Source organism: Chiloscyllium punctatum, chromosome 25 (assembly GCF_047496795.1).
Source record: "Chiloscyllium punctatum isolate Juve2018m chromosome 25, sChiPun1.3, whole genome shotgun sequence".
NCBI lineage: Eukaryota > Metazoa > Chordata > Chondrichthyes > Orectolobiformes > Hemiscylliidae > Chiloscyllium > Chiloscyllium punctatum.
Window position 1 is genome coordinate 61,867,389 of NC_092763.1, and position 483,501 is coordinate 62,350,889.

The following is a 483,501-nucleotide window of genomic DNA, read 5'->3' on the forward strand; positions in this document are numbered from 1 at the left end:
GTCATTGCAGGGATTAGCCTTACAACATTTTTGAAGAAGGTCAAATTCTGGTACGTCCCTGAGTGCAGGAAAGACTGAAATATTATGGCCAGTGCCCCTGCAATTTCTCCCATACTTCCTTTGAAATCCTTGCCTGCATCTCATCTGGCTTTGTGAACTTTAATTGCCTTGTTAACTTAAAGTGAGAATAATCTAACCAAAGTTTCAGTGTTAGTGTCTTGTAGTGACAGAGTTTCTTCCTCTGACACCATGGCCTGGCCAGCAGCCTCTTCCTTTTCAAAGACAGATGCAAAGTATTCATTCATACCCCTGCCTCTGTGTGTAAATCCTCTCTCTGGTCTCTGATTAGCCCTACCCTTCTTTTAGCCATTCTCTCACTGTTTATATACAGATGGCTTTGGGATTTCCATTTATGCCATCTGTTAGTCTCCTTGACGCACTTTAAAAACTCCATCCCATTTGAACCTTTCACACTAAGGCAATCCCTATTAGGAAAGTTGAAGTCCCCTATAACTATAATCTATTTCTCTCTTATCTTTCTGTGATTTGCCTCCATAGCAGCCTCTCTATCTCCCTCTGACTGTTGGGACGCCTATAGTAAATTCGTGCAAGGTAACTGTCCTTTTTATTTCTAAGCTCTATGCAGATAATCGTAATTGAAAACTCTTCTACAAACACCTCCCTTATTACTGCAGTGATGGTTTCCTTTATCCATAATGGAATCCCCCCCAGTCCCTTACTTCACCTCAATTCCTGAAACTTCTATGCCTTGGACTGTTGATCTGACCAATCCTGTGTTTCCTTCAACAATGTATCAGTAATTGCAACAATATCATATTCCCACATGCTGATCAACACTTTACCAGTCAAATTCCTTGCATTAAAATAGTTACAATTTAGCTTTCCAGACCTCCCATGCCCCTTATCCTGTACATATATTCTTTACCCACTGGACTGCCCTAGCATTCCTTCAATAACTGATTGGACCTTGCCTCACCTTTATAACTGCTCTGTACCCATTCCCTTGTCGATTCAGTTTAAAAACTCCCCAACACCATGAGCAAACCTCCCAAAAAGGATAATGGAACCATTCCAGTTCAGGAGCAAATTTTCAAAGGGACATACGAGGATTGCTGTGCAGAATCTTTAATTTCCCAGGAAATTCCCAGATAATCTACTGCATCTGGGATTATGCAGGGTTTGAATATGTGTCATGAGTCTGCATTGTAATTACTACCTTGAGATCTTAATTTCTGGATCAGAGTGTTTCTTGAATCTCCTCAACCTGGATGGAGTTAGCACTGAGTGCGATGAGGCTTAATAAGGAATATAAACTGGCTGTGTTCAACAAAAATATGAAAATACGGGACAACGGTAAGGATAAGTTTACTTTTTTCCTGACAATACTATTTGGCTTTGTACAATGATAAAATTTGAATCTACTAGGCTATCACTGCATCATCTAACGTGCTTTAAGGCTAATTTCTTAACTTATCTTTTGAATGTTCCAAATATTTTTTTCTGACTGTCTCCATTTCCTCCACAGCTCACCCCTCCCCCAACTTTTGCAATACGTCTTACTTTTAAAAATCTAGTATCAGCATTACCTTTATGTACTAATTTTAACCCTATCCACTACGTAGTGAAGAGATTGACATACAGCACCACTTTAAACACAGTCCTTGATTTTGGGATAAAGGTAAAATACTGTGGATGCTGGCAATCTGAAACACAAAGATGCTGGAAAAACTCAGCAAGGCTAGCAGCATCTGTGAAGAGAGAAACACTGTTCATGTTTCAAGTTCCGTGTGACTCTGCTTCAGAATGAAGAAGTTCAGTTCATTTCACTTCAGTTTCCAAACTCTGTAAAAACGTTAGATGGGAAACCTGGAAAGAGATCAATTTGTATTCTCATAATAATACAAAATCAATGAACATACTACACAACCCCACTTCCATCCAGTATTTGCTTGACCTGGATCCAATTTTCAAACTCATGCATATTATCCTTCCTATGGCCTTTTGCTACTTGACTTCCCAGAGTTTCACAGTTCTCTGTACTAAAGAAACACCTTGCTGTCCCTCAACCACAGTTTCTTTCTCTTATCATCATCAAGCTGGGATTAAAAGTATTTGCAGCATAACATGTGGAAGCAGGGTAGCAAACAAATGTGTGTTACTGGACTCAATGTCATGTGCATCCCTCCTGGTGTCTACTCACCCATTCCATCCAGATGCAATTTGACTCAAAATGGAGCAGGCATCTGGAGGCCAAACAAACTAAGTGCCATTTCAGACTCTTAAGTAACCAATTCAAAATCATAGTAACAATTTTCCTCGAGGCACAAAGGTTCTGCACATGCCAATCAATTTGTTGATGGATTGGCTTCTAGTTATGGATGGCACTACTACACATGGGTCTTCGAATTCCGTGCAACAGCAGGAAAATGTAGCAACAATGTAACACTCAAGCGATTTTAACTACTTTGCAACCACTGGGATTTTACATAACGAGAGGTCACAGCTGAAAATGGGGGATAGGCCATTTAGGAAGAAAAATGAGGAGAAATTTCTACATTCAGATAGTGATGAGCCTGTGGAATTCTCTGCCAGAGAAAGCAATTGAGACCAAAATATGAATAGTTTTCAAGAAGCAGTTAAATTTTTTTTAGGGTGAAGGGGATCAAAAGGTATAGGGAGAAAGCAAAAATGGGGTACGGAGTTGGATGATCAGCTATGATCATATTGAATGGAGCAGGTTCAAAGGGCTGAATGGCCGGGTTCTGGTCCTATTTTTCCATTGTTTCAATGTTTCTTTGTTCATCCACGCTGACCAATGCAGCAGCCTTCATTACAGGTCTTCTGCTTTGCAAAATGTAAGATCCTCTCCTTCCAAGTTCTTACCTTTCCTAGGTTTCCCCCATCCCAGCTTGAGCCAGCAAGCCCCATTTACCTTTGCATCTGGCTCCATTGATGAGGAAGGACTGCAGTCCCTGCAATGGTTCCTAATTACAGAACTGGGACTGGAGAACTGACAACTATTTGATTAGTCATCAATCCTTGGAAGTGGATCTTCATCCTCAGCTGAGGGCAAAAGGCCTGAGGTTGAAGCCAGCTCATAGCCCAAAGGCTGTAAACTAGTAGCCAGGTGAACTGGGAAAGGTGGGGGTGAGCTCAACTTTGACATTTACACTTGCACAGGAACCGGATCTCCTGCATGAAATTCAGTTCAATGCATTTGGGTGGTTCGCTATTGAAAATTGTTTATTCTTTAGTAGATAGAATGAAAACCTTGTGCTTCACGTATGTGATGTGGCTTTCATCAAGATATCATTTTTGTGCAAAAAAACCTCAGAGTTCGGTGAAATAAAGTGACATTAAAGTAAGTATCTTATCGACCCTTGGAAATTAAAACTCAAATTCTATCGAAAAATAGCCACAAAATTTTGAAACGTGTCACTGATACAGTCATGACAGTACCAACAATAATAGCATATTGGAAACAAAGTATAAAAAGTGGCATGCATAGTAAAGTAAATTTTTGATTGGGCCAGCAATTTTTGGAGGGAGGCCCCTATCCTCATTTGGACATATGCCCAATAGTAGCCTGTTAATAGATCATGGCCAAATTGGTGGAGTGGGCAGATAGGTGGCAATGCAGAGAACTGCAAGGTGATGCATGGTGGTAGGAAGAGGTTTGAAATATAATATGGAATAGGAATTATGATTCTAAGAGGGATGCAGAAGCAGTGTCTTGGGTATATACGTTAACAGATCATTGAAAGTGGCAGGAAAGGTAGAAAGAACAGTACATAAAACATATGGTATCTTTGGCTTTATAATAGCGGCATAGACGTCAAGAGGAAGGAGATGATGTTGAAACTGGTTAAGGCACTCGTTAACTTTCTGCGGGAGTACTCTGTACAGTTCTGGGTGCCACATTATAGGAAGGATGTGAACACTTTGGAGAGAGTGCAGAAGCAGTTGAGAGAAATGGTTCCATAGATGAGAAACTCCAGTTCTGAGGACAGTTTGAAGAAATTGGGGCAGTTCTTCTTGGAGAAAAGAAAGCTAAGTAGGAGGCTAATAGAGTGTTGCAAAATCAGGAAAGAGCTGGATAGAATAGATAGCAAGAAACTGTTCCCACTCATAAGATGAACAATAATAAGAAGTCATAGAATAAAAATGATCTGCAAAAGAAGTAAGGATGAAGTGAGAAGGCTTTTTCAGTCAGATTAGTTAGGACATGAAATGCATTGCTTGGATGTTGATGAAGACAGGTTTAATTGAAGCATTCAAGAAGCAGGGTGGGAGGAGGTGTAGTCTAGGTAGCTGTGGGAGTCGGTTGGTTTATAGTAAATGTCCGTGTTGATTCAGTCGCCCGAGATAGAAATGGAAAGGTCTAGGAAGGGGAGGGAGGACTCTGAGACAGTCCAGGTGAATTTGAGGTCGGGGTGGAAGGTGTTGGTAAAGTGGATGAACTGTTCAACCTCCTCGTGGGAGTACGAGGCAGCGTCGATACAGTCATCGATGTAGCGGAGGAAAAGGTGGGGGGTGGTGCCAGTGTAGCTGCGGAAGATGGACTGTTCCACATATTCTACGAAGAGGCAGGCATAGCTGGGGCTCATGCGGGTGCCCATGGCTACTCCTTTGGTTTGGAGGAAGTGGGAGGATTGGAAAGAGAAGTTGTTCAGGGTGAGGACCAGTTCAGTCAGTTGAAGGAGGATGTCAGTACTGGTTAGTACGGCGGGAAAGGAAGAAGCGGAGGGCTTTGGAGGGCTTCCCACAGCAACCTAGACTACACCTCCTCCCACCTTGCCCCCTGTAAAAACGCCATCCCAAATTTCCAATTCCTTCGTCTCCGCCGCATCTGCTCCCAGGACGACCAGTTCCAATACGGTACAACCCAGATGGCCTCCTTCTTCAAAGACCGCAATTTCCCCCCAGACGTGATCGACGATGCCCTCCACCGCAACTCCTCCACTTCCCGCTCCTCCGCCCTTGAACCCCGCCCTTCCAATCGCCACCAGGACAGAACCCCACTGGTCCTCACCTACCACCCGACAAACCTCCATATACATCGTATCATCCGCCACTTCCAAACGGATGATACCCCACCACCAGGGATATATTTCCCTCCCCTCCCCTGTCAGCATTCCGAAAAGACCGCTCCCTCCGCGACTCCCTCGTCAGGTCCACACCCCCCACCAACTCAACCTCCACTCCTGGCACCTTCCCCTGCAACTGCAAGAAATGCAAAACTTGCACCCACACCTCCCCCCTTACTTCCCTCCAAGGCCCCAAGGGATCCTTCCATATCCGCCACAAATTCACCTGCACCTCCACACACATCATTTACTGCATCCGCTGCACCCGATGTGGCCTCCTCTTATATTGGGGAGGCAGGCCGCCTACTTGCAGAACGTTTCAGGGAACACCTCTGGGACACCCGGACCAACCAACCCAACCACCCTGTGGCTCAACACTTCAACTCCCCTTCCCACTCCACCAAGGACATGCAGGTCCTTGGACTCCTCCATCGCCAGACCATTGCAACATGACGGTTGGAGGAAGAGCGCCTCACCTTCTGCCTAGGAACCCTCCAACCACAAGGGATGAACTCGGATTTCTCCAGTTTCCTCATTTCCCCTCCCCCCACCTTGTCTCAGTCAAATCCCTCAAACTCAGCACCGCCTTCCTAACCTGCAATCTTCTTCCTGACCTCTCTGACCCCACCCCACTCCGGCCTATCACCTTCACCTTGATCTCCTTCCACCTATCGCATTTCCAACGCCCCTCCCCCAAGTCCCTCCTCCCTATCTTTTATCTTAGCCTGCTGGACACATTTTCCTCATTCCTGAAGAAAGGCTCATGCCCGAAACGTCGATTCTCCTGCTCCTTGGATGCTGCCTGACCTGCTGCGCTTTTCCAGCAACACATTTTCTGCTCTGATCTCCAGCATCTGCAGTCCTCACTTTCCCCCAGTTAATTACTTTGGTCTGGTATTGACAAAGCTAAATATTATAAACAATCGTTCAAAATTTGGTCAATTCCTCCATGAAATTAGACAAATTTGTTGGAATATAAATCTCATTTGGCAGCCAATATTGCTCCCAACTTTAGAACACACAAGTTTTTGTTCGAAGGAGCAGGAATCGTATTAGCACAAGTTAACAAAGTGTACCAAAGTCGACTAATATAAAATATGGAGAAATCGTAACTATTAAAATGATCAAATTTCTTATATTCTGTGGCAACGTCACGTTAAAATATCAATTAATTTCACAAACCCAGAGACTAAGCAGAATCATATTTGCTGCATGTTGTCCCAGTAATGAGCCAAAAATAATTTTTCCATAAATTTGCAAGTGTCCTCTTATAGTGAATCCTTCAATATACCATTACATATCATTGACACAAAAATACCATATTTTCGCCTTGACATCAGCAGAAACTGACTTAAATTATGTTATACATTCTAATAGCATGACAACAAAACAATGATTATGAACAATTTGTTTTTCATTTTGAACATCGGTTGACAATTGACCATTTCACTTCTTGAATGTAAATGGGAAAAGCTATTTTCCATTTTGCTTGATTGACATGATAGTGTAACCCACTAAAGATTCCTCTCCTGCAGCACTCTGCTAAATAGCAGGTCTCACCCATACCACCATGACTTCTTGAAGCAGTCAGGTCCCAAATTCACTCAGGAGAGAATGGGGTTTGAACTCTATACCATTGGCACAAATCTAATCTATTTCAACCAGTCAGCAATTGAGCCAAGCAGTCACCGTTAGAGATAGCTGAGTTGTTTTGGCATGGGGAGGTGGAGGCTATGCATAGTGATGATGGCAGATGATCCACTTTTATTCCATCAGTATGATGACCAGGAATCTATCCTGCTCTTACCGCCGGTCATAGGTGTGTATCGGAAGGATTTACAACTTGTACTTAGTTTTTATTATGAATGCGCCTTCCTTGTCTTGAGGCAATCCAGCCGTGAAAGACAGTACTCCCTCTAATTCTCTGCAGTTCCAAAGAATTGAGTGTTCCCCAGGGTGTGCAATGAGGAAAATTGGTCCTATAAAATTCCGTCAGCACAATGACCAATCGAAATAAAATGCAAAAGTAATGTTTATCAAATTCCAATGAGAACTATTATTTACCTGAAAAATTCTTGATCCACATCTAAATTATTTCATGGTTTACCATTTTTCTTGCTTAAATATTATCATTTTATTGCCAGAGTGCACCAAAAACTAGGAGCATCTTAAAATACAATTGTAACAATTTTGGGGATTTTATAAAATCGAGGGAAAAGGAGCATAGATCTGTTTATAACAGTTCAGTGTCACACCTCTGTACTCAATGAATTTTCTTAGATTTTTAAAATTCACTCATGATTTGTGGGCATCACTAACTGGGCTGGCATTTACTGTCCATTTCTAGTTGTACCTGTAAAGGTTTTGGGGAGCTGCTTTCCAGGACCGCTCCAATATTTACTGGTGATAAACCCACGATGCCATTAAGGAGGCTGTCCCAGGATTTTAACTCAGCAACAGTTTTGGAATGGTGATTAATTTCCAAGTCAGGATGATGTGTAGCTTGGAGGCAATTTTGTATGATGGTATCCCCCTGTATCTGCTGCCCTTGTCCTTCTAGATGGTAGTAGTTATGGGTTCGGAAGGTGTTGTCTGAGGATCATTGGTGAATATCTGTAATGCATTGTGTAGATGGTGCTCACTGCTGCTACTGAGTTTTGATGATGGAGGAAGTGAATGTGGATATGGTCCAATCAAGTGGGCTGCCTTGTCCAGGATGATAACAATCCTCTTGTGTATTGTTGGAGTCGCAATCATCCAGGCAAGTGAGGAGGATTCCATCATGCTGCTGATCTGTGCCTTGTAGATGGTGGATAGGCTTTGGGGAGTGAGGAGTGAGGAATTGAATTGTTCTCTGCAAAATTCCTAGTCTCTGATCTGCTCATACAGCCACAGTATTTGTATGGCTAATCCAATTCAGTTTCTAGTCAATGATAGCCCCCAGGATATTGATAGTGGAAGAATTCAATGATGGTAATGAAAGTCATGGGACAATGTCAATGGTTGGATTTTCTCTTGTTGCAGATGGCTATTGTGTGACACATGTGTGGCATGAATGTTGTGTGCCACCTATCAGCCCAAACCTGGATATTTTCCAGGTTTACCTGCATTTGGACATACGCTGCTTCAGATTCAAAGAAGTTGTGAATCATTCTGAACATCTTGAGTTTGTCAGTGAATACCCTCACTTCTGATCGTATGGTGGAGGGATAGTCATTGATGGAGCATCTGAAGATGATTGGGCCTAAGACATTACCTTGAAGAACCCCTGCAGATATATCCTGGAGCTGAGATGACTGACTTCTAAAAACCTCAACCAGTTTTCTTTGAGCAGGGATGATTCCAACCAAAGGACAGTTTCCCCCCAGTTGCCATTGACTCCAGTTTTGCAAGGGCTCCTGGAATCCACACTCAGTCAAGTTCAGCCTTGATATTAAAGGCTGTCACTCTCACCTCACCTCTGGAATTCAACTTCTCAGTCTGTGTTTAAACCAAACCTGTACTGAGGTCAAGAGCTGAATGATCCTGGTGGAACCTAAACAGGGTGTCACAGATCAGGTATTGCAAAGCATGTGATGCTTGACAGCACTGTTGATGACACCTTCCATCACTTTACTGACAATTGCAAGGAGATGGATGGTCAGTAAGTATCCAGTTTGCTTTTGTCTTGCTTCTTGTGTACAGGATGGATATTTTTCTACACAGTTAGGTAGTTGCCAGTATTGTAGCTGTAGTAGAACTGCATGGCTAGCAGCATGGCAAGTTCTGGAACACAAGTCTTTAATACTAATGCTGAAATGTTTTTAGGGCCTTTAGCCTTGCGGTATCCACTGCCTTCTGCCATTTCTTGATTTCACATTGACTGAACCGAATTGGTTGAAGACCAGCATCTGTGATGCTGAGGACTGCTGGAGGAGACTGAGATTACTCAATCACTCACAGCTTCTGAATGAGGATTGTTAAGAATACTTCGCATTACTCCAGTGATGGAGTAAATAGTAATGGCCTAGGTAGTGCAGTGGATCTACAACCCCCTGGTATTGGGAGCTATAAGAGGAGAGGCAAGGTTGCCTAGCACATTTGGAGACACCCTGAACACAAAGGAGGCAGCTAGTTCTTTGGCATTACAATTTCTACACAATTTAATTTCCTCCAAACGGAAGTTACAGTATTCAGTTGGCAGTCATAGTAACAGTTGCTGTCCTTGACTTTTTTTTAAATTCACTAATGGACTGTGCTAGGCATCATTCGTTGACTAACCCTAGTTGCCATTGAGAAGGTGGTGGTGAGCTTCCTTTCTGAACTGCTGCAGTCTATGTGCTGTAGGTAGACACACAAAGGGAGGGAATTCCAGGATTTTGACCCAGCGACATTGAAGGAATGACAATATATTTCCAAGTCAGGATGGTGAGAGGCTTGGAGAGGAATTTGCAAATAGTAGATTTCCCATGTATCTGTTACATTTGTCCTTTGGCCATGGGTTTGGAAGGTGCTGAGTTGGTGAATTTCTGTGGTGCATCTTATAAATGGTATATATTACTGCTCCTAGGAGTTGATAATGGAGTGAGTGAATGTTTGTGGACATGTTGCCAATCAAATGAGCTGCTTTGTCCTGGATGGTTCAACTTGAATTACTGTACAGCCATAACATGACATCCAAACTCAATGTTCTGACCAATGATGGCAAGCATATCAAATGCCTTCTTCACCATCCTGTCTACCTGCAACTTCACTTTCAAGGAACTATGGACCTGAACCCCAAGTATCTTTGTTTGGCAACACTCCATTAACTGTATAAGTTCTAAGTAAAAACAAGGGCTGCAGATGCTGGAAACCAGATTCTAGATTAGAGTGGTGCTGGAAAAGCACAGCAGTTCAGGCAGCATCCAAGGAGCAGGAAAAATCCTGTATAAGTTCTGCCCGGATTTGCCTTAACAAAATATAACACCTCTAAATTAAACTCCATCTGCCACTCTTGGCCCATTGGCCCAACTGATCAAGATCCACTGTACTCTGAAATAATTTTCTTCACTGTCCACTACACCACCTATTTTGGTGTCACCTGCAAATTTACTAACCATGCCTCCTTTATTCTTATTCAAACCATTTATATAAATGATGAAAAGCAGTAGAACCTGTACTAATCCTTGTGGCACACTGCTGATCACAGGCCTCCTGTGCAAAAAGCAACCCTCTACCATTATCCTGTCTCCTGCCTTCAAGCCAATTTTGTTCTAATTGGCTCGCACTCCTGGATCCCATGTGTTCTAACCTTATTAACCAGTCTACCATGCGGAACCTTGTTGAACATTTTGCTGAAGTCCGAATAAACAATGTCTACCACTCTGCCGTCATCAATCTCCATTTTGACCTCATCAAGAAACTCAACCAGATTAGTGAAACACGATTTCCTATGCACAAAATACTGGCACAAAATATTTGTTTAACATCTCACCCAACTCCTGTGGTTCTACACATAGCAGCCATGTTGATCTTTAAGAGGCACTATCTCTCTCTAGTTACTCTTTTGCCATAATATACTTATAAAAATTTATTTGGATACTCCTTAACACCTAAATGCCAAAGCTACCTCATGTCCCCATTTTTCTCTCCAAATTCCCCTCTTAAGTGTACTCCTACTGCCATTACACGTCTCTTGGGATTCATTCGATCCCAGACATATGTCTCCTTTTATTTGACCAGAGCCTAAATTTCTCTAGTCAAACATAATTCTCTACATCCAACAGCCTTTTCCTTTACATTAACAGGAACATATTGTCCCTGAACTCTCATTATCTCATTTTTAAAAGCCTCCCACTTCCCAACCATCCTTTTATCTGCTTTCAGCCTCACCCCATCAACTTCTAAAAGTTCCTGTTTCATACCGTCAAAATTGGCCTTACTCCAGTTTAGAACTTTAACTTTTCCGTTAGTTCTATCCCTTTCTATAACTATTTTAAAACTAATAGAATTATGATCACTTAGCCCTAAGTGATCACTGACACCTGACACCTCAGTCACTTGCTATTACTTATTTCCGAACAGAAGGTCAAATATTGCTTCTTCTCTAGGAGGTGCATCCACATATTGATTTTGAAATTTACTTTATTATATGTTACTTACGTCAAGCAACTTTTCTTTTACACACTTAACAAATTCCTTCCCATCCAAACCCTTAACACTATGACAGTTCCAGTCTATGCTTGGAAAGTTAAAATACCCTATCTTTACTATTATTCTATTCTATTCTATTATTCTATTCTATTCTATTCTATACCCATTCTATTATTCTTACAGATATCTGAGATCTCTTTACATTTGCTCCTTAATTTGCCACTGACAAGTTGGGGTGGGGGGCATTAATACAATCCCAAAAAGGTGAGTGGAAGACGGGTTGGGGCTGTGTAAGATGATCTTCAGGAGGGTCGATGTGAACTTGATGGGCCAAATGGCCATCTTCCACACTATAGGGATTCTATTATTCTATGATTCTTATTTCTTAGTTCCACCCATATAACATTACTGGACAATATCCCAGGACTATAACACCTAAGCACAGCTGTAATGTTATCCCTAATCAAAAACACTATTCCCCTTCTCCCTTGCCTCCCTTTCTGTCCTTTCTCTAGAATCTACACCCCAGAACATTGAGCTGCCACTCCATTCTATCTGTGACTCATGCTTCTATAATAGCTATTTAAAAGGAATAATGTTGTTTTAAAAGGTCACAAAGCATAGTGTTCAGCAGTTTAGCCTCTGCTTAATTACTCTTCATACTCCAGGCTGAAATGGTCTTCCAAAATTGATTGTCCCATTAATACTTTTACAGATACTTATTAATAAAGGAATATCTCTCAATTACAATACTCAACTGACGTAAATAACATATAATAAAGTAAATTTCAAAATCATTGCAATGCTTGCGGCTCAAATGTCAGAATTGATTAGTTTTATAGAATAACAGCAACAACATTTGGATTAAGATGTGCAATTGTTTCAAATAAAAATCTGTTGAATTCTTGTGTTATATTATTTTTAAATTAATGAAAATTATAAACAAGTTTGAAAAGGCCACCCATTATTCAATAGTAGGATCTAACAATCCATTCTAAACTGAGATGGAGTTAAAATCTGAAAATGTTTAACGCTGTATTGAATGCATTGGGATTTCCATTACTTCTTCTCTAAGCTACATTGAAATTGCCACACCTTTATGGCCAAGCATTTGACCAATTCTGTTGCTATTGGTTCTACAGTTGTGGACTCCTCAGGGATATAGAAGCACAAGCCATCTAATGTATCTGAAAATCTTTGCTATGAATACGTAACTCCCCTTTGTATTCATTTTGTATGCAGGCCAAAGCTCTCTTTCTTGTTTTAAGATGCTCCTTAAAATCAAACTCTCTAACTAAGCTTGATCATCTGCCCTAATATCTTCATATGTGGCTCAGTTTCAAAATTTTGATTTATAACACTCCTGTGAAGCACCTTGGGACATTTTATCATGTTAAAGCCATCAAATAAAGACAAATTGTTGTTTTTAAAGTGAAGAAAGGATCTTTCCAAAATATTTTACAACAGAATCAGAATGATCAAAAGAACCTGGAAAGACTGGGGAAAAGAAATGAACTGGACAATAAATCAAATAACTGCAACATTATAGCATTTTTTGAGATTGGAATGATTTGTAACAGAAATGGTGTGCATGGGACTGCTGTCCACAAAGTCAACTCTAACAGTTTCAATGGTATGATTTCAAGTGTTTATAACTTGAGATATAAATCAGCATAACATTAACTAACCTTATTAATGTATATTTCGCTCAAATGTATAATTATATGAGAATGCACAGAAAAGGAGAAGGTCAGTATACTTCTTACACCAAGTATTTAACATTACTTGTTACTAGCCTTAGTGATAAAGAATGTTCAGAGTTAGTAAACATTTAAATATACAGACAATGGATCTGGAAAATTTTGAAGTAATTGACATCACCACTGAATGGAAAATTTCAGATTACATCTAAAACCATAATGGAAATTGAGTCTGGAGCCCCAAAGTTGAATAAACGCAAGGTGATGGTTCCCTTTATGAAGAGCAACTAACAACACAGCTTGACTGAAAACGTCAGCACCAGGAGGGAAAGAAGAGGGCAGTGATGGAGTGGACTGGGAGGAACATAGAACATAGAACAGTACAGCACAGTACAGGCCCTTCAGTCCTCGATGTCGTGCCGAACTTTTATCCTACTCTAAGATCAAACTAACCTACATACCCTTCATTTTAATATCATCGACGTGCCGATCCAAGAGTCGCTTAAATGTCCCTAATGTATCCGATTCTACTATAACTGCTGGCAGTGCATTCCACACACCTACCACTCTCTATGTAAAGAACCAACCTTTGACATCTCCCCTAAACCTTCCTCCAATCATCTTTTAAAATTATGCCCTCTTGTGAAAGCCATTTCTGCCCTGGGGAAAGGTCTTTGACTATCCACTCTATCTTGTACACCTCTATCAAGTCGCCTTTCACCCTTCTTCGCTCCATTGAGAAAAGCCTTAGCTCCTCAACCTTTCATCATAAGATGTGCCCTCCAGTCCAGGAAGCACCCTGGTAAATATTCTTTGAAACCTCTCTAAAGCTTCCACATCCTTTCTGTAATGAGGTGACCAGAACTAAACACAATATTCCAAGTGTGGTCTGACCAGGGCTCGATAGAGCTGCAGCATAACCTCATGGCTGTTAAATTCAATGCCCCTGCTAATGAAAGCTAACACAACACTAGCATAAAATGTTGATACTTGCCTAACCACATCTGGCCACACTGCACTTGTCCACCTGGTCATACTATTGTGTTTTGTCTGAAGCAAAACAGCTGAAATTTTCCATAAATAATGGGTAGTACAGTCAATGACTTTTCTTGTAAATTAAGCATCCCATTAACAACTGCACCTCACCCCATCATCTTCATCATTTTGAGACCCAAGTACCGGAGATGAAAGAATGACATTGTAATCATTATTACAAGAAGTTAATTTTGATGCAAATATATTTATGAATAAAGATCAGGAGTTTCATTCTTACAGTGATGACTGGTGTTCATTAAAAAATAGGTTTATAAATCTCTTAGTAAACAGAGGAAATCTTCCCCCATGGTTACTAATATTGAAGCAATATCAGAAATGATTTAAACTGATCAGCCATGATCTTACTGTATTGCAGAATGTACTTCTGCTCCTGCATCATATGTTTGTCTGATATTTTTCAGATATCTAACAAAATATTCCTTAACACTTAAACTGTAAATATATTACAACCAGTGTTCATTATTTTGAATCACTGTGTTGCTCATTCTTAAAATATTTCAGATCAATGGCGTTCAGGAGTTGCAGGAACTAGTACAATTAACATAATGTGAGCCTAATTATTCAAAAACAGCAGTTTTACAGGACAGAGCAATCCATTAGGCTCAAACGGTCTCTGCCACAGTTTATGTTTTGTGAGTCCTTCTAACACCCCTCTTTATCTAACACTGTCAACATAACTTTCTATTCCTTTCTCCTTCACAGTTAAATAGTTTTCTTTTAAAGGCATCTATGCTATTCCCTTCAATTTCTATGGTAGTAAGTTTCCCATTATAACTATTCTCTGTGTAAGGGTTGTTTTTGATGGAAAATTGCAGACAATATGACACCAATTTTTTAAGAATGGGAACAAGGGAAAAATGCAAATTGTATATAATTTATACAAAGCAACAGATGGTCAACAGATGAATTAATGACCCATACAGGAGAGGAAATGGTCTCATATTGAAAATGAACTGTATTTTCATTTCACTGAAGTACACATTGGCTTGAGATCAACTGAAACTGCAAGCATATTTGTATTAAGACCCCACAACATCTGTTATACTATATATTTTTGCTTCCATGAGCGATGATATCAAAATTATTTAAATAGAAACCACCAAATACCATATTGTAACTGACCTGAATTCGGCAAATTTGACGAGGAAGACTGAATTTACATATTACAAAATTCCCAGGAATAGCAGTACCCTCAATTAATGTCAGAGTATTGGAATCCTGAGCATTCATAAACATGACTTAATATCAACAGAATTGCATTGGCAGAAGCCAGTGAGAAGGTCACCTACCAGTCTTTCTGTAGAAGCCCTTCCTTAATGCTGTTTCACAATAGAATTCATTCATAAAATTGTAAAAAGAATTCTAACGTGATTACAAAATAATGCATGGGGAGGAATCTAGAATTTGTCCTTATATCTGTAATCTTCTTATTAAAGTATTACATATTTCTAGGATAGAATATCATGATCGCAGTTGGGGTCCAATCCATTGAATGGAAACTCAGAAGTAACCGACCACAGCCATTTTCAGGCAGTCTCTTGGGGTTAGGTCACAATTAAGCACCAGCCTTTCCAATGTTGGGCCTCTCAGTCTCAGTGAGGGGATCATCACGCTCAGAACTGTTAAGTGCTGTGCAGATATCTAATCTTTGGAGGTTAGACAGCATCAGCTGTGCAATGCTGGTAGCACCACCAAGAATGATGGCCACTGTTAATACTGTAGTGCAGCCTGGCCAGACAATTGGCAATACAGCTCACCCCATTCACTTTATTCCTTGGGCTTGCTGGGACCAGACAGAGGGACACTTATAAAAGGCTGGGTATGGTATCAATTTGAAAGGCAGAGAAGGGTGTTACTCAGGTGTCTCTCTCTGTTCCTCCCAGCAGGTGTCAACCCCTACCTACCAGGCTCCAGATTAGAGTGGTGCTGGAAAAGCACAGCATCCGAGGAGCAGGAAAATCAGATGAAGGGCTTTTGCCTGAAATGTCGGTTTTCCTGCTCCGCGAATGCTACCTTACCTGCTGTGCTTTTCCAGAACCACTCTAATCTAGACTCTGGTTTCCAGCATCTGCAGTCCTCACTTTTGCCTACCAGGCTCCAGCCCTACCTGTCAGGATGCTTTCTCCAGCTGCTGTTTACAGGCAGTAGGCAGCAGGGTTAGGCTATTAAGTGACCACTCAGTTGGTTTCAGCACGGAGGCTTTTCGGCCCCTCCTAGACTTAAAGAGAGGACTTGAAGGGAAAGAAAGTTCACTAGTTACTTTATCAGGCTTCACATCTACCTACATCTCATGGCATATTCCATGAGCAGGAATTACCTTGTCGTTTGTCCATGGAAGTTGGCTTCGGCAAATACCTACCTCGGCACATCATTCTCAACCTCTGAGAGAAGAAGTTCCTCCACATTTTAGTCTTAATTTAGTGTCCTTTATTCTGAGGCTATGCTCTTTTGTCCCCAACTATCCCATGAGGGGAAACATCCTCTCAGCATTTGTCTCTTAAGAATTCTATATATTTTAGTGAGATCACTTCTCATTCTTCTAAACTCCAATGAGTAGAAACCCAACTTGTTTAGCCATTGCTCATGAGACAATCTCTCCAGACTGGGAATCATCCTTGTGAACCTTCTCTGAGAAACCTCCAATGAAATGATACGTTTCATCAATAAAGGGGGCCCAAACTGCTCACAGTTCTCCAGATGTGGTCTCACCAGCACCTTGCACACATACAGTAAGACTTCTCTACTCTTATACTCCAACCCCCTTGAAGTAAACACAACATTTCATTAGCCTTTCCTGATTACCTGCTGCATTTGTGTGTTAGCTTTGTGTGTTTTGTGCACAAATCCCCCAAGTCCTCTTGTATTGCAGCTTTCTGCAGTTCTTTTCCATTTTCATAGTATTCTATTCTTTTGTTCTCCCTTCCAAAATGAACAACTTCACATTTTCCCATACAGTCCTCCATTTATCAACTTTTTGCTCATTTACTTAATCTATCAATATCTCTATCTAAACTGTTTGTATCTCTCTCATAACTTGCCTTTCCTCCTATTTTTCTGCCATCTGCAAATTTGGCTACACTTCCTTCCTCCAAGTCATTAATATATCTTGTAAACAGTTGCAGTGCCACCACTGATCCTTGTGGAAACCACAGATCACAGGTTGCTGACTCATTGTTTCCTACCCTTGAGCCAATTCTCCATCAATACCAATATACTACCTCCAACACCATAGGCTTATGACTTAACCTTTTCAGAAGTGCCTTGTAGAATGCCTCCTGGAAGTCCAAATACAACATAACTACTGGTTTCCCTCTATTTGTTCTAGTTGAGACATCCTCAAAAAACTCCAATAATTTAATCAGACAAGAGATGATTCACCTAGGAAGGTGCAACAGGAATTAAGAGTATTGGGCTAATGGCAAGATTCTTGGTAGTGTAGATGAGCAGAGAGATCTTGGTGTCCATGTACATAGATCCCTGAAAGTTGCCACCCAGGTTGATAAGGTTGTTAAGAAAGCATATGGTGTGTTAGCTTTTATTGATAGAGGGATTGAGTTTCGGAGCTATAAGGCCATGTTGCAGCTGTACAAAAGTCTGGTGTGGCCACACTTGGAGTATTACATACAGTTCAGGTCACTGCATAATAGGAAGGATGTGGAAGCTTTGAAAAGGGTTCAGAGATTTACTAGGATGTTGCCTGGTATGGAGGGAAGGTCTTATGAGGAAAAGCTGAGGAAATTGAGGCTGCTTTCATTAGAGAGAAGGTTGAGGGGTGACTTAATTGAGACATACAAGATAATCAATAGGTTAAATAGGGTGGATGGTGAGAGCCTTTTTCCTAGGATGATGATGGCTAGCACGAGAGGGCATAGCTTTAAATTGAGGGGTGATAGATATAGGACAGATGTCAGAGGTAGCTTCTGCACTCAGAGTACAGTAGGGGCATGGAACACTCTGCCTGCAAGAGTAGTAGACTCTTCAACTTTAATGGCATTTACATGGTCATTGGATAAACATATGGATGAAAATGGAATAGTGTAGGTTAGATGGACTTCAGATTGGTTCCACAGGTTGTGCAAAATCGAGGGTCGAAGGGCCTGTACTGAGCTGTAATGTTCTATGTTCTATGATTTCCCTTTCATGAAGCCATGCTGACTCTGCATGATTTGATTATGATTTTCCAACTGTGCTGTTATTACTTTCTTAAGAAATGATTTCAGCACTTTCCTAACAATAGACATTATGCTAATTGACCTATTGTTACACACTCTTGCCTCCATTCCTTTTTGATTAGGGTTGCTATATTAGCAATTTGTTAATCCTGTGAGACTTTTCCAAAATCCAAGGATTTTCATAAAATTACCACCAATTCAACCATTACCTCTGTAGATACTTTATTTCAGGAGAAAGAGCAGGTTGAGAGGGGATTTTGATTGTGTTATTCACAAATTTGACATGGTTGACAAAAAGAGCAATGGATTCATCCTCCACCCCCCTCTGTAACCCTGCACATTCTTTTTTTCATGTAATAATCTAAGTTGCTCATGAATGCCTTGATTGTACTTGCATCCACCCTATCTCAGGCTGTCTACTCAAAACCTTAACAACTTGTTGAGTGAAAAAGCTTCTTTGTTTAAAACAGTTTTTCAAATCTCCATTGTTTCTTTTGCTAAGTTTCGTCAAACTGAACCCTCAATCCTTCCACCAAAAGAAACAGTTTCTCCCTATCTATGTTGTCCATAGTCTTCATGATTTTGAATACCTCTATCAAAACTACTCTCAGCCTTATTGCTTCCGAGGAAAACAATCTCAACTTCTCTATTCTATGTAACTGAAGTTCCTTAAGTCTGGAACCATTCTTGCTAATCTCTTCTAATGCCATCTCATCCTTCCTAAATTGTATCAGCACTGATTTGGACACAATAATCTGGTTGAGACCAAAACAATGTTTTAAGCAATTTTAACAAAACACTCTACTTCATGTACTCCATGTACATATTAATTGTGACAGAATTTTCACCATCTTCTGTTTTGCTGTGCTAGGCTTCAGAATCAAAATACAATAAATTGCATCATTTGTTAAAATCCCAATCTCTAGATTTCATACCGAGCAAGTCAAAATATGCTGTGCTGGGAATGGGACAGAAATTTTTCTCAATAAATAGAAAATTGTCAATCTCTTGCTTGGGGAACAAATAACTTAGTTTGCCTCAGCAAAGAAGAAAGTCTTGATTTTGATACATTTCCAACTTAAATATATATTATCTTTTCTTAAGGCATTAAACTGCTCTAAACTTAAGTCACAAAATGTGTAGTTGCCTAATCAAATTAGAATTGAAATATCATATTTCCAATACAGGAAAGAAATAAGTTTTGTTAATTCAAAAGTATAAGATAGGAAAATTTTTGTCTGACAGTCACTTAAAAGACTTTCTCCCATTACATAACTTGTGTGTTATTATTCAAATAAACACAATTCATTGACTAGTTAATTAAAACTTGGAGCTTTTGAAAAAATCAATAGTTGCACAGAAGCTAAAATTCTATTTCTTTTACTGTTTTGTTTCTTCAAGCCTTTTCTGTTCTGTTGAAGTATTTTCTTCCAGTATTGGAATGGTTTCACATGCATGAATACTTCCTGCTGTTTCTTCGTATGTCAGCCTTAAAAGTAAGTGTTGCCTTTTTAACTCGGGAGACATCCCAGTCAAGCTCAAATTAACCTTAACCCAAATTCCATGCAAAATGGTTTGCTGTAGGTTTCATTCATGACTATGCAAATTCGAGCCAATTTTACATGGACCAAGTCCTTTGACCAACAGTAATGATAATACTGCCACCCTAACTGTCTGGATACAGAATTAGCTGGCCCATAGAAGACAGAGGGTGGTGGTAGATGGAAAATATTCAGCCTGGAGCTTGGTAACCAGTGGCGTTCCACAGGGATTGGTTCTGGGACCTCTGTTCTTCATGATTTTTATTAATGACTTGGATAAGGAAGTGGAAGGGTAGGTTAGTAAGATTGCCGATGACACGAGGGTTGATGAAATTGTGGATCATGTGAAGGTGCGACATTGACAGGATGCAGAATTGGGCTGATGTGGCAGATGGAGTTCAACGTGGAAAAGTGTGATGTCATTCACTTTGGAAGGTCGAATGTAAACGTAGAACATAGGGTTATAGGCAGGATTCTTGGCAGTGTGAAGGAATAGAGGCAGCTAGGGTTTTCCTCATTGGAATGAAGAAGGATGAGAGGTGACTTGATAGAGGTGTACAAGATGATGAGAGACATAGATAGAGTGAATAGCCAGAGACCTTTTCCCATGGCAGAAAGGGGGCATAATTTTAAGGTGATTGGAGGAAGTTTTAAGGGAGATGTCAGAGGTAGGTTCTTTACGCAGAGAGAGTTGGGTGCGTGGAATGCCCTGCCAGCAGTGGTAGTAGAGTCTGATACATTAGGAGCATTTAAGCGACTTTTAGATAGGCACATGGGAACTAGTACAATGGAGGGTATGTAGGTTAGTCTGATCTTAGAGTAGGATTCAAGTTCTGCACATCATCGAGGGGCAAATGGTCTGTACTGTGCCAAACTGTTCTATGTTCTAACTAAGTGTGTGTGTTATTAATTTGTTCATGGAATATGGGCATCAGTAGCAAGGCCAGCACTTATTATCAACCTATACCTTTGAGAAGATGACTCTTTTGACCTTAGTTCTAAATTTCAATTGGCCAGAGTGCAGGAAGTAGAATCTGATGGTGAGTTCTTCATAGGGTACAGCAGAATTTCTTTCCATTAATTTAAATGGATAAAAAGCCGCAGAGCTTCTGTAAAGGATTTGTTTTCCCACTAGATGCTTCATGTTGTGCTCCATATGGACAGTGGCGAGGAACACAAACATTTTAAACAAAGATATTCCTTATTTTAATGAAGCTCATCATAACCTCAAGGAACCAGTACCTTACATTTTAATTAGGAATGTTGCAGTAACATTGAGTTGAATAATTTCAGATTGTAACTGCTCTCTGCATGTATTCAGATGGGAATTGTTGATAATGATTCTACAATGCACATTTACATCTTACTTTTTGTTTTGTCCCTTCACCCTCTGTCAATCTTTCCTGCTTTCCACCCTATCACTGACCTCCCTACATGTTCTAATCTTGCTGCTTTCTCTGTCTCTGTATTTGCATAAATCTGTTACATCTCTAACTAACCTAAGGCTATTTCTTTCTTCACAGATGTTCAGTTTGTCCAACATTTTATGCTTTTATTTCAGATTTCCAACATCCACAATATTTTGTCTTTGTATTATGTCTACAAATTCTTGGCTGCCATTTCCTTTTCCATATTTATCACATGTGATATCTGGCACATCCGCAGTTTCTGACAAATCCTTTCCATGGATTTTTAACTGTTCTCACTGTTGTTGTTACCCCAGATTGCTGTTGGTTCTGATTCCGATTTCATAAACAAAAAAAACGATGTTGCCTGTAACACTTTGTAATCTTTTAAAGATTACAGCAGAGTTGTACTTCCCACCCCTCCAGCAGTGTAGGACCATTGTTATCACTCCACACATATTCTCCACTGTAACTGAAGGATCTGGGCAGAAATTACAGCAGGTTAGTGGGAATTCTGTGAGCTGACAATGTAATTTTTCTGGCTCTAACCACCCAACTAAAGAAAATTCAGGCTAACAGCTCTGGTGGCATTATATCTTACAGCAAGTGTCCTCAGTTAGTGAACTGATTAAATTTTTGACATTATCTTAAATTATATTTTTGCTATTATAGTTAGAACATCTGTTGATATGTATACTTTCCTTTTTTTTTTGCTTTCGTGGGTGTCTGTGATATTGGCAAGGCCAATTTTTGTTGCCCATACCTCCTTGCCTTTAAACATAGTGGCTTGCTGGGCCATCTCAAATGGCCATTAAGAGTCAATCACATTGCTGTGAATTTGAGTTACATGCTGAACTTTTTAACTTATTTCTTTATTTTCTACTTCTGTAACCAAGATTTTATCCCTAGGTACTTTCTACTTTAGACAGTGCCGTGTATAGCAACACTGACTGTACTCTTGTACCACGCTTGTCTGCCAATACTTGAGTACACATGACAATACAATCTAAATCTAAATCTATCCAAAAAAAAGGGGAAAGTTTCCTTCCCAATGATACCACTGAACCAGATGGTTATTTTACAACAATGAATCATAGTTGTCATAGCTATGTTTACTGAAGCCAGCACATTCTATTGAAGTTAAACACCACCAAAGGGATTTGAACCCAACAGTGTTAGCCTAGATCTCTGGAGTACTAGCCCAATGACAATACAATTGGTTGAGTTCTACCTAAAACTAACTTCCCACCTGGTTGGGTGGCATGCTGGCTCAGTGGTTAGCACTACTACCTCACAGTATCAAGGACCTGGGTTTGATTCAAGCCTGGGGCAACTGTCTGCATGGGTTTCCTCCCACACTCCAAAGATGTGCAGGTCAGGTGAATTGGCATGCTAAATTGCCTATAGTGTTAGGTGCATTTGTCAGAGGAAAATGGGTCTGCGTGAATTACTCTTTAGAGAGTTAGTGTGGACTTTTTGGGCCAAAGAACCTGTTTCAATACTTAGGGAATCTAATCATAACAGATCTGTACATTCTTTCTGAATTATCGCAAGGTAAAAATGTAACTTTGTCAATCAGAGTTTTTTACAGATTTCAAGAGAAAACTAGTATCAAGGTTTTAAAAGATCTAGAACAAGTTGTTGAACAATTGTGGTAATGGTAAACATGTCTAATTGATATCAATTTTCACAACCCGATATTGGTTAACTTCTGTATCTTGTGATACTGCCCCCACCAGTCACCTGATGAAGGAGCAGCGCTTTGAAAGCTAGTACTGCCAAATAAACCTGTTGGACTATAACCTGGTGTTATGTGATTTTTAACTTTGTCCACCCCAGTCCAACACTGGCACCTTCACAACCTAACTTTAAACATACCTTACCTCCATGCCCCTCAAATAAAAAACAAATACTCACCTAATTTGATTGCTGTGATTTCCTGACCACAGATTAAGGCAAAACAAGGGAACCAATATGGCATAAACAAAATCTATTTGCACTGAGATTACCATGCTATCTGTAAACTGAAACCTATCAACTGAAATGGTGTTAAGAGAAATTGAATGGCCTGTTTAGTTTAAACATATGTTAAAATACACATAGTGGACATCAAATGGTTGCCTGCAATTGCCAACTTGGAAAGACAAAAGAACAGACACAGGAACACACATATTATCATGGATTAACAGCTGCCTTTAAGTAGCAGAGTCTGAGTGACAAAAGAAGTGTGAACTGTAACAAGAAGAAGTTCTCTTGTCTGTGTTTCTCAACCTCAAAGTCACTGGTGCTGGAAGAGCACAGCAGTTCAAGCAGCATCCAAGGAGCTTCAAAATCGATGTTTAGGGCAAAAGCCCTTCATCAGGAAACTGGCACCTTCACAATTTATTGATGAAGGGCTTTTGCCTGAAACGTCAATTTTGAAGCTCCTTGGCTGCTGCCTGAACTGCTGTGCTCTTCCAGCACCACTAATCCAGAATCTGGTATCCAGCATCTGCAGTCATTGTTTTTACCTCAAAGTCACTGCCTAGTGAGAAAGCAACTTGAAACAAAAGCCATTTACAGAAAACTCAAGAATATTTGCAACAATGCCAGTGCTGAAGAAACGGGACAACAGCTATACAGTCAGGACTCAGGTCATTCTCACAACTCAAGGGCTCTAAGAAATTTGGCATTCATAGCAAAAGGATTTGAGTGCAGGAGCAGGAATGTCTTGTTGCAATCATACAGCACTTTGGTGAGACCACACCTGGAATACTGTGTGCAGTCCTGGTCTTCTTATCTGAAGAAGGATGTTCTTGAGCGAAGGTTAACCAGATTCATTCCTGGAATGGCAAGGCTGACATATGAGAAGAGGATGAAACAGTTACATTCAGATTATATTTATGTGAGTTCAGAAGAATAAGGGGGATCGCATAGAAATCTATAAAATTCCAACAGGACTAGACAGGATGCAGAAAGGGTATCCCAATGACAGAGGAGCCCAGAACTATTGATTTGATTTATTGATTTATCGTTGTCACATGTATTGTGATACAGTGAAAAATGTTGTTTTGCATGCTACACACGCAGAATGTACCATACAAAGTGCATCAGGGTAACAAAACAAAGTACAGAATTCAGTGTTACAACCACAGAGAAGTTGCAGAGAGAGAGAGAGATCAGAATCAGAACTAGGTATCACAGTTTAAGCATATGGGGTAAACCATTTAGGACTGAGATGAGGAAAAATGTCTTTACCCAGAGAATGGTGAACCTGTAAAAGTGGCTACCACAGAAAATAATCAAGGCCAAAACATTGCATGATTTCAAGAAGGGATTGGATATAACATTTGGGGCTATGTGTATGAAAGTATATAGGGGAAAAGCAAAGACAGGTTATTGAATTGGATGACTAGGCAAAAGTGAGGATTGCAGATGCTGGAGATCAGAGTCAAGAAATAGGGTGGTGCTGGAAAAGCGCAGCAAGTCAGGTAGCTTCCAAGGAGCAGGAGAGTCGACATTTCAGGCAGGAGCGGCTCCTGCCCGAAACGTCGATTTTCTTGCTCCTCAGATGCTGCCTGGCCTGCTGTGTTTTACCAGCACCACTCTAATCTTGACTATGAATTGGATGATCAGCTGCAATCATAATGAATGGCGAAGCAGTCTCGAGGGGCTGAATGGCCTACTCCTTCTCCTACTTTCTATGGTTCTATGTTTCAACTGCAATTGCCTTTTCATCCCTATCTGTTCTAGACACTCCTCCCTCTCCCCACTTCTTTTTAAGCTTATATCCTGTGTTTATGTCTGTGGTTGATGTTGCAGTTTTATTAATTTTGGAGGTAGTCGGTATTAAAGTTTCACTTTCTTTCACTCAAGAAAATACTGTAATTTGGCTCCTTTATTCTGATCCAGTTGTGTTTAATTGAATTGTGATAGGTGTTTGGTTAAACAAAAAGTAAATTAAAAAATAATTGTTATGACCAAAACAGGGGTTTAAAAAGGGAGCCCCTTCTCTCCTGGCTGTAGCCATGAGAAAATAAATGATTTGACAAGAATGATCAGAATTCTTGGTTCCTAAGTCACCAGAACCTGCTCAAAATAAATCAATGAGAAGATTGAAAAAGGACAAATATATTTTTCAATTATTTTTAACTATGCAAATTTAGCCAAGGAGAAAGTGAGAACTGCAGATGCTGGAGAGCCAGCGTCGAAAAGTGTGGCACTGGAAAAACACAGCAGGTCAGGCAGCATCTGAGGACACTCTTCGGATGCTGCCTGACCTGCTGTGCTTTTCCAGCACCACCCTAATCTAGACTCTGGTTTCTCGCATCTGCAGTCCTTGTTTTTACCGCATCTGAGGACAATCAACGTTTCAGGCATAAACCCTTCATCAGGAAATTTAGCCAAGGGTCTAGAGATAGTCAATGGACTGACCTGCTTAAGAGAGAATGAGGAATTACCAATTGTAATTATCACTATAACCATTTTAGTCTCAGATCAGTATGTAAAATCTTTTAAATTCTTATATATGCAACCAAATTACTGAGTATTTAGAAATGCATAGTAAGTAAGTTGGCACAAAAGTTTCATACCATCAGTTGTAAATGTGTTGTGTGTGCCAATGGCCCAAAAAGCTGTTTGTGCCAATATATTGTGGGTCAACTCACTTACATATGTATTGGAGAATTTCTGAACATAAATCCCAAAGAAAGTGGGAGTGATAAGTTGACATACTTGGATATTAGAGTACAACCTGTAGGAATTTCATTCTGGCTTGGAATTGCAGAAGCAGATTACTACAGCAGCACACAAGGAGCAAAGTATTTGGAAGAGTGACTGTCAGCTAGCTTGATTGGATATATCATATCTGTATCATTTTACAAGAATGTCTACCACTGGAGTGGAAACAGCCAAAAAAAGGAAAAGCACAAAAACATAAATAATGAATCTACAATTTCAAAGAGTCAGACTTGTAATCCTCCTCATTGAAATAGTTCAGAGCAGAGGCATTTTGCTTGGTTTCCATGGGAAGGCATCTTAAAAATTATTTCCTGGGCCATTTGAAAGGAGGTTACACTGGAATTATTAGAATATATGCCTGGAATAAATTGACAAGTCCAAAAAAGTACTAAATATACCAATGCGCTTCACAAGGTCAAAGGGCCATTTACAAAATAAACTGCACTGCTGAATGCTTTAAGTTGGTTTGCACAGATAAAGACAATGGCACAAAAACAGAAGTTGCTGGAAAAGCTCAGCAGGTCTGGCAGCATCTGTGAAGAGAAATCAAAGTTAACGTTTTGAGTCCAGCGATCCTTTCAGTTCTGACCTAGGGCCACCTGACCCAAAATGTTAACTTTGATTTCTCTTCACAGATGCTGCCAGACCTGCTGAGCTTTTCCAGCAACTTCTGTTTTTGTTTCTAATTTACAGTATCTGCAGTCTTTTTGGCTTTTATTTAATATTTAACTCATTGCCACATCTCTTCTAGGCATGTCCACTTGAAGAATTTCTGCTTCTCTCTTTAGCGAGACTTCTGTTCCAATCTTTTTTCTTGTCCACCATCATCAATTTCACTGTCACTCCTGGTGTTTGACCAGATACTTGCTAAACCTCATTCCACAGCCACATAACATTTCTCAGTGACTGCCTCCCCAGTTCTGAGGAAGAGTCTCCAGATCTGAAACGTTAACTTTGATTTCTCTTCACAGATGCTGCCAGATTTGCTGAGCTTTTCGAACAACTTCTGTTTCTGTTTCTGATTTACAGCAGCCGCAATTCTTTCGATTTTCGAAGAAAATGGTAGGCAGCAATGTGCTACTGATATTGTAAGTGCTACAAGACAATCCTCAGCCTGGTAAATTTGGTGAGAGGATGGGTGGCATGGTGGCTCAGTGGTTAACACTGCTACCTCAAGCACCAGGGCCCCAGGTTCGATTCCAGCCTCGGGTGTGGAGTTTGCGTGTCCCTGTGTCTGCGTGGGTTTCCTCCGGGTGCTCCAGTTTCCTCCCACAGTCCACCAAAGATGCACTGGTCAGATGAATTGGCCATGCTAAATTGCTCATAATGTTAGGTGCAATAGTCAGAGGGAAATGGATCTGGGTGGGTTACTCTTTGAAGGGTCGGTGTGGACTGGTTGGGCCAAAGGGCTTGTTTGCACACTGTAGGGAATCTAATCTAATCTGGGAAACAAATCTCAACACTTACTTATTTTGATCCAGAAATAAACTTGAGCACTGGATTTTACTGCATTGCTTTAGACAAAGAACTCGACATACTATTGCAAATGTTGTGTTGAGAAGAATTCTTATAGCACAAAGAGGTCCACTCCTGGGAAAAAAAGATAAGGTAAAAGAATTGTTGCAAAAAGCATTTACAGCTGCAGTCAGGAAAGGATCTCATTAAGTTGCCACAAAGAGCCAAATTTATCACTCTGCTGTTTATATGTATGAGGTTTTATCTTATATTAACTTGACTTTGAAGTAGAGAGGCCCATCTATGCATGCTATGAATAATTTTGGATTACAGTGTGCCTGTACTATCATATGCTTTATTGAAATCTCGTTGATTTTGAAGTTAAAGGAACTTATTCCATAAATCTTTGATTTGCCACTCTTGAATGTCATCTCTCTTTCAGAGGTCTGCAAACTACTGCAGAAATTCAGTTTGTCTCAACAAGACAAACAATGTAACACATTGGCCACTCTCTATTTCCACACTTGGAAACCCAAGGATGATAAACTGCTCTTCAACCTCTAACATTAAGACCTGTACAAAAATCTTTTCACACCCCATTCTGGGTAAGGGGAAACATTAATTCAGGGTCTCATAATATGTGTTACCATCTCCCCTAACAGAAATCAATCATATGCACAGCATTAAAATCCTTTGCTTCACTTTATAGAGTGATACCAACACATCATTATTTCAATAATAGTGAAACTGGCCTTACATTTAGATAGAAAGAAAGTGCCAAAAGTAAATTGTCTGCCAACAAACCATGGATGTGAAATTGGTCTTGGGAAACAGTGCAACCCGGGTGTGGGCCAATGGAAAACAAAATTGGGCAGGGTGTAAAACGTGCCGCCAATTTGCTGTCATCTGTTATGCTCTTATGCTGAAGACCAATTTAATGTCCCAGGCAGCAGAAACCCAAGCTGACCAGCATTGACATGGTTGGTGATTATGTGAAAATATCCTAAGGATAACAACCAATGTTTAGCATTCAGACGCATTACAAATGTAAGTTAGTTAGTGACATAAAATACATAACATTCTATGAGATGCGGTCAGCAATGGAAAGATTCCCACCACCATTTAAATAACATAATCCTTACCCAATGTCTGTCATGCCGCATTCGCCACATATGAATTTCTTTGTTTAGTGGAACAATTCGTTCTGCCCTAACAGAACAAATAACAATGTGATGATGGACAACATTAAACAGTGGCACGTTAAACAGAACCAATCATGAAATGTGCAAAGGCTTTCACACTGCTAATGAGATATAAACTATCAACTATCACTTAATTAATCAGAGTGTCTACTTACTTTGTCTTTTCTGGAAACAAAGTATCAATTGTTAAGAAGCTGTGGGTCTTGATGGGGTACATCTGTCAGATTGTCAATATTTAAATAAGAGATTGGTGTGTCTTGACAAAGCAACAATGATGAGCCAAGTGGTATTGTTTTGGAGAGAACATGTGCAACATTTATTCACAATTGTCTATCTTCATTTTAAAACTACAAAAATCCGCTATCAAGCTTTTATCAGTGTTGTAAGAAACAAGTTTTGGAGATTCTAATTTACAGTATAAATTCTATTTTGCACCTGGTACTGGTATTAAAACCTTAACTGTGTCCACATTGGAATTTCTTTCTACCCTTGCAGCACTGGCAGGAAGAAGCTACTGCCAAGTCTCAAGACAGAGAGCATACCAGTTACAAATTGCTGCCAGTCCAAAACACAGGCATCTGAAAAATCATGTTCTCAACTCAGTTCCCAAGCAAAGGTTTTTGTTTAAATTACCATTTTAAAAAAATTCAAGGCAAATGTTCTTCAAACTTTGATTACTTCTTGAGGAATCTGTGGAACTTCTGAAAAGAATTAGTGTGAAACCCAAGAAAACTATTTTGTTTTCTTTCTAACTAACTCTCTGCCCACCAGGATAGGGAATGTTGTTGTTTGAACTTTTCTCTTTAAAACGTTTCAAATGTCAGCATTAAGCATTTCTTGGTCAAATAGTCCACAGGCCATAGCTCCCAACAATGGAACAATACTTTATTTTGATGTTTTGTATTGTGTATGTAATGAAAAGACTTTCTCAATTCCCCATGTCTAATAAAATTTTAAACATGTTTTTCTTTTAATGGTTTCCCCACTGCAAGGCGACATTTCTGCACACAAATGTGGCTAGAGGGATTTATAAACAAAGGTATATGTCCCTTTAGATTTTCTTTTTTCAAACTGGAAACTTATTGAATTTTACCTGTCCCCAATCATCTCCAGAACACATTACACTGCATTTGCAGTACAGATGCACAGCAGAAAGACTGCAGAAATAATAAACAAAATAAAATTATGAAATTAATTAACAAGGGTGATTATAATGCAGTGCAGTGGACGGGGTAAGCACAAAGTGTATGCTCTATCCTAAATTTCAGACTTGGTCCTCATTAACATTTTACATTTTTTGTTCATGAGAGGCTTTGAGCAGTAAAGAAGTGAATCAATTTTTCGAGTACCCTTAATCTGTTGTGGTTTTGTAGCTGTGAAATTGGTGATCAGTTGGTTCCTTGTTATCAGTGACTCACAAGATGTTAATCGTGTGGGAGTTGGTGGTAGTGGGAGTGTTGAAGGTCAGGCAGAAAAGGCTATATTTTCTCTTGTTCAAAACTTTTGCTCACTAGTCCTTATTGTTGGGAAGTTTTTTGCTTTATAAGAACATAGAATAGTACAGTACAGCACAGGCCCTTCGGCCCTCGATGCTGTGCTGACCTTTTATCCTACTCAAAGATCAAACTAACCTACATACCTTTCGTTTTACTTGTGCCGATCCAAGAGTCGCTTAAATGTCCCTATGTATCTGACTCTACCACCACTCTCAATGTAAAGAACCTACCTTTGACATCTCCCCTAAACCTTCCTCCAACCACCTTAAAATTATGCCCCATTGTGACAGCCATTTCCACCCTGGGGAAAAGTCTCTGGCTATCCACTCTCTCTCTCTCTGCCTCTCATCATCTTGTACACCTCTGTGAAGTCACCTCTCATCCTTCTTCTCTCCAGTGAGAACACCCTTAGTTTGCTCAACCTTTCTTCATAAGACATGCCCACCCGTCCAAGCAACATCCTGGTCAATCTCCTGCGCACCCGCTCTAAAACTTCCATATTCTTCCTATAATGAGGCAACCAGAACTGAACACAATATTTCAAGTGTGGTCTAACCAGGACTTTACAGAGCTGCAGCATAACCTCGCAGCTCTTAAACTCAACCCCCCTGCTAATAAAAGCCAACACACCATGCGCCTTCTGAACAACCCTATCAACATGTGTGGCAACTTTGAGAAATCTATGCATGTCAACCCCTAGACCCCTCTGTTCCTCCACACTGCCAAGTATCCTGTACTTAACTCTGTAATTCAAATTCAACCATCCAAATGAATCACTTCACACTTTTCCAGGTTGAACTCCATCTGCCATTTCTCAGCCCAGTTCTGCATCCTGTCAATGTCCCGTTGTAATCTACAGCAGCTCTCCACACTATCCGCAAATTCACTAGCCATCGTGTCATTGGCAAACTTACTTACTCCTAGGGTTGTCCCTATTTCTTTTCTTGAACAAGGGAATACCATTTGCCACCCTCCAATCATCTGGTTCAATTCCAGTGGATAGTGAGGAGGAAAAAATCATTGCCAAAAGTGCAGCAATCTCTTCTCTCACTTCCTGTAGTAACCTTGGGTATATCCCATCTGGCCGAGGGGATTTATCTATCCTCATGTTTTTCAAAGGTTCCAGCACACCCTCCTTCTTAACATCAACCTGTCAGCCTGTTTCACACTATTCTCACAAATAACAAAGTCCCTCTCACTACTGCATACTGAAGCAAAGTATTCAATAAGGACCTTCCCTACCCTGTCACAAGTTCCCTACACTATCCCTGATCAGCCCAACCTTTACTCTGTCCATCCTATTGTTCCTCACACAAGTGTAGAATGCCTTGGGATTTTCCTTAATCCTACCCACCAAGGCTTTCTCATGCCCTCTTCTAGCTCTCCTAAGTCTATTCTTCAGTTCTTTTCTGGCTACATTGTAATCCATTCCTGATGAAGGGCTTTTGCCCGAAACGTTGATTTTCCTGCTCCTCGGATGCTGCCTGACTTGTTGTGCTTTTCCAGCACCACTCTAATCTAGACTCTGGTTTCCAACATCTGCAGTCCTCACTTTTGCCCACATTGTAACCCTCTAGAGCCTTGTCCGATCCTTCCTCCCTCAACCTTAAGTAAGCTTTCTTCTTCCTCCTGACTATATGTTCTTCAACTCTTGTCATCCAAGGTTTCTTCACCCTACCATCTCTTCCTTGCTTCAGTGGGACAAACCTGCCCAGCACTCATTGCAAGTGCTCCCTAAACAACCTCCATGTTTCTGTTATGCATTTCCCTAAGAATATCTGTTCCCAATTTATGCTCCACAGATCCTGCCTAATTGCATTGTAATTTCCCCCTCCCCCAATTAAATACTTTCCTATACCTCTCACTGACTATAGTAAAGGTCAGGGAGTTGTGATCACTATCACCAAAATGGTCACCCACCGAGAGATCTGACAGCTAATCTGGTTCATTGCTAAACACCAAATCCAGTATGGCCTCCCCTCTAGTCGGCCTATCTACATATTTAGCCAGGTACCTTTCCTGGACCCACCTGACAAAATCTGCTCCATCTGCTTCATTTTTGCATGAAGGAGATTCTAATCAATATTAGGGAAGTCACCCATGACAAAAACCCTGTTACTTCTGCACCTTTCCAAACTCTGTCTCCCAATCTTCTCCTCCATGTCTCTGTTGCTATTAGGGACTCTATAGAAAACTCCCAGTGACTGCTCCTTTTCTGTTTCTGACTTCCACCCATACTGACTCAGGAGACAAACGCTCCTCGGCAACCTCCCTTTCTGAAGCTGAGATACTATCCCTAATTAGCAATGTCACTCTCCCAATTCTTTTACCTCCCTCCCTCGTCCTTTTGACACATCTAAACCCTAGAACATCCAATAACCATTCTTGCCCCTGAACTATCCAAGTCTCCATAATTGTCACAACATCGCAGCTCGAAGTACTGATCCATGCTCTAAGTTCTGATATTTCTCTGGCATTTCTCAGTGAACCTAATCATTTTGTATCTCTATTTTTTGTGATTCATTAGATTGTCCTGATTCAAAGTGACTAATCACTGTAAAGGTATATTTCATCTTGTGAGTAATTTGGCAATCGCATATACACAAAAAAATTGACTTCACCACAATTCAAAGGACACTTGAACCCAGCGTTTAAAAGTTCCATTTTTTTGCAGGTAGTTTACAATATTAAATTTTAAATTAAAGTTGAAATATTTCAAAAGTCTTAAAATGCACAATGTATTATTAGGATTTTTGATAGTCTGTTTTCTTTAGAAATATATTTTTATTCGATTTATACTGTTCAAATGCTTTGCAAATAGAATCAATTACTTCAACCTAAACTGGAAAATTTATTTTTCAATCCTTGCATATGATCCGTTTTCAAACTTCAGATTTAATGTCTCACACCATTATTAAAACTGTTTCTGCTGAGAAGTATATGATGCTGTTAGATGGTACAATGTTGCCCCCTAGTGAAGGGAGGCACAATGCAATACAATACAAAAAGTACAATGGAATTTATTGAGCTTTTAAAATCATAATTATGAGCATTAGTGGTATATTTTATTCAGCTCTGATCTATTAAAGGTATACCATAATTTTCATAGAATCCCTACAGTGTGGAAACAGGTCATTTGGCTCAAGAAGTCCACACCAACCCTCTGAACAGTATCCCACCCAGACCTATTCCCCTACCCTGTTACTTTAAGTTTCCCCAGACTAATGCACCTAACCTACACATCTCTGAATGCTATGATGCAATTTAGCATGGTCAATTCAACTGAGCTGCACATCTTTGGACTGTGGGAGGAAACCAGAGCAAACCCACACAGAAAACATGCAAACTCCACTCAGTCATACAAGGCTGGAATCAAACCGTGGTCCTTGGTCCTGTGAGGCAGCAGTGCTAACCATTGAGCTATTGTGCCTCCCTGTATATGTTAATATTAGATTTCATTTTTCTAATGTTCTAGCCTATTTAAAGGAAGAGAAATCTGCTTGCTAATAATGATCCCAGGTACGAGTGTTTATTGTGAGGTAGCCAATCATAGTGACATAGTGGTAATGTTACTGGATTAGCAATCTAAAGGCTGGGACTAATATTGAAGAAACAAACATGAGTTCAAGTTCCATCATGACAGATGCAAGTAGTGATTAATAAAGTTGGAGTTAAAAGCTAGACTCATTACTAACCATCATGAAACTACCATTCTGATTCACTCTGATAAGCAAAGTAAACTGCAATCCTTACTCTCTCTGCCCTATCCTCCAGATTCACACCAGGTTGACTGATTCTTCATTATTCTCTGAAATGGTGCTGCAGTTGAAACCACTGCTGGTGTACCTATGAAAAAACAGTCAAAAATGGGAGCTTTGGACATCAGATGAGAGGTTAAATTTTTAATCAATCCACTCCTAGATTTAAAGGAGGTGAAACAAGGGATGGGTAATAACCTGCACTCCGCAGTTAAATGAGCAATTTAAATATTTCAGTGACTCTGGCAGCCTCTGATTTACATATCTCACCAGTTAAATTGTGACCTGACCATTTTCTCAGCAACAGAATGATGGAGAGGATGGCTTCTGGGAGAATGTAATTACCTTTACAACACTTAATTAACTTATTTTTAATGAGATGCAGGCATTGTTGCTGAAAAGATTATATAGTTTTGTTAGAAGTGTTTTTGTAGTTAAAGGAGACGGGAAAACGAATAGTCTACAGCAAAGAATAGGGTTACGAGTGGGTCATAAGAATGCAGCCTAGGTTGCATCATCAGCATGATAAAAGAGGCCTTGGATAGATAAAGAATAATACCTGCTGTATATATCAAAGAAATAAGTAAACTGGCACTTGGATATCTAGTTAACATGCAATTGTAAATTGACAAGATTATATTTAGCTAATGGCAAAATTGTATGATTTGGGTGACATGGCAGCTCAGTGGTTAGGAATGCTGCCTCACAGCATCAGGGAGTCGGATTCAATCCGTGTGTGAAGTTTGCATTTTCTACCCATGTTGGTTTTCTCCAAGTACTCTGGTTTCCTCCCACGGTCCAAGGATGTGCAGATTAGGTGGATTGGCCATGCTAAATTGCCCATAGTATCCAGGTATGTGCAGGCTAGGTGGATTAGCCATGGGAAATGCAGGGTTACAGGAATAGTGTAGAGAGGTGAGTCTGGGTGAGATGCTGTTTGGAGAGACAGTGCAGACTCAATGGGCTGAATAGTCTGCTTCCACACTCTGATGATTCTTAAGGTGTACATAAGAAATGAGCACTTATTGCTTTTCAAAGTGCTACCTACATACACTTGAACAAATGATTATAACCCATATCTGAGTCTGCAAGTGGCTTGTCAGTTACGCCACAACAATGTTGACACAGTCAGTAGCACTTCATCTCGTATTGTCAGGACCGGTATTACAAACAAGTGAGTATAGAATTATATGGAAGAGGCCCTTCAGACCATTTAATCTGCACTAACATATGAGTAACACCTGACCTTCAACCTAATCCCATTCACAAGCACTTGGCCCAGAGCCTCAAATGTTATGACGTGCCAAGGGCTTAGCCAAGTATTTTCTAAGACAACTTATCTCTACCACACTTCAAGGCAGTGCATTACCACCCTCTGGGTAAAAAGATTTTCCCCACATGGCCCCATACCTCCTGCCCCTCAGCATGAACTTGCATCCCCTCTTGACTGACCCTTCAACTAAGGGGAACAGGTGCTTCTTATCACTCATAATCTTATATACCTCAATCAGATTGCCCCTCAATCTTCTCTACTCCAACAAAAAACAATCCAAGCCTATCCGATGTTTTCTCATAACTTAAAATTTACATCCAGGCAACATCCTGGTGAGTTTCTTATGCACTCCCTCCAGTACAATAACATCCTTCCTGTAATATGGTGACCAAAACTGCACACACTATGGTCTCACTAAAGATCTATCCATCTAACATGGCTTTCCTGCTTTTGCAATCTATGTTTTAATTGACATAGGCAAGTGTCCCATATGCTTTTTCACTACCCTACTAACATGCCTTTCCACCTTCACAGATCTATGGGCAAACACTCCAAAGGCTCTTTGTTCCACAGATATTCCTAGTGTCATGCCTTTCATTGAGTTGATCCTTGTCAAATTACTCCATCTAAAATGTAACACCTCACACTTTTCAGGGTTAAATTCCATCTGTCACTTATCTGACCATTTGATCATGGTGCTTATGTCTTCTTGTAGTCCAAACACTCAACAACACTGTTAACCACTGGACCAATCTTTGTGTCATCACACATTTACTCATCCAATATCCCCCACGATTACTCATGTCATTTATATAAATAAAGAATCATAGGGACCCAGCACAGAAACCTTTGGATGTTAGTGTTTGAAATCAAACAGAAGTGTTTGGTTTCTGTTTTGAGTATTGTAAGAATATTTTGTTGGACAGTTAAGGTTCTTCAGGTCTTGTGAAGGAGATAGATTGGTAATATTGGGAAGCCTCGGTTAGGAGATAAGATAGAATAGCTGTTTTGTTTTAAGAACTTGGAATAATTATCTGTCTTCAATTATCAATTGCTCTATAGTCAGAAATTGTCAAAGAATACAGTTAACAAGTTATTGTTTCAAGCAATCATGAATGTTATATTGTGCTCATTGATCACCAACCTGTCTTACTGTAGTTAAAAACTTAAAAAATAAAACCAGATGCACTAATTGGCCACATCAATCTATAGCAAGTACACAAAGACAACATGTAGCATCAGCCATAACCTCACATGGATGAGTAAGTCTGTGAGGACATGTGTTGTAATATGGAAGAGAAATTGGGATTTGAGAAAGGAATATATTTCATCTGAGACTTCTGGTAAAATACTTACTTCCAATGAAACATAGACAATTTGGTTGTTCATCATCCATTTGATGAACATACCTCAGAGCTCCTGATCAAAGCATAACCTCCTTGAGAAACTTCCATGCCACCTTATGTGAAGGTATAACAAGCAGTTTGTTTGTCAAAGATGACAGGGCTCATGCCTCCCTTCAATAACATTGTGTGATCTTGCTGACATTCCCAACAGATACATTTATAATAGAAATGAAGTGGCATATGTGAGTCAATGGAGCCACATATCCAAACAACTACTAGGACTCGTATGAATTATAGCACAAAGAGGTCCCTGCTTCTTTTCAAGGCCTTCCACCTACACAGGGATGGTTATTAGGAGATACAGGATACCCCCTGTATTCTATTTGAAACAATTAGAAATTCACAGACGGACACAGAGCTAAGGTACAACACTGTTCATATTGCAGCAGGGCCATAGTGGATCGGACTTGAGGCCTTCTCAAGTTGAGGTTTCAATGGCTCGACTACTCCAGCAGTCATTTGCAGATGAGGTAACCCAAGTTACTGTGGTCAGCTGTGTCCTTCACAATTTGACCCAAAAAAGTGGAACAGTGAACAAATTGGAAAGCAAAAGAAATCCTCAGAGGATTTCTTTTTATCTATCCTCCTCATGATTTTATAAACCACTATAAAGTCACTCCTCAACCTCCTTAGCTCCAGTGAAAAAAATCCCATCCTCTCCTTATAACTTAAACCCTCCAATCCTAGTAACATCCTTGTAAATCTTTTATACAGCCTCTCCAATTTAATAATATCCTTCCTGTAGCAGGGTGACAAACATTGTATACAGTATCCAGAAAAGTGTTCTCATCAACATCTTGTAAAACCACAACATGACCTTCCAACATCTACACTGAATGATTTGAGGAATAAAGGTGATGTTTCTGAGCCCTCAGTATCTATCATAAGTTTCCCTTTTCTTCCTTATCCAACCTCGTATATTTTTCGATATCCAGGGTTCTCTGAAATGTTTGGTCCCACTCTTAACCTTTACAGTCACATGTTGGCCCAGAACTTTTACTATTTCCTTTTCAAAATACTCCTCTACTCCAATGTAGGTTTTCTTACAAATGACTGCTTCCAGTTTATTTGGCCAGATCGTGTCATATCATATTAAAATTGGCCTTCTCCCAATTCAAAAGCTTTATTTCTGATCCATCTTTGGCCTTTCTTAAATCACTACCTTAAATCACACTGAGTTATAGTCACTATCAACAAAATTCTCTCCCACTGACACTTCTAATACTTGTCCAGCATCATTCCCTAAAATTAGATCCAGCTCTACCCTGTCTGCAACAAGGCTTTCTACATGCTGACTTAGAAAATGTTTCTAGATTTTGTTTTAAGAATTCCACACCTTCTAAGGTTTTCATATTTTGTCTACTTCAGTTGATATTAGGTAATTAACACTCCTACTTATTATTACATGATCATTTTTGAACTTCTTTAAAAGTTACCTTTGTATCTGTCTTTCTGTCTCTGACTTGTGGGTCTCTAGTACACTCCCAACAATGTGATTGCCACCTTTTTGTTATTAACATCTATCCATTGGCCTTTCAGTCAAGGAGCACTTTTTTTAAGAAATCATCTGCCCCTTAATGCAGTAATTGACTTCTTGATCATTACTGCAACTCGACCTCTTTAACATCGCATCACGTCTCACTTGCTTCAATAGCTCAGAATATTGGCCTGCCAATCTTATTCCTTCCTCAAACATGCTTCTGTGATAGTAATGATGTTATATCCCCATTTGTTGTTAATCAGCATCCTCAATTCATCTGACTTATTCACAAATCTCCTTAAAATAATTATCATTTAACCTTGCCAAGCTTCCTTGTGTCTTATCTTGACTATATACACTCTGCCTGCCAAATTGACTTAGCTTTTCCTCTATACACTTGTCTATGCATCACCCACTATTGTATTTCCAGTCAATATCCCATTCGCCACCAGCTTACTTGAAACACTTACCAACAGCACTAGAAAAAGAGTCATAGAGATGTACAGCACAGAAAGAGACCCTTCGGTCCAACTCGTCCACGCTGACCAGATATCCTAAATTAATCCAGTTCCATTTGCCAGCACTTGGCCCATATCCCTTTAAACACCGCCTTTTCATATACATAAGCAGATGCATTTTAAGTGATGTAATTGTACCAGCCTCCACCACTTCCTTTGGCAGCTCATTCCATTCACGCACCACCCTCTGCGTGAAAAAGTTGCTCCTTACGTCCCTTTTACATTTTTCCTCTCTCACCCTAGACCTATGCCCTCTAGCCCTGGACTCCCCTGCCCCAGGGAAAAGACTTCTCTATTTACCCTGTCCACGCTGCTTATTATTTTATAAATCTCTGTAAGATCACCCCTCAGCCTCCGATACTCCAGGGAAAACAGTCCTAGCCTATTCAGTCTTTCTCTCTGTAGTTCAAATCCTCCAACCCTGGCAACATCCTTGTAAATCTTTCCTTTCAAGTTTAACAACATCCATCCGATAAGAGGGAGACCAGAATTGCACATAATATTCCAAAAGTAGCCTAACCAATGTCCTCTACAGCCGCAACATGACCTTTCAACTCCTATACTAAATGCTCTGACCGACAAAGGAAAGCATACCAAATGCCTTCTGCACTATCCTATCTCCCTGCGCTTTCACTTTCAAATGTTCAGTGACATCCTTGATCCATGCCCAAGAAGGCAAATGCCACTCTGGAGTTACATTTGTGACTGCAGAAATGGCTATCTGTACCACTCCCTATTGAGTCTCCTTCCACTATAGTTCTCCCTTTGTACAGCTGGTTTCTAGAGCTGATCAACTCCAGGTTACTGGCACTCGGAGGGCAGTCAGAGATCAAATACCTGCTCAGCCCACGCAGGAGCGGACCCAATGGTGCTGGCCATTAAGAACTTTAATTCAAATGCACAAATTGACACAGGAGCAGCAGGCAGGTTTATTGCAAGCCATCCAGAAACTAGCTCAAAGATTGGAGGAGTCCATCAATACTAGCTATACCATGTTGCTCTCTGACATGTGAGTGTTCAGCTACCTCAGTGGATAAGTTGGTGGCTGCCATGAAGACCCAAGTCCACCACACATTGTGCACCAAATATGCACAGACCTGTACTACGTCGCTCCAGCACCAACAGCAAGGTGACAGGGGGACAAGGATCCTTGACCTCACTCCAGTTACTGCTTCCTATCAAGGAGAAAGGAGGGAGCCAGATGCACTAAGCTGAAGGAGGAACCACATACAATACCCTCAGAATTTTCCTCTCAGGACACTCTAGAGGTCCCCAGCTGCTCAACCTATATCCTGTTTGCAATCGTGAATCTTATGGGACTTCAAGACAAGGAGGGTGAATTTGTCTCTGGGAAAAACACATTCACTGTGCCTAGGGTATATTCTTTCTACATGCTGACTAATAAAACGCTTCTAGATTTTTTTTAAAATTCCACACCTTCTAAGGTTTTCACATTTTGTCTACCTCAGTTGATATTAGGTTATTAAAACTCCTACTTTATTACACAATTATTTTTGCACTTCTTTAAAAGTTGCCTTTGTATCTGTCTTTCTATCTCTGACCGTTGTGGGTCTCTAGTACACTCCCAACAATATGATTGCCACCTTTTTGTTATTAACGTCTATCCATTGGCCCTCAGTCAGGAACATTTTTGTAAAGATATTATCCGCCCCATAATGCAGGAATTGACTTCTTGATCATTATTGCAACTCAACCTCCTCTTTAACACCGCATCACGTCTCACTTGATTCAATAGCTCAGAATTTTTGCCTGCAGAGCTATTCCTTCCTCAAACATATTTCTGTGATAGTAATGCTGTTATATCCCCATAACCGTGATGTCCCCTGACTGAGTTCTGAGCAGCTCCCTAATAGATGTACCATAATCCCCAGACTTGTTGCAATTGACCTGCAGAACTGACCATGACCCACTTCCCAGACTGTAGTGAAGCAAATCCCCAGACCTTGGATAGCCTATGCAGATGACTGACCATGTTCAAATCATTAGACTGACAACAGACACTGCCCTTTACAGACTGCATCTGTACCCCTGAATGACAGCATGTCTGAGGACTCTGCCCTTCGACCTGGAGGCATGGCCACTTGGTTGAAGCACATGCAGTGTTTTTGCTGCTTAAGCTGTAAGGGTGACATTGACATGGCACAATGTCATACAGCCACATTTCCATCTGTTTGGCCAATTGCTGCTGACAGCCATGACAAGCTGCCATGATTGTGTCTGTTTTAAAAGGTAAGGTAAAACAGAAAGATGTTGGGGCCAAGATAGATGCCTGGAGGAGCAAGCTGCAAACTGGTGCCACCTGCACTGACTTTCATGTCAGGAATGGATACCATCTTGTTTCTCTCTGCCATGTGGGAGAATAGGAAATTACATATTAATGAGGAAGGGTTAGGTTCTAATGAGATGTTAATTCATTCAAATAACTCTCTCACCACTCACCAATGAGATTCTCATCTTGAGGTGAAATCTTGGGTAAAATGCAAACTTTTTTTTCTCAACATCAAGAGGCTAATTTTTACAATCTTACCACATTTTCACAACTGACTTGCCAATGCCCACATTTTTCTGGGTCTGGAAAAATTCTGCATACTATTCTAGAATTTTTCCTTAATCATAACTTCCCTCAAGTTCTCAAATCATTTCTCTCTTGCTCTATCTTCAGTGATTGAAACTACAGATACCACAACATTTCTTTTGCTCTTATAAATTCCACAAAGGAATCATTAGGCCCTAAATGGCCTTAAATTGTAATTTATAAGCTTCAGAGACAAACAAGTATGCATTGACTATTTGACTTTTAACATTTTCATAATCTACAGATGGTTCTCCGACAGACTGGTGTAAATATTCATAGCTGTACCTAACTGGATATCTGCAACATTAAGATCCAAACATTCTTTAGCCACTTCAACCTCACAGCTATCTTTTCAAATTAGATTAAATATTTTGAACTTCAATCCTCAGTAAATTTAGGCACTAAGTACAGATTTTGCATAAAAGCAAATTCATCACTGGAATCAGAATCATCCCCTAATCTCTTAGCTAAGTCATGATGTCTGACTTCCCACTCTCTTTGGAGTTCAAGCCTTTGTGAAGTGCAAGTGATCATTGACCTTCTTGTGACATTGCTAGGCAAACCTTTTGACAGTCAACACAGCACTGACCTGTATTACTACCTTCACCAGGCTAGCTGGGACTGGTAGAATGACCACCTGTTGCAGGGAAAACAACTGATCATCTGTCTATCACCTTGTCCACCAACTATTCCATATCTTTATCTCTGAAACAGGGAACTAGCTAATTATCCCCTTTGTGCCATCTCTTGATATTTGAGGATGGCTATCATAGTGTAAGGAGACATTCCTGGCTTGTGTTATCTGTATTGGTATCCAGCTGAGCTTTAAATATACTCTGGAGAGCTGAAAGCCAGAAGATACAGCCATTAATGAGAATGTCTGTTTCACTCAGCTTATAATTCAGCAAGTGATGCATTCAACATCCTATATGCATAATTAATGAGATCAAAATGATCTCACCCTGGACTGCGATGAAAATAATTCCATGCAATTTGCTTGCTGCCAGTCTTTAAATTCTCATGTGAAATATCCCCTCCATACAGGGTCTATACATGGTAAGTCATTGGGCATGAGTGGTCTGATGCAAGGCCAGGGGAATGGAAAGTTCAGGCTCCAATGTCTGATAGGTTCTAATGCAGAAGACCTATTTAAGGACTTTGTTACATGCTCAGACAACTGTTATCAAGGCTGCAGATACCAGTGTTCAAGAGACTTGCAGCATTTCACAGCAATCTACTATTATTTCAACTGGTATAAGTTTAAAGAGAGAACTGAATCTTGACCCCTGTCCATTTCCTGTTTTCTTAGTCACTCAGAAGATTGTTTCTTAAGTGACCAACAGATTTAGGATAAAAACTTCATACATTGCTTTCACTGAAACCTTATCCAGCGCCAACATCCCAGATGATTTTGATAGCAGGTCAGAGAGGACTACATTGAAAGATTTACTCAGAACAAGTGAACAAGATTAAACAGCAATGACAGGAAAATCAAGGCAAGAACTAAATGGAAAGTGATCTCATATCCTCTAAACAACAATGATTCAGACAAAATGGGCCCAGCCTTTAAAACAAGAATGATCTCTGTGATCAGCAATGTGTTAAAGTATCATCCAGAAAGCTTCCAAAATATGTCAGAGAGTACTTTGGAATTTTCGCACGTGGCATGGTCAGTCTGCAATTGTACGTAGGATCATGTCAACCGACATTGTATTTGAATACACCACTGCCGATTCATCACAGGAGTTTGTAAGACCAGTAAAAACATTTCTCAGGAGTGGTCTATGATTTAATCTCTGTGCTCCAGTTTGTACTGACAGGGAGAGCAAACAGGTAGGGCGTTCACTTTGTTTACACATCTTCTTGAGTCGACTATCCTGCAGAACATTAATGTGTTAAATTGAGCTGCAGCTCAATAGCTGAGGACATGGAATCACATTTATGAGGCTCGTGGTCAGGGACAGATGTGAACAGGGTCCAAGAATGCTGGTGCTGGCCAGCATGCGGGCCTTTTGACTCTAGGTTGGCCCTTTGGCTTGGAATGGGATTGCAAGACCAGCAGGTCTATCTGTCTGCAAGATGCAAGCAGGAAGGAGGTTTATAATGAGCCTTTTCAAGAACATCAAATCTAACTTTCCAATTGGCCTCAAGCTCCCATTGCTTCAGGTTCCCTGTGCTCCAGGAATGACGAATGTAGGCAAGGTCTCCATATTTTTATGGTGAGAAGAGAGACATGAGGGGCATATTTTTACACAGAGGGTGGTTCACGTGTGGAATGAACTTCCTGAGGAAGTGGTGGATCTGGGCACAGTTACAACTTTTAAAAAACACTTAAATAAGTACACAAATAGAAAAGGTTTGGAGAGATACGGGCCAGCAGGAGGCAAGTGGGACTAGTTCAGTTTGAGATTATGTTCTGCATGGACTGGTTAGACAGAAGGGTCTGTTTCCATACTCTATGACTCCAAAACTAGAATTGGAGAATTCTAATAGAATTTTAGAATTACCACATCATCCTCTGAAAGGGCTATGTTGTAGAAGTAGTTGAGATGAGTTACATTATCTTGGTAAGCGACTATTTCACATCTTGACAAACCTCACCTAAGCGCATGATGGAAATGTTCTCCTGATGCTTAGAGGTGTGGGAAATTGGCAAAACTGATCCAGTCAAATTTTTCATTTTCTGGACGGATTCAAACATATGGTACACTAGATTAAAAATTGGAACTTAGCCAGAAGAAAGCAACTGAAGTAATTTAGCAGGAAGCCTGCTTAATAGTACAAATGGGTTCCAGGCAAGTACAGTCATTTCTGGAGAAAGGATTAAGGATAGAGTGAGAAATATAAAGTGGAGTTGATCTGTTAAACTGGACCAAGTTCTTTGAGACTAATGTCTTTTTGCATTCCTAAAAATTCTTATCTTCACTGCTGCAGCCATAGATCCACCATAGCCTGTCAGTACTGTTCTTTTGAATAATTTCAGCAGCAACTCAGCTGGCAATTGCAATGAGATTTATTGGACTACACCACTGTGCAGCGTGACATTTTTACATTTTAATAATTAACTTTCTCGCTTCTGTGTTTTCTAAATCATGGTCTATTGGTACAGTTCAAAAGAATTCAACAGGTTGAGTAAGAAGATCTAATGCCATTTGTCTTTTGTCTTTGTATTACCAACATTGCAATAATCTGACCATCCATCAATTTCAAAACCAGTTTTCTGGTTTCAGTCACACTGAAGTTATTAAAATGTCATCAGTGGAATGTAATCATTTGTGGTTGCATATAATAAATTTCAATGCAATACACTGCTATCTCACATGCACTCTAACTCTGCCAGTGTACAGCAAGATTACTAAGGCAAATGGTCTACAACTTGTACTATTTTCAAGCAGTCTCACCACTCAATGGTTTTCACCCACCTCATCTTCCGAAACGACTAACCCTTTCTGTCTTCTGTGCTTCCTATTCATTTACTGAGGACACTAACTCTCCTGCTCTTGCACCAGCATGAACAATTTTCCAGCTACTTCCAATCTACTTCAATCCCACCTTTTATCTCATTGCTGGATAAAGTGTCATACAACAGGACAAAAACAGAAGCAGGACGTATGATGGTCAAAATCCAACCCCTCATCTGCCTGAGGAGAAGATGCTAAGATGGTCAGAGAGGATTGAGATTTCAGAAATGGAGGTGCTGAAAGCTCTATGCTCAGGCAACTAGCAAGTTTTCTGGTGCTGCATTGCTCTTCCATTACCATCCAGAGTTACCTCATTCTTAAGATGCTCTAGCTTCTATCCCCTATTGCACATCTAATGGCCTCTCTTTTCTAATGCAGGTGCTAGCAGCATCCACACATACACTGGCAAGGTTTTCACTTGAACCTTTCAGCAGCTCAGAGACTTTCACTGCAATAGGTTCTCTATTTAGATTGGACTCAAGAACACAAACTGGTGACCACATCACTGACATGTCTCTGCAGCTGGTTGAGGGAGAAATGCCACAGGTCACTGACATTGAGAGGACTGTGGAAAACTGCTGAGATCCAAGCAGAAGTTGATCTCATGGTGTTAACCAGTAATAATGTAATGCAAATGCACAGACAGTCAAAGGAGCAACAGGCAGGTTTGTCAGAGACACTTGGTAAACTGGGTTGAAAATTAGAGGAGTCCATAAGTGTTATCAGTATCTGCATGTGTGCATCTTGCTGTCTCCATGGACTGGTCAGCATCCATCATGGACAGCAGCCTAAGCAGAACACTAGTGGTTGCAGGAAACTCATGCAGACCTGTACTCAATTGGTGCTCAGCATCAACAGCCAGGTGACAATGGGAATTCGAACTTCGACCTCACTCCAGGTGTCCTTTCCTCCTGTGGAGACAAGGTGGTGTCAGCAGGCAGAGCAGAAAACACACACACACACCTCCCCCAGACATTCCCTCTTAGAACACTGAGCAGTTTCACCTCCAATCTGGCAATGACCCTCAATTCTGTGGACAAGACTGGGTCTCCTAGCGACATATGCGTTCCGAGGTGTCTGCTCAAACCTGCCAGGTCAACAGGGTCAACAACAGAGCAGAATCTTCCCACCACAGCTACAGACCTCAAGACTTCACATTGACGTAGTGGGAGAGAAAGAAAGAAAAGAACTCACTGAGAACACAGAGGTAGCACAGAAACCTCCTAGTTGTAAAGAGCTGTTGATATTCTTTCAATATATATGCATTTTCAATCATCACATGTATGATTAATTGACATTTTAACTGTTGATGTGGTTAAGTGGCTATCATGTGAGATTTAAGCAACATCTTCATATATCCCAATAATGGTAGAATTTGTATTAGCGAACCATGGCTCATCTCTGACAAACATTGCAGATAGTAGCAGATGTTCAACCCTAATGTTCATGAGTGCAGCAAAGATGCAGCACTTTAATGAGCAGGACACTGAGGCCAAAAGGTAATGTGAATGCATTATGATAGGGCCCAGCATCCACTTATCTTCCACATTGACTGCCACCATGTATGTGTCAAGAAAATACACAATTCCAGAGGGAAAGGTTCATTCTATCTGTTTCACAAAGGAGCATACACTAGTTTATGATGGGATTGACGTTCAATATTCTATTAACATCCAAACCTGGCCTCATAGCACATTGTTCCAGTCAGGAAATACACTGAAAGTGTTGCCTGTGTCATTATAAATATTGACATGAAATATGCTGAAGCATTGGCCTTCACATATCTGGAGGAAATTACTGTGAGGGTGGTAGATTCTGCTGCTTTACATCCTGAGGAGAACCTCTGCTGCTGCTTGTTGTTGTTGTTCCTGGACATCTTTGTAATTGCTGTGTCCTTTTGTATTGCCAATACATAGGGCTGTGACAGCGATGGTAGCATTAGTCATTGCTGGATCCATTCAAGGTGAGTGTGTTTATACTGAATGTGAATATCAGAACCAGAACAACTTCTCAGTAATGTGACTCCTGAACAGTCATGCCAAACATGAATTAGGCTTAATCTTACACTGTGATACACTATGGCAAGAGGCTTCCCAGAAGAAGGGTAATATCATGCTCCTCATGACTGTCTGAGTTATTCCACCTCATTTAGATGTATGCAGTATTAGTCATACTGCAGAAACAATATTTTGCCTTGCAGTTACACCATTGACTATAACATACCATGTTCTTATATACTTACAGTTCAGAGTGTGAGCTTTGACTCATTGTACAACAATGAGATTTGTGGAAATTATTCATGAATTGGTGAATGTAGGTAACAATTTTAACTTCACCTGTCATTACAATAGCTTTGCAAAGGATTCAATTATTATAAGCAATGGAATAGTCAAGATTATTTGAGGTCAAGATTTGTCATGTGCATTGTTAGTCAATTGATGGTCAATGTGTGGCACCAATGAATGTCTCTGATAAATGAAATTCCCCGAGTCGAGCTCACATCACAAATATGGCTATCCCACCACACAGGCCAAAATATTCTCCTTCCATTATTAATGTGTTGGCAGTCATTTTGTTTCCTTACTGTGAAGTTGACATTTGGTCAAAACATTTTTGATTTTGCACTTTTGTGAATGAATTACAAGTTCCCTTATTATTTGGAGTTGTCACTGCTTATCCCCACACTGCGCCTCCACCCCCTCCCAATTTCTGTGTCATTATCTTCTCAGTGTTACAACACAGTGCAGTCCATCCCCAGGCTAGAGTTTCTAATTTTACTCAAAACCCATGGACTGTCCCCAATAAGACCCGACTATTATTGCCTAACCCCTGGACAGACCTGTGAGGATAGCACCGACCAAACACAACCTATCTCCCTGTCCGATGCCTCTACAACTCCTCAACTGATTGCATTACACCAAAATTGGAGGTGTAGTGGGCAGCAAAGATTACAACGGGATCTTGATCAGATGGGCCAATGGGTTGAGGAGTGGCATTTGGATTTTAATTTAGATAAATGTGGGGTCCTGCATTTTGGGAAAGCAAATCTTAGCAGTATTTATCCACTTAATGGTATAATCCTAGGGAGTATTGCTGAATAAAGAGACCTTGGAGTGCATGTTCATAGATCCTTGAAAGTAGAGTCACAGGTATATAGGATAGTGAAGAAGGCATTTGGTATGCTTTCCTTTATTGGTCAGAGTATTGAGTACAGGAGTTAGGAGGTCATGTTGCAGGTTATAGGACATTAGTTAGGCCACTTTTAGAAAATTGCATGCAATTCTGTTCTCTTTCCCATCGGAAGGATGTTGGGAAACTTGAAAGGGTTCAGAAAAGATTTACAAGGATGTTGCCAGGGTTGGAGGGTTTGAGCTATAGGGACAGGTTGAATAGGCTGGGGCTGTTTTCCCTGGACCATTGGAGGCTGCGGGGTAACCTTGTAGAGGTTTGTAAAATCATGAGGGGTATGAATAGGATAAATAGACAAAGTATTTTCCTGGGGGTGGGGGAGCCCAGAAGTAGAGACCATAGGTTTAGGGTGAGAAGGGAAAAATACAAAAGAGAACTAAGGGGCAACTTTTTCACCCAGAGTGTGGTGTGTGCATGTGGAATGGGCTGCCAGAGGAAGTGGTGGAGGCTGGTACAATTGCAACATTTAAAAGTCATCTGGTTGGATATATGAATGAGAAGGGTTTGGAGGGATATGGAGCAGGTGCTAGCAGGTGGGCCTAGATTGAGTTAGGATATCTGGTCGGCATGGATGAGTTAGACAGAAGGGTCTGGATGTACGTTTGCTTGCTGAGCTGGAAGGCTCTTGTTCAGACGTTTCATCACCATACTAGGTACGGTCTTCAGTGAGCCACCGGACGAAGCATCGCTGAAGACTCCTGCTTTCTATTTATATGTTTGGGTTTCTTTGGGTTGGTGATGTCATATCCTGTGGTAATGTCATTTCCTGTATTTTTTTCTCAGGGGGTGCTAAATTGCGTCCAAGTCATTGTGTTTGTTGATAGAGTTCCAGTAGGAATGCCATGCTTCTAGGAATTCTCATGTGTGTCTCTGTTTGACTTGTCCGAGGAAAGATGTGTTGTCCCAGTCAAAGTGGTGTCCTTCCTCATCTGAATGTAAGAATATTAACGGGAGAGGGTATGTAATTTTGTGGCTAGTTTTCTGCTTGTTTGTCCAATTTGGGGTTTGTTACAGCCCTTGCACAGTATTTTGTAAATGACATTAATTTTGCTTGTTGTCTGTATAGAGTCTTGCAAGTTCATTCTCGGCAGTCACTTCTAAGATGTCTTTGATGTAGCGGAGAGTGGACTGTGTTCTTTAGATACCCATTCTTTTTGAATACTGAACTGCAAAAGCAATCATCCCAATACCCACAAAAGAAGCTGCACTAGAACATTATTTCAACAAACCACTATACACTGCAGCACAGAAGAACTATGCAAAGCAGGGGAAAATCACCTTTACAGTGTATTCAAAAAGAATGGGTACCCAATGAACACAGTCCACAGATTAGACAATAGACAACAGGTGCAGGAGTAGGCCATTCTACCCTTCGAGCCTGCACCACCATTCAATATGATCATGGCTGATCATCCTCAATCAGTATCCTGTTCCTGCCTTATCTCCATAACCCTTGATTCCACTATCTTTGAGAGCTCTATCCAACTCTTTCTTAAATGAATCCAGAGACTGGGCCTCCACTGCCCTCTGGGGCAGAGCATTCCACACAGCCACCACTCTCTGGGTGAAGAAGTTTCTCCTCATCTCTGTCCTAAATGGTCTACTCCATATTTTTAAGCTGTGTCCTCTGGTTCGGCACTCACCCAACAGCGGAAACATGTTTCCTGCTGCCAGAGTGTCCAATCCTTTAATAATCTTATATGTCTCAATCATATCCCCTCTCAGTCTTCTAAACTCAAGGGTATACAAGCCTAGTCGCTCCAGTCTTTCAGTGTAAGGTAATCCCGCCATTCCAAGAATTGACCTCGTGAATCTACGCTGCACTCCCTCAATAGCCAGAATGTCTTTCCTCAAATTTGGAGACCAGAGCTGCACATAGTACTCCAGGTGTGGTCTCACCAGGGTCCTGTACAGCTGCAGAAGAAACTCTTTGCTTCTATACTCAATCCCTCTTGTTATGAAGGCCAGCATACTATTAGCCTTCTTCACTACCTGCTGTACCTGCATGCTTACCTTCATTGACTGGTGTACAAGAACACCCAGATCTCTTTGTACTGCCCCTTTACCTAAATTGATTCCATTTAGGTAGTAATCTGCCTTCCTGTTCTTGCCACCAACGTGGATAACCATACATTTATCCACATTAAACTGCATCTGCCATGCATCTGACCACTCACCTAACTTGTCCAGGTCACCCTGTAATCTCCTAACATCCTCCTCACATTTCACCCTGCCACCCAGTTTAGTATCATCAGCAAATTTGCTAATGTTATTACTAATACCATCTTCTATATCATTAACATATATTGTAAAAAGCTGCGGTCCCAGTACTGATCCCTGCGGTACCCCACTGGTCACTGCCTGCTATTCTGCAATGGAGCCGTTTATCACTACTCTTTGTTTCCTATTAGCCAACCAACTTTCAATCCAAGTTAGTACTTTGCCCCAAATACCATGCGCCCTAACTTTGCTCACTAACCTCCTATGTGGGACTTTATCAAAAGCTTTCTGAAAGTCCAGGTACACTACATCTACTGGATCTCCCTCGTCCATCTTCAGAGTTACATCCTCAAGAAATTCCAGAAGATTAGTCAAGCATGATTTCCTCTTCATAAATACATGCTGACTCTGACCTATCCTGTTACTACTATCCAGATGTGTCGTAATTTCATCCTTTATAATAAACTCCAGCATCTTTCCCACCACTGAGGTCAGACTAACTGGTCTATAATTTCCTGCTTTCTCTCTCCCACCTTTCTTAAAAAGTGGTACAACATTAGCCACCCTCCAATCCGCAGGAACTGATCCCGAATCTATCGAACTCTGGAAAATAATCACCAACGCATCCACGATTTCTCGAGCCACCTCCTTCAGTACCCTGGGATGTAGACCATCAGGCCCCAGGGACTTGTCAACCTTCAGACCTAACAGTCTCTCCAACGCCAATTTCTGGCAAATATAAATTCCCTTAAGTTCAGGTCCTTCAGCCACTGTTACCTCAGGGAGATTGCTTGTGTCTTCCCCAGTGAACACAGTTCTGAAGTACCAATTCAATTCTTCTGCCTTTTCTTTGTTCTCCGTAATATATTCCACTCTTTCTGTCCAATTTTAGTCTTAACCATTTTTTTGCCTTTCACATACCTAAAAAAGCTTTTACTATCCTCTTTTATATTTTTGGCCAGTTTACCTTTGTACCTCATTTTTTCTCTGCGTATTTCCTTCTTCATAATCCTCTGTTGTTCTTTAAAAGCTTCCCAGTCCTCCGTTTTCCCACTTACCTTTGCTATGTTGTACTATTTTTCTTTTAACTTTATATGTTTCTTAACTTTCCTCTTCAGCCACCCCCACCCATGCCTCCTCCTAGGATCTTTCTTCCTTTTTGGAATGAACTGATCCTGCATCTTCTGCATTAGACACAGAAATATCCGCTATTGTTCCTCCAGTGTCATCCCTGCTAAGGTATTGCACCATTGAACTTTGGCCAGCTCCTCCCTCATAGCTCCATAGTTCCCTTTATTCAACAGAAATATTGTCACTTCCGATTGTACCCCCTCTCCCTCTCAAATTGCAGATTGAAGCTTATTGTATTATGGTCACTACTTCCCAATGGCTCCTTCACTTCGAGGTCCCTGATCAATTCTGGTTCGTTACACAATACCAGATCCAGAATTGCCTTCTCCCTGGTAGGCTCCAGCACCAGCTGTTCTAAGAATCCATCTCGGAGGCACTCCACAAAGTCTCTTTCTTGAGGTCCAATACCATCCTGATTCTCCCAGTCTACCTGCATATTGAAATCCCCCGTAACAACTGTAGTAACATCTTTGCAACAGGCAATTTCAGCTCCTGATTCAACTTACATCCAACATTCAGACTACTGTTTGGGGGCCTGTAGATAACTCCCAAGAGGGTCTTTTTACCCTTAGAATTTCACAGCTCTATCCACACTGACTCTACATCCCCTGATTCTAGGTTCTCCCGCGCAAGGGACTGAATAGCATCCCTGACCAACAAGGCCACCCCAACCCCTCTGCCCGTCAGTCTGTCCTTACGATAGCACGTGTAGCCTACGAAAGCTACGAAAACTACAAAAGCCACCACCCCAACACACACAAAAGAAGTTGCATCAAGACACTGTTCAAAAGGGCCACAACATACTGCAGTACACCAGAACTGCAAAAAGAGGAAGAAGAACACCTATCAATGATTCGCCAAAAACGGATACCTCCACAATTTCATCAACAGATGCCTAAGGGAAAGACAACAGAATGAGGACTTGCCACAACCCAAAGGACTAGCCACACTACCATACATCAAAAACATTTCTGAACTGACAGCCAGACTACTGCGACCACTAGGACTCATAACAGCACACAAACCAACAGCTACTCTCAGACAACTCACCAGGACGAAGGTCCCAATACCCAGCATGAGCAAAACCAATGTAGTGTACAAAATCCCATGCAAGGACTGCACAAAACACTACATAGGACAAACAGGAAGACAGCTAACGATCCGCATCCATGAACACCAACTAGCCACGAAACGACATGACCGGCTATCCTTAGTAGCCACACACGCAGATGACAAGCAACATGAGTTCGACTGGGACAACACTACTATTATAGGACAAGCCAAACAGAGAACAGCCAGGGAATTCCTAGAGGCATGGCACTCATCCACTGATGCAATCAACAAGCACATCGACCTGGACCCAATATACTGGCCACTGCAGCGAACAGCTGGAACTGACAATCGGAAGGGGCAGATACAAATCACTATAAATGCCGGAGGAAACATCACAGAAGCGCTTCACAGGAGGCTCCCAAGCACTGAGGATGTCACCTAGACAGGGGACAAAACGTCTGCAACACAAATTCCCAGCTCGGCAAACAGAACCACAACAACGTGTAGCCTTGAATATTCATTTCCCAGGCCCTGTCCACTTGAAGCCACATCTCAGTTATCCCCACAATATCATATCTGCCAATTTCCAAAAGAGCCTCATGCTCATCCATCTTATTTCTAATGCTTCGTGCATTCATGTATAGTATTTTTAATTTTTTACTGCCCTCATCCTTCTCATCAACTCCTATTTCACTCAACCTTACAGCATGATCCCTTTTTGAGTTTTCTGCCTCATTGACACAGTTGTCTTTCTTGACTTCCCTTGTTCTAACTTTCCCTTCAATTTCCTTCTTAAACATCCAGATTGTCCCCTCCCTCCTCTACTTAGTTTAAACTTTGCTGTGTTGCAGTAGCAAACCTGCCTGCCAGAATGCTGTTCCCTAACCTATTAAGATGCAAACCGTCTCTCTTGTATAATTTATGCTTACCACAAAACATACCCCAGTGATTCAAGAATTTAAATCCTTGCTTCCTGCACCAGTTCCCCAGCCACACGTTCAAGTCCATTATCTCCCTGTGTCTGGCCTCACCAGCCCGAGGAACTGGAAGCAAACCGGAGATAACCACCCTGGACATCCTGCTTTTCAGCCTTCTTCCTAGTTCTCCAAAGTCCCGCTGTAGTATGTTCCTCCTCTTCTCCCCGACGTCATTTGTGCCGACATGTACCACCACCTCTGCCTCTTCACCTTCGTCCTTGATTCACGAGGTTCACGAGGTCAATTCTTGGAATGGCGGGATTACGTTACACTGAAAGACTGGAACGACTGGGTTTGTATACCCTTGAGTTTAGAAGACTGAGAGGGGATATGATTGAGACATATAAGATTATTAAAGGATTGGACACTCTGGAGGCAGGAAACATGTTTCTGCTGATGGGTGAGTGCCGAACCAGAGGACACAGCTTAAAAATATGGAGTAGACCATTTAGGACAGAGATGAGGAGAAACTTCTTCACCCAGAGAGTGGTGGCTATGTGGAGTGCTCAGTCTCTGGATTTATTTAAGAAAGAGTTGGATAGAGCTCTCAAAGATAGTGGAATCAAGGGTTATGGAGATAAGGCAGGAACAGGATACTGATTAAGGATTATCAGCCATTATCATATTGAGCAGTGGTGCAGGCTCGAAGGGCAGAATGGCCTACTCCTGCACCTATTGTCTATTGTCTATTGGTATGGTCGGTGTAATAACCTTGCTGAAGGTCTTGTCCAGAAAGATCTCATTCTCTCGGATGAGCCTAAGGTCCTCGAGCTCTTTCATCAGTGCTGCAATATGCTCTCAGCAACAAACCCAAACAAGCAGACAAAACACGTCCAGAAACCCTAGCCACTCTCCCCTACATCAAAGACATCTCAGAAATGACTGCCAGACTACTCAGACCCCTTGGCATCATGGTAGCCCACAAATCCACCAACACACTAAAACAGCAGCTAATGACCTTGAAAGACCCTATACAGACAACAAGCAAAATGTCATTTACAAAATACCGTGCAAGGACTGTAACAAGCCTCAAATTGGACAAACAGGCAGAAAACTAGCCACCAGGATTCATGAACATCAACTAGCCATAAAATGACATGATCCTCTCTCACTAATATCCTTAAATACAGATGAGGAAGGATACCACATCAACTTGGACAACACATCCATCCTCAGACAAGCCAAACAGAGATATGCATGAGAATTCCTAGAAGCATGGCATTCCAACTGGAACTCTATCAACAAACACATTGAATTAGACCCGATCTACCACCCCCTGAGAAAAATAACAGGAAATGACATCACCATAGGAAATGATATCACCAACCCAAAGAAACCCAAACATATAAATAGAAAGCAGGAATCATCAGCAATGTTTTGTCTGGAGGCTCACTGAAGATCTCACCTAGTATGGTGACGAAATGGCTGAACATGTACCTTCCAGCTCAGCGAGCAAACCTACATCCAGAGCCACAAATCTTCTCAAAACTCACTAACCGAAGGGTCTGTTTCCATGCTGTACATCTCTATGACTTTATGACTCTATGATGTATCTGTAGTCCCCAAACTAATTGGACTTGACTTGCCAGACTGATTGTAGCCCAATCCATGTACAGTGTGGGACCAAATAACTTAACAATCATGAGCTGAATTGAAACCAACCAGCCCCTTGACTGACTGTGGTGACATCTCTTGACTGACTATAGTTTCCATTTGATCCCACAAAGAATTAGTCCTCCTTGACATTGTCATTGAGTTAAAGCTTTTGCAGTCTGTTTGCCATGTAAGTTGCTGGTATATACTATAGCTGTAATATTAACATAGCACAGTGCCAAACAGTGAAATGTGCACTCCCTTGACTACTTATTTCTGTCAACCACACAAGCTGCCTTTCTTGCTGTCTGCACTAAAAGGCAATGCAAATAAGAGATAGCAGCCTCTAATTAGGTTCTAAGTGAATGATAGCTAAGAAAGCAAGCTAGGTGCCATAAAATTCATCTTATGAGATGGGTATGTATACCTACATGCAGCGTATGCAAGAGCACTGAAGTGTAAAGTGTCCATGAGCTCCAAACTGCAGAGGTGAAGTTCTGAAGAACATGATCCATATCTGATTCCAAGATCAGCCATGGTGATGTGGTGAGGCAGAGTATTTAGTCAATGCTGACATTTGTGGACAAAGATGGGTGGCAACCACTGTCCATGGAGCAAGAAATGATATGCTGATGAATGGACCTTCAAATGGAGACCTGGAGAATCAAGCAATGAACTGTATCTTCCAAATAACGTCTCTGACTTTCAAATTAGCAATCACTGCTGTCTACTTTCTCTGGAGAGGATGAGAGAATTGCAAGCTGCATAGAACGCAATATTAGCTAACAGTCAAATCAAAAGCATGGAAATGCTTATTTACAAGATTCAAAACTCATCATTGGCTTGTCTTCCATTGCCACATTATTCCTACGTGCAACTGAATCATTACTTACTGCATCCCCAGATGATTAGGATTATTACCTTGTGGTTTGGTTTTGCCATCTGGCTTTGTCATGCGATTTTTTTTGTTACATTATTTTATGTTAATCCTAATTACATTCCAGTCTGTATGTTGTTTAAGTTCCAATTCAACATATTGGAACAAGTATGCCTGTATCACAGGATAACAAACACAAATGATTTGTAATGGGAAAGCTGCCCAAAAAAACCTAGATTAACCACACGTGTATTTCAGAAATCTGTGCTGAATGTAATGCACGTGCTTAATTGGATCATTGCAATGTCATTAAGATAGCCGAATAATTCTTAACATAAGAATTGTTACATAAAAATCTGTTGTTATTTGCAATTTTGGTTGTCATGACAAAAAAGTTTCAAACTTGTACATTTTGATCAATAAGTAGTACTGTCTGCATCGGCTGTCATTGGACACTGCATTCAAGCTACATCCAATGCAGTATAGTGATAAACTTCGGCTAGTCCTGGCTATCAAATTTAAATTGTATAAGTTTGCATGAATAGATGTTGTTTAAAGTTACATTATTTGATTCAAAATAATCAACCACAAAGAACACAAGATTTGAAATGACAAGTCTCTAGACTTAGTATAAAACCACATAGCTCTCAACTGAACTTTTCATTAATTCTGGGACCAAATTACACTCTGTTCTGCACATTATTTGGTCTACTCCCTACTTCAGGAATTGATTGCATTAAAGTATTAAAGCTGACTTGTTCTTTCCTGTCAAATGAAACCAAATGGTCTTGATATTGATTGGAAAGCCAGTTTTAGAGCAAAAAGATTGAAGTGATCTGATATTGTTGATCATACTTCAACGTGCATTGCTCATGGGAACAATCTTATTGCCAAAATCAAGGGTAGTAACTTTGACTTTTCAATTCCAATAATTTTAACTAACAAACAAGCATGTTGGATTGGAGGCAAGGTCCTCAAGAGCAATTTGATAACATTGTACATTGACATGTAAGAGATGATTCCTGCTTCACGTTGTTCTTAATTTTGGTTTGATTAGTTTTGAGCATTATGACCCTATTTTTATTGTGGGAGATATATAATTAGAAACCATTCACAATTCACATTTTTTTCTAAACATTTAAAAATTATTTCACTAACTCAAACATTTTCATCATAGACTCATAGAGTCATAAAGATGTATAGCATGGAAACAGACCCTTCGGTCCAACCCGTCCATGTGCTGACCAGATATCCCAACCCAATCTAGTCCCACCTGCCAGCACCCAGCCATATCCCTCCAAAGCCTTCCAATTCATATACCCATCCAAATGCCTCTTTAATGTTGGAATTGTACCAGCCTCCACCACTTCCTCTAGCAGCTCATTGCATACACGTACCACACTCTGTGTGAAAAATTGCCCTGTAGCTCTCTTTTATATCTTTCCCCCTCACCGTAAACCTATGCCCTCTAGTTCTGGATTCCCCGACCCCAGGGAAAAGACTTTGCCTTTTTACCCTATCCATGCCCCTCATAATTTTGTAAACCTCTATAACATCACCGCTCAGCCTCCAACGTTCCAGGGTAAACAGCCCCAGCCTGTTCAGTCTCTCCCTATAGCTCAAATCCTCCAACCCTGGCAACATCTTTGTAAATCTTCTCTGAACCCTTTCAAGTTTCATAACATCTTTTCAATAGGAAGGAGACCAGAATTGCATGCAACATTCCAACAGTGGCCTAACCAATATCCTGTACAGCCACAACATGATCTCCCAACTCCTGTACTCAAAACTCTGACCAATAAAGGAAAGCATACCAAACGCCTTCTTTATTATCCTATCTACCTGCGACTCCACTTTCAAGGAGCTATGAACCTGCACTCCAAGGTTTCTTTGTTCAGCAACACTCCCTAGGACCTTACCATTAAGAGTATAAGTCCTGCTAAGATATGCTTTCCCAAAATGCAGCACCTCGTATGTATTTGAATTAAACTCCACCTGCCACTTCTCAGCCCATTGGCCCATTTGGTCAAGATCCAGTTGTAATCTGAGGTAACCATCTTTGCTGTCCACTACACCTCTAATTTTGGTGTCATCTGCAACTTACAAACTATACCTCTTATGCTCGCATCCAAATCAGTTATGTAAATGACAAAAAGTAGTGTACCCAGCACCGATCCTTGTGGCACTCCACTGTTCACAGGCCTCCAGTCTGAAAAACAACCCTCCACGACCACCCCTCTGTCTTCTACCTTTCAGTCAGTTCTGTATCCAAATGGCTAGTTCTCCCAATATTCTGTGAGATCTAACCTTGCTAATCAGTCTCCTATGGGGAACCTTGTCAAATGCCTTACCGAAGTCCATATAGATCACATCTACCACTCTGCCCTCATCAATTCTCTTTGTTACTTACTCAAAAAAATTCAATCAAGTTTGTGAGACATGATTTTGAACACACAAAGCCATGTTGACTATCCCTATTCAGTCCTTGCCTTTCCAAATACATGTACATCCTGTCCCTCAGGATTCCCTCCAACAATTTGCCCACCACCGACGTCAGGCTCACTGGTCTATGGTTTCCTGGCTTGTCTTTACCACCCTTCTTAAACAGTGGCTACCAATGATACAAATATCTCAGCAAGAGGCTCAGCAATCACTTCTCTAGCTTCCCACAGAGTCCTAGGGTACACCTGATCAGTCCTGGGGATTTATCCACTTTTATGCGTTTCAAGACATCCAGCATTTCCTCCTCTGTAATATGGACATTTTGCAAGATATCATCACCTATTTCCCTACAGTCTACAAATCTATAAGAAGTATTATGAATCAACTGGATTTCTTTCTGCATCTTTGATAATGGTTGTATTTTTATGCATCTTTTACTGACATCCTAATTTAATTTTCTAGGGGTGGGATGAAGTGTTCGGCATATTTATTTATGAGTTAGTCTCCTGATCTTTGCCCCTATGTCTCGGAAGGTGCTTCATTTACCTGGATATCTATGTATCTTGATAGAAATCTGAAATTGAGTAGAGAATTTCTCTATTTTATTTAGTTTACTGGTTTTATCACAGCATCTTACCCAATCTTGTTTGAATTCAAGTGGTGATATCCTCAGGGTTTAATCTTCTTGAAACCTTTTCAAAGTTGCATTGTGATCCCCACAAGATCAACTCCAAATGCCTTCCTCGTTCTTCCCAGTTTAAAATGTCTGCGCCATTAAAACAATAAGCAACCATTAAACCTAATTATACATTTCACATGTCTTCATAGTCACCTGATACAAACACACTATTGTGCTTTTCAGAGCCTGTATTAAAGCATCTTCACATTTTGGGTCTCTTTCTTCATTCTTAAATGTGGTGCCAATAATAAATGTCAATGTTTTCTATTTATTTGTCAGTTGCCTTTTTGTCATCATTGTGGGTCTATATACATCTTAACATCTTTTTTTTAGTTTGGATGTTTGAATTTTAAACATTGTGTCTGAAGTTAATGATTAACTTCTAAAATTTTTCTATAGCCGTGGTGAATTCTTTTAAAACACTTAATTTGGTATTTATTGAATTTGTAAGAGTAAAAGAAATGCTGCAGGATTTATTGTTTAGATTACTGGTTTGGCTTAATGGAATTATATTTTTACCATGTGTTTCAAAATGTTTTAGTGTATTTGTGTATAATTAGTAATTATATGTAATTAGTTTTGTTTGTACAATTCTAGCTTCATTTCCTTTGAGTAATAAGCTAATGTTTTATTGTTTAAACCAAATCAACAACATCACATGCTTATATTTCCGTGAGAGACCACCTCATTAAATCCAAAATAAATAAAATGCGATCTATTAAGCAATATTTCAGCAAAATGGGATGTTCCCATTCTGGTATTAAGCTGAGGAAATCACTGCAATTATAGGAAGTCAACTCACTCCACAACTGCTGTGGGATCAGCTGACATGGTATTATGTATACAGAAATTGAATTCCTTCATATTCTACTCATATTCATGTACAAGCGAAAGATCAAGGCTTTACCATCTATTTGTGATAAAATGAGGATTATACCATTACTTATTAATGAAGTACAATTTTCCGAATTAAGTTCACGGGGAAGGGGCACAAAAATTGGACTATGCTGGAACTATTTTCTAGGCAGAAAATGATTGCAAAATAGAAATTAAGAGGGTCAAACAGCATTGAAAATACAATTATCACTATATTGTATCAGGTTTACAGGTATCTATGGCCTATCTCCACTTTTTAAAATCTAAATCAGAAATTGTTTTGCATTGAACGGAGAGGATTATCAGGCTTACAGGCAGCGCAACAAGCAGTCCTCATCTGATTGTGGAGCTGGAAGGAGCAGATTACACGTAAAAATGCCTGTCTGTCCAAGGCCAAGTTTGAACTCTCCCAGTACTACGTTATGGCCCCAGGATCACCTTAGTTTCTTGCTGCCACCACCACCACTGCCCCACATCCCACCCCCCAGGGATTGCTTTGCTGAGATGTCTCTGACAGGTGCCTGAAGAAGCTGATAGGTCACAAACAAATGAGTCTGATGAACTAAGTTACTCTGGTGTTTCCACCCACCTCTTTAGAAGTATACAACATGTGCTGCTCCAGATTGTTCTCCAGCAATAATACAACTTATTCATCAAAGAGCTAAATGGACATGTAACAAATATTTACCCAGAATTTAAAATATAAAGAAAATACTGTATATACTTGTGTAAGAGTTGATCTCATGTAAAAGTCAACCCTTTAGTTTTGGTCAAAAAATCTTATATTTTCTATACATCGCATGTAAAAGTCAACCCCACTATATCACATTATAAAACTCTTACAAAGAAAACTGCATTTTCCCATTAACCCACCTAAATGAAATGGCATTCATTCACTCATACTAGTAACTCTACTCATCGCTCTTTGTTTACTATATTGCGGTCTGTATTCATTCATTCATAACTCTACTTAGTCCACTTGGTTTACTGCAGCACGGTTTGATTCATTCATTCATTCAGACCAGTACTAACTCTATTGGTACTTATTGCACTCTGTTCACTATATATTCAAAAGTTAAAATTGTTAAAAAGCTAATCATTTTAATTGTGCCATTATATCTGAATAAAAGTGAGATATATTAGCTACATATATCTTTAATTCTTTGACAAATTTGTCAATATTGCTGAGGTTCATTACATATGAGAGTAAATGGGAGGGAAACAGAAGAAATTGGTGGGAAAGTTCAAGATGCTTACACATTCAGAATTTATTAAATGTTTCATTTTAAATGTGCCATTATACCAGGCCATGAGATGTTGAACAGTGTGATTTTGGAGGATTTCAATGAATCTTTGACATGTTAAATTTTCATACCTGCATGTATAAATAAAATTTACGATCAGTAATTCTCTTATTTCTTCTTATTTCTCTTGCTATCTTATTTCTCTTGCTTTTATCCAGTAATTACCTTTACCATAATTCATTATGTTTTTCTTCTTTACCAAGGATTAGTTGAGTGATCAACTTCTACTAATAATATGGTATTTCAAACTGCTGCATGAATTTCAGCCCCTCAAACCCAGTGCCTGTGTAATAGTCAACCCTATAAATTGAACCTTTAAAAATAGTCTAAAAAATTCAACTTTTACACAGGTATATATGATATACAATAAGCAAGCTAGCCAATAGAAACCAAAATAGCACATAAAGATGCCCTTTAACAGATATCAGGAAGCTATGAGAACTTATTTGTTGAGCAGAATCTTACTTCGATTTAATTTGTATTTTCATCGCTGGATGAATAAATCAAAAAATTGATAAAAAGTAATGAGCTAAATACAAAAGAATAATAGGTTTATTTAAAATGGTCCATGTGTTTAAATTTTCTTGGACTTATATAAAACATCATGCTTCAGTCCTCTACTTCTAATGAACAATACAGAAATTTATTTTAAAAATGTTCATAAACATCAGATGGTTGGCAGTAAAAACCCTAAAAAGACAAGTGCAGAATCTGAGCTGCTGACAGTCAAACAATGGAAACCAAATGATGTGACACTTATTATCGATCAAAAATCTGATTGCTCAATGAATAATGGATCCATGAGCAATGATTAAAGAGCAAAGTTGTCCTGATTTGTTTCCCTGCATTGAGCCACAATACAGTAACTTGGCATTGTTACGGTTAAACTATGCACTGAAACCACTATGGGAACATAAACAAATGTTGCTAGAGCAACAGATTCTATGATTCACATCATTTCCACCTCCATGTACCAAAATATCAAAAGTGAAGCTATCAGCAATTCAACTACAGAACAAAGGTAAGAGTATGCATTTTGTTGATGATTGTCTTGCAGAAGCCGTTATAAAAGATTGTTAAATTATCAAGTTTTTGAAAGTAACAACACATAGAAAAAGCTTATTCTTTAATTACGTTCCAATCTTTGTTTGTATGTTTGACAGAAGGGAGAAACAAAACATTTATAACAAAGATTTAGTACACAAATATTAATGGAATGGGAATTGGGTTATCTGGTTCATTGCAAAAAGAAAGATTAAATTATGATGGCACTAACCAGTACTTGATAGGTCATTAAGGTGTGCATGGAAAACAAGTCAATTAGTAAGGAAATTGAGATCAATGTTGGACATGGCCTTTAAATTAAAGGAACATGTGGCTAAGACTCAACAGTCAATTAGAGACTGAATGGATAGTGGTTGAATTGAGAAAGTTGTTTCTTAATTGGATAAATTGCTCACTAGGGCTGTTGTGCTGTGAGGTCGTGTCTCTACGTTTGGGTTGGAGCATCTGGGTCCAAGTCCAACCTGATTCAGAGGTGGGTCATAAAATGTCTGAACAGGGTGATTTAAAAAATTATAACCCTCTCTATATGGAACCTTGCAGTGTGGTGGCACTGTCCCTACTTCTGGGTTAGAAGGTCTTGATTCAATTCCCACCTGCCCTGGAGGCATGTTATAACATGTCTAGACAGGTTGATTAAAAATAGCTAAAGCCTTTCCTTACCAGCTATCTGACAGTATATACAAATTGTAACAGAATGTTTACATTTTCACTAATTAATGTGAAAACCCTGTCTCTGGAGCATTGTGTACTAAATCTGGAATGTTGTCATGCAGGGTAGTATATTGCAAGACTGTGTCACTGGTTAATGCTTGCTGCCTACAGGGAAATGAGAGTGCTGAGGATAGATCAGCTGGCTTCTCAAAAGTAATTATATGAAGCTGATGTTATGTATTTTCTAGCAGCCAGTTAAACAATGACATTATGAGAGTCTTGAAGCAGTTCGCATGACTGGCTTTTCAGCCAATGATTGTATCTGGTTTGAAAAACAGAGAAGTAAAAGTAAAGCAATTTATGAAGAAACAAACTCAAATTAATATTGTGAAAAAGAACTGCTTTTTTGATACAAAAGGTAATATTAGTTTAATTGGTCAAACATAAATGTGAAAGAACATTTTAAAAGTAAAAAGGTCTAAGGAATGAATGTGGAGTTTAAAGCCTCAGCATCTGAAGGTATGACCACTAATAGTGAAGCAATTAAAGTCAGGGATGCTCAAGAGACTGGAACTGGAGGACTTACAGGGCTGCCTGGCTAGAGGTGATGACACAAATAGGGAGAGGCTTGCATTTGTCTTGTCAAAGTTGTAAGACTTTTCCATGTTTTAATTAGATCAACTCTCAATCTTATAAACACCAGAGACTATGGACCTAATCTCCTCAGTCTCTCCATACAGGACCATTCCTCTAAAGCAGGATTCAGTTTGATATATCTTCATTGTAATTCCTCTAGAGAAGGTAAATGGTTCCTTAGATAAGGAAACCAAACCATATACAATATTCCAGATAGAGTTCTAGAGTCATAGAGATGTACAGCACGGAAGAATACCCTTCGATCCAAGCAGTCCATGCCAACCAGATATCCCAACCCAATCTAGTCCCACCTGCCAGCACCCAGCCCATATCCCTCCAAACCCTTCCTGTTCATATACCCATCCAAATGCCTCTTAAATGTTGTAATTGTACCAGCCTCCACCACTTCTGCTGGCAGCTCATTCCATACACGTACCACACTTTGTGTAAAAAAAGTTGTCCCTTAGGACCCTTTTATATCTTTCCCCTCTCACCCTAAACCTATGCCCTCTAGTTCTGGATTCCCTGACCCCAGGGAAAAGACTTTGCCTATTTACCCTATCCATGCCCCTCATAATTTTGTAAACCTCTATAACATCACCCCTCAACCACCGATGCTCCAGGGAAAACAGACACAGCCTGTTCAGCCTCTCCCTGTAGCTCAAGTCCTCTAACCCTGGCAACAACCTTGTAAATCTTCTCTGAGCCCTTTCAAGTTTCACAACATCTTTCCGATAGGAAGGAGACTAGAATTGCATGCAATATTCCAACAGTGGCCTAATCAATGTCCTGTACAGCCACAACATGATCTCCCAACTCCTGTACTTAATACTCTGACCAATAAAGGAAAGCATACTAAATGCCTATCTACCTGTGACTCCACTTTCAAGGAGCTATGAACCTGCACTCCACAGTCTCTTTGTTCAGCAACACTCCCTAAGACCTTACCATTAAGTGTATAAATCCTGCTAAGATTTGCTTTCCCAAAATGCAGCACCTCGCATTTATCTGAATTAAACTCCATCTGCCACTTCTCAGCCCATTGGCCTATCTGGTCAAGATCCAGTTGCAATCTGAGGGTAACCTTCTTCCCTGTCCACTACACCTCCAATTTTGGTTTCATCTGCAAACTTACTAAGTGTACCTCTTATGCTCGCATCCAAGTCATTTATGTAAATGACAAAAAGTAGAGGACCCAGCACTGATCCTTGTGGCACTCCACTAGTCACAGGCCTCCAGTCTGAAAAACAACCCTCCACCACCACCATCTGTCTTCTACCTTGCAGCCAGTCCTGTATCCAATGGCTAGTTCTCCCTGTATTCCGTGAGATCTAACCTTGCTAATCAGTCTCCCATGGGGAACCTTGTTGAACGCCTTATTGAAGTCCATATAGATCACATCTACCACTCTATCCTCATCAATCCTCTTTGTTACTTCCTCAAAAAACTCAATCAAGTTTGTGAGACATGATTTTGCATGTTGACTATCCATAATCAGTCCTTACATGTACATCATGTCCCTCAGGATTCCCTCCAACAACTTGCCCACCACTGACATCAGGCTCACCGGTCTAAATTTCCCTGGCTTCTTAAACAGTAGCACCACATTAGCAAAGCTCCAGTCTTCCGGCACCTCACCTGTGATTATCAATGATACAAATATCTCAGCAAGAGGCCCAACAATCACTTGTCTAGCTTCCCACAGAGTTCTAGGGTACACCTGATCAGGTCCTGGGGATTTATCCACCTTTACCCGTTTCAAGACATCCAGCATTTCCTCCTCTGTAATATTGACATTTTTCAAGATGTCACCATCTATTTCCCTACAGATTATATCTTCCATATCCTTTTCCACAGTAAATACTGATGCAAAATACTCATTTAGTATCTCCCCCATTTTCTGTGGCTCCACACAAAGGCCGCCTTGCTGATCTTTGAGGGGCCCTATTCTCTCCCTGGTTACCCTTTTGTCCTTAGTGTATTTGTAAAAACTCTTTGAATTCTCCTCAATTCTATTTGCCAAAGCTATCTCATGTCCCCTTTTTTCCCTCCTGATTTCCCCCTTAAGTATACTCCTACTTCCTTTTTACTCTTCTAAGGATTCACTCGATCTATCCTGTCTCTACCTTACATATGCTTTCTTCTTGTTCTTAACCAAACCCTCAATTTCTTTAGTCATCCGGCATTTCCTATACTTACCAGCCTTTCCTTTCACCCTATACACACTTAACAAATTCCTCTCCATCTAAACCCTTAAAACTATGGCAGTCCCAGTCTATGTTTGGAAAGTTAAAATCCCCTACCATAACCATCCTGTTATTCTTATAGATAGCTGAGATCTCCTTACAAGTTTGTTTCTCAATTTCCCTCTGATATTAGGGGGTCTGTAATAAAGGTGATCATCCCTTTCTTATTTCTCAGTTCCACCCAAATAACTTCCTTGGATGTATTTCCGGGAATATCCTCCCTCAGCTATCCCTTATCAAAAATGCCACTCCCCTCCCCCCCTTCCCCTCCCCCCCCTTCACTCTTGCCTCCCTTTCTATCCTTCCTTTAGCATTTGTATCCTGGAACATTAAGCTGTCAGCCTTGCCCATCCCTGAGCCATGTTTCTGTAATTGCTATGATATCCCAGTCCCATGTTCCTAACCATGCCCTGAGTTCATCTGCCTTCCCTCTTAGGCCCCTTGCATTGAAATAAATGTAGTTTAATTTATTAGTCCTACTTTTCCCTGCCTGCCCTGACTATTTGACTTGCTTCTGTTCTCAACTGTACCAGTCTCAGATTGATCTCTTTCCTCACTATCTCCATGGTTCCCCCCCAACTTACTGGTTTAAATCCTCCCAAACAGCTCTAGCAATGTGCTCTCCCCAATTCCCCCAGACAGTTGCAGAAAAACATTGTTACTCCTGAACTCAAATCTTCTTGCAACAAAGACTAACGTACTGTTTGCCTTCCTATCTTTTCTAAACACCTGAATGTTAACTATCAATGAATCTTGACAAGGATACTAGATCTCTTTGTACATCAATACTTCCTGATCTCTGTCCACTTAAGCAACACTGCACTTTTACATTTCCTTCCAAAATGGATAGGTTTACATTTTTATCTCATTATATCCACTCGAAGCTATAATTATTAAAATTAATTTATGAATTTATTGGATGGTAATTACTCATTGAACTTTAGAAATTTTTGCATTACTGTGTCAACATTCTGAGGCCAGTTAGTTGAACCTACATGTCTGTAAAGCCTCACCAAAAGTAATTGCTTTAAAGGACAAAGATTGGGGGCCATCTCCTACCCATTAGCAAAACACTCAGACAGTCACCCAGCTACTCAACTGAATGGAGACAAACCATTAGATGTAATTATGAAGAGTCATCTATACTCAAAACATTAGCTTGCTCTCTCTCCATGGATGCTGCCTGATGCACTGTGATTTCCAGCATCTGTTGTTTACATCAGATGTAATTGCTTGGACAGTGGAGCTCTTGCTATAAAAGTAATTTGTCCATACCCCATCACAGAATCACAGAACTTTTACAATGCAAAAGAAGGTCATTCATCCTATTGAGTCTGCACTGCCTCTCCAAATGAACAATTCACTTTATTATTTTTCATTACATATGGCTCCAGATGGTATGAAACCATCCAATCATGCATGACATGCATCTTAAATCCACTATGCCATTGCTATATTTATGGGTCATTGGAGATGGAAAGTCATGTGACAAGCCAGCTAACCATTTGTATGTTTAAGTAATTGTTTTCTCTGTCGACAAGCCATAAGCACATAAATCAATGAAGAAGCATGATCTCTGTGCAGCTTTCTTTAACTCTCTCCAAAAGAAATTACAGGATTTGAACCCTGTCTGAAGGTGCTATTGACTTTCTCGGTGTCACAGGTAAGGATTTCACAAAGATCTCACATTTACAGCTGCTCTCTTCAAGAAAATATAAATCATTAGTCTATATCATGAAACAGTCTCAATACTGGCTCAGAGGTAACAGTGAATTCAGTGTAATGCCAGCCAGGTTACCAACATTCAACAGCCTGTTTCATTTAACTGGACTTCAATTGCTTAGTCTGTCCTCCTACTTGATAATTTACTTGTGTGTGTCTAAACATTGACAGTGTGTGTACATACAAGTAGGTTGAAGTGTTTTTCTTATTTTTTCTTAAACTGGGGTACAAATAATAAACACTATTTTCTTATCTATTTTAAAACTCAAGAAAGCCTGACTACTTGTTCAAATACAGCCACAGTATATCAATAGTTAAATATTCACTGAATTAGCAAGCATATCTTTAAAAAAAAAATAATGTGGGAAAATAAGAGGACATTCAGCCACTGTTAACCTGATTATAACAGTAACCTCACATCCAATCAACCTTCCATTTCTCAATCATCCTATACTCTGTTTTGATTTACAAGCTGAAAGTGGTGTAAGCATGTACCTCATATTATCTAAACCCTCCCAGCATGACCAGCTTACCATGGTGATATTTTCCTTTCACATAGTGAAGAGATACAATCTGGTGAGGCTTAGGCAGCAGCACCAAGAATAGAGTAACGATGAAGACATTACAATGCCACTCAACTACACACTCACAGCCGCAATCTCAGATCAACCAGTGCACATGATCTCTCAATAAGCACAAGAAAGCTGAATCCATGGCAGGGGCAAGAGCACTGCAGATGGCAACTTAGTGGAGACTGAGGTTACAATGCAAGTTCTTCTGGAGAAGACTCCAATGAAAAATCAATAGGGCAGCACACAGAAAAGACAGTTAAGTATGCAAAACAACATGCTCGTTGCATTGGAAAACCTACAAGGAAGCTTATAGGTCAATATCAAGGAACATGTAGGGGCCCAGCACCAACTTGGCTAAAGAGTTTTCAAAATCTTTGGAGTCTATTCTTTCAAGCATAATAAAGAAAGTCAACTCAATTCATAAATATGAAGACGCAACAGTAATTCAGCTAACGTTGCAGATGTCACTACAGCACAAGCAGCAACTACTAAATATCTGAATGTGACACTGGAATGGAGACTGCTGCCATCATAGCTATGGATTACATTGTGCAAAGGGACTTGCACATTATCACAATAATCCAGCAAGATGCCTCAAAGAGGTTGCCAGGAGTGTTTATGTGCTGCACAAGGTAGTGACTGTGGCTCAGTGAAGTACAAAACTACTGTCCAGAAGATAGTTTGCATCCTCCTACCAGCTGTGCCATTGTTCTTGCCTATCCACAAAGACTGCCATCAACCATGCTGACCTGTTGAAATTCCTTTTCTTCCTCTACCTCTTCCTCCTCCTCCTCTTCCTCCTCTTGTCATTATCCTACACTTAGTTACTCACCCTGTAAATGGTAGCAATGGTTCTACACTCATGTTGGCAAATGGGTAAAATCTGCAGCAGACCATTGTGTAGCTTGACAGTTGGTCTGTCAAATACTGCATGTTTCACCAAAGGAGCCCAGGCAGTAAAATGTGTGGTTCCATGTACCAATTATCTGCTTTAGCGTATTATATGTGCTAGGTTGGCTTTCATTGCACATTTACATAGTCATTATTAATAACGCTTGGTCCCCAATGATAGAGTCATAGAGTCATACAGCATGGAAACAGACCCTTCAGCCCAACTCATCCACACTGATCAAGTCTCCCAAATTAAAACTAATCCCACTTGTCTGCATTTGGCCCATATCCCTCTAAACCTTTCCTAATTATGTACCTATCCAAATGTCTTTTAACTGTTGTAAGTATACTTGCATCCACCACTTCTTCTGGCAGTTCATTTCACATACAAACCACCCTCTAGGTGAAAATATTGCCCCTCAAATCCCTTTTAAGTCTTTCTCCTCTCACCTTAAAAGTTGTCCCTTAGTTTTGAACACATCCACCCTAGAGAAAAGATCTTTGCTATTCACCTTATCTATGTTCCCCCATGATTTCATAAATCTGTATAAGGTCAAACCTCAACTTCCTACACTCCAGTTAAAAAAAAGTACCAGCCTATACAATATATCCTTATAACCTAAACCATTCAGTCTCAGTAACATCCTGGTTAATCTGTTCTCAACCCTCTCCAATTTAATAATATCCTTCCCATAGCAGGGTAACCAGACCTGTACATAGTACCCCAGAAGTGGCATCACCAAAATCCTGTGCAAGCTCAACATGATGTCCCAACTCCTATACTCAATGTCTGAGCAATGAAGGCAGCATGGTGAATGCCTTTCTAACCACCCTGCCTACCTGTGAAATACCTTTCAAAGAACAATGAACCTGAGCCCCTAGATCTATCTGTTCAACAGCACTACCCAGGGCCATACCGTTAACATATAAGATCTGCCCTTGTTTGTTGTACTGACATTGAATACTTCATAATTATCCAAACTAAACTCCAACTGCCCATTGGCCTAATTTGTACATGGGATGTGGGTTCTACTGGCTGGGCCAGCATTTGTTACCCACTTCTAGGTACCCTTGAGAATGTGGTGAGCTGCTTTCTTGAACTGCTATAGTCCATTTGCTGTAGGCGCAAGCACAATGCTATTGAGGGAGGTTGTTCCATGATGGTGATCCAATGATATTGAAGGCACAGAGATATATAGCCAGGTGTAAATAGTCAGTGCTTAATTTCTTTGTCTTTCTGGATGATAGTGTTTGCAAGTTTGGAAGGAGCTGTCTAAGGAGCCATGGAGAATTTCTGCTCTGCATCTTGTGAACAGTACACACTGCTGCAGCTGTGCATTAGCAGTGGAGGGAGTGACTATGGATGTGATCCCAATCAAGCAGATTGCTTGTCCTGGATGGTGTCCAGCTTCTTGAATATTGTTGGAGCTGCACTTATCCAGGTAAGCATCTGCAATGCTGGGATTCAACCCAGGTTCCCTGAAGGTTGCTTGAGTGTCTGGATTATTATTCCAGCAACAACAACACTAGCTTATTACCTCCCAGTATCATGGTGATACAAATGCAGATGGCACAGTAAACTGCCAGAATGGATGTATTATAACTGCTCTGACTTTAGAGGTGTAGTTGCAGCAAGTGACAGATTTCACAGATGATTTTCTTTAGTGAAATACTGGTGTCACATGCGTTGCTCCTCGCTGAGCTTCAGGTGGAAGATTTGGTCCTTGAACTCATTCCAAATTAGGCCCTCTGCTTAGAGCCCTTCTCACTCTTTTCCTTTGTCTCCCATTAGTTTGTGCTGACCTCATAGACTCTACTCATCACCAAGTCATATAAGATTCCAAGGTAAATGCCTACTCACACACCCATTTCTGGAAGAAACCAGTTTGTGCAGAAATTTTGAAGTTAGATTTTAAAATAACCTTGAGCACCTATCACACTGCTCCCTATAATCTTTTGAATTTTGATCAACTAAAGAAAGCACCAAAAAAGTTGTGGAATTGTAACAAACCCCCACCAGAAGAAATTAAGCAGCACTTGCTATAATTGGTGTGTAAATTGCCAAACAATTTGTGACAAGGAAGAGATGCGACAACATAATGGTAATGTTACTGTACTAGTGATTGAGAGCACAGGCAAATGATGTTGGAACATAGGTTCAAATCTGATCACAGCAGATGTTGGAACTTAAATTCAGTTAATAAATCTGGAACAGAAAGCAAATGCTACTATTGTTTGTTGTTAAAATCCAACTGGTTCACTAATATCCTTAAGGAAAAAAGATCTGTCATCCTTATCTAATCTGGCCTACATGTTACTCCAGAATCACAGCAATGAAGTTGACTCTTAACTACTCTCTGAGTGGCCTTTAGCTAGGCACTGAGGACAATTAATAATGGACAATTACAAAGTGTATCCAAGTGTTTCTTCGGATTTGGTTAAATGTAGTTAAGAGAAGACTCAACAACATAAATTTACTTAAATATGAATATTTATTAAGTAAATAAAAAGAATGAAAAAAAGTTTAAGAAAAACAATAAGCCTCACCCATTGGGGTCTCCTCAATCAATGACTGGTCTGGAGGCTTAGGATCGTTCCTGGCTCCATTCATGATCCTGGTCGAAGGGGCAGTCCAGTGGCTCGAAACAAAACTCTCTCTTTTATGCAGTGTAACAAACAGCAAGTATAGAAAAACAAGTACAGAAAACCAAATCGATTATGCTGTCTTTGGCATGTACAGCAATGTGGATTGCCCATCACAGGACTTATTCAAGACATGTAACAGTAACAAAAATATAACAGCAACAAAAACTCAGCAATGCCCATGTCCCATGAGTTCAAGCCGCTGTATGATTTGCATTGTTTCATCATTAGCCTTGCAAACATGACAATGAGCTATCAACTTTGCAAGAGCTGCATGAAGTTGCTGCATTTTTGCATTAATCTTGAATGAACCTTGTCATGGAAAGTTTGGTTAGGTAACTAACAGTGTAGATACCTTTTCATCAGAATATCATCAAAATAGTAGGCTACGGGCTAAGTGCAGGTAAATGGGATTAGTGTAGTTTGGTGTTTGTTGATTGGCATAGACATGGTGGGCCGAAAGGCCTCTGCTATATGACTCTATGACTCTAACTGTTTATATATTGACTGGAACGTTAAACTCAAAAGTGGCACCATTGGTGTAAGCTGTCACAATCAGCTGTTCTGTATTCCTGGCAATGTGCACTAATATCTGCATTAATATGGCATCCAGTGTGATCTACCCCAAAAATATTGTAGAGACTATTTTGGAGCTCTAAGGGCATGTATATTACCCAACAAAAGGAGCAGTGATGTGCTCAGTATCTTAGCCACCAGTATTTACAGAATTATTTGGTCATTTTTCAACATATGAAATTATATTTTCAAGGTAGGTATTTTATATATTGCAGGAATAGCACAGAGTTGCAGGAAGATTTGTTAAGTGTTGCTCTATTCATGGAGATTTACATAATTGATATAAGTTACTCATGACTCAACTTATTTTCCTTGCTGTAAAGACTGATTGGAGACACTTTTCCTGGCCCTTACGATGTGAAAAAGCATTTAAAGATATAGATATCAATACAGAACATAAGGACACCTCAACAAAATTCTCAAAACTCAAGCAAAAGTTAATACAGTATTAGAATTTTTCTCTGTAGTAGATTACATATAGTGTCATACAACATGGAAAAAGACCCTTTGGTCCAACTACTCCATGCTGAACATAATCCCAAACTAAACTAGTCCCACCTGCCTGCTTCTAGTCCATATCTCTCCAATTCTTCCCTATTCATGGATTGATTCAAATGTCTTCTAAATGTTGTGATTGTACCCATATCCACCACTTCCTCAGGAAGTTCATTCCACATGCGAGCCACCCTTTGTGTAAAGAATTTGCCTCTCATGTCTTTTTTAAATCTCTCTCCTCTCATCTTACAAATGTGCCCCCAGTCTTGAAATTTCCCATCCGAGGGAAAAGACAACTACCATTAAGTCTGTCGATACCTCTCATTATTTCATAAACTTCTATCAGGTCACATCTCAACCTTCTATGCTCCAGTGGAAAAAGGTCCCAGTCTATCCAGTCTTTCTTTATAACTCAAACCTTCCATACCCAGCAACATCCTGGTAAATCTCTTCTGAACCCTCTCCTTCCTACAATTGTATATATGTAGAATAAATTGCCAGAAATATTCTAGGTCATTTTAAAGGGTAATGAATTTAAACTCATTTGAAAATTATTGAAGGCTACAGAGTTGCTAATGAATTTGATGCATTTTAATGGAAGTTAAAATGACAGTACAGGGTGTTCTCCTGTAACGTGCATTTCATCAATGCGATTTGAATGTAACACGATTGGTGAATTGGGGAATGATTTTTTTTAAAAAACACAAACTCCTGTTGGTTATTATGCGATTCCATCCCTGGACATCTTATGTCCATTCTAGGTGTTTACTTCTGGTCAAGCAAATGAGGTTGGATGACAGGGCAAATTTTTTTCTCACCTTATTGTTGATGTTTTCGAGGGTATTTTCAGAAATATTAAGAATGCTATTGACAGTATTGTGGAGGCCTGGGGTGACGTCAGTAAGGACTGCTTGTATGCAGTTTGGCAGAAGCTTCTCCCAGATTTTCTTCATGATTTTAAAGGTGTTAAACTATGAGAGCAGCTTCCAGCAATTAAGGAACATTGTGTCATTCTTGCAAAGCAAGTTGGATTTGAAGAAGTGGAGACTGATCTACAACAACTTGTTGCTATGAGGGAAATTGAAGCTCAAGATGAATACGACTAATTGCAGGATGCAGCACTATTTCTCTTTTGTCATCCATCTTGTGGGAAGTTGAAAAGCAGTTGTAGCTTTTAGAAAACAATGACTACAATGCAGAAGATAGCAATTCATGGCATAAAGTCTTATCTGGCACCCTGTGAACAGTTTCTTCATGAAAGAATGGCAAAGCAGCAAAAGTTGCCTTTTCTAAGCCAACTCCCAAGAAACAGAATTAGAACAACAAACCACAGCCATACACTCCTGACCTAAATATGTTCTTTCATCTTAACCCTGCACCCAGAACTGCATCTAAAAGTAATGATGATGCTGATTATGACTCTCAGCCCCACCTTAATACTGTACTGCAACTCAATAAATTCAGAAACCCCTTAAAGTGTTAAATTTATTGTATTATTTTATTAAAATATACGATTTTAACACTTACGTAGACTGTACTATCATTTATGATAGGGTAACTACTATTTTTGTCTCAATATTTGCTGATATTTTTGATGGTTTTCCCCACCCCTGTTTTTACCATAGTCCCCCGTTATTTATCTTGTGCAATTTTCTAAAACAGAAGGTTACACAAGAATACAACTACCACATTATAGCAGAACAGACTGTATAGGTATCTTGGCTAGGTCAAAGTTAATGTTTGTGATTGCCTTATGCTTATTGTAAATTGGAAGGGCTCATTGATCCAATTGGCTTTCCTCATTCCAAAATTCACAGTCTTCTTATGTCAGACTTCAGGCCTGTCCTACACTCACTATTTTGAATTACTACTAGTTTTTGTTTGGTGCAGGTGGGCACATAAATGTTGATTGTTTATATCTGACTTCTTGCTTTGGCGTTGTGTAGAATTAGGCCAAGGCAGGAGAAAGGGATTAATAGTGAAACTGAAATTTGCTCAGAAATATCTTAGCATCCTTCCCGTTAGAGTTTGCTTCTGATTAGACACAACCCTAAATCTAAACAGCAAATGTCATTGTAATATATAGATGAATCCATGTCTTGAGTCAGACCCTTGTCTGGTATTAAACAAAGTAGAGTAAGTAATAAGGCCAATTCAGAGACTGCACAATGAGAATAGCAAGTAAAATTATTTTGCTAACACTACTCTAGCTATAAATACAGATAATGAACTGGAGCAAGCAATGTTCAATACCTGTCGAATTTTATTCACCTTTACCCAATATTATTTTTAAGACTTAAGTTGACTTAGTTTGAAAATCCTATGTGAAGTCAGTCGAGGTCTTTAAAAGAGGAATGGCTCCAAATATCAACTGTTAGTAAAATATTAGCTAATCCTAAATGCATAATACAATCTATCTATGCCCCATGCTGAAAAATGACAATTTCCTCGAAAGTATGATTAAAATCCATTTTGTCTGTCCAAGCGATTAAACTTAAGGCTCAAAGCTTTAGCACTGTGAGAAATGAAGAAATCTTCTCTGTTTGTGTTACAACCACGTCGATTCTTAAAGACATCGAATCGCGCGATTTTTTGTTTAGAGTCCAGTAACCACATCAAAGGATCCTCATGTTTGTTGATGTGCAGTTGATTACTGCAATCTCAGTCGGGATTTGGCTTTGTGTTAAGCACCATGGTCAGCGCTAGTTTCTGAATTCGTGTAAACGAGAGCGAGATGCTTCGCTAATGAACTCATTGCAATCCTGCAATCTCATCAGCTATCATAGTGAAAAACGGTTCATTGTATCTCCACCGGATCTTTCCGGAGCGATCTAAAACTAGTTCCTGTTTAAGTCAAATCAAAATACTGCGGATGCTGGAATTCTGAAATACAACCACAAAATGCTGGAGAAACTCAGCAGTCTAGTCTCAATTTCCTCCATTTCTCACCATGGTCCCCTGCATTTTCGGCTGTTTCAGACCTTTATCCCTCAAAAGACGCAACGGTCACTACTTCAAAGCAATTCCATATTTCATCAATTTTTTTTCGCTTAACCGTAGTCTCGGTGCCAATTTTAAATTAGCAACATTCCACCGCTAACTCTTCAAAGGAAAAGTATTTCCCCCAGCAGCTTCATCAAATTATTTCGTAATTTAAAAATATATAGTTTTTTTTAAAACTTCCTCTTGACTGCTCTGGTGAAGACAGACGCAGCACTTTAACTTTCGCTTCATGAAGGTTTTCTGTTCCTGATATTTGTGTGCATTCACAATCTTTAATGTCCTTGTTTTAAAGGCACACCCAAAAACGTTAATGAGGGGAAAATCCTAATGAATTCACAAATCATTCGCCCTTCCCAAACCTGGTGGATTCAAATTGGAGTTAAATGATAATATTGTTTACTTGTTATCATTAAAGCTTCAAAGAGATTAGCCCTCTTGATGTATTCGTCAATCTTCGTCAGCTTTTTCTTTAAATTTTCCTGTGAGGATTCAGCTAATAACCTGCAACTTTTCTCAGTATAAGATGCAAAATTGACATGATGAAATGTTTGAAGCCTTATGCTGTTAGCGTAGCTCAGGTAGAGGCACTGGATGTAGCTGAGTTGAAAGGTTCAGTTCCGGACGTTTCGTCACCATACTAGATAACATCTTCAGTGGGCCTCCAGGTGAAATGAACCTTCCAGCTCAGTGAGCAAACCTACACCGAGAGCCTTATGTTGTCCTAACAATTTATATATAATATATAGTGGGACATAGGCATAACTGGCTTGATCAGAATGTATTATTATATTGCACATAAAGTTAAATAACCTGCTAGACTACTTTAGAGGGCAGTTAAGAATCACTCAAGTTTGTTTGGGGCTGGAGTTGTAGATAAGCCAGACTGGATAAGGAAAAATCACTTTCTGTCCCTAAAGGACATTAATGGACCATTTCAGGTTTTATGATAATCCAACAGTTTCATAATCATGGGCTGTGGTGGTTATTAGCAGGGAAGGCATCCAGCAGATTCATACACAGGATGTCAGCAAAGCAAAAGGGCAATGGATCAAAATCATTCTCTGCTACCAAGCCCTTAAATTACATTACATCACATTGACTGCTTCCAATAAAAAGATGTTAAAAATATTTAATAAATTATTCTTTGTAAGTAGGTTACTCAAGTACAGACAAGTGTTGAATATCATGGCAAGTAGATAGGATACAATAATAGCAATAGGAAGAAATGTGAAGCATTTAACACTGCTGCCTCACAGCGCCAGGGACCCAGGTTCAATTCCCGCCTTGGGCAACTCTCTGTGTGGAGTTTGCACATTCTCCCTGCGTCCGTGTGGGTTTCCTCCGGGTGCTCTGGTTTCCTCCCACAATCCAAAGATGTGCAGGTCAAGTAAATTGGCCATGCTAAATTGCCCATAATGTTAGGGGTAAATATAGTTTAGGGGACTGGGTCTAGGTGGGTTACTCTTCAGAGGGTCGATGTGGCCTTGTTGGGCCAAAGAGCTTTTTTCCATACTGTAGGGAATCTAATCTAATCTAAATAGCTCAGATTAATCACAAGAAACAGTGAAAATATAATACAGTTTATTACAGATAAATGTGTTTCATCCACAATGTATTGTCAGTTCAAGATAAAGGGATGTTGGACAGTACAGTTAAAATTGTTATTATATGGGGAGTTTTGAGGAAGTAAATGACAGGAAGGGCCATCTTTATAAGGCAAGAGTCTCAAGCTCCCTTTACAAATACTGTCTTTGATGACATTACATAAAGATAAACTGCTTACTTTGAATCAGGAACACTTCTGCATAAATTAAATATAGTATTGAAGTAGTCCTACTATAAAGAGGCATGCCTGCTTTGATTTGGAACTCTACAATAAAGGTGCATGGACGACTTACTAGGAGTCATGCTAATGAAGATAAAGCAATTGAGCCTGGCTGTTTTGGAATCCAATGGAAACCTGTCAAATTTAGCTTTAAGCTAAATGGATAGAGATAACACAGTCAAATGAATTAAGACTCTTAGGTTGGTTAAAGCAGATCTAATACAGAAGAAAAGCAGTGTCACGACATTTATAACATTGTTTATATACAGATTTACTGTTTTGCAAAGAATGTATGGAGACATCAAAATATTTGATAACTGCATCCACTGCAAACTAGAATATAAAGCATTGAGGTTATCTTTGCACCATTTTCAATAGTCTGATTTGCTGAAAAGTTCTGGGGTCATCACATCAGACATATAAAAACTGCCCTAAAATAGTTCATTGTTCAGCTGAAAATGATTCCTGCCAACTCAAACAACTTGCAAGTCCTTCACAATTCAATTACAATGGAATGGGGATGGATTAGGAATGGTCAAGTTGTTGATGTCTGTTTGATTATGTGTGCTCTATGCCAAATCATCATGTAAGTAGCCATAAAGAAAAGATTGTGGCAGACTGAGCGCAGCTACATTGAAGTAACTAGTGCAATGTCAATAATTAACTCTGTCCCTTTCTGGATCAGCATTTTTATGGAGAATTAGTATGTGCAACTACTGAAAAAGTATTTCTAATTATTAATATCTTTCCAACACTGATTCGATTTATAAATTATTACAGTAGGATCTATGTAACCACTCTCATCAGGTGCAGAATGCCTTCTGATGTTAGTTGTATTTGATCTATAAGTGTGACCACAGTAATGAGCTTGCTTTGATTCATTACCTGAAATAGTGTAGCATCTTCCACTCAGGAAGATGGAGTCAGGATTATTCCCCTGAAATGTGGTGGATCACATCAATCAACATACATTCACAATTGGTGTCATGATGTGCTATTTATAACAATTTAATCAATCAATATTGATTATCAGTCCGCAACTACAACTTAACAAATGTACAAAAAGTTTTCAATGGGCCTTGAGTGAAGCTAATTTGACTTTGTTTACAGAAACTGACAAATTAAACATCATTGTTATCCCACAGCATAAAAGTCCAATGGAAAAAGAATCAAATGTTTTGGAGCACACTCTAAAAGATGCATAATCCATAATCCCACAAGACATTTACAAGTTGTCCAGACAAAAACTGTGTTATTGAAACTACAAAGAATCGGACCATCCAGATATTGCATACTTGATGCTACTCATCAAGCTTTTTGGGACATGTTAATCTCACGGATAGGTTTCAACTGCTTGGAACAAAAAAAAGGATCTGTTTGCATTGCCTGGATGCTCATGAATATTCACCAAGATAGGTTCAGTGTGCATCAGTCAAAGCTGTTGCCAGTTGCCTACAACGATTAGCAAGATTGGTCTGCAATAAAGTCTTCAAATAGAAAGTACATGAAGAATTCCGCATCAGAGTTTACCACCCTGCCCCTAAATCAGTTTACATCACATTGAAATTTGACCATATCCTATATAACATGAAATCTGGTACTGCAACTGGCTATGGAAACATTTTTTTAAAGAATAACGTGATCCACAAGCTTGTAATATGCTATCATTTTTCTTCATTTGTATCATTCCTCAAGGCCAAGTGCCGTCAGGAAGGCATATTAAACAAATACCATTGGCCTACTTAACACAGCCTGACAAGAATGTACAATTACTAACAAATTTCTTCTATTGAACGTTAGGTATTAAATTCTGGGCAGCGGTTCCTTCAATGTGTATTTCCTGTTACTGATACTATGTTGAATCCAGACATAAGCGAATCCAGATACAATATTCGTGGCTAAGTACTCATCCCAAAATGTCTAAATGAAACTGACGTTCAGACCAACATTATGACTCTTGTTGTCTCCCTTTGTTTAGTAACAACCTAAAATAATGTCTGGTATGTTGCTGGCATATCAAAAATATGAATAGCCCTGACATTTGGGTTTCTATTATTATTGGAAATGCTACCAACGCATGAAGTGTGGTCCCTTTAATGGCTGCCTGTCCCCTGCTATTGAGTTCAAACTTGTCCAGCAAGAAAGTGCTCTGGGAAACTGCTGAATAAAAATTGTTTTGCCTGTGCATTTAAGAATTTAAATTGTTGTGGCAATTTTTACTAGTTATATTCACTGGCAAACTTTTCAAGCCTAAGCAATTCTTGGTCACTGTAGAAATTCATTTCCATTAGACATTCTGTTTGTATAAGAGAAAAAAAAACCTGAAATTATGAAATGAAAACAGAAAATGCTGGAAATTGTAGAATCCCAAGAGTGTGGAAACAGACCATTCGACCCATCCAGTCCACATCAATCCTCCCACCCAGGTCCACTCCCCTACCCTTAAAACCTGCATTTCCCATGGCCAATCCACCCAACCTGCACATCCCTGGACACAATAGGCGATTTAATATGGCCAATCCACATAACCTGCACGTCCTTGGACTATGGTAAGAAACTGGAGCGTCCAGAAGAAACCCACACAGACGCTGGGAGAAGGTGCAAACTCCACACAGTTGCGCCGTTGGGTCAGCATAAACTGGAGAAAGTCTAATGGCTTTCTTGGATGTAATTTTTCAATTGTGATAATGGGCCTCACCTAAAATACCAACTTTTCCTACTCTTTCAGAAATTGGTTAGCTTGATTTTTTTAAAATGTGCTTATAAATTTATAGTCTGGAGTTTGCCAGGTCACCTCGTTATCTAGTCCTGAAAGGGCAACAGAATTAAATATGTCCAATGATTGGACAGCATCCTTTCAACAAACTTCACGTATTTTAGGATTACCAAAATTAATATTGTTTAACATTTATTACAGATTTGCTTTGAAACTAATTTTGAATATGCCTTAATTATTACAAAATGTTGTTCACTTTTAGATTGGGAATGGTCGGCTCTCACTGCTTTTGGTTCCAGGCAATTGATGAAAAGCGCCGATAATGGTGTGTAAAATGGTAAATACTCATCGATCTGATAGTTATCCCTAATGTTACTGCACGGATCGATTTCCGGCTCTGATTGATCAGCGCTGAGGAAAATCATTCGCCCGAGCCAACCCAGTTTGAGAAGAGGAGGAACTTCTACCGTATGGATCAAAAATAAACGCACTTTAATTTTTCCATTGTTATTTTTATTTGAACTTTAATAAAATATTTCAGATTTTAAAAAATCATACTATCTGTGAAATTGTGAATCATTGAAAAAAATCAGGAGTTAGTTAGGTGAACTGGTCATGGTAAATCCATGAGTGTTAATGTATTTCTGAGTTATATACACAGTACCAATCCCCATTACCTTTCAATACAAAGTTGTGATTTCCAATCCCCATTACATACCAATACAAAGTAATATATTCCGATAGGTGTACACTACTAGATTGAAATGTGTACTCATTTGTCTCATTTAATGAGCTCTTATTCTGTTTGATTGATTGGGAAATAAATATTACAATATCTAAGTGCTTGAGATATGGGATAATGCCGATGTCTCCAGGTAGGTGGAATTGTGTAATGTCAATCTCCCATGACCACCTCTCTACATGTCTTCAAGGGATTGGTATTTACAATAACTGATTAACATAGAAACCTTGCATATTGCAGATGGAGCGAATTGGCCGAAGGATGTGAGGTTTTTCATCACTCTAAAAGGGTCCTGTACTTGCAAAAATAGGCGATACCTTTGGGTCAACCTTTTGTCAGTCGGAAAGCAATACTGTCATACGCGTGGCTTCTCGCTCGCTTTTTCCCATTCTCTGAAAACCTCTTACCTCCCAGTCTTTCTTTCATTTTGATCCCTGAGCAATATCACTGAGTGGAATGTCGTTTTGTGATGTAACGCAAGGCTGTTTGGCTACTCCCATTGTCGGTGCATTTGTAAGATTATGACAGTCTTCTATACAAAACGTCGCAAAGATCCTATAAAGCAATGGCATAGTTCTGCCTCATGATGCAATGAGAAGCCACCCCTTGAGAAACCTCACCGAACATGATGGAGCAAGATGTTCAGTTGATACTGAAACAGATCGATCTCGAGAGGAGTTGTAAAGGATTATGATGAAACAACGTGGCGACACCGTACATCATTGCAATGGTCATGGGAAATACTTCCGGACACACTGAGTTGCGCGTTCCTTTATAGTTTATTCGATGCACTAACAATATTTAGGAACAGTAAGTGCTGCAACATTCAATACTTCTGGGCGGCGTTGGTTGAACAAGAGGCAGAATGTGCAATAAAACAACATTTTAGGAAAAAAAAACTTTTGTGACATAACGCCAAACTCAAAAGTAATGACGTTGTGTCACTGATCGTGCAAACGACAATAATGCTATGTGTGCGATAACTTGAAAGTATTATGTTATGATTCCTGAACAAGGGCTTATGCTCGAAACGTCGATTCTCCTGCTCCTCGGATGCTGCCTGGCCTGCTGTGTTTTTCCAGCATCACATTTTTCAACTCTGGTCTCCAGCATCTGCAGTCCTCACTTTCTCCTAGTATTATATTGGTAGTCATGTGTAACTCTTTTGACTAAGTTCACAACTTTGTCCAAAAGCCATTAGATTTTTTTTCAAGTCCAAAAATGGAAGTTAACCATTTTGTTAGGGACGTGTAGGGAAACTATAATCTTTAATATTCTCGTTCTTTTGGACATTGAAAACCTCTCAGCATTTTCATCATCTTTTTTCCTTCAAATCTCTAACATTCACTATTTTGTTTTCAGGTTAATAAACATTTAAAGAAGCCAGTGTATGTTTATCTCAAGTGAGAGTGTGTCTTTAACACTAGCCTTTTTTTTGTAAAATAAAGAGAATTCCATAGTTATGCCCATTATAAAAGCGGTTCTGACATAATCAAAGTGTGAAATGTTTGATTTCCTTGAAGTGGTCTTACTACAGACCAAATGGATAGATGTTCGTTTTAAAAGTAATGGGAAATCTTTGTTTTTATTACAGATTGCTGTTAAACTCACACAAAGTATGAAACACCACAACATCCCATTGGATCCATTCTGTAAATTCTTCCAAAATGTCGGTTTGCATTGTTGTGGACTTCTGTAAGAATATAAATAACCACAGGTTAAGGACATAGAATTGACCTTCCTCCGGGGGCATTAGCATCTCCTCATTATTGCGGTATCTACAGAAGACACTACCTGCCATCTTTTTTTCTCTGCAGGCTGTGTGTCATCTCAGACACAGAGACAAGCATCTGGGTTATTGAGCGAGCAGTGTATCAACAGATAATTGTTCTGATCTTGACAGTGTTTTGATTGGCTTACTATTACATCATAGCTACAATCACTGATGTCTGGAACATATTAGAATTTGGCCAGAATATATCTGTATGAGCCCATCGCCTATATACTGGAGATGTGGCCGTGTGTTTTAGCTAATTAAAGGGACAATGATGGTGAAGGAATTTACTGTACTAGTTTGAAAAAGGAAAAGGATCGTTTGCAGTTATAGGTTGATAGGATGCAGACATTTCAGGCAGCACAATTGTGGAAATAAACAATGTCTATAGCCTTGTCCAGAATACTTTGCTGGGATCTTTTAAAATGCATCCTACATTAATAGATTAAAATGACAAATATGTATCCTCAAAGCTCCCATTAGGTACATTGAATTTATGGTATAGTTGGTCCATTTGAAAAGACACTTTCAAAGATGCTGGCATATACAATGTATTCAGCGAATCTGCATATTTTGACACTAACACGTATTTTCCTCTGTTTGTTTAATGGTAGGTATCGCCTCTTCGTAAATCCGAACGACCCTATCGCTTCATGACATGATGTATATTAAAGACCTTCTCAGATTTCTCTAGTCGTCACCAGCAAGTAATTTGGAGGGTGCGCTATTTTGGGAGCATTTTGGTGCTGCAGATGCAGACGCTAACGCAGCGAGAATGTTAAAAGATTTGAGCTGCTGGTGACTCAGCTATCTCTCCTTGGTCGTTGTGTTTTAATCACGCCGGATTACTTTCCTCTTTGGAACCGATTTCACGTAGTTTCAGCAGCTGGATCTAACGGCGTTCGATTGCCGGTGTGACTGTCAGTCTAGCACGGTAAGTCATGGTCCATTCATCACCCGAGCATTTGTTTAAAATGAAAAACCAGAAATGTGTCTAGATATGTCTGTGTATGCAGCTCGGTCGCCGTGGTTTAGTTAGGATTTACATTTTTATTTTTTTAAATCAAACCTGGATTTGGATAATGATACTGGCAGAGTGTATTTGTCGCGATCTCAGTATCTCCAAATAATACATGTGCTGTGGGGTCTAAGGCGACCCGGTATCCATTAACTTCCAGTCCCTGTATCTGGCGGTCTCGTTGTCACTATCTACGGCGCTTTCTACCTTCGTTTGGGATAATGGCTGAAAGTAGAAGCCGCTTCATGCCTTCCTAATGTTCTGCCTCTTGCTGAAAATCGGGGCAGGCCTTTAATCATCATGCTTCTGAGGCTGAAGCAGAGCTTCCCATTGCGATGTTCACGGTCTTTAGTTCCAATTCAGCAAGCGGCGAGACTTCTTTTGACTTTTAAAGGGGCATTGACAACAGTAAGGTCTGGCCAGTTAAAAGAAATTCCTGTTGTGATGAGACGTACTGGGGATGTGATATCTCGTGCTTTTCACTTTACAATGTTCTCTGCGTCTGTATACTGAACTTCCAGTGGAGTCACTGTACAGAAACCAAGTGGGGGGAAATTCTAAGCATTCTTTTACTTCACCTCGCCCAGCTATAAAACTCTGACCAATGTTCTGGCATTGGTTTGTTAACGAGAGGGTTAAAGCAATGGCTATTACCTCGCAGGCACAAAAAAAGCCAACAGCTGTCTTTTTAATGCTGTGTCAAAAGATAATCAAATTGAAGTAACAAAACCTTGATATGCTGATTGGTGGAATTGTTTTTTCAAAGCAAATTATTGCAATTACATTGTATATGTTAACCCATTGTTTTCAATCACAGGCCTCACTGAAATTCTCTTACATATACAGTAATTAAGTCAGGTTTGATCCATTACCAGTAATTCCCCCAAATCATAAGGGATCAATTCCACTTCTGCATAATACTTTTAGTGGGTTTCTCAACTGTAGAAGACCTCATCACTAAGTTTTATATTGTATTCACCAAAATCTGCCTACATGCACTTTCCAGCAGGGGTTGGTGATGAGGAAACACAAATAAGAATTGTAACTATTTCCCCTGTGCCACCACCCTTCCCACCAAAAACAGAAGTGTTGGTAATAGCTCTTACACTGTCTACCCCAGTTAAGATCAGCTAATTCCACATGGAGCAGACAGCATACCATCCTTATGTATATCTCACCTTTGAATGGAGCAGTTCCATTTGTTATTTCAGATTCAATCTTTATTTTTGAAAAGTATTCTTATTTTATGAAAATAGCTATAAATGTGCACTTGACTCTGACATGAGCTTCTGAACACATAGTCATATTACCACCCAGACTGCCCACATCAACCAGCATAACATCATTTGTCTGCTCCTTCCTTAATTCATTTGTGGTTGAATTGCTTCATCTATGCTTTTGACATCCTTCACTTCAACTGTTTCAGTCCTGCCCTGGAGAGCCTTCCATTCTCCATAAACTGGTTCTCTGCCAAAATTCTAATTATCTGCAATATCCTAATTCACACTTAGTCCTGTTCACCCATCTCACTGATGACATTTGCCCCCAGTCTGACAATGTCTCAGATTTTAATCTTTAATCTATTGTTTTCAAATTCCATTTATGTCTTCAACCCTTCCTGTCTTTGGAACCTTTTCCAATCGTACAACCAACTAACATCTCTATGTTTCTCTAATTCTGGCTTATTAAGTATCTCTAATTTAATTTGTTCATCTTCAACTTGTGCCTTCAATTGCCTAAGCCCTAAGTTTTGGAATTGAATCCTTGAACCTCTCCACCTCATGACCTTTCTCTCTTCCTTTAAGATGTTTAAATGTAACAGTTCCATCATTTTTTTTATCATTTAATATCCTTATTTGGATCAAATATTGTTTGAAAACACTCCAGTGAAGCACCTTGTAATATTCTGTTAGCTTGAAGGTACCACATAAACACAAATTGTAGATGTTATCTTAAAATGCAAACCTCACTTTTCCCTTGCTTCTTCAATGCATTTTACTTTACAAAATCAATGATCAGAGATGGAAAGGTTTAATTTTCTTTTCCTACTACTAGGCTTTATTGATATGAAAATAGCTGCATTCTGAAACTGTTAAAATCAATAATGTGAAGAGTTATTGTGAATTATAATGTGAATTATGACTATGACGATATGGATTTAAAAAGTGTGGCTTTTGCTGGAACTAATAAAAATCTGATTATATAGTAAATAAAGTTTCATGCAACAACCTTTACATTGAAATCTTAATGCTTATTCTAAATTTAATGTGTTTAGCCCTTCTTTCATTCAGTAATACCAATTAGTGACATATTGACTCAGTTGATAGGCTCCACAAGACTTAGGAGCAAAAATTAGGTCCTTCAGCCTGTTGAGTTTGCCCTGCCAATCACGGCTGATAATTTTCTCAACCCCATTCTCCTGCATTCTCCCCATAACCTTTGATGCCCTTAACAATCAAGAATCTATCTATTGCTGTCTTAATTGTACTCAATAACCTGGCCTCCACAGCCTTCTGTGGAAATGAGTTCCACAGATTCACCACTCTCTGGCTATCTCATCTCCATTCTAAAGGTTCTTCCCTTTTACTCTAAGGCTGTACCCTCAAGTCCTATTCTTTCCTGCTAACGGAAACATCTTCCCAATATCCACACTATCCAGGCTTTTCAGTATCCTGTATGTTTCAATCAGATCCCGCCCCCCCCCCCATCCTTCAAAACTCCATCGAATATCGTCCCAGAGTCCTCAAACATTCCTCATATGTTAAGCCTTTTATTCCCAGAATCATTCTTGTGAACCTCTTCTGGACCCGCCCCAGGCCAATGCATATTTCCTGAGATATGGGACCCAAAATTACTCACAATATTCTAAATGTGGTCTGACCAGAATCTTATAAAGCCTTAGAAGTACATCCCTGCTTTTATATTCTAGTCCTCTTGAAATAAATGCCAACATTGTATTTGCCTTCCTAACTACCAACTCAACCTGCAAGTTAGCCTTAAGAGAATCCTGGACTAGGACTCTTCAGTCCCTTTGTATTTAAGATTTCAGAACTTTCTTCCCATTTAAAAAAACAGTCTATGCCTCTATTCTTCCCCCAAAGTGCATGACCTCACACTTTCCCGCACTGTTTTCCATCTGCCATTTCTTTATCCACTCTCCTAACCAGTCTAAATCCTTCTGTAGCCTCTTCAAGTCCTCAATACTACCTGTCCCTCCACCTATCTTTGTATCATCTGCAAACATAGCCAGAAAGCCCTCAGTTCCTTCATCTAGATCCTTAATGTATAAAGTGAAAAGTTGTGGTCCCCCATCAACCCTTGCAGATCTCCGCTGGCCATTGGCTGCCATTATGAGAAGGACCCTTTTATCCCCAAACTCTGCCTTCTGCCAGACAGCCAATATTCTATCCATGCTAGTATCTTGCCTTGGACACCATGGGCTCTTATCTTACTCAGCAGCCTCCTGTGCGGCACCTTGTCAAAGGCCTTCCTGAAGTCCAAGTAGATAACATTCATTGGCTCTTCTCTGATTAACCCAGAGGTGGGGAACCTTTTCATGTTGGAAGGCCGCATTATGTTAATTGTAATCTAATAAGACTGCATCCAAGAAACTTCAATTATATATTCTTCAAAATTCACATTTTTAAAATTGCGGCGGTCAGTCTGTGAGAATTATTCAGTTGAATTTTCTTTTACTCTCTGGTATTTTAAATACATTCATTTTAAGATTAAAATAAAAATAATAAAGGACAATAAAAAACATATTAAAAAAATAAAAGATTTGTTCTGCAAATTTTGGATTCATTCAAATGGCCACACACAATGGCCTAGAAGGCCACAGGTTTCCCACCCCTGGTCTAACCTCATGTTACCTTCTCAAAGAATTCTAACAGATTTGTCAGGCATGATCTCTCCTTAATGAAATCATGCTGACTTTGCCCTATTTTACCATGCACTTCCAAGTATTCAGAAATCTCACCCAACACTTTGGGCTCCAAAATCTTATCAACAATTGGCTAATTGGCCAGTAATTTGGCCAGTCTTTTACCCCACTCCCTTCTTAATTAGCTATTTTCCAGTGCTCTGGGACCTTCCCTGACTCCAGTGATTCCTGAAAGATCACCACTAATGTCTTCACTATCTCTTCAGCTATCTCATTCAGAACTCTGGGGTGTAGTCCATCTGGTCCAGATGATTTATCTACCATCAGGCCATTTTCTAGCACCTTCTGCTGGGGAATGACCACCATACTCACCTCTGCTTCTCGCCTCTCTTGAATGTTTGGGATGTTACTCATGTCTTTCACTGTGAATACTGACACAAAAGTACTTGTTCATTTCCTCTGCCATTTTTTTGCTTCCCATTCCTACTTGTCCAGCAGTTCAATATCCATTTTCACCTCTGTTTTACTCTTAGTATATCTAAAGAAACTCTTGCAATCTTCTTTTATGTTACTGGCTAGCTTAATCTCATATTTAATCTTCTCCCTCCTTTTTATTTTAGTTTCCCTCTGTTGGTCTTTGACACAACTTACAATGTAGGTTCAAACCCCATTCTTCAACTTTAGCACATAATCTAGGCTGACATTCTACTGCCACCAAAAACTGCTGAATTGTTGGAGTCATTATAATTTGAACAAGGAAGCTAAGCCCCAACCCAGTCTGCTGCATCTAGAATTTCCACTGGGTCTATTTGAAGACAAAGGATATATCGTGACCAACATTATTTTTCCCAACACAACCAAAAAACAATTGATGTTTATGGGACTCTGCTAACAACATCAACAACTTGTGTCCATATAATGCCCTGAATGTCATTGAGTCTCAAATAACTTCACAGGAACTTCATAAAACAACATTTGACATTAAACCATGCAACACTAGGTGACCAAAGTTTTGATCTGAGGTAGATTATAGGAGCATCTTAAAGGAAGAATGAGAAGGAAAGGAGTGCAGAAGTTTAGAGAGGAAATTCCAGTGGTGAAGGCTTCAGCAGCTAAAATCAATAACAACAGTAGTTGGTAGCAAGTTTTGAGAAGATTTGTAGCTCAGGTTGAGATTTTGGATGCAGGTTTGCTCACTGAGCTGGAAGGTTCATTTCCAGACGTTTCGTTACCCTACTAGGTAACATTTTCAGTGGGCCTTAGGCGAAGCAAGACTGAAAATTCCTGCTTTCTATTTATATGTTTGGGTTTCTTTAGGTTGGTGATGCCATTTCCTGTGGTGCTGTTATTTCCTGCGGTGTAGTCACTTCCTGTTCCTTTTCTCAGGAGGTGGTAGATGGGGTCTAACTCGATGTTCATGTTTGTCTACTACATTGGACAAACAGGCAGAAAACTAGCCACCAGGATACATGAACACCAACTAGCCACAAAAAGACATGATTCTGGATTAGTGGTGCTGGAAGAGCACAGCAGTTCAGGCAGCATCCAAGGAGCAGCGAAATCGATGTTTCGGGCAAAAGCCTTTCATCAGATTCCTGAATTGCTGTGCTCTTCCAGCACCACTAATCCAGAATCTGGTTTCCAGCATTGTTTTTACCTACAAAAAGACATGACCCTGTCTCACTAGTATCCTCACATACGGATGAGGAAGGACACCACTTCGACTGGGACGACACATCCATCCTAGGACAAGCCAAACAAAGACAGACACAAGAATTTCTAGAAGCATGGCATTCCAACCGGAACTCTATCAACAAACATATCGAGTTAAACCCCAACTACCATCCCCTGAGAAAAGGAACAGTAAGTGACTACACCACAGGTAATAACATCACCACAGGAAATGATATCACCAACCCAAAGAAACCCAAACATATAAATAGAAAGCAGGATTTTTTTAGCATTGCTTCGCCTGAGGCCCACTGAAGATGTTCCCTAGAACAGTAACAAAACGTCTGGAAATGAACCATCCAGCTCAGCGAGCAAACCTGCATCCAAAACAGTAGTTGGTCTTAGTAAAGGAATCTATTAATTGTAATGCACTTTAGGATATGCCAAGATAAATGTCAACACAGTATTTCCTTCATTTTTAAAAATATATTTAAAGCTAATCTGGATACTGACACCATTCTAATGTAAAGTAAGAGTACACCAATATATTTTTCACAGAAATAATTTCTTGGTGCAAGACAGGAAAGATCTGACCCTCCATCACTTCCTGTGGCATAGAAAGCTGTCAATGTTTAGTTTGCAGAACAAAACTAAAATGTGAACATGATGATTTAAAGAAGTCCACAAGACTTAACTGTAAGGATGTTTTATTTTTTCTTGCATAGTTTGCATTTATTTGTATTTTTTTTAATATGGTGACAATACCCTGTCATGATTTTCAAAAGAAAGAGAAGTAGGGAGTAACAAAACATAGATAAATACACATTCACCATGTGAAAAAGAACAGTTGCTCTCTTAAACCCAGTTCTTCATGACATGAATCAGCCACTTAAATTTTATTTCACCATACATGAGATGGCAGCTGTGGCTCAAAGCTATTATTCCACACAACTGGAAATGGCATCCATGCTTCTAAACCTTTTTCATATGACTGGAAGTCTTATTAATGACATAACAATACAGACAATAGCCTTTATTATGCTCTCAGACATTTAATTTAAAAATATCCACAATCCCACAAATTTAAAATCATTATACAGATAAAAACACAGTATGTATTTGTTGATAGGAACTGTTCTTGTAATTAGGTTGAATCTCATTACATCTCTGAAAAACATTTGAAAACAGCTGAATGCTCTGCACATGAAATGTATTATTTTGAAATATAGTGATGTTTGTTGTATAAATAAATGTGAGTAAAAGAAAGAAATGACTAATTAAGCAACATGTCATCCTTACACAGTAGTTTTGTGAATAGTGATCACAATGGAAAATGTAGAGGGCATAATTCTGAAATTGTTAGATCAACAACGTTATAATTTAGTGCTCTAGACTTACGCCCGTTTCAATCATTATTATTTTAAATTAGATTTTTCGCATGAGTGAATTAGTCAATGATGTCCAAATATGCTGATTTTATTAAAGTATATTCTATTAACGTATTACTAAAGTATTAAGTAGATTGCCAATGGAATTGAATTGATGTACTTTAGTGAAATCATAATATGTATTTCTAAAATGAAAGTCTTAATTTTGCTTTTAGCGTGTTATTGTCTGTATAGGGAATAGCATAAAAGAGACATCTGAATCAACTTGAAAGGCCAGTCACAATTTATAATGGACTATGCTGCTTCGACCTAAGTGAACCATAGTGTAATTTGAAGAGACAAAATATTCATTTTCATACTGTGAAGGTGTACTCTACTTTCTGTTGCTTTCTTTTTCTCATTTTCAAAAAAAAATCAGTACACAATATCTTTGCAACTTTGCCAAAATTGACAGAACCTTTTGAAAACTGTCACTTACTTGCCCTGTGATTCGCTCCCTGATCTCTTCCAATTGGCTTATAGCTTTATGGGTGCCAGCAGCACTCTGATAGCTCTCCAAAGTGGCTGTTTTGCATCCAGATGGTGATCTCTGAAGATATTTTAACTTTGAAGAGCATACCTGCCCAGCCCATTCATGTTCTTGTCCATATTTTCGGTAAGGATGATTGGATAGCATTCATAAGAGGAACACAGGCAAATATTTTTTTTGGTTAACCCCATTCTTGGCCCTCAGTTACCCAAGCCAATTGTTACATTTGAATCGCTAGCCTATTGTAAATTCTCTTAGTCAGCACAGAACAGGAATCATGTCTTTACCTCCATTTCTCTCCCTCAGCTCCTCCCAAATACCAACTCACAACCTAATCTATTAGCTGTTAGAATAACCCAAAAGTTGTTTCCACTAACAATGTGTTCTGATATATTTTCTGGTATATCTGCTCCCAAGAGGACATATATTTTGCTAAAACATATTCATATATAATATATAACTTTTTTAAGTTACTCACATTTAAAATCTTCTCCATTGATTATGTATATCAAATTTATGCAAACACAGAAACATAGAAAATAGGTGCTGGAGTAAGCCATTCAACCCTTAAAACCTGCTCCACCATTCAATATAATCATGGCTAATCATCAGCCTAACAGGGGTTCCTGTTTTCTCCCCATACCCTCTGATCCCTTTAGTCCTACAAAAAATGCCTAACTTCTTCTTGAAAGTAATCAATGTTTGGCGTCAATTGTTTTCTGTGGAAGAGAATTCCACAGGCTTACCACTCTCTGGATGAAGAAATTTCTCCTCATTTCATTACTAAATGGCCCACTCCTTATTCATAGATTGTGACCCCTGGTTCTGGGCTCGCTGGTCATCAAGAACATCTTTCTTGCATTTACCCTAAGTAGCCCTGTTAGAATTTTATAGGTTTCTATGAGATCTCCCTAATTCTTCGAAACTCCAGTGACTCTAGTCCTGAACAATCCAGTCTGTCTTCATACATCAGTCCTGCCATCCAGGAATCATTCTAGCAAATCTTTCTCGCACACCATCCATAGCCACAACATCCTTTTTCATTTGTAAATCTTTCCTCATAAATATGCATTTATTTGTAGTAGCAGCAAGCTTTTAGGAAGGCTAATGGAAAGTCAGCCTTCATCACAACAGGATCTAATTTCAGGAGCAGTGCAATCTTGCTTCATTTGCATAAAAGCTTGGTTAGATTGCACCAGAAGTGATGTGTGCAGTTTTGGTATCCTTACCTGAGAAAGGATATTATTTCTACAGGGAGAGTTAACCAAGGGTTCACCAGACTTGTTTCCATGATGGCAGGATTATCTAATGAAGACAGATTGAGCAAACTGGGCCTGTATTCTCCAGCATGTTGAAGAATGAGAGATGATCTAATTGAAATCTGCAGAATACTTAATGAGATAGACAGAGTAGATGCAGGTAAGATGGTTCTCCTAGCTGGAGAATCTAGAACTAAGGGGTATAATTTAAAAACAAGGAAAATGCCATTTAGGATTGTTAAATTTGTCCTGGGTGTTAACTGTCAGTAAGTGGAGAGAGAGTAATCTATCATGGGGAGGCGAAAGCCTTGTGGCATTTTTGCGGGAATGTTAATCTGGAGACCCAAGTTATGTTCTGGGTACCTGCGTTCAAATCCTGCCACAGTAGAAGGTAGAATTTGAATTCAATTTTAAAAAATCTGAAATCAAGATCAGATGATGATGATGATGATGATGACCATGAAACCATTATCAATTGTTGGTTTGCTAATGTCCTTTAGGGAAGGACACTGCCAGCCTTTTCTGGTCTGGTCTACATGTAACTCCAGACCCACAGGAATGTGGTTGACTCTTAACCTCTGGGCAATTAAGGATTAGCAGTAAATGCTGGTCCAGCTAGTGATGCCCTCATCAAATGAATTTAAGAAAAGCAATTCATCCTTGTTTCCTTTCATAAGATTAATGTTATAACTTAAGTTGTTGTGCAAAAAAGATGGTCCAACAACAGCTTCCTCTCCCAAATGAATTGTCCATCACTAAGATACTAATCACTCAAACAGCTCTGCTGGGCAGAATGCGCCATTCATGTGCTCGACACCACAGTCTCAAAGCAATTGTTCTGCTCGGAATGCAGTTCTGGCAGGAGACTCTCAGGAGAACAATGAAAATTCTTTTGGGATGTAGCTGAGCAGCCCTGAAGAGTTTGAATATCCTCACTAAGTCATGAGAGTTCTTAACTTGTAGAGAAAATCCATTCAGAAAGGCACTGAAAACATTCAGACACTTTATTGGGGAACGTACAAATGAGGAAGTCAAGGAGTCAGTGAGAACACATAAAGCTTCAAACAGGCCATTCACCCCACTGTCCCAGCACCACCTGTCCTCTATTCAACATAGTCTTGCACATTGGATTTATCAGTCATCTCAGAACCAGACTGGAAGTAAATCATACTAAATCCCAAAGGACTGCCTGAGAAGAAGAAGTTATCAGCACAAGTTATATTCTTTATGTTTAAATATTATATATCACATCCTATTTTAAACATTTAAATGCATGTGATACACATTTTAGTCTGCATAATGTAGATATTAGTTGGTTATTTAACTTGGAATTGTGAAAACAGAATGAGAGAAAAGGAGCATCAATTGTGTTAGTTTCAAGAAAAACTAGAGGTTGATATATTTTTTCCTACGACTTATGTGTGTGGAATAGGCTCTCAAATAAAGTAATTCATTTTATAAAGACTGTACATCTTTAATAAAGAACTAAAGGAATGATTAATTGAATTAGACAGTAAGCACAGATAGGGATCTATGAATGTTCAACAGAATGCCATGATTTCAGTGTTTCTGGAACAATGAAAGATAAACAGCTAATAATGAAAAATGAAGCCAGTAAGATTAGATATGCTGAAGTTCTATTGGACTCATTGTTGAATGACAATGGGGTGAAGGTTTGCAGAAATATTTATCAGAAAATTGGATATCTTGATAGTTCACTTTTATTTTATACAGAAATGAAATTTTCTATAAAATATAGAAGGCACCAGCATCATGAAGTGCCCACCCAATGTTTCTCTGACAGTTGACCATTTTTCAGAAATGGTTAAGTGTCAGTTGAAAATCAGCCCGTCTGGCTGGTTTAAACATATAAACATCTTTGATGGCAAACCAAAAAGTGATAAAATTTAGATCAAATAAGTTCCTACCAATATGGAATTTAATTCACTCCTTGAGAGTGGGTAACGACCATAGAACTGTGAGGGAATGCAGAGGTGGAATGCACATTGCCTTTCTGACACCACCAATTAAATTAGGGGTGGGGAAGATCAAGGCTGGCCAATATGAAGCCCATAAATGTTCAATTAAGGGCATCATCCTGCTCACTGCTATTTTTGTACCTGTTATAGGAAGTCCACATTGCCACATGGGAGATCACGCAGTAAGAGCTTTCAAGTAATGTCATGGGATCTTTTATATTGGAAAGGGCAGATGTGCCCTCGGTTTAATATGTCATCATAAAGGTGGTACCTCTAACAGTCCAGCACTCTGTCATCATGGCACTGGAACATCACCTTGAAATTTATGTTCAAGTCCTGGAATAAACCTCACTCCACAACCTTCTAATTCAGGTGCAAGAGTGTGATTAAGTGAACCTTGGCTAATGTTATGGGAGATGGGAGAGGAAAAAGTGCAACCTCAGACCATCTGCATTTTGAAAGTGAGAAATGATTGTGACATGATGGGGAAGTGCAATGTGAGATAGAGAACTAGGTCTAGGGGGTGACATCATCTTTGATGGTTCCAGGCCAACCCTTCTGCTGGCCATGGCCTCAGTCATGATGTCGAATACTATTTCCTCCATTGTGGTGAGGAAATGCAGCAGTGACTGTCCCCTCCTTTGGTATTGCTGCTTGTATGTATGACCTTATTCTGCAGGAGAGGATTTGGTGCATCATTGAGTCAGATGCAATGCTTTTGGGTGATGTGCTTGTCATGGTGGAATAAATAGTAATGTGTGTTACGAATAAGTTTAAAAGCAAAATAATTGGAGCTGAAGTAAACCATTTGGCCCCTCTATCCTGCTCCGCTATTCATTAAGACCATGGCTGATCAGTGTGTCAGGGTGGGATAAAGCTATAAATAAAGACTTGTCATAGTTGACAGAGATTATTCCTTGAAAAGTCAAGGAAAGTGATGAATTAATCAGTATGTGAAGCTAGTGGTTGAGTTGATATGGCATTTAAAGATGCATTCACTAACGTTAAGCACTCATGTCATCACTAAACTTAGGCACTGCATCTAGGTCCTTGGTGCTACATTGATGCCATTGACCATGAGAGATATCTGCTCCTACTGCAGTGTCTAATCAAAGACCTTCCTGTGTATAAGGGTTCTCTCTACTCTTGGGTACCTCCTGCAACAAGGCCTCCAGTACTGCACAGATAATCTTGGGACATGCTCACTGTTAAAATGTGTCAATCTCATAGCTTTCTCTGAATCAGGCTGTCAAACTAACTAAGAAAAGCTTCCAGTAGCAGATCCAATCAAACTACCTCTTTAAGGTTGGTTTTCTAAGATTTATGCAGTTATAGATTACCCAGACAAAAAAGGGAGAAGTTGATAAGCCATTTTAAAGTACAGGGTGACCCCCGTATCTGCGGGTCCTGTTACCGTGATTTCAGTTGCCCGTAGTTTACCACAGCCTGAACATATTACAGGGAACATTGCAGAACCAGTGACCAGGAGGCTGCTGGGAAGGCAAATTTCCCATTTAAATGAATGAGTTAGCTACAATGTGTGGTTTCGGGCTTCTGCACTAAGTCTTGGAGCATATCACCCACGGGTATGCGGGGACTACTGTAGTTTATAAAGAAACAACAGTTTAGATATGATACATATGCTAAAGACAGAAAAGACCTATGACCACAAAAAGGAGAATAGTTTGCTGGCAAACAGATATAATAAGTACAGTGATATTGAACTAAAAAGGATGTTAACAAGAGTCTCATGCCCTATTTATACCCCATCTTGCTTCTCACTTTGAATTTCAGAATTGAATTATATTTCTGACACTGGCATATTTAAACCTCTGTTGTGCACTTGGATAAGTATTGTCAGTCTGGACCTGTCCTGCATGCCTGTGCATGTTGAAAGGGGAAATCCTTCCCCTGCTTTGTGGGCATGGTCTTGACAGCCTAATCTGCAGGTAGGATTTTTTCTTCCCACAGGACCAGCAGTGGAAATGACAGCAGACTGCACCAGCCTGTTCCAAGGTTGACACCCATGTTGAAGCAGTCTCAGCCATCTGGTGTAATGCCCAGCATTGAAGGAAGAAAGTCAATATTCTATGCCACTCCAGCATAAGTGCCAATATAATCACATGAGAGAGGACGCACATGAGGTTTACCAGGATTCTACCTGGGCTGGAGCATTTGAGAAATAATGAAAGAGTGGATGAGCTTTGGTTGCTTTCCTTGGACCAGCGAAAGTTAAGAGAGGAACTAATAGAGATGTGTACGATTATGAGGGGCTTAAACAGGGTGAATAGAAAGGCATTCTTTCCATTTGCAGATGGATCAATAGCCCAGGGACATTGATTTAAGGTTCTAAGTAGGATGCTAAGAATTTTTTTTTAAGTCAAGAGAGGGGTGTGAGTTGAACTTCATTGCTTGAAAGGGTGATTGAGACAGAAACCCTTAGAACATTTAAGCAATAGCTAGTTATTCACTTCCACAGACTCCAGGGCCAGAGGCCAAAAGCTGGAAAATGGGGTGAGGGCTGTCAGATCTTTATTGACCTGGCATAGACGATGAACTGAATGGCCTCCTTCTGTGCTGTAAATATCTGTGAGCCTTTTCAAGTTTAGAAATGTTGTGTTTCAAACTCTGTGTAAGAGCTATGTTCTTGGCATAAATAACAGACCTATACAGTCCTGTTTGTCAAGCTAGAGACCTTTCTTCATAAGAGTGAAGGAGCTGTTCTTATCAGAAGCAATAATTGCCTTAAGACTTAATATGGTTACCGTACAGAATTCTTTTGTTGTTATAAGTACTACACTAGCTTGAACTTGTGCTAGCCACTGACAATTTTCCATCTTTGCTGAGGACTAAAACTGCTCAACAGTGCACTTAATGCTAGCTGGAAACTGCAATAATGTAAATGAGAAGGCAGTACAGTTTTCAAGCTGCCTGCATCAAAATAAATAGCCACAAATTAATGGCACATCATAATTCTTGTCCTCGTTTTTGAGATTACCCAATTTTATTCTCATCTTCTCTATGTCTACTACATCATAGCATTAAAGATTGCTGTCAGAATACCAATCACTTGTTTCGAGAGAGAGCTTTCTAGTGTGTTCAATCTTTTCTGATCAGTATAATCTCATAGTTCTAGTGTCATTCTGGTCAATCCTTATTGCAAGTTGTCCAGTCGCTTTTATAATCTGGAGAATAGAACTGCCCACAGTTCTTCAAATACTATCTAAGGTTCAGAAATAATTTTGTTCCTGTTCATTACAACACAATGTATTACATTCTGTATGGGTGCACAGTGCTATCAAAAGATCATAAATGATACTGTATTTGATAGGGTGTTCCAACCTGACAGCCCATAATGCATTTGATTAGTGTACTAGCCCTGCTAACAAAGGCATGTTTTCTCTTTAAAATCTGCTCACATATTCTATTATGACTCTAGTGTATTTTTAATCTTGTACTCATCTACAAAGGACTAACTTCATTATTTATGTTGTGCTGTGAAATAAATCTTTCCTGGAGTGCTGTTGAAATTCTGGCATTTGAAGTTGAAATGATATAGCCAATGCATAAACGGGATTCATTTTATGTTTTTATTTTATTAAGTGCCTGTGTGCAAATCACAGTCTTGTAATTTGTCTACTAGCTTCAGGCGAGAAGATTGGTTATCATAGAAGATTGATTTGCTGGTTTAGCAAATGGTGGAACATCTGATTGTATGAGTGACACCTATGACAATGCCAGCTTATTGAAAAAAGGAATGTTCAAAATAAAAATCTATGATTCTTTTTTAGAAATGACCCTTGAAAATCAAATCCGTTTGGAAGGCAATTTTAGATGACAAGTCAAATGTTCAGTGGCAAACAATGCAAAAGAAAAGTCTTACCATCAACATTTTTTAAAAAATTAGTTCATTCTAAGTTATATCACAGAAGTGAGTGGACCAATAGTACTTTCAAAAACTGTCCCTCCAGTACCCTTAACAGGAATTAAAGGAGATGGAATTATTTTCTCAAAGAGGTTTGGTTTGAGTGACTTTGGAACTCTCTGCCTCAAAATTTGATAAAAGTGCAGATATTGAATATTTTTAAAGTGCATGTTAGACTTCGTTAGTTTAACAGGGCAGATGGGAATGTGGAATTCAAACAGATTAGACATGATCTTATTGAATGGTGGAGCAAGTTTGGATGATCTATTTCTGTTCCTAATTTTTATGTTCATAAATTATAAAATTTGTTCTTTAATAATGAAAATCTTATTGTTTAATATCAGGGCAAGTAACATAATTCTCATGCAATGCTACCAGAAATGCAATTTGTAAGACGCTGATCATACTCATGCCCAAAATACCAGTTGGTCTAACATAATTTTAGGATTTCTCAGTGACAGCCTCCAGCTCAGATTCACTCTGTATGGATTCCAACTGAAGTTTTAACATTAGTTCATTTAAACTATTTTGGACATTTACAGCATGTAATTTGTGATGGACCCAGTAAATGTTCCCAGTAATTAGAACATTTGAACAGAGATAAGCTTTTTAACCTTCTGAGCAAATTCCAGTGAGATCATGGCTGATCAGGAACTTGGTTTCATATTGTCACATATATTTCATATCCTGCATTACCTTTAGCTAATTCCAATCTACCAACCAGTTTCAAGCTGATCATCTAGCATCAATTGCTACATGTAAACAAGACCTCTCAAATGTCTCTGCCCTTTGTGTGAAGGGATGATTCCTAATTTTACTCCCAAAACGTCTGACTCTAGTTATTAGACTATGCCCACAAGACCATTACTTCCAGGCCAACAGAAATTGTTTCTCTCTATCCACGTACCTAGTCTATTTAATATCTTGAAAGTCTTCTAAATTCTAGTGAATCTGGATTGTGTAAAGAGTGGTGCCCAGAACTACTAATACTACTTAAGGAACTTGAGCAGAACTCTGTATAAATGAAGCATAGCTTCCAACCTTGCATTATGTTCCTCTAGATGTAAAGGCCAGCATTCTGTTAACTTTTAAAAATTATGCTTTGCATCTGTTCATGACATGTTAAAGATCTATCTATCTAAACTTCAAGCTTTTTTTTAGCCATCACTTTTTCTAGGTTTTCATATTGTAGAAAGTACCATTTTATCCTTTTTTAAATCCAATATAGGTTACCTCATATATACACTTTAAAATCTATTTGCCACAGTTTTCCCATTCAATTAATCTAACAATACTTTTTTTAATTTTTAACTTAAGCTGCTTAAATACTGGCTAACTTTACAATAGGCAAATTTGAATATGTGCCTTTCTATCCTGTCATCTAAGTAAATGTTAAGTGTAGTGATTAGTTAAGACATAAGACCATAAGAAATGGAAACAGGATTAGCCATTGACCCCTCAAGCCTGCTCCGCAGTTCAATAGGATCATGACTATTAGATCGAAACTCCTCATGTTCACTTTCCTGCCCTTTCCCTGAAACTCTTAACTCCCCTACTGATCAGGAATCTATCTATCTCAGTCTTAAATATACATTTGCCCCCCACAGCCCTCTATGGCAAGAAGTTCCAAAGACTCATAAACCCTCTGAGAGAATAAATTCTTCCACATCTCAGTCTTAAATTTGCACTCTTTAATTCTGAGACTATGCCCTCTAGTCCTAGACTCTCCTATGAGGGGTAACACCCTCTCAGTATTTACTCTGTCAAGCCCCTTAGGAATCCTATATCTTTCAATTGTATCTTTCAATGGAATCACCTCTCCTTCTTCTAAATTCCAATGAGTAAAGTCCCAACATGTTTACCTTTGCTTATAAGACAATCCCTCATACCAAGGGATATCTTAGTGAACCTTTTCTGAACTGCCTCCATTTTCCTACATTATACTCTATTTGCTAACTTTTTACCCACTTACTTAATCTATCTGTAAACTGTTTCTTTCCTCCTCACAACCTGACATTCCACCTATTTTTATGTTGCCTCTGAATTTGGTACAGTACATTCATCTCCTTCCTTCAGGTCCCAGCACCATAAAGTACAAAGGTCCCAGATAAGAACCCCTTTACCCCATTCACTGGTTATTGCCCATTAGTCAGTTTTCTATCTAGGTCAATATATTACCTCTAACACCATGGGCTGTTACCTTACGACTTAAACTCATGTGAGGTATCTTGTTGAATGTTTTCTAGAAGTCTAAATACAACACATCTACTGGTTCCCCTCCATCTATGCTGGTTGAGACTTCTTTAAAATACTCGAATAAATTAATCAGAAATGATGATGCCTCTATACATCCTTGCAGGACACCTCTGAAACCATCACTCCAATTATAGAACCTGCTCATTATTCCTACAGTCTTTCTTTTCTGCTTAGTTAATTTCTTAACTAGTTCAATGATTTGCCTTCAATTTCATGTGCTTCAGCTTTATCTAACAGTCTCTTCTATGGAGCTTTATTAAATGTCTTCTGGATGTCCAGAATGTTTATATATAATTCATTTATGGAATTGCAGAATGTTAGCAAGATTAACACTTATTTTCCACCCCTGATTGTCATTGAGAGGTAATGTTCAGCTGCCTTCTTGAACTACTGCAGTCCACATCCACAGTGCTGTTAGAGAATGAGTGCCATAGTTTGACAGAGCAGTTGTCAAATACTGGATGATGTGTGAGGGGAAGAGAACTTCCAGGTGGTATTGTTCCTCTGCACCTGCTGCTCTTGGCCTGCTAAATATTAAAAAGAAAGGGTGCATTTGGTGAGTGGCAGCAGTGCTTCCTGAAGAAGGGCTCATGCCCGAAACGTCAATTCTCCTGCTCCTTGGATGCTGCCTGACCTGCTGCGCTTTTCCAGCAACACATTTTCAGCAGTGCTTCTTGTAGATGGTACAGGTAATGCGTTGTGCAAGGACTGAATATTAAAAGAAATGGATGTGATGCTGAGCTGCTTTCTTGTGGGAAAATATTAATGTCTTGAATATTGTTGGAATTACACTCATCCAGGTAGGTGGAGAGCATTCTATCACACTCCTGATTTGTGCCTTGTCGGTGGTAGAAGAATCAAGAGATGAAAATATAATTTGAAAAGGTTAACAGAATGCTGACCTTTGTATCTAGAGGACCATAATACATGGATTAGAAGCTATTTCAGAATCTGAGGCATTGTGAATAATATTGAATATTATGGAAACATTAGGAGATATCTCTACTTTTAATCTTCTTTTGAAAGGGAGACCATTGATGAAGTAGCTGAAGATGGTGTAACATGTGCTGTAAAGTACTACATGAGGAATAGCTGCAGAGATTTTCTGGGAGTAAGATAGTTGGCCTTCAACATCGCAACCATCTTTCGTAATGTTAGATATGCTCCAGGCAGTGGAAAGCTTTCCTACTGATTCCTATTGGCTCTAGCTTAGCTTTGGTCTTAAATACTACACAGGAATATCAAGATTATCATCACACCTCTGGAAATCAGATCTTTTGCTTATGCCTGAAACAAGGTAATAATGAGCTTAATATCCCTAGTGGAACCCAAGTTGAGCATCAATCAGCAGATTATTGATGAGCAAGGACATTTTGATAACATTGTTGCTGACACTTTTGTTTAATTGGGAGAGGGGAAATTACAATGGTATTAGGCAGGAACTGGGGTACCTAAGTTGGGAACAGATGTTCTCAGGACAAAGCACGATGGAAATGTAGAGATTATTTAGAAAGCGCTCGCTGATAGCGCTGAACAGGTTTGTCCCACTGAGTCAATGAAAGGATGGTACGTTGAAAGAACTATGGGTGATGAGGGATGTGGAACATCTAATCAAGAAGAGGAAGGAAGCTTACTTAAGGTTGAGGGGGCAAGGATTAGACAGGATTCTAGAGGGTTACAAGGTAGCCAGGAAGGAACTGAAGAATGGACTTAGGAAAGTGAGAAAGGGGCATGAAAAAACTTTAGCAGGTAGGATTAAGGAAAATGTTAAGCCATTCTGCATTTCTTTGAGGAACAAGAGCATGGTCAGAGTGAGGATTGGACCAGTCAGGAATAAAGGAGGGAACTTGTGCTTGGAGTTGGAGGAGGTCGGAGAGGTCCTTAATGAATACTTTGCTTCAATTTTAACTACTAAGAGGGAGCGTGATGTTTGTGAGGACAGCGTGAAACAGGTTGATATGCTCGAACAGGTTAATGTTAAGAAGGAGTATGTGCTGAAAATCTTTAAAAGCATAAGGATAGATAAGATCCCTGGTCCAGATGGGATATACCCAAGTCACTATGGAAGTGAGGGAAAAGATTGTTGTGCCTTTGCCAATGATATTTGCATCCTCACTGCCTACTGGAGCAGTGCCAGATGATTGGAGGGTGGCAAATGGTGTTCCCTTGTTCAAAAAAAGGAATAGGGATAATCCTGGGAACCACAAGCCAATCAAGTTTACGTCTGTGGTGAGGAAATTGTTGGAGAGGATTTTGAGAGACAGGGTTTATGATTACTTGGAAGGCCATAGCTTGATTTGACACAGTCAGCATGACTTTGTGAGGGGCAGGTCATGTCTCACAAACCTTACTGAATTCTTTAAGGATGTGACAAAACACATTGATGAAGGTAGAGCATTGGATGTGGTATATATGGATTTTAGCAAGGTGTTTGATAAGATTCCTCACAGTAGATTCATTCAGAAAGTAAGAAGGCATGGATACAGAGGAAATCTAGCTGCCTGGACACAGAACTGGCTGGCCCATTGAAGACAGAGGGTGGTAGTAGATGGAAAGTATTCAGCCTGGAGTTTGGTAACCAGTAGTGTTCCACAGGGATCAGTTCTGGGGTCTCTGCTCTTTGTGACTTTTATAAATGACTTAGATGAGGAAGTGGAAGTGTGGGTTAGTAAGTCTGCCGATGACACGAAGGTTAGTGGAGTGATGGATAGTGTGGAGGGCTGTTGTAGGTTGCAGTAGGACATTGACAGGATGCAGAGTTGGGCTGATAAGTGGCAGATGGAATTCAACCTGGAAAGTGTGAAGTGATTCATTTTGGAAGGTTGAATTTGTATACAGGATACAGGGTTAAAGGCAGAATTCTTGGCAATTTGGAGGAACAGAGGGATCCAGGGGTCCATGTCCAAGATCCCTCAAAAGTTTCCACCCAAGTTGATAGAGTTATTAAGAAGGTGTATGGTGTATTGTCTTTCATTAGCAGGGGTATTGAGTTTAAGAGCCATGAGGTTATGCTGCTAGTCTATAGAGCTCTGGTTAGACCACACTTGGAATATTGTGTTCAGTTCTGGTAGCCTCATTATAGGAAAGATGTGGAAGTTTTAGAGAGTGGAGTGGAGATTTACCAGGATGCTGCCTGGACTGGAGGGCATGTCTTATGAAGAAAGGTTGAGGGAGCTAGGGTTTTTCTCATTGAAACAAAGAAGGTTGAGAGGTGACTTGATAGAGGTGTTCAAGATGATGAGAGGCATAGATAGAGTGGATATCTAGAGATGTTTCCCAGGGCGGAAATGGCTATCACGAGGGTGCATAATGTTCAGATGATTGGAGGAAGGTTTAGGGGAGAAGTCAGAGGTAGGTTCTTTGCACAGAGAGTAGTGGGTGTGTGGAATGCACTGCCAGAGGTAGTAGTAGGGTCAGATATTTTCGGGACATTTAAGCGACTCTTGGATAGGCACATGGAAGATAATACAACGAAGGGTATGTAGGTTAGTTTGATCTTGCAGTATGGTAAAAGGTCGGCACAACATCGAGGGCCGAAGGGCCTGTACTGTGCTGTACTGTTCTATGATCTATGTTCATTTTCCTAATTATTAAGAGTAATTTGATAAACCAGTCATTTGGCCAGACCAGACTTGCACTGCTTTTTATGGAGAGGCTATAACTGGACAATTTTACACATTGTCAGGTAGATACCAGTATTGTAACTCTATTGAAATAACTTGGCTAATTGAACAGATAGCTTTGGCGCACAAGTATTCAGTATTTCCACTGGAATATTGGCTATGGGATCATCTAGTTTTGCCTTTACCATGTTGCATCCACCATCCATGCTGCATGTGGACCTTGAAGATGTTTGAGCTTAACTAAGTTGGCACCTCATTTTAGGTTTCTTTGGTGCTGCTCCTGGCTTCATGATAATGTTAAATGAAGGATATGCAGGGTGTGAGTTACAGATTGTGACTAAATGAAACTCTCTTGCTATTGCTGAGTCACAGTGTTGCATGGATACAAAGTCTTGAAGTACCGGATCTGGTCAGTCTCATTTAAAATGATCGAAGAGCTGCACAACATCACAGTCTGAATACCATAAGGACTATGTGGTAGTCACACCAGCAAATATTTCATGCCCATTTGCACATGTGACAGGTAGATTGGTGAGGTTAAGGTTAATCAGATTTTTTTCCTCTTGTTGGTTCTCTCAGCAGCTTCAGGACTGAGCCAGATTGGTCAGAAGTCGTGCTTATTATGATCCCAACAGGGAGTTGTAAACGAAAATAACCAATTTTAAAAAAAATAAATAATGTATAAAATTCTAAGATTTTTAATTACTTTAAAATAAATCAAAAGTAACACAAATTACTATGAATTATCAAGGAAATGACACTTCAAATAACAAATTGGATTTTATGTTAACTAGTTGATATAACAAAGATATGTCATGCCTAACTGTTAGCAGTCACATCACTCCTCACATGGATGTTATAGTACATAGCCACACAGTTCCAAAGCATACTGCCTTTTGTATACCTAAGACAGGTCAGGAGTCCTATCTGACAACAGCTTTCACCTTTGAGTTTAATAGGTACGGTGGTATGACCAGCATCTTTAGCAATAGCAAGCATGGGTGTGAAACAGCCTGTCATAAGAGGAACAGCTCCTCACTAATTCTGTTAGTTCTGTCAAATTCTATTTGCAAGACTGAGTATTTTCTGCTTGGTCACCCTGTGATGGAATTTTCCTAGGTGGTCTGGGCATTTCTGTGGGCACATGTACCCACTGCCCATGTGTACTTGGAGCATTGTTTGCAGCTGTGTAGAATTTCTGAGTTGAGTGCACAACCTTCCTGCTACTGGGCCTTTAATCTCTAAAAGCTTCTGACTCCTTTACTGCAAAACATAAAACACAATCTCTTCCTGAGAGCTACTTTCTTCCACCCCTCACAAGAATTCTGAGTTTTTCTTTCTTTTTCTGTCTTCATTTTCTTTGTGTCTGTATCTGTGCATTGATCATCTTCACCTTTCAACACCTCTGTTTGTAGCTTTTCTTCTTTGTGTTTGCCAACCACACAGATTTTCTTTTAACTTCTTTCCTGTTACCACGTCAAGATGCACCTGGTTATGTGGACCAGTATTTGTTATTATCAAAGAAAATTGTAATTGATTACTTCACAATTGATGCAAAGTAATTCAACTTAAAAGTAATTTTCAAACATTCTTAAATCCAATTACAGCTTCCATTGACATTTTAAATAAATTATGAACTTTCTTTACAGTATTGCTTCCTGGTCAAAGATTATAAAACAAGAAGAAGGTATTATGGAAGATTACAATTAGGGTATACACTGTGTTCTCTTTTGCTTTTTTTGTACTCCTGGGCATTATCACTTTTTAGTATTTGTTACTACTTAAATTAGTTTTCTTAAGTTCCTGGCCCTGATTCTATAATAATTTCCTTGGGATGTCCAACATGTTAACCCCTTCCTTAACAGTAGATGATAATGCAAAACTTTTTCAGTATGTCTTCCATTTCCTTACATTGACAGCATTACCATTACCAGTTTACATAGGGTCCATATTGCTTCTGAGTTCATTTTTCCTAATGTAATTGTAATTGTTTCTGTATTGATTTATATTTATATATTTCATTTCACTCATCCTTTCTGCAGCTTTGATTATCTGGTTTTGCTACTTTCCCATTCAACATGATCTGCACAGTCTTTAGTATGTTTGAAGAATTTAATTTTATATTGTCTTTTATCTCTTTAGTTGACTATCAGTTTTAACAAGTAGGTCATTTTCTCTTTAAGGGGTGTAAAATTGTTCTTTGTCACATTGGGTTATTTTTGAATAATTGCCATCAATCTTCAGTTCTAACCCACTAACAATATTCATAATTATTACATTATTAACTTCATAAAGCATCCAACTTTAAAACATTTTAAAAATGACACTAAATAAAATTTTAAGCAATGGATCTTGGCTTATGTAGTATTGCCCAACATTTTAAAATTGACTATTTCTAACTCATCTGGTTTGATTTACAAGCTTCTGTAATCATGTCTGTCACTGCTTCTTTTGTTGATACTGGAAATCTTACAATGTACTCTAATTTCTGCAGAGCGCAGAGGTCAGAATACTGAACCAGAACAAATACAGCTGTAAAACAGTTTTTGAGCTGGAATTTAGAGAGGGGGAAGTGGAGAAACATATACAGGAAACATATACAGGAGGTCTAATGACCTCCAGAGGCCCAGTGTTGACACAGGAAATTAATTTGGGGGCCTGTGTGTGTGCGTATATCCAAGAAACCCAAGCTTTTCTTAATGCTGATCAATCACAGTTGAATACTTGGGAGGTGCCAGAAATGTAATTCTAGTATCAATTTTGATGATACTTGGCTAGATTGTGTACTAGCGCCTAGATGGTGCTGGTCAGCTTCCTTGGAGCATTGAGTGGGACAATGTATTGCGGATATCAGGTTTCTGCAATCACAGTGCATCAGTGTTGCATTATTAATTGCATAGACTATCACAAACTTAAGGTATTGTCATCTGACAGTAAGCAACCGACACTGGTATATTTGGAGTTGCCTAATTTTTCCAGGTCTGATCCATGTGAGTCACAAGTTTCTGTATAAGGTCAGAAGTCAGACAATACCAGATCATAGTCTAACAGGTTTATTTGAAATCATAAGCTTTTTGAGCATTGCCCCTTAATCAAGTGAAGGGGCAACACTCAGAAAGCTTGTGATTTTAAATAAATTAGTTGGACTATAATGTGGTGTCATCTGACTTCTAACCTTGTCCACTCCACACCAACACTGGCACCTTCGCATGGAAGTTTCTGTATAGCAACCTTTTTTCACTTACTACTGCATTTGTTTTCCTTGAAACTTGAACAATGCAGTTTAATTTCCACATGGAAACTGAGGGTGAACACAAAAAGAAATATGAAATGCAGTTCTTCTTGTAATTTAAAAAATTAGTTTCTTTTTAAGGTGACTATTCTGAGTATAAACCTATCTTTTATTGTAAAAGCATGGTTTTTCTTTATTAAAATAAAGAACTACATTTACAAGGTAACAATAATAATGACCTTTATGACTAAGTTATTTTATGGACTTCTTAAAAGTCTCTGATATTGCACCAGATTTCTGCATTGATCAATTTTGCCAGAATGTCTGAAAAAAAGATATTTTTCAACATATGCAACTCCTAAGAAAAAATAGAATAAAAGCATACAAAGTAACACAAAGGTCACCAGAAATAGTTTACTTGATTCTTAGAAAATGTTACATTAAAAGTTTGCATGCAAGGCTTTTTCAAGATGTGCTTGAAATGGAAAGGAATTCTGGACACTGACAGTGGAGTAACTGATTGAGGCATGAGGGTTTGTAACTTTAAATTGCTGGCAGAAAATGGTGGACAACAAACTAAGAGGACAACTAAGCCTAACAGTTAGAGGCAGACTGGAATTCTGACATATCCCACAGCGTCTGGCATAGAGAAAATGCGTGTGGTTGGCTCCTCACAGCAGACCAATGGCTCAGTGCTCTAGGAGTACTTTGAGACTGTCCCAGCCTAACTGACCAAAGCTGTAGTTGAAGGTCACTCCATAGAGGCTCTTCCATGCCACAATGGTAGTCCAACAGTTTTAATCTCAAATATTTAAAAAATGTTAAGAGAATGTGGGTTTGGAATCCAGCTTTAAACCTGACATTAGGATCACAACGTCCTGACTATGTTTGGGGATTCATATTTATATTCATGCAAAAAACTGGAAGATATGGAACCGTTTGGATACTTTCTGGATTGAAAGTCGTTTTTTAACCATGTACTGACGGTAGTTGAGCAAGTCATTTCTGGACTTGACTTCACAAACCTAGGTGAGCATAGAACATAGAACAGTGCAGCACAGGAACAGGCCCTTTGGCCCACAACGTTGTGCTGAACATGATACTAAATTAAACTAATTCTTTTCATCTGCCCTTTGTCCATATCCCTTCATTCTCTGCATATTTATTTGCGTATCTACAAGTCCCTAAAATGCCTCTATCGTATCTGTCTCCTCCACCACCCCTGGCAGCGCTTTCCAGATTTCTACCTGTCTGTGTAAAGAGCTTGCCCCTCACATCTCCTTTGAAATCGTCTACCTCTCCCCCCTCAACTCTGAGAAAAAGATTCTGATCATCAATGATGTAATGATTTTACAGGTTTTTATCAAATCTCCCCTCAGCCTCCACTGCTCCAAAGAAAACAACCTTAGTTTTTCTAGCTCATACCCTCTAATCCAGGCAGCACCTTGGTAAATCTCTTTTGCACCCACTCCAAAGCCTCCACATTCTTCCTGGAATGTGGTAACCGGAATTGAATGCAATACTCTAAGTTTGGCCTAACCAAAATGTTCTAAGGTTGCAACATGCAACCTTGACTCTTGTACTCAATTCCCCGACCAATAAAGGCAAGCATACCATACACTTTCTTTACCATCCTACCTACATGTGTGGCCATTTTCAGAGAGCTATAGACTTGAATTCCAAGATCCCTCTGTACATCAATGTTGTTCAAGGTCCTGCCATTAACTGTATACTTTTCCTTAACATTTGATCTCCCACAGGACAGCACCTCACACTTACCCGAATTAAACTCCGGGTAACTCGGCAAACTCAGCAAAAATAAATGCCCCTAAAACTGAAACTATCTTCCTCTCCCTCCCTCCATCACAGTAAATTCCTGGGAATCTGATAAAATTTACAAATATCAGCATTTCTGAATGCCTTATAAATCCTGAAAAGCTAACTGTCATCATTTTCCAAAGACTTCGATCCAGTTTAATTACTATCATAACTTAATATATTCCACCAGTCTATACCTTGCGCCAATTCAATTTTGTTGATAAGAAACCTGATGGACATTCAGGATTCATCAGATTCTATTCCTTGTTTACAGATCCTTGGCCAATGAGGTATTTTTGTGCCTTTTAAAACAGCAAATAATCTCTGTAGAATCATTATTTTTTGTGTTGTGTGAGTGTGTCTGTGTGGGATTAAGGGGATTTTATTCTAATTCCATATTTTAGTTGAGATTTTAACCAGTGATTAATAATTGTTTTAAAAACAAGCTTTATGTTACAAAAAACAGATCATTTTGAGCTCATTAAAGAGATATTGGGCCCAAACGGTGACTCTACTTTCTCTCCAAATGCTGCCACATCTGCTGAGTTTCTGTAGCAATTTCGATTTCTGTATCTATTTTCCTTATTTGTTTGTGTGTGTGTGCGTGTTTGCATGCATGCGTGCATGACTTTTAGAATTTTAGTTAGTAGCAATATATGCTAATGGTTTACATCTGTTTACTTGTAGCTATAGTTTAATTACTTTAATAAATAATTCTTACTAGTTAGTGCAGAAACCTAATCTGTACGGTTTATCAACCTTGGTGTGAAAGTCAGGTAAATTGGGATACTGTGTATATTTTTTAAAAATCTTGAACATTTGGTGCAATTCTGGAATGGTAGAACATAATTTATGGTGTAATATTCCAGTAGATCATAACAAAGCAGACACAGACAAACAAAACAAAATTGGTGTAATTGGTAAAAGGAAGTTCCTGGGTGAACAACCTTCAATATTCCACAGCATTTCACAGTATTTGATGAGATGCTACTTTTGCTTCTTTGTTCTTTGTATCTTTTGTCCTTTGATCTCCGCCAGATTGTTACTTCTTTGTAGGTGATTGGTACACTATTACCATTTCTGGATGTAAGTTTGCTCACTAAGCTGGAAGGTTCATTTTCAAATGTTTCATCACCATACTAGGTAATATCATCAGTGAGCCTCCGGTGAAGTGCTGGTGTTATGTCCCACTTACTATTTATGTGTCTAGGTTTTCTTAATTTAATTAACGTAATTTTCTGTGTTGATGTCATTTTCAGTGTTTGTGATATCATTTCATGTTCTTTTTCTCAGAGGGTGGTAGATAGTGTCCAAGGTTCGTTTCCAGACGTTTCGTTACCTTACTAGTTAACATCTTCATGCGAAGCAATGCTGAAAATTCCTGCTTTCTATTTATATGTTTGGGTTTCTTTGGGTTGGTGATGTCATTTCCTGTGGTAAAGTCACTTCCTGTTCCTTTTCTCAGGGGGTAGTAGATGAGATCTAACTTGATGTGTTTGTTGATAGAGTTCCAGTTGGAATGCCACGCTTCTAAGAATTCTCATGCGTGTCTTTGTTTGGCTTGTCCTAGGATGGATGTATTGTCCCAGTTGAAGTGGTGTCCTTCCTCATCCGTATGCAAGGATACTAGTGAGAGAAGGTTATGTCTTTTTGTGGCTAGTTGGCGTTCATGTATCCTAGTGGCTAGTTTTCTGCCTGTTAGAGTTTGAGTTAGACCCCCATCTACCACCCCTGAGAAAAGGAACAGGAAGTGACTTCACCACAGGAAATAACATCACCACAGGAAATGACATCACCAACCCAAAGAAATCCAAACATATAAATAGAAAGCAGGAATTTTCAACATTGCTTCACCTGAGGTCCACTGAAGATGTTACCTAGTAAGGTAACAAAACGCTTGGAAATGAACCTTTCAGCTCAGCGAACAAACCTACATCCAAAACTTCAATCTGAGCTACAAATCTTCTCAAAAGTCGCTAAGATAGTGTCCAAGTCGATGTGTTTGTTGATAGAGATCCGATGGAATGCCATGCTTCGAGGAATTCTCGTGCTTGTCTTTGTTTGGCTAGTCCTAGGATGGATGTTTTGTTCCAGTCAAAGTGGTGTCCTTTCTCATGTGTATGTAAGGATACTAGTGATAATGGGTCATGTCTTTTTGTAGCTAGTTGATGTTCATGTAACCTGGTGGCTAGTTTTCTTCCGTTTGTCCAATGTAGTGTTTGTTACTGTTCTTGCAAGGTATTTTGTAAATGATGTTCATTTTGCTTGTTGTCTGTAGAGAGTCTTTTAAGTTCATTAGCTGCTGTTTTAGTATGTTGGTGGGTTTGTGGGCTACCATGATGCCAGAGGTCTGAGTAATCTGGCAATCATTTCCAAGATGTCTTTGATGTAGGGGAGAGAGGCTAGAGTTTCTGGGCATGTTTTGTCTGCTTGTTTGGGTTTGTTGCTGAGAAATTGGCGAACTGTGTTCATTGGGTACCCGTTCATTTTGAATACATTGTAGAGGTAATTTCCTCTGTGTTCGTAGTTCCTCTGTCCTGCAGTGTGTGATGGCTAGTTGTAATAATGTTCTAATGCAGCTTCATTTGTGGATACTGGAATGATTACTTCTGTAGTTCAGTATTTGGTCCGTATATATTGTTATAGCCACAAAAAGACATGACCCACTATCACTAGTATCCTTATCCTTACATACAGATGAGGAAGGACACCACTTTGCTGGGACAAGACACCCATCCTAGGACTAGCCAAACAGAGACACGCACAAGAATTCCTAAAAGCATAGCATTCCAACCGGATCTCTATTAGCAAACACATCGACTTGGACCCTGCCACCCTCTCAGACAAAGAAAAGGAAATGACATCACCAACACAGGAAATGATGTCAATACAAGAAATGACATCACCAATCCAAGGGAACTGAAACACACAAATAGAAAGTGGGACATGACACTAGTGCTTCACCAAAGGCTCACTGATGATGTTACCTATAATGGTGACAAAGCATCTGAAAACAAACCTTTCAGCTCAATGAGCAAACTTACATCCAGCACCTCAACCTGAGCTCCAACTCTTCTCACAACTCGCTAACTATTACAAATTCTTTTGGTTACTGGTTAAAAGCATTAGTTTACAGTAACTGGGGGGGAGGGGGGGGAGGGGGAAAGTGGCTGGCTTCTACTGCAGAGAGGTAGAGAGACAGAACCTGGTCTTCCAATAGTCTGTGGGTGCTCACCCTCTATCACGAACATCCGAGCTGTTTAACTGCCCAGGAAACAATCAGGGAGCTGTTATCAGGCTGATGACCTTTGGCATTCAAAACTGTTCACATTTGGACAAATCAAATCAATCAGAAGGGGGCCAAATCTCACTCTGCACATACCCCCTGGTACTGTGCTGTCTTGTCTCTCCTCCCCTCCTGTTTGCAAAGCAACAGTGTAAACACAAATCACAATGAGTTTCAGTAATTTGTTGTTAAGCATTCAGAAATTTCTTACTCAGCCCTTAGTTTTAAAAGTCTTTTTACAACTTTATTCTACAAACAAGAGTTTAAAAAAGTAAAAAAAACACTTTACACCTTTCATTACATATGTACTTATATGTTCTGTCAAATATGACTGAAAGATTAAAAATTGTACCCTCTTCACATTGTGAAAATAAAATACCTGTAAAGTTGTAAATTATATATTTAATTCAGAATATGGATGGCATTTAATTGAAAACTTGTTATAAGTATCTGTTGTCCCTTTGTGTTGTGAGTGCTGTAACATGCACTTACAATGTTAAACATGCCACTGTGTGGCAGACAATGGCCTAGAAATACAGGCATTTCATGTTTAGTTTTCTGAGCCCTTATTTCAAGTACTAAATAACCTCCAATATGGCTGGCAAAAACATGTACATATATTTTGGTTTATTTGTCTTAGAAATGTCAACATTATGGCTAGGCGAGCATTTATTTCCCCTCTCTAATTGCCCTAGAGATGGTAGAAATGAGCTCCTTTCCAGAATCAGTAAAGTCCTTGGTATTGCATCTACCATACTGTTAAAGAGCGTAACCAATAACCCACCAGTCACCATTTCCCACCCCAATCGATACTGCCCTTTTTTTAGGTGAGGAATACCATGGACCAAGTTTCGATCACATCTCATAAGCAAGGTGTGTACTGTAATGTTCATGATAAATAGGTAACTAGTATACATCTGTAATAAAAGAGATCATTTGACAAGACCCAACAGAGAAAATGTCTGTTTTAAGTATTGTGCTAAGCCGTATCCTATAAAGACTTATAAGAATGTTTAATATGGCGTAAAGTTATCAACAGATAGTTTCCAGCAGTCTGTATTCATCCTGACAAAAGACATAACCTCCCCTAATCCTTTCCATGACAATAACTGGTCGAGTAAAGTCACAACTTTAATGGAAATAATCCTGAAGCCTAATATTGGGATCATCTCAGGTCTCAAAGTCTAGCATAAGGATTGTACCCTGTGCTTTCCATAGAAGTGGGCATCCCTAGATTTTCATGCCAACACTTCTACTTTGTGTTAATTAGCATACAAACCTGAGAGTGCACAATTACACCAAGGTTCCCATATGCTTTGCATTCTGTATTATAAAGTTGGGAATAATAAACAATTACACAGGAACATAGGATGTAGGAGTAGAGCTTTCAGCCCTTCGAGTCTACTCCACATTCAATATGATCTTGACTGATCTGATTTGGTCTTGACTCCACTTTTCTGTCATAAATCTATCTACCTCAGCCTTGAGTAAATTCAATGATGCAGCCTCTGTTAATTTTTGGGGAAAAGAATTCCACAGATTAATGACTCTCTAAGAGGAAATATTTCTTCTCAGCTATGTCCTAAAAGTGTGACGTCTTATCCTTAAATTGTGTCCCATAGATATATGTATCCTACAAAAGGAAATATCCTTCAGAATTCACCCTGTCAAGTGTTCCCAAGATTTTAAATGCTTCAAAAAGAGCACTTAGAGTTTGAATCATACAGCGCGGAAACAGACCCTTGGTTCCAATACGTCCATGCCGACCAGATATCCTAAACTGAACTAATCCCATCTGCCTATGTTTGGCCCATATCCCTCTAACCCTTTCCTATTCACGTATCTGTCCATTCTTTTAAATGTTATAATTGTACCAGCCTCTATCACTTCCTCTGGCAGCTCATTCCATATACACACCACCTTCTGTGTGAAAAAGTTGTCCCTTTGTCCCTTTTAAATCTTTCCCTTGTCACCTTAAACATAATTTTGGACTACCTTACGCTTGGAAAAAGACCTTTGCTGTTGACTTTACCTGTGCCACTCATGATTTTATAAACCTCTATAGGGTCACTCTTCAGCCTCTTTTCATTCTTCTAAACTCTAACAAATAAAGGTTATGTTCAACCTTTCTTCATAAGCCCTCAGCCCAGAAATGAGTCAAGTGAACCTTCTACGAACTTCTTCTACTGAAAGTACATCACTTTTCAAATAAAGAGACCAAAATTGTACACAGTATTCTACTTGTAGTCTGAGGAAGCTGCAGCAAGATTTTCCTATTCATATATTCCATTCTCCTTGCAATAAATGCTGGCATTCCATTTGCCTCCCTGTTAGTCTCTGTACCTGGAATTAACTTTCTGTGATTCATGTACCAGGATTCCCCAATCCGATGTGCCTCCCAGTTCTGCAATCTCTCTTCATTTAAATGGTGTACATTTTTTATTGTTCCTGGTCATTTATCCCAAACATTTGCTTCCTGTTAGTTAACTAATCCTTTAAACATTGCTAATCTGTTACTCCTTACATTATGAGCTCTTACTTAAATGCTATTTGGAAATTGAAATTATATCACCGTCACAGATTCTCTTTATCCATCTTGCTTGTTTCTTCTTCAATAATAACTACCAAACTTATTAGATATGATTTCTCTATCACAGAATTATGTTGACTCTGTTTGATCACTGTGATTTTCTAAGTATGTTATTGCAATCTCCCTAATATAGGACTCTCGCAACTTTTCTATGATAGATATCAGGCTAACTGACCTATAGTTTCCATGTTCTGTATCCTTCTTTTCTTGAACAACCATGTTAGTTATTTTGCAATCTGCTGAATCTAGGGAATTTTGGAAGATAATAACCAATGCTTCCAGCTCTGCAGCCACTTCACTTCTTTTACAAGTGTAGGCTGTAGGCCAGTTGGTCCCGGAGAATTGAAAGTCTTGAGGTCTAATACTTTTCTCAGTACCTTTCCATGGTGATGGCAATTGTTTTAAGTTCCTCTATCCTGTTCACCTCTTGAATCTCAAGTATTTTTGGCAAAATTTCAAAGTCTTCTGCAGTTAATTAAATACACGTTCAAACCAATCTGCCTAATTTTCTATTATCAATTCCCCATTCCGTAGGACTAACATTAACTTTATTTACTCTTTCTGATTTAAGTACTTGAACATAACTCTTACCATCTGTTAATATTACTAGTTAGTTTTATCTCATGCTTTATTTTCTCCATTTCTTTCATAATTCTTTGCTAGTTTATAAAATTTGCTCAATCTTTTCATAACACTAACTTTCATGTAGTGTTTTCCTTTCAATTTGATACTATCCTTGCCTCCCAGGTGGCTGGATCATTGATTTGCAGAGCAGTGTGATGCCAACAGCATGGGTTCAATTCTCATCACCATTTTGAGGTTACCATGAATGACTTTCCTTCTTGACCTCCTCCCTCACCTGAAATCTGGTGACCCTCAGGTTAAATCATCACCAGTTGTTTCTCTCTAATAAGAGAGCAGCCCTTATGGTCTGGTCAGATTACAGTGACACAATATCCTTTCCTCCCTTATTTAGACATGGATGATGTATACTTCTCATAGTGTTTTTCCCGTTGGAATATATTTTTACTAAGAGTTATTTAATATTCTATTAAAATTCTGCCACTACTTCTCTGCTGTCCAACCTTTGTAACTAGTTTCTCAGTTCATCTTAGCCAGTTCTGTCCTTATGTTGTTGCAGGTATATTGATTTAGGTTGCAAACACTAGTCATTATACCAAATTTATTCCTTTAAACTAAATGTGAAGATCTATGTTATGATTGTTGTCATCTAGAGGTTCCTTTACCATGAGGTTATTGACTAATCCTATTTTGTTGCTCATTGTCTAGAATAGCTTGCTGTTTGATGGGTTCTAGAATGTACTACTTTAAGTCCTGGATGAACTCTGTGGACTAATTTTAACCCTTGTCAATCTTATATTCTACTTATTATATAACAACATTAAATTTGATAAATGAATCATATTTTAAAGTGTAATCGTGCTTTCACTCAAGTTTTTTTCTGAAAGCTTTAGCCTACTTTCAAAGCCATGAGTGACCACTTCTACTCATTCTGCAAATGTGCATCCTGGATAATAAATCCATTTAAGTGCATCAGTCAGAATATAGGCTAGAAAATTTCCATGTGTGAGTTTCTTTGTTTTTATTCATATAAGCAACAGGTTAATAATAACAAGTTTTTATTTCAGGCAAACAATTAACTCTATAGAGTTTTTGAAATAACTCTATAGAGACCAATATCCTATTACCAAGTAATCCTTTATTTACACGTGTATAGCACTTGATACTGATCCAGCTTCCTCAGAGCCAGCTCTTAGAGTGATCTGAACCTCTGACACTCTTGTTTATATCTGTCAGCCAGGGCTCCCTGATTGGACGAGTTTAACAGCACCCATTAGGGAACTCACATTCTATGAGGTCGACTAGGCTGACCTTGTTACAATCACTACAGTTTTCATTTTGGATTATCAATCAAGTGACTAAAACAGCATATAGAAAGACAAATTGCAATTAACATTTGAACAAGAACAGCTGTTCATTTTTTTTAAAAACACAGGGTCAGTTTTAAGTCTCAGACATAAATGTGGTCAGCTGGTCAGGGGTATCTCTATTTCTCCTGCCCCACAAAGAAACCTAAAAAGTTTTCAAAAAATTCCCCTTGATTTTCTGGAATCCTATCAGCTTTAATTTCTTGCTTAACCATCATTACTCCTATATACAGCCTCAGCCTTGATCAAGCCCCAGTGACATTATTAAAGCTGTTTATAGAATTAAACACAAACCTTGTTTGCTTTGGGCAGGAGTCTTTGGCACATGGAATTTAATATTAAAATCAAACAGAACTAGATTAAGATTGTCCCCAGTTTATTTATAAGCAGTGGATTGTATTAGCCAATAATTGCTTACATATGGCTATGTATTAATGTACAGAACCCCTACTGAACAGATTATGCTTTTATGCTTTTATATAAAATAAAAACTGAGAAATTGGAAAAGTTATGACTTTTTAGTACTTAATGTTATAATGTTTGTCTTGCTATTGGAACTATATGTTTCAGAATGTAAGTTAGCAAAAAAACTAAAAGTTGTCACTTGCCAAAAATGAAGAGTGTATATCAGGGAATTCTGCACTCCAGCCACAAACTACTATCAAAAGTTCAAAAAAGGAAATTCAAATGTATTTGCTTGAAGATATATTGATAGGAATTGGCAGTCAATAGGGTGAGTAGTGATGGTAGTAACTAGCATTCAGGTGACATGTAAGGTGAGAACCTGTTCTTTCAAAAAGCAGATGTTCTCTTTGACATGAGTCTCCCACAGAGGTTTTAAACCCTGCACCAGCTGATAGTTCCAGAAACATCCAGAATTCCAAAACCACTTATGAATTCTTCTCATCCTTCATGTCATTACTTCCTGTTCTCTACTCCTAATTCCTTCAAAACCCTTCTCAACAATCACAAACCTTTTCCCTTTATTTTATATTCACTTTGAACTCCCAGACTTGAGCACTTTCTTCTAAATCCGCCAAGGCTTAAGATTCTCTCTTGAACAAAATTCTATCCTGATGAGTGATCTTGGAACCTCCATTTTAAATACAAATTGAACTCCAGTATCCCTTTCCTACTCCTCTCGGATTCTGCTGCTGATCTTATAATTCTATTCCAATACTGCTTTAATAAATAGAATTGTGTAAAGTATAGAGTATAGAAAGATGCCTCTTAGCCCAACTGGGCTGCTAGCATTTATGGTCCACAGTAGTGTCCTCTCATCCCTCTTCACCTAACACTATTAGTATACAGTTTTCTATTCCTTTCTCCCTTATTTGCGTATCTAACTTCCCCTTTATGCATCTATGCTCAAGCCTAATAACAAAATCTACATGCTATCCACTCTGTAGTTATGACATTTTTCCTGAACTTATGATCAGTGACTTTCTTATATTTATGCTTACTAATTCTGATCTCTCCCACAAGTAGATACATCTTCTTTACACTTGCCTTATTTATTCATTTAGCAAATGCAAATGCCCAAAGCCAAGCAATTGCCACCTCATTTGCTAAATTAGTCTTTGCCCAGGAGTGTCTTCTCTGCAGTCTATATGCAGCATCGTTTGTGTCTCTCTCCAAGTGCATAACGGATGTGTACTGAGGCTGCAATAGCTGAGAGAGGCAATGCAGCATCCCTGACAAGGATCACTCTCACCATGGTAGTTTAAAGTCTGCCATTCAACACACGGCGTTTATTACAAGGAACTTATTAGTGATTTCTGTGTTTCTCATTGCCTGATCAAAAGGATTTCTGTTGGTGGAGCATTTACCTTATCAAGCCGTTTTATAATTTTAAATTTCTCTATTAAATCATCATTCAGCCTTCTCTTTTCTAATGAAAACAAGCCTAAGCTTGATTAGATTTTCCTGATAAGTTTTCTCAACTCTTTTATTATCCTAGTGAATCATTTCTATCTCCCATTTATGATATGGAGACCAGAACTGCGTACAGCATTCCATGTGTGGTTGAAATAAGGCCACATGCAAGCTAGACAATGTTCCTTTTCAGTTCTCACCCTCTAAAAATGAAGCCCAGCACTTGATTTTTTCATGTAATTGTGAAAACACAGAAGGAAGCCACTCTGGTTCAATGAATTGGCAACAAAGAGCCTCAATCTGCCTCCACTGGTACTACATCCATTCTGTTTACCACATTGCCCAGTAGCAGCACCGTGTATCATCCCAAAATGTATTGAACAAAACATACCAAGGCTCATTAGAATGGTCCTTCCAAATCCCTGACCACTACCATCTAGAAGTTTAGGGCAGCAAATACATGAGAACACCGCCATGGTATGATATTATTTTCTGGCATGATATTATTTTATATTAAATGCTTCCAAATAGCACCAGATGAAGAGCTAATGCTCAAAACATCGACTGTCCTGCTCTTTGGATGCTTTTCCAGCACCATACTTTTCAACACTGCCAATTGTCAGTTTCACTCCAAGCCAACTACCATCCTAACTTGGAAATATATTGCTGTCCCTTCTATGTCACAAGGTCAAAATCCGCAACTACCTCTAAACAGCACTGACGAGTACCTACACAAAATAAACTGCAGCAATTCAATTAAGCAGCGCACCACTAGCTTCTCAAGAGCTACTAGGGATGACAATAAATGATGGTCCAGCCAGTGATGCCCAGATCCTACAAATGATTAAAACATCTCTAATGTTATCTGTCTCTCCCAGTATTCTGTGCACCTTGGCATGATATTATCTTCTGGTACCCATACTCCTGCCCAGTTAACTTAAATGCTTCCCAACAGCACCAGCAAAGTGCATCGTAAGGAAATTGGTCCTTTCTCTGTTTAGTTGCAACCAATAAGGTCAGGTTCTCTCTCTTCCCAATCTGGTCCCAATATTCCAGGAATTTAAAGCCTACCTCCTCCACCATCTTTCCAACCATGCATTTATCTGCGTTAATCTCCTATTTCCAAACACACTTATGTATATCCCTGGGTGTTTTTTTTCATTCATTCGTGGAACATGAGTCATACTGGCCCAGCCAACTTTGCCCTAGTTACCATTCAGGAGGTTGTGATGAGCTGTCTTCTTGAACCGCTGCAATCCATGTGCTGCAGGTAGATCCACAGTGCTGTTAGGGAGGAAATTCCAGGATCTTAACCCAATGATAGTGCATCTTGTAGAAAGTACACACTGCTGCTATTGAGTGTTGGTGGTGGAGGGACTGGATTAGACAATAAGAAAGAAGTAAGAAAACATAAATTGCTGGAAAAACTCAACGAATGTGGCAGAGAAAGTAAAGTTAATGTTTTGGGTGCAGTGATCCTTCTTCAGAACTGAAATAGTAATCAGGAAGGTGAATGTAATGTTGGCCTTTGTTTTAAGGGTTTGGAATATAAAAGTAGCCTTACTGCAAATGTGCAAGATGCTGGTGAGACTATACTTGGAGTACTGTGAGCAATTTTGGTCCTCTTATTTAAGGAAAGATACTATTACATTGGAGGCAATTCAGAGAAGGTTCATGAGGAAGATCCCCAGTAATGAGCAAAGGTCAGACAGTTTGGGTCTCTACTTTTTGGAATTTAGAGGAATGATTAGATTCCCTACAGTGTGGAAACAGGCCCTTCGACTCAACCAGTCCACACCAACCCTCCGAAGAGTAACCCACCCAGACCCATTTCCCTGACTTACTCACCTAACACTATGGGCAATTTAGCATGGCCAATTCACCTGACCTGCACATCTTTGGACTGTGGGAGGCAACCGGAGCACCAGGAGGAAACCCACACAAACACAGGGAGAATGTGCAAACTCCACACAGTCACCCGAGGCTGGAATCAAACCTGGGACCCTGGTGTTGTGAGGCAGCAGTGCTAACCACTGAACCACTGTGCTGCCCTCAATGACAGGTAATATCATTGAAATATCTAGAGTTCCTAAGAGGCTTGACAGGGTAAATGCTAGATGATATTTCACCTCATAAGAGAGTTAAGGACAGAGGGCATAGTCTCAGAATGAAGGGTGCCAATCTAAGACTGTGGTGCCAATCAAGTGGGCTGCTTTTTCCTGGTAAAAATAAGGACTGCAGATGCTGGAAACCAGACTCTAGATTAGAGTGGTGCTGGAAAAGCACAGCAGGTCAAGCAGCATCCGAGGAGCAGGGAGATCAATGTTTCGGGCAAAAGCCCTTCATCAGTAATACAGCTTTTTCCTGGATTGACTCAAGCCTCTTGAATATTGTTGGAGTTGCATTCATCCAGATATGTAAGAGTAATTATTACACTTCTGACCTTGTTGGTAGTGCACAGGTTTTGGGGAGTCAGGAGGTGAGTTACTCACTGCAGAATTCCTAGTCTTTGATTTGCTCTTGTAGCCACTGCATTTATATGGCTAGTTCAGTTCAATTTCTGGTCAGTGTTACTGCCATGATGTTGATAGTTGGGACTTAGTGATGGTAATGCTACTAAATTTCAAGGGACAGTGGTTAGATTGTCTCTTATTGGAGATGGTCATTGCCTGTTTTATTATGCAAAGTGAATGTTACTTGCCACGTTTTAGCCCAAGCTTGGCCATTATCCAGATGTTGATGCATTTGGACATGGACTGCTTCAGTATCTGAGGAGTGTTGAATGCTGCTGAACATCTTGCAGTCATCAGTGAATATCCCCACTCCTCTCCTTAGGATGAAGCAGCTGAAAATGGTTGGACCTAGGACACTAAACTGACAGAATCCTGCAGAGATGTTCAGAGATTAGCACTTTTGAGGACTTGCTTTCTAATTTCCTACTTTGTTTCTTATATTCTGATTGAAGGTCCACATCCCTCTTCCTTGGAACTAGTATCTATATTAATGGCTTGGATGTTCAGATTAGCTGGTGGAATAGTTAAAAGCAATGTGATTTAACACTGGACCAAGTCCTTTTTTTTCACTTCATTCATGGGACATGAATGAAAATCCCGAGGTGCCTTTGAGCAAGAGCTGGCGACTGCCTTCTTGAACTGTTGCAGTGCATGTGTTATAGGTGGATTTCCAGAATTTTGACCTGGTGACACTGGAGGGAAGATAATATATTTCCAAGTCAGAATGGTAAGTGGCTTTGAGGGGAACTTGCCAGTGATGCTGTTCCTATGTATTTGCTGCTCTTGTCCTTCTAGATGAAAGTGGCTGAAGGTTTTGTAGAGACTGTTTGAGGAACCCCAATGTTTAAGTTCAGATGGCAAAGAATATATTTTACAATTTGAACAATTATTCAAATCATAACAATATAAAAACTAAGAAAGGACAGTGACAAAACAAATGAGGTTAGACTGTGGGGAAGTTCTCAGAAAGATAAGAAGTAAGCTGGTTACTATTCTAATAAGCACAGGAAAAACATTTTAGCTAAACATTTAATTGCAGTTAAAAAAAAACTCTTCTATCGTAGTAAAATTTAAAGCAAAATGATTATAACGATGCAACTGAATTTATTTAAGTTCAATTGATAAGAAAGTCTCTGTCTGATTTCCACCTAAACTATCCTTCAGCTGATATATCAGTACTCCTCTATGTTATGCATTGTTTGGAAGAAGTACTGAGGATTGAACAGGCACAGAATTTACTCTGGATGGCAAATCTCAATATTGATTATTTCAAGATGTTGTGAAACTTGAAAGGGTTCACAAAAGATTTACAAGGATATTGCCAAGGTTGGAGGATTTAAGCTATAGGGAGAGGCTGAACAGGCTGGGGCTGTTTTCCCTGGAGTGTCAGAGGCTGAGGGGTGACCTGAAAGAGGTTTACAAAATTATGAGGGGCATGGATAGGGTAAATAGACAAAGTCTTTTACCTGGGGTCAGGGAGTCCAGAACTAGAGGGCATAGGTTTAGGGTGAAAGAGAAAGATATAAAAGAGCAATTTTTTCACGCAGAGGGTGGTAGGTGTATGGAATGAGCTGCCAGAGGAAGTGGTGGAGGTTGGTACAATTGCAACGTTTAAGAGGCATTTGGACAGGTATATGAATAGAAGGGGTTTGGAGGGATATGGGCCGGGTGCTGGCAGGTGGGACTAGATTGGGTTGGGATATCTGGTCAGCATGGACGGGTTGGACCAAAGGGTCTATTTCCATGCTGTACATCTCTATGACTCTAAGTAGTTTAGAAGCACCATCACTGAGATGCATCAAGGAGTGAAAGAACTAATACAAAGAAATAAGCTATTTGAAGATGTCCATGTTAGTATTCGATATGCAGATACCTAAGAGGGTCAACCAGAACAGCTCCAGAGTTGAATGAGAGCAGATGATTTGCATTGGAATTAGTGTCCCTGCCTCTGAGCTCGGAGATCTAGGTTCAAGTCCCAGCTGTTCTAGAAATGTATTATAACACATTTGAATGGGTTGATTAAAAAGTAACATCTCTGAACAGATCGGTTATCTAGTGCTGGGTTCTTTCCTCTCTCTCTCTCTTCCTTTATTTTCTCAATTTTGTTTTTATTGCACTGCCCCTCATTTTTCACTTTGATTAGAAGCATAGATGATTTGTTGGTGTGAAAGTAGGAAAATAAGTAACACGAGTGATTTGGAAAACAACTAGAGCTGGACTCTTCTGCCTCGAGCATAATTTTAATTTAGTTCCCTCGTCTTTCCCTAACCAATCCCCCAACACAAACACGCGCATGTGCATTTGTTATTGTTACACTAGACCTGCTGGGTAATGGTTAATAATTGTTTTTTTGATTAGAAACAGAGGTGATTTTGATGGTGGAAGAAAAAAAATCCAGAGGTGTGAAATCGGTTCTCTGACCAGAAAAAGTGAATTAGAGCTGTGTCCTGTAATCTGGTAATGTTCCAAACTCTGAGCCAGAAGATGTTGGTTCAAGTCCCACCTGCAGGATGTGTAATAACTTCTGAAAATAAGCCAGCTGATGAAAATATCTAGAGTTGAGATATTCGGCAGGAGGAGTTGACTTTTAGACAGGGTAAGGGTGTCACAAAGGAAAACTGGAAACCAGTGCTTGTGCTAAACAATAGTTCTTGTAAATATCTAAAAAATTTTTAGTTGCCTCATTCAACATATGGATATCGGTCTGTTGAACAGTCCTCATCAGCCTGTCTGTTACAGATGCATGACAGTACTGGTAGAAGTTAGCATTTAATCCTTGTGGAGACAATATCTGTCATTCAAACAGACACCCTCCATGGTATTAACACTACCAACATGCCAAATGATAAATAGATTCAGATTAGGTTTAAGTGTCATGCTCACCAGACACTGTTTAAAACTGATAAAAACATTCTGAAGAAGAGTCATATTGGTCTCAAAACATTACCAATGTTTCTTTCACAACAGATGCTGCCAGACCTGCTGAGTTTCTCCACCACTTTGTTTCTATTTCAGATACTGAAAACAACCGTGATCACCACGGTGCACACCATCGGCTTATGAGATCAAAGTTTGTCACTAGTTGTACAAAACTGGACATCCTTGAGATGATCAGGGCCAACAGCAGCAACAGACTCGTACTCCACCATAATTTGTAAACTCTCAGCCCGGCATATCCTTCACTCTACTAAACCAATAAGCAGGGCACTTGCCTTTCTTCAAAAAGGAATGTACAAATGCCTGTCAGGATTAGCTCTGGGTATACTTGAAAATGAGGTATCAAAATCAGGTGAAGTTACAAGCAGGATTATATACATGTTAAAAAGCATCTCAATGACATCTAATTATAGATCAAATATGTCAGATCAAAGTTCATTGGCCCTGCACATCCAGACTTGAATGGAAGACGAAGGCTTCATGAGTATATAATCCAATATTTAAACATGGTGGAGACTAGTACATTAGTGCAAGAGACAAGCTTGAAGTTTTTGCAATCATCTTCAGCCAGAAGGTCCATCTCAGTTTCCACCATCAATGAAGAAAGCCTTCAACCAATTCTTCTGTCTGGGGAGGAGTTCTGCTTCTGAGCACTGCCAACAAATCAAATGGCTGGCAGCTGTCTGGTGCCAGCTGTGACACCGAAGGAGTCAGCTCTTTCGCAGTGCCACAGTTCCTTCAGGAAATTTGCTGCGATGGAGACCCCGCCCCATGTTGCCCTCCAAGATGCAGCACCATCTTGACTTCCTTCATTACTTCAAGGTCAATATTGACTTGGAAATAGATTGCTATTCTTTCATTGTGTCTGGATCAATATCCCAGAATTCTGTAGCTAACATCACTGTAGGACTACCTCTAATTAGAGGCGCAGCTGTTTAAATGTTTGGATGATACTGCATGTGTCAAAATTAATGCATTAGTTTCAGATTTTTTTTTCAGAAACGAAAGTCTAGTAGTTTGAGTAGAAAGCTCAAGATTTCCGCGCTTTAAGCAATCATTTCCAATTGTGAAACCGGCTCTAATCTAAAGTTCATTGCTTCTGAAATGACCGGAGTATTTTTGCTTTCCGTTTCTTGCTATGGCCTTTGTCCGTTGAGTTAGAATTCTCTGGCATGTTATGTCACAGCAGGTGCCAACATATATGACGAAGATCATGTCAGAACAGTTAGCCTGTTCAAAAAGCTGCAGATTCTCAACAGTCAAATAGCAAGCGGCTCAGAAGCAGACCGGGTGAGGAAGGAAGCATTGCCTCCGTTACAAAAAATAATCAAGACGCCAGATTTGGGTGATAATCAAAACTGAGCAGATTCATTGGATCGGCAGTATACAACTTCAACTTGCTACCTCTCTTCTCCGGCCATAAAAAGGCTTCTTCGAACCTGCCTCGACAGCTAAAATTCTGTCGGCCCGCTCCTCAATTCATTCTGACTTTCGACACACAAGTTTGTCTCACCCTATCCACATGCCGAGCGCCTGGGCTATTGTCCACCCCCGAGCGTTCCTTCTAAAGTCTTCATGTTCCATGAAAAATGCCATAGAAGTGGAAGTCGCTGCTGAAGTAGGAAGATAAATCTTTTGGAGTCCGTGTGGGACAACTCAAGATGATGAATTGAAATCATCGAGTGATTTGACAGTTTTGATTTTCCGGCTATTGTGGCGAAGAATAGGTAATGATTTTTCCGGATGATTTATTAGCTGTACCCGAGCTTCAAATCTACAGTCTGCTTACACCACAGCTGGTGTGTACACTGGATTCTACCTGACACTTCTTTTCCGACTTGTGATTCACGTCGTTTCTCTCTGCTGTTACCTTGTTTTTTTCACTTCTGATAGTTTTTTTTAATCCTCCTTGCTATTTTACTACCTTTTTATTTTCTTACTCCTACCAAGTCCCACAAAAAGCATCATGAGTGCAAACTATATACACAAAGTAACTGCTTAATTTTCCTATAGATATCCTTGCCTGTTTTCTTTAGAATTGAATAGCCTTTATTGTCGTGTGTATTCAATATAAAATATAGTGAAAAGTGTGTACCATCGCCCGTACGTAGACGCCATTCACATTAACTTAAGAGTTAAAATTTAAAAATCTTCTAACATTATTGAAAAATGTACTAGTCAACAGACATCCTACACTGTATGAGTTTGGCAATTCCTTCTCCATATCCTATTCTTACCTGTGTCTTCATTAAAAAAAATGGGAAGAATTCCTATTTTGACACCCAGTTTATAAATTTTATCAAGTAAGTATTTCAATAGTCATAGAGATGTACAGCACAGAAACAGACCCTTCGGTCCAACTTGGCCATGCCGACCAGATATCCCAATTTGTCATAAATAAGTGATTGTGCAATAAATTCTCCTCCACTACCCTATTTTTATTTATTTTGCTAGTGGCTATTTCTAAACTTATTGCAACTGATCAAGAGCTTTTGGTATGCTCAGCGTTTGGACAATTTTGTCCAGCTACAGTTGGTGATAGTTCTTGTCATTGCACTATGGAAAATATAGTTGAAGAGGCCCATAGCTAAAAGAGATAGATTTAGCGTAAGTGGTAGGGGATCCAGAGCAAGTCAAGGGGAAAAGATTTCAGACAGAAGGTGGTGCAATCTGGATCTCATGACCTGAAAGAATGGGAGAGGCAGAAACCCACACAACAATTAAAAAGTACTTGCATGGGCACTTGAACTGCCATAACCTTCTAGGAGCTGGGAAGTGGGATTAGGCTGGATGGCTACTTGTTGGTTCACAGGGATATACTAAACCAAATGACTTCTCTCCAAACTGTAAATTTCTATAATTTATTTTATTGTGCTACCAACTAATAACAGACAACTATTTACAGGCAGTTTATATACTAAATATTTAAACTTTTAAAACAGGTTACTTAAATTGTTTTTTTCTGTACATTTGCAGACAATAATGTAATTATGGAATTGTGCTCTCTATTTTTGTATCTAGTAAAATTGTGCTAGTTATGTTACCAAAATGATGTTGTCTACATAGAAAATTGTTAAAAAGCAATAATAGCAATTTTCATGATATTGCTAAAGGGAACAGGTACCTCTGATATGCGTTGGTGTAAAATACAAGGTGACCTGCTGAATAATTTTATTCTTTCAAAATGGTAGAGTTTATTTTTACCAAACAGATGATGCCCAGATGATTCATTTGTAGATTTGTAAGCACATGCTACACAATTTTGTATTGTTATCACCTCCAACAACAAGTGCAAGAAGTTCATAACCTTCTTTGTCCTTAAGAATGAAATAACCTACTCAGCACCTAGGTGCCGCAGTATCCTTTTCTTCTTCCAGCACAGCAAATTAAGTCTTTCCCTCCAACCTAATCTTGAAGCCATGTCTTTCTCTAGTCCAAATCCATTTTTTTTCTCATGGTTGCACCAAGCTCAGGTACTCACTAAGACAAATTCCTGTCTCTATAATTCCAATCCCAGTGAACTGCTGACCACCCAATTTAAACTTTGCATTCCCATGCTAGTTATAGTTAAATAATTCATTCTCCTTAAGTAATATTCTCTTGCTTTTCATGATCATTATCAATCAACCTCAAAAACCCATGCTTGATCCTTCAATGATGTAAACTTAAGCCACATCTCCAGCCTCTCTCATTTTTAAGATCTGTAAATGCTTTCACCTGTCAAGTTTATGCCCTTCTTTCTAATAAGTCAATGTTTGAATCTTTCTAATTAGGTTTCCAGTTCTAAGACAATGTTGATACATCATTAATCAAAGTCACAAATGATTTCCTTAATGATTAGAATGTTTTGTATGTCCTGTTTTTACTTACGCTCTACTTTTGACAGCCGACACAATGTCTTCCTCTGCCATTCCTTGAGTGTTGCTGGGTCACAAACATAGAACTCCCTCTGTTATGGCATTGCAGGTTACCTACATCAAATGGATTGTAGTTGTTCATGAAGGCAACTCACCCCTACTTTCTTAAGGATATCTAGGGATGGGCAATAAATCGACATTTCAGGCAAAAGCCCTTCATCAGGAATGATGAAGGGTTTTTGCCCGAAACGTCGATTTTTCTGCTCCTCGGATGCTGCCTGACCTGCTGTACATTTCCAGCAACACTCTAACCTAGACTTTGATCTCAGCATCTGCAGTCCTCACTTTTGCCATGGGCAATAAATGTTGACCAAGCCAGCATCGCCCACATCCCTTGAATGAATTGAAAAAAAAGCCTCTCCATTGCTCAGCTGAGTGGTACTGCTCTTAGTTGATCCACTCTCATCTGTCCAATCTTAGACAGACCATCCCAGCAATAATTCTGTTCCTGAACCAGCATCATTACCACCAAAGCATAAAACTTTGCCCAATTACAGTCCTTCTTAATTTTGTGTTCTGATCCTAATGACATCCAAAGCTTGGGATCAGATTTCATTTGTATGATGATGTCACAAAATTCTACCCTCCCCAAACTCTCTCTTGCCTGTACATGTGTCTAAAGTGAGTCTTGGATCAAAGATAATGCCATTCAGTTAAATACTGGGAAGACTGACATCAATATTTTTAACCTTTCACCACAAATTTTGTACAGTCACCACTGGTTACATTCTACTCCCAGTCACTAATATTAACTGAATCTGACTGTTCCCAACTTCATCATCCAATCTGATCCAGAACTTAACTTCCATTCCCAAATCTTTAACATCATGTAGACTCTTAATTTCCATCTCTGTAACATTATTTATCACTTCAGCCTTTATCTCAGCCCATGTCTTTGTTAGTTTCAGACTTGGCATTCTTCCTATGGTCCCTGTTCAAAACACTGCACCCCATAACCTCTTCTACAGCATTCTACCCATTCTTCATTCCTGACCTTGCTCACTTATATTGACTTCTAGTCCTTTACTCCAATTTAAAATGCTCATCTTAGTTAGACTTTGTCTATCCTATTTACTCTGATCTCTTCTACATCACTAGCTCTTTTGTTACAATTAGTAGCCAAATTTCAGCAATCTGGGTTCAAACTTTCTAATTCTGTCTGAATCCCTCCATGTCACTTTGGTATTATATGGTCTTTTTTTGAAACTTACTGTTTTGCCTAAAATTTTGTCGCATCTCATATTTGGCTCTAGATCACTTTTTATTCTTCTCTGATTTTGTCCCTGTGCAGACTATTTTTTATGTTAAAGGAATTTTATGTTAAATATACAAATGCTTGCTGTTGCTCCATATCTTTAAGAGAAGACCAGTTTGTACAGGTTGGTTAAAGACTGAGGAATGAACAACAGATTATAAGTGACATATGACAAAATAAATGAAGATGAGTAAGATCTCAAGAGGTGGAGGGAAAACAGGAAATTTTAAACTAGTTAGCCTGACATCAGTAGTGGAGGAAATGTTAGAGTCCATTATAAAAGATTTAATAGCACAGCACTTGGAGAATAGTGACGTGACCTGACAGAGTCAACATGGATTACGATAAGGAAATCATGTAGGATAAATCTACTGGAATCTTTTGAAGATGTAACTGCTGGAATTTATAAGTTGGAGCCAGTGGATATGGTTTACTTGGACTTTCAGAAGACAAAGTTCCACGGAAGAGTTTGGGGTAGTGTACTGACAGCAATAGAAAACTTTCTAGCAGACAGGGAACAAAGAGTATGAATAAACTTTTTTTTAAAGTGGTAGGTACCAGAGGGATCAGTGATGGAACCCCAGGTAAACATAACATATTTTAATGATTTACATCAGGGAACTAAATGTAATATCTCCAAGTCTATAGACATCACTAAATTAAATGGGATGGTGAGCTGTGAGGAGGATTCAGAGGTCCTTCACTATGATTTGTACAAGATGATTGAGAAGGTAAATGCATGACAAGTGAAGTATAATGTGGATAAATGTAAAATTATCCAGTTTGGGAGCAAAAACAGGAAGGCAGATTATTTTTTGAATGACAATAGCTGGGAAAGAGGAAGGTGCAATGTGTCCTGAGTTCCTTTGTACACTAGTTGCTGAAATTAATCATGTAGGTGCTGCAGGTTGTGAAAAAGGCAAATGTATGTTGGTTTTCAAAGCAATAGGATTTGAGTACAGGTGCAGCAATGTCTTGCTGCAATTGTCCAGAGCCTTGTGAGATTATACTTGGAGTACTGTGTGCAGTTTGGTCTCCTTATCAGACGAAGGATAGTCCGGCTATGAAGAGAGTACAACAAACTGATTCCTGGGATGGCAGAACTCACATGTGAGGAGACTGAAGCGGCTAGGACTACATTAACTGAAGTTTAGAAGAATTAGGATAGATCTCAATGAAACCTCTAAAAATCCAACAAGCCCAGACAAGGTAAGTGCAGAAAAGATGTTCCCGATGACTGTGAAGTCCAGAACCAGACATCACAGTTTAACAATACGGGATAGGCCATTTAGGACTGAGTGGAGGGTAACATTCTTCACCCAGAAGGTGGTGAGCCTGAGGAATTCTCTGTTAGAGAAAGCATTTTTTGCCAAAATATTGAATATTTTCAAGAAGGAGTCAAATACAGTTTTTTTATTTACTGCTAAAGACATCAAAAGGTAGTGGGAACAGGGTACTGAGGAGCATGATTAGCCACCATGACTGAATGGTACAGCAGACTCAAAGATGCACTGGTAGCAATTTTCCAGGAATCCTTAGATTCTAGAACAGGTTGAAAAGATTGAAAACTACCAATGTAATTCATTTATTTAAAATCGGAAGGAGAGAAAAGAAAGGCAACTACAGGCCAGTTACCTTACTGTCTGTTATTGAGATAACATCAGAATCTGTTATAAAGAATAGCTTCATGAACGGAAAATTTATGTCTGTCAAATTTACTAGAATTCTTTGAGGAGGTAACAAGCAGGATAGATAAAGAGGAAGTAGTGCATGTAATATATTTGGAGTTTCAGAAAGCATTTGATAAGGTGCCACACATTAGGCTACTTAATAAGAGCCGTGGTATTGGAAGTATTATATTAGGATGGATAGAGGACTGGCTAATTAATAGAAGTCAGTGAGTTGAGCTAAGGGGGACATTTTCAGGGTTGCAATCTTTAATTAGTGGTGTGGCACAGAGATCAGTGCTGGGGCCAAAATCATTTAAAATGCATATTAATAACATGGATAAAGGAAATGAAAGTACTAAAGCCAAGTTTGGAAATGACACAAAATTGGTGGAAAGGTCTTTACTGAGAATAATAAAGAATTTTCGGTAGAATATAGACAGGTTAAGTGAACCTTGACAGATGCACTATAATGGGGGAAAATGTGAGGTTTTGCACTTTGGTGGGAAGAATATAGGAGCTGAATATACTTAAATGCAGAAGGAATGCAGAAAAATCCAGAACAAAGGGATTTTTGTGTTCATGCCCTTGTCCATGAATCAAAAAAAGCTAAGATCAGGCAAATGCATTGTTTTGGCCTTTATTTCAATGGAATGAAGTATAGCAGGGAGGTTTTCCTAAACTGTACAAGGCACTAGTCAGACCACAGTTGGGCTCCTTTATCTAAGGAAAGATAAACTGGCGTTGGAGGCAGTCCAGAGAAGGTTTGATAGGCTAATACCAAGTAGATTAGATTAGATTAGATTACTTACAGTGTGGAAACAAGTCCACACCGCCCCGCCGAAGAGTAACCCACCCATACCCCTACATCTACATTTACCCCTTACCGAACACTATGGGCAATTTAGCATGGCCAATTCACCTGGCCTGCACATCTTTGGACTGTGGGAGGAAACCGGAGCACCCGGAGGAAACCCCATGCAGACACGGGGAGAACGTGCAAACTCCACACAGTCAGTCGCCTGAGGAGGGAATTGAACCCGGGTCTCAGGCGCTGTGAGGCAGCAGTGCTAACCACTGTGCCACCGTGCCGCCCACGAGTATGGAGGCACTATTTTATTGGGAGAGGTTGAGTAGATTTGGCCTGTACTTGTTAGAATATAGAAGAATGAGAGGTGACCTTACATGGTTCTGAAGGGGACTTGACAGGGTAGATGTAGAAACATTTCCCCTTAGAGGGCATAATCTCAGAATAAGGAGTTGTACATTTGAAGCAAAGATGAGGTGGAATTTCTTCTGAGGGTTGTGAATCTGTAAATTCTTTTTCACAGAAGACTATTGAGGCTGGGTCATTCAATAAATTAAAGGCTGAGATAGATGTATTTTTAAGCAATGCGGGAAATCAAGGGTGTTGGGAAAAGGCAAGAGTTAGTGGAGGATCAGCCATCATCTTAATGAATGGTAGGTCAGACTCAATGGCCCGAATGGCTACTTCTGCTCCTATGTCTTCTGGTATTAGTACTTAATAACTGAACCTAGCTTTTGATCAACCCACCCTTCAATCATGGATGATTGATTGGCTGAGGTTAGCAAAGATCAAATATTGTTATATAGAAGTAGGGAAACCTGTGCTGCATTGGCTGTGTCCCGACCTCTGATCTAGGTTCATGTCTCAGGCGTATTGCAGCATGTCCAAACAAGTTGATTTAAATTAACAATAAGAAGTAGGGCTGGTAGCTGTGAGGCTTTTGTGGCCATACTTTCATCTATGATTTTTGTTAAAGTTCTCTGTGTCAGGTGTGATATGACACATTTATCACATAAACAGATATGACACGAATGCTTGTCTTCAGAATGATGGAAAGGCCAATATTTGAAAAAGTTGCCTTGTTGCTTTACACTCTATCCCTGATATCAGATATGTTTTCTCATACTCTTCTTATTTGTATGTTCTATATGGTATTTATAGGCAAATCTCTTTAAAAAGTCATCTCATATAAAGTTTTTAAAACTGCATGTTATATTAACAGATATTCTTGAAGACAAATGTGGGAGTGAAAAGCAGAGCATAGTTAATGCCAGTAGTGCAGCATGTCTGGTTGATGGTTTACTTGTAAATAGATTCCTAATAGAGAAGAATGGTGCATGAATAGCAAATCTTTTAAATTATTCCAACTGACAGCCAAGAGAAGCTTTGCTTTTTCTATGATAAAGACTCGTGAAGTGGGTAGGTGTTACACGCATTATTGCAAATTAACTTAGAATAATTTTACAAGCAGAAAAATATAGTTGGGTACTTGCTATATGTTTTGGAATACGTATTATGTGCTTTATTGACTTTGGGTTTCACGTGGAAACATATTTTCCCCAATTCCAAAAATGCAAGTATGCAATGTCCACGTGTTTACAATCTGTCTTTCTGAATCTGTCATTCAACTAATGAGATTACATCTTCATGTATCATGCATACAGTAAACGAATGAACCTGATAACACAAATTCCAGAAATAAATACGGACAATAAGATAAATAGTAATTCAAGAGACACGACTGTAGGATGACAAAGATAGGGACCTGAATATTGAAATGCACAGGGGCTAAGGAGTGACCATATAGAGGTTTACAAAATCATGAGGGCAGATCTTTTCCCTGGGGTGGGAACTAGAGGGCATAGATTTAGGGTGAGAGGGGAAAGATATAAAAAGGGCCCTAAAGGACAACTTTTTCATGCAGAGGGTGGAGCATGTATGGAATGAGCTGCCAGAGTAAGTGGTGGAGGCTGGTACAATTGCAGCATTTAAAAGGCATCTGGATGGGTATATGAATAGAAAGGGTTTAGAGGGATATAGCCCAAGTGCTGGCAAATGGGACTAGATTAGTTTAGGATATCTGGTCAGCATGGACGAGTTGGACCGAAGGGACTGTTTCCACGCTGTACATTTCTATTACTCTATGGCATTTTGGAAGGATTGGAGCTAAGAAAAGGTAGAGAGGTAGCGCTATTAATAAAAGATGGTGCTTGCCCAATATAGCGGGATAACCTAAGTTCAGGAATTAGGAAATAAAAGCAGTTTGGTAGAAATGATAACTGAAAAATGATAAAAAGGCGAGAGGCCACTTAGGAATTGGGAGTGAAGTACGGGGCCTCGAACACAAAAAAAACAACATAGCCAAGAATGAATGAATGGGATTCACCAAAAGGAAATGGTGATAATAATGGATGATTTTAATGTAGATAGTCTAGAAAAAATAGATGAAGAAAAGTAGTCTAGATGAGAAGTTCATAGAATATTTTTCCAATAAATTCTCAGAAAAGAACAACAAACAGTACGGCACAGGAATAGGCCCTTCAGCTCTCCATGCCTGCGCTGACACATTTTGCCCTTCCATACTCAAACTGTCTTCACTTACAGGATCTGTATCCCTCTACTCTGTTCTTATTCATGTATTCATCCAGTCGCTTCTTGAATGCTGCTATTGTATCTGTTTCTACCACCTCCTCTGGCAGCACATTCCAAGCACTCATCACCCTTTGTGTGAAAAACCTGTCCCACACATCTCTTTTAAACTTCCTCCCTCCGCACCTTGACCCTGTGTCTCCTAGTAATTGAGCCCTCCACCTTATGTTTTCCACTCTATCCATGCCATTCACAATCTTATAAACCTATCAGGTCACCCCTCAACCTCCTGTGTTCCAGTGAAAATAACTCAGTCTATCTAACGTTTCTTCATAGTTAAGATCCCCCCTACCAGGCAACATCCTGGTAAATCTTTTCTGTACCCTCTCCAAAGCATCCACATCCTTCTGATAGTGTGGTGACCAGAACTGTATGCAATATTCCAAGTGTGGCTGAACTAAAGTTCTTTCAAGCTGAAGCATAACTTTTCTATCCTCATACTCAATGTCCCTACTAATGAAGGCAAGCATGCCACAGACCTTTTTTACTACCTTATCTACCTGCATTGCTACCTTCAGTGATCCATGGAGCTACACACCCAGGTTCCTCTGCATACCAATACTCCTTGATCTTCAAAAGTGTGTCACTTCACATTTGTCTGGATTGAACTCCATCTGCCATTTTCCTGTCCATGCCTCCAATTGATCTATATCCTGCTGTATCTTCTGACAATCCTCCTCACTATCTGCAACTCCATCGATCTTTGTATCATCTGCAAACTTACGAAATAGACTAGCCAGGTTTTCCTCCAAATCATTTATGTAGACCACAAACAGCAGATGTCACAGCACTGATCCCTGTGGAACACCACTAGTCACAACCCAGCCTTCCACCACTAACCTCTGTCGCCTATAACTAAACCAGTTTTGTATCCATTCTGCCAGCTTACACGATACCACGTGACTTCACCCTTTGTACAAGTCTGCAAAAGCTTTACTGAAGTCCATGTAGACAACATCAACTGCTTTTACCTCATCAATCATTTTTGTCACCTCAAAAAAACTTGATCAAGTTAATGAGGCACAATCTCCCCGCCCCCACCAACAAAACCATACTGTCGCTAAAAGGTCCATTTGCTTCTAAATGCGTATAGATTTTAGCCCTGAGAATCTTTTCACTGGCCTATAATTTCCTGGATTATCCCCGCTACCATTCTGGAACAATGAGACTACATTGGCTATTCTCCAGTCCTCTGGGACCTTATCTGTGGCCAAAGAGGATACAAAGGTGTCTGTCAATGCTCCAGCAATTTGTTCTCTTGCCTCCCAAAACATTCTGGGATAGATCCCATCAGGACGTATCTACCTTAATACTTTTTAAGATGCTCAACACCTCTTCCTTTTTAATAGCAACTTGGCTTAGAAATTCACCATTCCCTTCTCAGAGATTACTCCCACCAATTCCTTCTCTTTGTTGAATACCGACACAAAGTATTCATTTAGGACACTGGGGGCTACCAGGGAACAGACTATACTAGACCTGATATTAATCAATGAGATAGGATTAGTTAATAATCTCATAGTGAAAGTGTCCCTGGGTAGCAGAAATCATAACATGACTGAATTTTGCATCCAGTTTGAGAATCAGTTTAAGTAACAGAAAAGTGATTCGAACATGAGTATTTAAAACTTTAATAAATGCAATTATGAGCACATGAAAACAATGTTAGCTGAAGCAAACAATGGTAGTGAATAGATCTGTAGAGATGCAATAACAGATATTTAAAAGAGATATTTCAGAATAGACATAACATAACAGAATACATACATTTCAAAGAGAAAAAAAACTGTAAGGGGAGGATTCACTGATTGTGGTTAACTGAGAAAAGTAAATATAGTATCAAACTTAAGGGGAATCCACATAATTGTGCAAATATTGATGACAGATCAGAAGATTAGGCAGAACATAAGAAGTGGTATGGACAATAAATGCTGACCCAGCCAGTGACACCCACAATCCATGAATGAATTTTAAAAAAATTAAAAGATTACTAAAGAGAGTACACAAGAAAGCTCTTCCAAATCCAAAAATAAAGAAACCAAGAATATGAGTTCCTACAGATATTTGAAAAAAGAGTTAACAAAGTAAGCAATGGTCCTTCAGAAAGTGAGTCTGGGGAATTAATGATTAAATATAAGAACATGCCATATAAATTTAATGGGTATTTTGTATCAGTCTTTGCTATACAGAATACAAGTCCCAGAAATAGCTGTGAACTATAAAATAGAGGCGAAGGAGGAACTCAAGAAAACCACAATCACTAGTGAAGTGATACCAAGCAAACTGTTAGGGTTCGTGGGCTTTCAATCAATGTTCCCTCTAATATGCATGCTTTGAGGGTCCACACATGGCAATCTGCTGTGCATGGATCTCAGAGGTCTGTATGAAAGAAACAAAAATTAGTGGGAATGTGCTGACAAGCCCCAAGTCCTGATGTCCTCTGGTCTTAAAAGAAGTGGCAAAAGAAATAGTTGATGAATTGGTTTTAATTGCCCAAAATTCCCTAAGTTTCAGAAAGGTTCAATTAGATTGGAAATGGGCAAATGTGACAGATACACAACTGATGGAATTTATCAGAGTACATTTTATAACTCCTCGCTTGCTCCCTTCGCACTTGCTCATTTGAACCTACTTGGAAGCTCCCTGCATCTTTGCCTTGTCTTCTCTTGCTTTATCTTTTTGTGCTTTGTTGCCATAGTCAGAGCTCAAAGGCTCACAGTACTTCTGTTTTGCCTTCCAGCACAGGCATAAAGCCAAGCAACACATATTGTTGTCAGCAGTCGTCAGTCAAGGGGGTGGACATGTTGTTGTATGGCATAATGCTATACCAATCCCATACCTGTACCATATGACAATAGCCTATGTGGCTTCAACCAAATAGCTATGTCTCAAAATCTAAGGGAAGTAGTCCTCAAAAAAGTCAGTGAGGACAGCCTTAATTGAGAGGTTTCCAGCACAATTAAGGGCAGTGTCTGCTTGCAATCCAGGGACTTTGTGGCAGTCAGTTGGGTTTGGCATAACCATATGAATGGTTGTCGTCCTTTCCAGCTAGCATAAGGATTTCTCGTCGTAGAGGGTGAGGAGATGAATGTCGGGCATTCCCAAAATCTGTCTTGGCTTGCTCTGCCCTATGATGCGCTGTTTTCTCCTGGAATGAGACAAAGGGAGGAATTGAGTGAGAGGAAAGTGGCTGACACAACTGTTAGTTCTGATGCAGATGGGAGAAAGGTAGTGAAGTGTCCCAAGTGAGTGAGTAGGCAGCACAGAGGTGTGTTAGTAGTGTGGGAGATTTGGTGCATGATTCTGAGTGATAGAAAATGTTGCATGTCGTACTCAATGAGCCTTGGTGAAAGTTGGGTGCAGTAGCAGATTTACAGAGAGTGTGAGGTGACAGAGAGAAGATGGAGGTACTTACTCAGAGAGCTGCGAGGTGTTTAACAACGTTGTGGCTTTACTGGGTGATCCTCCAGATTGTGGACAATACACTGACCATATAAAAACAAGGATCCTTTGGCACGGGCTCCATTGGTGATCTGGAGGAAAAGGGACGACCCACCTCTGCATGACCCCAGTCACCAAGAGTCCTGTCAGTGTCCCTGTCAGTGAAGCACGCAGTTGCATTACCTTTATCTATCTTCTCCAGGGCAATTCACAGCATTGTGCAGTGCAGCTCCAGAGTGACAATGCTTGACCAGCTGCAAAACTTCATTTTAAATATGATGCTAGGAATTCCAGAAAGTTGTGGCAGTGGTAAGAATTTCCACCTCTGATGATACAATGAGCAGAATGCCTTAGAGGCAATGTGGATATGGAATGAAGTGAGTTTTGGAGAACAGCATCAGACAATCTGTTAGCACTCAAGAAATCCTCTATGAAATTTCCCAAATTTTTACGCTTAGGCTGGGTTCTAGTAAAATTCAGCCCCATGTTCTAGTAACTGTAGCCTTGACTTTATCTCAGGGTGGCATTGGTACAGAGGAGAAGCCAAAACCAATGACAAACTCAAATGCTCAATCTTAGTGCTTCCAAAATTTATTCCCATGTTCAAGATCATACTCTGGACTGAATTTGTAGAAGACATTGTTTGGTTGTCTAGTAGCAGCAAGATATTTGTGATCAGGTATAATGAAGTGGTCCATGTTTCCTCACAGGGTGCAGAAGAATATTCCTGCTTCTCCTGAACCACAAAAAGTATAAATATATCTATTTAGATCTCTTCTGACCTTGACCTTTCTTTGCAGTTATCGTCCTGACGATAAATTTCTCAGGTTGAAATTCCAGATGATGTCTTACTATGTCTTTACTTAGATAGGAGACTGCCAACTTGTGGTTGGTTTTAAATGCTGAAATGTATGATAATAGTTGGTCAGGTCAAAGCAAAAAATGAGTTGGTAAGAATTACACTTTGTTTTAATTGCCCAATCCTCAGTAATTGCCAGGTTTCTAGAAGGTTAGGATGATGGGTGGATGGGATGATGGAATGGGATCTGTGGGAGCAGAGTTAAAATCAAGGCTCATTATATAAAGAAAATTCTATCTTCATTCTCCATTCTTCCACAATTAATTTTGAACCTAAGTCACTTTGTCAATGATTCACCAAGCAGAGAGAGAAGATAACCTTTCACTAATAACCTTCCAAAATACTTCCAGATTTTAAAAAACTTCATTAAACTCCACAATTTTTCCTGTTCAATAAAAGGCATGACTTTTAAAACACTGAACAATTTGTTAATCTTTTATTGAACATGTTGTCATGTGTGCATTTAAAACGTAAAATCTTGACACTATTAAATGAAGAAAAGGTTTCATAAATTAAGCTTCAGGACATTTCTGCAGAACTTCCTCAGGGTAGTGTCCTAGGCCCAACCATCTTCAGCTGCTTCAATGACCTTCCTTCCATCATAACATCAGAAGTGAGGATGTTTGCTGATGATTGCACAATGTTCAGCTCCATTGCAACTCTTCAGACACTGAAGCAGTCCATGTCCAAATGCAACAAGACCTGCATAATATCCAGGCTTGGGCTGACAAGTGGCAAGTAGTATTCATGCCACACAAATGTCAGGCAATGACCAATTGCCAACTAGAGACAATCTAACCACCACCCCTTGACATTCAAAGGTGTTACCATCACAATCCCCCACTATCAATATCCTCAGCGTTATCATTGATCAGAACCTCAAATGAAATAGACAATAAATGCTGTCTAGCCAGTGACACCCACATTCCATTAAAATGAACAAATAAAAAAATTAAACAAATAACCTCAGACCATTCATGACTGAATTACAAAGACTAAGATTGATTTAAAAGGTCACAAATAAAGTACTTTGGTTTATAATGGTTCATGGCACATGAAAATTGCCACTATAACCATACTGAAAGTGATGCCCTTTTGCTTTGTTAGAATGCACGTGTGAGTTGTAAAGAATCCAGTATAACTGAAACATTTACTGTTTAGTGACTAAAAAGTTTATTCATTTGTTCTTTTTGAAAAGTATGTACAAAATTTTTTTCCATGACCTAAACAGATAATAGAGAAGCTACATTATTTTCAATTCCCAAGAAAATTTAATATTGTTTCAATTCACTTACAAAGACACTATCTCTGACCTCGAAGTATGTTGTAAAATAACCATTGCACATTTTCGATATTAACTTTTAATTTCTTTGGGGTTAGACTGAAACTGCCTCAGATATGTATGTAAAACTGACCCTTTGTTCATTTTACAATTGGGAAAGCTTGGACTTGACACAAAGATATTAAAATTCTAAAGAACGTTTAATGGATAACATGCTGAACATGGATATTTAGGTCTGACATTTTGTAACTTGGGGATAATGTAAGCCAATATTAAGTGTACAGGAACTTGGTGCAGGCTTAAGATCACGTAGGTTCCCATCCCTAATGTGCCTGTGTTGCAAATCCTTGGGTGCTGCAGTGTTCTATTGGTGGCAGCCATTCTTTTTCCAAATGTAGACTGTCCACCCTATACAGATCACATCCTCCCCAGACATGGTCCCAATGTTCCAGAAATCTGATACTGACCCTTTACACCAGCTTTCTACCTTCATGTTTAATTGCTCGAGTCTCCTATTTCTATGCTCATTAACATTCGGGTTGGGAGAAAAGGTGAGACTAATGCTTCAGAGGACATGCCTTTCAATCTTCTACCCAGCTGTCTGAAACCTGCTTTCAGGACCTCATCCTTATTCTTAACCAAATCATTGGTACAAATGTGAATCATGACCACTGGCTGATCACCTCTCCCAGAAGAAAGTCTTGTAGCCATTCTGTAACATCCTTTACTGGATTAGTGGTGCTGGAAGAGCACAGCAGTTCAGGCAGCATCCAAGTAGCTTCGAAATCGACGTTTCGGGCAAAAGCCCTTCATCAGGAATAAAGGCAGTGAGCCTTTATTCCTGATGAAGGGCTTTTGCCCGAAACGTCGATTTCGAAGCTACTTGGATGCTGCCTGAACTGCTGTGCTCTTCCAGCACCACTAATCCAGAATCTGATTTCCAGCATCTGCAGTCATTGTTTTTACCTCTGTAACATCCTTTAGCCTGGGCAGCAGAAAGGTGACATCTTGTCTTGGAGTACTTTGACTGTCATAAAAATGCTCATCAGATCCCCTGACTCTGGAATCCCATATCACTATCGCTCTTCTAGTCTTCTTCCTCCCCACTGTAAAGCTAAACTGCCCATGTGCCATCAACTTGTACTTTCAGCTCTCTCCTGAAGAACTATTTCTCCTACCAGTATCCATAAAAGAATCAAGATGACTTTGGTCTTGCCTGCTTGGTTTACTTAAACAGCTGGTGGTTACCCATTTCCTTGCTGCCTATATACTTAAAACTTCTGTGTGATCACTTCTCTAAATATGTAATCCATCTAGTACTGTGGCTTGTGTGTGCACAGCAATGCCTCAAGCTACTGTTTAAGTTTCAAATCCCAGATCTCAAGATTTTGCAGCCCATGACACTTCCTGTTCATTTGGGACACAATGATGCATCCATGACATCATACATACAGTAAGATGTATGCTCCACTTGGCCGAGCTGATTTGGATATCTTCCATCTCACACTGTTTTCAAGCTTTTGTACTTCTTTCCTAGCTGTTGGTTGCAGTCTTGGGATTCTCAATTTGCCTTGTCCTCTAAGTCACAGAGGTCTTAGGATGTAGGCACACCCATAGTGCTGTTATTAAAGAAATTCTAGGATCTTGATGCAGTGACAATGAAGGTATGATCATATAGTTCCAAGTCAGGTTGTTGCACAGTCTGAAAAGGAACTTGCAAGTTGTGGTATTTCCATGGCTCTGCACCCTTGTCCTTCTAGGTGGTGGAGGTTATGGGTGTGGAAGGTGCTGTCAGAGGAATCTTGGTGAGCTACTACAGTGCATCATAAAGATGGGACACACGGCTACCACTGTACATCAATAATAAAGAAAGCAAATGTTGAAGGTGATGGACAGCATTCCAGTCAAGTGGGCTGTTTTGTCCTGGATAATCAACTAGGAGAAAGTGAGGACTGCAGATGCTGGAGATCAGAGTTAAGAGTGTGGTGTTGGGTTGGTGGGGGGTGTAGACCTGACAAGAAGGTCGTGGAGGGAATGGTCTTTACGGAATGCAGATAGAGGTGGAGAGGGAAATACATCTCTGGTGATGGGGTCCGTTTGTATGTGGCGGAAACGGCGGAGGATAATGTGATGCATCCGGAGGTTGGTGGGGTGGAAGGTAAGGACTGGGGTGGGGGGAGGAGGAGGAGTTCTGTTCTTGTTGCAGTTGGAGGGGTGGGAGCTGCATGCATCTAGGCATCATTATGCATACATGCTAACCACTGTGCCACCGTGCCACCCACTATTCTCCCAATTCACCTTCTCCTTGATCACTTACAGTTAGATACTGTCTAGGTGTTAAGGACAGTTAGGCTCACCTCAGCTCTTAATTTCATGTATTTTGTCAACATTTGGACCAAAGCTGGAATGAGGCCTGGAGCTGAGTGGTTCTGGCACAACCCAAATACACATCAAGTTATTGCTGAGTGAGTGCCATTTGATAGAATTATCAATAACATTCTCAATTGCTTTCCTATGTTACTGCAGTGATTACACATCAAAAGCACACAATTCACTGTAAAATGCTTTGGGATGTCCTGCAGTTGTGAAAAGCACAAAAGAAAAAAAAACTTTTTTTTTCTCTCTGGCTGTATCTTCCTTTTTTATTATCTCCCCTATATTATGTGGTTATTCATCATGTTTATAGGTATCCTAGCTAATGTTATTGAAACATGTATTTCACTATTTTTTAAAATCTTAATCATCAAAAAATGTATTGTTGGGAAGGTATACGTCATAAGGGCATAGATTCATAACTTTTTTGCATTTATTGGAAACTACTGGAAACAATCTTGCATAAGCAGATAGTTAAAGAGAGAATTGTTTCTGATAATTCAAGTAAATAAGCCTCATTTATTTCAGTAAGGACACTGTCATGTTCAGTTTTAAAGCTTAAAGTTTTCCTATCCAAGCACTTGATAGGTAGTTTGTAAAAATGAATCAAGCATGGTATATCTGGTTCATACAGATATTTGCAAAGACAGCGCATTCATTTTCTGCACACTACACAATTCTAGAAGGCACTTCCAGACCTTTTGAAAAGAATGAATTTCTGAAGTCACAAAATTTGCAGATCAAATTAATTCTTATTCAAGTGTCTTAACTTACTGCATTTAAAAAAAGGAACAATTTCAAACTTGAGGATCTTTCTATTGATACAGCAGTTAAAGATAAAGGAACTTATATGTTCATTATTAAACAACAAGAATCTATGGATGCTGAGCATATTCAAGCATTCTGCAAGTGAAGGAGGCAGTTTATGGATATTTGATAATTGGATTAAAATTTCACTGAACATAGTGAAAATCTAGCTTAAGGTTTTAAATCAAGTTAATAATTCATATATTTTCTTTATGAAATGCATAAAATCTTCTTGCTTTAAAAACTCTTGGTAGAAATATAAGGATCAATTTGAGATTTCATTTTTAAATTTTCAGATGCAGCATTCTTCCCTCAAGGACTTTAACTTAGTGTCTAAAATCTAAACCAAATCTCTAAATTGGTATTAGAATTACATGGCAAATTTTCTTACAATACAGATTCTTCATCATTTCCTTTACTGACAATGAATAATGACAAAGTATTACACAAACTTCTGAAATTACAAGGCACTGTTTACATAGTTGCAGCCTGAAAGAAATATAACTAATTAGTGTATTGAGATAAAATTAGACACAATGTGGTAGAATTTTATTACTTTTTTTATCATTTATTACTGCTAACATTTTACAGGGAGTGGTTATTCCTAAATTCTGAGAATTTATGTGATGGTAGGACACTGTGCTACAATGATTACACACTGTTCCACAAAATGGAACAGAACAGTTCCTGTAAAACTGCATATTGCACTTAAATAATTCAGAGCTGATTAAAAATCCTTTTAGGATACATAGAGTTTTCTGCTCTTTGGTTATCAGAATTCACAAGTTTAGTGTACAATATGAGTAATGGTTTTGAATACCTGGGATATTTTCGACAATTCTGTATTCATCTGCTGATAACATTTTGTTCCACATTGAGAATCTATTGATCTCTCATTATGTTATCAGTTGTCTTTTTTAACAAGCTATCTTAGTTTCCAAAGTGGCCACTACATACTGCTTGTGTTGCATTATTTTCAATATTAACTCTATCCCAGTCACTGCTTGAGAATACATTTCTTGTCTTTTTTATTCTCTCTTTTCAAAGTTCTAACTTTCCAGTTTCCTTCTCCTATGTATTGCACCTAATCAATCTAAATGCCATTCCTCTGATTCTTTTTATCACTGGTGTCAGCTTTCAGTAACTGAACCCTTTCCCTCTGTTAAGTCAAATGGAATCTAGTTACTCCAAACTTCTATCCTCTAGATGCCAATAACAAAATAATATGTCATATGGAAAATGTTACCCATGGAACCTTGATGGCTAACAGCTGTTATGAAGATTTTGGTGTACTGTACCTTTTAAGAGAGTTTAAAAGCTCCTGATAGCACCAAGTGTTCTCAATAAAGTAACAATGTAATACTTCGTCAAAAGCTAGTGTAACTGGTTGCCTGGAGACAGAAACAGATTCGAATTATGCTAATCACTTTAAATTATACACTGAAATATATTAAATTCCAATCAAGTTTGAATTTAGTCTATTGACAATCTTAAAAGCCAATGACACAATCTGATGCTTTGTGGGTATAAGACCAGGGAAAACTGAACAGTTAGGAGGAGAACTGCCATATCACCAGCATGTAGAGACCACCTGAAAAGTAGCTGTCTTAAAGGTACCTTTATTGATCAATAACCTGTGAAGCAGAATCCTCATGAAGAAGAAAAGAATATAGGAATACAGAGAATAATCAAAAGCTGCCTGGTTTTGTGATAATAAGGTTTGTTTTGTGAATCTTAATCAGGATTTTTATCGTACCAGTATTGCAGAGGGGAAAGTAAAAGATAGGCTAGAGGAAAGAGTTGTAAATAGTTGTTAGTTAATTATTCTCTGTTATACTTTAAGAAATAAAGTCATTAATTTTTACTTTAAATAGTTCTTGGCTTCTCGAATTTTCACAGATTACTGCAAGGGATAAACCTTTTCTGTGTTGATGGTTTAAGTTAAGCAGGAGGATTTACTTTGTGATGTAACAGTTTGGGGACTTATGCAGGATGCTTGTGGTATGGCAGTTCTCCTTCTAACTGTTCAATTTTCCCTGATCTTATACCCCCAAAGCATCGGATTGTGTCATTGGCTTTTAAAGTTAAAAATGATACAATACCAGGTTGTAGTCCAACAGGTTTATTTGGAAGCACTAGCTTTCGGAGCGCTGCTCCTTCAACAGGTGGTTGTGGAAAATAAGATTAGGAGAAAATGAGGACTGCAGATGCTGGAGATCAGAGCTGAAAAATGTGTTGCTGGAAAAGCGCGGCAGGTCAGGCAGCATCCAAGGAGCAGGAGTATCGACATTTTGGGTATAAGCCCTTCTTCAGGAATGGGAGAAAGTGAGGACTGCAGATGCTGGAGATCAGAGCTGAAAAATATGTTGCTGGAAAAGCGCAGCAGGTCAGGCAGCATCCAAGGAGCAGGAAAATCGAAGTTTCGGGCATAAGCCCTTGTTCAGGAATCAGGAGAATCAGGAAAATAAGATTGTAAGACACAGAATTTATAGCAATTTAATTTGTAGTGCTCCGAAAGCTAGTGCTTCCAAATAAACCTGTTGGACTATAAGCTGGTATTGTGTGATTTTTAACTTTGTACACCCCAAAATCAAACTTGATTGGAATTTGGTATATTTCGGGGTATAATCTAAAATGATTGGCCTAATTCGAATCTGTTTTTGTCTCCAGGCAACCAGCTACCCTAGCTTTCGACCAAGTATTACATTGTTACCTTATTGAGAACACTTGGTACTGTCAGGTAGCTCTGTTAGCTTTCAACTCTCTTAAAAGGTACAGTACACCCACATCTTCATAACACAGTTCATCAGCATCTCAGACCCCACTGTGCTTAATTCTTTCTCCTCCTCAGCCCAGAAGATTATTTTGTTGATGGGAATGTAATTTAAAATGTTATATTGAATAGATGCTTGAGTTAAGCTTGTTGTGATTTCCTATGTCAGACTTCAATTTCTCTTTTCTCAAATAAACTCAATTTTCTTAGTAACAAAAGCAAAAATTGCTGGAAAAGATCAGCAGGTCTGGCAGCATCTGTGGACAGAAATCAGTGTTAGCCTTTTGGATCGAATTACCCTTCCTCAAAACTACCAGACCTGTTAGCTTTTCCAGCAATTTCTGTTTTAGTTTTTGATTTACAGCATCCACAGTTCTTTTGGTTTAAATGTTTTGAGACTTGCGTTTTAAATATGCTTCTTAAATTATCAGTTTGCTTTCCAAAGGTTTAACACTGATAAGGTAACAGTTTCTACAGTATTCTGGATTGTATCTGCCAATGTCTTATATAGCAGTAACACAACCTTTCCAAAATTTATAATGTTTTTGCACATGTGACATGTTTACTCACCTAAAAATGTGTTGAAGCCACTGAGTTGCTTTGTGATATGTTCTGTTTTGTACAGTTTATAGCTGTCATGAACATCTCTTCCATTCATCATGCCCAATGTCATCAGCTAAATAGTGTGAAATTCAGTTTTAATTTAGAAATGTAGGCACTGTGTGAATTGTAATGGAACCCAAGATTCTTCTGATTCTGGATGTAGGTTTGCTCGCTGAGCTGGAAGGTTAGTTTTCAGACATTTCATCACCATACTAGGTAACATCTTCACTGAGCATCTAAATGAAGCACTATTGGTTTAGCACGCGTTCCATTTATATGTTTGAGTTTCCTTGGGTTAATGGTTTCATTTCCTGCGGTGACATCATTTCCTATGGTGATGTCATTTCCTGTTATTTTTCTCAGGAGGTGGTAAATGGGATCCAAGTCAATGTGTTTGTTGATAGAAGCATGGCATTCCAACCGGAACTCTATCAACAAACATATTGACTTGGATCCCATTTACCACCTCCTGAGAAAAAGAATGGGACATGATGTCACCACAGGAAATGACACCACCAACCCAAGGAAACTCAAACATATAAATAGAAAGCGGGCTTCACCACCAGTGCTTCATTTGGAGGCTCACTGAAAATGTTACCTGGTATGGTGACCAAACATCTGAAAATGAACCTTGCAGCTCAGCGAGCAAACCTACATCCAGAATCTCAAATCTTCTCAAAACTCGCCAATACTTCTGATTATGAATCAGTCGGGTGAGATAAGTCTTGTAATTCATGGCACAGTATTCTACTATGAAATTTACAGTACTCCGGGTGTTAAAACCCTGACTAAATTCTAATTCATGGATTACAACATTACATAATATTTCACTAGAATCTTATTTTTTGCAAATGTGACTTTTTTCCATGCGTGAGAAGCGTTGAATGCTGAAACGAGTTACTTCTCTGTGCTTCCACTACTAACTGGTCGTGTTTTTTTTGTAGTCATTTACAAAGATTATGAGTGTACGAATTAAATCTGCTGTCAGTCACACAGAGAGGGTTACCTACTTTGGCGGGGGGGGGGGGGAGAGGCGAGATCATTCATCCCATCGATCCACCCACACTCAGTATCCTAAAACTGCAGCATTGGGTTATTTTCGTGTTTTTGTAGGAAATTCCAGGATTACATGCTGATGTTGTTTGTTCGGTTCTATCAGGAAGTTTACTGAGGTGCACAGAATAGTAACATTAAGAATAATTCGGGTGTCGTTGCTGATGTACGGCGACCGGCTCCCTCGCAAAGAATTCCCGATGGTACGGGGCCGGGCTTGTGACACTTTAAAAATCCAGATTGTATGGGTTCAAAGTAATTGTAAATCAGATCACTCACGGAAAGCGGCAAATTGACGGTGGCGAACTCCTAGGTGTTTGGCTTGTGAGTACGCGAGTTGACAGCGGGCGTTGAGTAGGCCGCGTTACCATGGCAATGGCAGCGGGGATAGAATCCATTTAATTTGCTGTTACTGACAGGACCTCGGGGGCCGCAGCACGTGCGATATGATCACGTTTTTTTTCCCCCTCTCTGTTTTTATTCCCCTTCCCCTTGCAGGACCGCCCGGCGCAAGCGCTCTCCGGCTCCGCCCCGGCCTCGCTCCGCCCCCACCTCACCCCGCCCCCTCGACACCGCGGAGGAGTATGGGTAGAAAGCGGGGCTTCGCGGAAGCGCCGGTGGATTCCAAGATGGCGGCGGGGTGCTGTGGAGTGAAGAAGCAGAAGCTATCGAGCTGTTCGTCTTCTTCCACCTCGTCTAACAACTCTAACGAGAACCACTGCAAGGACGTGACCCGCGCCAACGGTTTCAGTGGCTGCCCTGGCGGCAGGAACATGGTGGTCAACTCGGAGATGTGCTGCTTCTGCTTCGACGTCCTGTACTGCCATCTGTACGGATATCAGCCGCCCCGGAGCCCACGATTCACCAACGACCCGTAGTAAGTACCCAAACTCCTTGGCATGGCACCGCCGGCCGGTCTCGGGTTTTCTTTCGATTTAAGCATGTGTTTTCGGTTTCCAGCATATCCAAAGGTTGCCTGTTTTATTTCTCTGATTTATTTTCCCCGCTGGGAAATCTCGTAACAAGTAGAAAGAAATGCAATTCTCTGCCCGTTTTCGGGAGGTTTTGTGTGCGAACTTCATAAACAAAGGAACTAACTCTTTGCCTCCTTCTCCAAGTTTGTCAGAACAAACTCCACAGCTTGTTTTGGATCGTCCCTGTAACTTTTATTTTTCTGTCCCGGGATGCGTTTGCTTGGACTCTACGTTCAGACTGATTTTTTTTTAGCGCTTTTTAAATAATGTTTTACCGAGTGACTTTGGCCAGGATGTGCGAGAAACGTATCGTTTCTTCCACTCGGTCTTTCGAGTACGAAGTGAGTGCTGTATTCGTCCGTTCAGTAATTGCTTTTTTAAGGAAACTTCGGAACGATCCTGCTGTGATTGTGTTCATTGCCAGAGGGAAGTGTTGTGTAACAACTAGTTGTTTTTAACCTTTGTCAATATTACAAATCCAGCTTTAAACAATTAAACTAGAATATTATGGTTATGGTTGATTACTGACGGACCGGCGTTATTGAGATACAAACCGTATTCTTAGACGATCTGCGGACTGACGAGGCCAGGTTATGTTCCATGAACTTTTAAACATCAAAGCAAGCGATACTATTTGGTTCAGGGAAAAAAAAACTTCGATCATTTCAATTGTTTTTAGTTTGAATTATTTGATTTACGACTTCTAAAAGATCAAAGAAACACGTTTCGTTAAGTCCGATTCAGCAAATCATCTGTTTGTATTTCTACATGGCATTTTCAGCTATTTAATGGTATTTTAACAGGCATGAAACCTTTCCATGTTTCTCATTAAATTACTGTGCTTTAAAACTAAAGTTTGCACAGTTTTAACTTTGTATGATTTGTGTGCTGTGCTGAAATGATTGTTTATTTTGCACTTTTTGCAATGTCACGCAATTGTAATTTAGTGACATTTTGCATTTCAGTGTCATGAAACTAATATGAGAATGAATGGGAAAAAGTTTATCATCAGGTACATGGTGTAAAGAAACAAAATTTCCAACTAGTTCCGAAGTGCACAAGTTGACAAGGTTATTGATTAGACTTGTATAATGAATGAGCATTTGCTACTTGTTGTTTGCAAGTTTTTTTTATGCTCCATGCAGTTTGTTGGAGTTGGCATGCCTTCGTTGTTCAATACTGTTTTTAGGAGGTCTTAATGAATATGGTGTAAGGTCCCTAATACTTGGGATAGTTTAAAAAGTGTTCACAGAATCATAGAATCCATACAATGTGGAAGCAGGCCATTTGGCCCATCGTGTATGCACTGATCCTCAAAGCATCCCACGCAGACTCACCCCCAGCCTATCTCTGTTACCCTGCATTTCTCATGGCTAATATAACTTTGGAAAAAGGAGCAGTTCAGGGTAATAACTCTAGAGCAAATCAACCATTGGGATTAAAATGAGAACAATTTGGGAAATTGTACATCTCTCAAGATGGAGCATTCTGGGGTTTTACTGAATCATAATTCTGAAATTTTAATTTTACTGTAGTGTAAAAGTACATATCTTTGGACTCTGAGAATAAACGAGACCACCCAGAGGAAACCCACACAGACGTGGGCAGAATGTGCAAACTCCACATAGTTGCCTGAGGGTGAAATTGAACCTGGGTGCTTGAGGCTGGGGGGCAGCAGTGATACTAGTAAGTCACTCTGCCACCCTGTAGTGTTGTCATTTGTTAGTTTTACGCTATAGTAAAAGTAAACTTCAGAATTATGATTCCATCTTGTGTGATGTACAGTTTTCCTCATTTTAATCCCAATGTTTGATTTGTTCTGCAGTTATTATCCAGAACTGCACCATTTTCACAAGCTGCATTCGATACCAACTATAAGTTGAGTTGTCATGTATCCTCAGTCCTGGATCACTCTGGTTTCACTAGCAGGGGAAATTGCTCATTCGAATAATGAGAATAGGGCTCGTTTAATAAAACGTTTGCAGGGGAGTCAGAAGAATAACTAACCATGCAAATGTTATAATGTGAAGTTTACAATTGCATGGAGTAAGTTTGAGCCGAGATACGTTTTAAGCAGTTACTATGTTGTGAATTGTTAATATAAAATGTGAAGTTTACTTTTTGGGGTTACTTGCCCAGAACTGACACTGACTAAGTATTTGTAATGCTCAATATTTATCATAATATATGCAAAAAAAATTTGGGAAGTAAGTTTACTTGGCCTTTTGTTGGAACTGAGTACCTTGAGGAGCTTAGAAGTGAAGAAATGTCCTTTTGTGGAGGAAATTATCAGAATCTGATAGGGGGGGCGGGGGAAAGAGGAATGGTGTAACAGGTCAATGGGTAAAGTCCTTTTAGGGTACAGGCTGAAAGGTAATTGAGCCAAAACACAGCCCCTTGGATGATGAGGGAGATGGAAATTATGATGGGACTAGAAAGTGTAATGTTGCATGTTAGATGAGTTTTTTTCAACGAAAATCAGATCAGGTACAAAAGATTGAGAAAGGTGAAGACTGAAATAAGATGGGCAGATAGAAAACAAGAATAGAATGGCAGTCAGCATAAAAGGGCATTCAAGTATCCTACTAGCATTTGAATAAATGAGTAGTGAGAGGTGGAGTGTAAAGGCAATGGTAGTGCAGTGATGGTTTGGAAAGGCTAGAGGAAAAAAAATTGCAAGGTGTACAAAATGTTGACAAGCTCAGGTATATTAGATAAGGAAATTCTTTTGGCATAAACTGATTGTAACAGTACAGGTACTAGAAGGCACAGCGTTAAGATTTTGCGTAAGGGATATAGAGGAACTGTTGGGAAGAACTCTTGCACAATAAATGGTAATAGCCTAGAACACGGTGTAGTACAAACACATCCTGATTTCTATGAAGGAATTGGTTGGAGTCTTTGAAGAAATTATATTGTTGGGATTTGGGATTTAATGGGGCTGTGATACTGATTGAGTTCATGCCAGCTCCCCAAAAAGGAATTCAATGGGTTGAACGGTTTCCTGTGCCATAGAGTATCCTTGGATTCTGTTGTAGAATTGTTGCGACTAGAGGTGTATGAAGATTTATGTAAAATATTGAAGAAAAAATGTGCTGATGTTCATCAGCTTTGATCAAGCTAAGTTTCTCTTTATAAATATGATATTTTTAAAAACAATCCAGAAGGTTCAAAAATTAACGAGATAAGACATATCCACTCTTCCACTGATCAAATGTTAATTTGTTCCTAGATTTTGATTGGGCTGCTGGTGGAACAAACTTTCAAAATTTGGCTTCTGTTGAATAGCTGATACTGGGCAGAAACTGTTAAAGGAATATATTTGGAAAGTAGATGAAGTGCTAAGGGAGGAATTTGGGGCAGCAAAGAAAATTTTTGTATTTGACTACAACATGAGCATAGAAACATTTAAGATTTTAGTGCTGAGCACATGAAATGTTATTTCTGGCCTTATACGATTGTAATTCATTAACTGTCCTCCTTTAAACTTTTTGACGACCAGAAGTTATGTGAAGCTGGTAGCCTTTGTATACAATTTGGCATATGTCCTTGCACTTATTTTGGGGTGGAGGCAGGAGTGAAACAGGACATGTATTGATTACCTGTTACAAAAGAAATTATGGATTTGTTTGTAGTAGGTAGTTTTTACAACTTTTCTAACCCTTAATTCTTGTGATCTTACAAGTCTCCTTGTTAGATTTTCTACTTGTTGGTGAAACAGTATCATGATTTACTTTTAGTTTACCTTTCCATTAACTCTATCTCCATTAGGTCCCTCATCAACCTTCTGTGCTCTAATATGTCTAAGTTTGCAATGTTCCATCATGCTTTGTAATATCTTATGAACATTGACAGAAGTAACTTGACTGTGGCTTTGTAAAATGTCTACATCAATTTTTATATTTCTATAAGAGTGCCTAACATTTCTGAGCAATATACCCAAGTGCAATTATGTTTGTTTTTTTTTAAACAGATTTGATGTTATGCTTAGTTAATCAAGATATGAAACTAAGCATTTGGTAAGCCTTTTATAGTGCTCTTACTGACACTCATCTTTTACCAAACTGTGAACTGAGTTTATGTCCTCTGGAAAATTTACTGTTTGCTGTGTATTTCCTTTCCATGTTCTTTTTACAGAGTATTTCAATATTTCATATTGAACTGCATTTGCCCATCCTGCTATTCTTTGTCTTGTTGTGTTCTTTCACAATCAGCCATTTGATTTAATCAGAAATCTTATTTATCAATTATTAAATTTAATGTTTTGTGAATATAGTAAAGTTGAAGTCAGCAGGTGCAGTCCAATCTAATACCAGGCTGATGGTAATTGTTGGAAGCTAGTCATCTCCACCTCAGGGCACACTTGCTGGAAAACATCCAGGTACTAATTTAGATCCATCAGCTTCATCAATACTTTCCCTCCACCATAGCCTCACCATGGTCTGCTGATGATTGGATAGTGTTCTCTTCCACTAGAACTCTTCAGATTATTAAGTGCTGGATGTCTTGAAATGCATAAGTGGATAAATCCCCAGGACCTGATCAGGTGTACCCTAGAACTCTGTGGGAAGCTATGGAAGTGATTGCTGGGCCCCTTGCTGAGATATTTGTATCATCGATAGTCCCAGGTGATGGTTTTGGAAGACTGGAGGTTGGCTAACGTGGTGCTATTATTTAAGAAAGGTGGTAAGGACAAGCCAGGGAACTATTGACCAATGAGCCTGATGTCCGTAGGGGGCAAGTTGCTGGAGGGAATCCTGAGGGACAGGATTTGTGTGTATTTGGAAAGGCAAGGACTAATTAGGGATAGTCAACATGGCTTTGTGCGTGGGAAATCACATCTCTCAAACTTGATTTGAGTTTTTGGAAGAAGTAACAAAGAGGATTGAGGGCAGAGCAGTGATTTTATGTGAACTTCAGTAAGGCGTTCAATAAGGATCCCCATGGGAGACTACTTAGCAAGGTTAAATCTCATGAAATACAGGGAGAACTAGCCATTTGGATACAGAACTGGCTCAAAGGTAGAAGACAGGATGGTGGTGGAGGGTTGTTTTTCACACTGGAGGCCTGTGACTAGTTGAGTGCCACAAGGATCAGTGCTGGGTCCACTACTTTTCATCATTTATATAAAATGATTTGAATATGAACAGAGGAAGTATAGTTAGTAAGCTTGCAGATAACACCAAAATTGGTAGTGTAGTAAACAGTGAAGAGGGTTACCTCCGATTACAACAGGATCTTGACCAGATAGGCCGAAGGGGTTTAAAAAGTGGCAGATGGAGTTTAATTCGGATAGACGCGAGGTGCTGCATTTTGGGAAAGCAAATCTTAACGGGACTTATACACTTGAGGTTCTAGCTGAACAAAGTGTTGCTGAACAAAGATACCTTGTAGTGCAGGTTCATAGTTCATTGAAAGTGGCGTTGCAGGTAGATGGGATAGTGAAGAAGGCGTTTGGAATGCTTTCTTTTATTGGTCAGAGTATTGAGTACAGGAGTTGGGAGGTCATGTTGCGGTTGTACAGGACATTGGTTAGGCCACCATTGGAATATTGCGTGCAATTCTTTCTATCTGCAGGATATTGTGAAACTTGAAAGGGTTCAGAAAAGATTTACAAGGATGTTGCTGGAGCTGGAGGATTTGAGCCATAGGGAGAGGCTGAATAGGTTGGGGCTGTTTTTTTTTTCCTGGAGCGACGAAGGTTGAAGATGACCTCCATAGAAGCTTATAAAATGAGGGGTGTGGATAGGATTAATAGTCTTTTTTTTTCCCCTGGGGTGGGGGAGTCTGGCACTACAGGACATAGGTTTAGGGTGAGAGGGGAACAATATAAAAGAGACCTAAGGGGCAACTTTTTCACACAGAGGGTGGTACGTGTATGGAATGAGCTGCCAGTGGAAGTTGTGAAAGCTGGTACAATTACAGCATTTAAAAGGCATCTGGATGGATATATGAATCGGAAAGGTTTAGAGAAATGGGCCAAGTGCTGGCAAATAGGACTAGATTTGGTTGGGATATCTGGTTGGTATGGACAAGTTGGACCAAAGGGTCTGTTTCTATGCTGTACATCTAACTCTGTGACTCTAAGTATGCGTGCATATACGAGGTCTTTGGGTCTTCCACCTTCTCCAGAGGGGGTATCGCAACTTATTTGAAAGGGTTCATTTTTAAAATAACTTTTTACAGCATGTTCAGGGTAGACCAGTAAGTGACATGTAACATTACTGAACAGCAGTATTTACCTCCAACGAGAGGAAATTTTAGCCATCTTACCATAACATTCAATAACTTTAATGTCATTAAATACCCCATCTTCAACATCCAAGGATGGTGTGGTGCCCCAATTCACTAGAAGCTTGATTTGACCAATAGTCGTAATACTAAATAAGCAGCTAGAATTGGGCACTCTTCCATGAATGACTCACTTCCTACCCTCCCAAAACTTCTAACTCAGTGTGATGGAAAGCAAAGTATCATCCCCTGGTTTACACCTTAAACATTCACTCAGTTAACTGCTAGCACAATGTGGCTCTATTACATATCATATTCAAGACACAATGTAGACTTGCAAAGGCTTCTCCCCAACTCTTAAAAAGAGCTGTGACTTGCATCATCTCCAAGTGCATCATCACCTGTGCCTACAGGGTGCACATTGTCCTGAATTGGAAACATGTAACTGCCAATATATTGCACGTTCCTCCCTGATACTTTTATAATGCTATCTTCATAGTCTGTAGCAGTTCAAATAGATAACTTGGTCTACCAGTGATAACCACATACTGTGAATTAGTTTAAAAACAAAATTAAACCCAGCACAGCACTCTTGTACGCAATCTGCAGGTTTTAAAGTCTAAGAAACGTACTTATAAAGATTGGAATTAAAAGAATCATTTGAGTATTGCAGTGGACAAGTGGTAAAATCACGATAAACCTAGATGATAGGGCAGCTTTGTCATTGATAGGCAACTGGTGGTGGCTCAACACGAGGATCACAATGCCTCTGGTGAGGCGAGAAGTTGATGACTACAGTCGTTCATAGTAACCTCAGCCAATACTGGAATTAAACGCACACTGTCTACATCATACTGCATTGTAAATGAGTTGTACAGCCAACTGAGTTAATAGAAGATGTTGACGATAGTTAGCTACAAAAAGTTTTCTTCGTCTGATTATTTGGTTTACACTCCTCCTGCTGACTGTTTCCATCTGTTTTGAAGCAACCAGTTATTTGACTTTTAAAAGTACCTCTAGATTTTGAGTCTGATCATCTCTTTCCCATACATTCATATTTCCCTGAATTCCAGTACCAATGCATTTTGAGACTCCTGCAGTACCTAATCCAATAATGTTAATTAATTTCTGACTTTTATAATGCCAACCAACAGCATTTGGAACATAACTAGTAATCTTAATATATTGGCTGTGACATGTTCACCATAATATTTTCAAGCTATATTTTTTAATATGTTGATATAACAGCTTCAATTCTATTGAGAAATGGCAGTTTACTAATTTTAAGACATTTGGTACAGAACTGAGTTTTGCTGAGAAAGGTCACTTATCACAACTTTTGTCTTGCATTTTTCAGGACACTTCACAAGAAGTAACAATGTAAAAGGAAAATGTTTGTTGTAAGTGGGGGGAGTGCTGATTGCCCAGTTAAGTTTGTGAATTGTCCTGAAGATTGCAAGGTAAACAGCTTTGACCAAATGACTCATTTCAGTATTGCTGGAATTTGAAAATTCTACAAGGTGACCTAGATCACAGGTTTTGAAATGTAATTAGTAAATTGAATCTGCAAATGCCGATAGTATTATAACTATTGAAAGTGTTTTTTCTCCCTCATTCGAAGTGGTAGTAATCAGGATTTTCACTGATTTCATAATATACTGAGGATATTAATTCTTTGAATATCTTAGGAGCATTGAATGTTGGTGCATCAAGTGGTTGGGGGGAAAAAAACTTACAGCTTATTCCTTTAACTTGTAAATAATGGTATTGGAACTTATTCAGCAATCAAGCAGATATTGCATAGTAATTTGCAGTATTTATTCCTAGATTCTGTGTAAAGGTGTATATAAAAGCCTGAGTGTGAAACTTCCTGACCTGGAGTTCCCACAAAGTTTGTACTGATATTTATAGTACTGTTTATCAGAAAATGGCCAAACCAGAGCAAAGATCAAAGGTTTTCAACCATAAATTATATCTAACAAAAATTGAGTTTCTATTGGTTTTAAAAAAAACATGCTGGAGACTGGCCATGTCACCAGATCAAATTAATCACCATGGTGAGTTTCCAATAATTGCATGTTTACAAGTCATAGCTTAATTTTAAAAGATCTCTATCTTTAATGTGCATGAACACTACTGTGCATCTTTACAAATGTTTCCATATTTAAAATTAAGTGAGAAATTGAACCTTATCCATCAATAGATTAGTAAAATGTGTAATTTTTTTGTTATTTTCGATGTTTCTTATGAGTGGTGGAGGAGATACATACTTATATTCAAAAGTTCTAATAGTTGTTTCTGCAGAGTTGCTTTTGCATGTCTGGACCAGACGCCTGACTTTGAGAATTGCCCGGGAAATTGAAAATTCCTTGGGGAAATTTCCCGACCTCTAGAACTCCCTGGGAAAAAATAGATCCTGCATTTGAGTTTTCCTTTGGTTTGATCATTGCCCGGGAAATGTTAGAGGATTTTAAAAACCTGCTGTAACTCCTGGGTAGCTATTATACTGAACCCTCTTCAATTCATAATTGAACCACCAACAGCACCTCCTTGACACCCGCAGTCCTCCAACTTCACGATTGCCAGTTAAGTACTTATCTGGCATCCTAACTTAGAGTTACCTTACATAATTTTGCTTAGCTGTCAAAGTGGCTCTAGGACCTTTAAGTGATTTAATACAGCCATTTACTGCAAATTTCCATGCTGCTGAACGCTGCTGCTAGTTGCAAGCATTCCTGGATTGGTCTCTGGGGTTTCTAATCCTGATTGGAAGATCTAGGCCATGGTTCAGAAAGTTTTTTTTGACATGTGTTTTTCAGTGGTAATTACTTAAAGTTTTTAATCTCTATATCAGGAAATAACCTTTTTTAATAAAAGTTCTGAAGCACTACCTAGTTATATTGGTTTGTGGCACAGTATATACCAGTGAGTATGAGCAGAGATTTGAGCAAAACATCCACTGTCCAAAATCAGTGCACTTTGTTCCTGGAGCATCGACTATTTCCAAGTGGAAACTACAAGCCTATATGTTTAACTGTTTCCAAAATATGGTATTTTAACTGATCAGAAAATGTGTTCTGGAAAAAGTATTTTCACAAAGTATTTGGCTTTTCAAAACTTGCATTGCATATGGTGAAATAACATGCCGGAATGTTTCCCAAAACTTTAACATGACTTGGGGGTAGTCAGTAGCTCTTTGGGTTTGCAGTTTGCCTTTATGTGGCCCAGTGAAATCAATGTGCTAATGCATTTTATGTTTACACTTTTAACACTATTGAAACCTCTTCAGAAAAGGCAAGAGATGACCCTGGAATGCACTGCCCTGCATTGACCTAGGCAGTGGGAAAGCGGTGGCACATCCAGCACTACCCATCCCGCAAAGTTGTCAGTACTAGCATAGGTCTGTGCCATAGACTAATCAAGCAACATTCTGACACGGTCATAGACAATGAATTGAGCCTTACAGACAGTGTCAAGTGCTATCATCCCCGGATGTGTGGCAACATGGTGGTTACAGTCAGTGTTGTTGAGGGACATTGCATTTTGGCACTGTGAAAACTCTCTGCATCAGCTCAAACATGAGGCAAGAAATCTCTTTGCGTACCATCCCCTGGATAATGAACCATTCTTCTCCATGTTGAACAGCACTTTGAAGAAGCATTGAGGGTACCTTGGAACAAAATGTACTTTGGTTGGGGAACTTCAATATCTATACTGACTGAGCTGTCCAAACCTTTAAGAGAACAGCTGTTAGATTGGGTTTGCAACAGAAGATAATCGAAGCAACCAATGGAAAAAGTTTATTAACTTTGTCCTCATTAATCTACTTATTGACAATACATTAATCCATGCAGGATTGGTAGTAGGCATAGTGATAAGTCATTGTGCAGGAGAAGTACCATGTTCATTTTGAGGATATCCTCTATCCTATTATTTGGCACTATCACAGTTTTAAATGGGGATTTCTAAGAAATCCAGCAACTCAACTACACTTCTGTGAGGTAATGTGGATAATCAGAATTGTATTCCATCATAAATTTCTAACCTCTTTATTCTCTACTCAAACATTGCTACCAAGCTCTGGATTCAACCATAGCTCAGCAATAGGTTTTTTAGATTAGATTACTTTGTGTGGTAACAGGCCTTTCAGCCCAACAAGCCCACACCGACCCTCCGAAGAGGAACCCACCCAGACTCATTCCCCTACATCTACACTACGGGTAATTTAGCATAGCCAGTTCACCTAACCTGCACAACTTTGGACTGTGGGACGAAAACGGAGCACCTGGAGGAAACCCTCGCAGACACTGGGAGAATGTGTAAACTCCACACAGACAGTTGCCTGAGGTGGGAATTGAACCTGGGTCTCTGGCGCTGTGAGGCAGCAGTGCTAACCACTGTGCCACCGTACTGCCCAGGTTTCATCAAGGCCAGCACCAGGCATACTGAAACAAGATTATCCTCTTGCATGCAAACCAATGGAAGCACCATGGTATAGATGCAGCTCTACAATTTCATGAGTAATAGTGCCAGTCTAAGCTCTGTAGTGTTGCTGCTACTAACCATGTATGGTGGTGGAGAAGTAAAACAGGAGGAAGAAGATCCCAATCCTCAACAATAAAGCATGTGTAAAAGACTAGCTTGAAGCACTTGCAGCCAGCTCCAAGCAGAAATGCTAACTGAATAATTTAATCTCTTTCTTCCTGAGGTTGCCACCATCACAGATGCATATCAATTCTAAGCATATTAAGTATTGCCAAAAGGCACACGGGATTATAAAGGCTATAGACATTGACAACATTCCAGAATAGTTCTGAAGCCTTGTGCTCCTAGCCAAGCTGTTCCACTGCACTTGCCTTTCAGTATGGAAAAATTCCCTAGGTATGCCCTTTCCAAATTTGCTGGTTCACTCACCACCTGTCCAGATGTCATAAATAATGGCATGAAGAGTGGATGGAATGATTTTGAAATTGGATGATGACCAGTGAACAGGTAAGGAAGTAAACTGAAGAGATGGTCCAGAGGATAAGTGGGAAAATGTGAAACTGTCCGTTTTGGCAGCCAGAATGCAGAAGCATATTTTCTAAATGGTAAGAGATTACAGAACACTCGGTGGCTTAATATCGTTTCCTCCATTTTGAAATGTTGGCATTTCTAGCTTTGCCAGAATTTGCCTATGGCTTTTTGCAATTGAGAAGGTGGTGGTGAGCTGCCACCTTGAATCACCTTGAAGTCTATTTGGTAGAGATGAACCCACAACACCTGTTGGGGAGGAAATTCTAAACTTTTGTCACTGGTTCAAAGAAAAGTGGTGAATGGTGTTGAGGGGAAATTGAAGGGATGGTATTCCCATCTATTTGCTGTGCTTGTTGACTGCAGTTGTCATGGGCTTGGAAGATGTGAAGTAGTCTTGGCACATTTCTGCAATACATCTTCTGTCGCACAGTGCTACTGCTGAGCATTGGTGGTGATGCGAGTGAATATTTGCAGATTGCTGCTAGTGAAGGAGGCTTTGTCCTGTTTGGTATCAAGTTCTTTGAGTGTTGTTGGACCTCTGGAAAGTGGGGAGTATTCTATCACATTCTTGATTTGTACTTGCTAGATTGTGAGCATGCTTTGGGGACTCTGAGTTACATGCCTCCAAACTTGTGTAGCTCATCCAATTCTATTTCGGGTCAAGAGTAACACAGGAAATTCATAGTGGTTGATTCAGTGAAGATAGTACCACTGAATAGAAAGGGGTGATAATCTCCAACAAGAAACTATCATTCCCTGGCACTTAAGTGGCATGAAGATTAATTGCCACTTGTGAATTCAAGCCTAGATATCATCTAGGTCTTGCTGCGTTTGGATCTGGACTGCTTCAGTACAGGTTGTCCCGCTATAACATGTGTTTCATCAATGCGAATCGGCTATGAGATTGAGGAATGGAACGCTGCTTCTAAAGTGCAAAATTTTAAAATGTGTTGGCTATAATATGATTACATTGCCAACATTTTATTTTTATTGCACAATATTTATATCGTGCAGGATTGCACAAGAACACAATCATCGTGTTACAGGAGAACTGCCTGTATCTGAGGAGTTGCACATTGTGATGAACATAACTACAATCAATAGCAAACATCCCTATTTCCGACCATATGGTGGTCTTGAAGCAAGTAAAGAAGGTTGGTTCCAGCACACTACCCTGAGGAACTCCTGCAGGCATGTCCTGGAATTGTGACAAAGGACCTCCAGCAACAGCAGCTTATTTTCCTTTTGGCAAGTTTGACACCAGTCTAAGGACCATTCTTTCTTTTTCCCAGGATTTTCACAGACCTTGTAGTTTTGCTAGGGCTCCTTGATATCCTACTTGGTCAACGACAGTAATTTACATCTTGCTAGTTACTAGATCTATTTAAAGTTATCCCATTGAACAATGTTAGTGCCAACACATGAGAATATCCTCTATTGCATTGTGACGAAGACACTTTGTCTCCACAAAAACTATACAACGATCACTATTACTGATGTTGTGATGAGCAGATGCACCTTTTTATTCATTTGTGAGACTTGGGCATTGCTGCCTGGCTAACATAGCCCATCCTTATTTGCCCTTGAGAAGGTGCTGGTGAGCTGCCACCTTGAATCACTGCAGTGCACTTGCTGTAGGTTGACCCACAATCCCAGTAGGGAGGAAATTCCAGGATATTGACCCAACAACTGTGAAGCAACAACAGTGTATTTCCTAGTCAGGGTGGTGTGTGGCTTGGTCAATTTGCATGTGGTGGTGTTCCCAAGTACTGCTGCCCTTGCCTTTCTAGATGGAAGTGGTCATGGATTTGGAAGTTGGTATGTAAGGATCTTTGGTAAATTTCTGCAGTGCACCTTGTAGATAGTACACACTGCTGCTACTGTGCACTGGTGGTGGAGGGATTGAATGTTTATACATGTGCCAATCAAATGGGTTGCTTTGTCCTAGATGGCATCAAACTTATTGAGTGTTGTTGGAGCTGCACCCATCCAGGCAAGTGGGGAGTATTCCATCACGCTGCTGACTTGTGCCTTTGTAGATGGTGGATAGACATTGGGATGTCAGGAGGTGAGTTACTCGCTGCAGTTTTCCTAGACTCTGACTCTGACACATACCACTCTGTGTAGAAAAGTTGCCCCTTCAGTCTCTTTCATATCTTTCCCCCCTCACCCTAAACCTCTAGTTCTGGACTCCCTGACCCCAGGGAAAAGACTGTTAATCCTATCCATGCCCCTCATGATGTTATAAACCTCTATAATGTCACCCCTCTGCCTCCGACGCTCCAGGGAAAACAGCTCCAGCATGTTCAGTCTCTCCCTCGAGTTCTCATGGCCACTGTGTATGTGGTCAGTCCAGTTGAGTTTCTGGTCGATGGTTACCCCTAGATGTTGACTGGGGGATTCCGTGATGGTAATACTGTTGAACGTCAAAGAGCAGTGGTTAGAGTGTCTCTGGTTTTGGTCGTTATCTGTGTGTCGTGAATGTTACTTGCCACTTGTCGGTCCAAGCCTGGACATTGTCCCAGGTCTTGTTGCATTTGAGAATGATCTGCTTCAGTATCTGAGGAATCGCGATGGGTGCTGAATATCACAATCCTCAGCGCACATCCCTATTTAGAGTCATAGAGATGTACAGCACGGAAACAGACCAGATATCCTAACCCAATCTAGTCCCACCTGTCAGCACCCTGCCCATACCCCTCCAAACCCTTCCTATTCATGTAGATGCCTTTTAAATGTTGTAATTGTACGAGTCTCCACCACTTCCTCTGGCAGCCCATTCCATACACATACCACTCTGTGTGTAGAAAAGTTGCCCCTTTGGTCTTTCATATCTTTCCCCTCTCACCCTAAACCTCTAGTTCTGGACTCCCTGACCCCAGGGAAAAGACCTTCTGTTTATCCTATCCATGCACCTCACAATGTTATAAACCTCTATAAGGTCACCCCTCGGCCTCTACTCCAGGGAAAACAGCTCCAGCATGTTCAGTCTCTCCCTAGAGTTCAAATCCTCCAACCCTGACGACATCCTCAAATTTTTTCTGAACCCTTTTCAAGTTTCACAACATCTTTCTGATGGGAATGAGGCAGAGAATATGACCGAGGTAAGGTCATTTGAAGCAGCTGAAGATTGTTGGACTGAAGACACTCTGATAGGCAGATTGGTGTGAATGAGGTCAAGCATGTTTTTCCCTCCTGGATCACTCAGCACTTGCCACTGTCTAACAGCTATGTCATTTGGGAGTCAACCAGCTCAGTCAGTCAGTGCTACTGCCCAGCTACTATTAATGCTCGACCTTTGTCCTCCACCCAGAGGAAATTCTGCACCCTTGATGTCCTCCATGCTTCTTCCAGTACTATTCAACATGAAGCGGCCCTGACTCATCTTATTTCAGGGAAGGAGGCAAGCACAGCATGTCGTAATTGGGAGATTTCCTTGTTTGTCCTGATTCCAGAGGTCCAGAATCAATGTTGAGGACCTACAAAGGGCACCCTTCCAACTGCTTACTGGTTAGTGCTTGTTATAATTGAAAGATTTTAACTACTATCCACAAAGTCAAAGGTCAACTACATTGCTGTGGGTCTGGAGTCAGGTGCTCCAGAGCAGACATGGATGCAGTTTTCTTTCTCTAAAGACATTTTAATGTTGACTATCACAAAAAGAAATTTCGTACAATGGTTTCACTGTCATCATAGAATTTAAATTGCCGAATTTGTAATTTAGCCACTTCCTATGATGGGATTTGCACCTAGGTCTCTGGATTGCTGGATCAGCTATAATATCACTGTTTCCCCATGATCACAAAGTTAGCATGTAATGAGGCAAGCTAATAGAATATTATTCTTTATTGCCAATAGAATTTAATACAACAGGGGGGAGGTTATGCTTCAGATATACAGGGCACTGGTGAGATCACATTTGTGTGCATGTTACTGCTCATGTTATTTAATGAGCGGTGTAAACATATTGGAAATAGTTCATAGAAGGTTTACCAGATTGATACCCAGAATGAGTGGGTTGTTCTGAGGAAAAAAGGTTTGATAAAGTAGACTTGTATGCTGTAGAGTTTTGAAGAGTAAAAGGTAACTTGTGTTTCAATTAAGATCTTGGCAGGTGAATGTGGATAGCATGTTTTCTCTCATGAATCTAAAACTAGAGGTCATTACTTTGGGAATTTGTTTCAACCAGGACAGATCCAACCTGGCCGATTTAGCACTCCATTGATCATTGAAGTGACCGAATATAACCGGTAGTGTTATGCAGTGGCACTTGCTCAGCAATAACCTGTGTATTGACAGTCCATTAGGGTTCTGTCAAGGCTAATCCACTTCTTCCCTTATAACTGTGGTCTAAACATGGACAAAAGAACTGAATACTCTGAGGTCAGGGTGTGTGCCTTAGTCAATTTCTACCTTTTTTAATGTCAGTGTGACATTAAAGCAAAAGTGGAGTTAGTGTGGAATCGCAGGTAAACCTTTCATAGGAGCAGGACTAGGCTATGTTTCTATTTTCTGTTACCCTCTTTGAGCCTGTTCCAGTAGTCAATATGATCACAGCTGGTCATCCAACTCCGTACCCTGTTCCTGCTTTCTCCATACATTGGATCCTTTTAGTCCTAAGAATTTATTAATAATTATATAATTAATATTATAAGCATTCTTTGTTTGTTTGTTTGTCCACTGCCTTCCATAGCAGAGACTGCTACAAGCTTACCACTCTCTGGGTGAATGATTTTCTCTGATTTCTGTCCCAGATGGCCTATCACGCATCCTTAGATTGTGGCCCCTGGTTCTGGACTCCGCAGTAATTGGGGACATTCTTGGTTAGAATTTTATAGATTTCTGAGATCCTGCGCTCATTCTTGTAAACCCCAGTGATCTAGTCCTAACCAATCCAGACACTCTTTAAACATCATTCCTTTCATCGCAGGAATCAGTCTGGCAAAGCTTGTTGCATTTCCTGGTTGGGCCACCATTTATTTCCATTCCTGGTAGTTCGTGAGAAGGTAGTGGTGATGTACTACCTTTATTGAATAACGGTAGTCCATATCATATAGGTACTCCTGCAATGCTGTTCAGGTGGGGATTTCCAGGATTTTGACACACTGACACTGAAAGGAGGGAAATATATTTCAGTCAGGATGGTAAGTGGCTTGGAGTGAAACTGGAAGTTGATGGTATTCCCAAATGTCTGCTGCTTCGTTTTTCTAGATGGAAGCATTTGAGTTTGGCAAGTATTTTTCAAGGGTCTTTGGCAGACTTTTGCAGTGCATTTTGCATTAGACACTACTACTGCATATCTGTGCAGGAGGGAGTTGTTACTTGTGGATATGGCAGTAATCAAGTGGGTTACTTTGTCCTGGATCACGTTAAACTGTTTGATTACAGCTCAAACAGCATTCATCCAGACGAGTGGGATGTATTCAATGACACCCCTGACTTGTGCCTTTGTAACTGGTGTACAGGCTTTGGGGAGACAGGTGAGTTACTCACTGAAGTATTCTGAGCCTCTGACCTGCAATTGTAATTATATGTGGGTCCAGTTGCGTTTCTAATTAATGGTAACCCTCAAAACATTGACATAGACTTTGTCAGTGATGGTGACAGTCAAGGTATACTGGTTTGACTGTCTCTTATTGGTCATGATACCCTACATTTGTGAGGTGCAATATTGCTTGTCACTCTTTAGCCCAACTTCCCATGCCTCTGGCTGTAAGGGATCTACATTTGTCTTCACTAATCCTTGTACTCTTCAGATTCCTAGAAGGAGCCTTTACAATCTGTGTTTTTTTTTCCCCCTGGCTTGCTCTCATACCCTCACTTCCCCTTAATCAATACCTTTTGCTCTCCTCTGCTGAAATTTATAATTCCAATCCATAGGTCTGCTTTTATATTTTGGCCAATTTGTATGTTTATTGCTTGGATCCAATAATTTCCCTAATTTTGATGTTTCATTTTTGGGACAGAAAAAAAATGTGTACTGTACCTCTTTTTGAGAGAGTGAATGCTGTTTTGCACTGAGAGCTTGCAGACTCCTGTCATGTGACTGACTAGCAGTCTGAGTCTACTGGAAAATTTTAAAATATGTAACACCTGGCTGTGAATCAAAGACCTGAGTTTTGGTTGCTGTTTTCACAACATTCGAATTTAACCAATCACTTTTTAAATTATGCCCCAGGATACGAAAACCAAATCAAATTTGAATTTATTGTTTTTTGCCAACCTCTAATTAATGAGATGATCCAATGTTGGGTATAAAGAAGTAGATATTTTGATAGTCAGCCAGTGAGAGTGACTGCCATTCAAAACAGTCTATCAAAGGTATCTTTTTCACATGAAACATCTTTGCAACAAAGGACTGAAAATGCCTCGGGAGACCTGTGGCCAGAGGAAGACACGCTGGCGATGACTGACTGCCACTGTCTGGTTTTGAAAATTAAGTTGATGTAATTTTTAATACAAGCTTTTATTGGAACAGTATATTATAGAGTTGGAGGTGGATAATAAACCTTTAGGAGAAAGGAGGCTTAGAGTTGTAAATATGTAACACCTGGCTGTGAATCACCTGGCTGTTAATGTTCTGATATTTTTTTTCTTTAAACGTGTAATTTGGGAATTCTGTCACTCATACTTTAACAGATTACAAGGCAAGGTGAGCTTTTCTGGGTGTTTGGCTTAATTTTAAAAGGGCTCGCTGCAGAGTTGTAACAACAAATGAACAGTTATTGTAGTTCCTGCATGCACTCTCTTTAATGGTTGCTCTTAACTATCCACTGTCGCCCCTTTAACATACTCCAATTTATCGTAGTGAACTAATGCCTCAGACCATTGTAGTTTAGAGTCATGGAGATGTACAGCATGGAAACAGACCCTTCTGTCTAACCCGTCCATGCCGATCAGATCTCCCAATCTAACCTAGTCCCACCTGCCAGCACCCGGCCCATAACTCTCCAAACCCTTCCTATTATATACCCATCCAAATGCCTTTTAAATGTTACAATTGTACAAATTTCCACCACTGTGTACTATCTATTTCACTCTTATGCTGTCCCTGACTTCCCTTGTCAGGCATGGTTGCCTTGTCCTCTCCTTAGGATGCTACTTCCTTGGGATGAAGTTCTGCTATGCCTCACGAATACCCCCGTAAACCCCTGCCATTGCTGCTCCACCATCTTCCCTGCTAAGCTCTCCTTCCAATCAACTCTGGCCAGTTCCTCCCTCATGTCTTTGTAGTTACCTTCACTCAACTGTAATACTGTTGGATCTGATTTCCCCCCTCAAACTGCAGAGTGGGTTCTGTCATAGTATGATTGCACTCCCCTAGGAGTTCCTTCATCTAAGTTCCCTAATTAAGTCTTTCTCATTACAAATCATCAAGTCCAGAATTGTCTACTCCCGAATGGGCTGTACCACAAGCTGCTCAAATAAATCATCTTGTAGACATTTCAAAAATTCCTTTCCTTGATCTGCTACAAACCTGGTTTTCCCAGGGCACTTAATATATTGAAGACCTCATGATTTCAGGAAAAAGAAATGGCATGTATTAGTTTCTTCCCCACAGCCTGCTTTGAGACCAGTACATAACTCCCAGTAGGTATTTGTTTCCTTTGCAGCAACTCGACTCTACCCACACTGATTCTATGCCTTCTGAGTCTATTTCACTTCTTGCTATCCATTCAATTTCACTTCCTTTCAGGGCCTTAGAATCCAACAGTCAGTCTCCACCTTAATGAAAATATCTATCGTTTTCCTCATCCTAATCCAATTTCCCCCAAGACAAAGCAGCCAACGTGATCGTTTAAGCCGGTGAATGAAGTACATCGTGACAGTAGGTGTACCATCTATAAGTCGTGCTACAAAAACTCACCAGCATTCCTTCAACATCAGCTTCTATATCCATAGTCTGTTTCATCTTGATAGGCAAGGGTAGCAGATGATGGGAACTCCACTACTTGTGGTTTAGAGCAAATGTACACCATTTGGAAATCATGAACCTCCCTTCTTAGGACTTTAGTTGTGTTTGCACAATGTAGATTGCAATCGTTTTTTTTAAAACCTGTTTTAAACTGTCTTGCCAAGTTCAGGGTGAGTACTAAACAGAACATAGAACAATATAGCGCAGAACAGGCCCTTTGGCCCTCTGTTACGCTGAGCTGTGAACTAATCTAAACCCATCCTCCTACATTATCCCATCATCATCCATGTTCTTATCCAATAATTGGTTAAATCTCCATAATGTGGCTGAGTTAACTACATTGGCAGGCAGGGCATTCCATGCTCTTACCTTATAAAGAACTTGCCACTGACGTCTGTCACCCCTCGTTTTATAGTTATGCCATCTTGTACAAGCTTATGTCATCATCCTAGGAAAAATGACTTTCACTGTCTACCCTATCTAATCCTCTGATTATCTTGTATGTCTCTATCACAGCCCCTCTTAGCCGCCGCCTTTTCAATGAGAACAGACCCAAGTCTCTCAGCCTTTTGTCATAAGACCTTCCCTTCAGGCCAGGCAACATCCTGGTAAATCTCCACTACACCTTTTCCATTGCTTCCACATCCTTCCTATAATGGGGCGACCAGAACTGTACACAATATGCTAAGTGCACTAGCGTGTTTTGTATAGTTGCAGCATGATGTTACGGCTCCTGAACCTGATCCCTCTACCAAAAAAACCTGACACACTGTATACTGCCTTAACAGCACTATCAACCTGGATGACAAATGCCAATGACACCCATATCTCTGAAAGAATAAAGACTTCAGCAAGGTACTTAATTGGGTCCTGCGCCTGCATGGTTTAATTAAGACCGATGTGTGATGCCATTTGGCATATTGTGGCAATTAGAATACCTGCTCAATAGTCCCATTCTGCCATCCTCCACTCAAGTTTAGAGCATGTTCAAAATTTGCCTCTAATTCTGAGCTTAAAAGTTAACCAACGATCTAGGTTAATTTAGGATATTTGATCGGCATTGATGCGTTAGAGCAAAGAGTCTGTTTCCACACTGTACAATTCTGACTATGCTAGCAATCACAAATAAAAACAACCTGCTGGGAAACTTCAACAGATCTGTCAGCATCTGTGGGGAGAAAGCAAAGTTAACATTGAGTCCAGTGACCCTTATTTTGTTCTGAAGTATATGCAATGAGTTTGTACTCAATAATTAATTTTACACTTGATAATCCAGCATGAATTTTTTTTTTGTTGTTGGTTCCTTAATTCCATTTACTTGGTCAAACCCAATCAGTGGTGCCAGGCTCAACAGGCTAAATGGTCTATTCATATTCCTGTGTTGAGTCCCTGCATGGCAGTGTATTATTTGAAACATGCGAAAACCTATAGGAAAAACAATGAGAGATAGGCAGCCAATATATCAGCATCTGTAGGGTCCGACCACATAGTAACACCTCAAATATAAATCCCTTTCGAGAACACATTGCTGTCTTGTAATGTTTTTGGTTTCTTGCAGCAAGTAATATTTTAAGAAATGTATCAACATTTTTGCCAACAATATACTGCACAGAGGAAACTCAATTATCTGAACGAGATAGGCGGGTACCTTTGTTCTGTTAATTGATTCAATGCCTCTCCTCTGGGTCTTGGAGTTTTCTGAAGTTTGCTCTTTCCTCTGCCTGCCTTGCTCCCCCTCTCTGTCTCTGGGTTTGTTTCTGAGCAGAGACACACTTGTGCGTAAGGGACCTGCCCCATCCCCCAGTAGTTCAATGGGATTGACAGAGAATGTGCTAAGTCCACTCTCCATTCAGGAGACTATGCAGCAGCACACTGCCCCATCTGAGTGGGAGTTGGGACATAAAAGAATCCAATTCTTTTTAGCCTGTACTTAAGTAAAGGTAAACTAAAAAGCAAAGGATTCAGATTAAATTCATTTCCACTATGTCTGGGGAGCTTGAAGTGTGGTTTAAACATCATTAACTAGGTGGGGAATTCTAGCTGCTCATGACAGTCCATGTATATGGGGAAGTATATCTGGCAGGAGCAATTCACCCTCTGGGTTTTGGAGCTTGATTTATGACTGGGGGTACTATACTCTGTGTAAACAAGGCTGAAATATTTCTGTCTAGCACATTTCAGGACATGGTCATCCCACTGTTTTTAAGGGAGTGTTCAGGCAGAGGAGGAATGGATGACTGCCAGACAAATGAGATCAATGAAGTTGTGAGTGAATCCTCTGCATCTTGTTGGCAAATCACTTTTTTCAGTCTTCAAAAACAGTGAAACTGATTTATTTGCAGAGGCCAACCAGAGCCAAGGCAGAGGCACAGTGGGAGGGATCAAAATAGCTAAATTATGCACAGGGGAACATTTTACAGCCTGAACGTAGAAAACCCAGAATGGAAGGGATCGTTTTGGGCTAACATTGGAAAATGAGCATTGGCAGCTAGAAGGCTTATCAATAGCTGAGCACTTTGGAGATGGCCAACATTTGAATCTGTTCTATCTCAGATAGTTATGGAAAAAATACGGATGGACTAGGGATAAATGTTCTAATTTTGGGAAAAGCTAATTTTACTGAGATGATTTGTCCCAAATAGATTGAGAGTCGCTGTTTGCAGATAACACTATCTGAGCAGTGGGAGGCATTTATGGAAGAAATAATAAGAATACAGGGCAAAGAGTTGGATTAAGACTGGAAAACCCTGACTGTCAAATGACAGTAGGATTAAGAAAAAAGTGAAATATATAGCAGACCCTGAGGGCCCAATACAGCAGAGTCCTTAGTGTACAAGTTGTGGGGATAATTTCAAAAGGAAATTAGGAAAACAGAGTCCACGAGAAAGTATTTGTTAGTAGAATAAAGGCAAAATAGAAAGGGTTTTTAAAAGTATAACAAGAGCAAGAAAATTCGGGAAAGAGTAGGTCCTACTTGGAACAATAGAGATAATCAGTATGGACCTGGAAGAGGTGGACATTTCCTCAATGAAAACTTTGCATTAATCTTCACAATGGAAAAGGACAGGTATAGATATCAGAGTGGAGGACTGGGACATAGTAAAAGAAATTTACAGGAGATCTTCTTGGAATTAGCAGCCATGTGTATCAGTCCACAAGCTACGCTATTGAAGGAGGAAAACAAGAGGATATCAGGGGCCCTGGCAGTAATTTTCAGATCCTCTTTGGTCATGGGTGAGGTGTCAGAGGTTGCTAATGTTGTTGCTTTTTTAGAAAAGGGAGGACCTGGAAATAGGAAGTTATTAGAATTAACCGGATGGAATGTATCTGTACTGGGAGAGACATGGTTTACTTCATGGAAAGTCAACATGGATTTGTGAAAGAAGTTTAACTGTTCTTTTGAGGTAACCAAGATTCTTGATGGTGATGCTTTTGATATGGTCTACGTAGACTTTTAATAAGGCTTTAGGTAAGGTCCCTCATGGCAGCCTGCTCAAGAAAATAAGAAACCACGGTATCCAAGGCAAAGTGGAACATTACCCCTCAGCCAAATCTGGATCTAGAAAGTAGGGGTGGATGGTAGCGGGATGTTTGTCGCTGGAAGTCTGTTTACAATGGGGTTCAGCAGGGCTTGACACTTGTCTATGGTGTATGTTAACAATTTAGACTTAAATGCAGTGGGTCTGATGAAAATTAGTAAGGTGGTAAATAGTGAGCTTCGTAAACTCCACAAGGATGTCAGCAGACTGTGTGTTCAGTGGGCAGAGCAGAGGTAAATGAAATTCAACCTCCGTGTTGGGTAATGCAGTTGGGAAAGTCTAGTGAGTCATGGGATGACATAAACAATAGGATCCTAGAAAGTGCTGAAGGTCAGAGTGCCTTCAAGAGAATACTCTAGTAACTTCAGGGGTGTATGGTTAAGTAGGTAATGTTTCTGAAGTCATATGGTGTTATAGTATATGGCCTTCATTAGTGGATTTTGAGAATAAAAGATCAAAAATGTTTCTAGCATCGCCTGTAAAACTAGTTTAGGCACAACTGGAGTGTTGCATGCAGTTCTGCTTACAGTATTACAAGGAGACAGTTTCACTTGAGTGTGAACAGGGGATAAGCATGATGCTGCATGAGCTGGAGGAAAGATTTTAACAGGCTGAGGTGGTTTTCCTTGGACCAGTGAAGACTAAAAGGCATCTGATTGAAGTGTATAAGAATTTGAGGGGCATAAGATGAAAAGGAAGGCACTATTTTTCCCATTTGATCAGGGATCACTAACCAGGGACAAAGGTTTAAGGTAAGAGGTAGTATCTTTAAGATGAAAGATGAGCAATTGTTTCACTCTAAGGATGGTGGCAGTCTGGAACAGACTGCCTGAAAAGGTTTATGAATCCAAAACACTCAATACATTTAAAAAATATTTTGATTATGCACTTGCGATGACCCAGCCTCTGGAGCCTGTGGGCCAGAAGCTGGAAAATGAAAGTGTTCAGATTTCAGTTAACTAATGGAAGCGTGATGAGCTGGATATCATCCTGCCGTAGACATCTGAGTCAATGCATTACATCCATTGGGATACTTTCAATTAGTACTGTCAAACAGCAATATTGTAATAAATAAACCTGTCTTCAGGATGCTGATTTTAGGATTATTTCTCCTCTTCAAAATAGTCATAGAATAATAGTGTGGAAATGGGCTCTGTCCAATTCATCTATGCCAACCAGACACCTCAATGTGACCTCATCTCGTTTGCTACCATTTGGCCCATATCCTTCTAAAGCCTTCCTTTTTCATCCATCCAGGTGCCTTTCAAATGTTGTAATTGTATCTGTCTCCATCAGTTCCTCTGGCAGCTCGTTCCATACACACACTACCCTCTGTGTGGAAAATGTTAAGTATCACATATATACCCACCCGAGAGGCCAAATGGGCAATGGTTTAATGTCTCATCCGATAGATGGCACACCTCCTGAAAGTGGAGTGCGAGACTTTGTCTATGTTCAAACTTTGGAGAAGAGAAATTGAACTCATGAACTCTTGTTTACATGCAGTTAAATGCAAGCATGCACACACTTTCAAACACCTTGAAGTATCTCAAAGATCTAAAATTTCAGCTTAAGAGCAAAGAGACACACATTTCATTGTCAAATTAGTATACCTTACCAATTTCATCATCTGCTCTTGCTTCCGAATCCCTGCATGCTGTCTTAATCGCCTGTGTTCTTCAGTCCCTTACTGAAGAAAAATGTAATTTCCACCCCCCCCAAAAAAAGACTGGGATTGAAATGAGTTGACTGTTTTTTAATAAAAAAGTTGGACTGCCTGCATCCATGATAGGCTTTGTAAACGACCGAACAAGTAGTAGAATGCAGAGGGTATGTATTGATGGGACTTTTGTTGTTTGGACAGTGAACTGGTGATAGTTGTCAATGATAGACCATTGCTTGTCAACAATTCTGGTTTTCTTAAAATATCTATTCAAGATGGCTCAGGGAATCCCTAAGACTCGACCTGTAAGCTTGTTTTGGTAAGTCCTGGAGATCTCACCCTGTAATAGTAAATACATCAGTGTTATACTATAACATAGGTCAAGCTTGGCTTATAGGTATCTAAGATTCTAAAACCATTAGCAGTGTAGCAGCGCCGGCTCTTACCCCTAAGAGCTCTCTCAGGCTACTCAATTTATTGCTGCAAACAAGCTGTCTTTATACAGAATTTGGTATTAAAAGTACAAAAATGTCACGTGTCCTTAATCAGATAAGCAGCAATGAAATGGCAAAAGTTTGCAGAGGAACAGAAAGTCACTGACAGGTTTGAGTACGCTTGACTAATTAAGCTATATGCACATCAAAGTGGGAGACCTTGATCAAGCCAGGCCAAATTTCCAATTGCTTAGCTAGTATATCATAACGAGAGACTAGTCTAAACTATGTGGAAAAGGTCATGAGGTAACCTTGCTCGCTAATATGCACAGTATCATTGTCCTACAAAATGTCTTTTTCTTTTAAAATTATCTTAGATTCCCAGAATGTAAATTAAATTCATAACATTCCTAGATCTCAAGCTCCAGGGAACAACACACACTTTCAATTCATAGCAAGTTAGTGTTCAGTCAAATCAAATCAGTTAATCTTTCCACCAGCTTCCATCCTCTCGCTTATGCTCTCTCCGCAACCCATCGGTCAGTGAATGTAAAGTACAGACGAATGTTTTGCCTCTCTGCCTCTCATGAACATCTTCCAACTTTCTTACTAGCCAGTTTTAGCCTTCCATTGACACTAAGAACAGATGCCCCAATTCTCAACAAATGCCCCCTCCATGGTCAAGTGCTTTCCCACATATCCTGTAGCAAATGTCACGTGTAAGGCTGCAAGCTTTCTCAGTGTTAAAGGGCTGGACAGATTAGATGCAGGGAGAGTGCTTTCTCTGGTTGGAGAGTCTAGAACAGGATATGGGGTAATCCATTTTACAACTGAGGAGGAAAAAATAATTCTTCTGTGTTCATCTTGTGGAATTCGCTGCACAGAAGGCTGAGAAGCCCAAGTTGCTGAACTCCTTCAGGAAAGAGAATGCTTTAGATTTAAAAGGGTGCAATTGGGGGCGGGGAATGGAAATAGTGTTGAGATAAAGGATCGTCCCTCATCATATTGAGTGTCCTATCAGGTTCAAAAGGCCTGTTCTGAATTATTCCAATTTTTTAAAAACCTTTTGGACTATGGAATGTTAGCTTATCACATTTGGTATAATTGAGCTACATGTGCATTGTGAGGGCCACTATTGTCTTCTGTGACTCTTCATTAGTTCAATACCTTTTTTTCTTCTTTTACTAAAAATTTTGAATTAGTTCTGTAGGAAATTTTAAAAATTCTTCTAAATCTACAAATGCATATTTGCATGTCAAAAATCCAGTTCAAAATCTGGAGACCCATTATAGAATGGAATAGTTAGTGCGTAAGGAGACCATTCAACCTGATAAGTCTGGCTTTTTGTAAGAGCAGTGTGCCTAGTGCCACCACCCTGCTTTTTCACTTTTTTTTTCTCTAGCAACCAGTAAAGGTTTCATGATCATTGGTAATTTCTTAATTCCAATTTATTTTTCATTGATCCTGTAGATTTTTACTGCTTTTTAAAAAAAATACTGCATCACAATTGTTTTTACCAATTACCTTTAAATCTCTGGCCTCTGGCTTTCTATCCTTGTTCAGGTCATAGAGATATACAGTATGGAAACAGACTCTTCAGTCCAACCCGTCCATGCAAACCAGATATCCCAATCCAGTCCCACCTGCCAGCACCTGGCCCATACCCCTCCAAAACCTTCCTATTCATATACCCATCCAGATGCCTTTTAAATGTTGTATTTGTACTAGCCTCCACCACTTTCTCTGGCAGCTCATTCCATACATGTACCACCCTTTGCTTGAAAACATTGTCCCTTGGGTCTCTTTTATATCTTTCACCTCTCACCCTGAACCTATGCCCTCTAGTTCTGGACTCCCCCATCCCAGGGAAAAGACTTTTTGTCTATTTATCCTATCCATGCCCCTCATGATTTTATCAACCACCTAAGGTCACCCCTCAGCGTCTGCTCTATGGAAAACAGCCCTAGCCTATTCAATCTCTCTCTGTAGATCAAATCCTCCAACCCTGGCAATATCCTTGCAAATTTTTTCTGAACCCTTTCAAGTTTCACAACATCTTTCCAATAGGACGGAGACCAGAATTGCATACAATATTCCAACAGTAGCCTAACCAATGTCCTGTACAGCTGCAACATGACCTCCCAACCCCTGTACTCAATACTCTGACCAATAAAGGAAAGCATACCAAACGCCTACATCACTATCCTATCTACCTGCGACTCCTCCACTTTCAAGGCGCTATGAACCTGCACTCCAAGGTGTCTTGTTCAGCAACATTCCTGAGGACCTTACCATTAAGTGTGTAACTCCTGCTAAGAGTTGCTTTCGCAAAATGCAGCACCTCACATTTATCTAAATTAAACTCCATCTGCCACTTCTCAGCCCATCTGATCAAAATCCTATTGTAATCTGAGGTAACCTTCTTCACAGTCCACTATACCTGTCAGCAGCAAATTTACTAACTGCACCTCTTATGCTCATGTCCAAGTCATTTAAATAAAATGAAAAGTCATGTGGACAATTTCTCCCTATCAGCTCTGTCTCCGTCCTGATTGAGTATGTCAAATCTCATCAACCTTCTCCAACATTCCCAGTTTGTCCAATCTTTCTATGGGCGTTCTTTATCCGTTGACATATTCTTGTGAATCCTTCATTAGGTCATTGATTGAAAGTGACCATTTTATGTTAACGTACATTTGGCTCAAAAGCCCAACCGCCTTTAGAACTGGCAAAAGAAAATCCTCAGACTGTCAAGTGCTATATGTTTAGGCCAGCTGCACGAATATATTCATAAAACTAATTCTTCAAAACTTTTGAACCTGAGCAATTTGACACACTGCCTCTTCATAGAACACAGAAACAGAACAGCACATGAACAAGCCCTGTGGCCCACCATGCTGTTGTGCTGAACATAACAGCAAATGAAACTAATCCCTTCTGCCTGCTCTTAGTCCATATCCCTCCATTCCTTGCATATTTATGTGCATATCTGAAAGTCCCATAAATGCCTTTATCATATCTGCCTTAACCACCATCCCTGGCAGCGTGTTCCAGGCTCCTACCACTTGCCCTTCACATCTCCTGTGAACATTTTCCACTCTCACCTTATATGCAGGCCCCCCAGTATTAGACATTTCAACTCTGGGTGGTTGCGGGGGAGAGAGATTCTGCCTGTCAACCCTATCTATGCATGTCATAACTTTATAGACTTCTATCTAGTCTTCCCTCTGCTTCTGCCGCTCTGGAGGAAAACACCTGGGTTTTTCTAGCCTCTCCCTTTATAGCTCATACACTCTCAGTCGGGTAGAATCCTGGATAAAACCTCTTCTGCATCTTTTCCAAAGCTGCCTTATCCTTTCTGTAACGTGGTACCCAGAATTGAAAGCAAAACTAAAGTCTTATAATGCTACAACATGACATTCTGACTCTTGTACTCAGTTCTCTGAGCAATGGAGGCACACATACCATGTGGCTTCTTTACCAGCTTATCTACCTGTGAGGCCACTTTGAGGGAGCTACGGACTTGAAATCAAAGATCCTTCTGTACATCAGTGCTGTTCAGAGTCCTGCCACTAACTGTATATTTTTCCTTTAACATTTGGTCTCCCAAAGGGCAGCACCTCATACTTGTATATCTTGTATTTGTAAAGAATAGTGTGGGCAAATAATGAAAGTGTGTGAACTTATTACTGTGTAATGGTGAATGCACTGCAATAAAAAGGGCCACAAATAAAGCTCTTTGAGCTGCAAGCTCAATGTCTCCTGTTCAATCATTAGCATTGATTTTCCACATGGGTTTTTTTTCCCCAATCAATTACCTATTTTGTATTAACATACAGGTCTGATACAACGCAATATTTCTGTTTTTGTGCGATCTTGTGTTGTAAGGAAATCGCGAAATAGCTTTGCCATCTAAACTAATGGGGCTCGAATTACGTTATAGTTGTTACAGGTAAAGTTTGCATTCTACAAATAAGTCTAAATTCTTCAATCTCATTAAAGCCAATTCGCTTGATCAAGCTTTTAGCCTAATATCTCCGCTTTGAAGTCATCATCTTTTGAAACACCTTAAAACATTTCGTTATTTTAAAATCACTTCGTAAATTGTCAGATATATCACAATAGGTTTTCATTTGAATACTCACGTGCTGCTTTGTTTCTACCTGTTGAATCGTCAAGTGAGTATTGGTTCCATGGCATTAAGATGATCAGCTGTTAATCAAGAACTGTACTAGATACATCTGGCATTGAATAAACAATACTTGTTGACTTATTTATAGGAACATTTTTTGTCGTCATCTTCCAGTGTTTTTGGGAAAAGCTGTTTTTCTTCACTGAAAAAATCCCACGCATGCTTTTTGTACTGGGCATTACTGTGTACAGTACTAAGTATGCATAAGTTGATGTGTCCCCACATTTACTTTCCTTAAAGCTATCCATATTCTTTGTTACAGTTTTTTGAATACTTTTTTCTTTTACTGTTGACATTTAGTAAACTGTGCTCTTGTGACATATAATTGCAGTGCTTTTTGCAATATTGGATAAAATTGGCAAAATATCTACCCCCTTTTTAACAGCTTGTAGATTTGAGATGTAGAAAATGCAAATAAAGGATTTTTTTTCTGTTTCTTAGAAAAACAGCTTAAATATTGGCAATCCCAGAATGTATTGATACATTGTTGGTCTGAATGCCAAAACGGAGACTATTACAATTTTTTTTGCTTTCTTTTGCAATGGCAATATGAAAAGAAGAGAGTCATAGTTTTTGGAGCGACTGGTGAAGACAGATGGTTGAATGAAATTGATCGTTGTGATCCTAAGGACAAAGATTTTCTATTGTGTGCAATTTTTGAAAAAAAAATGAAAGCCCAGGGCTGGGAGAAACAGACCAGAACTGGGTGCTATTTGGTCCATTGTCTCTTCAAATGAGCAACTCACTTAGCTGTATTCCTGCCATCTCCTTTATAACTGTTGACTTTTATTTTTCAGAATTCCTTTTTTGACAGTCTCAATTGAACCTGCCTCACCATCACTATCAGGCAGTGTATTACAGATTCTAACAATTTTTTTTTAAAAAAGCCCCATCACTACTTTGATTTGTTTAGTAATTACTTTAAATCTGTGTATTCTTATTCTTGCTACTTTCACAAGTGAGAACAGTTTCTCCTGCTCGACTCTGTCCAACTTTCTCATAATTTGAGAAAAAACTCCCTATATTGCTTCTGTAATGGAAACCGGGTCTGAACTTCCCCAGTCAATCTTCATACCTAACATTCTTTATCCCTGAAATAATTTTTTGCACCTCTCAATATTTTGGGCAATGAACTAGAGTCCCAATCTCCAAGAAATCATGTGACTTCAGTTAGTGCTTTGCAGGATCTGTACAATATTCATTGACCGTGTTTAGAAAGTTCAACGTTTATGGCATGGCAAAGGCATGCCAGAGGGCACTATTTTATTTAGTTCCATTCAGCAGAACAATTTTGACAAGATGATGAAGGATATTCTATTTCTGCTTGTTGGTATGTCAGTAACTAGATGTCACAATTTTGGTCAGAATATGGATTGAAATTTTTAGATTTTTGTATGCAGGTGTGTGAGAGAAAGCTGGTTATTTTGATCTTGTTAATAAATTTGTTTCTATTGCTAAAGATTATTTGCAGCATTGTAAATATGTTAATGACTAGCCACCATAGTAAACAACTGCAAAAGCTAAATATATGATCTGACAAGCCAGTTTTCATTCTAGGGTCTGATGTGTCCATATTGCTATCAGCTTGGACCATATGCACACCCATACACACGTGCACACTTTCCAGTTAACAAATGTGTTGGACTGGAATAGATTTACAGTGAGATATATACAAAAAAGGCATTATGATTTTCCTACATGTGATATCCTTTACATTTTTTAATGTATCATATGTTTCTGACAGTGATATTGACCTATATCCAGAAGTTGTTGTTGAACCCAATACTTTGTAAATACAGTAGTTTCCTTTACATGTAATAAGATCTGTATGTTAATCAACCTGTTTTGAAAAGAGAAAATTGATATCTCAGCTTCATCTCAAGCCTCATCATGCATTACTTCTGCTTTTGGTAGAACGATGCTGAAACAGCATCATGTTAAATTAAGCTAGTTTCTTGTGAATGGTATTAATATTTCATAATCTTACTGTGGGTGATGCCCTACAGATTTTTTTGAACGGTCTATTTTCCTGAAAATGATCATATTTTGACATCTTTGTAAAATGAAGTAATGTGATAGGATGTAATCACTGGGATTAGAATATCAGTCAAAACTGACATCTTTCCTCCAAACCCATATTACACTGCAGAGACTTGTTTATAGTAAGAAATTGAGTAAAGGAAAAAGTTACTTGTTTTTAAAAAAAAGTGTACATTTTGAATCTGCTTTAAATTTTCTCAATTTTTGGTATTTTATTGCTTGGTCTAAACTACTTCACTTCATTGAGAAGAACTCTTATTTAAAAATTCTACTGGATAAGTTGTCAAATGTAAAGTTTCTATGGTCAACATTGGCAGCCTCTTTCTCATGACATGTCCCTTTGTCAGCATTTATCACAAGTTATCCTAATTCTGCTTCTACCATTAGTGAGGTTTGTAGCATTGAATTTGCATGTACCTGCTCATTCTTTTATGGTTGCAAATGTTGAAAATAATGGTGTTATGATTTTTTTTAAAAAGCAAAAGGATCCCATTCTAACTTTAGAAAAAACACTGCAAGTCACTATTCTACACAGTTGTAAGTTCCTGTGCTCTTGAAGTACTAGAGTTTGCAAACCAACAACTGGATTTGAGAATTCAAGCTTCATATAGAAACAGTAGATGGAAGGCAGACTTTAAATAGGACTTGAGGCTTTGTTTGGTGAAACCCTTGATTCATCAAAATTAACATTTTACTATCATTGTTGAGCTATGAATTATTTAATAAACCTAGCTAAGGATAGCCAGTATGCAGACTCCAAGAAGAAGGCTTTATGAACTATATTCAGAGAGAGGAATTTTAACTAAGGGAGGACAGAGAAACCAGATACTATGGAAGTGCCGTCGCCACAGAAATAAAGAAAAATTATCCTAATAGTCCAACTGTACAAGGGACACCTTGTACCTTCCTATAGAAGCCATCACATTTGTTGCACTTGACTTTAACTTTTGACTTGTTTCAACGTGAACATGGATTTTATGAGCATAGAGTCATAGATGTACAGTGTGGAAACAGATCCTTTGATCCAACTCCTCCATGCTGACCAGAAATTAATTTGGTCCTATTGCCAGCATTTGGCCCATATCCCTCTACACCCTTCCTATTCATATGCTCATCCAGATGCCTTTTAAATGTTGTAATTGTGCCAGCCTCCAACATCTCTGGCAGCTTATTCCATACACCCACCACCCTCTGCGTGAACACGTTGCCCCTTAGGTCCCTTTTAAATCTCTTCCCCTCGCCAGAAACCTATGTCTTCTAATTTAGGACGCCCCTACCCTGGGGAAAAGGCCTTGTCTATTTACCCTATCCGTGCCTTCATACTTCTATACAGTCACCCAGGCCTCCACTCCAGGGAAAATAGCCTCAATATGTTCAGCCTCTCCCTATGGCTCCAACTCTAATTATATCAAAATCTTTCAAGTTTCACAGCATCTTTCACATAGCAGGGAAACCAGAATTGAACGCAGTATTCCAAGAATGTGGGACCCAAAAGTATACCATGCAGATTTTTTGCTAATTCCTTCTTGCATTTTTTTGTTTTAACTGCTCTTGTTTTGCTTTTGAAATCTGTAATTTCGCTTAATACATAAGGAACGTTTAGTAACAGCTTGGACAGACCTAGCTTTTAAACTGTTCAAACAAAAGCTTCACTGCTGGTTTGCTTTAACTTGAATCATTACAAATTAAAATGGGAATAAACAAGCTATATTAATTCAGTTCTCTGACTATGTAGTAGATGTACTTGGTGATTGTGACTCTAGATCTCTCAGTATACTATTCCTCTCCATATATAGGATATGTTAGTATTTAACAAAATAAAGTCAAAGTATTATACAATAGTAGCAAAGAATGACCTCAAAATAGGGACTGATGGCTTTTATATATCTTCTGTCCTTTAACCTCTTTGTCTAGACCGTGCCTGTGCTTTATTTCTCATGCTGTCATGTGTCTTTGACATTGCATTTCAGCACTTTGAATTGCATGTACCTCCTGAACACATTCGAAGTGACAAATGAAGCCTACTCTTTAAGAGTTATTATGTTTTTGATCAATGCGTACAATTATACTTCCAGTACTGCAACTTTGGTCCTGTTTTCCTTCAAGTCCTCTCCAAGCCATTTACACAATTGACATTCTGTCATTTGACTGCAAGATGTTCTATGGACATTTAAAGGATTTAAGTTGTGTGAAGTTTGAAGAATCTTTATGGCCAGCTGTTAATTTATTATGTTGAAGCCACATGATTCATTATGCTTTGGTGAAGCTAGGCAGCCATGAATTAAACTATTACAGCTTCAGTATCAAAATTTGGCATCAGGACAGCTAGAATTAATTCAATATCTAATCACAGTCTCAATTCATGGAATCTAAGTTATGAGTCATTAGATCACATGGGAATTAATTGAATAAAGTCACGCTGACTTCAGGGGGAAGAGTGGAGCTGGCTAGAAATTAGTTGGTAAAGGAAATATGAAACCAGGCTTTCTGGGAAGCAGGACAACAAAAAAAATCCTTCCTGGAGCCTGGATGAGACATGCACCTAGAAATGTATTAACATCTGTTTCAATTAATTAGGGGGTGAAGCTTCCTTTGGCTTCCTTCCATAACTAGTGGTAAGTGAGGTAGATGTGCTTATGTCTGTTTCTGTGGTTAGATTTCCTGGAGCAGATTGCCAAGCTGTTACCCAAAGGCTGTGGTTGAAGGGCACAGCTCCACATCAAGCATGGCTGACTTGGAAGCTCTCCAGATCTTACTGTCTGTCATAGTGTTAGAAGAATTATGATATGTTCCATGGCCATCACATCTGGATGAGATCTACATTGGACAATGTTGATTTTCTCAAATGATAGCTTTCTGTTCAGTTTAAGTTCAACTTATGTTATTTTATTGATAAAGATTTGATATAGTTGCGAGAGAGAAACTATTACTTCTGTAGGTGATTACTTCTGGTGGAGAAATCCGGAACATAATGCTAGATAAGATTTAGAACTATTTCATTTCTGATTGAAATCAAAGAACTGTGCCATATGAGGAACAATGGAAATCTGAAGTGACCATCCCAAAAGTCTGCAGTTTTAAGTTTTTTTTAAGACTGAGATTAATTAATGTTTGTTTAGAGTTACAATATGGAGCAAGTTTGGTTAAAGAGACCCTGCTACTGAGTGGTGATGGAGAATAGTGAATGTTTTGTGGATGTGGTGCCACTCAAGCAGGCTGCGTTGTTCTGGATGGTGTCCAGCTTGACACTTAGTTACCCTCACTTATCCAGGTAAGTGAGGAGTATTTCATCCTGACTTGTACCTTGCGGACAGAGCTTTGGGGATTTGAGTTGAATTGAGTTACTTGTTGCAGGACTTTTGACCTCTGACCTGCCCTTGTAGCTACACTACTTATATGGCTAGTCCAATTCAGTTTCTGATTAAAATCTGTGGGTCCTCACTAATAGTGAGGGTTTTGGCGATAGTGGTAACATTGAATGTCAATGGGTGATGGTTAGATTCCCTTGTTGTTCTTTCATTGTTGACGCCACATAAGTGCTAAATGTTACTTGTCAGTCCAGACCCAGATATTGCCTGTATTTATGGACTGCTTCAGTATCTGAGGAGTTGTGAACAGTGAACATTGCACAGTCATCAAATATTCCTGTTTCTGACCTTATGGTGGGAAAGATATTCATAGATTCATACAATGCAGAAAAGGCCCATCAAGTGTGCAGTGACAAAACTACCACTAAAAGTGCACTATTCCCAATTTCGTGCACTTGTCCCATATCCTTAAATGTTATAGTCCAACATGTTTATTCGGAAGCATGAGCTTTCAAAGTGCTGTTTCATCAGGTGGTTGCGGAGGCTTCAAAAACTAGTGCTTCCAAATAAACCTATAAGCTGGTATTGTGATTTTTAACTTGTCCACCTCAGTCAAATATAAGCTCCTCCAAATCATCATGATAGTTGAAGCACTCATCCAAATGTTTTTTAGAAGTTCAAGGTTTCCAGCCTCTACTATTTTCCCAGACAGTGCATACTAGATTCCTATCACATACTGAATGAAAAGGTTTTTTCAAATCTCCTGTGATTCTCCTACCCCTGTCCCTAAAACTATGGCCTCTCATGATTGACCCCTCAACCAAGAGGAACAGCTGCTCTTTATTTACACTACCCTGCTCTTTATTTACCCTTCCTGTAGTGAGGCTACCAGAACTGCATGCACACAGTACTCCAATTGAGGCCTAACCCTGTGCAACTCCATCATTGCCTCCTTGCTCTTATACTATACCATGAATTATGAAACCAAGTGTCTCATACACTGCCTTAGCCATCCTATTTGCAGGATCTGTGAATAATTACTCCAAGATCTGTCTGTTCCTCTAAGCTACCCAGTGTCATGCCATTCATTTTAAATACTCCCTCCTCTTGTTTCTTTCAAAGTGCATCATCTCGCACTTATCAGAGTTAAATATCATCTGCTGGTATTCCCACCTGACCAACCCATCTATATCTTCCTGTAACCTAAAACATCTCCTTCACTATTAACCACTCTACAAATCTTGGGGTCAACGACAAATTTGCGCAACGCACCCCTATTTTTGTCTAATAATTTTATGTAGCAAATGGTAAGGGTTCAGTACTGATCCTTATGCTACGCTGCTGGATTCCAGCCTCCAGTACTCAAATGGCCTTCTACAACTACCCTTTGTGTCCTGTTAATAAGCCAGTTTCTGATCCACTTCGCCAAGTTTCCTTCAATTCCATGTGCTTTAACCTTCTCAGTTAGTTCTGGATGTAAGTTTGCGGGCTAAGCTGGAAAGTGTGTTTTCAGACATTTCATCACCATACTAGGTAACATAATCGGTGAGCCTCCAGTGAAGCGCTGGTGTTATGTTCTGCTTTCTATTTGTGTTTCAGTTTCCTTGGGTTAGTGATGTCATATTCTGAGGTGATGTCTGAAAATAAACCGGAAATGACGGTGGTAAATGGGATCCAAAATGATGTGTTTGTTGATAGAGTTCTGGTTGGAATGCCATGCTTCTAGGAATCCTTGTGCATGTCTGTTTGGCTTGTCCTAGGATGGATGTGTTATCCCAAAGTGTTGGATTAGTTATTCCTAATCTGTATGTGAGGATACTAGTGATAGTGGGTCATGCCTTTTTTCGTGGCTAGTTGACATTAATGTATCCTGGTGGCTAGTTTTCTGCCTTGTCAAAACTCGCTTCTCAATCTGTTTCCCACGTGGGACCTTGTTAAATGCTTTGCTAAAATTCATTTAAACTACGTCAACTGAACTTCCTTCAGCCATACACTTGATCACATTTTCAAAAAATTCTAACAAATCTGTTAGGCATGACCTCCTCTGACGTGCTGAATGTCCCTAATTAACCCGTGCCTTTCCAAGTGGATATTAATTTGCTCCTTCAGAAATTTCTCCAATAGTTTTCATACTGCTGAAATGAGACTTAACAGTCTATAACTTCCTGGTTCATCTCTGCCACCCCTCTTAAAAAGTGGAACTATTAGCCACCCTTAAGTCCTCTGGAACTTGCCCTATGGCCAGAGAGGAATCAAACATTTGACAGAGCCCCTGCAATTTCATGCCTCATCTGCCACAGCAGTCTGGGATGCAGTTCATCCAGGCCAGTTTTGAAGTCTGATGAGTCTACATTACCTCCTTACCTATGTCAAAGTGTGCAAGTTCCTCATGTTCCTTTTTCCTGAATTCTGTACACATGTTCTCCTGTTCCAGAGTAATGACCGAAGAAAAGTATTCATTCAACACCCTTCAATATCTTGTGGCTTCACACACAGGTTTACCCCATTGGTCTCTAATGGGTCCTATTCTTTCTCAGGTTATGGTCTTCCCTTTATCTTGGGATTGTCCCTTAATCCTGTTCACAAGTCCTGCATGCTATCTTTTTGCTCCTCCCAATTGCCTTCTGAAGTTCATACCTATATTCCTCTAAGGCTGTAGGTGAATTACTCCCTGTGGACTAAAAGCCCTCCTCTTTTATCCAGTCCTGAATTATCCTAGACATCCAGGGTGCTCTGAATTTATTGCTTCTAATTTCCTTCTCGAGGATATATGTTGGATCTGTACTTTCCACAGTTCCTTTTTGAATGCCTTGTATTTCTCTGCTGTAGATTTACCCACCAAGCACTGTTCCCAGCTGCCCTCTTAACATTCCTGAACTCTACCCACAAAGCCTTGTTTGAGGACACTTCTCAAGGTGTCATCTCTTACTCACTGCAATAATTGACTCCTTGATTAACCATGCTATACTGCCACCCTTTTTGCACCCTCCTCTGTCTCCCCTAAAGATTATATATCCTAGAATGTTGAGTTGGCAGTCTCGCCCTTCCCTCAACCACGTTTCTGTGATAGCAACAACATTATACTTCTATGTGTCAATCCGCACTATTAACTCATCGATCTTGCCGATGACACTCCTAGCATGAAAGTAATTGAAGTTAATGAAGCAGCCAAATATGGTTGAGCCTAGCACACTATCTTAAGGAACTCCTGAGCAGCGATTGTGGAGTTAAGATGGTTGAACTGCAATCATAGCTATCATCTCTTTTCTGCTAGTTGTGTCTGAACCAATGGAGAGTTTTCACCTGATTCCCATTGACTGTAATCTTACTAGGGCTCCTTGATACCACAGTGTTAAATATGGCTTTGATATCCAGAGCAGTCAGTCTCGCTGCCTCTAGAATTCAATATTCGCGTCCATGTTTGAGACCTAAGGCTGTAATGAGAGCAGGAGCGGAGTGGTCCTGGTCAAGAAAAATATAACAGTAAGCAGGCTATTGATAAGCAAGCCGTGCTTGAATAGCCCTGTTAACAATTCCCTTCCACGTTACTGATTTAGACTGGGGCAGTAATCAGCTAAGTTCAATTTATCCTGCTTTGTGTCCAGAGCATACCTGGACAATTTTTCAACATTTTCAAGTAGATGTCAGTGTTATAACTGTACTTGTACAACTAGGCTAGGCAAGTTACAAATCTTTAGTATTATTGTCTGGAATGTTGTCAGGGTCCAAACCCATGTCAGTATCCAGTACTTTTAAAAAAAAACGAAAGAACTACGGATGTTGGAAATCAGAAGCAAAACAGAAATTACTGGGAAAACTCTGGATATGGCAGCACCTGTGGACAGAAATGAGTTAAGCTTTCTGGTCCAGTGACTCCTCTTCAGAACCCATCATTCTTTGACTTTGCTGAGAATTTTACCCTGAACCAAGTAGACAGTACAATAAAAACACCAAGAACTGTGGATACTGGAAGGACATTCCTGACGAAGGGCTTGTGCCCAAAACTTTGATTCTCCTGTTTCTTGGAGGCTGCCTGACTGGCTGTTCTTTTCCAGCACTACATTCTCAACTGTGGATACTGGAAATGAAACAAAAACATAAATTGCTGGTAAAGCTCAGCAGGTTTGGCAGCATCTGTGTAGAGAAATCAAAATTTAACGTTTCAGGTCCAGTGACCTTTCGTCAAACTTAGATAATTTGCCAAGTAGATTAATGACCACTTCAAATGCAGGAAAATAGAAAGCTTTGTAGTTTCTGGTTCAAGGTATTTGGCACAGTGATACAAATTCTTCTGCAGTTATATCCCACCATACACCTGGTAAGATTGTTTTAATGTTTAAAAAGGTTTGTGCTTGGAGAAATCTATCTTCTGCAATTTGAAGTCTATGATGCCAATGAAGTTACTGTTTTCAAAATATCAATGATAACATTTATTTGACCATTCCAAACAAAGGTCAGCAATCCAAAGTTCAGTTGAAGTTTCTGAACTTCAGTAGTTAAGATATCTTCCTCCACAGGACTCTTGTGCAATGGTTGACTACTTCTGACCCAAGACTTCTAATATCTAGTCGGAGCCCAGTTTGCTATCTAGACTCGAAACTAAGTGGAAATTGTTAGCGCTCCAATCTTTCATTCTATCTGGTTTTGTTCAAGTTGGATTACTTGTCAGAAAATATGTTGAGCGGAGTCTAAGTTAAGGTGTGTGTTCTTATTTATTGCCTTCTATTTTAAAAACCCATTACTAAAACCGAGGCAAATTTATAATAGCCATTATATAAAACGGATTATGCAATTATCCTCTCCTGCAGATCTTCAACTTCAATTAGACCATAACACAAACAAGAACAGAAGTACATTGTTTCCTGAAACCCGTTCCACCATTCAGCAGAATCGAGGCTGATCGTCAACCTCCAGTCCACTTTCCCACTATGCACTGTGATTCTTGTAAAAATCTGTTTATCTCCATCTTGCATATATTCTATGCTTAAGCATCTATAGTCCTTTAGGATATGAATTCTAAAACTTCACAATGCTCCTTAGTAAGCTTATAATGTTTCTAAATGGCTGACACTCTTATCCTGATAGATACCACGAGTCTTAGATCCTGAAAGAGCTGAAATGTCATCTCAGCATTAACTTGACATGCTCAGAATCTTGTGTTTCAATGAGATCATCGTCCATTTCTTATCGTCCATTTCTTATCATCCTCTAGAATTTTAAAACCACACAACCCTAGTTCTCATTAGACAACCCTCTTATTTGAGGAGTTATTCCAGTGAATTTTCATTGCACCTCCTCCTAGAATAGACATATCCTTAATTATGTACAGAGCCCAAAACTGCATGTGGTATTTTAGGTAGCATCCAACCAAACCTTTCAGAGTATTGTGAAGTTTTGGTCTCCATGTCAGAGTAAAGATTTTATGGCTTTTGAGGGAGGCTAAGAAGGTTTACCAAACTAATTTCTGGGATAGCAGGCCTGGGATATGAAGAGTGGATTGGTTTGGGTGATATTCACTGGTGTTTAGAACAATGAGGTATCTGAAAGAAACCCATAAAATTTTAATAGGACTAGATATGGTAAAGGCAGGAAAGATGTTCCAGATGACTGGAATCCAGAAGCAGGGATCGCAGCCTAAGAATAGGCCATTTATGCGAAGAAACTTCACTCAGCAAGTAGTAACCCTGCAGAATTCTCTGCATATTGTTTTGAGACCAACAAAGTGAACGTTTCCAAGAAGTTAGATATAGGTCCTAGGACTAAAGGGATCATGAAAGCCGGAACAGGGGATTGCGTTGGAAGGTCAGCCACAGAACAGAATCAGAGAATCTCTACAGTGTGGAAACAGCCCATTTGGCCCATCAAGTCCACAACAACTCTCCTGAGAGCGTCTCACCCAGATCACTATCCTATCCTACATCTGTAACCTTAATCCAGCAAAGCCTGCACATGCTTGGATCCGATGGGCACCAGACCTACACATTTTTGGACTGAGAGGAAGCCAGAGTAGCCAGAGGAAATCTACACTGACACTGAGTGACTGCAAACTCCACACAGTCGTCTGACGCTGGAATTGTCCCTGGTGTTGTGAGATAGCAGTGCTAACCACTGAGTAATCATGCCATCATGCTGCATGGTTGAGCAAGCTCAAAGGACTGAATGGCCTACCATTTATTTCTATTTCTTATGTTTTTAAGGATACTAGTATTCCTCTGAACACCTAGACCTCACAGTTTCTCTTTAGTCTAGATAATCTGTTATTCTGTTCTTTTGACTAAACTGGATTGAAAGAAACCCATGCAGCAGATAACAACTTGCTAAATGTCATTGTTTTTCAAAAGTGTTGCATAAAAATAACAATCAGCTCGAAAATGGGGTCTGAATTGTGATTTTTGTCTTAGTCAATTTATAGTTATTTAAAAAATCTGTTATGACACACCTCCTGGAGCAGGTGGAATTTGAACTCTGGGTTTCCTAGCCCAGAGGTAGGGACCTGAAAGGAGCTCTCCCGATCTGGTTGTACTCTACCCTCAGACCTTTTGCTTGATGACTACCATAACTCAACATTCCATGTGTCATACTATAGTCCCATTTGCCCCTGTCAGTCGAAGCAAAATGCTCAGAGACACAATATAGTTTTATCTCCTTCATCTGTACTTCGGGCCCTGGAGGGACAGAGAACAATCGCCCATGTGCACAGGGACATGAGTTCACAGACTTCTCTGGGATGACCGTTTCTTAATGAACTATATAGTCATTTTACAGGGAGGAGCTTCCAGATAAGGCAACATACATATAAGTTGTGAGACCGTTACAATCAGCCAGTGTCAGTAGTAAAGATTAAGCCATCTGATGTTGCACAATGAATAACTGACTTCACATAATGAATATTTTTCACGTTGTTCAACTGACCTCCCATGCTGAATTTGTCCAATATTGTTAAATGGCTCTACATAATGAATGCTTTTCCACCTTGTTAACCTATTACCCTTGCCTGCAGCACCCCATTGTGACCTGTAAGTTCTTATCTGATCTGAGTCATGTTCAGCTGAACCTCTTGTTTCGCAAAACTCGAACTTAACTCTTTCCCTGTCTGCTTATACCCTATACACATTTTCAATACCGATTGAAATGACTAAAATAATATTTTTGAATATTTTAGGAAAATTCACATTGTTTGGTGTGAATAAAGTGTGTCTTTTGTAAGCCTGGCTATTTGCATAAGGGCAACAAAAAGTGATCACAGTTGTAATATTTTAACTAAACATCTTGATGGCTAAAACAGATCACTGTGAAAATTGGCTTCTCCATTTCCCTTCACTAATTCCTGATCTAGTTATCTGTATAGTGCTTTGGGATGTTTTGACAGCATGAAAGATGCAATATTGCTGCAAATTATTTATTTCCTACATGTTCCCTGTTTCAATGAATGTATTATTTGCGCACGCACAGACATAATAGACCATTTAACCCCTCAAGCTACCTCTGTCATTAAATAATTCTATGTACCTGGCACAGCTCCATATCCCTTAGAATTAAATTTTATAGGTTTGTTAAAATTAGCAGTTGATCCATATTAATTGCTTTTGGGAGAAAAAAGCCAAAAATCTAGCATCTGTTTTATGTACACATCTCTCCTAATGTCACTGCTGACCCAAGTGCTAGGTCAGTTTTTAATTTCAATACGTCTAACAATCAAACAATTTAACTCTACCTAACATAGTAACTCCCTTTTAATACCTTGAAGGCTTCCATCAAAGCCTTTTAACTATCTAAATTCAAGAAAGAAAATTTTTAGTTTATACAATGTTCCCTAATATAACACTTGGAGTTGAAGTATTGTTCTGTTAAGCCTGTGCTGCTCTTCCTCTGTCTGACACTGTTCCTCTGAGAGCACCACTTTTTCATTGTCAATAAACGTATCAATCAGTGATCCTTACCCACTACTCACATTCAGCCAATTTTCCAACCATGTTAGTAATTTGATTCAATTCTATAGATTCCAACTTTAGCTTGTGTATTATTTTGGAGCTTGATAGCTTTCACATTTTTTTAAGGTATTTGAGCTCAAAAAGCACCTCATTTAAAACTTATGCATGTCTGCAATTGTCATTTAACAGCTTTAAGTGTCTTACTTGCTGTAAGAATTCTTGCTCGGCTTGACTTATCTGCTTCTGTTATGCCAGAGTAGATGAGCAACAATAACATGGATTCTAAAGTCTAAGGTGCTTCACGTCAATGCAATCAGAAAACTGAACCAAAAGAAGAGTTATTTTAGCATTGACCAAGTTTAATCAGAGGTTAATTTTTAAGAGCCTTCAAGGGAGACTAGGGAAATGAAGTGTGTAAGGAGGGATTTCCAAAGTTTGATTTTCAGATGGCTCATCCTGATACCAGGGTGTTGTGAAGGGAATTTAGGAACACAGTTGGTCAGTTAGGGAGGAATGCCACGGACTGGCAAAGGTGGGGAAAGGGGGAGGTGCAAGTCCATGAAAGAAATTGAATGCTAGTTTAAATTGTTAATTTGAGATGTCTGTCAATCGCATATCAGTGTAACTTAATTGATGGATGACTGTCCCTCATATACAATTTTGAATGAATTGAATTTTTGTAGGTTTTGAAATTGGTCAGCGTGGCATTGGAATTCTTATTGAAAGATGTAAAGGTATAGATGGTTTAGTAGTAGATAATGTGATTGTTGGAACTGGCTGATGGTTTAAGATGCCAGTTATGAAGAAGGGGGATGTGGTTTGGGTGCTCAGTTCTGGTTCAGCTAAGTGTTCACATTTTTGTTTAACTGTAGATATTGCCTGTGGAGAACAATTGATGGAATTGGCTAAGTATAGGTTATGCAAGAGCCAAAGACTATGGGTTTTGCTCCTCCAAGTCTTGGAGGAAATGACAACTTAATATGGACTGAATGTTAGGCAATTTGATGCAATGGAGGGATCAGGAAATTATGGATAGGTGCAGATTGATGTCATTTAACTCTGTGGAACCTCTTTTAGATTGTCGTCAAATGTCACAATATCAATAATGTACAGGAATAGTCAAGAATAGATCCTTGGGAGATGAAAGATGTGACTTTTTGCATTGGGCAAAGAAGCTAATTCTAGAAACACACTGTTCACAGTTAAGTAGGGAAGGGTGAAACCAAACGATAACTGTCAAAGATTTATCATAGCATAACTCCTCAACATCTTTCCTCTAAGAGCATGAAGGGCAGTGTGTAATAGTTATCGTGTGAATTTTCTGACTTCCGTTTGGATGATTGCAGTATTGTGATGAGTAGAAATGTTATTGCAGAGGTTCAGTCAAGGATAAATGGTTTTGGATTTGGAAGCTAATGACAAGTTCAAGACCAGAAAGATTTTCAAGGGTAAAGGTGTCAAGATCAAATTTTGAGGCTGGTCATGGCTGTTTTGAAAAAAGCGGGTAAAGTAATTGAATGTAAGCTATGGAACCAGGAGGGAAAAATGGATTGTTTCATTTAAAGTGAGTGTTGACAGTAGTGACTGGACCTAGTTGGGAAGTAGAATACAAAGGAGCCTCAAATTTTCTCTGAAATGATTGAGGAATGCCAAGGTTAGTGTAGCATTGGAGCAATCAAGATAACTTTTACCAATTGGCCATTGAAAATTAGAAGTGACAGCACATCTTAGGCTGAAAAGGAGATGCAATGTCACTGAAATGATATATTTTCAAAGGGCTTGCCAGAGAGTGGTAGCTGTATACACAAGTCTTTATAAATGGCATCACCTGTTGACAAAGCTGTTACTTAAAACCAGGATTTGAAATCCATTTTTAAGAACGAAAACATAGAAGTTATGCTAAACCTTTCTAAATCCCTCGTTAGGCCTAGCTAGGTGGAGTAGTGTGTTCAGTTTTGAGCACTACACTTGAAAGAAGTCAAGACCTTGGAGAAGGATGAATTGGAAGAGTACAAGAAAAGAGTGATATCAACTTGGTAGAGAGGTAGGAAAAACTAGAACAAGACTGTTAAAGTAGAGATTTGAGTTGTTTAATCTATGTGAAACATTTAATAAGGGCAAACTGATTCCAGTGATAGATGAGTTGGTCACTAGATTTATTATGTGATTGGGGGAGAAAAGTGCCTTTTTTGAAAACATGGCAATTTGTAATAGTCCTGAATATACTGCTTAAATCTATGGTGGAGACTTTAGTTGTAAATTTGGAGGAAAATTGGATAAGTTTGCAAAAGTAGGGGACAAAAGTGTTTGGGAAGCGTGTAGGAGTGAGTCTAAATATGTAGTTCTACTGAAGAGCCAGCACAAGTATACTGGGATGAATGGTCTCCTGTGCTTGTCATTCTGTGATTCTATTGTAAATGCATTTTGTGCTTTTCCAAGCAGTAGAATTGGTGCTTATACAATTTTAAATACGCAAATGCACTTGAAGTTGAAAACATTGATTTTTGTGTTAAATAATACTGGTAGTAATTTATGATACTTGTCTCGTTCCTGTGGTAATCTTAAACCTAAGGGCTGATTATATTAAAACAGATTTACTGAAAAATGTATTTAGATGGCTGCAAGTTTTAAAAATGAGCTTGTTTACAAATACTGAAAGGTGCTTGCAGTGAATAAGGTGTTAAGATACAAATTTTGTTTTAATTCCCTCACTCAAATCTTGTTCAGTTCTTTGCTCTATTATAAGAACTGGAGTAGCCCATTCAGCCTGTTGAACCTGCCTAACGTTCGGTAAAATGGCCGCTCGGATATTTCAATGAGCTTTGTCAATCCAATCCCATAACTTTATGACACTAGTAATCAGAAATCAATCAATCGGTGCCTAAAACATACTCAAAACTGCACTTCTTCTGCAGCCTTCCGTGGTAGAGAATTCTATAGGTTCACAACCCTCCTGAGTGAACAAGTTTCCTGCTCATCTAGGACCCAAGTGGCATTCCCCTTTATTTTTTAAAGTGTGCATCCTGGTTCTCGACTTCTCAAGAGGCAGTCTTACCTATCTCTCCCTTTTTAAGTATTTAGTATGTTTCAATGAAATCACCTCCCATTCTTATTCTGGAGACCAAGATTGCCCAGTCTGTCTCCACAGAACATTCCAGCCATCGCATGGAGCAAGTATGGTTAACCTTTGTACTCCCTATGTAGCAGAAATATCTTTCCAGATACGAGACCAAAATTGCGCACAGTACTCCTGATGTAGTATAACCAAATTTTTATAATTTGGAGCAAGATTTTAACTTAATGCAAAATAATGCAGACATTGGAAATCAATCAAACTGAGAATGCTGGAGAAACTCATCAGGTCTGGCAACATCTATGATGAGAGGAACAGAATTATGATTTTTGAGTCTGGTATGACTTTGAAGAGAGAACATTTAATTAGCCATTCTTGTAACTTGCTGCACCTGTAGTCTAGCCTTCAGTGAATTGTTTGACAAGGACAGAGGGTCCCTTTTGTACACCAACCTTTTCCAACCTCTTCACATTTTAGAAATACTTTGCACATCTGCTATTCCTACCAAGGTGGATAATTTCATATCTTTCCACACTATATTCTATATTGCCCACTTACTAAGCCTTCGCAAGTTCTCTTAAAGCTACTTTACATCTTCCTCAGTGCACATATTCCCACTTGGCTTTGTATCATCCACAAATTTGAAAATATTACAGTCCCTAACTCCAAACAATATATATTGTGAACAACCGGGTTCTGAACCTTGTGGACTCCTACTAGCCTCAGTCTTAATGAGAGAATGACACATTTATTCCTATCCTGCCACAAGTAGGCCAGACCAGATGTGGATATTCAGGACATTAGTAAACCAGATAGGCTTTTTACAGTTGATTATAGTTTCATGGTCACCATTTAGCTTATTATTTCAAATTATCATAGGTTCAAATCCCATAGTCACTATGGTGAAACTTGACTCATTGTTCCCAGAGTATAAGTCTGGGTCTCTGGACAACTAGTTCAGAAACAATACCATTATGACACTGCCTCCCAGTTAAAAGAGCTTTGGTGAATTTCTGCAGTGTGTCTTGCAGTTGGTACATACTGCTGCGACTGAAAAGAATTTTGCTTCTTGAGTCTGTTAACTTTGACTACAAGGCAATCTTGACACCCCTTTTATCTCTTTTGGCTCTCATTGATTGGCATTTATCTTTGAGTAACCAATTTCAGTAGTTTGGTGAAATTGCATTTCATTCCAGCAAAATTGATAAAACTGCTGCTTTGCACATCAGGAATTCTGGCCTTGGGTGACCGTATGGAGTTTGAACGTTTTCCCAGTGTTTGTGTGGATTTTTGCTGGGTGCTCTGGTTTCCACCCACCATTCTAAGAACATTAGAAATAGAAGTAGGCCATCTAGCCCTTCAAGCCTGCTCTGCCATTCAATAAGATCATGGCTGATCTTTTTGTGGCCTCAGCTACGCTTATCCGTCCTCTCACCGTGATCCTTAATTCCTTTGCTATTCTAAAAATTATCTTTCTTAGTTTTAAAAAGATTCAATGAAGCCTCAACTATTTCACTGAGCATGGAATTAGAGAGATTCACAGCCCTCTGGATGAGGAAGTTCCTTCTCAATTTGGTCCTAAATCTGCTGCTCCTAATTTTGAGGCTATGTCCTCTTGTCCTAGTTTCACCTGCCAGTGGAAACATCCTCTCTACTTTAAACAAAACAATACAGCGCAGTACAGGCCCTTCAGCCCTCTATGGTTTCACAGGTCAGCGCAACAATCTGAAACCCATCTAACCTACACTATTCAATTTTCATTCAGATGTCTATCCAATGGCCATTTAAATACCTTTTAAAGTTTGGGGGTCTACTACTGTTGCAGACAGTGTGTTCCATGCCCCTTCTACTGAGTAAAGAAACGATCACTGACACCTGTCCTATATATCTATCATCCCTCAATTTAAAGCTATGCCACCTCATACTAGACATCACCATCCGAGGAAAAAGGCTCTCACTGTTCACTCTATCTAACCTTCTGATTCTTATGTCTCAGTTAAGTCCTCTCTCAACCTCTTGTCAACTTCTGTCTTATCTATTCCCTTGATAATTTTATGTTCTATAATATCTCCCCACCCCCTGCCGTTCTTCTAAATTACAATGCATATAATTCCAGTGTACTCCATCTCTCCTCATAAGCTAACCCCCTCAAGTCTGGAAGCAACCTAGTGAGCCTCTTCTGCACCCACTCTAGTACCAGTATATCCTTTCTCAAGTAAGTGACCAAAACTGCATGCAATGTTCCAGCTGTGGCCTCACCAGTACCCTTTTTACAGCTGCAATATAGCCTCCTTGCTTTTAAACTCAATCTCTTTAATATTGAAGGACAAAATTCAATTTGCCGCCTTAATTACCTGTTGCACGTGCAGCCCAACCTCCTTTGACTTGTGCACAAGGATGCCCAGATTCCTGTGCACAACAGCATGCTACAGTTTTTTTTAACCATTCAAATAATAGTCTTTTTTTAAACTGTTATTCCTCCAAAAATAGATGACTTCACATTTATTAACATTGTATTCCATCTGCCAGACCTTTGCCCACTCACTTAAACTATGTCCCTTTGCAAAGTTTCACAGTCCTCTGCGCACTTTGCTCTACCAATCAATGTAGTGTCATCCACAAACTTTGACACCTGGTCCCCATCTCCAAATGATCTATGTAGGTTGTGAATAATTGCAGTTGCAACACTGATCCCTGAGTCACTGACCACCAACCAGGACAGCACTCCTTTATCCCCACTTTGTTTCCTGTTAGTTAACCAATTCTGTATGTATGCTAATACATTACCTGTAACACCATGCATCCTTATCTTATGCAGGCTGGGTGGATTGGCTGTGCTAAATTGTGCTGTAATGTGCAAGGTAGGTTGATTAATACTGCGTTATGGGGATAGAGTGAGGCTGTGGTGGGTCTGGGTGTGATGGTCTTTGGAGAGTCATTGCAGGCTTGATGGGCCAAATAGCCTCTATCTGTGCTGTATTTTTATTTAGTGTTTTTTTTTTCCATTCATTCTTGGGATGTGGATGCTGCTGGCTGGGCCAACATTTAATGCTGATCCATTGTTGCTCTTCAGAAGGTGAATTACTACAGTCTGTTTGAGATAGATACGTCCACAATGCTATTGGGAGTGTGTTGGTGTTTTGACCCAGCAACAGTGAAGGACTAATATATTTCCAAGTCTGGATGGTGAGTAGCTTAGAGTGGAGCTTGTAGTGTTATCTGCTGTCCTTCTCCCCAATAGCAGTGGTAGTGTGGTTGGAATGTGTTGTCTAAGCAGACTTAGTGAACTTTGGCAGTGCACCTTTATTGATGGTTCGCACAGATGCTGCCAGACCTGCTGAGATTGTCCAGCACTCTGTTTTTATATCTGTCTTCACTGCTTTGATTTTCTTTTTCATTGTTTCATTCTTTTGTTCTTTCACAAATGTGGTGACACTCCCCTTTTTATTCCTCCTTCTATTGATCTGAAAATCCTGATAAGTTATCGTTTGTTTTATTTTAATGTTTCAGTACTAGCAATGATATTGCACTTTTATATGTTCAACTATGCCCTCAGTTCATCTGATTTACTAGACTACTTGCATTCAGATATGAAATTAATCTCTGAATAGATCATTTTATCTATTTTCTAGACATTTTTCTTTCTGCTTTATATCTTTGCTTACTGATTTACTGTTTGTCCAGTGTAATGTCCAACAACCAGCAAAATGGAAATTATATATAAGGACTGCAACAAACATTACATTAGACAAACGGGCAGGATGCATGAGCACCAACTAGCCACCAAAAGACATGACCAACTATCACTAGTATCCATACACACAGGCAAAGAGGGACACCAGTTCGACTGGGACAATACATCCATTCTGGGACAGGCTAAACAAAAACACACACGGAAATTCCTAGAAGTCTGGCATTCAAATCGGAACTCCATGAACAAACATATTGATATGGGCCCTATTTACCAACCTCTCAAACAGAACTGGAAGTGATATGACCCACCATAACAGACCAAGACCCACCAATAACAAGCGGACAGAACACCAATGATTCATCAGAAGCTTACTGATGTTACCTAGTGAGACGTCAGTGAACAAATTACCAGATCAGTGGGCAATCTTACAACCTGATCCATGATTTGGATCTCAAATCCTTGAACCCTTTTGCAGGAAGGGCTGTGCCCAGCTCCCTCGTGAGTATATCTAATGAACTGGCTCCAGCAGCTTCCTATGAGAGAGAATTCCACAGGTTCACAACTCTTGAGTGAAGAGGTGCTTTCTCATCTCAGTCCTGAATGGTTTACCCGTTATTCAACTTTGGAAACATTCTTCAAGCATCTAGCCTGTCCAGTCCCATCAGGATTTTATTTGTAAGATGCCCCCACTCCCTTTTTTTTTATATTTCAGCAAATACAAACTTAGTCGATCTAGTCTTTCCTCGTGTCAGTCCTGCCATTCCAAGAATCTGTCTGGTCAACTAATTGTTGGACTCCCTCAATAGCAAAAATGTCCTTCCTCTGCCTAGGAGACCATAACTGCACACTATACTCAAGGTGTGGCCTCACCATGGTCCTCTATAACTGTAGCAAAATATCCTTACTCCAATAGCTTTCCTGACTGTGCTGAATGTCTTGAAACGGTTAAAGGTACCAGAGAACTTTGTGGGAAGCTAGAGAAGTGATTCCTGGGCCTCTTGCTGAGATATTTGTATCATCGATAGTCACAGGTAAGATGCTGGAAGACTGGAGGTTGGCAAATGTGGTGCCACTGTTTAAGAAGGGCAGTAAAAACAAGCCTCCACCACATCCTCTGGCAGCGAATAGTGAATAGGTAGTATCATTTCTTCAGATCTTATGTTAAAATTACTGTTAGAATTCATGGTTTCATGTTTGGGGAGCTCTTAACGGTAAAATTGTTAATGTTACTGGGACATAGTTCTGCATCTATCTTATGGGTAATGTTTGATAGTCTTGTTCTCAAGTATTTTACAGTTAAGTAGATAGTTTGACAATACAGAATGACTGACCTGCAACAGCACGCGTTCAGTTTGCCAACTGAGGTCACCATAATGATAACATATATTACCTCAACCTTGCCCATTGCCTGAAGTGTGGTGACCCTCTGGTTAATCATGCCACCAGATATCTCAGAGATCAACCTGTGGGATGAAGGTAACTTTCACTTTCACTTCACTTCACTTCACTTCACTTCAGAGGAACCAGCCACTGTAGAGAATTTGAGAAATGTATTTAGCAATCGAGTTAATTTCATATTCCTTCTCTTTTAAGAGCTGGGATTTTCATCAAACATAACACACACAATATTTGCTACACGATTTGCCAATGTGTTAAAGTCAATTATTTGTATTGACAACTATTTTGTTTTTGTTCGGCCAGTAGATGTTTAAGACTACACATACCATCCTGAGTTTTACATGGAGCTACGTCATTGTTCCTTTTGCTGTGTCAAAATCCTGTAACTGCCTCCCTAACAGTACTGCAGGTATACAGGTACCTTCATGGATTGCAATGATTTAAGGAAGTGACCCACCAATGCCTCGTCAAAGGCATTTCGGATTGGGGCAACAAATGCTGACCTTTTCAATAGCATACCAAACCCATGATTGAGTAGTCAATAAGGTTTTGCATATTTTATCCATGATTGTTTGATGAAAAATATGAACCATGAGTTTCCAGTAAGCTTTAGTTTTGAATTGCTATTTGCCAATTATCCTCCCTTAGTAGATTGCACTTAGTAATTTTTCACATTTTAATGTCATGCCAGCAATTGCCTCCTTCAGAAATTTGATAAAAATAATTATTATTGTGTACTGATTAATCTGCATTTACTTAATCTGATCAGTCAGTGTTGTGGAACCTTAATATAAACATTATTTTACTTGAGATTCATTACTTTGATACAGAATTGTACCAAAAAGATCCTCATGCCTTCACCTAACTGCATGCCTCACTATGAATGACACTTTGTATAAAATTAATATTTACCAAAATTAAGAAATATATTTTGCGGATTTTTAGATTTTGACCTGTCAAAAACAATCTAGTCTGAGCCATTCAGCCCACATGTCAGTTGCAGAAAATAGTTAAAGATTTATTTGTTATTGTTATGATCTTATTAACTCTTAAGTCTGGATAGCACAAGTTTCAGGTCAAAGGTAGACACTTTGTTTCTGAACAGCCGACGTGAGATCCTGGCTGACACAAAAGGAGTCCCGGGGCAGCCTTATGGTGATGCTCCCTGACCGACCTCTGAACATTACATACAGGCAGTATATTTTATCTAGTTCGGGTCTGACTAATACAAAGTTCTTAAATCCCATGGCTGATCGATTTGCGATTATATTGTTTAAAGAGGTATTTATTAATCTTACAATGACTAGTGATTGCTGTCGTCCTGTGACACGTACTGAAATGTTCACATGAGCCTGTTACTGTATTATTCGCAATCTTCTGTTCAAAGGTAAGGAGGTAGTTAATAGGATCTGGTATTGGTCTTATTGTTGGTCTTCACATACCCTTGTTAATAGGTAAGGAAGTATGTTAATAAGAACAAGAGGCAGTTAATAAGATCTGTAACCAGGTCTTATTCAGGGAAACAAATATCTTTGCCCAGGGCTGGGAGCAAAATACACACTTGTGGTTCCAGGCAATTTTGGCAGTTCGGAAGTAGCCAGATGCCTGCTGTGATTTCCGGTCTCAGTCTGTCAAAGGACAGGTACACAATCAAACATGTAGTGAATCACTCTAATAAGGGATCTTTTAAACATTACATTCCCAGTACTTCAAAATGATACGATAAGCTAGTATAGTAGATTTTTTTAAACTTTTTTTTTAGGTTTCCAAACTTTGTTGATGTCAGCTGATGTTATTATGGTCAAAACTAGAGTGGTACTGGAAAAGTGCAGCAAGTCAGGCAGCATCCGAAGAGCAGGAAAATCAATGTTTCGGGCAGGAGCCCTTCGTCAGGATGTTATTATAGAACAAGTCAGATCCTGGACTGAAACCTAGCTTGATAAATCTTATTTTGTGTTTCTTTTTGGTTTTAACACATTGGTCTTTCATTGACTTTCATTCAATAAAAGTTTATTATTCAAAAGAAATGAAAATGAAATAGAATGAACAAAACTATTTTCAAATATACAAGTTTTCCAAAAAAAAAAGTACAACTGGGGATGCTGGAAATCTGAAACAAAAAACAAAATTATTGGAGAGACTCTGATCCAGCAGCATCTGTGGACAGAAAGTAGGGTGAACATTTCTGGACCAGTGACCCTTCAGAGCTAATTGTGACAATGACTATGTTGACTTTTGTGCTGATATTGGGTACCGATGACGATTAAACAATAGGTAGAAATGATGCCCAAAGTAAAAGAACAGTTGAGCAGAAGACTGGATACTGGTCAACTTGGGCGCATCAATAGGTGCTAATGGGGACTTTTAGTAGCTGGCGATGGGAGGTTGTGTTAGCAGCCCATGTGATGACAAGGCCTGGTGTGTGGGAGTTTGGAGAAGGACATGGAAGAAGGTGCTCAGGCCCTAAAAGTATTGAACTGGATATTGAGTCTTGAAGCTGCAGGGTCCCTAAAAGAAAATTAGATACTATGTTCTGGCTTGCACTGAGCTTTGCTGGAACACTGCAGCATGCCTGTGACAGATGTTGGCCAGGGAGCAAGGTGATGTTGAAGTGGCAAGCAAATGATTTTGAAATGCATGGGAAAGTACAAGCCCATTAATGGCAGTCATTGTCCTTTTACAAGACTCTCTCTGAAATAAAATTCCATTCCATTTCACATATATAAGGCTTAATTTAACTGTTGCTTTAAGGCCTCACCACAAAGAGTCTAACCTCTCCAAAAGCTTTCGAATACAAGCCCAAAAGATCAATTCCAGAATCTCCTACTTGAAAGCTTAATGTACTACACTATTTACTTTGTTAGCTTGTAAACTCTCTTAATGTGAACAAATTCCCACTGGCCTCCCAAATGCTCTCACTTTCAGACTGTTACTTTAAAAAAGCATGCCATGGCTCCAGAAACGATTTCATCCCTTAGACCTAAAGAAGACCCGTATGTCACTAGTTCAAAATCCAAATATTTAAAATCCAAATAAATGATATGAAGAGATATATGTAAATCTACACCCTGCATCACAAATTGCTTAAATAACATTGGTTCCACTTTGGGGTGTGACTACATTCATGAATTCTTTGAATGTGATCAAACCAATTATTATTATGGCCTGATTTAATGGTTAGGCACAACAGCTTTTTGGTATCTGCAGTTAAATTTCTGCATTAAGATTGACTATATTTGTTCATGACTTGCATATTGCCCAGCATAAACTGGTATGGCTTAAGTGCTTTATGGAAGGTAGCTTGTTAATATCCTTAGTTCCTGATTTGAATGGAAGTGTAAAACTTTTAAGGTCATTAATTTAAACCACTAACTTTAAATTATGGCTGATGCTGCCACTTTCTCCATTCTTGGAACATAGTGGCAGAAGTATAAATATTGGCTCAATAATACATGTGGTACAGTTTTGAATGGTAAAAATGAACTGTAAAAGTTCAATTAACAATTTATCAAAAGGAGGAAAGTTAGATTTAAAAACTTGAAGCATGGCAGGTAACATGCATTTTAGTTTGATTTGAAACTTGTAAAAATAACATTTTATTACCATTGATGTTTAATGCTGTATTTATTTATTTTCCAGCCCATTATTTGTGACGTGGAAGATTGGCCGCGATAAACGGTTGCGAGGGTGCATAGGTACATTTTCTGCCATGAACCTACATTCAGGACTCAGGGAGTACACTCTTACCAGGTGAGTTGTGTTAAGGCTTTATTTTCTTATATTTCTGCACGTGTATAATGTGACTTGTTTGCCAATAATTCTTAAGTTCACACATTGGTATGTTTGTTTAAAATATGATCATTAAATGGATAACTAGTTCAATAGCTGAAAATGTGTTGCTGGAAAAGCGCAGCAGGTCAGGCAGCATCCAAGGAGCAGGAGAATCGACGTTTCGGGCATGAGCCCTTCTTCAGGAATGATTTTCAGCTCTGATCTCCAGCATCTGCAGTCCTCACTTTCTCCTAACTAGTTCAATAGCTCATCTAGATAATGCATAAGATGGGTGTGTATACAAATTTTATGAAATTATCCTAGCTTATATCAAGCAACATCTTCACTGCTGCATTTCGATTGAACAAACAAACTACTTGGTAAGCATGAAGAAACTTGAGTTTTGATAGAGGTTTCTTGCACGTCTTCAGTACGTGAGTTGCTGACTTGTTGGCCCACACACAGTTCTCTTGTAGCCCAAGTAAAGTAAGGTATGGCATAGAGTTGCTAGTTGTTTCTGTGATTCAAAGATCACACTTAGTCTACTTTTGAGCAGTTTCTTTTTAAAAATTTGTTTGACACTAAATTTATTTAGAAGAGATCTCCATCCATATAGATTTACTAAACTTTTCTGCTTGGAAAAGGAAAATAATTTTGTTTTTTTTTTCTCCAATTGCTAGAAGCTGAGCCAGTTTATTCCATTCTATTATACTTAGCAAAGTGCAAACAAAGATCATCTTAAGATCTTGAGTCCGGAACCCGAAGGAGCCTAAATGGCTCACTAACTGTTGAGTTCATGCACTCTTCAATAATCTCTGCTTGATCAATTACTTGATGAGCATTCTGTTATTCCCTCAAATACAGGAAATCAGTAGCATTAAATCTCTAACACAAGACATTCTTCACAACAACTGGTGATGTAACTCACTCTTAAAATGTGTTAATTGACCATAAATCAACACCAGGAGTCTGTTCCTTTTTACACATGTGGTTAAGTGTTGCTGCCTAGGAATGTAAAGAAAGGAAAATCGTGGAATTGATATTTTTACTATATTAAATGCTATAATAGGATTTTGTTTTTGGTCAATTCCCAGAACAGAATTTATATTGATTGATAAAATGCCCTGACTATCCAATTAACAAATGTAAATGATTACTCTAAATATTCATCAAATCCTTAGTAATTATTTTCATTCTGAAGATCCATGTAAGCACTGAATTCTTTTAAATTTATTTTGTGGGATGTGGGTGTTGCTGGCTGACCAGCATTTATTGCTTGTCCCTAGTTTCTCTTAAGGTACTGGTGAGCTGTCTCCTTGAACTGCTGCAATCCACCTGCTGTGGGTTGACGCACACTGCCATTAGGGAGGGAAATCCATGATTCTCAGTCAGCGACAGTGAGGAACAACTATTATATTTCCAAGTCAGGATGGTGAGTGGCTTGGAGGGGGACTTCAATGTGGTGGTGTTCCTATGAATCTGCTGTCATCCTTCAAAACATCGTGGGTTTGGAAGGTGCTGTCTGAGGATTTTTCAATTTCTGTTGATCGTAGCAGCAGTATGTACTGAACATTAGTAGTGGAGGGAGTGGATGTTGTGACAATCAGGCGGGCTGCTTTGTCCTGGATGGTGTCAAGCTTGAGTGTTGGAGCTGTACCCATCCAGGGAAGTGGGGAATATTCCATCACAGTCCTGACTTGTGCCTTTGTAGGTGGTGGACAGGCTTTGGGGAGTCAGGTGTGTCACCTAATGGCAGTACTCCTAGCCTCTGACCCGCTCTTGTAGCCACTGTTTGTGGTGAGTCCAGTTCAGTTTCTGATTAATTCAGGATGTTGATAATGGAGGATTCAGTGATGGTAGATTGTTTTGTTTGTGATGGTCATAGCTGGCATTTGTATGGCATGAATGTTACTTGCGACTTGTTAGTCCAAGCTTGGATATTGTCCACATCTTGTTGTATTTGAATGTGGTCTGCTTGTCTGAAGTCACAAATGGTGCTGAACATTGTGCAGTCATTGGCAAGCATCCCCACTTTTGACATTGATGGAGGGAATGTCATTTGATGAAGCACCTGAAAATTGCCCTGTGACACTACCCTGAGGAATGCCTGCAGATGTCCTGGAGCTGAGATAACTGACTCCCATCTTCCTCGGTGTCCTGTATGACTCCAACCGTCAAAGAATTGTACCCTGATACTCATTGATCCAGTTTTGCTAGGGCTCCTTGATGCCACAATTGGTCAAATGCCGCCTTGATGTCAGGGGTTGTCACACTCGCCTCACCTCTGGAATTTAGCTCTTCTGCCAATACTTGAACTAAGGCTTTAATGAGGTCAGGAGCTGTATGGCCCTGGCTGAACCCAAACTGGGCATCACTGAGCAGGATATTGCTGAATAGATGCTGCTTGACAGCACTGTTGATGACACTTTCCATCACTTTACTGATTGACAGTAGACTGGGATGGTTGGTATGCAAGCATACCTATTTGGTAGCTTCACCAGGTTGATACCTCATTTTCACGTATGCCTGGTGCATCTCCTGGCATGCCTTTCTGCACACTCCATTGAGCCAAAGTTATCCCCGGCTTAGTGGTAATGCTTGAGTTGGCGATATGCTGAGTCATGTGATTACAGATTGCGTTGAGTACAATTCTACTGTCGGCCCACGTCACCTCATGGATGCCCTGTTTTGAGATGCTAGAGTTGTTTGACGCCTGCCCCATTTGGCACAGTGATAGTGCACTGAAACACAATAAAGGTTATTCTCAAAGTCAATGTGCAGGAGTCACTTGTACCAAAACCATCAGGTATAGATCCATCTGCAGCCGGCAGATAAACCCTTCCTATTCATGTCCCCATCCAGATGCCTTTTGAAATAGTGTAATTGTACCTGCCTCCACTACTTCCTCTGGTAGCTCATTCCACATGCACACCACTCTCTGTGAAAAAAGCTACCCCTCGGGTACTTTTGAAATCCTTTCCTTTCCTCTCTCAACTTGAGCCTGTGCCCTCTAGTTTTGGACTCCCCATCCCTAGGACAAAGATCTTGGCTATTCACGTTCCTCAAAATTTTATAAATCTCTAAGGTCACCCCTCAACCTCCAATGCTCCAGGGCGAGAAAAGCTCCAGCCTATTCGGCCTTTCCCCTAAAACTCAAACCCTAAAGTCTTGGCAACATCCTTGTAAATCTTTTCTGAATCCTTTCAAGTTTAACAAAATCCTCCCTATAGAAGGACGCCAAAATTGTATGCATCATTCTAAAAGTGGCCTCACCAATGTCCTGTCCAACCATAACATGACGTCCCAACTCCTATATTCAAATGTTCTGACCAATGAAGGCAGATTGGTAAGGATGTGACAGGTTGTTTTTCCCTCTTGTTGGTTCCCCTCCCCACCTGCTGCAGACCCAGTCAAATAGCTGTGTCATTTAGAACCCACCAGTTTGCTCAATACTACTGCTGAGCCATCCTAATTGGGGGTCGTTGCAATCGTCCACCGAGTACATTTTGTACATTGCTGAAAATGTGTTGCTGGAAAAGCGCAGCAGGTCAGGCAGCACCCAAGGAGCAGGAGAATCGACGTTTCGGGCATGAGCCCTTCTTCAGGAAAGTCTCCTGCTCCTTGGATGCTGCCTGACCTGTGCTTTTCCAGTAACACATTTTCAGCTCTGATCTCCAGCATCTGCAGTCCTCATTTTCTCCTAGAACATTTTATACATTGCCATCCTCAGTGCTTCCTCCGAGTGTTGGTCAACATATAGTACTGATTCACCAACTGAGGGAGGACAGTAAGTGATAATCGGGAGGATGTTTCTTTGCCTATGTTTAACCTGAAAGCAAGAGACATCATGAGTCAATGTTGAGGATTCATAGGGCGACTCCCTAATGACTGTACTGTGCCACAACCTGGGTCTGCCCTGCTGGTGGAACATGACCTATCGTGGCATGGTGATGGAATCTATGACCTTGTCTGTAAGGTATGATTCTGTGAATCTGACTGCCTGGCTGTTGTTTGACTAGTTTGTGAGATAGCTCTCCCAGTTTTGGCACTAGCCCCCAGATGTTAGTAAGGAGGACTTTGCAGGGTTGACTGGGCTATTTCTGTCATTGTCCTTTTGGTGCTTTGTTCGATGTTTGGTGATCTGTCTGATTTCATTTTTTTTGAGATTTTGTAGGGATTGATACAACTGAATAGTTGGCTACGCCACTTCAAAGGGCAATTGAAAGTCAACCACATTATTGTCGCTCTGGAGTCACATAGGCCAGACCAGTTGAGGATGGCAGATGTTCTTGCCTGAAGGGCATTAGTGAACCAGTTGGGTTTTGGGTTGTAAGTTTGCCTGCTGAGTTGGAAGGTTTGTTTTCAGATGTTTTGTCACCATACTTGATAATGCCAGTGCTTCACCAGAGGCTCACTGATGTTGTCCCAGGTGGGTGATATCACTCGCCTTAAGAAACCGAGAGACACAAATAGAAAGCAGGACATAACACCAGTGCTGTGCTGGAGGCTCATTGATAATGTTACCTAGTATGGTGATGAAACGTCTGAAAACAAATCTTCCAGCTCAGTGAGCAAACTTACAACCTGAACCTCAACCTGAGCTATAAATCTCTAAGATGGGCTTTTTCGACAATAGGTAGTGGTTTCAGGGTCCTCAATTGATTCTTAATTCCAGATTTATTTCAATGGAATTCAAATTCCACCATCTGCTGTAGCAAGGTTTGAACCCAGGCCTCCAGCGCATAACTGAGGTTTTGACTCCGTGTTACCACTAGACTAACGCCTGCCCACTTTGGATGGGGCTAGTGGAGAGAGAACTTCAACCTTCTCACTACCACTTTTCTGAATCCTTTTTTCGCACATAAAGATATTCAACAAAACTAACCATACTATTTTTGAGGGTAACTTGGCATGGGTCTGCTAGCAAAGCCTACAACAGTGGCTGAATTTTTAAAAATTGAAGACCAGGCTTTGCAAAACAATACCTAGAATTACACGATTTCTTTAAAGCCATCTTAGATTGTAACTTTTGTTAAAACAATGTTTGGTTTGTATTTCCACCAAAGCCTACAGGTGTTCTGTCTATTCTTGCATTGGAAATAATTAGGTAGCTTCTGATTGGGTCACAACTGAATGCCCAAGTGTAAATGTGGCTATGTTTCCTGTTTTCCCACTCTCTTTGGTCATTTACAAATATACCAATGGCGCATATTAACTTGAAAGACCTTGAGCTATCAGAAAAATGCATGGTGGACTATGTGCAGAAATAGACTGTGTATTTGAGATTGCAAATAATATTTGTCAAAGGATACTGATCGTCTTCAATAATGCACATCTGTTGTAAATCCCCTCACTTTTCTTGCAGTGACAGTTTATTGCTCATTTCTCCATTACAACTAATTTTCTCCATGTTTCTAATTATACCAATAGACCATGAGATGTAGGAGCAGAAGTAGGCATTTTGGTCCATCAGCTGCCTCCTAACATTCAATGGCATGACTGATATGATAACTCTGTATACCACTTTTCCATCTTATCCCATAACCCTAGATTCTCTCACTGATTTAAAATTTGCCTATCTTAACCTTGAATATACATCATAAACCAGCCTCAACAGTCCTTTGCAATAAAACATCCCACACATTCAATGTCCTCAGAAGAAATTCCTTCTTTATCTCTGTGTTGAGTGGGAAACCATTTTAGTCTTAAGATTATGCCTTCTGGTCCTAGACTGTCCCACAATGTGGAAACAACCTGTCTGCCTCTACATTATTGAGGCACTTAATCTTAACGAATTATACAAGATTTCTTCTTCTTCTGATTGTTATTAAAAGGGAGACAATAGAAGTAAATGCAATTCACACATTTGTAGCAATCACTGAAAGATGAATAATAATTTTATAAGAAAGCATTTATTTTAAAAATGCCTCTGATATTCTCGTCCACTAGGTATATTTCCATTTTCGTTCAGTTTGCAGAGACCAAACTGAATGTTGTTTCCATTTGAACCTTCTGCATTATGGAGACTGCATAGTTGGTGGTCTTAGTAATATCTGGAAGCTTTTTATTGTCCAAACTGCCATATTTAGAATATAACAAAGTATTGTAGGTGCTGGAAATCTGAAGCAAAAAGGTACTGCTGGAGAAACTCAGCAGGTCTGACAGTATTTGAGGAGGAAAAGCAGAATTAAAAGTTGATGTCCATTGATCTTCCTCCAGACCATATTTAGAATGCTAGCCAAATGGCATTCGAACCAATATTAGACCAGGATGTTATTATTATGGCACCTTAATCTCTGTCTGCTCACTATTTTGAAGCACATTTTAAAATTTTTTTATAAGTAGAAGAAAACTTGCTTTAATAGTCAAGTTTTTAATGTTTATTTCCTTTTGCTTTAGTAGAGCAGGATTACATGAACTGGCTACTGGGATATATCTTGCATTGTTACCATCTCAGCAGATAAAAGACCTTGTACACGTCAAGTTTAGATCATTCTGCTACACAAGTATTAATAAGTAACTTTGGAGGCTCCTGATATCTGGACAACATTACTTGGCGTAAATACTAGACATCCTGAGAATCTGCTGGCCAAGAGATACTTGAAGCATAGTGTAGAAAGAGGGATTGAGATTTTTTACAGACTTAAACGTGCCAACACTTTATGTTGTCAGAGTTTGAGTCCTATGGCTACACTTGAACATGCTCTGTGCTGACTCTCATGGATGGACATGTGCATTGTCAGAGGGATTTGAAGCTTATGTCATTGAACTAATATGACCTGTAGCTTGTGCTTTCTTGTAGATGTAAGTTGAATATTGTAGGAGCTATAGCAAAAAAGTCGTCATAAATTCTCCTGCATTTTATGAAGTAGCCTGGATCTAATGAATCTTTGATCTTGGATTTCTGACAGAACTATAGGTTGATAGAATTCTAAATCTTGTATGTACTTTTTTCTTTCACTTTTTAGTTCTGGCAAAATATCCAAACTCCGGGGTAAACCTGGAAATTTGCATCATCTACATGTGGTGCTTCATGTGAAAGACTGTTTCACCTAATTGTACTGTTGCTTTATGGAGCCATGTTCTTAAAGAGAAGGTATGTTAACCTTCTTGAATTAATCCAATATTTTAAGTTATAAAGTTTCAGTAACTTTATCGTGTGGCTCCTGTTTAATTTGTAGGTATGTTCAAGGTGTTACAGCATTAAGTGTAGAAAAAGAAAAATGCAACAAAATTAAATTTGCATTGTTCTAATAGGCAGCTAGCACAAAAGCTGATCATTGTCGTCCTGGTTATAAAATTCTCTGCTCTGCTGCAATTGTATCCTGTAGAAGAGAGGGGTAATAGTGGTCCTCTTTTGCTATTTTAACTAAGAATGAATAATATGCTCCAATTATGTATGTGCTCTTGTAATAAATACTGCTTGTAAGGTCTGTGTCAACGTGGAATTCCTCATGGTGTTGGGACCACTACCATTCCTAAATTTTGTAAATAGCTTTGATTCAAGAACTTAGTGCAATTTGGTTAATGTCACTCTTGCTTTCAAATCAGCAAAATAGGTGAAACCAGAGGAGATGGTTGAGAAGTTGCAAATAAGTTGGCAGAAGGAAGAAGGCAGATAAATGTAAAGTACTTACGGAAAAAGTTGGCGGTATATGTGCTATAGCCAAGGATAAAGTTGTAAGAGAATATGGTAGAATATGTCAGAGGATGTAGTAATAATCAAGCTTTTTTAGGCACATTTTTCATATTTCACCTTGAATACGGTATCCAGTGATGATAGTCAGGGAACTAGGGACATTAAATGCTTGTCAGTACAGGGAAGTCTTATGAGGCTGATATGTTGTCAGGGATCAGAGTAGCAAAGAAAGTAGAGAAACGTAATTATTTCAGCCTGTAAAGCAGGATTTTGAGAAATGATCTTTGTATAGGTTATATTCAATTGTAATGACATCTTTTTAATCAACCCAAAACATTACATTAAATTAAAATCTGGAGTAGAATTAGAAATGTGGAATTAAATTGAGAAAAGTTTAGGGCTGATGTTGGGAAATAATGTTCCACATAATTTTAACATTAAAAGATTCCCCCTACCACTTACTTTATATTTAAGTATCGCAAATTATATCCAGTCTAGTCATACTGTCCTTTGCATTGTACAGTAGACCCCCTCAAATCTCTGCATAACTTCCACTATCCTTTTTAGGCTCTTGCAATGCTCAAGAACTCTGTTCTTCCAACTGTGGCTGCTTGTTCACCTGACATTTATCTTACCTCACCGTTGGTTGGCGCTTTCAGCTGCTTAGGCTCTTAAACACTGGAACTTCATAACTAATCTCTCTGACACTTCATCCTTCACTCCTTTTTAAGATCTCTCTCCAAGCCTATGTCTTATGTTATTTATCATTCCACCTAATATCATCTTATAACTCCCAATTTTGTTTGATAACACCTCTGTACAATACTTTGGCTGTTTTCCCACTTTAATGATGGTGGTATTGATTGAGTTTTTATTGAACTTATGAAAATGACTCCAAATAGGAGCCTGGAGATTGAAAAGTCATATTTGTAGATATCAGTATTAAAGATGTATTGTGTTTAGTCATTGAGAGCCAAAATGTGATAAACTCCAGTCAACGTTCAAGTGTTCAACATTCATGTAATTGTTTTTAAAGACTCTGAAAATTTGTTTCTGTACTATTGCCAAATGTAAGGAAAAGTAATACTGCTAACTAGTAACTGCAATTCAAAGAATTGATCATTGCCTGTGAAGCATTGAGCTCATGTATCTGAATTCATTAAAGGTGCTATAAAAATGCAACTTTTAAGTATATCTGTTTTTCTTTTGATTTCATCCAAAATTTGACTATATACTAAGTGTGTCTGTTAAGATTCTAGGATTGAATTACTGACCTCTTGGGACAAGACTACACTATTGCAGTTATAAATCTGCCGCCTTTTTTGAAGAGGAAAGAAGTGACTAGATTAAATGAAGACCAAGGGAATGCACGATTTAATTTACATCTTAGTTTTTTTTTGAGCTAGTTAAAATATTCAGCTTTGATTTTAATGAGGAAATGCTGGAAGTAGAATGACCTGAATGGTTTATTGCTGCTTTTAAAATCTCAATTCTGTAGTGCTTTACTTAATAGTCTTTGAAACTTACTTTCTTCTATTCAAGCCTCCTTTCCTTCTCCCTGTTTCTACAATGTGAAATTTAAATTTTCAATTTTTTTTCATTCTTAATGGGAGCAAAGGCATCAAAATATCTTTAATTGCCTGGAGAAGGTGTAATGAATGCCATTTTAATCACTGTAGACTGTGTGATGAATGTACTCTTACAATTACATTTTTGTTAGGGAGTTCAGGATTTTAACACTGTGGAATGATGTGTATCCTCATTGGGATGTTATGAGAATTATAGTGAGCCTTAGAGGAAATTGCATTTGCTGCTCTTGTCCTTAAGAAGGTGGAAGTTCTACCCAACTCAACGAGTTATTGTTTTATATTTGTGGACAGTGTACACTTCAGCCACTGTATACTGGTGCTGGGAGGGGCTGGTGAGTGGATATTTAGGATACAAAATAAGGTGTGCATACACATGGTTTTTTATTTCCATTAAAGTAATACCTAAACATCAGTAGTTTAATCAGCTGTGTTTCAAACTTTAACTATAATATTTAATTGGTGGACTGATGTTTGACTATATTGCGTGTTTTTTTTTATTAAACTGCTCAAGCTTACAGTGCAGAAAAATGTCATTCTGGTTTGTTTTGTGCCTTTTTCCTTCTTTGTGCTCTTCCTATACTCTTGTTCCTTTTTACTATTTCAAAAATGCATCTGTTTCATTAAAAATGCAATAGTCTTATGAAAAGACATTGCAGTGTACAGCATGCATCACTGTCTTTGTGACTATTTCACATTAGCTCCTTGTCACTGACTCTCCTACTGAACTAACGCTAACAAAATCTTTCATAGTTATCAAAATGTAATGAAATCTCTTTGGGGAAGTTTAGTTGTCCAGACAATTGATGTGGAACTCCGGCTAGTACCAAGATCACAATTTACATTCACATTGTGGCTGGAGTAATCTTGGGGCTGCATCTTTGTCATTACCTTTATAGAAAATCACAGTATCTAGCTGGGGGAAGAAAATTCCCCCCCCCCCCACCCCACCCCAGCCTTAATTGTTCCCGTATAAGTAGCTTACATTACAATTCCCCAGTGGCATCGTGCTGTAGAGAATAAGGACTAATACAATGTGAGGGCATAGCAGTGGGGACTTCTATTATTGGAAAGGTGTACTTTTGACATTCTACATTGTATATTTTAGTTTGTGAAAAAAATTGTATGTCTTGCATTTGTAATTATTTGTATTATTAAAGTAACCGATTAATTTAAACTCATTTCGCTAACTAGAATATTTCAAATGCCCAGGAACTTTTTAGGGAAGTTTTTTTTTAATTTAAACTGGAGCATGCTCTAGGCTTGCTGTGTCAAATAGCATTACACTCATAACCTATATTGTGGCTGATACGGTTATTTGCTAATTATATGTAGAAAGAGCAAACATAGTTTGATTAAAGGTAGTCCGCATGGCTTTGAAAGGGGCAGGTCATGCCTCACAAGCCTTAGTCATTTGAGGATGTGTCAAGACAAGTTGATGAAGGTCGAGCAGTGAATGTGGTGTAAATAGGTTTCAGTAAGGCATTTGATAAGATTCTCCATGGTAGGCTCTTTCAGAAAGTTAGGAGGCATGGGATACAGGGAAATTTGGCTGCCTGGATGCAGAATTGGCTGGCCAAAAGATGACAGCAAGTAGTAGTGGATGGATAATATTCTGCCTGGAGGGCAATGACTAGTGGTGTTCCGCAGGGATCTGTACTTGGGCCTCTGCTCTTCATAATTTTTACAAATGAGTTGAATGAAGAAGTGGAAGGGTAGGTTAGTAAGTTTGCTGATGACACAAAGTTCGGTGGTGTTGTAGATAGTGCTGAGGGTTGTTGCAGGCTACAAGATGTAGAGCTGGGCTGAGAAGTGGCAGATGGAATTCAACCTGGATAAACGAGAATTGATTCATTTTTGGAAGGTTGAATTTGAATGCTGAATACAGGGTTAAAGGCAGGACTCTTGGCAGATTCTCAAAGTTGCCACCCAAGTTTGATAGGGTTGTTAAGAAGGCGTATGGTGTTTTGGCTTTTGTTAACAGGGGAATTGAGTTTGAGCCAAGAGGTTTCGTTGCAGCTCTAAAACCTTGGTTAGACCACACTTGGAATATTGTGTCCTGTTCTGGTCGCCTCTTTATAGGAAGAATGAAGGTGCTTTAGATAGGGTGCAGAGTAGATTTACCAGGAAGCTGCCTGGATTGGAGGGCTTATCTTGTGAAGAGAGGTGGAGGGAGCTAGGTTTTTCACGCTAGAGAGAAGGAAGAGAGATGTACAAGATAATGAGGCATAGAGATAGAGTAAATATCTAGAGATTTTTCCCCATAGCAGAAATGACTGTCACAAGGGGTCAATAATTTTAAGGTGATTGGAAGTTATAAGGGAGGTGTCAGAGGTAGGTTCTTTACGCAGAAAGTGGAGGGTGCGTGGAATGCACTAACAGCAGTTGTAGTAGAGTCAGAGACATTAGGGACATTTTAAACAACTGCTGGCCAAACACATGGACAGTAGTAAATTGAAAGGTGTGTAGGTTAGGTTGATCTTGAGATAAATGCTCAGCACAACCGAGGACAAAGGACCTGTACTATTCTATGTTCTATCACAAACCCCACCTCTAAACACCTGAAGCATTTTATGAATATATTGCCTGTAATACCTGTATTACAAAGTGATGTGATTTTAGGATGTATTCACATGTAGTCAGCACTGCAACATAACTGCTTCCACTTTTTTAGATGTGTTGCTAAAGATGATTTTGTGTTTGCAAGGTTGTGCTGACTTCATTTGCTGACTTGGAAGTAAAATCAGCAGCAATATAAACGTGAACATCTGCAGCCAGGCTCAAAACGATTTGAGTGAGTAATGCAAGGGTGTGGTCATGAAGGGAAGGGATAATAGAATAGTTTTTAAATTGCCTCTAAGTAAAATCAATTTGTATGTGTATGTTGTGACAATATTAACACAATTCCTAACCAATACAGAGCACTTTCCAAATCTGATGCAATTTAGGTACTCTTAACTCTGTTTAATTCCTACAGTATAAATGAACTGTAGATTTGTTTTCAACTCTACAATGAGTATCTGGTTTCCTTGAGTCAAATGAGTCAAAATCAAATCTCGGTGAAGCCCAGCATGGCCTGGAGCACTCTAGAGGCTAGGTGCAGGCATGGACTAGGTTGAAAGGACTGTTATTCTGAACTAATTCTACATTTTTCTAATTTATTCCTAGCATCTGTAATGCTGCACTTGTTATTTGTTTCCTATTTTTCCCCAAAGAATTAATACTTAAGAATCTGTTCTTAAGATGGCACCTTAAGGGGATACTTGTAAAGTTTTCACTGTACTCATTTGAGTGTGTGTGACAATAAAGCTTATTCTAAATATTAACTGCAGCTCCATCTGTTCTTTTGTCATTCCTGTAGTGTTTGATAGCAAAGCTACGATCCCCTAACCGGGAAATCAGAAGCTTTTGGAGCACTGCCCCTTCGTCAGGTGACTTCACCTGACAATGGGGCCACAGTCTGAAAGCTTGTGATTCAGATAAATCTGTTGGACTATAACCTGGTATTGTAACTTTTAACCTTCTCCACCTGAGTTTGACACCTCCACCTTAAAGAAAATTGATGCACTGCTATATTACTTCATTTGAGACAAGGTTTCAGAATAGGGCATGTCCCATTGAAGACAATTGGAAGTATTTCTTCTGAAAATTGTTTAATATTTTGAATTCTGTACCCCAGAGAGCACTGGAGGCTTAGCCCTTGAAAATGTTCAAAGTTCTAATGCAGACTTAGGAACTCTAATGAACCTGCGAAATCAATGGAACAGGTAAGAGAATGCAGATGGGTCCAAATCAGATTAGCAATTAGAAGGTGGAGGGACAGTCTAGACTACTACTATTTTATATTATTAATTTGCTAATACAAATACAAAGGAATGTCAAAAATCCGAATTTCGGAATATCCGAACAAGATCGCAAGGTCCGATGCTTGGCTAAACTTAGTCTGGCATTCGATTACCTGACATTTGATTATCCGAACGACACTGGGGAGTATTTTGCTCAGATAATTGAGATGTCTCTGTATTTATTAATTAATTTAATCCTCAGAACTGTCCATTTGTTGAGGATTCGTGTTACCTGATCTTTTAAAATTCTTCTTACAATAATGGAAACATACTACTAAAGCTTTACACGTTAAAGCAGTAGTGTATCCATTCTTTTATCTCCAGAGGATATGCTAAGGCAACTATTGGTCAAACCATACCTACTTTTGTTAAGACTTTGTTAAACGTAATGCTGACCAAGAAGAACAATATACATTTGGTTCACTGGAACTAGAGGTTGAGAGCAAACTAATTCTTACATTGAACTGTGACATTCTTAATTCATTGACAGAATAAGCGAACCTTTGACCGATATCGTATTCCTTTGTGATTATTACAAATGTGATGAGCTGTTTATGAAAATAATTTAATTTTTATTACCTGGTTGGTTTAAGAGATATCTAAATGCAACCTATTTGTTCTGGTTACTTCCTTGTTTGAGGGTGTGAACTTAGTGAATCAGAGTACTGAATATTATATATAAAGTTGCTTAACTTCATTAATGCGTGCATCTCTGCCTCAAACCTAAGCTAGCATTATTGCCCATTGCTAATTCCACTGGAGAAGGCAGTGGTGAGCTGTTGTCTTGACCTGTGGCAGTTTTGGGTATAGGGAAACTCTCAATGTTGTGGGAAGGGAAGATCCAGGATTTTTGACACCCAGTGACAGTGAAGGAATGACTTATCTATTTCCAAGTCAGGATGGTGCATCTGGGAGACTGATTTATAGTTGGTGGTACCTCCATGCATCTGCCTTTAATCTTCTCAGTAGTAGAGGATGCGGCTCGGCATGTGATGGTGACAGATTCAGTTGGCACATTCAAGAGGGCATTGGCCGATTAGGTGAATAGAAATAATGTTCAAAGACTTAGTGAAAAAGTAGGTGATTGTCACTAGGTAATGCTCATTTGAAGACCTGGTGTAGCTAGCTTGCATGGCTGCCTTCTGTGCTATTACACTTCTGTAGTTCTGTAGATCTGGAAGGTGCTATTGCAGAAGTTTTGGTGAATTTACTGCAGTGCATCTTGCAGGTACTACACACTGCTGCAACTGTCAATGATAGATTGTGTTCCAATTGAGTGGGTTGCGTTGTCCACGATTGTCAGGCTTCTTGAGTGTTCTTGATCTGCACAACTCCAGGTAAGTGAAATGTATGCCATTGTACTCCTGGCATGTCATCTAGATGGTCAACAGGCTTTAAGGTATCTAACAGAGTTGGATGGCTAGTAGATTTAGAGGTGTGATTATACATCAAGATCAGTCACCCAACTATCAGGAAAGTTAACAGAAGGCTTTTGTGGCTATTCATCGGTCAGACAGATACTCAGTTTTTGGTATTGTTGAAATGGATAGCCTCTCAGGAAAATAGAGGCAGTCAAGAGCACAGACCGATTTGTACAGCAGTGAGCATGAATCTAGGATTTCCTGGTGCCAGGATTCAGGATGTATCAAAATGTTTGAAGCATGTTGTTAAAAGGGGAAGAGTGAAAAACTGGAAGTTTTCCTACATGTTGGTAGGGATTACATCGTAAAGCCTTGAGCTTTTCCTTAACTAAGAGAATATGAGGTTGGGTAGAAGCTTCAAAAAGCAGCCACAAAAGTAGTAATCTCTGGTTTACTCACGGTGCTAAGCTCAAATGAGGGAAAGAATAAATCAGTGGCTGAAGATGTGTAATGTTCAGAGATTCAGGTTCTTGGATGATTGGGATCTCTTCTGGGACAGAAAAGACCTTTTTGAAAAAGAATGGATTTAATCTGTACTGGAAAGGCACCACTTTCCTAAAGGGAAGGTAATTCTATTTAGGGAGCTTGTAGACTGAAGGGGTGGACATGGAGGGAATCATAAGTAATGGAGGAAATAGAAAGTTGGTGAGGATGATTTTGAATTTGAAAAGAACAAGTTAATTTTAAAAAAAGACAGACCAGAGCAAATCAGAAAACCAAGTACCTCTGAAGGATTAAATTGCATTCCTTTCAATGCAAGGAGCCTTACAGGGAAGGTTAATGAACTCTGGGCATGTTTGGGAACATGGGATTGGGATGTCATGGCCATTGCAGAAAGTGAGCTAGTTGATGGACAAGACTGGCAGTTCAGTGTTCCAGGTGCTATAGGAAGGATAGAAAGAGAGGCAAAAGAGAAAGTGGCTTTTTTTTTTGGTTAAGAAAAGCATTACTGTTGTAACTAGAGGATATTTCTGAAGTCATCCAATGAAAATACATGGGTGGAAATTAGAAAAAACAAAGGAATGATCACATTTGATGGGATTATACTACAGTAATTTAGCACTACCTCTTCTACCCACCCCCCGATCAAAAAAATGTCAGAGGGAAATTGAGCGAATGTGCAGAGAGATCTCTCACATACGGAAGATTGTAATAGGAGGTGGATTTTAATCTTCCAGACACTGACTGGAACTACCATAGTGTTAAAGGTTTAGATGGTGAAGATATTTGCTAAAAATGTTCAAAAATTTTTTTTTCTTTATCAATATAGAACATTAGAACAATACAGCACAGTACAGGCCCTTTTGGCCCTCCGATGTTGCGCCGATCCAAGCCCACCCAACCTTCACTAGTCCACTATCCTCCATATGCCTATCCAATGCCTGCTTAAATGCCCATAAAGAGGGGCAGGTCCACCACTGCTACTGGCAGGGCATTCCATGAACTCACGACTCGCTGAGTAAAGAATCTACCCCTAACATCTGTCCTATACCTACCACCCCTAATTTAAAGCTATGCCCCCTCGTAATAGCTGAATCCATATGTGGAAAAAGGTTCTCGTGGTCAACCCTATCTAAACCCCTAATCATCTTGTACACCTCTATCAAGTCACCCCTAAACCTTCTTTTCTCCAATGAAAACAGCCCCAAGTGCCTCAGCCTTTCCTTTATACGATCTTCCTACCATACCAGGCAACATCCTGGTAAACCTCTTCTGGACCCGTTCCAGTACCTCCACATCCTTCCTATAGTATGGCGACCAAAACTGCACACAATACTCCAGATGCGGCCGCACCAGAGTCTTGTACAACCGCAACATGACCTCAGGACTCCGGAACTCAATTCCTCTACCAATAAAAGCCAGTACGCCATATGCCACCTTCACTGCACTATTTACCTGGGTGGCAACTTTCAGAGATCTGTGTACATGGACACCAAGATCCCTCTGCTCATCCACACTACCAAGTATCCGACCATTAGCCCGGTACCCCATCTTTTTGTTACTCATACCAAAGTGAATCACCTCACACTTACCCACATTGAACTCCATTTGCCACCTTACTGCCCAGCTCTGCAACTTATCTATATCCCACTGTAACCTGCCACATCCTTCCTCACTGTCTACAACTCCACCGACTTTCGTATCATCTGCAAACTTGCTCACCCAACCTTCTAACCCTTCCTCCAGGTCATTCATAAAAATGACAAACAGCAATGGTCCCAAAACAGATCCTTGTGGAACACCACTAGTAACTGCATTCCAAGATGAACCTTTACCATCAACTACTACCCTCTGTCGTCTTCCAGCCAGCCAATTCCTAATCCTAACCTCCGACTCACCCTCAATGCCATACCTCCATATTTTTTGCAGTAGCCTACCACAGGGAACCTTATCAAATGCCTTACTAAAATCCATATACACCACATCTACCGCTTTACCCTTGTCCACCTCCTTAGTCACCTTCTCAAAGAATTCAATCAGGTTTGTGAGGCATGATCTGCCCTTCATGAAACCATGTTGACTATCCTTGATCACATTATTCCTATCCAGATGTTCATAAATCCTATCCCTTACAATTCTCTCTAAGACTTTGCCCACAACAGCAGTGAGGCTCACCGGCCTATAGTTACTAGGATTATCCCTACTGCCCTTCTTGAACAGGGGAGCCACATTTGCTATCCTCCAGTCTTCTGGCACTATTCCTGTAGACAACGAGGACATAAAAATCAAGGCCAATGGCTCTGCAATCTCCTCCCTTGCTTCCCAGAGAATCCTAGGATAAATGCCATCAGGCCCAGGGGGCTTGTCTATTTTCACCCTTTCCAGAATTTCCAACACCTCTTCCCTACATACCTCAAAGCCGTCCATTCTAATTAATTGTGACTCCGTATTCACATCGGCAACAATGTCCTGTTCCTGAGTGAATACTGACAAAAAGTATTCATTCAGTGTCTCCCCAATCTCTTCAACCTCCACACGCAACTTCCCACTACTATCCGTGACTGGACCTATTCCTACCCTAGTCATTCTTTTATTCCTGACATACCTATAGAAAGCCTTTGGGTTTTCCCTAATCCTACCAACTAAGGACTTTTCATGTCCCCTCCTTGCTGCTCATAGCTCTCTCTTCAGATCCTTCCTGGCTACCTTATAACTCTCAATCGCCCCAATTGAACCTTCATGCCTCATCTTTACATAGGCCACCCTCTTCCCTTTAACAAGGGATTCCAATTCCTTATTAAACCACAGCTCCCTCACACAACCCTTTCCTCCCTGCCTGATAGGTACATACTTATCAAGGACACTCAATAGTTACTCCTGACCCTACTAAAACACTTAAACCCTGGAACCTGCAACAGCCAATCCTGTCCCTGTTCTACCCATGTCTCCGTAATAGCCACACTGCAAGTTCACCTACCTTTATTTCGTATACTTCTTGCCTTGAAGTATACACACTTCAAGTCACTTTCCTGTTTACAGGCACCCTCCTTTTGAGATTGATGCCATGTTCCTAACCTCCCTACACTCCAAGTCCTGCATCCTAAAGCTACAAATGTAAATTTTCTTACTATAGAGAGAGCAAAACTTGACCTTCTGGTTGCATGTTTGCTCACTAAGCTGGCAGATTTGTTCTCTGACATTTCATTACCATGCTGGGTAACATCAGTGAGCCTCTGCTGAAGCCGTGGTGTTCTGTCCCACTTGCTATTTGTGCCTTGGTCTGTTGTGGGTGATATTACTTGTTCTTTTTCTGAGAGCTTGGTAAATGGGGTCCAAATCAAGATGTTAATGGTGTTCTGGTTTGAATGCCAGGCTTCTAGGAATTCCCATAATAATACATTGGACAGATGGGCAGGAAACTAGCCACCAGGATACATGAGGACTAACTATCCCTAGTATCCATACACACAGACGAAGGGGGACACCAGTTCGACTGGGACAATACATCCATCCTGGGACAGGCTAAACAAAGACACGCATAGGAATTCCTAGAGGTCTGTCATTCAAACCGGGAACCTGTTTACAAACCTATGAATTTACTTTACCCTATTTACCAACATCTTAAAAACAGAACTGGAAGTGATATTACCCACTACAACAGACCAAGACAAACAAATAGCAAGTGGGACAGAACACCAGTGCTTCATTTGAAGACTCACTAATGATGTTAGTATAGCCTGGTGACGAAAACATCCAAGAACAAATCTACCAGCTCAGTGAGCAAACTTACAACCTGAGCTGCATATCTTCTGTAAAATCGCAAGCACTTGACTTTATCTTGGGTAATAAGACAGGACAAGTGTTAATGGGGGAACACTTCGGGTTGAATGATCATAATTCTGTTAGTTTTAAAATAGTTATGGAAAAGTTAAAGTTCTTAATTGGAGTAAGTTTTGAGTCAAGAACTTTCAAAAATTGATTTGGGAGTAGACTGCAGGTAGAGTCATAGAGATGTACAGCATGGAAACAGTACCTTCAGACCAATTCGTCCATGCTGACCTGATATCCCAAGCCAGTCTAGTCCCAAATGCCAGCATCTGTCCCATATCCCTCTATACCCATCCAGATGCCTTTTTGAATGTTACAATTTGTACTAGCCTCCACCACTTCCTCTGGCAGCTCATTCCATACATGTGCCACCCTGTGTGAAACAGTTGCCCCTTGGGTCCCTTTATCTTTCCCCTCTTCCCCCTAAACCTATGCCCTCTAGTTCTGGACTCCTCTGCTCCAGGCTGTTTATCCTATCCATGCCCTCATGATTTTATAAACCTCTATAAAGTCACCCCTCAGCTTCCGACGCTCCAGGAAAACAGCCCCAGCCTATTCAGCCTCTCCCTATAGCTCAAATCCTCCAACCCTGGCAACATCCTTGTAAACCTTTTCTGAACCGTTTCAAGTTTCACAACATCCTTCCAATAGGAAGGAGACCAGAATTGCACGCAATATTCCAATAGTGGCCTAACCAATGTTCTGTACGGCCGCAACATGACCTCCCAACTCCTGTACTCAATACTCTGACCAATAAAGGAAAGCATATCAAACACCACCTTCACTATTCTATCTACCTGTGACTCCACATTCAAGGAGCTATGAACCTGCACTCCACGGTCTCTTTGTTCAGCAACACTCCTGAGGACCTTACCATTAAGTGTATAATTCTGGATTACTGATGCTGGAAGAGCACAGCAGTTCAGGCAGCATCCAAGTAGCTTCGAAATCGACGTTTCAGGCAAAAGCCCTTCACCAAGAATAAAGGTAGTGAGCCTGAAGCATGGAGAGATAAGCTAGAGGAGGGTGGGGGTGGGGAGAAAGTAGCATAGAGTACAATGGGTGAGTGGGGGAGGGGATGAAGGTGATAGGTCAGGGAGGAGAGGGTGGAGTGGATAGGTGGAAAAGGAGATAGGCAGATAGGACAAGTCTTGGGGACAGTGCTGAGCTGGAAGTTTAGAACTAGGGTGAGGTGGGGGAAGGGGAAATGAGGAAACTATTGAAGTCCACATTGATGCCCTGGGGTTGAAGTGTACCGAGGCAGAAGATGAGGCGTTCTTCCTCCAGGCGTCTGGTGGTGAGGGAACGGCGGTGAAGGAGGCCCAGGACCTCCATGTCCTCGGCAGAGTGGGAGGGGGGAGTTGAAATGTTGGGCCCCGGGGCGGTGTGGTTGATTGGTGCGGGTGTCCCGGAGATGTTCCCTAAAGCGTTCTGCTAGGAGCCGCCCAGTCTCCCCAATGTCATGGGCGAAGGTTTTTTCCTCTCCAGACGTCCCCAACAGTACCCTTCCACTGACACTCTCATTCGGTTGGCCGAACTGGTCCTCACCCTTAACAATTTCTCCTTTTGAATCCTCCCACTTCCTCCAGACCAAAGGAGTAGCCATGGGCACACGTATGGGCCCCAGCTATGCCTGTCTCTTTGTTGGCTACGTAGAGCCGTTGATCTTCCGTAATTACACCGGCACCACTCCCCACCTCTTCCTCCGCTACATTGATGACTGCATTGGCGCCACCTCGTGCTCCCGCGAGGAGGTTGAGCAATTCATCAACTTCACCAACACATTTGTGGGCGGCACGGTGGCACAGTGGTTAGCACTGCTGCCTCGCAGCGCCGGAGACCCGGGTTCAATTCCAGCCTCAGGCGACTGACTGTGTGGAGTTTGCACGTTCTCCCCGTGTCTGCGTGGGTTTCCTCCGGGTGCTCCGGTTTCCTCCCACAGTCCAAAGATGTGCAGGTCAGGTGAATTGGCCATGCTAAATTGCCCGTGGTGTTAGGTAAGGGGTAGATGTAGATGTAGGGGTATGGGTGGGTTACGCTTCGGCGGGGCGGTGTGGACTTGTTGGGCCGAAGGGCCTGTTTCCACACTGTAAGTAATCTAATCTAATCTAATCTAATCATTCCACCCTGACCTTAAATTTACCTGGACCATCTCTGACACCTCCCCTCCCCTTCCTGAACCCCTCCATCTCCATTAATGACGACCGATTTGGCACTGACTTTTTTTCCCAAACCCACCGACTCCCACAGCTACCTGGATTACACCTCTTCCCACCCAACTCTTGCAAAAATGCTATCCCGTATTCCCAATTCCTCTGCCGGATCTGCTCCCAGGCGGACCAGTTCCACCACAGAACACACCAGATGGCCTCCTTTGGAGACCGCAATTTCCCTTCCCACATGGTTAAAGATGCCCTCCAACGCATCTCGTCCACATCCCGCACCTCCGCCCTCAGACCTCATCCCTCCAACCGTAACAAGGACAGAACGCCCCTGGTACTCACCTTCCACCCTACCCACCTTCGCATAAACCAAATCATCCGCTGACATTTCCGCCACCTCCAAACAGACCCCACCACCAGGGATATATTTCCCTCCCCACCCCTTTCCGCCTTCCGCAAAGACCGTTCCCTCTGTGACTAACTGGTCAGGTCCACGCCCCCCTACAACCCACCTTCCAATCCTGGCACTTTCCCCTGCCACTGCAGGAACTGTAAAACCTGCGCCCACACCTCCTCCCTCACCTCCATCCAAGGCCCTAAAGGAGCCTTCCACATCCATCAAAGTTTTACTTGCACATCTACTAATCACTTATTGTATCTGTTGCTCCCGATGTGGTCTCCTCTACATTGGGGAGACTGGGCGCCTCCTAGCAGAGCGCTTTAGGGAACATCTCCGGGACACCTGCACCAATCAACCACACCGCCCCGTGGCCCAACATTTCAACTCCCCCCTCCCACTCTGCCGAGGACATGGAGGTCCTGGGCCTCCTTCACCGCTGCTCCCTCACCACCAGACGCCTGGAGGAAGAACGCCTCATCTTCCGCCTCGGAACACTTCAACCCCAGGGCATCAATGTGGACTTCAACAGTTTCCTCATTTCCCCTTCCCCCACCTCACCCTAGTTCTAAACTTCCAGCTCAGCACTGTTCCCAAGACTTGTCCGGACTTGTCCTACCTGCCTATCTTCTTTTCCACCTATCCACTCCACCCTCTCCTCCTTGACCTATCACCTTCATCCCTTCCCCCACTCACCCGTTGTACTCTATGCTACTTTCTCCCCACCCCCACCCTCCTCTAGCGTATCTCTCCACGCTTCAGGCTCACTGCCTTTTATTCCTGATGAAGGACTTTTGCCTGAAACGTCGATTTCGAAGCTACTTGGATGCTGCCTGAACTGCTATGCTCTTCCAGCACCACTAATCCAGAATCTGGTTTCCAGCATCTGCAGTCATTGTTTTTACCTCATTAAGTGTATAAGTCTTGCTAAGATTTGCTCTCCCAAAATGCAGCACTTTGCATCTATCTGAATTAAACTCCATCTGCTGCTACTCAGCCCACTGGCCCATCTGATCAAGAGCCCATTGTAATCTGAGGTAACCTTCTTTGCTGTCCACTTCACCTCCAATTTTGGTGTCATCTGCAATCTTACTAACTATATACCTCTTATGCTCACATCCAAATTATTTAGTACAAAAGGTAGTGGACCCAGTACTGATCCTTGCGGCACTCCACTGGTCACAGACCTCCAGTCTGAAAAACAACCCTTCACCGCCACCACCACCACCCTGTGTCTTCTACCTTTTGAGCCTGTTCTGTATCCAAATGGCTAATTCTCCCTGTATTCCATGAGATCTAACCTTGCTCACCAGTCTCTCATGGTGACCATTGTCGAACGCCTTTCTGAAGTCCATAAAGATCGCATCTACCACTCTGCCCTCATCAATCTGCTTTGTTACTTCCTAAAAAAATTCCAAGTTCAAGACCTGATTTCCCACACATAAAACCAAGTTGACGATCCCGAATTAGTCCTTACCTTTCCAAATACATGTACATCCTGTCCATCAAGATTCCCTCCAACAACTTGCCCACCACCGACGCCTGGCTCACTGGTCTACAGTTCCCTGGCTTGTCCTTACCACCCTTCTTAAACTATTGTTGGCCACCCTCCAGTCTTCCGGCTCCTCACCTGTGACTATCGATGATACAAATATCTCAGCAAGAGGCCCAGCAATCGCTTCCCTCAAAGTTCTGGGGTACACCTAATCAGGTCCTGTGGATTTATCCACTTTTATGCATTTCAAGACATCCAGCACTTCCTCCTCTGTAATATGTCACCATCTATTTCCCCACAATCTATATCTCCCATATCCTTTTCCACAGTAAATATCGATTCAAAATACTCGTTCAGTATCTGCCCAATCTCCTGTGGCTCCACACAAACACCACCTGGCTGATCTTTGAGGGGCCCTATTCTCTCCCTAGTTACCCTTTTGTCCTTAATATATTTGTAATAATGCTTTGGATTCTCCTTAATTATTTGCCAAAGCTATCCCCTGTCCCTTTTTTTTTGCCCTCCTGATTTCCCTCAAGTATACTCCTCCTTCCTTTATACTCTTCTAAGGATTTACTCGATCTGACATGTGCTTTCTTCTTTTTCTTAATCAAAAACCTCATTTCTTTAGCCATCCAGCATTCCCTGTACCTACCAGCTTTTCCTTTCACCCTAATACTTTCTCTGGACACTCGTTATCTCCTTTTCTGAAGGCTTTCCATTTCCAATCGTCCCCTTACCTGCAAACATCTGCGCCCAATCAGCTTTTGAAAGTTCTTGCCTAATACTGTCAAAACTGGCCTTCCTCCAGTTTAGACCTTCAACTTTTAGATCTGGTCTAGATTTTTCCATCACTATTTTAAATCTTAATAGAATTATGGTCGCTGGTCCCAAAGTGCCCCCTCACTGACACCTCAGTTTCCTGCCCTGCCTTATTTCCCAAGAGTAGGTCAAGCTTTGCACCTTCTCTAGTAGGTACATCCACATACTGAATCAGAAAAATTTCTTGTACACACTTAACAAATCCCTCTCCATCTAAACCCTTTGTTTGGAAAGTTAAAATCCCCACCATAACCACCTTATTACTCTTACAGATACCTGATATCGCCTTACAAATTTGTCTCCTTACAAAGTATCTGATAACTGGAACGCTTTCAAAGGTGTGAGAATGAGAGTTCAGAGTTATGTTCTTGTTAGAGTGAAAGGTAAGCTGTTAGGATTAGAGCACAATAGATGAATAAAGATATTGAGGTTCTAGTCAAGAATTAAAAAAATCTTATTTTGAATATAGGTAACTAGGTTTAAATGAGTCTCGTGAATAGTTTAAAAAGTGTAGGGACATTCTTAAGAGGGAGATCACAAAGGCCAAGAGAGGATGTGAGAGTCTTGTCAAATAGGGTTAAGGATAATCCAAAGAGATTCTACAAGTACGTTGAGCAACCGGAGAAATACTAGGGAGCCCTTAAAGGTCAAAGAGATTGCTGTTGTATTGAACCTCAGGAGAGGTATTAAATGAATGTTTTACCTGGGGTTTTAGTGTGGAGAAAGAAATGGAGGCTAGAGACCTTGGGGAAATAAATAGTTGCTTTGAAAACAGTTCACATTACAGGAGAGGACATGCTGGAGTCTAAGAAAACAAAGATGGCTAAATCTTTGATCTAGTGTATTCCAGGGCTTTGCCTCCTTCACTTCCCACAATTGTGGGGTCTGTTTCAGAAATATTTGTATCATCTATAGCTACGAGTGAGGTGCAAGATGGCAGGAGACTGGACAATGTGTCTTTGCTTAATAAGGAATGTAAGGAGAAGCCTGGAACTATTGACCTGAGATTCTCACTTCGGTGGTAGGTGGATTGTTGGAGGTGATTCTGATAGGATTTACAGTGGTGCCTCAGAATCCGACTTTAATTCATTCCAGGAGGCTGTTCCAATTGCGAAAAGTTCAGATTCCGAAACACACTTCCCCATAAGAAATAATGGAAGTTGAATTAATCCATTTCTGGACCCAAAAAAAAACACTTTCAAGACACTTACCTTAACCATGTATATTTGCAGTTAAAATAAGATGAGTAAATGACCTAAGTATCAAGTAATTACAACGAAAACAAGAAATAAATGTACTAACATGAAAATAACTTCATTTACCTTAGTGAGGAGTGCTAATGGTGCATGTGGAAGCTGGAGAGGAGGAAGGAGAGCGAGGGCTTACTGCTTGGAAGATGATTTTTTTTTTAAAAAGCACAAATCAAGGTGGAAACACGAGGTAAACTGGTGATGGACACACGAGAGATGCTTTCACAACTACTTTATGGGCGGCATGGTGACACAGTGGTTAGCACTACTGCCTCACAGCGCCAGAGAACCGGGTTCAATTCCTGCCTCAGGCGACTGACTGACTGGAGTTTGCACATTCTCCCCGTGTCTGCGTGGGTTTCCTCCGGGTGCTCCGGTTTCCTCCCACAATCCAAAAATGTGCAGTTTAGGTGAATTGGCCATGCTAAATTGCCCCTAGTGTTAGGTGAAGGGGTAAATGTAGGGGAGTGGGTCTGGGTGGGTTGCTCTTTGGAGGGTCGGTGTGGACTTGTTGGGCCGAAGGGCCTGTTTTCCACACTGTAAGTAATCTACATCTAAATCTACATCTAAATCTACATCTAAATCTACATCTAAATCTACATCTAAATCTACATCTAAATCTACATCTAAATCTACTTCCCGGGGCAAACTGAACAAACAATGTGCAACCTGAATGGTACGTGGCGTTCGGATTCTGAAAATGTGTTCGGATTTTAGGGCAACATTTTCCTGAAATAATTGTTTGGATTCCAATTTGTTCGAACAATAGGGCGTTTGGATTCTGGGGTCAGCACTGTATATGCATTTGGCGAGCCAAGAAATGACTAAGGATAGTCAGCATGGTTTTGTACAAGGAAAATAGTGTGTCACAAACTTGATTGATTATTTTTTTGTTTGTTTGAGGAAATAACCAAGATTGAGGACAGCGGTAGACATTGTTTACTTTGGACTTCAGTAAAACCTTTTTGATAAGATTTTTGCATGGTTGACTAGACTAATTATAAAGGTGGATCACATGGGGGTTCAGGGAGAGCTTGCCAATGGATACAAAATTAGCTTAATGGCAGGAGACAGTGGTGGCGAGTTGTTTTTTGGACCAGAGGCCCGTGACCAGTGATGTTCCACAGGGATCAGTGCTTAAATTAGATTACTCACTTACTTCCTTACAGTGTGGAAACAGGCCCTTCGGCCCAACAAGTCCACACAGACCCTCCAAAGAGCAACCCACCCAGACCCATTCCCCTTACATTTATCCCTTCACCTAACACTACGGGCAATTTAGCATGGCCAATTCACCTAACCTGCACATTTTTGGACTGTGGGAGGAAACCGGAGCACCCAGCGGAAACCCACACAGAGTTGCCTGCTGGGTCCACTTCTGTCATTTATATAAATGGTTTAGATGACAATATAGAAGGCATGGTTAGTAAGTTTTTAAATTACACCAAAATTGTTGGTTAGATGGACGGTGAAGGTGGTCATTTAAGATTACAAAAAGACCTAGAAGACCTGAAGAGGTGACAAATGAAGTTTAATTTGGATAAATACAAGGTATTGCGTTTTTGTATAAAACAAACAACAGCAGGACTTGTTCAATTAAAAATATGGCCTTAGGGTATGTTGTAGAACAGACATACCTCTGGGTTCATGGTACTTTAATTCTTTAAAGTTTGCATCATAGGGTGGTTAAGAAGGCATTTAGCTTGCCTTCATTGCTCAGACCTTTTGAAGTATAGGAGCTGGGACATGATATTGAGGTCGTACATGATATTGGTCAGGTCTCTTCTGGAGGAGTGTGTTCAGTTCTGGTTGCCTTGTTATAGGAAGGATATTATTAAGCTGTAGAGGGTTCAGAAGAGACCTACCAGGATGTTGCTGGGAATGAAGGGTTTGAGTTCTGAGAAGAGGCTGGATATGTTGGAACTTTTTTCATTGGAGCAGAGGAGGTTGAGCGATTACCTTTTTTATACAGATACATAAAATGATGGGTATAAATAAGGTAAATGGCAGGTGTCTTTTCCCTAAGGTGGGGGATTTCAAGACACTGTGGGGCATACTTTTAAGATGAAGGAGAAAGATTTTTTTTAAAAATCAGTAGGGGTAATTTTTTTTCTGCAACAGTTTGTGTGAAATGAACTTCCAGGGAAGTGGTGAATGCAGGTACAGTTACAATATTTAAAAGAGGTTTAAGTATGTGAATAAGGTAATGGGCCAAATGCAGGCAGGTGGAACTAGTTTACTTTGGGATTATGATTGGCATTTTAATAGTTGGACCAAAGGGTCTGTTTGCATGTTGCATGACTCTGACATCTGGAAGTGAGTTACTCACCACTGAATTCCTGTGACCTGCCTTTGTAAATGTTGAATTGAGCTAGCAATCTCGATATAGATTCTGGTCAGTGATGATCCTCAAGATGGTGGGTACTTGGAATTTGGAAGTGATAATGCCCTCAATGTCAAGGTGTGATTTATGTTTAGCTTGAACCCAACTGTTATACTACTCAACTTGTAGATATCTTTGTGACCTTTTCAAAACCGTTTTATTGGAGTTGTTGACTCATCCTTTGGAATGAAATCATAATTTTTCTTTGCTATAGTTTTAGGTCTATTATGATATAGCAAGTCTGAAGCAGTGTTTGGTCCATGACCAGTAACTACTAGAATTCAGAGTAAATTGCGCCATGTTGGAACATACTTATGCTTTTTTGCCTGTCATTATTTTTCTTTGACAATACAAGCATCTTACTCGCCCGTGCTCTTTCCCACAGTGTTCTAGTACTGTTCCCTCCCTCTCTGGTTTGAGGCATGGTCCTGCCAGAATGAAAGATGTGGTTGGATGCTGCAGACCATAGTGTCTGCCCTGAGTGAGTTGAAGCTCATTTGAAAATTGCACATCACCCTAATAACCAGAGAACATGAGGACACTGTCAGAAGTTTCTCATGGTACCAATGGAATGAAACTGCCTTTTACCCTCCTTAAAATGGTTATCTCTAACCATTGGTGGGTGGCACGATGGCACAGTGGTTAGCACTGCTGCCTCACAGTGCCGGAGACCTGGGTTCAATTCCCGCCTCAGACGACTGACTGTGTGGAGTTTGCACGTTCTCCCCGTGTCTGCATGGGTTTCCTCCGGGTGCTCCGGTTTCCTCCCACAGTCACAAAGATGTGCAGGTTAGGTGAATTGTCCATGCTAAATTGCCAGTAGTGTTAGGTAAGGGGTAAATGTAGGGGTATGGGTGGGTTGCGCTTCGGCGGGTCGGTGTGGACTTGTTGGGCCGAAGGGCCTGTTTCCACACTGTAATGTAATCTAATCAACTAAATGCAATTTTTTAAATGCTAAACCTTGCAATAAGCAACAACAAAAGTTGTAAAGTTTGTAACTTATAATTGCAATTAAAGGAGGAACTGAAGGAAACAGAGGAAAGGCAGAATAAGCTGAATATGAGATCAGCCAGTGGTATAAACATTTCTTTCACTATTTTGCAGAAAGCCTGTTTTATTTTAAATGGTTTTGTCTGATATTTGAAACTGTTATTAGCACACTTGACTTGAATTTGGAAAATATCTGTACCATGAAAACTAGTCAGTTTCAAATTCTGAAGAACTGGTAATGCTTTGCCAAATAAACTGCCTCAAATCTTTGCTCGTAAGAAGCATAACGCTGAGAGTCATAGTCATAGAGATGTACAGCACGGAAACAGACCCTTTGGTCCAACTTGTTCACGCCTACCAGATAGTCCCACCCGCAAGCACCCAGCCTATACCCCTCCAAACCTTTCCTATTCATATACCCATCCAGATGCCTTTTTAAATGCTGCAATTGTACTGGCCTCCATAACTTGCTCTGGTAGCTCATTCCATATATGTACCATCCTCTGCGTGAAAAAGTTGCCTCTTAGATCTCTCTTATATCTTTCCCCTCTCACCCTAAACCTATGCCCTCCAGTTCTAGACTCCCCTGCTCCAGCAAAAAGGCTGTTTATCTTATCCATGCCCTCATGATTTTATAAACCTCTAAGGTTACCCCTCAGCCTCCGATGCTCCAGGGAAAACAGCCCTAGCCTACTCAAACTGTCCCTGATCCTCCAACCCTGGCAACATCCTTGTAAATCTATTCCCAACCCTTTCAATTTTCACCATCTTTCCGAGAGGAAGGAGACCAGAATTGCACGCAGTATTCCAACAGTGGCCTAACCAATGTCCTGTACAGCTGCAACATGACTTCCCAACTCTTGTACTCAATACTCTGACCAATAAAGGAAAGCATACCAAAAGCTGCCTTCACTATCGTATCTACCTGCTTTCAAGGAGCTATGAACCTGCACTCCAAGGTCTCTTTAGTCAGCAATACTCCCCAGTACCTTACCATTAATATCTATAAGTCCTGCTAAGATTTGCTTTCCCAAAATGCAGCACGTCACATTTAAATTAAACTCCATCTGCTATTCCTCAGCCTATTGGCCCATCTGATCAAGATCCCATTTGTAATCAGAGGTAACCTTTGCTGTCCACTACACCTCCAATTTTGGTGTCATCTGCAAAATTACTAACTATACCTCTTATGCTCACATCCAAATCATTTATGTAAATGATGAAAAATAGTGAACCCAGCTCCGATCCTTATGGCACTCCACGTGTCACTGCCCTCCATTCTGAAAAGCTATCCTGCACCACCACCCTCTGTCTTCAACCTTTTGAGCCAGTTCTATATCCAAATGGCTAGTTCTCCCTGTATTCCATGAGACCTAACCTTGCTAACTAATCTTCCATGGTGACCCTTGTCGAATGCCTTGCTGAAGTCCATATAGATCACATCTGCTCTGCCCTCATCAATCCTTTTTGTCACTTTTTCCAAAAACTCAATCAAGTTTGTCAGATCTGATTTTTCATGCACAAAGCTATGTTGGCTATTCCTGATCAGTCCTTGCCTATCCAAATAAATGTACATCCTATCCCTCAGGATTCTATCCAACAACTTGCCCACCATTGATGTCAGGCTCACTGGTCTGTAGTCCCCTGTCCTTACCACCTTTCTTAAACCACGTTAGCCAACCTCCAGTTTTCTGGCACCTCACCTGTGACTGTCGATGATATAAATATCTCAGCAAGAGGCTTCCCGCAGAGTTCTCAGGCTTGTTTAATTTAAAACTTTTTCACAAATCTGGAGTGAATTATTATATCTGGATATCTCTCATTTTGAAGTTTGCCAAATAACTGCAGTATTTTTTCTTTTCAACTCTCTAACTAGAGCATTATTGCTTAAACTACAATGAAAACATTGAACAATAACTTTTTTTAGTTTTTTTGTATGAAACAAATGATAACATAAGAACTCTTGATGTTTATGAGCTGTGCAGAAATTGTTTCAGATGTTATGAACAAAAGCAGTTCATTTTTGAGTACAACTTTTCACTTTCATTTTGGGCTTTGGTTTAGACATTTTTAAATTTCTAATTTTGTGATAGTCTTATAAACACACAGATGTGAATTTTATGCAATTATTGCCAAAAAAGGGGTATTCTATTGATTCTCTGCATCAACTAAATTCTTGTGGGCACCTGAATAGCTTTCATTTATTCCTTTAATTTCACCCCATCACATGTTAACACTTGTGTAACTGGGAGTTCTGAAAAATAACAGCTGAGTTCAAGGCTGCTTAATATGCTTATTCCATTTGTGATCAATGAAGTAGTTATTGGGGAAACAGAATAATCGAGAGAACAAAAGAAAAGTACAGCACAGAAAGTCCCTTCAGCCTTCCCGGTCTGCGCCGATCATCATACTGTAATTAAACTTTTTTTTAAAAAAACTTCCACCCTTATTTGGTCTGTATCCCTCGATTCCCTCCCTATTCATAAACCGTCCAGATACTCTTAAATATCATCAATGTGCCTGCTTCCACCACTACTTCTGGCAGTAAGTTCAACCAGACTCCTACCATTCTATTTTTTTTTAAATATCCCCTCTGACATCTCCCTTAAACATTTCCCCTCTCTCCTTGTAATTGAAACTTCAACCCTGCGATAAAGCCTTTGACTCTTCACCCTATCTGCACCTCAGAATCTTGCAGACTTCTATCAGGTCTCCCCTCTCCCACCGTCTTTCCAGCGAAAACTATCCTAGTCTCTTTAACCTTTCCTCACAGCCAATGCCCTCGAGACCAGACAATGTCCTGCTGAGCCTTCTCTGCACACTCTGCAAAGCTTCCAAATCCTTCTGGTTGTGTGGTACCCAAAATCTGCACAATCTGCTCTGATGAGGAGACATTCCACTCCCAAGCATTCCAGATTTCCACCTATTTCGAACACCGTGCTTTTCCTCCCTCTGTCATCCAGACAGCCCTCCACCTCACCACCCCATTCCATTGCTGTAAACCATCTCTTCCAAATGCAATAAAGACAGCGTGCCCTTTGTCCTCACCTACCACCCCACCAGTCTCTGCATCCAATGCATCATGCTTAAAACACTTCCACCAACTAGACCCCACCACAAAGAACATCTTCCCCTCCCCAACCCCCCTCTGCCTTCCGCAAGGACCGTTCCCTTCAACAGTCCTTGGTTTGTGCCATTCTCACCACCCTTGAACCCCCAGATACCTTCCCTGAAACCGGAAAAGATGCAAAACTAGCTGGTATACCACCCCCCTCACCTCCATCCAGGGCCCTTTAATTGTCCTTCCAGGTGAGACATAGGTTTTGCTTCTCTTCCAATCTAGTTTATTGCATCAGGTGCTCCTGATGTCTTCTCTACATCGGGGAGACCAAACGTCAACTTGGGGAACAGTTCGCCGAGCATCTCAGCCGGGCCCACATGGCTGACCAGACCTCCAAGCCATTGCCCATTTTAATTCCCCTTCCCACTTTATTTCCGACCTGATCATCCTTGGCTTCCTTCATTGCCACAATGAGCCAAACTGCCAGTTGGAGGAACAACATCTCGTCTTCTGCCTGGGCTGTCTACACACTGGAGGAGTTCTCCAATTTCGAATGAGTTCTCCCTTCCCAGCCCCTTCCACCCCTCCCATCAACCAACCAGATTCATTCGCCCCATTGACCATTCAGGTCATACTTTCTGCCTGTCTTCACCTATCCCCACTTCACCACCCTGCCCTGTCACCCCCTTTTATCTGCAGCTCCCCCTACATTCACACCCAGTCCTGAAGAAGGGTTACACCCAAAACATTGACTTCTCCACCTGATGCTGCTTGGCTTACTGTGTTCTTCCAACCTCCTGCCTGTCTACTTTGGATTCCAGCATCTGCAATTTTTTTTTTGTTTCTAACTGTACTCCAAATGCAGCCTAGCAAAGGTTTTATATAGCTGCAACATAGTTTGCCAACTCGTGTACTCCATGCTCTGGCAGATGAAGGCAAGCATTGTCATATGCCTTAATCACCTCGGCCATCTGTGTTGCCCATTTTAGGGAACTGTGGACCTGCATGCCCAGATCTGTCTATGTTGATGTTTCTAAGGGTTCTGCCATTTTTAGTATAATTCATACCTAAATTTGATCCTCAAATGCATCACCTCACATTTAACTCCATCTGCCATTTCTGTGCCCAAGTTGCCAATCTATCTATATCCTATTGTATCCTTTCGCAATAGTCAGCACTATCAGCTGCTCCACAAACCCTCATGTCATCTGCAAATTTACTAATCCGACCACCCACATTTTCCTCCAGATTATCTATATACAATATAAACAACAGAGGACCTAAGAATGTAACCTGTGGTACACCACTGGTTGCAGTCTCCATTCTGAAAAATACCCTTCCGCCACTACCCTCTGTCTTCTATGATCAAGCCAGTTTTGTATCCATCTAGCCAGCCCACCCTGAATCCTGTGGGACTTTTTAGTTTTTGTACCAATCTGCCATGCTTTCCTAAAGTCCATATAAACTACATATATGGCCCTTCTCTCATCAATTGTCTTTGTCACCTATGACACTTTTAGATATTTCTTTGGATAAGCACATTTGTCCCGAATATCCAAGCCAAATTGCCTCATCTCGAGGAATTAAATCCTGTCTGTGGTAGTATGTTTGATTAGTGCTGTCTAATACTTTTTTGAGAAGGGGACAAAGTTGTAGTTCTCTTTGACAGACAACTTATTTACCGGGACTATGGACTTTGTGCAGACAAACATGTAGCACACAGAGGTGTTTTTGATAACATTTTGTGCTGGCCAGTTGATTTCAAATGGTAACCAGTTTCATACTTCAAAATGTAACTGTTCTTTTCAAAACAATTTTCAGAGCAAGTCTGTGATTTCTTCACTTCTAAGTATTGAGAACTATAAAATATATGTAGATATACAGGATTTACTATTTGCTGTTCTTTCATTTGTGATGTAGCAAGAGGTCAGAATTAGAGTGCAGGTAGCTTGGTGGTGTGTGGGAGCTGGAGGAAATTAGAGGTATGACTGGGCAAAGACGTAAAAGAATTCTTAAACAATGCAGCAATGTAAGACAGCAAGCTCAGTGGTTCGGAATTGAATTTATTGTAAGTTCAGATGCCACAAATGCAGTTGTGAATTACCTCCAGTTTATAAAGGCACAAATATGAGAATTTACCCAAGAGGGTATTGGAATAGTTGAGTCAGGAGGTAATAAAGGAATAAATGAGGGCTTAGCAGCTGATGAATTGAGATTGTCTGTCTGACTTTAGCTATGTTTTAATAGTGGAAATTTTGCAGTCTTAGTGATGGCATGAACATAAGGTCAGAAGATCGTCTTGGTCAGATGTGACACCAAGGTATTAAGCAGAGTAGGTTAACCTCAGACTTCTATCATGAAAGAAAGTCAGTTACAAACTTTCAAGTTACAATTGTAAATAATGACTTCAGCCTTTTACAGTATTGAATTGGAGGAAATTTCTGCACGTCTCATTGAATGTTGGATTTACCATATACATTCTAGTAAAAGTCAATCTCGTGTAAAAGTTAATCCCTTATTTTAGGCCAAAAATCTGGAATTTCCCATATATCTAGTTTAAAAGTCACCCCTAGTTATTCACAGATAACAGGTCAACATTTAAGAGTCAAGGTATTAACCTGTACATAAACATTATGATGAGGAAATTAAGTTTTTATGATTTGATGTACAATTCACACCAGTTTGGTGCGAAAAGTCAGGACAGCCAGCCCTGTAGAATGCAGTCATATACTTAGTTGAGCTTTTGAAATTTCTTCATTTTTGTGTACAAAAAAAAACTCCAGAAAAAAAAATACACAGCAGTGTTTAAATTGAAAGTTATTGAAGTTGCAGAGGAAGGCAAATAACTGTAGCAGCAAGAGAATTTTGTGTTTCGGATAAACTTGAGACTGGAGAAAGATATCAAACCAACTTCAGACAGTGCTAAAACAAGTGTGCCAACAGGGGTAAACTTAGCAAGTGGCTGCAATTGGAGAAAAGATGTTGCTGAATGAGTACTTGAAAATTGTCAAAATGGAAAATGTGTTAGTTGTGAAGCCATCTGAATCCATGCACTAAGTGGATCAAAAAAGGATGGAATTTTAGACTTTAAGGCATATTTTGGATAGTGCACAAGGTTCATGAGAAGGCACGACTTAGTACTTCGGCTGAGAACCAAGGTTGCAGAAAAGCTGCCTGCTGAACTAGAAGATATAGAGGAAGTGCTGTATCCGCAGAATCGTTTTCCATTGTTTCAGTTACCCATGGTTTCCTGTGGCCTGAACATATAAAGAATGTTCCAGAACCAGGGACCAGGAGGCTGCTGGGGGAGGTAAATTTCCCATTTAAATAAATGGGTTCACTCCTATCTGCGGTTTTGGCCTACCGCGGTAGGTCTGGGACATGTCCCCCACGAGAATGGAGTAGGGGGGTGGGGAGGTTACTACTGTGTTACAATTTCACCAGTTTGTAATCAGAAATCAGCAGAAGGAAGGCTACAAGTTATCCTTGCTTTGGAAACATGGACAAAACACCTGTTATTCTTGGAGTTACATGCTGGAGAATCGAACTGTGAAAGAAAAAGGACAAAAAGCAGTACTGTTGAGAATCACTGGGATAAGTAGGTTTATTTTAGTTCGTTCTTGTATGGCTGATGGTGCTAGGTTAAAACAGATGGCTGTTTTTAAAGAGAAATTTCCAAAAGGAATTGTGGGTGCATATGGACAACAAGGCTGGCTGGATGCATGAAGGTAGGTGTAGAAAATGGATAAAGGAAGTTGGGAATTTACTACCTGGTGGACCACGCAAGGAAGAGTGGATGATGTGCAGCAGAGATGGAGAGGATCCATACGATATCATTCATGCTGATATGAAGCTTTATTGGGGGCAGGAGATGTTGAACAATATGATTTTGCAGGATTTTAGTGAACTTTTTATTTAACATGTTTAATTAAAGTTGTGACATGTACTTATTTAAAGCCACATTATATTTCCACTTCTCTTTGTATATAAAAACTTACTAATTCATTTTTGTTTCTGTTGTCTTAATCCAATAATTACTATAATTTGTTTTCTTTATTCATTTTAGAGATCAGTTGGGCCTCTGCTAATGATGTGGGATTTTAGACGGTAGCATTAATTTCAGCCCCTCAAAACTATTATCCATGTAATAGTTGACCCCATAAATTTGAACTTTAGGGTTAAAAAGTTTGACTTTTACACGAGCATATTTGATATGTTAATTTGGCAACAGCGGAGGTTTCAAGAGATTTGCTGGTGAAGTAGATTAGATTAGATTACTTAGGATGGAAATGGGCCCTTTGGCCCAACAAGCCCATGCAACCCACCCAGACCCATTCCCCTACACTTACCCCTTCACCTAACACTACGGGCAATTTAGCATGGCCAATTCACCTGACCTACACATTTTTGGACTGTGGGAGGAAACCGGAGCACCCTGAGGAAACCCACGCAGACACGGGGAGAATGTACAAACTCCACACAGTCAGTTGCCTGAGGTGGGAATTGAACCCGGGTCTCTGGCGCTGTGATGCAGCAGTGCTAACCACTGTGCCACTGTGCTGCCCAAGTAAAGCTGACTTTTGCCAGAGTACTTGCGAAAACTATTGCTATCCTTTCAAATGCTTTCTCCAAGCAGTGAAAATGAGAGCATTTAAAAAACAAATTCATTCAAAGGACGTGGTATGGACATAGAATGCTATACCAGCATTTATTGCCCATCCCCAATTTCCCTGAAGAAGATAATGATGAGCAGTCTTGAACTTCTAAGGTCCTTGCAATGCTGGCACACCCATAATGCTATTAGGAATTCAAGAATCTTGACCAAGTGACAGTGAAGGAATGGCAGTATGGTTCCAGATCATGAATTGGAGGGAGCTTGCAGGTGATGTTCCCATGCGTTTGTAGCCCTTCTACTTTTTGGGTTGTAGAAGTCACAAGTTTGGGAATGTCCCATTGATGGATGCTTGGTGAATTACTGCAGTGCATTCTTATAGGTTGTACACAGTTCTGTTACTAGCTGGTGCTTACTAAGGGAGTGAATGAAGAGCAGATGATGAATGGGAGTTGAAGTGCACCTTTCAGCTTTGCAAGCCCACAATGCCATCCATTGAGATCAAAGCTCAACTATTTGTGTTTTGAAGGAGGTGATGGATGAGATGCCAGTCAACTTGGATACTGTCTTGAATAGTGTTGTGCCTTTTGAGGTTGCACCCTTTCAGACAGTTGGAGAGTTTAGAGTCCCATTTCTCAATTGTTCTGTGTAGATGGTGACAGTCTTTGGGGAAGCCAGAGATGCGTTACTCCCATCCTCTGACTTTTTTTTTTGTAGACCATGTTTATATAGCTGATACAGGTCAATGGTAAACACCAGCATGTTAATAATGAGGACTTCTAAAGTCTGTGCCTTTTGAACATCGAGGCATAAATAGTATTTATTTTGTTGTTGTTGATGTTGATCATGTTGTTCATCATATATGTTACTTTCACTTGTCAGCCCAGGTCTTGCTGCAAATGGGTGTGGTCTGCTTCAGTATCTGAGGAGTCAAATTGAATATTGTGCAATTACCATCATGCATACCCTGTTTTGACGACCTGATGGAGAGACGGTCATTGATGAAGCTGCTGAAGATGGTGGGTCTAGTGCACCACACGGAGAAATTCTGGGGAGTTCTTGTGACATGGTAGTAATGTCCCTATCTCAGGGTCAGAATTAAAGTCCCACCTACGCCAGAGATGTTTCATAACTTGTTTGAACAGGTTGATTTAAAACAAATCTACACTGAGGAACTCCAGAGAGTAAGGTCAAGGAAATGATCCTTGAGGAAAACTCGAGATAATGGTATAGGAGCAAGAAGTGAAACTTCTAGGGAAAAATCTCTAGCTGTGATTACACAGATAAGAATGGAACTGAGAGAAGGGATTCCTATCATCATCGTATTTAAGAGTGGAGCAAGGTTCAAAGGACCAAATGATCTCCTCCTAGTTACAAATTCTGTATTCTTATGACTAGGTTTTCAAAGGGGTGGTGAGACGAGTTTTAGTAATGATATGCTGCAGAAATGTTGTGGACAATAGAAGACCAATAGTAATATAGTTGAAACTTTGAAGATGTTGGAAGTAAAAAGGAGGGAGGGAATAGTTGCTTTTCCAAGTGCATGTACATGAGGAGTATGGTTATAAGGTAAGAGAAGGGCATGTGTGTGGTGATTGATTTAAAGATTAGAGTCCATGTAGTTTTCTTCAAACCCCTCTACTCCTTCATCAAAAAGGTGAATCAAGTTAACTAAACTTTATTTGTCCAAATAATTTGCATTGATCCAGGTGATGGTTTATTTTTTTCCAGGTGATGTTTTTGAAAGCTATTCAGTACCCATTTGGTTGATGCAATGATAGTATCCCTACCTCTGAGCCGGAGGCTCGGTTTCAAGTCCGTCCCCCTGAAGATGTATATAATATCATCTCAACATGTTCGTTAGAAAATGTCACCGATAAACCCATTTAACTGAGGGTCTTGGTGCGCGGTTCTTGTGTCCTAAACTCTGGCTGGAAGTCTTGGTTCATATTCTACCTGCTCCAAAAGTCTCATTCTTATGTTGAATAAGAGGACTGAAGTAACTACCCATTTAACTACAGCTTTTTAGGTGGATCCCATGTTAAAGATCTGTACCATTTTGGAGTTATATATTCTTTATCTCGGTAATATTAGAATATTGCCAGTGCTTCTGCAATTTCTCCTTTTGCTTGCCTCCATATCCTTTGGGTCTGATAAGTCAACAGGGTTAATCAACTTTGGTTACAGACGGCTTTTCCATAGTGACCTCTCATCAATTTTTAACCAATCCACTGTCTCAATTACCTTCCTTGACTTCTGACAATATCTTTGTACTTGGTAAAGAATACTGCAAAATCTTCACTAAGTCCACAATGACCCTTGCCTCAAGTTTAAATTTGATTTTGATTTGCAATTGACGCCACCATTTATTTTACTCCTTTTTTTTGCTATTTGTATACCTAAAGAAGATTTTTTTTGGAATTCCTCTTAACTGTCTGTCTATTCTCTCACCTTTTTAACTACTCATTACTTTTCTCATTTCCCTCTGAGCTTCCTGTGTTCATCCTTGATCTGGTTTGTATTATCAACCTGACATCTGTCATGGCTTCCTTTTCTCATTTCAGTCTATTGTCTGAGTTTTGCCATTAGGAAGGTCTGGGTTTGCTTATTTTGCTTTTTTCTCCTTGAGTGACTGTACCTAAACACATCCTTAATGACCATCATTGTTCAATTACAACTTTGCCTAGCAAACTTGAATTCTAATTTACCAGAACCAGGTCTTAGAACATAGAACATAGAACAATACAGCACAGAACAGGCCCTTCGGCCCACGATGTTGTGCCGAACTTCTATCCTAGATTAAGCACCCATCCATGTACCTATCCAAATGCCGCTTAAAGGTCGCCAATGAATCTGACTCTACCACTCCCACGGGCAGCGCATTCCATGCCCCCACCACTCTCTGGGTAAAGAACCCACCCCTGACATCTCCCCTATACCTTCCACCCTTCACCTTAAATTTATGTCCCCTTGTAACACTCTGTTGTACCCGGGGAAAAAGTTTCTGACTGTCTACTCGATCTATTCCTCTGATCATCTTATAAACCTCTATCAAGTCACCCCTCATCCTTCGCCGTTCCAACGAGAAAAGGCCGAGAACTCTCAACCTATCCTCGTACGACCTACTCTCCATTCCAGGCAGCATCCTGGTAAATCTTCTCTGCACCCTCTCCAAAGCTTCCACATCTTTCCTAAAGTGAGGCGACCAGAACTGCACACAGTACTCCAAATGTGGCCTAACCAAAGTCCTGTACAGCTGCAACATCACTTCACGACTCTTGAATTCAATCCCTCTGCTAATGAACGATAATACTCCATAGGCCTTCTTACAAACTCTATCCACCTGAGTGGCAACCTTCAAAGATCTATGTACATAGACCCCAAGATCCCTCTGTTCCTCCACCTGACCAAGAACCCTACCATTAACTCTGTATTCCGCATTCTTATTTGTTCTTCCAAAATGGACAACCTCACACTTGGCAGGGTTGAACTCCATCTGCCACTCCTCAGCCCAGCTCTGCATCATATCTAAGTCCCTCTGCAGCCGACAACAGCCCTCCTCACTGTCCACAACTCCACCTATCTTTTGTATCATCTGCAAATTTACTGACCCACCCTTCGACTCCCTCATCTAAGTCATTAATAAAAATTACAAACAGCAGAGGACCCAGAACTGATCCCTGCAGAACTCCACTTGTAACTGGACTCCATGCTGAATATTTACCATCTACCACCACTCTCTGACTTCGATCGGTTAGCCAGTTTTCTATCCAATTGGCCAAATTTCCCTCTATCCCATGCCTCCTGACTTTCCGCATAAGCCTACCATGGGGACCTTATCAAATGCCTTGCACCATCCCCCTTTGTTCTATGTTTCAAAATATTGATATCCCTTCTCCTTTATTTCTGTATATTTCCTAAGCATCATCTATTCAAAATTATTTAGAATGTAGTTCTACCAGCATTTTGATCCACATCTCTGGTATTGCAGTAATGCCCTATTCCCACTTGTCTATCCAGACCAGCAGCTCACCAATCATACTTATCACTTTCCCTATGTTCACATTCTTGCACTTTAATCTTAATTTAGAACTTTTTATTTCCCCTACCTTTTGACTATTACCTAATGCCTGTACTGTTCCTTGTTCGAGTGTTATCTAGTGCCCCTTGTGACATTCCCAATCCTTTGTGCACTCTGTTTTTCCCATCTAATGTTGCATTTGATTCCCATTTCCTACATTAGTTCAAACCCTCCTCAATTGCACAAGCCATTTGTCCTACAAGGGCATTGACCTGGCAAGTATGGGCACTATGGTATTGCATCTGTCCTTCTGTATCATCTAGCCACACACACCTGTTTAACTGCCTTCTATTTCTGGACCCTCCAGTGTGTGACACATAATCTGGTCTTTAGCAAGTACAGCCGCTGTTTTTTTTCCCTCTTGGTCCTAAAATGTGTCTACGTGTTGCAAAAATAATTTTTCTAAGAAACCGATTACAGTTTATCAACTTATCCTCCAAGTTGCTTTTGCCAATTTGATTCATTGATCCTATGTGAAGTGTAAAATCTCATGAATATTGCAGTATCTTTCTTACAAGTCTTCATTATGACTTAATTTATGTTCTGTCCTACCGTATAGCTACCGTCAGTGACTTTCATTGCTTTCTCTTATCTCTAACCAAACTGCTGCTGCTTGTTAACCCTCTGAACCAAGGTCCGATCTCATTGTCATCTCAACCTTTATCAACAGCCAAAATTCAAACAGCTGTATTAATTGAAATAAGAGACCATTTTGTAAATTGTATCCCAGATGTGACTGTTCCAGAAACCGTGAGAAGTCAGCAATCCATTCTAACGATCTGTCCATTTAAAATAGAAAGATCTTTTCTGATATGCCTGTTTTAGTTGATGAAATCCCACACCTGACATCACAAGATGTCCATTTAATTCTTTATGTATTTATATACTGCATATTAGCGTGTAAGAAATTATTGAAACTCGTGATCTATATTTTTAATTCATGACAGTGCAATATAACATTGAATTACCTGGAATAGCAGTGCTTTAATTTATCAATGAAGTGCAATGTACTATGCAATAAATTATGAAAGTAAATAACCTGTATGTCCTGTTCAGGCTGCTTGGTGCAAGTCCTCTAACCTTCCCATGCACGTTTTAACTCTGTTTTTAAAATTACGTTCTAATTCATGAAAGTAACGGGAGAAATATACTCAAATTTTTTTAATATAAAATTTATGAACATAAAATGGTGTACATATTATTACTTGTGGCCAAATGTAGAATTTTGCAAACGCTGTGCTATTGGATCTCTTGGAAACTGTAGAACACGTGAAAGTTGTGAGCAACATGTTATCTTGATATTGTAACCCAGTCACTTACTCTGAAGGCTGAGTTTAATGCCTGTGCCTGATGGTTCTGGTATGCATTGTTTCTCAAAATTCCACATACACAATAAATTACAGATTCATGGATCAGATTTGGAGTAGCCATGCATTGGTTCCCTCATTGCTTCTGAGACTGATTGCAGCGTCTCCAGATGCACATGCAGTTAAACTAAATCCAGAAGTCTGAGATTCTGTCATCATCTATAGGGTGTACAAGGGAAATCTTTGCAGACTGAAATCAAATAGAGTTCACTGAACTTCTGAAAGAAAGTGTTCTTTTATAGTGTTAGCCTTACAATCACGAAATGCTATTTTGAAGAAAGAGGCCATTCAGTTGTCCAAAGAGCCAGACCCCCACCTTATTCCCATGACCTTGCATTTGCCATGGCTAATCCATGTAATCTGCACATCACTGAATGCCTTGTGGCAATTTAGTATAGCCAATCCACCTAACCTGCATATCTTTGGATTGCGGGAGGAAACCAGAACACCCAGAAGAAACTCGATCAGACACTGGGAGAACGTGCAAACTCCATAGACAGCCTTGTTGTAAGAACCATTGAAAAAGTTACATCTTGTTGGCTGAAATGCAACTGGATTCTTGATGGCATTCCAAGCATCATCATTATTGCTGAAAAACCTCTCTGGCCATGAAAAACCATTTCATTTTAATAGAATGTCAAATACCTACATCATGATAAATGCTGCTTCATTTTGAGTTTGCTTGATATTTCGGCTTCTACCCTACAGATATCCCAATCATTTATTTCCATTAAAACAGATGATAGTTGATGCATTTTACTTTGTCTGCTATCTGTGATTTACTTGAATGTGGTTAATGATATCCAGTAAGTAGGCAGCTAATGTTGCTTACCGCTGGAGATCCCTTGAGTTTATCTTATGATATATTGAAACTAATATCAGAAAAGGAACAGGTCAAGCAACACTCTTCTTGTCGTTTGGCAGCCAAATGTGAAATCCAGGTCAATGAATTCATGATTTTATAATGGTCTGGATTTCAGTTTCAACAAGGGCTTTTTCTATCTCCTGTAGTGCCCTTAAAGACAGCCGCTTTCCTCCAATGACGAGGGAAGAACTACCACGGCTTTTTTGCTCGGTGTCTCTTCTTACCAACTTCGAAGATGTTGGGGACTACCTAGATTGGGAGGTAAGTAATTTTTACTGTATCTAAATCCTAGAAACCCCTAATGCTTTAAATTTATACTAATGTACTTCAAAATAACTGAATTGCATTCTCCTGAGGTTGTGGCAGCAATTTTCAAACAGTAATTTGTTTTTCTTTTAAGTAGTTTAATGGAAATCTTGGAGATTTTTTCAATAATTTCAAGCCATTGTATCCCACCTAGGCAGGAGGATGGACTTTTACTTACTGGCATACCTGACTCCCCCCATAACCATACATGTAAATTATGCATTTACTCCTTCTTTGTTTTTGGCAAGTCCAGCTTTGCTGTGTATTCCAGAGTGCAGACGAGTTTGAACATCACTGCATCATTCTCAAACAGCCTCAGTGCTGTTGACACTTTGCATCATAGAACTTTTGAAAAATAAATTACACTACAGGTGGAAAATAGAAACAAGTAGGATCAGATAGCCTGTTGGATCATAACTGGACTAATTCTCGATAGCATTAATCTGACTTCCACCATATCTCATGACACCCTTAATTAAAAATCTGTTGTACTTGATCAATTGATCCAGCTTTCATGGCTGTTTATATGAATGTTCCAGATTTGCCACATATTTTTGAATGGAGAATATGCTACTTGATTTCGCTCTCAATTGACTTTGTTCTAATCTTGAAATTTTCAAATTCCGAGGTTATTGAAGGCATAATACAATAGCCAAATGTGCAATTGAAGCTTGCATTTCTAATGTGAATTCAACATTGTACAGTGTTTCAAAGGTGCATAAATACATTTAGAAAAATGGCAATGAAGAAATTATTAGGTGATTCGAACCAAAGAATCTGGAATGGAATGTTTACAAGAAAAATAAAGCTGGATGAACCTGCAGAGATGTGGATGAATTGTGATTAGAGCTTGTTCTAAAGTATTGCACAAGGCATATTTAGGGCAGGATGGAATCCAGTACATGAAAATTTGGGCACATTGCTTTTATAGGGAGTAGGCAGGGTGGAAGGTTAGGATCACAGAATTTTGAGTTGAAAAGTGAACTTGAAAAGGGTTTTAGTTGTGGAGTAATCGATGTAAATACCGAGCAGATAGTGGTGTGCGAGTGGGTCTGAGTGACATTTGATCGGTTCAAATCTCATCAGACTCATGTAGCATCAAGATTGCACACAGGGTGGGTCAGTGAAAATAAGCAGTATGAATAACAAAGGGAAAAACCAATTGCTTCAACCTTCCCATTTGTTAATTGTGTGAATTTGTTTTGTCCAATATTAATTTCACAACCTGTCAAGTGCAGAGGCTGTCAGAATATAGAATTGGAAGTAATGTGCAAAGAAGGGCCCAGGAGTAGGTCAACTGGCCCCTCAGCAAGATATTTGCTTATCTGACTGTGGCCTTTACTGTACATCTATGCCTATATCTGATAACCTTAATCCTTGTCTATGAGGCAGGAGTTAATCTAATTCTGCCTCTCAAAATATCCAAAATGCTGCCTGTACTGCTTTTGTGGGGTAAAGAGTTCTGGAGTCTTGCAACCCTCTGACTACATAACCATGTTTTTTTGGGAAAACCTATCTGGTTCAGGAATGTCCTTTTCAGGGATGTAAATCTGCCATCCTTGCTGGTCTGGTCTGAATATGACTCCAGAGCTCCAGCAATGTGCTTTATTGCTAACTGCCCTCTGGCCAATTGGGGATGGGCCATAAGTACTAGGCCAGCCAGTGACTCTCCGATCCCATGAATGATTTTTCTTCAGAGATCACTTAAAATGAGTAAATGGTTATCATACTTTTGGGGTTCAAATTAATTAAAACAATGAAAGAAATGTAGTTTACTGTCTAAACCCTATGTGGTTGAATTGCCTTTAATCCATTCTGGCATCAATGTTGTAACCCTTCTGATTCCCTATTATCATAAATGCTAGTTAAGTTATTCTGCATGTTTAGAAATGTATATACCAATGCCTGTTGTTTTGGCATTTGTCCAAGCAAACCCTGAAATTGCATTGATCCTTGCATTATCTTTTGATCATTTTACTGCTATACCCAGCAAATTCGTTTAGCATTAAATCTCCATCTATTTCGTTCAAACATCAGAAGCTAGTATTATTTTCCAGTTCAGTGAAGATTGTGGCTCTTTTTTGTAACTTCTTTTCAATTTAATATAGCAACAATGCTTTTTATTTCAATTTTACCAATGGCATTCTACTACACAATAGTGTCAACATTCACAAGGGGTATGGGGTTTTTTGGACAGGAATGGTGTGTTGGGATATGGGGAAAAAGCAAGAAATTGGCACTAGATAATGAAGTTCTATTAGATAATAGAGCTGGTCTATTCTGTGATTCGGTCTTCAAGATAGACACCAGTCGTTTATCTCCATGGCTATGCTTTAAACTCCAATTCAATTCCTCTGTTCTTTTTGTCACACCGTTTTGGTTACTTTTGTTCTCTAAATCTTTATTTAATTTCCTCCATTAGGATTTAACCTGACTTCATTTTTGAATTGCCTTTCGTTGAGTAGTATTGTATTGCTGATTGGTCCTGCATTGGAGATTTAATTTGTATTGAGAAAAATCATCTCTCAAAAAAATGGTTATCCTAGGGAAGGTCAAGTCTAAACAAAATATCGAAGCCTTGTAGCTTAATTTTTGCATATTTCATTCTAATGAAGCTGCCAATTTCTTCCAGGTGGGTGTACATGGCATTAGAATAGAATTCATCAATGAAAAAGGATCAAAACGAACCGCCACATACCTGCCGGAGGTTGCGAAGGAGCAAGGTCAATGTTGTGCTTTATGTACAGTATAACACGGACTTCCCTCTTGTCCAATTAAAGTAACTTTGTAGTGTCTGTTCTTCTGCATTTAACATTTACCGCATGACTCCAAATGTTTATTTGAAAAATAGTGACTGGCTTGCAACCTGTATCCTGTGCTTGAGTAATGAAGGTAAATTTTCTTCCATGGCTTAAGATCTCACTTTGTAATTTTCTACAGGTTGGGACCACATTCAAACCATAGATTCCTTGCTACGAAAGGGAGGTTACAAGCCTCCCATCACGAATGACTTCAGGAAGACAATTAAACTGACTAGGTAAATATACTGTCTCAAATTCATCAGCCCTTAAATTGAGAAAATTCAATCAAATTTAGTTTACTTAAAGCAGAACAATTTTAATGTGCTTTTAACCATATTTTCAAAAAGCTATTGAATTGTTTCACTCCTTTTACATTAGGCTTGCCTACTTGGAGCCCCATTTAAACAATTCCAATACTGGTAACATTTGAGGACCATTGCAGTGATTGTTGAACAGCAAGGACTCCTAGAAAATAAATAGTTTAAGATCTGCGTGAATCTACTTTTACAAATCTCTTACTCTAGAAGATTGCAAGAGTAAATATACTTTTGGTACTTGGTTAGTGATATTTATTCAAATATTCATGTCATGATGTACTAGAGTGAACTATCTAAAATTCTGTGTAGTTGAACTTTTAATGCTAATTAAAATGTGACCACCCCAAATATCTAAGCTTAAAAGTACAAAAATGTTTCTGAACAACATTATTTCTCTGACCTACATACTTTGACTCACTTAAAAAACATAAATTGTTGCTTCTGCTCCCATGAAATTGTCAGTAAGTTAGGTTGCTTATTTTTTGGCTTTTTTCTAATGCCTCCCCACAATAATTAATGGAGTTGTCATTAGATTAGATTAGATTACTTATTGTGGAAACTTTCTCATATTTTCGCAAATCCAAAACACTGTGGAGAAAGAATTCAAGAAAAGAAACTGATGGCTTTAAATTATTTTTAAAGCAATGCCTGCATTAAAATAATACGTTTTTGAGCTTTTGCAGTTAGGAAAAAAAACACTCTGTTCATGCTATACCTTTTGAAGCAAAACCTGAGTATTTAAATATAAACACATTAGGATTGCTTTAGTTCCTGAGAGAATATCTGATAAAGAAATAGTCTCATCGGTCAAAATAATATAGAAGCTCATTGTCACAGCAAAGCAGGCATGCTTTGTTTTCATTTTAAAGAAGTAACTTGCCTGAGCAGTTTCAGCAGGACCTTTTTAACCAGCAGAAGATGAGGGCTCTCAAGATGTATGCTGGGAAACTGCATCATTGGTGTTGACTTCCCTACTGGATGTCTGCAGAAGTGATTTTTGCTACATGGCATGAGTTCTGCCAGTATATTTTGGTGTGTGTGTGTGTGTGTGTGTGTGTGTGTGTGTGTGTGTGTGTGTGTGTGTGAGACGATAAGTTGTTTATGTCAAGTTCCTTTTGGTAGAAGAGAAAAATATCTCTAAACTCTCACTACAAAAAATTAACTAATGAAAAATTAATTTTTAACAATATCAATTTCTGATAAGTAGACTTTTGCTGATATTCAAAAGAAAGTAAGCTATCTTCCTGCAATTAGAAACATTAATGTCCTTTCTTTCTGACACTTGACATGAGTTGGACCTTGATTCCATACTGGCCCATCCTTGTCTGCATTTTCAACAGGAAAGTGTAATGACCAGAGGTAACACTCATGAAATGCAAGAACAAAAATATTGTAAAATGTCCAGATAAAGCCTGATGGTTAATAATTAGCAGGCTCCATTGAAGCAGAAATCAAGACTTCTTGTAGGTCAAATCAAATTGGACAGTTTGACTGGATTGATACCCAACATCTGTACACAACTTCAACCAGTTAAAGGTTGTTCATTTGAGATCTCTAGGGAAATTTAAAAAAAACCCTCAGACAAACTCAGTTGCTGTTTCAGGTCAGTTTTCAGAACTCGTTTATAAAAACAAAAACCCACATGATCTAGAAACAGTCTGACCAAACATACTGCTGCCTCACAGTGCCAGGGACCCAGGTTCAATTCCACCCTCTAACAACTGTGTGGAGTTTGTACACCTGCATGGGTTGCCTTTGGGTGTTCTAGTTTCCTCCCACAGTCCAAAAGTGAGCAGGCTTGGTGGATTGGCCATGCTAAATTACCCATAGTGTCCTGGAATGCCTAGGTTTGGTGGATTAGTCTTAGAGGATTGGTCTGGGTGGGATGCTTTTCAGTGGACTTGATGGGCCAACTGGTCTGCTTCCACACTGTAGGGATTCTATGATTCCAATAAGTAGTGTATAATTGAGTAAAAGAGAAGATTGAAGCAATATTCTTACTCGAGCTTTACAAGTGTTCTCATCTGCCATTCTTCTTTATATATGGCGTTTGGTGCAACTGATCAACTATACACAAGATTTTGCTTGAAATCCTTCTGTAGAATCTAGCAGTTCCTCTGTAAATCCTGAAAACTGCATTTCAGGGCATCCATCTAATATGTTGGATAAAATGCGGAAACATTTAAAGTGTTTGACTTATAGTCTGGGTTTTTTTTGGACATGTACATTTGTGAATACTTTTGTCACAATTGCCAAGACTTTAGTACAGCAGTTCTGGTTTGTTAGTTTGAGAAGTTGTCGTTGAAGATCCTGATTTAATATACTGTATCCATAACAAAATTACTGCACACCTCCTCATATAAGTTCTTGGCTCTTGTTAGAGTTCCCTTCACTTCATCTCGTAAAGCAATTTATGGGTGTTGGATATCAGCCTCCAAAACACCACCTTGTCATGAATCATTTCATATATAGCAATAAATATGCCGCCTCAATGCTTTTATTTTAGCTGCACAAGTTGCATCCAATTTCTGAAATCCCGTCTTTTGCTAACTGTTGTGATGAATGTTTTACAATTTCTCATCCAGTTTTACAATTCTCTGCTCAATTCAAAATGTGAATTTATCTTACCAAATGCTTATCTACATCTAATATAGATTTCACAATTTACTCCTTTTAAATTTGGAATTCCTATCCATTTTTATTTTAAAACTTTGGAAGCAGGAGAAAAGTAGAACCAATCTATATCATAGACTAACTGGAGCAAAACGTCTCAACCACTATCAAACAATGTGCCTCTCTTGCTATTGCAAAATGTATTGCTTGTGTAAAAGTCCATACTTGGTCATCTTGCATGGAGCTTACAAGATGGTGTTTTTTTTTCCTGACTGCAATCTTCCATTACAATCATTGCTATCCTTTAGTAAGTATGAACGTCTACCCACTGATGTTTCTGAACAACCATTCCTCACCTACAAATTCACCCAAGATCCTCAGACAGCACCTTTCAAACCCGTGACCACTTCCATCAAGAAGGCCAAGGCCAGCAAATACATGAGAAGACAGCCACCTTCAAGTTCTCCCCCAAGCCACTCACCACCCCAACTTGGAAATATCTTGCCATTCCTTCACTATCACTGGGTCTCAATCCTGAATTCCCTTCCTAATGGCATTATGGGAAAACCTAGAGTACAGGGACTGCAGTGATTCAAGAAGGCAGCTCACCACCACCACCACCTCAAGGGCAACTAGGGACAGGCAATAAACACTGGCCAGCCAGCAATGCCCATATTCTGCAAACGAATTTAAAAACCCACACTCCTTATGTTCCTACGTAGTGATCTACATAAGTTTGAACATCGCTTGCTGCTAAAACCATCATCCTGCCTTTTGTCACCTTCACCCTCAACCATTGCAATATTCTATTCATAAACTTGAACTGACCAAAATTGTTACATATAATCCTACTCTGTGCCTGGTTTCAACTTGCAATAAATCCTGTTATTGCTGTGAACGTTGCTTAGTTCTGTGCCTCACCGATGCAATCACTTTTAAATTCTCCTATTTAAATGCCTTCATTGCCCTAGCCCTGCCTATTTTTATTTAATCTCCTGCATTTTGCCCATCAACTACCTTCCAGTCAATGAACCCAGTGAAATAACTTAGTCTAAAAGCAAATGTTAGTATCAAAACTAGGGTTTGGGACTTGAAACTGTTCTAATTTTCTTTCAGTATATTTATTCAACTTGCTATGGCTTTTTTTTGGTCATTTGTGTTTGATGTTTCTGCCCTTGCCTATAAGTAATTTTTCAGGTAATTGCCATTAGTGCCGGGGTAATTGTTATCTACCTTGTATAAAGATAACATTGAGACTACAGACGTGTACTTGCAACTCCAGTACGGTCGCCTTCAAAATGCAAAATTAAAGTATATGTATTCTGAAACTTTTAATTGAGTTGAGGGTGTATAGTAACACTAGACTTTTTGATTGCTAAGATTAACCATTTGGAAAGCACATTGGAGTTTGATGTCTGCACCCTGCTCACATATCAAAGGGGCTTTGGCACCTTGTTGTTTTCCCTTTCTGATCAGTGTGCTGTGTTTCTACTTGACTGCCTGCCCATCGAACCTCATAGAAGATCTGTTGGTGTGTTTTAAACATTTTCAAGCATGTCAGCAAGCTTCACAGGGCATTCAATTGCATAGCTTGTCAAGAGGTATCATAGCAGCTTGGCTTGCCTCAATGAGGTTCAGGGCCACTGATCAGAGGAATATGAAATTGATTACATTTTTGCACCAGTTACACCTGAATAAGCCATGGAATAAAAGGGTACGTGGAAAAGTTGACAATCATGGAGGCTATCTGGCCAGTCCATACAACTCAGCACAACTATTAACTGACACCCCACGTGCCTTCAAAAACCCTGAAGCTAATATCAGTATCACTAATGCTGTATTCATCAGTGTTTTAGTTTTGATACTTTATCAAAGGGAATCAGTTTTGCTAACAAATTTGTGTTTATTACATGTACCTGGCTAATGAAAAAGTAGTTTTCATTTTAAATTCTTGTTGTTTCAACTAATAGAAAAGCAAAGACAACATTTATTACTTTTGTACTGTGTGTACAACTTTTGAGGTTGAAGAAAGAACAACTGGCATTTATCTAGTGTCTTTCAATAACTCAGAATTTCCAAAAGCGCTTTCGTCATTTAAATATTTTTGGAATGTAGTCACTGTTACAATGTCAATGTGATGGCTAAAGCATTGGAATCTTTATTTTTCTAACAGTAATTAAAACATAAATCTGTCTTTAAAGGACTAATTTTAATAAATGTTGTTTTATAGCAATACTGCATTTACTGTTGGAAGATGGATGGGTATACGAATAGGAAGGGTTTAGAGGGATATGGGCCATGTGCTGGCAAATGGGACTAGATTAGGTTAGGATATCCAGGCGGCATGGACAAGTTGGACCGAAGGGTCTGTCTTTGTGCTGTATATCTCTGACTCTGAGTTGCCAAATTTGATGTCAGCAAGTTTTTTTTTAAAAACTGTTTTTCTCCAATTATACTTGTACACTCTAAGCAGCTTTGACCCTAGCACTGATGAAATTGGGAACTTATTGGTGATTCATTGGAATAGATATCCATTTAGATCCCTGCTGGGCTCCACATGAAACAGTGTCCAGTCCACCAACTTCCCACCCACCCTGGACATAGCCCTGCAACAAGACTTCCCTCTTGAAAATCCATTCTTGACTTTCATATTTTAATCACATTGTTAATGACGTTTTGATTAATCTTCAGGATGTCACTTAATACTTTCAACTTCCTGCCCTATGCATTTTTCAGTTGCCTCTATTGCAGATTGCATTATATTAATTATTTTCCGATCTTTGGGTAAGGTGTTATTTTTGATTCACTAAAGATACTATATAATTTGATTTTTGGCAACTGCCACTTTATCCGTAATGTTTTCCTTTTAACTTCAGTCCAGTTCTGATTGCTTTGTCTGAGGTTTTCAGTACTTTTTACTAACTCCAGTCTCTTTCCATCAACCTTATAAATTTTAAGATCTGTACGAAAATAACTAAATATATTTTCCAGTGATAGAGCTCGCTTGATACCAAGTTTGGCCACACAGTTTTCTTATTGCAAATATATATTTTTAGAAATTTTAGTCTCTTATTCCCTTACTGAGTTGGTTTCCTATTTTATCTGACCTGAATAATCTCCTGTCTTACTTTGTATTGCACCAACATGCTATTTGTAGATTTAATTGTTAGTAATTTATTTTTCCTCACCAGTCATATATTGATTCTTTGTTCACATTGCCCTTTGTTCTTTGCTAATGATATGTTGGTTTTATACTGTAGTATAAAGGTAAAGTTGTCACCAGTACTACTGGACCATAGGGTGGTTCACTTATTGCAGAGAGATAATTGGTGGAGAATTACTAATACCTCAGGCAAGGGGAGTGGTTGAGAAGGTAACCCTAACTGGTGTGGGGAAATTGAATCCATGCTGTTGGCATCATTCTATCACAAGCCAGTTGAGCTTTCTGACCCTGCTACTCTTGGATATATCATTGCTTTTAAAAAAAGGTCACCTACACCTAGTCAATTTAACAGTCCAGTCTGGTTTTCTAAAGCTTATTAACTTCCCCTTCCTTAATTTCTACCTTTTTGTAATTGCTTCCAGTATACCTTTTCTTGATGTGGAGGAGCTGGTGTTGGTCTGGGGTAGACTAAGTTAAACATCTCACAACACCAGGTTGTAGTCCAACGGGTTATTTTGGAAGCACGAGCTTTCCGAGGGCTGCTCCTTCATCAGGTAGCTGTGGAGCAGGACCATAGGACTCAGAATTTATCGTGAAAGATTAGTGTCAGGCAACTGAAATGATACTTGAACAAACTTAGATTGTTGTTAAGTCTTTCATCTTTTAGAATGGGTTGCCAATTTTGATTCATTAACATGTAAATCCTAGAACAACTATTAAGTCACATTCTTGAGGTAGTTTAAGGTTTTATAATAAAAAGTGACATCTCAGCTCAGACAGTGCATTAAAGGTGCAAAGTTAGAGTATGTCTGTATCCCAATCTTGAGTCTGGTTCTATTTCCAAAGTAGAATTTGCAAAATATTACATGTGTTGACTGTCTGCAAATTGTGCATTTTTGAGCAAAATAGAATGTATCTGCAAATACAAATTCACCATGCATGAGGAAGTGTCCATGAGGGTGCACATGAGTGCATTTGTGTGCGCAAGCTTGGTAAAATGTGTGTGTGTGATGGAGTATCAGCTGGAGTGAGAGTGTGGGGTGGTGTGTATGTGTATGAGAAGAGGGTCTGCGTGCATGTGAGTGTGCATATTGGGGTTGCCTGTAGTGTGCCATGGACCTAAGATCCCAGTTGAGGCCATCCTCATGGACACCGAGCTTGGATATCAGCTTCTGCTTGGTCACTTTGCATTGCTGCCTCTCCTGAAGTCTGCCTTGGAGGACGGTCACTTGAACATCCAAGGTTGATTGTCCCTGACCACTGAATGTTCCCAACTGGGAGGATTGTCTGGTGACTGTTGCACGGTGTCCATTCTTCCATTGTCGTAGTGTCTGCACCATCTCACCAATGCACCATGCCTTGGGGCATCCTTGCCTGCTGATATGAGTCAGACATTAGCTGAATCACATGAGTACTTGCCATGTACATTGTGGGTGGTGTCCCTGTTGATATTCTGACATGTTTCACAGTGGTTGCCATGATAGGGTTGTACGGTGTTGTGGTCGATGTTACTCTGAAGGCTCCTCCTTTATCTGCTGGGTTCATGGCAATATTGTGATTGATTTTTGCGAGCATGGATGGCGTTGTGTTGGTTGATGTTTTCCTCTACTTTGTAGGTATGGCTGAAGAATCTGGCATTTACAATTTACTGACTGTTTGTTTGAGCATACATGTCAAGCCCATCACTCTCACACTTTACCAAGCTTGCACATGTACAAACACACACTCATGCACTTAGATGCGCATGCACTCACGCATAAACTCTCTATCTGTCTGCCCCCACCCCCGTTGTCTCATCACCCATCTCTGTTATGCATGTGTGCGCACACATAATTCTATGGGGTGAACTTGTATTTGCAGATACATTCTATTTTGCTCAAAAAATGCACAAATATCACCCAATCACAATGCAATGCTAGCCATGCGCTCAAAACCAATCGCAACATTGTCATCAAACCAGCAAATAAAGGAGTAGCCTTCAAGCCAACATCAACCACAACACCATACAATCCTGTCACGGCAACCACTGCAAGACGTGTCTGTCGATATGTATATCACCTTTATGTTGGGGCACCACCCACCATGTATGCAGCAGGTATCTGTGTGACTCGGCTAACATTGCCTATCTCCTACGTTGCAGGCAAGGATGTCACGTGGCATGGTACATTGGTGAGACCATAAGACATCAGAGTGGAAGCAAGACCGTTTGCTCATTGAGTCCACTCCGCCATTTAATAATGGCTAATGGGTATTTCCATTCCACTTACCTGCACTCTCCCCGTATCCCTTAATTTCTTGCGAGATCAAGAATTTATCAATCTTTGCCTTGAAGACTACTTTTGTCCCAGCCTCCACTGCGCTTCATAGCAATGAATTCCACAGGCCCACCACTCTCTGACTAAAGAAGTGTCTCCTTATTTCCATTCTAAATTGACCCCCTCTAATTTTAAGGCTGTGCCCACAGGTCCTAGTCTCCCCACCTAATGGAAACAACCTCCCAGCATTCACCCTTTCTAAGCCATACATTATCTTGTAAGTTCCTATTTGATCTCCTCTCAACCTTTTAAACTCTAATGAATACAATCCCAGGATCCTCAGCTGATCATCATATGTTAGGCCTACCATTCCAGGGATCATCAGTGTGCATCTTAACTGGACACACTCCAGTGCCAATATGTCCTTCCTGAAGTGTGGAGCCCAAAATTGGACACCATATTCTAAATGAGGCATAACTAAAGCTTTATAAAGTCTCAGAAGCATGTCGCTGCTTTTATATTCCAACCCTCTTGAGATAAATTACAACATTAAATTTTGCTTTCTTAACCACTGACTCAACCTACAACTCAACCTTTAGAGAATCCTGGACTAGTACTCCCGGATCCCTTTCTACTTTGGCTTTATGAATTTTCTCACCATTTTAAAAAATAGTCCATGCCTGTGTTTCTTTTTCCAAAGTGCGAGACCTCACACTTGCTCACATTGAAATTCATCAGCCATTTCCTGGACCACTCTCCTCAACTGTCTAAATCTTCCTGCAGCCTCCCCACCACCTCAGTACTACCTGTCTGTCCGCCTAACTTTGTATCATTGGCAAACTTCGCATAATGCCCCCAGTCCCTTCATCCAAATCATTAATATGTAAAGTGAACAACTGCAACCTCAACACTGAACCCTGCGGGACCCCACTTGTCACCAGCTGCCATTCTGAAAAAGAACCTTTTATCCCAACTCTGCCTTCTGTCAAACAGCCAATCCTTAATGAAGAGAACATTCCTGGTCTGGATCTGCTTTACCATTGTGTAGTTTTTACTTAATAACTCTACCTGCATGAATTTGTTACATTGAGACTCAATTCTTTTGTGTTCCAATGTTCATGAAATATCAGCAGCTTTACCAGAGCGGCCCATTTCTACTCCAATAATAAAAAAAGAACTGCAGAAATCAAACAAAATCAGAAATTGCTGGGGAAACTCAGGTCCGGGAGCATCTATGGAGAAAAAGCAGTGTTAGTATTTTGGGTCCAATGACCCCACCCCACTCCATTGTAATCATTTGTTTAACAAAGAATATAGAGTTCCACAAAACAATCTGAGAATTTTATTAGACTTTTATTATTACTTATCAAGTTTCTGATTTCTGATTATTGTCGCTTTTCAATGAATCAGAGTACTGGTATAGCACTGCATTACCTGTTACTTAACTGGGCAACATCTTGTGGTTGTTGCTCACTAAGATCCTTTACATTGTGAAATAGTTTCTATGTTCTTTGCATACCCAGAGACCATAGTACAGATGATAAACTGTGTGTTGACCTTTTCTAATAAGAACCTTCATGCCTCACTATATTGAGGCCTTTTCCAATGGTTTATGGAACATCTGAGATATTAATTTCTTCAACACTTTGTTTGTATTGTGTATTTGCCTGCAGTTATCAAATCTTTCTTTGTACCATAATAATATCTGGCTGATAAACATTTTCAGCCAACATGATGTTTTCCTCATTTTGTTGGTCATTCCTCCTATCAAAGCTTACCTGCCCTGAAAGGGTACTAACACTAGTCCATATGGTCTAAATTGTCTCCGCCAGTTTTATTCAGCGTCCTTTTTTTAAAAAAAAATGCTCTGCTACCCCATCTTTGCTATCCACTCATTGACCTGACTAATCTGCCACTCACAATGGTAGCACTGAGAATAATCCTTTAAATTGCAAGGCCCCAATTATGATGCTGTTGATTTCTATATGATGCATAAATTTTGGCTGTTTTCTCCTTGTAATTCCAGGAAGTAATGCACCATTTGAGATTCTCCAGCAGCTGGCTGTCAAGCCCCCAATTTATAAAATTCCCTCTTAGCTAGCACTAACTTATTCTGACAGTGAGTGTCTCTTTCTTTCCCTGGTAATCCCTCCAATTCTGGTTCGAGAGTTGCTTTATATTTGCTGCATTATAAGTGAATTCATTTTGGAGACTAGGTTTTTTATGGTGTTACAACAAAGTTTAGAGATTGAGCTGGGTTAGGTCCATACCCCCCACCAACCCACCCTCCCCTGCCAGCACCTTTTCCGAACACTGCAAGAATCGCAAAACCTATGCCCACACCTCCCCCCTTCCCTCTGTCCAAGGCCCCACATGAGCCTTCCACATGCGCCAGAGATTTACTTGTACTGCCACACGCGTGATCTACTGTATCTGTTGCTCCCAATGTGGTCTCCTCTACATTGGGGAGACAGGATGGCTACTTGCAGAACGCTTCAGGGAACGTCTCCAGGACGCACGCACAAAACAACCCCACTGCCCCGTGTCCGAACATTTTAACTACCCTTCCCACTCTGCCAAGGACATGAGTCCTGGGTCTCCTCCATCATCAAACCCTTACCATCCGATGCCTAAAGGAAGAACGCTTCATCTTCCACCTTTGATCCCATTTTGGAGGGTTCCATGTGAATTTCACCTGTTTCCTCGTTTTCCCTTCCCCTCAACTTATCCCAGATCCTACCGTCCAACTCTGCACTGCCCTCTTGACCTGTCCTACCTGTTCATCTTCCTTCCCACCTATCCATTCCATCCTCCTCTCTGACGTAACACCTTCACCCCCACTTCGTCTACTGATCGCATTCCCAGCTACCTTCCCCCTCTACCTCTCTTCCCCCCCCAATTTAACACTCAACCCACACGCACACACCCCCACCCCACCTCCTGATTTGGAGGGCTTGTGGTTGAAACATCAATTCTCCTGTTCCTCGGGCGTTGCCTGACCAGTTGTGCTTTTCCAGCACTGCGCTCTTCGATTCTGTAGTCCCATCATTCCATAGGTCACTAATATATTTAAACACTTTTTTTCGAGTTATCAACAGGACCAGTTATATTACTTTTATATTGGGCTTAAAATAAAAAGATCCATCAATAGATTTCTTTTACAAACCAAAATGATTAATTTAATTTAAGGCAACACTTCATCAACATACCTTTTTTTGATTAACACTGAAACTGAAAATGTCCGTATTTGTCTGTCTAAATAACCCTACACTTAATTTGTTATGCCCAAGATGGGAAGAGTACACTGCTTCTTCTAGTCCCACTACTCCACTTGTCACAACACAAATTTAATTACATAACCCAGTTCCCAATGCAACCAGTTGTATAACCTTTTTTTTTAGAAAGACCCATTAATGGGAATCTTTAATAAATGCAATATTGATTTATTGAATATTCAATATTGAAAAGCAATTTCATCCATGAAGATGTAGAATTGTTTAGCGTAATTAGTTACTAATGTGAAAATCAAAATGTTTACTCATCTAAGGTGATTCTCTCTCTTCCTTTCTCTTCCTCCCTTACCCCCCCAACAAGCTGTTGAGTGACAAAGTAAGGAAATTTGCATGTGGTCCTGTTTTTTATTGTGCCAGCTGCCCCTGCCTTTCTAAATGATAGGGGCCACAGATTTTGAAGGTGCTCTCAACAAAAAAAATCGTATAGATGCATACTTTACAGCCACTGAGTACGGTGGACAGAATGAAATTGTGATCAGTGGCGAATTGTGTGTTACTTAGCCCTGAATGATGTCAAGCTTCATACCTGTTAGAACTGAATTCATCTTTGTAAATGAAGAGTATTCCATCAGAATCCTAACTTGTGCCATTTTAGATGTTGAATGGGCTTTCAACCATAGTATGTAGCTGATCCAGTTACATTTCAAGTCAGTGAGTTCTTCAAATGTTAGTAGTTCATTAAATGTTAAGGTAATGTTATTCTCTCAAGATGGTCACTTCATGTCAGTTGTGATATAAATGTTACTTGTCGCTTAGTTTAGGTCTGGCTGTGAGCTAGTATGGATTGCCAGCCCATTCTCTTTTATTTCAAGCTGACTGTTCCACTTTTCTGATAGCAAAACAATCTTTTGATCATAGTATAGCAATTTATTTAACCAGCATTATATCATGTGACAATATATTTGTTGCAATCATTTTCTCTATCTTTGCCCACAAAATCCTATCCCTTCAATAAAATTAATTGCCTTGTTAATTAATGATGTAGTATTAACTTTTTTTTTCTAATCACTATGTTCAGAAATATTATTACATACCTCTGGAGCAGGTGGGACATGAACCAAGATCTCTTTGATCTAGGGCAGGGACGCTGCAACTCTGCCTATTAACATATTAGTGTCTTGTATCTTTTGAAAATTGTATGTCCCTAAACTTTCTGATACTTGCAGTGCTGATTTTGCTATGTTGTTGTTTCTGTTTTCTGTTTCCTCCCACCATTCTGTTCAATCCACTGTGAACTAGTAACTGATGAACATGTTCAGCTTATGCCTGAAATGTCAACTCTTCTGCTCCTTTGGATGCTGCCTGACCGGCTGTTCTTTTCCAGCACCGCACTCTTCAAACCCAAATACAAGTCCAGTTTAAAGTTTCATCCACTGCCTTGGCCCAAGCATATTAAGCATGGTGGAAAATAAATGACTTATGAACCATCTGTGGTTTTGAGAGAAATTTGGGAGAAATTTGATGAGAATTTCACCATCTTTCATTTCAAAATCTCTCCCTAATTCTGCTATCATGGGACACAGAATGGACAAAATTAAATGCTTATTACTGAGCAACCATCTTCAACATTGTGTTATAAATGTTAGCCATGTGAAAATCTTAAATTATGAAAGAATGAAATTATACTGTTTAGCTGGCTTTTTGTAATACTTTTGTGTTAAGATTAGATTACCTAGAGTGTGGAAACAGGCCCTTCAGCCCGACCGGTCCACACCGACCCTCCGAAGAGTAACTCACCCAGACCCACTTCCCTCTGACTAATGCACCTAACACTATGGGCAATTTAACATGACCAATTCACCTGATCTGCACATCTTTGGACTTTGGGAGGAAACCGACGCAGACACTGGGAGAATGTGCGTGTGAAGTTTGGACATTGCCCGAGGCTGGAATCGAACCTGCTACCCTGGCGCTGTGAGGAAGCAGTGCTAACCACTGTGCCACAGTGCCGTCATCTTTGACATGTCAATTTTAATCTGTTAGTATACCTAGTTGACCCGTTACTACACTGGTAACTGATTTTAATTCTCCCATCGACTGACTAATTAGAATACTACTTTTTTAAAGTCATTTCATAAATGTGGGCATCACTGAGCCAGCATTTATTGCTCATCCCACATTACCCTTGGAAAAGTACTGGTGAGCTGCCGCCTCGAATCTCTTCAGTCTGTTTGCAGTGATACATCCAACATGCTGTCAGGAAGAGAGTTGCAGCATGTTGATTTAATGATGCTGCAGGAACAGCAATACATGCCTAAGTTAGGATAGTGTGTGGCTTGACCGAGAACTTGCAGGTGGTGGTGTTGCCATGTGTCTAAAGGCCTTATTCTTCTAGATGGTTGTGGGTTTAGCAGATCTAAGGACCTTTGGTGAATTTCTGTAGTGTATATGTAAATGTTACACACTGCTGCTACTGAATGTTGGTGGAGGGGGAGTGGATGCTTATGAACGTGGTGTCAATCAAGTGCAATGCTTTGTCATCAGTTGCATTAGGCTTCTTGAGTGTTATTGGAGCTGTGCCCATCCAGGCAAGTGGAGAGTCAGGAGGTGAGTTAGCCACCACTGTATTCCTAGGCTCTGACCTGTTCTTGTAGACACTGTGGGTCCAGTGAGCTTCTGGTTAATGGTAACTCCAGGATATTGATAGTGGGAGTTTATGATAGTAACACCATCATGTCAAGGGGCAATGGTTAGATTCTTCTTCGTTGGAGACTATCTTTGCCTGGCCTTTTGGTGGTGTGAATATTATTTGCCACTTGCCAGTCAAGCCTAAATATTGTCCAGGTCTTGCTGCATTTGGATATGAGCTACTTGAGTTGTGAATGCTATTGAACATGGCACAAACATCCCCCACTTCTCACATTGTGATGGAGGGAAGGTGATTGAAGCTGCTGAAGATAGTTTGGCCTAGAACACTACCCTGAGGAACTTGTGCAGAGGACTCCTGGAGCTCAAAAAACTGATTTCCAACCACCACAATCATCTTTCTAACTGCCAGTTTTAATGCCAACTAGTGGCGAGTTTGCTGCTGACTTCCGGTTTTGTTAGGACTCCATGTTACCACACTCAGTCAAATGTGGCCATAATATCAAGACTGTCATTCCCACCTCCTCTCTGGAATTCAGCTCTTGACCTGGTTCAGACAAAGGCTGGAACAAGGTTAGAAGTTGAATGGCACTGGCGGAACCCAAATTCTGCATCAGTGAGTAGATTATTGCTGAGCAGGTGCTGCTTGATAGAACTGTCAATGGCACCTTCCATAATTTTACTGATGATTGAGTGTAGACTGGGGCACAAATTTGCTGAGTCCATTTTGTCCTTTTTGCATACAGGAGATAACCTAGGCAATTTTCCACACTTATTGTGTAGAAACCAGTGTTGTATCTGTACTGGAAGAGCTTAGTTAAGAGAGCAGCAAGTTCTGGAGCACAGTACTATTGCTGGAATGTTGTCAGGATCCATATCTTTTGCAGTATCCAATACCTCCAACCATTTCTTGATATTGCATGAAGTGAATTGAACTGGCTAAATACTGGTATCTTTAATACTAGGGACCACTGGCAGATGACGTTTGATTTGGATAAATGTGAAGTCCTGCATTTCGGAAGGACAAATCTGGGAAGGACTAATGCACTTATTGGTAAGGTGCTGGGGAGTGTAGCTAACAAAGAGAACCTTGGAATGCAGATTCATAGTTCATTGAAAGTAGACTTGCAGGTAGATAGGATGGTGAAGGTGGTGTTTGGTATGCTTGCCGGTATTGGTCAGTGCGTTGAGTGTAGGAGTTGGGAGGTCATGCTGTGGCTGGACATTGGTTAGGCTATTTTTGGAATACTGTGTGCAATTCTGGTCTCCCTACTATAGGAAGGATGTTGTGAAAGGGTTGTGAAACCTGAAAGGGTTCAGAAAAGACTTACAAGAAAGTTGCCACAGTTAGGAGGTTTGAGCTATTGGGAGTGGCTGAATAGGCTGGAGCCGTTTTCCCTGGAGAGTCTGAGGCTGAGGGGTGACCTTTATAGAGATTTATAAAATCAGGAGGGGCATTAATAGGGTAAATAGACAAGGTCTTTTCCCTAGGATGAGGGAGTCTAAAACTAGAGAGCATAGGTTTAAGGTGAGAGGAGAAAGATTTAAAAGGGACCTAAGGGGCAACATTTTCACTCAAGGGTAGTGCGTGTATGGAATGCAGTACCAGAGGAGGTGGTGATTGCAACATTTAAAAGGCATCTGGATGGGTATATGAATAGGAACAGTTTAGAGGGGAATGGGCCAAGTGCTGGCAAATGGGATTAGATTTATTAAGGATATCTGGTCAGCATGGACAAGTTGGACCAATGGGTCTGTTTGTGCTGCACATCTGATTTTATGAATCCATTTGCCTTTATATTGCCTTTCTGCAATCCATGCACAAAGGTGTCCACATCCCTCTGCACTGACTCACATTGAATCTGCTTCCAATTTAAACAATTTGCTATTTTGTTTATTCATCCAAGATGGCCAACCTCACACTTACCCACATTAAACTCCATCTGCCGGATTCTGGCCCATTCTCCAAGCTTATCAATAGCCATCTGTAAACTCTTTATTTCTTCATCACCGCCTGCTTATCAATCTATTTTAGTTTTATCTATCACCTATAAAAAGGTGGTTGTGAGCCATGGAAAGAAAAAAACAGTTGTGTGCATTCCACTCCAAATCACTGACCAATCTGAGTATTTGTGTCCCAAATTTGAGGATTCCAGAACTTGAGGCATATCCAACACCAGTTAAAGCTGCCAAGAATAAAGCAATTATTTAGTGTTGAGATCAGAATTGGATGAGCAGGGATATCTGGGGAGTGGCTCTAGTTGGTTAGTCGTGTGACAGGAGGAGATTAGGGAAATGGGATCAGGCAAAGATATTTGAAAACAATGGAAATTTTGATCTCTGTTGGAACAAGTTCCACACACAGCAATCTTCTATAACTCATGTGCCAGTGGTGTTTCTGAGCAGGAGTCTAGTTTGGCTTGTACCCAATCTGTTGGAGCAACGTTGCAGACCAATGAACTCATCTTCATTTTAACAACACTTGTTGCCATATTTTGAGTTAAAGATCAAAAGGCAACTTTGAAAGTGACAGTAATGTGCCAGGTAAGTGCTGAGTGTTTAGTATAGGTCAGGTGGTTGAGTTAATTTCAACAGGGCCAAGTTAATTTATTAAGGGCTGGAACATATGCTATGCATAGGGAAGATGGGGGCTATTCAGCAGGGTAGGGTTGGAGTGCCTCTGATTAGAGGAAACATGTCTGGTATGATCAGGTCAGGGGAAGGGCGGCCAGTTCAGTGGAATTTAGTGTTTGGCGCAGGTCGGGTTGGTGGAGGGGTTTGTTTGTCTTGGGAGTGGTAAGTAATTTGGGATCAGAAGGGTTCTGGCTTCCTGTATAGGAGGTGATTTGGGGATTGGGTTGGAAAACTCTTATGGGGGAGGGGGTTTGTGTGAATTGGAGGTTCAGTTTAATAGTGATTGGTTACAGGGTTTTTTTTAATGTTTCCTGGATGACTAAGTGAGCCACAGTGTTCAGTTCTCTGATGAGGATTTTTCCAGAGGGCCACCAACTTAGCAGAGATATCGTCTAAAGTTTTTAATTTCCTAGGTAATTCCTATGGAGTCAGCTGCATCCTAGTGCTACTTCACAACTCCAGTCTGTGCTCCTCCATTGACTAGTCAACAGAATATCTGGGCCAATTTGGAATTCTCATTTTCTAACTATTGTGTACATTTATTTGTTTTTGAGAGTTTTCTAAATGTTGGCATAAATACCAAATGGTTATAGTCATACCTATACTATAATAATTCTTTCCAACAGCAGAGAAACAGCAGCTGTACAGATAACATGTCAATTTCACAGCAGTTCTTGGTCCTCAATAAACTTTTGGTGTTAGAAGAAAGTATGGTGACATACAGGATGATTACATGCATTGTTGAGGGTTCATAATGTGCCATTTTAAATATCATCCTAACTTTAAGTGAACTTGTATTTGTGTTTCACTATTCATTTCCAAACCTAGAATATACAATTCTAATTCAACTACAGAACCTGTATTTGTATAACTCATTCCATGCCTGCAAAATTCCTCCAAAGATTTCACAACTAATGATTAACTCTGTAGTCTAATCTTTGGTAGCACAGATATAAACAGTGAGTCCTACAGCTAAGTGTAGTAAGCGATTAATTAATGTTGTTCATGTTGGCTGGGGAGTAAATCTTGGGACAGCCAGAAAATGTCCCTCGAGTAAAAGCAAAATATTGTGGATACTGGAAATCTGAAACAAAAAAAAGGGAGAAACCTGATGTTTCAAATCTGATTTGACTTGTTAGACTTTCCTTGCCCCTACTGTTTGGGCCCAGTTTAACATGTCATCCAACAATGGCAGCTGTGCCAAAGTAGCACTCATTCAGTACTAGACTAAAGAGACGGATTAGATTATGTTAAGGCCCTGGAATAGATTTATGATTGACCTTCAGTGAGGTACTGAGGAGAGAAAAAATATTAAATTGCCTTCATGTGGCTGAGTGCAACACCAGGGATAAAAGATAGTTTGAAAGCTATCAATTGCTATCTTGTTATAAAACAATTGAGGTAAGTGCCTAAACTACTAATCTTTTTTTATCAAAACCAAATTTTGTTTACTTTAAATTATTTAACTTTGTCTGGCTGTCTATGCTAGATTGTCGTCTCATTTGGGAAAGAATTCATGTCACCAGCATAATCTTGCAGCACCAAGGCATCTAGTGGGGATGCTCAGCATATTGACTGAGCAGTTTGAGTTTTTCGTAAATAAAACAACTAATGCGTTTTTTTATCTGTTCTCTGCAGGTACCATAGCGAAAAGATGACACTGAGTTACTCAGAGTATCTAGCTCACCGCCAGCATCACCACTACCAGAATGGCATTGCACACCCTCTACCACCGTACAACCATTATTCCTGACAATGACTTGCATGACCAGTCACTTGATCTTTCAGCGGACCTCTTCCCAGGGGACCCTTCCCCTTCTTGGTCTAGCTATCTCTATTACTGTACCATTTTATGATGTTAGTTTCCGTTGCCATAATGGCATGCAGCTATTTGGCTGATGTCAATTTGGCAACGGGTGGTAACAACTCATAATTATGTATCAACGTATTTTCTTTGAGCGTGCCCTTTCATAAAATAAGTTCCGATGAAATTATAACTTTTTTTGCATTCCCAGAATTTCCTAAGCCTGTGGATGAATGGAAGGAGATATGAGAGAGAGAGATTGGTCCAGCTTGGATTCTAAATTTGCAAGAGCAGGGTTAATCAAATAGTGTCTTTGTTCTTAGGCAAATATTGGACCTACATTTCTTTAATGATTGGATAAACCTTCTTTAACAGTCAGAACCCTTTAGTTTCGACTGCTGTAAAAGAAGTTACAAATCGTTTCAGCATTGCATTTGATTTGTATAAAATCCCTTTGTCATACTGACCATTTTAGTATGAATAGCTTTTTAAGCTTAGCTACATTTTTGCTTTAAAATGCAGCTGTCGAAGGACAACAAAAGTTGGTAAAAAGAACTACACTGAGTTCTCAAGTACTGTATCAAAATGTTAGGCATACTACTTGACCTCCCATGACACAAATTTCTAAACACTTTCCACAATAGAATTGTTATTGGGTATACTTGTCAAATGGAAAGTAATTAAGATAATATCTTGTATCCTATGATGTATATAATTTGTGTGTATGTATACACAGCTTTTTTTTTCCCTTGTGGGGAAAGATTTTTCTTAATACATTTGTTATAATAATTACCTATGAAGTTTTTTTGCAAATACTTGCATGGAGTAAAAATAGGTTCAACAGTTTGATTTATGGGTTAAAAGTACATGAATATAATAATGCAGATCAAGATTGCACATTATGATGGTATTTGTGTGCTGTTGGTCTTTACCTACTTGCTGTTACCTCCAGGAGGAAGGGCAATCCTTGTTGGTATATTACCTTTTTTCTGAATTTTAAACACTGGCTTGTAGGTCATACTATTCTGTGCTTGTAACTGCCTCTGTGATAGGGCACTAATTTTGAATTGGTAAAGATAATTTTAGTTTTGAATTTCTTTCCACATAGATCAGTATACCCAAAACATCACATCTTTGAGTCATCTGGAAACACCTATGAAATGTTATTTAATCAGCCATTTGTTGAATTTGGTTTGGCTTTGCAGTGCAACAGAATAATTAACACTATATACAGTATATAAAAATAATTAAATACTCCCACCTCAGTTTCTCACTGAATATAGAAAACAGTGTAAATTTGGTTCTAGGAAATTTTCAACATGGATTTCCAGTTATTAACTGGATTTTGATTCTTTAAGTTCTAGCACTTGTTTTTGTACCTGTAACATTTTAATTATAAACATATAGTTTAAGCCAAGCTGCTTAGTTTATAAGATTAACGATAACAAATCAGTTCTGATTCAGATTTAAATATTTTATAATTCAATAAGGAATTTTTAGTTATACTAGAAAAGAGAAAGTTGAGACTCTAGGGAGCTGGGCAATCGTGGTGCTAGAACTCAGGAAATATTAATGCGCAGTATTTTGTGCAGCCTGAGGCTCCCAATACATCTGTATAAAATTTATTTTGCTCAGCTTCTTATTGTCAGGATTGGAAATTTAAATTAGCCAAGTTTATTATGACCGTGCAAATTTTCCAGTGAACAGGAACTGTTTGGGAAAACGAGATGATCAGATGTTGGTCATTTTAGATTTCTGCTTTTGGTTGTCACAAATCTAACCTGGAATATCCACAGACTTCAGATCAGTAAGTTCTGGTTTAGTATGGTAAAATAGGTTAGAAATAGAAACAACCTGGTGTTATTTGTTCAGCTGACTTTTTTTTTAAAGAATCAAACCGAAGACTGCAGGTGGCTGTCTAAATTTGAGAGTTTAGATTAAGTGTACGTGGTAGTATTGTACATTTTTTCTAGTAGCTTTAAAGATCAGATTAAGATGTGTTAGATTGTCATTAAGACATAGTTGAAACAAACGTAAATCTGAGACAATACATCATTAGCATTTCTTCCTACATTTATTACTACTTTAACCTTTTGAATCGTTTTTTAATTTAACCAAGGATAGGTCTCCTGAATAAGATATTTGTAATTTCTGATCCAACCTTAAGACATTTGAAACTTAAAATCAGTTGTCTCCTAAATTTTGTCTTGAAGGTACTTCATTAAATATCAACAGCTAATTATTAACAATCAGCAAAGTTTGCAATCCTATAGTAAAAAATCTCTCCTTTTTGTAAAGGATTCTGGCGCAATTTCAAGTGTCCATTAATGTTTGTTTTTATTGGATATGTTCAAACAGGCTGTGTTTTTCACTAAATATCAACGTTGAGGAAAACCATTAATTGCTCATTTGAATATCCTCCGCTATATAAATGAAATGTAAGGTACGGTCTTTAGATTTGATTAGCTTCTCAGTGAAAGATTTGCCTGCATCCTATGAAAATAATCCATTGTGTGATGCTGAAGATAACTCCTTCCATTATTCACATTGATAGAACTTAAGAGCTGTGCATCCACAGTAATTCCAAAAGAAATGGTTTATATTTCACTTGTGTTGCCTTAATTTTGACACAAATAGCACAAACTGAACAATCCTGGCTGCCAAGTGGAACTTAGTTTACTGAATTTCTCTGAACATCGTGTCCTTCATCTCGGCATGCTCATCTTTTCTTTGAGCTCACCACTAGTGGGGAAAAAAAATGGTGCTATACGACTCTGAATGGGTCACGTGACTGGTCATGCTGACTCCGAGATCATATCGGAATAATCTTGATATATGCAGATATTATACAAAACTTTACTACCAGTGTAATAATGATGAAAACAAATAAATAAAATCCTGCAGCCTTGCAAGGACGAGGTCAGCAATACTTCCCTGCATGGCATGGTGGAATGGGACATATCTCGTCGTGTGTAGCTATAGGAGCATGACAGTGTGTCCATGCTGGTCACTTTCTTTCCTTTGAAAAAAAATAGTTAAACTGAAGCATTAGGTATTTAATATTTTTATGGGGCTGTTACATTACCTGCCACCTCTTGAACATGTTCAATTTTTATATACTGTTGTGCAGTCGAGGTTACATCACGTTGTCGTTCAGACTGAACCAAAGATGCCTCCAGCCATGATCTAATGCTGCTGTGAATTAAGCCTGCTTTCCCGTCCTTCAAGGCTACTGCAGGAGGTTTTAAACAATTTGTTTTTTATTTTTGTACAATTTCTAACTGGTTTTGCTAGTAGCATTGATTCAATTAAGTTTAATTTGAAGATTCTCAATGAGCACTGTTGAACATTGATGTCTGGTAACTTTGCCCATGCTGTGGCTGTATCGAAGAAGCCCCATAGTGTGCCTCAGACCTAAGGGTTTCTTTAATCTGTATCCTAGAGACCAGCAGAAAATCTTTATACTAAAGATGTTTAATTATTTTTACCATTGTTGTTTGAACACTTGTTTCTTAATTTTACTCTGGACCTAGTAACTGCACTGGTTGTCAATCGCACTGAGAGAGCGAGAGAGTTGTGTTTCAGACTTTTGTAACAACACATGTATGACGGTTTTTGTACATTGAAATCAATTCTTTTCAGAATTTTTTGGATCTAGTTTCTAAGTTATTTTAGTGTTTTTTTTTATATGTTAAAGATGAGATGAGTTAACACTGTCACCAGCAGACTGATTTACCTACTGATGCTACAGTGATGCTGGGTTGATAGCTACCTGGTGTAGCTTGTGCCCAAAAAGTTTTTTTTTCCTTTTTATTAGTAACTGTTGAATAATGGCACCACAGTATATGTGAAGAACCCCCTTTCATTATGACTAGATCCTCCTTCCACATTTAAAATTTTACAATTACTATTAGTGTGATAATGTTGAAATGGGCATTTATACTATGGTCGTAAGTCAAAAAGTGGGGGGAGGGACTTTATAATAAAAATGATCAGTGGGTCTGTGAGACATGGATTGTGGAACAATGTAGTAGTTTTAACACTATTGTTACATTTTAAAGCATTTACCCAATAAAATATTAAGATTAATACATAATTGGTCTCTATGTTGGTACACTGAATAAAATGAGTGTTTCACGTGCCTAAGTATATTATACTAGTTACAAGCAGATTCAAGAAGGATCTCATGATTGCAAAATATTGTGGGTTTTAGTGGATTAGAAATGCTTTTTATTTGATGGAATGGACTTTATTTTTAAACCATGTTCAACAGTGGAGGTAGCAGGCACTGAAAGTATTTCCACTCATGTTGGGAGCGATACCACTTCATACGACCAGTACCAGTGGATGCAAATGGGCTTGCAGCAAAGGGAGTCCACCCAGCAACGTTCTGTGAAGGGCATCCACCTACAAGCAGAACAACGTGAATTCCAGACCTGCAGAAACCTACACTGACTTTTTCTAAACTTGATCATTTGATGGGGAGGGGGGAGGAAATCTATATGAATATTCAGTGAAATATGTGGGACGTTTTCTCCACAATGTTTTTTATCAATAAAAGCACATGTAAGTGTTGAAACAAATGACTTGTAGTGATTGGTTTCAAAAGCTACATTTTACATGTATTCTTTCAAAACCTTTGCTGTTATAAAATGATATATTGCACAGTCTAGCTCAATTGATCAGTTTGGCATGTTTTGTGCAAGTAGAGTTTGTAGGCTTCTGCTTAGGAAATGCATTACAACTAATATCTGATGTGCTCTCCATTTGTTTTTAACATTTTTAATTATGTATCATTGGATGTCAGTTGAGAAATCTTATTTTCTCCCTACCTTGACTTGGAATCTCAGAATCACTGCTAACCAGACTAAGAGCAGATCTATCTTAAAGTTGATATTTAACCAAAGTCAAGTGTATTTTTCCATAAATGGAAAAGGAGAGATGTCAAATGTTTAAAGCAAAAGTAAGTTTTCTTTAATTTCTCATCTGCACTACAGCCTTTAGGTTACAGCGTCTTTGTCATTGTTGGCATCCAGCCTTCTATGAAAAATGATGGGCGTGTAACAGTTAATTTGTTTCAGATGGAGAATCTTCCAGTGGTGCACTTTTTGCCAGTGTCCAAAGAGGCCATTCCTTGTTGGGCCAGTTCTACATGTGATTGTGGATTGTTTGTTTTGGCATTGGTGTCTCTGCCAAGCGACTTGAGGCATTGGTTAGTGCAATGGTGTATATCTCAGATGTTGCCTTTTTCCTCTGTCATCAGCTAGTGACTCCCAGGTGGTGATTGACAGAACATTTGAAACATAAACAGAGTGGGAAGTAGGCCTTTTGACCCTTCAAGCCTGCTACACCATTCAATGCAATCATGGCTTACCCCTAGCTAAATGCCATTTTCCCACTTTTTCTGCATCTCTTGATGCCTTTAAAAATCTTCACACTTGTAGATCTCTCTTGAATGTTTTCAGTCACCTGACTACCTCTGCTTCCTATTGTAGAGAATTTTATCAGTTCATTGCTGAGTGAAGAAATGTTTCTTCATCTAAGTCTTAAATGTGTCCCCTGAAATTTATGGACTTTCATGTCACACATCTAGGCATCCTTTTTAAGCAGAACTTTGGATTGTTCTTCCTCACTACAGAAGTCGTCCTTGGGCATTTAACTGGCTTTCATATACCTGTACAAACATAGCAACCTCATGAGTATTAAGTTGGTGAGGCCTCTTCTGGAGTACTACATACAGTTCTGGTTGCCCTGCTATTGGATGGCTTTATTAAACTGGAGAGGGTTCAGAAAAGATTCCCCAGGATATTGCTGGGGATGGAGGGTTTTAATTAGGCTGAGACTTTTTTTCGCTGGAGCCTGGGCAGTTGAGGAGAGACCTTCAAACTGGTTAAAATCTTGGAGAGAGTGAGGACTGCAGATGCTGGTGATCAGTCAAAAAGTGTGGCACTGGAAAAGCACAGCCAGTCAGGCAGCATCCAAGAAGCAGGAAAGTTGACTTTTGGAGCATAAGCTCTTCATCAGGAATCAAACATCAACTTTCCTCCTTCTTGGATGCTGCCTGACTGGCTGTGCTTTTCCAGTGCCATATTTTTTGACTGTAGAATCATGAGGGGCAGAGATAAAGTGAATAGCAAGGGTTTTTATTCCCTTTGCTGGGGGAGTTCAAAATTTGACAGCATATTTTTAAGGGAAGAACATTTTAAAAAGGACATGAGGCATCTTTTTAAAATTAGTTTATCAAAGGGATATATTATCTAGTGATTGAAAACAAATAAGACATCTGTATCTTGTTTCTTTGGAGGCAGTGATGTTGAATATATTCAGGTTGATGGAGTGCAGATTTATTAGTATCATTGTCCTGAACAAAGAGTTAGTGTTTTCCTGCAATTAAGTTGACTGCCATGTTTGGGGGGCAAAAAAATCAATGGGTTTCTCTGAAATAATGCTTTTTATCACATGTATTTGACATCTTGGAGATATTTTAAGACAGTCATACTAACTATCTATCATATGTAAAATCTGTTGTCAGATTTGAGGGGTATGGAGTATAATCCTTTGTGGATCTTGATGGATCATGCTGTAGTCCAAGGCTCTGAACTCTATTCCTGCACTTAACAGCCTACATTCAGCACTGAAATCATCAGACATGCAATCCCAAGATTTTTAATAGCGATATATAGCAATATGCAACTACTAAGAAATTTTTTTGTCACTCTTATGCTCATGTTAGTAGTGCTAGTACTTTAACTCCTACTGTCTCTCCTGTCCACAATAAGTTACTGATTTTAAAAATTCTTGTCTTGGTTTCCAAATTACTCTTTAGCCTTGACCATTCCCATTTCTCTAATCTCACTCAAACCAAAATCTGAGTTACCTGCTCTCATTCTGGCCTCTAGTGCGTCCCCAAATTTTCAGTCCACAGTGCATTCAGCTCAATTCACTATGTTACTGGTGTCCATGACTGATAGTTTAATGTAGATTACAGGAGCAACAAGAGCCAGGCCTATATTTGTGAATTGTCAGTGTAAAAGGTGGATTAGAAAGGCCAAGGTCATGTTTTAAGAGGTTCAGAAAGGAAATGGAGACAATCTGAAATGAGCTGTGTAGTCCACAACTGTATGCTTTACAGCTGGATAAAAAGTATGAGGAGTGATAGGAATTTGTACATGAGTTGACAAAGTGGTGGAAGATAGAGTATAGCAATATGGAAATCTCATTAATTTTGGTCTGACAAATATTTTGTTGTAGTGATGTATTTGGCCTCCCTGTTTTGAGGCAGCTTAGCGACAACCTATTGACAGCAATCAGTAAAGGTTGAGCAAAGAACCTCTTTATTCATTCTCAAATGCTTAAGAGGTGATATTAAGGAAACATTAGACTATTTTGGGGGGCGGGGGGGGGTGGAAAGAGACTATGGAGAGACTGGTTTCTTCTAGCAGGGTTTGTTTGCCCCCTGTACTACCCAAGTCTTCAGTTCAGATAGAGAAATTTCTTCTGTCACTTGAACAATTAGGATAAGTAGAAACTCTGCCTCTATATACTTCCCCATCAAAGCTTTGGGAAGTGCATCATTCCTGAAAATATTAAACTGTAATCATGGCTAAATATTGGCTGAAAATTGATGACAGCAACAAACAAAACACCACTTCAACATTTTATTAAACAATTTATAAACAAATGATAAATAAGCCAGAAATTTGCGATGTTAGACAAAATGTTTCAGTTGGTAACTTCAATTTTATTATACAAGCACAACTGTTTGTAACTTTAGAAAAGCAGCTTGAAAGAAATTTAGAAAACCTACACGTGGCACACTTCAATAGATAGTGTTGCCAAAATTGCAAAGAATTTGGTTGTTTTGCTCTTGTCAAAACTTAACTTGGATATCATTTTTCCCATTTTTTTTTTGAGGTATATCTGGAGTATACAAAACACAGCTGAGACATCCAAACATTTGAGAAAAGTTACAAAAGTTAGCCATGAATGAAAGATCAGCAGTCTCTCTCAAGAACTGACCATATTTACATTTGGAAATACTGAAATGTTAAAATGTATAACAATACAAGTACATTCTTTTCTGGCACCTTGGAATCATACAGCTAGAAGCAGCAAAATGAAGTGATGAGAGAATAAATGTCAATAGAGTAAAAGCAGCATTGCACTTAGCTTACTTTCAATGTGGTCAGGTGACTTCAGGCAATTATTCAGCTCCCTGAGTTGAACTATCAAATACTGCAGAATGGTTTGCAGATGTATTTTCAGGCAGCCAGAGGATTGTGAAAGATTTAACGAATTCTACAAAAACTCGCAAAAGCTTTGGAAAATTTGGTGTCAAAGCTAGTTTGTACAGCTTCCCTACACTGGTTCCCTGTTTCCTCTCTGCTGTTCATTACATTTTTGCTACCAGTAATAAGGCCTGTTTATCAATAGTCTCTGGAATGTCTTCAGATGCTAAATTTAAATGCAATGTAAAATAAGCCATTTTACAATACATTTTAAAAGCCTATTCATAAATAACATACTTGTTTTACTTGCTACTAAACTATGTCCTCACCCCACAACCCCAGGAGAAGTGTTGACTTTTCAATCAACCTATTTAATAACCCTTCCTTTTATGGTGTTATATATGGTTGGTCAAGTTCTAATTGAATCTTATTGTGCAACTAGTAGCTTTAAGTATTATCAATGCTCAACTAAAACTAGGTTTGTAATGGTAAACTGAATAACATCAAGGAGTTGGGTCTGGAGTGTTATTTTTTTGTGCCTACATCCCACAATTTATTGATATTACAATATCAAATTTACAGTAATCCCAGGGTTTAAAATACTTTCATGCCCTTAAATTTGACTCCTGCAAGCACCATTCTCTAGCCAATAGACTGGGTGGTCTCCTTACTTTCACCTTTGCTTTTAGGAAACGTCAGTCCAGTGAGAAACAGCAAGTGACTTAGAGGATATCACTTAGTCCAATCTTCTTATTTGACATGCATGTACACTCCTGTGAGATCAATGAATAGTGATGGATGACAAATGGTTTTTTTTTCCTCCTGTTTCCTAGATCAGGGTTGGGATTTAATGATATCTGGTTGAATCAGCTAACAGCACAGATCAGGTATCAGACTTGGGATCGTTAGGTTTGTAGAACTCCAGTAGAAAGCACAATACAATCATCCACTAAGCCATTAGGAGAAAGTGTAATTATTTCATGAAACATATTGATAGCTACCAATATTGCAGTATTAAACTTTCTCACTACAGTACTAGAATATGGTAGGTTTCAGGTGAATTGCTTTAGCAGTAGTCTGACTGTGCTTGGTTCTCCCATTTTGGATTGAAGAGGAAATACATGACTCCACATTCCAATCTGCTTTACCTGAGAAATGACAATAACTAAAGTGTTGATAAATTGGAATGTCCAGGTTCAAATAGATGGAAGAGAAGAAAATGAAACAAACTATTGGAAACTTTGCTTCACATTTAAATCCAATTTCTACTTGTAAAAGATAAGCTTACAAATGAATAATTACACTAATAAATATCAATTTGTACACTTCCAAATGCATTCATTCTTTGAATATTGACAAATGTCCATATTTACTTTTACCTCAATGACAATTCTAAATTGCACTCGTGAAGAATCATGACATGGGGATTTGGAAAGGAAGGGAGCTTAACTTATCTTCAAACAATTTCCAATGGTGAACGTGAATGCAGGAATTTTACAAGGATAAAACTACAGATTTTTAAAACCACTCAAAAGCTTTGAAATGGAAAATTACAAATAATAAGCAACCGGTTAGATGATTGTAAGATATGGGACAAGGTACAGGGTTGACACAAGAGCCAACCAAATACTGTTTCACAGTGTTCTGCTTGTATGTATTAAAAGAAATACAAAATACCAAAACTGGGGAAAAAGACAAACCTCCCCACAGTCGAGCTGAATATTTCTCTGTACATTATAACAGTAAAGTATATTCTGGTTTTGTATAAGAATTTTTTTGACTTGCTAATAGGGAAAACATTTTTGGAATGTTTAATATGGTAGGAAATAGCTTTAGATTTTTTAACCTCATGTTATTAATGATTTTTTAATAGGATTGCCTTATACCACACAGCCAATCTTTACTTCTATAACAAGGATAGTGCTTTTGGTCAACGAGTTACATGCCACATAAACACTTTCTTTTTATCACAAACACAAAGTACAAGTTACCATTAGAATTATTTCTTTAAGGCTAGATCTTAATACTAGACTCACGTTGCACAATAGGGAACATAATTACAAAGTTTTTATCTCTGACAAAGTCCACAACACAGATACATATGTACAAGTATCATTGCAACACCTACAGGCGTACATCAGCTGGAGCTATATCTAAACCCAGCATACACCTAAAATTAACATAGTCTGGGAAAGAGAATTAATTGGGCAATAGGAAAAATATCTTTAGAATTGTACAGATGTAACTTATGGGATTTAAGAATGGAGCAAAAATAAACAGTAAATAGTTGCTTTACATGGGCAGTATATCATTATAATGCAAGTTCATGAGAGTACATTTTTGGTTAAAGCTCTGTCACCTATATAAAATACCAAGTGGAAACAGACTGTGAACCACAGAGTAACAGCCATTACCAAGCAGTAGTAAAGCACTGTCGGTTGAAGCCTGGGATCAATTTACTGGCCTAGCTTCCTATCTACCATATGGTCAACACATCCATTCCTTTAAAAACAATGAAAACCTCAAAAAGATGAGATAGGAGTTAATACAGGTTGATTCAACATAACACTCTTGCAGAATTGTTCTAAGTAATGTTGTAACATTGTTGTGACATTTTCATCTAATGCAATCAATAAACTAGCTTCCTCATGTTGAGAGAAAAAAACATAATAATTTCCATTAGTTTCCTTGAACTTCATAACTTAATATTTCCAATTATTTGGATGGATTGCTCAATTATAGTTACTCAAAAGCTACTTCAGTGGAAACATATTAGATAACAGCACTTTTGTCAGAGACAATACCTGGGAAGGCAAAACAGAGCAAATAATCTGTCCAAACCTTTTCCTGTACCTTTCACGACTGTTCACTTTCTATCGTGATAATTATCTTTTTTACAACTTCAGATTTAAATGAGCAAGTTCAAAGACCATTCAGTTTCATTGTATTTCAAAAAAGTACAAAATCATTTCAGATAAAGATCCCTTAAGGCCACTATTTTGCCACTGTTTGCAGCCTTTGTTTTAAATCTACCTTTCTAAATCTGCCACCAGTTGAAAAAAAAATAATCTAAATATTATACTTTGCCATGTAAGATCTGCTGCAACATTTCAAATTATTTTCTTCATTGGCAACTTGACCATATCTACCAAGTACTTGCAAGCAGGAGCAGCAGCATAGAAGAGAAGAGTAACCAACTTCCCATGCGTCACCGTCATCAACGTTTGATGTCCCGATGCCCAGACCCGATACCAGGAGCTATAAAACGGGTCCGATATTGCTGGACAAAGCATGTTGTTCAAATTAACTTCTGTGACCTTAAAAATAAGATAAACACTCAATGTTATGTTTGCAAAGAAAAGCGCCATAGTTTTATTTTGTTGTAGGCTATAAGCAAGAGACAGAGAAAAAGCAATTTAATAAAACAATATGTTTGTCAGAGGAAGATTTTAGTTTATATCCCCAAGCAGGAGTTACTTTAAAAGTACAAATTTGCAGAGTAGCAGAACCCTGCTTGAAGGATTTTATTTTTGATGATCAATTTTGACTGGGAATTTAGAGGAGTAGCAAATCTAGAGAGTGCAGCTTTTCTTTAAAGAATTTTTTCTCTGTAATACATTGTTAGTATATAGGCAATTTGGTTTTAGGTTTTATAACATTGAACTTTATTCCCATCAGATTGGGAGATTTTATATTGTGGCTGGAACACTGTACTTGTTTTGATATCGTGTGGTGTATGGACTAGTGCTAAATTTGGAATAAATTATTCTGGGAGACAGGAAGAAAGATCCTATTGGAAAGGGAAGGAGGTGACTTTCCACGCCCTACTCAACAGATTGTGAGTTAGGCATCATTAACCAAGTCATCAGGAGATGATGAAGGATCATTCGACCTGAAAGATTAATTCTGTTCTCTCTTCAGAGATGTTACCAGACACGCTGAGCTTTTTCAACAACTGCTATTTTTGTTTCGTCTGGAGGTGAGCCCACCTTGGCAAGTGTCCCATATGCTTTTTTCACTATCCTACTAACATGCCCTTCCACTTTCAGATATCTATGGACAAACACTCCCGTCTCTTTGTTCCACAGAACTTCCTGGTGTCATGCCTTTCATTTAGAAATCTCTGTTGGGTATTTGATGTTACATTTTTGGTTTCTAGATTTTCTTCTTTACTTTTAAGATATTCTGCTGAGTGGTCCACAGATCCTAGATTTATTCCATTCTTCTTTCAAATATTTCTTGTTCCTACTGTCATTGACAGGCCCCTTCATATCCTAATTGACCATGAGACATTAACTAAGACAAAATTCATTGTTCTTCTCTTCTAGTTTGCATTCTTTAGCAAAGGGCAACTGTTGAATTTTATGGGAACATTTTTTTTCTATTTTTGTCCCATATATTAAATTGGAATAGAACTTAACCTTACAAGGCTTTTGCCCGCAGCCTCTGTGAAAATTTCTCACTTCCACATAAGACCAAGGGTTCTCATTAGGGAGTAGCCAACCCAAACTTACAACTTACCAAGCTAGAATGCAATTGGCTACAACATCAAGTGGCCTTCACAGAAGCACGATTCAGGATTATGGCGCTTAACATGAAGCTAGTATCATCACTAAGCAGTATTGCATTTATGCAGCTAAATATAATTCCCTGGTCTTTCAAATGTTTGCAATGCCAATATGTCATTTCTGCTGCTATTTTTCCAGCTGCCATTTAGAGACTTTAAAAAATGATACTCATTTAAAATGAATCATAGCTAAAGACTGATGCATTAATGAGTTATGTTGAACACGCAGAGATTCAAATGTATCGAGATGCTCTAGAATGAAACCACTGATTAGAGTTTTCAGAGATGCACCAATATATTTCTTTATAGTTACTACATATACACACTATAATTAATTTGCTGTTTATAGCAACAGGTCAGTGCATGCTTTCCACATAAATATGGATGCAATCCTAACTTTGTGACAGAATATTTACATTAAGCACCACAAAGGTAGATAGAAATGCTCAGAGACAAAAAGAAACTGTACACTCCGCAGCAATGAATTCCACAGGCCCACCACTCTCTGGCTGAAGAAGTGTCTCCGCATTTCTGTTCTGAATTTACCCCCTCTAATTCTAAGGCTGTGTCCACGGGTCCTAATCTCCTCACCGAATGGAAACAATTTCCTAGCATCATGGGGATTTCATGAACATAGATAAGGTGAATAACAACAGTCTTTTCCCTGGGGTGGGGTAAGTTCAAAACTAGAGGGCATAGGTTGAAGGTGAGGGGGAAAGACTAAAAAAGGCACCTGAGGAGCAACATTTTCACACACAGTGGTGCTTATATGGTAGAAGGCCTAGACGCAGGTACAGTTACAAAATTTAAAAGAAAGTTTGACAGGTATATGATAGGAAAGGTTTAAAGAGATATGAGCCAAACACAGGCAAATGGGACTAGTTCAGTTTAGGAATCCAGGTCAGCATGGACAAGTTGGACTGAAGGATCTGTTTCCATGCCATATGTCTATGAGATGCTGAAAATCAAACAAAAACAGAAATTGCTGAAGAAACTAAGCAGGTCTGGCAGGATCTGTGAACAGAAAGCAGAGTTAATGCTTCAGGTCCAGTTACCCTTCTTCATGAAGAAAGGGTCTTCAAGAAGGGTAACTGGACCTGAAATGTTAATCTGCTTTTCTCCACAGTTGCTGCCAGATCTGCTAAGTTTCTCCAAAGATTCAGTCATCAGTGACCTGGGTGGCTTTTTACAATCAGCAAAGGTTTCTACGATCAGATTCCAGATTTTATCCAATTCAAATTTCACGACCTGCCATGGTGGGATGCAAGCTTCAGAACATAACTTGTATTCCTGGATTACTGGATGGCCCAAAACTGGCAAAAAGAGTCCAAATATTTCATTACGGTTTAGTGCAACACCTGCTCTCAATATAAGATTCAATTCTCAGGAGTGGTCAGAAAATATTAGCAAGGATTTTCTGTTGGCTAAATTCTCATTTGCTTTTAACTGTAATAGTGAAAGCTTGGGCCATTTGCCAACATTCTTTTTTTCCACAGTTGGTCAGTTTTGGTTCATTTTGGGACTTTAGACAAATAAAGGCCAATGCAATGCAAACAAAGAACTGCTTTGGATGAAATGTTAAACAAAACTCTATTCTGCTGGGTTTTAAAGGCTCCATGTCATTATCAGTTGCAGTCTGACTATCATTCCACCCTCAGACTACAGCACCATTAACTGGATATTGGTATTCCTGTTGTTTTCAAGAGACCTTGCTGTGTGAAAAATAGCTGCAACTATTTATCTACATGACACAAACTTTGAAGTAATTCATTCCGCGAGAGTCTGGGAGACATGTTCAGGGGCTATATAAATGCAAATTTGTTCTTACTGCAAGACTAGCTTAATATTTCAGGCATTTATTATTTGCAACTTGCCATGATTTTATAGTTTAGTGAACTAATGGTTATAATGCTACAATTATCCTCATTCAGTTTACTTCATAAATATAGTAGGTCGGGAAATCTGCACAAAATGAAGTTTTAAAAATATAACAATTGCATCTGAAAATAATTCCAACATTTCGCTTTTCGTTCAATCAACTTTTTCAACTTATTATTTGGAGTGATATCTAGAATCAAGTTTACATGTAGCAGATGCATGACTGAAGAACTCTACACAGTCATCACAATATCAAACTGATGCAGCTCATTATGGTCTGAATAATACGATAATTAAATATTTAAGGAAAATATAATTAAACATGGCAGGGGGACAAACAACATTGAAACAAAATGATCATCTCAAAACTCAAGGCACGGGACAGAGGATGCTGGTTTACCTCTAGTGTGTGGCAAAGGAGACAGAACTGCCACGAAAACTGAGAATTTAAATTAGTGGCTGATCTGGATGTAGGTTTGCTCACTGACCTAGTGAGAGGGTTATGTCGTTTTGTGGCTAGTTGATGTTCATGTATCCTAGTGGCTAGTTTTTTGCCTGTTTGTCACAGTTCTTGCACGGTATTTTGTAAATGACATTAGTTTTGCTTGTTGTCTGTATAGGGACTTTCAAGTTCACTAGCTGCTGTTTTAGTGTGTTGGTGGGTTTGTGGGCTACCATGATGCCAAGGGGTCTGAGTAGTCTGGCAGTCATTTCCGAGATGTCTTTGATGTAGAAGAAAATGGCTAGGGTTTCTGGACATGTTTTGTCGGCTTGTTTAGGTTTGTTGCTGAGAAATCGGTGGACAGTGTTCATTAGGTACCCATTCTATTTGAATACTCAGTATAGGTGATTCTCCTCTGCTCTGCGTAGTTCCTCTGTGCTGCAGTGTGTGTTGGCTCACTGAAATAATGTTCTGATGTAGCTTTGTTTGTGAATGTTGGGATGATTGTAATTCAATATTTGGTTGGAGGCCCACTAAAGATGTTACCTAGTAGGTTGACGAAACATCTGGAAATGAACCTTCCAGCTCAGCGAGCAAACCTATATCCAGAACCTCAACCTGAGCTACAAATCTTCTCAAAACCTGATTAGTGGCTGATATTTAAAAAAAGGCTGCAACTTACACAAGTAATGAAATGCTGAGGGCAGATGCACAAAAAGGAACGTTCCAAAATAAATCAGGTACAATAAACTTTCCATGGAACATTCAGGTAGACAGAATGTCATTACATTAGCAAAATACGGAGGAAATTATTACCAGGGTAGAAGCGTCAGGGGGAGAAGCACAGGGACAAGAATGGACCACTTAGCCAGTTTCACAATTTCATTAGATCACGGCAAGTCTAACTCCACATACTCCATATTCCTGTTCCACATCTCTTAACCAGAATCTAGCTCAGATTTGAAATTAACAATTGATCTAGCATTTGTTGTTAATCAAAACTTCAATCGTGCTAGGTGTCGAGAAGCATTTCCTGTTGTATAAGGCAACTAGTATCAGAAAGAATTAACAGATAATTTGCAATAAACTCAGCCATAAAGGAAATGAAAGGACTGTATGTGTGGGGAGCTAACCAGTACTAACTTACATGTAGCCAAAGGGTAATATTTACCTACTCAAGTCTAATTGGGGATCTCACAAGAGACCAGTGTCACTCAGCTATAATGCAACTAGCTATTAAGCATTACCTAATAAATCTAACCTACTTATTAAGACAAAGCCTCTCTTCTGCTGAAGGCTTCACATGGTGTCCTTTCCCAATGGGTATCAGTAACTTCGACAAATTCCTGTAAGAAGGATTGATGGCACTGAATCTACCCAAAGTATCTCAAATGGTTCCCATGGACACAAGCACAACATTTACTATTTTCTAACTTCATTTCTGGAAGGTTTGGCACTAATATTCTGGCTATTGCACTCATCCTAGACTCCCCAATTTGGATACTATCAATCTAACTTATCGCCTCTTCTTAATACCTTGAAACCTTCAATCAAATCTCTTCTTAGTCTTCTAAACTCCATGAACTACAACCCCAATTATGTAATGTCACCTTGTAATTTCCTTTTGGAGCCCAGCTATCATTCTAGTAAACAACACTCCCTTTGACAGTAGTGTGCTGTGGCAGAGTGGTAATGTCCCTCCCTCTGGGTCAGTGGGTCAAGTTCCACCTGCTCCAAAGGTTATCATAACATATCTCAATAGGTTGATTTAAAAGAACTACACTGTATGCCATCTAATATCTGATGCCAGAATTAAAGACAGGACTTGTGGAGTGTAACTTCTACAATTTTGTATTCTGTTCCTGTGGACATAATAACCAACATGCCAATGTCCTTTTGGTCCTATTTTGGCCCTATCCATGGCATTTTGATGTAAATATAACTGGATCTTCAAGTCTCTTTGGACTTTCAATGTTTCTAGCTTTTCACAATTGACAAAGTACTTAGTTTTATCATTTTAAGGCTGCAGTGAAATCCAATTGCCACAGTTTTTTGGCAATTCACATTTACACTGCTCATGATACTGCTTAACATTGGCACGATAGGCTGTGTAACTTTCTTTCTCATTATCCAAGCTGTTAACAAAGGAGGTGAATCATTGTGGATTAACAGAAATTCCACTGGGATACACATTGTACAGTTGTGACAATTAAAGCACCTGCCCAATAACCCTTCATTGATTCAGCAAATTTCTTTACCAGGTTAATAGTTTGTTTTTGATGTCATGTACAAACTCCTGCTGTGCTTTTCCGCACCACACTCTTGACTCTGATCTCCAGCATCTGCAGTCCTCACTTTCTCCTAGTTGACTTCATCAATTACCTTCTGGAAGTCCATATAAATATCACTCACATCCCAAGCATTACATTATTCACCTCTTCCAAAAATTCATTTTCTTCATATGATTCACCATTTACCAGTTCCATGTAACCAGCTGAAAACCTTCAAGTCATGAACAAGAAATTTGGTACTAAAACTTTAGGCTAACGACTGTATTTTATTGTCTTCACTCATCTCACTTGTGTGCAATGTAAGGTAACTTTGGAGAGAACTTTGGAAAATTATGCTAAACTTGCACTATTCTCGTATAACAACATGAATAGAAGGTGGGTGTTGCAAACAGCCATAGGTTGTATCTTGCGTTTAATGGCATTGTTCATACCTAAAACGGACTCTATAACTGTAGTATTTCAGAGCTAACAGAGCACATTGAAACTACATTACAACATTATATCCAAATGTCATTAAAAAACTGATACTGCAGTTTTCACATATGGCCTTGTGCATTTTCAAATTTCTCAGAAGGCAAAACTTACAATTCTTTAGCAAGATGAGGTCAGTGTAAAATTAAGAAATATACTTTGCCTATTTTATAACTATGCAAGATCGATTTCCAGTCAGTTTCTATTTTTATTCTATTCATGTCATTATAAGAGAATAGTGCAAGTTTAGTATAATGTTCAATGTTCTCCAAAGTTACTTGAGATTGCATACAAGTGAGATGAGTGAAGACAATAAAATACAGTCATTACCTTAAAGTTTTGTATTCTTAACTTTAAGGTTTTCGGCTGGTTAAACAGAACTGGTAAATGGTGAATCCTATGAAGAAAGTGAGTTTTTGAAAGAGGCGAATAATGTGATGCATGGGGTTTGTGAATGTTATTTATATGGACATACAGAAGGCATTTGATGAAGTCTGCCATGTAGGAGTCTGTAGATGACATCAAAAGCAAAGTATTGACCTGGTAAGGAAATTTGCTGAATCAATGAAGGGGTATTGTGCTGGTACTTTAATTGCCTCAGACGTATGACTTATATTCCAGTGGAATCTCCATTGATCCACAAATGTTCACCTCCTTTATTAACAGCTTGTAAGATAAGAAAGTTGCAGGAAGCATTTATAAAGCAATAAAAGAATGTTGCTTTCACCTGTATCACAGGCAGGAAGACCAACCATTTCTCATATCCTAACCCATTCCAAGGCCTGCTTTTGAGCTTCATGTTTTGCAGAGGAAAGACATACAGCAATTTTCTCAATTAAAATTGATGGAATAAAAATAAGTGCAAGATACTAAATAAAATTTGGACGTTACATAATCTTTTGAATTGAAAAATTTGCCTGTGTTTTGTCATTTTGTACCACTATACCAAATTCTAGAAAATCTACGGGACATTTTAAGTTATACAGTCTTTGACAACAATGGCATCTGAAAATTATTGTGTAGTTCTCGTATGCACAGTATTTGGACAGCAAATCTCAAAGAGCTATTGCTCCATAGAATTTAACATTTAATAAACACTAACAATGAAGTAACATTTAATATTAAACAAATAAAATGTGTTTGTCAGCAAGCAAATTTAAAACAGCAGCATGGAAATATTTACCCAGACCTGTTCACCAGCTAAGGGTTGAAGAACACATTTTATGTAATATTTATGCATAGATGTATACACATTAATTATGCATATTATCTCCTATTACATTGTTCCCAGGTATTGAAGGGTTCTGGAGCATGTTATAGTTTAATTCTGCTGACAAGTCTGTGTATTTAAGGAAGATGCTCAAATATTGCTCATGAGTTTGGTCTAAACAGGTTCCAAGGTCAATTAGATTGTACGGGTGGCAAGTTTGAGGGAGGCTCCTCTCTGTTGCCTCAACAATCTTTCCAGTTTACACATGGATATTGATACAGCAGGCATCCTTCCTCCTTTTTGTCCATTTGGATTGTATCAAACAGCATTGAATCAGAAACAAAGTATAACTTCTGGTACAAAACCTTCACATACAGCATCTAATCCCATCCTTTTAAAGTGTACTGTAAGTTTTTAATTTTATTATTAGAAGATTGATGATAGTATTACCCATGACAGGTATATAGTTTGCAGCATGTTGCAACACATGATTCAATGGGCTACGGATTATTTTTCAGTCAGTCTTTAATGTCATCGCTCAGGAAAATCTGGAAAAAAAAAATTCTCCCTGCATTGAGTCACACTCAGATTCCCCCAAAATCTTTTCACATCATCACACTCTTGTCCCTGTCAAATAGTACTGTACAAGGTTTGGGTTTGACAGTTCCCAATTCTCCCTGTTTCCTCAACTCTCCTAATGCTCTTTTCCCTTCCATCGGTAACATCATTAGAAAGAAATAGGCCATGCCTCCCTTCAGACATGCTTCACCAGTCAATAAGATCATGGATGAACTTCAACCTTCGATTTAAAAAGAGCAGATGTCTCCATGTCCTTCAATAACCATAAAGTCTAAACACCAAAAACCAGTGTCGTATTAAATTTGCTCAATAGTGGTGCACTCACAGCACGTAGGGGCAGAAGAATCCATAAGATTCAAAATTCTCCAACTAAAAATTTTTTTCTTCAAAGTCCCAACTGACATCTTTTCCTGAGATTGTGACCAGCAATTCTTCACCCCTCAGCCAGGGAAAGCATCCTCCAGCATGTCCTTAAAGAATTTTATATCACTGAGTACACCTTCATTCTTTTAAACTCAAGGGAATACAGGGCACATTTACTCAATCACTTTGTTTACCTTGTCCCATACAATCAATCTTTGCACTCCCCACACACAAGTTTATCCTTTCTTACTTAAGGAGCCAAAACTACACCCAGCACTCCAGGTCTGATCTCACAAGACCGTTATTCATTACAGCAAGACTTCTTATATTCCAATTTCTTTGTAGCAAAAGACTAATGTACCCTTTGCTTGCTAACATGCATGTACAAATTTGTGATTTGTGTACAAAGACACCCAGGCCCTCTGAATACCAACACTTCCCAATCTCTTGCTCCTTAATAAACATTTTGTTTTTCTACTACCTGTCAAAGTGGACAACTTCACATTTCTCCAAACTGCATTCCAACTGACAAGTCCATGCCCACTCATTTAAACCATCAATATATCTTTACAGACTTTGTACCCTTTTCAGAGCTTATTTTCCCAACTACCTTTTATAATCATCAGCACATTTAGAGGAATTACTTTTGATCCCCTCACCCAAGTCATCAAAACAGATTGTAAATAGATGAGACTCAGATACAATGCCTGCATTATCTCATGAGTTAATCAAACTGAAAATGACCTCTCCCTGTTTAAAATACCTGTAGAGACCAATCACACGTATAAAAAAGTGAATTACCCAGTGACCTAGGCAAAGAATCACATGACAAAATTCACATTTTAGGACTTTTACTGTAACAAACAAACTAAAATCAACACTAACAAAAGTTTACTGAATCCACTAACCTACAGAAAAAAAATCCTTATCAACTTGCTTAAACAATTGAATACCCCATCATATGTTCCTAATTGTTCCCCACCACACTCTGCAGAAATCTAATCTCTTGTTTACAAATTGCAATCTCCTGCCAGGTTTTTTGCAGGATCTCTTCTCCCTGCCAATCAGCAATCATTACAGGTGTGTACACCTGTAGACTGTCAGCATCTCTTTCTTGTGTTCATGGACTTGACTGGTTATATTGCCCAGTAGATAAGCTGCATTTGTCACCATTTCAACAAGCAGTCAGTCAACGATATAATCTGTTCAGCCAGTTGTCTTTGTAAATGTCAGCCCTTGAGGAATACCAGTTGTGCTGCTTGTCAGGAAATCAATTCTTTTTAATTATAAATGTTTAATTAGATCTTTTCAGGTGGCAGAGCAACTATATAGCAATATCATAAATATTAACTAAATAATGCATTACTCATATCAACTGTATTAGTAACAGCTGTATGCATTCAGCAAACATTTTCCAAGGACATTTAAAATGCTAACAAAGAATAAAAATTTTGTCAAAAATTATTTTAAAACTTGTAATTTTTTTTTCCGACCAGGATAAAGATGAAATTCCGATATTAAAACATCTTGGAGTACAGAAAGGAGGAAACAACATTGGTTGCATTCTGCTCTTAATTAATTAGTCAAAAATCATATGAGGAGAGGACTAGACCTGATTTTGATGTTCTGACAAGCCTCCCACCACTCAGTCCACACACTCTCTACAACAGTGGCGATGTCGATAGATTATCAGGCTTCTATGTAATGCAGCTGCACTCCAGCACCTGTCTGCACCTCTCTCTTTTCCTTTGCTCTTGAGAGAGGGAAAACAAAACTATTCATCACATTTGGTTTGTTTTATAACAAAAACAGGAGTATAGGGAATGTCTTTAAGTGTAAGGCAAAGATGATGCTTGTGCTGAAAGTAAAAGGGTTCATCAGACACCAAAATGTTGAATAGTGAATAAAAAATGACCCAAGTCTTCAAGTATAGGGGAGACCAGTGTCTCACCTTGCATTACCGATGTGCAACAGAAATTCCCAACTTGTATACATCTATAGCACCTAGGCAGAAAGTTCATGTTTCCAATTGCCTTTTACCATGTTCTAACTGTTCAGTGATTCCACTGACAGTGGTATCAGATGGTCAGAACTACACAAACTTGGAAAATTGACAGCTGCATTTTAAAAAGGTCAATAAACTGAAGACAGATCTTAAGCAATGTGTCATCAGTTCATGACAAGAAAAAGGATATAGCTGTACTAAACGCATCCTGGACAACTGACCTCCTTCTGCATTTATTATGACTGCATTACTCAAAAGCATTTTAAGAAAGATCAAAATCTCATGCAATATCTTGTGTGATGATATTATGGCTTTAAGAGGTGTACTGTCTTTTAGTTAAAAAGGGACAATTGAGAAAGAGTTGCCGCATGGTCTGCGCCAAGCTAGTAAAAGTAAACAGCTTGTGAGCCTTGGCGATTTTCTTTAAAAACAGATTGGAACAATAGAAGCAGCCTGAATGGGTGGAGTCAGGCTCCCACAGAACTAGGGTTTTATTTAGCTTCCAACAGTTGTTGGGCTTTTGAAGTTGTCATGCATCTCTCTTGGCTACAGCTAAAAGCTTGAGTTCTGTCTCTTTATCAGAATATCCTCCATGTTGTTTTCTCCTGGACTGAGGAAGCATTGTACATGCGATAATATATTTTACTGAATTTGCCTTTGCCAAAGGTGTGTTTATGAGATGATACTGATTTGGAATAGGTGGTGTTTAGTAGTTAAATAATCTATTATTCTATTAACTATTCCAACAGGCTATTCCAATTTTTCTTTCTTTTGTTTGTATTTTAACTCGAAGAAAGAACAAAAAGTGTGCTTTGCTTAAAGTTAAGGAGTTTGACCAACTGAATTACATCGGGAACAAAAGGACCTCACACTTGTCTTTACATATGAAAAAGTTAAGGTCTAGGCTAACTCCTTGATATCTTTGAAGGGGGTTGGTCTGGCCCATTTTACTTGCTGGAAAGTAACCCATGGATATGCTGTAACAAAGTACTGAATGAAGAAGATAGTTGCAACTTCATTTTCCTGTATTATACGCTTTGGTTTTCAAATTTCAGCTGCGCAGGCTCAATAATTCAGAATCACAGAAGTGTAATGACACAGGGGAGGCCATTTGGCCCATCACATCTGTACCTTTTATATTATCAAGTGCCAATCTCCTGCCTTTTCTCAATATCTCTGCACACTATTTCTATCTAAATAATTATCTAATTCTCTCTCAAAAGCCTTAAATCAACATTTCCAGGTGATGCATTTCAGATCCTAACTACTTAGTGTGGCCTCCCCTGTGTCATTACACTTCTGTGATTCTGAATTATTGAGCCTGCGCAGCTAAAATTTGAAAACCAAAACGTATAATACAGGAAAATGCAGTTGCAGCCATCTCCTTCATTCAGTATTTTACTTTGTTACAGCATATCCATGGGTTACTATCCACCTGATGAAGGAGCGTCACTCCGAAAGCTAGTGTGCTTCCAATTAAACCTGTTGGACAATAACCTGGTTGTTGTGTGATTTTTAACCAGTGTGGAAAAGTTTTTCCTTACATCATTCTTGCTTCTTTTGCACTTCACTTTAAATCCATCATCCCTTGTTCTTTTTTTTCTTTTCAAGTGGGAACAGCTACTCCCTATCTTATCTCCCTCATGATTTTGAAAACCTTAAAATCTCCTGTCAGCCTTCTCTCCAAGGAGAACAGTCCCAACTTATTGAATCTATCCTTTAATTTACTGTGACAACAGGTAAAGTTATAAGACAAACAGTTGTACTGTTAAAAATTAACTCCTTTCATCTTCTATGAAGAAGCTAAGATAATACTGCTTCCTAACAGCATTCATCGTTGCTGGCTTGAATGCAACAAAAGAAGAAGAGTATAAATAGACAATGTGCATATTCTCTCAGATTTTTGTATTCCACTTCCCTCAGTGACCACTTCCATGAGGATACAATCCTCAATCATGTCTCAATCAATGAAATATCGTTGATATATAGTTAGCGCAGGAGCCAATTTTCTGGCAGCACAGTGCTACGAACAGTAATGTCAAAATGAATTGGTAATCTGTTTGAGATGACGACTGAAAGGTGATTATTGGTCAGGACAGTAGGTATAACTCCCAACTCTTTTGAAGCAGGTCATAGGATTTTTTGAATAATCCACCTGAAAAGGTCTTTACTTCATTAGCTCATTGGATAGCTAGTGCCTCTGCCAGCACAGCTCTCCCTCAAGAACTAGAGGAGTGTCAGCCTGGACTATGTGTTGTGTGGTGTAGTCTCACATGTGCCTTGCAGCCTTGACTCTGAGACATGAGTACATTCTCATTTGATCAGGACAATAACGTGTTTATTTAGATAATGGAAAGCAACGTGGACAATGAATAATTACAGTTAGAGACTGAGCAAAATACCATCTATTTCTTTGGTTTTCCCCCCTTGCACACTGGAGGAAAATTACGTTATGATACAAGATCATGTTACAAAATCCTTGAAAAACTAAGTTAATTTAATACAGATGTATACATATGCTAACTGTTTTCCATTTGTGTTGGGGAATTCTTTTTGAAAAATATACTCACCAAGCCAAGGATCTGAAGAAAGGTAAAATGATAGAAGAAAAGAAGTCCTGTAGCAAGGAGGGCCCACCAAAAATCACCAAGTGGTTCGGGTTTGTACACACCTTTTAAAGCAAAAGAGAAGAAAAGTAAAATCAATCATTTCCTCAAAATGTTTCATCAGACTGTTATGTATGGTTTCTCATTGTAACAGATTTCAACCATTAGGTTGGCAATTAAAAGGGGCTCCCAGGGTTGCCATTAGGCTTATTTAGCAGTTTCCCTTCCTAACAAACATTAGTGAACCAGATGGGTTTTTTCCAACAATCAGCAATGGTTACATTGAATTCAAATTCCCCCATCTGTCATGGCAGGCTTCAAACTCAGGTCCCCAGAACTTTTTCTGGGTCTCTGGATGAACAATCCAGCGATAATACTACTAGGCCATCACCTCCCCTAATTCAATTACCTACTGTGACACTTAAAACTCCCTTCATTCAGACACAGCAGCAAATGGGCTCCAGAGCACAGAGGTTCTGGTGAAAGTGAAGGCAGACCTAGATCGAATTCAAAGCGAAGGAATTACAGCTGTTATTTGGACTTGAGACACAAGAACAAATTGTACCTTTGAAGATTTAAAAGAAACAAAATCTTTATTGCTCCAAATGATTGTCAAGGAGGGGGGTCAGAGGTTTCTTTAAAAGGACTGGAGAATTTGAATGAGTACATGAGGTCTGCAAGAAATTAAACAGACTAATCAGAAAGGAGAGAGTGGAGTTGAAATAAGAGTGGACAAAGTAACTGATATGAAGGACAGAACGGCACAAAGAGCCAGATGTCTTGGCCTTGGGAACTAATGACTTAACAGAAAGAATCAAAAGGAGGAGCTATCACCTACTACAGACAGAGCTTCTCCAGAGGGAAACAGTTATTACTGTAGCTTTGGGAAGCAACACAATGCCAAATTGTGGTCTGCATTTTGCCAGACAGTGACAAAAACATGAGAGTTGCCCAAAGCACAGTAGATAATTCACCAAAGTTTTCAAGAGCAGTAATAGTTTCAAAGATATGCATCATGCTATGGGACTGGTCACTTCTTTTTCAAATACAACATTTGTGGTTTTTCTATTCCTGTCATAGAATTTATAGCAGGGACAGATTTTCTGATACTTTCAGATCCTTCAATTTTAAGCCAGTCTTAGAATCCATTTGCTCTGCTTTAATTGAAAAGGAGTTTCATGACTTTGTTATTCTGTTAATAGCAATGTAAAGTAGTGATGGGATTTTTATGAGAATGATACTGGCTTGTAGAAGTCATGCCTGATGCTTATTTTAAGATGTAAGCTGATGGCCATCTGCTTCAGGCATTAGTATCATCAGATTATCAGACACATTCAAATGTAGGCATATTCAGGCACACGAGCTATAGCAGTGCACAGATCAAGGCTGTGAAAAGTACACTTCAGAGGGCTTGGACAATGGACATTCTTCACCACCACCATTTGGGCTGACTTCTCGTCTTATTTCAAATTAAATTTAAAAGATCGCTTTAGCAGTCATCCCTCTTTTTTCCACAGGAAGAGCAGCTGAAAGGACAGAATTTGCTATCATGCTACATTGTGGTGTTGTGTTATCCCAGTTTACATCAACTTGCATCTGGGCTTCTTTAGAAATGGAGGCAATGCCTAGGTGGAATGAATCATTGCATTCTGACCACATGAATTTAACAGCTGTAATGCCACCCTGTTCAAATATAAAACAGAAGATACTTTAAACAGAGGTACATCAGTTAAATATTCTGAATCTAATGCAGCACTTTGCTAGGGTTCCACCTGATTCCCTTTTCACCCTACCACAGAGACAACAACTTACTTCTCTCTCTCTCTCTTTAGGGAGAATTCCAGGGAAAGTGGCACTAGGGAGAATCATGACCTTTTTAATTAGAGGGAGAAAAGCGAGAATGCTAGCATTTGGAGCCTTGTTATCAAGTTAGAATCAAAACTCAGTGCCTCAATCCAAAGTCCTACTTCTCCCAGAGTCTGACTGCTAGCTCACCCCATCTCAGTGCCCCTCTGACTTGTCGCACTAATAGCTAGGGTCACTGAGTATTTCGAACAGGAAATAGAATTCAGAGAGCCACAATTCCTAATAGTAACACTGGAACTGTTCTTAAGAAAAAGATATTCACGATCAGGATATGGGCATTATTAACTAAGTTGACATTGTTTCCGACAGATGGTGGTGAACATCACTGAAAAGAAATGATTAAGACATAATTATTTACCAGGGCATTAAAGATAAAGAAGAGTAGCCTATTTGGTAATGGATGCTAGTAAGAGGAGACAGGAAAGAAGAAAATGAAGAGAAGGTGAAACAAGAGGTGAAAGGGAACTAGGTCACCATGGAAAAAGGGAGCAATGAATGATAGTGAAAGCAAACAGGTAGCTGGCCATAATTTGAGAGAGGTATGTCAGAGCAGAGGAAGAGGGTGGATTGATAGAGAGGAAGAAGAATCTCAGCTTAACTCTCAAAGGAGACAAGTGGCATGTTGGATTGGAGAGGCGTGGGGCAGGGATGGGAAGTCTATCTGGAAGCGAACTAACTGGAAAAGAAAACCACTATGTTAAAGGTGGATTAATTGGAAAAGGTCATACATGTTCCTGTGAACTGGATAAAGAGGGATGCAGTACCTTGTAAATGGATAGGTGCATTATCAAATTCAGGACAGTGATGAGAGGTACCTTTTGGTGAAACAATCATCTGGTAGTTCTGTTGAAAATTCAATTATCATCTCTCTTTATTCTCCACTAACATTGACATACTGTTTATGATCAAAGTATGTAAAAACTAGAAATTATCATAGTGCAAGAAGAAGTTTCATACAATTTCGTCTCCTGAGATATTATTAGTTTGACATCTTTAACATTGAATATTTTGTACTTGCCTTACTTCAAGTGAACAATGTTATGTATACCTGCTGAATAAGTTCCAAAGTCTATTAACTACACATTTTCATATTCAGGGGTATGGGTATTTTGCCAGCTCTTCTGGAGCTGTGCCAGTGATTTTAAACATATTGATCAGACTTGCTACTTTTCAAGGGCAAAACATAACATCAACAATGCACTTCAATACAACACAAGTAAAAACCCTACTGTACCATCTTTCATCTCAGTAAGGTTGTGTGCTGTATTTGCAAACAATTCTTTTTGAGGTATCTTTATTTAATTTATTTAGATTACACTTCCAGCCCATCTCTAGATTTATTTGGTCAAGGTGAGTTGGAGCTTATGACTTTTCATAAACCCAGCAGTGATGTGTCACGCAATGGAGAGGATATTATGAAGGCCAGGGCAATTTACAGGGACCAGATAACTCAAGTGTTGTTCTTTCCAAAAAGAAAGATATGGAAAATCTTGCCGGAGGATTTATGATATCGGGTGGCTTGCTGTATGTGATGCTTGATATGTTATTGGCAAATCTGCAATGATTTTGAAAGTCAAGACCAAGTGTGGTCTAACGATGAGATGAGGTTGAAGAAATAATTGGATAAGCTACACAAATTTTAATTCAATATCTATTTTGAAACCATGATTCTATTTTAATATATAGTATTTATTAAATCTATTGATTTTACATTATTTCTACTGAAATAGCAAAAGCATTTGAGTACTGGAGAAGTATATTTGGTGAGGTCATCAGAGCTGTTCTGCAGTATAACCGAAGAAGGGGGATGCAAAAATGAGGTACTACTGTATCACCTCTGGTGAGGTGGTGTAGTTACAAGATGACAAGTTTTCAAAGGCCATTTGCAATGCAAATGGGGACATATGGATTAGAGTGGTGCTGGAAAAGCACAGCAGTTCACGTAGCATCCGAGGAGCAAGAAAATCGACATTTCGGGCAAAAGCCCTTCATCAGGAATGGGGACATAGCAATTTATAATGGAAATAAAGCTTACCACAAAAAACAGAAAGAGGAAGAAAGATTTCATTGAAAATGAATGTTATCTTAAGATTGTAAAAACTGTTTATATTGAATAGGCTGGTGTTCTTCACATTAAAAAGGAAAGTGCCTCATGGAAGTCTTTACGTTGCTATACTGGTTCGATATGGTACATATATAGGACATAAATGTGAAGACAATCAATAATAGGGGATGCAAAAGAAACCTCTTTATCCAGAAAATGATTAGAATGTAAAAATCAGTATTAGGATTGTGGTTATATTTTTTCATGTCTTTGTAGAGCCGCAGACCTCTGTTGGATTGCTCCAAGCTTATGGGTAAATACTGCTGTGATTTACCACTGCCTGCTGAAGAATGGCTGACCATCAAACTGCCACACTCTTACTGCCTGCCATCAGGAACATTGGGAGGATTTGTAGGCTGATAATCAACCAGTTGGCCATGTTACTAAGTGTACTTTCAGTGGCCAACAAGTCCAGGCATGCGACTTAATCCCACAGCTGGCCCAAAGATAGAGCTAATGTCACAGCACTGTAACATAAGATCTCCTTCTGAAGAAGTAACTGAGGCAAACTGCATATATACACTTAAGGACAAAGCAAGAGGAGAGTTACATTTATGGATTTAGTTTTAAAAAAAGAGATGCTGGGTGGTCCATGTGCAGCATAAACACAAGGTGACCAACTGAAATAACTTTCTATATTGTACAATATATGAGAAAACATTTCTCACATTTATACTTACAATGATGAATACAACAATTATTGCTCATCATTAAAAAGTTGGAGGTGAATCTTACAAGGAACTAAAAGTCCTTGTAAAGGACCTAAAAGGAATTAAAGCATTAAAAAGGCATGCATTACATGTGTTTTGCAAACAAATTAAGTTAAAAGAAGAATGTAAAAGGTTTCTAATGTGTGGAAATGTGAGCTACAATATAAACAAACAGCTTGTACCTTATGGCGCACTAACAATAGAAAACCTTCAAGAGCAAGTTTAAAATAGGATTCTCCCAACCCAACATCCGAGTGAAGAATTCTGACAAGTACCTACTCATTCTGTATTCAGCATGGCACTTTATACAGACAAATTAATCATGGGATAGAGGCAGTGAGCATTTATTGCCCACTGTAATTGCTCTCAAAAAAAAAGGTGATGGTGAACCCTTTCTTAAGCCCATTACATTAACTGGGTGCAGAGTACAATTGGGGAGTAATTTTCAGGATTTTGACTGAACATCTATGAAAAAAGACAGCGTGAACTCAAATCATGAAACTCCGAAGAAAGTACGAACTTCAACTTGTGCGTAAAGTTGTCTATTTTTATGTTTTAAACAGAGAAGATAGGTTTGAATTCATAATGTAGTAAACTTTAATGGCAACACAATCTCACAGACATCAAATAGCATAAGCAGCAAGTGATACACAGCGATAAGTAATTCCACAACAAAATAAAAACAGGTTTAGGTTCCGCAGTCCTATGGCATCATGTCATGAATGCTGGTGGATAATTAGACAATGGAAGAAAAGACTCCACAAATATCCCCAGCCTCAATCCCTGGGAAGTCCATCATGTCCAAGACATTTCCAACAATCTTCAGCCACAGGTGCCAAGATCTCTCTAGAGTTTAAAAGTTCACAGGACAATGTGATCGAAGTCTTCAAGATATTAACAGGAAAATGCAGGGCAGATAAACTATTCTTGCTGGTTGGAGATTCTAGAACAAGAGGAAATAGCCTGGAATTAAGGCCAGACCATTCAGGAGAGATATTACAAAGCAGTTCTTAGCATAAAAGGTGGTAGATATTTGGAACTCACTTCCACAAATGACAGTGGATGCTGTATTATTTTTTATATCAAGAGATTTTATTTTGTGTTAATCAAAGGGATCAAGGGATATGGGCCAAAGACAGGTAAATAGAGTTAGGCCACAGATCAGCCATAATTTCACTGAAAGGTGGGATGGGCTTGAAGGCTGTATGCTCTAGAACCTGCCATGCTTCTAGCTACTTAAGGGTTTACAAAGAAATTCAAGTTGGATCGTTGGCTTTCCACGTGGATAAATTATGAATCGCAAATGCAACATTAACATTGTTTAACTGCTGATAGGAAATAATGCCCAATCACAATCAACAACCTCTTCTTATCAACCAAAAACAGTCCAGTCTGCCTAATGTGCACATACAAGAAAATATGTAGAAAACACTGTAGGCAATCTTACTAGATATGCAAGGTAGCTTACAAAGAAAGTGAAATGGCTGCCTGTGAGCGAGCCAGCATTTGTACAAATTAGGCTAATCAATTGTTAGATGATAGAGTTTATTACTTGCCTGCCATTGGTCCTGCACAAGTTTGTTATGAAAGAGAATAATTGTGTTCTTTTTAATCTGAAGAACTAAGACTAAAAGTCCATGCCAGGATATGTTATTCAAAAAAACAGAAACCCGGAACAACTGTTCAGAGAAAAGCCTCCTCTGCTGCCTACTTTACAGACACTGTTTGATATTCTGCTGCTTTCACATAACGGGTCATGGTCTGATTACATGATCCATCAACAATAAGTTATTGTCGTCCTGAATTAATCCATTTACAATTGTTGGAAGTACTTACAGCTCTAGTGCTCTTCAAACTACTGCACATCACAAACACGTTACACAGAAAAGTTACAATTGTGATTTTAGACTTTGGAAATAAGACCAGAAGAAATAGGAATGGAAGTAAGGCCATTTGGCCAATCAAGTCCACTCCACCATTCAATCATGGCTGATGGGCACTTCAACGCCACTTACCTGCACTCTCTCCATATCCCTTATTTCCTTGAGAGATTAAGAATTTATCAATCTTTGCCTTGAAGACATTTAATGTCCCAGCCTCCACTGCAGTGAATTCCACAGGCCCACCACTCACTGCTGAAGAAATGTCCCTTCATTTCCATTCTAAATTTACCCCCTCTAATTCTAAAGCTGCACCCATGAGGCCTAGTATCCCACCCTGACAGAAACAATTTCCCAGCATCCACCCTTTCTAAGCCATGCATTATCTTGTAAGTTTCTATTAGATCTCCCCTCAACCTTCTGAACTCTAACTAATACAATCCCAGGATCCTCAGCCATTCATCATATGTTAGGCCTAAATGAGTACAGCCTGATTGTTTACACATATGTATACACAGGTTAATTTTGTCAGACCTTGAAATGCTTTAGTAGAATCATCAACCCACATATTTCACATCATGTACAGAAAAAAGTTTTTCCCACCAGTTTTGTGATGAACACAACTGCCCATGTCCTAACCTGCAATCAAAACTATACATCCAGGATCCAATACTTGCTGACCAAGACCAGTTTTCAGTTAAGAAACACAATTTTAAAATTCTCATCCGGGTTTTAAAATTTCCAACCCTCAAATCGTCAAACACCCATTCATTCATTTGGCTCTCCTTATTTCTGTAACCTTTTCCACCGTGCAACGGTGAGATCTCAGAGCTGTGCCAATTCTGGCCTATTTAGCAGGTCTTATTTTAGGCCCTTCATCATTGGCGGTCATGTCTTCAGTTGTTTAGGCCACAAACTCTGGAATTCCTTTGAACTCTCCACCACTTGTCCTTTCTTAAACATGCTCCCTAAAACCTATGTTTTCGACCAACGTTTTGGTCACTTGGCTTCATATATGTTCTTATGTTATTTGGTGATAAACTTTGGTCGATATCACAGGCACAGCATCTTGGGATATCTTACAATGTTAAAGCTACTGTGTAAATACACATTGCCCTTGTCATTAATATAAAATGGAGAAAAGTAAACATTACTATACTGCAGAGAATCTCTTTTGTTCATTTTACTTTTATCAACTTTTTTATTGATGCAAACAGAGTTGAGGTTAGTGTTACATGAACTTTGTACAGTTGTGTATTTCAAAAGAAAAGACCCATAGTGCTAGGTGCATTAGTCAGAGGGAAATGGGTCTGGGTGGGTTACTCTTCAGAGGGTCGATGTGGACTGGTTGGGCCAAAGGGCCTGTTTCCACACTGTAGGGAATCTAATCTAATCTAAATGTAGATGTTTGCTGTTGCGGACTGGCCTGGAGTACCATGCAACTTAATTACTAACCTAAGAAACACCGCACAATTCAACACAATGTTTTGCCATGCACGGGCTGGCAGCTTTTTGGATTATGAGTCGTCAACTGGGGAGGACCAGTGCTATCCGACCAACAGAAAATGTTAACAAGAAAATAAAAAAACGAAAGGAGGGAGAAAAGAGGGTTGACCGAGTTTGGCAGATGCAGAATGATTTTGGGAGCTTCAGCACTAGCTGCTGTGTTTTTCTCTCTCTACTTTTACAACCAGATAAAGAATTGTTGAATGTTCTGAGAAAAGAATCCCAGTGTATAAGAAATAAGTAAATAATTCTGGAAGTCAACTGAAACAGTTTGCATTCATTGGTGACTTCAGAATTAAATATGCAATCATGCCTGTCCACCATTTGAAACTGTTTAGCTGAACTGGTATGGAAGTTATTATGACAGAGTAATGCAGTTACCTTAGTGTTGCAATGTATGCCTGGGATCATGTTACAGGGGTCCAGTAACAGATAATGGTAGTGCATTGTGATAGGTTAGTTAAATCACTGGGAGATGAGCTAATGATGAAGATGATGGTGTTGTAATGTGATAGGTTAAGTGTGATGTAGGGAACCAGTGTGGCAGATGATGATTAGTTGAGAAAGACAAAGCAAGCCAGCATGATTGGTTATGCTAATATTATCTGATTAGCACGGGACCAAATTGTATAAAATGGAGGAGAACAAAGAAATTGTGGGGAGTCAGGGAAGACGGTTGCTGGCTCCCACAGCTTTGATTTTGCAAGGTTAAAGTTTAATTTTGTGAAGGACATTCTGCGTCTCCTGGTAATATTTTTATAGAACATGGAGTGATTCTTCCACAACACTGGCAACATTTTTCTTTTTCATTTATTCCTTAAGGTGTCGGTTAGCCTCACATTCTCTCAGATAGGCTATGATCAATGAAGATTGGAATATAATAAATCAGAGTCATAATTACACTACCTCGGCATTTGGTTTTGTCATCCAGACATCCCTCCACTGCACCGCCTCCATTCCCCTCCAAACATAATAAAGACAGAGTCCCTCTTGTCCTCATCTACCACCTCATCAGTCTTCACATCCAACGCATCATCCTTAAACACTTCCGACAACTCTAACTAGAACCCACCATCAAAAACATCTTCCCCTCCACCCCCTCCCTGCCTTCCACAAGGACCGGTCCCTTTGACAGTCCTTGGTTCATGCCACTCTCCCCACCAACGCCCCAGCCCCTTGGTACCTTCCCCTGCAACCGGAAAAGATGCAAAACCTGTTAGCACATCATCTCGCTCACTTCCATGCATAGCCCCAAACAGTCCTTCCAGGTGAGACAGAGGTTCACCTGTCTCTCCTCCAACCTAGTTTACTGTATCCAGTGCTCCCATTGTGTCTTCTCTACATTAGGGAGACCAAACTTAAATCAATGGACCGTTTCGCCAAGCATCTCAGTTGGACACGCAAGGGCCAACCTGACCTCCCAGTCACCGCCCATTTTGATTCACTTTCCCACACTCTTTCTGACATGACTATCCTTGGCCTCCTCCATTGCCACAGCAAGTCAGACCCCAATTTGGAGGAACAACACCTCATCTTCCATCTGGGCAACCTACAGCCCAGTGGACTCAATTTAGAGTTCTCGAATTTCAAATAACCTCAGCCCCACCCCCTCCCTTCCATTCCTCTCATTGACCCTTCCTTCGAGCCATCAAGCGGATTCATTCCTCCTACCGACCAACCAGGTCATACTCTCTAGCTGTCTGTCTCCACCTATGTAAAAACAATGACTGCAGATGCTGGAAACCAGATTTTGGATTAGTGGTGCAGGAAGAGCACAGCAGTTCAGGCAGCATCTGAGGAGCAGCAAAATCGACGTTTCGGGCAAAAGCCCTTCATCAGGAATAAAACACCTATGCCTACCTCACCACCCTGCACTGCCAACCCCCCACCCCACTCCCTTTATCTACACCCACCCTCAGCCCTGAAGAAGACTTACATCCAAAATGTTGACTTCCCCATCTCTTGAATGCTGCCTGACTTGCTGTGTTCTTCCAGTCTCCTGCCGGTCTACCTTGGATTCCAGAATCTGCAGGTTTTTTTGTCTCAAACCAAGTTTAGTTTTGTCCAGCTAAAGTTACAGCATTAATAAGAAATTGTTAACATTTGTTGAGTTATAAACTTGGGGCCCAAGATCTATTATATGTAGAGTCTGGTTAGGAACAATAAGGCAAATTTTGCATGTTAGTGAATATTTTAATTTACAAATCTAGTGATATTAAAGATGATTTGGTTTGGCTTGCTTTTTGCTGGTCATAACATTACAATAGTGTAAAGTTAATGGAAAGTTTAACATTAACCATTTGAAGTCCATCTCTAAAGCAACCAAAACTATACTGAAAGGGTACAGCATAAGATACAAAGGATGGCTTTTATATAATGTTAGGCTCAACATGAAAAGATCTTAAATTCCTTTGGCCAGTCATCTTACATATTGATGCTTTAACTTCTGGGAACTTCCCTGGCTGATCCCAATTAACTTGTCAGGTTCAGGAGGAGTTTGTGGCTAGTGGTAACAATCACAGTTTTCGTAATCCAGAACCCAGTTCTGGGAACATGGGTTTGAATCTCCCCTTGGCAGTTGGCAAAATTTGAATTAAATTTTAAAACAATTTGGAATAAAAAGCTAGACTAATGGCACTCATAATTACAGTGAATCATAGAATCTCTACAGTGCAGAAAGACATCATTTGGCCCATCGCGACTGTACCAATCCTCTGAACGGCATCCCACCCAGATCAAGACCCCATCTTATCCCTGTAGCCCTGCATTTGCCATAGCACCCAGAGGAAACCTACACAGACATGGTGAGAATGTGCAGAATTGCCCAAAGCTGGAACCGAACCCAGGTCCCTAATGCTGAGAAGCAGCAGTGCTAACCACCAAGCCTACTTGGTGTCGATTGCTGTTTAAAAAACAAAATTGTTTCACTAAGATCTTTTGGGGAAAAAAAAAAGGTCATCCTTCCCTAGTCTGGTGAAAATTTGCCTCCAGAGCAGTGGTAATGCGGTTTACTATTACCTGTCCTCCAACCAATTTGCAATGGGCCCAGTACAGTAGTACCTAAGGAAAAGAAAGCTGTGCTGGAGCCAATGTGCCCTCCAAGCAATGCGGCTGCTCCAATCATTCATGCACAATTATCAGTGGTGGCACAGTAAGCACAGCATTCACTTCCAGTTCTGGACATCACTGCCATACTCTGGCCTCTGAGGCCTGAGCAGCCAGTAAGAATATTACAGGAGCACTGGCTGGAGCTTAGCAACAAGGGTCAAGAGCTATAAAGAAACAGAACAATCCAAAAGTGTAGCAGATGGCAGAGAGTGTACAACTGTCCAACATGGAGTCGAAGAAACCAAAGTAACTGTTCTGAAGTTAAAGCCTTTGTTTTGCTGGCGGTTTGTTTCAGGTGTCTCTGGGAGTGGCACCAGATGAAGGGAAAGTGCATTTAGTGACTGCATAGAAATTAGCCAAAAAGGAAACCAGTTGCAGCTGTAACAGCCTAAATATAAATGGGGTGCCTTGGCATGGAGTTGGTAACACTTCACTGTAATTTGAATACTTATGTCATTGTAAGGATGAAAGTGGTTGCCTGTGCTTGAGGATATTTCTGATTCCTGTAATGAAATCTTTCCAATGTTTCATTTAGTGTTCATGATGTTTGGTTCCTTGATTCACTGTGTTAAAAATTAACTGGCAGTTTCTTGTAAGTGTGTTCAGTAACTTATGTGCATGTATTAAACAACCGAAGTAAAGTTAGGGTGTATTTGTTCAGGTTTCAGTCTGGGATCTAGTGTTAGTTTCAGCCTAATTAGAGGCAGGCAATAATGACTATCACATCACAAGCAGCACCGTCCATCAGGATGTTTATATATACACCTATATATACACATACACACACACACACACACACACACACACACACACAAAACGTCTCTGTGTACCTGTCTGAAGAGTTGATAGCAACCCCAAACAACACAAAGGTTGCCCCATTTTTATTTTAAAAGTCCACTCTTCACTAATCCAAGCCATCATCATTGCCTGTTCATTCACATGAACCTCACATCGCCCCTTCAGCATGGTCAGCCTGTCCTAAGCTGGCCCTATCTATGCCCATTACACAGAAAGTCTGACTTTCAGACAGCAATCCCCAGTCCAGTACCATCCCCCCTGGGGCAGTACTGATGTTCAGGATGTGAGAGAAATCCATCTCCCCACCGGTCATTCAGCAAATGGCACAGGACAACAACCCAGGTTGTGTTACACCCACTGAGTTACTGACTGGTTTAACATCGCCCAATAAGATTAGTTGGAAAGTCATCATAAAAGCTATACATTCCCGGGTGTCCTTGGAGAAGGAGCACGCGGTGTCCACCAACACCCTGGAGTCGTTCAGGGAGAGGTGGGCGCCGCAGGGAGTGGAGTGCATCATTTCTCCCTCCAACTCTATTTTGATTTAGTCCCTACCCTCCCCTTCACTGTTTTGCTCACACACCATTGCCCTTTGGTTTGAAGGGCAGTGTTTGTCACTGGCCACTCAGGTATTTTTCATATCTTCCTGGTGGTGGAAATTGAATAAAGATTAGTGCACTTTGTGTCTCTCACTGTGTCTCACACCTGCACACACACACCATGGGTGCTGGGGAAAAAAATAAGCACTACCGCGATTAGGCGGTAGTGTGGGGGTTAATTTAAAAAAAAAGATTAAAAAAAATAAAAGCTATACATTTTCATCATCAAGATTCAGCAGAGGATTTTTATTTTGGGGGGCAAAAGTAACAAGAAAACATCAAAGGGGTGACAAAATCCGCACTGGATTGTGCTAGAAATGTGGCATTTTAAAAGTCACTCCAGATGTTAATGAATTCCAAACCAGGTTCAGTATGAGAAATTGTTAGAAAGGGCCCTGAAATGAAACTAGAAGACTTTACTTCCTAAATTTATGTTACTCAATAATTGGTCACATTGAAAAAATAGATGCAGCTTCTATAATATTTAAGAAAACAAACAGAATTCACATTCTGTACTAGCCTCTGCACTCAACCCTGGTTAATAAATCTTAAAATGACCTGCATACTTCTCTCAATAAGGTCACTTTGGTAATTAGTGTTAGTTGGTGTGTAACTCAGGTGCAAGAACTAGAGAAAGGAATAGATGTTAGGCTGAAGTTCATCAGATTTCTTTGCTACAAACTTGCAACCCCAATTGGAAAATTGCTGTCACTTTCCACTTTGCCAAAAAGAGAAATGCTCAGAAAAGAAGGAATGTTGGCACAAGTGCCACCTTAAACAGGGCCAATGGAGAGATGGCAGCTAGATCAGGTTAGATATCAGAGGTACTGTGTGTGCCCAGTACAATGCTTACACCCACGGACTGTAACACAAGTCTGGCTCTATGCAGAAGTACAACAAGTGGAAACTCTCAGTCCTGAAAGACGTTGTGAGATAAATCAGAACCAAATGTTGTGGGGCTATGCAAACAACCATGGCAGCTTGTGGTTTAGGGAAAGTGCTGACACCAATCCTCCTTTCTAAGTATGTTGAACCAACTTGTTCCAATGTGTCATGATACATTTCTGGCACGGACGGGACTTGAACCTGGACCTTCTGGCCCAGAGGAACAGACCATACCACTGTGCCACCAGAGCCAATATCAGGTTACAGAGCCCCTTGGTGGAACACTGTAGTAAAAAGAAACAAACTAAGACAGTCAATGGAAGCATATAGAACTGGAATGGAAATTCATCAAATCAAATCAAGATAACAATATCTAGGGTGATGATGCACTCCAGTCCCTGTGGTGCCCACTGGTCTCTAAAAGCTGAGATAACTCCAGAGACAGGTATCTGGTCACTAAGTCATCCTTTATTTACAAGTGGAGGGTCCTTGACACTGATCCAGCTCTCTCTAAGCCAGCTCTGCCTGAACAGAACTCTCAAATTCTGTTCTTATCTGTCAGCCAAGGCTCCTTGTTTGGACCAGATTAATAGCCCCAATCAGGGAACTCATATTGTATGAGGTCCACCAGGCTGACCTCAGTACAAACACTACAAAAACCTCTATTGGGTCATATGCCCTCTCGTTGGACACCCCAGTACAGACCTAACTGTGAAGGAGGGGCAGAGAGTCGGGTACTGTTACCCCCTCCATGGCTTCCTGTCTGGACTTGTTGATGGCCAAGCCTCGGTGCAAGCCCATTAGGAAGCCCTTTGTTCTGCCTCCACCCCCACACCCTGCAGAACACATGCCTGTAAATTAGGAGTGTGAGCTTGAAGCACAACCAGAAATTTTAAAAAGAAACCCTAAAATGTGGCTGCAAACAAAAACATCTGACGTAAATATGCAATAACATTTCCACCAGGCCACAAAAATCAGCATCTGACCTTCAGTAGATCACACCCAGTGATCTACTAAACCTTATCTTGGATGGAGCAGCACACTCCACCCAGAATCCCTAATGGAAAGATGAAGAACCTTCTTATAGAGTGCCCTCTACTGATTGCTACCAACCAGTACCTTATACAACACCAACAGCAATCATAAAATACACATAAAGATTCATTAACTGCAGCACCAGATACATCACAATCATACTGACTGGCCACACACACACAAAAATGCCTCTAAGCCCATACCTGTCAGTGCTGAGGCAGCTACCAGGAGACAGCCATAGAGACTGTCTCTAGAAACAATAGAGCTTGACACAGAACTGTGTCATTAGATACTGGAATAGCAATGATTAACACACAAGCAGAGGTTTATCACAGTCAGTGGCAGGGGTGGCCTTAGAGTCTGTTTTTCAGGCATATTGCAAAACTGACCCATGGTAAAATGGGGAATTTGAGACACTTGAGGGACTTGATATGATAGATGCTGAGAGGATGTCTTCTTGGTTGGTAAGACTAGAACTGACAGTCGCATAATAAAGGGGCTGAGCACTTTAGAGTGAGATAAAGAAGAATGCAGGGTTGAGTGTCGATTTTTTTTCAAATATCTTTACAGCTTTTCCGAGGCCTTCATGAATTTTAGCTTCCTCATTCCAACACTTCGATTTAATCCAACCTGTTAAAATTCACCCACACTGTTATTAATGCTCAAACTTGCATGCATAACAAAACAGGAATACTAAACTGGTCACAGGAAGTAAACACATGAAAGCATAAAAAACAAGAACTACAGAAAGTCATTTGGCCCTTCAAGTCTACTGTTTCATTCAATAAGATCATGGTTGATCTGCCAGTTTAGTTGCACCTACCCATACCATCGCATATTCTACAATTTGCTTAGTATTCAAAAAGTTTATCAAATATCTCATTTTATGTTAAGGAATGTTGTGCTCTGCAATAGCCAATGCCAAATTTTCATTGTCTTCTAGTGAAGACACTCTATCTCACTCTAAAGTGCTCAGCCCCTTTCTTTTGCGACTGTCAGTTCTAGTCTTACCAACCAAGGAGACACCCTCTCAGCATCTATCATATCAAGTCCCTCAAGAAATCTACATCTTTCAATTAGATTACCTCTTATTTTATTCAATCTCCCTTTCCAGGAAATTCATCTTAGGAATCAGAGCAATGAATCTTTCTTGCACATTTTCCAGGGTATATATTAGAATCCCTGCTGTGTGGAAACAGGCCCTTCGGCCCAACAAACCCACACTGTAACCCCAAAATGTACATTCCCCTACATTTACCTCTGACTAATGCACCTAACCTACATATCCCTGAATACTATGGGCAATTTAGCATGGCCAATTCACCTAACCTGCACATCTTTGGACTATGGGAGGAAACCAGAGCACCTGGAGGAAACCCATACAGACACTGGGAGAATGTGCAAACTCCACACAGACACTCGCCTGAGCATGGAATCAAACCCGGTTCCCTGGTGCTATGAGGCAGCAGTGCTAACCACTGAACCACCATGTCGCCCCTTCCATGGGTAAGGTGGCCAAAACTATACCCAGTATTCCAGATGTGCCCTTGCCAAGGCCATAAACAACTGTACTAAGATCACTTAACTGGGATACTCCAATCCTTTTGGAAGAAACTTTGTTTTCCTAATTCCCGGCTATATCCAAATGTTAACTTTCATGATGAAGGGCACCCAGATCATTCGGAATGCCAACACTTTCCAGACTCTTGCCATTTAAAAAAATACTCTGCTGTCATACTTTACAACCTAAAGGGATAATTTCATTTTTCTCCTCATTATATAAAAGAAAGTAGGCAGCAGTGTATATTCACCGAACCCATCTAAGTGATCTTGCACTCTTTGTATCCTATTTACATTGACTTGCTGATTTAACTTAAAATTTTCAGCAATTTTGGGGACACATTAGTTTCCTCCTCTTAGTTAAAACCTAAAGAACTGCGGATGCTGGAAATCATAAGCAAAAACAGAAATTGATGGAAGAGTTCAGCAGATCCTGCAGCATCTGGACAGGGAAATTAGAGTTAATATTTCAGGTCCCATTCTAAGGAAGGGTCACTGAACCCAAAACTTTAACTCTGATTTCTCTCCACAGATGCTGCCAGACCTGCTGAGCTTTTCCAGCAATTTCTGTTTTGATTCCTCCTTTAGTCATTAACACTGATTCTGAAAAACAGGCTCATGCATTGTACCTTGCTGCATTTCATTAGTTATAGTCTGACAACCCAAAAATGAGCTCCTAGAGCTCATCGTTTAACACTGTTGCATGTCAAGCAGTGATAGAGGGGAGAGAAGACGGCAGTGGAGTATGCGTATTTAGTGAGATTCAGCCAGGAATAGACTGGTGATTGGTTTGTGTAAAATTGTGTCCAGTTGTCTACACCAAAGGCAATCAGCCTGACAGCACCAGTCTGACTGGTTTCTGGACAGCTGAACAGCTAGTGTGCATAAACGATACAAAGGCAGAAGGTGTTTAAACTGGATAGAGTAGTCAGTCTCTGACTCTATGCAGCCAAGTGGAGAAGAGTTATTTTCCCTCAGCAATGACTGTAAGCTGTTGTGTTTAACCATGAAGAAACGTTATGACTTGCATTCCAATCCCCCTGTGCAACCTGTGAAATAGTAAAAGAATCCTGAGAGGAGAGAAGATCAGAGAACAGAATGCCTTGGGAAGCAAAAGCCAAAAAGGGGGAAATCTCAGAAATATAAAATCCTGATGGGACTGGACAGGCTAGATGCAGAAAGAATGTTCTTGATGTTGGCTAAGTCAAGACGTGGGTTCGCAGTCTAAGAATAAAGGGGTAAGCCATTCAGGATTGAGAGGAGGAAGAAATTCTTCACTCAGAGTTGTGAATCTGTGGAATTCTCTCCCACAGAAAGCTGTTGGGGCCAGTTCAAGAGGGAGGTGGACATGGGCCTTGCTGTTAAAGGGATCAAGGGTATGGAGAGAAAGTGGGAGTACTGAAATTGAATGATCAGCCATGATCATATTGAATGATGGTGCAGGCTTGAAGGGCTAAATGGCCTACTCCTGCATCTATTTTCTAACTATTTGCTATGGAAGAACTCAACAAATACTGTTGACTGGTGCTATTGAACTGTGCTTCCACTGTATTTTGTCTTTCACCCTATAACATCAGTGTTGTGTTTATCTGTCTGTCTGTTTGCATGAACAAAGATTTTAAAAGGGAATTAGAGTTACAAGGTGATAGTTTATAGATTATAGTTTTGCTTGCCTGTGACTGGAATCTACTTATTTGCAGTAAACAGTAGTCCCTGTTAAATACAGGAAGCTGGTTAGCTGTTTTTATTAACACAGGTCCATCAGAAAATAAAACAAAAGGACTTTGAGTACTTTGATTGAATTCATTAACTTTTGTGGTGACCCCAAGCGTAGTTGCATTTGAGAATCCAAGCCTTTTCCCAAGTGGGTTTGTAGCAAATGATCATTTTATCAAGGTATAGCAGCTATCCACCATCATTAATATAACAGATTGAATCTAGATTTTCCCTAAATATGACAAGACAAAAAAAAAACAAAGTATGTCCTGACCTTTCAGCACACTCAACCTGTACCTCCCACAAACCCAATGATCCACAATGTGGTTGACTGTGCACCAACCATTTAAAATTTCCTGTGACCACATTCTACATTAAATTCAATTAACTCGCAGAAGAAATCAAGCAAAACTCCAAAAATATTCTTACACCCTCACATCTTGGACAGTTCAACCCTGGTTTACTGCCTCTCTCTGACAACTGTTCCCCACACACTCCATAATAATGATTATATATCAACATACAACAAACATGATTCCCCACCTCTCTAACTTGCACTTCTGATTGCAAAGTGAAATCAGTTGCTGGTGTTCAATGTTCTACAAAACAGAACGAGAGGGGATGAAAAGGAAAACTGCATCAGCCTGTTCTATTAATAACTTGGTTTAAATTAGACACCGCATACAATTAATGGATAAAGGAAATCCCTGAAGCTATAAAAAAAGTGGGATATATTTAAAGTTTGAACATAATAATTCTCACTGTAACTACTCCCATGAGTAATGCAAATCCTTTTCAGAAGATCGTATATCAGTGCAGCTTTGCAAATACCCAAGTCATGTTTATGTTAAAAGAAATAAAAGTCAAATAAATAAACATCAACCTGGAATGTGTGGGAGACATTTTAAAATTAAAGTGAATCTTGCTATCTGGAGCTTCTTCTGAAGCTTATAGATGCAGTACCCTGAACCCCACACATCAGGAAGATAGTGCAAAATATACCCAGCATTGCTGGAGTAATACTTGAAGCGTGAACCATGCCTCTCATGGGCATAAGAGAGGAACAAGAAAAAGATGTAAGGGCAGAAGTAGGCCATTCTGTCCATTGAGTCTATTGCACCATTCAATGAGTTAATATTCAACCTGCTCTGTTTTTTTTTTAAAATGCAGTAGCCCCAGCAGGGGTTCGCCTGACCCATACAGTCAAACCTGATTGTGTCATAGAGTCATAGTCATAGAGATGTACAGCACGGAACAGACCCTTCACACATGCCAACACAAGGTTGGCAGTGATACCCTTGTTGCCACCAGCCTGCCAACTCAGAGATGAAGATTGTCTACTTGGCCGACAGCCTCTGACACTCATGAAACCATATCGCAGCATGAATCACTGCCTCTAGGAAATGAAAGGGGGATAGCTTGGGCAGAGAACGGAATCTAATCAGAAATAATGACAAACGATGGCCAGTGACATTTTAGCAGGAGGTTGCAAAACAAATTATTAAACGTAACTTCATTTCTATCATAATATGCAGCCAGTTACAAACTACAAATTGCTGCTTCTTCCAAAATGTATGATATTCAGGTGGTAAACCATGATGTTAATATTTTTAAGTTGATTTTCTAGCCAGAGTGCAGAGTAATGCCTTTGCCATCCAGTCTTACACACGTTGAATATACAGTAACAGAGAATTTTCACACAAGATCATAGAATTCCTACAGTATGGAAACAGGTCCTTCAACACAACAAGTCCACACTGACCCTCCAAAGGGTAACCCACCCAGACACATGCCCCCTACCCAATATTTATTCCTGAATAATGCATTTAACCTACACATCCCTGTCCACTATGGGCAATTTAGCATGGCTAATTTACCTAACCTACACATCTTTGGACTGTGGGAGGAAACCAGAGTACCTGGAGGAAGCCCACACAGATATAGGGAGAATGTGGAAACACCATACAAATAGTCACCAAGGCTGACATCGAACCCAGGTCCCTGGTGCTGTGAGGCAGCAGTGCTAACCACTGAGCCACTGTGCCACGCTTAGTGACAGCGCAATTGAACATCTCTACATAACTGTCAAACATTACATAAATAAATTATATACATAGGTAATATGTAGATGATAACATGTTCACACAAACATAAAAACTGGGAAGTAACAAGACAACAGGGTTTCAAAATCTCATTCCAACTGCCCCATAAACAGAACAAAAACAAGCTTGCAATATGAAAGCAAGCATCTCAGAAAGCAGGTTACCAAAGTTTAAAGAGAATTCACCTCAACAATGACTCTTTAAAATGTTAAAGGATTATGACTGGCTTTAAGCTTTTTACATTTCTTGGTATTCCCAATAAACTCAATGCTTTCACTTGGCAAGGGAAAGATTTACTGAACACAACAGCACAAGGGAAGGTGCATTAATAAACTGCTAGAATAATGATCACCATGATATCCAACTTTAATTAATTGCTGTCAAATCCATTTTCTCACACTATTAGTCTCAGTACTTCCTGATTAGGTCATCAACATTTCCAAAAAAATACTCCTTCACCCACCCAAAAAAAAAAGCATGCTGCATTGAGAAAAACAAGTTGATGTTAAAATGAACTGCAATTAAATTTAATTTGAAACTGGTTTAAAAAGAAACAGCAAAAAAAAGGTGTTGATTACAATTCTGTCTTGAAATTACCCTTGCAACGATCAGTGCAGGGTTTGGTAATCTGTACAAACATCAAGCATTGCCTCCCACACAAATGTTCTTTTGAGTTTAATCACAAAGATGATTAAACATAATGCAATCTTTTAATATCCACTATTCAACTGCTCATAATCCATCGTTATATGAAGACTTTTTCTTTAGACTGCACCACCAAGTTGGGATAGATCACTGAGTGGGACTAATTTGCAAGTACTTTCGAAGAGTTAGTACAGGTTCATTGAGCTGAATGGCCTCTTTCTTTATGCATTTTCCATGAGGGAGCCTTGGCTTAGTATTAGTGCATTCACTTCAGAGCTCAAAAACATATGATGCAAGTTTAGTTCAGTCAATCAGACGTTTGGAGACTCTGAATTCTTGGTGACATCCTGCAGGGTGCTCATGACTGGTGGGTGTTGAGCGCTTACACATTCCATTGTATGTGTTACATACTAAAACACAAAAATGGGAGCAGGAGTAGGCCACTCAGCCCTTCAAAACTGCTCCATCATTCCACATGTCTATACCGATTATCCAAGTCAATACGCTGTTCTCACTTTCTCTCACTACACTTTTACCCCTTTAGCACCAAGAAATATATCTAACTCCTGAAACAAAAACAGAAACTGCTGAAGAAACTCAGCAGGTCTGGCAGTATCTATGGAGAGGAAGCAAAGTTAATGTTTCAAGTGCAGTGACCTTACTAAAATGTTAATTCTTACATTGCACAAAAGCTGCCAGACCTGCTGAGTTTCTCCAGCAATTTCTGCTTTTGTTTCAGATCTACAGCATTCGCAGTTCTTTGAATTTTTTTTCAAGGAGTTAGATAAAAACCAATGTTTTGACCTCAACTACTTTCTGTGGCAGAGTATTCCACAGGGCACAGGAGTTGACAATCAAGAAAATTGTTCCTCTCTAATGGCCAGCACAAAAATGAATACAAGCACATTGCAGCCTGTCAGATTGTTAGTTGTACATAGAAATCTTCTTTGATTCCCTGCTAATGAAAAGGATGAAGATAGGAAAAAACACATAGCTTTAAGATGCTGGCCCATTTCCTGGCACCACACAAACGGAACTCATGAGAAATCCCATAAGTCATCTCCAGCACCACCCAAAATACTTTGGTTCCATAATATCATTTTTAAAAATATATAGAACTGAAGGTTGGGAACAAAATCATCACCAAAACTAGCAGTTTTGCCAGGTTCAATTCAACATGAGAAAAATATTCCTTTAGTCAAAGTGAAACCTAGAGAAAGCATTAAAAAAATGTAGTAGGAAGGATTCTTCCTGTTGCTACGCCAATTCCTTAGTCACGCATAATTCCTGAAACAAATGTGTAGTAGGCAGCTGACTGTGATGCAACATTTCATTTTTAAAAAGGGCATTTATGAGTTTCAAGTGTGCTTATGTCAGCAAGTACTTCGCTGTTAAGGGAAAATACATGCTGAGGTCTTCTGCATATTGTCTTCTTTCATAACAACACAAGTGCTAACTACAAGATTAATTTCTTCTTACTTCTATTCCCGCATGGGATGCCGGCTTTGCTGATTAGAGATAGGCAATGAATGCTGGTCAATCATCACTTGAACTAACTGGCTTGCCAAGGCCACATGCTGTAAAATAATTGCAGGCTGAGGGGTGACCTAATAGAAGTTTATAAAATCATGAAGGGCATGGGTAAGATAAATTGACAAAGTCTCTTCCCTGGGGTGGGGAAATCCAGAACTAGAGGGCATAGGTTTAGGGAGAGAGGGAAAAGATATAAAAGGGACTTAAGGGGCAATGTTTTCATGCAGAGGGTGGTGTGTGTATGGCATGAGCTGCCAGAGGAAGTGGTAGATGCTGGTATAATTACCACATTTAAAAGGCATCTGGATGGGTATATGAATAGGAAGGGTTTAAAGGGATATGGGCCCAAGTGCTGGCAAATGGGACTAGATTAGGTAAAATATCTGGTCAACATGGACAAGCTGGACCGAAGGGTCTGTTTCCGTGCTGACCCTATTTGGGAATACAGAGGAACCTCGATTATCCGAATACCAATTATCCGAAAATTGGATTATCTGAAGGAGATCTTGAGGTCCCGACAGAAACATTACATCAAAGATGTGTTTCCAACAGTGATCGCGTCTTTTGTTTACAGTGATTAAAAGTGCTGCCGAGAACAGTCCTGGATTGATGGAAGGACAGGCACCATCTCTAAATGACTGAGACCTCCCATCCTCTCTCTCCTCACACTTTCCCTGGAGTTCTACACAGGTGTGTACCCTAAACCCCCCCCTTCCTCAGATAATCTCTCCAACATTGTCCTGTACAGGGCAAAGGTGGAACATGTGGACAGGATTGGGGGCCGGGGATGGGGGGGCGGGGGGGGAAGGCGGTGGGGAGGGGGAAGGTGGGGGGGCAGTGTGGGCGGGGTGGTGTTGGACAGGATTGGGGACAGGCGGGGGGCAATGTTGGACAGGACTGGGGGGCGGGGGGTGGTGTCGGACTGGATTGGGGGGCAGACAGGGGGTGGCGCTGGACAGGATTGGGGGGTTAGACGGGGTGGGAGTGATGTTGGATGGGATTGGAGAATGGGCGGCAATGTTGGACAGGATTGGGAGGTGGTGTTGGACAGGATTGGGGGGCGGGGGCACAATGTTGGACAGGATTGGAGGTGGGGGGTGATGTTGGACAGGATTGGGGGCGGGCAGAGGGCGGAGTTGGAGGGTTTGGGGGTGGGTGGGGGGGGCGATGTTGGACAGGATTGAGGGGGCGGGGGCACGATGTTGGACAGGATTGAGGGGCGGGGATGGTGTTGGACAGGATTGGGGCAGGGGGGCGCGACGTTGGACAGGATTAGGGGGCGGGGGGTGGTGTTGGACAGGATTGGGGGCGGTGGGGCGCGATGTTGGACAGGATTGGGGGGTGGGCGGGGGGGTGGTGTTGGACAGGATTGGGGACAGGCGGGGGGCGATGTTGGACAGGATTGGGGGGCGGGAGGTGGTGTCGGACTGGATTGGGGGGCAGACAGGGGGCGGCGTTGGACAGGATTGGGGGGGTAGACGGGGTGGGAGTGATGTTGGATGGGATTGGAGAATGGGGGGCAATGTTGGACAGGATTGGGGAGCGGGGGCACAATGTTGGACAGGATTAGGGGGCGGGCAGAGGGTGGTGTTGGAGGGTTTGGGGGCGGGTGGGGGGGCGATGTTGGACAGGATTGAGGGGGCGGGGGCACGATGTTGGACAGGATTGAGGGGCGGGGATGGTATTGGACAGGATTGGGGCAGGGGGGCGCGACGTTGGACAGGATTAGGGGGCGGGGGGGTGCGATGTTGGACAGGATTGGGGGGGTGGGCAGCGGGGTGATGTTGGACAGGATTGGGGAGCGGGGGGGTGGTGTTGGACAGGATTGGGGAGCAGGGGGGTGATATTGGACAGTATTGGGGGCGAGGGGGAATTTTGGATAGGATTGGGGGGGTGGGGGGTGATGTTGGACAGGATTGGGGAGCAGGGGGCGATGTTGGACAGGATTGGGGGCAGGGGGGTGATGTTGGACAGGATTGGGGAGCAGGGGGGTGGTGTTGGACAGGATTGGGGGGCGGGGGCGGTGTTGGTGTTGGACAGGATTGGGGATGGGGAGTGGTGTTGGACAGGATTGGGGGGGTGGGCGGGGAAGGCAACGTTGGACAGGATTGGGGGTGCGGGCGGGGGGGCAGTGTTGGAGATTTGGGGAGTGGGGGGGGCGCGATGTTGGACAGGATTGGGGATGGGCGGGGGGATGGCATTGGACAGGATTGGGTGACGGGGAGGGCGATGCTGGCCAGGATTGGGGGGGAGGGGGAATTTTGGATAGGATTAGGGGTGGGGGCGGGGGGGAGGAGTTTTGGATAGGATTGGGGGTGGGGGGGAATTTTGGATAGGATTAGGGGGGTGGGGGGGCGATGTTGGACAGGATTGGGGGCGTGGGCAGGGGGGCAGTATTGGAGGTTTGGGGGGGGTGGCATTGGACAGGATTGGGGGGTAGGGAGGGCGATGTTGGACAGGATCGGGGGGCGGGTGGGTGGGGCGATGTTGGACAGGATCGGGGGGGCGGATGGGTGGGGCGATGTTGGACAGGATCGGAGGGCAGGGTGATGTTGGACAGGATTAGGGAGGTAGGTGGGCGGGGCAGTGTTGGACAGGATTGGGGGTGGGTGGGTGGGGTGGGGTGGTGTTGGACAGGATTGGGGAGGTGGGTGGGTGGGGTGGTGTTGGACAGGATTGGGGAGGTGGGTGGGCGGGGCGGTGTTGGACAGGATTGGGGGTGGGTGGGGCGGTGTTGGACAGGATTGGGGAGGTGGGTGGGCGGGGCGGTGTTGGACAGGATTGGGGAGGTGGGTGGGCGGGGCGGTGTTGGACAGGATTGGGGAGGTGGGTGGGCGGGGCGGTGTTGGACAGGATTGGGAGTGGGTGGGGCGGTGTTGGACAGGATTGGGGAGGTGGGTGGTTGGGGCGGTGTTGGACAGGATTGGGGGTGAGTGGGTGGGGTGGTGTTGGACAGGATTGGGGGGTAGGTGGGGCGGTGTTGAACAGGATTGGGGGTTGGGTGGGCAGGGTGGTGTTGGAGGGCTTGGGGGCGGGGCAGCTATGTTAGACAGTGTCGGGGGGGTGGTGTTGGACAGCGTTGGGGGGGCAGGGGGAGGTGGACAGGATTGGGGGTGGACGGGGCATGTTAGATGGGGTTGAAGGGCACGGGACGGGCGGTGTTGGAGGGTTTGGGGGGTGGGCGGGGGCTCACATGTGCTGTGATGCTGCCTGATCTCCTGAACAGGGAGCAGACTTTACAGAAAACTTCGATCCCCAGAGGAAAAGCATTGAATCGATTTAGCAAATAATCAATTATCCAAACAAAATAATGCCCACTCATCTCGTTCGAATAATCGAGGCTCCTCTGTATAGATTCTAAAGTTACAGTGAAATTTTTCTTGATTTTAATTCTGCAAACAGGTCTACAAAGGGTCAGAAAGTCATTTTTCCAACAGGAACCTCAAAATGGTCTTTACAGGAAAGAAAGCTTGCAACATAAGCTAAACTATCGTGGGTGTTTATGACACACTGAGAAACAAATGGCTAGGGCCAACAATGAGGTTTCAGTTAAGAAGTTAAAGATTCATATCAGCAAAACAGTAGTTAAGTCTGTAGCAGTCACTAACCTAACAGAGCTAGCAAAACAAAAAGTTGAATTGTTTTAGAAGTTTAAGTATATGGGGTTTTGTTCTAAGTTCAGTTAAGAAAAGTCAATGAATTAGCTGATGAATATTGCATGCAATTCTGGTCTCCTTCCTAGCAGAAAGATGTTGTGAAACTTGAAAGGGTTCAGAAAAGATTACAAGGATGTTGCCAGGGTTGGAGGATTTGAGCTACAGGGAGAGGCTGAACAGGCTGGGGCTGTTTTCCCTGGAGCGTCGGAGGCTGAGGGGTGACCTCATAGAGGTTTACAAAATTATGAGGGGTATGGATAGGATAAATAGACAAAGTCTTTTCCCTGAGGTCGGGGAGTCTAGAATTAGAGGGCATAGGTTTAGGGTAAGTGGGGAAAGATATAAAAGAGACCTAAGGGGCAACATTTTCACGCAGAGGGTGGTACGGGTATGGAATGAGCTGCCAGAGGAAGTGGTGGAGGCTGGTACAATTACAATATTTAAGAGGCATTTGGATGGGTATATGAATAAGAAGGGTTTGGAGGGATATGGGCCGGGTATTAGCAGGTGGGACTAGATTGGGTTGGGATATCTGATCGGCATGGATGGGTTGGACCGAAGGGGCTGTTTCCATGCTGTACATCTCTATGACTCTATTGGAAATACTTGCAACCTTGTCAGTTAAGTACAAAATTAACAAGTTAAGATAGAACTGATACTTCTTTAGGAATGAGTGACTGTAAAGGATATTGCTAGGAAAAAGGGTTGAACCACACTTTTCAAGAACAGCTTCTTCCCTGTTGTAATTAGACATCTGAATGACCTCTCAAATTTCAAATTTAATGGGTTTTTTTTGGATTAGATTACTTATAGTGTAGAAACAGGCCCTTCGGCCCAACAAGTCCACACCATCCCTCCGAAGAGCTACCCACCCAGATCCATTCCTCTACATTTACCCCTTCACCTAACACTATGGGCAATTTAACATGGCCAATTCACCTAACCTGTACATCTTTGGACTGTGGGAAAAACTAGAGCACCTGGAGGAAACCCACACAGATAGTGGGAGAATGTGCAAACTCCACACAGACCAAGGCGGGAATTGAACCCAGGTCTCTAGTGCTGTGAGGCAGCAGTGCTAACCACTTTTTGTGCACCTTCTCTGCTGCTGTAACATTGTATTTCTCGCTGTGTTCTATTATCCGTATGCACATTGTATGGTATAATCTGCTGTACTGCACACAGAGCAAAACTTTTCAATGTACCTTGGTAATAAATCAAAATATTTGTGCTTAAGAGCTAAAATTGTCAAATTTGTACATTTTCACCCCTTTTGGAGTAATAAACTTTTATGTTCTTTTGTTAGAAGAACATTGGCAGCCTCATATGAATATGTCCAGTAACTGACCAATAACAATTAAATAGCAAGAATAAAAAAAACTTATGGTCTATCAAGCCAGGTTTCACTTTTCATCAACTGTGATCTTAACACTGAAAAGTCAAAATTGGAACACGACGAATAAAACATTATGAAGTGCTTTTTGAAAATAACAGATCAAAATTAGAAATACCTGGTCAATGAGTCCTCTCAAACTGGACAACAATTGGAGACTTCCAGTTCACTTGTTTCAGATGTGAGGATGGGGGAACGAGCAATGATTATTGATCATGATTCAGGGACTGCTACCATGAAAGACATGGAAATCAAATCTAGCCACAGACATGGCCTCACCACAGTGGCCATTAACAACATGCCAACATTTTAATGTCTGGGCTCACATGTGAAAAATCACCTTTTAAATGAGGCACATTGACTTGTCGTTCAGTAACACTAAACCCAGAGGACAGCTGCCCCAACATTTGAAACTGATGTCATGCTGTGATTTGCAGAGCTAGGCCTAAGGGTTGGCCCACAGTCAGACATAGACAGCTCTTGCCAAATGTTGCATCACCAGAGTACAGTTTGACACCATTTATTTTCTTGCATATTCCTCGATAGCTGGAACTTTATTCACAAACCAACTGGCCTGATGTGAAATGTGCCCTGCTTAGTGTTTCCACCATTTACTTTTTATTGCAGATTCCCAACAACTGCAGGATTTTGTTATTGCTTCTACAGTGCCATTATTTAGTGAGAATTTACTGCGCACCATCAAGATCACCTTGTAATCTGTTCTTTTTTTCAAAGTAACAAGGCGCATGACCCTTAATGTTGCTCTCTTTAAAGCAGCAAACTTCGCAGCAAACTTCACTGCCAGACCGGAGTACTTCCGGCTTTTTCCATTTTTATCTCTGATATCCAGCAGCTGCAACATTTTAGTTTCTGTGAACATCAATCCCCTCCTGTGACAGTGTGCACATTTTTAAGAATGGTTTCCATGGAAAGTTATCAAATAATTTGATTTTCACATTACCGGCATTTTTTCAACTTTCACCACAATGTCTTTTGGCAAACAAACTGCAAAGTGCAAATGATATAAACTGCCAACCTGGTTTGGGGTTTCAGTTATTCAAATTTATGTTTTAGAGCTTATTTCCTACTAGCTTTGGCAGGTCTAGATTAGATGATTAGATTAGATTACTTACAGTGTGGAAACAGGCCCTTCGGCCCAACAAGTCCACACCGCCCCGCCGAAGCGCAACCCACCCATACTCCTACATCTACCCCTTACCTAACACTACGGGCAATTTAGCATGGCCAATTCACCTTACCTACACATCTTTGGACTGTGGGAGGAAACCGGAGCACCCGGAGGAAACCCACGCAGACACGGGGAGAACGTGCAAACTCCACACAGTCAGTCGCCTGAGGCGGGAATTGAACCCGGGTCTCTGGCGCTGTGAGGCATCAGTGCTAACAACTGTGCCACCGTGCCGCCCACAGAGTTAAAGATAACTTTACAAAGGGGCCACTTAGCAATGAGGTAAACGTTTTAACAAAAACATTCAAATGTAAAATCGCCTGACATTTGCAGGAATACAACTTTGATAGCTTCAGTCGAAACAAAATCCAGCCTGTTAATGTTAATTTCTGCAAGTCACCAGCAGATGGCCCCAGCTGACCATTAGTCAGTCAGATTTATAAATGGGTTAGTGCAGGGTTGTCGCCTACCCAATGGAGATTAAATAGTGATATGGACATTAGAGTGTCAATCAGCATGGAAAGAGACCCTTCAGCCCAACTCATCCACATCAACCAGACATCCCAATCTGATCTAGTCCCATTTTCCAGCATTTGGCCAATATCCCTCTCAAGCCTTTCTATTCACATACCCATCCAAATGCCTTTTAAATATTGTAATTGTACCAGCCTCCATCACTTCCTTCCATACATGCACCACTCTCAGCATGAAAATGTTGCCCCTCAGGTCCTTTTCAAATCTTTCCCCCTCATCTTAGCCATGCCCTCTGGTTTTGGACTCCTACACCCTAGGTTAAAGACCTTGGCTATTCACCCTATCCATGCCCCACATGATTTTATAAACCTCTATAACTTCACCCCTCAGCCTCCAATTAGAAACATGATCAGATGTGTTCTTCCATCAAATTCTCCTACCATCCCCCACTTGAATCACTCTACAATCCCTTAAGATGCTAACTCACATTGGGATAGGAATGCCTCAACTGTTTTTTTAGCATGAGTTATAGATATTGAATATTTAAACATTAATTATATAAGTACAATCCTTATGCAGTGCTCAAAGTGAAGTGGCTAAGTGTTCACTAGCTCCAAATGAAATACTAACAGTAGTACAACTACAATGAGCCAAATGATATCCTTTGTATCCAGCAAAGGGAGTAATTTTTATTTCTTCTCCAGACAAGACAGTGAAGCCAACATTAACAGATGTGGACTCCAGCCAAATACAAGTTGTCAATTTTTATGGTTATGAATTGTTCAAACTGTTCAACACACAATTACTCATTATTGTCTTAAAATCTCAATACAGACAAAAAAAAGGGTGAAAAGCCTTTCCAAGGATGACACATGAATAAGGTGGTGTTAATCATAAAATTTCTACTCAATAAAACTGTTTTACTACATGTGAAGTCACAGAAAAGGTATGATGGTTACTAAATACTGTAAACAATAACTGGTTTACTTTCCATTCAAAATCTCTGAAAATGGATCTTTACTGCATTGTACAAGGTGCCCTAGTGAGTCATCAGGAGTCCCCAGGGAAAGCTACGGCTTCATACAGATTCAGTGATCCATGTGCTCTCACTAGGGCGATAGCGAAGAAGAATGGAAGAGACACAAGCAGAAGTTTAGGATTGCAGGCATTTGATTGGAGACTCAAAGCAAGAGAGAGAGAGAGGAGAGGAGCATTGATAACCTCAAGACTGCCTCTAACAGCACAGGACAAGAAATGGACTGGCCCCACATCCCTTCCACCACTGTCTCCTCTCCTGCCAGACTTGGATATTTTCAGCTTTTTATAGTTTCACCCATTGAATAGAGTTAATATTAATGTTTGAAATAGCTAAATTTCCAGTCTCTTACTTGGTTGCATCCAGTGAGTGCTCCCTGACCACACCACCAGCCTCCTCATCAACTCCCCATTCTGTTCCAACATTGCACCTCAGCTGTACTCTCACAGAACCACCCACTAACCCACCATATTCCTATTCCTCATAAGCTTCTGTATCATCCGTGGAGGTAATTGAGAAATTTGATGCTGTGACCACTGTAGCTTTAAGAGGTGTGTTTTGTCCTGGTTTCTTTTATAGAGACTGAAGTGTTGAGCAGACTACGAGAAGATAACTGACTTGTGAGGCCTTGGGTGTTGTTTTTATAAAGTTGGAACAATAGAAGCAGCCTGAATGGGTGTGGTCAAGCAGGAGATTTTAAGGTTTAGCTTTCAGCTGTTAGTTGGGGTCTTAATCTCCCAAGGTGGAAAACTAGGCTTTAATACAATGTACTGACTAATTCCATTCAAATGGTTTCTAAATAACGTCAATTGAGCAACCCAATATTCCTCCTCTCCTGAAGGTACCAACTTGTGCTTGGTCTACCAACATTTCCCAGTATCTTGTCCAAGTTTCATTCTTTACAACTAAGTCTAGACTATCAACCACTTTGTTAGCTGAAAGAAACATTATAGAGGGACCCAATTCTGTTCTCATCTGACACCTCGATATATTGTGTCAGATTGAGTTACTGGCTAGAGATCAGAATCAGAATTCCTTATTGGTTCTCCCTCCCTTGTATAGGATCAGTAAAACCAAGTTTATTATTATTTCTTGAGGTCATTGAATTCACCATAAGCCAGTGATCAATCCTGTTACGTTTTTGGATTTAGTGTTTGCTTTTCCACACTAGGCCAAGCATTTACGCGGCCAACAGCTACTGGTTGAGGCAATGTAGTAAAATGTGCAATAAATCAAATATTTAAACTGGCACAAGAGTTTGTCATTTGAAACATTTAAAAATCCAAAAGGCTTACCCCCTTTCTGCAACAGATAGATTGGAACAATGTATAGTGTGATGTGTTGAATGTAGTAGACCTCCATCTCGAAGGGGAGCTGGGAAGATAACATACAAAATACTTGTGAAATAAACATGTATTCTTTATCTCCCCCATTCACTTATACCCTTTATCAGTTGTTTTCAATGGATCAGATTACTAAGAGCTTCACAAACAATTTGCTTTTGCCATGTCACATATCTGATGGAAGTGGTTCTGGTTTAAAAAAAAAGGTGTTTAGTAAGTCTGGCTATTTTCAAACATCTAACAGAGACAAGTCTTCAAGTTTTGATAATTACAGTGTTAACCCGATGGTAGATCAGATACATTAGTCTTATAAAGGGAATCATTCCGTACATGGTGAGCTTTGTGTCCTCATGGGCATTGAGGGGAAATGTTTAAGGGAATGCTCATCATTAATGAACCCACAGCACTAGCACAACGAATGTATGAAAAATTCTAGGGGTTAAGCACCTTAATTTTATTCTGTGATGTTACGTGGTAGAAAATGTAAAATGACAGACAGAATTCAACTTGAACTATGATAAGAAAAGAGCTCCAATGTACATCAACATTACAGATTCTTCTAAAGCTTGAAATGAACCATTGTTACAGAGAGGAATCGGTGTCATACAGTTCCAAGGTAAAACAACGACAGCTTAAAATCCAAATCCTTATACTAAAATTCAACAGGGTTACTGCAGGAATCTAGGTGTGTAACAGAACTACATTGAGATATCAGTCTCTCCTTTAATTCACCTTCCTTTCCAGGTCTATTGTCATCTTTCTTTCTGAAGTCCAACTAGCATTGAAATTTCCCTCCTGTTGCAGTAATGGAAGCAGGATTACTTTAGAATCCATTTTAACTGACAATTATCTTTATTACATGGAATTGGTGATGGTGCAGGTGGTGGGCATCATGACACGGCTCTCATGGTTTAGGCAGTTCTGTTATTCAGGGACTTATCACGAAGCTCCTCTGCTCTGCCAGTTCCTTCTCCTTTTCCTGCAGTGTTTGTTTTAAAACCCAGAGGGAATGGAGGAGGTGAGTCCCGGACCAGAAGCTGGCGCAGGGAGGCGAGTCCCAGACCAGAGGCTAGCGAGGGGAGGATTGGGTTGACCGGACTGGAGGCTGGCACAGGGGAGGAGAGGCCCACATGGACTGGAAGTGAGGCCTCAGGTCTTGGAAGGCCGACGTGGTCTGGAGACTTGGCCTGGTGTGGTCCGGAGGCACAGTGCTGGCACGGACTTGGTGAAATGGAGTGTAATTTGAGTAATCTCTAAAAACATTGAATTCTTATGCTGGACTTTATTTATTATTCTTCCATTTCTGTACCTAGGTGTTCTGTACCCAAAACGGCACCATTAGTAGCAACATTGCAAAATTTTCACTGCACTCATTCGAGTGCACATGACAATAAATAGAGACTTCCTATTACAGCTGCAAATATTGGGATAGTTCTGTTTCCGAAACAGACATGCATTAAAAAAGGAAGAGAAGCATCAAGAATTTCCTATCCAGGCAACAAGAGAAGTCTATCTAATGCTCAGGATCATGCACTGACAGGAGAGTTAGTAAATTGCACGCCACAGCAGTCATTCTGGAGTCTGATTTAAACAGCATCTACCCCCAAAATATGGGCTTCACCTTTCAAAATCAGTCATTGTCTCATTGAGGGGCTGAATGGCTACTCCTGCTCCTATGTTCCTCAGATTGAAGGTAATGAAAATCAAATTACATCACCTTATTCGACCTGCAACCGCTCTGCAGCTCTCTCTACACTCATAATTACACAGAAAACAAGAAATATACATACCACCAACTCTGTTATCATTCTAAATTTTATGACAGCATACTTGTGGGGTTGTAGCTTGTGTAAATGTCCATAAAATTGTCCAGAAAAACACATAGCGGTTCAGTGGCATCTGCAGACATTATCTGAAGCAAGAGCTGAGCAAGTAGCTAGAATTGTGATAAATTAAGATCATCACACAGGAAGTATATTGACAGTGTTAACATGTAATGTCCTCTGAACTAAAGCACTATAGATCAAATCCTGCAGAGTTCCAATTTATTCAAATAGATGCACTCCACATGTTCAGTGAGTGAAATTTACATTTGATACTTCAAAATTTACATGTCAGGCTAAAAAACTCATGCAGACACAGAAATAAGCAAAGTAGTTAAAATAATAATCTTTAAAAAGTTTGATAGTTTGTGTGTTTTTGAGAGGGAACCTGATGTTTTTACACAGGGGTGATGGTTCATCTACAAATATCATAAAAGTTTAAAAATAGTAAAGGTATTTCCAGAGTTTACAGCCTTCACTGTGGTTTCTATCGCAGTTGCTGTATGCTCTTTCACAGCTCACCACCACACTCTCAAGGGCAATCAGGGACGGGTAATAAATGTTGACCTGCCAGAGATGCCAACATCCCACCAAAGAATTTTAAAACCACTGCTCCTCTGAACTGTATCCATTAACTATGGCACAGAAATAGCAGTCTCTCTTTAGTCAGAAGGTCAGGAGATGAAAGTTCCGCTCCAGAGACTGGAGCGAATAACCTGGGACAACATTTTAATACCGTGCCTGGAAAAAGCCATACTGTCTGAGGTGCTACCTAATCTGGGTATCAAGAAAATCACACCCATGCCAATTGCACTGCCTTTCATGGAGAAGAACTCTACCAGCTCAATACACAGTGCATGGCCAAAGGAAGCCATTGACATGGACAATTCACGTTGTTGCTGCAGTGCTCATGCCCTAACCCTCTCAACTGAGGTCAGGGGTAGCCCATCCAACAGCAATCTAATATGTTCAGGGTGTTAAACACTTTTAGGCGAGACTCTACCAGCTCCCTCCAAATCCGGCAGAAAGTCCCACCTTAAAAGAGCTGTTTGCCAAACAAATAGCCAGCAACACCACTGCCCTCCACAACCCCAACCTCCCACCCTGTTCCCAGGCCATTCCCAGCAGCACCAACCAGGAACAATGGCCACTGCTGAGACTGGAGTCTGTCTAATCATGGCCAGGAACCCAGTTAAGTCCTGGGTCAGGAGTCTCAGTGAGGACAGTGGAAGGCAGGGGTCAAGAGATCGGGAGAGAGCTGAAATTGTTCTCGGACAGGGCTGCTGGGGACCTGACCCCACCACAAACATCCCTGGGGTACAGACATCTCTGCAGCTAATAGTGCCAGACCTCCAGTTTAATGAGTGCCTCCCCCAACCACTCGGACCAGTTAAAGGCCCTCAGTATGTCCATAGGCGTATGGGCTGTCTGGCACGTCTTTGGTACCTCATGGGATTTACAAAAAAAGGTGGGGATGCAGCAGGAAGGTTAACCACTGGTCCTTTTGTTAGAAGAAACAATGTGCTCCCAAAGCTAAAAGTTCAGCCCAGTGACACACCAGGTTAGCAAATGGCCAAAAACCAGCACAATGGCTCAGTGGTTTGCACAGCTGCCTCACAGCTCCAGGGATATATAGATATAGAGATATATATATATATGTGGCCATCACGGAAACATGGATAGATGAGGGACAGGAATGGCTGTTGGAGGTACCTGGTTACAGATGTTTCAGTAAGATTAGGGAGGGTGGCATTGCTAATTAGAAATGGTATAACGGCTGCAGAAAGGAAGTTTGAGGGGGATCTGCCTCTGGAGGTAGTATGGGCTGAAGTCAGAAATAGGAAAGGTGCAGTCACCTTGTTGGGTGTTTATTATAGGCCCCCCAATAGCAGCAGAGATGTGGAGAAACAGATTGGGAAACAGATTTTGGAAAGGTGCAGAAGCCACAGGGTCGTAGTCATGGGCGACTTCAACTTCCCAAATATTGATTGGAAGCTCTTTAGATCAAGTAGATTGGATGGGGCGGTGTTTGTGCAGTGTGTCCAGGAAGCTTTTCTAACGCAGTATGTAGATTGTCCAACCAGAGGGGAGGCCATATTGGATTTGGTACTCGGTAATGAACCGGGACAAGTGGTGGGCTTATTAGTGGGTGAACATTTTGGTGATGGTGACCACAATTCTGTGACTTTCACCTTGGTTATGGAGAGAGATAGGTGCGCACAACAAGGAAGTTTTTACAATTGGGGGAAGGGAAATTACGATGCTGTAAGACAGGATTTGAGGAGCATACGTTGGGAGCATAGGCTGTCAGGGAAGGATGTGGTGGAAATGTGGAACTTTTTCAAGGAGCAGATACGACGTGTCCTTGATATGTATGTACCGATCAGGCAGGAAAGAAATGGTCGTGTGAGGGAGCCTTGGTTGACGAGGGAGGTTGAATGTCTAGTAAAGAGGAAGAAGGAGGCTTACATAAGGTTGAGGAAACAAGGTTCAGACAGAGCAGTGGAGGGATACAGGATAGCCAGAAGGGACCTGAAGAAAGGGATTAGGAGAGCTAAGAGAGGGCATGAAAAATCCCTGGCGGATAGGATCAAGGATAACCCCAAGGCATTCTATGCGTATGTGAGAAACCTGAGAATGACGAGAACGAGGGTAGGTCCGATCAAGGACAGTGGTGGGAGACTGTGTATTGAGTCGGAAGAGATAGGAGAGGTCTTGAACAAGTACTTCTCTTCAGTATTTACGAACGAGAGGGACCGTATTGTTGAAGAGGAGAGTGTGAAACGGACTGATAAGCTAGAAGAGATACCTGTTAGGAAGGAAGATGTGTTGGACATTTTGAACAACTTGAGGATAGACAACTCCCCCGAGCCTGACGGGATATATCCTAGGATTATGTGGGAAGCAAGAGAGGAAATTGCAGAACCGTTGGCAATGATCTTCTCGTCTTCACTGGCAACTGGGGTGGTACCAGGGGACTGGAGAGTAGCGAATGTTGTGCCCCTGTTCAAAAAAGGGAATAGGGATAACCCCGGGAATTACAGGCCAGTTAGTCTTACTTCTGTGGTAGGCAAAGTAATGGAAAGGGTACTGAGGGATAGGATTTACGAGTATCTGGAAAGACACTGCTTGATTAGGGACAGCCAGCACGGATTTGTGAAGGGTAGGTCTTGCCTTACAAGTCTTATTGAATTCTTCGAGGAGGTGACCAAGCATATGGATGAGGGTAGAGCAGTGGATGTAGTGTACATGGATTTTAGTAAGGCATTTGATAAGGTTCCCCATGGTAGGCTTATGCGGAAAGTCAGGAGGCATGGGATAGAGGGAAATTTGGCCAATTGGATAGAAAACTGGCTAACCGATCGAAGTCAGAGAGTGGTGGTAGATGGTAAATATTCAGCATGGAGTCCAATTACAAGTGGAGTTCCGCAGGGATCAGTTCTGGGTCCTCTGCTGTTTGTAATTTTTATTAATGACTTAGATGAGGGAGTCGAAGGGTGGGTCAGTAAATTTGCAGATGATACAAAGATAGGTGGAGTCGTGGACAGTGAGGAGGGCTGTTGTCGGCTGCAGAGGGACTTAGATATGATGCAGTGCTGGGCTGAGGAGTGGCAGATGGAGTTCAACCCTGCCAAGTGTGAGGTTGTCCATTTTGGAAGAACAAATAAGAATGCGGAATACAGGGTTAATGGTAGGGTTCTTGGTCAGGTGGAGGAACAGAGGGATCTTGGGGTCTATGTACATAGATCTTTGAAGGTTGCCACTCAGGTGGATAGAGTTTGTAAGAAGGCCTATGGAGTATTATCGTTCATTAGCAGAGGGATTGAATTCAAGAGTCGTGAAGTGATGTTGCAGCTGTACAGGACTTTGGTTAGGCCACATTTGGAGTACTGTGTGCAGTTCTGGTCGCCTCACTTTAGGAAAGATGTGGAAGCTTTGGAGAGGGTGCAGAGAAGATTTACCAGGATGTTGCCTGGAATGGAGAGAAGGTCGTACGAGGATAGGTTGAGAGTTCTCGGCCTTTTCTCATTGGAACGGCGAAGCATATGGGGTGACTTGATAGAGGTTTATAAGATGATCAGAGGAATAGATAGAGTAGACAGTCAGAAACTTTTTCCCCGGGTACAACAGAGTGTTACAAGGGGACATAAATTTAAGGTGAAGGGTGGAAGGTATAGGGGAGATGTCAGGGGTGGGTTCTTTACCCAGAGAGTGGTGGGGGCATGGAATGCGCTGCCTGTGGGAGTGGTAGAGTCAGATTCATTGGCGACCTTTAAGCGGCATTTGGATAGGTACATGGATGGGTGCTTAATCTAGGATAGAAGTTCGGCACAACATCGTGGGCCGAAGGGCCTGTTCTGTGCTGTATTGTTCTATGTTTTATGTGTGGGGGGGGGTGGGGGGGAAAGAGTGTGTGTGTGTGTGTGTGGGAGGTATGTGTGTGGGGTGAGGGCATAGTTTATTCTTGGTGCTCTGGTTTCCTCCCACACTCCAACGATGTACAGGTTAAGTGTATTGGTCATACTAAATTTCCCATAATTGTCCAGGGATGTTCAGGCTTGGTGGATTAGCCATGGGAAATGCAAGGCTACAGAGATAGAGTAGCAGGGTGGGTCTGGGTTGAGAAGGCTCAATGGCCTGCTTCCACACTGTTTAGGTTCTATGATTCTAACTCTTATCCAAAGCTAATGTTATCAATTTCCAGTCGAAAACAACTGTAGTATTTTACTGCAAATTAAATTTGCTTGAAAAATTACGTGGTCATACTTAGAATATCAAAACAATTATTTCACTTGGCAGCACAGGGAGCATTACAAACAAGAACTGCAATACAGTGGATTCTCTCCACTCATGTTCCTGGTTATGGTTTCAGTTAGTATTGAACACTAATCATCTTTAATTTACATGAACATCAAAAGATGATGAGCAATAGAGAGAGACAAAACAAGGACACCAATGTTGAACACAAACTGGAGGTGGGGGGGGGGGTGGGGAGGGGTATAATAAGAATTAAAGGAGTGATTAGAAATGTGAACTTTAACCTGTTAAACAATAGCATTAGTTATTTTAATTAGTTATTAGCACTACAAATGTAATATTCAAATTAACACAAGTCCAGCATTGTTCAGAGGAATCCTGATTGTATTTTCTATTATATGACTTAAACCAAAATCTGTGGTTATATGTTACTACAGTGACAATACTTCAAAAAGTATTTCATTGGCCAATAAAAAGGTTTTGAATGTCAAGGATGTGAAGGGTGCTACAGCAATGCAGGTTTATCCATCTTTTCTTTCACCTAGTTTAGGTAGTTGAGGCCTCAATTTATCCAAAAGACAGCACCACTGACAGTGTAGTACTCCCTCAATACCGACTTGACATGTCTGTCAAGATTATATGATCAAGTACTGGTGTCAGAATACTTCATTATTACTAACATAGTAATAAAAACTCCTGTTGTATGAAGAATTTCTATCGTATATCACCTATTGTAAGTGGTCGAGGTCAGGTTTCCAACCTAGAGTGTTCAGGCACATTCTCAATGATAAAAACCCCCCCATTTGGTCCCTCGGTTCGATACCAGCACTCATTCAACAACAGACCAACACAGACCAACAACAACAACACCAACATGATTTTCTGAAAATTAGGAGATTGCAAATAGAAAGGAGAAAACAAGGAAATGCACGTCTCATTCTTGTGGAAAAATCTTTTCTTGTTAAAATGAAGAAAGCATTAGTTATAAAATAATGTTTAGAATTCCTACAATAGTTCAACCTCATAAAAAGAAAACAAAAAGGAAAGAGAGACCTGGCATTCAATCGCAGTTTGTACTAGTGTGTTTGCTCAACTTAACAATGAATCTATAACTGGGCACAGCAATCCAGAGGTAGGGATTGCAATATTGGCTACAGTCCTCAACGCTCAATGCTGCCAACTGCAATGCAGACATCAGGCAAGCAAAGGATAAGGTTCAACTGTAATAGCTGAACAGCTTGTCCACACAAATGGTCCAGACTTAACATTAAGAGCTGCCTCTTGGACTAAGGTACTAGGTGAGTGCCTGGTGCCAGTTAAGCACATGCACACAAAAAGGGAGACAGGAGAAAAGTGATACAAATAGAGGAGAAGGGGAAAAACAAGCCTGTAGCAATCCTATGACTGGTAATTCAGACTGTAAACCCTGGCTCTCGTCCACCTTCCGACATTTTAAATACTTTGTGAACTAACACTCTGGTTTTCAAGTACCAGAGAAACAAGCCCCCTGACTGTAGACACACAGCCAAAAACTCCATGCCGAAATAAAACTATATAGTTAAACTATTTCTTCACAGGAAATATTGAGTTTTTTTGTGACGTTTTATTTGCAGCTATTTCCTTCCTTTTCATGGAACATAGTTTTGCGCAAACACGAACAACTGACCTCAAGTTTGAGTGTCATTTTCACCTACTACAAAACAGGACAGTAATCATTAGGTAGTCCATGTGTGAGCCATAAGAGACATACTGTCAGATCTTTTTTTCTTGCACTCATCAAGACAAGAAATACCAATGTAAATTTAATCAACAGGGAAGCGAACCATGCTGTACTATGCAGTCGCAATACCAGTGCTGTTCACCATCAACAGGATGTTGACTTCAAGCTGAAAAGATGTCTATCATGCAAATGAATGATAGGTCTCAATGAATGCAGTTCACCATAGCACGGATTTTACTTTACTACTCTGCTCAGCAGTTACGCACATCTAATTTAAGATAATACCATTCCCCTCTTGACTCAGAGCAGTGCAGAAGAATACCTGCACTTCATAACTCAGTATTCCTGCACACATTCCTGTTCATTGTGCTTGTTTCTGCTGGATAAGTTTTTAAAATCTGTTCCCAAGGACACTCAAGAGTCATCGAGTTGTACAACATGGAAACAGACCCTTCGATCCAACTTGTCCATGCCAACCAGATATCCTAAATAAATTTAGTCCAATTTGCCATATCCCTCTAAATCCTTCCTCTTCATATACACATCCAGATGCCTTTTAATAGAAGTAATTGTCCCAACTTCCACCACTCCCTCTGGCAGATCATTCCATACACGCACCACCCTCTGCATGGAAAAGTCCCCATTAGGTCCCCTTTGAATCTTTCCCCTCTCACTTTAACCCTAAAAAAAGTTTTTTTGGACTCCCCCACCCCTATCCATCCTTCCATTCCCCCCCCCCCACCCCATCCATTTCTGCCCTCCCACCCACCCTGAGGATTTTATAAATCTCTAAGGTCACCTTCAGCCTCTGACACTCCAGGAAAAACAGCCCCCGCCTATTCAACCTCTCCCTATAGCTCAAATCCTCCAACACTGGCAACATCCCTAGAAATCTTTTCTGAACGCTTTCAAGTTTAACAACATCCTTCCTATAGGAGGGAGACCAGAATTGCATGCAATACTCCAAAAGTGGCCTAAAAGGGGCCGGAACATGACCTCCCAGCTCCTATACTCAATACACTGACCAACAGACAAGTATACCAAATGCCTTCTTCATCATCCTATCTACCTGCGACATCATTGCAAGGAACTATGAACCTGCACTCCAATGTCTCATTGTTCAGCAACACTCCCCAGGGCTTTACCATTAAGTGTATAAGTCCTGCCCTGATTTGACTTTCCAAAATGCAGCACCTCTCAAACCTCCATCTCCAAGGCAGCAGAAGAGCTGTCAGAATATCCTCAACTTTTAATTTCCAGCACTACAGATGGGTTGGATGAAAATCCACATCCTTCAGCCTCCAGATAAGCAATCTTGTATATCAGGCAAGAAATATTAAAAGATAGTCTTCTTGCATATTTTCATGTCTTGGTTTGGAGCTTATATTAACTTGACACTCATAATCTGTACTTGTTTGACCTTCTGTGAACATGAGTTTCCAATAGTGAAGCTTTACTTAACATGGTGATTTTCCAGAATATACACCCATGTTAATCAAGGACCACCTTTGTATGAATTTCAGCACCAGCCTGTGCAATACCATGTATGCAGACTGTACATCCTATGGCTGATGGATCATATCCAACATATTTCTTTGACTGCTTACAAAGGACTGGTACTAGACATGTACAACTAACCAGTCAATGCTTGCACAACTTAACAGTGTAGATGCAACTCTGAGATTGGATAGTATTTGCTAAATAATTCTGAGTGTGCTAAGAACTATAATTATAACTAATGTAAAGTCATTAGTGTGACACTTGCAGCTTTATCAATCTAGGCCGTGCTTTTTGCAGATAAAATGAACATGCACATACACAGCAACCATTCCAGCTTAACAAGGTTGCAAGCTGTTCTCTGGCTCATTCCTCAGGGCAAGGCCTTGACCAGTCAGAATCAACCTGTCATCTGGACAAAGCATAGCAGTTAACTGTCAGTCATCATCTAATTGGCACATGCTCCACAATGATGCCTCTACCAGTCAGGATCCATTTGCTAACCAACCAATCAGCACACTCCTCGTGCAGTACAAGATGTTTTCCTTTAAGTTGGTATTCTTGTGAATGTTCTGATGGAAGATGGAATGCCTTAACAAAATGTATGTTTTCCCCCCTGAGTAATACATATGAATATTGGATCAAAAGGGGATAATGCTTTACACAAAATTATATTAAATATTATACTTGTGAGAGGAGGATAGTTATTAAATAGAAATTTTGTATTCACTTTCTGATCACGCTTGTTATAGGAGTAATAGAGCTGCCAAAATTTTAGAAAATTGGGTTGAAATTCAATACATCTGATCAATGTTAATGTTGTTCCAATTCTCCACCAACCGTATTTTAAAACATGCAGGAGGCACTCACCCTGGGAAACTGCAAACAACTGATAGATGTATTGGATTTTTCAACACACATTTTAATTGTAAACATGGTTTTATTGACGAAGTTGTATATATTGGACTTCCTGGGTACTTGTGCACCAGCCTGCAAGTGAAAATGAGCTTTGAAGGACAGATAGAGAGAATCAATTTTAGTCAGCCATTCAAGGGACCTTATTCTTGACCCGAGTCCGATTTCCAGAAACTTTTGACAATTGTCACAGTGCCACTAGCTTCAATCCCAAGGCATCCCATAGAACAGTAGCCTGAGAGATTCCAGCATGGCTGACATGTGCTCTGAAAATAAGCATCATCATGGAGAAAGGGAGAAGCTCACTATTGTCAGGGAATCAGGAAGAGCAGTTCAGGCAAGAAGGGACAGACCGGAAGTTAAATTTATTCCGTATTTCCACCATTATAATTCACTAGTATGCCTCTTGTGTGAATTATGCCGAGACTTTTCCATTCCCACTGCTTGTAAACTTCTCGTGTTGTATGCCACTTTCAATACAATCAATTCAGATATTAAAGTCTTCTCAGAAACATTGCCGAGGACAGCCTCTGAACAAGGTCATTCCTCTAAATTTCCAAACATTGTTTGGAGTGCCTGTTTCTGGAAGATGAAAAGCCACAATAGATTGTGCACCATGTGACCTCTTCGCCCTATTTCGAGGCCACCTCCAGGCACCAACTCAACTGTACAAAGTTCACTGCTGCACGTCAGTAAGATCTCTATGAAACCAAAATAGAACACAAGAGAGGACTGGAGAGTTCAAGCTACTTTGTGGATAACATATTCTTGCACGTTAGCTGGAAGGTGAATAAATGAGAGGTAATTGTCCAGGATCATTAGAATAAACCTTTAGCATGCCCACTCCAACCATATTCCTACCAAGAGGAACTCCCTCCATATATTTAATATGGCAATGGTGTCCCAAAAGATACTGCACATGCAAGAAATGGCTGCTTCCATGTAAGCCACATTTTTTCTTGAAACAGTCCAGAAATCCTGCTCAGGACTGATGCCAAGAAAGCATGCATTTGGAAAATCAAAGGAAACCCAGGAATGTAATAATCAAGTTTGAACATCCTCTCATTTATTCCCAAATCAAGGCTTAAACGTAAAGAAAAATCTGCCTAGAGCCTAGTTTTCAGAGATAAAGCAATCTTGTGGGGGCTTCTTTGAGGTGTGCAATGTTGGCAGTAGATTTGAAGAGGAGAGAATAGTAACAAGTAAACAATATCAGCTAAGAGTGTCTCCTCCTCCTGCTCTAGCATTAATACCTGTGGCATTCCCAACAATTTATGTTTTGCCCCTCAATCATTCTCAATTCCTCAAAATCTTTGCCACTTCCTCAAAAAACTCAGTTAAATTTGTGAGACAAGATCTCCCCTACACAAAACCATGCTGACTATCCCAAATTAATCACTTCTTTTCCAAATGCAAGTACATCCTAATCCTCAGAATCTTCTCCAGTAATTTCCCTGCCATTGATGAAAGGATCCCTGGCTTAAAATTTCCTGGATTATCCCCGCTGTCCTTCTTATACAAAGGAACGTTGGCTACTCTCCAGTTTTCTGGGATCTTGCCTGTGGCTAAAGAGGAATCAAAGATCCCTGTCATAGCTCCTCCCTTGCCTCCTTCAAATTTCTGCAATAGATCCCATCAAGCCCTCAGGACTTAATTACTTTAATGTTTTCAAGATACCCAAAGACTACAGTCATTTAAATACTGTGAACATTCTACTATCTCATTCAGTGGCAATCATTCAGTTATTTCCCTCAAAGTAACAGTCAAGCCAGCAGTCTAACTAAAGGAGGGGATGAATGACATCAAATTAGACAATAGACAATAGGTGCAGGAATAGGCCATTCTGCCCTTCAAGCTTGCACCACCATTCAGATTCTGTTCTGATGCAGAATCAAAATGCATCCACTTAGAGATGTACAGCATGGAAACAGACCCTTCAGTCCGACTCGTCCATGCCAACCAAATATCCCAAACCAATCTAGTCCCACCTGCCAGCACCTGGCCCATATCCCTCCAAACCCTTCCTAGTCATATGCCCATCCAGATGCCTTTTAAATGTTGCAATTGTACTAGCTTCCACCACTTCCTCTGGCAGCTCATTCCATACACGTACCACCCTCTGTGTGAAAAAGTTGCCCTTTAGGTGTCTTTAATATCTTTCCCCTCTCACCCTAAACCTATGCCCTCTAGTTCTGGACTCCCCCACCCTAGAGAAAAGACTTTGTCTTTTTATCCTATCCATGCCCCTCATGATTTTTTAAACCTCTATAAGGTCACCCCTCAGCCTCCAATGCTCCAGGGAAAACAGCCCTAGCCTATTCAACCTCTCCTTTTATAGCTCAAATCCTCCAACCCTGGCAACATCCACATTTTCAACAGGGATATAATCTACAGCCAATCAGAAATTGCTGGGGAACCTCAGCGGGTCTGGCAGCATCTGTGGAGAGAAAGTAGAGTTGCCATTGATTCCAGGGACCCTTCGCTGGAATTATTCAGAACTTTGTTTCAGAATTCCAGCATCTACAGTTTTTAAGTCTTTTCTGCTCTTTCAGCTTGTTTGCCAAACAGTGGTTATGAGCAAAAAACTAATATGATATATCTCATATTATCCCACCACAGAGACTAAACTTAGCATAATCGACTAACTGCTCCTGAAGATGTTCTCTCCACACAAACCAATATTAGGCAACAGTGAGAAAATAATTTATACAGCAACACACAGGTCACAATGACCTAAACATGGATACCAGCGTCAAGTGGCTAACTCCAATAAATTGAGAACTGAACAAAGTCACATTTAGATTAGATTACTTACACTGTGGAAACAGGCCCTTCGGCCCAACAAGTTCACACTTACCCTCCGAAGAGCAACCCACCCAGACCCATTACCCTCCATTTTCCCCTTCACCTAACACTACGGGCAATTTAGCATGGCCAATTCACCTAACCTGCACATTTTTGGATTGTGGGAGGAAACCGGAGCACCCGGAGAAAATCCATGCAAGCACAGGGAGAATGTGCAAACTCCACACAGACAGTTGCCCAAGGCAGGAATTGAACCCGGGTCTCTGGCGCTGTGAGGCAGTAGTGCTAACCACTGTGCCACCTTGCTTTATAAATATTATCCAACAAACATTAAAGATTAAATTACTGACTGCAAATAAGCAGTCTCATTAACATGTAAAGGGTTTTCCTTGTTCAAAATATGAACTGTTTGAAGAAACATTACAACATGACTGATTACCCAATTTAAATTCAAGGTTATGTAGATGAATAGAGAAACAGGTCAATTATAAATGACCAGAGGGATTCAAATATGACCCATGAAAATGTTAGTAAGTTAGTTGGAACAATGTGAAATCAGACGGAATTTTACAGAAGGTAAGAGAAAGAATAAGTTACCAGGTCATTCTGTTGAAGTGGACAGGGTACACACTTCCAAACAGAAGCTGTTAGAACAAATCAATATGAAAAATGACTATTCAGGCCTGTGCCAATTGGCTCAGTGTAGAGTCAAGAGACACAGGAATCACATGACTTGAGCCATCCATCCTCATTCTTTTACTTATAAATACACAAGTATTTAAATGTGTCTCATCACCTCATCTGCTTATCATGGAGTGGGAGATATTCTTCCCCAGTAAAGCCATCACAGTAATACTGATGATGATCAGAATGTTGCATAACCGATCCTGCACATCTTCTAAAGTTATTGAGGGAGATTATTAAAATGGCTGCAAGCTCTGTCAGAATCAAACAATGTAGAAAGAAGCCATTCAGTTCATCAGGTCTGCATTGGCCCTCTAAGCATTTTGACTTGGTGTCAAACTCCTGCCATTACCCTGTAGCTCTCACATCATTTCTATTAAAAGAATCATCTAATCCTCTCTTGAACGCCTCACTTAAAAGCTTTGTCCACCACAATTTTAGGCATAGTGTTCCAAATTCTGACCACTTGATGTCTGAAACAGTCTTTTGTAAAGCTTTGTTGATGATCCTTTTATGAGCGGAAACAGTTTCCCCCTATCTACTCTGTCCAGACCCCTCTTGATTTTGAGAACTTCTGTTAGGTCTCCCCTTAGCCTTCTCCTCACCTAAGAAACAAGTTTAAACTTGTCCAATTCAGTCTCATAACTGAAATGCCTCATCTCCGGAACCATCCACATAAACTTCCTCAGCACGCTGTCCAATGTGTTGGCATCCTTCCTGAAGTGTAATGCCTAGAACTACACAATACACTAGCTGAGGTCTAACTAACATTCTACATAGTTTCAGAACAATCTCCCTGCTCTTGTCTCTCTCTCTCTCTCTCTCTCTCTCTCTCTCTCTCTGTGCATTCAAATACACAGTCATGATCTATTCCCATGTTATACATGAACCATACTTTAAAGCCCCCAATATGAATGCTCTGACTGATGAAAGCAAATGCCTTCTTCACCATTCTGTCTATCTCTGACACTACTATGTACCTGCGCTTCCTCAACACTCCCCAGAGACCTACCATTAACTATGTAAGTCCTGCCCTGGTTTGTCTTACCAAAATACCACACCTCACATTTATCCAAATTAAATGCCATCTGCCATTCCTCAGCCCACTGGCCCAGTTGATCAACAGACTATTGTATTCTTAGATTCAGTTCTTCACTGTCGATGATATACCAATTTTGGTGCCATCTACAAACTCATTTTGTGCTGTATGAATCTATATGATAGACATGAAGCTTTGAAAATTCTTGAGTTTTTAGATCCTGAGGGTATCATTTTTGTGTGTATTCAAGAACGAGACCTATGCTGCCAGATTTCTGCATTGTGATGAATGACTGACAGAACCACTAAGCAAGCATTTCCTGTCATATCTATCTAATTTGGTCTTCAACTGTCTCCAGCCAATCTCCACATAATATGGGGTAGTTAGAACAATCACATTATCATCCTCAGCTTCATCTTTCTTTTAACATTGTATGGCATTTTGAAAATGCTTAAAAGGCTTGACAACAATTCAAAAAGGACACAAAGGCCACCTCCCATTCTTCTAAACCCAAATGAGTACAAGCCCATCTACTCAACATCTCCTCATAGGACATTCCCTCCATACCCTGGATCAACCTTTCTTCATTTCTGCTTCATCCTCCCAATGAATGACATTCTGCAGTTCCCTCAAGCCCACCAGTGTCACACAATCTTTTCCTTTAGTTCCCAAAGCTGTGAATCTGAACTAACTAACTAACAGGAGTTGCAGTTTTGAAGCACTGGGGTGAGGTAACCTCCAATTTTCCCACTTGCTAACAAAGGGCATACGCCTCACTTTCCCACGCACACTGCCCCAAACAGAGTGACTGACAAACGCAGCCCAGCACAATAACCCCAACCAGCAGAGAAATTGAGGATGTAGGCAATCAAGAAATGATTCCTCTATGGATTTTAATGTGTTGTCTTTGTAAATTATTAATTTAAATTTAACTTTTAAGAAAGTATTTGCTACTACCTTACTTGAAGCAGCCAATACACGCTCCCCATTGGCCATGCTGAAATAGTCACTTGCTACATGGACGGTGTTGCCAACAGGAAATAAAATGTCATTGTGTTCTGTAATGATGCCAGAGGGGACACACAGAAACATGGGGAAAAAAACATCCCAAATTTCTCTTTTGCCACTTTTTAAAAAAATATTTTTAGAAAGGTCAGATAATCCAAGGTGTAATGAAAGAAAACCACACAGAGCTTTATACCATTCTTGGCAAGACAATTTCAGTTCTTGATTCTCAAACAGCATGTGAACTGCAGCATTTCAACAGAAGAATCCTTTCAACGGACAATCAAAAGCCACCATAATGAGTTTTCTAATTCTATTATTTGCCAAGTGCCACAAGCTTTCATTGTGAACATGATGAAATCATTGCCACTGAACAAAGAAACAGATACAACCAGGGACTTCAATTAGCAAATCACTGCTTTCGACTCCATTCAGTTGCAAATGGCCAATCTTGAAAACACTTGTAATTCAAAGAGACTGTTTTTGGTGTTGGTTGCAACTTGGTGGGCGGCATGGTGGCACAGTGGTTAGCACTGCTGCCTCACAGCGCCTGAGACCCGGGTTCAATTCCCGCCTCAGGCGACTGACTGTGTGGAGTTTGCACATTCTCCCAGTGTCTGTGTGGGTTTCCTCCGGGTACTCCGGTTTCCTCCCACAGTCCAAAGATGTGCAGGTCAGGTGAATTGGCCATGCTAAATTGCCCGTAGGTGTTAGGCAAAGGGTAAATGTAGGGGCATGGGTGGGTTGCGCTTCGGCGGGTCAGTGTGGACTTGTTGGGCCGAAGGGCCTGTTTCCACGCTGTAATGTAATCTAATCTAATGTAATCTAATCTTGTTGAGCTTAATGTTAGAATGGTAACAATATCCAAACAACCAGTTAAATTATTTATCAAGCATAAACATAACTAAAGCACATTCTTACTGCAACATTCCCATTTAAACAAGACTTATCAAACCAATACACACTTAATAGAGAGATTTGGTATTTATATAGATTTTGTAAGCTTTGTTCATTGGATCACAGTTGCATCCCTGAATTTAGAAGTAAACTCATGCCCCATCCCCAAGCCATAATAACTTTCAGCCCGTTACTGGTTTGAATTGTTTAAATGAACACTAAATTATGGCATATATGGAAGAAGAGCAGGGAATTCCTGAAGTCATATCAAAAATTCCCATTTCAATCAAGATTCATGATAAAACATGAATTAGACATGCAATTCATCAAATAGCTTTAACTGGACACTGCTACTGAAGAATAATTCAGTGAGTCAACAGCCTATCACTACCATTACAAGAGTTATCACTATTTAAAGTGATTGGGACACTTCATGATGAATTGCCATATTGAATATAAGCATCACTGCTTAAGCATAAATCTCAATTATATAGGACTTAGCTTCAACAGGAGTGATAGTGTGATTATCAATGCACTTTCAAGGACTAGGTACTTGATAAACACCACTAGCAAGTAAGAGTTTCATTATAGGCTTAAAAAAAATAGGTATGCCAAGGTTCAAGTATACTGGCAGCTTTCACAAAGAATGAATGTCAAGTTTAGTTTGGAAGAAAAATAAACACTACACTGGTGTGAATTCATAGTTCAAGTAAGGTAAGTTCCTAACAAAACAAAAAACAAAAAAAAACACAAAATTGTAAATTTTAACAAAGGAGGGGGATCAGGATCAAAAGATTAAGCACATTGTGAAGACAACAGATATAAAATGGAATACTCACCAGCCTGGTATTAACTACAGGAAATAGCAATGCCAATAACGCTCCATTCAACATGTGCATCTGCAGCCTGCCAAGACAGTTCAACAGAATAGTTATTTTCTTTTATCAAATAACAAAACCTGGTTACAGTAATTATTCAAATAAATCAGAACAGTGTGAATAGGTTTGATACTACTACATTCTGAATTTGTGAAGAACAAAGTTTACTACAGTGATATTTAATCGCCTTCAGTACTGAAGTTGCTGTCCATGCACCATTAGTCTTGGCTTGATGCCTGCAACCCACCTCTTTCATGTAAGAATTCTTTTGCTTCTAAAAAGGGTTTGAATTCATGATCAAAAAGAACATTGTGAGTTCAGTAGTTACTCAGATTTGCACAAAACCTCACCAAAATCAAAGGAGTTTAAAAAGGTCTTGCCATCATCAAGACCTTCTCAGTAATCTTTCTTTATTTTGCAAAGGGGTTGGCTGCTGTTTTAAAAAAATTCTGCTATTTATTCCTGCCAACGTACAGAAGGGGAGAAAAGAATTAGACCAGATTGTGCCTGTCTTTGGGTGAAAACATGACTTCTCAAGAGCAACCAGGGATGGGCAATAACAAGTGCTGATCAGCCACTGATGCCAACATCCCACAAGTGAATAAAATGACAAGCATGAGGGATTGTGACCCAATATATCCTGAGAGTTGCAATGAAACTTACTTGCTACCATTCAAGTAAGTCTGTTTAAAGGGCATTTTGGTGCCTCAAATATGGAAATTAGGGTCAAATGCCTTATAAAAACTCAGATTGAAATTCGGCAATTGGTTGGGGATTGGCCCCAGCCTTTATTAGGTTCCTCCTAAAAATCTACACATTTGACCAGATTCTTTTGACAACAGGTAAGTGGAGAGCTAGAGCTGCCAATCAAAGAACATTTTCACTGGGGATCAACTGTTTCAACAGATGTCTGGACTCTCCATCAAGAATGCAAAAGCAGTCTTTATAGAAAGCCCATGAATCCAGGAGACTAACGAAACACCCAAGCTCCGAAGAAAACATTACTTATTGACATACCTGGTTCTCTTATTTCTGTTGTGAACTACACAATGTGTGTTTATACACTCGAGGTTAGGAGGTTTCAAGAGTTTGCAGTTTTTTTCTATTGATATTTTAAAAAGGGACCCAGATGATTAACTACTTTCAATAAAATTGTTGAAGGTCACTTCTAAATAGTGGAGATGGATGGATGTATGGATGATTATTTTTAAAGCTTTTTTTTTAATTCCACATCCTGTCACTCAGGTTAATTTGTTTTATGCAGGGTGAGAGTTAAGGAGCATTACAACATAAGGAGTATGAGGGTCTCAAGGGGACAGAAGGACGGGTCTAGCTTAGTAACAGAGGGCATAAAAGGGTCATGGGTGTAGATAGATATCCATAGTCTGATATAGAGGGCATGGCTAGGCAATGGGCATGAGGTGATTTTCATAAATCATGGCAAATTTGTGGTGTTAAAGGCTAGAATACTTTGGATTATTCACTATAATGATGAGGTCCCACAGCACTAAGGTGGACATTTTAAGAAGGCCCCCTCTGTATCCATCAGCTGCTGGGGCTGCCTTAAACTTCCTACCCAAACTGATGCCCTGACTGCAGCATGGAGTCACACTTCCCAGTGGGTTAAAAGAAACTTGTCTTTGTGGGCACTTTCTCCTGAGGCAGATGGGATTTCCCAATCTCTGATACCAACCTCTGGAAATTCAGGCCCTCATCCTGCTGTTATTGAAAAGACATGAAATTGTTGCACGAGTATAGTAGGTGCAAACTGTACTCATTGTTGAAAAATAGAGCAATGCAGAGTGACACAATGAACTTGTTCCAGGGCCACGTTTACTAATTTTAACCAGGCTGGATCCTTCCAAAAATGTGCACGTTAATTATAAATCCTTAACTTCAAAATACTAAAAATTAATTATTACAGGAGTTGAATGTTTTTTAATTTATTCATTTATGGGTGTTGCTGGCTGGCCAGCCTTTATTACCCATCCCTAGTTGCCATTGAGTGGGAGATAAAAGCTGCATTATATATTGTAATAATTTAGGATTTGTAATTTAAAATAGTCAGGTAGATTTCAGTTGGTTGCGAGAGGGTAATTTCGTTTCGAAAATAAAGGTCAGAAAATCGTTTAGATTAGTGACCTAAATACAAAATTTCCAAGAAAGGCATGTGACCCCACTGCTTGGCTGGATACCAGTGGCATGAGTGGATGGAATGTTTACAGTGTCAAATTTGCAACAGGCCAGAGGACATGAGTCTAGCTTTTGACTTCTATTCTAAAGAATCAGGTGGTTAGTTCAGAAAGGAGAACAATCTTCTCTGAGCAGGTGAAAGAATATTTTCAGTTCAGCTTAGAGAAACCAATCACCCTGGCTGAGGTCATTTTAAGTTGTGGAGAGATCAGAGATAGGTCTTCAAGTTGTAAGAACCAGATAATTCAGGTTATCCAAGTTGTGAAAAAGAAATCATGCCAGCAATCTTAGAAAGGAAAAAACACAACCTCTACAGTCTAAAGGAAAGGAACTCGGAGTCGTCAATTAATTTTTAAAAATTAAAAGGGTGGAGTTAGGAGTGATATCTCTCTGGAACACAGTATCTGTAATAGGATTATGTTGAATACAAGTTGAAACTGTGTTTTTCAGTTTGCGTTAAGCTCAGTCTTATAGAAAAGGTAAAGTTGCCATAGCCCCAAAGGATCATAGGTCTGCTCTGTCATGGATAAAATTTATTTCATAATAATTTTCTATCGCTGAAGAACATTTGCAGCTGCTTGTGTATACTTCAGCAATGATCAAAAATCAAAACATCAAATCAGGTTTAATGTGTCCAGTATCACCATCAACTGGGATCGTAACAAGATCATTGCTTCAAGCTATAATTGCTGGACATAAAAGTAAAAAACTTTTCTTGAGAAATATTTTCCTCCCTTATTTTTGCCTCTCAATCTTAACTTTCTACTTCTGTACTTGACTTAGCATTAAATACACTCATCCTAATTTACATTTCCTTCTCATTTCTAGAGTTCAGAGTTTCAAAATCCCTCAATTTGATTAAGGAAACATATAGATGCTTGCCCTGTCCACTCAGGTCCCACTTGCCTGGTTTCATTCACAGACAAGCTTGCACTTTCGACAACTTTCTATCATTGAAAGTAAACATGCAACAGTAAGATCAAGATGAGATGGTTACATCGCCTGCAGCTGTAAATTACAGCCCAATAGGCCTTTGCACCAACTTCCATGTGCTCTTTGTTTGCTTTCCTTAAGAAATTACTGCAGCCCATATATGTCAGTATTTCACATCGGCTTGAGTCTTGGATCTGCTCAGCAGCACCAGAGCAGTCGCTGCAAAATTATTGTAAAACACTTTAAATAACCAGCATTAAAAGTGAAACGCCAAGTCAAACACTGTAGGGACACTTAAACTTCATAAGAGTGCATACTCACTGATCCATAGCAATAATCATAATTTTTATGCGTTTGCTAAAAGAGTATGAAAATACTCCTAGGCATAATAAGACTGGCTGTGGGAATTGCTTTTTTTTGTTCCACACTGGTTTACTATTTAGAGTCACTTTGTTGTCAATACATGAGCAAAGTGTTGCTCATTGAAGGTCACATTTGACTTAATGAGAGTCGACATTAAAATTAATCTTGTTTTCACACAAATCTGATCCATATAACCATTCCACATAACTTCACATAGCTCAGCTAATAATAGTCCATGAAAGTCTGCGATCTGATCATGGATTTTTTTTTAAAAGGCAATGGTAACATAAGTCTTATTAGGCAACAGTGGTCAATTATCCAGGTCATCTATGGTTTTTACTGTTCATCAGAGTCAGTGAGAGGGAAGACAGAAGGATGCTTCTGATAAGCAGTTGACACCAAAATTGGAGGTGTAGTGGACAGAGAAGGTTACCTCAGAATACAACAGGATCTTGATCAGATGGGCCAATATGCCAAAGAGTGACAGATGGAGGTCTAATTTAGATAAATGTGCAATGCTGCATTTTGAAAAAGCAAATCAGGACAGGACTTATACACTTAATGGTAAGGTCCTGGGGAGTGTTGCTGAACAAAGAGACCTTGGGGTGTAGATTCATAGTTCCTTGAAAGTAGAGTTTCATGTAGACAGGATAGTAAAGGCTGCAGTTGGTAGGCTTGTCTTTATTGGTCAGTGCATTGAGTACAGGAGTTAGGAGGTCATGTTGCAATTCAACAGGACATTGGTTAGGCCACTTTTCGAATATGCATGCAGTTCTGGTCTCTCTCCTCTAGGAAGGATGTTGTAAAGCCTGAAATGGTTCAGAAAAAAATCTATTAGGATGTTACTAGGGTTGGAGGGTTTGAGCTATCAGGAAAGGCTGAATAGGCTGATGTTGTTTTCCCTGGAGTGTCTGAAGCTGAGGGGTGATCATGAGGGGCATGGATAGGGTAAATAGGCAATGTATTTTCTCTATGATAGGGGAGTCCAAAACTAGAGCGTGTAGGTTTAAGGTGAGGGGAAAGGTTTACAAGGAACCTAAGGGGCAATCTTTTCATGAAGAAGGTAATGCGTGTATGAAATGAGCTGCCAGAGTAGTGTTGGAGGCTGTAAAATTACAACATTTAAAAAGGCATCTGGATGGGGATATGAAAAGGAAGGTTTTAGAGGGATAGGAGTCAAATGCTGGCAAATGAGACTAGATCTATTTAGGATATCTGGTCAGCATAATGAGTTGGGCCAAAGCGACTGCTTCTGAGCTGTATATCTCCATGACTCAGTGGCCCTTCCTAACCTTAAGATTCATTTGGGCATGCTGAACACAAATAAGACACAAACACGCAGCCAAACACAGAGCAGGCAGGTACCAGTACAGCCCAGAATCAACAATGCAAATTGACAGTACATCATGCAGCATATCAAGCACAAGTCAAGGACTTCATGGTACAAATAAAGCGTGACTTGGTGATGGGATACCAGCCTCTCTGGAGTTATTTCAATAGCAACTTCCATTTTCCACCAACAGCCATGATGAACACAGAAATTGCTGGAAAAACTCAGCAGGCCAGGCAGCTTCTGTGAAAAGAAATCAGAGTTATCATTTTGGGTCCAGTGACCCTAAGAACTGAGTTTCTGATATGCAGCATCTGCAGTTCTTTTGGTTTTTATTTAGCCACAATAAAACATGGTCTAAATAAGTGTGCAAATTTATTAACAATTTTGTCAGTTATAGTTTTCAAGAAGATGTAGAAGTATACCCTATTCAATTTTTTCAAAAATTGATTCCTGGGATGTAGGTATTGCTTGCTACGCCAGCATTTTTCACCCCTAATTATCATTGAAGTTGATGGTGATGAGTTTTCTTGAACTGTGCTAGTCAATAGGATGTGGGGGACTGCTGTTATGAAAGGACTTTGACCCACAACAAGGAAATATCAAGGTGGTAGTTCCAAGCCAGGAAGGTCCTGATGACTTGATGGGGATCACGCAGGTGGTGGTGTTTATTGCATTTCTGAACTTGTAGAAGTCACAGGTTTGGACATTCTGTGAGATGAGGTTTGCTGCGTTACTGCAATTTATCGTGTAGTCTGCCACTGTGCTTTGATGATGAAGGGAGTGAATACTGAGAGTGGTGGATGGAATGCAAAATGAAGCAGGATGCTTTGTCCTGGATGGTGTCAAGTTTCTTCAGTGTTACTGAAGCTGCACCCATCTAGGCAAAGGAAAGTATTGCAATACACTCCTAACTTGTGCCTTATAGATGGTGTTTTGGGAAGTTGGGAGGAGAGTATTCACCATAGAATTCCAAACCTCAGACTTACTTTTGTAACCAATGTATGTGGCTGGTCCAGTTCATTCTGGTCACTAGTAACCTCCAGGATATTTATAGTGTTGGGGAACTGAGGGATAATAAAGCTATTGAACATTAAGGAGAGATCATTAGCTGTTAGGGATTAGATTGGATTAGATTAGATTCCCTACAGTGTGGAAACAGGTCCTTTGGCCCAACAGGTCCACACCGACCCGCCAAAGAGTAACCCACCCAAACCCATTTCCCTCTGACTAATGTACCTAACACGATGGACAATTTAGCATGGCCAATTCACCTGACCTGCACATCTTTGGATTGTGGGAGGAAACCACAGCACCCAGAGGAAACCCACACAGACATGGGGAGAACGTGCAAACTCCACACAGACAGTCACCCGAGGCTGGAATCGAACCTAGGTCCCTGGTGTTGAGGGGCAGCAGTGCTAACCACTGAGCCACCATGCCGGGGATCATAGACTGGTCATGTGTGTGTGAGATAAGTTAGTTGTTACTTATCAGCCTAGCTTTGCATGTTGTCCAGGTCCAACAACGTATGAACATCGATCTCTCCAATATCTGAGCATTTGCAAATAATGCTGAACATCAGTGAATATCTTCACCTCGAATCTTAGCAGCTCAGTCAGTAGTGCTGCTATAAGAGTCCTAAAGAACATAGCTGCTGGAATGATCTGCTACAAGCAGGCAGGAAATCTTGCAACATCCATAGCCTTTGTAGTATCTGCCGACATCAACTGCTTCTTGATAACACACAGAGCAAATCAAATTGGCTGAACACTGGCATCTCTAATGCTGGGGACCTCAGGACGATACCAAGATGGATCATCCACTTAATATTAGCTGAAGTTGGATGCAAAGACTTTAGCCTTTTGCAGCCATGAAATGGAACTGCCATCATTCAGCATTTGCGGAACCTCCGCCTCCAATGAGTTCTTTAAATTATCCAGTTGTGAATCGTGGTGGACATGGCTAGCCTGCCTGGCTAAGATCTGATCCATTGGCTGTTGGACCACTTAGCCATACTATTACATGCAGCTTCCACTGTTTGCAATGCAAGCTGACTAGCTTTGCAGGATTGACGCTTCCCAGCATGGCATCCCCTCCTACACTCTTCATTGAGCCAGGACTGATCTCCTAGATTAATGGTTTACCAGGTCATAAGGTTTGCAGGTTGTGGCAGAATACAATTCTGCTGCTGCTAATGGTCCAGTGTCTCATGGATGCCCAGTTGGAGTTGCTAGATCTGTTCCAACTAACTCAGTGAGTATGCCACACAGTAATGAAGGATAACCTCAATTTAAAGCTGAGACTTTTGTTTCACAAGTACTGGATAGTATCTACTTCTACTGATATCGTTATGACAGATACATCCGTGACAGGTAGACTGGCTAGAACATGATCAAACGTTTCTTTCTTATTCGTTCCCTCACTGCTTGTAATAGACCATTCCAGCAGCTATGTTCTTGAGGACTCAGCAGCTCAGTCAGTAGTGCTGCTACCAAGCAACTAGTGGAGTGGACAGCAATTCCACCCCACCAACCCCCTTCCACAGTTCATTTTGAGCCCTCACCACCCTCAGTGCTTCCTCCAAGAGGCAGTTAACATGAAACAGCATAGAGTTGTCAATCAAGTGTGGGTAGGTTGGAGTTGGAAGGGAGTTGGTGGCATCCTGACGCCAGGAGACATCATGAATTTAGAGTTAATGTTAAGGATTCCCAGGGCATCTCCCTATTGACTGTATACCACTCTGTCACCAATTCTGGTGAGTCTCTCCTGCAAGTGGAATAGTGATGGTGATGCTGGTGTATATGACACAGTTATACATCTACCTTGTAGACAATATCAGGCTGTTGGACAGCAATTCAAGCTTTGGTACAATGCTTCTTGTTAGCAAAGAGAACTTTAGAGAGTGGGCAAGGGTGGGTTTGCTGTTTTAGTCTCCATTGTCTGTGTTGATGCCAGCTAGCCTATCTAGTTTCATTTCTTTTGACTTTGTAGTGATTTGATGTAACAGAGTATAATTTGCTGTGCCATCTCAGAAAGCAGTTAAAAGTCAATCTTATTGTTGTGGGTCTGGAGTCAGACCAGGTGAGGATGGCAGAACTCTTCCCCTGAAGGACATCAGTAAACCAGATGGCTCTTTCCTGCCAAAATCGACATGGTAAATCACTGGATGAACTTTTAACTCCAGATTTTACCCAAATCAAATATCAACAATCTGCTGTGGTTGGATTCAAACTCATGACTCCAAGAACTTTCTCTCCGCAAATCAGAGAAGGACTAATACACTTAATGGTACAGTCCTGGGGAGTGTTCCAGAATAGAGACTTTGGAGTGTAGGTTCATAGTTCCCTGAAAGTGGAGTTATGGTAGACAGGATAGGGAAAGAAGCGGTCAGAATGCTTGCCTTTGTTGGTCAGTGCATTGAGTACAGGAGTTGGGAGGTCATGTTGCAATTCAATAGGACATTGGTTAGGCCACTTTTCCAATACTGCATGCAGTTCTGGTCTCCCTCCTATAGGAATGATGTTGTGAAACCTTAAAAAGGTTCAGAAAAGATTTACAAGGATGTTACCAGGGTTGGAGGGTTTGAGCTATAGGAAGAGACTGAATAGGCTGGGGCTGTTTTTCCTGGAGTGTCTGAGGCTGAGGGGTGAGCTTTTCCAGCACTTTGTTTTTAGGCAATTATGAAATAGATTGAAATCATGAAATGATACAGAAGGTGGCCATCGAGTTCATCATGCTTTTGCCAGATCTTTGACAGAGCGATCCAATTAGACTCCTTTTTCCATGACTCCTCAAATTCAATTATTTATCTGTTACTGAATCTGCTTCTACTACCTTTTCAGGGCATACACTTCAGAATTAGGATTAGGATTAGCTGGAAATTGGGTTCTCACTCCTTCAAATCCATCTTTCATGGAAATTTTTCAAGCAAAGGTCAAATGCTTATCCAGTCTGAGTTTGAGGTAGACTCAAACTGCATTGGGCAAGTTTAATGAGAAACCACACAGCTGGGAGATCCTTGCATACAGTCCCTCAATTCAAATGAATGGTTTCATCCCAAAACACAATGCTCCTTCTTCCCAGTCATTTTTCTTATTTGTCATAAGTGAACATCATTTCTGCATAGAAACAGTGAATGTGAGCTAAGAAAATGAAACTGTTCACCCTGCAGGAGCAGAAGCTACAAGAACTGGCTTGGAAAACTGCCTCTTTTATAGTTTTGCAACATAAAGGCTTAGGGTCCATTTCGTTCAATAAATATTTATAGCTAGTAACTAAAGTCATTTTCAATCAGCTTAAAAACCACTTCCGTCGTTAGGGCCGACTGCCTGCCCCTCTTCCGCGGTTACGTTAGAGCCCGGGTGTCTCTGGAGAAGGAGCACGCGGTCTCCACCGACACCCTGGAGTTGTTCAGGGAGACGTGGGCGCCGCAGGGAGTGGGATGTATTATTTCCCTCTCCAACTCTATTTTGTTTTAACCCCTGCCCTCCCCTTCACTGTTTGATCACACAGCATTACCCTTTGATGTGAAGGGCACTGCTTGTCACTGGCCACTCGGGTGTTTCCTTTCTTCCTGGTGGTGGAAATTGAATAAAGATTCGTACACCTTGTGTCTCTCACTGTGTCTCACACCTGCACACACACACCATGGGTGCTGCGAAAAAAAATAAGCACTACTGCAGTTAGGCAGTATTGTGGGGGTTAAAAAAAAAAATTAAAATTAAAAAAAATACAAACCAGTTCCACAAATGGTCTGGTAGAAGTCCAGCAATTTAGGAAGGCACGTAATTCCAAGCCAGTTACGCTCGTAAATCACCTTTTACGGTAGCAGAGAGCAGACAGTACAATAAAGAAAAAAAAAGAACTGGCGACACAGAAGCGTTATGGGCATGAAATTGATCTTGGAAATTAGCGCTGACCAGACAAGAGACATTTAGCAGCCTAATTTATGTTCTCCCTGACAAATATCCATTCTCTCAAACTCAATCAATTGAAGCAAAGTATGAATTTGTCTATCATCTGTTATACGTTATTGTCCAGGATAAATTTCACTCTTTCATAGAACCATACAATGCTGAAGGTTCAGGGCTCTTGTAGTACAGTGGGTAGTGTCCCTACCTCTAGGTAGGAAGGTCCACATTTAAATCCTACCTCCCACAGACATGGGTCATATCTGACTATGTTAATTAAAAATATTTACATGGGAGATCACTTAGCTTTTCAAAAGATAAGATGGGCTACTTTCCACTCTCCTGTTCTTTCCCCACAATTTTCTTTCAGTCACACTAATTTTCAGAGAAGTTTCAGACTCTTGAGCATTGACGTAACAGTCTAGACTCAGAATATTTAAATACAAAACATCTGTACTTCTGATAAGCACAGGATAACTCAAGGCTAGTACCAAATGGGGTTTTACTTTTTTTTAAAAACTGGACTTTAAAACAGAAAAAAACAAACACGTTCCCTCAAATGTTTTTTTTAACAGAAAGTTAGGTTCAAGAATTCAAGCGAGTAGCTTCAGGGAGAGTTATCACAGCCTTTTTACAAAGTTATTACCTCTCTGAGAAGGCAGGTAATCCAAAGCATTGAACTGATTGTAAAGTCTCTCTCTGTAGCTCTCTGGAGCTTCATAGACCTGGTTAAAAACAAATGAAAATTGCACAGCCCTGAAGGACAGTAACAAAAGGCGACTGGAGCTAGAACAAACCATCTGTTTAAGAAATGGTATTCCCAAACCTGAATTTAAAAGTTGAAATAACAACCAAAACGTTGTGTTGTGCAAGTGCTGCAGAGACTCAGTGGGCACATTAACTTGCTGTGTTTTCCTACAATACAGCAATGACTACATTTCAAAGAGCACTTAAATAGTCAGAAAGCATTTCAGACCTCCTGAAGTTGTGAAAGGTGATATTTAAACATCAGCCATTCTTCCTATTGCTATTTTTCTCTTCTGCTTCTTGATCTTATGTTTCTGCATTGGTGTTAGGAAGACAATTCAAGATTCCTATCAAGAACAATAAAAGATAGCGCAGTATCTGAAGGTTATGCTTTTTCTGTGATATTGCCACTGTTGTTCAATGGGAGGCAGTGGTATTGTCACAGGACTAGTAACCCACAGGCAGAGTCTAATGCATTGGTGACATGAGTTCAAATTCCTCTATGGCAGGCTGAGTAGTGTGAATTCACAAAAAAAAAAGCCTTATGGTGACCATGCCGACTGTCATAAAAAAATTCCATCTGGTTCTCTATTGTCCTTATTCAATCTGACCTCCTTGTGACTCCTGAGCAGCGTGTTAGATTCTTAACTGCTCTCTGGACAATAAGTAATGATCAATTAGGTCCGGTCAAAAACATCAGCATCCCATGAACGGATAAAACAAAAGTACTTAGCATTTTCTATCCTTACTGAAATAGCAACTACAATCCCAGTTCAAACTGGAAGTGCAGCTCCCACTGTGGGATAGTAGAAAACAGCAAGAACCTGGGGCAGAACTTTGGAAGTCTGCCAGAGATAGGGATTAAGGCAGACATGACCAGAAGTTCTCACTGTCAGCCAGGCATCCTAGTCTGCTGGGATAGTTCCCATTCTGGGATGAGGTGAGGAAAAAAAAAAGAAGAGAGAAAAAAAAGACAGAAAAGAAAATGAAAAAAAAGAAAAAAACTACAAAGGAAAGAAAATGAAAATAAAGAGCAAGAGTGAGATGTGGTCACCCTCACAGCACATATTCACCCACTAGCACACAGAACAGAGTTGACACTGACATATTAACCCCTGTTCTTGTGCATTCTTGATCAATTAAACCATGCCTCTTACACAGAGAGTTATCTTTCCTCCCATCATGTTTGCAGTCTGAGATAACTTGCTCAGAATTTACACCTTTCATCATTTTTTTGGCTGTAGTTCCTTTTTTTAAAAATATTATAATTGAAAGCTCAACATGTCTGCAGGTGATCCACAGTTACAATTGATTATATGACAGGAAAAAAAAGGGAGAACAACACATCCTCTGATTGCTATATACTACTAAAACAGATTTTTTAAAATGTTTGCAACCCTTTTTTTTTAAAATGCAGGACTGTGAATGCTCAGTCCCTTCAAAGTGAAACAACATCGGCACAGCCCACACAGAAACTTTGAGGTTGTGACATGACTATGCAGTTTGGAGGCCATGCTGGTGCAGAGAACTCCCAGCAGCCAAAGTTCCTCAACTGACATCATCAAAAATTGACTCAAGAGAGCTAGTTGCTTGTGATTCACTTGCCTGAGCCCTTTGCAGCATTAAAAATAATTTGCTGTACATTATGAGCCTTGAGACTTATTGAGCATCAGGATTATCTAAGTGCCTATGAAAGCTTCTATTTCTTCATGTTCAATGCAATGAATGAGTGAATATGTTGGGCAACATACTGTCACTGGGACATCTTGAAGCAAGTGAGGAGGGAGAAATTGAGACTTGCCTGTTGTTGGTTAGACAGTCGATCATTCTCCCTCTAATCTAAGGCTCACTAATTGAGCAATAATAGGCGCCAATGCCTCTCATATCAAATTAGGAAGGGAACAAATCCAATGTTACTTACAGTGCAAGATGGATAACACACGTAGATTCTGCTCTTAATGAATACACATGCAGGAAGTTAAAGGTCTATACAGGACAAAGCTTTCATCTCCTGCAGAAATCCCAAAGTCAATCATACATTGCTCCCCTGGGATTTTTTCCTATTTATTCAGCATTTTGTACAGTCCTAGTCATGCAAGAAATTCAATTGATTGGTCCTCACATACATTATAAAAATGGAACCAGTTGTCTGATTTATACAAGTATTCAGGTCATTAATGGTTGTTGTTGTGTTGATCAGACGTTATTGTCAGCAATGACGAGTTGATTTTATTTCATTTAAGTAGTGTTTCAGCTTCAAGCGCCAACTCTGTGCTCATAAAACAAAGTATGCAACAGTATAGTTTCAAAATTTGACACTCTAATCTTTGGCAAGTGAGTAGCTGTAACTACCCAATTCATATCAGCACACAAGACTATGTTTCAATGTTATAGATTTTGCTCCCCATCCAGAGCACGCACACACACAAGAATAGTCCACTCAGCACCTCAGCCTGTATGGCTAATTGGAATCACAAATACAATTAAGCCCTCCACATTCTCCATATTAAAGAACACACAAAGAAGTGCAGATGTAAACCATAATTGCCCATCAGGCCTGCTTCCACCATTTAAACCTATCACAGCTGATCGAAGGCTTCAATTCTACCTTCCAGGGAAGTTTCAATTTAAGGGAGGTTTAAAATAAAAACAAAAAACATATGAGAGAACAGAGGTTTAAGCTAATGAAGACATGAACAATAATAAAAACATGAGCTAAGGGACTGGAAATATCAGCAAGAAGATGCAGCAGAAATTAAATCCAGAATAAGTAACTGTGATTAATAGTCAAAGCTTAAGACTTTTTTTTTCAAATGCATGCAGCATTTGTGACAAGATACAGGAGTTGAAGGTACAAATAGAAATAAATGAATGATACTTGACAGCTATTAGAGAGATACAGCTGAAAGATGACCAGGATTGGGCACTCAATATTGAAAGGGTATTTGACATTCTGGGTAGCATTGTTAATAAAGGTTTCAAATCAGTGCAGTGGTGAGTAATAACATAGGTGCAATAGATTTCAATTTAACAATCAGTTTGGTGGAAAGAGGGGAGCAAGCCATGTAATGGCAATATCATTCAGGGAAGGAAATCTGCCATCCTTACCTGGTCTGGCCTACATGTGATTTCAGACCCAAAGCAAGGTGGTTGACTCTTAACTGCCCACTGGGCAATTAGGAATGGGTACTAAATGCTGGTATAGTTAGTGACATCCAAATCCTATGAATAAATTAAGACAAAGAGTGGTAAGGGAAAGGGAGTCACATGTAGGCCCCCAAACAGTTTCCTCACCGTAAGACAAATCTGAATGGGGTCATGATGGAAGCATGTAGAAAGGGCACTACAATTGTCCTGGGGGAATTAAATCTGTCTGTTGACCAAACAAATCAGATCAGCAAGAGCAATGTGGAATCTGGAAGAACACAGCAAGCCAGACAGCACCAGGAGTTGGAGAAGTCAACCTTTATTCTAAATACCTGAAACATTGACTTGTCCACACTGCCATATGTAGAGAGCATCCAGAATTGTTTATTAGAGCAACACATTACGAGCTACTTGGGAACAGGCTACATCTGGGAATGTGTAATAGGATAGGATTAATAAGAAATATTGTTGTTAAGGATCGTCTAAGGTGGTAATGATAGAGTTTTAAATTCACTTTGAGGAAGAGCAACTTTCAAACCAACGTCCTCAACTTAAAGAAAGGCAATTACAGAAATATGAGAGGATAGAGGAAAAACTTTCAAAAGCAGGAAGGGAAAACAGACTAAGAGGAAGGTCAGTAGATGAGCAGAGGCAGACATTTAAGCAGCTATTTTGTAACATCCAGTAAACATTTATTCTTGTCTAAAAGAAGGACTCAATAAGACAGATAAACCACCCATGGTGAACAACAATGGTCAAGGAGAGTTTCCCTTTCAAGTCTTTCCCCTTCTCTTTTAATGGCCCTTTCAAGTTGCTATCAAAGGCTAGGTATATAAGGCAAATCTGATGTTAGGGTGCTAGAAGGGCACGGTGCCAGCTAGTTAGGGTGTAGGATGTCAAGTAAGTAGGGTACCAGCTGGGGAGAGAAGGTCTACAATACCAGTGGGTAAGATACTTGATGGGCACAGGCTGGGTTCCAGGTAAATAAGGCAGTAGCTTAGGGGAGAGCAGAAGAGTAACAGCTGGATTACGTACCAGCTGTGTATGGTGCCAGCAGGTTGGATATTAGATGGATAAATGTAGAGTGCCAGCTGGGTAGGATGCCAAGTGAGTAGAGGTGGCAGGTGAATGATGCAGTGGATCATTTAAGATAGTTCAGGGTGGGTGGGAGAAGTCATGTCTAGCAGGTGGCAGGGAGGGTGGATCTGGTCCAGCCATGTTGGGGTCATGTTAGGTCTGGGGATATGCAGTTGGGGGTACAAAAGGCAAGTATGAAGTCAGTTAAATAGTGGGAGATGATGTAGTTAATAGTCTAAGTTTTCCTTACACCATCTGTAACTATTTAACTAAATTTCATTGGAACCCTCCAAACTCTCCAATTTAAATAGGGACACAGATCAATTGCCAGGGAATCTTCAATTTCCTGGGCAATTCCTTTCAAGTCTGCTGTGATGGGGATTGTAAAGGTTCCTCATACAAAACTGTTATCTATACTGGGATAATGACTGTCTGGCCATTAGAAAATCCAGGCCAAGATACATTAGTTAGAACATAGAATGGAGAATCTTGCTGAGAGATTTACATAACTCACAGGAACTTTGGGAGGGCAGCTGCCTAAAGCTTCAGCCCTCAATTCCTCAGTGAGTGTTCAAAATGGACCCATACAGAAGCTGACATGGACACCTTGGTTAGATCCCATGGAATACAGGGAGAACTAGCCAGTTGAATACAGAACAGCCTCAAAAGGTAAAAGGTGATGGTGGAGGGTTGCTTTTCAGTCTGGAGGCCTGTGTCCAAAGGAGTACCACAAGGATCGGTGCTGGGTCCAATACTCTTCGTCATTTATATAAATGATTTGGATGCGTGCATAAGAGGTACAGTTAGTAAGTTTGCAGATGACACCAAAATTGGAGGTGTAGCGGACAGCGAAGAAGGCTACCTCAGATTACAACAGGATCTTGATCAGATGGGCCAATGGGCTGAGAAATGGCAGATGGAATTTAATTTAGATAAATGCGAGATGTTACATTTTGAGAAAGCAAGTCTTAGCAGGACTTATACACTTAATGGTAAGATCCTAGGGAGTGTTGCTGAACAAAGATCTTGGAGTGCAGGTTCATAGTTCCTTGGAAGTGGAATCGCAGGTAGATAGGATAGTGAAGAAGGCGTCTAGTATGCAATCCTTTATTGGTCAGAGTACTGAGTACAGGAGTTGGGACGTCATGTTGTGGCTGTACAGCACATTAGTTAGGCCACTGTTGGAATATTGCGTACAATCCTGGTCTCCTTCCTATTAAAAGGATGTTGTGAAACTTGAAAGGGTTCAGAAAAGATTTACAAGGATGTTGCCAGGATTTGAAGATTTGAGCTACTGGGAGAGGCTAAGGGGTGATCCTATAGAGGATTATAAAATCATGAGGGGCATGGATATGATAAATGGACAAAGTCTTTTCCCTGAAGTGGGGGAGCCCAGAACTAGAGGGCATAGGTTTAGGGTGAGAGGGGAAAGATATAAAAGAGACCGAAGGGGCAACGTTTTCACGCAGAGGGTGGTACATGTATGGAATGAGCTGCCAGAGGAAGTGGAGGAGGCTGGTACAACTGCAACATTTAAAAGGCACCTGGGTGGGTACATGAATAGGAAGGGCTTGGAGGGATATGGACTGGGTGCTGTCAGGTGGGACTACATTGGAGTTGGGATATATGGTTGGCACGGACAAGTTGGACTGAAGGGTCTGTTTCTGTGCTGTATATCTCTATGACTCTCTGACCTAGCAGAAACAATTGCACAAGGGGCAATCCTACTCACTTTACTAACTTATCACTGTCAAACGTCAGTGGGATCAGAGACAAACAGTGCAGTAGGCCCAAGAGTTTTCAGGCCCATAACGTAATTAATCTTTTCCAATAGAGGGAGCATTTCTTTTTTGGGGAAAAAATACACATTGTAACTTCAAAAGCAGAGCTCCGGGCTGTCTTTTCAGGCAAATACAAACAAACAAACAGACCTGTACAGTTTTATAGTAGCCTAGCCAAACCCATCAGTCTATTAAAAATCAAAACCAACTTAAACGGGTCAATTTTCTCATTTGCTGTCTGGTTTCTTTTGGAGTTAAGTGTTGTTAGAGTTCTTCTACAAAAGAGAAAATAGCCTGGTAAGGGAAATTATTCTCAAATACAAAATAAGCTTACAAAATTTTAAGTGTATCTTTAATGGCATAACGGCTTCATAAAATATAAGGCACATCTTCAGGAGCTCAGTAAAGAAAATGTAAGTTTTTTTTAAAAACGGCCACATCTCTCCAGTATTCACAGTCATTCTGGTGGCTTTCTTATTATTATACCATTATATCTAAAACAGTACAGGAGCTTTTGAATCAATACTTAAATGACTAGCTGTCCCCACAAATCAGTGAATAATTACACCTCCCATGAGCCACATAGACAAAGTAGCTACTGGGTTGAGTAGGGGCAGCATGGTGGCTCAGTGGTGAGCACTGCTGCCTCACAGCACCAGTGTCCCAGGTTCGATTCCAGCCTTGGGTGACTGTGGAGTTTGCACATTCTCCCAGCGTCTGCGTGAGTTTCCTCTGGGTACTCAGGTTTCCTCCCACAGTCCAAAAGATGTGCAGATGCATTAGTCAGAGGGAAATGGGTCTGGGCAGGTTACTCTTCAGAGGGTCGATGTGGATTTGTTGGGCTGAAGGGCCTGTTTCCACACTGTAGGTAATCTAATCTAATTAGGTGGTTAAGTGTGCAGGTATGGTGCTACAGCTACAGCTCAGTAAAATTGGGCTAAATGAGAAGTGACAAAATCAAACCTGGAATAATTTGAATGCAGAATGCTTATTCGATAAAGAGCAAACTCAATCTAAAGGAAAATGACATATGGAAGAGAGAGTAGCAGCATGATGAGCAAAAATACAGACTGAAGGGTTTACTTTGTATATAAGTTTTTGTGTTAGGATTTTATTGTAATAAAACAAATGAAAAGCTGTTTTGAAAAGGTTTGAATATTAAAACATATTATTGGTGCTGCAGTGCACAAGCTAATATCAAACAAGCAATGTTAAGGGAGTTCAGGCACATACAAACCTCTGAATCTGGCAGCAGATTAAGAAGAAAACAAACTAAAGGCCTTTTAAACAGTGAAATTAAATCCACCCAGCTACGCAAGGTGCAAAGGAAGGATGTGGTTTGGTCAAGCGTCTTGACATAAAAAAAGATTGGAAACAAATTGTAATCAAAATAAATGTTTTGTAGATTTCTGGGAAGTAACAGGCAGGAAAGGCTGCACCCAAAGCTCAAACAATTAGTCATTTCCCCATTTCATCCAGAGGATCTGAAATACTTCACTCAATTTTTATCTTAAATCTACTCTGGAAGGGGATCACCGGTTTGAAATATGCTCATGATCTCTGACCTGGTTTAGCAGTGAGCAGTCTGACTGGGAGATATGGGGAGGGTCTAGAGCTGGCAGGCCTCCTGTTCCTAACAGGACAACGTGAAAGTAGACATGACTATTTTTAACAAGTTTATGTCGATAGTCTCACTGTCGGCATGTTCAAGTTCAAAAAGCCCCCAGAGCCCACCTCTATTGGGGTCCTCAAACCCAAGGTAAAATCTAATCCCTATCACAGAACAGGAATGTAAGTTCCAAAAGTCAATTTTCTTTGATTAGTAGACAAAATTTGAAGGATTACCCAATTATGGTACAGGTCAGATTGTTGCAACTATTAAAGCAACCTAGTGAGCAACAATATACATTGGCTTGTTGTCAAGATTTTCTCTTATCAAGCAGATTAATTGTGGAATTAGGGAGGTAGGGGCATGTGGGATGGATTGCCAATGATCTACTGCTGTAGAATTTATTTTGAAGGTAGTTTAGAACAACAGTATTAAAAATACTTACTTGGTCACAGGCTATTAAAAGCACAATGTGATATTTTGTCTTAAAGCAACGCAACTAGCTATCTTCTGGGACAGAGACACATTGACTTGAAAGTAATTAGAACGTTTGTCTCTATTTAATTACGGTGTCAAATCATGTTCATTCATACAGTGCCTAATCCAATTAATCATGGTGTTTGTGCCAGTGGCAGAGACGAAGATGCTCTGGGCTGTGCAAGAAATTACATTAGTCCATTTTAAGCATTCCATTTTTGATTTCTCAGCCAGCAACTGAAATTAAATACCACTCCCTTGGCTTGAACAAGTTGCTTCTGTCTTGTTCAGGTAATAAGCAAAGAAATTTATTTTCTACATTCACTTCAGAGAGATCAGAAAAGCCTTGTTTTCAAGCAATATCATACTTGGATGTTGCAGGAAGTGGAAAATTTCAAACAGAAACAAATAATTTTACCTGAGATTTTAAGCAAACGGATACCTGGATTGAATGTGTTCATTGCTAATACTGATGGGAAAATCAATATTAGCAATCCAGAATAAAAAGAGTGTGGTGCTGGAAAAGCACAGCAGGTCAGGCAGCATCCGAAAAACAGGAAAATCGACATTTTGGGCATAAGCCCTTCATCAGTAAGGAGGCTTGTGGACCAGGGGGCTGAGAGATAAATGGGAGGGGGGTTGGGGCTGGAGGGAAGGTAGCTGAGAATGCAATAGATAGGTGAAGGTGGGGGAAGAAGGTCATAGGCCGGAGAGAAGGGTGGAGCGGATAGGTGGGAAAGGCAATGGACAGGTTAAGAGGACACTGCCGAGTTGGGACTGGGATAAGGAGGGGGAGGGGAAATGGGGAAATTGGTAAAATCCACATTGATCCCATGTGGTTGCAGGGTCCCAAGGTGGAAGAGGAGGTGTTATTCTCCAGACATCAGGTGGTTAGGGTTTGGCAAAGGAGGAGGCTCAGGACCTGCATGTCCTTGGGGGAGGGGGAGGGGGAGGGGGAATTGAAGTGCTCAGCAATGGGGTTGTTTGGTGCAGGTATCCCAGAGATGTTCTTCGAAGCGATTCGCAAGGAGGCGTCCTGTCTCCCCAGTGTAGAGGAGACCACATTATGTGCAATGGATACAGTAGATGACATTAGTGGAGGTACAGGTAAGTTTCTGTTGGATGTGGCAGGATCTTTTAGGGCCTTGTACAGAGGTGAGGGGGGAGGGGAGGGCACAGGTTTTGCACTTCCCGCTCCGGCAGGGGAAGGGGCCGGGAGAGAGGTAAGGGCTGGTGGGGAGGGGGGGGCAGCTTGGATCTGACAAAAGAGTCACGGAGGGAATGGTCTCTCCGAAACGCTGATGGGATGGAGAGGGAAATATATCCCTAGTGAAGGAGTCTGCTTGTAGGTGGCGGAAGTGGTGGAGGATGATGCGTTGTACCCAGAGGGGTGGAAGGTGAGGACTGCGGGGTTCTGTCCTTGTTGTGACTGGAGTGGTGGGATTCAAGGCGGAGGTGCAGGATGTGGAGGAAATGCGCTGGAGGGCATCGCCAACCACATGGGAGGAGAAATTACAGTCTCTGGAGGAGGAGGCCATCTGAGATGTTCTATGGTAGAATTGGTCATCCTGGGAGCAGATGCGGCGGAGGCTGAGGAATTGAGAGCAAGGGATGGCATTTTTACAGGAGGCAGGGCAGGAGGAGTAGTAGTCCCGGTAGCTGGGGAGTCCATGAGTTTGTAGATGTTCACCTGGACCATCTCAGATACCTCCCTCCCCTTCCTGGACCTCTCCAGCGACCAACTAACCACAGATACCTACTAAAAACCCACATACTCCCACACCTTCTCCTTCACCTCTGTCCAAGGGCCCAAAACGATCCTTCCGCACCTGAGAGATTTACATGTATCTCCACCAATGTCATCAGTTGTATCTGTTGCACTCAATATGCTCTCCTCTACAATCATGGATGAGCTGAAAATGTGTTGTTGGAAAAGCGCAGCAGGTCAGGCAGCATCCAAGGAACAGGAGAATCGACGTTTCAGGCATAAGCCCTTCTTCAGGAATGAGGAAAGTGTGTCCAGCAGGCTAAGATAAAAGGTAGGGAGGAGGGACTTGGGGGAGGGGCGTTGGAAATGCGATAGGTGGAAGGAGGTCAAGGTGAGGGTGATAGGCCGGAGTGGGGTGGGGGCGGAGAGGTCAGGAAGAAGATTGCAGGTTAGGAAGGCGGTGCTGAGTTCGAGGGATTTGACTGAGACAAGGTGGGGGGAGGGGAAATTAGGAAATTGGAGAAATTTGAGTTCATCCCTTGTGGTTGGACAGTTCCTAGGCGGAAGATGAGGCGCTCTTCCTCCAACCGTCGTGTTGCTATGGTCTGGCGATGGAGGAGTCCAAGGACCTGCATGTCCTTGGTGGAGTGGGAGGGGGAGTTGAAGTGTTGAGCTACGGGGTGGTTGGGTTAGTTGGTCCAGGTATCCCAGAGGTGTTCTCTGAAACATTCCGCAAGTAGGCGGCCTGTCTCCCCAAAATCGAGGAGGCCACATCGGGTGCAGCGGATGCAATAGATGATGTGTGTGGAGGTGCAGATGAATTTGTGGCGGATATGGAAGTATCCCTTGGGGCCTTGGAGGGAACTAAGTGGGGAGGTGTGGGCGCAAGTTTTGCATTTCTTGCGGTTGCAGGGGAAGGTGCCGGGAGTGGAGGTTGGGTCGGTGGGGGGTGTGGACCTGACGAGGGAGTCACGGAGGGAGTGGTCTTTTTGGAACACTGATAGGGGAGGGAAGGGAAATATATCCCTGGTGGTGGGGTCCGTTTGGAGGTGGCGGAAATGACGGCGGATGATATGCTGTTCATGGAGGTTGGTGGGGTGGTAGGTGAGGACCAGTGGAGTTCTATCCTGGTGGCGGTTGGAGGGGCGGGACTCAAGGGCAGAGGAGCGGGAAGTGGAAGAGATGCAGTGGAGGGCATCGTCGACCACGTCTTGGGGGAAATTGCAGTCCTTGAAGAAGGAGGCCATCTGGGTTGTACAGTTTTGGAACTGGTCCTCCTGGGAGCAGATGCGGCGGAGACGAATGAATTGGGAATATGGGATGGCGTTTTTACACACATCATCTATTGCATCCGCTGCACCCGATGTGGCCTCCTCGATTTTGGGGAGACAGGCCGCCTACTTGCGGAACGTTTCAGAGAACACCTCTGGGACACCCGAACCAACCAACCCAACACCCCGTAGCTCAACACTTCAACTCCCCCTCCCACTCCACCAAGGACATGCAGGTCCTTGGACTCCTCCATCACCAGACCATAGCAACACGACGGTTGGAGGAAGAGCGCCTCATCTTCCGCCTAGGAACCGTCCAACCACAAGGGATGAACTCAGATTTCTCCAATTTCCTCATTTCCCCTCCCCCCACCTTGTCTCAGTCAAATCCCTCAAACTCAGCACCTCCTTCCTAACCTGCAATCTTCTTCCTGACCTCTCCGCCCCCACCTCACTCCGGCCTATCACCCTCACCTTGACCTCCTTCCACCTATCGCATTTCCAACGCCCCTCCCCCAAGACAGCCTTTGCAAACTCAGCGGGCTGTATGGCCTCATTCCGTGCTGTCCCTACCTTTTATCTTAGCCTGCTGGACACACTTTCCTCATTCCTGAAGAAGGGCTTATGCCTGAAACGTCGATTCTCCTGTTCCTTGGATGCTGCCTGACCTGCTGCACTTTTCCAGCAACACATTTCAAGCTCTGATCTCCAGCATCTGCAGTCCTCACTTTCTCCTCTATAACCATGGAGACAGGATGCCAACTTGCAGATTGTTTCAGAGAACAGCTCTGGGTCACCCATACCAACCACCCCCATCGCCCCACGGCTGAACATTTCAACTCCCCCACTTCCTCCCACTCCACCAAGGACATGCAAGTTCTGGGCCTCCTTTATCACCAAACCCTAACCACCCGACGCCTGGAGGAAGAACGCCTCATCTTCCGCCTTGGGACATTACAATGACATGGGATTAAATGTGGATTTCAACAGTTTCCTCATTTCCCCTCCTCACACATTATCCCAGTCCCAAGCCTCCAACTTGGCACCACTCTCTTGACCTGTCCATCGTCATTCCCACCTATCCGCTCCACCCTCCTCTCTGACCCATCACGTTCTCCCCCACCTTCATCTACCTATTGCATTTTCAGCTACGTTCCCCACAGCCCACCCCTCTCCCATTTATCTCTCAGCCCCCCTGCCCGCAGACCTCATTCATGATGAAGGAACTTATGCCCAAAGTGCCGATTCTCCTGTTGCTCGGATGCTGCCTATCCTGACTTAAATGAACCCTCAAGTCATTCAGACAGCCTTTGCAAACTCAGCGGGCTGTATGGCCTCATTCCGTGCTGTCACACTTGTGATTCCTTGAAGTATGATTGTAAAAGTTGGATTCTATTTAAGAGTCCATAAATAATTATTCTGGAGAATAAGCCCACCATCATGTAAAATGAAACTGCTAAAGGAAAGAGAACTATTTATCTTGACAGATGGACTACATGCTTAGCTACTTGAATGAGGTAAAATAGGACCTATCTAGTTATAATTCTTGGTTCCAAATGTTCAAAATTGTTGGTTCTTCTAAAGCACATTTCTGTGATTTTATATGCGAGACGAGACAAGAGAACGAGTACAGGCATGACAGGCCAAATGGCCACCTCTTACAATGTGCCCATTCTCTCATAGGTTCTTCAATATTGATCAGCAAAGAGACTGTACTTTTGTTTGAAATTTCAGAAACTATTCTTCTCTAAGGGATAAGTTTTTAAAAAACATGTCAGCCACAGATTGAGATATTATTAATCCAAACAGTCAGGATTCCCAGCAGCTTAACTACAGAAGAATTAATAGTGAGGAAAAACAACTGTATTAATAACCCCAAATGAGCAAATGATGATGTAAACCAGCAAACAACTGAAAATGTGATTTTGTTTAGTTGAGGTGTCGTCATAGAGAATGCACCATGGGATTATTGCCACCATGCAACTGGACAAAACTTAAAGAACATCTTGAGTGTGTGAATGTTTATGCTAAAAAAAATTAGATATCTAACTCACTTGTGCTTGCTAGAAACTACTTCTAGTCATATACAGGGACCGAAGTTCTGCAAAAGGAATATGTCTAGGTGTTGCACCTATTTTTGAATTAATCAAAAGCATGAGGAACAATTGCTCCCTGATAATGCCTCGACCAATTATGTTAAGCAATCAGCTTTTTCTTCATGCAGTATACATTCTTGCTTCCTTTACATTTTCTTGCCTCTGAGGAGTGCAAGATGAAATCTCTTGCAGCATCTTTTGTGGTCATTTCTCTGAAATAACAATTATTTTGAGAAAATAAATTAACTGTATTAATTATTGGTCCCAAATGTGCATAGTTGATGCTGTTGGTTATGTATCTTTGAATAAATGCAGGGAAGTTTCAGTGTAAATTCTACACTGTCTAAGAGCGAAACTCATTCCAACACAGAGGTAGCATGAACAATAGGGACTCGAGACCAATTAATATAAACTACAGCCAGCAATTGTACAATAACGTTTCTAAAGTTATCTTTTCCTTTGTAATGCCTTCTGAAATCGGATCTAATGATTTTGTTGACTGCAGGCAATCGTGTCATGTTTCACATCTACAATTTTATTTATGGAAACAAAAGAAAGGGATATTTAAATGGAGCAATTCTTACCTGAAAACGATCAAGGCAATTCTACAGGGAGGACACGCAAGGAGAAAGATCTGTAATTAAAAGCAAGAAAAAAAATTAAAGCTCTTCTTTAACTAAAAACTCACAGAACATTTTTATAAACCAAAGCTGTGAATGCAGAAACCTGATTGAAATAAGATAGTAGTTGAGAGCGTGGTGCTGGAAAAGCACAGCAGGTCAGGCAGCATCTGAGCAGCAGGAGAATCGACATTTCGGGCAAAAGCCTTTCATCAGGAATGAGGCTATTAGCCGAGGGGGTTGTGAGATAAACAAGAGGGGTTGGGACTGGAGGGAAGGTAGCTGAGAGTGCTAAAGGTACTTCCCTCAACACCCCACCTTCCCCCCCGCTCCCCCCCCCCCCCAATTACCTCTCAACCCCCTTGGCTCACAACCCTCATTCCTGATGAAGGGCTTTTGCCCGAAATGCCGATTCTCCTGCTCCTCAGATGTTGCCTGTCGTGCTGTGCTTTTCCAGCACCACACTCTCGACTCTGATCTCCAGCAACTGCAGTCCTCACTTTTGCCTGAAATAGGATGGTACACCTGCAAGAAGGTGGGGCCTGAGTATGTTTAACTGATTTCAAAGAAATTAGCATCCAACTCCTGTCTGAAAATACCTGGATTATGTTAAGAATAGCAGGAGGTCTGCAAACTGGGGCAGGATCCATTTCAATTGTTACAAAATGAACAAACTACCTCACCATCTTCTGGCCATTTTGCTGCCCCCCACTCTCCCCCACTCTCCCCCACTCTCCCCCACTCTCCCCCACTCTCCCCATTCTGGAAGACCTGCATTCTCTGCTGCATTTACACCTCAGGCTTTCCTGGATATTGGAGGTTAACTAGCAATATGGCCTAATTAAGGTCTGGCATTTTGAACACAATTAGACACCCGCCTAGTGGTTTAACTGTCTGCTAGAACGCTGCATTCAGCAAGCCAACACAGGGAATTAAGTATTAAAGGAAAGTTGGAAACTCTTGGAAATATCACTTTTAAAAAGTCCTAAATGACATTCAGGCGACTCTCTGTGTGGAGTTTGCACGTTCTCCCCGTGTCTGCGTGGGTTTCCTCCGGGTGCTCCGGTTTCCTCCCACACTCCAAAGATGTGCAGGTCAGGTGAATTGGCCATACTAAATTGCCCGTAGTGTTAGGTAAGGGGTAGATGTAGGGGTATGGGTGGGTTGCGCTTCGGCGGGGCGGTGTGGACTTGTTGGGCCGAAGGGCCTGTTTCCACACTGTAAGTAATCTAATCTAATCTAATCTAAATGACATTCACTTTAGTGCAATCCTGACTGAAACATTCATCTATTAAAAATGTAGGCAGTTGAAGAACTGTTAAGTGATCAGTGAGTAAACTGCTCACCATCAACTGAGTACCAGCACAAACAAGACTGAAACACAAGAGAGTTCAGGCTACTGCAGATGACTTACTTTCAAACTAAACCAATCTTGTCCATTTACTGCTACTGATTCTATGTAGGGATTCCCAAGCAGAGAGACAATAGACATATAAGGAATGAAATTTGACATAAAATAGCATTACGAAGTAACAAAACATACATACTTTTTCACATATCACAAGGACATTTTAGAACAGGAGCAAGATCCTTTCTATTTTTTGAGATTTTGTGATGTAAATTTGTTGAAATGTCAGAAAAATCCCTAAATGAAATATAACTCTCCTCACAAATGTTAACACCAAAGTAAAATAATCAATGACAGGCTTATACACAAAGCACTATTGGTATAAAGTTCCATTCTAACCTGCGCTCAAATGGCAAGCTTCTGAAGCCTGGGAAAGCGGTCAATGATGGGGGGTCAATGATTTGGGTGGCACGGTGGCTCAGTGGTTAGCACTGTTGCCTCACAGCACCAGGGTCCTAGGTTAGATTCCAGCCTTGGACAACTGTCTGAGTGAAGTTTGCACATTCTCCCAGTGTCTGCAAGAGATCTCCTCCGGGTGCTCTGGTTTCCTTCCACAATCCAAAGATGTGCAGGTCAGGTGAATTGGCCATGCTAAATTGCCTATATAGTGTTAGGTGCATTAGTCAAAAGGAGATGGTCTGGGTGGGTTACTCTTTGGAGGGTCAGTGTGGACTGGTTGGGCCAAAGGGCCTGTTTCCACACTGTAGGGAATCTAATCTAATCTAACCAAGTTCACATCATCTGGGAAAGACCTGTATCGAGTCCAATGGAAAGAAGCAACAACCACTCACTTCAAATCCTGATGTCACAATCTATCACGATTGGAGTACTTGCAAATCACTTGAAGGCAAACTAATTGACGCACCAATTTGTTCACAGATCGGCATTATTACATTTAATTCATGGGTTTTTCCATGTCATTAGAATTAATTAGACAAAAGAGATGTCACTGGATATACCAAATATGAAGTTTCTATTGTGGTCAATCACTGGCCTCTGTTTTAATCCCCTTCTACCACTCCACAATAGGTGGTGGTGTGGTTAAAGAGTTGAATATAAGGAACACAGCCAACTCTCGCCATGCACACTTGCTGCCCTTCTCACACGGACATATCAGAATCTCGGAGCACAGACAGGACACAATTAACATACTTAACCCACAATGCATCTGGGAGCCCAATTTAAAGTTGACCGCTTCTGTATATGTTTCTCAGGGTTAGCAATAAAAAAGTAAATTGGAGCTCTGACTCCTTAAACAGTAAAAGATATCTTTCCCAGCATTTTGTTAGACACTGAACAACAAGTGTTCTTCCCAGGACCCAAACGAATGCTTTGGCCTCCCTTGATTTGCGAGTACTCTGATCGTGCAAGGTTGTGATATTGGGGTTTGAGGGAGTGGTTATTGCCTCTTTCCATTGGACTCAATACATGTCTGTCCCAGATGATGTGAACTTGAGCCCCATCATTTCCCGTCTCCTCGCATTACCACTCATCAAATTTATGCCACCTTGTTCCCTTCCTGAACATGTCCTCTCCTGAGCACAGGCTCCTTGTAAACATGTATACAATATGGCGCTCCTCTTCCCCTCCCCAAATGCAGACTTTCCTTCAATTGACAGATCCAGCCAGCTTCTTCATAGGTCATTCACAATTCTCTACACCCTTTCCCCACTCCAAGCATCATTTTTCTCAAATACAGATTTTGTATTACTGCTGTTAAATTAAATATCAGTTTTGTTGCACGTATCTATTAAAAGGCTACATTGGATTCAATCTTTCCAAGGCATTCTCATTGAAGTTGACAAATAAATTTTTTTAGTATATTCAAGGCTTCTATCATCCACATTCAGAAAGAATTTCCCTAGGGCAACGTTTCCCCTACCAACAGCACGACAGCACACAAGCAAACTACTCACGTTCCGGCCAGGTACCACAAGACAGTCATTCTCAATTACTCAATCATTCCAGCAACCTCAACGAAGAAATGAAGGGTGAATTCAGAAAGTCTATACTACTGTCTACAACACGGCCAAAGACACCCATGAACCTTTCTGGATACCAGCTGAGTGCCACTACAATAACACCCATTTTATGTTTGCTTATTCAGGCCAATTACATTTTTATTGGCCTTGCAAATATTTGGCAAAAAACATGCAATCCTTCTTTCCAAAAATAATAATCTGATGATATGGCCCTATTCCCTTTGGCTGCTTTGGCCAGTTCTTAATTATTTTTCTTCCACTGCTGATCATATTGTACCATTGGCTTCACATATTTAAAATTCAAATTGTTTTATCAATTTACCAGTCACCTACAGGTGTTAATCAAATGTAACGCTGGAGTTAAGGACAAGATATAAATGCAATAATTTGTTGGATTTTAAATCAAATTCAAAGGCCAGGTGAGTTATCTCTAAGACAGCACTCATTAAATTACAGAGCCAGACACAAATATAATTGCTGTCACGCATTTACTGTAGCATAGCTAAACGAGAACAGCAATCACATTACCCTGATGTTGTAATGTAGACTAATCAGAACAAAACCATTTATTGCCCCTGACAAAATAGTGGATTATCAAACAGGCACCTAACATGCCATTAGGGAACTCCAGTCTCACCTAATTTCCCAGAAACTGATCTTTTACAGTAATAAGTAGTTGGAAACATAACGTAACGTAACATAAGGACAGGAACAGGAGTAGGCCATCTGGCCCTTTGAGCCTGCTGACATTCAATAAGGTTATGGCTGATCTTGTTGTGGACTCAGATTCACTTACCCAAGCTCTCACTGTATCCCTTAATTCCTTTTGTTCAAAAACAAAATCGATCTTAGCTTTAAAAACATTTACTGAAGTAGCATCAACTACTTCATTGGGCAAGGAATCCCAGAGATATACAACCCTCTGGGTGAAGACGTTCCTTCTCAATTCAGTCCTAAATCAGCTCCATCTAATCTTGAGGCTATGCCCTCTTGTCCTTGTTTCACATAACGGTGGAAACATCCTCTCTACGTCTCTTTTATCGATTCCCTTCATAATTTCATGTATTTCTAGAAGATTCCCCCCCTCATTCTTCTGAATTCCAATTAATATAATCCCTGTCTCCTCATAAACCAACCCCCTCAAATTCAGAATCAACCTACTGAACCTCCTCTGCACTCCCTTCAGAGCCAGTACATCTTCTCTCAAGTAAAGAGACCAAAATTGCATGCAGTACTCTAGGTGTGGACTCACCTGCACCTTAACAGCTGCAATATTACCTCCCTGCTTTTAAACTCAATCCCTTTAGCAATGAAGGACTAAATTCCATTTGCTTTACTAATTACTCATTGTACCTGCAGATCAATCTTCTGTGATTCATGCACAAGGACACCCAGGTCACTCTGCATTGCAGTATGCTGCAACTTTTTACCATTCAAGTAATAATCTATTTTGCTGTTACTCCTATCAAAATGGATGACTTCACATTTATTAACACTGTATTCCATCTGACAGACCTTTGTCTACTCAGTCAAAATATCTATGTTCCTCTGCAAAGTTTCACAGTCCTCACGACCATTGACTCCAGCTACCTGCTGCTTGTCTATTGTAAATATGCCTGCCGTATATCATTGGGATGTGATGGTCTGGTAGTATTATTGCTGGACTGTTAATCCAGAGACCCAGGTAAAATTCTGGGGACCTGAGTTCAAATCCTGCCATGGCAGATGATGGAATTTTAATTCAATTTTTAAAAAATCGGGAAGTAAGGGCCTAATGATGACCAGGAATCCATTGCCAATTGTCAGGAAAAACTCATCTGGCTCACTACTGTCTTTTAGGAAAAAGATTGTGATCTTAACTTATTCTGGCTTGCACATCACTCCAGACCCACAGCAATGTGGTTGACTCCTTACTGCTCTCTGGGCAATAAATGCTGATCCAACCAGTCATGCTCTAGTCCCATGAATAAATGAAAATAAATAACTGGAGGTCAATAATATTGACACTAGTGACAGATTATTTGGCATTCCTGATGTGATATAACTCCAAAGTCAGTGAGAGAGAATTATCATAGAACCAGGAGCAACCTGGAGTACTCTATGTTCTATGTACTGCATGAAGTTTTGATCTTGTTACTTGAGAAAGGATGTACTGGCGCTGGAAGGGGTGCAGAGGAGGCTCAGTAGATTGATTCCAGAGTTATGGTGTTGGCTTATGAGGAGAGATTCAGTAGACTGGGACTATATTCATTGGAATTTAGAAGAATGACGGTGGACCTTATAGAAACAGAGAAAATTATGAAGGGAATAGATAAGACAGAAGTAGAGAGAATGTTTCCACTGGCAGGTGAAGCTAGGACAAGAGGGCATAGTCTCAAAATTAGGGGGAGCTGATTCAGGACTGAATTGAGAAGGAACTTCTTCACCCAGAGGGTTGTGAATCTATGGAATTCCTTGCCCAGTGAAGTAGTTCAGGCTTCCTCAGTAAATGTTTTTAAAGCTAAGGTAGATAATTTTTTTTGAACAGTAAAGGAATTAAGTGTTATAGTGAGAAGGCGGCTAAGTAGACCTGAGGCCATGAAAAGATCAGCCATGATCTTCCTGAATAGAGGAGCAGGCTTGAGGGGCCAGGTGGCCTACTCCTGCTCCTAGTTCTTAGGTTCTAAACTATTCATCAACATAAGTCAGTTTCATCACTGAATTAGATTATGGCTGATTGGCATCTGAACTCCACATCCCTTTTCCCTCTCATAAAAATCGACTTAAGCAATGTGAATAAGTTCCAACTGACCCACAATCCAAGCCATTTTTTATGGGGGTGAAAGAATGGGGGACGGATATCGGAATTCCATTTTTCTATACTGCTTTGTTTTAATCACACTGGGTCACAGGGATGAATACATGTTGATGTGAGACTGTTTAAAAGGCCCTCCTCAGATTTGAGACTTTAGCTCAATTGTAAAGCTGTTCGTGCCACTAAACCTCACCCTCCAATTAGACGTCCCTCTGATGTCATTTGCCTTCTTCCCCATAGCTTCCATACTCCCTTTATCCATTCACCCAGTATTTACAATGGGCAGACCCCAGGAGCCATATGGAAATAAAATATCAACGATTTAAGAGAACTTTTCTTTGCACACTTTATACTGAAAAGCTTTCATTAAAAACCCAGATTTTAAATTCCAAGTGATCAATTTGTCATAAGAGTTGAAAAATGTCATGCTGGAAAAACACAGCAGGCCAGGCAGAATCCGAGGAGCAGGAGAATCGACGTTTCGGGCATAAGCCCTTCTTCTCCTGGTCCTCGGATGCTGCCTGGCCTGCTGTGTTTTTCCAGCACGACATTTTACAACTCTGGTACTCCAGCATCTGCAGTCCTCACTTTCTCCTAATTTGCAATAAGAACAAAGAAACATCCATTCAGTAACCATAAAGGCAACTAATCCTTTAACAACCTCTTAAAATGATCAAATTGTGAATTAACTCACTGCAGAGATAAATTTTTGAAGCTTTTGAAGACAGTCAGGAATTCATAATAAGCTCGAGTAAATAACATCCCTTCGAAAATGTCAATAATAAAATCTGTTGAAACTGTAGGAACAGATTTTTTTTTCCTCTAAGATACATCAAATGGTCAGCCAATGTAATACTGTAGTAGATTTCCACATTGATTACAGTTCAAAACAGCAACCTGATAATTTATTTAGTTTTTTTAGGGTGCCAGGGATTCAACTATTTCAGCTTAAGACAGTTACTGAAATCTTGTCCGCCATTGAGAAGCATTTATGCCTCAACAAATTTCAGACTCCCAGATTGAATTAATGGCCCTTGACACAGCAATAATTGGGTCTGTTTAAAATCATCATTAACTTCAAATGGTCAGGCAGAGATCAGGTTTGCTGCCCATGAGATACATTTGCTTTCTTCTGTTGGGGAAACATGACACAAGTTTTGGCAGAATTTAGTCACTGGGGTCTTTCCTCTCACTTAAAAGGCCTCTGGCCATGTGCCTCATTGTTCTGACTTCTTCCCGAGAGAAACCAGTTACTTTGCATCTCATGGATTAAATCATTGCAAATGTTTGCATTTGATTATTCCTGCATTTACTGTGGAAGAGAATGCTAAAACTTAGCTTGTAATCTGTACTGCATTCATAATTGAACCTTTGAGCTCCAGAAACTTCACAGTGCTAGCACACTTTTGATAAAACCCAAATTTCCACAAGTGTGAAAAGTAATTCAATAGAGAAATCAACCAGCCCCGTAACAGTTCCCAGACTCTCACTATTTAAACAAAAACTATGCCTTTTTGATCAGGGCCTTCCTTATGGCCACAATGAATTCCTTTTGACAGTTTCCTTTCCCATTCATCCACTTTCCTTTCCACGTTCCTTTATAGCTTCATGCTATCATCTGCACAATTTACTCTGCCCCTTCATTTAAGACATATAGAATTTTCATTCCTTCATCTAAGCCATTGATGCAAATAGTAAAATGGTGAGGCTCTAATACAATCTGTGCAGCACCTCTGTTGCAACCCACAAAATATTTTCTCATGTCCCCACTATTTCCTGACTTCTAAATCATTTCCAACCTAGCATGCAAACTTGCCTTGTGAATTCCATGTGCTTTCATTTTGGTGAATAAACATTTTGTGAAAGGTGATCAAATGCTTTCTGCAGGGTCTAGATTGCTAGCAAAATTAAAACCCATGGGACAACATGGATATAAAATTAGCTCAGGGATAAAAATGAGAGATATAGTGAATGGCTTTTTATAAGTCTGGAGGGAGGTAAATTGTGTGGTTGCTCAGCTATTTGAACTACTGCACGTTTGATATATATTAATTCACCAGACTTGATCACACAAAGCTTAATTTCAAAGTTTGCAAATAATCTGAAACTAGAAAGTGCAGTAAATATTAAGAGGAGGCTAGGAATAAACTTCAGGAGAACATTGAAATCAATGAATAGGACAGGCATACTGGAGATGTAAGTTAAAACAGAGATGTGCAAAGTGATAGTGTTTGATAGGAAGAATGAGGAGAGACAACACGAACAAATGGTACAATTTAAAAATGAATCAGAGAGCTGGAGATGACCTGCAACTTCCACCATCTACAAGGGCAGAGCAGCAGGAATATGGGAACACCATCTTCTCCTTGTCCCCCTCAAAATCGCATCATCCCACCTTGAAATTTTATTGTCATTCCTTCATCCTCCATGGGTCTAACTCCAAAGTTTCTCCCCATTAGCCCCCCAAATGGCACAAGATTACCAGACCAGACAAACTGCATAGTGGTTCACAGCAGCCACTTCCTCTAGAACAATGAATAGACTTTCCTCAAAGTCCTATAAAGGATTTTCAAAGAAAACAAAATCTTTTTAGAAAGACACACTGGATCCTTGGTTTTATTAATAAAAGAGATGAATTGTAAAAGGAATAAAAGGTTTACAATAAAGAACAAATGATCACAATTAGCTAAACAGAGTTAGTGTCAATTCAAATGTAGCATTATTTGAAAAGCTGACAACAACCTTCCAGCAGCTAGAGAATGAACACACACACACGCACGCGCGCACACACACACACACACACACACACACACACACAAAGTTATGCAAGTCATTTGGATATGTTAGTTTCAACAATTTGATAATTACCCTGCTCATTCGCCACTTCCCCAGTATTCCCAATGGGAAAATGTCTGTGTGAACATCGGAAATAAAACAAATTCTCAGAATTTGCTTCAATAGTTCCTCTCTTCCACTCAAGTAGCTTTCACCCACCCAATTGCCCATTTCCTGCTGTTCAAAAATACAAGCCCCTCTAAACTCCCCACAATCCAATGGAACTAACCTCCAAGTTCAAAGAGGCATCTCACTTTAAATCATCATGAACAACAAAGGCACCACCCCTTCCAAACTCAGCAACATTTCAGAAATATTTGTTCCTTCCAAACATCTTTCATCAAGTTAATAAAAAGCACTCACCCTTCAAGCATTTTTAAATTTCTCCCCATTCAGTTTTATTCAATCTACTAGAACACTCCTACTCCTCAAAATTTCCACCCTAACCTCACCCTTCAACTCTTACCACAGTCAGAGATAATCGTCCTTAAATTCTCTCTCCTGATTCAAAGGGGCATTTTAAGTGTTCAACTGCCCAACCAGCTCAGAGGCAATTTTCCTCTTTTCCCAAACCCAGTACAAGGCAATCTCTCCTTTAAATTTATATTCAGCTGAGGTATTTGCCCTGTCCAGAAAACCCTGCAATATTGCCTGACACATTTCTCCACACACCCTCTCCCCCCCAGAAATTCACAAAACCATTTTACTTCCTTTACTGAAGATATTGGTAGCTGTGTTTGTGTAGTGTTCATGGTTAATTTTTCAGATCAATTTATAATAAGTCAGGAATACCGTCCTGCAGCATAAGGCCAGCAAGTCACAATTTTAGTGCAAAAGTGAGAGAATAAAGCAACAGTGTCAGGCACAAGCTGTACCAGGAAATAAAAAGTCAGTAAATGGAACTGTTTAGCCTCATTCCTTAAGGAATATAAACCTAACTGCTGTAGCTCAAATTTGTGTTCAGACTTACCTCAATATTTAACTGAGCATGCTTTCAGAAGTCTCTTACAGTTGATTACTGTTAAGGAATGGTAGGGGGATGGGAGGCGAATTTCATCACTTCCAATTGCAATTAATACGGTCAGACACCACAAAAGCTCATGCTGCACTGAAGTAGCTTGAAATTCAACCTGAAGATTGACCCTGTGACAGACTGTAGTACATCAAATTTCACTCTTAAAGAAGGTGGCATATTCCAACTGTTACCTGTCTTACCAGCAGCCTCCTAGCCCATGAAAACCTCTCTAGGAACTGGCCCGCATAACTGCTAAATGGATATTAATTGGGTATCAGGTTGTTGAAAGATCAGAACACAATAGCTCTGGACACAGATCACCTCTGAGAATCCTCTACCAATTGATCTTTGGATTATTCAATCAAGAGGTCACTCAAGTCAAGTTTTAACTTTTTAAAAAATGAAATTGCGCCACCCCCCCCACCCCCCCACCACTGACAGTGTACTCCAATGACTTGATCCTTGGGCTGACTGTCATCAAAACAGATATCCACGAAGCATTTTATTAACTGCAACTGGAGATGATTAACATTTTTTTTTAATTCAGACTCCATTCTTTTGGTACACTTTGATTCTTTCATAGAAACATGCAACTGGAAAACAGACTAAATCACAGACCTTACATATGGCGTGAGAGTCCAGAAATGCACAGTAATTCCACAAAATCACAAAAAACAAAAGCTAACATTTAAGTAGAAACCCTCAACTTAGGCAAAATAGGTTGACATTTTGAGCAGAAGCCCTATCAGTTTTACCACTTAGTTCTGAAATTCAGCACCTGTAGATTTTATTTTTAAATTCATTATCATTAAGCGGATGATTCAGAGCTCGACTCAGCACACACTCCTGCCAAATTCCTGAATTCCTTTACAATTCCTTCACAAATCTAATCTGTCAAACTCCCCCCCCCCCTCCCCCCTCCATCATAAGCCTAGTCCTCACAGTTATACATATCTGCTAAAATTCTGGGGAAGTCAGTACATTGGGGTTGGAATCTCAGTGTTAGCCACTCATCCTTTCTGCTCTTACTTGCCCACTACACAATCCTCAGAGTAGTTCAGCTTCCTGTCCCAGGAGTGAAATGATGCTCTACAGCCATGCTTCCCCATGCTCTGGGGCCACATATGAAAATCATGCTGCGTGAAACTGAAATTCACATTTGATTAATAAAACTAGCCAAGACTAACGGTGACCATATCAACATGGTAACTACCAATGATCATTGTAAAATCTCTTCTGGGTCACAAATGCCCTTCAGAGAAGGAGCGTGTGCCATCACTACCAGGTCTACCTTACATATGATGCCAGGTGAACTGCAATATGGATGATTCCTAACTGCCTTGTAAAATGGCCAAGCAGCACACTTAAGTTCAAGAGCTTTTGGGGTGGGCATTGATTGTTGCTGGCAAGATGAAGAATCACATCCCATTAAAGGCCAAAGAAATCTGGTTGCAAGGGATCAAACATCTGCTGCTCACTACTTGCAGCACCACCAACAAGCTCCCTTAATTTGATAGGAGGAAGAGACTAGCGAATCTGCACAGGCTCTTCTCTTCTGTTCGTTACCGCCTCCACCATCACCTAAATGAATTAATCAGTCGATAATCAGATGGGGGCAGCCATCCCACATCTTCCTGCCATTATGCTTCATCAATATTTGGTGCAGCTGTTCTGACCCTTGCTGACGTGCCTTTAGATGGACAGATGAGAGATCTTTTCATTCCTTTATGTATCCCATTAACAGGATGTTAATGTCATGACCAAAGCCACTGCTCATGGACGCCACGCCCCCATGTCAAAACTCAGAATCACCACCCACTATTCATCCAATTATAGCAGTATTACTACAGAATTTACTTCCACCTAATCTCATTTTACAATATTATACAAGTAACCAAACTGCCAAACCCTCTGCGTGCAAAAGGGGCGGCACGGTGGCACAGTGGTTAGCACTGCTGCCTCACAGCGCCAGAGTCTTGGGTTCAATTCCCGACTCAGGCGACTGACTGTGTGGAGTTTGCACATTCTCCCGGTGTCTGCGTGGGTTTCCTCCGGGTGCTCCGGTTTCCTCCCACAATCCAAAAATGTGCAGGTCAGGTGAATTGGCAATGCTAAATTGCCCATAGTGTTAGGTAAAAAGGGGTACATGTAGGGGTATGGGTGGGTTGCGCTTCAACGGGTCGGTGTGGACTTGTTGGGCCAAAGGGCCTGTTTCCACACTGTAAGTAATCTAATCTAAAATGCCAAATATTACAGGCTCAGTTTTTTAAAAATTAGTAATAATTTGCATTGAGTTTTTTGGATGGATTTCACCAGAAGGCTCAATGGGATTTCTCAAGTAACTCAGAAAACATGCTTCATTTACTACCTTCTATATCCCTAATCTATCTTAATAACCTGCCACTCACCAGATATCCACCAGAAGACCTGCATCCCCTCCACATACACCATCTTTAAAAGGCTACTGTGTACCCAGACAAATGTTGCCAGTTTGGCATTGATCCTCACTGGCAAGGTAATGACACAGAGTTGTGCTGCTCATCACTAACATGGCTAACATTCGCTCACATATGCATACAGTCTCGTTTTCTCCCACAGTCACTGCCCAACATTCAGGCCACATTGCTAACCTGCCCTCAACTACATCCCATCAAAACACCCTCACTGGTACTCTGTCCCCAGTGACCACTGGAGACCCACAGTCTGTCAATGTCCAGTGAGAGAATAACACGTATCGACAAGCAATCGGACACGTATAAACAAGAGCTTTTATTTATAGTCACCAAAAAATGAACACAAACCAAAGAGGAGCTGCTGTTTATCCCACACCATCCAGAAAGGATGGACACCCACAGACTGGTCCAAGCAGCAGAGCCACACCTTCAGCAGCCCCATCATCACAGCCCTGGTCAAAGCATGGACAATGCTGTATCTACACTCCACATCAGTTCAGTATTTGGGAAATGTTGTCATGAGTTAGTTATAGTCGGCATCCCTTGTATCCTAATAACCAGCTGTGTGGACCCTCAAACCTATCAGGTATGAGTGCTCTAGATTGTAGGAGTCATGGTAGCTGCCAGGTTAGTGGGGAAATCTTCAGGGTGGGGTACAGTGATCACAGATCACCTGTGCATTAATTGAATGGAATTTCTTCCGGTCATTGTATGCAGTGTTGTGATACAGCCCTCTCAGTGCCACATGTGAGCAGTTAATGGCACACTGCACCTTGGGGAAGTCGGCTAAGTTGGCAAAACCTGCTGGCCGAACTGCAGTATTGACTAAGTATTGGGTAACAAAATGAATCAGTGAGATCTTGCACAGATGGCATCAGTCACTGTTCTGATGTATTTGTGGATGCACAACTGAGAGATCCCAGATAGATCACCCTTCACTCCCTGGAAGCCAGGTGCAGATCAGTTCAATATGATGGTCACCTTCACAGCTACAAATGAGAGGATGGCTCCCACTCCTACATCCCTCAGGACCCACTGTAGCAGCTGAAATGGTTGCATATGTCTTGGAACACTCTAATGGAACTAGTGCTGAAACCAACCTTCACTCATCCCCAAGAAATGGGGGGCAAATCTCTCTGGTCCTCCTGAGAATGTGTATTGGGTATAAGTAGGCAGGGAAAAAGTTAGGTTCTGAATTTTGTGAAACAAGAGGTTCAGCTAAGCACGACTCCGATCAGGTAAGAACTTACAGTTAACAATGGGGTGCTGGAGGCAAGGGTAATGGGTTAACAAGGTGGAAAAGCAATCATTGTGTAGAGCCATTTAACAATATTGAAAGCATTCAGTATGCAAGGTCAGCTAACAAGCAGAAAAGTATCTATTGAATGAATCCAGCTAACAAGGTTAAGAACATTCATTGTATAACAGTAAAAAGGCTTGGTCTCTGCTATTAATACTCATTGATTGCAACAGTCACCTAATTAATATGTATGTTGCCTTATTTGAATGTTCCTCCCTGTAAAATGACTATGTAGTTCATTGAGAAACTGCTGTCCCAGAGAAGACTATGAACTCATGTCTCTGTGCACCGTTCTCTCTCCCTCCAGGGCCCAGAGTAAAAATGGAGGTAAAATTACACTATGTCTCTGAGCATTTTGCTTTGACTGGGGCGGGGGGGGGGAATGGGGGAAAAACAGGACAAACCTCCTGCAGACCCCATGTGGATGAAGGTGCCTGACGCTGTGACCTCTCTCTAAGTTAGGTGCTTCCTGTCCTCCTATAGCTCTTGGACTTACTATCAGCCCTAGCTCTCCTCATAAGAAGGCAGCCTCAGCAACTGGGTGCAGGACTGTAGGAAGAAATTACCTATATTCTGAGCACAAGGAAAGTAAGACATTCTTAGGTCTTAGTCGGGTCAGTGGCGGTATGCATTGCATGAGGAGCAGCACACTTGTCCCATTCTGTGAGACATGTTGCACCCTATGAACAAGGAACATTTCTCCATCATTCAGTCAGCTTCAGCACATGCACCACACTCACTGAGGGTCCAGTACATTAAATCAAAAGGGAGTGCTCCAGGCTCTTCCCCATCATAGATCCTCAATCATTCAGCTTTTTATTGCAGTCAGTTAACTTTCCTGACTGATGATGGAGCGCTGGTCCATTCCTTGGACAGTATCCTTGAAGGTTGCACAATAATAATTTGCCTTCCTTCAGAATTAGCCTCTTTTTGAAGTCACTGTTGCTAACTACTACATTATTGAGGCACCAATGTTTAATTTGCAAGGACCAATGGCAAGGTGCAAATCATTTGAAACCCTCAGGAGGTTCACTCTGCATGCATTGCAAATGAACAAGAAAATTATGGCAATGAAATATTGCTGGAGTTTACCAAAGGCTGTGTCATGTATTTGCCCCTTCAATGCCCTAGTGCCCGGCAGTTTCACCACCAGTTGTCTTCACTTCAACATATGCTTTAACATCTCTCCTCTAGCTTCAAGTCCCCCACCCTGTTTGGCAACGATCACTCTATTGCTTATACAGGCCACTTTCCACCCTCTTGAATCATTAACGCAGAGACCACCAGGACAGTCATCACTTCATAACTCTAATTAACTGAGATGGGCAGAACCGCCCAGACCTATGGCCATTGCGTTTGCAATTCCTGACTGACCATACCAACTCGTCTGACCATTTATGCTGGCTTTCAGGACTGACTATTGTCCATTCCCCAGGCCATACTCTGACATATACTTGACTGCACCCTGGCCTCATAAGAGATGTGCCTCACCACCCAACAAACGGATAGAAGATGCATTGGGATGTTTCCAATATCAGGATAGGCCTCACTGAACTTGCTGTCCAATTCTGCCACAATTCCTGCTGTAGCCCACATCACTCAAACTCCAAGATTCCGTCATAGCATACAAAGGAAGGGAAGGGAAAGTTTTATAATTTAATGACTGACTAACCTCATTAGGTGGAAGAGAGTGGAATGGCCAATGACAAAGTTTGTAACAGTGATACAGGAAGAGTACAGCATGCTCATAGTCACATAAAATGTGATTAATAGATTTCACCAGAATGCCTTCAGTATTACAGCTGGGTTGGAAACCACACTGCAGGCATTCAACACAGAGGTAGGCCAGAGAATTAGCTCACAATGACATATCTGATAAAAGAAAGGGAAAACATTTCCAGGAGTAGATAGTTTGAGGACAGCACTGTTCTGCTGACACTTGCAGATAGATGGTCTTATTTTCCTTGCACAAAAACAACTGAACATAGGAGAAGAAAATCATTACCTTTGACAGTATAATTGACCTAGAAAATACGGTGCTTGCAAAAGATTACCAAAATAGATCTGGCTATGCAAAATCAAGAAGAGTTCTAGTTTTATGATTACAACATGTAACTAACGAAAAATTACAAGACATATTAAATTTTTGCAAATCATTAACAATGTAATGTAGTTCCTGGCACACTCTTATAAGTTACTTATTTCAATTATCTTATCCTTTGAAAATTGCAAATCCCATTTTACTCAAATTATCACTTGTTCTTTTTGGTGCAAAAGTGTCTTCATATATTCAGTGCATAATAAGAATTTAAGAGGGACAACAATATTTTTATTTTGACTACTGTTTGATCCTGTTCAAGAGCCCAATCACCAGGTATTGACATGTGCAGCTCCTAACTTGATCCCACAGATGCATAGTTAAGTCTCAGTTCAGATTATAATTCCAGAATAATTAATAAACTAAGCCACTGAAGTGGTTATTAAGAAGATTGCAGGATCACCAACCTGTATAAGGCATGGTAACACTAACACCCAAACTCCTGATTATTTTTGCAATCATATTAATAAACAGGATTTAAACAAAAAGTAAAAGCATGGAAAGTTTATGCAGTGACCCTGGCTTAAATTCCTTTCATATCAATTTACATAGGACTGCAGCAAGAATGATGGAAAATAAAGTGTCAAAGACTGTCCCCAGCACCTTTAAAGACACCTACTGGCCACTAATTAAGCTGGTATCAATAATAATCAACGATGCTGTGAAAACCCAGTGGTGCACCGATACTCTCATGGCGTCTGAAACCTGATATTGTTAACCTCTCTCATCTTTACTTCAGATTCACAAAGTAATTGACATTTAACTGGTCTGAAGTGACCCAGCAAATCAGCAAGTTGTATCAAATTGCTATGACAACCATAGTTGGAGAAGATGCCCCACCTCCTTTATCTCAAGGATAATTTGTATTCAGCAGGGAGTGCTGTCCTTATCAGGGGTGCCCAAGTGGAGCACACAAATTAAAAATATACTCGCACATCAGTGCGTGCAAGGTGTAATAGAAGGGATTTTCACCCTTGGTTGTGGGGAAATTTCCCTCCTACTTGCCCATTAATTTCTTGAACTCCTATGTTAAAGATAACAACAAGCTCTTATAAAGACACCTGAAGTTCTCCTGGAGATAAAAGGGGGCTTTATAGTCATCATAGTTTTTCTAGCCTGCAAAGATCAATGTGTGTGGGCCTCAATCTTTGGCAAGGTCTACTAGCCTCAGTATTCATGGTCTTTGGGGAGCTTCCCTTTTAATTCTATTGCCCACTTTAGTACTACCAGTATTTGTCAGAGATCTTCTAGGAGGATCAGCTTTGGTGACAGATATCTTACTGGCAACCAACCAAGTTACCAAAAAATGAGCGTGGTGCTAGAAAAACACAGCAGGTCAGGCAGCATCTGAAGAGCAAGAGAATCGACGTTTTCGGCATAAGTCCTTCATCATGAATGGGGCTTGTGGGTCAGGGCTGAGACATAAATGGGAGGGGGTGGGGTTTTGTGGAATATAGCTCAGAAAGTGATAGGTGGATAAAGGTGAGGGAGAAGGTGATAGGTCTCAGGGGGAGAGTGATGGACAGGTCCAGAGGGTGGTGCCTAGTTGGAGGCTTGGGACTGGGATAATGTGGACAGAGGGGAAATGAGGGAGCTGTTGAAATCCACATTTATCCAGTGTGGTTGCAGGGTCCCAAGGCAGAATATGAGGTGTTCCCCTTCCAGGCATTGGGTGGTAACAGTTTGGCAGTGGAGGAGGCCCAGGACCTGCATGTTCTTGATGGAGTGAGAGGGGGAGTTGAAGTGTTCAGCCATGGGGTGGTGGGGTTGGTGGGTACGGGTGTCCCAGAGATGTTCTCTGAAATAATCAGCATGAAGGCATCCTGTCTCCCCGATGTAGAGTAGACAACACCAGATGCAACGCATGCAGTGGATGACATTGGTAGATATACAGGTAAATTTCTGACGAATGTGCAAAGATCTATTGGGGCCTTGAACGGAGGTGAGAGGCGTAGTGTGGACGCAGGTTTTACACTTCCTATGGTGGCAATAAAAGGTGCCAGTAATGGAGAGTGGGCTGATGGGGGGGATGTGGATCAGACGAGGGAATCACGGAGGGAATGGCCTTTTCGGAATGCTGATAGTGGTGGGGAGGGAAATAGGTCTCTGGTGGTGGGGTCCATTTGGAGGTGGCAGAGGATGATGCGTTGTGTGCAGAGGTTTGTGGTGGAAGGTAAGGACTAGAGGAGTTCTGTCCTTGTTGCGTTGGGAGGAATGCGGTTCAAGTGCAGTGGTGCGTGAAGTGGAGGAGATGCGCTGGAGGGCATCAGCCATGTGGGAAGAGAAGTTGCGATCATGGGAGGAGGCCATCTGGGACTTTGAGGTGGAATAGGTCATCCTGGGAACAGATGCGGCAGAGATGGAGGAATTGCAAATAAGGGATAGCGTTTTTACAGGAGGTAGGCTGGGTGAAGGTGTACTCTAGGTAGCTGTGGGAGTCGGTGGGCTTGTAGTATATGTCTGTGGTTTGTCGGTCAGCCGAGATGGTGACGGAGAGGTCCAGGAATGGGAGGGAGATTTCTGAGATGGTCCAGGTGAATTTGAGGTTGGGGTGGAAGGTGTGGTAAAGTGGGAGCATGAGGCGACGCTGATACAGTCGCCAATGTAGCAGAGCAACAGATGGGGGGGGGGTGCCAGTGTAACTGCAGAAGATGGACTATTCCACATAGCCAACAAACAGGCAGGCAGGCTACCCGTTTGGTTTGGAGGAAGTGGGAGGATTGGAAGGAGAAGTTGTTACGGGTGAGGACCAGTTCAGCTAGACGGATGAGGGTGTTGGTGGAAGGGTACTGGTTGGGATGGTGTGAGAGGAAGAAATGGAGGGCTCGGAGACCTTCATTGTGGCGGATCAATCTGTACAGAGACTGGATGTCCATGCTGAAGATTAAACCTTGGGGGCCGGGGAAACAAAAATCTTGGAGGAGGTGAAGGGCATGGGTGGTGTCATGAACGTAGGTGGGGAGTTCCTAGACTAAGGGGTACAGGACGGTGTCGAGGTAGGCAGAGATGAGTTCAGTGGGACAGGCACAGACTGAGTCAATTGATTGACTGGGGCAGTCAGGTTTGAGAATCTTGGGAGGAGGTAGAATCCGGTGGTGCGAGGTTCACAGAGAATGGGGTTGGAGGCCTCATCAGGTTCACATCTCCCACTGCTGGCACCTTTCCCTGCCACCGCAGGAAGTATAAAACCTGTGCCCACACCACTCCCCTCATCTCTATCCAAGGCCCCAAGGGATCCTTCCACATCTGTCAGACATTTACCTGTACCTCTACCAATGTCATCTATTTCATCCGTTGCACCCGGTGTGGTTTGCCCCACATCAGGGAGACAGGACATCTTCTTGTGGATCATTTCAGAGAACATCTCTGGGACACCCGCACCCACCAACCCAACCATCCCGTGGGTGGACACTTCAACTCCCCTCCCAGTCCGTCAAGGACATGCAGGTCCTGGGCCTCCTCCACTGCCAAACCGTTATCAAGCGATGCCTGGAGGAAGAATGCATCATATTCCGCCTTGGGACCCTGCAACCACATGGGATAAATGTGGACTTCAACAGCTTCCTCACTTCCCCTCTCCCCACATTATCCCAGTCCCAAACCTCCAACTCAGCACCACCCTCTTGACCAGTGCATCACTCCCCCCTGTGACCAATCACCTTCTCCCTCACTTTTATCCACCTATCACTTTCTGAGCTACCTTCCCCAAAACCCCACCCCACCCATTTATCTCTCAGTCCTGACCTACAACCCTCATTCCTGATGAAGGACTTATGCCCGAAACGTTGATTCTCCTGCTCCTTGGATGCTGCCTGATCTGCTGTGCTTTTCCAGCATCACACTCTTGACTCTGATCTCCAGCATCTGCAGTCCTCACCTTCTCCTACCAAAAAATGAGTCAGTTTTGATGGATAAACACACAGGTAGGAACTCTATCACTTACTCATTATGCTGCTGCTTAAAACACATTCCCCAAGTAGGTCTGGGTAATTAGTCATCCTTTCATACACAATGTCATATTATAAACATAGAATTCATTCTCATTCACTGACAACAGAATAAATCGGACCATGGTTAGGTCTAGCTAAATTTGGCTTTTGCTGAAAATTTTTCCACAGAAATTAATTTAAAAGGGACTTACATTAAACCTTGTATCTTACACCATTGTGTATTCAGGCCCATTAAAAGGGAAAAAAAAAAGGGAATCTGAAGCAGTGAATAATTAACAAGCTAATGAGCTCAATTTTACAGGTAACCTTCTCAACTGAAAATAAAAAGCAGTTTGCTCAGTTCTTTCAATACCTGACGAACATCTCCCTCCCACTTCGCTGAGCAATCCTTGGCACACTGTCTGATTGTATGCAGCAAAGAGGAAAAAGACAGAGCTATGTGGGGCAGGGAGGTTTTGAGAATAGAAATTTGAGAACCAGTAAGGCCTAGTGAACGGTACTGATAGTGATAAAATGTAAGGGCAGTTACAAATTGTTTTTGAAAATGCTAGACTTTCCCATCTTATTATCTATTACATTAAGACTATAAAGGTCAATTAAGTGAATCTGACCGCAATTGCTTATCTTTACATCCCATCAAATCTCACAATGTTGGTGTTGCATTTGTCTCAAAGTGGCACTTCCCTACACGTACCCACACTGTTACTCCCATCTCAGTAACATTGTCTGATTCTCTCCCCAACTTAGCTCATCTGCTGCTGAAATCTTCATCCATGCTTTTGTTACCTCAAGAATTGACTATTACAACACAAACCTAGTCTGCCTCCCATCTCTCTCATTGTATAAAAACTCAAGGTCATTCCAAATCCTTAAGTCCCATTCAATGTGGTAGCTGGCCTACAGACAGAGAAGCTTACATTTAAACACATATCCAAGCATAACAAAACACACTTCGCAGGAATATTATTAAACAAAATATAACACTACGAGATACCAAACAGATAGGTTTTAAGAAATGTCTTAAAAAGGAGGAAACCAGGGTAGAAAAGAAACATCTAGAGCCTGGGGGTCTAGGTAGAATAGTCAGCTGTTTGGCTGCACATGTACAAGAAACCAGAATGAATCAAGCACAAATATCTGTTGGTAAGGAGCTTGGAGGAGGCTAAAGAGATAGGGTGAGGCAAGACCATAAGAGATTTAAAAAGAAAAATGAGAATTTTAAAAATCAAAACATTGCTTGACCAAAACCAATGTTGTTTAGTATGTTGAGGGTGCAGGGAAATGCGATTTTCTCAGAATCAAGACATGGGCAGATCTCAAGCTTAGGAGGATCGAATATGGGAGATCAGCTACCTATTGGAATAGTCAAGGTAATGAAGACATGAAAGAAAGCTTCACAAGCAGACGAGTCAAGATGGCCACAAAGTCAAGTTCTGTTACAAGGTATTAAAGTAAAAAGGTCAACTCGAAATCAGATATAGACACAGATGACATGCAGACTGCCTTAATTTCAGAATGTTGCTATATTGGTGATGACTCATTTATGAAAATTCTCATTCTTCAATCCTACTATGGTCTTGTTCCTTCCTCGAACCTCATCCAGTCCAGCAATCAACCTTGCCTCTGATCGCATCCATTTACAATTCTTCCCTCTTTTACACTTTCTTAACACTCATTTATACAAATATCTTGTGTGGCTCAGAGTGAAATTTTCTGGCAATGCTCCCAAGAGGCATATCAAAACATTTTATTATCTTATAAGTTGCTATATGAATGTAAATTATGGAAGGCTTGCCTTCAATATGATTGAAGCAATCATCCTGCAAAAGACACAAATATCTCATTTAGGGCACATACAAGGACTAGAGTTGCAGCCCCATATTATACCATCATTCAAGTAAATATAGGACACAGTAGGCCTACCTTTTGCAAATGCTCAGACTATTAACTAAAATATTGAACAAAGAATAAACACAGCATGGATGAACACCTCAATACATTAGTTCAGGTGTTAGCTGATTGACAAAGCAATTGTACTTTCAGATATTTTTATGGTACGAGGCAGGGATATGACAGTTTCACTTTGTAAATTGTGACATGATATAATCTCGTAAAGTACTCATGGTTTGTCATTGTTAGCCAGCATAAAGAGAACTGTTATTTAAAGTCCATCCATAAAGCTGTTCCAAATTGATGTGCTTTAATCAACTGCCAAGTCCCATTTATTTGAAAGCAACAGAGATTAGTGCATCAATAATACATGGATCTGGTTTCATTTCCAGATTATGTAGAATACCTCTGTGGTACTCTTGTTAAATCGAATATTGAGTGCAACTCAACTCCCCATGCCTAGCGTTTTCAGATGCCATTAAATTTGTTTCCTTGCTGTTCATGCTTAACAGAGAACATTGGCTGGAGGAAAAATGGAAAGTTTTTCAATGTGCTGCAATACAGAGGGACAAAACTTGCTGCATTTTTAAAAATACTACCCCATTTTCCATAGCTCTGCCTATCTAATACTGGAGCCAACAGAATGAACTGTTTGGCTGCTAATTTTGCCTATACATTAAAAGTTACTGTAAATAAATACAAAGGAATTGTAAATGTTTGCCAGAAAAAGATAAGTGCTGAAGGCAGTTGTATACATCAAGTTACAGGTCAATGACAGACATTTTCTTGCATGAAAGAAAACATATTACAGCCTTGCATCACAAACAATGTATGACAACATGAAGTGTAACAGAAATATGTTGGATGCAAGACTATATAATGGACTATATTAAAGTCACTTGCCCCAAGGCTGCATTCCAACAGCAAGGAAAAGGTACCAAACACTAAATACTGTGCAGGGCACATTCAGAACAGAAATTGAGCAGATGAACTGGAAATTACTCCTCCAACTTTAATTGATATTCCAAACTGGTATCTATAGAAATCTCAATAAATGCAAATATTTGCTTTCTTGGATGTAGACTTTCCCACAAGAACAGTTTGAAAGTTCATGTTCCAACTTGCAGTATGTTTCTCCAAAAGAAAAATTCACTCATAAATAACCTTGCAAACTGACTCACTTCTGGATTTTGCATCAAGTTAGTCAATGCTAAAAGATTAGAGGGCTACTTTAAAGATTAGTTCAATCACTTTGTGAAGTGTAATTTATTGTGCTGTTGTGATTTGCTTGAAAATGACAAAAGGTCACTTTCATTAAAACAAAAACTTGGTTTTTGGTGAGAAGTGGCAGAACAGGCAACTTGTTTCACGGTCCAAAAGATACAATGGAATATTTTGAACTAATTTGTATTACCACATCAAATGCTCACAACTAGTTTGTAACAGATGTGACAAACACATTGGTTATGAAGAGTGCCCATGAAGAATTTGTAAACCATGCTTCATTTGTGCTCACATTTCATCTATTTTCGGAGACAAAACACAGCTTCAACAGTCAGTCAGTCATTTCAACCACACCTCCTTAAAGGCAGATTGCTGCTGATAGTTCTGACAGATCCTCATCTCTGAACTAGACCTGACATCACAGAACAAACTTGTATATCCACTAAGTAGAATAAAGGCATATATCTACAAAACATGTCACTGAAGATAATCTCACTGCTGTATTTTGCATTTTTGTAACTTGTGAAATTATGTTATTGGAATACAGCTGTAATTTCATATTCCTGCTCCTTCGTGAGATTAATTAGAAACAGAAGCTAGGTTGCTGGGGTTTTTAAATGGGCTGTTCATGAATCCAGAGCAACTACCATTCCAGGTCATATCTCCCAGGCAGGCAAAAAAAATGGTTTTAAATCCTTTTACAGCTTCACGCCTGCCTTTCGCTATAATCTCCACCAGATCCCACACCTTCAAGATATCCAACAGATAAATGAATTCAGGTTTGCAATGATTCTTAAGTCATGCCATCCTCAAAACATTAGCTCTGTTTCTCTGTCCACAGATGTTGCCTAACTTGTTGCGTTTCTCTAGCGTTGCACGCGTTGGTTTCAGATTTCCAGTATCTGCAGTATTTTGATTTATAACAATCACTCCACCATTTCTCACTATACTTTCAAGTACTCAGGCCTTAAGCTTCGGAAATTCCTCTCCCAAGTTGTTTTATCTCCCAATATTGTTTTCCTCCTTTAAATATTCTCCATTAAAGCAGTCTCTCTGGTCAAGCTTTTGACTATCTGACCCTCAGTGAGGGATTTTGATTTATTAAACCTTCCCCGTGCATCACTTTGGGAGACTTTTAGAATGTTATCAACTCAATACAAATAGAAGTTATTCTTTCTTTAGCTGCAGCTAAACAACTACCAATAGCACTCCCATCTGCATTTTAAGTAATTTTCCTGAACCCTCTTTGTTAGGTAGCCTTAATTGTTCATGCTACACAATGTCTCCATGGATCTCTCACTCACTATTTGCTGTCTTCAAAAGTTATTCCAAAAAAAAAGAGGAAAAATACTTGGGGTGGTGAGGCGGTGGGAGGGGTGGGGGAATAGGAGGTATTAGTCTTGGGGACAACTTTCCCACTCTCCAAATTGTGGTGATATAAAACAAAGAACTGCAGATGCTGGGGACTGGAAACAAAAGCAGAAATTGCTGACAAAACTCCAAAGTCTGGCAACATCTGTCGGCAGAGAGCAGAGTTAAGGTTTTGTGTCCAATTGACACTTCATCAGAACTGATAGCAGCTGGAAAACAAAAGTGGTATTTACGCTGAAGGTGAAGTTTGGGTGGCTGGGGGGTGGGGAGGTTGTAGCATGGGGAGGTGTGATGAGAGAATAGATGAAGATGGAACCCCAGAGAGCGAGTCCCAGATACAAAAGGGGTAGGCAGACAAGACAATTAGTGACATTACATCATGACAGGAGGCAAGCTGAAAAAGTCAGAGAGCTAAGAATAGGAGAGAATGAGTAGACCACACTGATAGCAACCCATGTCATGCGGTAATAGGACCAAGAATGGGTTAGAACAGGTTAGTGAGTGGAATATTATACATGCCACCTTCATCCCAAACAAAAGCACGGCCAATAGGAAGCTGTAAAATCTAGTATCTGGGTTGACTCATGAACTACTATTTCCAGAACCTTCTGCATCAGGCACAAAAGCTCCCTCTCTCCTCTTCCAAGGGAACGCTGCTTCTCTGATCAATAAAAAGCAAATTCAGGAAGAAGGATCAAGATTTCTTAGTTGTTGCAGACACAGGAATAAAATATAATGTAACAGAACGCATTAAACGAGTGGATAAATTACATGAACCGAAATTATTCTGCAGAATCATCTCTCTCTGAAAAAAATGAATGCTTACGTCTGACTTCCATATGTCATGTAAACATCCAGAACACCAGAATTAATTTCAAGCTCTCTTGTGTTTTCACAGAGACTGGTTCTAAGCATAAATAAGCAGTCATGTGGGATGGGGGCTAGAAATATTGGATGAGCTTTGAGATGCTGGAGTCCTAAGAACACAGAACAGCTTCCGATATAAAGATTAGGAAGGCCAGATCTCTACTCTGTAATAAATTAGCGAATCTCAACCAATGTCACTGTGGCAGGGCCAAAAGCAGCTTCAGTATTATCTAAGTAAGAAAAAGAAATCCCAGACCAGTCTCCCTCTTTTGTTCAAATACTCCCTCTGGGCCCATCTAGAGACATGCATGCTGGACTTGTGCCAACCAATAAGCAAAAATGATCACTCATTGTTAATGATGGAATTATATTCACTCTTCAGAGCAACATTGGAGATGGGGATAAGAACAGTTGCTTGTTAACACATTACTCAGCCTTGAGATGTGGGTATTGCTCCAAGGCCAACTTTCCAAATCTATTCCAGAATGCAACACTGTGATACATAGATTTTTAATCAATGAGGGAATCAAGGGTTATTAGGAAAAGGTAGGAAAATGGAGTTGAGGATTATCAAATAACCATGATCTCATTGAATGGTAGAGCAGATTCCATGAGCTTGAATGGTCTACTTCTACTCCCTTGTCTTATTTTATCTTAATTCTCTCCAATTGGATTCCCACCAGATCAGAGTACTGACACAGCTCTTACCAAAGCCGCAAGTCATATCCTAAGCGATAGGAAGGTAAACTTTCCCTTTATGATCCATCTCTAGTCTTTGGCACAGTTGACCACAGCATGCTCCAACATCTCCTTCCAGTCCCTTGCAATAACTTATCGCTTCCTGCTCCTCACCATTACCTGTGTTGTTCCCCAAGAATCTTTCTGCTTTCCTATTTCTCACCTATACACTGGCCTCAGTGTTCTCATCTGAAAAATACAGAAAGTTAGTTTCACATTTAAATTAATGACACACCACAATCTCTCTCACCTCCCCCACTGTTTCTAGATCATATCAAACTCTGACATCTAAATGTTGGACACACATATCCCCCCACCATTAGTTTACAGAAAAGCTGAAGCTACTGTTTTCAGTTCCCACTCCAAACTTCCTTGCTACTATCCCCATATCTATCCCTTGCAACAGCCCAAGATTAAAATCAGTCTGCTTGCAACTTTGGTGACACATTTAATGGTGAATTAAGCCTCAGGCCTAATTATTATATCACCATTTTACCTCCATAATTTGACCCAATTCTGCCCCTGATTTCATCAGGTGAGTGGAGACACTCATTCATGTCTTTGGTATCCCTAGTCTCAACCATTCCAGTGCAGTCCTGGCAAGCCTTCTACAAACTGGAGAAGTAATCTGAAACAGCATTAACTGTGTCTTAACCCAGGCTAACTCCTATTCAGCAAACACTTGATCAAGCGACATTATGACATAAAAATTCTCATTCTTGTTCTCAAAACTGTTGACAGCTGGAGCCCTTCTCTGCCAGCCTCATAAACCCTCAGAGATGGAGACACTAATTGAGTCTCGTCTCTTGAGATTCCAGAGTTTAGAAATCACTCCACCACTGGTGATCACACTTGCAGTTGCCTGCATGAAGCTCAAGAATACCTTACCTATACTTTCTACCCCACTTTCTGAAGTCCTTAAAATTTCTTCTTTGACTAAGCTTTTTATCTCCCACACCCCCCAAATTTTGAGGTGACTGACTATTTTTGTTTATTTTCCAATGCTTCTGTGAATCACCTTGGGTTAGAGAAGCCCAACATTAATTATAAATTGTTTTGGACCTTCATCTGAAGCACCAGTCTGTATTTTTAGCTATTTTGCAGGTATTGTCATTTATGACTCAAACACATGGATGTGTCCACAGCCCGAACAGATAAGGGTGACAGATTTCTCGTCCCATTAGTGAACCAGTTGGGTTTTGATGACAATTTAAGCTTCATAAGCACCTTAACTGGTAAATTTCATTGAACTGAATCCTAAGACTTAAACTGCCAAGATAGAACTTGAATACATACTCTGGAGATTCGGTGCAGACCTCTAGATTACTTACTTTCTAGAAAAGGAAAAAAAACAAAATCATAAAGAACTGAAACTTTGACAAAGACATCATAACCATCTCAGTTCATAAAACCTGTCAAACATCTTCTTGACGACTGGGAAATTTGCTCAGGTATGTTCTGTTTGCACAAAGCAAGACACAAACCTGGCAAGAATGCCCTCCATCAGCAAAATGGTGGAAGAGGTCATCAGCATTGCTACTAAATAGCACTGCCAAAGGAATAACTTGCTCAGTGACAGAGTTTAGGTTCCGTCAAAATACTCAACTCCTGACCTCATTACAGAATTTGTTCAAATAAGGACAAAAGAGCTGAATTCCAGAGAGAAGATGAGAGTGACAGTGCTTGATATCAAGGCCACATTTGACAGAGTATGGCATCAAGCAGCTCTAGAACAGTAAGAGTGGGTCAGAGGTGAGGAATTCTGTAGCAGGTAGTTTGCTTCCTGCCTCAGCACTGCATGTCCACATTTTTTAAGTCAGGAGTGTGATGGAATGCTCATCATGTGGCTGGACAGTGCGGCTCCAACAACACACAAAGCTTGACACCATCCAGAACAAAGAAATTCACTTGACAGGCACCTCATCTGCGACATGTACTCCCTACGAGACTGTCACACAATAATAACAATGTTTATCACCAATAAGGTGCACTGAAATAACTCACTAAACTACCTATGACAGCACCTTCAAAATCTGCAACCTCAGCCATCTTGGGAAACAAGGGCATCAGATACGTGGGAAAACCACCACTTGCAAGCTCCACTCCAAATCATACACGATCCTGACTTGGAAACATCACAATTTCTTCACTTTGGCTGGGTCTAAATCCTGGAACTCCCTTCCTAACAGCGACATAGGTGCTCCTACATCCCCAAGGACTGCAATGGTTCAAGGCTGTAGCTTACCACAACCTTTTCCAGAGCAAATAAGGATGTGTAATAAAAGCTGGCCTGGCCCATGATACCCACTTCCTATGAACAAATACTTATATTTAAATTAATATGCTGTGTTATATTATTCAAACACTAAGAGCTAAATCTTTTATTGGTTATGTGATAGATTGCTCATAACTCCATGAGGGAGAAATCACAATATTCAGTAATAGAAGGTGTGTGATAGTAAAAAAAAATTATTTTAGAAGTGATTTTGAACTAGTGATATGTTGGTCTTGGTAAGAGCGTATGAGGGGATTTAAATTAACAATTGATTTCGTTAAAACTTGTATGAGAGACAATCTTCCTGAAATCATAAATGTAAATTTGCTTGTATGGTCAGAGTTTTACATTTGGACAAAAAAAAGTAATCATTGAGGAGATTTCAATAGGTGGAAAAAAATAGTTTGGATTTTGTTTCTGTTCATGGAATTTTCACTGGACGTAAGAAACAGTTTCACCTACAGAAAAGAATTAGTTTAGAGCAGTAAGGAGAAAGGTTACATCAGGGTAAGTTTGAAAGTTCCAGACCATAACTGTTTGGTTAGAACTCTCAAATCATTATTTGAAGTTGAGAACATCTTGGCTTTAATTATTCACATAACTGAGCAGCAGTAATCAAACTCTCAAAGCTGGAAATTGAAAGCAACTGTTAAGTCAAACCTATAGCCGTGATAGAGAAATATATCTCTGGTGTATTCAAGTACTCTGAAATGGTGATGTTGGGACATATGGAATTGTATTTTTGCTGCAGTTCAAATTCTTTCAAATTCTGTTATATGTTAATAGCCTAGTCTGTTATACTTTACTTTCATTTCTTTTGCAAAATAAATCATTATTGTTAAAACCAAACCAACAACTGCGAGCTTGTGTTTCAATGAAGGACCGTCTCAGTAAATTTTTTAAAAGTACAATCCATCGAGACAGATCTCAGCCTAGAATTTGACTTGTCCGGTCGTAACATCAGCAGGGATCATAACATAACATTCATGTTTCTTTCATATCAAAAGATAGATGCAAGTCTGTTGTACACGTATGTTGTGACTCACAGTAGAAGTTTCTCCTTCATTCTGTGCATTGCAAAAAAATCTCAATTCTCAGTGCTTTCAAAACTTGGTGTTCCAACATTTGATATGATTTACGATTGGATGATATTTGCTGAATGGTCCCAAGTGTGCAAAGAATAACACTGATAACTAATTTAGAATGTGATAACGACAATTTTAGCAGTGTGTTTGAAAGAGGTGAGGGAGAAAAGTCTCAAGTCAATATCCCTGTGTAGACCCTAATGATCACAAGTGCACACAATAAACCTATTCCTATTTGGAGAGGTAGAGTTTGAACAAGTTGGTGAGATAAGTCTTCAGTTGATGCATGTTACATCTTTCTCTAACTGCACCAAGATATATATGGATGTTGAAGCAGACAGGTCAGGGAAAACACAATATTCAAAGAAACTGAAAAAGTGTAAGATGTGAAACCTCTGAGCCTCCTCCACTATTCAATAAAATCATGAACTTCTATATCAATTCCATTTTCCCAAAAATCTATGAGGCACAATCTTAAATATACTCAGTGAATGAATAGCCACAACCTTCAAATTCATAATCCCCGAGTGAAGGATTCCTCCTTATCTCAGAGCTGAGTGACTAATTGCTTACCTGGAAACTATGACCCCCAAGTTTACAATCTCTAGTCAAGGAAATAGCTTCTGAACCTCTACCCATCCGTCCCTCAGAACTGTTTATGAAATTACCCTTTATTGTTCTAAACTCCTGAAAATATGGGCCCATTCTATTCAATCTCACAGCACAGCTCTCTCATCCTAGAAAACAAATCTAATGATCTAGCATCACTGTGAATCAATATTCATTGAACTTATGAACTCAGCAACTCATATCAGTTTTAGTGGTCCCATGTATTCTCAAATAGTGTTGCCTTGGGATCGCTGCTCTCTCAAAGGTCTTTCTTGCGCTCCATGAGAAACTTGGCTTCAAGAATGACATCCATTCTCCTATTTATGCACATTTTTAATATGTAGAGGATATGTTTCCTATATTTTAATCTGCAATAATCTGTAAAGGATTTCCTTACATGACTTAATGAGCTCCTGAAGAGTGCCCAATCTATCTCCAAATATCTTGGAAGGGTAAGGTACATCAAAAATTTAAGTAACAGATGAGTCTAACTGTCTCACATGCAAGTATACAGAAGCAACACAAGTGATGTTTACCACTAACCGGCTATGAGATTTACCATCTGTCTATTATACAAATGAGAAATGTGGCTATCCTATCAGAGCAATGCTGGACTGTACAGCCAAAAGGATGGCAGATTGTATTGAGGATTCTCAGATCAGCCACGACGTCACTGAATAGCACTGCAGATACAATGGGCTGAATGACCTACTTCTGTTCCTATATCTTATGGTCTATCAGCAAATCATTTTGGCTGCTGTGCAGCAAGCAAGGTTCTGATAGTATCCGACCAGCCCAAGGGTGCAAACTCGAGTGTTCCAATATTAGACGTTATTGCACAATGGAATAATATTTACTAAATAATCCTGAATGTCCAAATACTTGCAGTGACAACCAATTTAGAAATAGACGAAAGTGAGGACTGCAGATGCTGGAGATCAGAGTCTAGATTAGAGTGATGTTGGAAAAGCACAGCAGGTCAGGCAGCATCCGAGGAGCAGGAAAATCGACGTTTTGGGCAAAAGCCATTTGGAAGTGTCAGTCATGCTGACCCAGAGAGAGTGGTGAGCCTGTGGAATTCGCTGCCACAGAATGTAGTCGAGGTCAATACATTGAATGTTTTCAAGAAGGAGTTAGCTGTAGTTTTTAAGGTGAAAGAATTCAAAGGGTACGGGAAGAAAGCAGCAACAGAGTTTGACGCAAGAAAGATCTTTGCGAGAGCATCAAACAGAGTTTGATGATCAGCCGTAATCAAACTGAATGACAGAACAGGTTTGAACAGCAAAATGGCCTATTCTGCTCCTATATACTTACAGATACCATTTGTAATACACTGGTGAGTCAGCCTTTTTTTTCCTTCTTCCACTGATATGATCAGTGTGAGTTACATTATCTTATCTGGCAGACCAACCTAAGCTTGACTGTGTGAAGAATTAGGAGGGGGATGCAGATTAATGATAAAATTAAAGATTTGTGCTCCTGATAGGAAAACATAGAGATGCTGGCTTTAACATCGCAGTATTATCATGTTGCTTTAAAGTCTACACAGAGTTCACAATATACATGCCCAAGCAACATACTGAAATGAGACAGTGCAATAATAAACAAAACATCAATCTCTCTTGCATCTGGCTGATTATCCGAGCAGATGTCAACCTGACATATTCTCACTCTCTTTCCACAAACACCACCCTATTCTGCTCTGGACTTCAAGCATTTTTTATTTCAATTATTCCAATACTCTCCTCATCAATCTCTGAATGCCACAAGAAAAACAAAAAACTGCTGTTTGCATTTGACTCCATCATAGTCTCATCACCCTGTCACATATATCACAGAATCAAAGAATCCCTACAGTGCAATGGCAGGCCATTTGGCCCATCAAGTCTGCACCAATCCTCCGAACAGCATCCCACCCAGACCTAGTCCCCTACCCTATCCCCATAGCCCTGCATTTCTCATGGCTAACTCACCTAGCCTGCACATCCATAAAACCATAAGACAAAGGAGCAGAAATTAGGCCATTCAGCTAATTGAGTCTGTTCTGCTATTCAATCACAATTGGTTAGTTTCTCAACCCCATTCTCCCAGTAACCCTTGATACTCAAGAACCCATGCTAAACCATAGTGTTAGGTGCATTAGTCAGGGGTAAATGTAGGGTATGAGTCTGGGTGGGTTACTGTTCAGAGGGTCAGTGTGGACTTGTTTCCATACAGTAGGGAATCTAATCTACTCCATCTATCTCAGTCTTAAATATACTCAATGACTTGGCCTCCACAGCTTTCTGTGGCAGTGAATTCCATAAGTTCACCACTCTCTGGCTGAAGAAGTTTCTCCTTACCTCCGTTCTAAAAGGTCTTCCCTTTACTCTAAGGTTATGCCCTCGGGTCCTAGTCTCTCCTACCAATGGAAGAACCTTCCCAACATCTACCGTCATTCAGTATCCAGTATGTTTCAATTAGATCCCCTTTCATCCTTCTAAACAACATAGAGTATAAACCCAAAGTCCTCAAACATTCCTCATACATTAAGCTTTTCAATCCTGAGACCATTTTCCTGAACACGTTCAAGGGCTAGTACATCTTTCGTGAGATACAGGGCCCAAAACTACACACACAACTCCAAATGTGCTCTGACCAAAACCTTTTAGAGCGTCAGAAGTACATCCCTGCTTTTGTATTTAAGTCTTCTCAAAATAAATGCCATCATTGTATTTGCCTTCCTAACTACTGACTCAACCTGCAAGTTTACTTGAGAGAATTCCGAACTAGAACTCCCAAGTCTCTTTGCACTTCAGACTTCTGAATTTTCTTCCCATTTCGAAAATTGTCCACGCCTCTATTCTTCCTACCAAAGTGCATGACCTCACACTTTTCCAAGTTGTACTCCATCTGCCACTTCTTTGCCCTTCTCCTAACCTGTCCAAATCCTTCTGCACGCTCCCTACCTCAATGCTACCTGTCCCCTTAACTATCTTTGCATCATCTGAAAACTTAGTCAGAATGCTCTCAGTTCATTCATCTAGATTGTTAATGTATAAAGTGAAAAGTTGTGGTCCCAACACAGCCTTGCGGAACACCAGCTGCATCCTGAGAAAGATCCTTTCATCCCCACTCTCTGCTTTCTGCCAGACAAAAAAAGCTTCCATCTATGCTAGCACCCTGACTCTGACACCATAGGCCTTTATCTTACTCAGTAGCCTCCTCTGCAGAACCTTGTCAAAGGCCTTCTTGAATTCCAGAGCGATAACAACCATCGGCTCTTCTTGGTCTAACCTGCTCATTACTTCCTCAAAGAAGTCTGGCAGATTTGTCAAGCATGACCTCCCCTTGATGGAACCATGCTGACTTTGCCCCATTTTACTAGGGCAAATACTTCCAAGTATTCGGAAATCTCATACTTCACAATGGATTCCAGGATCTTAACCACGACCAAGGTTAGGCTAATCAATCTGTAATTTTTCATCTTTTGCCTTAAGCCCTTTTTAAACAGGGATGTTATGTTAGCGATTTTCCAGTCCTCTGAACACTCCCTGATCCTAGTGATTCCTTAAAGATCACCACTAATGCCTCCACTATCTCTTTATATATCTCCCTTAGAGTTCTGGGGCCCAGGTTATTTATCCACTTCAGGCCATTTAGTTTTTCTAGTACCTTCTCCTTGTAATGACCACCAAACTCAGCTCTGCCCCTCACTCTCTTGAATTTTTGGGATATTACTCTGATCTTCCACCGTGAAGTCTGACACGAAATAATTTTTAAGTTCCTTAACCATTTCCTTGTTCCCCACTACTCTCTCTCCAGTGTCAGTTTCCAGTGGCCCAATGCTCACTTTTGCCTCTCTTCTGCCCTTTATATATCTAAAAGATACTGTCAGTCTTCCTTTATATTATTGGCTAGTTCACCCTCCTATTTAATCTTCTCCGTCATTTTTTTTTGTTGCCTTCTGTTGGTCTTTGTAAGCTTCCCAATCGTCTACTTTCCCACTGCCACATTACATGCACTCTTTTGTTTTTATGCTATCCCTGGTTTCCCTAGTCAGCCGTGGTTGCCTCATCCTCCCTGTAACATGCTTCATTTTCCTCGGGATGAATCTCTGTTCTGTCTCCAGAATTACTTCCAGAAACTCCTGCCATTGCTGTTCCACTGTATTTTCTACTGGGCTCCTCTCCCAGTCAATTCTACACAACTCCTCACTCATGCCTCTATAGTTGCCTTTTTTTCAGCTGTAATACCATTACCTCTAATGCTATCTTCTCCCTCTAAAATTGCACCGTAAATTCAATTATAAAGGTTCTAAAGGTTCATTCACCTTAAGTTCCCTTATCAAGTTGCCTTATTGCACAGCACTAAATCCAGTATTGCCTGTTCTCTAGTCAGCTCCACCACAAGTTGCTCCAAAAAGGCCAATCCACCTAACCTGCACATTTTTGGACTGTGGGAGGAAACCCACAGAGACACAGGAAGACCGTGCAAATTCCAACTGAGGTTGGAATTGAGTGTTCTTAGTGCTGTGAGGCAGCAGTGCTAACCACTGGGCCATTGTGCTGACTGGAATTTCTCCAGCTTCTTCTATGATGATCTTCCACTGTCTCATTCCAAAACCTAATAAGAACTTTATTCAAACTCTAATCACTTCAGCATTCTTCTCTTGTTTCTTTGCAGCTAGTGTTGCCTTAGCCCTGTACTCAGAATCCCTAGTGTCCAGAGGCCATTTGGAACATCAAGTTAACACCAACCCTTTGATCTGTAGGAGGAAACCAGAGCAACTTGCAGAAACCCACACAGACATAGGGAGAACGTACAAACTCCAGACAATCAGACACAGTCACCCAAGGCTGAAATCAAACCCAGGTCTCTGCTTATCCAACTCAATTCCAACCTCAGGTGATTGTGTGAAGTTTACATGGTCTTCCTGTCTCTCTGTGGGTTTCTTCCCTGCTACGAGGCAGCAGTGCTACCCACTGTATTTCTCTCAAACCTTTTACCTTACCCACGCACTCTCTCTTCAGAGAATTTCAAATCCACAATTGGTTGCCTATCACATTAGTTTTTTTCCACCCGTCACTGCTTCATATGGGTTTCTTTTTCATCTCTATGTAATACATAGGCAAAGACATTGTCAATGTGCAAATACTTATTGCTGGGTCAGTTCTCGTTCCTTCATTAAAAGTGACAAATATGTAGCACTTAACAAATCGTACAAGTAGGGCATTTCTGCAGTAATTCATATATTATTCTAAAAGCGGGAGAGCAAGGAACCATGTTTTAAGAATTTAGCAGATCTCAAAATGGTATCAGATCTAGCATATCAATCTGTTCTGGCAAAAATGATATCCCAGATTAGGTCAACACTAATTTCTATATTCAGACATTGAAGGTGTGCTTTGCTGTAAGGAGGTGCAGTGCTTGAGGAAATCAAGGCCCCACCTGTTACCTCAGGTGATGCAAAAACCTCATGTCACGCAAAAACCTCATGTCACTATTTCAACCAGAGGAATTACCAAAATCTATCCACCAAACATCTATCATGTTTTTGGAGTCCTGGTGGGGCCAAATAGGCCCTCTCAACTTTTACTTTAAAACAATAGTGGGAAGCTATTAAGTGTGGATAAACATAGAATTAGGGATCCAAACATAGAAATCACTAAAAGCTGACAAGTTTAAAAATAAAGGATGATGAAATGTTAGCCTTCCTTTCCTGAACAAAGAACAGTGCAGCATAAGAACAGCCATTTTAACCCACCATGCCATTGCCAACACCTGATGCATTTCTAAACCGTGCAGTCCATATTCCTCTACAGCCTGCCTATTTATGTGTCTGTCAAGTTGCTGCTTAAATTCTATTCATTCACGGGACGAGGGCAGCACTGGCTAGGCAGCATTTATTGCCCATCCCTACGGCAATTAAGAGTCAACCACATTGCTGTGGGTCTGGAGTTACATATAGGCCAGATCAGGCAAGAATAGCAGTTTCCGTCCCTAAAGGACATTAGTGAACCATATGGGTTTTTCCAACAATGGATTCATGGTCATCAGTAGATTCTTACTTCCAGATGTTTATTGAATTCAAATTCCACCATCTGCCGTGTCAGGATTCGAACCCAAGTCCCCAGACCATTTCCTGGGTCTCTGGAATAACAGTCCAGCGATAATATCACTAGGCCACCGCCTTCTGCCTTAAATGTTACTATTGTATCCACCTCCTCTGGCAGTGCATTCCAGGCACTTACTATCTTCTTACACCAAAACTGTACACAATATTCCAAATGTGGCCTAAAGTCCATACAGCTGCAACATCACTGACAATTTTTTACCTGACCAAAAAACGCAAACATGCCATACACCTTCTTGACCACCTTATCCACTTGTATTGCCACTTTTGGGAAATTATGGATATATATCCCTACATACCTCCAAGCGTTCAGCCATTTAGTGTACTCCATTCCCAAATTAGACCTTCCAAAAGAGTCAATAGTATCTGCATTAATAACTACATTCTAATAGCCAGACTTATGTTAGATGATATGAAACTGGGACATGATGGAAGAACGTTCCATTGAAACCCTGCTATACCTTACTCCTGTATTTAGTTTAATGGTTCACAAATAACAACTAGTATACAGTAATGTGTGTCAATCCCTGGTTGGTCCCAAGCTCCGAGAAGCTGTTGCACAGAATGGAACTTATGAAACGGGTTTACTGGGCTCATCACACTTACAGGAAGCCTGATATCGGCATTCGAATGGACACAGCACAGCTTTGCAAGGATGCTAGAGGCTAAAAAAAGGGTTAATGTGCCCAGACTGTATTGATTAAGATCATTGTAAATGATTCCTTTGACAATTTTTTTCTCCCTAATGTTGCTTCCCATTCTCAGGGGCCCAGTGAGGAGGCAGGATCCAAATCTACCTCCGAGAACAGGAAACAAACCCACACTGCGGTGTTATTCCGAATCACATACTGGCTACCTGGCCAGATTAAATTGGTACTCCCTTGGAGAACAGAAGCTTGTGTACAGATCTACTTGAAAGTCCTTTAAGATAATTAAATTTTGATGGAGGAATAACTGCATCTTATGGGAGAACCCAGAACAAGAGGGAATAACCTGAAAACCAGAGACGGCCATTATTAAACTAAGGTGATGTCAAGAAGCATTCCCTCACATAAAGGGTAGGCCCCAACCTCCCTCCCCCCATTAAAAAGCAATTGATGAGTTCCAGTTTAATTTAAAAAATGTCAACACTAAGATGGATAGATTCTGGAAGGATAATGAAGGGGAGTCAGGTACAGCTCAATCCTGACTGATGTGAATGACAGAACCAACCTCAGGAGTTGAATGGCCCCTTCCTTTTTATGTTGCCTGCGAAATGTTTCAGGAAATCTTGGGGCTGTAATAGGTGCTACATAAATGAAATATAGTCATCCTGTGCCCATGGAACTCAGTCACCACTGGCCATACTGATTGGATGTCTGTATTTGACCAAAACTCCATTCAAGAGGAGCTCGAACATGACTTAATCATGGCACTAATTTCCTTTAAAAGTCTAATTAAGACTCAGCTCATCTTATTTCGATTTTACTTTGGCAATCGAGTTGATGGGGTAACTTTCATTTCATCCACACATAAGCTACAAACAAATCAGGTTGCCTCTCCCTCCATTTACCTGCAGCATGGTGACAACGTGACAGGGGTTCAACAAGTAAATTAAAGTCTTGGTGGCAAATTTGAAGCCAACTTCAATGCCAAAGGTGAGGCACAGGGCGACCAAGAGCAGGTTTTTGCCCAGACTGTCCTGCTTCTCCTGGCACACTCTGCCCAGCTCCTGCTGCCTGATCTTGCGGTAGGACACGGCCATCTCCAGCAAGGAAATCGCCACAAAGATGACAGTCTCCACCCATCGCTGACGGACTGGCAGAAACGCCGCGCATTCGGGTCCCCCGTTACCAGCGAATTTGGGATCCACCCCTCCGTACGCCCAGTCCAGCAACATGCACACGTTGTAACGATACATGCTCCTCTTCACGTCTCGGTCGGAGCAAACAGAAGACGGCGCAAAGACTACAACATTGGTTTCTTGTCGGAACATGAACTTTGCAGGAGGCCTTTCTGTCTGAAGATTCAGGGAACGGAACAACCGGTGGTTCTCAGGTCCCAGATGGAGCTGAATTTCCAACGCCTCTTCACCCCAATTGAGCTTGCTTCCTCCCCTCTTTACTGTGCAATAAGCAGCATCCCTACCAATTTCTCGCTCACTGGGTGCTTTGTGACAAAGTTGCCGAAGCAATTTCCCCTACACAGGAACGATAGCGGCTGAAATGGGAGTAAAATGCGATTGGTTGCAACCCAGTGAGATCCCACCCATTTGGGACATTGACAGGTCACCCTGAGCCAGTCACATTTGAAGAGGTAATGCGTTTTAGTCTTCCTTCCCCCCCTCTCCCCTTCGAAGAAGGAATTTATTAGCTCCCGCCACTGGGCGTCAGAACAACAAAAGGGAGGAGGGATACTGTTGTTTGTTTGATGGGGGGTGTTCCCAGTGTAAAGTAACGTGTTTTGTTTTGAGGGTTTTTGTTTGGTTTAACGCGGAGTAAAGACGAGGAGAGCAAGGCATGAAGCAGCGAGATCAGTCCTGTTTTTGCCAAATGTGCTCATTTCCTTTCAGGCCAAATATAACTGAACGGGTCACTTTACCAGACCCTGGATGTGTTTCTATTCGCTGAACTGTCAGCGCATTCCTCCGCCCCCCCCCCCCCCCCCCAAAAGAAATTTTATTTTATTTCAGATAGTTTCCGTGCAAAATAACGTTACAGTAGAAAAACATTGATTGAGGTGCAATCATTAGATTTGAACTAGTTTAGTTAATTTAACCCCATTTTAAAAAATGAGTCCTTATTATGGAGTATCATTAATCACCTTAGTCATTTGAGAGTCAGGGGGTGGGTTCGGCAGCTTAATAAACTGCAGAAATAAATGGATTGTTCAATGCTGTAATTTTGTATCAATACGTACACGAGGCTCGTGGTTAACATTTGAAGCATTTTAACTGACGTTTTGCTCCCAAATACCTTTTCTAATTTATGATATGTGTGGGTTTTTTTCCCATACGCCACACGCCATAACGAGACCACTCAGTTTGGAATAGGCGACCATTCTAACAAAAAAATCGTGGAAGTGCACATATCAAACTGTTCTCCCCCCAACGCGCTGGAAACATTCAACAGGTCAGTCAGCATCTATGGAATTAACAGGCAAGTGTAGCAGTGGTGGTTTCGGACTCATCCCCTTGGTCAGAATTCAGAAGGGGATAGGATGTAGATCCAACCGGGAAAGGGACAAAGGACAAAAGCAAATTCCTTGCAAAATACTCACAGGGAAGACATGAATAAAATGGAATGAGTTAAATGAATGAAGGTTTTGTAGTGCAAGAATCGATGGGTTCAAGTTCCACGTGCGGACTTCATGGGTCAGTGAGGGTGCGATCGTCTTACGGCAAGTCAATTTGAGAGTCGACGTTTCAGGCATAAGCCCTTCAGGCTTTTGCTCCTCGGATGCTGCCTGACTGGCTGTGCTTATCCAGCACCACACTTTCCGACTCTGTGAAACTCCAGCATCTGCAATCCTCACTTTCTCCCAAATTATTTTGAGTACTAATTTGTTACTCCTTCCAAAGTATCAAGAGCTAATAAGAGTAAGAGTACTCCCTGGAACAGATTTGACGACACGACTGCTGATTCAGAAACCCACCCAGTCTATTTTGGATGGAGTGGGCCATCAACATACAATGGGAGTTGACATTATCCTTACCATTTTCTGGCTCACTGGAAACTTTGTAACAAAATTGCCAAAGCAATTTTTTGCATTGAAGTAATTTCTTTTGCCTGGTATGAAAGATGGCAACAGGCAATTTGTTTAAAAATGGGACAATACTGAAAGGCAGTGAGATGTGTCAATTTCACACATTTGGCTGGGAGGTACCCTCAGCTATGTCCATCTTTATTATGTACTTGCCAAAGACTTAGTACTGTCTGTAATCCACATTTCAAAAACATCTTAGCATATTGCTTTTGTCCAATTTTTGAAAGGATTAAGATGCATATTGTGGTCATGACATTAGCAAAGCATCTTGGCTCAATCTGTTGGTTTATTCAACCACTGCACTATCTGAAAGACTTTATGTACTGGTGAGTCTAGATTTAGCTACTATTTTGATTGGTTCCTCAGCTTTGACCTGTGCCTCGCAGCATGTCATAGTCACATCTACATGTAAACATGCACTGACCCTGCTATGCACAAGGATCTGGTCTCTAATTGTCTCAGAACCTCATTGCATTGCCAAGACTATGTTATGGTTGGTGTGCTCCAACCACCTCATACTTTTAAAAAATGAAGGTATTTTTCACTCAACAAAATAAATTCTGGGAATTTGAAAATCAGGACCCCCTTGAATAACCCAAACAGTTACAGACCTGAGCCCCTCGTTGTCATGATAATTAAGGAATTCCAACATTTCTCTATGTTTTACATGATGGGTAGAAGAAGGGAAACAAAGGAAACAAGGAACAACATCTCCACAAAGTGCACCTCTCCAGAAATGAGCTTGTCTAATGCCTGAGTGATTTTCCACTGTGGGATAAGGGAGTTCTTCAAATGTCCAGCTCACCAGACTGATGAATTAACATGCCACTGTCAGCAGAGCACAAATTCTTACACTTGTGCCAATAGATGACACCAAGAATGAATTCTAAATAGAACTGGAGCAATTCATAACCGAAATTCGAACAGGTGAGAAACTGATCAGAGATTTCAATGTCAAAGTCAGAAATGTCACACATCTCTGAAAAGGTGTGATAGGCAAGGAAGGAATCATATAGAGTCAGAGATGGGAGGCAGGAAAGCAAGCTTCTTTTCCTGGCAGTCATGGACATGAGGAAGGGATGACGTTATGAGGATCAGCAAATCCTTCTACGCCAGCCTGTATGACTCGAATACTGGATTAGTGGTGCTGGAAGAACACAGCAGTTCAGGCAGCATCCAACGAGCAGCGAAATCAATTATTCCTGATGAAGGGCTTTTGCCTGAAACGTTGATTTCGCTGCTCGTTGGATGCTGCCTGAACTGCTGTGTTCTTCCAGCACCACTAATCCAGTATTTGATTTTCAGCATCTGCAGTCATTGTTTTTACCTTGTATGACTCGAAGCCAACTGACAGCGCGGCCTCCCAGTCATTCCTGTCCTCTATCACGGAGGTCCTAGATGACGGAACACGAGAGAGGCTGGACCAGCCGCTATCTCTGGATGAGCTGACCAAGGCCCTCGAGTCCTTCGAAAAGAATAAAACTCCCGGAAGCGACGGCTTACCGGTCGAGATTTATTCCGCTCTTTGGGACTTGATCGGCCAGGACCTGCTGGAGGTGTATGTCAGTATGCTTCGGGCAGGTACCATGAGTGAATCCATGAGGAAAGGCATCATCACCCTCATCTACAAGCGGAAGGGGGAGAGGGAGGAAATTAGAAATTGGAGACCGATCTCACTGTTAAATGCAGACTACAAAATCTTGTCAAAGGTCATCGCCAACCGGGTCAGGTCTGCTCTGAAGTCGGTGATCCACCCTGACCAAACCTGTGCTGTACCGGGCAGGAAGATCTCTGAGAGTCTTGCACTCCTCAGGGACACAATCGCCTACGTGCAGGACAGGGGCGTGGACACCTGCCTCATCAGCCTGGACCAGGAGAAAGCCTTTGACAGGATATCGCATACATATATGAGGGATGTCCTCTCCAAAATGGGCTTTGGGGAGGGAATCGGAAATTGGATCAGACTGCTTTACACCAACATTGTCAGTGCAGTCTCAATCAATGGGTGGGAATCAGATAGCTTCCCTGTAATATCTGGAGTCAGGCAGGGATGCCCCCTCTCACCCGCCTTGTTTGTGTGTTGCATAGAGCCATTTGCCGAATCCATCAGGAAGGATGCGAGCCTGAGAGGGGTGACTATTCCTGGCAGCGGGGGCCTACAGGTTAAGGCCTCCCTGTACATGGATGACGTCGCTGTTTTCTGCTCGGATCCGCTGTCCGTGCACAGACTCGTGTGCATCTGTGACCAGTTCGAACGGGCCTCGGGGGCCAAGGTAAACCGAGGCAAGAGCGAGGCCATGCTCTTCGGGAACTGGGCCGACCAATCCTCTATCCCCTTTACCGTCAGGACTGACCACCTGAAGGTGCTGGGTATTTGGTTCGGGGGGGCTGGGGCGTGCGCCAAGACCTGGGCAGAGCGGATCAGAAAGATGAGACAGAAACTAGGCAGATGGGGGCAACGGTCGCTCTCCATCGCAGGAAAAAACCTGGTCATCAGGTGTGAAGTACTCTCAGTATTGCTATATGTGGCACAGGTCTGGCCTATCCCCAGGACCTGTGCCGCCGCAGTCACCCGGGCCATCTTCCAATTCATTTGGAGATCAAAGATGGACCGGGTCCGAAGAGACACAATGTACAAAGACCAGTGCAATGGGGGAAAAAACACGCCCAACGCCACCCTCACCCTGATGGCCACCTTTGTGTGTGGCTGCATCAAGCTGTGTGTGGATCCCCGGTACGCAAACACCAAGTGTCACTACGTACTGAGGTTCTACCTGTCCCCGGTGTTGCGAATGATGGGCCTGGCCTCGCTGCCGCAGAACGCTCCGAGTAGTTGGACCGTTCCGTATCACCTGTCCTTCGTGGAGAAATTTATGAGGAAAAACACCTTTGACCACAAGTCCATCAGGAAGTGGTCAGCACGTAGTGTCCTTGAGACCCTTCGGGAAAAGGAGAGGGTGGATCCTGTCGAGCGGTTCCCTGAGCAGACTGTCAAAGCCATTTGGCAGAATGCCTCATCGCCAGAACTTTCCAACAAGCACCAAGACGTGGCTTGGCTGGTGGTGAGAAGGGCTCTGCCTGTGAGATCCTTCATGCACGCCCGGACTCTCTGCCGCACCGCACGCTACCCTCGAAGTGGCTGCAGTGGGGACGAGACTGTCACACACCTCCATCTGGAATGTGCCTATGCAGAGGAAGTCTGGAGAGCAATGCAGTGGTGCTTGTCGAGGTTCGTCCCGAGCCGCGCCGTGACGCGGGACTCCGTGCTCTACGGCCTGTTCCCCGGGACTCACACTGAGACGAACATTAACTGCGCCTGGAGGATCATCAACTCGGTGAAGGACGCTCTCTGGGCTGTCCGAAACCTGTTGATCTTCCAGCTGAAGGAGTTGACCCCGACTGAGTGTTGCAGACTGGCACATTCCAAGGTCCAAGACTACGTGTTGAGGGACGCGCTGAAGCTTGGGGCAGCTGCCACCAAGGCGCGGTGGGGAAAGACCACCGTGTAAGATCGGCCTGCCTAAAGAAGAACAGGGGGCCCATGCGGACATTTTTTGGGCTCTGCTGATGCCTCAGCCAAATACATGTATAAGATTGAAAAATGCACAGACTTGTATGTGACATTGATAAATTCGAATCTGTGTTTGTAAATGTGGACATATGTATGGCATGACCAAATGTACAGACCATCAAATCATTTTATGAATAAAGTATATTTTTGAAATAAAAAAAAAATGAGGAAGGGGCATAGTGAATAATTTGAACTGTCTTCTTTTGTCCATAGTAGGGATTTCTTTAAAATGTCTTGTTTTCTCTTAAAAATAAGCAGTGGTGTGTTTCTTCAAATCTTGTCTGTGAAATTCAATTTAAAATGACCCACGATAAATTCTATCAGATGAAACCAAAGTAGGGTTTATTTATACATTCAAAATTTGGAGGAATGCTTCATAACACAATTCACTCAAATATATATCCAAGAAAGCAAAGAGAAAGGAAAGGAGAATAGTTACGAATTACAAATTACTTAGAATCCTATATTGAGATAGAAAAATTGGTTCACATTAATTAGCAACTTTAATAAATCAATATCCAGTTATGATTCTTTTAGTTGGCTGTGCACAGATCTCTTTTGTTCAAGTTCAGATACAATGAAATTGATGTAGGTGTAAGCTGGAGATTGGTTCATTTCATAGGTGAAAAACACAACTTCCATTCTATAAATAAGACTTCTGTGATAAATTAAGATACCTGAAACTTCCGACTGTGATGTGTACTGTTCTGTTGTGACAAGCAGACTGAAAAACAAAAGCTAGAACTGTGTCATTAAAAGTGATTCAAATAAACCAGGGGTTTCAATCATGTGACTGGAACTTTGAATGAAGATACTCAGTTAATATTGTTTTATGTTCCCTCATCAGAAACCCTTGCATTAAGGGTAGGTAACTGTGGAGACATTTGCACCGACTCAACTAATGATGCTTCTTGATTGTTTCCTTTGTTCAGAACTAGCCGAAGCAGAGATTTTTTTTCTAGTGGTCCTTTGTGTTGGCTTGGCTGAAATGTTTATACAATGCAAGAAGTGTCATGTCCTTGGAAAATGATGTGAGCTTTTGTCCTTTGGTTGCTTCTGGTCAGAACTTCCTAGAAACTGTAACCAATTGCCATCACGTCATCAGTGCATTCATGTTGTCAGTCAACAAAAAGTCAATATTTAAGAAAGTTGAACTAAGAGGATGTAGCTTAAACAAAATATGTTATGCTGTCTTTGTTCCTGCTGTCTGGATAGCAAACTGACAAACTGACAAAATATCTGGAACATAATCCTGTCATAACCAACAACCTGTTCCTCATAAAAACACTGCCACTTGAGTATGTTATCATTTGAGCAAGGGATTGCACACTTGTCCAATACCTGCAAATGGCAGCTACTGATGACTGCTGGACTGATCACCACTGTATCTAATCACCAGTTTATTCAATCTACCACTTTCATCATGCTGGCCCACTAACAGCAGAGATAACTGAAATGCTACAACAAGAAAAATAAAATTGAAGTTGGCACCTTAACTGTTAACCTTCAGTTACACATAGTGTTTGCTTAACCACCAAGTCCATTAGAGCAGGCACATGTGAAGATGTCCTTGTTCATTCCAGTAAGAAACTTATGACTGGGGTGGACAAAATTATCAAGAGATGCAAGTACCAAACAAGCATAAATATAAAACTTATTGAAGTGGAAACTTCACCATGACTCAAGATTTAAGCAGGTCATATAGGCAGCTGAAGGCTGTACATAATGAAACTCATTAGAAAGACCTCAGGAGATCCCAAAATCTTGTGGACACCACCTACATACAAAATCTCTTTACAGTATCAGACCGTCTTTGACCAGCCATCCGGAGCAGACCCTGTTTACAGCCAAACATGGATGGTATCTCAAGGGATAGGTGCTGCCTGAAAGAACATGTTCAATAATTCAACTGAAACTCTGACTTAGACCTGAATGTCCTCAATTCCTATCATCAATACCACATCTGACTTGGTCTCCGTGTTATCCCAATCCAGAGCAAAGTCTAAAAAGTAACCTGACATCCAAAACTAACAACTCCCCTGGAGCAGATGCAATCTCTACTGAAATTCTGAAACATAATGGTGATATAGTTTTGGTCTGTCTAAACAAGCTCATATCCCTCATTTGGGACATAAAGCACATGTCAGAACATCTCAGGGACACTGTGATCAAGTCTTTAATTCAAGATGGGAGACATTTCATATTGTAGTAACTACAGAGGACTGTAACCTGCCACATGGGAGGTCACTACAGAGACCAGAGGCTCTTTCCAGAGTCACACTGCAGACTTTGTCCATCGAGAGGCATCACAGATTATCATTGCTGGGCAAAATCAAAAAAAGGTGCAAGGGACACCAACTGCTGTATGTGACCTTTTTCAAGGTCAGAAGAACCACTGACTCTGTAAGATGTGAAGGCTCTGGAATATTCTGCTCAAATTTAGCTGCCCTCAGAAATTTATCACCAACCTTTGCCTGCCCCACAATGACACAGAAACTATAATGTTCACAAATGAAACCACCACAGACCCTGTTGTTGTGAAAGGGGATTAGGACCTTGTAATGATGTCACAGTTTTGCATATCATTGAGTATACATACAACAGTATGGTGGATTTTGAACATTCTTGACCAGTAGCATCATTCTGAAAAACACACTTAAGTGAGACTCTCTGGAAGAAACACAGCAAGCACCTGGAATTGGATACATGATGAAGTTAAATCATTACTGTTACTAAAATTACTATAAATCAGTGCCTAGTATATATATGATTACCATGAATAGTCTTGAAGCTGAAGCCTGAAGATGGTCTTGACTTTACCTCCTCCTTGACCAGTCTGTAAAGAACCCAAACACATGGTGTGCTAACCACATGGATAAAATAACTGAAAACCAGGGTCAACAAGATTGTATCATTGCACCATTTCATGTCTCATTTTTCTCATGATAATATTGTACCTCACTTCCAGTAAATTACCCACAGGTGTAAGGATAATCTATAAAGCATTGGGGAACTGTTCAATCTGCACCACATTCATTACAAAAGCAACCTCAGTAACTGAACTTCAGGTGATGCTGGTCTGTGTATAAACTCTGAAACTGACTTCTTCACTTTGACTTCTTCACGGAAGCATACAAAAAACATAGAACTTTCCATAAACACTGGGAATACTAAGATCCCCTTGCACATAGCCTTCACAGTAAAACATCTCCCCCTGTCAGTTAAGGTCAATCGTGAGACTGTGGGAAATGCAGACCATTGTCCTTATCTTGACAGCCTCCTACTGAATGATGAAATCCATGATTGTCTCCAATGTGCCAATTAAATGTTACCTTTGAAAGAATATTTTAGAACCAGGCTTGCAAACCTAAGATTAAAATTGTGTTTTTCTGAGCAATAGCAATTCCTGCTCTCCTAAACTTAGACTTCTACAGAAGGACCCTCACAGAACTAGAGTATTACCATTTATGATGCCTTTGCAATATCCTCCAAATCCAGTGGCTGGAAAGGTGATCCAGCATTAGTTTCCCCTCCTCAGCCAACTTCATTGGTGTCAAGATGTTAATCACACAAATACTTGGTGGGACAGTGAGCTGTGAGGAAGACACAGAGATGCTTCAGCGTTGGCAGATGAAGGATAATGTGGATAAATGTGAGGCTATCCACTTTAGTAACAGAAAGAGAAAATAATGATTGACTAGGAAAGGGGAAGGTGCAATAAGATCTGGGTGTCCGTTATACCAGTTACTGAAACCACGCAGGCGAAAGTGAGTACTACAGATGCTGGAGATTAGAATCAAGTGTGAGTTCCTGATGAAAGGCTTTTGCCTGAAACGTCAATTTTCCTGCTTCTTGGATGCTGCCTGACCTGCTGTGCTTTTCCAGCACTACACTGTTGACTGAAACTATGCAGGCAGGTGCAGCAGGTAGTGAAGAAAGCAAATAATATATTGGCTTTCATAGTGAGAACTTTGAGTACAGAAGCAGGAATGTCTTGCTGCAATTGTACAGGGCCTTGGTGAGACTATACCTAGAGTATTGTATGCAGTTTTGGTCTTCTTATCTGAGGAATGGTAGCTGGCTATTGGAGAGATTGCAAAGTAGGTTTGCCAGAATGGTTCCTGGGATGTTATTATTAACATATGAAAAGAGATTCGATCAGTTAGAACTATGTTCACTGGAATTTAGAAGAATGAAGGGACATGTTATAGAAACGTATAAAAGTCTAACAGAACAACACAAAGTAAATGCAGGCAGGGGGTCGCCAGAACCAGGGGTCATAGTTGAAGGATACAGAGTAGGTCATTTATGATTGAGATGAGGAGGAATTGCATCATTCAGAAAGTGATAAACCTGTAGAATTATCTGCTGCAGAATGTGATTGAGGTCAAAACATTGAATATTTTCAAGAGGGAGTTAGATTTAGAGTGGCACAATGGCTCAGTGGTTAGCACTGCTGCCTCACAGCACCAGGGACCTGGGTTCAATTCCAGCCTTGGGCAGCTGTCTGCATGGAGTTTGCACATTCTCCCCAAGTCTACATGGGTTTCCTCCGGGTGCTCCAGTTTCATCCCACAGTCCAAAAGATGTGCAGGTCAGGTGAATTGGCCATGCTAAATTGTGTAGGTTATGGGCATTAGTCGGGGGAAATAGGGGAGGAGAATGGGTCTGGGTGGGTTACTCTTTGGAGGGTTGCTGTGGACTTGTTGGGCTAAATGGCCTGTTTTCACACTGCAAGGCTTCCATGATTGTATGTAGGTCTTAGAACTAAAGGGATCAAAGGGTACAGGGAGAAAGCAGGAACATGGTACTAAGTTGGATAATCATTTTGAATGGTGGAGTAGGCTTGAAGGGCTGAATGGCCTAACCCTGCTCCAACCTTTTATGTTTCTAAAGAAACAGCTCTCCTGTATGGGATATGTCTTTCGTTAACCTGACAGCAAATTCTCAAAGCAGTTGTACTACATAGAATTTAGTTGTGGCAGGAGACTCCCAGGAATAACAGAGGAACCATTGTAGGGATGTGCTGAAAGCATCCAATCTTTTAGATTCCCTACAGTGTGGAAGCAGGCTCTTTGGCCCAACCAATCCACACTGACCCTCCAAAGAGTAACCCACCCAGATCCATTTCCCTCTGACTAATGCACCTAGCATTATGAGCAATTTAGCATGGCCAATTCACATGACCTGCACATCTTTGGATGTGGGAGGAAACTGGAGCACCTGGAGGAAACCCACACAGACATGGGGAGAATGTTCAAACTCCACAGTTGCCCAAGGCTGGAATTGAACCTGGGATCCTGGTGCTGTGAGGCAGCAGTGCTAACCACTGAGCCACCGTGCTGTCCTACGGGCTTATGGGCAACCTGGACTGTGATCAACCAAACTGGAGAAACTTTGTCAAGAAAGACACCAAACACCCCAAATAACTTGGTAATAAATGTGAGGCATTGGAGGGAGCTCACAAACCTATAATTGACCCATCTACCCAACCCCTCAAATCTACCTGCCATGCATGTGACAGATACTGGATTAGTGGTGCTGGAAGAGCACAGCAGTTCAGGCAGCATCCAACGAGCAGCGAAATCGACGGCTTTTGCCCGAAACGTCGATTTCGCTGCTCGTTGGATGCTGCCTGAACTGCTGTGCTCTTCCAGCACCACTAATCCAGTATTTGGTTTTCAGCATCTGCAGTCATTGTTTTTACCATGCGTGTGACAGAGTCTGCAATCATGCAATAGATTTATCAGCCATCTCAGAAACCATTGAAGCAATGGAAACAATGAAGTGGAAGAAATTCTTGATCCTGAGGGACTACCAAAGGATTCCTTCAGTATTGTACTGAGGTGTCAGCCTAGAATGCAAGGTCAAATATCTGGAGTGGGGTTGAGTTCACTTCATGTCCCAGGGATGCCATTGTTACCAACTGAGTCATTACTGCCACTGTGAACGTGGCAGCACTGAGTGGCAGAGACTGTCAGGAATAATGTAGATCTGAAATGCATACAGTGAAATTGGTCAAGTGGAACCCAATTCTGTAAGCACAAAAAGAAAATCTCTGGACGGTTTGATATCATTTTAAGCAGGAACATGCTAATCATCTATTAACCAAGATGCAGAAATATGATTAGTATCCATTGTCAGTCATGTTGCAATATGTAGTGCAATGGATTATATCTGTGCTTTTCTGTAACATGAGTCTCTGTAACAAATTTGCAAATATACAGAACCTGTGTCGATTTACCAATCCTTATGTGAGCTTGGTAGGTTTGTATAAATATACAGAAAACCACAACATGGTAATCAGCTATGGTTTCACTTAGAAAATGTGAATGAAGCAATGCAAATGTAAATTATAGGACAAGCCAGTAGCAAAATTTGAAATTATACAGCTGTTGTAAGTGCACTAAAACCCATGGAAGCAGACTCATAAGACAAGCAACACTGGCTGAATAGTAAGCACAAGATTTGTGGATTGGCTGAATTGATATTTCCTGGGAGCAAAGAGTCAATTTTGCATTGGACTGTAAAAGTTACAGGGCATCAAAACATCCCCATGTGCCATTTATGGCACGAAAGAAAAAAAACGTGCAAATAAGGAATATCCTGTGTCACTGCAAAGAGCAGGTCAGGGAAGAAATAAAAAGCAATATCTAAACAGTTAGATCTCCCTACAGAGTAGCAAGGCTAAAAATCCACTACACATGAGCAAGCTTCATAAAAGACAGAGATTATCAGAAAGGTGATTATCAACTTGAATTGGAAAGCTACAGATATCCTACCTAAATTTCGCCATTTTAAAATTATCGGCCATTTCAGAAACCATTGAAGCAATCAGAGCAATGAAGTGTTAGAAATTCTTTATCCTGTGGGATAAGATGTTGGAGCAATGCTTTTTAGATTTAACTCTTGCATAACTGTATGAATAAGCAGTGAGAATAAGCAGTTCCAACTATATCTGTGTGTTCTGCCAATTGTAAGAATTTGAGTACATGGACTTCATGCCCCTCTGTTCCGACATCCTCATTAGAAACATTCTATAAAACTGTGATGCCTTTTCCTATCACTTCTGTCAGAACAATTCCCATTCCTTTGCACTAAATTCTATTTGCCACTTACCTGCCCATTTTGCATTGTCCTGCTGTAGTCATTTGGTGTCATTTTCATGAATTGTGACAGTTTGATATCATAAGCAAATTTTGAAATATTACTCTGTATTCCAATCATTTTTAGATTTCAGGAAAGCAGTGCCCTAGCATTGATTCTTGAATAACATTACTGTCTATCATTGTCCATGCTGGAAAAATGTATTTATCTCAACTCTTTTATTTCTCCTTAATCCAATTTTGTTGTTAAATCAAAGTTGACTTTGACACTGTTTTTCTATAGTCCCCAATCTTTGCTAATCAGCCATTGCTTTGGTACAGTGTCAATTTTTTTTAAAATCCATGGGCAACATCTGTAGGCTCCCCTTTATCAAACTTCCCTGTGACTTAACCAAAGCATTCAATTACATTAGTCAAGCATGATCTGCAGTGTTTGATAACCTATACAATTACAGCAAATAGAAGGGGAGAGGGAATTAACAAGGGGGAAATTTCAATGGGTTCAATCTTAGCAGCTAAAAGCAATGCCACCAACTGCAAGAGAAGGAAGTGACAAATGCACATGATGACAGTCAAAGGACCAACAACCTTGAAGGGTGAGGGACTTTTGGACTGTAGGAGTGCAGGAAGATTGAGAGCCATAAGGGATTTAAATATCAGGCCAGAAATGATCTTTTAGGATGTTAAGGGCAAGGTGATGTGCAAGCAAGATGACTCAGCAAAGAATAAAGCTGTAGCGTTTGATTAAGTTTATGGTGTGTGACAAAAGTGAGATTGATTAAGATAATATTGGACAAGTCTTGAGAGAGGAAGATATTGAAGGGGGTTACAATGTATGGACTTAGGGAGGGGTAGAGTGTTAATGTTACACAGGTAAAAATTGATCAAATGAGGGGAAGTACCTTCCAGGCCATTTAATAATTAGCAGAATTGTAATATGTGACTTTCAAATACCAGTCCGTGGAAACGGAAATGACCATTAAAAGGAGAGACAAAAAAAAATCAAAGATGGACTATGAAAAGCCGAAGCATAGGTAGAAACTTCAAACATTAATTAAATTCTCCATACAGTTATGATGGCTGTAAATAGCTCTGATACAGTGATCAATCTAATGGTAAAAGTGTTTGGGATGGGCTTAAGTAGGCCCTGAGCATTCAATGTATCCTACAAAGTCAGACAGCTAGGGCACAAGTGAATCTTAAACAACAGTTTTTATCTGGACACCATAAGTAGGCCCCTTCTGCAGAACAGAAAGCACAAAAATCAATCATGATCTTACTGAATGACCATGGAGGCTCGACAAGGTCTACTTTTGCTTCAGATTTGTACATTTGTAATTCAATAAATCTGAACGCAAACTTTGACCCTTATCTGTAATAGTGTTCAATTATACAAATGGTGAACACACAGCATTTTATCATTTTCATTTTTTAAAAGAAAAGCATATTATAGAATCCCTACAGTGTGGAAGAAGGCCATTCAGCCCATTGAGTCCACACTGACCCTCTGAAGAGCATCCCACCCAACCCTACCTTTCCCGAAGCTAAGTCACCTAACCTGCACATCCTGGAAACTATGGCAATTTAACCTGGCCAATCCACCTAACCTGCACAGCTTTGGAGTGTGGGAGGAAACCGGAGCACCCTGACACAGACACAGGGAGAATATGCAAACTCCACACAGACAGTCACCCAAGCGTGGAATTGAACCCAGATCCCAGGCTCTGTGAGGCTGCTGTGCTAACACTGAGCCACCATGTCATGTATTTCATACTTCCACCCCAGTTTTTCATTGGTACACACAGCATACACTAATAGAAAGGTATATTTTACATAACTTGGGATTTGGGAACAGAACAGTGTTTGGAGTTCGGGATTACTTGAAATGCTAAATAGGATTTAGGTGAGTTAATGGGAGATACAACCTAACAAATATGTTAATACACCCTTTAAGGTTAAACCATTGTTCTTTGTAATGCTATGGAGAAGTGGTTTATCATTTGCATTATTTCTCTGAGCATTTGGGTGTATGTGAGATATTTGATTTACATGGCTTTCCATGAACAAATTCCATCCTGTAAGGTATTTTCACTTATTCCCAGATGAAGTGCGTTCTTTTTTTAGTTAACTGTTTGTCCCATAGGTTTTACCTCCACATTTGCTTTGGGGAGGCATGTGTCCCATTGGTGGAAGCTAAATACACCACCTTACAGTGAGCAGCACATCTTACATTATTACAATAAGGATTCACTTCTGGTCTACAACATAGACAGTAATATTTACATCTGCCTAAACCCTGTCTAAGACTCATCTCTCAAGGAAAGATACTATTTGTGGGCACATATGAAATAGGATACGCAAGTGTATATATTTGAGCTGATCCTGAGACATTTTAGTGCAAATAGTAAGTGCCTAGTTCCATGTCTTTGCAGGGATTTGCTGGGGAATAGAGAAGTAGTTCTGTGACATTAGTTCACAGGTAGGTTGGTGCTCAGCTTGCACTGGGAGAAAATGGTTAATTTAAAGGAAGCAAAAAGGTCAAGCTGTGTGAGATGAAATTTCATCTGTTGTTTCATTGTGATGGTGTCTTGGGTAAGCAGATTATTGATTGAGTGCTCAAGACTATGATAATTAGTAACCTGATTTGTGTCATTATGTAAAGGGCTGGAAGAAATTGCTGGATAATATTTCATAAATTTAGGGTAAGCTGTATTTGCTGTGTTACCTGGCCAATACTGAAACTGCCTCTAATACTCTTTTGGGCATTGCATTAAATGTCATAATAATTGCTAAAATAAAGAATTTCTCATAATCTTACCTCTTACACTTTTGAAATTATCCTCAGTTTGTACTTTTCTATTTCCTAACCATTGCATTGCGCGTTCTTAGTTATTCCATCAAAGCAAGGGAGCTGAGATCCAGTTTAGTTCTTCTATGGTTCTAAGGTCCTAATAAACATCTTTGCTCAGGAAAGCTAGTCTGTGAGACCAACTTACCTGCTGTAAAAGAACCCACTTTAATTTGATACCATGTAAAATACATATTCTAAACACTAGGTCATTTTTGGGAAGGCAATACACATTATATTTGAAAATTATGGGATGGTATAGCTGAAAGATCTTCAGAAATTAATGTTTAATTTGCAACTTCAGGAAATGCATATTTGTGCAAATGATCTTCCAAATAATTGCTAAGCTGTCATAGTGATATTATTCAAAGTGTCCACTGTAACGCTGTGTTTTCTTTTCTGGCTCAACTGTAATGTTTGCCTACCTAGTCCCAGAGAAAATAATTACAGAGCTGAAAAATGTGTTGCGGGAAAAGCGCAGCAGGTCAGGCAGCATCCAAGGAGCAGGAGAATCGACGTTTCGGGCATAAGCTCTTCTTCCTGAAGAAGGGCTTACGCCCAAAACGTCGATTCTCCTGCTCCTTGGATGCTGCCTGACCTGCTGCGCTTTTCCAGCAACACATTTTTCAGCTCTGATCTCCAGCATCTGCAGTCCTCACTTTCTCCAAAATAATTACAGATATAAAGATAGTATTCAGAAGAATTTCATAGCTGCATGGTATCAACAGAATTATGTGGAGGACTAAAATGACAACAGCAATTAGCTGGATTGTGTTAACTGTGTGGCAAATTTGGGCAATGTGAGCAGTTGTTTAATTTCCAGGTGGTCATTTCACAGCATTAATGAGTTCCTGATAGCAACATTCACTGGCCTTTGCCAGCCTTGAATCTGAGAGTATTATTCTCTAGTAGATGCAATGGCACAATTTGGAATATATAAATCTGGAATAATTACTTGTCCCCATCTGTCCCCTCTGGGTTGTCTTTTATCCTCTGTCCATATTGTACCTTCCTGTGGTACACTGTATTCCCTCACAAAAAAAGTCAACAAAAAAAAATCACTTATTAATATTGGGTATCGGCACTCTCCAGGTAGAGGGTGGGGCAAAATTGTGCAGAGATCCCGCGTTACCCACATTGCACCAATCTGGTATCTCCTGAACTTCCTTTTGCACACATAATATGGCCTATGCCAAAAGTAGGCTCACAATTAAAATGATTCCATCAGTGATGTAAGAAAGGAGCATGCTTAGTTGGCTATTTCTGTATCTTTAAACTTGGACCAAAGATGCCTCTCAAAACCTGGTACTGAAACCTGCTCCTGGACCCTTATGAATCAGGTGCCATTAAACATTATAGAGAGAGGCTGCAGAAATCACATTTAAGTTCAGATTGCTACCTTTTGCCATTAACCGCCCTACCCCCACACCCGCCCCCACTCCCACCCCTACACCCATCCCCACCCCTACCCCCATCCCCACCCCTACCGCCACCCCCACCCCCACCCAAGTGGCCTTTAGGAAGACCTCGGCCATGAGTAACTGAATAGTCAGACTCTCAGAAACCCAACATGCTGATATACAATTGCACTTTTCGCCTGCGGTTTAGACCCAGTGCACAGCAAGACAGCATGTTTGCTCTGTCAGATTTACAAGGCCATTGGAATAGCTCAAAGTGTGGCTGAGGTGGGGTGAATGCTAGCAAAGATGTATTTATGTAGTGTTTTCTTGATCGGCACAGATGCATTTCAATGTCATGAATGCAGTTGCATGGTGACTGGCACCCAGAGAGAAAATCCTCACAAGATTCTACATGAAGCCCATGGAGAGAGACCGGAATAATGCTGCACAGGTCAAAATTAAAACACTCGACTGCACAGAATTAGGATACTCCAACTAGTCATTGTTAGTATTTGTACTCTACACAGATCTCTACTTGTAAGATTTACATTAATGTATACTCAGTGTATCTTTTTATATCCTTTCATACCCATTTCTCTCATGCACTCAACCAGTTTACTTTTGAAAGCATCTGAGACATTAGTCTCAACAACTTTTTGTGGTAATAGTTCCACATTCTAAGCACTCACCGAATAACAATGTTTCTCCTTATTTCTCTTCTGGATATATTAGTAATGACCTGATAATAATTGCTTTTGGTTCTGGACTCTCACACAAATGGAAACATTCTTTCCATATCATGGACCTAAAACCCACACTGAATTGGCAACATATCAACTTGTGTTTTTTTTAGCATCCTGAATGATATCAAATGTCTATCTAAGTGCCAGGAAAGAATTAATGTCAAATGTCATTTGGATTCACGAACATTCTAACATATTGATGGCAGCCATTTGAAGCCAGATGGAAGATCATCAACATTAAGTGAAGCCAATAATTGCAAAATTAAAGGAACCAGGTCACATTGAGCCATTTCATAGGCAGTGTCATTGGGCAGAATCTTATAGAGGCCTGAACGATGTGGACTGTGGAAACATTTGAGGTACAATCACATAAGGAGTTTGGTCAGGCCTATCTCAGTGTCAGGAACAATGCAGCTCTGATAATGAGTGGAATAGATAGAGTCAATAGCCAGAGACTTTTCCCCAGGGCAGGATTGATTGGAATGAGGAGTCATAGTTTGAAGATATTAGGTGGAAGGTATAAAGGAGACATCAGAGGTAGATTCTTTACACAGAGAGTTGTGAATTCTCTGGCAGCATTGCCAGCTGTGGTGGTGGAAGCAAAGTCATTAGGGACATTTAAGCAACTGCTGGACATGCACATGGATAGCAGTGAGTTTGGGGGTGTATAGGTTAATTTGTTATATTTTACATTAGGATTAAACCTCGGCACAACATCATGGGCCAAAGGGCCTGTTCTGTGCTGTACCTTTCTATGTTCTATGTTCTATCTTTTATGCAACTGTCAGGCATTAAGGTGAGATTCTCACCAGGCAACAAGTTGGCAAAAAATAAAGAGGATAATTGCTTGTTAAATGACTAACTAATGGCTACATTAATATTTGACTTCCCATCTTACCAAACACCTCAAAAATAAATCTAGAATTATCAACATGGAAGTCAGAGCAGGGTATCTGGTGACTTCAGTTCATTGCTGGCTGTGAAGATCATCCATGTTGCTTAGCACAAAGCAGTATCTCAGGGCACAATCCATGGGCACTAGTCACATGCACCCCATGGGCACTAGTCACATGCACCCCTCATTCAGTGAAATTGGCACCTAACATTTGCCAACTCCTTACAATCTTCACAGTGCCTCTTTGATCCTTTTGCAGGATGCTTATGAACCATAGACTTACATGGCAGAGTGCACTGGCAGCTTGCATTAAAAATTGTAGTGGGGGCAGTTTGGATTAGGTTGGCAACTCAAAGCTGCTGGTTTACTCTCTTAACACTTGATCACTTCACATCTATCTGCCTACTCGCACTTTCCATGCTTTGTCTTGAATTGCCATTGAAATTAATGTGGTCATATAACCAGGCAGCTTTTCTAGCTGGTCAGCAGGTCTCAGACAAAGGGGTATATATCATGCTATACTATGGTGTACTCTGTCACACCTGCACCATATGCCACAGTACACACATACTGTATGGGCAGCAAACAGGCAGCCAACTCTCAGAGTCCTCACTGAAATCCATGGTGGTTCCTGTCAGTCAGGGTGTTATGGGACAGTCAGTACTCAAGAATATCCTGTAGTACCAGTCTAGGGTATTGGACATGGCCAGGTGACCTATCAGGGTGTTTTCTTTTAGGGGTCTGTGCCTCTTCAGTCCTGAGACTGAGTCACAATCGCTCATGTGGCTCCATAGCAGCCAGTCTGGGGATTGGGCTATCAAATTCAATGAGATGTACACTGGATGGTCAGGTATCTGAGCATTCCCAACCTGGGGCTGTTAGTTAGGTTTGGCTCAAGGGTTGTCCATCATGTCTGTTCACAGAAATTCAGGAAAAGGCGAGTGGATGTTTAGGATGTGTGGGTGACGGGGGCGGGGGGAACCTACTCATTGCAATTAGGGGTTGTAGGCTTGGAGACTTGTTGGTAGGGGTGGTGGGAATACTGGCATGATGAGGTAAGCGTCTTGACCTGTGAGGGATGGGAATTCCAGGTCCACTAATTGTGAGGCCCTTTGGATGGCAACAAAACTACACAGAGATCCAAGCACTGAATAGGCCTCAGACCTATGGAATTCCTAATCTGTGCCAATCCTAGAATAGGGTTCCTGCATACCACACAGCTCCCTACCTCCAACATTACTGACCCCTTCATTCACACCAAGACCTATAGACACAGAGGCCAGGGGAAGAATTGGGATGTTTTAGCCTGAGGGGCAACAGTGTCAGCACAACGCACAACCCTATATACACCTTGTTCATTTTGCATCCACACATTGCAGCAGATTCTCAACACAGACACCAATCCACTGTACACCCTGCATAGTCTTTAGGTTGGGCATCATGTTGGCATATTCGGAGGTAAATGGAGAATTAAACAAACAGGTATAGTACAAGACCAATCAAATTTGTACTAACGTAAGATTTTATATACTCTGAGCTTTCACCTGTGCCACAAAGGTGCATTGAAAAGGTATTGTTTTCTTTTCTTCTCACTCACTATGCCTCAGTGTTGTCCCAGGCTGTAAAGCTGGGGAGGAGGAAGCTTGTTTTGCTGGAGAGCCCATTGGCTGGAGAAGGTGATTGACCTTCTAGAGGCATTGCTGGCTGTTTCTCAGCACCAGGGAGACTTGACTGAACTGGGTGGCCACCTCCGACCAGACTGCCAGTTTCTGGTGTTGCAGACCCTTCTGCTGGTCTTCTGGGTAGTAAGCCACCCCTCTCCTCTGCTTCATCCAGTCCACTAGGACCTCCAAATTCTTATCAGCAAAATATGGTACCACCTTCCCTTTCTGTCCATTGTCACACCATCTGTTCGCCAACAAACAGGGCAGCTTCAGAAACACCAGTGGTCTCCCAGTTACACAGCAGCATTTTGAAGAATGCATGGGTAACAGGGATGCTGGTCTTTCGGTAGATATCCACTAAATGGTGAGTTGTTTCAAGAAAAACATGATGGGGATAAAATCAGACAAGAGGAACGCCAAGGGGTAGGGCATATTTGGTTAGATACAGTAAGAAATCTCATTTGGTCTAACCACAAAATCCCACAATGCAACTGGCACCTTGCCAAAAAATCATAAGGTTCAGCCTTTTGTTCCTGGATAAGGTATGATAAGCCAGGTATCTGGTATGCTGGTTAAGTGTACACATTAAAATTAGTTACATTTCCACTGTCCTCACCGCTCCATGAGGCGTTCCTCATACTTTAACGGTCATCACCTGTTATTCATTAATTAAATTGTCTTGTATCAACTGGACAGTTGCCACTTTTATGCACTTTACAGTGGATGGAAACAATTTCTTTCTCTTTTTTTTCCAAGTTGACTGCCTATTGGAGTGCTCCCTTTGAGATAAATCATTCTCCAAAAGCTCGCACAAGTTGCTGTGACTCGTGTCAGTCTCTACATGTCAGCAGACTGTCTCATCCTTGTTTTTCAGCAAGGACTGCTGGACAGGAATTGGGGGCAGTATTTGTAATATTTAATTCTGACAGAGCAATATCAATTGGAACATCCATCCTGTCCCATGACAACTGACAAGGACAAACTCACTTTGGCCAGAAAGGAAATTGCTGGTCTTCCTGTTCTGTTTGATTAAAATTTGGCAGGGATTTCAAATGGGAACAGGGATTGTGATGCAGTGTTTTGCTTCTAATGCAGGCCACGTGCAAACTACTTGTTCATTCAGTTGAACGGTTTATGCATTGTACGCCAGCACTACTACACATCATAGGATCCCCTCTATTACAGTGTTGAAATTATTGGATGCTGTTGATCTCCATGCACACATGTTGCCATTACACGAAAGAATCGTCCTTTATTTTTACAAAACTGACTTTGTCCTGTCTGTGGGCCTCAAATCAAGTGCAGGGTTAAAAGGCAGCTTAAATGCATTGTACACTTCCTCCTGCTTTGGTCACCAATTCATCAATTCCAGTGGACCCTTCCCCCATCACCAAGTTTTGAATTGAAGCAGAGGGAGCAGTGACGCCCAACATAAAATTGAACAACATCATCACTCTCCGGGCACAACATTTCACTGACCACTAGCTATCGGCCATCTGACATTGACCTTCTTCCATGGCTGTTTGTATGATCTAGGTAGTTCATGGTTCCTTGTTTAATCTGCACTATCCCCTGCTTCTGGCGGGATTATAAAATATACTCCAATGCTTCACAATGTCTCCCTTTGAAGCAATTAGTAAGCTTTCTCCAGACTATAAAATTGTACACCCACAGCGGGTTAAATCTCAAATAAGATCAAGAATTGCAGATATTGAAGATCTGAAGCAAACAAAAACATAAATTGCTGGAGAAACTCAACAGGGCTGGCAGCATTTATAGAGTGAAAACACAGTTATTGTTTTGAGTCCAGTTACTCTTCTTCAAAATTAGAGGCAGCTAAGAAAAGTGACATTTATACTGATGACGGGGCTGGGGAATAGAGGGGGGAGGAGTGAGCAGATAGGTGGAAATGGAGGTCAGAGAGAGAGAAAGATAGATAGACAGACAAAGAGATTGTTGATAGAAATCTAGGCAAGAAGAGAAGCTAGCTGGGTGATAATGGGGATTGTGAATGGCTGTGTTGAAAGCTTGAAGTGGTGGTGATGGTTAAATTGCTATTGCCTTTGTCCTGAGCCACAGCCTGATGAAACAAAGCTGGGGTGTTGTGGGACCCTTGTACAAACAAGACCATGCATGCTGTTTATCTCCTGAAGTGAATGCAGGACCAGAGCTAGATGCAAATTCCAGAAACTGTTTGCAATATCCAGAACTGTAAATACCTGCATTCTGGGCTCAGTCCATTCAAAATTGTAACGGTGTTGGCCACAATAGGGAATAGCCTGGATTTGAAGAGGGTGTCTATTCAATTGTGAGTTGCCAGATGTAATCTAGCTTCCTAACCAGCCGTACTGGGTGAATTAGTAGTGTAGGTGGTTCCCTTACCAAGTCCTCAATTAATAAGTCCATTATTTAGTCTGAATGCTATTCAACTTTCGCTTTGATAGGATAATGTTTGTAGGGGCAATGGACCAAACCTTTGATGGCTATGCCTGTGACTGTACACTGGTTAGCACAGTTCTGACAATTGCATGCATTGTTGGAAGTGCGATCTTCCAGAAGAAAGGCTAAATTGAGTTCTAGCAATTCAAGTATATGCTAATGATCCTTTTGTAAAAAGAATGATTTGCTGTCCAAAATACGTCACACAGCAAGACTGCCAAAAACGAAATGATTATCTAACTATTTACCTAAATTTTGGGTGATTACACAATTTGGCTGCAATGTTTATCTAAAATATTTTAATTATATAAGTCACTGATTCTGTGTGACCCCTGGCAAATTTATGAAAGTTATAATAAGGTACGACATAACCTCCTTCTTAAGTTGTAAGATAGTAGACCTGGGATTTAAAATTAGAAGGATATTGGAAGACCAGATAGATTTAACTACTTTTAGACAAGGTGGTGAGCAGGTTTTCCAGGGAGTTGATTGGATGCAGACAGAGTTATGATGCTAGCTGATGGTACTATTAGACAAGTCAAAATCCCAGAGTAAAACATAGCTTGATAGATCATAAAAGTTATTTTTGCAGTTAATTACTGTGATGTTCAGTTACTGAAACATATTCATGAGGCTTCCAATGTTCTCTTAACAGAAAAACACATATTTATCATGAAAAAAGAAATGATACAAACAACACCATGTATATCCATGCTAGCCAATTTGAAAAGAACTGAAAATAAAAGCAAAGAGTATGGATTCAACCTTTGTTCCAGCAAAGTCCCTTTTGGATACTCAACCCAGAGAAATATCATTCCTATATCAACCCTTTAAGTTATTCTTTAACAAAGTCTTTCTAGTTTGCATTTTTGAACTGTTGAAACAATTTTCAGACCTCTTTCTAATAAAATGTCCCCTTTCAGTTCTGACAGCCAAAAGACTTTTGTGAAATTCCACAGCTTGGAGATTCTACAAACTTAACCTGCCCTGCTACTCGAATGAAAACTCCTCTTTATAACTGATTCTTCTGCCAGGATGAAATTATTCTTCTCTAACATGAAACTGAAACCCAATTCTTCTGTACTGAATCTAAACAACCAATGTTCCCTCGTCTCTTGAATAAAGGCAAATTACTGCAGATACTGGAAATCTGAAAACATCACAGAGAAAACTGAAAAATTGTAGCATCAGAGTTTGAGAGAAGTTTATTACAATTTATGCCATGCTAAGTACAAATATAGAATATTTTGAACTTTCAGGCAGTTGTTTTAAAAACTGGATACAGATAAGCTATTACAAACAAGCCAAGTGAGCTTTGATAATAGAATTATAGACAGATCAAAACCTGAAGGGAATACCTCATTAAATATAATGGTTCTCTTTAATGCATGGATTTCACACATCCTTTTGTTTCAAAATGGATCAAGAGAAAAGGACTGTGGGATTCCAGATGACCTGTCTGCAAGAGTCATTCTGGACCAAGGAGGAAATTGAAACACAATTGGTTGTAAACAGAAGTGAATGACCCTATCGCCATCCAATTGTAACAATACTCAAGGTGTAAATCACAACACAACATGGGAATAAATATGAATATTATCCCTTATTTGGGAGGGCTTGAACTTGTAAAAAATCACATATTTAGGAAGCCACGTAATTGACAGATTTTAAAATCAGCTAAAAGTTGGATCAGCAGGACGATGATCAGCAACACAGATCGTTATAGACTAGGCCAGACCACTCAAAACATTCTTAAGCAGACAGCTCAGGCCATAACTTTGCAATTTGTTTCAGTAAGTGTACAGTAAAAATTACCTAGAGTGAGATAGCTAGGTTGACTACTAGATTTTAAAACAGACAAAGATGTATTCACAAAATTACACAATTAAACACAAAGAACAGAATAAAGAGACCCCTTACAGAACTCAGCCTATTCAACTAGACTTAATTATGCTGTTCCAAATATAAACAACAGTCAAAATAAGCAAACTCCCTTTAAAAACCAGTATAAATGGAACACAGACTTACAGGTTGAAGTTGAAGGGCAGAAAAAGAGAGAAAGAGAGAGAGTTTCCACACAGCTCCCTGTTGAACTCCTCACCAGTTCAGACTGAACTAAAAACTGCTCAGATCAGCTAGAGAGCTGACCACTCCCCTTTCTTTATACAGGTCACTTCTAAAACCTGACCACTTTGGCCTGAAGGCTCATCTGTTTACATATAGACAAAAGGTCTCTCAAAATCCTTCTCATCTCTTACCAAACCAGACTGATTGGAGCCCAGCCTGGTTTATTGTCCCTTTGAAACAAATCAAGGACGGAGTCTTCTTGAGCCAAGGAACAGCTTTTAGTAAAAAAAGGGACTAACTTTGTGACACCTCCCCCCTTTAAAAAAAAAAGAACCATCAATACGAAAAGATGGCTTCATTTGTAACCCTTCAAAAACCTGGCTAGTAATCTAAATACACATATATACTATACTAACTGTAAACATGCACAACCCCATGCAAATTCAGGCCACGGTACACCCACCACCAAACGCCTCCGTGTCTCATTCAAGTCTCAATAACACATCGACAATCACATTTTCATAACCTGCCACATGCACAATTGTCAAAATGAATGGCTGCAACAATAAGCTCCATCTAAACATCTGACATTTTTTGTCCTTAAATTTTTCCACAAATGTCAGTGGGTTATGATCAGTGTATACGATTGTCTCAGATGCATTGCTGGTAATATAAACACTGAAATGTTTTAATGCCAAAACCAAGCTTAAAGTCTCTTTCTCCACCATTGAATATTTCTGTTGATAAATGCTCAACTTCCTGGAAAAATACCCGATGGGTCTTTCTATTCCCTCGTCATCCTCCTGCAGGAGCACTGCACCGAGACCCACATCACTGGCATCGATAGCCACCTTGAAAGGCTTTGTGCAATCTGATGTGGCTAACAATGGGACAGTGGTTAACACAGTTTTTAGGCTGTCAAATGCCTTTTGATAGTCCACTGTCCACCGAAACCTCTTGCCCTTTTTTAACAATTTGGTGACTGGAGCAGCTGCACTGCTAAAGTTTGACACAAACTTATGGTAAAATCCACTCAACCCCAGGAACTGTAGAACTGCTTTTTAAGTCGACGGTGTGGGAAATTCCCCAATTACTTTCATTTTTGCATCCTGTGGGGCCATTGGTCCATGTCCAATAACATGGCCCAGGAAGGTGACTTGGGCTTTGGCAAATTCACTTATAGCTAGGTTTAACACCAAGCCTGCCTTCTGAAGTCGATAAAACAAGTCTGATAAATGCTGTAAATGTTCCTTCCATAAGTGACTAAAAATCTCCAGGTCATCAATATACACCACACAGTTGGGCAATCCAGCAATAAGTCAGTCTCTGAAATGTGGCTGGAGCGTTCTTCATACGAAATGGCATGACTATGAACTGATATACTCCATTTGGCATCACAAAAGTTGAAATTGCCTGTGCTCTCTCTGACAGAGGTACGTGCCAGTAGCGTCTGAGCAAGTCCAACTTAGAAATGTAAGTTGCTTGTCCCACTTTCTCAACATAGTCCTCCAACAGTGGAATTGGATATGCATGAGTCTTTGCAATGGCGTTGACTTTGCGATAGTCCACACATAACCGTTGGGTACCATCTGCTTTTGGCACCATGACTATAGGTGAGCTTCAGTCACTGTAACTCACTTCGATTATGACCTGTGCCAATTTCAGAGGGTTATGCCTATAAGGATGTTGCTTAATCGGAACAGCATCTCCTATATCTACATCATGCATATTTAGGTTAGTACTTCCCAGTTTATTTCTGCATATCTCCCCATGAGATAGTAATAATTCTTTCAGGTCATTTCAATTTTATTGTGGAAGGTAACTCAATCATTTATCTCAATTTTTGACAAATTCCTCATTGTCCAATTTGATGTGAGGAATGTCCAATTCAGAATCCTCTGAACTTGGCTCTTCCTTCAGTGCTGTAATCATTAACACCTTCTCCTCTTGCTTTCCTTCTCTATCAAAATACTTTTTGAGCATATTCAAATGATTCACTCTGAGAGATTTCTTCCTGTCTGGAGTCCTTATCAAGTGGTTCACCTCACTCAATTTCCTCTCGATTTGATATGGTCCACTAAACCTTGCTTTTAAAGGTTCACCTGTTACTGTTAACACCAATACCTTATCCCCAGTTACAAAATTGTGCATTTGTGATTTCTTTCTGTTTCACTGTGTTGTGATACTTTTAAATGCTGTCTAGCCAACTCTCCAGCTCTATTTAATCGTTCTCTAAAATTTGACACATAATCCAAGTGGGTGGTCTCTGAATTCTGACTTATTAATTTCTCCTTAATCAACCTCTGATCATCTTGTACACTCTGAGGCAGTTGTCTAACTTCCCTTGTGCTTTTTGTTTGTAGTCCAACAACATATCCAGGCTTGTCTGGTTTTCCTATATCTGGTTTTCTTCTCACCCACCAACACTGTGATTCTGTGTGGCACACTTTATTACAATGAAAACTTTTAACTTCTTTGTCCTCCTCAAGGGTTTCTTTTTTACCCAATGGTAGGTTCTCCTTATGATCTTCACTGAGATCTACCTTTCCCTTTCCATGTGAGGATTTCTCTTTGCCCCAATTTCTGTCCCTCATGGACTGAAATTGATTCTGGAAGCCAAACTGTGTTTTATGGACCAGCGCATAACATCAGCCCCTTCAGCTGCTAACTTTGCTGTTTTAACTCTCTTCTCTTCCACATGAGTTCACACTACTTCCTCACTGAGACTACCCTCAGCCTTTATCTCCAGCCTTTTAAGCTGACTTTTATTTTTTGTGTCAGTTTTTGAAGTTCAAAAGCTCTTGCTTTTTCTTTCTCGTCTCTTTCTTTTTCCTTCTCTTCTGCTTCTAATCATAACTCAAACTGTTTCAACTCTGCTGCCCTTTCCTTATCTCTTGTCTCTAACCCAAGCTGCTTCATTTGCAAGTGAATTCTTGCCATCTCGAAAGATTCTGATGGTTTCTCCAGCAAGTTTAAATGCTGAGCTACTGCTGTAATTATCTCTCCTTTCCTCACAGAAGCAGACAGTTCCAATTCCAGCTTTTCTGCTAATTCCTGCAGCTTGGTCTTATTCACTTTTTACAAACCTTCCAAAGTCACCACATCCACTTCCAGAAAACTTTTGGCAACTGAAAGAGCCATTCCTATCTCAAGCTTTGTCTACCCAACCAAACCAACACCCAAAATAAAGACACTAACACCTCTCACTCGCTGTTTAAAATCCTGCAAAGAGCCCCCAATCTGTTATGGACTAGGCCAGACCACGCAAAACATTCTTAAGCAGGCAGCCCCAGACCATAACTTTGCAATTTGTTTCAGTAAATGTACAGTGAAAATCACCCTGATTAAGTTAGCTAGGTTGACTAATAGATTTTAAAATAGACAAAAATGTTTTCACAAAGTTACACAATGAAACAATGCATTAGAAATATCCAAGAAACTATCGGCCTGCCTGTTAAAAGACTGTTCTGGATTAGTGGTGCTGGAAGAGCACAGCAGTTCAGGCAGCATCCAACGAGCAGCGAAATCGACATTTCGGGCAAAAGCCCTTCATCAGGAATAAAGGCAGTGAGCCTGAAGCGTGGAGAGATAAGCTAGAGGAGGGTAGGGGTGGGGAGAGAGTAGCATAGAGTACAATGGGTGAGTGGGGGAGGAGATGAAGGTGATAGGTCAAGGAGGAGAGGGTGGAGTGGATAGGTGGAAAAGGAAATAGGCAGGTCGGACAAGTCCGGACAAGTCAAGGAGACAGTGCTGAACTGGAAGTTTGAAACTAGGATGAGGTGGGGGAAGGGGAAATGAGGAAGCTGTTGAAGTCCACATTGATGCCCTGGGGTTGAAGTGTTCCGAGGCAGAAGATGAGGCGTTCTTCCTCCAGGCTCTGGTGGTGAGGGAGCGGCGGTGAAGGAGGCCCAGGACCTCCATGTCCTTGGCAGAGTGGGAGGGGGAGTTGAAATCTTGGGCCACGGGGCGGTTTGGTTGATTGGTGCAGGTGTCTCGGAGATGTTCCCTAAAGTGCTCTGCTAGGAGGAGCCCAGTGTCCCCAATGTAGAGGAGACCACATTGGGAGCAACGGATACAATAAATGATATTAGTGGATGTGCAGGTAAAACTTTGATGGATGTGGAAGGCTCCTTTAGGGCCTTGGATAGAAGTAAGGGAGGAGGTGTGGGCACAGGTTTTACAGTTCCTGTGGTGGCAGGGGAAAGTGCCAGAATGGGAGGGTGGGTCGTAGGGGGATGTGGACCTGACCAGGTAGTCACGGAGGGAATGGTCTTTGCGGAAGGCGGAAAGGGGTGGGGAGGGAAATATATCCCTGGTGGTGGGGTCTTTTTGGAGGTGGCAGAAATGTCGGCGGATGATTTGGTTTATGCGAAGGTTTGTAGGGTGGAAGGTGAGCACCAGGGGCGTTCTGTCCTTGTTATGGTTGGAGGGGTGGGGTCTGAGGGCAGAGGTGCAGGATGTGGACAAAATGCATTGGAGGGCATCTTTAACCAAGTGGGAAGGGAAATTGCGGTCTCTAAAGAAGGAGGCCATCTGGTGTGTTCTGTGGTGGAATTGGTCCTCCTGGGAGCAGATCCGGCGGAGGCGGAGAAATTGGGAATACCGGATGGCCATTTTGCAAGAGATAGGGTGGGAAGAGGTGTAATCCAGGTAGCTATGGGAGTCAGTGGGTTTGTAAAAAATGTCAGTGTAAAGTCGGTCGTCACTAATGGAGATGGAGAGGTACAGGAAGGGGAGCGAGGTGTCAGAGATGGTCCAGGTAAATTTAAGGTCAAGGTGGAATGTGTTGGTGAAGTTGATGAATTGCTCAACCTCCTCGCGGGAGCACGAGGTGGCGCCAATGCAGTCATCAATGTAGCGGAGGAAGAGGTGAGGAGTGGTGCCGGTGTAATTACGGAAGATCAACTGTTCTACATAGCCAACAAAGAGACAGGCATAGCTGGGGCCCATATGTGTGCCCATGGCTATGCCTTTGGTCTGGAGGAAGTGGGAGGATTCAAAGGAGAAATTGTTACGGGTGAGGACCAGTTCAGCCAAACGAATGAGAGTGTCAGTGGAAGGGTACTGTTGGGGACGTCTGGAGAGGAAAAAACGGAGGGCTTGAAGGCCCTGGTCATGGCGGATGGAGGTGTAGAGGGATTGGATACCCAGTGATCATCAAAATTGTATAAGCAAAAGATCTTCTAATCTTTTTATGTGCACATGTGAAACTGTGTGTGTATGAGTGAGTGAGTGTGTGTGTGTGTGTGTGTGTGTGAAATGCTACATTTAATTTGGCACACCTATGTGAAAATCACTTCTTCATTTTCAACTCACAAAATGTTGCTGCTTAACTGATTTAATTGGAAAACACACTCAAAGGGTAATAAGTATTGTACATCTTCCACCTAAATATACTGATAATGGGCAGTAAGGGAGCCCACATTCTGTCTTTGGTTCTTCCTTGTTTTTGTACACTGTGCCTCTAGTTATGAATCTCGCAATTCAGAATGCATTTTTACCCACATCTCAGCCTGGTCTGCCACACTGAGTGATTTGTATGATTGTATACCCAGGTCTCTTGCTCCTGTATCCTTTTAGAATTAACCCTTTTATTTTATACTGTATCTCCATGCTCTTCCTGTCAAAATGAATCCCTTCACAATTCTTTGTACAAAATGGACCTCAAGGCAAAAATTCCTCTATCTCTGGAATCATTCTGCACATCCTGTCAAGAACCCTCAGACCTTTCTTAAAGTGTTTTTGACCAGAGCTGAATGCAGTACTCCAGTTGTAACTGCACCAGTTCTTTTTAAGTATTTTCTACAAGTTACCAAAGCAAAATGTTGCAAATGCTGAAAATCAGAAATTAAAAAAGATAATTTTGGAAATAAGGAACAGATCAAGCAGTGCTTTCTTTTCTCTCAACAGCTGCTGACTGACCTTGAGTATTTTCAGTATTTTCTACTTTTTATTTCAGCATACCTTCCTTGCTTTAATTTTCAATATTTCTATTTTGAACACCAAAATCCTATATTCCTGGTTCGCTGTGCTCTCGATATGTCCTTACCCCCTGTCCCTCCACACTCTTTGCAGCTGGCCATTAAGTCAATGTTGTCTCTTCCTATTGCTGCTACTAAAATGCACTATGTCACACCTCTTTGTATTGTTTCATTTGTTACTCGTTCTTCCATTGCACGAACCTGTAGCATTGTCACTGTTTGGCACTCTCCAAGTCTGGTATCATGAGCAAATTTTAAAATTTCAAAATTCATAAAATAATATTTCAATGTATATAAGGACACCTTGTAGGCAAAAGTGGGCACTGCAGATTCTGGAGATTAGAGTCAAGAGTGTGGTGCTGGAAGAGCAAGAAAATCGATGTTTCGGGCAAAAGCCCTTCATCGGGAATGAGGGCTTCTTGATAAAGGGCCTTTGCCTGAAACATCGATTTTCCTGCTCCTTAGATGCTGCCTAACCTGATGTGCTCTTCCAGCACTACACTCTTGACCATAATGGCACATGTATCGATGGCCCTGGCACTTTAGGAATGGTCTGAGGGTTCTTGACAGGATGTGCAGAATGATTCTAGAGAGAGAGGAATTTTTGCTTTGAGGTCCATTTTGTACAAAGAATTGTGAAGGGATCCATTTTGACAAGAAGAACATAGAGATACAGTATAACATAAAAAATGTAATTCTGAAAGGATGCAAGAGCAAGGGACCTGGGTGTAGTTGGGGAGCCACAGTATCAACCATCCTCTAGTCTCTGAAGCAATATTGACTTATTGTTGTCAGTCCTTCAGCCAATCTTTCCACTGGTCCTCCTATTCCTGAGCTTCAACTTTGTTAATCAGCTTTTGATGTGATACATTGTCAAATGCTTACTTCAAATGCATGTGTGTAGGATCCATTGCTTTGCATTCCTCAACCTTCTCTGTTTGAAGTGGATGTTGATTTGGCTACATAGATTTTAAAATACGCATCAACCAAGATATTTTACAGAGTGCCTTGCTCAGCTGCTTTCAAGCTAGGCATGTTGTTGTGCAACTGGAGTCACTTATAGGTCAGATTGGGTAAGGATGGCATATTTCCATCCCGAAAGAGTAATAGCAATGCACACTTCTTAAAAATTAGTTCAGAATTTTTGTGGTCTTTATTAATGGCAATAGTATTCCATTCCAGATTGATTAATTAATTTAAATTTCCCCAGCCACCGTACTGGGATTTAAATTCACCTCTCTGGAGGCTTCATCCTGGTCTCAGACATTACTGCTGTATGACTGCATCCGTAATCCATTTATCACATTAAAAGTGAGATTACATTAAGAGCAGTAAGGCTGTCATAACAGTTGCAAACCAGGGTAAGGAATGATAATCAGAACACAAATGATTTATGCAGTGGGATAACTAAAAGTAGGGGGATAGAGTTGGTGAGAGACTTCAGAGAATGACCTGACAAACCTTACTGGTGATTGAAGTCTCAGATGCAGAGAGAACATGAATGATTGCATGGCTCAAAGGATAACCATGGGTATCAGTAGTAAAATTTATGTTGAGAATGAGACCAAGTTAATGGAGGGCCAGCTGGTCACTGAAATCTAAAAGAGTTAAGGATAATAAACTGTTAATTATAAAGTTCCACTCCTCAAATTTATTTTCAATACTATTCTCATTTATTACCACCAAACATCAACAATCTACATGCTGAAAGGATATAAGTATAGGAGCTTGGGAAGTGCCAGCTACCTTAATTTCCCAATCTGATGCAAATATTGGTAATACTTCTCACCAGTCTCTCCATTCCGTCCCTTATATAAGATATCTCAATAAATAAATGTAGCAAAGATGGTATCACAGAGGTTAACATGGAGTCCACAACTGTGCCTCCTCCAGCTTTCTTGGAAAGATGTGCCACCCAGTGGCCAAGACAAGAACTAATAAAACTAATCCCAAATTATTTCTAACTGCAACAATTGCAATTTTGCATTTGTATAGCATGTTTTCAGTGCTTCAGAGTGCATAATCAAAAAGTTGTACATTAAGCTAAACGTTGACAAGAAGAAAAAAACATGCCTGGTTAATGTTATACATACCACTTGTAGAATTTGGATTTTTAAATAATGCTATATCAAGTGAGTTGCTTTTCTATAGGGTTAAAAGCAAGTAGGTGAAACAGTGTTTCTGGAGCTGTGACTCTTCCAGTATGTGTCAGAGAGCAAGGAGTATGGAATGTTAATGGACGATTGTTTTTACTATGGCAGCTTACGACAGATGAGGTAAACATTGAGGGTCATTAACCTGTTTTTGGTTCAGGATAAACAAGGATTGATTTTAGATTAGAAAACCCAGCAAGTAAAAGTTCTGGGGCATTTCTGGGATCAGAAATAATTGTAGTTTCTTTCTTTAAAAGGACTATAGAACATTTCAGGAAAGCACAATTATCTCGATAGAAGTGTTTAGTTTTGTAACTTCCAAAACAGGAGTGTCACGATAGAAATCTGCATAGGGTCATCGAGATGTACGGCATGGAAACAGACCCTTCAGTCCAACTTGGCCATGCTGACCAGATATCCAGCATGTGCAGTTTCTTTTGTCTCTGGCCAGATACTCTAACCTAATCTAGTCCCATTTTACAGCACTTGGCCCATATCCCTCCAAACCCTTCCTATTTATTTACCCATCCAGATTCCTTTTAAACATAGTTATGAAAAGCTAAGAATGTCTAAGCTCTCCATTTTGTTATTGTAATAAGATGCCATTGCGCTCACTAAAGGGCAAGAAGAATTCATTATGTTGAACGTAAAGATTTGGCATAGGGAGGCAATTTCACTGGATTTGAATTGTTGAAAATGATGGCGTCGGTGAATATACCGGAACTTGGTTTTGTTGTGTGTTTTAAGATTATTTTCTTACTGCATTGTATGTCTACATATCTCTCGTTTTTATTTTGTTTTCATTTTTGAATAAGAAGGTGAAGTTGCCATATTCTTACCAGATGACAGGACTGCTCTCTAATTAGAAAGAGACAACTGATGGTGGTTTAACCTGAGGACCATCATGCCTCAGGTGAGAGGAGAGATTAAGAAGAAGAATGCTTCATGGTAACCTCAGTCAATGCAGAAATTGAACTCATGCTGTTAGCATCACTCTGCATTGCACTCAGTTAGCTGCATGGCAGTTTTTGTCCAGTAACCTTCTGTTGGTTAAAGAAGCTCTGCAGCCTCATGTGTGTATGTTTCAATGGCTGACCGCCACATTACCTAAAACTTTAAAGAAGATCTATCAGGCCAGATTTGTGCTAGGATCTACCTTGTCTAGTAGTACCACCAGCTGGGATCATAACAATATTAAAAGCATGACAAAATAAAAACTAAAAGAACTGGAAATCAGTAACAAAAACAGAAATTGCTGGAAAAACTCAGCAGGTCTGGCAGCATCTGTGAAGAGAAATCAGAGTTAACGATTGATGGTCACCTTCCTAAATCCACCCTGACTTTTTCCCAAGATAACATTCCCTCTTTCACAACGGGTACAATAAGCTACTTTCTAACCTTGTAATTTACCTCAGGCTGTCTGCTACGGAAATACCTACCCATTGCCTATGTTCTGAATGATTGCAGTCTGTGCCTTATTGCTCAAACCTTAAAATCCCAGCTCACTCATAATTTTGACTGGCTATATGGGTGGCACAATGGCTCAGTAGGTGGCACGGTGGCTCAATAGTTAGCACTGCTGCCTCACAGCACCAGGGTCCCAGGTTCAATCCCAGCCTCAGGTGACTGTCTGTGTGGAGTTTGCACATTCTCCCTGTGTCTGTGTGGGTTTCCTCCGGGTGCTCTGGTTTCCTCCCACAGTCCAAAGGCCTGAATCTACTAATCTAATCTACACCTGGTTCCATTTACCCATTCTCACTGACCCTTCCTCAGAATTTTTTCTGTGGAATGTTGAATATCACAGAGATAACTGTGATCCTGGGTGAATTCAAAACATGATGAATGAAACTTGAGTTGGAATCCACCTGGCGAGTCTGAGTTGGAGGCATCACTGAGGAATGTGACATAGTTGTGGAAACATGTTTTAGCAAATACCTGGTTAAACACCAGGCGTGACAGTGAAATTAGTGTCGGTGGACAAGAGAAAAGATTGGAACGGAAATCCTGTTGGAGAGAGGAGCAGAACTCTTCAAGTTAGGCATGCTGAGGAGAGATGTGGCAGTAAGTTAAATACTAAATAAAAACCGAAAGAACTGTGGATGCTGTAAATCAGAAACAAAAAACAAATTGCTGGAAAAGTTCAGCAGGTCTGGCAGCATCTGTGAAGGGAAATGAGAGTTCGAGGTTCTGAGGAAGGGTTACCAGAACCGAAATGTTAACTCTTCACAGATGCTGCTAGACTGACTGCTTTTCCACCAATTTCTGTCTTTGTTTAAAAGCATGACAAATAGTTTGATCAAACAAATGAATTTTCAGGAAGGCATAAATGTCAAAGAGACTTTGGAAAGGGAATTTGAGAGTAAGTAATCTAGATAGTTGAACTACAAACCAATAATGGGAGTGTGAAGGGGCATAGATAAGATGTTGGAGTCTGTGAAACAGAAAGTTCAGCATGGCTTGTACATCTGAAGAAGGTTATAAGTTATTAAGGGGCAAGGCCATAAATTGATTTAAAGATAAGTGCGAATTTAAGGGTTGGGGAATAGGAGCCAATGTAGGTCAATGAGGACAGGAAGAAAGGGTGAATGGAACCAGGTATAGCCAGTCAAAATTTGCGTGAGCTGGGATTTTAAGGTTTGAGCAATAAGGCACAGACTGCAATCATTCAGAACATAGGCAGTGGGTAGGTATTTCCGTAACAGACAGCCTGAGGTAAATTACGAGGTTAGAAAGTAGCTCACTGCACCCATTGTGAAAGGGGGAATGTTATCTTGGGAAAAAGTCAGGGTGGATTTAGGGAGGTGACCATCAAACGTTTTCCAGAGAGAACAGACAGAAAAGAGAAGCTTTGGTTAGAGATCCCCCACCCTGCCTCCTCCAAAAACGGCATAGGAGCAGAAGCTCAAGCCACTGAATAGAATTGAGTGGCAGTATGCAGCCTTGAAAATTATCCCTTTGCATTGGTACAATGTGCAGGCAATTGGCCTACATGCAACAATGATTTTATGGTCTCTTTGACCCTCTCTGCAAGGAAGCCTTCAAAAAATGAAACTTTTTTTTTAACCTGGCAAAGCCTAAGATGAGCCTCATCATTTTATCATTTTCACTGAAGAGAATTGAACATCACTTTTTATTCCTCAGTGTGCCAGTATCCAAAAATCGATCAGATCCGAGAGAGGGCCAGAATCAGGAACTCATTGTGCAGGAATTTCCACTTGCTCGCCACATCAATGACTTTGCTTTGGGTGGTAGAAGGATTTGACCACAAATGTCACTGAAAACTCTTCTATTTAATTCTTCTAAGCCCTTTGTGTATCTGTGACCTGATGTTGTTTGCAGTCCTCATTCTGAATGCTCCCTGAACTAATGGAAGGATATACGAGTAGACTGACGATTTTTAAACTCTATTTAAAAGCAAAGAAAATTAATTCTATCTTCATTATTCATTCCAGCATGTGAGAAAATGCATCAAACAAAGCATTAAAATCCACATTGACCTCATCCAGAAAATAAATCCTGTGATTTCAACATTGCTCATGAATTTGCATACCTATTTTCCCACTGTTTTATGGGTGAAAGAACGTTGGAGATATCTACAGCTTAAACCACAAGTTTTCAATGTATGAGGACATCAGGTGAGTCGAAACAATAACATACTTTAGTTTATGTGGAACTATAACAAATGAATCCAAGTGAAAATGTCAATATTTTGCATAGTGATATTCAAAACATTATTTGTTAGTAAAACTAGCAGCATTCACAAAAGGGATAGGACATACACTGGCTGAGATAGAGTAGTTAGTGTTTCATTCTCAATATCCAAGTACATGACACTCCAAACTTACTTCTTTTAATTTAACTCACCTTTCTCTTTTCCTGGTGGCACTAAGGCACACTGTGCAAAATGTTGCTCAGGGACAGTTTCTCCCAACCTCCATTAAAAGTGTTATTAGCTACTTTTTGTTTTCAGCAAGCCCTCCTTCTGGTTCAACAATCTGAATTATATTTTGAAAAAAAGAGACCCACATGTCTTACAATGTGTATTCTATGAGTTTATTTTCTTTGTAAGTAAGAACTAAGTTAATTGCTTGACATATGGGGAACAAGAATTATCCTACTTCCAGACAGTAATTTCTTACATTAACTATGGCAAGGAAACAGCACTGAATGCCAACTGAGTCACCATCCCACAGCTGGGCACACTGTGCACATGCTTCTTTAGTTCTGCTGAGGGCTTCATATAAAGCAAAAGCATATTGTGTGAGAACTATATTAGAAGCAATCACTTTTTCATGAATATTACAGCTAAAACTGTTAAGAATTCAGCGTGTAAATGTTATGATTTAGAAATCCTCTTTAACTCACTTTTTAAAAATGGAATTCACCCAATGTATTTATAATGGATGTATCCTAATGCAACTTGTGTAAAAGTACCATATCTTGGTAAATCATCCATTATTATTTTAAATCACAACTGTATCAACTAGCTGTTAATGCACATCATGAGTAATCCTTACCAATCTATTCTTTTTACAAGCATAATGAACCTCTGACCGACAAACCACCAAACTCAGACCCACTGTGTCAATCAAAAATTAAGTAGCAACTTAATGCAGGCGATTAGAACTAATAGAATTTTCACCACAGAAGAATGCTATTAAGTTGATTGTAGCTGAGCTGAGTGCTAATTTGATGATAATATCTCCCTGTGCTTCAAACAGAACTGCACCATACTTCAAACCATTACAGTTAACCTTTGCAAAGTTTGTTTTTTGCATGAAACCTTAGACATGTCAAAACATTCTGAATTCAAATTAAAACTGTTAAACTGTTAACTTAAAAAGGAGAAGAAGGGAGATAATGATGCAAATTGAACTAATTTTGGGGGAATTCAGCTAGATTGTTTCTCATACGCCTTTGGACTTTCTGTACTTACTAAAGAATTACCTCATGGTTTGGGGATGCAATGCAAGTTCATAATTGCAGTTTTGGTAAAAAGCTACAGGTTCAAGACAAGCCAATGTATTAAGAACATAAATCATGTCAGACGATATGAAGTCAATCTGAATCTCAAAACTCACAAATATAATTGTGAAAATACTCAGCTGGTGGAGGACTAATTTTAGTGAAATTGGTAAAACGTAGACGGGCTGGAATCAAAATTTGGTATGTGAAGCAGCAAAGGAGATAACATGGATGTAGATGAAGCACCTTACCAGAAGTTAAAAGTAAAAGGCATGCGGAGCTGACACCTCCCAGTTAACGAAAGACATAGGATTTAAAACGAAGCAGAACAAGAGGCTTCTGATCAAGGTCAGATTCAATTCATTACAAGCTGAACACAAAGTGTGAAAGGAAGAACTGAGAAAGAGGAGAAATAGGAACAAAGAGCATATGTAAGGATTGATTAGCTGATGAACATAAAATGAAAACTCAAATATCTATAAAAGTATAAATAGCAAAGAGTAAAACCATGCAAAAGATTTTTTGGAGGCAGAGGCCATAACTGAAATGAATACTTTATAATTGTCTTCATGAAAGAAGACAGCATTGCCAATGTCACAGTAAGGCAAGGGGTAACAGAGAAATTAGATATGTTAATAAAAAATACTGAAACAAGATGGAAAAGTCAATTGGTCTGAATGGGATACATCCTAAGTTGTTCAGAAAAATAAAACTGGAAAGAGTTTACAGGCTCTGGACATAAATTTCCATTCCTCCCTGGATATGGGAAAGGTGCAAGAGCATGAGGGAAATTTCAAACATTGCATCCATTCTCAAAAAATGGGAATGGGATAAACCTGACAATCAATGCCAGTCAGACTAATGTTGCTGTTGCAGGAAATTTTAGAGAAAATAAACCATGGCAAAATTAATTTTCATTGGGGAAAAATGCTTTAAAAAATGAAAGCTAACACAAATTTCTTAAAGGCAAATTGTATTTGACTAAGTTGATTGCATTCTTTTATAAAATAATGGAGAGGGCTGATGATAGAAATGCTGTTGATATTATGTATAGGCACTTGAAGGAGGCACCTGATAAAAGTGAAGTCTGTGAGATTGATTGGATGGTGGAGAGATGGATAGAAAATTAACAAAGGGAAAGAACTCGACTGAAGTGGTGAATAGCTATTTTTTTCAAATTGAAGAGGAGTATGCACTATTGATCCTCAGGTATTGGGACAGCTCCTCTTTTGGATCTATACCAAATACTTGAAATTTGGCTTTGCAGAGCGTGATTTCAATGTTTGATGATGATATGAAACTTGGAAATGCAGCAAAATAGCGAGGAGAATAGTAAGGAACTTCAGAAGGACATTGACTGGTAAACTTGGTAAAGACATGACAGGTGGTATTCAACGCAGAGAAACGTAAAGAGATTCAGTTTGATTGGAAAAATTAGAAGAACAATACAAATTACATGCTACAATTGTAAATGAGATGCAGGAACAATTGTGTGTATAACAGATAAAGAGTAGGTTTTATAAACAGAGGCATAGGGGCTTAATACTGGGCCTCTGTAACAGACTGGTTGGTTTCCAGCTGCAGTGTTACATTCAATCCTGGGCATCACATCTCAAAATGCATGCCATGGCCTTAGAGAGGAGCCTGAGGAGATTTACAAGAATTGTTCCAGGAATTAAAGACTTCAACTATACGGAAAGATTAGGGACACTAGAGTTCTTATTCTTACAATGTAGAAAGTTGAGGGGAAATACGATAAATGTGTTGAAACTCATACACAGTTTAATAAATAAATAAGGAGAATCTGTTTACAGAGGCAGAGAGATTGGTAACCAGGAACAGAGATTATAGACAATTGGGAAAATTGAAATCAGGTAATAAAGTGTTGCATGGAATGCGCAACCTGAAAGGACTGTGGAAGTGTATTCAATAATATCTTTCCAAATGGAATCGGAGAAATACCTGAAATGGAAACATTAACAGGATCTTGGGAAAAGAGCTCTGTCAAATAGCTAGCACAAGCACTTGGTCAAATGATCTCCTTCAGCACTGTATCAATCTCTGATTCCATCTACCTGATTTGTAAAACTGATTAAAATCTTAGTTCTGTGTGCCTAAATATGGCTGAGTGTTGTAACAGTTATGATGCTTTGCTTTCATGTCATTATGATGTAACAGGACTACAGAGAAAGGTCAAATATTATTCACATTAATGTGTTCTGATATCATAAGGTGACAGGCAGGTGAGGTGGGTCAAGAGTAATCAGGCCAATGACCAGTCAGGTCTGGTCAGGCGTTGTTGAGAAGTGGTCAGAAGGGATAGTTGAGTCAGGTTGGAGGATAGTCTGATTGTTGGGTGACAGTCGTGCCTGGTCAGGGCTGTAAATTTAGTTTCGGAAGGATGTTGTGAAACTTGAAAGGGTTCAGAAAAGATTTACAAGGATGTTGCCAGCTTGGAGGATTTAAGCTGTAGGGAGAGGTTGAATAGGCTGGTGCTATTTTCCCTGGAACATTGGAGGCTGAGGGGTGACCTTATAGAGGTTTTTAAAATCATGAGAGGCATGGATAGGTAAATAGGCAAGGTCTTTTCCTCAGGGTGGGAGAGTCCAGAACTAGAGGGCATAGATTTAAGGTGAGAGGGGAAAGATTTAAAATGACCTAAGGGGAAACTTTCTCATGCAGAGGGTGATGCATGAAGGGAATGTACTGTCAGGGGAAGTGTTGGAAGCTGGTAGAAGTACAACATTTAAAAGGCATTTGGATGGGTATATGAATAGGAAAGGTTTAGAGGGATATGGGCCAAATGCTGGCAAATGGGACTAGATTTATCTAGGATGTCTGGTCGGCATGGACGAGTTGGACCGAAGGGTCTGTTTCTGTGCTGGACATTTCTATGACTGAATGACTCTAAGTGGTTATGTGTTAAGGTAGTCTGTAGTTGGAGAGGAAGGTCCTGTTGTGTCTGAGGGGCAGATGTGGTGTGTATTGGTAGGGAGGAGTTAGAAGTTTGTGGGAGAAGTTGAGGGTAGGTGTGAGTGCTTGTGGGGGTGGGGGAGGGGGGTGCACTTGTGTGGTCCCCAGGAGTTAGACTAAAATTAATAGGTGATTATTCATTTTAAGTACATCAGAACTGTCTGAAGTCTCCAACGCTAACCTAGAGTTGGAGACTTTGCCAGAGTGTCCTTGGAAGTAGGGCAGTCAATTCCCAAGGTAGGCACATTGGGACTTCTTTGGAACTTGATACCCATCTTGGGTTGTATGTACATCATCTGACATGGAGACCAAAAAATCCAGAATGTTGGACAATTTTGTTTAACTGTAGTAATACAAGGCATAATTAACACAATGCTGTTCCAAATGTTACCTCCAGTCTACGCTGTAGCATAAAGTGTATCTGAATGTTGCAGAAGTACAGACTACAGTACGTATCCAGACAATAATGTCAGCTCTAATATCTCAAATATTATGGGCTAGAGCCATAAAAATCAAGACATTTGGAACAAAAATCATGTGTTTCTTCATATTTGTGCAAGTAGTGTGTGTGTGCCATTTCATGTTACCTTATTAATAAGCACTGTCTTTGCTAAAACACAAACTAATTCAAATTGACAGTTGATTTATAAATCACTTAAACCACCAGTCAACTCTCTTTAGTAAAAGAGCTGTCCTGTGGTTCTCTGGAACTATATTGACTTTACCTTTTATCTCAAGCCTCATTAGTGATTTATTTAATCTCTTACGTTTTACACAAACTGATTCCATGCATCTGAAATTACTGTACAAGATTTTTTGTAGAAATCCTACCTCTTGACTGGGTATTATCATAGTGCTGCGAGAGTGGAGGTGACAATTATCACATTCATAGGAACATAAGAACAGGCATAGGCCATTCAGTCCATCAAGCTTGCTCCACCATTTAATATTTTCATGGCTGATTGAATATGTAAATTCCCTTTCTGCACATTTTCCCCATAATCCTTTATGCCATTGGTAATCAGAAATCTAACAATCTCTGCTTCAACATACTCACAGACTGAGTTTGCACAGCCCTTTGTGGTAGAGAATTCCAAGATTGTCTGTAAATGAATTTATCCTCATCGTGGTCCTAAATGGCATAGCCCTGCTTTGATATTGTGCCCCCTGGTTTTTGACTTCCCTACCTGGGAAATCATCTTGCCCACATTTACCTCGTCGTAAGTATTTTGTAGGTTTCAATGAAATCACCTCACAGTCTTTGAAAGTCCGGTGAGTACCAGCCCAGTTTGCCCAATCTCTCTTCATAGCAACAAGTCTGGTGAACCCTTGTTGCATTCTCTTTATGGCAATACCTGACCTGAGGTAAGGAGAACAAAACTGCACATAATATTCCAGGTGAAGTCTAACCAAACTTCTTTACAACTGATGCAAAACTTCTCAATACAAACCCTCACAGTCATAGTCATAAGTCATGCAGGTCGACAGCACAAAAGTAGGCCCTTCGGCCTATCAAGTCTGTGCCAGTCAAAAACAACTGCCTAACTATTCTAAGCCCATTTTCCTGCGTATGGCCCATAGATTTGTATGCTTTGGCATTGCAAATGTATATCTAAACACTTCATACTTGTTACAACGTTTTCTGCCTCTACTACCCTCACAGGCAGTGAGTTCACGATTCATAGAATCCCCCACAGTGTGGAAGCAGGCCATTCAGCCCATCAAGTCCTCATTGACCCTCTGAAGACTATTCCACCCAAACCCACCCCATCCCTGTAATCCTGCATTTCCCAACGCTAATTCACCTAGCCTACACATCCCTGGACACTATCCACAATTTAGCATGGCCAATCCAACTAGCCTGCATATCTTAGGACTGTGGGATAAAACCAGAGCACCTGGAGGAAATGCACGCAGATATAGGGAGAATGTGCAAACTCCACATAGACAGTCGCCTGAGACTGGAATCGAACCCAGGTCCCTGGCACTGTAAGGCTTCAAAGCTAACCACTGAGCTCCCATGCCACCCCTCTGTGGCATCCACCTGCCTCGGTATAAAAACAATTTTTCACCTCTAAATCTCCTGCCCCTTATCTTAAATCTAAGCCCTGATCATTGATCCTTCCAAGGGGAGAAATTCCTTACTGTTTACCCTATGTATGCTCCTCCTAATTGTAACCATCTTCACCACATTTCCCCTCGGTACTCTCTGCTCCAAGGAAAACAACCTCAGTTTATCCAATTTCTCCTCAGGTTTAAACCCTCCAGTCCAGATAATACCATGGTGAATCTCCTCTGTGCCCTCTCCAGTATTATCACATCACTCCTCTAATGTGAATTACATTACTGCTCACAATCCTCTAGCTGTGGTCTATGTCGTTCCAGCATAACTTCCCTGCTATTCTATATACATTCCTAACCATTTTATCGAGCTGTCCCACAACCTGAGGGACTGGTGGACATGCACACCAAGGTCATTCTGATCCTTGGTGCTTCCTCAGAATCTAACCATTCATCGTTGACTCTCTTGCCCAAGTACATCGCCTCACACTTAGGTGATAAAATTCTATTTGCCACTGATCAGCCCATGTGAGCAGCCAATCTATATCCTCCTGTATTCTAAGGCATTCAATATTTTTTGTAATCCATGTGACATTTTATAAATTCTGTTTTGGAAATAGAACCAGTCTGACTCAAGATTGGAATACATACAGACTCTAAGCTCACACCTTTAATGCATTGTCTGAGCTGAGATATTACCTTTTTTTTAATAAAACCTTGAGTTATTTTGGGAATGTGACTTGAAAGAAGTTCTGGGATTTACATATTAATGAACTGAAACCTGCAACCAATTCTAAAAGATGAAAGATTTAACAGTAATCTAGATTTGTTCAGTATATCACTGAATGGGTTGCCAAGTGTGCCAGGTATTATGATGTCAGATGGGCAGATGTAAAGTACCAAGCCAATCGAGTGACAATTGTTAATGTACAGTTAGGTAGGGAGTAGGGCACACAGTGAGTAGGCTGCCAGTTGGGAAGAGTACAAGATGGCAAGGGGTCTGTGTAATGGTGCAGTGTTCTGGGTGGGTCAGGATGAGCGAGAGAAAGTGAAGGAGAGTGTGTGTGTTGGGTACACTGTGCACGACACTGATCTTTTCCTATAAATTCTGTGTCCTATGACTCTGCCCCACTAGCTACCTGACAAAGGAGCAGAGCTCCAAAAGCTTGTACTTCCAAATAAGCCTGTTAGACTATAACCTGATGTTGTGTGATTTTTAATTTTGTCCACCCCAGTCCAACACTGGCACCTCCATATCATCTCTACTCTGAAGACTGCTGCAAGCTATTTATTCAAGTCCTCTGCTGTATCCTGGTTGTCCATTATAATTTGAAGAACATGCTAAAACATCTTGGATATGCTTTGATTTAATTCTTTCTGATTTGTATTGTTTCAGTTAGTCCAAATACATCCATAAACTGTTAATACCTTTTGAGGTGACAGCACAGGACTGTGTGCATGTTACATGGAGACAATGTAACACGATAGACCAGAGCTAAGTGACCCTGTAACTGACAAGGTAGCTCCACATTCTGTAGCTATGGGCTTTGTGAATGATGACAGACAACTAAGTAGCTAACAAGTGGACATTGTTACTCAAACATCATCATTCTCAGTGCTGGTGGAGTACAGTAGCAGAGTTCAAACAATACAGCTGGAACATTCTTCAGTGAGAAATGCCAAGTGGATAATCTCATTCAGCCGTCTCCTGCAAACCCAGTATCACAGCTGTCGGTTTTCCATGTAAAATATCCTTAGCATCAGCAAAGGATTGCCTAATGCTTGTTTGGTGAGTGTGCTCTTGATGTACACCACGTAAGGAGACACTGTCACTTATTTGCTCGCATCTATTCTCTAGGGAATTTCTACAGTGACAGCAGATACTCTCTGTTTCTGCCTTGCTGTGGAATGTGCAGAAGGCAGCAGGTGGCCACTTAGTTCAGGAGACAGTGAAATTGATGGATATGGATTCAATGTAAGCAATGAGTTTGTTCCTTAATCTGTCATTAAGTAAACTAAAACATAAAATCTATGTTTGCAAACATTCTCAGTGTAAGACTGCACTGCTCCAGTAATATCAAAGGACTCTTTAAGATTGATCACTTCGGAACCCAGTCATTGTTAAGCCTCGTGGGTAATATGTCAATACCTGATCTGGTATGCTGTAATTGCTCCATTATATTAGGATATCTTTATAGCTTATAGAGTTAAACTCTTTATACATCACACAAGATTTTCTCTGTCTCCTTGCACAAGACACCAAATCTCAGACTGATTACTCATGCCCTACAAATTTACTTCACTTGATATCATATCAAGTTTGGTTTTGCAGTCAGGAGAGCCACAAATGTCCCCAAGATGGCCTTGTCACCACTCTCCTGCCTTTTACATGGGGCATCTGAGGTCTCTTCAGGGATATTTCCAGACCAGCCTCAATTTTGAGGTGGGAAGGAGAAATATAGAAACAGAAAGAAGTCTGGCCATCTTGCTTAGGCCTCAGGCAGGACATGGGACGAAGGGTTATGTCCCCTCAGGGATCCCTTTTTACATTTGGTGATTTCCCCTCTTCTGGTCCCAATGGTGCTCCCTCCCTACTGGCCTGTCAATCAAGACCTCCATAGCCTTCTCCTCATGAAGCCCCTGCTGCTTAATCCTGGGCCTCTCATCCCCTTTCTCATCACCATGAGATCCCATCATAATTACTTAGTCCTGAACTCCAGGACCCAGAATCTGAGAGCAGCTCATGTTTGTTGCAAAAGGATTTTGATGGAATAATCCAGTTTCAGTTAGCATATCTGTTTAACAAGATCACTTATTATTGCAGAAACCAAGTGGTATTTTGAGTGTTGGTTTTCACTTACTTTACTGTACAGTTTATTTAAGTGCTATGATGGAGGAAAACACAAGACATGCTATGCTTCAACTGGAAAGAAAGTGAAAGCAGAAAACAGTCCATGGCTTTATGCAAAGGTACAGTAGCTGAGGATGTGGTTTAATCTGAAGAAACACTCAAATAGCTCATAAAAGTTGCACATAATATTAACTTCTCAAACAGAATTGATGCTGTTTTGCAATCAGCATGGTTTTGACTGAGAGAGAAAGCATGGGAATTGCTGTCATCCAGGCAGAAGCAGCTGCAGATGAATACCATGAATTCTACAGTCTGCTGTAATGATAAGAATCCATGCCACAATTCTCAATGCCCATACTTTTTTTTGCAAATCATTGTTGCCAGTAGAGTGCTTTGTAGAATCAGTTGAGGTTGAAAATTATTTGTGGTCATGCAACAATTAACATAAGTTGCATGGGGACCCTGCGGAATCCACATTGTAGCATATTCTGAAGATATTGCCAGGGAAATTAAAATTTCTCTTTATACCTGGAACTGTCCAGTTGTTTCCTTTTCAATCAGAGAATTTTGGTGAAATTAAGAAAAATAGTTACTCAGGACAAGACTATTAAATAGATTGCAAAAATCCAAGAGTAATTACTAAACTGACCTCATGTTTGCCTTACACAGCCCCAGCTGCACGTCCTCAGATCCCCAACATCCCCCAGATCCTGAGAGGACACTATCCCCTGCCTCCTCTCTGCCCTGGATCTGACACCCCTGAAGAACAAACACACCAGCCTGCTCCATAGCCGAGCCCCAGCTGTTGTCACTGGACCCAACCACTGAACTCTCTTGCCACCAGTGCGAGACGTGAGCCCAGATAGTCATCCCCTGCTGCCAGAACCAACCCCTGACCTTTGCCTGCCACCTATGTCTTTGCCAGATTCAAACTCCAAAACCAAACCCCTGTCATTGCCACCAGACAAGGAGGCAATGCCCTAGTGGTATTATTGCTGGTAAATCAGAGACCAGGGTAATGTGTTGGGGACTGAATTACGCCATGGTAATGGTGGAATTTGAATTCAGTAAGTATCTGAATTAAAGAGTCTAATGACAATCATGAATCCATTGTTGGTTGTTAGAAAAAAACATCTGGTTCACTAATGTCCTTTAGGGAAGGAAATTGTCATCCTCACCTGGTCTGGCCTACATGTGACTCCAGAGCACAGCAATGTGGTTGACTTTTAACTGCCCTCTGGGCAATTAGGGACGGGCGATCAATTGTACCCAACACACACACTTTCTTTCACTTTCTCTCGCTCATCCTGACCCACCCAGAACACTGCACCATTACACAGACCCCTTGCCATCTTGTACCCTTCCTAACTGGCAGCCTACTCACTGTGTGCCCTACTCCCTACCTAACTGTACATTAACACTTGTCACTCGATTGGGTTGGTACCTTACATCTGTCCATCTGACACATAATACCTGGCACACTTGGCAACCCATCCCCTACCAATTTGGCATCGTCTTGACACCCTAACATCATACTAATGTAACTAGCTTTGAACAGCAGCTGGCAAAGTGGCTGTCGGGGCCTTTACATTTCAGAATACACATGCTGACTGTTGGGTGAAAAAGGGCATGGTTTGTCTTCCTCTGGCAGTACTAGTCTACAAAGAGACTGGCAGAATGGAAGTATGGCTCCTCGTTTCTGAAAGGGCACTGAGTGGGATTCCACCTCATAAATGTGAAACTTTCTTCTTTCAAGAAGGAAAAGTAGCAATCTTCCAAACTCTGGCCAAACTTTTCTTATCTTTTTCTCATCAGGTCAAGGCTGCACAGGTATGGAACACAAAAATGATGGAACACCAAGTATGGCAACGCCAATCAGAGAATCACAGTCCGGTTTTCGTTGGTACAAAATTATTTCCTGGAATAGAAGCCAATAAACACACAGAGATGTGCTCCTGCTTGTCAAAGGTACAATAGCTAGTACCTACATTGCAGGGTGTGCTGCATGCAACAAAGGCCATGCAATGCCTTCATGAAATGGCATTTGTTGTTTAGAAATCCCTTATCCTGTGCTCCACAGCTGATGGGACACACATCCCTGAAGAAGCAAATAAGATGAATTGAGTGTACAATTACCACATAGTTCCAGCCCCTAGAGGCAGCCTGGACACATCACGAGAATAGACCTCAGGAACGCGCTGAATTTTCCATGGGCTTCAGAATCCCGAGAACAGGATATAATGGAGTGTTTGAAAGGGTGGGGATCCCAAGCCAATCCTTATCAGCAACAAGTCCAATGTCACAATCTTCCTATGAGCTACCAAGACTCCTGATTCTGCAATGCATGTACTGGGCTCTCCCACTCAGAGGTATGTATTTCGATATAGGAATTTCAAGGGGCAGTTGGCTCAGGGTGGAGGGGAAACCAGTCCGGTGGAATCATTTAGCTCACTTCTGCCTCAATTTTGAAAAAGGAGCAGTAATGGAGCCTGAAGCACGATAACCCACCTGGGATTCCCTGTTCTCTCCTGCCAGCCTCAAAACAGTGGCTGGGGCAGGCCAGGAAGCAGCCATTAAATCATCTCAATCAGAGTGAGAGCAGACAGGCAGCCTTATGCTTTGCCTGCCATATGTAAAATTGCAGACGAAACAGGGATAAGATAAAGCCATATGTGAACTTTTACTTCCTTGGTGTTGGTTAATTTCTGCTCCAAGTGGTGATTGAGGGAGAAATCCTCACCTCAAGCACTACAACCTGCAAGGCTCAGGACCATGTGCATCAAGGGGATTAAGATGGGTGGCTATTTATTCAGCTGGCACTGAAACAATGGACTGGACAGTCTCTTTCTGTACTGTAACATTTCTATATCTGCTATCATGGTCACTCTTTCATCTTGTGATCCACGCTAGTTTTATTCTCTACAGTCACAAAGACAGAATTCAGGTGCATCCGGAAACCTGATGCCTTCTTCAATCACCCGCAGGAATTGATGTTTTGTGTTTACACAACCTGGTGAAACCACGTTTAATTAACGATGCTTAATTGTTTACATTGCATGTGGAAATTTCCCTTCAACTTTCCAGTGCTAATTTCCCAAATGCCCTCTGCATTCTGAATTTTATTAAAGCAAAGTTTACTAATTATAGCTTAATGCTGAGACATGATTTTAATGGGAAAATCCAAATATAAATGTAATATACATCAAAGACTTAAATATCAAATAGTTTGTCTTTCTTTTTTTTCACTGTATTGTACTATTGTGGAAGGACTGTTATTCTGACATTTAATCTGCTTATTTTTCTGATTTATTACAATGATTTTGCATTTTTGAAGGTCTGTAATGCTGGACATTTTACTTCTTTATTTTTCTTATACTTTCCCTAAGAATTGTACTTCAGAATCTGTACCTAGATACCTTTGTACCTAAGATGGCACCATAAGTGGTGACTTGCAAACTTTTCACTGTATTCATGTGAGTACACGTGACAATAAAGCAAATTCTAATTCTAAAGCTAATTCTAATTCTTTAGAGATGTCAAGACAGAGAATGCAGGAAATACATAACTAGTTAGTTTGTTAAGGAGCAAAGAGAAAACCGAGTTATAGTTGAATGTCAACCTGTCTTCATTTGAAATCTATTTCGAGAAATTGTTTTTTTTAAATTTTTGTGTCACTTCTCTTCAGCAGGACAATGTGGAAGGGAAAGTGACCACTGAAACTTGATTTCATGCTCATATTTGCAGAAGTTGAGTCACAATCATTTAACAGTTCTGCATTCCATTTCCATTGCCTTGTAAGTAGCCTACATTCTACAATTGATTGGATACTGTGCTGTACCATAACATTCAATTCTTGCCATGACTCATAAATATATTTGAAGAACAGCACATAGAATTCAAACTAAATCTAACGCATTACAGTCAGTAATGTGTGAACATGTGATGGAATAAAGTCGCTGGTGTTTCATAAGTTGTTTTGTTTAACATGAATACTATGAATTCTTTTTAACATTGCATCAAAGGCGTAGCTGTCTTCCAAGAAATGAATTGCCCTTTCACTTCACTAAGCGTGATTCTGTCATAATCGTCCACATATCATTTACTACCCAAAGCTGAAACATTTATCCATTATACACTGCTGATATTTCCCCAGCAACTTTGAAGTCACATTTGATCTCAAGGTGAACCTTCAATTACATAACCAATTTATTACTTAAGAGTGAGACAAAAAAAATTGCAGATACTGGAATCCAAAGTGGACAAACAGGAGGCTGAACAAATACAGCAAGCCAGGCAGGAGGTGGAGAAGTCAACACTTAGGGTATTAACCCTTCTTTTTGTGTACTTATCACTTAAAGTGTCAAATTTCACCTCTGAGGTATTGCCAACCCTATCCCCACTTAAATTCATCTGTAACTGAAATCCTAATCCACACGCTTGATATCTTTAAATCTGATTATTGTGTCACATGTGTGAGTCATCTCCCACACTGAAACCTTTAAAAATTTCATGTCACCCACTTCCTAACTCCACACCAAATCTCATTCCTCAATCACCCTGATACTTGCTGATGAACACCAGCTCCTAGTTAAGTAACCACAGAGTTTTAAGATTCTAGTCTTAATTTTCAAAACCCGCTTTATGGCATAGCCCTCATTTAAGCTCTGTAATCTCCACCAGCCACACAACCCTCTACCATCCTCAATTTTAAAGTCTCCATCATTGGTAGCCGTCCCTTCAGCTACCAAAGATTGTTGTAATTCCATCCCCAGGACACAATACCTCTTGACGTCTCTTTCCTTCTTTACATGACTCCTTGAAACCCATCTCCTGTTGTAATATTTCATTATGTGGCTTGGTGTCAATTTTGTTTGATAACATCTCTCTGAAATAGTTCTTACTTTAAAGGTGCTATATACCTCAACAAGCTTCAGGTGATCATTAGCCAGAAACGTAGCTGGACCAGCCAGATAAATACTGCAGCTGCAAGAGTAGTCACAGGAACATAGGACTTTAGAACAGGAGTAAGCTATTCATTCCTTTGGACCCACCGTTCAATAAGACCATAGTTAATTTAGTTCCGGTCTCTAATCCACTTTCCTGTCTGACCACAAAACCCCTGATTCCCTGGTTGATCAAAAATCCATCTTACTCTGCCTTGAATAAATTTGAAGACTCAACCTCCTCTGTCTTCCGGGTTAGAAAATTCCAGTGACTAATGACACAGAGAAAACAACTCTCCTCATCTCCACATTAAAAATAAAACCTCTTATTCTTAAACAGAATCACAGGACTATTACAGCCCAGAAGGAGCCATTCAGCTTTTCATCCCTGTGCCCATTCTATGACCTTCCTGCCTTTCCTTGAAGGAATCTGAGGCTGTGGTCTATGGTCAAAATCTTAAATTCTGAGGTAACTCACTTCCTGTCTCCCCAAAGCCTGTCCAAAGTTTGTAAGGCACAAGTCAGACATGTGATGGAATATTCTCCACTTGCCTGAATGAGTGCAGCTCTAACATCATTTAAAAAGCTTAATGCTATCCAGGATTTAACTCTGATCAGCATTGATCCTAAGCAGCCCACTTGATCAACATTGTATTGACCTCTTAAGACATTCACACCCTCTACCATTGCTGCACAATGGCAGCAGTGTGTACCATCTACAGGATGAACTGAAACAACTTGCCAAGTCAACTTGAACAGCACCTTCCGAACCTGTGAACCTGTCCGTTGAGAAGAACATGGGCACCAGAAATGTAGGAAGACCATCACATGCAAGTTCTGCCCCAAGCTACGCATTATTCTCAAATTGCACTGTACCAGTGCACTTTCACTATCCCTGGACTATCACTATCCAGACCCATAGGGAGGGCCCCAACCGGGACCTTGGGTTCATGTCACACTACAGGTGATCACCATTGCACTATACACACACACAGACACTCCTACACAAACACGCACACTCCTATTACTGATACGCACGCAGACACACTCACACGTGCATCCTCTCACAGACTTAGACCACTCTACACTCACGCACACACGTATACACTCTGTCTCATAGACACTCACAACTCTCCACCCCAGACATACACACACACATACTCCCACGCAAACTTAGACACTCTACACTCACATACACACATATATACAGTCTCTCTCACACTCACATTCCCCCCACCCCAGACAGACAGATACACACATGCACACATATACATATATGTTTGTGGTGAATTTGTACTTGCAGAGCTGCATTGTACTTTGCTTAAAAACTGCATGAATTCATGTAAGATTAGAATTTAGATTTTTAGATTAGAATCAATCTAAACATTATGGCACAGACAGGGAACACAAGATGCTAACACCTTCAACATATTGTCTAGCTCACACCAATTGTTACAGTTAACCTGAGAATGTAACTTTTAAAAAAAAGTTTTGTGATTTACACATGAAAGAGGTGAAACTATCATGGTATTCAAACAGATGAAAGACTCAACACACAATCAAGGTATTTTTCAATGTATAATTTCAGTTACATCAGACTGTAAACTTTTGCTACAAATTCTGTGTCTTCCACAACCACCTGATGAAGAAGCGGTGCTCCAAAAGCTAGTGCTTCCAACTAAACATGTTAGACTATAACCTGGTGTTGTGTGATTTTTAACTTTGGACTAAACCCTGAAATACTTTTCCTAACAGCTCTGTGAGTATGCCTACACCACATGGTTATGTGGTTCAGGAAGGTGACTCACCATGTTCTCAAAAGGCAACTAAGAAAGGACAATAAATGTGAGAGACATGTACATCTCAAGAATAAATTTAAAAATATATCTTTCTCCATTTTAAAGATTTACCAAGCCAAGTGTGAATTTCTAGTTATGAGAGAAAGCAAACATTTAATTGCAGATCTCTGGTTTAAGAGACTTCTGGGAATTCTAAGAAGAAATTTTGTGAAGACTTCCCCGTGGATTTTCCCTTTGTTTCAGATGAATTTTGGCATTTCTAGCTAAGAAATCCAGGGGTTTTATGTTACTTTCCTCTCAACTAACTGCTGAACTGAGGTTCATATATATTCAATGATTCTGGATTCAGGTTTAAACCAACGACATTAAGTAATCTGATCAGATTTGTGCCAAGATGCTGCATTCAATGCTTTGGACACAGAAGCATATTTCTAAGAATATAAGTCACATAATTCAAATTAAATGGAACATATTGAGGCAATGCATGAACATGCTGTTTAATAATGTCATTAGTGTTTGATGAAGGACTTTGTGTTCTGTTCATAAGGCATCAAAGGATTAGCTATACTCATGACAGGATTTAAATTTCTAATGCTTCAAAATAAACATGATTCCTTCATGATCATTCATATGGCTACCTTACTACACTTCAGTAATATTTGTTTAAACATAGTAGTATACATCATTGTAGATATCTTATTGTTCGTTGAAGTGAAGGACTCTTTCCAAAATATGGAAATCAACAAATATTTAAGAATTAGGACTCTACTTCTAGCCAGCTTCAAGCAAGTATATAAAAGTAGCATAGAAATAACCACCAAAAAGACATAGAGGTTATCAAAATGACCTTCAAAATGTTCTCCACTAGAAGGAACCTTTACTTTTCCACCTGAAGAGCTGGCAGGATCAGTATACCATTCACTGACACAATATATGTTAGAGTCAGCCTCCCGATACATATATTTGACTTAACCAAGATGAAGGAAATAAGCCTAAAAACATAACAGGGATTACCTTGGAGCAGTGGTCTTATAAAAGGTAAGTCTGAAGAATTAATTATGGAAAATAAAGAGATGGCAAATGATTTGTACAGGTATTTTGCATTGGCTTTCCCAATAATGGATACAGGAAACCAGAGCAGAGAAAAAATCAAGAAATGGAAGACAGAGAGGCGATCAGGGAAATCACAATCACCAAGGAAGTGGTGCTGAGTAATTTATGGTGAAGACATTTGAAAAAGTATCACATCAAAGGTATTAGGTATGTTAAATGAGTGGGCAAAGATGTGTCAACTGGAGTATACTATAGAAAATGTGAAATTGTCCATATTGACAAGAGGAACAAAAAAAGAAGCATAGTATCTAAAGGTTGAGAGATTGCAGTGCTCTGAGATGTAGAATGATGTGTATGAATCACAAAAGCATAGTATACAGATACAGGAACTAATTAGGACAGCTAATAGGGAAATTGAATATGAGAAGAGACAGATTATGTTTCAGTTATACAGAACACAATGAGATCTGAAGTACTGAGCACAGATTTATTCCCCTTATTTTAGGAAGAATTATGTGTGTTGGAAGTAGCTGGAATAAGTGGGTTGTGTTATGTGGAAAAGGCTAAGCTTATATCCAATGGAGTTTAGAAGGGTACGATTTGACTTGATTGAAATATACAAGATCATGAGGGTTCTTGACAGGGTGCATGCAGAGAGGATGCTTCCTCTTTTGGGAGAATCAAGAATTAGGGGTCACTATTTTACTTAAAACAGAGATTAGGCAACAAAATTTCAAATAAAAGATAATTGAGTTTCTGGAATCTTACTGCTGGTGGCAAAAACGGAGCCTTTGAATATTTTTTAGGCAGAAGTAGGAAGTTTCTTATAAGCAAGGGGTTAAAACATGACCATGTGTATGTGGGAATGCAAACTTGGGGTTACACTCAAATCAGCCATGATCTTGTTGAATGGTGAAACAGGCTCAAGAAGCTGAATGGCCTACTTCCCCTCCTTGTTCATAGGAAAGACAAAAAGTGAGAAATTGGTCTCATTAGCACTCATTTTATGGGCACTTTAGGGGTTGAAATGCTGCTAACTTGGGTCCACAAGACACATATAATTTTGGAGTGAATCACCAGATGCCAGAAGTGGGTTCATTAGTGTGTATTATCATAAAATTGTAATATATTGACTATTGGTCTTTAATTCTGTTGACTAATTTAATACATGGGACTTTGGTTTGAATGGAAAGAAACAGCTTTAAAAGAGTCAGGATGCTATATTTTAAAATGGCTGCAGAAGGCTCCTTATCCTGCAAGCTGGCCAAACCCCACACAGAATTATAAAATGGATGCCTAAACAACATTGCTGAGGAACTGATTGATTTTCAGATCATTGAGGCTCAGATTCAACCACCACCAATCATCTCTCTCCGGTGAGAACAACCCTATCGTCCATTAGGACTATGGTAACTTTACTTTTTAATTGAAACTGATGATGGTACAAATACTTTGTCTACGTAGCCCTGTGTATGCATGACTACCTTTGAAAAACTTATATCTTCACGGAGGGTGATGGGAAATTATAGCTGAGACATTAATATTCAATTAACTTTGGCAATCACATTGGCTTACTGAATATTAATGTATTAATGGACTGCCTGTGTTGAAGACAAACTATCTATGGATCTACCTACAACAGTTGAAAGTGAACCCCACTGGGTTATGGGACCAGGACTGTGCAGTTTGAAAGCCAGTCATGACAGCAACATCTTTTTGGCAAATACAGAAAAAATTGAAGGGAAGTGAATTTTAAACAAAACATCAAGTCTGCCACAATAACAGATGAGGAGCACCCAAATATAGTCATTCCAAAAGTTAAAGGTTTAAAATAATACACAAAATTCTTCAATTTACTTGATTTTCAGATTTAGGTTGATATGGCCCAGGTTTTTAAACTTAACAAAATTACTATCTATTACAAGTATTTAGACACTAGCGACAAGTAAACAGTTATAAACTGTCACTCTGCTTACATGCGCACACATAACCACACTACAAATGTAGACAATGAAAAATAAGTAATGAACAGAGGAAAATGGGAGGCAAATCAGTGGCTTCTATTCATGAGTTGCTAAGATGATCTTTATGATTTTCATGCTAGTCAGATGCTTTGCAGTTATTTTTCTTCAGATGCTTATACTGGTTTGCAAGAGACACAGGCAGCTGTTTCACTTATTAAAAAAAAAGAGGAAGAAGAAAAAATTTCTTCAGGGTGGGTTTTGACTGCAGAGAAAGAGAGACTTCCAATCCTCTTCACTTGTGTTTTTCACGTCATATATTCTCATCTTTCTTTCTCTCACTCTTGTTTGCTTTCTCATATATTTCCCCTCTCATTTTCCTGTACAATTCTTCCAATTGAAAAAGTTGGGAAAGCTTCATCCTGTCTAAAGGTGAGATGAATGATGTTGACAGACAAAAAGTCCTCTGCCATTGAAACTGGTCACTAGTCCATGGACCAATAAAGTTCCTGTTGCCACCCAGTTGCATTTGTATCACAGGACCCCTCAGCCCCAATTCATCTGAAACTTCAATTACTATTTGTTCAAACAGCTGTTTATACAATGATTGCCTTTTCAAAATGTGCACCAAACCTTAAAACACTGGTCTTGAAACTGTTCTTCTCTATTTCAGTCCACAATTTTATAAAGTACAGAAATAAAAAGACATACTCTTTACAAAAGAACTAGTCAAGAGATACTTTCCTCATTCATAATCATTCATTCTCACCTTCAGACAGGATGAAGCTTTCCCATCTTTTTCAGTTGGAAGAATTGTACAGGAAAATGAGAGAGGGAATATCTGAGAAAGAAAACAAGAGAGGAAGAAAGAAATATGGAAATATATGCAGTAGAAAAATGATGTGAAAAACACAGTGAAGAGGATTGGAAGAAGTGGGGATCATGGGAATATCTATGAGAAAATCCAATGATCGAAAAACAGAAGAAAAGGAATATATGTGCACACGTTCACACAAGGGTCTGCACGGATGAGAGACAATACAAGTTAACATTCTAAGAGTAAAAGATAATGAATATATGAAGGGAAGACAGATAGCAAGAAGTCAAGAGCATAAAAGAAGAGCGAGTGAAAAATATGAGGTTGAGAGGGTGAAAAGTAAGGAGCAAGTGTATGTGCAAGGGGAGGCAGGAATTAAGAAGCAAACATCATATTTCCCATCATGAAGTAACTGACTAAGAAAGGGATCATGAATAGAAATAACTTCAATACAGAAGAAGGTCCTTTAGAGGTGAAAGAATCTGATGCAGAAAGAGGGGAGTTCTGAAAAAAAATCGCATTCTGCTCAGATCCAGAATACTGTCAGATCCACCAATTAACTTTCCCATTCACACTGACAATTTAATAAGTGCACCAACTATAATTCATTCTTCAAGTACTAGATACCTGGATGCATAAAATAAGTTTTTTCTTATTCAAATGTAAAAAGCACATTTAAGCCATACTGTCACCTAATCAATCCAGATCATAATTACAGGTAAAATTTGCAACCCTTTAGAAAAGTTATATGCTCTTTTAGAATTTTAGTCTTTCAAAAATCTAATCATTACATCCTTATTTTTTCATGATCTTTAACTGTATGTTAGATTTTCCTTCCTTAAAAAAGACTGTGGATTGAACCTGGTGGCTTTTTGGATTAGTTCAAGTTCCATCAGGAAGTGATTTTCACCGCAGGCAGTAAGAATTTTCTGCCTGAATATTATCAACCTGCCAAACTAGTTGTTTTAGAGGAAAGGTCAAGAAAATATTATTCGCCCAGATGCTGGTGGGAATCTAGAACTCACAACCTGTAAGGGTCTTACAGGCTGAAACTCACATAATGTTTAAGAAGTATTTAAGGGGACACTTGCAATGCCAGAATATACAACCGCTAGAAAATTGAATTAGATTAGTTAGGTTTTCTTTTTGACTGGCACAGATTTGATGGGTCAAGGGGCCTTTTGTTTCTGTGCTGCTGTTCCCTATAACTCTATTACAACACAATAGAGAGTGTGCAAGTCTAAAAGGGTGCTGGAGTTGAGCGTCCTGGGTGCATAGGTGCACAGATCACTGAAGGTGGCAAGACAGTGCACAGTATCCTCAACTTTATTCATAACAGCATAGAGTAAAAGAGCAAGGGCCTAATGTTGTATATGTTTAAGACACATGTTAGCCTTCAGCTGGAGAATAGTGTACAGTTCTGCATGTCACATTATAGGAGAGTTATGAATGCATTTGTGACAGTGCAATTTACATGAGGGGTTTCAGGAATGAGGAAATTCCATTAAGAGGATAGATTTAAAAAGGTGGAATTGTTCTGTTTGGAGCGAAGGCTATGAGGAGATCTGATTGAGGTTTTCAAAATCATGAGTGAATGGGGTGGGGTGGCAGTGGGACACTGTTCCTGCTATTAAAAAGATTCAGAAGAAAAGGGTATAGATTTAAAGTGATTTTAAAAGAAGCAAATGTGATGTAAGAAAAACATTTTTGTGTTACAATTAGTTACAGTTTGGAATGCACTGGAAATATGATCAAGGCAGGTTCAATTGACGCTTCCAAGAGAGCATTGGACCGTTACTTGTGAAGATATGGGAGAAAATCTGATTAGCATTAGATAATGATGTGTATTGAAGAGCCGGTGCAGATACAATGGGCTGAATGGCCTCCTACTGCTCTGTGACATTGCTCTGATTCTGCGCTTAGACTTTCTCTCATTCTCTAAATCTCCAGTTTGGATCCTATCTCTAACATGGTATAATACATCGCAAAGATAATTAATTTAAAAATGAAAGTAACTTCTAGTGCCAAAGAACCTACTCTGGAAAAGAATAAAATTAAATTCGAGACTATTAACTGGGGAAGAACAAATTCAAAGCTTACTCGTGGCACAAACTTCCAGTTTCCTGCTTCCTTTACCATTTGAGCATGTTTCAGGATGACCTAACTCTCTGCAAATACAGGACATCTCTCACATTTGCCATCTCCACCATCCAAGCCTTCAGTGCACAGCTCACAAATCTTGGCCATTAAATCTATCCCGTGTTCTGTTATTAAAATCATTTTCTAGCAGCTCTTGCTGCAGCCACACCACACTTTCCCTTTAAGAGGGGCAGGCTAGGATTAATGACTGTAGACAACTTTGACTAGTTTGAACAAGTTGTAATTTTGAGCCTTGTGTTTGTTTCTACAACCTCAGGAGCAATGTGGTTAGTGCTGGTTGAATGCACAAATAATTTAAATGTATGGGCTTGATGATACTGGTTTGCTGTTTTCATTATATTAAATGGCCACAGGTTAACGCACAACTAGGTCCCTGTGCTAGTTTTTGTACAGTTCCAATTCACTTCCCAATTTGAAGTTTACAAAATAAACGGAGTTTGACAATATCTTGTTCACCATCTAAAGACATTCTATGGTATTTTGAACTCATTATCTTTAAATACAGTCACATATTTTTCTTTTCTGCCAAATTGCATTAAATGTTTGCTACAAGCCAGATGTGTGTTTACATAGTTGTACTTCATACAGAGTATTTAAAATTTTCAGACATACTCAAGATGATAACTCTCATTAATACATATAAACCACTTACATGGTGGCATTTGTGATTAATGTTTCTCTCCTGTTGACCTTCCACTTAAATAAATACATTGTAGATAATGGTGACAGTCTTGCACCATAGCAGTCAACTCTCTGTTAACTGTCACCTGTTGCAGTTCAGGACCCCCATTTGAGGATGGCACTTCCTGTTGTTGAGGATGAGAATGGTCTCAGAAAGTACATCATTTCTCTGGGTCCTTTTTGTTGACCAGCTGAGCTTCTCACTTTCGCTTGCCTCTTCCAATCTGACTGAGAAGATAAATATGCAAAGCTATCAACAATCTCAAGTGTCATGTTTTCAATGTGGAAAGATGGTGGTATGGCAACATCCTGAAAGTGAATATCATTAGAAAGAGCATCTGCAATTGTATTTTACTGGACTCTGAATGTCCGTCCTCTTATCTCTGGAATTATAATAGAGTTAGTGGTTTGACAGGGTGTGACAACCTGCAACAAATCCCACAAGTTTGCACATTTATTTCATGTAACACAACTTGTTCTTGGGAGTATTATTCCCTTTAAAATGTAGTTGCTGTATGTGATCAGTTTTCTCAGTTGTATGGTCCCTTATTTTTCACAGTTGCGCACACATTCCAAATTGATCAAGGAACAAGGCATGCTGTATATTTTCCATGCTGCTTTTGGCCACATATATGCCATTATTGGGAGCACTGTTCAATTGCATATAGGCTGCTAAATTAGTAAAAATGTCTGTCTCTGAATGAAGTAAAGTAATTTGCTGCAATGAAGCTATTGTCTTCATTATAAAAGCTACGGCACTTTTATGTGAAGCTTCCCCATTTCCCTCTAGCACACTCAGAGCTGTGTTGTTAAAACACTTCCAAATCCAAATTGATCCCAAGCAGCCCAGATCACTTTCATCTGATATTTGTACACTGCCTCAACTCATTACTGATTTCTCTATGACTCCAACTCCACAATTTACCTCTATGCCTTTCCTTTATGTTTACCTGCCGTTTAATATTATGTACTTTCCTGCTGGCCAGGAATTAGATTCATGAGGGAAACTGACCATGTGTAATTGAAGCCAGGGAATTAAACTCTCCCGTGTCACAGCCTGTCTAGACCAGAACAGTTTGCCTCTTGCCTCAATTCCCACTCCAACTTAAAACTTGAGCTTAATTACTTGGCTTGATATTATATTGATGTAAATCTGCACAAAATTAACAAACCTCATGCATGAGATTGAATGGACGCTCATTAGAGTTACTGTTTTCTTGCTGGATGGGAAAATAATAGAATGCAGAGTTAGTTGGGTCAAAGCCAAAAGGCTTGTGTGCTGGGAAGAAATTATGAAGTAGATTTAGCTTCTAAAAAAATCAACTAAACAAAAAAAAGTCTGCTCTTTTCTCCCCTCAACTGAACATTGTAGGCTGGTGAGGAACACAATGGAAGGCAGAATAAACAAGAGGATTGTTTCCACCACCTAGAACACGAGCAGCAGGCATGTGGGAACACCAACACTACCTTGTTTTTTTCTGCAAGTAGACACCCTGCTAACTTGGAAATGGATTACATGCTTCTTCATTGTTACTGAGTCAAAATGGAAGAGCTCTGCAGAGGTTGTGGAAACTTGGCTGCAGACCAGAGTGATAGTACTTGGCATTACTGATGTTTGAATTCTACAGCATGGAAACAGACCCTTCGGTCCAACTCGTCTCTGCCGACCAGATATCCCAACCCGATCTAGTCCCACCTGACACAACTTGGCCCATATCCCTCAAAACCCTTCCTATTCATATACCCATCGAAATGCCTCTTAAATGTTGCAATTGTACCACCCTCCACCCCTTCCTCTGGCAGCTCATTCCATACACGTACCACCCTCTGCGTGAAACAGTTGCCCCTTAGGTCTCTTTTATATCTTTCCCCTCTCACCATAAACCTATGTCCTCTAGTTCTGGACTCCCTCACCTCAGGGAAAAGACTTTGTCTATTTTTCCTATCTATGCCCCTCATAATTTTGTAAACCTCTATAAGATCACCCCTCAGCCTCCGACGTTCCAGGTAAAACAGCCTCAGCCTGTTCAGCCTCTTCCTGTAGCTCAGATCCTCCAACCCTGGCAACATCCTTGTAAATCTTTTCTGAACACTTTCAAGTTTCACAACATCTTTCCGATAGGAAGGAGACCAGAATTGCATGCAATATTCTAACAGTGGCCTAACCAATGTCCTGTACAGCCGCAACATGACCTCCCAACTCCTGTACTCAATACACTGTCCAATAAAGGAAAGCATACCAAACACCTTCTTCACTATCCTATCTATCTGCGACTCCACTTTCAGGGACCTGCTCTCCAAGGTCTCTTTGTTCAGCAACACTCCCTAGGACCTTACCATTAAGTGTATAAGTCCTGCTAAGATTTGTTTTCCCAAAATGTAGCACCTCGTATTTATCTGAATTAAACTCCATCTGCCACTTCTCAGCCCAATGGCCCATCTGGTCCAGATCCTGTTGTAATCTGAGGTAACCCTCTCCACTGTCCACTACACCTCCAATTTTGGTGTCATCTGCAAATTTTCTAACTGTACCTCTTATGCTCGCATCCAAATCATTTATGTAATGCTAGAAAGATCTGAATACCTACATAGTCTTGGTCCTGAGATTACAGGTTTGAGACAGTACACCTGTCAAAGTATGACATGCAACCTGGTGCATGCTGGTTATTCAGGCTTTTGTTCTCCATACACAGAAAGAAACTTTCTGAAGACTCCCAAATGACGCCAACAAACTGGAATTATCATGCACCTGCCTGGCTCTCCTGGCCCATTAACAAATGCCCAAAAAGATTAAAAGGCCATTAATTGGAGGTGAACAGATTATCATTTCCATATTCATGCCAATCTTTACAAAACATCAATCATGCTTCTGGCTCCTCTTCTCTCTCTCTCTCTCTCTCTCTCTCTCTGATAATCACAAAAGTCAGATCAGCAAACACCTTCATGATTATCTCCATAAGTGGCTTGCTGGTTATATAACTGAAATCACATGACTTCTTGCAAATGTTGTTTTGAATTCACTGTTCAAAAATTACATTCTGACCTTTAAAAAAAAGGTTCAATTAAGAACATAGAACTAAGAACAGTACAGCAAAGGAACAGGCCCTTCAACCTACCATGTTTGCACCAACCATGATGCCTTTCTAAACTAAATGCCATCATGGTGATTGCGTCTTTCCCATCCTTGAGGTCTACCAATTTGGCTTTGGCATTTGGAAATGTGGTGGACAGCAAAGAAGGTTACATCAGAGTACAACAGGATCTTGATCATGTGGCCCGAGGTATGGCAGATGGAGTTTAATTTAGATAAATGTGAGGTGCTGCATTTTGGATAGGCATATCAGGGCAGGATTTATACACTCAATGGTAAGGTCCTGGGAGTTTTACTGAAGAAAGAGACCATGGAGTGCAGACTCATAGTTTCTTAAAAGTGGAGTCGCAGATAGTCCTCCAACATGTCCTCTCTTAGTGCAGCTGTAGCATCTCCTGAATCAATAATGTAACTCTCCCATCCCTTTTACATCCCTCTCTATTTCACCTGAAACATCTAAACTCTGGAATGTTGAACTGCCAGCCATAGAGTCATAGAGATGTACAGTACGGAAACAAATCTTTGATCCAACTCATCCATGCCGACCAGATATCCTCACCATTTACCAGCATTTGGCCCATATTCCTCTAAATCCTTCCTATTCATATACCCATCCAGATGCCTTTAAGTCCTGCTCTTCTCTCAACCAGGTTTCTGCAATGGCTTCAACATGGTAGTTCCATATACTAATCCAGGCTCTAAACCCATCTGCTTTATCTATTATACTCCTTGTGTTAAAATAAATACACTTCAGACCACAAATCTCGCTCACTAACCTGGCCCTGCCTGTTCTTGCTATTAGATTTACTTGTCTTATCCTCACCTTCTCCTCAATCACTCCACACGCTGACCTACAGCTCTGATTCCCAACCTCCTGCCACATTTGCTTAATTCTCACAGAACTGAAAAAGCTAACCTTAATTTTTCCTCCACTTTATAGCCGAAGTCCTCTAATAACATTTTATGATTTAAACTTTCACAGTAGTTACTCAACCAGCTTCTGAAATAGCTGCAGTCCACCTGGTGTAGGTGCAACCAAAATGCTGTTTTGAAAGCAATTTCAGGGTTTTGTCTTGGAAATGGTGAACAAACAGTAATATAGTTCACAATGCTGTGGCACACAGGGATGGTATCCCCATGTGCCTGCTATCCTTATCCTTCTTGATGATAGAGGTCACAGATTTGGAAGATACTGTGTAAGGAGTTTTTTTGTGAAGTCTGCCATACATCTTGTAGATTGTACACATTGTGTCATGTCAATGGAAGGGAGTCAAGACTGAAAGTGGTGGAGCGGTCCCAATACATGTATTTGGAAAGGCAAGGACTGATTAGAGATAGTCAACATGGCTTTGTGCATGGGAAATTGCATCTCACTAACTTGATTGAGTTCTTTTGAAGAAGTAATGAAGAAGATTAATGAGGGCAGAGCAGTGGTTGTGACGTATATGAATTTCAGTAAGATGTTCGACAAGGTTCCCATGGGAGATTGGTTAGCAAGGTTAGACCTCATGGAATACAGGGAGAACTAGCCATTTGGATTCAGAACTGGCTCAAAGCTAGAAGACAGAGGGTGGTGGTGGAGGGTTGCTTTCTAGATTGGAGGCCTGTGACCAGTGGAGTGCCACAAGAATCAGTGCTGGGTCCACTACTTTATGTCATTTATGTAAATGATTTAGATGTGAACATAAGAGGTGTGGTTAGTAAGTTTGAAGATGATACTAAAATTGGAACTGTGGCAGACAATAAAGAAGTTTACATCAGAGTACAACAGGATCTTGATCAAGTGTGCCGAGGTATGGCAGATGGAGTTTAATTTAGATAAATGTGAGGTGCTGCATTTTGGATAGGCATATTAGGGCAGGATTCATACACTTAATGGGAAGGTCCTAAGAGTTTTACTGAAGAAAGAGACCATGGAGTGCAGGCTCATAGTTTCTTAAAAGTGGAATCACAGGTAGTTAGGATAGAGAAGAAAGCATTTGGAATACATGCCTTTATTGGTATTGAGTATAGGAGTTGCAGCTGTATACGACATTGGTTCAACCACTTTAGGAGTATTGTGTGCAATTCTGGTCTCCCTCCTATGAGAAGGATGTTGTGAAACTTTAAAAGATTCAGAAAAGATTTATGAGGAGGTTGCCAGGGTTGGAAGGTTTGAGCTACAGGGAGAGGTTGAATAGGCTAGGGCTGTTTTCCCCGGAGTGTCAGAGGCTGAGTTGTGAACTTATAGAGGTTTATAAAATCCAGAAGGGCATGGATAGAGTAAATAGGCAAGGTCTTTCCCCCAGTAGGAGACTCCAAAACTAAAAGGCATTGGTTTAAAGTGAGAGGGGCAAGATACAAAAGGGACCTAAGGGGCAATGTTTTCATGTAGAGGGTGGTATGTGTTTGGAATGAACTGCCAGAGGAAGTATGGAGACTGGTACAATTACAATATTTAAATGGCATATGGATGGCTATATGAATAGGAAGAATTTAGAGGTATAAGGGCCAAACGCTGACTAGATGTATATAGGATATCTGGTATGGATGAGTTGGACTAAAGGGCCCTTTTCCATGCTATATCTCTATGACTCTATGACCCTAAATGGCTACTTTGTCCACAATGGCATCAAGCATATTGAGTGTTGTTGGTACTGAACCATCCCGGCTCCATCAAAGGGAGGCCATGCCTGACAAATCTATTAGAATTCTTTCAGGAGATAAAGAACAAGTTAGACAAAGGAGAGCCTGTGGGTGTGATCTATTTAGATTTCCAGAAGACCTTTCACGAAGTGCCACACAGGAGGCTGCTAATTAAGAGCCTATAACGTAAGGGGCAAGTACTGCTATGGATTGGCTGACTGGCAGAAAGCAAACAGCAGGGATAAAGTGGTCTTTTTAGGATGGTAGCCAGTGACTGGTGGAGTTCCACAGTTGGGACCACAACTATTCATGTTATACATGAAAGATCTGGACAAAGGAACTAAGGGCATGTTGCTAAGTTTTCAGATGGCACAAAGATAGGCAGAGGATGGGTAGTGTTGAGGAAGTGGTGGATCCGCTTGGACTTGGACAGGCTAGGAGAGTGGGCAAAAAAGTGAAAAATGGAATATAATGTGGAGAAGTGCAAGGTTATGCACTTTAGTAGGAAGAATAGGGGTGTAGACATTTTTTTATACACGGAAATTATTTGGAAATCTGAAGCTAGTTCAGGATTCTTAAGGTTAACATGCAGATTCAGTTAGCAGTTAGGAAGGCAAATGCAATATTAGCATACAGTTTGAGAGGGCTAGATTACAAAAACAATGATGTACTGCCGAGGCTGTACAAAGGCTCTGGTCTGACCACATTTGAAATAGTGTGAGTAGTTTTGGGCCACGTATCTAAGGAAGAACTTGCTAAGCTTGGAGAGAGTCATAGAGTCATAGAGATGTACAGCATGGAAACAGATCCTTTGGTCCAACCCGTCCATACCGACCAGATATCCCAACCCAATCTAGTCCCACCTGCCAGCACCCGGCCCATATCCCTCCAAACCCTTCCTATTCATATACCCATCCAAATGTCTCTTAAATGTTGCAATTGTACCAGCCTCCACCCCATCCTCTGGCAGCTCATTCCATACACGTACCACCCTCTGTGTGAAAAAGTTGCCCCTTAGGTCTCTTTTATATCTTTCCCCTCTCACCCTAAACATATATCCTCTAGTTCTGGACTCCCCGACCCCAGGGAAAGGACTTTGCCTATTTACCCTATCCACGCCACTCATAATTTTGTAAACCTCTATAAGGTCACCCCTCAGCCTCCGACGCTCCAGGGAAAACTGCCCTAGCCTGTTCAGCCTCTCCCCTAGCTCAAATCCTCCAACCCTGGCAACATCCTTGTAAATCTTTTCTGAACCCTTTCAAGTTTCACAACATCTTTCCGATAGGAAGGAGACCAGAATTGCATGCAATATTCCAACAGTGGCCTAACTAATGTCCTGTACAGCCGCAACATGACCTCCCAACTCCTCTACTCAATACACTGTCCAATAAAGGAAAGCATACCAAACACCTTCTTCACTATCCTATCTACCTGCGACTCCACTTTCAGGGAGCTATGAACCTGCTCTCCAAGGTCTCCTTGTTCAGCAACACTCCCTAGGACCTTACCATTAAGTGTATAAGTCCTGCTAAGATTTGCTTTCCCAAAATGCAGCACCTCACATTTATCTGAATTAAACTCCATCTGCCACTTCTCAGCACATTGTCCCATCTGATCAAGATCCTACTGTAATCTGAGGTAACCTTCTTTGCTGTCTACCACACCTCCAATTTTGGTGTCATCTGCAAACTTACTAACCATACATCTTATGCCCACATCCAAATCATTTCTATAAATGACAAAAAGTGGAGGACCCAACACCAATCTTTGTGGCACTCCACTGGTCACAGGCCTCCAGTCAGAAAAACAACCCTCCACCACCACCCTCTGACTTCTACTTTTGAGCCTGTTCTGTATCCATATGGCTAGTTCTCCATGTATTCCATGAGGTCTAACCTTGCTAACCAGTCTCCCATAGGGAACCTTGTGGAACGCCTCACTGAAGTCCATATAGATCACATCTACTGCTCTGCCCTCCTCAGTCCACTTCGTTACTTCTTCAGAAAACTCAATCAAGTTTGTGAGACATGATTTCCCATGCACAAAGCCATGTTGACTATCCCGAATCAGTCCTTGCCTTTCCAAATATATGTACATCCTTTCCCTCAGGATTCCCTCCAACAACTTGCCCACAACCGACATCAAACTCACTGGTCTATAGTTCCCTGGCTTGTTCTTACCACCTTTCATAAACAATGGCACCACATTTGCCAACCTCCAGTCTTCCGGCACCTCACCTGTGACTATTGATGATACAAATATCTCAGCAAGAGGCCCAGCAATCACTTCTCTAGCTTCCCACAGAGGTCTAGGGTACACCTGATCAGGTCCTGGGGGTTTTTCCACCTTTATGTGTTTCAAGACATCCAGCACTTCCTCCTCTGTAATATGGACATTTTTCAAGATGTCATCATCTCTTTCCCTACAGACTATATCTTCCATATCCTTTTCCACAGTAAATACTGATGCAAAATACTCGTTTAGTATCTCCCCCATTTTCTGCGGCTCCACACAAAGGCTGTCTTGCTGATCCTGAGGGGCCCTATTCTCTCCCTAGTTACCCTTTTGTCCTTAATGTATTTGTAAAAACCCTTTGGATTCTCCATAATTCTATTTGCCAAAGCTATCTCATGTTACCTTTTTGCCCTCCTGATTTCCCTATTAAGTCTACTCCTACTGCCTTTATACTTTTCTAAGGATTCACTTGATCTATTCTGTCTATACCTGACATATGCTTCCTTCTTTTTCTTAACCAAACCCTCAACTTCTTTAGTCATCCAGCATTCTCTATAGCTACCAGCCTTCCCTTTCACCCTAACAGGAATATACTTTCTCTGGATTCTTGTTATCTCATTTCTGAAGGCTTCCCATTCTCTAGCTGTCCCTTTACCTGCAAACATCTGCCTATAATCAGCTTTTGGAAGTTCTTGCCTAATACTGTCGAAATTGTCCTTTTTCTAATTTAGAACTTCAACTTTTAGATCTGGTCTATCTTTTTCCATCACTATTTTAAATCAAATAGAATTATGGTTGCTGGCCCCAAAGTGTGTCCCCACTGACACCTCAGTCACCTGCCCTGCCTTATTTCCCAAGAGTAGGTCAGGTTTTGCATCTTCTCTAGTAGGTACATTCACATATTGGATCAGAAAATTGTCTTGTACACACTTAACAAATTCCTCTCCATCTAAACCGTTAACACTATGGCAATCCCAGTCTATATTTGGAAAGTTAAAATCCCCTACCAAAACTGCCCTGTTATTCTTACAGATAGCTGAGATCTCCATACAAGTTTGTTTCTCATTTCCCTCTGACTATTAGGGGGTCTACAATACAATCTCAATAAGGTGATCATCCCTTTCCTATTTCTCAGTTCCACCCAAATAACTTCCCTGGATGTATTTCCAGGAATATCCTCCCTCAGTACAGCTATCCCTCCGCTTTTGCCTCCCTTTCTGTCCTTCCAGTAGCGTTTGTATCCTGGAACATTCAGCTGCCAGTCCTGCCCATCCCTGAGCCATGTTTCTGTAATTGCTATGATATCCCAGTCCCATGTTCCTAACCACGCCCTGAGTTCATCTGCCTTCCCTGTTAGGCCCCTTGCATTGAAATAAATGCAGTTTAATTTATTAGTCCTACTTTGTCCCTGCCTGCCCTGACTGTTTGACTTGCTTCTGTTCTCAACTGTACCAGTCTCAGATTGATCTCTTTCCTCACTATCTCCCTGGGTCCCACTCCCCCACCTTACTAGTTTAAATCCTCCCGAGCAGCTCTAGCAAATCTCCCTGCCAGTGTATTAGTCCCCTTCCAATTTAGGTGCAATCCGTCCTTCTTGTACAGGTCACTTCCACCCTAAAAGAGATTCCAATGAGCTGGAAAGTCTTTAAACAGTTGACAAAGTTAAATTTTATTGAACAGCAGCAAAAGGAAAAAAGAAACAAACAAAACAAGCTGTATTTGCTTTTGGAAACAAACAGTGACTGTTTGATTTTCGAACAACAAATTTACAGTCAATAAATGGTCACTGCAGCCAGCTCACACCTAGTGGAATTGGATACCAATGAAATCCTGTCTGGCTAGTTATCCCCCTGCATTGTTTATTCATGTTGAAGATGATGTTCCTCTTCTAAATGTCCTCAGCTTCTCCATCAAAAGACTGCTGGTGCTCTCCCATCTTTTCACTGTCCATCACATCTCCACTTGGCCCTGCTCCAGCTCCCAGCATACTAGAATTTCACAGTATACTCTGTCTGGACTGGACTGTAAAGCTTCCCCAGTCTCATCTAAATATCAGAACTTCGTCTTCAGGAGGCCTATCCTTTGTTCCACAATGGTCATGGTGGAAGAACAGACTGCAGTGTATTTACACTCAGCTTCAGTTGGGGGAGTTACATGAAGGAGTCATCAGACACGGTTGCAGAAGGTAGACTTACCTTCCAGTAACTATCTTTGTAAGGCATCTTATAATGAAGCAAGAACTTGAGACATCACAAGGATATAGGCTTCATGATAGCTTCCACGTTATCTGGAGCAGACTTCTAAGATGTGGCGCCAATGATTACTGACGACTTGTACATTGATACAATGGGATTGTTTCCTGTTGATGAAGCCTTCTGCATTAATGAAACATGTATAGAGTCTGAAGTGCTCTGCATCTGGGGAAAGCCAGTTATGTTGCTCAAGCTTACTGCCTGAACTGCAGCACTGACCTTGTCATGGGAAAACAACATGAAATGGTGTGATCAGATTCAAAATGCATTGGTAACATTCTTGATACATTTATGGGTTGATTACTGTTGCCCTCCCCCCAATTGCCACAATAGCCAGGAACGACAATATTGCATGTAACAGTATGTTGGTGAATACTTACAGCTCAAAGTGAAAGCAAGTGCAGACTGTAAGATCTTTTGACTTTGTGAATTGTGGCCCAAAACTTTTAAAGTCACCTGTAATTCCTTCTGCTTCACAGAGATGACAGTGATCAATTACATGATCATGATTGCTTGCAACAAGGATTTGCATCCCAGACTGTTGGACACTGCATGCTGACAAAATGCACCCAGAAACCCTAGCCACTCTCCCCTACATCAAAGACATCTCGGACTACTCAGACCCCCTGGCATTATGGTAGCCCACAAACTCACCAACACACTAAAACAGCAGTTAATGAACTTGAAAGACCCCATACAGACAACAAGCAAAACTAACTCATTTACAAAATACCGTGCAAGAACTGTAACAAAAACTCCATTGGACAAACAGGCAGAATACTAGCCACTAGGATACATGAATAGCAACTAGCCATAAAATGATATGACCCTCTTACACTGGCATCCTTAGATACAAATAAGGAACGACACCACTTTGATTGGGACAATACATCAATCCTCGGACAAACCAAACAGAGACACGCACGAGAATTCCTAGAAGCATGGAATTGCAACTGGAACTCGATCAACAAACACATTGACTTGGACCCCATTTACCACCCCCTGAGAAAAAGAACAGGAAATGACATCACCATAGGAAATGGCATCACCACAAGAAATAGAGTCAGCAACCCAAGGAAACCCAAACCTATAAATAGAAAGCAGGAAACGCCAGCAGTTCTTTGTCTGGAGGTTCACTGAAGATGTTACCTAGTATGGTGATGAAACATCTGAAAATGAACCTTCCAGCTCAGCAAGCAAACCTACATCCAGAACTGCATGCATCTCACAGGCAGAATTCTATGAGCACAGATGTCTTAAACCTGGACTGTGTAAAAGCTTGATTAATGAAATTGTCCCTTGACATGCCTCAAATTACTCAAAAGTAAACTCCATGGGCTCAGACAGAATTTTTTAAAATTTTACCTAGTCTGGGTATTGTCACAGCCATTTTCACTTCCATTGTGCATTTACAATTCAGCTGAGTATGGAAGGCAACTCAGGTTATGCTTGACAGAGTGAATCACAGACCCAGCCTGGTAATCAACATGGCTTCCCTAAACCATGCTCCATCCTTGTACTTCCTGTCAGCCCCATCAGTTCTGAGCTTCTACACATTCCACCCAACTCTTCCATTTATGTCATTATCTCCCAAGACAACACCCTAAGCCCCTTCCTTAAATCCTCGCCATGCCAACCACAATACTACATTGACCCCTCGAGGCCAGGATGGTTGTAATCTTGTTGACACCCCTTGCCCCCTTTCCTGCAGTAACTCATGTCCTCCAATGCACTATTGTGTTACATATTGAGTTGGCCCCCTTCACAGTTACTGTCTCCTGGACACTGTCTCCACTCCCCCCAATTGACTTGCCAGATTTCCTGCGACAGCAGGAGCCTGTGATAACCCCCTATACCATGGGCCACCCCCTGACTGACTTGGAAGGATAATCACAAATGCTGTGTAACGGGACCCCAACTGATCTTTGTGCAGTTTCCTGCCTGACATAACACAAATCCCTGGACTGGGTACATTGCACCTGCAGGATCAGCTGTCATCCACTCCCAAAATTAATGTGACACAGAATCCCTAACGCTGACCACCCTAAGTGGCTGGGTGACTGTTCCAAAGACCCTGGACTAAGATTGGATCTCCATTACTGATGACTGTCTGCCTTGACTCAATTGAAGATTACTCCCCTTAGATTCCACATTATACCATTTTGCTCAAGCATGTGTGGTATGGCTGCCATTGAAGCTGCCATTACGTGGTACAGCTTTTAACATTCACACAGAAAAGTGACCTTAACTGATCACTGTTGATACTCATAAAAAGCTGCCTGGCCATAGCATAGAAATTCTGTAAGTCTTTTAAGTTGTGAATAAGGCAACAGACCACAGAATGGTAAGACACCACATGCTGTGAGCATCCAAGTAAGCACAAAGTGAGTGAGTGCTCAGTCAGGATGGAGGAGTTCTGAGATTGTACCCTGGTCTGATCTATAACATGGCGCCTTTCCGCAGCATTAGAATGAGAGGTGCTGGTGTACTTCAAATTGCAGAATTAACATGCGAACTGTAAATCTGAGTTTTGAAGGTATGCCATGAGGATGCGGTGAAGCTGGTAAGTTTCCAATGCCAAATTCCAGTCAATGGGGTGGTGCATATAGAGTGTACTCTGAGATACTAAGCAGACTGCTTTCCGAGTTGGAGGTCCTGTGAGCATACAGCTAGCTAGAGCTACCAGGTCTCCACTCTGACTTTGATGTCAGGGACTGTTTCCATATAGTTACTTTCAGCAGGGAGGAGCATATTAATGAAGTGAAATATGGCATTAATGAATTGCTAATACATGCAAATAGATCTCTCACTGCTCACCAGCAAGATTCTAATTTCATTGTTCAAAACTTGATTGTAAGTTCGAACATTGTTTTCTCAACATTAAGAATCTCATTTTCTTTTGTGCTATTATATTTTCCCTGTGCTGTTATATTATATTTGGCTCACCATTGTCCACGTTGTTCAGGGGCTTGGACAATTCAGCCCAATGTTCCAGCCAGAGATACCATTCAGTGTACTTGTATGATACCAATAAAGAGGGAAGCTAAAGACGTACTGAGATAACTTCCACTGAAGGAGAGGAGGTCAAAAAGAATCGACAGAATTTCATAAAATTATGAAGGATTGTGATTCAACAAATAGAAAAAGACTACAGAGTTGAGACTGGTTTACACAAGCAGCATGAAACAGGCTTGTAATAAGTCAGTAGTTGATATTCTTTCCCCTAAAGTTCACAGAACAAAACTTCAAACTCTTGGAGACTCATTTCTTTATACTTTTTATTTGATTTGAAATCTTAAAATTTGGCAATACTTTCCAAATCAATAAAGACTAAGGCAGAGGAGAAGAAGCTAGCAATCTGATACAAAACTCATTTCGCAGTGTCAGGCCAGTCCTTTTATCTGCTGCTCAGGGAATCAGTGTCAAGGGTCCATAAGGGAACGAGGAAAGAGTTTAAGCTCTTTTTTTCACACACAGTCTGGTTGTACAACAGAACATTTTATCACAAGACATGTTTCATGTAGAGATCTTTGCATCTTTTAAGGGAGAAATGAATGAATATTTGAGACAGAAACAGGTACACCGCTGTGAGGAAAAAGCAAGGCAGTGGAAATAATTTGGTTTGGAAGACTGGCATAGATGCAATGGATAGATTAGCTGCTTTCTATCCTCTGAGCCCTGAATAATCCATACTGTATGTATGTAGGTGTATATATAAAGCTTTATTTCTTTCTCTGTGAAACTTTAATCTGATACCTCCCATTATGATTTCTATAGAACAGCCAAAACATCCATAGCATTCTAACAAAGCATTATTCTTTATAATTTGTTGAATCGCCAATAAGTTACATTCAGTCTTCTCAGCTTCCATCGGTACTGCCTCACTTCCCAAGACTCTGCATAACTGAACCTCCTCAAACCTGAATCTATGTTGTACCTTTCCCATTGCATTAACTTCCTTCCTACTTTAAGGAAAGCAAATTGTACAAAATATTCCAACTGTTTTGTAAATAAGGTTTTGGATAAGCTCAATTTTTTTTTGTTCTTGTATTGTATGCAAAATAAAGGACTTTTTTTTATTTGTTGTGTATCTAAAATTGCTTTGCTCCTCTCGCCACTTAAAATCTTCTCATTTAAAATGTATTTCTGTTTCCTATTTTGCCTTTTTAAAACTATTCCTTCAAATGGGCGGCACGGTGGCACAGTGGTTAGCACTGCTGCCTCATAGCACCAGAGACCTGGGTTCAATTCCTACCTCAGGCGACTGACTGTGTGGAGTTTGCACATTCTCCCCGTGTCTGCGTGGGTTTCCTCCGGGTGCTCCGGTTTCCTCCCACAGTCCAAAGATGTGCAGGTCAGGTGAATTGGCCATGCTAAATTGCCCGTAGGTTAGGGGTATGGGTGGGTTGCGCTTCGGCGGGGCGGTGTGGACTTGTTGGGCCGAAGGGCCTGTTTCCACACTGTAAGTAATCTAATCTAATCTAAAAAATCCAAGACAACTAGCCCTGATTAACTCATATATTTTCAACTCCTTAGTATTTTCCTTGACTGAGGATCGTTGTCATGTTGTAACCATTGCCTGCAAGTTCCTCTCCATCTGGACTTGGAACCACAGCACAGTTTCCTGTGGGTGGGCCAAGACCCTGAACTAATGTCAGGATGGGTGTACCTACACTTCTTGGACGATAATGGAATATGCAAATGATAATTACATAAATCAGGATGCTACTTTGACATTAGCAGTGCAGAAGGAAGCAGCAGAGGAAGGTATATAAACTGCAAGACTTACTGAGACACTGCACAATCAGCAACTATAAACGTATTAATGTGGATAAAGAATGTTACAGTACTGAAGAGAGAAACCCTTTCTCAGGATAAGGATGAACTAGAGATGCTAGCAAGTAAGAATAGTAGTAACTAAGTTAAAAGGGAGCAGCTGCTAAGAGTTTTTGTGTCGATGCCCAACATCCAGAGATATATCGAGATAATATTCAGCCATGGAAGCAGCATATCAAACCATGGTGAAAAGATATGAAAGCTTGGTAGACTTCAAAATATCAAATTGAAGTCAGATCACAAGATGCAGAAAAAAGAAGGAAGATGCTGAAGGGCAGAACAGAACCTCAGAAAACTTCAAAGACAAGACAGCAGGAAAGGAAGATTCCAAGAGAGCAAACACAGATTATCAAACAAACTTGAGGCAATTCAATTACTGTACTAAACCAGGTCATGAAAGCAGCTCCAGTTGAGATATTTCTAATGTCACAGCAATTTGAAAATGCTGAGGGCCAACATTGAGTTCAGGAATAGAAACTTTAAAAGCAGCAGCTCCAGAAGTACTGGACTGTATCAAGGTTGCACACAAACAAACAGAGGCATATCGTCGGTATATGCTGATGGTGCCGTCACCCTCTCAAAAACCCACCAAAATGCCAAAAAAGCAGGAAACAGCATCATTGCTCATAATAGGCTGGTTTTAAGGTGTGGCTCAAGGCAGCAACACAAGCATAATGAATGCCCAGCAGGGGGTGCCAAGTGCTATCAATGCAGGAGAATGGAACGTTCTGCAGAGCAACGGCACTTACATCAAGAGGGAAACTGAGGAAAGGAAAGGAATTTGGAAAGGAAAATGTCCGAGAAATTAAGGTCTAAGGATGAAGGTCAACGAAGTAAGGCAACATGGTGAAAGTGAGTACTGCAGATGCTGGAGATTAGAGTAAAGATTAGAGTGGTTCTGGAAAAGCACAGCAGGTCAGGCAGCATCCGAGGAGTGGGAAGATCGACATTTTGCGCAAAAGCTCTTCATCAGGAAAGGTGTGATCAAAAAGAGCCAGCAGATCCTTGCCTATCATCTTGAAAGTATAAGGGTTTGAAAGAGATTTTAAACTTGATACAAGTTTAATCAATAATATCTATTTCAATAATATCTGACAGATTACTGTGGTTAAAATCAATACAGGCTCTCCCTGCAAGGGCCAGGGACATTGATGCTCTGGAGCATGATAATTCACCACAAGGCTCAGTTAGATAGTGTGTATTAAATATACTTCACCCACTGTAAAATAAGGCTCAGTTAGATAGTGTGTATTAAACATACTTCACCCACTATAAAATAAGGCTCAGTTAGATAGTGTGTATTAAACATACTTCATCCACTGTAAAACAAGGCTCAGTTAGATAGTTTGTATTAAACATACTTCACCCACTATAAAACAAGGCTCAGTTAGATAGTGTGTATTAAACATACTTCACCAACTGTAAAACAAGGTTCAGTTAGATAGTGTGTACTAAATAGACTTCACCTACAATAAACAAGGCTCAGTTAGATAGTGTGTATTAAACATATTTCACCCACTATTAAACATGGCTCAGCTGGATAGTGTGTATGAAAATTGGGGTCTTAACGTCGCAGTATTCTCTCCTGCTCCTCGGATGTTGCCTGATCTGCTGTGCTTTTTCCAGCACCACACTTTTCGACTCTGACTCTCCAGCATCTGCAGTCCTCACTTTCTCCCAGTTGCTGAAAACAACAGTATTCAGGTCTTTTACAATTCCCAAACACAAACTAAGATTATGCATGGAACCTCATTCAACTGATCAAAAGGGATCAAAGAGATAATAATCCAATTTCATCAATGGAAGACAGTTTGGTTACATGGGCCAGAAGCAAATCCTTTACCAAATTAGGAGCGAGGCTTTGGCAGATGGCCTAATGAGTCAAGGTTGCTGACTGTGTTCTTCATGCAAATTAGACAATTCTATTTCAAGCATCTACCTTTCTGAATTTCATATACACCAGAAATCTTCTGGAGAACAATGTCTATGTCTTGAAGGAAAACATGGGTCCATTTGTCATAGGACCATATTCTCGTACATGGTCAAAAAATAAGTCAGTGTACTTTTAAGAACATTCCAAATTGCAGGTTTTGCACTCAATCAGAAATGTCAATTCTCAAAGACAAAAATCTCACGTTAGGTCTTATCATATAGAGGCATGGCATTACCACAAATCTCACAAAACCGAAACCTCTGAGCAAATTTCCATAACCGTGAATTATAATCAATGTATAGCTTTACCTAGGAATGGTGAACCAAGTGGAAAACTTCCTAAATTGCCTGGTGTCACTCAACCCAAAAGGAAACTTTTGAAGACAATAATGGGACTGAAGGCTTGAACAGATCAGAAGACTAAGGAAAAACTAATTTCCCCAGGTATACCAGGTCACCAGGCTTAATTATCACCATTGTTATGATATATCATCAACTGGACTAGATACAGTTCTCATTCAGATGGAGAATGATGGAACCAGGAAGTCTGTACACTTTGCATGAAGAGTATTGTCAGAAACTGAACAAAGATATGCTGCAACTACAAATATAGCATTGACAGTTACCATGTATCATTGACATTGGATGTAAGCGGTTTGCAGATTATCTGATAGGATTGACATTCATTGAATCATACAGTACAAAAGGGGTAATTTGGCACATCAAGTCTGTACTACCAACATACTACTGCCTACATAGTCCCACTTTCCTACTCTGGGCCTATAGCCTTCAATGTTATGATACTTCAGGTGCTCATCCAAGTACTTTTTAAAAGTTATGAGGTTTCCTGCATCAATAACCATCCTGGGCAGTTCATTCCAGATCCTTACCACCATCTGGGTGAAAACATTTTTCCTCACATCACCTTTAAACCTCCTGCATTTCACTTTAAAATTGTGCTAAAATTATTCTCAGTTGAAACAGACCGTAAGCCATTAGCTATGTTACTGGGATCAAGAGAAAGGGCAACAATCCACCATGAATACAGATTCAGACTCAGAGTAATGTGATATGACTATGTGATAGTCTATGTCCCAGGCAAGACACTGATTACAGCTGACATGCTATCCAGGGCAACAGTGGATCTGGCAGAAAAATAAGACTTCAGCCTCTTAGAACAATTGGAGTCTTATTCTACTGCAGTTACCAGCGCACTAACAACCACTGAGATGAAACTCGGAAAACTTGTGCTGACAAAGCAGGTAAGGTATGCAGAAATAAATTTTTTAAATATTTAAGCATGGGATGGGAGCATTGACAGCTGCAGTAGTACTTATCACCTGCCACTAATTGCGTAGAGTACAGTTAAAAGATAAACCACTTTGCTATGGGTCTTCAGTCACATCAGGTAAAGATGGCAGATTTTCTTTTGTAGAGGAGGTTAGTGAACTGATGTTGTTTTTACAACAATCAGTAGACATTATAGAGCCACCACATCTCAGATGTTTATTAAATTCAAATTTCACATTCTAAGAATGGTTAAATTTGAACCCTTGTCCCGAGGATGCTAACCTGGGGTTGCTGGGTTACTAGTCCAATGACATTACCACTATGTCACCACCTTGCCATCATTTCACATGGTGACCATAGAAACAGGTGTAAGCCAATCAGCCCCTTGAGCCTATCCACCATCCTCCTGGTAGGCCACACATGAACAGCAAACATCTGCTGTGTATTTAAACTGTATTTGTTTTATAATAGGATCTTTGGAAGTGACCAAGAAGACCAGCAGATCATTGAGCAAGGAGCCCATTTCACAAATGCACTTGTAACAACTCCCAATCCCATGTCCTACACTTCAAGGTGTTAGATGCTAACAGGGAAATAAGCCCACAATCAAAATATCTATACAGATTAGAAAACGCTCTCAAAAAGGTGCTGGAAATACGGTCAAGCAGATCAAAGTTTGAAGGAGTATCGTGAACAGAACAACATTTAACAGTTGTAGAAGACCAACTTAGTGTTTGCTCACTAATAATGAAGTTGATGAGGCAAGAAACCCTGACAAAAGTTTGTGGTAGACACCTTGGAATCACAGAATGCAGGGCTAGAACTCAACAATTATTTCGCTGGTCAGGCATTTAGTAGGTAATGGAAAATTTCCTCTAGTGTCAGATGTATACTATTCACAGTCAGGTACAAACAGACTCATCAATATCTTCAAAACATTCGGAAAGGCCTTGGGAGAGACTAGCAATAAATTTATTAGACTTCAAAAGAAAGGCACATTCAAGTCTAGGAGATTGGATTCAAGTGGACTCCGTGATTCGAACACAAAAGGGGTTTTTGCAGCATAGTGGAAATAGTTTTGGATAATCAAGCTCAATTGTGAATGACAATTCTAGAAGTTCATGACAGAGGCAAGCATCAGATTAAGTGACAAGCTCTCCACTTCACCCTCAGAAGAGAAGCAGAGAGGGTGGTCAAAACTGTAAGTTGCTAATGTCCACGAATGTAAATTGGGGATTAGCATTGCACAGTTACAGAGCAACACAGGGTTGTGGGTGGCACGGTGGCACAGTGGTTAGCACTGCTGCCTCACAGCGCCAGAGACCCGGGTTCAATTCCCACCTCAGGTGACTGACTGTGTGGAGTTTGCACATTCTCCCCGTGTCTGCGTGGGTACCCTCTGGGTGCTCCGGTTTCCTCCCACAGTCCAAAAATGTGCAGGTTAGGTGAATTGGCCATGCTAAATTGCCTGTAGTGTTAGGTGAAGGGGTAAATGTAGGGGAATGGGTCTGGTTGGGTTGCGCTTTGGCGGGTCGGTGTGGACTTGTTGGGCTGAAGGGCCTGTTTCCACACTGTAAGTAATCTAATCTAAACTAGAGATGCTAGAGACCAAGAAATATAATAAAATGTATAATCTCCATCCAATACCAGACCAGCCAATGATGCCCACATCCCAAGAACAAATAAAAATTCCTCCTCAAGGTTTTTTGGTTTTTTTTAAAGTCACTGCCTATTGATGGCTGTGCTTTCATTGACCAAGCTATAAATTCAAGATTCCCTTCATTAACCTCATTAGTTATTTCTCCTGTTTCAAGACGCTCCTTAAAGACTGCTACTTTTGGCCTAATATCTCATGAAGTGCTCTGGTGTCAAATATTTTGTTTGATAATACTCCTGCAAAGCATTTGGGAATTTTTTGTTGAAGTGAAGTAATACTATATTTTGTACAGGTTTTTGGTATATTCCTAGGTAAAAACAATGACTGCAGATGCTGGAAACCAGACTCTGGATTAGTGGTGCTGGAAGAGCACAGCAGTTCAGGCAACATCCAAGAAGCTTCGAAATCGACGTTTCGGGCAAAAGCCCTTCATCAGGAATAAAGGCAGAGAGCCTGAAGGGTGGAGAGATAAATGAGAGGAGGGTGGGGGTGGGGGTGGGGAGAAAGTAGCATAGAGTACAATAGGTGAGTGGGGGAGGGGATGAAGGTGATAGGTGGGGGGCGGGGGGAGGGTGGAGTGGATAGGTGGAAAAGAAGATAGGCAGGTAGGACAAGTCATGGGGACAGTGCTGGGCTGGAAGTTTGGAACTAGGGTGAGGTGGGGGAAGGGAAAATGAGGAAACTGTTGAAGTCCACATTGATGCCCTGGGGTTGAAGTATTCCGAGGTGGAAGATGAGGCGTTCTTCCTCCCCAGACGCCTGGAGGAAGAACTTCTCCCCACCCCCACTCTCCCCTAGCTTATCTCTCCACCCTTCAGGCTCTCTGCCATTATTCCTGATGAAGGGCTTTTGCCCGATTCGTCGATTTTACTGCTCCTCGGATGCTGCCTGAACTGCTGTGCTTTTCCAGCACCACTAATCCAGAATTTGGTATATTCCTGTTATACGTTCAGGAGGATAACAACTCTATAAAATTTTATATACATGTTTTCATATATTTTGAATCTAATCTTCTTATAACTTAAAAAAATATGAAAATGGCCCAGGATATCAGGTTTAAGTCCCTAGCTCTTCTTCAAAATACTGCCATGGGATGGACTGCTAAGATAAACAGAAAATTCTGTAAACATCAGAGGGTTTGGCAACATCTGTGGACACAGTAACACAGTTAATGTTTCAGGTCATGACCCTTCACCGCAATTGTTGCGACAGTTAGCAACTGACTTCTCTTGTTTCAGATCCCTGATATTTGGATTTCTTATTCTTTGCAATTTTCAAAATAATATATTCCCAAATCAACTTTGGTCACAAATGTTAAGGCAATAGCTGTCCTGTGGATTGAATTTTGTGCCAAAAAACATTTGGGCCATATGGAAGGTCAATTCACAGTCTGCTCTCAGCAGGAATGGCTTCTGCGAGGGGTTTAAGTTACTTACTACTGTAATTGTAAGTCTGTTTGGCCAGTCTCTTGAAAAATTGACTGTACTCGAAATGAAAGGAGAAGTTAGATCACATGCAGCTAGCAACAGCCTCAGATGATGATGAGAGCTTGTGTTTGTCCAGGAAGCTGGTCTTAGTTGAGCTGGTCTGAGTGCTCCACCCCCAACCACTATATAAGGCAGGGGCAGTTAACTGAAACGTTAACTCTGCTCGCCCCCACCCCCCCATACCTCAATTTCCCTGTTGGGGCAGAAGCCTATTGCCTACTGCCTATTTGCCTATTGGACCAATAGATCCACGTCAAATGCCATATCACTTGCCCTTCACCCCTCCCTAGAACATCTTGACACCAAGAACAGCTACGTAAGAATCCTACTCACTGACTACAGTTCAGCCTTCAACACTATTATCCCCTTGAG

At 40.4% G+C, this 483,501-nt stretch overlaps 2 protein-coding genes across 3 annotated transcripts; one reads left to right on the plus strand and one right to left on the minus strand.

Moving 5' to 3' along the window:
• Positions 1–83,145: 83,145 nt before the first annotated feature.
• LOC140495992 (nuclear protein AMMECR1-like) lies at positions 83,146–271,356 on the plus strand. Of its 2 annotated transcripts, none has more exons than XM_072595387.1 (7): positions 83,146–83,293; positions 148,076–148,454; positions 202,625–202,735; positions 245,148–245,262; positions 247,940–248,030; positions 248,248–248,344; positions 248,487–252,182. In XM_072595387.1, exons 2-7 carry the CDS (start codon positions 148,162–148,164, stop codon positions 248,536–248,538), a joined length of 759 nt encoding a protein of 252 aa, XP_072451488.1. In that variant the 5' UTR covers positions 83,146–83,293; positions 148,076–148,161; the 3' UTR covers positions 248,539–252,182. The 2 variants fall into 2 exon arrangements, with proteins under 2 accessions (XP_072451488.1, XP_072451487.1); XM_072595386.1 differs by lacking the exon at positions 248,487–252,182 and adding an exon at positions 266,608–271,356 and having other exon boundaries at positions 83,147–83,293.
• A 3,062-nt stretch (positions 271,357–274,418) lies between these two features.
• Positions 274,419–403,075, minus strand: LOC140495993 (transmembrane protein 164). Its single transcript, XM_072595389.1, has 6 exons — positions 402,399–403,075; positions 364,802–364,851; positions 340,534–340,600; positions 322,504–322,582; positions 291,378–291,478; positions 274,419–278,318 (listed from the first exon to the last, which is right to left on the minus strand). Exons 1-6 carry the CDS (start codon positions 402,819–402,821, stop codon positions 278,112–278,114), a joined length of 927 nt encoding a protein of 308 aa, XP_072451490.1. The 5' UTR covers positions 402,822–403,075; the 3' UTR covers positions 274,419–278,111.
• Between the last annotated feature and the right edge of the window lie 80,426 nt (positions 403,076–483,501).

Coding starts and splice junctions, on each gene's coding strand:
- LOC140495992 (XM_072595386.1), top strand. CDS start 148,162: ATGGGTAGAAAGCGGGGCTTCGCGGAAGCGCCGGTGGATTCCAAGATG. Junction 202,736..245,147: donor AGGGAGTACACTCTTACCAG/GTGAGTTGTGTT, acceptor TATCTCCTGTAG/TGCCCTTAAAGACAGCCGCT. Junction 248,345..266,607: donor AAGACAATTAAACTGACTAG/GTAAATATACTG, acceptor TGTTCTCTGCAG/GTACCATAGCGAAAAGATGA.
- LOC140495993 (XM_072595389.1), bottom strand. CDS start 402,821: ATGTTCCGACAAGAAACCAATGTTGTAGTCTTTGCGCCGTCTTCTGTT. Junction 364,852..402,398: donor ACGTTGTCACCATGCTGCAG/GTAAATGGAGGG, acceptor TTTTAATTACAG/ATCTTTCTCCTTGCGTGTCC. Junction 322,583..340,533: donor CTGTAGTTAATACCAGGCTG/GTGAGTATTCCA, acceptor TTATCTTCCCAG/CTCCCCTTCGAGATGGAGGT.